Source organism: Pipistrellus kuhlii, unplaced genomic scaffold, assembly GCF_014108245.1.
Source record: "Pipistrellus kuhlii isolate mPipKuh1 unplaced genomic scaffold, mPipKuh1.p scaffold_m20_p_31, whole genome shotgun sequence".
Classification (NCBI taxonomy): Eukaryota; Metazoa; Chordata; class Mammalia; order Chiroptera; family Vespertilionidae; genus Pipistrellus; species Pipistrellus kuhlii.
In genome coordinates this window covers 4,310,322-4,887,037 of record NW_023425531.1, presented here as the reverse complement: position 1 = coordinate 4,887,037, position 576,716 = coordinate 4,310,322, and the positions used below count along the sequence as shown (strand labels likewise).

General features: G+C 49.6%; 1 protein-coding gene, 1 long non-coding RNA gene and 1 other non-coding gene across 3 annotated transcripts; 1 reads left to right on the top strand and 2 right to left on the bottom strand.

The window, feature by feature from the left end:
• Window positions 1-18,393: 18,393 nt before the first annotated feature.
• On the bottom strand, window positions 18,394-26,190 carry LOC123653336. Its single transcript, XR_006743067.1, has 3 exons — window positions 26,034-26,190; window positions 24,472-24,474; window positions 18,394-18,404 (listed from the first exon to the last, which is right to left on the bottom strand). It is a non-coding gene; the product is annotated as an uncharacterized LOC123653336 (long non-coding RNA).
• A 189,249-nt stretch (window positions 26,191-215,439) lies between these two features.
• HS3ST4 (heparan sulfate-glucosamine 3-sulfotransferase 4) lies at window positions 215,440-520,566 on the bottom strand. Its single transcript, XM_036460268.2, has 2 exons — window positions 519,408-520,566; window positions 215,440-217,398 (listed from the first exon to the last, which is right to left on the bottom strand). The coding sequence occupies exons 1-2, from the start codon at window positions 520,136-520,138 to the stop codon at window positions 216,762-216,764; spliced, it is 1,368 nt and encodes a 455-aa protein (XP_036316161.1). The 5' UTR covers window positions 520,139-520,566; the 3' UTR covers window positions 215,440-216,761.
• A 33,553-nt stretch (window positions 520,567-554,119) lies between these two features.
• LOC118731683 lies at window positions 554,120-554,223 on the top strand. The gene has a single exon (XR_004991938.1). It is a non-coding gene; the product is annotated as a U6 spliceosomal RNA (small nuclear RNA).
• Window positions 554,224-576,716: the final 22,493 nt, after the last annotated feature.

Below are 576,716 nucleotides of genomic sequence, written 5' to 3'. Positions count from 1 at the left end.
CAGAGTAAAGACTGAAGCAGAGTAAAGACTGAAGGCTCCAGTCCAAGTGAAGACTGAAGACTGAAGACTGAAGACTGAAGACAACTGAAGACTAAAGAGGCTTGGCTTCGCAGCCAGAGTGAAGGTCTGGGTCCTGGGTGCTGGAGGAAAACTGGTTTTGGCAGCCAGGGGAAGGAAGGCCTATTGCATGAATCTTTGTGCTACGGGCCTCTAGTATGTACTATAAATGTATGATGAATCCTGATATCTACATAGTTACTAATATACAGTATATTCACTATCTTATCTAATAGTAGACAAACATGTAAATTGATCGTACCTTCACTATGCACATAGCCAATCAGAGTGACTAAGCAAATTAACTCAAGATGGCGGTTAATTTGCATACATAGGCACCCAGCGCCTGTGTCCCAGGAACATCCTGGCACCCAGGTCATTGTGAGGTAAGGCCTGGGCAGGAGCGGACCCCCTGTGATGGATCACAGGGAACTGGGGTTCTGCTCCTGCTCAAGGCTGAAAGACTCTGCCAGGGGCAGTGCCTTCCTAGGGGGTACCTGCCCCAGGGCAGCATCTATCACCTTAGCTGGCCCCTACCATCAGCTCCCTAAGCCTATCCTCAGGTGAATTGAGGAATTCAGCTGGAAAGGGCACTAAATTAGGCAACTGTTGTAAAATGAAGAACAGCTGCAGAATCCTAATACTTTAAACACGCACGCACGCACACACACACACACACCCCCCCCAAAACAAAAACTCTTCAGCTTTGAATCTGGGTCCCAGCATGAAGCTCCTTGGCCCCACGCACACCCTGCTCAAATGCTATTTATCTGTTTAGGAGCTTCTGTTTACATGGAGGTTGATGATGGTAGATGGGAGACTATAAAATATGGGCTGATTTTCAAATATGAAGGTGATAAATGAACAGATTTTTCCCTCAGATTGCTGAGCAAACATCAGCCGAGCCAACGAATGTAAAGATATAATCATGATTAATCTCTTGATTAAAATAATTAATCTTGGTTAATTCTGCATTTAATCATTCCTTTTTATCAATGTCTAACATGCAGCTTTATAGAAATATTCATTTAGACTAATGGATATTTCATTTCTCCAATTACTCTGTTTATTCTGAGCTTCTAAAAACCTCAAATTCCAGCTCTTTCATTTGCAGCAAACTTCAGTATATAATCAGAGCTCCAGGCAAGATGTTTTTTCAGACCTAAGAAGTCTTACAATGTTTGGTTAAGGACAAAAAAAATAAAAATAGGAGTAAGTGGGAGGGCATGAGAGATCTGAGGGCTTCAGGGCCTGAAAGAGAAAGTGTGGATGATCTTTGTCAAACATTTGCTTAAAACCCAGAGTTCTACTTTATGGCCACTATTTGCTTGTCCTACTAATAATAATGTCATGCATTTAATAGGAGTTTACAATTCATTCTTTCACATCTAACACCTGACTTAATTCCTGCTAAGAATAGGAGTCACTTTCTCATTTTAGAGATGAGAAAACAGAAATCTTGAGTAGTATGTGGCTCCCTCAAGTGTATGGCTAACAACAAAGTTAACCTCGGAGTATGGCTTCTCCGGCAAACAGTGAAGGTGCCAAGTGAGCCGAATGAGCATCCGGCCTTTGTGCACATGTAGGAGGTCCCTCCTGACTCTGAGTGGGGCTCATGCATTCAGTGAATATTTAGCTAAGAGTGAGAGACACTGTCCGAGGAGCAGGAGAAACATCAGGAAACAACAAGAAGCTCAGAGCTGACTTCAGTCCTCCTGAAACCACATGGGTCATGTTTAATGCCTGAATCACAGAATCAGAGCTTATCCAACCCAGCACCATGGGAATGTATGGAAGGAGAGAGGTCACTATTTCATAAGTATAGAATGGGCTGGGCAGATAAGCCACTAACACCGAGGTGAGAATATAAACTCTTGGACAAGCTGTGAGGAGTCATTTAATTTGATTCCTGACCTCCACAGATAGGGAAACAGAGACCAAGCAAGACTGACTCAGTCACATGGCTGATGGGTGGTAGTGTTGGCATTTAAACTTACTCTGACTTTCTATGTCTCAGTTACTCCCAACCATGTCCATCCGATCTCCAGAAGTCCTGTTCTAAACACCAAAGCCTATGCCCAGCTCCACTGCCCAGGACCATCCCCTGAACTCAAAGGCCCGACAGCCAGAGCGGCCAGAGTTATATTCTCTGAACAGCTGTCACGTGCAGAGCATCTACTGGGGCCCAGTCACTGCAGAAAGCTCGGCAGACACCTGCAGGAGATTGTGGCGTCCATGCTACAAATTCTGACCTGCAGATGCTGAAACCGGCCTACCAAGTCAAGGTGACTCATCGGAACTCACACAACTGGGGCATTGTGGGACAAATTGAAGCGCTCCATCCCCAAACCCATTGTGTTCTTACCACTGCATCTGTTTCCCCTCTCTCATGAGACCAAAATGTACATAAGCTAGAGGGTGGGGTGCTTTCTGTTTAGTATGTTAGTGTATCCGGCCTTTGCAGATTAACCGTGAGCCCGAACAGGGACTGAATGGAATGGGGCAGGAGACCCGCTTGCTGATCTTTCATTTATCCCTTCAACAAGTATTTTAAGGACACTCACTGAGAGCCAGCGCTGTGCTAAGGTCCACCACTGGACAAGACGTGTGACCTCGGGACAAGGTGAATCTCTGCACACCAAGCTGAGCGTGTTCTCAGGATGGGTCCTCTTCTCTTTTGACTCTGGAATTCCAGTCTCCCATTTGGTCAGGACAAGAGGGTCCTGATGCTTCTCTCTGTAGAAACAGCTTCCTTACCCTCAGCTTGGAGTGGCACTGAGAGAGGTGAGGCCTCAGGTTAGGCTCCCGCGTGGCTGCCTACCCATGCTTAGAGCTCTGGGTTTAGGTGTTTCCTAAGCGGGGCTGTAAGACGTTCAGATCCACTTGTAGCATCCAGCTCACTAAAACTCCTTGGTGGCCTTTGGAGCAAAATCCTGATAAAAATAAACCAACTGGACTGAAAACAGGAGGAGCATCTGTCCTAACCCAGGAATTCTGCCTCGAAGGGTCTAGGGGACAGTGTTGCATATCAAGGCTGAGAGCCCTTTGGTTCAGAACAAAAGATGATTTATTTCCAGGGGGCATCCCTTCCTCATGTCCAGCATTTGGCCTGATGGCAGAGTAGGCAGTTGGGTAGAGATTTGAGCCTTCAGAGGCCAAGCCACATACCATCTTCTCATTCCCACCAGGGTGGTGTGGGGTACTGAGCTGGCCACCAACCCAGCCCTTTCTCTTGAGGACTTCATGTTTATATGTTTGTAAGCAGTCTGAGGCCTCTGGAAGAGAAGAGATGAGTTGGAAAATGATGATATGATGGTGTCACCCTCCTTCTTCTGCCCTCTCTTCCCGCAAGAACTCAGACCCGAAGGCCAGAAGATCTGCAATACTCCCCTTTCTGGGGAAAGTGCTGCACAGTGTGCATGAGGCAGAGGGTGGCTGCAATGACTCCTCATGTCATGGCTCTAGGCACACTTAGGCCTGTGCCATCTGAGCAGCCGAAAGTCCTGCGTGTCAGCCTGGGACTGAATCGCCTAACCTCCCTTGTTTGGAAGGTAGACTCGCACTTTCAGAGCCTTCAGATAGAGTAGATGGGGTGGTCGCAGAGCTGGCTGTGCTGCAGAGGTGACTGTACTTGGAGGACTGGAGCTGTAGGCTGCAGTGTGGTGGATTAAAGGACACGTGTGCCATTTACAATATTAAAATTGGATTCTTCTTGACCAGGGGCTCATCACCCTGTGGAGTCAGATCAATGCTCAGCTCACCATGCAAACTTCTGCTGGGTCTCCATGTGGCACCACCCCTCTACAGCTTTTGACAGTCAGCTGTTCAATCAATAAACAATTACTGTGTACCCTGCTGTGTTCTGAGCATTGGCCTATGAATTTGTTCATTGCTGCTAAGTTCAAGTTGTGCATGGACCTGGGTCTGAGTGAGTGTTCATTCATTCACAGGTGTTTCCTAAACCTCCAGAGTGGTAACTGTTTTATTGCCCAAAGTAATGCTAAATGTTTCCCAGGTATTGTTCTGAATGCCATATATACTAATATGGGTAAGTATTTGATCTTCCTAACAACTCTATAAAATAGATACTATTATTATTCCCAGTTTACTGGTAAACTGGGGCCCAGTGCAGCCACAGAGCTGGTGAGTGAAAAATTCAGTGATTGATACCAAGCAAGAGTTAAGACTCTTAACTAACCAACGGTATGCCTGGTAGAGTGTGCAGTGCTAGGTCTGCATCATGAATGGGAGTAGGGATACTGAAGTAGTTCAGAGTCTGGATGGTGGAATCCATATGCCTCAGACTGAAGTTGTGTCTACTGCTTACAAGTCATTTAAACTCCCTGTACCTCATTTCCCTGCCTGTAAAACAGAGAAAATAATAGTTCTGGTATTCAGTTATTTTAAGAAGTGAACCACAAGTCACGGTGTGTGGTCATAAATTAGTAAGTATTATGGATGATTATAATGATTATAATTATAGTAATAAATATATTTGCCCTTGAAAATGTATAGTCTAGTCAAAGAGAGTTTCCATCCCTAAATGTTTTAGTCTAGTTAATTTATGTGTGAGAGTTGGGGCGGGGGGAGGGCAGAGATGTACAGGGCGGGGAGGGTTCTCTGTAGGTTCTTAAAATGCAATGAACTTGTGTCTCTTATTTGCTGTTGCATCCTCAGCATCTAAGCATGGCTTTCACAGGTGCAGTCTAAACATTACATATTTAATCAATCAATTTACTCATTAGTTAATAGATTAAAATACAAGACTCAATCTTTTTATGTCTAAGAACCACAGATCTGTCATATCTTTGCTGGGATTAAGAAAAAGGAGAGAAAGGTTTTAAGGTGTTTTGAGGCCCAGACATTAAAGGGCCATAAGGTTGCACAAATGAAAGTCAGGAACTGGGCATGTTTGGCATGAGTTAATGATGAGACATTGCCACATTCCAAATGCAGGTGAGGACAGGGACAGAGCAGTCTGGCCTAGACAGGGCATGTTATTGAAATGAATAGTAGAATGGAACTGCAAGGGAGGCTTGGCACTCAGTTGTGAGGTTTTTGGAAAAGCTTGGACTGTTTCCAGTCATCAAGAGAACATTTTCACTGGTTGTGACATACCTGAATAAACCTGGAAACTAAACTGGCTAGATTGCAAGGGGAGAGCCTGGAGCCTGCGATATTGGATAGGAACACATGCAATAATCCAAGTGAGAAACAAAGAGACCAAGTGAAGAGGCAGTGCCAACAGAAAGGAGACTGGCTAGTCCATGACTGGCATATGGCTACTAAGAAAGAATGCAAGAAGACATTGGGGACACAACTGGCAGAGTCTGACCCTACTCAGCCACTGTCTCTAGGAGCTATGCCTTGGAAGGAACCTTGGCATCTGATGGTTCTGGAATGTAATCCAGCTCACTCCTTATTGGTTAGATGGCTGAGCTCAGTGTTCCCTGCAGAACTCCATGTTTTCATCTTTAAGATATGGGTTGAGGTGATCTCATGCATTGTATTTGTAGGTGTATGTATATGTGGGTGGGGATGCATGTGTGTTAGTCACGAAGCCTGGCCTGTGTGTAGGAGCCTATATATGTAGGGTATATTTTAGCCTTCTGTACCATTTGCTGATGTGCAGTTGAAGAACAAAGGCTGGCTGGGGAATGTTTTGCTGTTAGAGGCCAGGTACTGACTGAAGATAGAAATGCATTTAAGAGAAAGTAACTTGGAACAAATCTCATTAATGTACCCGAGCCCTGATATATTTATTTGAACATGAGATCATATCCACATCATAGCGTGGCTGAAAATTTAAAAAGATTACCAGTGCCTAAACACTAGTATCCTGTCTGGGACATAGTAGTTACACATGATGGACAAAACAACAACAACAACAACAACAACAACAACAACAACAAAACACTATTTGACATGTTGCTTTTTGGACATGAAAACACTGGCAAATGGTTGAGGGAACATGCACCAGCTTTTGAGAAACATCTAGAAAGCACTCATCAGGTTAGAGTGCAAGCCAATGCCCAACTCAGGGACACCTGATATGCTTGGGCCCTCAGACTTAATAAAGTTATGGTTTTTCAGCAACAAGATCTGATATATTTGTAAAAAAAAAAATGTTAGTGAACATTATCCGATTTCCCTGTGGAACTGAGATTTTCTCTGGGTTTGTCACGAAGCTGTGGCGTGACAGGTAGCAGCCGATCTCTTTTCTTATTGCAGATGTCTGCTTCAAAGGAGCAGTTTTCCCCACCTGCTGCCTCTGTCCCTCAGAATCTATCACAGGTTATTTTGGTAGCTACCGTGCCTTAATCTTGCAATCACTGCCCCAAATTTAGATGCAAATATTTTCTTTGTCAAAAGCACTTCCCACGCTCACATGGTGACTTAGTGCCTGTGGCGAGCTCCCCATCTTCTGTCAAAGGTGGGCTTCTTCTGACCTAGTTTACAGCATGAGGCGCCGCTGTCCACGGTGCTGAAAACCGTGCCCCTCCCACCCTCAAGCCTGGGAATTGACACAACGTGGAGAAGGAGCTCAGACCCATTTTCAGAGCCCCCAGTATTCACTGACAGGCCCTGTTTTCTCCAGAACATTCAGTCTTTTCTGCGGAGGGAATGCTCATCTTCCCTGTGGGTTCAGGCCGTATGTGACCTTTAGCTAATGAGAATCAGATGCCAAAATATATCATAGACTAGGACCCAGGCTCTCTTCTACCTTCATGTGGACACCACCTGAGGAACCAGGACTTTCATTACATGTTTTCCACATTTCTCTCCATTGAATATTGCCTCCATTCCTCGCTTCACTCATTTATTCAACAAAAACTGCTCTTGGCCAGGTCGCTGTCAGGGTGTGCAGGATAGACATACCAGGGTCAGGCATGATTTTTTCATTTGGAGGCTCACCCTGTAGCACCATGGTATCAGAGGCAGATACATGCACACTGATAATAATTTCACAACTACACAAAGAATGTGTGTGTGGAAAAGTTTGAGTAAAGTTATGCTCAAGGATAAGTTGAATGTAAAATGAGGTGGCTAGTAACTTGGCTAAAGGAGGTGATGATGAAATTCTTCCCCAAACTTTATATTGGAGTTGGGAATTGGAGTATGAGTATGAGTTCAACTTGTAGGCCAGGTTGGCAAAACCCTTCTTGTAATAAGCAATAAGATATGAAAGAAACAGACATAGGACATAAAGGCAAATAGATGATCTGGGCAGTAGTGAGCTTAGTAGCTAGGCTTTGCAAAAGAGCCAACAAGTTGTTGAAGACAGCAAGGAGGTTCTGATATGTGAGTAAACATCGTGGGAATAGAGATCAGAGAGGGAATTTGGGAGCAGATCACAGGGGCTATGTGCACAGGTGAAGGTTCTGGGAATCCATGGAAAGACTTGTTCAGTGGATTTGCGTATCAATCATTTTAGTATCATGTGATACCCAATTCAAGAGTTTGTTCCAACAGTTAAGAGACTCTGGAGGTCAAAGAAGGGCACGTGGAGGATATGTTCCAGCAAATTTTGGAAGATGAGTGGCAGTTTTTGATGCATTTTATTGTATGTAAATTATTCCCCATTAAAGTTGATTAAAAAAATAAGTTGCACTTTCTTCATGAATGAGATTTCACATCTTTCATAGTTTTTAGAACCATTTGAATTGTCTCTATTATGAATGTACTATTCATATATTACCCATCCCCCCCCCTAGAATGTAAGTCATTTTTTTCTCATTGATGTATAGAGGCTCTTGATAATTTAGAGACTTTTTTTGTGTGTGTTCTGTGCTATATTGTGTTGTTGTGTCCTATATGTGATATCTTTTTTAAAAACTTAATATGTTGATTTATTTTTTAAATATATTTTTATTGATTTTTTACAGAGAGGAAGGGAGAAGGATAGAGAGTTAGAAACATAGATGAGAGAGAAACATCCATCAGCTGCCTCCTGCACACCCCCTACTGGGGATGTGCCTACAACCAAGGTACATGCCCCTGATCGGAATCAAACCTGGGACCCTTCAGTCAGCAGGCCCATGCTCTATCCACTGAGCCAAATCGGTTTCAGCTTAATATGATGATTTAAAAAAAAACATTAGATAATGCCATACTTCTGATTCAGAAGAGCCAGCAGCACTCCTTGTCCATAAGATGAATATGGAAAACTACAAAATGTACCAAATATGAGCTTAGGTTTGGCATCAGGAAGACTTGAGCTCAAGTCATAATCCTAATACTTTCTAGTACCATCTCCTTAAGAAAGTGATATGACTTTTCTACAACTCATATTATTATTTTTATATTGAATATAACACTGCATGAGAGCTATTTAGAAATAATGTGGATTGATTTATAAGAAATTTTCATATTTGTATTTCAAAAACAACAAATTACACATATATCAATTATATATCTAGCTCTCCCTATATAAATGATTCTTGTACATACATTTGATGATTTTTTATATATAGTGAATTCATTTATTAGTTCTAGTATTTGTGTGTGTGTGTGTGTGTGTGTGTGTGTACTCTTTGGACCTTTCAAAATATAAGATCATGTCATCTATTAATAGAGTTTTGCTTCTTCCTTTCTAACTTAGATTTTTCTTATTTCTTCTTGCCCAATTCCTCTGGCTAGAACTTGTAGTATATTGTGGAGCAATAGGCAAAAGCAGAAGTCCTTGTCTTTTTCCTGATCTTAAGTGATAAGTTTATAGCCTTTCACCATTGAGTATGAAGTAGTTCATTTTCTTTTCTAATGAATAATATTCCATTGTACGATTTATTTTTAAGTTAAGATATTTGCTTTGCCTGGAATATATTTATTATAAGAAGTGAAATACAGATACATTATTTCCATAAGGTGTCTAATTTTCTAATTTCCTCACCTTTCCCCCCACTAATATGCATTTATTTTATTATTCCTTAAATTTATTTCTGTATTTGCTTCAGTTTTTACATTCTCTATTTTCTTCTATTGATCTGTTTTTATTCACTAAAACCACACAACTTTGATTACTGTAGCTTTATAATATTTCTATCTGATAACATTAATCTTCATGAAAACTCTTGTTTTTTCTTATTTTTCTTGGATATTTTTATTTTTATGTGAACTTTAATATCAATTTCTTCGATTCAAAAACAAATCTGGTGATATAGTTTAACAAAATCATATTGAACGTACAGATTAATTTAGGGAAAATAATTTATATTAGTCTTATAATCCAAGAAAAAAGCATGCCTTTCAATTTGTTTATGTACTTGTTCCTTTTATTTTTTAAAGAGTTTCTTCATGCATATCAAGCGCATGGTTTTTAAAAATGGATTTCTAAGCAAATGGAACCATTTCTTTCAGAAACGCTTTCATTTTTATTTGATTTTGAGGTTTTAAACCTCCCTACAAGCGCCCACTAAATCCGGTGTTATTATCCTGGCTTCATGCGAACTGTATCTGAGCCAATATTCATACCAAGTCTGTCTGACTCCAACATCTGTGCTCTTAATCACAGTTATATCACAGGAATGAGGGAGAAGTGCTGGGCTGTACCTAAGCGGCTGGTGTTTCCCAAAGTAGGATGGAACCCACTGTGCATAGAACTGGACCTTGGAAGCTTAGCTCATAAACATTCAGGTAGCCATTCCTACACCATTTGTTTAGAAATTATCTTCAAAAGCAACTAGTGCAGGCCCTCCCCTTTCCTCTCCCCCCATCCCCGGCAATGACTCATACATCTATTTTGGCAGGAAGACCTAGGAGGAGAAAATACTTCTTGTACTGGTGAAGGAAGTGTTGATGGAGGCAATGAGGCTCTGGGATACCAGAAGGTTGAGCGATGGCAGCTGGGACAAACTGCACTCTAACATTTTTAGTAAAGTCTTACTTTGCTCCTCAAATACTACTATTTTCACAATCAGGAGCATGAGTCAGTATGATGGAGGTGAAAAGTAATAATTTAAAAATGGTAAAATTTCTTAGATAGTCAATGTTATTGGAAATATGTGAAAAAAAACTTTTTTTTTTCCAAATTGAAATTCACCTATTTTTGGGGCTTGGGTCCTGAAACTTTTGCAATAACAGAGCAAAGTAGCTTTGCCCACATGTTGATTCTAACATGTAGTATTACTGCTCTTTAGTACCATGATTTCTCTTCTTATTTTTACGAAAGATAATGTTTTATTATTAACAACTAGAAGCTTGGTGCATGAAATTCATGAACTCGGGAGGAGGGGGTGGTCCCTCTCAGTCTGAGAGCCCTCAGAGGATGTCCAACTGATGGCTTAGGCTCGCTCCTATGAGAAGTAGGCCTAAGCTGGCAGTCTGACATCCTTAGTGCTGCTGCATCCCGCCATTGCTGTTCATCCACCAGCCATGAGCCCGGCTTCTGGATGAGTGGTGTTCCCCCTGTGGGAGTGCACTGATCACCAGGAGGAAGCTTCTGCATTGAGTGTCTGCCCACTGGTGGTCAGTGCATGTCATAACGACCGGTCATTCCACCATTAGGTCGATTTGCATATTAGCCTTTTATTATAGAGGATGAGGCTGTAAAAAAACATTTTTGACATGTCCATCTCTGTGGACATAATCTAGCCAATATTAATTTATCACCCAGCCTCAAAATACAGGGTAGAACAAAAGTAGATTTATAGTTGTTCATATGGAAAATAATATAAGAACTAATAAGTGACAATACAAGAGTGAACTGTGTTTTGCATACTCAAATCAGTAAACTTTCTTTTGCCCCACCCTGTAAAGTACAAATGCAGGAATCAAGGTTCATATGAGGCCACTTATGCCAGTGGCTCTGATTTGTATACCATGAGACAAACTAATTGACAAATACCTCTAGCAGTAACTCTGACTTCCAGAAAGACAAATTGAATATAAAATAAAGATAATATAACAATAATACTAAAAGTTACCACTTATACAAACTGCATTCCAGGCATTATCCTAGACATTTTCTGTATCGACTAATTAATCTTCACAACTACTCTGTTAGTTGCCTTCCATTGCCACCACCTGACAGGTAACAAAATGAAAACAGAGGGTGTAAATGACTTGCCCAAAATTGCAGAGCAGATGACATGGTAGAACCAGGCCTCACAACCAGTGGTCTAGCTCGAGTTTGCACTCTAACAGTGGCTCTGAACCCTGGTGACGTCATACTGTAAGATACAAATGGCTGATGAAGAATACAGAAAATGGGGAAGATAAAGGTGATGATGGGAGTAGGAGGACTACAATGATGTACAGGCAATGTGCTGGTCATTTCACATATCTTATTTAAGCCTCCAAATAAAAATGGGTGGTAGAAATGCTTATCCCAACTTGTAAATAAGAAAATTGAGGCTAAAAATGTTGATTTACTTGCCTAAAGAGACAGAGCTCACACTGAACTGTGCCTGCATTCTTTCTGGGAGCGCCTCCGGTGTGTCCCCCACAAGAGTTTCTATCATTTGGGTTTGCACTTGGGAGCATCTTTAAGTCACCTCATGCCTTTTGTACGCACATGCATAGACCATTGCCCAGGCCTACACTACAAGGAGACATTTGTCACCAAAAATGGCTCTCTGGCCACTCAGCCTATCTGTTGAGGACCAAACATGCTGAAGAATTGCTCACCACCTGATTTTATTGACTGTAACCCCAAATCATCTTTTTTTAAATAGGCCATCTTCAAAGGGTGAGTGGAGAGAAGTGACATTCTATTGCACAACAGCCAAGACAAATCATCAAAGAGGTTGGCAGCCTGGAAGAAAGCCCTTCCTGAAGTTACAGATGTGGAATTAACCTTTACATCCATCCTACAAACTGGAAAGACACAGGCAGGCGAGATGTAACTGGGGAAATGAAAAGAAGATTCTTACCCAATGTGCAGGCATAATGTGGAAAATGCCAGAGGAATCTATTACAGTTTTGGGCGGGCACTTCAGAATGTTTGAGAAGCTACAGGCCTGGCTTTTCCCAGCACCTTCCATCTCTGAGCCCTTTACAACATAAATGCCTGAGCATCCTTTACGTAGTGCCACCAAGCTGCCACTACTGAGAGCATGTGATGGCTTCTCAGTGCCAGTGCCACAGCCTCCAGCATCTAAAATGGCCTCTTCTACAATTTTCTCAGGCAAGAGGCCTTCTTCAGGAAGCCACCTGACCACCTGACAATTGGTCAAACCTTTTGGTACTTTTCTCTTGCTCCATCTGGTCTGCCCACTTGTCTTAATCATCTCTTGCCATCCACCCTTTTATCTCTATACTTTGGCCACCTTGGTCTTTATCTCAGTCATCCATGCCTCCAAACTTTCTCTATCTCAGAGTTTTGGGTCATTTCTCCCGGTCATTTCCCACAGGAATGTCCCCCCTCTCCTCTTTCAGATCTTAAAATACTACTATCCTACAAGCTGGAAAGACACAGGCAGGCGACCTGTGTTTACAGCATGTACTGTAGCATCCTTGCTCCTCTCATGCCCAGTTAATCTCTATCACTTCACTTGCTTGGAGTCTTCTTAGAACTTATGGAAACGTAGCTACTTTGCTGCTTTCTTGTTTCTTATCTGTGTCCCCCATTAGACCAGAAGCTCCATGGAGAAAGGGCCTCGTCTCTCTTGACCCCTGCTCTCCTTATGTCCTAATGCCCAACAGAGTGTTTGGTTTGTAGGAGACACTCAGTTTAATCATATGTCTTTGGGTGAACAAATCTATGATTTCATTAAAATCAGTTAGGTAAGCTTTCCTCCCATGTGCTGTGGATGAAGCCCATTGTCTCTATTTCAATTTCCAGTCAAAGTGAGAGTTATTTATGGAAAGAGTGTAAGTAAGAGGAGAATTCAATAGAACCGAATTAGAAGAACAGATTCCAAGTCTTATCTCTGTTCCCTAACCACTGCATATTTTATAGAAATCCAATCTCTCAGAACATCAGTTTCCCAACTTTCTTATGAGTGAATGAATAGAGTGTGGGCAACATCAGCATGCTCAAATTAAACCACACACGTGCAATGCTCGTGAAATTAATAAAGATAATAAAAGCCACATGAAAATTACTAGCAGGAACCATGCAACGAAAATAGTCCAACTTAATGTTAAAAACATGAAAAAATGAGAATGAGAAAAGTAACAGAATATCTGTCGAAAAGCCGCAGAGCTTCTGCCCCAGCCTGCATTCACCAGAATAGCACTGGGTGCGGGGGAAGGGCTCAGTCAATAAAACGCTCATCAATGCTTCCTAGTGTGAGGAGGCACGGCCCGAGGAGCTGCCCATTAAAAGTTATAGAGCAGCTTTCAATCTTGGCTACTTACCAGAAACTCGTTTTGCTGAGACAGGTGGAACCATTAAGTACTGTCTTTTTTTTCAGCCACCTAGACCTAATTAAGCATAATATCCAAAGTGTGAATTAATTTTCTCAAGTCATTGAAATGCACCTTCAACTGAGAGGTGAAACCTAGATCTGGACATTAATGGGAGAGAGAGAAAGATAGAAGGAGAGATAGATAGATAGATAGATAGATAGATAGATAGATAGATAGATAATAGATAGAGAATGTGCCTCAGTAATCTATTTATACAGCTAAAGTTTCTCCCTGCCTCACCTCACACCTCATATTCTTCTTATGTATGTGTGTGTATGTAAAAGTACATGCAAGAAACATCTAGATTTTAGCCTTTGCTCATCATAAAGATAAACAAAAATTCCCATAAGGACCAAAAAGGGCAAAGCAAATTCACATTTATATATACAAAAGGTGTGGAAAGAGCACCCATGCTTAGTGTGAGCAAGAAGCTTATGGTGGCATTGCCACACTGAAAATCTACCAATGCAATGAAAAGACGAGAACTAGAGAATCAAGCAATAAGCTTCCCAAAAGTTGGGTGAAGAAACCTGTTGGAAAGAAATGCTCACGGAATAGCATGAAGGGCACTTTCAGCAATAGAAAAGTGAGAACAAGATACAATAACAGGGAAAGCCCCAAGCTGAGATGCTAACATAACAAAATGGGATAAAAGGGTACATCACAGATTTCAAAAAACGAATTGAGAGTCCAAGCACTGTTGTAAATTAAATGAATTAAATAGAAATCACAAGAATAAAATAGGCCCCACTACAAGCAAAATAATGGTACAGAAAAGCAGTTTGGAATAAGCACATGAATGAAGAGGTAAATATACAAGGTGAAAAAGTTAAAAAGAAGATTACAAGCATGCTTTTTCTTATTTTGCCACCAGGTGAAGAGAGCTTATTTCAGTGTTAGACCAACAGAGAATAAATGGAGCCCAGGAGATAACAAAGACAGATTGCAGACAGTGTCACTTGATCACCTGGCTCCTCTGTACCTGAGGCTGGAAATCCTTTTTGTCTTCCTGGTTACCTGAACACTAAACCCTCCACGACTTTGCATAAGGCACTTTTTGTTATGTTTCCTTGCACCTGAAAACAGCCTTCTTAATAAAATGCTTCGAGCCGAGTGATCTAAAGTAACATGGGAAGCTTTCAGAGTCTTATGTCCTCACCTGCAACACAGAGATAACAATAGCATCTACCCTGAAAGGTGGTGGTAGGCACACTAACAGCATCCAACACAGCATCTGGTATGTGGTGAGTGATATACATGGAGACTATTATTTTTGAGTTCTGAGTGAATTCCACCTAACTTGGAGAGAGAAACTGTTTCCATTTTGTCTTGAAAGATTTTATTGTCTAACTCTTATATGGTCCTTAATATATGGAAGGTATTTTGTTAACCATTTTTTACATAGTACATTAATTTAAGCCTTACAAACCCTATGGTCTAGATATGCCATTATTCCTATTCATTCCCATGTTATAGAGGTGCAGGAGGTTAGGCAATCTTCTCAAGGTCACATGGCTTGTTAATGATGGAAGGGGAGCTCAGGGACCTGGTTAGTGATGGAAGAGGGTCTGGGAGCTGGTTAGTGATGAAGGAGGAGCTCTGGATACTGGTTAGTGATTGAGGGGAGCTCTGGGAGCTGGTTAGTGATGGAGGGGGAGCTCTGGGAGCTGGTTAGTGATGGAGGGGGAGCTCTGGGAGCTGGTTAGTGATGGAGGGGGAGCTCTGGGAGCTGGTTAGTGATGGAGGGGGAGCTCTGGATACTGGTTAGTGATGGAGGGGGAGCTCTGGAGCTGGTTAGTGATGGAGGGGGAGCTCTGGGAGCTGGTTAGTGATGGAGGGGGAGCTCTGGGAGCTGGTTAGTGATGGAGGGGGAGCTCTGGGAGCTGGTTAGTGATGGAGGGGGAGCTCTGGATACTGGTTAGTGATGGAGGGGGAGCTCTGGGAGCTGGTTAGTGATGGAGGGGGAGCTCTGGGAGCTGGTTAGTGATGGAGGGGGAGCTCTGGGAGCTGGTTAGTGATGGAGGGGGAGCTCTGGATACTGGTTAGTGATGGAGGGGGAGCTCTGGGAGCTGGTTAGTGATGGAGGGGGAGCTCTGGGAGCTGGTTAGTGATGGAGGGGGAGCTCTGGATACTGGTTAGTGATGGAGGGGGAGCTCTGGGAGCTGGTTAGTGATGGAGGGGGAGCTCTGGGAGCTGGTTAGTGATGGAGGGGGAGCTCTGGGAGCTGGTTAGTGATGGAGGGGGAGCTCTGGGAGCTGGTTAGTGATGGAGGGGGAGCTCTGGATACTGGTTAGTGATGGAGGGGGAGCTCTGGGAGCTGGTTAGTGATGGAGGGGGAGCTCTGGGAGCTGGTTAGTGATGGAGGAGAAGCTCTTGGAGCTGAGCTCTTTGCCAGAACTTACTGTTGTCACAGAGATACAGCTGGAGGAGTTGGTTGCAGTGGAAAGAATCACAAAATATTTCTGAGCCAAGAAATATTATAGGAGTGAGGTATGAATTCCACACAACATAATTCAAAAATGTGCAAGTGATGGGCTGCTGTAGCAGCATCTGTGAAGCATGTCTGTGAGTGAATGTCTGCTGTCCACCTTCCCAAAGGGAAGAAAGTGAGCTCAGCACCTTGGAGAGCTCTTTAGACAGGAGCCAACTTCATCTGATGACTTCCAAGCAATCTTGCCTCTAGCAGTTAAAATAATACTTTGACAAAGATAATTAAAATGCACATACAGAAAATATGCCTATACTGAGGAAATTTCTGAAGTTCATGAAATGTGACTGTTCTCTTTTTGATATATAGTCAATCATCTTAGCAATATAACACGTTACCATTGTGCATCTCAAATGAAGAAGGAACAATAAAACGCAGAGGAAGGGCTGTTAATGGTTTGAATAAAGGCAGCTGCCTCCCTGAGCTGCGGGGGTGATGAAGGTGCTGACACATGACAGAAGCAAGGTGGGGGGTGGAAGGCTGAGGGCAGAAACAAGAGCGAGGAGGGGATAGATTCTGAGGAACAGGAAGCGAAGGAACATCTTTCATTAATTAAGAGCCTACTATATACAGCAATGTTGGGAAACTTAAATGTATTTTTTAAATCTTAAAATAATCATGATGACACAATTACTGATCCTTACATTACAGATGTAGGAATAGGATAAGGGTGGCGAAAAGGAATGTGTAAAGCAAGTCGGTGGAGAGAGAAATGGAAGAGAAAAGGAAGCAAAAGATCAACATACATGCCCAGCTGATGTGGCTCAGGGGTTGACATCATTGTCCTATGGACCAAGAGGTCACTGGCTCAATTCCTGGTCATGGCTCTTGTCTGGGTTGTAGGCTCAATCCCCAGGAGGGGGAGTTCAGGTGGCAGCTGATTGATGTTTCTATCTCTCCCTCTCCTTTCTCTCTCTGAAATCAATTTAAAAAATTAACATATAAAAATGAGGAAGTGAAAAAAAAAGGTACAAAAATACCTAAGAGAATAAGAGGAAAACCAACACAAATCCAAACCTCAGTGGCCCTAAAAATTGGACAAGTTGAGCTCTTTTTTCCCCAGGAAAGGTTCCATGGGAAGAGATTGTTTCAAGTCTTGTCTGTGCAGAGAACACAGAAAAAGGAAGAGATGCCATGCCAGTTAAAAAGGGGCAGAGATTTGCAAATATTGGCAGGAAAAAGATACCAATGGATGTGCAACACTGGCCTGAGGCTTTCTGATGGGGATCTTCAGTGACCTTCTATCTTCACAGATGCTATCCAGGCCAATTATTTTATCTAACTCTCATAATGAACAACCTTAGGAGCTAGGTACTATTGTCAACACCATTACAGAGGTAGTAAGCAGCTGAGATAGATTCAAATCCGCTGTGTTAACTATAAACCTGAGATTGTAAACACTGCCCTTCTTAGTTAAAGGAGTAGAAAGAAAGCATAATTACTTGCTCATCCTTTGAGAACATCTAGGCAACAAAGCTCAGCAGGCCTCCTTCTTCTTGTTCAGACCAATTCACAGGGCTGGGCGAGGGCAGGACTTGCTGAAATGTTTTTGCTGGAATTTACAAAGATACTGGTTGCAACCCTCCTATAGATACATTTTGTTTAGACTACATAGTATTTATTTTTAAATTGAATTTGTTAAAATATTGGGAGATTTCACACAAAATCCCAGGTAAGCCCCCATTCACTTGGTAGACTTGGAAGCTACAGGAGACCCTCAGAAGCGAATCCTTCTCTTTTACAACAGCACCAGTCAAAGCCCAGAAGCTCCTGTCTGTTGTCTCTTAATCAACTAGTGCTTTCTTGTGGGTTAAATGCCTCAACTCACCTGGCCTCAGTCATACGTCCACCATCTTTGTAGCTGGGGTTGTGGTAATTCCCACCAAAACCACAGGATGGGTGAGTGTGGGACAAGTGCCTTCACAAAATAAAGGCAGGACACTTCGCAAGAAGAGGAGATAAAATTTATAATAACAGATTTCTATGTCAATTATAGTAAACTACCTCTGCCATTAAAACATTTGTAAGTGAATGAGTGAAAGCAGGGCACTAATCAAGAGCCACCCCAGGTCTGACCTTGGGGGCCATTAGAAGTCACTATTCATCTGTTGCTGGGTATCCACTGTGCGAAACGCTATGCAGGCACCCAGTTCACTCAGCATTTTCAAGGGCCAGTCAGGAGGCTCTCTGCAGGGCTAAGAGGACGCTGGGGCTATTAGGAGGCAGCTATTGGCTGATAATGTTCAGCAGCAGGCTAGCTCATTGACTCGCAGACTGTGAAACCCTGAAAGGTAAAGTGGGTGCAGGTTTGGGCAAAGCTTCCTCTGCAGCTCTTGCAGCCTGCCCATCTGGAAGGAAGGGCACATGGTGGTGATTCAAGGAAAGAAAGTGAAAGATACCTTCTTTACCAGGATCCTTTATTTTCTAAACTGTTCTTTGACAGAAAACAAATAATCTTCTCTGTCAAAGAACAGTTTAGACAGCCACATATTAGCCACATGGCTTGCAGCTCCCCTGGAGGCTGCCATCTTGAAACAGCAAAGGCCAACCCCTCCCTTTGAATTAGCCAATCATGAAAGACAGTATGCCTGAGCTGCAATCAAGAGCAAAGGACAGGTCACATGTGTAAGGAATTATAAACCCAAGCAGCCTGCCTGCTTGGTGTGCACGTGCTTCCAGACCAGGTGTGTGCACCCTTCTACTTAGAAGTAAATATGTTTGTCTTGTTGCCTGGCTCCCAAGTGTTTTGTATTCTATCAGAACCCCTGAGTTGGGGGGCTTGCCTTATTTCTAACAGTACCATGATAGAAAATTTTCTATCTATATTTCATTCAACTTTTACAACAACCCTGTGAAGTTAGAGGAATTTTAATACTAATTAAAGATGGGAAAACTGAGTCTAGAAGTTTCTAAGCACCTTGCTCAGGGTCACGTACCAAGGTACTTATTGGATTCACATATGAACATAGATATTGATCCCCTACTTTCATTATAGGCATTAAGTGCCCCTCTTCTAAAACTCTCCCATTACAGCATTTGTCATAGTGTTGTATGTGCTCATTTACTCACGTCGAACAAACAATGCATTAGACTGCAAGCCTCTTGTAAGTTCCAGTCTTACCTGTCATATCTGCTAGATTACCACTTTATCACCTGGCAAGGTGTTTGGCAAAATGGATAATTTGAATGAATGTATGAATGACTAAACTTGTGCTTATAAAATTCATATTCATTTTATTCCACAACCATTTTGTGTGTTTGCTTAAAATGCTCATTTGCTCCCTCAACCACTGAAATACTCTGTTCATAGTCCTTGTGAAGTGTGATAGCAATCATCTCAGGTAGAAACTACTGTTTGGGTTCTGTACTTATTTGTTTGCTAAAATAATAGAAAGTTATTTTGATTTTCTGAACTTATGTATGCTATCTAAATATTCCATTGATGATGGTTTGAATGCTCCATTGATTGTGATCTATCTTGTCATCGAAGCACATTCTTCTGGGAACCAGAACAGCTCAATTGTCCTAAATTGTCTCAGTAGCTTCAGATAATGCATTCCGGTTGACTCAGTGGTCCCGGAATCTGGACAGCACAATTATTCTAAATTGCCTTGGTGGTCCCAGATAATGTGTTTCTGTTGATTCAGTGATTCGTAGATACTTTAGGTAACTAGTGTGCTTAATTTTCACTTCTGTAAAAAGCTTTTCGCGAAACAGGTTCCTCATTCCAGACCCAAAGATGTAATCGATACTTTTGTGATATTCTGCCAATATAAGCCAGATGTGGCAAGCAGTTCGGGGCTGTGAGGTTTGGAGTGCTGAATGGCTCCCTTGTATGCTGCTGGCTTTTAATAAATGATTCCATAATTTGACTTCTTAAAGCAAGAAGGGGAGCGCTACAACACTTGCATAATATGCAAAGCTATATGCAAAATAATGTTTTATAAAAATAATTTTACAAAATTAAGTAATACTCAAATAAGTTTTTGCACCTTGTTTTTTTCCAATGAACAATACATAATAAACATACCTCTAGAGCACGTGTCAAACACAAGGCCCGCGGGCCAAATCCGTCCCGCCAGGCCTTGCAATGTGGCCCGCACCGCGCTGTCATCACTGCACTCCGCTGCGTTTCCATCACAATGACAGTTTATGACTGTTCAGTAAACCATTCGGCCCGCGATTTAGGCTGGATTTTAGATTTTGGCCCCTTCTCTGATTGAGTTCGACACCCCTACTCTAGAGTTATATGCATAAATCTTTTTTTTTTTTTTTTTTTTTTTTTTTTTTTTACAACTGCATTATATTTCATGGAATATAACTGAGCTTTGTTCAACTCTTCCTTTGTTGGTCAATATCCAGAATTTACTGGCTTTTGTTCCTTGTCGTTTTAAACATGCTTCAGTAATATCTCTGAATACATATTTTATTTACTCATACATTTGTATTTGTGGAATAGACTTCCTGAAGTGGAACTTCTAGGTTGGGCACTATTGTGTATGAGATTTTTAAAATGGTATAATAGATATTGCCAGACGGCTTCCCAAAGAGGGTGCAGCATTTCTTATTTATGCCGAAACACATGAGAGCATTCCTCCCCTTCACATCTTTGCCAAATTTGTATATTAATGCTTTCATTTCTTTGTCACCCATTGAAGGAGAGGTGATGTTTTAATTTGATTTTATCCAGTACTAATAAGAACTTGTCAAATGTTTATTGGGCATGATTTCTGCTTTTGTAAATTGCCAAATTGCAGAAGAGTCTTCCAGAAGATCATCAAACCCTATTTTCTCTTCTTGAGCACAGGACTGGACTACCTTTCCCAGACTCCTTTGCACTTGGCATGATTATGTGACTGAGTCCAGACCAATGAAATAGGATTGGAAGTAATGGAATTCTCTTCCCCAGTCCTGTTTCAACAAATCCTCCCAAGTGCCATTCTTATACAGAGACTCTGAGGCCCTAGAAAAAGGGAGTTATGAGACCTGTAAATGAGCACATGAATGGCACCTGCTGTACAGGGAGACCTATTTTAGTCTTCGCAGAACAAATACAGACATTCATATTATGTTAAATGGTGGTGATTCAGGGTTCAGAGAGCACCTGCCACTGCCTATACTAATATTCTGTTGATATCATTTGTCTACGAGTTTGTATTTTTGTTTTGTTTTTGCATTTTTGAGATGCTTCTTTTTTCTTAACATTTCTGCATCACCAGCATATGTGTTAATCTTCTGTTTGCAATGTCTCAAATTTATATTTTCTTCAATCTACCCTTTGTCCTTTGATTTTATAATATCTTCTTCCTTTAGTTATTTTTTAAATAGTGGTGTTTGAATGTTCTGTGTTATTTAAGAAATTTTTCTTTGACTTGATTTTTACAAATATTTTCCTTAAACGTATATTCATATTTTATTATGAATTATTTTCATCAAGTCAGAGCTTGTGTCTATATGTTCTGTATAGTAGGGATTAAGCATTGCATATTCCTGGATAGATGGCTTGTTATGCCAGAGCCTTTTAGTAAGTAAACCTTTATTTTCTCACTTGAGTTCAACTATCATCTATGTAAAACACTAAATGTATTTATATACCAGAATCTAGTCTGTATTTTCTATTGCTTTCTACTGTAGTGTCTATTATTATGGCAATACTGTTTTGATTAGAACATCTTTGGAGTATGTTTTTAAATAAATGGTAGAATAATTCTCTCTCTGCCATTCTTCATTTTCAAAAACCCCAAATTCATTTTTAATGAATAATTAAAGCCAAAAATTAAAATAAAAACCATGGGATTCTGATAGGAATTTTGGTAAATATAGTAACTTGGAAAGGGTGGATTTTTATGATCCATAGTCATCCATTCAGGAGCGTGCTTTGACTCTCCATTAATTCAGATCATGTTTTATGCTCTTCAATAAAATTTTATAGTTTTATTCAGATAAGTACCGTGCTTGCTAAATTTATTCATAGATATTTTATAGTTTTTATGACTATTGTGAATGGGTCTCCCCTCCTCCCACTTTCATTTCTAACTGTATATTTTTAATGTTGAGTGATCTTTGATTTGCTGCTTCTATAATTCACACCACATTAAGAAGCTCGGCCTACAATGAGTGCCATAGAGAATGTGGAGGATGCATGCTTCCAAGTTTTTTGTGTGTGTTCCCTCCCCCTCCCCCTCAACAAACTATGTATTCCAGCTGGTATTCTAGAATCCAGGTTGACAAATTGGTATACCATAAGGTAATGGATGAATAACAGGGTGTGAGCAGAGGTTGAGCTAAACCGACTTATCTGTGGCAGCTGAACTTGTCTATTTTTAAATGCATGGTGATTATCCTGGGTAGGAGTTAACATACAGCAGCACGCAAGGGAGTGATCAGAGGATGTTCTACATGATGAGCTCAGGATAAGCTGGGCCTTCATGATGAAGACATAAGGGGGCTGAGTCTAATGCAAGTAATAAGAAAAACTCAAATGCTCAACAGAATAATTGAGCAGAACAAGAACTGGAGAGCACAGGAAACCCAGACAAATAGGACCAAAGTGTGGTTGTGAAGGGGAGGAATAAAACTTCAGTTGTATATTTTTTAATTTATTTATTATGAAAGTATTACAGATGTTCCCTTTTCTTTCCCCCATTGACTCCCTCCACCACAACCCCCAGGCCTTCACCACTCTATTGTTTGTGTCCATGGGTTATGCATATATGCATAATTTCCCAATTAATCTCTCTCACCCACCCTACTCACCCCTGCCTTCTCTCAGAGCTTCTTCCATCTTTTCCATGCTTCTATGTCTCTGGATCTATTTTGTTCATCAGTTTATTGGGTCAATTAAGTTCCACATATGAGTGCAATCATGTGATACTTGTCTTTCTCTGACTAGCTTATTTTGCTTAGCATAATGCTCTCCAGATCTTTCCATGCTATCTCAGAGAGTAAGAGTTTCTTCTTTTTTACTGTTGCACAGTATTCCATGGTATAAATGTGCCACACTTATCTTAGCTTTTTAACCCACTTAACTACTTGTGGGCAGTTGGGCTTTTTCCTATTCTCAGCTATTGCAAATATGCTGCTACGAACATATTGCTGCATATATTTTTTATGATTGGTGTTTTGTTTTGTTTTGTTTTGTTTTGTTTTTTGTTGTTGTTTTTTTTGTTGTTTTTTTTTTTAGGATATATTCCTAGAAATGAGATCACTGGGTCAAGTGGCAGTTCCATTTTTAATATTTTGAGGAAACTCCACACTGTTCTCCACAGTGGCTACAATAATCTGCATTCCCAGCAGTGCACTAGGATTCCCTTTTCTCCACTTCTCCACATCCTCACCAGCACTTGTCATTTGTTGATTTGTTGATGATAGCCATTCTGACAGGTGTGAGGTAATACCTCATTGTCATTTTAATTTGCATCTCTCTGCTGATCAGTGACTTTGAGCCTTTATACTAGTACTTAATAATTAGAAAATTAGAAAAAATACATATAAGTAATTTTGCTAAAGAACATATAGTACCTGTACACTAAGATTTTTAATTGACAAGATAAATTTACAAAGACCTAAAAAGTGGATTAGAAGACTCAATATTTTTAAGATGCCTATTTTCCTTAAAACCTGTTTAAAATCCCAGGAAGCTATTTTCTTGTAGTAATTAATGAGCTCAACCTCAAATTTCATTGGAAATTCAGAGGCTTTAGAATAGTCAAAACAATCTGAGGAAACATATACTATTAAGTTAAATAATATAGTAGAATTATTTTGTTATTTCTCCTCACATGATTACTGTATTGTTGTTGAGGTCTGAGTTAGAGAACATAAACTCTCTAGACTTATTACAGAGCTAAAGGGATCAAGACAGTGTGGCATTGGTGTAAAACAATGAGACAGAATAATGAGCCCAGAAATAAATAGACCCACATGTGTTTGGTCAACTGAATTTCACAAAGGCGCTGAGGCGATGCACTGGAGAAAGATTAATCTTTTCAATAATAATTGATTCTCCATTTGCTAAAAGTAAGAAAGAATCCCAGCACTTGCCTCACACACAAAATTTAACTTGAGTGGATTATGGATCTAAATGTAAGCGCTGAAATATAAACTTATAGAAGAAAACACCAGAGAAAATCTCAATGATACTTGAGGCTGTCTAATATTTCTTAAATAAAATACACAAAAACTATAATAATAAAAGGGTAATATGCTAATTAGAATAGATGTCCTTCTGAATGTCCTTCTGGACAAGGCCTGGGCTGTGAGGGAAGCCCAGATCCCAGGTGCCAGAGGGAAGCCTGTGCTGGCAGCCTTGGGGGAAAGAAGGCCTACTTGTGCACAAATTTTGTGCATTGGGCCTCTAGTAGAAATTATAAAAGAAACAATATCAATAAATTAGATTTCATTAAAATTAAAAAGTTTTCTTCTTCAAAAGACTTAAAAAAATCAAAAGGCAAATCACAAACCTGGAGGATTATATTTTGAAAACATATATGTAAACAAAAATTTACATCTAGAACATATAAAGAACTCAGTATTCAAAATTAAAATGTAGTCAGACTGAAGGGGTGTGAGGGAACTTTCTGAGCTGTGGGAATGTCTTCTGTGTGTTTGGGGGGTGGTTACATGGGTGACATCACGGTAACATGTGAGATCTGTGCATATATTGCATGTAAATCAGACTGCAATGAAACACAGTGAACAGGTGGGGAGGAATGACAAAGTAATTACCATGCATTAGTTAATTCTTACCGGGGTTATCTCAGTGAATCCTTACCTCAGCTCTGAAAGGTAGGTACTCACTTCATTTTCTAGCTGAGGAAATGGAGACTCAGAGGGCAGGGGACATGCTCAAGGTCACACTCTATTAAGTGGCCGAGCTGGGATCCAAAACCTGAATCTGGAGTCAGACCTTTGCCACCTCTTCATCTCAATGAAGCAGGAATTTGGGGGCGACATAGGCAGGCTTAGGGATCTTTTTAGAGTTGGGGTCCATGGAAAAGCTTGGTGCTGCAGACTGGGAGAAGGTGCATTTCCATAACACAAGGAAGCCAGTTGCAGTTACATTTCCATAAGTCAAGGAGTCAGCAACAGGTGTATTTCCATAAGACAAGGGAAGTAGAAGTGGCCAAGAAAGGTCACATTTACAGAATAAAGAGAAAGAAGCCCAAAGGGAATAGGAAATCAATAAGGAAGTAGGGGGCAACCTTGGAGCCCAGAAGTTACTATAGTAACCAGTCTAAGGGAACAGTGACCAATCAGAGGGATATCAGGCACCAGGATCTGCAGCCTCCATAAGCCATAGGGAAAGGGAACCTAGTGGAATCTTTCTCCCTCCCTACATGGGAGTCAGTTCTGTGGGACTCTTACCCCTTTCCATGTGGGAGTCTGTACTTGTTCTTCAATAAATCTCCACCTTTGCGTACCACCTTCTATCTGTGGATTCATCTTTCGATTCCCATGGACAAAGAATCCTAGTTCCAGTCCAAAAATTCAGTATCACCATTTAGTACATTATCTTGAGTCAGATATGAACTGGGACACATCCAGGTGACAGAGGCCATCGTGAAGGATGGCAAGACCCCCGAGCAGCACAGAGAGGGACGAGGAATGGAAACTTAACTGGGCACTTGTGCTGTGGCCTCTTATCCGGGGAGCCAGATAAGGTTGGAACCCTTGATGAAGGCAAGGCCCAATTCTCCAGGCCCGCTGAGCAGCTGGGATTCCTTTCCTGTCCTATGGCGTCTCTTGGAGGTCTTCTTCATCTCCCGGGACCTGGGCTTTTCCAAGTGAGTTGGAGGGAGACATGTCTGGAACATCAGCCCCCTGAGTGCAGGGATCTTCACCATCTTATTCACTGGTTTTGCCCCAGGGTCTAGCATAGTGCCTAGTTACTTGATGATTAACTAAATCCACCCGACCTCCATCCTTAATTTCAGCAACCTTATGCCCTCTTGTCCCAGTTATGCCCCAATTAATTGATTATCTGTCTAGAGTCCAGACTTAGTGGGACAAACGCAGGTGACCAGGAGTCAGCAATAACGGCCTATCCCCTGGTGCTTCAATGTCTAGACAGCTGACCCGAACTGGAACACATGACACACAGACAGAAAGAGTATGCAATCACAAAGGGTTTATTTACCTATTTCTAGTGGGTCCTAGGCTCCAGCAAGGGCCACCCGGCCATGCACACCGAAGAGCGGACGACGAAGACAGAGACAGGCAGGCTCACACAGCAGAGCAGTCATGAGCTTGTCTCTCAGAGCGATGTGAAGTCCTCCTCTTATGGGGCAGGAGACATCAACTGAAGATGGTCCCAGGCTTATATAGACCAAAGTAAACAACTTGTGTCCTTATCAGTGTGCGTCGGATGGTATGCCTTATGCTGGGAGCAGGGCGTTTATACTCTAAGGGCTCAGGGCTTTCACATCAAGATAGTGGGGTGTTCATCAATTTTGGAAGGTACAGAGTATTGGGGTTTCCACACAGCAAACATTGCACACAGTAATCATTTCATACATCAGAGGGGTTTCCTTATGACCATAATGTTATTATAGCACCTCTGACCACTGCCTGCCTTGCTAAACCGCATCGTAAGGTGAGGCCGTAAGAACTGCTCATGGCCCTGTGAGGCCTGCAGACCTCTCTCAGGCCCAGGCGTGCGCTGGTCCGGCGGCCTTTCTCCCGGAGACGGAGGAGGCGCCAGCACGGCCCCGGCACCGGCTGGTGCTACAGGACCCCCCTCCTCACTTGGCCCTGTGCCTGCTCCCGGGGACGCACAGGGCAGCCGTTGATGGGATTAAGATTTGATTTGACACCCCATTGGGGCACCACTCCGAAACTCAATTGTGCCAAGCAGTGGAGGAGCACTTATTGGTTTCAGAGGGGATGGAAACCAATTTAAGCAACCTCTGTTCTCTTCAGCCCAGACACACACCATTGCTCCGCGGGCTTAGGAACAGCTGCTGCCACTGAGCAGAGACGGGAGCTCGCTGCGAAGCCCTCCCTGTCTGTCTGCAGCACAGCCAGGAGAAACTGCATGCCAACTCACTCAGACCCTGAGTGCCAGCTCACTCAGACCCTACCTGCATCGTTCTTCCCACCCAAGTGGGCCTGCTTTCCTCCCTAAGGCAAGGTGGGACTGGGAGTGCCAGCAGCCCTTGGGCAGGGGGTGTGAAAGCAGGGAGAGTGTCAGAGGCTCCCTCTGAGGGTAGAGCTTAAGCTGCAGGGAAAGGGTAGACTGAGACAGAGATGCTGTGGCTCAGGAACTTTACTGGAACCAAAGTGTGTGGCAGCCTGATTGTCGCAGGAAGAGGCACAGACAGGATTTAGTTTCCAAAGTCCAAGGACACAAGATGACAAACACCAACAAACAGAGACATTTACTGCGTGCCGGATGGCATCCAGGCTGCCACAGTCAATGTTAGGTGTCCTCACGGCTGGGCGCAGGGCGCCAGGCAGCTGGGGAAACTGTGTCTGGGTGCGTCTGCCAAGGCATCTCTGGAGGAGCCCAGCATTTGAATCAGGAGAGAGGGGGAAACACTGCACCAGGGTGGGTGGGCGCCATCCACTCCACTGAGGGCCCAAAGGAGCAAGAAGGTGAAGGGAGAACAGATTGTTTCTCTTCCCGCGCTGGGACTCCGTCCTCCGCTGCTCTCAGGCCGACGTGGCTGAGTCACCCCACCAGCTTTGGGGGCCTTTCACTGGCAGATGGCATATGGGTCTCCTCAGCCTCCATTGTCACAGATCCTACAGCCAACCTCCTAATCTCCTTGTCTCCTTTTGGTTTGGTTTCTGGACAGTCCAGACTAAACACTGGGAGATCTGAACTTCAAGATTTCTGAGTAACAGAGATTTTCAGAAGTGTGGCTTCTGGGCTGTAGAAATTGAGATGGCGACAGAACTGAAATCCTGAGTCCACCTAAGCTGAGAGGTAGTGTTGGCAGGACATGGATGGAAGGAAATATCAGCCTGGGTTTAGGGCGGGGTTCCAGGTTGCTGGTTGTGAAACTGGTCCAGACCCTGTCTTCAGGTCGCTCATAGTATGTGGGCTGGACTGCAGACTTGGTGACAACTGTGACTTGTGGGCTGTGCAGTCATCGGAAAGCGTAGGGTGGGGCCAGTGGAGGTCAGGTACTTTTATTTATTTTTACTTTAGAGAGAGAGGAAGGGAGGGAGAGAGAAAAAAAAAGAAAAAAAAAAAAGAGAAAGAGAGAGAGAGAGAGACATAGATATGAGAGAGAAAGATCAATCAGTTGCCTCCGATATACACCCCAACTGGGAATTGAGCTCTCAACCTCAGTATGTGCCCTGACCAGAAATCGAACCTGAAACCTTTTTGTTGTGTGGACAACACTCCAACCAACTGGGGAGGTATATATTTTTGAAGATGTGAGCAGGAACTATTACAGCGAAGTATGGCATATGCGTGTGTATGCCTGCACACATGTGTGTGGTGCTTACATGCATTCCAGGAAAAGGCGGCAGTTGGAACGAGGGCATGGAAACAGTGCATGTTAAACAAGTGAGAACCCGCTGGTCCCTCGGTGGCTGTGAGGAGCGTCTGAGAGGAGAGCTGCTCCTGAGAGCTCTGGGACACCAGTGTGTTTGTTTCTGGCCAGTGAGCATGCGCCCTCGCTTCTTCAGTGAAAGTCCTTGGTTATATTTGAGGAATTACTCTCTATTCCCCCACCCCCACTAAGCAGCCACATGTGGCCATGGAGGGCACCTGCTCAAGGCTGGTTAAAACCACTCCCTGATTCTGTTCACCAGCCTGTATTGCAAAGAAGGAACATTTCCCCCCAACTTAAACTAAGGTGCCACATGGGCTGGCAGCCACCTGGTTGTGATTAAGTGCCCAGCTCTCCTTTAGCCAAGAATTAGGTATGTAACCAAGTCTCTGCCAACAAGGATCTTTCTCCGTGGTGTTTCTAATAAGGATGGCAAATGGTAGGAGGTGATCATGAAGAGATGGAAGCTACCCCATCAGTGCCTGCTGCAAGGACCTCCCCAAGCTCCCTGGTCCCAGCCCTTTTTAGAGATTCCTCCAGCCTCCATCTACATAGAGCTTTGGAGAAGACCATCACAGTCTAGGGAATCACGTGGCCAGGAAGGAGGGAAGGTGCTGATTTTGGTAGGATGGCCAGGGCAGCCTTTTGGTAGGTGACTTAAGGGGCAATGCAGATCTGACAAAGGTGCTCCAGGTGGGGATGGGGTGGGGTGAGGGTGGGGGTGGGGGTAGCAGGAGTGGAGGCTGAGGTGGGAGCACCCAGGGAAGGCTGGAAGAAGAGCAGAGGTAAGAGTAGTGAGACGGAGCATGGCGAATGAGGAGACCACAGCCAACATGGGTGCAGCAGGGCTGAGAACAGGGGCTCTCATGTCAGCCTGTCCCCTCCAATGTGTGCTGTTGGTCAAGCTACTTGACCTCTAGTCCTCAGTATTCCCATCAGTTAAATGGGGCCAATAATAAACCCACCCACGGGTTGCTGAGACATGTTAATATATGTCAAGGGTTAGAAAAGTGCCTGGCACATGCCTGGCTGGGTGGCGCAGTTGGTTGGAGGGCCGTCCCATACACCAAATGGTTGTGAGTTAGATTCCCAGTCAGGCCACATACCTGGGTTGCAGGTTCAATCCACAGTCAGAGTGTGTTTGGGAGGCAACCAATCCATATTTCTCCCTCACATCTCTCCCTCCCCTCCCTCTCCCTTCCTAAAAACGTATCCTGTCGAAACCGGTTTGGCTCAGTGGATAGAGCATCGATCTATGGACTGAAAGGTCCCAGGTTCGATTCTGGTCAGGGGCATGTACGTTGGTTGCGGGCACATCCCGGGTAGGGGGTGTGCAAGAGGAAGCTGGTCGGTATTTCTTTCTCATTGACATTTCTAGCTCTCTATCTCTCTCCCTTCCTCTCTGTAAAATATCAATAAAAATATATATTTAAAAAAATATCCTCAGGTGAGGATTAAAAAACAAAGAAGTTCTGCTCTAACTGGTTTAGTTCAGTGGATAGAGCGTCGGCCTTTGGACTGAAGGGTCCCAGGTTCGATTCTGATCAAGGGCATGTACCTTGGTTGCGGGCACATCCCCAGTAGGGGGTGTGCAGGAGGCAACTGATTAATGTTTTTCTCTCATTGATGTTTCTAACTCTCTATCCCTCTCCCATCCTGTCTGCAAAAATCAATAAAATATAATTTAAAAAAACACAAAACAAAACAAACAAACAAAAAACACACAAAGAAGTTCCTGGTACATACTGCTTGATAAACATTAGTTATTGCTGAAATCGTGATGACAATTACATTTTTATTCTCAATGTAAGGAGGACTCCAAGCAGGAGAGGGACATGGACTGACTCAGGTTCAAACCTCGGTCCCGCTGCTGTACTGAGAAGAGGTTGCACTGGGCCTGTGGACCAGCCGCGACCCAGGCAAGTGCCATTGAGTGCCAGAGTCAGGACAGCATCGGCAGTTCCCAGCACCATTATAGAATTCGAGGCTGCCCCTGGGGGGAGATGAGCGGGAGAGCTAGGGGCACAGTCAGATCTCACAGGCCTTGAGGGCCATTCTGAGGAGGCTGACCTTTTGGGCAAGGCAACCGGGAGCTTTTGAGGGGAAGAAGAAGGATAACATCAGATTTGCATTTCCCAAGTCTCCCACTTGTGTGATGCAGATGACAAAGAGGATGGAGAGACAGAGACCAGAGACCCAGCAGTGGGGATCCAGGGGTGGAGGGTGGGGGAGTGGTGGGGGAAGACGGTGCTGGTGGTGACAATGAGGCCTCAGGAATAATGCCTGAGCCTAGTTCTTGCTCCTTTCAGTGGTGGATTGGGACTGCTAATGGGACTCAGGTCCCGGGGTTTCGATGGGCTGTGTCTGCTAGAACCTGGGGAAATGCCATCACAGATGGATTGGTTTTAAGCCAGCGCTGGGAGAAAGCTATAAGGCAAAACCGGCAGGATTTAATCAAAGCTCCTGGAAATAATCTCAGATTCCAGCCTCCAGGCCAGGGGTGAGAACAAGGTGACACGGGGGCCAAAAATAATGCAGACCTGCTCTGTTGACCCTCTCACTACTTAAACATGTGAATTAGTTGCCATGGAGATTTCATATTAAAATCTGAGTTTTCTATACAAAAACTGGCTGCCCATGCGTGGGCACCATCCGCACTGGCAGTAACGAACTGCAGGCGGGAAAGGGCAGTGCCTGGTCTGGAGCATCAGGGTCCTGGCTGGCCCTCTAGGAGTTTCCCCCACCGCCCACCCGCTGGCCTTTGGGATGGTGACCTCCACCAAGAAGCGCTCTGCCCAGGTTCTGTGCTGAAGAGAGCCACGGAAACTGCTCTGTGCCACCTACAAATGCCGCCAGGGGCTGCAAGGTGTTCCCTGTTCACTGTCAAATGTCCTCGCGCAACAGACACCGGGCTGTACCCCAGCCCCTGCTTGCTGGCTCTTGGCAGCCGCTCCCTCCCTTCCTCCACGCATCACTTGTGCCGGCTTCCAGGCCCTCCGAATAATTGGGTCTGAGCAAGCATTCCCTCTATAAATATTAATTTGGATATGCTTGGAATACGCTGCTTCTTTTAGATGAATTGTTAACTAGCTTTCCATCTGAAGCTTTGCGATGAGCAAAGCGAGATCTCTCTGCTGGCTTCTCCCTCTGCTGGGGGCGGGGAAGGTGGAATTGGCTGGAAGTGGCAGGGTTCACCAGGAGAGGGGAGGGGAGCCGTGTCTGGTCAGGCTCCCTGAAGCTGCCAGCTCCCGGACTCACCTGGACAATCGAAGAGGGCCACCCTTGCTGGAAACCAGCAGCCTTCAGTCCCCACAGGTTATAGTCAGATCCCAGCTCTGCCGCTAAGTCCCAGCATGCACTGGGGCAAGGTATTAACCCCTCTGGGCCGTGGTTTTTCATTTGCAAAACGGGGCTAAGATGTGCCTCCCATGGCTGTAAAGGGAATTCAGTTAGACAATGTGTGTTGGGTCAGCACAGCTGATTCTCAGTAAAAAGGGTGTATTAATGAAAGAGGGAGGATTCTAGAGCCACTTCAGGGAAGTCCATGTGTCCTCACCCTTCCAGACACCGGCACAAAACTCAGGGTTTTGTTTGGGCCCTAGTTACAGTGACCCTGCCACACTGGTGTCACGTCTAAGTCACCACTGTATCTTGAGGAAGCACAGCCACTCATTCATTGAGTGAACACTTACTAAGTACCTACTATGTGCCTGGTGTGATGACAGCCCTGAGGATGCAGTGGGATGGTGCTGGGGATGGGCCCACCATGGGAAGGCGTTTGCTGCTGGGAGCCAGCGTCTGCCGGTTAACAGTTCAGATTTTGGACCACAGAGACTGTTGGCTGCATCCCTATGGAGCCTGTGACCTTGAGTTCACAAAGGACCTGGCCTTCGAAAGTCCACTGTCTTCATCTATAGCATGGATGGCTGACCTTTTGGGTAAGGCAACGGGGAGCTTTTTATCCCACCAGACAAGGGGATAATAGTCTGCTTTCTTTTTTGCCTTCCAGGACTTAGGGTTTGTTTTGTTTTGTTTGCTGCAAAGCACAAACAAATGTGCAGTCCTCCTTTTCCAAAAGGAAGGCTGCCAGCTCCCGCAGCCTCAGGAGGTGCCTCAGGGGGTGGCCCAGGCTCCCATGGCCAGTGCAGTGCTCCTGGCACTGACCAGCTAGCCAGCGATCACACTGTTCCAGCCGCCGACCAAGCTCATTGTGCAAGTGCTCATGTCGGTGAGTCTTCCAGAAGCAGAGAGCAGAGCCCAGGCGTTCAGATGAATTACTGAGTTTCTCTACTTCTCCTAGTTGCAGCACCCCTGCAGCTATGTCCCCTATTGGCCACAGACAAGTGCAGCCTCATTCCCAGACTCCTCTCCCAAAGGCAGAGGTTTTACATCCCTGTCATTTCTTGGTCTTTCCATCATGAGGACTGGGCTCCATCTGTATCTGCCCATTGGCTGGCTGCACCCTGGGCTCCTCAGAGCTACTCAGACCTTAGGGTCCCAGGTCATCTCCTCTGGCAGCCCTGCCCTCCTGTCTGGACTAGGTATGATGGTCGGGATGACCCACTCCATTTACTGCAACAATCCCTCAATCTCACAGTCTCAGCACCACAGTGTATTTCTTACTGTATTTGTCACAACTCAATCGTCTATGGAGCCAGCAGTCTTACATGCATTAACTTAGTGATCCAGTTTCCTCCATCTCCAGGCCCCGCCTTCCCCATGGGGTTCTGCAGCTGCAGGGGTCCCTATTCTCTGAACAAGGAACTAGAAGGATCTCCAAGTCCTGGCTGGTGATCTCACTTAACCACAGTCGCCTGGCAGGACCAGCAGTGGCCTCAGTGTAACAGCAAGGGAGACGGGAAGCAAGGTCTCTGTCCCTAGGTCAACAACGGGAGGCCTGGGGCACCTCACTCTGTCACAGCTTCCTCTGTGTCTCATCCCAGGCCTGCTGCACAGGACAGAGCCCAGCTCCCGGCCCCAGTGGCCAGTGTCTCCCAGCCCTTTGTGAGGTGGGATCTCTGCTGTGCTGGGACTGGAGCTCTGTCTTCTGGGGCAGGACTGGTGGCCAAGGTGCTGCCCCCCCAAGGGCCTGGCTTCCTTTTTACTGGGCCTGCCCACCTGCTGGGAGCCCTGGTGTATCCTTCACCCCAGACCTCAGTAAATGACAAGTGATGGCAAAGACCTTGGTGACAGGCCGTGCCCACCTGGATATCCAGCATCCGATTCCTGACACCATCCACCCAATTGCTCAAGCACAGACTTAACTTTCTAATGGGACCACTATGCTGGCCTCTGTCACCTGCTCTTGACTCACTCATGGAGGGACTCGGTGTATACTCTTCGCCCTGAGTTCTGCTCAGCAGGACATGTGTGCGTTGCACATGCTGTTGGCAGTTCAGCAGCTTCCTGACTTGTCTTTTCCCTGCAGGGGGACACTGGGCTTTCCAGTTGGGGCTCCCAGGAACAGGCTGCCACAAAGCCTCGAGTTTCCTGGTGAGCGCCAGCATGCATATCTATTGGCCACATTCCCAGGAGTCGGCTTCCTGGGTCACAGGGTCGCTGTATGTTGAGTCTCAGAAGATACTGACAAGCAGCTTTAAACTATGTATACCAGCACGATGCATGCGTTTCAGGCCTCCACTTCCTTGTTGCCATTCAGCATCATTAGTCTTTTCAACCTTGGCCATTCTGGCGTCAGGGAATACATGTGTAGGTCCTGTCCTGCCACCCTCCCCAAGACATCGCCACTTCTTCCCTGGAAGCTGCACTGGGCTCCCCACTGCACCTTTTGCTTTCTGCTCCTGCCAGACCCCCCAGCATATCTTCTCACAGCACCCGATACTGACACTTCCCTGTGAAATGCTTCACTGGCCCCGTCCTGCTCAGAAAGAAATCTGTGCTCTCCCGGCGACCTTCAGGCCTCCACGTCTCCCTCCTCCCTGCAGATCTCAATTCAAATAATGCCTCCCTGGCAGGCTGGCCTTTCCTCATTCACTGGTTAGATAACGCCCCTCCTCCCCCACTGCCCGCATCACCTACCCCACTGGCTTTCTCTGAGCTGCTCCCATTCACCTGGAAGCCCCCTGCCAGCTCCCTCTGTGCCCAGCACCTGCCAGTCTGCGCGTGGGAGACCTTCCTCAGTGTGTGTTGTGAGCACCTGTCGTCTCTGGGGATGGGGTCTTGTGAGGCCCAGGGCCTGTTCTTGCTGCTCGTGTTGTCACTAAACCACTGCATTCCTCACACAAACCCCAGACTGCAGTAAGTGGGAGTGAGAAGCCTAAGGCCTGGGTGTCCTGTTGTCTAGCCATGCTGGCCTAATGGGAATTCAAGTCCATACCTCGATTCTGACCAAAAGCAGACCAAGCCCACAGCGTGGCTGGCCGGCCAGCCTCCCTCCCTCCTCAGCAGGGCTTTTAACCTGGGCCTCCATCTGAACACGCCACCCACCACCCCTCCATAAAGCCTGCCTTGAGGACCTTCTGGAGAGCAGAGATGTATGGCTCTTCCAGAGTCACCTGCGAGGGCCAGGGGCTATTGTTGTTATTTTCTCCATTTTTCTCTTGGACAACCTGAGGCTGATCTAACAGAAGCTCCACTTTCCCACCCCCTCCTTCCTGGAGAACTGAGAGACCTCCCACCCCCACAGAGCAGAGATTGGCTGTGGTACCCACCACCTCTTGCAGGCTGCGAGGGAGAGAAGGCAGAAACGGAGACCGGCTGATTTTGTAGTACGAAAAACACAAGTTCCTCTCTAAGCAGTTTCTTGTCATGTAGCGGACTGAGGTGCCACACCCAGGCAGGGTCCTCGCACACGTGTGAGGGCCCGGGAGAGCATGGACCTGGGGGCCTCTGCGCTGGGCAGTGCCACCGACTCGCACACTTTCTTTTCTGTCTCTCTGACTTGGCTTCTCTGTCTCTCCTGTCCTCTGATTCCTCCAACCACAAACCCATATGGACCTAAACTCCAAAATGTCAGAGACGTTTCCCCCTCCCTCCCTTAAGTGCGCAGGCACCGTGGAATGGGAATCCTCTGAGATATCTCTCAAAACGTCTCTCTCACACAAACAAACACAAATACACACCCTCACTGGTGCACACACACACACACACACACACATAGAGGGAGACACACCCACACACATCACCTGACTCGTATCCCCATCTGCCCAGCGGAGCAGCTCTGGCCCCATCATTCATCCACCCCCTCTCTGTCCCTTTTCTCCTCCTTGATGTGGATGGACTCAGAGCTCTGAAATGACCAAACTGAGTCCCTTTCTGGATGCGCTAGCTCCTCCCTGCCTGTAGGTGGAGACATGCATGCATGCACATGAACCTGTCTTGTCTTCCTGCTCTCAGCCCTGCCTTGCCCCACGTGGCATTCTTTCCACGTGCAGCTGCTCCCTGGGTGGGCGGTGCACAGTGGTCACTTCATCAGCTCCTTTGCTCGGTGTCACCATGATTGATGGCAGAAGCAAATGGCCCCGACTTCTCCCCTTAGGGGGAAAGGGCACACCGCAGTGTAGCCACAGGCACAGGCAGTGGAGCGAGGACCCTGAACAGGGCCGGGTCAGCAAGGTGGGCCTCTAGTCCTACCCCAGCGCCCCCCGCTGTATGGTCACAGGCCTTCGCTTTCCTCCACAGACTTGAGGCTCTTCATTGAACTGCGGGTGGCACGGGATGCATTCTTCACAAACGCCAACTGCCTATTGCTTATCATTCTTCACTCACTCTCTATCGATTCAGAAAATCTCACATAGCCAATGAGCTTCTTACAGAAAATCAATATCTCTCTGGGTTCAAGCAGCAAGAAATCAAGGACAAAGGTCAAACTGCTCATGCCCTGTCATTGAATCATCCATCCTTCCATCCATCATCTGTTCACTCATCCATCCGTCTAGGCAATTATCATTCATCCTCTCATCCATTCATCATCCTTCCATCCAAATACTCATCCGTCCATCCAGCCCTTTCCATCTCCACTTTGATCCTCCTAGTCAAAGCCAACGTCATCTCCATCCTGAACTACTGCAATGTCCTTCCAGCAGGGGCCCCTGCTTAATTCTTACCCACCCCTCCTGCAATCTATTCCCCACCTCACAGCCAGAGTGACCTTTTAAAAATATAAACCAATTCATACCACTCCCTGCCTACAGCCCTGACGTCCCCTGTTCATTATTATACTCCAAATCCCATATTTAATTCAAGGTTCTGCGGACCCTATCCCCTCCCTCCTTATCCGATTCTCCTTTTCCCATAATCCCTCCGTGCTTTAGCTATCTGAGCATTCTTTTCATTCCTTAGCACACCAAGACTCCTCGCCCGAGTGTTTTCATTGTCACTTAGAGCTCTGCTTCCCACAGGCAGCATGGTCTGTTGGACATCTATGAATGCTAATGCCCAATTAAGCCGGTGTCGCGCACAGTCCCCGGGATGCCCGGGCGGGCCACGTCACAGCTGGTAGCATCCTCAGCTGTGATTGTGCACAGATTCTCACTGTTCCCTCCTCTCTCTGACCCAAGTTAATGAACTTCCATCTGATATGATTTATTCAGATTACCACCCTGTGGATTCAAACACTAAATACTTTTGGGGCTCAGGCTCCATAGACCAGATCTATCTAGGGGAAGAATTCCCAGGGCAAATTACGTGGTCTGTAACTAGTGCCAGCGGGGTCTCCCATATAAAGGCAGCTGGCTTTTCTCCTAAGAGTAGTAGGTTTGGCCTTGACCTGGCTAGAGCCGGGAGCTGGCTTCTGTGTCCTCAGAACCCACCCCACTACTTGCTGATTGCAAATCCACGGCAAATCCTCAGCGCCATGGTGAGCTTTTCCTATCATTGCCTGGATGTAACAAGTGTTCTCAACTCCTCCTAATCTTATTAAGCGGCGGCTCGGGCACAGCAGCTGGGTGATTTTCAGTCCCTGCACGTTGGGTGTAGTGCAGCATGCAAGCGGCTGAGCTGCTGTCAATTTCTGAGTGGCGGGCAGCCGCTTCCACCCAGCCTCCCCTGTGCCCGCCTCAGCCCAGGGCTCCCCTTGCCTGGGTCCGATGGCTGAGGCCGAGGGGCACTTGCTCTCTGATTGCAGGTGTGAAGGCAAACAGGAAGGTCAGAGGTGGCTGGAGGGAGGCTGAGGGGAGGGTCCACTCCATCCTGTGGAAAGAAGAGAGGACAGCTACGTCTGACCTGAGCCTGGCCCCTCCCTTCCTGGATGACATTAACCAAGTCACTCTCTGTCTCCAGGCCTCCGCCTGGACCTCAGTTTCGTCATTTGTGAGGAGTGAAGTTGGACGGGTAGTTCTGAGTCTTTGACTGCAATGGGGCTCACATTTTCTAGGCTACAGCTGCCCACTGCCTGACCAGAGGCAGGGCCAGGCCAACAGGCTGCCAGCTAGTCCCATACAGAACTCACAGGGGCGGGCAGCCTGGAGGGTGTTAGGATAAAAAATACATAAAAACCAGTTTATGTTCTTCCTCCCTCCTTCCCTCCTCCTTCGTGGCCTTGCTCCTTTCCCTTCCTTTTTAAAAAGTTTTCTCTCTAGCTCCTTCTCTACCTCCCTCCCTTGCTTTCTTCCATCCTTTCTCATTTTCTCTTCCTGTTATTTGATAGCCAAGAGCCTGCTTCAGTTTTCTCCTGGTGCCTCGATGCCTGAGCCGCCTCAGTGTCATTGGGAGGTTAGAGACCATCACTATGTTTAGGGAGAGAGAGAGGGGGGGAGAGAGAGAGAGAGCGAGAGCGAGCGAGAGAGAGAGAGAGAGAGAGAGCGAGAGCGAGAGCGAGAGAGGAGAGGAGACTTGTGTATGGGGCTGGCAGGGCAGACAGTCAGGCAGGAGTTGATGTTTGAGTCCTGAGGCAGATTTCTCCTTCCCCGGAAGCCTCCTTTGTTTCTTCTCTCCAGGCGCTCACCTCATGAGCGGAGCCACTGTTATCGGGGCAACCTCCTTCGCTCTGGCTGGGGGCGCAGAGCATGCTTGCAAAGACACCTCGCAGAACCCAGGACCTGGGACCTGTATTTGATTGTACAACCGGGTGCTATAGGCTCGCCAAGTTGACACTTACAATGAACCCCCACAGTGACCAGTGGCATTTAAAACCCCCATGCCTGTAAGCCAGAATCCTGTAGGTTCCCCTGGCTGAGTTCCCTGGGGCAAGAAGGCTGGAGGGCAGGGGGGCAGGGGGGCAGAGGGGGTAGGGGGGCAGGGGGCCGGGGGCAGTGACTGCAGCACTGAATGTCCACCTCAGGGCAACAGCGCAGGGATGACTGCAGCAGCCCCGGAGGGGAGCACAGGTGGCCGGGACAGAGCACGTGGGGCCAGCGCACAGGGCTGCTGTGGGAGCCGTTCTTTAGACCCACCCCTATGACACTCCACCCTGCAGTGCTCAGGAGACGTCTGGTGCTCACGATTTGAGAGGAGAATGACGCCAGGGATCAGGGTGGCGTATGTTCCATCAAGAAAAGAGCACTTAGTCGTGCTGGTCCTGCAAGGAGAGGGCTTGGGTGGCCTTGGGGCCGGCAAAGAAGACCCCAGGGGGAGCCAGGGCTGGTTGGGGAAAGGCAGCCATCTGCACATTCCAGCCGAGGGGGTGGCGTGGTCAGAGAGTCTCCTGGTGGAACAGGGAACACGTGGTCTCTGCCATGGGCCTGTCTTGTTTCAGGCTTGACCTATGCCTCATCATTTGCTCCAGTGGCAATGCTATGCCGTCATTACCGTTACCATCCACGTTCCATGTACGGGAGACGGAAGCACAGGGAGGGTGAGCACCTGCTGGTGGTCACGTAGCTAGTGCGTGGCGGAGCCAGGACTCAAACCCGGGAGTCTGACTGCGGACTCGGCTCCAGACCACCCGCTGCAGGGCGAGAGGACGGGTCTGGATGTGGGGCTCTCTGTCCGCTGTGACAGACGGCACACGGCCACAATGTTTACGGAACAGCACGAGGGCCAGGTGCAGCTATGGGTGCGAGCAATGCAGTGAGAACCGGCTGTGGCCAGGGGCTCTGGTCCTCGTGGTGGACAGGCCACTGGAGGACCCAGTAGGCGCCTCAGGTTTGCTGGCTCTCAGCAGTGCCCGAGCTGAGGAAACCTAGGGGTCTGGATGCAGCTGAGGCTCGTGGACAATCAGAGTCTTTATTTTATTTTTTTCCAAATTCATCCATTTGCCGATGACTGGCTGATGTGGGCACGCACGAGGATGATGCCATCACCTGGTTGTCTAAAGGGAACTCAGGGAACAGAATTCCGGGTTCGAGCCCGGGCTCTCCCTCGCCACGGGATGCTGGCAGTTTGCTAGCCTCTGTGTTTCAGTTTTCCTGTCTGCACAACAGGGTGGTAGCAGCAGCTCCCGCCGAGGATTATGAGCATTAAGCATGTCGATATTTGTTAAGCACGTAGAATTAGACCTGGTCAATTGTAAATGCTGTGGGAGCGCCAGTGAAGTAAGCTCCTCGCATTTTATTTCAAAAGCTCCAGAGACAAGAGGTTCACATCTTTATAAGCTACGATCTCTGTGTTGTCTCCCCCCGCTTCTGCGCCTTCCCTCACCTTTGTCCTGGTCTCCTGGTCCACGTGGAGCCCACGAGAAGCGCTGCCCAGCCCTGTCCTGGTGCCTCGCCCTGTCCTGTAGTCAGCACAGTCCAGCAGGCTGAGCACCTTCAATGGCTCTTTATCAACGACTCTCCCACCCGCATTTTACGCTGGTGATGGCCTAGCTACCGGCTCGGCCTCCTGCCCACACCTCTTTGCGTGGGTCCCGCGTCCTGGCCTTCCCAGCCGCAGAGTCCTCTCTCCCATCTCCAAGCCTTTGCTGCAATTGTTTATGGCGAGGTCCACCCTCTTCTCTCTCCCAAATGTACCCCTGCCTTGAAGGCCCAACACACAGTCACTTCCAGTGTGCAGCCTTTGCTGATTGGCCCATCGCAGAGGTCAGTTCCCCTCCGAACCGCCGGGTGCAAGGTGGCTCTGTGACCATGAGGATGACATTGTGCCTTTCCTCTGGGAAGTCGCAGAAGCAGGAGGCGGGATCACAGGGCTGAAGGCAGAGATCACGGAGCCCCAACATCCTGGCTTTGCCTCTCATTGTTCCACAATCTGGGCCGACACCACAGGTGAGTGTTGGCGTGGAGCCTCAGCTCCTCCCAGCTACATGCAGTGGTAGCAGAGCAGCCTGGCGCCTCCCAGTGGCCCGTGTCCTCTGGTTCCCTCACACCATCCCTCACTCTGGCCACAGCCATTCCTTGAAAACATGCTACTCCTTCACTTTGAAATCCACTCGGATTTCCCACTGTGCTCAGAGTTAACCCCTCCCCCCCCAGCCCCCACCCCTGGTCCCTAGAGCCCATTCCCACCACCCCCCTGGCTCTGCTGCCCGCTGGTCTCTGGCTGGGCCTGGGACAAACGCGCCTCAGGGCCTCTCACTTCTGGGGCCTCTGGGCCTCACTCTTTCCCTTTCCTCACCCACTCAGAGGGCCTCAGGCACCTGCCCTACAATGGCGGCTGTTATGCCCAGACTTCGTGATCCCCAAGGACCACCAGGGAGCCGAGTCCGATGCAATAAACAAAAGAGCCTTTTCCATGCTAGCATGGGCCCCTCCCACCCACGCCGGCAGCACGGCAGAAGAGAGAGCGAACTTCTCCCAGTCCAGGGGTTTTACTCTGGTCGGTGGTGATGTCACTGCCTCGGCTAACCCTGATTGGTTGGGTGAGGGCTAGGGATAACTCCGCCCTGCAGGGTGGAGTCTGGAGCTCATCCTCGCTCCGCTCTGCCCTCTCAGCGCCTGTCCTCCCCGCTGGGCATACTGCTACCCAGCTGTTCCACAGCCTGTTGACTGACTTCCAGACCATATCCCTCCACAATCACCTCAGGGAGCACAAGCTCCAGGGAGCAGGGGCCATAGTGTGATGGATCCACAGCGTCCTTGGCACGTAGTCACAGGTGAGCAATGACCGCTAATTGAACGTGAGGCTCCACACCCGGCTGCTCCAGGCGGGCACAGCTGCACAGCCACAGTGACTGAGCTCTTCCTGTGGGAGCGCATGTCTTCCCACTGACATGAGAGTTCCCCAAGGGCAGAGGCGGTGTCTTATTCGTCTTCGCATCCCCCCACCCCCTAGAATCCGACTCAGAGCAGGAGCCAGCCCACGCATGTTAATGGCAAATGGCAAAGACCTCTGCAGACATCAGAAGCAGCTGCCCCTGCTCTGTGCCTACTGGCCCTCCATCCCACCCCCCTTCCCCTAAGTCCTGAGTCCTCCCTCCATCCCTCCCCCTGAGCCCTGAGTCCTCCGCCTCACGCAACCTTCTCCTCCCCCCCCCCCCCCCCCCCCCCCCCCCCCCCCCCGCAGCTCTCTCAGACTCTAGAGGAGCACAGGGCTCCTTCCAATGGGAGCCTTCATCACTCCTGGGCACCCAGGTTGTGGCCAGCTCCCATCTCAGCGGCCCAGAACCCGACTCCTGAGAGCCCCTGGCTCTGCTCCCACGTCTTGTGCTGGGACACTATTACCATGCTCTCTTCATCAGAGTGAAGAAGCCCCAGCTTCAGCCAAACAATATACAGGGTCTAAACAGAGGCTGCGGATTTAGTTTTCGAGGAGCAGTGGGGAGAAAGCGAAGGGCGCTAATTTATAACTCCTGGGGAGAAGCACTAGGCACCCCACACTCCAATTCTCTCCTCCCTCCTGCCCCCTTCAGACCCGGAGGCCTCTGGCCCCCCTCGCCCCCTCCCCCCATTGCCCTTGGGGCAATGCAGCTCCTTGTCTGATCCCGCCAGCTGCAAACATCTGGAGGTGTAGTCACCTAAAGGGGAGGGAGCATCAGGTAATTGATAAGTTATGGAATGGTGGGTTAAAAAGAAAAAAAAAAACATAGATAAGGAGGTAATGTTTGTCCCCCAAACTGGGCTGAGCAGAATGCCAGGTAGTGATAATTTTGTTCATACCGTGTGTCTGCCCTAGTGCTTCTCTTGTGTTATTTTATTTAATGCTCACAGCCACCCTGAGGCAAGTGCTTTCTTATTCTCCTTTTACAGATGAGAAGGCTGAAGCTCAGAGAGGCTAAGAACTGGCTCCAAGCCACGCAGCCATAGATTTAGTTCTTTATTAATTTTAAATTTTTCATGTTGCCATTACTGCAGATGCCCCCTCTTTTGCCCCCTTTGCCCACCCCCAGGCGATTTGGATGCCAGCCGGCTGACCCCGTGTGGAGGTGAGTGCCTGGGTCCACCTCTGCTGTAAGCACCACCTCGCATGGAACGCTGGCATTGCTCTTCCAACGCTCAGAAACCTGTCAAGAGTCACTGCTACTCATTGTTGCTCAGCAGGTGCTGTGCGGAGCACTTCTCAGGTGCTGCCTGGTTTATGCCTCACAAACACCTCAGGAGGTAAGATCTGTAATTGTCATTGTATTTCACAGAAGAAGACTGAGTGTCAGAGATGTGGAGAGACGTGGAGAGATGTCCCGTTGATGGTGAGGGCAGAATGGAGCGTGGGCCATGGTCCAGAGCCTCCCTCCTCGCTGCTACAGTTCCTGCCCTCACGTTCAATTCAGATATAAGAACAGCCTCTAACACAAGGGCCTGAGCTCAGTCCTCAACCAACACAGCCCCAGAATGTCTCTGCATGATGTGTGTGCCAGAGGTGAAGAGAACTCTGAGGACTTGGAGGGGGAAGAGCCACTGGTGGAAGGGGCCTGGGCTCTTGAGTGACAGAGAGGGGGAAAACTTCCTTCCACCAACCCTCATTGGACTATGGTGGACAATGGAGAAATACTTCCTGTTTGAGAATACAGAATATTGCACCGAATTTTTTGTTATAGAAACTACATTACTGTAACTAATAGCAAACCGCTGTAGTCATTTTGACACCGAGTGGTAGATACATCTGATTCGCCGGTAATGACAGAGTGGAAGGTAGAAGGAACTTGTGGTCTGACAAATTCTCTGAGGAGCTCCAGACTTCCTATTTTGTGAGCTAATAGTAATCCTTCCTGATCCCCAGCCATGTTCCTGGGCTAGGCAAGGGCCAGGGGTGGGCCTGGCCAATTAGCCTGGGAGTTTGGCTGTGAGGAACTATAGGCCAGTTGCTGGCACCTCTCACGGGAGTTTATTACAGAAGAAGTGAGCAGGTTTTACAGTCAGTGAGGGCAGGCCCCTTTCTTTAAAATGATGCCATAGAGCTGAGCATGTGTCAGCGATCCGTTATCCTGGGACTGGTGCTCATGAGCTCTGCCTACGTAGACATTGTGTCTCACTTCTGACTGGAACCCAACATAAGCTCCACCAGCGCTCCCCCCCACACACCTTGATTTACACCCACTGCCTACCTTGGGGTTCCCAAGCCAACAGCGAAGGGAGAGAGGTCAGCTGCTCTCAAAGCTGCAACATGTGAGCCTATAGATGATGAGCTCAACCACTGCTGTGGGTAGAAGCCCAGACAGTTGAGGTTTGAGCTGAGCCTCAGTGGCATCCTCGGGCCCTCTTCTCTGATGCCTGCTCACGCACTGGGCATACTGGCACCAGTGGGAAGTTAGTCTGCGTCCCAGGAAAGGGCGATGCTGGTGAGCCAGGTAACTGTATTTCACACAGAATCAGCCTTCCAACTTTTTGAAGCTTTAATAAGGGCCCGGGGAAGTCTCCTGTCTGGCCATAAAATAATGGAGGACTCCCAGAAGCCCACTGGTGATGTGAAGGTTAAGGATTATGATGGTAAATCATTGCACTGGCTCATGACCTGGCCATGCGACAGCTCCTTGCCTTTGAAACACTCAGAAAGGAGTTTTGCATTTTTTCACCTAAAGACAGCAGCAGTGCCCTGCAGGGGCTGGTCCCTGTTGGCGGAATTTCAGACTTGTGGCTAATGCCTAGAGGGGTCTGCATGGACAGGCTGGCCAGTGGGCAGTGGGAGCCCATAGGGATCTCAGGCAATGACATGGGTGACAGAAAGTTGTGAACACGCACCTCAGTCACAGGGTTGAAAGCACAGGATTTCAGATGCTGGGCTGGATAAGAACATCTCTTGAGAACTTCCTCTTTGAAGAAAAATAGGACCTACACATTTTAGTGCTACTGCTGGGGATTAAATTGAGAATTCATATGTTGAAGCCCTAATGTCCAATGTGACTAGACGTACTCCAAGACTAAGCCTTTATGGTGATAGCCTGGTTCATGTGTATTTGATTTCATGTGTAAATTCCCAGTATTTGAGCATCCACTTATGAACTGGAAGGTCACTGGTTTGAGTCCCAGTCAGGGCACATGCCCAGGTTTCAGGCTCAATCACCAGTAGAGGGGCAAGCAGGAGACAGCCAAGGCTATCAATGATGTTCCTCTCCCATTAAGCTTTTTATCTATATCTCTCACTTTCGCTCTCCATAAAAATCAATAAAAACATATTTTTAAAAAAAGCCTTTATGGTGGTAATTAAGGTTAAATTAGGACATAAGTGTGGGGTCACTGATCTGATAGGGTTATTCCCTCCCCCCTCTGTCTCTCTGTGTGTCTCTCTCTCTTTCTCTCCTAGGTAAGAATGCAGCAAGAAGGCAGCATCTATAAGCTAGAAAGAAAGCTCTCAGCAGGAACTAAGAGGATTGGCATCTTGATGTCGGATTTTTAGCCTCCAGAACAGGGAGAAAATGAATTTCTGATGGCTAAGCTCCCGGTCTGTGGTGTTTTGTTATGGCAGCCGAGCTGACTACAGCAGCTACATGCCGGAGCATTCAGGATTACTGAGGGAGAGGTCCAGCATCAGGAGCAGGCTGGATGTGTCCACAGGGCAGCCAGTAAACTCCAGGGTGTCTGAAGGCCGCCCGGGCTGAGCCCCTGCCATCTGTCCACCCCTTCTCTTGTGCTGTACAGGCGCTTCCTCAGGAGGCCTGTCACCTCCAGTCTCTGACTTCTCTTCCACACCTGAGATCAGGATTAGTGAAATCTGTGTGCCCCTTCTTTCAGGCAGGTTTTATTCGGGAGTGGATGCCCTGCAGAGCCTGGGAGTGTGCACGGAAGCCCAGCGTGGGTGTGCCCGCAGCGTGGGAAAGCAGGCTGGAAGAGGACTGGACTTCACTAAGAAGAAAAAGAGGCCCCGAGTCTCATTGACTAATAATCCACCACTTCCAACTCTGCTTACACCACGTTTCTCAAGACAGGAGGTGCTCCCTGCTCTTCAGACACACATTCTCTGTCCTCTTATTGGAAACCACATGCCAACATGCTACAACATGCCAACCCAACCCAAACCATGCCCAACTTCAGCCTGCAGTAGACATGAGAGGACATTGATATGTGGAGGGATTTCTGTGGGATACTTTCTTACATTCTTTAGCATTCTCTTACACTCAATAAAATTCCCACATTTTTAAGGAACAAAAGAAGAAGAAAAAAAGCCTTCTCGCTGTCAGCTAGACTTTATATTACACACAGCCAAATACCACATAGCCCCAGTTAACACAGACAGTAAGAACCTTTCCTGTCCTTTCAAATGAGACCCATGGCCACTGGGCCCGTCTCAGCTACAGCCCCGGCATGGACTCCTAGGCGCCCTGCAATACAAACCTCTTTGACTAGGATAAGCATTCCCCGAGACAAGGGGCTTCCTCTGCCTTTCTACCGTCATACCCAAGGCGTGCGGAGTAGTGCGTGGTGTGTGTGGGTGCTCATTGGCAATTATCCAATTAAAGGGGGCCCTGAACCCTTTCCATCAGAGCTGTTTCTTCCCTGATTGGGCACACCACTCCTTCACCATCACCCCACCCCCCTGCCTCTTCAGCTGGCTCCCGAGAGAAAGGAAAGGAGGAGGGGTGGGGGGCGGGGCACGTAGGAGCAAGAGGGACTGATGGTCCATCTGCCAGCGTGGCCCTGAGTGGTGGCTCAATACTTTTGAGCCTCTCCTGCTAAGTAACAATGATGCCGGTTTCAGTAAGTGATGTGACATTCCCACATCCCTTCAAGTTAACACACCTGTCAACCTGGGCTGGAATGCTGGCTGCTGCAGGCTCTGCTTCCCCCAAGGTTATGTGCTTCTAGTGGGCGCCCCAGCCAGTGAGGGGGTGTGTGTGGACACCTGTGTTCCCGAGGAGCTCCTGAGCCCTTAGCGCAGCCACATGGCGGGCCCGCTTCTTCCTCCCGCCTTCCCAGCTTCCTCACGGTTTATTCCAGAGGAACGGCTTCCTCGTGCATCCTCCCTGTCAGAGTTTGTCTCCAGGAAACCTATGTAAATCCACGTGGACGGCAGTGGGTTGGTGACCACGGCTCCTCCGACAGGCTGGGGGTGAGAGTGGGGAGGGCTCCCAGCCAGCCCCTCCCGCACCAGTCCATCCCCCACCGGAAGGCTCTCTCCAGCGGAGGCTGATCCTCCAGAGAGACATGGGTGACTTATTCCTCCCCAAGATGTCTCCAAGAGGAGGCCCGTTCGTCTCTCGGGGCCAGGGGTGCTGCTCTGGGCACAGGGGCAGTGACCGCACAGGGAGGGTCAGACCCTTCAACCTGCTCCCCAGTTTGGAGTTTTGCAGGGTCACTTTCTCTGGGCTCTTCTGTCAGCATGCACCCCACCAGCTGCAAACACCCCACCTCCTTCCCTATTTTCCAGGACACCCCCGCCTTCTTCCTTCACTCCCAGGACACCCCCTACCTCCGTCCTTAGCTAGTCCCCTGCCCGGTGCCTTAATATTCTACTGAGAAACGCCCAGAGCACCGGCCAGTCTAAACAGAACACGATATAAGAAATCGTGCTGGACCTCCCTGAGCTCACCGAGCAGTGAGATTCTAATACCTCCCGTTCTTTCATGGCAGTGAGGGTGGAACAGATGCTACGCAGCCCGCCCATTGCAGCATCACCATTCTCCTAAAACATCACCCTGAATCAGCTCGGAGAGTCCCATGCTAACGCACTCAGAGCCCTGCAGCAGCCTTGGCGGTTTGCAGTCTGATATACATGAGAGCATGGTGCCTCTTTAAGACTCATTCCTATTAGGATCTTGGAATAAAGGCCCCTAGAAAGCTCATTAATCAAAGAGGGCCTGTGGGACAGGAATGCAGACTGTTGAAGAGACAAAGCACATGTGAGCAAGTGTTGGTTCATGTTTCTTATTCTCTCCTGAGGGTCTTCAGGCCGACCTGCTGGAAGCTCCTCCGAGACTCCGGGAAGAAGACACAGACCCAGTGTGGACCGCGACGGAAAAAAACCCACTTCCCGGCCAGGCGAGGAGGGGGGCGTCCTGTGGTGGCACCGCTGTGAGTCCAGACAACCCGTGTTTGATAGAAGACCCCGAGCGACCAGGAGGAGGAGGCAGCCACCAGGAGTACCCGGCAGCTCCAAGAAAAAGACAGGTTAGAACCTTTTGGAGAGCAAAGAGCCAGAGTCCCAGCTGGGAGAGTCAGTGGGAATCGAATGGGAGCAGAAGGTGAGACTGGCCTTTATGGAGCTCCTAGGGTGCCGGGCTGTGTGTGTGTGTGTGTGTGTGTGTGTGTGTATGTGTGTGTGTATATATGTGTGTGTATGTGTGTGTGTGTGTGTGTGTGTGTGTGTGTGTGTGTGTGTCTGAGCAGGAAGGAGAGGCCGGTTATCACAGCTCCATCTCCTCACTGCCCATTCTGCTCACGCCCCACACAGCACCACCCATCCCCTGGCCTCTGCCCCACAAGGGCGTGCCCCAGGTCTGCATTCAGCCAGCCTCCCAGCATATTCTCTGGGCCCCATCCCCTAGATCCCCTATTGCAGCTGTAGGATGTCTCCAAAAGGCAAATACGAGCGCATCTTTCTATGTTTCCCAAGAAAAAGGCAAATCCTGAACCAGGCTCTTGGTGCAAGTCCCAAGAGGGGCCTCCTCCGCCTCCCCTTCAGGCCCTTTGCTCCTACCAGGGCTGCAGCTGTGCTCCAGGCCCTGCGCACCGCGGCCCTCCCTCACCAGATGCATCCCTCCACCTACCCTCTCAGTGACTAACCCCTGCTCACCTGCACATATCAGCTCATGTCCCTCTCAGAGGTCCCAGCGGGGACAGGGCCCTCACACGGTCCTGCCTCTTGCCTTCCAAGTTCACATTCTGAGCTCGATAATTGACTCCCTGAGTCGCTCTCATGTTCCTGGGAATGGAGACTTCACCAGGGTCTGCCCCCGGTGGTGGGAAGCCAGCACAGTGCTGAGCACAGAGTAGGTCCTCCCCTGAAATTGCATCAAATGTATGTCTTCACTTTATAAGAGAGAAAATGGGGACTCAGGAAGGTCAGGCACCTGCCTCCAGGGGCCCAGCAGAGCTGGGCACACACCTTCATTGGCTAGAGACAGCCTCAGAGGGCCCCTCGGGGAGAAGGGAGCCTCACTCGCCTGTGGCTATGCTGGCCAGAGGGCCCCTCGGGGAGAAGGGGCGGCTGCCGAGCGCTCCGCTCCTGGGGAAATAAACGGCGGTGCTACAGCGGGCCCCAGCTCCACTCCATCACCAGCCACTTAAGAGGCCAGGCTCCTCAGAGCCGCCTTCAGCAGTGGGGAGACGGATGGTCCCTAAAGACCCATCTCATCATCCCAAGGGCCAAGTGGGACCTGTGGAAGGGGAACTGGCCCATCAATAAGGCCAGCCTGATGCTGTGATTGCACAGGGCAGCGTGACCAAAGGCCACTAACATGGTCTCGGCACCCTCCCCACAGAGGCTAATGGCAGTTCTTGGAAAATAAGCATGGCCCCAAAGCCCCCCACAGCCCCCATAGCTTCCACAGCCCCTACAGCCCCCGGAACTGGTGCTATCACTCAGGCACTGGTCCTAACCGAGGCCTGAGGAATCAATGAACTTGTGACACACACTTTATTGTGCATCTCCATTCACATGTGCACACTGGGCACAGTGGGGGGCACTGGGCACAGTGGGGGCACTGGGCACAGTGTGGGCACTGGGCACAGTGGGGGCAGACAGGTGGCAGATAGAACTGAGTGGAAGCCATGGTGTCTGCATGTGTGCACATCTGTGCAGGAACCCACATCTGTAGCTGGCGTGTGCCTCTGCAGACACACACCTTTGTATGCATGTGTGTGAGCATGCCCCAGCACATGTAGGCGTGTGAGCACGTATTGCTTATGGCTATGCATACAGCTGCCCCAGGACCTGTGGGCCTGCTTTATTTCCAGGTCTGTAAGGCATGGGGCATGGGAGGTACTCAAGAAATACTCGTTTTAATGAATAATAAAGACTGCCTACCACTGCTCCTACTAATAACAATAATTATACCGAACGGATAAAACGAAGCATTTCTGGACAGCATGACAAAGGAGGAGGCTCTCCGGCACAGCCATGAACTAGACAGAGGTGTCAGGAGACACATCCCTTCTCTGATCCTAGTTTCTCACCTGTCAGAGGAAGGCACAGCCGGCATAACAAGCAGGAGGGCGAGAGCGTCAATTCCACAGGCTCCCTTTTCTGTGGGAGGTGAGCTGTTCCGTGAGAGGCCTGGCGGGGGATCATGTAAGGGGATTTGAGGACAGGTGGCTAAATCTTGCAGGATTTTCCAAGAAAAATGAGGAGAGATTGCAAAGGTCAACAACAGGATTACCGAGTGCCCTGGTGAGATTTCCCCTATGAATTGGGGGCAGGGCACCAGTTTGTGTTCTCCGATGTAGTCAGGTCCACAGAAGAGACCAGGAACCCAGGGGCCGCAGGTTCCAGTGGGAGGGGTAAGTGATTGACTGGGAGTCAGAGGGTGCGATGGCAGGCCGTCCACCTGAGGAAAGGCCAGGAGGGGGCGAGGAAGGCTTCCTGGCTTCCCAGCAGCTGGTAAAGCAGAATCAGCAGGAAGAGGTGAGGACCCTGTAGGACCAAGGCGGTGGTCAGGCCCTCAGAGGCGTCGATTTTAGTGGTGGGGCAGATGGGGGTGAGGAGAAGTCCGTGATGAAGGTCAGGGGCTAATGTCCTTGAAGGAGAGGAGCTAGGGATGAGGCCGGGGCAGTGAGCGCTGCTTTATAGGGAAAGGGACTCTGCATCTCTTCAATAATCTCATACAAATGGCAGACCCTCCCCATGCCCAGGGGCCGCACTCACTACACAGGGACGCACAGGGCTCCAAGCCGGCTGCTGGAAGACCCTGATGGGAGGATAGTAGCTGGCTGGCTGATGGCCCTGCATGAAGGAGGGGCAGAGCAGAGAGGGGATGGAAGCAGGACCCACAGCCGCACTGCAGGTAAGGCAGAGATGAGGAGTGGAGGTGAAGTGACAGGGTGCAAGGAGGCAGCAGGCCCGGGGCCAGGTGCCGGCTGGTTGGCGGGCCTGGCGCCGGAGCGGGACTCTGGCCTGAGGCTGCCCGGCTGGCTCTGCGAGTGACAGCGCTCTGCGGGCGTGCACAGCTGCCATCTCTGGGGCTGTGGGCGCTGGATGGGAAGAGAGAGTCACGAACATGGTCCAGGATCTCTCCCACAGCTGCTGCCTTTCCTTCTCTTTGGAACATGACTTATTTCCACTCCTTGTTCCTCTTACTTCTATTTCAAGATCTGCCTCCAGCTGTCTGTCTGCCACCTCAGAGCACGTTGGGGTCCAACTCCCCCGTGCCCCGTGCCCGCGCCCTTGGCTGGGGTCTCCGAGCACCCTCGCTCCAGGAGTTCCTTTCAGTCACCTCCCCCACAGGGTCCCAGGTGCCATTTCACAGAGGTACCCTGCACCAGCTCTCCCAGCCTCCCCTCCCTCTGCTCCTTCCCTCTGAGGTGCTGTTCCCTCCGCCCCCTTTCCAGGGTGAACACCTCAGCATCTCCAGAAACTGAGGGGGCTCACTTTCCTCTCACTGGGAGCAGGAGCCCCAAGGGAAGCCAAGCCTTGGCCACTCGCTCATCAGGGGCTGGCAGGAACCAAGCACGGGCATTGCTTCCCTGCCTCCCTGGCCACAGAAACCCTGGCCACTGAACGGACAGCACCCGTACCCAGCCGCTTGGACGTCCAGCTGCACTGGTGAGAGACGACGCGGCCTGAGGACCCGGAGGAGCTGGGAGCTGAAAGAGACAGGAGGACACAGACCAGGAGGCAGGGCAGCACCGAGAAAGATCTGACAAACTTGTCAGCCAGAAAGGGAAGCTGAGGAAGCCCTTGATTTCCTGTCTTCCTCCCCAGAGATTGCTGAGGACCCAAGGATGGGTCACGACCCCCACCAGCGGTTCAGAAGTTCTGGGAGCCCCTCTCCTTTCCACCACTGCTTGCACACGGCTCAGCCCCAGGATGTACCATCTGTGCTAATTACCTGTTGAACAGTTAGTATTATTACTGGACCCCAATTTCCCTGTGGGAGTGTGTCTTGTTCACTGTTGTATCTTATTGTCTAGCACAGGGGCTGGCGTGTAGCAGGCTCTCACTTCCTGTTTGCTGAGTGCATGAGCAGAACAAATGGTGAATGATCTGACCCATCATTCATCTCCTGCCGGAGTCACAGACTCATCTTCTAAACCTGCGGACAGCTGGCCCTTAGCTGAGATGGTCAGCCTTGGTCCACGCCAGGGCTCATTGCTTCAGGCTCTGCGCTCTGCCAGGCCCCACGTGCTGAACGGGGTCAGTTCACCGGCATCAGGAGCCTGTCAAGGCTGCCCATGCGTGGCTGGTGGAGCATTGGCAAAGTGTATCTCAAGAACCTCTAGGAGGTCTGAACTTAGAGTATTCTTCCACAACACGTGGACCAGGGACTGGGATGTGGAGCCCGGGTCAGGCTCAAACGTCCCCACAGTCTCCAAGCTCATAGGAGTCTTACGTCTTTTTCTTCCTGGAGACATGTTTACTTCTGTTTCCCCCGCTTTATCTTGAACGTGGATGTCAACAGGAAGTGGAGTTACAGGACAGCGCTACCAAACAAGAAGGCCACTCTGCCCCCGACAGAGGGAGCCAGACAGGAAGGGGGGCCCAGGGGCCCACAGTCCCTTCCTCAGTTTATGCCCAAGAGGTATGGCTGGGACCTACAAGGAAGTGTTCCCTTTTCAATTATCTCTGGTTTATCTTGCAAAGGTCACGGGGCTGCCGCATGAACAGACCTGAGAGGCAGATTCTCTGACACACACACACACACACACACACACACACACACACACACACAGGAGCAGGTTGGGTTTAAGACCAGGCCTGGCTGACACCAGCTCCCAAGGCTTAATGTGACAGAAGAATGTCTGAGATCCATTCAGTCAGCGCTGGGGAACCTGGGATGGAATGGAATCCTGCCCGATGTCATTCTTGCTGCTGTGAACAGCCAGGTATGAGAAGTAAATGAAATCTTTATGGAAAATGCCCTAGTCATTCATTCAACACACCCGTGATCAAAGCTGATAGCTCGCCTTTGTCAGGCAGGTGCTCACTGAACCCCAGAGGCTGCTTACAGCACTTTATACATATTAACTCCTTCCAGCCTTACAATCACTCAAGGAAGTAAGAATTACTGTTATCATCACCGTTCACAGGTGGAGAAGGGAGGTGAGGAGAGGTTCAGTCACAGGAGAAAGGTCACCCAGCAGTGGACTGTAGACCTAGGATCTGTACGGGGACAGCTGGCTGAGGAGGACCTGGTCTTAGCCCCCTGGCTCACTGAGGGCCAGAGCCGCTCTGGGCCCTGGAGGAGCATGGTGAGGAAGACAGTCCTGACTGCTGTTCTTAGGGTGCTTGCATGCCAGTGGGAGAGAAGAGTGCAGACAGTGGTGAGAGCCAACACAAAACAAAAGAGCTGCTGTCTCAGACAGCAGTCAGAGGGAGATTCACCAAGGAAGTAAAATTTGAGTTGAGTTGAGACTGCAGTGACCAGAGGAGCCGACCAGACAATGACCAGGGGGAAGTGTCCCAGACAAAGGGGAAGCAGCAGGCACCCAGCCCTAAGGTAGGAGCAAGCTAGGAAACGTGAAGACGCAGAAAGAATAGGGCCGCCCTAACTGCTGTGAGGGGGCATCTCACTGTGGTGTGCATTTGTGCATTTGCATTTCCTTGACGATGAGTGACATTGAGCATCTTTTCACGAACCTGGTGGCTGTTCGCACGTCTCCTCCAGAAGAATGTCTATTCAGTTCCTATCGGTGAGGATTGGAGAAATTGGAAGCCTGTGCACTGTTGGTGGAAACGGAAATTGGTTCAGTCACTATGAAAAACAGTATGTAGTCTCCTCAAAAGATTAAAAATAGAGCACCATCTGATCCAGCAATCCCACTTCGAGGTGTACATCCAAAGGAAGTGAAATTGGGAATCCAAAGGGATCTTAGCACCCTATGTCCACAGCAGCACTATTCCCCGGAGAGCCAGGCTGTGGACACCACTGAAGTGTCCATCGGCGGATGAGTGGATAAGAAAAGGTGTAATATTACACGCATTGGAATAGTCAGTTTTCAAAAAGGAGCAAGTCCTGCACTAGGCAAGAGCATGGGTGAACCTGGAGGACACTGTGCTGAGTGAAAGAAGCCATCACAGGAGGACAAGCCTGCATGACTCCACCATGGGTGAACTCCAAAACTCTCATTTCCCAGAAGCAGAACGGTGGTTGCCAAAGGCTGAGGGAGGGGCAGGGGATGGGGAACCACCGCTCAACAGGCAGAGTCTCAGGCCACATGAGTGCATTCTAGAGACCTGCTGGATGGCGCAAGCCTGTATGAGAACACTGGACAGCACGTGCCTGCGGCGGAATACTGTGCTACACTTAAAAACTCCCTGACAGGTAGAGCTCCTAATAAGTGATCCTAGCCCAGTAAAATACACTGAAAAATAAAATTGTAAGGAAAAAAAAAAAAAGAGGTGGTACTGTAGTGAGCAAGGGGGACTATGGTGAATTACAAAACAGGTGAGAAAATGCTGGTCCTATCCAGTAAGCAAGGGCAGGAAGCTGGATTTTCTGAATAGAAAGGAAGTACTAATGGATTTGCCTTTAAAGGAGAATAGAAGGATCACTCTGTCAGGTATGTCAAGATTGGATCATCAAACCCCCACCTGGCAGGGCCTAGGCTCGGCACACACAGCTGCCCTCATGGTGGGAGGTGCCCGGGGAAAGGCGAGGAAGCTACTGCTCAGCAGAGTAAGTGCCACATGAGGTCCTTTCTCCTCCAAGCATCGGGTGCTGTGCGGAAGGACTGTGAGACGATGCTGCTTGCCGGTCTTCTTCCGACAGGAGGCCGAGCAGAGACAGTTGGCTCTGCTGTCCGCTCTCCACTCTCTGTGGAAGCCTCTGCTTGTCCATCTGGTGTGGGTGCTCATCTCAAAGTGTCACCTGAGCCTAAGCAGTATCACCCATTCACACCCAAGCGCATCTGCCCGCTAGGCAGGGAAAAGGCAGCCACTTACTGCCCACTACCCACTGCCCACTGCCCACTGGCACTGAAGGCTTCTCCACTCAAATGGGCATGCTCTCCTCTGGCTGCCCAGACAGTGCTCCCTGATCCTGACATCTGATGTTGTTTCCTCCCACTCTGGACAGGAGAACTGATCATTCTTTTGGTGCCAGAAACAATGATGACAAAACAAATGTCTTATCTCTCAAGAAAAGGAGCTGCTGGTCTAGCAGGAAACAGCAGACCAGAACAGGAATGCCGGAGTGCTATCCACGGTCACTCCAGAGGGACCACGGTCACCCCAGATGCTGGGCAATCCCGCTGAGCGTGCAGTCCTGCACACCCTCTCTCACTGCTGAGTGCTGCCCACATGACCAGAACTAGGCCTGGGACCCAGTTGAGCTCAGACCTCAACATGTGCTTCTAAGCCACATGCAGATCTTGGTTCTCCAAGCAGGCATCCCACTGAATATCTTTGAGCCTCATTTCATGCTGTCCATGCGGTGGGGGTTTGAAGCCCATGGTTGGCCTATGTCCTGACCAGTAGGCGAGTCCATAAATGGCTGGAGACGCAAACCTGGATGATGACACACGCTTCACAGTGACAACTGAAAGCTGCCGAGCCAGTGCAGGCTCTCGGGAAACAACGTGAAGCAAACACTGCACGAAAACCCTTCCCTTGCTCTAAGCTGTAATGTTACTGGACAAACTCATTTCAAATAAGTAGCACAAGCTGATGTCAGCACGAGGAAGGCTAAGGGCCAGGCCATGCAGAGGCGATGAGGCACCGTCCAGCTCGGTGGAGAGCTGGCTCCGAACCCCTGAAGCTGTAGTGCTCCCAGAGAAACTCAGTGGGCCGTGGCCTCTGTGGCTGCAGGGCACGCAGTGGGACTCCTGAGGGGACAAGGGCGCCAGGGAGGATGTGCTGGAAGAAGGAGAAACGGCCTTCCAGCCCAAGTCAGAGGCCAGAGGGAGCGTCTGCTCAGGTCATGATAGAAAGCAGTTGTTCACAAAGCATGAGCACCCTGGCTGTGTGTGGGGTGTAGACGCTACACCTACTAACTCCTCACACGGAGTGGAAACTCCAGGCCATGAAAGCAATGCAGAAACTGCCAGGGACTGGGGACTCCCCGGCCAAGGCCACCTCGGAACCAGGCGATGGCATCCCTCCCAAATCTAGGCACGCGTATGATTCCTATAGATGACAGCTCCTGTCAAGAGGGAGCTAACAGCAAATAGTACCACAAACCATGTTAAAAACTAAGCAAGAACTAACTTACTACCAAAGAGACATTGCACAAAACCTCTGAAGCAGAGCCTGCGGGAGGAGATAGAGTCCAGGCGGAAGGCGCTGCCAGGGAGAATTACAGAGCACAAACCAGAAGTGAAGGGAAGGAAAGAGCAAATCAAATTCGGTCCCTTCTCGGCTGGTGATGAGCTGGCAGGTAAACGAACACCTGGGAGGCGATGCTCCCAAACAGAGTGAGATGGGAAGCAGCAGGGCCCATGGTCCAACCGCATGTCCTCTCTGGCCTTGGACAGCTGGCTGCCCTCAGTCCTGGGAGCCAGAGGCTGCCGCTGGTTTCCCGGGGGACCAAGTCTGTTTACTCAGAGCATCAAAGATGAAGTACATTTGCACCAAAGCGAGTGGAGAGACAAGGAAAGCCAGCTTTCCTCGCCCCATGAGGCTTTACAATGCGTGGCTGACCCACCCACCTGCTCCACAGAGAAGTCTGGTACATTAAGAGTCTTACAAAAATCAAGAACTTTTTTCTCTATTTTTCTTGTTTTTCATTAAGTGTGGCCTGCTGGGTAGCACGCACGAGCCGGAGGTGGTTATGGTAGGGAAATCACACGATGTCAGTGCTCACCTATGCCTGTGGGGGGACCTGTTGCCAAATGGTAGCCTGTCACTGCGGAGTGAGTGAGCTGGGGTGCGATGTCAATTTGAGCAGATGCCTTTTTCTACTTTTACACCCCAATTTAGGGAGGCGGCGGCGCAAACATCAGAAAGTGCATACCTAATGCCTCCGTTTTTAAATTCACGATGGAAGAGGGTGAGGAGAAGAGGGTGACAAAAGGATTTTTACAGTTTATTGAGTTATACATGGAAAGGAATAACAGGAACTGGGAGACCGCCCTCCTTCATTCAGGGAAGACCCGACAAAAGGGCCAGGGCTCTGTTTCAAAGGCAGCTGAGCAAGGACAGGAGGGGGACACAGCAGCCACCGTCCCTGTGGGAGTCAGCGGAGTTAATGACTGATCACGTGGCTAACAACACTCCCAGGACCTGGACAGCAGAAGCAAGTCCAAGCCTCAAGGAGAGGAAGCTGCCTGGCAGCACCTCTGTGGGCCCCTAGTAGGAGGTGAGGGTGTGGTCCTTCCGGGTCCCTTTCGAATCATGTGGTTTAGAGGCTGGGTGTCAGCAATGTCTGTGCTGTAAGCTCCCCGAAGTGAAGAAACAAGGCTCTCTAACTGTCTACCAAGCAAAGCGTAAGACAGCGATGTGGTTTTCTAAAGGAGCTCTCTTCCCGGCCAGGGGCCCAGGCACAGGGAGCAACGCAGGAGGAACAAAGAAAACACAAGCGCCAATGTGTTAGATCCCATCCCTTCTGATCCCAGTCTGAGAGCTGGGGGCTCAGGGAGGGGGCAGGTCAGGGGAGTGCTGAGGAGCCTGAAGCAAGGCCCCAGGCCTCAGCACACTCTCTGCTTAGGAAAGCACAGAGTTAGGGTCAAGTTCACTGCAGAGGATTATTAAATGGACTTGGGGTGAGCTATATTGGGCACCCAGATAAAGGGCAGAGAATATTTCAGACTGTTTTGATCGTGTCTCTCTCTTTTCTCCCTCTGGGCAATGTTTCCACAGCTTCCGAGCCCCTCTTAGCTGCTCTTTCATGCACTTTGACATCTAGAGTAACTTGAGCTGGAATCTTTCATCTTTCCCTATTAGATGTGAGTGTTGGGCAAGACATCTACATACTAGTAATAAAAATAACAGCTCACATTCACTGAGCACTTGCTGGTGACCAGGGATTGTTGTCAATCCTCACAACAATCGTGGAGGTAAATACCAACATTTCCCCATATCTGGTTAGACTCGTGTGCGTTGCAGGTGGCAGAGCCAAGAGTGAGCACAGACGGATTGACCCTGGAAGGCAGGCCTGGACATCACTCCCACATGGGCCCATCTAGACATTCACGGACTGCCAGGTCGATTGACAACTGCAACCCTTTTGTCAGTAGGTGACAAAGCCATGAGAAGATCATTCCAAACACAAAACAAAACCTCTGGGAAGAATATTAATACATTTGAGGGAAGGTTGCATTTCCAAGGTAGCTTTGCCCCTACCTACCGACATCATCCCCAGGGAGGTATGGATGACCCCAGCAGCCATGACAAACTAAAAAAAATAATAACAACATAGTAGATTTTGATGAAGAAATACAAACTGCCAGTTATAGGAACAGTCTTGGGAGTATAAATTACAGCATTGGGAACATAGTCAATAATATTGTGATAATGATTAATGATGTACAGTACATGATGAGCATTAGACTTACCTAGGGGATCATTTCCTAAGGTATATTAATGTCTAGCATGGTAAATGGATTTTTTTTTTAAGTTTCTCTTTCTATGAGTTCATTATTGGTGGATAAAAGAGCCATAGATTTCTGGATTTAATAATTTTATATTCTGCTACATTGCCCAAATAATTTATTAAGTCTAGTACTGGTAGTTTTTTTTATGGAGTCTTTAGAGTTTTCTATGTAAAATATCATGTCATCTGTGAATAATGACAGTTTTACTTCATCTTTTCCAATTTGGATGCCTTTTATTTCTTCTTCTTGTCTGATTGCTATGGTTAGACCTTCTAGTACTATGTCAAACACGAGTGGTGAGAGTGGGCATCCCTGTCTTGTTTCAGTTCTTAGAGGGAATGGCTTCAGTTTTTGCCAATTGAGTATGATGTTGACTATGGGTTTGTCATATAAGGCTTTTATTATGTTGAGATATACTCCCTCTATTCTCACTTTGCTGAGAGTTTTTATCAAGAAAGGGTGTTGGATTTTGTCAAATTATTTTTCTGCATGGATTGATATGATCATGTGATTTTTGTCTCTCAATTTGTTTATGTGGTGTATCACATTTGTTGATTTGCAGATATTGTACCATCCTTGCATCCCTGGAATAAATCCCACTTAGTCATGGTGTATGATCTTTCTAATGTAATGCTGGATCCAATTTGCTAAAATTTTGTTGAGGATTTCAGCATTTATGTTCATCAGGGATATTGACCTATAATTATCTTGCTTTGTAGTGTCTTTATCTGGTTTTGAGATTAGGTTAATGCTGCCTTCATAGAAATAGCTTGGAAGTGTGCTTATCTCTTGAATTTTTTGCAATATTCTGAGGAGGATAGGTTTAGTTCTTCTTTGGATATCTGGTAAAACTCCCCTGTGAAGCCATCCAGGCCAGGGCTATTGTTTGCTGGAAGTTTTTTGATTACTGCTTCAATTTCATCTGTAGTCATCAGCCGATTCAAGTTTCTTGATTTTTCCTGATGAGTTTTGGAAGATTTCTCTAGGAATATGTCCATTTCATCTAGATTGTCCAGTTTGTTGGAGTAGAGTTGTTCATAGTACTCTTTATTTTACAATTCTTTGTAAGTTTGTGGGGTCAATTGTTACTTCACCTCTTTCATTTCTGGTTTTGTTTATTTGGGTCCTCTCTCCTTGTTTCTTGGTGAGCCTGGCTAGAATTTCATCAATCTTGTTTATCCTTTCAAAGAACCAGCTCTTGGTTTTATTGATTTTTTTTTTTTTGGTCCCTATGTCATTTATTCCCACTCTGATCTTTATTATTTCCTTCCTTCTGATTACTCTGGTATTTTCTTGTTGTTCTCAAATTTTTTAAGTGGTAGGGTTAGGTCATTTATTACCATTCTTTTGAGGTAGGTCTGTAGAGTTATGAATTTCCCTCTCAGGATTGCTTTAACTGTGTCCCATAGATTTTGGATTGTTGTGTTCTCATTGTCATTTGTTTCCAGGATGCTTTTTATTTCTTCTTTGATCTCTTTGGTATCCCATTTTGCAATTTACCATTGCAACAAAAAAATTAAAGACACTAGGAACAAACTTACCTAAGGTTGTAAAAGCCTATACTAGGAAAACTATGAGACAATTAAAAAAGAGATAGAGGAAGACATAAACAAATGGAATAATATACCATGTTCAAGGATTGGTAGAATCAACATCATTAAAATGTCCATACTACCCAAAGTAATCTGTAGATTTAATGCAATCTCCATTAAAATGCCAATGACACATTTCACAGACCTATAAAAAAACTCTCCAAAAATTCATATGGAATAATAATTTCAAAAAGACCCTGAATAACCAGGGTCTTTTAGCAATCCTAAGCAAGAATAAAGGTGGAGGGATCACAATACCAGATGTCAAGTTATATTACAAAGCCACTGTTCTCAGAATGGCCTAGTACTGGCACAAGAACAGACATATATACCAATGAAACAGAACAGAGCTCCCAGAAATCAACCCAAGCCATTATGCTCAATTAATATTTGACAAAGGAGGCAAGAGCATACAAGGGAGTCAAGACAGTTTTTTCAATAAATGGTGTTGGGAAAACTGGCAGATACCTTCAAAAAATTGAGACTAGCCCAACAACTTATGCCATACACAAAAATAAACTCTAGGATAAAAGACTTTAACATAAGACAGGAAACCATAAAAAATCTTAGAAGAATTATAGGCAGCAAAATATCAGACATATATCGTAGCAATATCTTTACTGATACAGCTCCTAGTACAATGGAGACTAAAGGGAAAATAAACAAATAGGACTAAAACAAAATAAAAAGCTTCTGCACAACAAAAGAAACTATCAACGAAACAAGAGAGCCCACTACATGTGAGAACATATTTGCCAATGTTATATTTGATAAGGGTTTAATCTCCAAAATTTACAGAGAACTCATACAACTTAACAAAAGGTAGATAAACAATCCAATCGAAAAATGAACAAAGGACCTAAATAGACACTTTTTTCAAAAGAGGACATACAGAAGGCCAAGAGAAGTAGGAAAACATACTCAAAGTTACTAAACATCTGAGAGACGCAAATCAAAACGACAATGAAGTAGCATCTCACACCTGTCAGAATGGCTATCATCAATAAATCAACAAATGACAAGTGCTAGTGAGGATGTGGAGAAAAGGGAACCCTTGTGCACTGCTGGTGGGAATGCAGACTGGTGCTGCCACTATGGAAAACGGTATGGAGTTTCCTTGAAGAATTAAAAATGGAACTCCCATTTGATTCAGTAATCCCACTTCTAGGAATATATCCCAACAAATCAGAAACACCGGTCAGGCAGGATATATGCACACCTATGTAGGATAACAGCACAATTCACTATAGCTAAGATTTGGACACAGCTTAAGTGCCCATCAGCAGATGAACGGATTAAAGAACTGTGGTACATCTACACATTGAAATACTATGCTGCTGTAAAAAAGAAGGAACTTTTACCATTTGCAACAGCATGGATGGACCTGGAGAGCATTATGTTAAACAAAATAAGCCAGGCAGAGAAAGAAAAATATCACATGATCTCACTATTTGTGGAATACAATGAACAACACAAACTGATGAATAAAAATAGTTCCAGAGACATAGAAGCATCAAACAGACCATCCAACCTCAGAGGAAAGGTAGGGGAAAGGTATGGGGGTAAGAGATCAACCAAGGGACTTGTATGCATGCATGTGATCATAACCCATGGACACAGACAGTAGGGGGGTGAGGATATTGTTCCAGGGAGAGGGGGGTGGGAGCGTCCAGGGAGAGGTCAATGGGGGGAAAAGGAGACATATGTAATACTTTAAACAATAAAGAATTTAAATTAAAAGTAAGTATAAAAATAATTATAAAATTTTAAAAAATAAATGAGAATCCAGACCTGGTTAACAACAACAACAACAACAACAACAAAACAAATCTAGCCACTATGTTGTACACCTGAAAATAATATAATATTGGATGTCAACTGTAATTTAAAAATTAGAGAATGGTAGATTTCAATTTTTCTGTAAAAAAATTGAGCAGTTAGTAGAGCAAGTTCCATGTACATACCTCACCTCACTCCCCATCTCAGCACACTGTTCCCATTACAGCATCTTCATTCCTGTTAAAACACCCACATCTGTTTCCACTGCTACACATTGCTATTAGGTCCTTACTTTACACTGAGGTTCTTTCTGTGTGTTTCACAGCTCTATGAGTTTGACAAATTTACCGCCATTATGTCATAATAGAGTACTTTCATTGCCCAGAAAATGCCCTGTCTTCCCTATGCATCCCTCCCGCCCCAAGCCCCTGGCAACTGTTGAGCTTCCACTGTCTTTGCGATTTTGTTTTTTCCCAAAATGTCATCTACTAATGTGTAGGTTTCTCAGACTGGCCCTTAATTTTGTTCCATGTCCTAGTTTAGTTTTTTATTGCTGAATAATATTCTATGGTACATATCTATCACAGATTATTCATTCACTTACTGAAGTATGACCTAGTTGCTTCGAGATATTGGCTATTATAAATGAAGCTGCTATTAACATCTGTGTGAAGTTTTTTGAGTATACATAAGCTTTCCATTATTTTGGGTAAACACCTAGGAGCCTAAATGCTGACCCATATGGTAATATTAAGCTTTGTAAAAACTGCCACTCTGGCCCTGGCCTGTGTGGCTCAATTGGTTGGAGCATTCTCAAGAAATCCAAAAGGTGGAGTGTTTGATTCTCGCATATACTTAGGTTTCAGGTTCAATCCCTGGTCAGGAAGTGTGCAGGAGACAACTAATCCATGTTTCACATCGATGCTTCTCCTTCTCTTTCTTCCTCCCTCTGTTTTTCTCTCTAAAATCATTTTTAGAAAAGATAGTAACTGCCCCCGTCTTGCAAAGTAGCTGCACCATGTAGCATCTCCACCAGCAATAAATAGCACCCCTATGTTCATAGCAGCACAATTTATAATAGCTAGGATTTGGAAACAGTCTAAGTGCCCATCAGCAGATGAATGGGTTAGAAAACTGTGGTACATTTACACAATGGAATACTATGCTGCTGTAAAAAAGAAGGGACTCGTACCATTTGCAAGAACATGGATGGAGCTGGAGAGCATTATGTTAAGCGAAATAAACCAGGCAGAGAAAGATAAATATCACATGATCTCACTCATTTGTGGAATACAATGAACAACATAAACCGATGAACAAAAATAGATCCAGAGACATGGAAGCATCGAACAGACTGTCCAAGCTCAGAAGGAAAGCAGGGGTAAGAGGTGGGGGGTAAGAGATCAACCAGTAGGCATTCCTATCCGTGGGCACCTTGCCAGCAAGGGCACTGTCAGCTTTGTTTGGGTTTTAGTCATTCTAGGAGGTGTGTAACAGCTGCAGATTCCCTAAGGACATGGGTGCTGAACACCTTTCCTCATGCTTACTTACATCTGTATGTCTATCTTTCATTGGCAAGGTATGTGTCACATCGTTTGCCCATTTCTTTTTGGATTGTTAGTTTTCTTAATGTTGCATTCTAAGAGCTCTTTGTATTTTGGATAAAGGTCCTTTAACAGATGTGTGTTCATCAAATATGTCCTTCGCGCCTGTGGCCTGACCCTCCATGCTCTCCAGAGTGTTGCTCCCAGAGAACAGTCTTCATTTTTAGTAAAGTCAAACTTTCCAAACTGTTTCCTTTAACAGAGTGCACTTTTGGTGTTGATCAAATATTCACCAACAAACCCAGGGTCACCAGGTTTCCCTTATGTTATCTTCTAGAAGTCTCATAATTTTGCAATTTACATTTAAGCCCTATTTCAAAGTAATCTTTTATTTTATTTTTTTACATCCAGATGTCCAAATGTTCCATCACCATTTGTTGAAAACCTACTGGTTTAATGCTCATCTCCCCTCTCATTTCTGATTTCTACAATGAATTTTTTTTGCTCCTTTGTCCAAGATCAGTTAACTATATTTGTGTGGGTCAATTTCTGGGCTCTCTTATTCTATTCTATTCTATTCTATTCTATTCTATTCTATTCTATTCTATTTATGTTCTGTTCTAATGTTCTATTCCAATGCTCTATTCTAATGCTCTATTCTATTCTATTCTATTCTATTCTATATGTTCTATTTTATTCCAATCTATTCTATTCTTTTCATCAATTTGCCTATGCTTCCCCATACCATTTGTCTTGTTATTTAGCTTTGCAGTAAGTCTTCAAGCCAGGCAGTGTCAGTCTCTGACTTTATTCTTCTTCATTAAGTGCTGCTTAGTGTGTGTCTTCTGCTTCTCCGCATAAAACTTTAAAATCATTATACAAATGATTTTTAAAAAACTTTAAAGTCATATCTACAAAATAAATGGGTGGGATTTTGTTTCTGCTTCAGGTTTTCCATTGAATATATAGAATAGATTCAGAGGAATTTATATCTTCACAATATTGAGGCTTCTTATCTATGAATATGAAATATCTCTATTTAGATCTTAATTTCTTTCATCATAGTTTTATGGTTTTCACTTATAGATCCTACACATATCTGGCTAAAATTATACTTATTCTTTTGCAAGCTAATGTAACATTGTTGTTTGTTTTAAATTACAAACTCCAGTTGCCCATTGCTGATATATAGGTAAAATTGACTTTTTATGTTACTTTTATATCCTGTGGCCTTGCTATAACTGCTTATTAGTTCCAGAAGTTTTTAGTGATTCCTTGGATTGTTCTTTGTAGACATTCATATGTCATCTGCTTGCAGAGATGTATTATTTCCTTCCTCCGCATTCCTGATAGATTTTATTTTCCTTTCTAGTGCCATTTCATTAGCGAAACTCCCAGGACAATGCTGGGTAAAAGTGGTGAGAATGGGTGTCATTGGGCTGGGGGCAATAAAAGTCTCCTCCCCAATAACTCTGCTGGTAGCTGTGGGTCTTTTAGATGAGTTTCAGCAAATTGAAGTTTTCTAGGAGTTTTTATTATGAATGGGTGTTGGATTTTGTTAAAATTCTTTTTTCCATTTATTGATATGCCATATGCCTTTGCTTTTTTTCCTGGTTAGCATATGAATTATATTATGTGTTTTTGGGTATGGAATCACCATTGTGAGCCTAGAGTAAATCCTCTTAGTCCTGGTGTAGAATTCGTTTCATACATTGCTTGGTTCTATTTTCCAAAGTGTTGCTGAAGGTTTTTGCATATGTGTTCGTGAGTAATATTGGTGTGTGGTTTTCCTTTCTTAGAGTGTCTCCGTCTGGTTTTGGTATTTAGATAAAGTTGGCCTCATAGAATGTGTTAGCGGGTGTTCTCTCTGCCTCTATCTTCTGAAATACATTGTAGAGAATTGTATTTCTTAAACTTCTTTCTTAAAATGCTTCATAGAACTCACCAGTGAAAGCATTTGGGCATATATATATATATATATATATATATATATATATATGTGTGTGTGTGTGTGTGTGTGTGTGTGTGTGTGTGTATATATATATATATATATATATATGTTATTAACAATAAATTCAATTTATAATAGATATAGGCCTATATAGATTATCTATTTTTACTTGTATAAGCTTTGGTAGTTTATGTTCTTCTTCAATACATTAATTTATTTAATCAAATTTAGGGGTATAGAAATATTCATAATATCAACTTATCCTTTTAATGTTCATAGGAATCTCCCCTCTCATTCCTGATGTTAAAAATTTGTGTCTTCTCTATTTTTGTTGTTGTTGTTCTGACTAGAAGTTTATCAATCTCACTGACCTTTTAAAAAAAATTGACAGGTGTCAGAGGGAAGTTGTGTACGTGGGGCGTGCAGACAGGATGAAAGAAGGGGAAGAGAACAGCGGAAGAGCATATATGCATGGTCATGGACACAGACAACAATGTGGTTAGGGCCAGAGGGAGGGGTCTGGGTGGAGGGGACAGATGTGGGGAGTGGGTGACATCTCTAATAGGGTCAACAATAAAATTTTTAAAGATGTATTTTATAAATAAAACTTTTGTACCACCAAATAAAATAATGAAAATAAGAGCAGCTTTTGGTTTCATTGCTTTTCTCTTTTGATATCCTGTTTTCAAGTTTTATTAATTTCTGTTCAAATTATTGTTATTTCTTTCTTTCTACTTGCTTGTATACTGCTTCTTTATCTAGTTCTCCAAGATGAAAGCTTAGACTACTGACTGTTGGTTTTTCTTTCTTTTCTAAGATACACATTCTTTCCTGGAATCCATTTTTTCCTCCCCACTGCCTGGGAGTGGGGTAGGAGAGAAACCCTGATCTTGGCCCTGACCCTGACTCTTGCGTTCTTGGCTGGATTCTGGCACTGATTCTGCCTCTCAGTAATACTAACATCACAGAAAGTCTCAAAGGACATATAGACTTCAGCCATAATACAAGCTTTTAAAAATAACTGCTGTTCAGATTTTTTGATACCTCTTTTATTTTTCATTCTTCATTATATTTTTTTAAAATATTGCAGAAAATACACAAAAGATCAAATTCACCATTGTAACCATCTCGAGGTGTCCGATTCAGTGGCATTTTATATTCACAATGGGGTGTAACCATCACCACTATCTTGTTCCAGAACAAACCATCACCCCAAAAGGAAACCCTTAGCAGTCACTCGCCATTCTCCCCTTCCTCTAGCCTCTGACAACCATTATTTCCATTGTTTCTGTCTCTATGAACTTGTTTGTTCTGGCCATTTCATGCTGAGTGACATATTTTTATGTATAGTGTGTGGCATATAACTTTATTTTTAACTCACTATTGAATTTCAAGGGGTCATTACATTAACGAGCTGCCTAATAGTCTATTAAGAAAGTATCATGCCGTACTTATCTGTTTCTTATTTAGAGTTTTCTGGAAAATGTCTTGGTGAATCTGCTTGGCGTGCTGCTGCAGCGAGCACATGCTGGACACCGCCCTGCGTGGGGCTCCCCCCAGGCCTCGTTATTTGGGTTTGATTCCCTGGGATCCCTGGCAGGAGCGTGAAGCATGGGGTAACCTTTAAGATCTCTGACCGGTCTCACCTGCTTTCCATGGCTGCGTTAATGTTCAGCACTACTGGCCAACGCATGAGGCACCAGCCTCACCATATCCTTGCCAGCACCGGCCACACCTTTCTGTTGAAGTCTCCTTGGTCTGTGACATATGACTTTGAAAACAAAGCTGTTTTCAGCGCCTCCTTCCCCTAACACCTGGCAGAGTGATTTTCTCAGAAAAACTGGCATATCAAGCCAGATAACATTTCCAATTTGTCGCTCCCGAGAAAGCGGCTGCGGGATAAGAACAAATACAGCCTGTGTTCAATCTATTCAATTAGAACAGAACAAGGAATTTCTTTCAACACACACAGATCAGCAAATCCCATTCTGCTTGAATTCCATTTAGCATTTATGTAGCTTAATTAAATCACCGGTGGGGCTGCGTACAGAGAGCACGCCTGCAGGAAATAGGCTCGCTACATCCTCTCAGGCTCGGGGGCAATAACTAAGTGATGCGGGCTGGCTGTCAGAGTCCTCAGCCTCTCCTCCAGGAGCAGACGCTCTGCAGCTCGGAGCTTGTGAACGATGCGCTGAGCTGGTGTGACTGGAGAGCACTGGCTGGGATTCCTGAGCCTCCAGCTCTCTGTGCTGCCCTGTCAAGAGCGAGCGTGCCTTCTGACATTTCTCTATACAGGCAACCCAGCTCTCTCCAAGGGAAGGGGGAGGGGCAGAAAGAAGAGAAGGAGGAGGCCATTACCAATAATTCTTGTGAAAGCCAGTGGTTTACTCGGTGCAAGCCAGTCTGGCTGGTTTTCCAACCAAACATTTAAAAGCTCTCTCTCTCTCTCTCTCTCTCTCTCTCTCTCTCTCTCTCTCTCTCTCTCTCCAGTTGCAAAGTGTCCCATGCTGAGTGGCAAATGGCAGCAGCTCCCTGTGCTTCCACCACCCAAGCCAATAGGACATCATCTGTGGGCTGTGCCCTGGCTGGTTGGCCATCTCTCTGCCCTTCCAGGGCGGAGCCAAGCTTTGCAGGAGCTCCATGGATCAGCCCCAGGAGGAGAGTGCTGACCACCCCACTTGCAGAGGAAGGAACAGGCTGAGGGCAGCTACGGGATGGTGGCTAAATGCAGACATTGCTGTCTGGTTTCTGAGTGCAAGCTTGCAGCTCCCCCCTGTACCCGGATGACGGAGAAAGCGAAGGACTGTCTTGGGTGTGTGTCTCTCCTACGGAGCCAGGAGTGTGCCAACTGCGCTGCCCCTGAGCGTCCTCTCCAGATAAAACTGGGTTTCCAGACTTTAAAGCCTGTGGAGGACCCTGGCAGACAAGAGGACCCGAGGGTGAGATCCAACACTTCGCAGACGGCAGAGCCAAGGCAGTTTATTTATTTTTTTTAACTGTGCTTCAGTTGGTGACATCTTCTCTCCCTAATGTCTTTTCCCTGAGCTCTCCGTCTCCAAGAATTGTGAAGGCTTTTTGTGGGAAAGGACCATGCATTCCTCCCAGAAGGCTGAGGAGCCTGGCACCACCCACTCCCCTCAGTTCAGTGAGGACTTGGGGAGGGGTGACATCTCCCCAGGGCACAGGGAGCTGGCGGCCCCTCTGCCATCCCACCCTCAGCTCCCCGCTCCCACAGGAGGGGTGGGCACTGTCCTCTCCGAGAGACCGAGAAGGCAGGTGGCCCTTACTTACCAACACGAATTCCATCCGCACTGCTGTGCGGGCCCAGGGGGTGATGTGGCAGGTAACAGCCTCTTTGGATAGGAAGATGTGTGAATTGGGAAGCACCTGAGTGTAAGAGGAAAATAAATGTGAGAGGATCCCGACTCTGCCCCCTGCTGCCCAGTTGACCTGGGGAGCTGTAAGACGTTGCTCAGCCTGTGCTGTGCCCCCTGGTGCCCAGGGTGGACAGGTGTGGACAGCAGTGCCTGACCCACGCTAGGCAACACCTGCATACAGGGGACAGCTCATTCTTTTCACAAAGTCACTGAAGCCTCCTCATCGCAATGTGTTACCAGGCTGCCTGGCTCACCTCTGTTCTAAATCTGTGAACCAAGGAAATAATTTAATAATGCCGAGCCTCAGTTTGATTGTCTAGAAAATAAGAGTAATAATAAGACCTGCTCTGAAGGGCTGTTAAGAAGGCTAAATGAGAGCCAGGCACAGAAGCTGGTATTTAGGAAATAAACCCTTCTGGTTTTATCTCTCTCCTTATGTGTGGGAGAGGTGGCGGGAGATGAGAGAGTTCAGGAAGGACTAGGTTTCGAATGACCTTCAGTGAAATTGAAAACTTATTCTTAACGGCATCAAATTTTATGGAACTAATTCCAAGTGTGGGAATCCTCCTCCACCAGGCCAGAAATCCGTCCAAGACAAGCACATCAGCAAGGCTAGCGGGGCTTCCTGCCCTCCCCCCACCCCCTTCTCCGGTCCTTCCTCCTCCAGCCTGGCCATCAGGTGGCAGGTGGCATTTGCAAACTTGTCCCTTTTGGTTGCCAAATTCCCAACTGGTTGCCACTCCCAGAAGTAATGTGCCAAACCCCGAGTGGGTGGTGAATGTGGGAGAAGCTTAAACTCACCCCACTGGCAGAAAAACAACCCCCAAATCCTATTATAATCTGTTCTTTCTCTCTCTGTTCCTTGTCACCAAGGTAGTTGGAGCTTCTGTCTTCAGCCTCCTCCTCCTCGCATCCTGTCTGATTCATGTGCTGCTGTCTCAGTGCTGAGCCAGCTGCTGCAGGCAACTCGACATCCCAAGAGCATCTGCCAGGAGAGAGTGGGAGCGGCTGGGGGATGCTGCACAGGGAGGTGGAGCTCGATGGGCACAGTGAGTGAGGCCATAGCCACCCTGGTATGCAACAACATTTAAATAATAATAATAATAATAATAATAATAATAATAAATAACTTATGTACTAAGTGCGTTTAAACACATTAGCTTCAATTTTTAAAGAACCGTATGGGACAGGTATTATTATTCCTACTTTAGAGATGAGAAAACTAAGAGTCAGAGGTGTTCGTAGCTTGCCCAGCTTGGCATAGCTAGTCACTGGTGAGCCTAAAGTTTACATGTAGGTCTGAGGTAACACAACGTGTGTGCCTGTAACCACAGCTTCCTCTGTTCAGCGCCCCTAACAGGAAAATGATTGTGAGGGGCTACTTCTCACACAGGCTCAGGGGTGAGGACAAGGGTCATATGTGAGAGAAAGTCTGAGGTGGACACAGGCATGCGCAGGAAGCAGGGGACAGAGCACTAGCTGGGAGCCGGTGAAGACTCACCCTTCAGGTCAGGGCAGGCGCTGAAAAGCTCAGCCTGGAGGCAGACACTGACCCAGAGCTGCTGGGAAGCAGCGGAGGCCTGCTGTAAAGCGTCAGCTCAGTCCCACTGTCTGAGAGGGCAGCAGGCCCTAGTAGCAGAGCCGGTGAGTAGGTCTGGGCTTGGGGATGGGAGCAGAGGAGCAGTGCTGAGGAAGGTAGGCTGGAGATGGGCAGGACGAGGTGGCCAGCACTTTGGACAGCGAGAGCCCCTGGAGAAGCATGGAGGTGAACCAGGCAAAACCTAGGAGCAGGGTTCAAACCATGGCCATTCCTGTGCTGAGCAAGAAGGAATACCAGATGCTGTCCATGCACAGGGGCAGTGAGCCACAGCCTCCTGGAACACGCCTGAGATGCAGCCTGGCAGGTGCCAGCTGTCACGGGGAACATGCAGTCCAGGGAGAGCAGGTAACTCAGAATCAGGGGAGGCCTGAAGAAGGCCTCAGGGAGCAAGGGGTACACTGCCATCTCAGCCAGGGGAAAGGGACGGGAGGTGGAGGGAAGCCTGAGCAGAAGGAGCAGCAGGGAAAGTGACCCAAGGTGGGAGCGGCGGATGTGTGTTGAAAATCAGCGTTAGATTACCTGGGCAGATAGGGGGAAGGTGGGCAGAGGCGAGGAGAGATAGGCATTTGGAAGGAAAGAAAGAGAAACAGAACCTAAAAGTGATTTGACAACCCGACAAGGAGTCCGGTGCGTTACAAAGACCAAGGAAAACTGGATGGATGGATGGCTGCTCTTCTTCCAGAAGCAAAGCTATGGCAACCCTGGGCCAGCGCTGTGTGACCCGGAGCTGAAGGCCAGCTTCTCCGGTCAGCAGGCTGAGCACACTCCGCTTCCCACGCCTTCCTCTCCACACCCTGGCAGGGCTGGGCAGGACAGCTGAGTTTGTTTAGAGTATTTATCTTAAGCAGGGAGCAATATGATCTTGCCTTTACAAACATTACTCTGACTTTTCTAAGGATGAAGGACTAGAGGGAGACATGTTAGCTGGATATCAACATTATATAGTTGGGAAATAATGGCTTGAGTCACAATGATGGTGGAGTTGGAGAGAATTATATATGTGTGTGTACACACACACACACACACATACACACGAGAGACAGAGATTTTAAGGAATTATCTCACTCACATAATATAATTGTAAGGACTGGCAAATCCAAAATCTGCTGGGTGGACCAGCAGGCTAAGACCCAGGGGAGAGTTTCACTTTAAATACAAAGGTGATAAGCTGGGAGCGGTTCCTTCTCCGCCAGAAAGGGCAGTCTTTTTTCTGTTAAGTCTTCAGCTGATGAACGAGACCAACCCACATTACAGAGGTTTATTTTTTTACTCCAAGCCCACTCTTTTAAATGCTAATTTTATCTAAACAATACCTCCTCGAACACATTTAAAACAATATTTGACCAAATATCTAAATATCTTGATTTAAAAATTGACCAACTCAGGGAAAAATATTTAACTTTCTTAATATCAAAATGCCTGTCCGAGGTTCAAGAGTGAGTATCATATAGGCCAGAAAGCAGGGAACTATAATCCTTGAGCCAAATCTCGCTGTGACACCTGTTTTGGTAAATAACTCTTTTAGAGCATCCATCCATGTGCGTATCGTCTGTGTATTGTCGATGGCAGCTTTCCATGCCACAAAGACAGAGATGAGGAAACGTGACAGAACCATGGATGGACGGGTGGCATTGATGATTTTAAATCATGTCATTGAAGTTGTGAAGAATAATCTAGATTAAAGTAAAACAAAAAGAAAATGAGATATAGAGCAGTTAACACACCAAGAATAAACAATGTTTTCTAAGTGACAGGAAAAGGGACATGGATTTATAACTAAATATGTTTGTGAAACTGTAACATGCTGAGAAGAGAGCATGAATCACAGGTGTGCAGATCAAACATTTTTCATGAAGCGAGCATACCTGTGCAACCGCTACTCAGATTATAAAACAAAATATTGCCAGCATCTCAGAAACCTTTGGTTATAGACTACATGCGTGTGTGTCTCCAGTACTGATATGCCGAAACCCTAATCCACCATGTAAACGGTGCTTGGAAAGGGGGCCTTTGATCACTGGGGTCATTCGGTCATGAGGTTGGCATTCTCCCGATGAGATCAGTGCCCTTATACAGAGTGAGGTGAGGGCTTGCTTTTCTCTCCGCCATCTGAGGAAACAACAGGAAGAGGCCCATCTGCAGGCAAGGAGGAGGACCCTACCGGATTGCAAGCATGTGGACACCCCGATGGCAGGCTGTGCATGCCCAGGGCTGTGCCAAATGATTTCTATGGTTTAAGCCCCAGAGCCTGGGTTTTGTCACGGCAGCCAGAGCAGAACCTGAGGCCTCCCTTGCACACCCAATAGTCTGATCTGAGTTGGAGATGAACTTCCAGTTTCAGTTGCTGGACGATACTTTATTTCACTTTCACTTTTGAAGGGTATTTTCACAAGGGTTGTAATTCTTTTCTTCGATACTTAGATTAAATTGTAGCAATTACTTCTGAATTCCATAATTTTAGTTGGAAATTGAACCTTCATTTTTATTGTTTCTTCATGGTCTCTGTGTGTGTGTGTGTGTGTGTGTGTGTGTGTGTGTGTGTGTGTGTGAATCCTCACCTGAAGATATTTTTTCCATTGGTTTTTAGAAAGAGTGGAAGGAAAGGAGGAAGGGAGGGAGGGAGAGAGGGAGAGAAATAAGGAGAGAGAGAGAGAGGGAAAGAGAGAAAGAAACATCGATATGAAAGAGACACATCAATTTGTTTGTTATCTCCCAATGAGTCCTGAACAAGGCTAGGGATGGGACCTACAACCCAGATATGCTCCCTTGACCAGGAATTGAAACCTTTTGGTGTGAGGGCCAATGCTCTAACCACCTAGCAATACCAGCCAGGGCTTACTGTTCCTTCTTTTAATGCAACCTACCTCCCATGACTCATTTCAGTTGCTTTTACAATTTTATATTTGCATTTGGTGTTTACAGTTTTCTACAATTTCCTCATATGTGTTTGAAATTTTGTATTGTGCTTGGAGTTTGTAACAATTCTTAACTCTATGTGTTCTAACTATTTTGGAAAAATCTATTTTTACTCCTCTCTCCTCCTCCTCCTCCTCCTCCTCCTCCTCCTCCTCCTCCTCCTCCTCCTTCTCCTTCTCCTCCTTCTTTATGAGACTCCAATTACACAAATGTTAAATTATTTTATTTTTCCCAATATGTCTCTTAATCTCTTTTCTCTGTTTTGAATCTTGTTCTCTCTTTCTGATAAAGTCTATATTATTTTTTTTATAAAGTCTTATTTTCCATTCCAATGATTTTCTCTTCAGTTGATTTTAATCTGTTATTGAATCCATCCATTGACTTCTTAAACTAGATATATTTTCTTTATTAATTTTTAATTTGATGCTTTTAAAATATATTTTCCAATTTCCATCTCTTCCCACACCCCCCACACCCATTTATTCCCAAGAGTTATCAGTCTACTCCCTTTCTATGCCCCTGATTTTATTATATTAACTAGTTCATTCTGTTCATCAGATTTTTAATTCACTTGATTTTTAGATTCACTTGTTGATAAATATTTGTAATTCATAATTTTTATCTTTACCTTATTTCTTCTTCTTCTTCTTCTTCTTCTTCTTCTTCTTCTTCTTCTTCCTCTTCTTCTTCTTCTTCAAGAATACCTTTCAGCATTTCATATAATATTGGTTTGGTGGTGATGAACTCCTTTAGCTTTTTCTTATCTGTGAGGCTCTTTATCTGACTTTCAATTTTAAATGATAGCTTTCCTGGGTAGAGTAATCTTGGTTGTAGGTTCTTGCTATTCATCACTTTGAATATTTCTTGCCACTCCCAGCTGGCCTGGATAGTTTCTGTTGAAAAATCAGCTGACAATCATATGGGAGTTCCCTTGTAAGTAACTAGCTGTTTTTCTCTTGCAGCCTTTAATATTCTCTCCTTGTCTTTTGTTCATGGTATTTTAATTATGATGTGTCTTGGTGTGGTCCTCTTTGGATTCCTTTTGTTTGGAATTCTCTGCACTTCCTGAACTCATAATTCTATTTTTTTCACCAGGTGCGGGAAGTTTTCTGTCATTATTTCTTTAAATAGGTTTTCAGTATCTTGCTCTCTCTCTTCTTTTGGCATCCCCATAATTCTGATGTTGGTACACTTGAAGTTGTCCCAGAGGTTCCTTACACTATCTTCATATTTTTGGATTTTTCTTTTCTTTTTGCTTTTCTGATTGGGTGTTTTTGCTTCTTTGTATTTCAAATCTTTGACTTGATTCTTGAGATCCTCTGCTTTTGGATCTCTGTATATTATTTAGTGTATGCTTAATTTCTAGCTGGTCCTTTTTCATATCCTTGAGGGTCTCACTAAATTTATTGGCCTTTTCTAGAAAATTCTTGAAAAACCTTATAACCATGGTTTTGAACTCTATATCCAGTCATTTGCTTTCCTCTATTTCTTTCATTTGTGACCTGTTTCTTTGTAGCTGAATTTTGACTGCTTCCCTGAGTTAATAGAGTGGCTTTGTATGCTAGGTGTCTTATAGGGCCCAGTGGCTCAGCCTCCCCAGTTACCTGAGGTGGACACTCTTGGTGCACCCCTTTGTGGACTGTGTGAACAGCTTGTTGTAGTTAAGCCTTGATTGCTGTTGGTATCACTGGGAGTAATTGATCTTCAGGCCAATTGGCGGTGAGGATCAGCTGAGTCTAGGCTGAGAGAACTTCTGTGCTGGAGACACTTATGAGACAAGACTTGCAAAAGCCTCTGTGCTCAGCTTGGATGGGGCGGAATCTCAGGGTACAGCAGACTGCAATGACTTCCTGTCAGCTCTGCCCTAAGAGGCCCCTGTGTCTCAGTGTCCTGAGGTAATTGCTGCAAGCATCTCTGAGAGAAAGCTGCCCTTGAGTTTTGCCTGCTGCCAGACAGTCCAGTTTCTTCCCGAAAGAGCCTGGGTCCCCAGAGTCTCCCCTGGAACTGGAGTTCAGAGTTGTTGGCAGCTTCTGTCTCCCTCTCAGTTGAGAAAGCCAGCCATGTTCTCAGTTGACAGCCCTCTGCACTGGCATGTGTGCACACGTGTGCCTTGGTACCTCTGCCTTCTGCAGTTTCTTTGAATCTCAATGTGCTTTTCTCTTCTCTTCTAGCTGTAGAATTTCTACTCAGCCAGCCTTCCTGTGGTTCTGGATGTTGTCAGTTTTGTCTTTTAGTTGTAGTTTTGAAATTGTTGTGCAAGGCAGCAGTTTAGGTGTTTACCTATGCCACCATCTTGGTTTCTCTTCTCATTGACATTTTAGTCCTCCAATTTCTGGCAGCTTTGGAAACTTAAAAACTCTTTATTTTCTTTCTTTCTTTCTTTCTTTCTTTCTTTCTTTCTTTCTTTCTTTCTTTCTTTCTTTCTTCTAGCCCCTAAAGACTGCAGGAAGTCTGTTTATCTGTTATTTTCTGCTCTGATTCTTGACCTCTTGTTGGTTTATCAGTAACAAATATTTTTACTGTGGTAAAATATAAATAGCTTAAAACTTACCATTTAAACTATCTTAGAAATATACAGTTTGATGTTTTAAGTACACTCACATTGTTGTGCAACCACCACCACCATCCATCTCCAGAGATTCTTCATCATCTCAAACTGAAACTCTGTACCATTAAACATGAACTCCTTCCTCCCCTATTTCCTCCATCTTCACAGGAGAAAAGTCTAAGAAGAGAAAACAGGCATGAGTAGATGTATCATGAGGGAATGAAAAGCTCCTCCATTGATTTCTATTTTCCAGATACATATAAAGTCACATCATCATGGGAGAATAAAAGACATGCAGAGTGGAAATGATAGGTCTGAAGAAAGGAGAGAACTTATGCACAATTGTCTACAGAACAGGAAGGAGTCATACCAGAGAAGCACATGGATGATGGGGCCTATGGAGCATTCACATGTGGTCTGTGATAATGACTTTTAAGAGAAACTGGCTGTCCTGACTCTGATTTTCTTTAGTATGTTTAGCTGGTTAGGGGATTTAACCATCTGAATAAGATGAAAGAAGAGAGAGAGGAGTTACAGTGTTTTCAAGGTAATAATTATAAAAATGGGCCATGTAATCTAAGCTAGATAAGGAGACAAGCAAAAATAGCAGAAGACTGATCAAGGGGGTGTGGCCAAGGGACCTAGGATGGCAAGGATGAAAGAATTGTGGCTTTGAGCATTCTGGAATAGGTGAGCAAAAATGCAAAATGCTAGTCTAAGACAGCTGTTTGAAATATATTTTTTTTTGTGGAAAAGGGGTAAACTTCCTGGTGCAAAGTTCAGGGTGTGAATACTGATGTGGGTAATGGAAGTGGGGCAGGGTAAAGATGTTTAGAGGAGAGTAGGTCAAAGACCAAATGACAGCCACAGGAATATTTTGGCCACCAAGAATGATGAGAATAGTTGAGGTAGGAAGAAAGATTGCGAGCATGCAGCTAATATACTTAGTCATTAAAGAAATTTCTAGGTCTCTACCTCCACTTTTCACACACACACACACACACACACACACACACACACACACACACAGTGTCAGAAGGCATCCAATGGCTGTAAGATCAAACCCTTCAAAATAGGTTTGTATCAGCATGAGATGGTAGTAGGTAGCTCATCTGAATTTCCATGTCCCTCACTTTGAGAACAGATTCTATGTCAATATTAAACTGCTTTCTGAATTTAGCCTATATCTGCTCTCGTTCTCTCTAATTAAAAACATTTATTAAGGTCTTGTGAGAATGTCTCTATAGGAGTCTTTGTCCCAGCATTTATTTACCTTATTGAGAAGTGGCTTTGAGGTTTTGGTGGAATTGAGTCCACTCTGTACAGTGTCATTTCCCTTCAACATGCCTGCCCAAGTAGGCAGGCAAATGAGTTATATCCATTAATGTGGAGCTCAGGACTCTTCAAAGCTGGGGAGCGAGAAGCTCCTACAGGCTGCCATGGGAAGGGATGTCTGGAAATACTTCAGCTATTTGGCTGCCCTGAGGACTGAGTCAGGAATAAGCCTGGAGGATGACAGAGTTTAAAGAATTCTGATTCATCAGTGTCTGAAACCTAGTGAATCTGTTGTGTGTGTGTGTGTGTGTGTGTGTGTGTGTGTATGTGTGTGTTTTATAAACCCATAAACTTCAGCCATATTTAATCCAGTTTGTTTAAGGTTTTGCTAAATGGTACATTAAAGCATATATTTCAGTTGCTGCAGAAGTCACTGCTTGCCAGTACTGTCAGTACAGGATGGAATGAGGAAGGCCGATGCACCTTGGGTGTTAGCAGGGCTTAAGCATGGAGTGTTGAAATAGTGGTGGCTCACTGCAATTCCCTAACCTGATAGTCCTTTTACTGTTTACCAAACTTTACCTTTAATATGCCTGTAAGCATTGCTAAAGGGAAAATGTGTATTCACAAATAAAAGGCCAGAAGGCGGTGTGCTCTTCACAAAAGAAACATCCCCTAGTCCCAAATGCCTTTTAAATTCATATTTCTTGTATAACATTTTCATTTGTGTGTCAGCCCTTCCTTCAGATCCTGAACCCAGCCATGCAGGTTGCAGCAAGTTACCCCTGTCTGTGTCAAACTTGAACATAGCCTGTGCCAGAGCCTACCAGATGGGTGGGGATATTAACTGTGGCTGAAGCCTGGTCCCAGCACTCCATAATGGAATGTGCTGTTTCCTGCTGAGCTCTGGCCACAGGTCTCCTGTGAAAGAACTGACTGCTACATGACCGGACAGTTTCACTTGAATGTGAGTGCACCTGTTCTCAGGAACATGGCCTTGGCACGGCCCATGGAGGCTCTGGTCTGATTTCAGGTAAAGAGCAGATGCTGTGCAAACTCACTTGCCATCATCAAAAAGGTTCTTTGTGTACACAAGCTTCCGTGAACATTACCATTATTTTTTTTCAGTTTCTGCTCCTGGAGCTTGGAGCTGATTTAAACTGTTTAGCTGTAACAGCTTCTGCCCCGAGGGAACTCGGCGGAGAGAGACCCCAGGCAGCTGATTAGGTCAGAAATGCAGACAGGCCTATTGACGATCCGCCCGAAAGCCAAGCACGTCCTTCGCCTATTAGGCTGCCCGAGTTGGCCTCGTTGCGGACCTGTGCACCTAATGAGGAGAAAGACTCAAAGCATACACGGAGGACAGCCCCCCTCTAAGCTGGCAAGCAGCTCCTGCTGCAGGAAGCACCACTGATTTACCTACAGAGGAGGAGTGGTGTTCAAGCGGCGGCAGGGTCCAGGGGAGGAAGTAGCCCCTGACTAGGCTCCCTGGGCACCTGGGCTTGTTAGACTCAGGAGCAAGCGGTCCTCTTTGCCTTAGTCCACTTAACACGAAAACAGAGTCTAGCTCCCATTCTGCAGCTCTGTTTGGCTGCATATGCTTTTCACTCCAACATGCAGAACAATCCATCCCAGAAACTGAGGCACAAGGCAAGGAAGATTCCAGGAGCTCCATTTGCACCATCTGCCTAGAAATAGTACTTTATATATATATATATATCCACTTTACAGATTCAGAAGTTAAAGCTCTGGAGCAACATCTAACATCATAGAGCTAATAAGTGCTGCTCTGGAATGCAACCTCTGATAGCTCTTTCTCCTCTAACAGTGGTTCTCAACCCTGGCTGATCTGGAACCACCTGGAAAACTTTCCTAAAATCACTGAAAAAGAGATCCTACTCAAGGTCCTTCCCCACTCATCAGAGTGTTCTGGAGCAGCGCTGGACCCCCACCTAGCTCACCGGAATGTTCTGGAACAGTCCTGGACCCCCACCTAGCTCACCGGAGTGTTCTGGAATAGTCTTAGACCCCATCCAGCTCACCGGAGTGTTCTGGAATAGTCTTAGACCCCACCCAGCTGACCGGAGTGTTCTGGAGCAAACTTGGACATCAGTATTTGATAGGCTTTCTCTGGACTGGCCTAAGTTGAGGAGGAACAAGAGGCTACATCAGAGATGTGCAAAGGTCCATGTGCATACAGATTGCTGAGCGCTCTGTTGAAAGGCAGACCCTGATTCTGTAGGTGTGGGTGGGCCAGTGGTGCCTTTCCAAGAGGCTCCCAGGTGACACTGATGCTGCTTTTTGGGGACCACACTTCAGGGAGGGAGGCTTGCTCAGCAATTCTTACACTTAGGTGTGTGTTTACAATTAAAAATTATTTTAACATGGATTTGCTAAATTTTCATAATAAATAAAATATTGTTACCATAGAAAAATAAAGACACACATCTAGGGGAAATAATGAACAACATAAACTGATGAACAAAAACAGACCCAGAGACATGGAAGCATTGATCAGACTGTCAAACCTCAGAGAGAAGGTAGGGGAGGGTGGGAAAAAGGGGGAGAGATCTACTAAAGGACTTGTGTGCATGCATATAAGCCTAGCCAGTGGTCACGGACAACAGGGGGGTGGGACATACGTGGGGAGGGGTTTGGGATGGGAATGGGGGGATGAGGACAATTATGTGATACTACAATATAATCAATAAAAAATAAATAAAAATAAAGAATGAGCAACACAACAGAGCTAATGATGAGCAGCTTGTGTCCAGAGCTGGATCCTGGAACAGAAGAAAGACATTCCTGAAGAAGGTGTGAAAGAAGAGCACAGTTGAGTTAGTTAATAGCAAGGTGCTGCCGTTGGCGTTAGTTCCGGCACAGGCGCCACAGCTGAGCAGGACATTAACACCCACAAAAACTGTGATGGGTGTACAAGGTCATCTGTGCTATCTTTGCAGAAATCTGTCTGTAAAATCTAATTTTATTCTTTAAACATACACACACACACACACAAAAACAAAACAAACAAACAAACAAAAAACCCCTTTATGAAGTTTATTTTGGAATAAATTTAGGTAGTAATGGGGAACACTATCCTATTATCAGTCCGGGTTGAGAACCACCTTCCCATCAACTCTGCTGCAGGTAATCTTCGTTCTGGCCCGTGTGGTGCAGTTGGTTGGAGAGCCATCCCCTGCACTGGAAGGTTGAGGGTTTGATTCCTGGTCAGGGCACATACCTAGATTGTAGGTTTGATACTGGTAGGAGCTCAAATGGGAGGCTACTGATTAATGTTTCTCTCTCTCTCTCTCTCTCTCTCTCTCTCTCTCTCTCTCTCTCTCTCTCTTTGTAAAATCAATTTTTTTAAAAGATGGCAATCTTCCCAGTGGTCTCCTTGAGAATACACACACAAACCCATTCTTTTAAAAACATCAGCAAGCATGGCAAACTCAAGGCTGGTGGGCTGCGAGCTTGACAAACTTGCTCTAATGGATCCTATAAACACAACTTGGCAACTTGTTCTCCTTTAGCAGCGGGAAATCCCGCAGTAGAGCGCACGTGTTACCACTTTGCCGCCATCCTTTTCCTGACAGACATTCACTGTGTCGCCCTGTTTTCGGTCTGTCTCTCTGTCTCATCCGTCAAACCTGCCAGCAGCGTGGCTCTCGGTGTGGCTGGTGCTCTCCTGGATGGCTGGGGAGCCCTGGCTGAGGAAGGTTCCGCTCCTCCGCCATCTGCTGCAGATGCCCTCTGTTTCCCAGTGTACAGCGGCTCATTCTGAGAGGCTGCCAACGCTCACGCTGCTGCTGTTGGGATCCTCTCTCACCCTCCAAGTGGAGCTCAGCACATTGGCCCTGTGCACCCAGACAGCGGCACCGGGGTTTGCTGGGCAACAGGGGCAGTGAGAATGGAGAATGTGAGAGGGAGTGAGGACCAGTGGGCAACCCACTCCAGGACAGGAAGTGGGGCAGGGATAGGACTGCCCGGGAGGGCAGTGGGGGGTAGGCCCGTGTCCTGGGAAGACTCCCTGCCCTGGCTGCCAGAAGGCATTGGTATAAGATGTAAGCCAGATCCTGCCCCACTCCCTGCTAGTCAGCATGTGTATGATTTCACGTTCACTTGGAATGAGTCACGGTGTCCATACTGCAGCCTCCGGGACCTGCATTTCCTGCTGCTTCCCTGCCCTCATGCAGGCCACTCTCTTGCTTGCCTTGCACCTTCCACTTAGGTCACCGGTCAGTTCGTGGGAGGCGTTGGACTCTACGCCATCTCAGTGCCTTTGCTCTGGGCTTCCTAGTGGGCAACTGGCACCATCTCAGCTCACAGTTCCCACCTCTGCAGGCAGGCTCTGTGCCCACTTTGCACACCTGTTGGTGCCCACTGTGATCCCCGCAGGTTCCAGGGCTGTGACTTTCCTGTCCCCCAGGCCTCCTTTGCTAGAGTGATGCCCGTGAGAGCAGGCACCTGGCTGTCAGGCTCACCTCTGTTCCTGGTATCCAGCCCAGAGAAGGTTAATGCATCCTATCTGAATGGATAACAAATGTTCAATGCCGGAGGCGTCTGGGGCATTTAAATACTTGCAAGCTGACATGCTAGCCTGCCAGGGCTCCACAGATGCCGGTAGGAGACAGAGCTTTCCTGTCCATAGCACGATGGGGAGAGAGCAGCAGCTAGAGTGCCAGCATCTGTCATGATTCCCAGGCCCCGTGTCCACACACAGCACTGTGCAGAGGGTGACAGGAAGGGAGCCCTGAGGCCAGGGCACAGGAATCTTTAGACGAAGCAGTCAGCGGGCCTGCCCAGAGCACCCGCGCTGTTCTCCAGGGGAAGACGCTTTCTGTCTTCTGAGGCTGGTCTCCATGCAAACGTCCTTGGAAAGATGCTTAGAGCAGCCTCAATCAGTCCTTTTGCTTTTCAGATCCGCAGAGATGCAACCATCAGGCCCTGTCTCCTTTCACCAGTACCTCCCACCCAGGCGCTGGCCTAGGGGTTCACATTCGTCACGTAGGCCTGGCATGTGGCCTTTGTCCTGTGCCCGGCTTCCTTCCCGTAGCTGTCTTCCTGGTTCTACCATGTTGTTCCAATGGCAGAATTTCCTCCAGAAAATGGTTTTACAACCAGAATGGTCTCTTACAGAACAAGTGGGTATTTTGTCTCAAGGTTTAAGGCCTATCTACATCCTAAACTATGTAAACAGACCTGGCACAATAGCAGTCAATCCAGATCATAAATATTTTTTCAAGTATCTTTCTTTGTTCTCTGTGGGAATCCTCACAGTAAGTATGGAGATTGGAGGCAGTATCCAACCCTTGGATATGGGACTGGGCACTTTGTAAAGTAACGGGGCCCCAAACACTTGACTTAGGGTTCAAGGTGAAGTCCTCAAGATGTAGGTCGGAAACAGTTACTATATATAAGTAGAGAGGACCAGAGAGGATGTCTGAGTCTATGAAGCTCAGTATGGATGGCACCAGCATTCACTGCACTTGTCCTGTGCCAGCACCCAGCATCCAGCACCCAGCGGGTGCAAACCTCTCACTGATTATCACTGAATTGAGCATTGGATATTGGAATGGATAAAAAAACCAAAGAGGGGAAGGTTTTGATTTCTGTTTGTTTTAATCGTCACCTGATGACATGGAGAGAGAGAGAGAGAGAGAGAGAGAGAGAGAGAGAGAGAGATTGTTCGGTTGCCTTCCATATATGCCCTGACCAGGAATTGAACCAGCAGCTTTCAGTGCTCAGGACAGTGCTCAACCAACTGAGCCACTCGGTTTGGCGGGAAGGCAGAGGCCTTCATTTTAAATGAGCACATACACATAGTTTTCATGTTGGAGGGGTCCCATATCCCAGAAATCTCAACAGCTACAAATTGCCTCCTGATTCTCAGGCCCCCAAGTGGAGGGGGGAAGTTACATCCAATCTTGCTAAACTTCCCTGGGAACCAAGAAAAAAATCTTTTTATTCTTTCTAAGTAGGCCAGAGCCTCCTCAGCAGGGACCAGGAGACAGGCACAAAGGCAGAGCGGCCGAGGTGGCTGACTGCGCAGCCAAGTAGAGAGACGCACCCACGCCTCCGCCCACAGGCCGTCACTGTAGGAAGTCTAGTTATGAGTGGTGGCACTGGGAGGAAATGGGAGCCCTGCCGTCAAGGGTAAGCTGTCAAGATCTGTTAAACCCTCGTGAACCCAGGGTCCCCTGACTGCTTGCTGCCCCGGTGCACACTTGCATGTGTGACTTGCTTTAATGAAATGTTAGGAACAACGCAACAGCTGTCAGAAGAAAAGCTCAATTAAATAGAACAGATAGTACTGAGGTATGATATAGAATATGTTTGAACGAAAAAGTTGCTTCCAGAATGATACAGAACGATAAATTTGACTTAAACACATGGAAGATTCTTTTTAGTTTTTTTTGTTTGTTTGTTTGTTTGTTTTTACACATGTGTTATTTCCCAAGCTGACTCTGGGTTTGGGGAGAAGAGACAGATTGGGTGGGTGATCAAAGGAGGTGTTAGTTTTATGTGAACTTTCATTTTGTGGGAAAATGTTTACCTGTGCAATGGAGCACAGCAGTTAAGTAGGAGCATGATCTTTAGCGTCAGACCTGAATTTGAATCTTGACTTTGCCATTGACTGGCTGTGTGACCTTGGGCATGTTGCTTAACATCTCTGTGCCTCATTCTCATCCTCTGTGACATGAGATGATAATATCCGTCTCACAGACATTAAGAAGAATTTAAAACATTAATGCAGATAAAATGCTTAATGCTAGCTATTAATATCATGTTACTGAAAGAATTAAAATTAATTGAAAATGTCATCCAAGAAAAGGACTGGAAGAGGAAAGAAGAAAGGAGGACAGTCTGTATTGCTCTCTCCGCAGTAAGCGCGGGCTTCCATCAGGAGGGTGTTTACCAAACAGAATGTCCTCTTGAATCCTCTGGAAATGTCGCGTCTCCCTCCCACGCTCCGTGTAATTATCGCGGCGGGAGCTTCTCCCTCACACAGACCGGATCATGCTGCGGAGGCGCGAGAGTTCAGACAGCGAAATGTCTTCCTTTCTCTTTCTTTTCAACATAATCTAAATTTAACAAGCCCATTAAGGAAAACGCTTCAACAGGCGACATTGAGCTGATTACAATATTTAATAATCCTGCTCCCGAACGAGGGCCTTTCCACACCAGCGTGGAGCCAGATCTCTGCTCAATGTAGCCTTTTGTGCCAGGATCAGGTGGGGGTGCCAGATGGGGAGCCCCTCTGTGCTCCAGCAGAGAGGGAAATAATTGCGGTCCCCCTGGGAGGGCCATGTAGAGTCCCCGATTCTTGGTAAGTTTGGGAACCAGCTTTCCTCTTCCCACAACAGAGCAAGACCCAGTTCCACAGGAGAGGCCGGACCGCTGTCTGAGGCCCTGCAGCAATGCCCGGTGCCTGTGAGCCGCCTCTGTTCTGGTCTCGCTCAGCTACAAAGCAAAGGGACTCAACAGTGTGAGGACTTTGCATCACCAGCCAGGCCTCTGAGCTATGGTTCTAGAGCCACTTGTTACGTTCTAGAGCCACTTGTTACGTGACAGGGGAATGACGGCCTCCCGTGGAAGTTGGCCCTGTGGACACATGGCACAGACCCAATGTGGACACTCCCTGCAAGAGAAAACCTCTCATTTGTGGGGCAGAACCTTCCATTCTGGAAGGTCTTTCCTGGTACGAGGAAGAGGTGAGTCTGTAAAGTGGAAATTGGTGGTGGGAGTGGACCCAGAGGACCCGGGGCCTGTCCCGAGAGAGGCTGTGTCCCTCAGAGACCTGCAGATAGTGGGTGGCTGCGCCCTGCGGATGGCGACCCACCTCTGCCTCCGCTGCCGCTGACACTGCGCAGTCCTCCCCCTGCTCCTGTGTGAAGGGCACTTCGCCTTGGATGCTCTGGCGCTTGGATGCTCTGGTGTCTCAGGGCCGGCTCTCCGGCTATCTCTGCAGTTCCTTCTCTCTCGTCTGCACTTTTTCTTTTGGTCTAAAATGTACTGACCTGTGTGGCTTAGTGCTTGTGTGGGCGTCTGAGATTATTCGGACTTTCAAAGATTAAAAATGTACAGCCAGATAAAGGAGAAATCAGCCCAGAAATTCCATTTCCGGGACTAGCCCATGGTAGGCGCCCTTGACAGCCAGAGCTACCTGGGGCCGTCCTCAGAGGCCCTGGCTCAGCCTGATGCAGGGTACTGAAAGGAATCAGCCACCTGGGATCCCCAAGGGAGGAGGGAGCCGGAAAGCTGGGCATCATCTGCTTTCCTGCCGTGTGCCTGTGGGCCGCAGAGAGCAGCCCAGGGAGCTCGATGTCAGACCGGCCCCTGGTCCCGGCCCCACAGGACAATGGGTCTTTGGTTGATCACAGGATGGTCTTGTGAGAAGGCTAGAAGGCTAAGCCTTCCTATAACACTTTAAGTTGAACTTTCCCAACATTTGGACCTTCCGAAAGAAGCAGAACCAAACTATGTTGTCAGCCTGAAGCATACCAACCTCTGTTTTGTAAAAACTGCTGTTTAAAATACTCTGCTCTTTTTAGACAGTCCCTTATTCTGTAAGTTAACTTTGCTTTTTTGATGCTTGAATAATAGGAAAGATAAACTTAACTGTCCGATCTTGTAGTCATCTAACGTAAGGTCCAGAAAAAGCCTTATTTGGGAGACAAAGGGCTGGAAAGATATAAAAAGGGACAGCTTCCTCCATGTTTGTGCTCAGATTTTCTTGGAGGTGACTGCACTGAGACTGCTGACATAATGAAACTGTGTAACTCCATTTCTCTAAGCATCGCTTGGTTTTTCTCTGTCTTCTGTAATGCTTGGAGCACCAGCCTCAGTGTAAACACACAGCACAAAGGCGATGCCTCCTGGAAAATGCAGTGTGTTTCTGTAATTGGCGAAAGCCCCTCTCCTTCCCTACCCTCCCCCTCTGCACAGGGAGGGCAAGAGGCTGCCTGGCTGCTTCCCCCAAGGTCCCAGGCCATGTGACAGCACACCCTGGCTTGGACCTAACCTGATGCTTGACACACAGTCAGAGAAAAATATCTATTTCTAAAAAACATACATAGAAATTATCTTATCAAATATAGATCTCACTTTAAGTTTAGTAGTTAATATAACATCACAATCATTTTAAATGGACAACTATATCCAATGACAAAAAAGTTTCTCATTAACCCTCTTGGTCAGCAAAAAGAGGTCCCCAGAAGAGCCTGCATCCCGCCCCTGCAATCTGTGTGGTGAAAGGAACTTTGCTGACATGATTAAGCTCAGAATTCTGAAATGGGAAGATTATTCTGGCTTATCCAGATGGATCCAGTGTAATCACAGGGTCCTGCTAGGAGGGATGCAGGAGAGAGAAGGTCAGAGCCGGAGAAAGAAACTGGCTTGAGTGATGTGGGGCTGTGAGCAGGTTGTGAGAGGGTTGTGCGGCCTCAGGCTGGAAAAGGCAAAGGAGTGAGACTCCCTTTGAGCCTCCAGAGGAATAGGGACCTGTGGACCCAGCACTGTCTATAAGGGGCATTGTTTTAAACCACTGAGTGAGTGGAGATTTGTATTAGGAAACTACTACAACCCTGACATCTCATTCCCCTTCCGGAGGCAATTATTCTTCCCTGTTCTCTTGTTTCCTTCTAGAAACAGTCTAGATCACATGTGTCAAACACAAGGCCCGCGGGCCAAATCCGTCCCGCCAGGCCTTGCAATGTGGCCCGCACCGCGCTGTCATCACTGCACTCCGCTGCGTTTCCATCACAATGATAGTTTATGACTGTTCAGTAAACCATTCGGCCCGCGATTTAGGCTGGATTTTAGATTTTGGCCCCTTCTCTGATTGAGTTCGACACCCCTAGTCTAGATAGATAGATAGATAGATAGATAGATAGATAGATAGATAGATGATAGACAGATGGATGATAGATAGATGATTGATAGATAGATGATAGATACATGGATGGTAGATATCATAGATGATAGATAGATGGATGATAAATAGGTAGATAGATGATAGAGTGAACCCTGAAAAAAAGAAAAAGAAAAAAGGAAAACACCTGTTAAGTAGGTGTCTTAATAAAAAATATTAGAAAACTCAGCAAGGAATTCCTTGCTATCTAAAAATATTTTTTAAGCAAATTTTATTTTTTTTAAAAGAGACCTAGCAGGCATTTCTTCTCAGGGGCATCTCAGCAAACTGCACTCCTTGGAGAAGCCTCTACTCTGACCTGTCTGCCTTTTCACTGACCTGCCTGCCTGCATTATAAAGGTTTCAACCAATAGGATGGAGGCTCTCCCCATCCAGTCAGAGCTGCACGACTCTGTCCAATCAGGGCAGCTCTATTCTGACCAATCAGGGATCAGGGGCAGGAACTTCTGCTTATATAAGCCTGCTCCTCTCTGGCTGAGATAGTGCATTTTCCACAGAAAACTAAAGGCTATTCTTGCTGGGTGGGAGCTGAAGATGTCTTCATAGCCACGCCTTATTACCACAGACCTGCTTGCACCTCACAACTGTACCCCAAACTGGGGATTCCTGTTGGTGTTGAATTGATGCCAATGACCATTGGTTGACAATAGATAGATAGATATAAGCATGTATGTGATAAATTCATAGATACATAAAAATGGATATGGAGATACATAGGTAATAGAGATGACATACATGTCATCTGATATCTACTGTAAGTTATCAAAGATACTAAACATATGTGTATAGGTGTGTATGTATAGTTTCTGTGTGTCACACAAATAACAATACTGTACATTTCTCTCTAATGATATATCTCAGAGACCTTTAATATCAGTGACAATAGACATACTTTGTTTCTCAAAATACATATTTTAATAAAAAATATTAGAAAACTCAGCAAGGAATTCCTTGAGACTCAGTGGCTTTGGCTTCTTATTTCTAGCACCACAGGTCTCCCAGGCTGGTCCCTTCTCCAGCTCCCTGAGGAAATATATAGACAGTTCCCTGAGTGGTTCTGATGCTCCATCCACTTCTCTCTGCCCCCCCCCCCCAACCCCCTACATCCAAGTCTGCTTCTAACGAAGAAAGTCAGGCCGGAAGAGGCATGAGCGTTGCATGGGAACAGCGTGCTTTCTCCTGCACATGCACTTGTCCATCAGAAATCACCGGCCCAGCCAGCTCTCACTTCTCTGAAGCCAGGCAGTCCTGGTTCACTCTGGCTGAATACCTACTACATGTGTGAGCCTGCCTTGCTGCTTCGTCTGGGATGATGGCCTCTGAGTATGGCAGCCTCATTACTTCGTGGTGCTGAAGATTTAACTAAGAGAGTCACCATGTACCTAGCCCAGTACCTGGGTTGGAGCTCCCCAAGACCTCCCTCAGGTTCCAGAATTCTCAAGAAAATCTCAAAAAGCTGTTATGTTTAATATAGTAAAAAGATACATCTTAAAATCAGCCAAAGAAATAGACACATAGGCAGAGCCCTGTCAGCTGTCCTATCCCATTGGCATCACGCAGAGAACATTCAATTCTCCTGCCAATGCCATGTGACCGTGTGTGCACCACCTCCAACCAGGAGGGTCACCCACTAGTTGGCGTCCGGGAATGTTTAGGGGTCAGTCACAAAGTGTGGAGTGCCTCCAACCACCTGAATGTCAACGTGCTGTAGCGTGCTCCTATCCTCGGGGATGCAGCAGTAATTATTTTCCACTAATCACATTGTTAGCATAAATCAGCGGGCACGGCTCAGCGTCTCAGACACACAGAGACACTCCTAGGAGGCAGGATATCGCTCATATGCTCCCAGCCCTCTCCCAGCAGCTGGCCACGGGCCAGTCCTAAAGACCTTAGGAATGTAAATAAAGCTCTGTTTCTGTCTCCCAAACCTCCACTCAAGCAAGATTACGATAAGCCAACAATAAGCTCCCAGCCCTGTGCTCTGCCTCGTGCTGAGCACGGCTTCAGTGCCATCTCACTTGATTTTCACAACAATTCTCAGTGGTGTCACTCATTTCCTGTTTTGCAGGAGATGAAACCAAGCCTGGGAAATTGAGTACTTTGTTTAATATCATCCTCTAATGCTTTTGGGGCCAGGATTCAAGTCAAGCCTCTAACAACAGAGCCAATGCTATAACCATCTCTTCTTGCCCCGCATTTACCAAACTGGGCACCAGCAGAGACCAGGGAGATGGCAGTTCACCTGGGTGCCCAGCAAATTCACACATTTTCCCCTCTCTTTCCCAAATGTCAATTCCCCAAGGAAGTGTTCTGTAGATCCTCAAGCTTAATTCAATCTACCTGTCACACACCCACAACTGAAGACAGCCAGGAAGAAATGGAAACTTAGGTCATGAGAGGAAGTGGGAAAAGGCAGGTGCCTCCTGCGGCTACCAAGAGCGGGTGGACAGCCTGTCCTTGGCAGGAGGGAGGGCCCAGCGGCCTCCGCCAGCTGTCAGCGAGACTCATCCTGACGGGCCCCTGATGGCTCCTGTCTGGGGAAGTCGAAGAGCTGGATGTTTCTGAGGAAGGCATTTGCTGAGGGAAAAGGGCATGGCATTTGTACAAGCTTTTAAATCATTATTTTAAATGTTAAATGTTTAAGTTTCCTGGACCCTGGACAAAATCCCAAATCACTCTATTATTTAAAGCTCACACAGTTGTGCATGTTATTGCTTCTTCAAAGCACACAATAACACGGTAACAACAATCATTTAAAATTCAGAGTAGCTATTTTTCATATGTATTATAAGATTTTTGAAAGCAAAAATAATTTTTGATTTATTTATTAATGACTAGAAGAGTACCTGCCTTCTGCAGACTTGTCAATAAATGCTTTATGAACAAGCAAATGAATACATTAATACAGTGTTATCAGGGGTATGTTTTCCTTAGGCATTTCTTACACCCCCTGGGAGGCTAACCATTTGAGGATGAAATGTTACTCTGCGGGGATAGGAAGAAAGTAATACAAACTCCAATGTGTTTGTGAGGTCATGGGACAGAACTCTGACACCATAGGTCTGGTGTCTTTAAAAAAGAGAGACCATAAAGCCCACCCTGTCTCCACCATGTGAGAGCATGGTGAGAAGGCAGGTATCTACAAGGGAGAAAGGGAGATATCATCAGAAACAAATTGGCCGGCACCTTGATGGTGGACTCCCCAGACTTGAGAACTGTAAGAAAATGCATTTTGGTTCTTCAAGCCGCCCAGTGTGTGTGTTTTGTTATGACAGCCCAAGAAGACGGATCAAAGGCTGTAGACTTTACAGTGTAGAGGTCACCTGCATAGCCTCCGAAGCAAGATTTGACTGAGTTCAGCTTGCATATCGGCAATTTATAAACTGTAAGTTCCAGCACATTAATTATCCTCTCTGTGTCTCCATGTGCACATCTATATGGTGAAGATAACATTAGTCCATCTCACAGGGCTTAAGGGAGGAAATGGCCTATTCTATCACAGAAAGTGCTTAGAACAGAGTGGGGGCATAGCACGTGCCCTATACATAAGGCAGGCTATGTTTCTGCAGATGGCCACAGCAAGGCCTCATCCATGTGCCCTTTGGCAATGGATCTCACCACTACTTCCTGGAGAGATGGAGTCCATGTTCTCCTTCCTAAAATCTTCCTGCGATCTGCTTTGACCAATGGGATGTGTGGTAGAAGAGAAATAAGTATTTAAGACCAGGCATCAACTTCCATCTTCATTCGTTTTTGAAACCCTCACCTGTGAGGAAGTTAAATTAGCTACAGGGAGGCCTGAAAGGAGGAAAAGCAGGCCCCAGCCAACATTCCAGGTGACCTGTCCACTGTTCAACCAATCATAGGATAATATGCTATTGATATGCTAAGGCTGCTCAACTGCTTGCTATGACATGCACTGACCATCAGGGCGCAGACAGTCGACTGGTTGACTGATTGCTATGATGTACACTGACCACCAGGAGGCAGATGCTCTGACCGGTAGGTTGGCTTGCTATGGGGGTCCAGCCTATCAGACTGACCCAGATAGGCTGGATATGCCCTGGAGCCCTCCTATCGTCCCTCCCCAACCCAATCATGCACTGGTGGGGTCCTTTGGCCTAGCCTGCAATCCTCTCACAATCCAGAACCCCTCAGGGGATGTCAGAGAGCCAGTTTCAGCTCGATCCCACAGGCAACTCCCCTTGGGAGGATGCCAAACACGGGATTCACAGCTGGCGGGCACTGCTGCAGCAGTGCGAGCCTCTCCCCAACAGGACTGATTGGGCATGAGCCCAAGGCAGGCACAGTGGGGCTGGGATGGGCAAGAGCAGCAGGTAGGAGCTGCAGGTGTTGTTGGACTGCCAGTTTCAGCCTGATCCCCAAAGGCTACCTAGACGGACCCCATCTGTGCACAAGTTCCTGCACCGGGCCTCTAGAGAGTGTGTGTGTGTGTGTGTGTGTGTGTGTGTGTGTGTATCAAAGCATGGAAAAACAACTATGAAGAACATTACATTGCAGTTGACCCTTGAACGATGTGGTGTTAGGGCACCACCCTCCTCGCATAATCTATGTATGACTTTTGACTCCCTCGAAACTTGTCTCTTGGTTTTTGGTATTTGGTGGGGGTTGAGTCCAGGACCCTTTTAGATACCGAGTCATATGAGTTGAAGTCCTCTATAAGGAATGCCAAGATCAAAGCATATACAATAGTTATCCTTTTGCACCTGAGTACAGCACCCATGAATGGGCTTTCCACTGCGGGTTGAAAACAGCACAGGTATTATTGAGAGAGAAAAAGCTTTGTGTAAGTGGACCTGCAGAGATAAAACCCACATTGCTCAAGGGTCAGCTGTCTCTAAAGCAGGATGGTGGGTAAGTGTGTTTGCTCTGTGTTTATTTGTATTTAGTAAAAATGGACATCTGTAACTTTGGGGATATTATTTACTACTTCTTAGTGATAAGATATACACATCCACACACAGCACCGTGAAACTGCCATGCCTCCTAGATGCTCATCCCCTTTCTACTGCAAAGTCTGGTGGCCAGGGGTGCAAATCCCTGTCACTGAGCCCCAGTTTTCTCATCTGCAAAATTAGATCCCCTGTGACCATCATACCCAATGGAGCTTGATGGAAGAGAGCCCCTCGACTTCCAAGGCTGAACTCAAGAGGGCTGTGGTGTCACCCGTATCTCCTGGAGTGCAGACCTTAGTACCAGCCTTCATGCCGTGAGGAAGCTGAGGCCCTGGGAAAGGCCCACATGGAAGCTGACAGAGGCCTCCATCCACAGTTCAGCCGACCTCCCAGAGATCATCCAGCGACGACCCCTGACCTTGAGGAAGGCCACTTTGGAGCTCCCGCTTCCCTGTGGGTTCCCGGCAGCACTGATACCACGGGAAGCAGAGGCGCCCTCTAGTTGGGTCACAGAATTGTGAGAAATAATAACTTGCTTTATGCAACTATGCGGCGGTATGGTTTGTTGCCCAGAAACAGATAATCAAAACAAGAAATGCTAGTTGTTTCTGTGACTTTAAAACATATATATTTCTGTGGTGTTTGGTTTCCCTTGCGTTGGCTCCGGCCCATCATGGATTCAGTGGAGAAAGGGTCCTCAGAATGTTCAGGTGTCGCTCGACTTTGCTTGCGGTGAAGCAATTCTGCACATCACTTATTCACAGCCTGCCAGAGCCCAAATAGAGTCACAGATTGGGAGACACAAGATGACACAAATACCTGTCAGATAACATGATGAAGTTTAACAAGGATGAATGTAGCCCTGCATTAGTATTAAAAAGCCAGCTGCCACGGGTATATGGCTTAGCAGAAACACACACTTAAAAGCTCAGCCTTGTCCTAGCTGGTTTGGGTCAGTGGATAAAGCATCAGTCTGTGGATTGAAGGGTCCCGGCTTTGATTCCAGTCAAGGGCACACACCCGGTTGCAGGCTTGATCCCCAGGAGGAGGCATACAGAAGGCAGCCGATCAATGATTCTCAATCATTGATGTTTCCATCTCTCTCTCCTGTTCCCTTCCTCTCTGAAATCAGTAAAAATATTAAAAAATAAATAAACTGAGCCTTTTTTTTTATGAGGTTTATAAATATCAAGGGAGTGATGAGGTGGCCAAAAAAGCTCATGTGGTTGTGGTCTGTATTAACAGAAGCAAAGCGCCAAGAATAAAGAAGGCTATATGTTGATTCTACTGGGTCAGACCATACATAGAAGGCCTATGTTTGCCCAAAGCACTTGAAAACTGAAATGGAAAAACGGAGTCATTTCTGGGAGAGTGACAAACTGGTGTTAGAGAGCAGTCAGCTCCCCGCCATCTGGTAACTTGCATTTTATATAAAACCCCATGAGCCAACAAGGTAATCTCAGAGAGGTAGGAGTCGTAAAGCAAATGAATAAGGTTGAGACAAAAGGGTCGGTGGGACTGGAAGTCTTTATATTGCTTATCTAAAGAAAACCTGTCCACAAAAAATGTAACCTTAAGTGAGATTGAACTCATGAGAAGCAAGTTATATAAAAGAATTGGGAAGCAGCCCAGCCAGTGTGGCACAGGGTTGAACATTGACCTATGAACCAAGAGGTCACACTTGGATTCCTGGTCAGGGCACATGAATGGATTGTGGGCTCCAACCCTGGTGCGAGATGCACAGGCAACAGTAGATCTCTCTCATATTGATGTTTCTCTCCCCCCAACCCCCTTTCTCTCTGAAATCAATAAAAACATATTTTTTAAAAAGAATTGGAGAGCATCTTTCTAGTTCATAGAAGCACAATGTGGACATATTCCCCACCTGGGACAAGTTGTACAGGGAGAGTGGTGTGAGCTAAGAGAAACTGGGAGGCGGAGTGGGGGTGGGAGGTGCATATCCATCCTGAGATCAAATGTCGTTCCAGTGACCTCAAAGCATTGCTGTCCCTGCCATGTTATGGGTCTTGAAGTCATGTTTAGGGCTTGACTGATATGATGCTTGTGCATAGAAGGTATAAGGAAAGGGGCCCGAGGAGCAGCCCAGAATGTCCTCAGAGGCCTGCATGTGGAGTTTGGGGTCAGAGTCTGTGTGTCCCCAAAAGGTGATGCTGTCATCTTGATTGGTGGAAACTACAGGGGCTTGTTCAGCTCAGCAAAAGGCTGAGTTTTCTACTCCCATATCTGGTGACAGACTCTGTGCTGACAGGCAGTGAGCTTCTCAGGGCAGGAAGCGTCTGAGTGAAGCCTGGGTCCTGCCTGAGGTGACGTAGCTGGACATCACACAGCTGGGCACATGCCACAGATGGGAATGGTAGACATGCCATTAAATAACATTGGATCAAGTAGTAAAATGGTCATTCTTTCTCACCCTGTTGCTTTCATCCCCATACAACAAGGCTGTGTGTTCAATGCCTGGTCAGGACACATAGGAAAATCAACCAATGAATGCATGAATTGGGTGGAAAAACACGTTAATGCTTCTCTCTTTCTTTCCCCTGCACCCTTTCTCTAAGTCAATAAATTAAAACAAAAGGTGCCCTAGCTGGTGTGGCTCAGTTATGTGAGCATCATCCTGAGCACCAAGAAGTCGCCGGTTCGATTCCTGCTCAGGCTCAGTTCTTAGGAGGAAGCATGCAGAAGGCAGTTGACCAGCGTTTCTCTCTCTCTTCCTCTCTCTCTCTAAAACTGAACAAAAACATATTTTTTAAAAGTAATTCCTTCCTATTATTCCAGTTCTGTCAAGGAGAACATCTCATGTGTCCTTAGTATCTAACATTTGTTCTGTATCCCCTTTTATAAAAGGAGATAAATCCTTAGGTAAAGATTCTTCCTTATAAGACTTTTAAAACCATTTTGCTCTCAGTGTATTTATTTATATGTGGATGCATATATTTAAGGTAAATGGTGTGGATTTTATATTTATGGCAGTAATTCAAACAGTACTTTTATAATAAATTGCGTTATTAAAGAATCATTTTGATTTAAAGAAAAACATCATGCAAGCAGGCATGGATGTCTATGCTGTGGGCTGTAACTATGGTGAAAACAGCTCAGCGCTAAGAACAGAAGTGCCTGTCCGAAAGCCCTGGCGAGACCAGGAAGTCTTCCCCAGTCCAGAGCTCCTCGCCTCCTGGGATGAAATCGGGTTTAAATGGCTTTGCTCCTTTTTGGAGCCAAGCCAGCCCTTTTCCGAAAAGCAGCAAGCCGACTCCTTTACGCGTGTTTGGTTGAGGGGAAGGGCCCTCTCTAAGGATGCTGGCTGCACTATTTGCTGTCTTGTTTAGTTCCAGGTTCAGAAAACCCCCTTGTCGGTGAATGTTCTGTGTAGCCAGGTGTTGGGTCCAACACCAGCCACGGTGTTGCTGTGGCTGACATTCAGATGTGACTGACATTTACAATCAGTGACTTTGAGTAAAACAGATTAGCCTCCATACTAAGGAGTGGGTCTCTGCCAATCAATTGAAGGCCTTATGAGCAAAATCTTAGTTTTTCTGATAAAAGCAGAAACTCTGCCTCTAGACAACAACATAGAAATGCCGCCTCAGTTCCAACTCTCAGACTGGAGACTCAACATCAGCTTGACCTGGGAGACGAGCCCGCCCTGCAGTCTCACACTTGCCAGCCCCACAGTCACGCGAGCAACTCCTCAAAGTAAGTTTCTCCCTCTCTCTTGACAGGTAGATAAGAAGAACATCTATATCTATCCATATTCCTATGTCTATAATTTCTCTCTTTATGTGTGCCTCTATCTATAAAAAGCAGCAACAGAAACCATGAAGGGATTTCTTATTTTGTGCTACTAATGTTATGGAGGTGAGCTTCAGGTGATATTGATCCAGGGGCTCAAAGGGTAGCATCAAAATTTATTTTTACCCATTTCTTGGCTCTGATTTCTGATTGTAAATTCATCCACAGCCTCTACAAGGTGGCCTTTGGCAGCTTGCAATCTTCCAAGTGCAAGTTCAAAAGTGAAGACGTTATCTCACTCCCCAACAGTTCAACTAACTGTGCCGCCTCTGGCTCCAATAATCACATGCCCGTCCCTGAGTTCATCACTGGGGTCAGAGAATGGACTCTGATTCCCTCAGCCAGAGGCCTGGCTCCCTAGGGGGAGGGAATTCAGGGGATTGTTATCAGAACGAGGGTGGGAGGGTTTGGGACAGGAATAGCAGACCCATTGCACCGGTGATTCTCAAACATTAATGTGCACAAGAATCACCGGGGGTCTGGTTAGAATGAAGGTTCTGATTCATTAGTTATGTGATGGGATTTGAAATTCTGTCTCTCTAATAAACTCTAGGTAATTCTGATACTGCTTTGAGGGGCCACACTTGGAGTACCAAGCCAATATAGCGTTGGTGATAAGAGCCAGGGGCAATGAGAGCTCTGCCACTACTCAGCACTACTGCTCTAGCCCTTCAGTGAGGCCTGGGCTTCCACACATCAGGAAGCCTGTCTCCTCCTGGTTTGCTGGGGGCGTGGACAGAAAGCTGGTCAAATGCGTACAAGAGCCGGGGGCTGCAGGGTGAGTGAGGACAGAGGAGGTGCCCTGGGTGCCTGTGTGCAGAAGTCTGCACTCCTCGAGACTTACACAACTCACCGCTGGATCAGAGCACAGCCCTGAGAGCTGTTTGCATTTCAGGAGCAGGATTCACTGGAAAAACCAGAGGTCAAGGTAGAGTCAGACAATTTCATGGTTGAAGACGTTAGCCATACTGCACTCCTCTCCGATAAGGTGCTTGTTGCTGGAGGGGAAATTTGAACTTTGTTGGACAAAGGAGACCAAAGTCTTTTACTTTTTAAGCATCATGTTCATCTTTCTGCCGAAGGCTTCCAGTCAATCCTCTGTGTATGGGTTTCAAAGACCGCAGGATTTGGAAGGCAGCTGGCCTGAGAGAATCACTGAGCCTTTTAGAAAGCTTCTATGATTGGACCAAATGTTCCAAGTCAGATGCCAGGTAATCAATAGCTGATTCAATCGGGATTTTAGCTGTAACAAGAAATAGTTATATTTTTGTCATTAGGGGAATTTGATTAATCTTTCATGGTTGAATGGTTCTCAGATATTGACCACAGTGATTGCCTTACAAATAAATAAAATGGATACAAAAAACCTCAGTATTCTTAAAGCAGCAGCGATTGATGTCACAGGATCCTACCACGACTTGTAATTTCCCACCACGTTTCACAGACACAAGTGTCACTTAGCCAGGCAAGGGGCCTTGCATCACGACATGGGTAAGGACCCCGGGTTCACGCCACATGTCCACATGAGTCAGAAATCAGTCTCTTTGGTAAAACTGTTTTTAAATACAGAGGGTTTATTTCTAAATATTTTACTTCAGTTCAGTTAACCAGTGGCTTTTAAGCTCATTTCACAGAGTTTGACCCACAGGAGGTGTTTGGCTGCATTATGGAACGAATTATACTAGAAAGATGTAATTTCCCCATCAGAGTTGGATTTCTGGTAGAAATGATGAAATTGTATAAGGAAATAAAAACTGTATGTGCAAAGGGACAGGGGCACAAAATTGCCTGTTGTGTTTCAAAACAGCCCAAGGTTTTGATACTAATAAATCAATGACCTCCATGGTTGGAACAGTGAGAGAAGGTATGAAAGGAGAAAGGGGCTAGATTATGATGTGTATATACCAGACCCTTTCAGTTGCAAGTTGTAAAATACAATTCTATTGGTTTAGGCATAGAGGAAATTATATTGGTGCATGTTTATAGGAGCTGGATTCAGGCATGGCTGGATCTAGGTATTCAAGTGATATCATCAGGAATTTGTCTCCATATATATCTTAGTTCAGCCCTTCTCCATTTGTTTCTATTTTCATACCAGTTCTCTCCTTCAGGTGAAAGGGTGGGTGTCGGCAGCCCCAGCTTACACACTCCTAGTTGAGGAGTCCCACTGGAAACAGATGCTCATGGTTTGAACAAAACACCAGGGTCTGGCTTATTTAGTTCTGATCCGTAGCCCAGGCTAGGTCAAGTGTTTATTCTCTAACCAATCAGTGTAGCCCAGGGAATAGGATATTCTCATTGGCCTTCCTGGATCATGTCCCCCTCCCTGAACCCTGGGAATGTAAGCATGGACTGGATTTGGGAGAAGTAGAAATTCTAAAAGGAATACTAGGTCAAATAGAAAGCAACCATACCAAAAATAAAAAATAAATAATTATAGCACGCTATATGATCCTTCTTCTATAATATTCCACTAAATGCAACTCATCTCTAGTGATGGCAAGCTCAGTGCTTTCTGGGACAGGAGAAGTAGAAGAGAGGAATTATCAAAGGGCAAGAGAAGTGTTCCAGGCAATGAATAGACTCATAATCTTGAGTGTTAATTGGGTATATTTGTACCAAAATTTACCAACTTACATACTTTAAACATGTGTAGTTTATTGTATGTCATTTGTACTTCAATAAAGCTATAAAACACTGGGAAAGGAGGGAAAGTATGATGGATGGTCAGGCAAGCAGCAGCCTATGATAGTGTGCCCCACAGCAATAGAGTTGGCAAAAGTTTGTAATCAGAAGACTAATATCATTATGGCTTTAAGATCAATGTGGAAACCATATGGGTAAAGTACGGGAGTGACAGCGGCTGGGGTAGTAACAAGGACACCCATGAAGAGGCATGTGCTTTGGGGGCCCACTTTACATCTCCCAGCCCACCCCTACCTTGAGGCCTTGCTGTGCAGCCACCTCTGTGCAGGTGTTACTGGCGACACCCCAGCTCAGCGCCACCGCAGCTCTCACTGTCGGTTCTACGCCTTTTATGTAGAAAGGCTGGGGGGGGGGGGGGCGGCTCCAGCCTGGCACTCAGGCAGGCCCACTCTGTGAGTGCATGGGGGCAAGCACCCCAGGGGAGGTTGGAGCCAAAGGATAAATGCTTCCTCATCCATCCCCTGGATGGGCAGTCCTTGCTGCGCTCTAAATACCTCCTCAGAAGTGTCCTGCTGGACCTGGCCCTGTTGGCCGGCACTGGTGGCCTCCTCCATGGGGTTCTCTCCCTCCCCCTTCACTCTCCTCGACCACCTCCTACAATAAGTGACCTGCATTAAAGGGTAGTCCTTGCTTCCTAGGGCTTGGGCCCCTGGGGGGATACTGGGAGCACAGGACAGGTTAAGTTGGTTGTGCTGAGAGGTTGACCGAGGCAATGCTGGACTGAGTGTAGAAGCAGAGGAGCATCATTCAAAGGCTACGAATGGCAAGTGGGAGAGAGCACATACACCTAACCATCCAAGAAGGCAGCAGGACCCAGAGAACACCCAATGGCAAGCATGATTATTTCACACAGAAAAAATAGTGTTAGAATCACGTAGGATCCATGACTCAGACAGGGAGTTAATACTTCAGTTTGCTGAATATTTAAATTGTGGACAACCTCATCCAGGTTCATATTTAAATGCTATAATGATTGTTTACCAATGGTCCCAAGATATGAAACATCATTCATGCACTGAGAGTGATGATAGGATGGAGGAGTTCAGACATGGGCTGGGGACTTGTCTTGTCTTGGTACATGGTACCTAGCGCCTCACCTGGAAGCCTGCAGCTGGAGCTGGATCTTCTGTTGGCTCGGTTACCTGCAGGTCTTCAGGCTGACACCATCAGCTGGGGCTTCCTCACAACGTGGTTGGGTCCCATGTCTCTAGCAGGAATGCAGCAAGTCACACAGCGTCATTCTGATGGTCTTGGCAGTTACAAAGCCTGTCTATGTTCAAGCGAAGGACCACAGGCCCCACATTTTGACTTGTGAAGGTCACATTGTGAAAAGATCATATGGCATTGCATGTTAGTTTTCTACAGCTGCTAACAGATTACTACAAACAATTTAGTGGCTGAAGGCTATGCATCTCTAATCCCGTAGACAGTGTTGTGCAGTGGAAACACACTGAGTGGCCGGATTATCATGATCTCTGAACGCATAATAATCTAGCCACTCAGTACACACACACACACACACACACACACACACACACACACACACACACACACACACATTAGAGGCCCGGTGCATGAATTTGTGCATGGGTGGGGTCTGGTCAGCCTGGCCAGGGGAGGGAACGTGATCAGTTGGCTGGCCTGCCTGTTGGTTGAACTCTTGGTTGAGGGGACAGTTAATTTTCTTATTATACTTTTATTATATAGGATAAACACTGAGTGGTCAGATTATTATGCGTTCAGATATCATAATAATTTGGCCACTCAGTGTATAATGCAAAAAACTTAGGCCATTCAAATTTTTCTAGTAGCCATGTTTATGAAAGTAAAAAGAAACAAGTAAAGCAAAAGTTGATAGCATATTTTGTTTAACCTGATATATCCAAAATTTTACTATTTCAACATGAAATAAATATTCTAACCATTATTGAGATAATTTACATTTTCTACTAAATTTTCAGAATTCATTGTGGAATTTTGCACACACAGCATGGCTTAGTTTGGAGTGGTGGCAATCAGACTGTGCATTAGAAGTTATTCTATGGCAGCCTCTAGCCATGTGAAGAGCAGGCTGACAGCACATGCTCAGTCAAATGCCAAGCTGCCCCTTCCCCCAGGGGATGCCCCAATCCTGCCGTTGGCTTTCCTGGTGCTGTGTGGTGCACTCCTGTACCAGGGCAGAGGGCAGGGTGCAGGGAGCAGATCGTAAGCTGCTCTAGGCTGACCCTCAACAAAGTCACTCACTTGACACTTGGCCTTTCTTCCCATTTCTGTTCTCGTTAGCAGCCAGCTGTGCTGGGAATAGGTAATTGAGCCAAGTTCAGAAAATAAAGTTTTATTCCTGTATTCTCTTGTGGTGCTGGTACCATTACCGCTCCCTGAAGGGCAGGCCCCACAGGTTGGTGGGTGGACAAGGCTTACCTTCAGAGTTCTTTGACTCCCTTTTCAGCCAGGGGCCCATGGACAACATCAATATAACCAACCCCATCCCACGGAAATACACCTTCAGATGGCCAACTCCTTTTCCCACTTACAGCATAGAGCAACCTATTCTTAGAAAACTCACTCATCCTCCTAGAGAAAACTTCTCCAGCACCACTAACCCCCCTCTTCCTTCATCCCGGATGTCTTTGTGTGTCTTCCTTCCACCAGAGCCCTTAATGTTTTTTTGTTTTGTTAGTTTTTTACTATGATGGTTTGTTCATTTCTCTGCCACCCCCAATATATTGTTACATTTTCAAAGAAAAAAACAAAACAAAAACATGCCCTTCATCTCTTGTTCTCTGTGATTATCACCAGGCTTTTCCCAGGGTAGATACTTAGTCATGGGGGCTCCTTTGGCTCATTACATAGAGGAAAGCTAATTGGCCCCTCTGGGGCAATGGATGCCTGACCTTGGCTTTTCTCCATGAGCTTCTGTTGTTGTCCTGGGTCAAAGGAGCCACATGCAATTCAAAGCACCAGGGGTTGAATACAGGGGTACTTGACAATAGGCATCTTTATGGAGAGGAAGCCTGTGCATACACTGTGGGGAGGGAATCAGTGAAACTCCTGGCTCTTTGCCTTTGCCAATAGTCTTTCTGAGCAGCAGAAAGGGAGAGCCTCCTGTGCGCTCCTGCCGAGGACTTCAAAGGGATCTTGGCCAAGAGTTTGCCATTTCTCTGCCTGGCCCCTTGTCTCAGAGAGAAACTATGGAAAGGAGAGTTTCAAACAGACTGAAGGGAGTACACAAGCTATTTTCAAGGAAAGCAGAGACCAGAGCAAGGGCATCTCAGGATAAAAAGAAAGGTATTCCTCAGCTCCGTAATAAAAGTTTATTTCCATGTTACACCACCTCCACGCTGCCCATTGCTCGTTATGAGCCTTAACAATGGCACCCCCGATCCTCCACGTGATACCTTCATTTCACAGGCCGTTGATCCCACAACTCTGGTGACTTTTATTCATTTTTTCATGTATTTATAGAGTTCTCATTATTCGCCTACACTGCCCTCGGTTCTGAGGAAGTAGAAATAAATCAGACCTCTTTCCCTGAAGAAGCTCATATTCTAGTGGAGAAACAGATATAAAACATGAGATTATAATGCACTGTCAGAACTCAGTAATGGAGCTGCCTCTGACCTGCTGGTGGTTCATTCACTCAGTGTGTACATGTTACGGAGAACTGAGTGCTGGACAGGCTCCAGGCCACAGCAGTGAAAGAACAGCCCAAGTTGCTGTTTTGAAAGCTCTCAGAGCTGATAAGAATGGATTTTCAGAGATCAAAAGGGATAACCATGTGGCTGGAGCTCAGGGGTCAAAGGGCAAGGTGGATAAAGTGAGGCTGCAGAGCTGGGCCAGGCCATGAGGGCTGTGTTGGAGATGCCCACCGGTCAGCTTTACCTTTTCTTCCCTAGATGAATGGTTAAGGCCAGAAAGTGACAACACATGATTCATACTTTTGCATGATTATTCCGGCTCCTGCCTGGAAGAATGGATCTGGGTGAGGTGATTGAGGGTAGAAGAAAATTCAAGATCTGAAGCAGAGATCAGTTGGGAAGCTGTTGGGCAGTTTAGGTGAGAAATTAGGTGCATTAGACTTGGAAATGGCAGTAAAGGTGGGGAGAAGCGATGGGCAGAGAGGCATTCTCCAGACATAATAAGGTAGCATGAGCAAGAAGAAGCCAGGAAGTGAGAAAATGTGGAAGAAATATGGAGGCAAGAAACAGTTGAGGAAATTTATCTTTTCCCTATTCACCAAGAAGAGCATAATCACACCAGAGATGTCACAGCCACCCCCACCCCCACCCCCACCATCATCACCACCAGCACCAGCACCACCACCGCCATCATCATCTTCATTCTGAATGCCATCACAATGATGAATATTTTGTGATGCACAGTACTTTTCGTTTAAAAGTGAATTTTCATCAGTATCCACTCATTTGAATTTCTCATGTTGGCTCTTATATTTTGAGTTTCCAATCTCTACCTAAGGCTTTGCTATTTGAAACCTTTTTTCCCACCACTTCATTATGGTCACTGGATGTTCAGTCCAGAGATATCTCTCCATTATCTTATGCTTTTTATCTCCTTTGTCTTCATGTGCTGTCCTCCCTAGTTTAATCACTTGGCCAGACACTCCAGGCTGTTCTTTACGGCCATGGAGGGCAGTCATTCATTTGATAACCCTTTCCACCCCAACCAGCCCTTAAATCTGGATCACTTTGGACATTCAATTTTTCTGATTATGCACGTCACAACATCTTGAGGAGGGTAACCACTGAGATTCAACTTTCTTTATTTAATCTCCTTAGAAAACATCTTTCACTTTTCAAATCACCTCCATAGCACCCAAGTCCTAGCATCACCTTAGCCCCTCTCTGTTTGGTAGACAACTCGGTGGAGAACCTCACCGCCCACTTCAAAGAAAAGACACAGGAAACCTTCACATGGTTCCCTGTACCTCCCCAACTCTGCAGCTTAAAATCTTTATTCAGGTCCTCATTTCCATGATTTCAGCCCTTCTCTGTATTCAACCACATCTTCACAGTGCTATCAGTAATGGATAACAAACCAGTTACCTGACTTAATTACCTGGATTGAGACGTTTAGGAGCAGTTTATCTTTAAAAGCTGTGAATTCCTTGGTCGGAGGCTTCTGCCTAGATTACATCTGCCTTAATGACGCTAAAGGTCACCACTATTTCATCCTATGTGTGCAGAGTGTAGAGGGCTTGCTCACGCATTTCTCATCTCTGAAGTGATCCCTTCGTTCACAGGAAGAAGCGGGTGCCCTTATAGTCAGCAAGGTACCGGGTTAGGTGCCTGTCATGCCTGCATTCGAAAAGGACTGTAACCGCCATCCACCCTAGACTGTTCACTCATGTGATTTCAACTGGTAACAAAAGAGGCTAATCTATTTTTTAAATCCAACAGAATATACTCTTGATTTCACTCAAAAGCAGAACACCAATTAAGAAAAACCCTACACAGAAGGTTACCTAAAATACTTGGAGCACAATTTCTGAAATTTCAAATATATCTCTCCACAAAGCCAAGCCACTAGCTCATGCCTGTGCAGACCTTCCACATGTGAATAGCTGAGCTCAGTGTTGACATTTGCTTGGGTTTCCCATCGCCTGTGATACTGTCATTTTTATCATTCTTTTGCTAGAACAAGTGGTGTCACTGTTGCCCCTGGGTCATCTATGTCCTCATTATACAAACTCTGAATCCTGGGAGTTTCTCCATACACCTGAGAGGTATTTGATCACCTGATGAATGCCTTTCTTTGACCCAGAAGTACCAACAGGTGGACATAGCTCAGAACCCACTGCAAAAGAGCAGAGCTGGGGAGTGGACATTTCTAAAACCAGCTCTTCCCAATTGTCTGTGATTTCCAGTTCTCATGTAGGAAACTACACAGAGGATATGAGAGAGGATGGGAAGTGCAGATGCAAAATGTGCCACAAAACCAGGTAGACCTACGGGAACAGTGGAAAATAAAATACTGACTCAGCAGGGGCCAGGCAACCTGCAGAATGCAGGATAAAGAGCGGAGACTGTGTGATGTTGAAAATGTTATTTAAATTCTCTCCAACCCAATAAAATGTAAATCAGTGAAATATAAGCACATGTAAATCAGAAGAAATATGTCCAACCTATGGATTAAAACATCTATTCCCATTTTACTTATTTTTATTCTTTTATTTTGGCATAGCCTTCATGAATAGCATGAATAGTCCAATGCCTAGTCTTTTTTGTTTGTTTGTTTGTTTGTTTGTTTGTTTGTTTGTCTTGAACCATTTTTTCAAGGTATGATTGGCATGGAAAAAGCAGTACATATTTAAAGTATATATATTGGTGAGTTCAAGCATAAGGGGATTAATATATGTCCATAAAACCATCACTACCATCAAAGCTATAAACATATATATCTCCTCTAAAAGTTTCTTCCAGCCTTCTTTATTATTATACTAGAGGCCTGGTGCACAAAATTTGTGCACTGGAGGGGGCAGGGTCCCTCAGCCAACCTAGGCCCTCTCATAGTCCAGGAGCCCTCAGGGAATGTTTGACATTTGGACATCTTTACCACTACTGCAAAGGCTGGAGAGGCTGGCTTTTGGCTGTGTGGCACTCCCTCTGTGGGAGCACACTGACCACCAGGGACCAGCTCCTGCATTGAGTATTTGCCCCCTGATGGTCAGTGCATATCATAGTGATCAGTTGTTCTGCTATTGGGCTGAAACTGGCTCTCTGACATCCCCCAAGGGGTACCAGATTGCGAGAGGGTGCAGGCCAGGCTGAGGGACCCCAACATTGCACTATTGGGGCCAGGGAGGGATGTGGGAGGTTGGCCAGCCAGGGAGGGACTACAGGAGAGCTCCAGGGAGTGTCTGGCCAGTCTTGCTCAGTCCTTACTAGTTGGACCCCAGCAACAAGCTAATTTACTGGTCAGAGTATCTGTTCCCTGTTGGTCAGTGCACATCATAGCAAGCAGTTGAGCGGCCTTAGCATATCATTAGCATAATAGGGCTTCCTGTGGCAGTCTTCACCACCCTACCTGCTTGCCTCCCATCTCTGCCACCCCTCCTGCTTCCCTCCCTTCTTCCCTGCCCCACTTGCTTGCCTCTCCCCAGCTTTTCTCCCTTCTGCAGCACTTGCCTCCTTCTATGCTGTCTTCAGTCTTCACTCTGTGCCACCATCTTGATTGGGTTAATTTGCATTCTCACTCCTGATTGGCTTGTGGGCATAGCAGAGGTATGGTCGATTTGCATGTTTCTCTTTTATTAGATAGAATTATGCTTTGATTTGTTGAATGGCCAACTGGCCAACTGGACACTTAGCATATTAGGCTTTTATTATATAGGGTTGTTATTATTATTATTATTATTATTATTATTATTACTTTCTTTGGTGGTAAGAACACTTAGCATATGATCTACCTGCTTAGCAAATTTTAATAACATAGTCCAGTACTCCAGAAGTTACCCTGCACGACTGAAACTGAGAGCCTTTGATCATCCCTTTAACATTTCCCTCCCCCAGTTCCTGGCAACCCCTTTCTCCTTTCTGCTTTTTAGGTTCCATGTATATGTGAGATCACAGCATTTGCTTCTCTGTGTTTGGCTTATTTTATTTTGCATGACATCCTGCAAACACATCCATGTGGTCACTAGTCCCCTACCTTCTTCTTGGCACCTCTACTACTCTTCTCATCTCCAATCACTTTTTTCTTTGGAAACGTCAAGCTCCTCCTGCTCCAGGGCCTTTGCCTTTGTGCTTCTCTCTGTCTCGAATCCTCTTTCTCCATGTCTCCCTGGTGGCTCTTGCTCCTCACTCAGGTCTCAGCCAGAGTCCACCCTGGGCACCTGCCCTCTCAGCACTGCTGGGCCACACCTCCCTCACTCCTGGGAACCTCTAAGTGCTTCATTACATTAGTCATTTGGTCACTAAATACCTATTCCCTATAATATGCAAACTTGATGAGGACAAGGTCATTTGACATTAGTTTCTCAAAGTCTGTCCACCTCCTACCAAGGAATGTAGCATACAGTGAAATCTTAATATGTAGTAAAATAAGGATAAGAACATGAATCGAGTCCTTGCACACTTGCATGATTTTCACATATTGAACAAATGACCTCACAAATGTCCGGGGGATAGTTTGTTGTTGTTATACAGAATGCATGGCTGAGGTGGTGGGCTTGTAGATTGTGCCCCAGATTGTGCTGCTGCTGAGGAGCTGGGCTAGGATCCTGCCACAAGAAGTTTGATTCTAGAGTTCAAGCCCTTGTCCACTGGCCTCTTTTGTATCCACAATCATCTGGATATTAGCAATGAATGAATGATTATCCAGGGAAGAGGGGGTATCCTCAGACCCAGATGGTCTTTCCTGAACTCCTGGCCACATTTACTTGTGCTGGACACTTTCATAGAAAATAACAGTTCTGGTTAGGCTCAGGCACTAAGTGGTCCCAAAGGGTCATCTTACTTTTCTAGGATGGCACACCCACCACAGGAAGCTGTCTCATTGTGGCCAAGTCAAAGCCTGGTGATGGTCAGATTATAATTCATGCTCTGGTGTTGCATTATTCATGACTGGAGGTGGTCCACAGGGGCCTGACTACTTACAAAGTGCTGATGAATTTCCTACATCCCCAACTCAGAGCTCCTCAGAATTTCACAATCCTTGCTGCTTACCCTCTGAGAAGTGTGGAAGCAGAGACTAAGAAACTGTCTCCTTTGCTAAAACCGGTTTGGCTCAGTGGATAGAGTGGCCTGCGGACTAAAGGGTCCTGGGTTCAATTCCAGTCAAGGGCATGTACCTTGGTTGCGGGCACATCTCCAGTGGGGGATGTGCAAGAGGCAGCTGATCGATGATTCTCTCTCATTGAGTTTCTAACTCTCTATCCCTTTCTCTTCCTTTCTGTAAAAAAATCAATAAAATATATATATTTTAAAAGAAACTGCCTCCTTTATTTTCTCTGAACACAGCAGAACTCAAGGACCATGTGAGTTTTTGTGTCCTGTGTGGGAGGGTCCGCACTGTCATCTTACCACAGCTCTCCTAAAGGCCTTCAGAATGCAGGTTAGCACACTGCAATGGCCTTGGGAAGATGACCTCTAGTCTTTTTCAGGTCTGGGCCATTTTATTCCAATTGTGTCATCAATATTGATTATTTTCTACACTATACATAATGATAGTATTAATAACCTACATTTCTACAGTCTATGTACCAGTAAACCCTCAAGTTTGCAAGGAATCTTGAAGATCACCAACTCTAACATGATCAAGCTTACCTCCTCCAGCATTGACTTTATCTTATTCAGTTATTACAGCCTCACAAGGGAAGTTAACTCTTGGTCCTCCTTTAAAGATGGAGGAAGGCAGCAGGAAGGCTTACCCTAGGTCACTTGAGAATCAAAGGCTGTGGGGAAGCTTGGGACTTGGTTGGAAGGTCTGTAAGGAGGATTCTCTGAAAGGTCAGAGGCCTCTGGGGGACTTTGCTGAAGTCAAGGCAAACTCTGCCTTGACTTCTCCAAATAAGTCTGAGCCCCCAGGTGCTTTGCTAGAATTGATATGTTTATATTTCAAAACATCCTTGTTTGAAAGATAATATAGATGCAGGTGCTTACCCTGCTGATTGTATCTAGAGGTTAATTTTCATTCAAGCTATTCTTAAAATAAAAGCCCAAGGAGGCAGGCAAACAGGACAATGTGGTGGCTATAGCCAAGTAGTCCCGTAGCTTCTCTTTCACAGAAACATGTGTCAGAGTAATAATTCATCCGTCGTTCAGGGCCTGCTGATGAGTCCCGGCAAAAGGCGGAGCTGGCACTGAAGCCATTGTCCTTGTAAAATGACATGATGGTAGACACAGCAATACGCTGACTCTACCTGGGACGTATTTGTTAGCTTTTGCTGTGCACAAACCTTCTCAAGCTTAGTGGCTTCAAACAGCAGCCTTTTAGTCACGGTGAACTGGCAAATTAGGCTGCACTCATGGGGTGGCTCTTCAGGTCTCCCCTGGGCTCCTGGGTCAGCTGAGAGCTGTGGGCCTAGGATAGCTCAGCTAAGATGGTTTCTCTCTAGTTGTCTCTCATCCTCCTGCAGGCTACTTAGGCTTTTCCTTGTGATCAGTAGGGTCCCAAGATGGGAAGAAAGTTGCAAAGCCTCTTTTGGCCTAGGCTTAGAACTAGAGTAACATTTCTTCTGCCACAGTCTATTGGCCAAAGCAAGTCACAGGAACAGCCCAGATTCAAGGGAAGAGATACAAACTCCATCTCTGGATAGAAGGAGCATCAAATCCTCCATAGAAGGTCTGTGCCCTCTTCTAATCTGGGATTTTTATTTTTATTTATTTATTTATTTATTTAGGCCTTCTTTTTGGCATCCTAAGGAGTTGTTCTTCCTGTTTTCTCCACTGTCTGATCATACTCAGTGGGAGGAGGCCCAAATTGTCTCTCTGTAGCTCTATTTCCATGCTCTTTTGCATAGCTGATTACATCCAGTTTGAATTTTGCAGAGTAAGACAATCACTTACTGGTATTTATCTTTTTATTTTTTGACATCTTTATGGGCTCATAATGCTCTGGTCTCTGTTGCATCTGTGTACTCTCCATCTCCACCTCCAATTATGGCATTAGCTTACGTCAGTAACAATAAGGATCGTGATTGGAGGAAGCCTGTTTGACAAGGTATGGGCAGCTACGCACCCACGAAGCTATTGTACCTTGTAGGCTGACTTCCATGTATTAGACACCCTTCAATTTTCAGTGTAAGGATTTTAGAAAAAAAATAAGTCTTATACACGGAAAAATATGGTAATACTTATTTTACTAGAAAACCAGTGTTTTAATGTATTTATCAACACATACAATGAATGTCACATATGATGATGTTTCACTCTTTTCAAAGTCCTAGCACATCTCTTTTCTCATTTAATCAAAGAGAAATCCTGCACTAGGATGGGAGTTAGTGCCACGTTCTGCATCATCTCAGGAGGCTGAGATGTTGAGACCCCTAAACTGAAATATAGTGGCAACCATACTTTGGTAAAAACTGCTGTTTGAATTTTAACCCTGCTAAGTCTGGCTCTTGCATCTGATTAAAACACTGGGTACTTACCTCAGCTTCCAGGTGGAGATCTGGAGGCTAAGGCAATTTTCCCTTGCCTGGGACCAGGACCACAGGAGATTAATTCCCACTGACTCATCAGTAGCTTCAGGGATAGAAGCTGTAGATAACCTTTAGAGTCTAACTGCTGAGCTCTGCTTCTGTGTTATTGCTATTGCAAGATAGGGCCACATTCCAATGTCCAGCAGGATGTGACTGGGAACCAACCCTGCGGGCTGTCCCCAGTCTTTAGAATTTAGTCTTTAGGATTTAGGAACAAAAGGAAAATTCTTACAGTTTAAACCTTTAAAAGGAATTGCCTACCCCTGAAACGGTGCAGTTGTGTGAGACCACCTGCATGTGGTGCTCTCACGGCTGTCCTGGCCAATTATTTCAATAAATCCTTGCCTGCTTTTTTAATTAATCATCAGCCTCCGATGGTCTTATTTTGAACCCAGGTTTCGACCCTACAACAAAACTATGTGGTGTATTGCAGCTCTGACTGCTGTACCATTATCTCCTGAGTCATCACACCTTTGGCTATACCCAACTGCCCAGGTGCAGGGAGTTTTAATGCCATGTGAGAGGGAAGGAACATAGAAGGCCCTTAATACTGAACATGCTTTAAAAAAGCCAAAGAGCACCTTATCTGGTCATTGACTGAGGTGTGATGTTCTAATGCCTCACCTGTTAAGTGACTTTCAGTTCCTATTACAAATACTTCAAGAATTTTGTCCATTATTTTAAATAATTATAATTTATTAAAATTTGTGGAATGTTTTGGGTTTTGCAAATCAATGTACGAGATGTCAATCCATTTCATCTTCACAATTAGGACTATTATCAACAGATCTGTAAGTCAGGACACTTTAGGTTGCCAGTGATAGCAACCTAACTCAAACTGGCTTAAGCAAAAGCAACAAGAGAAGAATGTGGTACTTAGAGGACACACAAGCCAGTTGGCTTCAGCCATGCCCTAATGCTATAAAAAATATCCCCACCCCTTCATTGCATATCTGCCTTCCTCCAAATTGTTGTTATTCACAGGTAGATCTTCCCTACAGTGGTAAAGAGTCACCACTAACTCCTGGTTTATAATCTTGCAGGTTAGGGAAACCTGCAAAATAAAGTTCCATATTTCTGATAGTGCAAAAAATTTTCCTGGAAGGATCCTCACTAGCCTGGCCTGACCTACCCTGAGTCACATGTCCCTGTCTGAACTAATCACTGTGGTCAAAGGGATGCAGAACTTCGATTTGCCATGGCTGAATCATATGACTGACACTGTAGCAGAGACAGGACAGTCATTCAGAAACAGAAGGGGAATGGTTCAAAATCAGGTGCCAGAATAAGAGGGCAAGGTGCTGGGCAGAGAGACAACAGATATCCACAGCAATAAACAATAAAAGGAATGTTTGTATCATGAAGTGGTTTTGCTAAAAAAATAATAAATAAATAAATAAATAAATAAATAAATAAAAATAAAAATAAAAATAAACAAACACTCGGGCCTATGGCCTGAGTGAAAGGTCCAGAGCTCCAAGCTGGGTTTTCACATGAGTCCTCTGTGAAGGGAACAGCCACTGCCCCCCTTACACTGCACCCAATACTCTGAACAATTCTGTTCTCCGAATAAGTAGTAACCTTTCCAATATCAGGCAATTCTCCAGTTCACAGTGGAGAACACTTGGGTGTCCTACTATTTAACTCACTTATGACAAGCTGAAGACAGTGGCAGATCCCACAGGTGAAGGGCTGGGTCCTACAAGACAGCCTCACTTCTGACACCAAGCACAAATCTGGCTGTCACCTGTCTTTCTGATCAAGCAGCTGTAGATGTCAGATTCCCACGACTCCTTCCTTGGGTTTGATTAATTTGCTAGAGTGTCTCACAGAACTCTTTAAACAACAGTTTACTTGAATTATTATAAAAGGATATAACTCAGGAACAGCAGGTGAAAGAGAGACATAGGGCAAGGTAGTGAAAAGAGCATGGAGCTTCTAAAGTTTAGACTAAACCATCTGCCAGGTCCCCCTCTCCCCACACCTCCAAATGTTTACCAACCTGGAAGCTTCCTGAGAATACCATTCCCCCCAAACACATACACTACCTTTTGAGGTTCTATAGAGGTTTCATTACATATGTAAGATTGATGAAATAATTGGCCATTAGTTATTGAACTCAATCTCCAGCCCCTATCCCCTCCACAAGAGTTGAGGGTGACTCTGAATCTTCCAACACTCTAATCATGTGACTGGTTTCCCTGGAAACCAGACCCCATCCTTGAGTGATTTCCCAAGTCATCTCATTAACATAAACTCAGGGTTGGTTATGAATATCAAGATACCTTAACATCTCATAAATTGGGAAATTCCAAAGAGAGCTATCAGAAATGAAACAAAGATGAACTATATATTTATCATAAATCACAATATCACACCCTCAGTGCCATTTCCTGCTGACCTTGGTGATGTCCTGATTGTTTATTCAACAAGCATACCAGAAGCAACAGCAGCAATAAAAATAACAGCAATCATAGTCATTGTGGTAACACCAATGTAATGACTTTATGCCTGCACTGTTCTCAGTTCAACTGAGTCCATTTAGAGACCTAATTGGCTTTCTTGACCTGCTCATGAAACAGGCAGCATCCCAGCCAGTGAACAGCCAGGTGCTCTGAGGAGTGAGCAGGCTGGACAAGAGTCTAAACGTGGTGTTGTCAGTGAGGTCCCCTCTCCTTAGCAGGTGACCTCAGAGTATTGAGAATTCTAGACTGACTGGCTTTCAATCCCACTCCTGGGAGAGGCTAAAATCATGATTGGCTCCGGTATTAAGTCCTGATGGGGCTTCGCACACACAGTGACTCCATTTTGGGTCTGTTGTTTCTTTTTAACAACTTATATAAGCTTACTTAATTTTCAAACCAAGCCCATTAGGTGGCTTGAAAATTATTGTTTCCTCTATTATCATCCCCATTATCCTCATCTGAGGTACTTGAGTCACAGACAATTTTTAAGACTTGCCTTCAAAATGCTGCTAAGGCCAGGGAAGACTGACCTCACATACCTACTAGTGAGGGTGAGCTCACACACCTGCCCAGGGGAGACTGAACTCACACACCTGCCCAGTAGGCACTGAACTTCCCCAGCTTCTCCTGGATATATTAAAAGCCCAGTGCATGAGATTTGTGCACTTGGGGAAAGAGTCCCTCAGCCCAGCCTGTGCCCTCTCGCAGTATAGGACCCCTTGGAGAATCTCTGCCTCCAGTTTAGGTCTGATTCCCTGCAAATCAAGCCTAAGCTGGCAGTCCAACTTCACTCTCACAGTCTGGGACCCCTCGCTCCTTATCACCCACCTGCAGTAGAAGCAGGAGAGACTCGCATAACTGCCGCTATGCTCCCCACCATGACCCTGGCTCAGGGTTTCTGGCTGAGTGGTGCTCCCTCCCCACCCCACCCCCCCACCGTGGGAGCACACTGACCACCTGAGGGAAGCTCCTGAATTGACCATCTGACCCCTGGTGGTCAGTGCACATAATAGTGAGCAGTTTTTCTGCAGTTTGGTCGCTTTGCATATTGGTCTTTTATTGTATAGGACTAGAGGCCTGGTGCATGAATTCATGCTCAGGTAAGGTCTGGCTGGCTCGCCACAATGGGGGCTGATTAGGGCTGGGCCAGTGGGGGTGGGAGGGGATGCAGGAGGTCAGCCAGCCCTAATCCCAATTTGGGTTGGGAGGGGAGGCAATGGAGGATGGGGACGGCTGGGGGAGGGGCCTCGAGAAGACCCATTGAGCTGGAGTTGAGCATGGGCCCCAGGTTTCACAAGGAGGATGGCCTCAGCAAGGAAACAGAAACCCCAGAAGGCTCTGCATACATGCCCTGAGCTCCCTTTGGTCAGGAGGAATCAGAGCTAGTGTCTTAGTGTGTACATTAGACCCAGTCTCTCACTTGCCTTTGTCTGTTGGTCAAATCCATTGCATCAAAAAACTTGTTCCCCTTCTTCTCTTTGAGACTTTTCAACAAACACAGGGCAATTTGAAGACACAAGCCCCAGTGGCAGAATTATCCAGAATTTATGCCTAAGACAACTGGGTAGCAATCTCCACAGAACAGAACACACTGCTTTATAGTCTTATTCTGCCCACCTCTTTAGCCAGGATAGACTGAACTAAGGAACCAAAGGCTGAGTTTCCTTTGAGGTGGGATCCACCCGAAGCCCCTCACAGGCAGGTGCCTTCCCTCCAAGCTTGGTGTGCTCTGAGCCAGTCCGTTTCTGGCGTTGCAGGGTCTTGGGCTGCTGGTTGGGCAGCAGGTCCACAGTGTTTCTCTCCACTGCCTTCCTGGCCTGCAGAGCAGTACCTGAGAGCAATACCCTCAGGCCCAGCATGCAAGGCAGCTGTTGCTAGAGCCGGGACTCAGAGAGCGAAGGAGCTGGCACATGCAGAGAGGGACTCACAGGTGGCCAGGACACACTCCCCACCCCACTTCTCAGTCTCGCTCACATGGATTGGGCCAAAGCCTGCTGCTCGAGACTGACACCACATGAGGAGGGTCACAGGGGAAAGGGACACCCTGATCTGCCAGCCTTGGTGTCGATAATCTCAGTGCCCAGCTGGTTGAATTTATTCCACAGAGCCTTCGTTTCAAGCTGCAGGCTCATGCTGGCCACCTTCACGTTCTTCTTTACTGACACCTTGGTGGCGGCCATGCAACTGGCCCTGGGGCCCTCGGGCTTAGCAGTGGCACGTCATAGTGCCAGGTCATTGTGGTCATTCTCCCATATCTATAGATAGATAGATAGATAGATAGATAGATAGATAGATAGATATAGATAGATATAGATAGAGTGAATCTATAAATAATTCTAAGTGAAAACATAAACATAAATAGCTTTATTTATATGATATTTGGAAGGTAGCAACATTATGGGGACAGAAGACAGGCTAGCAGTCACTCACCAGGGGGCTTGGGGAGAGGGAGAGGTGGTTACAAAGGGTAAGGAGAAATCCCTCCAATGGTGCTAATTACCCAGTGGTAGGTGTTTGTCAGAACTCACAGAACTATCCACTAAGATGTTGAATTTAATAAATTATACCTTCCTAAAAAATGAAAGAATATGCCTTAGGGACTAATTGTTCTCCTCTAATAAATAAACTAATATTTACTTTACTAGAAAACTACTCTTATAATGTATTTACCAACAGATATAATTGTTATAGGCGGTTAGACAGACATGAGCAAAGCAAGGACGATGGGCCAGGTACAGAAGGTCACCAGGTGGAAAGCCCCAGTGCCTAGCAAGGGGCAAAATCTGGGAAAGAAGAACTTCACCCCCAGGGTAACATGTTCTCCCCTAGCTTACCACTGGTCCTGCGGGTTAGACCCCCAGACCTTATACTCCCTGGGAATACCTAGTCCTCAGTTATATTTCAGCTCCAGGCCTAGAAAAGCAGAAAAACCAGACAAGTGATGCCAGGCTGCCTGGGCACCAGCTGCATTGACTAATGACCCCCTGGCACTGACCAATCAGGGGAGACCAGGACCCGAAAGAGCACAGCTGGAAAGCTGATGGATTTTCTATTGAGACCTTTCCCTAAGATTTCCACCTGTAAGAGGGAGATAAACATGCTCAGGACAAAGGACCCAGTGCCTGCTCTCTCCCAGGGCAGCATGCCCACACCATTCCCTTCCCCTTCTTCCCTCTAAGGGACCCCACAAGTCTTGCAACGAGGGGAGCAATAGGCAGCAGCAGCTTGTACCAGGCTAACCGCTGAACCTGTCTCCAAGGCCCCCTTTTCTCTGACTTCCCAGTGAGACAAAGCAGCCCAGCCTAGGCTCCCGTTGCTTCTATGCCTTCCTTGTTTCACTGTCCTAAGTGTGTTTTTGTTACTTTGCTACCTACATTTTGTCTCTTGATTGGATTCTTTCCTTTATTTATTTATTTATTTATTTATTTATTTATTTTAAAATATATTTTAATTGATTTTTTTACAGAGAGGAAGGGAGAGGGATAGAGACCTAGAAATGTCAATGAGAGAGAAACATCGACCAGCTGCCTCCTGCACACCCCACACCGGAGGTGTGCCCACAACCAATGTACATGCCCTTGACCAGAATCGAACCTGGGACCTTTCAGTCCGCAGATCGATGCTCTATCCACTGAGCCAAACCGGTTTCGGTGGATTCTTTCCTTTAAAAAGACAAGAACCAAGGTCTTGTCATCTTGCCGGTTACATAATGAGCCCCATGGAAAAATAAGTATGGCTCCTAATTCTCTTCCCATACGGGACTAAAGCCATCAGCTTGGGCATCCAAATAACATTAAGTTGATACTGTCTGGTCACCTAAGAGATCTGCCTGTGAGTGTCACCTGGCCTTGCTCAGCCTCAGTATTCTAGCTGGAAAGGGGGGTGGGGGGAAAAGGGTCTAGTGCTTATTTAACCAGGGAAGTAGCCTGATGACTTCTATTATTGATCTTGGTACCAACTGTCTTTTTTACAATGTTCACAGGCAGCCTATAGTATCTAATAAAAGTTTAATATGCTAAGTGTCTGGACATCCATTCAACCAATCAAAGTGTAATATACTAATGATATGCTAAGGCTGCTCAACTGCTCACTATGATGTGCACTGACCACCAGGGGGCAGGGGCTCCGACCAGTAGGTTAGCTTGCTGCTGGGGTCTTGCTGATCAGGACTGAGTCAGAGGAGCTGGACATGCCCTGGAGCCCCCCAGCAGTCCCTCCCTGGCTGGCAAACCTCCCACATGCCTTCCTGGCCACAATCATGCATTGATGGGGTCCTTCAGCCTGGCCTGCACCCTGAGGGACCCCCCTCATCCACCCCAAGTACACAAATTTCATGCACTGGGCCTCTAGATTCTATATATAAAGGCCTAATATGCAAATTGTCCCCACAGGAGTTCAACTGGGAGACCAGGAGTTTGATTGCTATGATGCAGAGTGAAGGAATGCCCCAGCTGGCAGCCAGAAGGCCCCATCAACCCTGATTAGCAGCCAGGTCTAGGAACCTTACTCATGCATGAATTTTGTGCACCAAGCCTCTAGTGATCAATAAAAAGTAGAGATTGTCATTATGTTGCTGGTTCTGGCTTGTTTACACTTAGGTGGGTTTCATGCCCTTTCTCTGCTCTGCTCTATGGCCAGTGGGGCTTCCCCTGTGTGGCCTGATTTCCCCGGCTTCTAAGGAGCTGGCTGCCTCTTGGGTTTGGCCAGAGGCAGGCATGGCAGAGTACATTGGAAAGCAGGGGGAAGGGGACACAGGCTTTCCTATCCACACACATGGCTTCTGGGGCTTTTTCAAGGCAGATCCATCACGGGCCCAGCATGGCTGGTACCCTGAGCTCTGGTGACAACACTCTTCATCCTTCTGGAGGGAGTTGGCAGCAGCTTCCTGTCTATCTAAGCTCTGAGCACTATGGTGTCTGAGGCTTTGTCTCAGGAGGGCTCTCCCTTAGGGAGATAATTCCTTCTACTACATTCCTTCTGTCTTGTTTTTATTTATTTATTTATTTATTTATTTATTTATTTATTTATATTTTATTGATTTTTTATAGAGAGGAAGAGAGAGGAACAGAGAGTTAGAAACATCGATGATGAGAAAATCATCAATCAGCTGCCTCTTGCACACCCCCTACTGGGGATGTGCCAGCAACCAAGGTACATGCTCTTGACTGGAATCGAACCTGGGACCTTTCAGTCCGCAGGCTGACGCTCTATCCACTAAGCCAAACCGGTTTCAGCTTCTGTCTTGTTTTTTTTTTTTTTTAACTGGAGGCCCAATATATGAAATTTGTGCAAGAGTAGACCTTCCTTCCTCTGTCGGGCAGCACCAGCTTCTTTCTGGCAGCTCTGGGTTTGTCCCGAAGGACATCTGGTCTAATTAGCATATTATTATTATATATATATATTTTTATTGGCTTCAGAGAGGGAGAGAGAGATAGAAACATCAACGATGAGATAGCATCATTGATAGGCTGCCTCCTGAATACCCTACACTGGATATCGAGCTCACAACCTTGGCATGTGCCCTAACTGTGAATTGAACCTCTACCTCCTGGTTCATAAGTCAACACTCAACCACTGAGTAATACTGGATAGGCTTCCTACCATTTTAAATACTTGGAAGTCATTTCCATCTTCCTACTTAAACGCAGACTGATACAATCGCCATCCCTGAGTTTTCTTTTTGAAAAATATTGATCTGACTTCTGACTGCTAATGTATCATGAATTCACTGTGTGGTCTTGGCCAAAGTGATAGATATCACCGTGTCCCAGCTGCAAAGCAAAGGTGCTCAGAGTGGCCAGCACTCAGGGCACTATTGTGCTTGAGCCTCTCCCACACCATGATAATTTTTATCATTAGTCTTATGACATATGTCTGCATTCCCTTCACATTGTCTTCTGACTGTTTTGTTTTTTGTTTTTTCCCCAGGCTGTCCAGCCAATTATGAAATAAGTTGGGCTTAATCCAGGCTGTGGAGAATGAGTGTAGAGGCTGAGCAAGATGCAGGCAACCTCCAGATAGCATCCTTTGGGGAGAACCAAACAGGTAGAGCATCCCCAGACCAGCACAGGGGGCCCGCCCCACTCAAAACCCCACACCAACCCTGAGAGGAGGTGCTGGCTCCTTCGCTCAGCCACCATAGGGCAATCAGCCAGCAGTCCTGCTGGCACCACAGACATCACCAGTTGAAAAGCCTAGAAATGGAGGCATTTCCTCTGAGTTAATTAAGATGTCAACCCCCGCCAATACTACTGTGACTGTAAAAAAATAACAAGAACAAAAAACAAAAACCAAACAAGAAAACAGCAACACAAAAACAAAACCTTCAAATTTCTTTTTTTTTTTCCCAGAGCTCTTCCTTCTTTTCATGTAGAAACATCATTGAGACTCTACTGGGAGGGACCCTGATCATGCCTCAGTTTTCATAGGCTGTCAGAACAACTGGTGACCACCTGTAGCCATAGCAATGACAGCAACATTAGCCTTTACTTTCTAAATGTTTACTTTGTTCCAGATACCTGGTCAGGTTCATTCCAATTGATCGTCATTACAACCTAAAAGTTAAATTCATGTTCCACACTTCCAGCAGAGACTGGCCCTAGGAGTAGTTCTGTCTTTGTTCAAATGCCTGTTACCTTATCAAATAGAACTTCCCTGACTGCCTTGCATGAAATTTATCTTGTTCTGTCTTCCAGTTCACCGAGTCTTTCTTCTGCCCTCCATTCTGCTGCTGAGCCCACTCATGGGGGCTTTATTTCAATTACAGTATCATTCAGTTCCGTTTAGTTCTGCTTTAGAGACAGATTCTGCTTCTTTGCTGAGTTTCTCTTTTTGTCTCACATGTTTTCAGCATGTTTATTATTGCTCATTGAAGCATTTTTTTTTTTTTATGGTGACTACTTAAAATCTTTGTTTCACAATTCTAGCTCTCTGTCATTTTCATACTGGCATTGACTGTGGGTTTTCATTCGAGTTGAAATTTCTTCTGTCCTTTGAACCATGAGTGATATTAATTGAAACCTGGATGTTTGGGGGATTATGTTATGAGACTCTAAATCCTATTTTGACTTTCTGCATCAGCTGGCTGGCAGGGGAAGAGACTCACCACATCATCACAGCTGGTGGGACAGGAGTCCAGGCGCCTGTGAGTCTCTGTGGGTAGCCAAGTGGGGGACGGACTAGACTCTGCTACTGCCTCCCAGCTGGAGAGGCAGGTGTGCCTTGTGGTTGCCTATCAAGTGGCCTCCACTGACAGCATAGGATGTGCCTCACTGCTGGAAACCAGGGAGAGTCCTGGCACCACCCTATTGGGAGGGTGAGCAGAACATTATACTGGGCGGGTGTGGGATCCCAGACTCCCACCGTAAGCTCCTCTGGTGGCACAGCAGTGGACTCTCCTTTGTACCAGCCTGGCAAAGGCAGAGCATGGGCTCCCCACTCAGGCTGTGCTAGCTTAGATGGGCACTGGGCCATAGGTTTTCCTGTGGAGTTGGGCTAAAGTAGAGCAGCTATTGTCTACAAGTTGTCTGTTTTGCTTGGTTGCCCTTTCATGGTTGTGGACTGGAGAAAGGGCTTTGTTGGGGGCTTTTCTTTTTTGCACCCCTTGATGCTTCCAGGTTGCTGGGTTCTTCAGCTCCAAATCAGGATATCTGCATCATAAGAGACAAAAAAAAAAAAGTTGGGACCTCATGCATTCCATCTTCCCCAAAGTGGAAGTCCCCACAACCTCTTAAATAATGTGCTAACTTAAGGCCTGGCTGTCAAATTCTTAAATAATATGACGTCTACTACTTCTTCAATCTTATTATCCTTCCCCTTTACACATTCGCTCCACTCTCCACTCAAACATAACTATTTACTTGTGGGTGGGAAGCGGGTTTCAATTCATTCTATCACATCCCTTGGATAAGTTGCTCAGCCTCTTTGTCTCAGTTTCATCACCTGTAATGTGGGGAAATAATAGTGTATATATCTTAGGGCTGTGGTTGTAAAGAAAAAGGGTAGTAATTCTTACACAGTAATTATCAGTGTCAGGCATCTGATAACGTGCCGTGTGTACTAGCTCTTCTTATCATCCAAGCTTTTCTTCCTCCTTAACCTTGCTCCTCTTGACCCAACTTCCTCTCATCCTCAAAATTGACACCCTCTCTACATTCCAGTTCCGGTGGCACCTCTTCCATGAAGCCTTCCTGTGTTCTCTCAGAACAACCAGTGCTGCCCTCCGTGAAATTCACGGAAGGTTTTCTATCTTCTCCTCCAATGTTTTTCTGGGATTTCTTTAAGGTGAGGCCTACACGAGACTCAGACTCACATGCACACACTTCTAGCTCATTATGAAAACTCATGCTGAGTGAGAGGATTATTAATTCATTAAATAGAACAAAAGGGGCCATCGATTAATTCCCATGTTCCTGTGTTAGACAGAATCCTGGGACCTGGGACCTGTAAAAATGGCACAAGTCATGACAAAAGGGACTTTGCAGATGTGATTAAAAGTCAAGGATTACAAAGTGGGGAGATTATCCTGGATCATCTGGATGCACCCAAGGTAATCGCAGCATCCTTACAAGTGACAGAGGGAGGCAGCAGATCGAATCAAAGAAAGCAATGTGAGGATGAAAGCAGAGGTTAGAGTGATGAGGTTGCTGGACCTGCAGAGGGAAGATGGGAGGGGTCTTTCAGACAATGGATCTGGCAACCTCTTGTAGCTGCCAAAGAAGGAAGCAGATTCTCTCCAGGGCCTCCAGGAGACACAGCTCTGCCAGCACCTGGACTCTAGCCCATGAGACCCATTTGCATTTCTGACCCCTAGAAGTGTAAGATAATACCATACCTGTGTGTGGTTTTAAGTCCCCGAATTTGAGGAAATTTGTTACAGCAGCAATAGCAAACAAATACAGTGCACATCACTGACATCTAATAGGCAAGCTCATTAACAGGATTATGATGAAAAATAAATGCATTCATTCATTCATTCATTCATATACTCAACAGTTATTGAGGACCTACTATGTGCTAGGCATAGGCTTAAGTATGGGAAGTTGACAGGGTGAGTGTATTGAAAGATAAATCAAAAGCTGTTACTGTTCTCAGGTTGCCCATAGTAAGGGGCCAACAGTCACACCAAGCAGGAGGCTGCCAAGAGACTTTCTATGGGAGGAGAGAGTTCAGCTTTGCCCAACACCATCGTGTTCCTCTGCTTGCAGACCGACTTGAACCTCACTGAAGGACCTTCTGGAAGTGTCTTAATCCAGTGGCCCAGCGCCATCAGTGACACAGCAGAGCCACCGTGCAACTGCCTGTGCACAACCCCAGCTCCCCATTCACAGACCACGTGGCCCTGAGCACCTTACATGAAGGCACAAGGAGCACCCCGCTCTGGGTGAGATGAAGGACCGAGGAGTTCATTAGTGTTCGCACTTGACAGAGTACATGGAATATGTAATGTTGCTAAATTTTAAAAAAGTCCTGAGTCTAACCCCAAGTCAGAATTTCTGAGAGCAATGCGTGTGAGTCTGCCCTTTAGTCTCAGGAAACTGAAGAGGAGCTGCTGCCCGCCCCGCCCCTCACCCCTCAGGGGAAGCCAGCCACTCAACAGCTCCACAGGCTTGCCTGTTTTGTTTTTCTTGTGTTTTCTAGAGAAAGCCTGTGTAAAGGTTACTCTGTCACCATTTTTCTTCCCAGACTCCTGAATTTTCTTACAAGGTAGTTCAAACTTTATTTGTTATAAATTAACCTTTTAAGATGCCTAAGCGTTGGTATTTAATAGAAGAATAAAGATTATCTCTATGTTCTCTAAGTTCACTCACCCAGTAGCTACTTAATGATTCACATCCTGTGCCAGATGTGTGTGTGCGTCTGTGTGCATGTGCCAGATATGCGTGTGCCTGTGTGCTTGTGTGTCTGTGTGTATGCCTATGTGTGTAGGAATTACATTCCTTTCTAGAGGAGGAGGACTCTTTAATAGCAACTAGAAGTCAACCAATCAAATGTACAAATGAGGAGCACAGCATGAAAAGATATTCCAGACAGACAAAGGTAGTCTCACTCAGAAAACTCTCCTGCCTCAGCTTTCTGCCGTGGGGGGAGAGAACCTGTGTCAGGCCCGCAGTTTAGCAGCTGCCATGCAGTGCCCAGCAAGGCTGTGCTCACGGACCAGCAGCCCGGGTACAGAGGAAACAAACTCCATCTGGAGTCCGTTCCGGTGCAGGGGGAGCTGGTGAGATGCCAGGCGCAGCAGGCGGAAGCAGGATGAGCTCTGGGAGCGGCAGTGGTGCCTGCGGGCCAACTTCCAGGTTTGGGAGCCAAACACAGGGTTCAGATCCTGGCTCTGCCACCTTACTGGCTGTGTGAACTTGCCGATTCTTTGGTGACATATAGACAGACATTCAATACACTGAAATACAAGTAAAACAATGCTTACCATGAGGAGCCTGCGAGAGCTGGGCACTTTTTTTTTTTTTTTTTTTGGTTAGTTATTATCAAAGTAATAAATGTAATTCAAGTTCATTAACCGGTGAGAACACAGCAGTTGCTTATGTTCCTCCATGTCCCCTTCGTCTAGTGCCCTGAGGTGCCTCCTCAGCTAGCCCAGGACTCCACCGACCCCGCTAAAACCAGTAACACAGACAGAGGCCTCGTGATTGACACAGGACCTGAAATCTCTCAACCCGGGCCCTCCCTGGCTCTTCTCTCTTGGGCTGAGAGAAACTCAGCTTACAGCCTCATCCTCTTCGCTTGACCAAGAGCTTCGTGATGGGACTGGCTTAGGAGGTCACTGTCCTTCCACTCCAGCCCCTGGCCTGGGTCAGAGCCAGGAGCGCCCAGGGTTTGGGCAGAACGTGCGGGTGATGCTTGACCTGCGTTCACTGAGCTTTCAGCGCATGGCGGCCTTTCCCGGGCAGGCCCTGGGGAATACATAAGCCTTTCAACCCTATAAAACGCCAGCAGGTGGACAAACTGTGCTCTCAGAGGCTGTGGACGGCTGCTCTTCACATCTGCTCTGTGCTGTCTGCCCAGCTGGCTGCCGACGCGGGGCCACAGTGGGCAGCTGCCAAGTGCTCGGAATGAACTCGCGCGTCGCCTAATTACTCCATACTTGCCATTTTCTTAATAGGTAAGTAGCCATGTGTGGGCATTAACCAAAGGCAGCAAATCTCTGTAGAGAAAGCTACTTACATGCGTAAATATCCAAGAGGAAGCATAGCGTACCGGTTCAAGTTGAGGACCAGAGAATTTGGGTCAAATTCAAGCTCGGCCACTGGCCACCGGGGAGACCTCAGCATGACGACAACTCCATGGTCTAGAAACACGGACCCATGATCACCAGGGAACAAAGTACACACTTAACAAGGTCAGTGGAGACCAGGGAGGCCCCTCTGCACCTACACACGTGCCGTGTGTGAACTGCATCCTGCTGCAGGCCTCCGCAGCCCTGCACTCATAGTCCAAAGCTCAGGAACACGCATGCTGGCAGGCGCCTGCGTCTCGGGCCTGGGGACAGAGGGCAAAGGGCAAGGTGATGGGAGGCGGGGAGAAAGAGCTCGTGGAGTCCATTAAGGCGTTCCCACATACACAAAGAAACAGACATTTGGAAAAACAAGAAATCAATGTGCTGACCGAACCACTCAATGGCTCACCTACTCCGCGCTCAGCCCTGGCCGTTGGCATTTGGGAGGAGAATGGATTTTTATTGCTTAATTCCCTGCAAGCGAAGGGCCAGTGAGTTGTAAAATCCTGTTGCTTAACATGTAACATTAAGTATTGAACTAGAGAAAAAAAGAAAATCAATTCCAGGTTTGGTTGCTGATTAGCTTTTCTCGGGGAATAGAGAGTAAAGTGCCGTTATTGCTCTTCTCTTTAATTCATAAAGCACTGGGCGATGCCTTGGCAAACCCATTTGCCATCTTAAGCTCAGCTCCCACTCGGTGGCCACTGGTGCTCCGGTCCTGGTGGCTGCCTGGGGGAGCCCGAGTTCAGGAGATGTGCCGGGATTCTGAAAATTGGCAGACTCCTGCTTCCCGGGGGTCTCTACCTCCAGTCCCAATTCACTGCATGTCAGGTAACAGGACCCCTGCCTCCACCAGCAGGTGGTGTGCACCGCGAGTTTGTCTGCATGAAGCCTGCGCTGGGCTCAGGCAGTAAGTGTCTGCCCCGGCCTGCCCCTGGGCCGCAGTCTCAGCCTCGGAGGTAACCCAGTCTACTTGACTTGGTCAACCCTTGGCTTCTTATTCAGCAACCCAGGTGAAGAGAAGACGGAGATCAATATTATCATATCGTTTCTTTTCACTTCTTTCATTGTTATTGCAAAGTCTACTTTATATTTAATAACTGTTTACAGTAAGTCCTGACTTTGTAAGAAAGCACAGCCAAAGGAAACAGGCCAGACTCCATCAGGTTCTGTAACCTCTGACATAGGCTTCTATTGTCAGAGTTCTTCCCTCCTAGCGCAGGTGCTCCCTGCTCTCCAGGCAGCTCCTCCGGAGTCTGCAGATCCGTTTCATTGCTGGGATTCCGCCTTCCCAGGCCTCTCTGAGAGCTACCTGCATGGCTGTTCGCAGAGCCATGATGCTGCTGTGTCAGTCTATTCTAGAGCCCCTTCTCGTCCTTCTCCCCCTTTTCCAAAAAAATTGTCGACAACTGTGCCCCAGACACGGCATCTGAAAGATGAGCTAGGACTCAGCTGTGACTTGAGGGACTCAGAGGATGGAGCAGATACTGTTAGGGCACCGCCATGCAGCGTGTGCTGTGCTAGAGGACAGGCCCAGAGAACGCATCTCTCTCTCTGCACCTCCACCCCGCCTGCAGAAGGCTTCTCAGAAGAGGTGGCATTTCAGGGGAGTCTGCACAGGTTGGGGGCAGGAGAAAAACAAAGGCTGGGAAGAGGTCATTTGGGAAGGTTCCATAAGTTCAACAGATTGCTAATAGCTCATCATGAGATCTGACCTGGAACAGACAGACAGGGGACAAGGTCCCGCTCAGGAAGGGCCTCGCTCCCTACAAGAGGACTGCTCTGCATCCACCTATAACCAGGGGCTTGTGTGAGGTCTAAGCTGAGGAGGAGCATGCTTTGGTTTGCTTTTAAGGAAGTTCCCTCTGGAGCAACATGGACAATGGATTTGAGGACGGGGAGAGCTTGGAGTGGGGAGAGGAGGTGGAGAGAGAGGAGGGCTCTGACAACAGCAGGAGGATGGAGAGGAGGCAGCAGACCTGAGGTGCATTGTGGGAGAGGACCCTGCCAGTGTGGAGCGGCTGCTGAGTTTGGGCTGTGGGACCTGGGCCCCAGCAGCAGCCTCTTAGCTGTATCTGTCCCCCTTCGTGTATTCTACCAGAACATTCCTCCTATGATTCAGCCCCGGCCCAGCTCACTCAGCTGCTTATACCCTGCCAGCTAGCAGGGCGGAGCTCCAGGTAGAGGGATAGTGTTTCCTCACTGTGACATTGGACAGCACCTGGAGGCATCTTTGGCCTTTACAGTTGGAGCTGGGGTTGATGCCATCTAATGAGGAGGGACCTGGGATGCTGCTAAGCACCCCACAGTGCACGGGGCAGCCAATAGCCTCCTTTCTGCAATCTTCCCAGCATCCACCTTGCACCCCCTGGCCATCGTCCAGTCTTAATGCTCCTCCCCCTTATTTCTTTTCCTACTTAAATAATTATGTTTTTCCGATTACAAAAAAACACTGTGATGGAAACAATGCAACATGAAATTGTATGTGTGTAAATCCACCCTTTCCTGAGACCCCTCTCCCCTTCCTGCCTCCTCTCCCCTCACCACATGAACAGCTTAGAACACGTATTTTACTTTGTTCTTAGTCACACAATTACTCATCAGCAAATGTGGATGCACACATGTACCACATTTCAGGGGTTTTTCCTCCACTGATTTTTTACACATTACTATGCAACTAGCCTTCCTGCTTGACAATCCCATGGACACCTTTACAAGTCAATAGATATACATATATTCTCTTTTTCTAATTTACTTATGCAAATATATGCAGATTTCTGTAACAAATTCTGAAGGGGTCATATCATAAGTGGGAAATTTTTTCTATTATGGTGTTTTTCTTGCCCTACCCAAATCCTGTAACCATGTACCTATGCTAACAGAACAGCTGTAAGTCTTCTCTGCCTTGCTCATGTACCCATTCACAAATTTACACACATACACATACACACACACACATGCACACGCACACCTTTTTTTGTCATTGTTATAATAATAAAAATAGTATCATATGCAACACATTTCTTTATTTTCTTACTCAACAATACCTCATAGAAACACTTTTGTTTAAATTCATTCTTTTAAATGACTGCAAAATATTCTATTATATGGCTTATTCTACCTTTCCTTTGTCATCAGCATTTATTTTTGCTACTACAGGCAATGCTGCTATATACATGCTAGCACACATTTTCCCATGTGCCGATGTTTTTACTACTGTGGGTGGGTTCCCAGAGTGGAATTGCTGGGTTGAGCAGGTGTACTTTTAATTCTGAGAGGTACTCCCACTTTATTTTCCAAAAGGACTATAAAAATTTATACTTGCTCCAGTGACTTTTTTTTAAATTAAATTTTATTGGGATGACATTAGTCAGCATGGGCATACAGGTTTCATGTGTGGATTTCTAAGTTATAAAATCTGTATATAGCACCATGTGCTCACAACCCAAAATCAAATCTTCTCCTGTTACCTCATATTAGGGTCCCCTCCTTTCCCACTCTCCCACAATCACCACACTGTTGGTTGCACCAGTTAGAATGGCCATTATCAACAAAACAAGCAACAACAAGTGTTGGAGAGGTTTTGGAAAAAAGGGAGCCCTCATTCACTGCTGGTGGGAATGTAGACTGGTACAACCACTATGGAAAGCAGTCTGGAGATTCCTCAAAAGTTTAAGAATAGAGCTACCATATGAACCAGTAACCCCACTCCTGAAATCATGTATACACATTTATACCCAAAATCATTTATACACAAAGATATATGCACCCCTATGTTCAGTGCAGCATTATTCAAGGTGGTGAAGACATGGAAACAGTCTCCAGTAACTTCTGAGACAACAATTTTCCCCTCATGCCCACCAGGAATAGTGTTATGGCTTGTAATTATTTCCCCCAAACTCTTGAGAGTAAAGTGACATGTTGTTGTTATATTGATTTTAATTTTCTGACTATGAATGAGTCTGAACCTCTATCTCACATTATGTAATTCATAAACTCCATATCCACACAAAGATTTATATATAAATATTCTTAGCAGCATTATTCAAGATAGCCAAAAATTATTCATTACCTGGATAGCAGACAGGTTCAAAAATAAAACTTAAATTACAATATTAAAAAACAATTGAACATACTATGCTGGCAAATTCCCAGGATAATAAAGCCTAATAATTGGCAAGGATACACAGAGAGTACAGAAAATTTTACAGGCAATTTGACTAAATATAGCTTCAGATGTTTCCATGTCAAAACTTATTTCTTTAAAACTCAGAAAGAAGTGACAGATTTGGGGGACATTTATAATAGAAATGATATACAGTGCCTAAAATTCTGTAATAGATGACAGACAATAGAGGCCTATGACTCAATGCAAAGTGGACACTGCCTATCCAACCCCAGGGGAGCAAATCCACCTGACCAGGGAAACAGTGTGAAGGACTTTCATTAATCACAAAGAAATTCATGCCTATTAGAGACAGTGAAATTAAGAACCCTGCAGAAGTATTTGGAGGGAAAAGTTCACCGCCTCCTGTAGGAGACAGGGCCCTGGCAGGATGCAAATGACCTCCTCAGGGTTTAAATGAAGAGAATAGAGTTAAGTGAAGGGGCAGTAGGCACAGGTGTGGATGGTGAAGAGACTGGCAGGGGCATAGGCAGCAGCAGGAGGCTCTTGCCTCCCCAGGTTGAAAGGGACCTGGAAGGAGTTATTGTTTTCAGATCAATGGCTGGACCTATGGAACAGGGCCACCTGGTGGAAGCTGAGTCAGCAGAGGGAATGCAAGCTCTCCCAGAACCTCAGCAAGCTAGGAAGGAGTGGGTTGAAGACATAAATCCCCACCTCTCTCTCCTCTGGCCATCTGATCTACCATCACTGTAGGCCACTAGTCAAACCAACTGGGAAACTCAGGGCAAGGGAGCCCTCAGAACCCAGCCACAGGGGCGAGCCTCCAGAGGCACAAAGCAGGAAGGGAAGGATGGAGAAAGGGTCAGTGAGGCAACCCAGAAGGACCAGCTCCTCCCGCTCACCACCTGTCCCAATCCCTGGAAACAGAATAATGATTGTGAATGGTCTGGGGTTTATTCTACCGGAAAATTTTCTATGCACAGCCTTACCACTGCTTACTTCCCAAAGCTAATACATTTAATATTTAAATAACGTTAGTGCATCAATAAAGGAAAAAGAGAAACATCCAATGGAAAAGTAGCCATCAAGATAAATGGACAGTTTACAAATGAAGAAATACTTGAGATAAGTAGGGGCTAAAAGAATAAGCCTAATTTGTAATCAAACTCATGCAAATTAACATAACAACAAGGTGCCATTATTCATCTATTAAACTGACAAAGAATATGATTATATATGGGATGCCTCCTGTTCTCAGGAGCACAGTGATAACACAGTCACTAGTGGCAGGACAGTAAATCGCTTTAGCTTTTGTTGAGGGTAATTTGGCAAGATATCTTAAAAGGCTTTAAAAAGCATTTACATCTTCTCCCCTAGAAATTCTGCTTCCAGGAATTTATCCACAGGAAATACTAAGAAGTGCACATGTGACATCATTATCACAACAGTATTTACAATAACAATAAAATGTGGGTTGTTTTTTTTTTAATATTCACAATAGGAGATTTGTGTGTGTGTGTGTGTGGGGGAATTATGGCATGGCCATACAATGAAATACTCTGATGCCATTAAAATCATGATGCCGAGAATATTTAATGACACGAGTTCATGTGTGTGGAATGCACTGCAATAATTAGTTATTAAACAAAATAATTTTAATGTAAGCCAGGGTCAACTGTGTAGTCTATAATCTTAATTTTGTAAAAACAAATACAACACAAAAAGAGCATTGAGTACTGGTGAGTACTGGTGTCTTTAGTTCCACTGGCCAGTACTCAAACTCTCCAGCTGAATCTTTATCTGTACGTATAGAACTAGAGACAGAGATAGAGGTAGAAATACTTAAATCTATAGCATATATCTATATATAGAGAGAGGAACGCTAGACCCTAGAAGAAATGATACTAAATTTTAACAAAATTTCTATCTATGGTGTAAGATTATAGGTTATTTTAAGATTCTGTATACTTTTATTTTCCACAACCAATATATTTCTTATGTATTAATTCTGTAGAGACAGGCAAAGGTATGCCAACATCAGTTCATCTTCTGTGTGGCCACATGCAGGCTCTATTTCTCCCTCCTGGCCCACGGAGCTGGGAGGTATTTTAACTTCCAAGTAAGATGTGAAGTTCTTAGAACTTGAAGAAGAAGAAAACCAGTGCTCTTCCAAATACATGGCCACGCCAAGTCTATGGAGTGACTCCCTGGGTGATTTTCCTACTGGTGTAAAAATAGATGGCTGATTTTTTTTTTTTTTAATCTAGATTCTGCAAGATAAAATGAAGTCATCTCTTTGCATGGAGTGCATCCTTGGGTGTTGTGCTCTGCGGGCTGTCTGAGCTGGCATTCCTAACGGTGAGCAAGTTCTCTCAGGAGAGGGAAGGGTTTGCAGGAGAGGACTTGAGGGTGAGACAGCCCTCCACTTGTGAGTGCGAGAAGGCAGGCGCGACAGCACACACACAGGGGCCGGCATCCTAGGCCACAAGATGAGTTCCAGGCGACAAACTCTCCTATGGAGACAGGTACGCGTCTGTACAATGTGAAAGCCAGTAGGAAGCTCGGGTCCCTTCAAAAAGAGGTTGGAGCTCTGGGGTTCCTCCCACTGACATTTCTAGGCCCCGGGTTTGATTACAGCCATGGGGACAACCACAAGCAGTCTGGATGCCACAAAGGGGTGCTGGCCAGTGGGGCCTGGCCATGAGAAGACCCTGGGTGGGACTGGGAACTGGTGTCCTAGTTCCAGGCCAGCTGGAGCGTTGAGGTGGGCCCCTCAGATCAAAGCCCGCAAGCACCATGTCTGGCCAGGAGGCATCCTCGCCTCTGCAGGTGAGCTCTCGCTCCACACAAGCTGAGCCACATCCCTGTGAGCCCCACGGGCCCTTCTGGGGGCGGGCACTGCGCTCTGCACCAGCCTTCATCCTTTCCTGGCCTCCCGCTGCCATTTTTGAGTCCCTGACTGTCATGCCTGGAACCCTGAAATGGACATGAGCAAGGGCCGCTCCACCACCCCGAACCCAGCCTCCCGAGGGCTACTGAGGAGCCCTGAGCAAGGAAGAGCTGCGGGCACCTGGGCCCCATCCCTGGCGTGAGTCCTCACAGCCGCAGGAGGTACTAAACCCAGAGCCCCCGGGGCTGCGCGCAGGAATGCAGTTCAAGTTTAAATCTGCGGGTGTGCTTCCGATTGCTCCCAGGTTAGTCGTTTGGAGCTGAGGTGTCTGAGACAGCCAGGCAGATACAGTGCCAGGCGAGGGCCCGCAGGTGGTGGTCGGCTGGGGAGCTGAAATCCTTGCTGTCAGTGCTGGTGGAGATAGTGCCGGGTCGGGAGCAGCGGGCAGAGAGGCAGAGGATGCAGTACCGGGTAGAGCTGAAGACCATGCCTGAGGGGCAGACTCATCCCAGGGAACTCGTAATGGTCATACGGCAATGGGGTGGGTGGAGAGGGTGGCATAGCAGTTGGCATCAACTTAAATGGAAAGGAAGCTTTTCCATGAAGATTGAGAGTGGTAGGGAAAACAAGAAATGTACATTGAGTGGCCAGATTATTATGAGTTCAGAGATCATAATAACCTCGCCACTCTGTATATTTTAAAGAGGAAAAAAAAATCAAGAAAAATAATCACCCATAATCTTTATTTAAAAAAATATATACTTTATTGACTTCAGAGAGGAAGGGAGAAGGAGATAGAAACATCAATGATGAGAGAGAATCATTGATCAGCTGCCTCCTGCACATACCCTACTGGATCAAGCCTGTACCCTAGGCATGTGCCCTAACTAGGAATTGAACCTTGACCTCCTGGTTCATAGGTTGATTCTCAACCACTGGGCCAGGCAATCACCCATAATCTTACACACCAAATAAAACCATGACTTGTTATATATCCCTCTATACCTTTTCCTCAATATGCTGCTGTTTGTTTGTTAAAAAGCACTCTAACAATATATTATTAACATAGTTCCATGGCAATGCTTGAAGAGTTATAGCATTTAAATAAATTCTACTAAGTGAATTTAATTATTTTTCAATAAGTTCTTATTATTGAAGTTCTACAATGCTTTTTCTAGGAAAAACGTTACTATAAGAGTCAATCATAAGCCAGCTCCCTTCACTGCGGGCTCTGCCATGGACCTGGGGTTTCACGGGGGAGCCAGGGGAGGGAGGCTACAGCTGGAGACCCTCTGCACTCAGGCCCAGCGGTCACCCTCCACTCCCCATGTGGCTCCCTTCTTCCCTACATACGAGTCCTCTGAGAGTATCTATGCTTCCCAAGTCCCGCTGTTCTCTGACTAGATGGGATCACTGAGTTTAGTTAACAGACAAGCGTGCTTAGTGTTCCAAGGGTTTTACAATGTCCTAATGAGTCCTCATAGCAGCCCTCCAGTGTAAGTCTCCTTACCACACCCATCTCAGGATGGACTATGGCTGGGACAGGCTACTCTGCCCAGGTACCCAGCCAGCGGGTGGCAAGGTAACTTTGTCCTTTGTTTCTGACAAAGGACAGCTATTGCACAAAAGTAGCACACGCTGAGGGGTCTAAGATGTGGCGCGTGTTTCCCCAAAAGAGCAGGGTTTTAACAGATGAGAACCCCTTCATCCTGGTTTTTTTGAAGGAGATGGTAACCAGCCACCACAGTGATGGAACCAAAGGCTGAGGAGCTGTGACGTACCACCTGCTGCATCCTTCATGAGCAGCGTCCTTTCTGTTACTCTGCCCTCGCTTGATACACTTTATCAATCTTTCGACCTCAGAGAGGGGCCAGCTGTGACCGGAGAACAAAAGCGGTTGCTACATCAGGGTGGGTGGTTCATAGCGTCAGAGGCCTGTTTCCTCCCATCCGGCTGACACCGAAGATACGCGAGGACTCCAGTTCCTCCTGCAGATCCCCCAAAGGTGACCAAAGCTGTGAACAGCAGAGTATTTGCAGAGATCAATGGAGCACGACAAAGCTCACATTTAACAGAGAAATGAAAGTAAGAGTTTCCCCGCAGTCAGTGGCGGGGTGTAAGGTCACATCCTCACGCTGAAGGTGGAGGCCCGATTGAAATGATGCTACCGCGAGTGTGTCCCCTGCTCCACATCTGAGCAATCCATCTGCCTCCAGCGGAACACGCTGGGAGGTGCTTTTGCTGTGTCACCTCACGGTGAGGTTTGAGTTCAGGTAGAGAGCAGCAAATGAGGCCCCTTTCAGCCAACAGGGCCATGAGAGATGGTCCACAGGGCACTGCCGCGTGGTGCTCCCAGAGACATCGGGGCAGGGCCAGAGGTGAGATTTCAGGTGTAGGCCTGGGATTTGATGGTGGAGGAATGTGGCATCTGGGCTATGTTCCTCCCTACACTGGTTGGGTGACCTTAGCAAGTCATTTGGCATCTGGATCCAAGCCACCTCATCTGAAAACTAAACTTCCCTGGGATTAAATGAGGTGTCATATAAAAAGTTCACAGGTGGACATTTCATAGACATTTTTTAAAAAAATCCTTAGTTGATAATTTTTTACATGGATTTCTAGAGAGTGAAATGGAGGGAAGAGGGGGAAGGAGATACATAGATAGATAGATGATAGATAGATAGAACTTACAAGTGAGGTACATGCCCTTGACTAGGAATCAAACCCATCACTATTCAGTCCTGGGAGAGGTACTCTAACCGCTGAGAAAAACCAGTCAGGCCATAGGCATCACCTAGCTCTTGTGCCAATACACTTATCAAACCCTTTCCACATGCCACCTCTTCCAGGAAGCCTTTCTTCATATCCCAAGCAACATCTGGACACTAAAGTGTTGTTTGCAGGCCAGTCCTCTTCTCCTTTACCCACTCCTCTGCTGATGGACACTCAGGGTCCTTCCATGTTGTGGCTACTATACATAGCGCTTTAATAAACATAGGGGTGTATATATCTTTTCAACCAACTCTACTTAAATAAAAAAGAGAAAGATTCTGACTACTTCACAATGAAAGGCGTCCCTCACAGCCTCCCCCAGGAAAGGAAGAACAGGTGAGATTTATTTATCCCTCAGTGTCCTGTGGACGCCCAGCAACTCCTTCACAGTTGTAAGGCCTCCGGAACAATTTTCCAAATTCAGTATTTGAGAGCTGATTTTAATTGGGCACTTACTATATTCCATCTCCTCTTCTAAGTGGTGTATACATTTATTTCATTTAATCTTCACAACACTCAACAAGGCAGATACTGATATTAGACATGATTAGACATGAGGAAACGGATGCTAAAATGTTTCCAGTGAAGAAGCTAGGAAATGATACAACCTGAACTCAAACTAGATCCTTTTGTCCCCCTCCCCCACCAACCTTTGTTCTAAACCCTTATGCTAAACGTCTTCTTTGAGTTTTATATAATTGTACTTAAATATAAGAATCTGAGTTCAAAACCTAAGAATCTGAGTTCCAAGATTCCATTTATTTCTCTCTTTTTTTAAAAAACAGTAGAATGAACACATTCACCCTCTCTTCTTCTGGGCAGTACTGTAAACACAGCTGCGTGTCACAGAGCACAGAGCAGTGGGCTGGACTGGAGACTCAGCCACGCTCCATCCTTCCTTGGTCTTTGGTTGTAACCCTAAAGCACACTATGAAGGGCAGGCTGAGACAAACCTCCTGGGCTTTCTTCTAACAACCTATTAATGAATCTGTTAGAAGAATAATAACTTTTTCTTTATTAGCTTTCCAGCTGCCAAAAGAATTTTACAGTGTTGAGAAGATTTAAAAAATGAGTTTATATCCTCCTACCTCATCACTTTTATTTCTAGAAATTCAATCTAAGAAATATCCAGACACATGTATTTTGGTGTCATTTTCAATTGTCCAGAGTCAACTATTTTCTTTTTCTCTGACCGAAGCCTTTGGGTTTTCCTTCAGGAAATGACTGTTTCTTTGTCATTTCAGTAAGAGTATAAATAAAGCTGCCACATGTTCTCTTGGCCAGATGGTGGACACAGACACAGTATACCATTAGAAAATGTTCAATGTGGATTCCTGTTTTGGGTCGTGGTTTCAGTGGACTTCCCATCAGTTTCTGTCACTTGGGTGCTCAGAGCTTCCCAGGTCCCTCTGCTTTCTAATCCCTAGTTATGTGGTATGTGATTCAAAATGGTGAATTATCAACAATTCCCACAAATTCTTTCTCCCTTCAAGCCCATCAAGATTGACTTCCATTACTTAAAATTAAAGGATCCTGATTGAAATATTATCCAAAAAATATAAGACACTCATCATCATATTGTTCCTAACTGCATAAATAAAATAAGAAAAAGATTCTTATATTAGATATTAGTGAAGAAAGAAAAAATAAAAGTGAAGGAAGAGGAAATCCCTGCTTTGGCTGAGTGATTCATTTGGACCATCGTTCTGTGAACCAAAAGATTTCCAGGAAATTCCTTAAAACATGGAAAGAGTCCGCATAAGTAAGGGTTTATTCAAATAACAAAGTATTCTACAACCACTTGAACTGGTGTTGTAGATTTATAATTATTGACTTGCAAAATGTTTGCAACATATTGTTAAGTGAGAAAAGCAAGTTGCAGAGCAATATATGTATAAATGTGATCAATTGTATAATATCACGCATCAATATATTCTGTGATTATTTCTGGGAAGTGGGTTTATGAAGGTTATATGGCTTCATTGTTTCTTCAATAAATTTGCACTTCTTAAGAGGTAAACATATTCTTTTAACTTATGGTCATTTGAACAAATAATGGATTTTTCCAAGTCACAGGTCTAGGGAACAAAAGTGAGAATTCCTCAAAAGTGCTTGGAGCGAACTCCAATAAAGCATCACAGATTTTCATGGACAAGATTCCTTTTCCATGACTTTTTGCAGCCTAAGTGATGAGCCAAACCAAAAACAATAACAGCTTCTTGAGAAAGTATCAATGGCTGGAAGAAGGGGGAAAAGCTCTGATCAGCTTTATCACAAGTCAGATTATGACTTGACTAGTTATCTTTTAAGAAGAATTAGAGTTGAATAGTGGGAAGATCACTGAATTGGAGCTAAAGGAAGTGGATTCCACCCTGGATCTGTCACTACATCATCGGGCTCTAAATCATCGGGCAAGTCAGTTAACCTTTTAGTTCTGTTCATATAGGAAAGGAGAGGCAGAAATAGATTACCTATGTAATTTCTCTGGAGCTGAAGAGTTCTCCGTTTATAAACAGGAAAAGGACATGGAGCCTAATTCCCAGGTTCAGCCTGTTGCAGTATCTGTCTAGCATCCCTTCTGGTCATCCCACCTGGTGTTGAAATGTGAATGCAATCTCAAACCACAAGTGGTTGACAAGTCACTCAAAGCTTACTCTACCGAAGGGGAGTCCATGGTTAGTTCAGACATCAGTGTGTGCACCAAACAGATCCAATGAGATCAACACCAAAGACATTTTCAAGACGGACTGGGAATGAGTCCTGCTAGAGCTGACCAAATGGCAAGATGTTGCCCTTGACCCATATTTGCCACCAGAAGAGGAGAAGCTATAAAATTATACCAACAGGGAATGGGTCAAAGATGAGAAGAAAGGGAAAACCCTGATAATATGGTTCAAACAACTGAACCCAGCCATTCCTGAAATCATTATGATAGTAAATCAATTAGCTTCCCTTTTAGAAAGCTTAATACTATTTAAATTGGGTTACCCTTATGGCTAAGTTTATGTGCCAGCTTGAGTGGGTTAAGGGATGCCCAGGTGGCTGATGAAACAAAATTTCCGGATGTGTCAGTGAGGGTGTTTCTAGAAGAGATTAGCATTTAAACTGATGAACTGAGCAAAGCAGATGGGACTCCGAAAGGTCTGTGGGGAATATCCAATTGACTGAGGGCCCAAACAGAGTAAAAGGGGGAGGCAGGTTCTCAGGTTTTCAGAATCAGAGGGGCAGTTATAGCATGAGTCTCCAAACCCCACCCCCATTCCTTCCCATTCCAGGCTGATGTTCCATCTTAAAATGGCAAGTAATGGGACTTTCAACCTCACAACCTATGTGAGCCAATGACTATAACACACACACACACACACACACACACACACACACACAGGCACACACTGATTCTATGACACAGTTACCACTGCTGGAAACCAAAAAGTCCCTAATTTGTATCTTCTCTTCATCAGTACATGGAGTAAAATGACAATTATTTTTATCCTAACAACCAAATCTATAATAACTAATCTACTTGAGTAGAAAATCATTAATCTTATCCTCATTCTCACAAAAACCTGGGACAGTAGATATTTCCATCTTCATTTTAAGGACAAGGAATATGAGGTGGAATGAAATAGTTTGCTCAGGATCAATCCATTTGTCTTATTTTGGAAAGAATAAAAAATGGTCAGTATAAAGACAGGAAAAAGTCATTTCCTTTTCTTTGCTGTGGCCTTCCACAATTTAGGAGAAGCACCTGGTAATGAAACTCCAAGATTGGTAGCTCCTCTGATTCAAACAGTTCTCTGTTCAAACTACAAGACAAGATACTGTAAAGTACTCTCAAGGTTGCATTCTTGCATTCCCCTCCTCCCTGCTGTTTTTAGAACTCAGGATAATTCACACCAAGGAGTCTCCCCTTCATACAAGCCTCTTTTGAACTCTTCATAACTTTTGTTCTAAACATATTTTACAGGCTCAGGGGAAATACTGATCAGAAACTCCCTAGGACATTTGCAGGACTGTCTCCTGGAAATCAAATAAACTAACTTTTTTAAGACACTCTCTGGTATCTGATCAACTTCAACCCAACACAAACCCCTCCCTTTCTGTCACCTAGCAACAGAAGCCATTACTGTTTAAAATTGGAAGCCACCCTTTGTTTCTTGACCTGTGTTGATTAGCAATGCACCAGCTTTTTCTTCTCTTGAAAAATAAAAAATAAATTTCCTCTCTGCACGTCTTCTTTTAGTTGTGAATTCTTTTTAAAAAAATATATATTTTATTGATTTTACACAGAGAGGAATTGAGAGGGACAGAGAGTTAGGAACATCAATGAGAGAGAATCATCGATCAGCTGCCTCTTGCACACCCCCTACTGGGGATGCACTCGCAACCAAGGTACATACCCTTGACCAGAATCAAACCCGGGACCATTCAGTTCGCAGGCCGACGTTCTATCCACTGAGCCAAACCGGTCCCGGCTAGTTGTGAATTCTTTCATAGCCTGAGTCACCAGTCAAACCCTAACAGTCAGTGATTGACAATTGTTTGATTATCTGTTTCCGATGAGACTTGTTTATAAAACTAAGATTTTCATATCTCATTTTTTAACTTGGTTTACGATCTAACATTTATCTAGCATTTAGTTTTAAGCAAATAAATTGGTTATTTTCAATGATTCTTTCTTTACCAATAAGTATGTGTGGTAAAAACCAATAATGACACCCCAAAACACACACACTGGTAACAGGAATATGACATGTGGGAGGAAGACTGTATTTCCCAGCTTCCTTTGTGGTTAGGTGTGGTCATGTGACTAAGCTCTCATCAACAAAATGTGGAGTGGAAGTACCATGTACCAGCTTTTTAGATGATCAGAATTTACCCTTTGCTCTTTTTATCTCAGCTCACTTATAGGGAGCATGAGCCTGTTGGGTGGAGATCTAGCCATCATTTTAGATTATGATGCAGATTCAGCTTTCTGGAAGAAGCCTTGGTCCCTGAAGAAGTTGCAGGATCAGCCTTGGGTGGCCTTCCTCTCAATATGAGAAGAGAGAGAGAAACTCTTGTTTTTGTAGCTTATATTTTTAGTCTCTCTCATTTGCTGCCAAATCTAATCCTAAAAGTCCTCCACTGTATTTGATGTCCCAATTGACATAGAATAGAAATGTAAAATTTTACAGTGGGAAGGAAGCATTGAGGTCATTAAATCCCATGCCCACAGTTTAGAAATGGGGACCTTGAGTTTCAAAGACAGGAGTGTGCTTTTAAAGATGAAGCAGTAATTATCATGCTCCTTATTATGTTAAATACACTTACATTTTAATCCAATTGCACAAAACTCATGGTACCCCTATTTCTGTGATTATTTAGGTAGGTTGGTTTTGAATTATAAGAATAATCAGAAAAATAAATTTAATTTTAGATATTAATGAATTTGGATCCCAATACTAGTCACATTTTGACCTTGGAACTTTCTAGTCCTTACTTCAATTATTTGTAAATTTAGGTTGATAACACCTAATTCATAGGATTTTAGTTGATGTCTATTAAAATATCAGTGTTTGACACATAGTAGGCACTCACTCAATATGACTTTATTATTTCATATGGGGAACATAGCTCCAATGTACAGTTTGAATAGTGTGGTATGACATAATAAATATTTATTTGGAAGGCAGCCATGACTTGGGTCTGAATCTCAATTACTTCATCCACTGGGAATATGATTTTAACCATACTTCCTAGGTCCTCATTTATAGAGATACAAAATAAGACTATCACATGTATATCACATGAGTTGTTACAATATTTAGATATAATGTGTCTAAAGAGTCTGATATATAATTTATATCCACCCCTATAACATCTGTGTCTTAATAAAACAGAAGTTTGTGGTAATGGGTAGAACCCCAATAAATCCTAATTTGGGAATCCCATATTTTGTTTATTGCCCTTACTGAAAAATATTATGGGATAACTCAAGTTCAAATTAGTGTGTGTGTGTGTTTTTTTTTTGGGGGGGGGGGGCGAGAGGTGGGGGTTACACTTGAAGGAAATCCCAATGAACACTGACTTGAGCACACACACCTCCAAAAACCAGTTGGCTACATAACTGAGAAGGTACAGAAAGCCTCAGGCATGGCTGATGCTGCATTGTTAGTCTGCACATCACCATGATGCCTCTTTTTAAAATATATATATATATATTTTATTGATTATTTTACAGAGAGAAAGGGAGAGGGAGGGAGAGTTAGAAACATTGATGAGAGAAAAACATCATCAGTTGCCTCCTGCACACCCCCCATTGGGGATGTACCCACAACCAAGGTACATGCCCTTGACTGGACTCCACCCTGGGACCCTTGACTCCACAGGCTGACACTCTATCCACTGAGCCAAACTGGTCAGGGCCATGATGCCACTTTTTATATACTAGTATTTACTTCTCTCTCTGAGTCATAGCTCTGGCCTCATGTGTTTTGGCTTTTTTTATTAAGTAGATTCTCCCTATCCTTTCAGCTTGGCTATCTATCAGTGAGAATGTCCCTTTTCCAACTGTGTCTGAAAGCTAAAGTAGCAGAGAAGAAGTAGATGATGAGGGCTTTGTGTGCATATCAAGGAGTTCTGCCTCCATCATGAAAACCATGGGGAACCAGGGAAGGTTTTCAGGTTGGAAATACAATTCTCTCCCCAGAAAAGAAAGCATAGGAGGGTCTCAACATTGAAAGCATTGAGATTAGCTAGAAGGTGGTGGCAAGACAGGTGGAACATTAGATGATGAACTAAAATGATGGAAACAAAGAGAGGAGAATTCAAAGTCAAGAAATAACTTTGAGGTCAATGGGTAGGCTTTGACTAACTTTATGGGAAGAGAGGAACGGAGAGTTCAGCTCAGGATATTTATAAGTTAAGCAACTGGGTAGATCTAGGTGGACTTACCCGACACTGGAAACATAAGAAGAATGTCAGTGAGAGGAACTGAGAAAGTCCATAGGCAATCTGAGTATGACCTGTCTTCATAAGCAAAGGTGCTCGTAATTGGGCATATGTCCAGAACATTGTAGAGGTATGGAACCTGCAGAACCAGTGTGATGCAGCATTGAGGATGTCCTCAGAGTCACACTTCAATGGGTGAGAAAAGGAGACCATGATGACGAGGTGCCTGCGAGTGACGTCAGGTGCCAGGGTGTTGTACCATCTGCTCTTAGTGTCCCTGTGAGTGATGTAAGCATCTTAGGGTACGCAGGCCTTGCCTTGGCAGTACAGAATTCTCAATGACAGGAAGTGCTAGGAAGTATCAAGGAAGCAAAGAGTTTATTTAGTTCTACAAAGCAGACTATGCAAAGCTGCTGAAGGATCAAGTGAGACACTGTTACATGTACATGAATATCATGAGCTGACATTAATGTACATGTAACAGTGAAATACATTACATGTAACAGTGAAATACATGTACACTTGAAATACATGAGAATGTTGTCAGTTATGCTTCAGTAAAGCTAGAAAATTTATCTTTAAAATTATTTAAAATGTTTTCAAGGGGTAGAAAAAGAAACGTTCTGCCCTAGCCGATTTGGCTCAGGGAATAGAGCATCGGCCTGAGGACTGTAGGGTCCCAGGATGATTCTAGCCAAGGGCAAATGCTTGGGTTGCAGGCTCGATCCCCAGTAGGGGGCATGCAGGAGGCAGCCAATCAATGATTATTTCTCATCATTGATGTTTCTCTCTCTCTCTCTCTCAAATCAATAAAAATATTTTTTTAAAAGAAAAAAAATGTTCTGCCTGCAGAAAAAGAGGGTCCTGTTCATGCCCGCTGGGACTTCATAGAGATATATATTTTTAAATCCAAATCTAACACTGTGCTTTAGGCCCAGGGAAAACTGAAAACTATAATGTCAAGTGTCTTCTTTCTGAAACTGCACACTTCTGCGTGTGCCTAGTGAGCTTGTCAGGCTAATGAAATGTGGCACTTGATAGCATTGCTAGAGACAATGAACCAGAGATTAGACTCATGGAAATGTTAGTGCTGAGAAGTGCCTTAGAGAGGTTTGGTACAGCCCACTTACTTTATAAACGTCGAAGTGAAGCCCAGAGAAGCAGAATGACATTCTCAGACTCTCAGGGCTGGTTTAGTGGAAGAGAAGTGCCGGAACCAGATCCTGCTGACAATGACCTTGTTCTCTTGCTCTGTAGAGAAGATGCCGCTGCTAAGGCTGCCAAGCGCGGGAGAGGCTACGCCGCCACTGAGGCTCACAGCACAAAGGAAAACAATGGCTTGCTTTATTTGTAAAAGGATAACCTTCCCTTTATTTCTGATGTTGGTTTGAAGAGAAATAGGAAGCATTCAGCTTATCTACTCTAAAAATTAATAAGAAACTCTTTTCATGAGCAAGCATTTAAGAACTGAGAGGCAGAAAAAACAAAAAAGACAAAATCAGAGAAAAATGGTGTCTGTTAGTATGTAATAAAGAATAAGAAAGCTAGGAAACAAAGAAGGAAATGTAAGAAAAGAAGTAGAGAAGAGCAATAAGGAAAAAAGGAGAAGAAATAATAGAGTTAAAAATGGGAAAACCAAAATGGAAATCATTAATCCAAATATAAGGGAGAAGTGGAATATATAAGAAGAAGAAAAAGTAATTCCCCGAAATCAGAGAGAGAAACTCACAGGGTATGTGAGATGAGCTTCCTGGATTCTGCAATAATTGTGTCAAGAGTTATTTCCTGGCCATTCACCTGGGAAATGACAGCAGAGGGCATCACTGCCAGGAACTCTGTCCACTGCACAGTCACTTCTGTGCATCAGGAAGAACAACTATACCTCCCGTCCTTAAGTCCCTGTCCTGTCCCGGGGGCCCTGCAAGCATCAGTGCTCACCCTCAGAGCAGAGCTCCATGGAAAAGCCCAGATTCTGAGCCGTTCCGTAGCTTCCTTCCCTAAGTGCCCAGAGAATGACTGCACTTCCCACCTGAAAATCTTGTTATGTGCCAAATAAGGTTAATTTCTCTCCCAAATAAATAAAAAAGATTTTACAATTATGAGGGAAGAACTTTGATTTCTGTAAATCCTTTTGTTCTATAATTCAGTACCAACAGTAATATTCAGAACATTGTTATCATTCCAACCATATTTGTTGAATAAATAAGTGAATGGGTGGGTGGGTGGATGGATGGATGGATGGTTTGATAGATGATGGATGGATGGATGGATGGATGGATGAATGGTGAATGGATCCCAGTGTTTGGTGAGCATGTGCTGAACTTTGCAGATACAGAGATAATTAGCCAGGTAAGTGTGGTAATCACACCAGAGTGGCCAGACAGCTGTTACTCAGGGTTTGAAGGCCTTGTTGTTAGTATACCGGTATGTCCACGGCCACTCTGTTCCTAAGCTATCATGAGCAGGTGCAAGGACACAGGCACACCAATCCCACTGTACACTGCACACATGTACCCTTCTGGAGCCAAAATATGATTGATGTGACTATTGGCAAGAAGCCTTTTCTCTGGAATAATACATAAGTAATGACCAGCGAGTCTGCTGGAATAGGAAGAAGTGTGCTGGCGCATGCTACACATAGATGTAGGCGACAGAGAACAGCCAGGGTGCTGGGCAGAAGGGTGAGCTAGAGAGAGGAGGAAAAGGCTGGGGAGCTCAGATGGAGCTGAGAGCTGGGCCTGCTATCATGTAAGGCTAAGACTCAGAGAGAGCTCAGATATAGCTACCAGGTTACCTAGCCAGTGTGCTGGGCAGGGGAGATGGGAGAAGCTGCTGAGCCAGAGAGCTCAGGTACCGTTACGATGTGAGGTGGTAAACTTAGGGGGCAGCATGCAGCTGCTCAGATGATAACTGTGGGTACAGACTGCTACTACTGTGTGAGAAAGATATGTGTTTATCAGCTGGTGTCCGGCTGCCTGCTTGCATAGAATTGCTGTGAAGGACTGTTCTGTCTGACTTCTATATAGCCCCTGGCTTCTGGAATAAAGATTCATTCTTATACACATACAACCTCTGGTGGTTTCACTGTTTAAGACCCAGGGTTTAGGAGGTCCAGTCCCTAGGTAAGGAAGCACAGACCCAACAGATAGTGTAGCAAATAGGCTTTGAGAAGGAACCTATTAGTACTCTGGTGTGTTCAGGAAGAAGTTAGAAGAATATATGGACTAAGAGCAACTCAGAGCAGCAGTGCTGAGCAGGGCTCTTGCTCTCTCTGACAGGAAGCAATTATTAAATAGTTTGGTGAAAATGAGGTTGAAATAAAAAGATAAAAAATAAATAAATAAATAAATAAATAAATAAATAAATAAATAACAGGAAAAAAACAAACCAAGATACAGAACCTGGGGTCTCAGACCCTGAATTTCAATGTCACGAGACAGGGGTCAGACTGCAGTGTAACCTTTTCCAGGCGACTCTGACACATATTGAAGGTGAGGCCCACCATTCGGGGCAGGGTTTCCCAAGCTGGCAATCATAGGAATCACCCCAGAATAAACATAAACAGCCCGGGATCCCAGCCCAGAACGAGAGGATTAGGATATTTGGGGGCAGGAGCAGCAGTGGGTTACTGCTTGGGCCCTCCTTGCTGGGTATCCGCTCACCTTCCCTTCCTACTTTAGGGGTACACAGAAAGCCAATGACAGATTGTGGGCGAAATTTCCCAATTGCACTGAGGACAGCCTAGTTACATTATGTTTTTCTTTGTGGTGAGCCCGAGCACGAATTCCTAACATAATTACAGTCGTCATTAATGAGGAACGCTTTCTCTGCAGGGCACTGGGCTAAGACCATTCATCCACACAACATCTAATTACATGCTAACCACAACACTAGGACTTCACCACCCACGTTAGAGTGTTAGAAATGAGGAAATTGAGGCCCCAAAAGTAGATGAAACTTGCCCAAGGTCACCTGGCTAAGGCCAAGAGAGGTTGGCATTTTGATGCAGGTCTGACTAGCAGGTCTCTCCATCATCAATACCTTAGTCCTCTATCGGCCATGTTGCTGTTTGTTCTGTCAGGGCCTCCCACCTGCCTGGGCTTCCATTGTGTCCGCAAATCTCCCCTCCCAGGACCTTTCCTTCGCTGGGGCCATTGCTGCCTTTGGCCTCTGCTGACCAGCCAGGGAGCTCTGCTTTGGGGTGGAGCTGGCCCAGCGGTAGACGTTGGAGGGTTACTGAGGAAGGTGTAGGATTGTGGGACCCGCAGTCCAGCCCCGGGTTATTCTGCTGTCAGATAGAGATGGTGAAGTCTGCCTTGCTGTGAGAAGGAAACAGTAGCATAAGAAACTGGGACACTCTGGCAGGGCTGGGACGCTTTTTAACTCCCTTCCTTTCTCCCATGGCAGGAGCTGGACTGCCCCCTAAATCTGAGTGACAGAGTTCTGTTGTCACCAAAAATCAGCTGGTGCAAGAACCAGGGGGTGCGAGAAGACTCACACTTACAGATGCTTTTAGGGATGTGTGAAGTGCATTAAAGACCTTAAATCCTCGTCAGTCCGTAAGCCCACTCGCCAGGGTGGCTGTGGCTGTCACACACAGCGGGTCTGAGTACTGAAGACTTCCAATGAAGAAATGCCCAGCCTGGCCACAGCCACTGTCTCCTTATTAGTCTCCTTCTGGTGTGGATTGCTCAGCCTCAAGGTTTATAGAATGGGGTGCAGGGAAAGACCACTTGGGCTTCAACCCAGCCTCCATCTGTGTGACCTGAAGCAAGTTGCCTAATGTTTCTGTGTCTCAGTTTCCTCATCTGTACAATGGGGGCAAAAGCATACCTTGTCATAAGAGCGTCATCAATTAATATATGTCAAGTACTTAGAACAGGCCTGTCAAATGGTACACGTATGAGTCAGTTATTATCATCATATTGTCATGTGACCGCTTCATCTTACAGATAAGAAAGTTAAGGCTCAGAGTGCTCAAGAGGCCTGCCTGCAGCCACAGATTGGGGCTGTGGCCTGGCCACTGTCGGGGACAGCTAGCTGTCCCTCCAGCCGTTCACCTGGGTTCTCCCGTTTTCCCTCGGGCTCGGAGAAGTGCCGTGGAGGGTGAATGGCACAGTCAAGCCTTCATCCCTGTCACTGGAGAGCTGTTCTCATCCTCCCTCCGCTCTGCCCCCTGCCCCTATGCACCTATTTCAAGCGGCTGTTCCCACGGTCCACTGGCAGCAGGAAGCTTAACGCCCACCGGAGGAGTGGCCTGTGCTGGGCACCCCGGGCTCCACGCAGCTCCCTTAGAAATTAACGGGGAGGGAGGGAGATCTGGGGGAGATAATAGATCAACCGAAGGACTTGTATACATGCATATTAGTACAACCAATGGACATAAAATTCTGGGGAGGGAGGGAATATATGGGAGGGAGGGGGGCAAAAAAAATAAAAAATAAAAAAATAAAATGTAAGAAATAAAAATAAAAAAATAAAAGAAATAATGCCAAAAAAATAAAAATTAAAAAAAAAGAAATTAAGTTGCAAATTCTAACACTGACCTGGGCAGACTTATTTCCTCCAGTTACGGCTGATACAAGGGGGTTGAGGTGGGGATGGGAGTGGCATGGTGACCCGTGCTGCCGGCTCGTTCTCACCGCGGGGAGAGCAGAACCAGGGCCTGGAGCTCCATAAAGTTTTTCTTTTCCTGTGTTTAAACTCGGGCCATAACTTACTTAAGAAACAGAAAGAGAGATTATTTAACATTTTAGAGGTTCCCACGAGCCATAAATCATCTTCACACATGCCATATTTGTTGAAAAGGACAGAATACATTCAATTTTACAGTATATTAAACTTCATCTAATTTGAACGTAAGAACAGACCAGCAAAATAAATGACCAATTTCTGAAGCAGAAATTACCATTTGGGCGCTGCCACGCCGGCGCCGGCGCTTCATCATGCTCCTCGCATAAAGCCGCCTGTCTGGCGGCGCGTGGCTGTAATGCGCCTCCAAATTAGAAGGCGGTGAGAGAGAAGTGCTCGCCGCTTGTTTTTAATAGGCATCATTTGTCAGATGTTATTCCAGGGCTTTGTGCTGATGATAATATGCAGATTAAGGAGAAGTAAATATGGGAGGGAAGGAGCCGCCACCAGGAGGGAGAGGTTCCCGCTGCGGAGCCCCAGGAGCGGCTGCTGCTGGAGAGGGCTGGCCTGGCGGCCACAGCCCCGGCACAGACAGCAGTGTGACCTGTGCTGCCGATTCCAGGGAAAGGACGCTTGTGGGTCCAACAGAGAGAATGCCACCTGGATCAACGTGCGGTTCAGCCAGGACGGTGACAGTTGTCATCGCCACCACATGCAGAGTGCCAGTCCATCAGGAAAGTCTTGCAAGTGCATTATGGGTCTGCATGATCCAGGGAGCCCCACGAGGTCGCCGCCTAGTTTCCTAATTAAGGTTTGATTAGAGGGCAGAGGACCAGGCTGGGCCAGATGCAGGGACAGGGAGATGCTGGAATGGTCGCTGGGAAGCAGCAGGCAGCTGGGCAAGCTCTACCCACCAACCATTAGTCATTCATTCCACAGACAGCAATGAAGCGCCTGCCAGGTGCCAGGTGCTGGGCCGGGTGGCAGGATGCTACAGAGCTCGGACACTGCCATTCCAGAGAGCTCGTGGTCCGAGACAGCCACGCTCAGGGGTGTATAACGCCTGGATTTAGGATTAAACTGCCCGGGTTTGAATCCCAGGTCTGTCACTTACAAACTGTGTGTCCTTAGCATAATATATTACCTCTGTGTGCCTCGTATCTTTAAAAGAGCTGATGGCTGGATGGGTTGGAGCATCATTTCTTATACCAAAATGTTGTGGATTCAATTCCCAGTCAGGGCATAACCCTAGGTTTCAGGGTAGGTGTCCAGTCAGGGTTCATAAGGCAGACAAGTGATCAATGTTCTCTCTCTCTCTCCTCCAGTCCTCTCTCCCAAAATCAATAAAAACATGTTCTCAGGTGAGAGTTAAAACAGAACTAAACAGGTACCTGGGCACAATAATAGGACCTATAGTAGAGTTATGAAAATGAAGTCAGGGAAGCTACTTTGGGCAGTTATTATCTCCTTTATGTCCTACCTGTAAGCTCTGTCCCATCGGGGCAGTTCCCACCTAGTCCTCTGCCTCCTACTTGACCTGAGCCTCTCCTGTCAGTGCTGCACCTCAAAGAGCCCTGGGAGCTCAGTGCAGCGAAATCACACTCCTCCGCCCTTCAGCGGAGTCCACACTCAGCTGGACTTGCAAAGGCTCTGCAACTGGACACCTGCCACCCGCCAGCACCTCGCCCACCACTCACCGTTTCCAAACTCATTCTGCTTTCCAGACACACCAAACTCGTTCTTACCACTTTGGAACTTTCCATCTCCTTCCTCTCTTATCCCCTCCCTCCTTTCCTCTTCTTAGGTGCCTGCTTCTAAGCTGAAGGGGCCCCTCCTGGAAAGCCACCTCCGGGACTCAGGAGCTGAGATGCTGTCCTTGCTCCCAGGACACCTGCACTTCCTTTTCATCACGTCTTACACCTGATGGCCCCAACGCAGTATGAGCATCAAATAGTCAGGACTGTCTTTCAAGTTCTCCACTAACATCTCAAGTACCAAGCCCAGAACCAGCTCAGATCAGGTGCCCAGAGCTTATTGTTTAAGTAAATGAGTGGAAAATGAGACCCAGCAGCCTCTGAGCTGGGCCCTTGCCCTCACTCTTTGTAACATCAAGGTGACAAGGGGCTGGGGCCGTGCCAGAGTGTGCCAGGCCGAGTCAGGGCCCCCTGCAAGACTCGGGTTTATGCGCGTGGCTGTGGGGCCAGCCTCCCAAAACACATAAATTACCACACAGCAATCTGCTCCTGAGCCCAGCACCTCCTGAGCTCACAGCTCTTTGCAGAGGAGCCACTAGAATTAGGCATAAATCCACTTCTTGATTGAATAAGCAAACACCCCACTGCTCAAAATGATTTACTAAATCGCAATGCACAGTGACAGACTTGGGAGTGTCGGGGCACTGGCCTGCTTAGCAATCAGACCTCCACTGACTACACAGCTGCCTCTGCCTCCGCCCCTCCCCATTCCCCTGAGACTTCTCCACCCACTCACTCAATCAATATTCATTGAGCGCCCAGCACACCATGCCAGGTAAGCAAGTACCCAGAAATTATCTCATTTAAACTGAACCTATGTAACACCCCAGAAACTTGGTGTTAGTTTTTCTTTAAGTTTTCAGGGAAAACTGAGGTTGAGAGAGATTAAGAAACACCCAGTATTACACAGCTAATGAGTGGCAGAGTTGAGATTCAAGCTCCAAAATATCCATAGACAAGCCCAAGGATCTATCTACTGGGGACTAGGTTCTCTATTGTCGTATATCTTCTCCTTTGTCCACAAATACCTCTTTCTACTTCCTCCTTCTGTGCCTTTTTTAATTTCCATTTCCTACTAGAAGTGTAATTGGTGTATGAAAAAAACCAAAAAACCTGTCCATAATTAATGTATACATTTTGAAGAGCTTGGACATAGGTATATATTTGTGTTACCATGACCACAATCTAGGTTATTAAAAAAAAAAACTAGAGACCTGATGCATGAAGATTCATGCAAGAATGGGCCTTCCTTCCCCTGGCTGCCAGCACTACCTTCACTCTGGCAGGAGCCACCTTTCTGTCTTCCTAAGCTACCCAGAGGCCGGGAGCCACTGGGGTGGTGTGGAATGCCTGGGTCATCGCATGGCTATGACACAAGCTTCCCACCCCACCCCCTGTTGTTTAGCAATTGCAAATGCCTCCTTATACAAATTAACCTGCCATCTTTGTTGGGTTAATTTGCAATCCCACTCCTGATTGGCTGGTGGGCATCACAAAGGTATGATCAATTTGCATCTTACTCTTTTATTAGTGTAGATATCCATCATTTCCAAAGGTTTCCTAGGGTCTCTTTATTGTTGTTGTCTTTTCTGTGTTTCTTTTCAGTGATAAGAATACCTAGTATGGGACTTACTCTCTTAGCACATTTTAGGTGTACAATGTCTATTGTTAACAGGAGGCACCAAGATATCTGGCAGATTGCTGGTACTCATCTGTAACTTCATCTCCTTTGAACAACTCCCCCTTCTTCCTCCTCTGTCCCCAGGTAACCTCCTTCCACTGGCTGCTTCTGTAAGTTAGACTATTCTCACTGTCTTATATAAGAGGAATCACACAATGACTGACTTCTTCCCTTAGCATGACATCTTCCAGGTCCGCCCATATTGTTCATTTTTCTTTCTCTTCCGCTTGTATGTGTCAGGATAGGGTAGGTTAGGCTGAAATGAAAGTACTCCCAAATCTTGGTGGCTCTACAGAAGGTTTTCTATTTTTGTTCAACTTACATGTTTAATGCAGTCAAGCTTAGAGTCCTGACTCCACATAGTCACTCAGACACCTCGGCTGGCCCACTCTGCCCTTCTTGAGTGAGGGCATCATTTGGTCACTGAAGCAGGGGACATGAGACAGTCAGAAGGTTAGCACTGGCAATTAAGTGCCTTCAACTGGGAGATGTGCTTCAAGCCATTCAACGTAACTGGTCTTGTGGTCCCCCCTACCTACAGGATTCTGAAGTCTACTCTTTCATGTGCCTTAAATGATATAACAGTTTTTTTGTTTGTTTGTTTGTTTTTCAATTATAGTTGACATTCAATAATATGTTAGCTGAAAGTGTACATCATAGTGGTTAGACACATATAATTTATGAAGTGATCCCCCTATAAGTCTAGTACCCATCTGACATTATATGTAGTTATTACAATATCATTGACTGTATTCCCTATGCTGTACTTTACACCCCATGACCATTTTGTAACTGTCAATTTGTATGGCTTAATCCCTTCATCTTTCTCACCCAGTCCCCCAAATCCCCTCCTGTCTGGCAACCATCAGTTTGTTCTCTATATCTATGAGTCTATTTCTATTATTTTTTACAATAGTCAAGATATGGAAGCATCCTAACTGTCCATCAATAGACAATTGAATAACGATGTGATACAAGAATGCAATGGAATATTACTAAGCCATAAGATGAATGGAATCTTACCATTTTCAACAACATGGATGAACCTAGAGGAGCCGGCTGCATTAACCTGTAGGCAATCTAGAGTTATTATAAAACTAGAGGCCTGGTGCATGAAATTTGTGCACAGGGAGGGGGTCTCTTAGCCTGGCCTGCACCCTCTCCAATCTGGGACCCCTTGGGGGATGTCTGATTGCTTCTCACAATCTGGAACCTCTGGCTCCTAACTGCTCATCTGCCTGATTGCCCCTAACCACCTCTGTCTTCCTGATTGCCCCTAACCAACTCTTCTTGCCTGCCTGATTGCCGCTAACTGCTCCCATGCTGGCCTGATTGCCTCTAACTGTCTCTGCCTTACCTTATACCCGGACCCCAGGATTCCCTCTTCCAGCTGATCACAGCCACCCAGACTCAGGCTTCCCTCCCTCTGTCTGACTGCAGGCACCCAGGACTGGAGCTGGCTTCCTCCGGGCCAGCCACAGCTGCAAGGGACTATGAATGAGTGGCTTTTCCCAGGGCAGCTTGTCCCTCTCCTGGGCCACAGCCTGGCTGGACCCATTCCTTTCTCCCCAGTGTTGAGTGTCTGAGCCATTATGACGTGACAGTGTGAGGGCATGATGACCATTTGCATATTAGCTCTTTATTATATAGGAAATATAATAACTTTTTATTGCTGAGTGCTATACAACACCCACTCTTCTTATTCTCATTCACTCATTCAGCAGACAACTTACTGAGCTTATACAATATTCAGGGCACTGTGCCTGGCATTGGGACTACAGATGTAGAGCACAACACACAGGATTCCTGCACTCAAAAAGCTCCCTTTATGATTAGGGACACACATACTCATCCAATAAGTATGTGAGCAAGCCAGAACTGTATCGAGTTCTATATAAAAGTAAGCACATTGTTATGTAAAAATCTGTATCACAAGTGTGACCTAACCTGGGAACCAGAAAAATATTCTCTTCAAGTAATGCTTTTGATCACAAGCAACAGGATCATTCTCTGGCTGAATTAAATAGATAAGGAATGTAATCAGAGGATATGGGGTAGCTCAGTCTACACTGGACTCAGTACACTCATGATCTTGAGTCCTCATCTAAAGTTCTTTCTATTTAAAATCTGGGCAGGTGCATTTGTTTGGCAAAATGGAGTCTTCTTTCTAACTGCAGGAAGTTCTGGAAACAAAAGAATATGCTTCCTCAGAAGCCAGAAAAGCATGAGAAATGCCCATTCTAGTTACTCTGAGGAAGTAGCAGAAATTTAAAGACATGAACTAAAGGAGTAGGAAAGGGAGCAAGCATCTTATACTTTCCTTCCCACCTCATCTAAAAAAATTCAGATACAATCAAAAGCAAAGAAGGTAATACAATGAAACTCCATGTACCCATCACTTTGCTTCAACAATTATGAACCCAGTCTGGTTTCATGTATACTCTCACTTTCATATCCTATCTAAAAAAGAGGGATATGTTTTTTGACCATGATGCTCTCACAAAAATGGTGGCGCCCACAGAAAATAAGGAGAGAATATGCTAATTGATTGCCATGATGTCAAAGATGGCAGTGCCCACAGCCACAAGATGGTGGCACCCAGTCCCTCAGATCCACTGGGACAGCAGGCATGTGGCATGGTCAGGCCTGCCCCCAGGCAGGTCCAGCCACTCTGTGTGCCTGCCTCTGGAGTCCCCCAGTTTCCTCAGCCCCCCAGTCGTCCAGGGCCGCCTTGAGGTGCAGGCAAGCCTCAGATGGCGGCTGCCCAGGGCTAGCCCGAGGGACAAACAAATGACTGAACAGCTGTCTCTGTGGAGCAACCAGGCTGACAGGGGGGACAGTTGGGGGCAATTAGGCTGGTGGGGGGGCATTGAGGGGTGACTAGGCCACAGGGGGGGCAGTTGGGGATGACCAGGCCAACAGAGGGGGGTAGTTGGGAGTAACCAGGCTGGTGGGCAGGGGCAGTTAGGAGTGATGAGGCTGTTGGAGGGGGGAAGCAGTTGGGGGCAATCAGACCAGCATGCAGAGGCAGTGAGAGGCGATTAGGCTGACATTGGGAGGGGAGGTGGGGGGGCAGTTAGGGGTGACCAGGCAGGCAGGCAGGTGAGCGATTAGGAACCAATGGTCCAGGATTATGAGACGGATGTCCCCGAAAGGGTTGATTGGAGAGGGTGCAGGCTAGGCTAAAGGACCTTTCCCCCATGCATGAATTTCATGCACCAGGCCTCTAGTGCATGTATAAAATCACAGGCATTAGTATGTATATAGTGTATTTATATATATTCATGAAAAATAATAACTAATTTATAAAAACAACATAACCTTGTGCAATGATCACCCCTAAGATAAACACTAATTAGAGGCTGCAAATGGCGGTGGCATAGGAGAACATGCACCTCGTCCCTCCCATAAGCAAAATGAAACACATGCATAAGTAGGCAGTAGTCACTCCTGCAAGACAGCTGAGCACTGAGTGAACAGCTTCTGACAACAGACAAGGGCATCCAAGTGGAGAGGTTGGGAAGCCATGGGAGCCCTCTGGGAGTGACACGGATGCTCCAGTGTCAGGGCGTTCCCAATATGTTTATGGGGGGCAGGAGCTCAAGTGTGGTCTGGACTACCTGCAGGATAACTGCTACATCACCTGGAGCCTCCTGCCTCCCGACAGAGGGAGCAGGAACACAGGGTGCCACTATACCCAAAGAAAAGGCAAGGCTCTGTGCCCCCACCTTCTTAGAGGGGTGGGGCTCTGTTCAGGTGCTCTGGCCTACCTGCACGTTAGTGCAGTGCTTTTCCAGACACATTGCCAGAGCCCATTTGGCCCAAACCAAGGGAGAAAGCAGGATCAACAGAGCATTACTATATGCACCAGCCTTTCCCGGCTGCTCCAGTGAGGTAGGTCAGTGCCCCAATGCCTTAGGCACCCTTTCAGCTCCTACTGGACCTGCCAAGAGCACCCAAGACGTGTGGTCTAATCAGAGCCTACTTTTACTTACAGACACTTTTCTAAGACTGGAAGAGACAACTGTTTTGTCTAATGTATATAAATAAACATGGAAAGTAAAACAAAATGACAAAATAGAAGAATATCTCTCAAAGAAAAGAATAAGAAAAATCGGGGAGGGGGGGGTGCGGGAAACAAAGAAAAAACCCTAAGAAAATGGATATATGTAATTTCCTGATAAAGAATTCAAGGAAACATTCATAATGATCCTCACCAAACTTGAGAGTGGAATAGAGGAACTTAGAGAGTACTCAGCAGAGAGTAAGAAAGAACCAAGCAGATATGAAGTCTACAATAACTGAAATGACACATAAATTAGAAGGATTCATAGAAGATTAGTTGACACAGATTAGCTGATCCAAGAATGGATCAGAGACCTAGAAGATAGACTATTTGAATTCAACCAATCAGAACATCAGACAGAAAAAGGAAATTTTTAAAAATTAGGATATAAAATGAGGGACCTCTGGGATAGCATCAAACACTCAAATATTTGTATTATAAGGATTCCAGAAGGAGAAGAGAGAAAGAAATAAGAAGTTTATTTAAATAAATAATAACTAAAAACTTTCCTAACCTGGCAAAGGAAACAGACATCCAGGACCAGGAATCACAGAGTTCCAAACCCACACCGGGACATGTAGGCAAGAGTTAAAGATAAAGAGACAATCTTGAAGGAAGCAAAAGAAAAAAAATGAGTTAAACACAAAGGGCAACAATTTCTCAGCAGCAACTTTACAGGCCAGAAGCGAGTGGCAAGACATCTAAAGAGCTGAAAAAAGGAACCTACAATCTAGAGTAATTTACCCAGCAAGATCATTATTCAGAATTGAAGGAGAGATAAAAAGCTTCCTGGACAGGCATTAATTAAAGGAGTTCATCACCACTAAACTAGTTTTACAAGAGATGTTAAAGGGTCTTCTTTAAGTAGAAAGAAAGACCACAACAAGAAATAAGTAAAATACTTCACAGGTAAAGTCAGATATTTAATAAATCAGACATTTACAAAGGTTAAAAGAGAAAATTGTCAAACTCAACTTAAACTGCAATAAGTTAGAAAATACACAACACAAAAAGAGCTATGATAAGACATCAATAACAACGCATGGAGGAGGAGTAATCATGTACTCCTGAATGAATATATTTAAACTTAGACACATATCAGTTTACCAGAATCTGTTGTCAATAAAGAATGATGTACATAAACTTCATGGTAACCACAAATTTGAATCCTGAAAAAGATAGAAAAAGAACAAAGAGAAAGGAACTTAAACAAAGCAGCAATGTAAAACAGCAAACCATCAGGGAAGAGACTGAGAGAAGAAAGGAACAGGGGACAACTATAAAAGCTACCTAACATAATTAACAAAATAGCAAAAGTGCAGACTTACCAAAAAAAAGTACAATGTTCTTACTACCAAAAGTCAGTTACAGATTCAATGCAACCCCTACTAAATACCAATAGCATTCTCCTCAGAATTAGAACTACTAATTCTAAAATGTATATGGACCCATGGAAGACCCCAAATAGTCACAGAAATCTTGAGAAAGAACTAAGTGGGAGATATTGTGCTCCCTGATGTCAAACTCTACTACAAAGCTACAATAATCAAAATAGCATGGTACTAGCCTAAAAACAGCAATCTAGATCAATGGAAGAGAATCTATAGTTCAGAAATGGGTCTCACTTATATGGTCAATTAATCAATGACAAATAAGGCATGGCTAAACAGTGAGTAAAGGAGTATCTTCAATAAATTGTGTTGGAAATCTGGACATATCATATATATGCAAAAAAACTGAAATTAGACCATTTTCTTATATCATGTACAAAATTAAACTTGCTCTGGCCAGTGTTGTCCAGTGGTTAGAGGATTGGCCTGCACACCAAAGGGTTGCAGGTTTAATTCCTGGTCAAGGTCATGTACCTGGGTTATACTTCACTGCCTGCCTTCTACAACCAGTCAATGTGTCTCTCTCACATCTCTCTCTCTCTCTCTCTCTCTCTCTCTCTCTCTCTCTCTCTCTTTCTCTCTCTCTCCCACCCTCCCTCATTTCCACTCTATGAAAAATAATGGAAAAAAAATATCCTCAAGTGAGGATTAACAACAACAAAAACCCTCAAAATCAATTACAGACTTAACATGTAAGGCCTGAAACCATAAAATTCCCAGAAGAAAACACAGGCAGTAAACTCTTTGACATTGCTCTTAGGAAAAAAAAAAAAAATTTTTTTTATACATCTCCTTGGGCAGGGAAAACAAGAGAAAAACAAACAACTGGGACTACATTAAACTAATGAGTTTTTGCACAGGGAAGATGAAGGTTTGTTTTTGAATGTGGTATGTTAGAGATGTTCTAGTGACTAGGTAAGGAGAGAGTTAGACACCTGAGCACAGAGCTTGGCTAAATGAGAGAATAGTGGGTGAATTCCAGGATGGCTCTTGCATTCAAGTGCTCCTTCTGAGTAGCCAAACCATAAGCACATTTTTATGCTTAGCTGTCAATGGATTGAACTATGCTTGCACCCGACAGCATCAGGGTTTGTCCATTCTCAGACCAACTGCCCATGAAGTGGCCTGCTGAGGGAATCTCGCCGATATAGGCATGCTCTATTGCATGGTGGCTAATTGAGTAATATTGGAGAGTAATTAAATGATTAAACCAGATTGTCTCTCTTGAGAAGTTCACATAAGAGACAGAAGATAGCACAGAACTCCAGACATCTCCTGAGGGAAGCCATGAAAAGAAGCTGAGGGACGATGGGTACTAGAGTGAAATGAAACAAGAGTCCCAGCCCACAGGCACAGTTAGTGATGAAGAAATATTACTACAGAGACCCATGAGACCCCAGAGCTCTGGATGAGGATTCTGCTCATCATAGAAGGCCAACTGCTGAAATAATTTCCTATAGTTGCAGAAGTTCCCGCCTGGCTGGGACTAAAACTCAGATGCTTCTGATGTGCCTTTAAACAGTACCCTCCTGCCTCCTGTGTACTCGGGCTCAGTACTCATTCGTAGGAGTCCATGTGCCCAAGGAGCGTTCTTGTGCAGGGAGACCATGGTTTCTGTGTGAAGGTGCCAGAGCAGGCGGCTAAATATTAATAAGGAGAGAGAGAGAAGGGAATTGGACATTGTAAAGCATAATCAACCAGGAAGCATATGTCTGCTTATTCAAGAAGTTCCAGCTTCACACTCCCCCGGGAACCATGTCCACTCCCTACAGATCACTGGGGGATATGATAAAGAAGAGGTGAGCACATGCGCAGTAAGGCCAACATGGCACCACAGAGGCCTGCCAGTCCAGCCCGGGGAAAGAACGGATGGGTTAGAATGTGGACACAGCACAATCCCACATAAGTTTGGGAACGTCTGGTCCTTCCTTCCCAAACCTAACGTAATATAATCCCAGCTAACAAAGCCTCTCTCTCTCTTTCTCTCTCAGCCTCCCTCCCTCTCTCTATTCCTCTCTCCATCTCATCCAGTCACATGTGCACACCCCATTTGTTTTCACATTTTCTCCACAGCAGCCGTGTGGTCTAGCCGACAGCTCAGCAGACTCCACACAGACTGAACTCGGGCCTCAGCCAAGGGGCAGCCACTGGAACAAGCTAAGCTAGACAGAGGTGATAAGGCTGGACTGCAATACCCTTGGCAGATACAAAATGTCTGCACACTGGCCCGACCTCTGGGCCTGATGAAGATAAGCCTGGATTTTTCCATGCTGGGGCAGATGGAGGTGGGACACCGGAAACCCAGGCTGCCTTCTAACATGACCACGCCACAACCCGCATGCCTGAGACTCTTGGACTGTTTCCTGGGGACTCCACGAAAAAACACGGTTTCCGCCGAAACCGGTTTGGCTCAGTGGATAAAGAGTCGCCTTGCAGACTGACAGGTCCCAAGTTAGATTCTGGTCAAGGGCATGTGCCTTGGTTGCAGGCACGTCCCCAGTAAGGGCTGTGCAAGAGGCAGCTGATGGATGTTTCTCTCTCCTCGATGTTTCTCTCTATCCCTCTCTCTTCCTCTCTGCAAAAAGTCAATAAAATATATTTTTAAAAAAATTAAGAAAGAAAAAGCATGGTTTCCACTGGCAGCACTGGGCACAATAAAGAGCTGGCGTGGCTTCCATCACAGGTGAAGAGAAGGATGCCCACACTGAGGGGCCTGAAATGGGGACACCAGGAGCATCGTCCTTCTGGCCGAGGCAATGGCAGTTTGGCAGAGAACTGGGAGAAGAATTCTTTCTGAGTGGCCAGGGAGCCAAGTAGATCACTGAGAGGATGGCCCTTTGGGGAAGATTAGGAATCAGGTCCTGAAAAAATTGCGTGTTTCAAACATGCCATTGGCAACAGAAGATGTCATTGAAATGGCGGTGACAGAACACAGGGACATAAGCCTGTTTTTCTCCAAGTTTTTGAAGCACCCTCTGAACTTGAACTCTGTGGGAGGCCAGGGAGGATGCTGAGTAGGGCTTAGAGGTAGAAAGATTTGCATATGGGCCTACCCTGGCCCTCAGCTGTGAGAGCAGCTAGCCCAACCCTGGGGTATTGTTTCCTAGAGATCTCTGCTTCACTGCAAGGAGCTCCCAGTCTCTACAAATCTGTTTCCTTTGTCTCAGTAATGAGCCTAATTAACATCATGAGAGGAAATGAAAATATAGACTGTGGTCTCTGGCAGCTAGTGGGCCAGTGGCTAAAACCTTCTCCAGTTAACCCCTTCCCCAATTGATATCCTTTGGGCTTCTTCCACAACTCAGACACCTGGCAGTATAATTCATGACCCCCCTCGGCTTTGTAGTAATTGCCCTCAACACTGGATGTGGCCTTCGCTACTGTGCTTTCCCTCAGAACCGGGTGGCAGAGTGCTTCAGTGCAGTCACCCCTTTGTCTTCCTATAGGAGGTGGCTGGTCCAAAAGCAGAACCCAGACACTCTAATAAATGCTTCTCCTTGACAACTGGATCTCAACTTTATGATATATGCCCTTTATATCTTCACAAAATTGTAATACTCAGCTGAGAACATGTTTTTAATGATTTTAGAGAGAGAGGAAGGGAGAGAAAGAGAGAGCAAGCGAGAAACATCAATGTAAGAGAGAAATATATCAGTGGCCCTGTTATGCCCAGACTTCGTGATCCCCAAGGACCACCAGGGAGCCGAGTCCGATGCAATAAACAAAAGAGCCTGTACCATGCTAGCAATGGGCTCCTCCCACTCATGCCGGCAGCATGGCGGAAGAGAGCGAATTTCTCCCCGTCCAGGAGTTTTGAGGGCTAGGGATAACTCCGCCCTACAGGGCGGAGTTGGGAGCTCGTCCTCGCCCCGCCCTGCCCTTTCATTCCCCCCTTGTCTAATGTGCCTAGTCAAATCATTGACTCAACAGCCTACTTCCTTTCAGCATAAACAATAAATACAGTTATCAAGACCCTTAGTACCACAGTTCCCATCAGTATTGTCCTCACTGAAGTCCAGTTCCCTTCCTGCAGGCACCAGTTCTCCTCCTGGCCTGTAGTTGCCAGGATCCAGGCCACGCAGGAGCTGGGAGTCATGTAGTCAGGTCTGGGTGCCATCTACTTCAACAGCAGTGGACGTGCTCAGGATAAAGTGCAGCATCCCTTTGAGTCCTTGGGCAGCAAATTTCTTTACCCACATTGAGTTCCGGGGCTACAGGGTCTGCGGTGGGCACTGGCAGTGCATCTGGAACAAGCAAACTGCAGAGCCTGTAAGGACTTGAGCAAGGAAATGGTTACCATACATGATCCCCTCCCAAAAAGGGGAAACTTGTCCCAATAAGGGGTACACCTGGCCCTCAAGAGGGCAAAGGACAGGGGGTTGGTCCAATTTTCACCGATTTTAAGACACATTTAGTTAAACCCCCTTCCTCCCGAGTTGCACCTACCTGTCCTAAGGCTAGAGCTATACTCTGAGATACCTTAGCTACCAAGGTGGGGCTGTTATCTGATAGTGGGGTATACTTCAACCTAATCTGAAGTGTCTATAAAAACTAGACCTTAATGCTGGTGGTTTAATCTCTGAAATCCACCTACCAATGTTCTCCTGGGGAGGTTCCCTGGGACCTGAATTCCCAGGGGGGATCCCCTTACCTTGCTTAGCATTTACCTGTGCACAGACAGTACTTCTAGCAACTCTACCTCACAGAAGTTTAGAAGTCTTGGTGACACTTAACCTGGTGTCACCGGGCAACTCTGACCTAGAGCCTCTGGGCCCAAGTCTTGTCATCTGGAGGGTCCATCAAACATCTGGTCCTTCAGTGGCTTGCTTCTGTTCAACCAATTCCTTCTTGTTGCAGTTGGTAACCCTCTTTTCTCTGTGGATGGCACAGTGTCTCCATCAAAGGGCCTGGATTAAGGCCAAAAGTTCTGGAGCTGTGCCCAAATGGTGTGGTCCAGGGTGACTACCACTGCCCCTGCATATCAGGTCCCATCCTGAACGTAACTGCTCCCATCTGTGAACAGTACCTTGTCGTCTGTTACCTCTGTGCAGTCATGAATGGGTTCCTCATCATCATCTGGAAGCAGGCTGGTAGGGTTGATGGCCAGAGTTTTATGAATCTGGACACAGGGCTGGTCCAGGAGAAAAGCCTGGCCCATCCAGGTTAGCTCCTGGTCCAGAGTCCGCTTATCTGCCTCCTTCACCAACAATGCTGTGGCTGCCACAGGGTCCAGTCTCTTAGACAGATAGGCAACAGGTCTCTTCCAGGGACCTAGAGTCTGAGCGAGAACCCCTTTGGCAATGTCTCTTACCTCACTCACGTAGAGGTGGAAGGGCTCCGCGTTGTCCGGCAAGGCTAAGGCAGCTGCTGAGATGAGAGCCTTCTTTAGCTCCTCAAAGATCCGTTGTTCCACTTTGGACCAGTTCAACAGCTGCATTCCCCCAGTATGTGTTCCTTCTGAGGACCACAGTCCTTCTTGATGTCCAAGGAAAACAGGCAGTTTGTCCGGTGGCTTCCTGGGCTGATGTACGGGTCCTATTGGCTCTCTCAAGACTAAATAGGGTGCCCCCATGCCCATCAGGAAACTAAAAGGCTTGCCTCTCCTAGCTAACCTGTCAGGACATACTCTTTATAATTTCTATAAAAATCTTATCTTCCAAAAATACATAACCATGCCTCAAATTTTAAAGAAAAGGCAAGGGAGGAGGAAGCAGGTCCAGTACCTGTTCCCAGGCCTCCAGCCGTTTAAAATTTAAAATGCCACATTTTTCCTACAGATACAGATCTATCTGCATTTCTAAGCCCCTCTACTCCCCCCGCAGAACATCGGTGAAAATTGTCCAAGCAGTCGCAGGGCGTTAAATCATACAAATAATTGTTTTCACATTGTTTTAACACAATTCTAAATAAATTATAAACCTTTGTGATGAAGTCTACTTAAACCTATAAAGTAGATACACATGACTGAAAACAAAAATGATTCCCAAAGTTTAAACAAAATACAAGATGCAGGTACAAGCCCAAATCCAACAAAAATGGCATATGAGAAAAGCAAAACAAAACAAATCAAATATAAAAGTTTCATATGTTACATTAAACATTACTTTAGAAAAACTGACTTAAAAAAATACTGCATCACTGACTTAAAATAATTTTTTTAAGTGTAAGCATTACATACTTTTTCATCTGACAAATGAGAATAAATCAATCCTTGAGATCTTTGATCATTACTGCTTATTCTTAACATATATAATACAGTTTAGCCTGCCATATTCTAGGCATCTAGTTACTGCAATTAACTTTTCCTAAATCAACTTATAACTTTTAAAGCTGGCAAGTCAAATAAATTTGGCATTTCTTAGATTAATAACATTACATTTCTAACACATCCTGCTTATTTAGGGTAAAGTTTCAGCAACAGATCTAATCATACAATTTTTTCAGATCTCAAAATTTTTTTTCTGAAGTTCAAACAAAGCTCTGAATAATCTCTTTGTAGGAGAGCTAATAGTCTTGCGCTCTCCGGCCTCCCCTAGACCTCTTCACACCAGAGGCAGTTTACTAGGATTTAAGACAATGTCAGAAAATCATAGGTCAATCACAATTCATACTTAAGTAGCTATATGACTCTGCTTAGCTGATACCAATGACAAGGAAGACTAACCATTGTGGGCTGCTTCACCACCAATCACCTGCCACTCCTGAAGCTGGAGCAGCATTCAAATGCAAATGAACACATTCTTTACCTGAAGACTCCTGGCCATTCAGGGCCATTCACCACCATTCACGTAAACTTGTTACCATTACCATCTAGTTTCCGCCTCATGGCGGGGAATTTCAAAAGCTGCTTACAATGACTTGGGAAACCAGTTTTAATTTATCTCCACCACTTTTAAAACTTATTCTGTACCCAGAAAAGTGTTTTTAAGCACAGCCCAAAACTATGCGCACTCGTTTTGAACTGGCCTTTTCACTTTACTGAGCACAGAGATTCGCCCTTGAGCTCTTCTCCAGTACCGGATGTCGCCAGGGACCAGATGCCTCCATGCCGGCCCAGGCCACCAGGGCCCGGGCCCCCGGAGCGAGGCTGCTTTGGCCACAGCCCCAGCCACGCTACTCAGGCAGCCCCCGAGGAGAAAGCGCGGGTCGCCCCAGCTGCTTCCCAGCTCCGCCTCCCCTTCTCCAGGCAGCCAGCAAATTAACCCAGGTGCCTGCTCCCCGAGCAAGGCCACCACTGCCCAGCCGCGCTCCAACGCGCAGACTGAGCCCCGCGGGAGCCCCCCCTCCGACCCAACGCCGCCAGGGGGCCCCGAACCACCATGCCGGCCACACTTCGCCGGCTCCATCCTGGGGCGCCATGTCGCCCACAGATACCAAACTCAGACCTGGGAAAGGCTCACTTTCCGCAGGTGAGGCAACGGCTCACGCCATTCCTCTCCCCATACGAGGGTCCCTCTCGGGCCCTCCCAGGAGGTCAGAACCTTTTCTGATCCTCCTGCCCGTGGCCTTCATGGTGCGTCCAGCAGGCGTTTTCGGGCACCAATTCCACAAGGGGTTTTACTTCCCTCCAGAGCGCGCACACAAAAACAGACACACACACACCTACCGCGGCCAGTAAGACTCTCCGGACCGGGTTTTCCCTAATGGGAAAACGAGCCCCCATCTGTTATGCCCAGACTTCGTGATCCCCAAGGACCACCAGGGAGCCGAGACCGATGCAATAAACAAAAGAGCCTGTACCATGCTAGCAATGGGCTCCTCCCACTCATGCCGGCAGCATGGCGGAAGAGAGCGAATTTCTCCCCGTCCAGGAGTTTTGAGGGCTAGGGATAACTCCGCCCTACGGGGCGGAGTTGGGAGCTCGTCCTCGCCCCGCCCTGCCCTTTCAGGCCCGAACCCACAATCCTTTGGTGCACGGATGACACTCTTTTGAAAAGATACTAGCTCTGGCCGGTTTAGCTCAGTTGGTTGGAGTGAGCTAAACTGACCAAAGCTAGTATCTTTTCAAAAGTCAGAGAGACAGTCAAGCATCAGGTGTGCGTAGAAACCTATGGTTCAAGCAATTCACTGTAAGCTCACTGTCTTATCTGCGGAGGTTGGAACACACCCACCTGCTGGGCACTTCCACTGGTGGCTGTGACAGCAGCCAAGGCCAGACAGGAGCAGCCTTCATCCCATTCTGTCACTGATGTAATTTTTCTGTCCCTCTGGCCCTCTGAGTCACTGCAATGCTTTGGCTCTGAGGAGCTGCAGGGGATTTGTGTGCCCTTGGGGAAGAAGCAGGTGGGGGGGGGGGGTGGATGTGGTCCTCTGGGCCTGAAAAACAAGCAGCCACAGTCCAGGTCTCCTCCTGAGAATACAAGCTCCCACCACAGCCAGGCCTGGGCTGCCAGCACAGGGCAAACTGGCTCCAGGGGAGGGCAGGACTGGCCAGCTTCTTTCTAGCAGGTGCTTGATTGAACTGTGTTAGCAGGTCCACAAGCAGACCTGGGTTTCCGCATTGTCACCCTCATTTTGCAGACAGGTCAATCAGGCTGCCGCAGGCAGTGATGAGTAGATCCCATCCCAGATCTTTAAATCAAAAACTTCACTAAACTGCTTGTAGCCAGAGTCCAAGCAGCAGGCAGCAGCAGGCCTAGGGCTGGTGGCAGAGACCCTGCAGGAGCCCAGGCATGGAGAGCAGAACCCACCACAGGGCTCAGTCCCGAGACAGCTAGAAGTTACATAGGGGGTCCTCCCTCCACCTGCCGATGGAGACGGAGACGCAGGAAGGCCTACCATCCCTGTTTGGAATGTCAGTCCTCCTCAGCTCCTCACTCTGCCTCTCCTGCCGCCTCCTGCCACCCTCCATCAGGGTCATTAGACATTGTAGCTGCCTTCTGACTGCTGTCCCCGAAGTCTAGAGTCAAAATGGCAGCCAGTGTGGTGGTTTCAAGCATCAGTGAGATCCTGCCTCTCCTTTATTCTAAACCCTCCAATGACTTCCCTCTCCCGGCCCTTAGAATAAAAGCCCAGGTCCTGGCCGTGACATGTGTGGACAGAAGGGGCCACGGGCTGGCCTGACAAGCTCAGGGGAGGCCTGCGTGGCGGTTTTGCAAACTCAAAGACATAAAGTAACCACAAGGGTGGTCTGAAATTAAACTTTAACTAAAGCAGTTATGGCCTCCTAGGCCGGTGTCTTCCCTGACAAGGTCAATCTTTACCTTAACTGAGCCTGTCTGTCTTTTTGCATCTATGGTAACATATGGCCAAGACCGGTTTGGCTCAATGGATAGAGCGTCGGCTTGGGGACTGAAGGGTCCCAGGTTCGATTCCGGTCAAGGGCATATACCTTGGTTGTGGGCATATCCCCAGTAGGGGGTGTGCAAGAGGCAGCTGATTGATGACTCTCTCTCATCGATGTTTCTAACTCTCTATCTCTCTCCCTTCCTCTCTGTACAAAATCAATAGAAATATTTAATATATTTAATAAGATAACATATGGTTGAAATGTCAGGGTAACTTGTAACTTCCCTTTTTCCAGACCCCTCAGGGCATAACCAAATGCCCTGGGCACCAGGACAGAGAGCACAAATTCCTTCATTGTTATTATTAACCTGTTAGTTGTTAACTGTTAACTGCCCTGTAGAAGAAGCATGTGCCTGTCATTTTACTTTTCATCCAGTCCCAGAGGTTTCCTCGCTTTGCTTTCTCTCTCCTTTCTAATCCATCGCCAATGGATTTCATGTAACCCACCTACATCTCCTCCTTTGATTGCAATGTGTAAAAATAGATGAAAAACCTCCATTCTCTGGAGCATTGTCTCAATCCTTTGTGATTCTGCTATCCAGCAATTGTCGACAGTTTGGCTCAAATAAACTCACAAAAAATTCTTCACAGGTTTGAAGGTTGTTACGTTAACACACACATGGCGTCTGCCTCATCTCAGCTTCACTCCCTGTCTGTGACGGGCTTCCTGTCCCTGCCCATGTCTGCCAGGAGCACCCAGTGCAGGTTGCTCCCTGAAGTGTCACGGAGCGGAAATCCTGGCCGGTCAGCAGGGTGAGGTTAATGCAGGGGCCAAGGGCTCCATGAACCTGCCCCCTGATGGTCACACCTTTGTATGTCTCCTCTGCTTGAGTGCGGGGCACCTGGACTTGCTCCTCATCGATGGGATCCGTTGGGGGCAATAGGATAGATGTGGTTATGTGCCTGTGCACTAAGACATCGGGGTTCATCTGCTGGAGTCCTCTCTCTCCCTGTTGGCAGCTTTCTCAGGCCCAGAGGACACCCCCACCCTCTCTGGATTAAACAAGTCCCCTGGTTGTGGGCGACCTATGCAGGAGGCCCGCATGCCCAGGACCCGAAGGTGGCCTGTTGGAGCTGGGGCAGCCTCCAGCTAACAGCCAGCCCCTCAGCCTTATAATCACAAGAAATTACAGTATTCCAACAAAGACAGGTCCTTTGCTGCCTGTATCCCAGGCAGCACTTGCTGGAGCTTTAGAAGCCCCTGAGCAGAGAGCCCAGCCAAGCCCTGGTCGGGTCACAGAATGTGAGATAGTAAATGGGTGCTGTTTCAGCCACTAACATTTTTTTTAAATATATTTAATTGATTTTTTACAGAGAGGAAGGGAGAAAGACAGAGAGCTAGAAAATTCAATGAGAGAGAAACATCGACCAGCTGCCTCTTGCATACCCCCTACTGGGGATGTGCCCTCAACCAAGGTACATGATCTTGACCGGAATCGAAACTGGGACCTTTCAGTACACAGACCGACGCTCTACTGCTGAGCCAATCCGGTTTCGGCACAGCCACTAACATTTTGATAATATGCGATGCTGGAATAGGAAACAAATATGAGCAGGCTAGTACTTCCAGCCTGTTACCCATCAGATGGAGGGTTTCCAGGTCCACACTGATGTATCCATTAGCTTTTGCTGTGTAACAAGCCTTAAAGCAAAACCACATTTAGCGTATTACTCTGTGGGTTAACCAGGTGTTGTCTATGGTCTGGGCCAGGGGTCCTCAAACTTTTTAAAGTGGGGGCCAGATAACGGTCCCTCAGAGAGCTGGAGGGCCGGACTATATGAACTACTAATTCTTACTGTAACACCTCGGCTGCGCTCACTGCCCAAAAAACCTGGCGGGCTGGATCAGACTCCTCTGCGGGCCGCATGTGGCCCGTGGGCCATAGTTTGAAGACGCCTGTCTGGGCCGACAGGACTTCTTTGTGCTAGCCTCTCACCTGCATCTCTGAGTACCTGGCCGGGCCCTGGCTTATCCCTGGTGGCCTCGCTCTGGGCTGTGATGCTGGCAGGCTAGCTTGAGCTTCCTCATGTGGTCCTGTGGGTTGCAGGGCAGCAGGAGAGGAAACCTCGGGGCCACTGGTCCAGAGTGAGGCCAGATACTGGCCTGCTGTGAAAGCCCCCGGGATTCTACCAGGAAGTCATGGGTGAGTTGCTACCCAAAAGGTTTCATCTCTCTTTATCCTCAGCTTGCCTCTTTTTCTTTTTTAAAAAAAAATACATTTATTGATTTCAGAGATGAAGGGAGAGGGAGAGAGAGATAGAAACTTCAATGATGAGAGAGGATCATCGATTGGCTGCCTTCTACACATCCCAAACGGGGGTTCACATACAGAAGATTGAGCCACAACCCAGGCATGTGCCCTGACCAAAAATCAAACCATGACCTCCTGGTTCATAGGCTGGTGCTCAACACTGAGCCAAGCCACTGGGCCACACCCTTTCCTTAATTCCCTGTTGTTGGTCTTAGGTCCCTGATGAGTGTGTTCCCCAACACCCAGCAGTGGCAGTCCTCGCCTCTTCTCTCCCAGTAACTCCCACACTCCTCACTTTCCTGCCCGCGCACTGTGGCCTCAGGGGAGGGTCACAGATGAGGGGCTGTCAGGACTATGGTGTTCCGAGGAAGAGAGCAACAATATGACGCAGATCCCGAGGGGTTCCAGAAGCCTCAGTGCCACAGAGAGCTCCCCTGTAGACACAGTCATCCTGCATTTCTAAGACCCTGACCAGAGTAACCATCTGGTGCAGCGGTCCTCACCGTGTGGCCAGGAACCCGCATCAGCTGCATCACTGGAACTTGCTGGAAAGGCAGAACCTTGTGGAGTCCTCATACCCCTGACCTGCCGTGGGGAGGGAGGTTCAGGAATCCGTGCTTTCTCCAGTCTCCGTGACTCTAACACAAACCAGGACTCAGAACCCCATGGTGGTGGATGTCCAAAACGGTGGCTATGAGAAATGTTAAATTACGCATTGCGAAGCCTGTGCGTGCAAAATGCATTTCAGACAGATTCCCACCAGCACATCTTATAGCAAGTCCACTATCTGGTGACTTTCACAAAGAGTCTCTTCGATTTACCTACCCTCGGTTCTTCTGTTCATTCATTCAGGGGGGACACTGAGAATTCTGTCCTGGGCACAGGGCGCCTGCCCCCTCCTGGTAGGGCAGACAAGTAATGTAACAGGCAGCTGGGAGCCCCAGACCTGGGCCAAGGGGAGAGGGTTTCCGCCGAGGCTGCGGCAGTGAGATGTGGGAGACTGTGGCAGTGAAATGCTGCACGGGGAAGGTGTGCACTTCTCAGCCGGGCTCACCTCGCCTGCCACTGACTCCTGCAGGAAACCTGTCAGCTCCTGAGATCAATATTTCTGTTTTTTCTCCAACTTCTTATCACGGGGCTTCACACGGGCCTGTCTGTCTCAGCTCACACCTGTCAGTGCCTGCGGGGGAGGCGAGAGGGGCTGTGGAAAGGGGGCCCAGCCTGAGGTGCATTTCCCCCAGGTGTCTGCTCACAGTGGGGGGTGTCTGCTCACAGTGGGGGGTGTCTGCTCACAGTGGGGGTGTCTGCTCACAGCGGAGCAAAGGGGTGTCTGCTCACAGTAGGGGTGCGTGCATGTGCAGGGGAATGTGGAGCCGGAGAGGAGGCAGGCCATCCCAGGGACTGTCATCCTGGTAATCTCTGAGGGCAGAAGGCCACTTAAACACATCATCTGGTCTCCCCTCTTCCTGGTAAAAGTAAAAAATAAATTGAAGTGACGCAGAGATGTCAGTTTCCAAAGTCACGCAGCAGTACTCGCCCTGGGAGGCAGCATGGAGTAGTTGGCTGTTCCCAAATCGAGCTGCCTTCAGAAACTCAGGGGAAGCGATTTTTAAACATGGATTGTTAGCCTCCCCTCATTCTGGTGGGACTAAATATCTATTTTTTATCAGGCTCCTGAGATATTGTTCTGTGCAGCCATGTCTGAGAGCCACGACCTGTGATGGAAAACAAGGGACTGGACAGGAAACGGATCAGAATTGTTCTCTTTCTAAGTTCTTAGTTCAACTTAGTTCTTAGAGCAAAGCTGAGACAGGCACCTGTGCTCCTGCAGCCCATTCCAGGATAACACCTTCAGGCTGCATGGCTGGATCCAGCAGCTCTGAATAATGCCATCTGCAAGCTTTCTTCATGTCTCAGGTGGCTTCATACTCAAGAAGCTTCTTCCCACTAGGGGCAAAAAAAGCCACTCATGACTCCAAGTTTGCATTTTGTCTCTTTAGGAGCCCTGGCAGAATGAGAGCATCTATTCTATAACTCCATCAAAATGATCGGAGTAGGTCTCCTTGCTCTGCCCGTCTCATGCCTTACGCCCCTCCAGGAACCGGTCACTGTGGCAGAGAAATGCCCTGATCAGCCAGCCTTAAATCACCAGCCCAACTCTGCACCCAAAGATTGGTGGCATGGGCCTTAACAATACCACAAATGCTCCTGGAGGAGAAGGGGGATAAGACTCAGGTCAAGGAAATTACAAAAATGGTGTAGTCACTACCCATGAGTCCTGATTTAATGGTCATACATGCTAGCACTGGGACCAGAAGTCATGTTTTCTGAGTAGGGTCTGCCACTAAAAATGCCAGGAGATCCTGTATCAGCTCTAAGTGCTGTCTGAATGACCGGCCTTCTCTCCTGGCCACTTGATATGGACCCTGACCACATGCATAAATGCCAACTAGACGCATTCCCAGACTCCCTTGCAGCTATAAACTATTCACCGCTAAACTGATGGGGCAGGAGCTCCCCTGATCTCTTATCTCCTCCTTACCAGAAGAGAGAAGGGTGGCAGCTGATGAAGCCATTAGAGGAAGCTTCATGTGGAGGGCGGCAGAACTGCCTGCTCAGCCTGTCTGCCACCTGCCTCCCCCTGGAGTCAGAAACAAACTCCATTTCAATTAAGACACTTTACATTGCAATCTCTATCATAGCAGCTTAGCTGTACCTCTATCTGTTCTTTCCAGATGTTCTCATTCACTGCCAGTGCCTTACCTTAGCTAGTGGCCTGTGCCTCAGCTTCAGATGGAAGAATGAGGAGTGCAGTGGGTCACAGGGCCATTCAGGGTGAGGAACCAGCCAAGATGGGCCCTGCCTCTCCTAACTCCTCCCCCCAGGCCACTGGAGACCGCTCCAGGCCCTGTGGTGACATTCTCACGGCCACCATAACGACAGAGAGCTCTAACACAAATCTCATCTCTTTCCATTTAATACATAGAAAAATGAGACCCCAAGGAAAAATCAGCCGATTTATCTAATGTTTCTTATGGGGCTTTTTCGCACAATGATTTAAAGAGAAATTTCATCAGCTGAGCCTAAGGCCTTTCAGGAAGTGGAGAGGAGGGAAAAGACTATTACAGATAACATTGTAGTGAAAGCCTTTATACATGTGGATGTTTTTCTTTTCTTGAATTACACCTAGAAAAATATTTGAGGACACATGAGTGTGTGTGTGTGTGTGTGTGTGTGTGTGTACAGTTTACTTTCGGAAGGGAGAGTATTAACTACTACTGGTATTTACATATTATGTAAAATGCACTCCAGTTTACATAAGCACCGTGCGTATGTGTATGCATGAATATCCAAGGTCTGTTAGGAAAAGAACACAAAACAAACAAAGCAGCTATTACACTTTGATGAAGTTACATTACAATTTGCTCTGCAAACACAGGGTGGGGTCACTGAGCCAACCCTGGGTTCAGGGAAGGCACTGGGAGGCGACTTTTAAGCTGAGGATGTGGGCATTGTGGGGGGAGGGGAGGCAGGCAGGGAGCAGCAGGGGAAACCATGCAGCAGGAGAGGTGAGAAACTCCCCTGGTCTGCAGCCCCCAAGCCTGTACTGCCTGCGGCAGCCGGGAGGGGGCGCTGGCGTGCAGCGGGCTGCTGAGCAGCCCAGGCGCCCAGAGCGGACCTGACCCATCCATCTTGACATTTCCATCTCTCCAGAAGTGAGTAATTTCCCACTCACTTCTGGGGTGACATTTTTCTCCAAAACCATGATCTGTAAAATTAGATGTCTCTGCAGCAGCTCTCTGTGACGGAAGGCGTGTGCTCCGTCCTCCAGGAGCTGGATGGAGCCCAGACAGCGATTGCCAGAGACATTTGGGGGAGATGGAGGGTGTGAAAGGCCCGCGGTTTAGTGTGGCACAGGCTTATGTCTCTGGTGCCCTGAGCATAGCAGCGCCCAGCAGGCATTGAGGAGGGCGGGTACAGTGAGTGCAGACGCTGCTTCTTCAGCCTCATGCTCCCTCACTGTCACTGCCCAGCTGCACTGAAATACTTTTACTTCCTTTAAGGCACCATCCTGCCCCGACTCTAAGTCTGGCTCAGCCCGTGCAGGGCATAGAGAAATGCCCTTCCCTGTGACTGCCCGAATCCAAGCCACTCAGCTCCTATGCCCTGCCTGCCCAGCCCAGCTCCCCAAGGAGACTTTTTACAAGTTAATCCACAGGACACATTACATATTCCAGTGCACCTCTACTGCCTAGCACTGGCTTCTTTTTGAAACTTGTCTCCTGTCCCCCTGTCCTCATGTTCCTCTGTCCCCTGTCTCCCTGTCCCTCTGTTCCCTAGTCCCCCTGTCCCCCAGTCCCCATGTTCCCCTGTCCCCATATCCCCCTATCTCCATATCCCCCTATTTCCATATCCCCCTGTCCTCCTGTCCCCCTGTCCCCCTGTTCCCCTGTCCCCTCCCCTGTCCCCCTGTCCCTCTGCCCCCCTGTTCCCCTGTCCCCCTGTCCCCCTATCCTCATATCCCTCTGTTCCCCTGCCCCCTGTCCCCATATCCCCTTATCTCCATGTCCCCTGTCCCCTGTCCCCTGTCCCCCTGTCCCCCTGCCCTCCTGTCCCCCTGTCCCTTGTCCCCCATCCTCATGTTCTCCTGTCCCCCTGTTCCCCTATTCCCATAACCCTCTGTCCCCCTGTCCCCATGTTCTCCTGTCCCCATATCCCCATATCCCCCTCTCCTATGTCCCTCTGTCCCCTTGTCCCCTGTCCCCGTCCTCAGTCCCTCTGACCCTCTGTCCCCCTGTCCCCACTTTCCCCTGTCCCGCTGTCCCCCCATCCCCTGTCCCCCTGTCTCCCTGTCCCCCTGTCCCCATGTCCCCATGTCCCCATATCCCCCTGTCCCCATGTCCCCCTGTCCCCTGTCCCCCTGTCCCCATGTTCTCCTGTACTCCTATTCCCATATCCCCCTGTCCCCATGTCCCCCTATCCTGTTCCCCCTCACCCCCGTCTGCCAGCTATACATCTCAGAGACAGGGATATGCATATTGTTCATCACCACATACCTGGCCAGTAATAAAGTGCCTATATGCACCCTCGGTAAGTAGTTGATGAATAAATGAGTGATTGGATGAAGCCGCGGAAGGGAATTTAGGGCTAAAATGAACTCCACCCCCAGCAGGAGCAGAGGCCGCAGGGCTGGGAGTGAAAGCCAGGACTAGGCATGGGTCTTCTCTGTTTCCACAGCAAAACTGTGGCCTATGTCCAAGATGAGTGCTCTGGAGAATTACCAGGCTTACAACAGTTTTCGGAGGAAGCAGTGCCCAGTGATGGGAGTTGGAGGACCTGAGATGAGGAAAGAGACTGCTGCTGTGGGTGCACCTGTTCCTGTCTGGGCCTGGCACCCAGCTCCATGCCCTGCTGGACTTGGGACCCCATCACCTTGCCACAAAGATATGTCCTTTTAGAATTTTCCAAACATTCACTCTTGACACTCTTTAAAATCTTCACCTCAGAATATGTTTCATTGATTTTTAGGAATAAAGGAAGGGAGGGAGGGTAAGAGAGAGAGAAAGAAAGGAGGGTGGGAAGGTAAGAGAGAGAGAAACAATGATGTGTTGCTTCCCACACTCGCCCTGACTGGGGATCAAACCAGCAACCTAGGCCTGTGCCCTGACTGGAATCCAACCCACACCTTTTGGATTACTGAATGAAGCTCCAAACAACTGACCAGGGCTTGTCAGTATGTTTTTATGCCAAAAAATCTGGATATGGGACAGTAAGAATGTCTGTGTAAAACCTTAATCCTAGAACAAAAATACTCAGAAACTACATTAGGATTTTCCAGAGAAATATAATCAATAAATACATCTACAGACATATTTATACATACAAGAGGCCCTGTGCATGAAATTTGTGCACAGGTGGTGTGTGTCCCTCAGTCAGCCCAGCCTGCACCTTCTCCATTCTGGAACCCCTAGAGGGATGTCTGACTGACTACCAGGATCAGGCCTAAATGGGCAGGCAGACATCCCTCTCATAATCCAAACTGCTGACTCCCAAATGCTCACCTGCCTGCTCTCCTGATTGCCCTAACCACTTCTGCCTACCAGCCTGATCACCCCCTAACCACTCCCCTGCCAGCCTGATTGATACCTAACTGCATCCCTGCCAGCCTCATCACCCTTAACTGCTTTCCCCTGCTGGTCTGGTACCCCCCAACTGCCCTCCCCTGTAGACCTGGGTCCCCCCAAACTGCCCTCCCCTATAGACCTGGGTCCCCCCAAACTGCCCTCCCCTTCAGGCCTAGTACCTCCCAATTGCCCTCCCCTGCTGGCCATCTTGTGGTGGTCATCTTGTGTCCACATGAGGGCAGCCATCTTTGACCACATGGGGGCAGCCATCTTGTATGTTGGAATGACAGTCACTTTGAATATTACTCTTTTATTAGATAGGATATACATACAAAGTAGAGAGGTACAGATTGAATTTATTTTTATATGTTATAAAGAATTGGCTCATAAGATTATGAAGGGAGAGATCTGAGCCCCAGTACCTGAGAAGCAGTTCTCATGTAAGTTCCAGTCTGAGTCTTGTCAGAGATTCCCATGAAGACCAAGGTCCTGGCTCCAACACAGGCAGAGAGACATATGTTATAATTTAGCAGAGTTCAACTGGTTATGAAGGAGCAGAGTTTAGTTGATGCGCTGTACTGAACTGGACAGGGACATCCGATGGTATTAACACTTCAAATGTTCCACAAAAACTGCACAGAGGGGTCTCTACTGGATGCCTCCGTTCACATTTCAAGCCACCAGGCAGGTCCTTCAGTGCTCAGAGGCAGTGGTGTGAGAGGGAGTGAGGAGCATCAGTTCTTAGCCCAGGCAGTTGCCAGTGGTATGTATCTTTCAGCCTCCCTTCCCCTCCGGGTGCATTTGGGGTCTGCATTAGAGTGGAGGCCAATGACCCACCTCACATTTCCCCTGACAATTTCTTATGAAATTTTTCAATGTAGAAAGTTGGAAGAATTGCATAGTAAACACCCATATACCCATCACCTGAATTCTGTCACTAACATACTATTCTTACATTAGCACATAGCAATTCTCTACCCCCTGTTCACTCTATCCATTATCCATCATTTTTTGTTTTTTTTTTTTTTTAATCCTCATCCAAATATATGTTTTTATTGATTTTTAGAGAGGGAAACATCAATGTGAGAGAAACATTGATGCTGCACCTCCCCCCTTCCACACACACATCCCCTCCCCCTCCTCACCCTCTCCCCCCCATTACATTCCCCAACCAAGGATCAAACCCATAACCTTTTAGTGTATGGGACAATGTTCCAACCAACGGAGCCACCACCAGAGCCCATCTTGTTTTGAAACTGCATTCGATTTAGATATTTCAAGTTGTTTGTTGTTGGTGCTTCAGTCAATGTCAACTATTCTGACTACTAAATATAACTGACACCTCAAGTCAAATTATCTGATTCCAAAGAGTTAAGCACCAAAGTTGCCTAAGCTGCTCTGAGGCTGCTCTGCACTAGCTGGGGTGGTTGTGGACACATAGACAGAATAGTCTGGGCTGAGTGTGGAAGTATAGGTGGAATGGGTTGGGCTGGGTGTGGGAGTGTGGATGGAATGGGTTAGGCTGGGTGTGGGAGTGTGGATGGGATGGGTTAGGCTGGGTGTGGGGGTGTGGATGGGATGGTCTGGGCTGGGTGTGGGGGTGTGGATGGGATGGTCTGGGCTGGGTGTGGGGGTGTGGATGGAATGGGCTGGGCTGGGTGTGGGAGTGTGGATGGGATGGTCTGGGCTGGGTGTGGGGGTGTGGATGGGATGGTCTGGGCTGGGTGTGGGGGTGTGGATGGGATGGTCTGGACAGAGTGTAGATGAGTGGCTGGAATGTGGCGGATAGGAAAGGAGTGGAGCTCTAGCCTGCAGTCCCTGGGATGCAGCCCCCGGGCTCTGTAAATTTCCTGCAGGAGGGTTAATTAATCAAAAATATAAATGTATCAAAAATAATAATTTCATCATAAAAAATAAATTCAATGTTTGCAAATCTCCCTAATAATTTATTTAACCCTCCTCTGTCTTTGAAAACAATTTTTTTTCCATTTTAACATGAACATTTTTATTGAGGTAAAATTCATATAACATACAATTAACCTTCCTAAAGCCTGCGAGTCAGTGGCATTTAGCATAGTCACACTGTACAACTATCAGGTCTTGCCAGTCTCACAGCTCCTTCATGCACACCACGCCCCGTCCTCACTTCCACAATCACTTTCCACCGCAATCCACCCCCCACTCCCACTGGTGACTTGTAGCTGCTCTCCCTTCCCATGCATTCACCTAAGAGTTGGTACTCAGAATGTATAAGGAGCTCAAAAATAAAAAGACAAACAACCCAATTCTTTAAATGGACAAAGAACTTCAATATATGTTTCTCCAAAGATAGACAAATGGCCCAGCAACACATAAAAGCATGCCCATTGTTATTGGTCATCAAGGAAACACAAATCAAAACCACAGAGTGTCAGCCTGCAGACTGAAAGGTTCCAGGTTCAAGGGCATGTACTTTGGTTGCAGGCATATCCCTAGTGGGGGATGTGCAGGAGGCAGCTGATCAATGTTTCTCTCTCATTGATGTTTCTAACTCTCTATCCCTCTCCCTTCCTCTCTGTAAAAAATCAACAAAATATATATTTTTAAAAAACATACCACACAATGTGATGCCACTTCATGCCCACTAGGATGTCTTTAGTTTTTAAATGAAAAATAGCAAGTGTTTCTGAGGATGTGGAGAAAGGACCCTGTGTGCATGGCTGGTGGGGATACAAATGGAGCAGACATTCCAGAAAGTTCACTCGTGATGACATGGACCCAGCATGTCCACTCACCCAGCACGTCCATGTACCCAAGAGAAGTAAACACACGTGTCCACACAGGCGCTGCATATGAATGTTTATAGCAGTATAAACAGCCCAAATGCCCATCAGTGAATGGGTAGATAAACAAATTATATTCACATGCAATGGAATCATTTCATTTTTGAAGATAAATCTTGGAAGCAATTTTTGAAAATGTATTTATCTTTTCTTGACTGAGTCTGTGACTCTTAGATACTTAACTGCAAAATAAGGTTGGTTCCACTGTAACTTTCAATGTTGCAATATTCTGAGATAAAATATATATTTCCAATTGCAAGTGAAGCAAATGGCAGAGCTCTTAACACTCCAAAAGATGCATCCTCAATGCACTTTCACTGGAACTTCCTCCCATCAGTCACACTTCCATTACTGATATCAAACATAACAACAAGATATATAGGAAATAACACTCATCAGTGCCCCATCTCAGGACCAAATCACTCTGCTTTTCCCATTAGAGGCATCCGTACACAGGCTGGGACACACCGCAGTTAGCCCGAGCGCGCCTGCACTGAGCCGTGCCTGCAGGACCTGCTCCCTGACTAGGTTACAAATGAGTCTCCAGCCTCAGTTCCTCTCCACCTCTTGCTCAGCATCCTCCAGTCACACTCTGTTCCTGGTCCACACAAGCTCAGCTCAATGTCAAGGGCTGTGCATCTGCCAGCAATACTCCTCCGCTTGCTATTCCCTGGTTTCCTCTCTTTATTCAGGCCTAAGCTGATTGACAGGCTCAAGAACATCTTCCCTGACTGCCTTCTCCTCTGGCAGGCCCCCCAGATGTCCCACAATGCATCTTGGATTTTAGAATTAAAGCTACTTGACAAGCAGCTGATCAAAGAAGGGCAGGTTGACCCTCCCATCTCCTCAAATGGAGGAAATAAATCCGTCTTGTGAATGATGCCAGGGACAGAGAGAGACCCCAGATGCTCAGTTGGAAACCCAGGCTCCAGTGTGGATAAAACCAACCTCGTTACATGGGCACTAACCTGCTGCTCCACCCTCCTGTGCAGAATCCTCAGGAACAAGCACCCGAACCTGTGCCTTTGTCCTGTCAATTCTTCACAACTTTCTTCTTTCTTTGTGTAAAAGGCCTCTGTCCTGATCATTCTCTGAGCATTACTCATGATTGCCAAGTGCACCTGTTACCGTGGTTTCCCCAGCTAATCTGGTCTCCTGTCAGTCAGTCAAAGGGGAGAGTGCGGCCCTAAGAACTGAGGATGGTAGAGGGGGTGTTCCCCTCCCCGACACCACTGCGGCCTCCATTCCCAGCACCCCCTGCTCAGCCCCCTGCGTAAAAACAGCACTCTCTCCAGGTACCTCGCTTACTCGTTTGCTTGTTTGCATCGTGCTCTGCCTCTCCGCACTGGGATGGTGTCCACGGGCACAGTGATCTCCTGGCCTATGCCCAGTGCCAGCGCAGTTCCGGCACGCGGTGCGCTCCTAGGTAATACTTGCTGAACCCATGAGGCAATCATGCTGCTCTTCCTCCCGGACATCCGCCCAGAGCCTGGGAGTGCCAGGCTTCCCCACAGATGTGGCTTTGTAGTCGAGTGGAACTTTGGGCTGAGCCACCACCAAACCCGGAGGGGGGTGAGCACGGAGAAGCCAGCACCTTGACTGCAACCATTGCCCTGCGCCAAGCAGTGCGCGGAGCCCTCCACCAGCCACCTCCCTTGGTCCTCCTAACAGCCTACCACGTGGCAATGTTGTTGTTACTATTCTCTAAAGAAGCAAACCGATTCTCAGGATGAAAAACAAGAAACTAGTACAAAAGGCACAGTGGTTCGTGTCAGGGATGGACTATGCTTCACTGACAGGGTCAGGAGTCAACGGTGAGAAGTTGGTGGAGCTGCGTGGTATCTGCTCACAAACTGGGGGTTCTTTCTGAGAAAAGGAAAACATGGCCAGATTTCCGTTTTAGTCCGCACTCCCTGGTGTGCGGGGATGAGAAAGCGAAGGTGGAATGGAGCTGTGATGGCTGAAGGGAGTTGAGAGCTCTGACCAGATGGTGGTACTGGAGGCAGAGGCGGCCATGACTCCTGTGGTCTGGGGGACGAGGTTTAGAATCATCAAGAGGATCAGTAATTAACTGGGGAAACAGGGAAGTGGGCTCCTTAAGAGGGAAAAATGAAGCTGCTCCTCCTCTGAGAATCAGACTTGAGCACGCGGTGTGCCGTGTGCATTCTGGTTGCCTCTCCGTGAAAGGCAGTGAACTGCCACAGGTGCCCCGGAGTCTGCCAGGATCCTTATTTCTGCTCAGTGGGAGGTTCTATCCACCTGCTTGCTCCAGGCTACTTCTCCCCCTTCCGTGCCTCCCACACTCAATTAGTCACAGCGGCCAGCCCATCCGCCGCTACTTACACTTCCCTGTTAGTTCTCCTGCTGCTGACAGCGCTGTCACCCCCTGTCCAGAGTGAGTCCCACATCCTCGCCTGAAGCTCTGCAGATGAATACCTTTCAAGAGTTTCCAAGCGTTCTCACCTCAAGTCTATCAGAGGATGTTCAAGGACTGCACTCCCTCTGCATCCCACTCTGTCTCACTCTCCCGCAAGTCTGGGTTTTGTGTATTTTGGTATCATCTCAGAGTTACAGAAAACTTGTAAAAAATAATACATTGAATTTCCATATTCTCTTCACTCAGATAGACCAATCCCTTCCTTTTTGCCCATTCTGACTTATCACTTTCTCTAGGTAGATAGGAGAGAGGGGGCTGACGGGAGAGAGAGAGAAGAAAGAAGGAAAGAAAGACAGGTAGATGGAAGTATGTTCCTGAGACACGCCGTGCATGTTTAGTGTGTTTCTAAGAATAAGAACATTCTCTTACATAGCCAAATGTCAATATCAGAAATGTTAGCACTGATCCAGTACTATTATCTACTCCACAGACTGATTCACAATTGTCAACTATCTTAATGATATTCTTTTAAGTTATTTCTATTTTCCAGTCCAAGGTCTAATCTGGAGTCACGTCTCTTCCTTTCGTCTCCTTTAATCAGGAACCGCTCCATGCCTTTCTCTGTCCTTTTCGACCTTGACATTTTTAAAGAGTGCAGCCACTTATCTTTAAAATGTTCCTCAACTTGAGTTGCCTAATGTTTCACATTGACTATATTTGGGTTAAGAATTTTGGCAGAGCCGAAACCGGTTTGACTCAGTGGTAGAGCGTCGGTCTGTGGACTGAAAGGTCCCAGGTTCGATTCCAGTCAAGGGCATGTACATTGGTTGCGGGCACATCCCCGGTAGGGGGTGTGCAAGAGGCAGCTGGTCGATGTCTCTCACTCATCGACGTTTCTAGCTCTCTATCTCTCCCTTCCTCTCTGTAAAAAATCAATAAAATATATATTTTTTTTTAAAAAGAATTTTGGCAGAAACTCCAAGGAGAGGACTGGTTCTCAGGGTGCCCATCAGCCAGGGCCCAGGAGGGCAGTGCCATATCTGCTATGCCACTGATCAGTCAGCTACACTGGTGCTCCTAATCTCTCCATTCCCAAATTTTCTGATTCCTTCTTGTCATTAGTAAGTGTCTCCTGAGGAGACATATACATAGTTTGCTCCCCATTAAACTTTCCCCTCTAATAGCATAGTCCACTTATATTTTTCTCACTCCACCATTCCGTCTGTATTTATCAGTGCCATTCTTCTATTAGGAGGAACAATATTTTTTTTATCTATTCATCAGTTTATTACAGAATTGACTTATTTGTCTTTATTTCATTTAATGGATTAGTACTTCTTTCTTTTCTTTTTTTAAAAATATATTTTATTGATTTTTTACAGAGAGGAAGGGAGAGAGATAGAGAGCTAGAAACATCGATGAGAGAGAAACATCGACCAGCTGCCTCTTGCACACCCCCTACCGGAGATGTGCCCGCAACCAAGGTACATGCCTTTAACCGGAATCGAACCCGGGACTTTTCAGTCCGCAGACCAACGCTCTACCACTGAGCCAAACAGGTTTCGGCATTAGTACTTATTTCTATAATCATTTATTTTGATTATCAGCCTTTAAAGCTGGCTCCTTGTCCTTTTAATACACCCCTGTGAGTCTAAGCAAGTAATTGCTCTACGCAGTGTTTCCCAAAGTGTGTTAGGCGTACCCCCAGGGGTACGGGAAGAGTTCGGTGGGGGTACACATTGCACCGGAGTTTGGTGGGGATATACACTGCACCGTGCTTAGCTGTGCCTAATTCTACATTCTCATGAGTACGAGGGGTACTCAGCCTTACGAAAATTATAGAAGGGGTACACATATGTCAAAAGTTTGGGAAACACTGCTCTATGGCATGAAATGTCCCAGCCTCGCCAATCTTCAGCTTTTCTCTAGGACAATCTCCTACAGCCAGACTGGACTTTTACCCATTCTTAAAGTTCCACAACTTCTCCCTTCTGCATGAGGCCTTTCTCCAGATACCTACACAATTCTCCTCTCATTATGCCTAGCAGACACAAAGGAGGAGTAAAACAAATATGGTTCCTAAATGAATAAAAAATGTGAAAAAGGAAGCATATTTCTATGTGAGTTCAGAGGACAGATACATGGACACATGAGTAGCAACTACAGGGAAGTGGCAAGATTCTATAATAAGGAGTGTGAGAAAGTATTTCAACAGATGCGTCTGACCTTCTGCAGGCCATGTCACAGCGAACCTTGCTTAGAGGAAAAGGTGGCCCCTATGCCCACTAAGGCCCCTCCTATCCCAAGGACCTGTAATTCTGGTATTCTATAAGACAAGCTGGGCAGAGACTCTCCTGGTATATCTTGGAGCCCAGTATGTGGGTGGATTTCTAACCTTTTTCATGACAATTTAGATGCAGATTTCCCCAGCGAGGTTGCCATCAGCTGGGAGGGGTTAACAAGCATACTGTGCAGAATTCAGTTATAGCAATTCAGTCCTTCCAACCCGAGAAGATACAATTACATGCCTTTTAACACAAGGAGGGATCTGATCACTAACCATCTTTTGCCCCAGGGATCAGGATAGTTCAAGAGGAAGGGTGGCTGGACCGGAGGCTGGCAAAGTGAGGTTGTCCTGTCAACCCCCCGATGTAGGGCAACGCTGAGATGAGAATCCTGGCCTCACCATCCAAGAGGTGTGGGAACGTTATAATGCTTCAGCTCAGCGAACCCTACCTTTTCACCTGCCAAATGGTGAAATAAAGCCTGCCCTTCCGGAACCTTGTAAGGATTCACGGTACAGTATTGGTAAAGCAATTGGCAAGGACCACAGCGCATAGTAAGTGTTAAATATCGATACACACATCTTCATGGCTGTTATATGAGCAACACTAAGCAAATGGCTTAGGCTCTTTGAGCCTCTCGATATACACGTGACAGTGAATGTGATTTACTCATCTCCCGGATTCGCTGGGGCTTCACAGGCTGTGACTGGGAGCTCCTGGGTGCCGACAAGGCCTAGGGAAAGGCTGATACGGTGGTCAAAAGTTCATCTGATGGGCAGCAGCTTAGACAAGAGGAAAGTGTAAGTTTCAGTAATATGTTCTTTTTAATTAAATTCTCAGACCAAAGATTGGCAAAATAATTTTTTTTCATGCTGCTTTCCATTTACAAATTTATAGCAGACAGGACTTAATTGAAAAATACCTCTTTCTATTTGGTTTCCAAATTACTAAAGTAGCTAAAAAGGCTGTGACATTTTACAATATTTCACATCTGACGGAGAAGATCGTTTTCAATGAAAAATAATCCGGTCTCCTTGTTTTCACTAATGAGACTGGCTGGGTGACAGGATTTGCTTTTGTGATAGGTCTGGCGTTGACTTCACTAACCCTTTCCTTTTTATTTCCTGCTCTCCCTCTGCCCACACACAGTGCCCTGTGTAATTCACCAGACAGCTTGCAGTTCTATTTGGGTCCCACGTGGTGTGGACTCCGTGCATGCTGAGGATCTGACAGGCTCCTGTCCACATCCAAGCCATTTACCTGACTTACCAGCACCCAGCATGCACCCTTAGGGCCACTGTACTTATCTCTGTCCTTTAAATCTCCTACCCACTTCTCTACACAACAACGGTCTCTCCGGGTCTGTCCAACCAGGAAAGGCATTGCAGATATCCTGTCAGAATGGGCAGAGACCAGCAGAATCACCCTGGATATGGACAGACCTCGGCTGGAGACAGGGGAAGAGGAGAAGTTTGGGAGGGGGATTCGCACGAGCCCTAACTCACCATCGGTAAAACAGACAATCAATAGCAATGTGTGAAGCTCATACATCAACAAAATAACAGAAGGAGAGTATTGTTTTAAAATATAGAGGTCATGACCAAGAGAGCTAAGAAAGATACTGCTTCAAAGTAGAGGCAAAAGTGGGGGAAAGATTCAATAAATAATGGTTGTTTTTTTATTATGGTCTATTGAATAGACTCTATTCTATTATCTTATGCTTTCTAAATCCATATTCATGCATTGCTTTGATATAACAAATTAAATAAAATAATTTCTTTCATGTCACTGGGTAGACATTCCTGGGTCTCTTGTTTCTGCAGGTAGTAAAGCACATTGTTAGTAATTAAGTTTTTATATTTAATTCTTTCATAAAACTTTGAGTGCCGTCCCTGCAGGCTTTATATCTTCATTATCTTGGTAGCCCTATGGGTCTAGCACATAGTGTGCACACACACAAAAAGTTGTTGAATGAACTGGAAGAAGTGGGGTTACGAAGAGGAAGTAAGACAACTTGAAACTTGCATTTAGACTTATTTAAATCATCACACTGGTGCATCTGCTCTGAGCAGTCGGTACATAGGCTGGAAAGAGCAGAACAAGGGGCCTGAGCTAGGCTGGAGGGAATGGTAGGGATGGTCAGGGAGGGCAGGGAGGGTCTTTCTTAAGGAAATGATGCCAGGGTCAAAAGCAGGTGTTAATGAGTCAAAATGAGCAGAGTGTACTCAGTCACCAGGAGGAGCAAAGGGACAGTCACTAGTTTAAGCTTAACATTGTTCTTACCGTAAGGAGAGATCTCGGCACAAAAAAAAAGGACCCCGCAGCCAGATGATACTGAATTCAAGCCAAACAAAGATTCAGGAACCAAAAATATTAGAGGAGGAAGGGACTGTCATGGGAAACGGTATGAAACACAGAACAAATGCCATCAAGAAAGGCGCAGTGAGCCAAAACCGGTTTGACTCAGTGGTAGAGCATCGGTCTAAGGACTGAAAGGTCCCAGGTTCGATTCCGGTCAAGGGCATGTACATTGGTTGCGGGCACATCCCCGGTAGGGGGTGTGCAAGAGTCAGCTGGTTGATGTTTCTCTCTTATCGACGTTTCTAACTCTCCATCTCTCTCCCTTCCTCTCTGTAAAAAATCAATAAAATACATTTAAAAAAAAAAAAGAAAGAAAAGAAAGGTGCAGTGAAATGCTCCTGACTGTGGAGTATGCCCTTCTCCTGCCAGCTCTTTGGTCTTTTTGAAAGTAAAATATTTACTTGTCTGCATTATCTGTCTCTAATTCTTCTCTTCCAGTTTGCTCTTAAACTTACCCCACAAAAACTGCTCCTTTTCAGATCGCTAGCGACCTCCACATTGCCAAATCCTGTGACGAATTCTCCATCTTATTATACCCGAACTCTCAGCAGCACTCACACCATTGTTCCCTTCCCTCCTCTACCCTCCTTCACAGCACCTTCCTGCATGTCTCCTATCTCGTCGGCTACTCTTTCTCAGGTTATTTTTTAGATCTCATCTTCTTTTAATATCTCGATGTTGGAGGCCCAAGCATTCAGTCCCTGGATCTCTCCTTTTTTATTTATACACACCGGAGGCCAAATGCATGAAATTTGTGCAAGGGCCTCAACCGAGGATGCTGTGGTGGCTGCCTCTGCCTCAGCCTCCACAACCGCAGCTTTGTCTGGAAGGTCATCCGGAAGGATGTCCAGCCTAATTAGCATATTGTGCTTTTATTATTATAGATTCCCTTGGTGTTCTAATCAATCTCTAACTATTGCTAGTGACTCCCAATTTTGTATTTCCAACCCAGAACTTCCCCCTAACCTTCAGACTGCTTAGTCAGCATTTCTGTCAGGCTGTCTGAAAGACATCTCAAGCATTCCATGTCCAAAGCCATATTCTTGGCTTGCCCAAATCCTGCTCCACCACAGCCCTCCCTGTCTCATGTGGAGGCAGCTCTACCTTTCAGTTCCAAAGACCAAAAATGTTGAAATCATCCTTTTTATTTATGTCCCCATAACGTCTGCCAGGAAATCCTACTTGTTTTACCTTCTGTATATAACCATTATCATCTTAAAATACAAGTTAAAAAAATAATCATCTTACACAAATTCTTTCAGAAAATAGAGGAGTGAATACTTTCTAATGCATTACCAGAAGACCTGACAAAGACACTACAATAAGCACAATTACAGGCCAATAAGCCTCATGAATAAAGGCACAAAAATCCATAAAGAAATATTAGCAAACTAAATCCAACAATGTATAAAAAAGGATACTGCATTATAACTAAGTAGGGCTTGTTCCAGGAATACAAGATTAGTTTAAGATGCTAAAATAAATTAATATAATTCATCATATTTACAGAATAAAGGAAAAGATACAATAGTTTTAGAACATAAAGAACAATAATTTGACACAATCCAGCATTTTGGAGGGGGGAGGGGATTTAGATAAAAGCGAACACTTAGCAAGCTGCAAATAGATGGGGATTTCCTCAACCTAACTAATGGAGTCCAATATGATATTTAATTTAGAAATACTGAGTACTTACCTCCTCACTAAAGAAACAAGACAAGGGTAAACCCTTCTACTCAACAATATTTCTGGAATAAGAGTAATAAGGCAAGAAAAAAATATATGAGTCATCCAAGTAGGAAAGAAAATTGTAGAAGTGTATCATTTATCAGATGTAGGAAATCCTAAGAAATTGACCAAAAATTTTATTAGAACTAAAAATTAAATTTAGCAAGTTTGTAGAGTAAAAGTTAATATACAAATTTAAATGTATTTTTGCATACATGTGGAAATTAGACAATAAAATTAGAACATTTCCACTTATATTAGTGCCAAAAATTTTAAATACTTAAAAATAAATTTAATAAAAAGCATGCAAGACTCTTCTCTGAAAACTATAGGATGTTGCTAAGAAAAATTGAAACATTCTAATAAATGAACAGATATACCATGTTCATAGATGTAAAGACTCAATATTGCTAAAAATCTCAATTCTCCCCAAATATAACTACAAAGTTAATGAAATTCTAATCAAAATACCAGCAACCATTTTGAAAAAATGTTTCAAGCTGATTCTGAAATGTATATGGAAAAGTGAAGGAACTACAATAGAATAGTGAATACAATGTTTTTGTTTTTTTAAAGAACACTAAAACTCAAAACTATAGGACTTACACTACCTGATCTCAAGACTTAAAAAATTATGATAATCAAGACAGTGTGGTATTGGCAAATCATAGTCATATAAATCAATGGAAACAGTCAAAAAATTCAGGAATAGTTCCACACATTATATGGTTATCCTATTTTTGACAAAGACACCAGTGTGATTCAGTGGGGGAAATTATTGGGTTTTTTTTACACAATGGTGACAGACCAACTGGCTGTATCTTTATTTAACGTCATACACAACAAATACCTTGAGGTGGACTATAAATCAAAATGTAAAAGATAAAATTATGAAATTTCTAGAAAAAAGAGAAAAAGTGTTTTTTCAATCTCTGGTTAGACCAAGATGACTTAGATAAAACACAGGAACTTGAAATCTGATCTCTAACAGCTCTAATGCAAAGGAACTGCTATCTCAATCATTCGAAGAGGGCACTTTCCAACTGGGTTCCCAGAAGGCAGACAAGCAGGTGGGGCTGAGATGTAATGGGCATAGTCTGCAGAGGGCTTCCGAGAGAAGGTCAGCCCCACCCAAAAGTCTTAGCCACCTTCACCTTGTTCCCCGAAGGGAGAGCTAAGATTCTCTTGGCTGATCCTTGGCTCTGGAGTTGATGGTTTCCATTCAGCTCAGCTCAACAAATATGTGTGCCAGTGTAGTTGAGTGCCCTGCCAAACAAAGGTAAACCGGCAACAGAACCACCTGGGGCTGGGTAAAATGGGATCGCTGGGCCCCACTTCCTGCTTCTTCCTACAGGAGCTCTCAGGTGGGTCCCATGCAGCTGGGATCCCCATGTTCCTAGATGCTGCTGGTGCTGCTGCGACTGGTCTGGGATCCTTCCTGGGCAAGGTAAGGATTAAGAGCAGAGATGTCTGGTTAGATCATTGGTATGCTGGATCCAGCTTCTACTGGTCTGCCAGGGCCCACTGGTGGCTTGAAATCAGCCAGGATGGGAACATTGACACCAGAGAAAATGGCAACTCTACAAATGAGGACTTACTTTTATTTCCTGGAGAGCTCCTGGTTAAACTTACCAATGTGCTCCTGAATCAGACACCCTAATTGTGTTCAAGTTCTAGTTTCTCTGAGTCTGTTAAGACAGGAACCCTTGAGCAGGGCACTTAAGTTCTCTAAACCCCAGTTTCCCCACCTGCATACAGACAGATGTAGGCCTCACAGGATTGGCGATGGGTAGTTGATAAGGAAGAAACACGTCAGTGCACGGCACATGTTCATGCCCCAGTAATGGAGCTATGATTTCAGAGCTGGTGGGAGCAGGCCAAGGTGTAAACATAAAACAGAGATGCAGTTTGATACGTTCGCCCATGGAAAGATGTGCAGGGTGTTATGGGAGAATGGAGACGACTGGAAGGGGGTGGTCAGGGGAGTTTCTTACCATTTCTTTCGGAGCCTGGAGTGTGGACGTAGGGGACTGGGAGGCAGGAAGCCACTAGCCTCCGTGCTGTTGAAGAAGCTATGGAACTCTGTCTGCGGGGCGTGATTTCACACTGAAGTCCAGGTGCGTGCCCACTAAAGAGCTGTCGGGTCCCGTCTGTCATCTCTGATCACTTTGCTAGCCCTGTTCCTGGCAGCTCAGACTTCAGAGCCCACTGCCCGCCTCACAGCTGTCTGCTCAGGACTCTGAGAATGGAAATGAGTGGGGACAAGGCAATCCTTTATAATTTACACACTTTCCTGTTTCATTTTCCAAACAATATTGCAAGAAATATAGGTTTCTTTATTCATTTATCTATATACCCAGAGAAGGTTTGCCGAGTACCTACGTGGTGCCAAATGCAATCCAACACACTGAAGATGCAGGAGTTAGCCTGAGAAGTGACAGTCACCCTGGAAACGAAGGGGTGACATGGGTGGGAGGTGAGGAAGAGGCTCCAGGCTCAGAGAGCACCTCCTACCCGGTCAGATCAGGAGCACAGGGCCGGGGTGGTGTGCGGCTGGGAGAATAGCCTGGTGTGATTTCAGGGCCTTAGGAGCCTGAGAGGGATTTGGGTCTTAATCCTGAGAGAATGAAGGCTTCTGAGCCGGAGAGGGACATGATCAGATTTGCATTTTTAAAAGCTCTCTGTGGAAAGAGGGAAAGGGAGACAGCAGGAGAGGCAGGACATGATCAGGAGGCAGGTGGTCAGAGGCAGGGTAAGGTGGAGGGTGCGTCTGGGGATTTAGAGAGGACTCCCTGTGGGCGGGGTTGTGCAGGGGCTTGGAGCCGGAATGGCTCTCCCAGTTTGGGAGATGCAAGAGTGGAGACCTGGGCCCTGAGTGCAGTGTTGGCTGTTCTGGGGACCCTGAGCTCGCTCAGTGCTGACGTCAGCGGCCAGGCAGGTGTATGGACACACTGCAGGTACACGGACATACTGCAGGTACACGGACATACTGCAGGTACCCAGACACACTACAGGTATAAGGACACACTGCAGGTACACAGACACACTGCAGGTATATGGGCACACTGCAGGTATACCGACACATCTGGACGAGAAGGATCAGGCTTGGAGTTCTGAGTAAACAGATAAAAGCTGTGGGTGTGAGCACGACCAGGTGGGGTCAGGAAAGGGGAGCAGAGAGCCAGTGACCCCACCCCAAGAAATTACACAGACAGAGCCTGGCATGAGAGCTGGAGCCGGAGGAGTAAGAGAGAGAGCTGGAGCCGGAGGAGTAAGAGAGAGAGCTGGAGCCGGAGGAGTAAGAGAGAGAGCTGGAGCCGGAGGAGTAAAAGAGAGAGCTGAAGGCGGGGGGGGGGGGGGGGGGAGGAGATGTGGAGAAAGAAGCTGAAACAGACATTTTCCAGAAAGAGAGAGTGGTCAATGTCATAAACCTCTGAGGCCATAAACAGTAAGGAAAGTCCGGGGAAGGAGCTCCTAGGACCCAGCTGAACAGAGCACATGGCCCCCTCCCCCACTTTCACTTTCTGTGCTTTTATTACAAGAGGTGAGCCGTGATCTGAAAGTAGTATATGGAAAATTCCAGATATTTTGAGAGAGACAGAGCTAGAGAGAGAGGGCCACATTCACATACCTTTCATTATAGTACATTGTCATAATGGTTCTACTGTGTTATTAGTTATTGCTGTTAACCTCTTAATGAGAGTAATCTATTGGACTTAGTCTATCGCTATGTCTGTGTAGAAGTAAACAGTATACATAGGGGTCAGTATTATCTTTGGTTTCAGGCATCCACTGGGGATCTTGGAGGGTCCCCCCGCAGTTTGTAATTGGTGCCTCAGGAAAATCTTCTGGAGGAGGCAGAGGTGGCGAGGAGGGGCCAGGAAATGTATGGGAATTTTCCTCTGTGTTGGTGTGGTGAAGGGGGTGTTAGAGAGAGCTATGAGTGACAGTGTTTGTCTTATGCTTCCATTTCCTGATTCAGGATGCTTCTCTGCATCTAGTAACAGTGGCTAACCAGTCACTCGGTGAATTCTTTTCCCCCCCCTTTTTTATAGTCCTGATTTTCAGTAAACTGACCTAGATCCAAACTCAAAAGTCCATGTGAATAAAAACCACAACTCTGGAGCACTTACTGTGCCAGGAACCCTGCCCATGGCCGGTGTTACCTCCTGCACACCCCACAAACTGCTCGGAAGTGGAGGAGTTTTGGTCTCTTTACCAGCGGGGAGACTGAAGCACAGAAAGGATATGCAACTTGCCTAAGGTCACACAGCTAGCAAGCATGGAGCCTGGGTTCAACATGCTCTTCTGGCCCCAGCTCAGGGCTGGTCGCTGCCTCTCAGGTGGGCATGGGTGCTCTGGGGAGGCCCAGAGCTTCAACCAAAAGTGCCAACCTCAAGAGCGTGAGTCCCTGGGAAGCAGACCTCCTGGGAACTGGAAGCAGGGGGCTCAGGCGCTGAGGGTTAGAGACCCTCTTGGTGAATGAAAGAGCCAAGTGAATGCCTGTGCTTCAGCCCCCTGCTGTGGGCTCCTGGCTGATGAATTTGCCTTCAGATCAAAAGGACACTGAACTGGAATAATCAAGAGGCTTTGCTGTGCTTAGAACCAGAGACCTGGGTCTACTTGGCAGGCAACGTGCTGATGTCAAATCAGGCCTGTCTCTTGTGGGGTGGGGAGTGGGCAGGACACATGACCAGGGTATCCCAGTCAGCTCCGCAGCCATTCTAGAATGCTCCCTGGCCCCCCTCCCCCTCCCTCTGCCTCCCTCTCTCTCTATGCTATATGCACAAGCTCACAGTTATGATTCTTCCTCCTAAATCTCCTGCAAACCCCCTTCTCCAGGCCCATTGTGTCACTTCAGGCTCCCACTGCTCCTACCTGGGCTTTTCAGAATCCACCAGGTGACAGCCAGCCACCCACTCAGCAGGCGTGTTCTTTCTAGAGCCTCATCTGATCAGGCCTCTCCTCTCAGAAAACACCTGGCGGCCTCGCCATGGCCGCAGGGCGGAGGCAGGCTCTAGACAAGCAAGAGAGCCCTGTACAGCCCAGGCCACCAGACCGCCCTCTCCATCCCCTCATTTCTCCATTTTCACTTGAGCCTGCATCACCCTGCCCGCAGGAGTCCTTTCCTCCACCTGGAAAGCCAGGCCTGTGGGGCAAAGACCTGCTAATTCCTCAGGACTCAACGCAGACCTGGGTCCTTGTCAAGCCATCCCCCACATCTAAGATATCCAGTTGTGTCAGCTGACAGACAACCATCTGTGCTCCCACTGGGCCTGTGCACTGATCTCAGAGCTCTTGTGTTTGTCTGTGTGTCTGTGTGTCTGTCTCCCCTGCCAGGCTGTGGGAAACTCAGGGAGGTGCAGGGCAATCAAACCCAGAGGTTGGGAATTCAGGTGACATAAAGTTCAACGTTTAAATCCTGGTTCAATCACATTATGACCCTGGGGACTTATTTAATTCCCTGTGCTTGAGATAGTATCAGTCTGTAAAATGGGCACAATAGCAAACCATTCATGTGCTTCTTACGATATGGCTTGGCTTAGCATATGGCGCATGGTAAGTGAACAAAGATAACCAGATGAAAATGATAATCAAAGACAGGCTTTATGTCCATTGAATGAATGGAGGAAGCTGTCACAGGAAGTGGAGAGGTGCGGAGAGGCACTCATTTCTCCTCTGGGTACTCACAGTGCCAGCTGGACGTGCCTGGCCCGAGTTCTCACAAGAAGACAAAGTGGGAGGCAGTAGAGGGAAGTCCATCCGTGGTGCTGGAAGGGCTGAATTCCAACGTCTAAATCCCACTCCCGAAGCAGCAGCACGGCTCCCAGCCACAAGCTCCGGGCTTCCCGGAGGCCTGGCTTCCTTTGCAGGCAGGATTCGGAGCGTGGTCCGCTACGCCTATGCTGTGGCCTTGGAACATAAATAGCCACCCGCTGTGGAACGGTTTGCTGTGAGGGATGTGCGGGCTGGGGAGAAGTGAGACATAAAATCATTATTTCATGCAGGAAGACATTGCAAAGAGGTAGAATTATTTACTGTATTAATTCTGTCCTTCAGCCCCTGCTCACCTCTGCAATAATAACTTAGTCGCAGGATGTATTGTTGGCAGCATTTGGGGACATTTCCACTATGATTTTTGCAGAAATTGAGTAATCTTGACTCCTGGTTCTACCCTTCCCTCTAACTACGTCCTCTGCCCTCCTTGGCCCTTCCATGCTTCTTCCACTTCCACTCTTTGCCAGTCCCATTTCTTATCAAATTCTGTTCCTTCTGCTGCTCACTCTTTTGCCACTCTTACCCCTTTCTCATTCTCCAAACCCCTCTGTCAACTCTCCATCTTCACTCTTCTTTTCCATCTGAGTGGACATCTTCAGTGGCAGACTGGAGGACTCATGGGTGCCCACTCCAGTCACAGTGTGGCCCTGGGGAGAGCCCACAGGCTATCACAGAATCATCACATGGAGCCGGCACACTCACCCTCCAAAGTCACTCAGAGACCATGTGGAGAGCTGCAAATCAGCTCCCAAGAGCTGGTCTTGGGAGTCATTCAATATGTGCTCAATTGATTATCCATATATAAAAAAGCACGGGCCCTCATGACAGAAACAACTAGACTATGATTGAACAGGCTGCGTGGGGCAACCAGACCAGCAGGGGGGTTATTGAGCAAGAACCAAAGGACTGAACAGCAGGCTGCGTGGGTTGACCAGGCCAGCAGAGGGAGCAGTTGGGGCAACCAGGCCGGGGGAGGGGGGTCAGTTGGAGGAGACCAGGCTGATGGGAGGGCAGTTGGGGCAACCATACGGGGCAGGGGGGGGCGGGGGGGGATGTCAGATGGGAGTGACTAGGCCAGCAGGGGGGACAGTGAAGGGTGACCACACAGGCTGGGGGGGGGGGGGGCAGTTAGGGTGATCAGGCCAGCAGGAGGTGGTTAGGAGGTCCAGGCTGGCAGGGAGGGCATTTAGGGGCAATTGGGCAGGAAGGCAGGTGAGCATTTAGAAGCCAGCAGTTTTGGATTGTGAGAGGGATGTCCGACTGCCAGTTTAAACTGCAGTTAGACATCCCCCAAGGTTTCCCCAATTGGAGAGGGTGCAGGCTGGGGTGAAGAGATGAGCCCCTTCTGTGCATTAATTTCGTGCACTAGGCCTTTAGTTCATTTATAAAAGTAATGACAGTAAGAAGAAAAAATAAGAAAAGAAAAGTGGAAGGAAGAAGATATTGAATGGTGACTTGAATACATAAAACTAAATGGGAGATGGTGGATTAAAGCATTGGAATATTTTAAGAGCCTGAAGGAATGGATAAAAGGAAGGAAGGAAGGAAGGAAGGAAGGAAGGAAGGAAGGAAGGAAGGAAGGAAGGAAGGAAGGAAGGAAGGAAGGAAGAAAGAAAGGAAGGAAGAAAGGGAGGGAGGGAGGAAGGAAGAATGGGAGGGAGAGGAAAAGGGAAGGAGGAAAGGAGTGAAAAAGAATGAACAAAACCTAAAAAGTAGTTCACATAGAACTATTCTATAAAATCAACATTTAGAATCATCTCCCAGAATCTCAGACTTAGAATGAATGGGATGAAGATCTTGGGGGGGTCTATCTAAGCAGCATCTGCACACCCCTGATTGACACACCAATGAACCACTCTTGACCATGGAATCATACTTAATGGCAGAAGGTGGGGGAATTCCCAATTCAAGCAGAAACCAAATAGCTGTCATCTGATAGGCAGCTCCATGGGTCTGGGAGGGAGTGTGAAGCAGGATGAGCAAAAGCCAGTTAAAGCCACAATATTCCCACTAAGGTTCCTGTTTGCCACGCTGCTCCTGGGAGCCTCACTTCGGAGGATTTCCAGGCTCCTTGCACAGGCACACGGAGGAGAGAAATTCTCCCCGTGTGGAGTGGACCACAGCTGTCCACTACTGCTCTACAGCTTCTTTCGCATTAACAGCAGCTCTTGCCCCCAGAGGTGGAACACCTGGTGACTGCTCTGGGAGCTTCAGATTTATCACCCCAGCCCTGGACAGTTTTTCTCAGGGGTTAGAGCAGCAGCCTGTGGACCAAAGGTCACACGTTCAGTTCCCAGTCAAAAGTACATATCTGAGTTGCAGATTCCCCAGCCCCAGTAAGGCACTTGTGAGAAGCAACCAATTGATGGATGTGTCTGTCATGTGAACATTTCTCTCTCTCTCTTTCTCTTCTCTCTTGCCTTCTTCCACTCTGTCTAGAAATCATTGGGAAAAAAATATCCTCAGGTAAGGATTAAAAAAAAATTATCACCTTTTAATCTCCACAGCATCTGTGAGAAGCAAGAGTGAACATGTCCAGGTTAAATATAGCATAAGACATTCAGAGGTAAAGCAATTACCCCAACATGGCAATGCCATGGAATATAACTGTTGTAAAGAAGGACGCCCAATGTTTAAGCCTGATTTAAAAATTGCTATAAAGTTTTTCTGAGCATTTATAAAGTAGACTAGAAAAAACAGAGATTTACTCTGCTTTTATTTGGAAGAATAATATTTTTAGAACATTACCTCTCCTAACATATAGGTATAAACAATTTCAATAAAAATCCAAATAACTTGAACATATTAACAAAATGATTCTTAAATTTTAGAAATAAACATCCCAGAATAGAGAAATATTAATAGGCAGTGAGAAGAAGGTATATAAATGTACTAATAGATTAGTTTTCTAAGATAAGGTAATGATTGCTAATCTACACTAATAAAAGAGAAAGATGCAAATTTACCGTACCTTTGTGACTCCCGCCAGCCAATCAGGAGTGACTATGCAAATTAACCCAACAAAGATGGTGGGTTAATTTGCGTACACTGGTGCCCAATGGCCTGGGGTGAGATGCTTGTGTCATTGTCATGGTGATGACACAGGCGTTCTGCACTGCCCCAGCCACTCTGGGCCTCTGGGCAGTGTGGAAAGGCAAAAAGGCAGTTCAGGCCATAGTGAAGGCAGTGCCAGAAGCCAGGGGAAGGACAACCCATTCTTGCATGAATCTTCATGCATTGGGCCTCTAGTCTTATTATATAAAAGGCTAAGCAACCATCTAACTGTAGTATGACCCCCAGGGTGCAGATGCTCTGACTGGTAGCCATGACATACACTGGCTACCAGAGGGAAGATACTCAAAGCAGTAGCTGCCAAGATGCTGAGCTGCAGTGATTTGGCAGTGATGGTTCTTGGGTGCTGCACCCAGAATCAGAGAGGAGGAAACCCATCAACGGAGAACTGCCCTCTCACGATCCAGGACCATTGAAATCGCAGGGGATATCGAAGAGCTGGTTTTGGCCCCATCCCTGCAGACCAGGCTGAGGGACCCCACTTGCTGGAGGGACCCCACTCAATGCAGATGACCTTCAAACTGCAGCCCCACCCCAGGGGCCACTGGCCAGGCGGGAACGGCATGATGTTGAGTCCAGGGCATCAGGGCATGTCCGCCTGTCTCTCCCAGTCCTGCCCCACCAGCCAACTTCTAATTAATTTCCTTGCAATGTGCATGAATCCATGCACTGGGGCACTAGTAAGTAACATGCAAATAAATTATAATATAATTCAATTATTATACTTGTTTAAAACACAATGGAAATTGGTTCAAGAATGGGTGGTTTTATCAAAGAAAAAGTGGTAATAAGCCAAGGGAAGGACCAACATATATAAAAATGTACACTATGATAAATATGGCATTTCCCATCAGTAGAAAAGGGAAGAATCATTCAACATATGATTTTGGGTATCATTTAATATATAGTCAACCCATTATACATTTATAAAAGTAATAGTAAAAGGAAGAAGAAAAAAGTGAAGCAGAAAGATGGAGATGGATTTACTGAGTGATTACTTGAAGGAAAAAACAAAGGAAGGATACTCTAGGTCAGTGGTAGGCAAACTCCTTAGTAAACAGAACCAAATTTCAACAGTATAATGATTGAAATTTCTTTTAAGAGCCAAATTTTTTAAACTTAAACTTCTTCTAACACCACTTCTTCAAAATAGACTCACCCAGGCTGTGGTATTTTGTGGAAGAGCCACACTCAAGAGCCACACTCACAAGCTGCAGTTTGCCTACCATGGCTCTAGGTAACCAAACTTGGTATAGGTAGAAAGATTTTTAGCATAACAAAGAAAACCCAATATACATATAAATAGAATAGATTATTTTAAATAGTTTTATTTTAAAATATTTATATCAAAACCACCATAAACGAAGCTGAAAAATCAATTACAAATTGTAAGTGTTTTTGTAGAATACTTAAATTACTTAACATTTATGTTTATTCTGTTGTTATTTATGTGACAGAAATAGGATACTTAAAATATGCAGAACTCACTGAATCAAGAAGAAATATAAAATCTAAACAGTCTGATCACTAGCAATGAAACTGAAACAGTAATAAAGTTTCTAATAAATAAAAGTCTAGGACTAGCCCTGGCCTGTTAGCTCAGCTGATTGGAGAGTTATCCAGTGTGCCAGAAAGGTTGTGGGTTTGATTCCTGGCCAGGACACAGGCATTCTGCAGCACCCCAGCTGCTCTGGGCCTCTGGGCAGCATGGGAAGGCAGAAAGGCAGCTCTGGACCAGAGTGGAAAGACTTCTCTGGCCAGGGAGAAGGCAATGCCTACAGCCAGGGGAAGGAAGGCCCATTCTTGCACGAACCTTCATGCATCGGGCCTCTAGTCATCAACAAAACAACAAATAGCAAGTGTTGGCTGGGATGCTGAGAAAAGGGAACCCTCATCCATTATTGGTGGGACTGCAGACACTATGGAAAACTATGAAGAACCCTTTAAAATTTACCCAGAGGGCTGCCATTAAGCTCCATCAATTCCTACAGTGATTTGAAGACATATGCACCCCTGTGATCATTGTAGCATTATTGACAACAGCCAAGATATGGAAGAAGCCCAGTGCCCACTGATAGACAAATAGATAAAAAGAATGGAATGCTTTCCAGCCACAAAAAGAATGAAATCTTACCATTTACGACAGCGTGAATGAACCTGGAGGGCATTATGCTAAGGGAAATAAGTCAAACAGAGAAAGATAAATACTCTATGATTTCACTTACTTGTGGAATCTAAAAACAAAACAAAACAAATGGATAAACAAAGCGAAACAGTAACAGACACACATATGTAAGCTGAGGTTTGCCAAGGGGAGTGAGTTAGAGAAATGGGAATAAACATTAAGAATAAAATATGCAGAGTTCTTACAAACAAATAAAAGTTATAAATGCTCTGATAGCGAACTAGGCAAGGGGTATGAACTAGCTGTTCACAGGATAAAACATTCAAATGCTCAATACAAATATGAAATGTGTTAAAATAATTCATTGTGAAATATGTGTCTCCCATTAACTTGGGAATGAATAAAAGAACCATTGTTGATATGTGAGGGGTAAAAGACATGCTCACACAATACCGAAAGGAGCAAAGGGATAAACTGCTATTATTTTTTTTCAAAGGTAATATATCTTTACATATCAAAAATCTTACAGAGCATGCATAGCACTTGACCCAGCAGTAAGCATATGCATAATTCAACCCATGATTCTCCTTCTAGGAAATGTATTCCAATGCAGCAATCAGAGATGTACTCAAATATGAACATGGGTATACATGTCTCTGGCTGAGCTATAGATATTCATATCAGCCCGTGATGACAGCTTCTTCTATGAATCTCAGTTACTCTTCTTGCTGATGGCCATACCCTTGGGTTGCCCCACTGGGTTTGGACTGCCTGAGTGACTTTTTCTATTACAAGGAGAATATGGCAAAATGATGGCTATCTCTTCTGTGATTAGGTTACAAAAGACTAATCTCTCTCTCTCTCTCTCTCTCTCTCTCTCTCTCTCTCTCTCTCTCTCTCTCGCTTGCTTTGATGAAGTCAGTCCCTAAGTTGTGAGCTGCCCATGCAGAAGTCTATGGAGAAAGGGACCAAGGAAGGCCTCCAGCCTATAGTCAGTGAGGGACTGAGGTGCTCAGACCCACAGAGAACTGAAGCCTGCCAGCACCCTCAGACAGGAATTAGGAAGTGGGTCCTTCCCAGTGGAGCCTGAGAGAAGACCACAGCTCCAGCCAACCCTGACCACAGCCCCAGAGTCTCAGAGCCAGAGGACACAGCTAGGCTGCACCCAGATTCCCCACTCAGATGCTATGAGATAATGAATGTTGCTTTAAGCCTCTACACTTCAGGGTAATTAGTTGCACAACAACAGATAAGTAATACACAGCTTTATTTATAAGAATGTAAAATTGGAAACAATAAAAATGTTCATTAAGAACAGATCAAGTACACTATGAAGGATTCAGATAATGGTAAACTGTGACTACATTAAAAATATTAGGAAAAAGTTTATGGCAGATGGTAAGATAAAAAGCAGGCTACCAAGTAGTTTATATAAAACTAGTGGCCTGGTGCATGAAATTCATGCACATGGGGGGTCCTCTTCAGCCCTGCCTTCACCCTCTCCAATCTGGGACCCCTTGGAAGATGTCCAACTGCCAATTTATGCCTGATCCCTCTCACATTCTGGTACTGCTGGCTCCTAACTGCTCACCTGCCTGCCTGTCTGATTGCCCCTAACCATTCTTCCTGTCCACTTGCAAGCCTCCAACTGCCTCCTGTCCTCCACTGGCCCCCAACTGTCCTCATGCTGGACTGCTCATCCCCAACTGCCCCCCCCCCTGCCATGATTGCCTCCAACTGACCCCTACTGATGGCCTGCTTACCTCAAATTGCCCCCCCCCCTCCTGCTGATGTGCTCACTCCCAACTGCCTCCCCCATGGGCCTGATCACCCACAACTGCCGTTCCATCCTAGTCTGATCACCCACAACTTCCCTCTCTTCTTGGCCCCTAACCGCCTCTACCTCTGCCCCACCACCATGGCTTTGTGCAAGAGAATGTCCAAAAGATCTCCAGGAAGGTGTCCCAGTCTAATTAGCATATTACCTATTAGCATAGATAGAGGCCTGAGGGGTGTCCCAGATAAGGGTAGGAGCTCCCTTGTGGGTTGGGGTGGCCTGGGCAAGGGGCCTATGGTGGTTTGCAGGCTGGCCATACCCCCAAGCAGGGACCCTTATCCCATGGGGGCATGGCCACCTGTGTAGGGGGCTGAGGGCCATTTTCAGGCTAGCTACATGCTCCTTCAGGGTGGAGGTCCCCACTGGAGTGGCTGGCCAGCCTGGGTGAGGAGCTGATGGCTGTTTGAAGGATGGCCACACAACCCAGTGGGGTCCCTTACCCCATGGAGGCATGGCCAGCCTGAGTAAGTTGATGAGGGCCATTTTAGGCCCTTTCCTCAGCGGTTGGCCCAGGCAACCCAAGCCTCCTTTGCACTCAGGCCAGTTCTGTGGCCACTGCCATCTTTGTCCCACTAATTTGCATATTCTCTCCTGATTGGCTGTGGGCATCACTGGAGTTATAGTCAGTTACCATGTTTCTCTCTTATTAGTATAGATGGCACTATTTTTATAACTTAAATAAATTCATATAAATAAGAATATATGAAAGTATATGCAAAACCCTCTTAATTATTGCTTTTGGAGAGACTTGGACATTAGAGCAGTCTCATCATTTCCCCCATCCAATGGCCACTGTGGAAAGACCCCATCCTCAGGAGCCTCCTGGAAGCCCAATCAACCAAGGGGAAGTGATGGGCCAGCCCCTGGAGAAAGGGAATATCAAGTAAAGAGACAGTGCTATTTCCTATTGTGGTATGTGTATGTGGAGTACTATTTCCTGTGGGGTGTGTGTATGGGAAGTACTATTTCCTGTGTAGGGTGTATGTGAGGAGAGCTGTTTCCTATAGGTAGGTGTGAATGGGGGGTGCTATTTCCTGTAGGAGAGGTGTATATGGTGAATGCTGCCTTATATCTTGAGTTGACATTTAGGCAGAGACCTGAATGAAGTGAAAGTGAGTCACACAAACATCTGGGAAGGTGATTTCCAAGCTGTGAGAACAGCCAAGGCCCAGCAGCAGGATCTGGCCCCTAAAATCCAAACTTGCCTTTGCTACAGTGCATGTAGATTTCACCACCCCCAGCATGAATATTGGGTTCAAGGGCTAATTCTCCCTCCTCCATGGAGTTCTAGGTGAGGGTGGCCAGGCAATTTCAGAGACCTAGAATTCCAAGGTCCCTCCCAGCTGGATGCAACCTCTCCTCCCTTGGAAGGTCTTCTCAGGCAACCATGGTCATCAGGATAGTTTATCACTGCAACTAGGACTTTGAGTTGCTGTCATGGACCAAAGCATAGGGATGGCCTTCAAGACACAGCATCTCCCAACCCACCTGAGGTTGTGCGACATCTGTCCTGCGCAGGTGCTGTGTGACCAGCCCACTGTGTCTCAAGCAAGCTCGGCCACTGACTCTAACTGGACTTCTAGGTCATTCTCTCTGCCTGCAGTTTACTTGCCCAATGGCCAAGGCTCTTTCCTGGTCTGCTTAACACTGATCCCTGCTATATAACTGACATTTATTAGGCCTCTGTTCTGTACTGTGCTCTGTATTGAGAGCATTCCACACATAACCCACTTAATCCGCTCCTCACATGTACGAGGGAGGCATCACTGAGGGAAAACAGGCCAGCGCAGGGCGAGCTCACTTAATGTCATCATCTCATGATGAACCGGGATGGAGACAGGGGCCCAGATTTCTCTGGTTTCAGAACTTTTTACCTGTCTTTCCCCAGGAAGTCACACCTTGATTTCCTTACATTTTGCCCTTTTCCTTCCTCTCTTGCAGTATCTAGTTTTGGGTGTTTCCTGGTGTCTGGAACCACCTCCAGGCAGAATTGTCTTTTGACACATAAACCCTGCTCTCCTGCAAGGTAGCCTCTGAGCTGAGTCTGCCCCACCCAACAACACCCACTCAGGCCTCGGCTTGCTTCTTCTCACCCACGCTGAGCTATGAAATGATAAAGACACAAACTGCAAAGTGATGGCCATCTGCAGCCATCCTGCACACCATGGGGCATACTCAAGGCTGCTGCTTGGCCCTGAGAAGGGCTTGTGGGTAAGTATACAACCTGTGGAGACAGATGAGGGGGCCCTGCATCCCTAATTCATGTTTGGTGTCTAAAATTCATTGGTTCCCACCCTAACCTAGACTGCATAGCAGAATCATCTTGTTAAGAAGAGGGTTGTGGGAGAGAAAGAGAGAATTCCTTGGGTTTCATTCTAAAACCAGAGAATAAAAATAGCAGAGCAGGGCTGGTGACCCTTATCCTATATAATAAAAGGATAATATGCAAATTGATGCAAATTGTCCCTTAGACCAGGAGTTCAACCAGGGAGCAGGGCTGGCCAGCCAATCACCTGTGGCCCCTCCCCCTGGCTGGCCCTGCCCCTGATAGGCCCCCCAACCCAATCGGGGGGGGGGGCAGCTAGCCAACCAACCTCAACCCATCCCTCAGGCTGGTCCTGGACCAATTGGTTCTGATCATGATGGGCTGGCTGGACCCCACACATGAATGAATTCATGCACCGGGCCTCTAGTTTTTAATAAGCACTCCATGGAATTTTCAAGAAACCTGTCTATAGTCAGACATTTTCTTTACCTGAATGAATTACATCTATAGCACCATCCAGGTGATTGTTCAGAAGACCCAGGTCCTCTGGCTGATTATCCAGGGCGTGACTTTCCTGCATCTTGCAGCATCCATCGCAGATGGACTGACCACCTGAGGCCAAAGTCCAGGCATGAGCTTGTGGATGTTCCTGGCACCTCACCATGGGGGCTGACCACAAAGCTGACAATGTCAGAGCCAAGCCAGGTCTCCATCGAATCATCCCCTTTGCTCAGAGACTGTAATAGTTTACTAGGGTTGAGTTATGAGCTGAAATGTGTTCTCCCAAATCTCATACGTTAAAGTTCTAACCCCCATAAACCTCAGAATGTGACTGTATTTGGAGACAGGGCCTTATAAGAGGCGATTGAGTTAACAACCCATAGGACTGGTGTCTACAGGAAGAGAAAGGGGCACCTGGGACACACAGAAAATAACTCTGTGAAGAGGCAGCAGGAGGGCAGCAGGGGAGGGGGACTGGGGGAAATCCATTTGCCTGTTGAAACTCCCAGGCTCCCGGCTGCGATACTTTCCTGGAGCTGCCAGGACAAAATAGGGGCCTGTGTCCTAATCTCCTCTCCTTCTGACATATACGAGTCATAGTGGATCAGGGCCCATGCGACTCCATGCACCTGAACCACCGCTTCTCTGACTCATCTCCCAATGCCACCACACCCTGAGGTGCCGGAGCTAAGACTCCAGCAGCTGGCCTTGGCCGGGGAGAGGGAAACACGAGTTGGCCAATGAGAGACCTTAGAAGAGAGAAGAGAGGGAAGAGCTCTGGCTTCTCTGCCTCCTATACTTTGGGCAAAACGGAGTCCTAGGTGCATTCAGTCCTCATAAAAGTGCCGGGAGGTAGAGCAGGTAGCCTCCCTTCGGAAGGCTGGCAAACAGAGGCCGGGAGAGGAGACCCGTCGTCCCGGGCGGGAAGGGAAGAAGAGCCCTGGGATGTGCTTTTTTTCACAAAGGAGCCCCAGGGCCCCTGCCCAGCCTCTTTCCCAGGCATTTGCAGCTCCCAGACAGGACCAGTTTTACAGAATTGACCATCAAAGCTATGGTACTAATGGGATGAAGCTCTTAGGCCCCCGTGGCATAAGCTCATCCAGCAGAGAGCTCAGCAAAATGCTCAGGCCTGGCAAATGCTCTCAGCAGTGATGGCTTTTCTCATCATGATGGTTATTTTTAAGCCTTGAAAACTTTCAGTGCAAAAAAAGGAGGCTGTCAAAGTGGTGATTTACCATCTACTTGTGGGCACCTCATCCAACATCAGAACGGGGCCAGGGATGTTGTCACACACATCGGCTGCCCTGGAAGGAAGCGTCATTGTTAGCTTCAGTGTTGAGCTAGGTGGTCTCAATGCCTTGAAGCTGGGGGAGGCCCAGATGAACTTGCAGATGCCCAAGCTCTGTTAGCTCACTCCAATGGACAATCTAAATAGAACTAATCACCAGTCTCAGACACTGCCCTGGTCCTCGCCTCACATACCACACCGCTGCTCCGTGCATTCACATCCCTGGAAATGAGTCACATTAAGTTTCTACTCATCTGAAGAATGCAAGTCCTCGCCTATTGTCCACCCAGAGCATCCCTTCCAATTTCTATCGCACAAAAAATCTTGGTCTTGAAAGATTAGACCTGCATTTTCACTGCACAAATCTGCTCCAAGTCCCCCAAGGAATCTCCCATATTGAGAGGAGGAAGAGGAACATCTGTCATTAGGCTGGAATGCACCCTCCACACACTGTATTCCTTACTGCTCCTAACTAGTCTAGGAGGAGGCAGTCTAGAAGGCTCCAATTTTTAGATGAGGAAATTGGGGCATAAAGAAGTTCAATAATCTGCGTAGGTCACCTAGTCATGAAGAGGCAAAGCCACGCCAGACTGACTTCATCTTTCCATGTGTAATTTAAAAAAAATACATTTTTATTGATTTCAAAAAGGAAGGGAGAGGGAGAGTTGGAAACATCAATGATGAGAGAGAATCATTGATTAGCTGCCTCCAGCATGCCCCCAATTGGAGATTGAGCCTGCAACCCTGGCTTGTGCCCGTGACCAGAATTGAACCTGTTGCTCTTCAGTCCGCAGGCCAAGGCTCTACCCACTGAGCAAAACTGGCTAGGGCACGATGTGTGATTTTTAAGCCCCCAACTAATTTTACCCATAAGGTAACTAAGACTCAGAGTGGTTTGGTGACTTGTGGACAGTTAGTTAGTCCCTGAGAGGGAAATGAAATCCAAAATTAGTCTTCTAAGTCTAACAGTTCAATTGAGGGTCATTTATTTATTCAACATAAATGAATTGACCTGAAACATAAAATGAACCCCTGCCCATTGACGAATGGATGGATAATCAAAATCTGATCTACATACATACAATGGGATATTATGCAGCCTTGAAAAGGAAGGGCATGTTTCCCTGGCTGGTGTGGCTCAATTGGTTGGAGATCATCCCGTGCATGGAGGGGTTGCTGATTTGATTCCCAGTCAGGGCACAGGCCAGCGTTTTGGGCTGGACCCCTGGTAGGGAGCATGTAGGCACCAGCCAATCAATGTTTCACTTTCATATACCGGTAGAAGTTTTTCTCTCCCTCTCCCTTCCTTTCTCTCTAAAAATCAATTTAAAAAAAGGCAAAGGAGTTCTAACACATGCCACCACATGGATGAACTATGAGGACATTATGCTAAGAGAATAAGTCAGTCACAAAAGGACAAATACTGTGTGATTCCACTCAGATGTGGTAGTCAGATCCATGGACTTTCTGTAGAATGGTGGATGCCAGGGCTGGGGTGGGCGAGTTGTTTAATGGGTATAGAATTTCAGTTTAACCATATAAAAGAGATATAGAGAGGATGGTAGTGATGGCTGTACACATTATGAATATATTTATGAGCATTATCTGATCACTTAAAATGGTTATGACGATAAATTTCTGATATGAGAAGCCTGAGAAAGCCGAAAACACAGATTAAGTCACCATATGGGCCAGGCAGGTAATGCCATGAGCAGTGTGGCTTAGGTGGGACCATGACAAACAGGGGCCTGCCTGCCTCATATGAATGGGACGGAACCTGCTCACTTTGATTACATATGCCCCCGGGAGGAAAAGACAAGCCTGGTGTTGGCTGATTTTCTCTTTTTCAATAAGAAGCCAGACACCTGGATTTTTACACGAAGTCTCATGATTTATTTCAATATCAGCAATGAATTCCATTTTGTCAAAGCACTATCTCCCCTGCCCCCAAAGCACCCAATTATAGAATTGCGAGAAATTGACCCAGTTTGAGGCCTCTGAATTATACCATGATGTGATTCTAACAATACAGCCTGTCTGATGGATTTGAAGGCACTGGGAAGAATCAAGCCATTATCTTCATTACTTCTATTCAGACATAAGATTTAACTTCCATCCGTGCAGTTACTCTTTGTGTGCAATGACCTATGTGCCTGTTTCTCTGACACGTTGTGAGCTGGTCGAGGCCAGGGACCGAGTCTTCCTTGCTTTGGGCCCCAGAAGAAAGCTACACACATAACAGGGTGCCAGTAATTAGTTATTGAATAAAGCACTTATGGTGAATGTGTACAGATAGTTTGTATATGTATTGTGGATGGAAGGGGGAAAACGACACAAAATAAATTTGGGGTTGTGTTAAAGGTTGGTACTTAAGTAAGTTATTTTCTTCTGTTTTCCAAACACTCCAAACTGCTTACATTTATTTTGTACTTGTTAATGAGAGAAGATGTTAAAATAAAAATATCAATTTGTTTTCAAGGGCTCTCCTTTCGTAGCCGCTTGCCTTGGGATACAGACTTTGCTGTGGAGAATTCACCACAGCATCCTACTTGCTGGCTCAAACTCACACCACCAAGCTCACAACCAAAGCAATTATAATTTGATATTATAGTTACATATGGGAATTACATGATTTCATTGTATTATTAAAACCTTGTATCTTCTCTACACCAAAGAGCCCATGCAGCCCCATCCAGACTATTCCCACCACCATTTCCAGGCTCTTGCTGAAAAAGGTCTGTTTAGGAAGTGGTGGGATTTCTGCAGGGTGGGTCAACATGGAGAGAGGTAGGGTCTCAGTGAAGGGACCAAAGAGATATGTTGGCCTCACAGATCATGGTGGGTGGTCCCAGCACCATGTTTAAGAGGAAACAGCCACGTCCTCGTTCTTGAGTGGAGTGGGAAGTCCTAGTCAGCAGCCAAGGCCTGTGTGGCTGAGACTCCAACAGGAGGGCCAGACCCACAGGAAGCATCTCTGCTTCTTTCCCGGTCTGCCACTCCACAGACTCCCATCCATCGGGAGAATGAAGAAGTGGGGCTCTGTAGGAAAATGCCCTGTGCATGCATCCATGTGGATCATGATGTAAGAACAGAGGGATTCTGCACAAGAAGCACCTCTATAGAATCTCCACCTCATGGGCAGAGCTAACAGACAGGAAAATAGAATCACCGGGGCATGATGTATGTTGGTACTTCAGGGCCATCACAACCCTGCTTCAGTATCTGACTATAGAAAATAAAGAAATATTGCCAACATGCAGGCAAATGAGTGTGGATTAGACACTGAGCTTTTTCTGAGAGCTACCTCAGATAGAGCCCTTTTTGATGCTCTAGGCATCTTTTCCTATATTCACTCATTTAATCCTCCCAACAGTCTTACAAGGGAAATAAGGTGAGTTGAGGCACAGTGAGGACAAAGGCTAGAGCTGGTGAGTGGCAGTCAGGCTAAAAACCCAAAGGCACCGCACCAAAGCAGACACTCTGAGCTAGAGTTGATGCACACAGCCCCCATCAGCCTTTGCCCCTATTTGCCAGCTGAGGAACCTTGGATTGCTCGTGATTCCAAACAAAGTTGGGTCTAGAATGCAGGCTTCCCAAACCCAAGGTGCACTCAATTACATCGTGGAAAGAGGGCTACAAATAAGTAGCTATAAGACCCCTAATACACAAGCCTTGTATGTGACGGGCAGGTAGAGACTTACCAGAGGAGACTGCAAGGTTCTGGTCCAGCCAATGCATGTTACTGCATTGCTATTCATGCCAAACTCAGCTGAACAGAGCACAGGAGACAGGAGGAAGGCAGTGGTCTCCAGGTACCCCGGGGCTGGCTGAAGCTGTGGTCAGCATCCCTGGTCGCATGTTGGAAACACTGATAAATGTAGTTTTTAAGTTAAGGTTTCAATGTCATTGGCCTGGCATGGAAGCCAGGCATAAAGGGTTTTTGTTTGATGTTTAGTTCCCCAGGCAACTATAGTATGTCGCAATGTCAGAGGAACCCTGGGCCAGGAAATGCACTCACACTGACCATTAGAATTAACATCGTCCCCTAAACTAACCTTCATCTAAGACGCCCGGGGCTTGGCTGGGCAATAACACCTGAAATGGAAACAATCTGCCATTATTTATGGAGTTTAATTTCAGCTCTTGACACTAAAGCTATGACTGTGAGGAGGGCTTGGGAGGGGGGCAGTGTTGGGAGGCTGAAGGCGGATGCTGAGGCCTCAGGATGGGATAGGAATCAGCAACGTGCTGCCCTTGTTTGGTAAACACACCAGTGCTTAATGGTGTCTAATGGTGCCTGTAATTGATGTCTGAAGTTATTTAAAAGTAAATTTACTAGAAAATAATTAGCAATTTTATAGTTCACCACTTCTTCATTTCGTGGATACATTTCTTCCCCCCCAGCGGTTGTATCAGGCACCACAATCCAACGGGCCATGAAACCACATGCCCAAAATGGAGGTAAGCTAGGGTCGCCTACAGAGATAAATACATTTAAAATTTGTTTGATTAGTTCTTCATCAATGGGAAGACAGGGATAACTTTCCCTCCACTACCCCCCTACCTTCCCATCTCCCATTTGCATCTGCAATAAATTATCCTTAATCAACATCAGGGGAAAGTAGTAGGAGGGCAGTTTGATATTAGCCTAGCTTTGACCTTGGGAATTCTTAACCTTAGCAGTGAGAGCACAGAAGAAAATTGTTCCCTATTAGGCCAGATACATCTACAATGTAATGAACTTGAAGAAATATTCATTACAACCCAACTCTCCCTCTCTCCACCCAGCTAGCCCAGAGCTACCAGGTAAAATGAAGAAATAGACATTAATTTACCAAATATCTTACAGAGAATTAGATAGATATCTCTTTGTCCTTTAAACCTTCTATAGATGAGAACAGGTTCTGCATCTTTCCCCTGCTTGCCATTAAAAGCATGGCCCGTGGACCAGCAGCAGCAGCCTTGGGAGCTTGTGAGAAATGAAGAATTTCAGCTCTTCCTTAAAACTACTGGATGGGAATCTCTGGGGGTGTGAACCAGATACTTGTGTTTTCTTCAGTGTTCAGGTCCTAGTTATGTGTGCTTGAGTTTAAGAACCAATGCCTTCTAGGGATACTGCTAACAAACGTTCAAGAATGTGCTCTGGAAAAAAAATTGGAAGATGCTATCAAAATTCTGGTATCATTGTTTCCCCGTGTATTATTAAGTGTGAATGTTATAAATAAATAAAAATAGTATGCTGTATAGGTCTAGAAAACTCACCCTGAAGCTTTTTCAAAACTCCCTATCTCTGTTGCTAAATCTTGAAACTTTTAGAGGCAGACACACACACACACACACACACACACACACACACACACATCAGGCTAATTTAAGACTCCTAGGACTTTCAAGGGTTGGGGTGAATTGTGAGCCACACCAATTCTGTTTAAAACAATGAAATTGTGCCGGCCAGATAGACATACTTTTGCAAGCTGAATTTGGCTTGAGGATCAATATTATGCACCATACAAATGTTTGGACTGCTCAACAAAAATGTGTCCTTGATATCCCTTTTATTACTTTTCTTCGATTTTTGGTGTTCTAGGAATTAATTGTGTGAAAGAAAAAAGCCACATGCTAACCTGACAAGCTCAGGGAAGGCCTGCGTGGCAGTCTTGCAAACCCAGAGACCTAAGATAACCACAAAAGATGGTTTGAAAATTAAATATCTAACAGGTTATAGTAGGTAGTCATGTCCCAGATATTTTCCCAGACAAAGATAAAGTTTGATCTTTTTACTGAGCCCGTTTGCCTTTTTTGCCTCTAAGATAACATATCTGTGAGATGTCTGGGTAACTTGTAACTTCCCTTTTTCCGGAGCCTCTGGGGCACAACCAAATGTGGTGGGCGCCAGGACAGATGCCTCAAATTCCTTCTTTATCATGTTAATGTTCCTGCACTCACCTGAGTACACCTCCATCATTTTACTTTTTATCCAATCCCAGGAGTTTCCCACCGCTTTGCTTTCTCCCGCCTCCTTACTCCAACACCAATGAATTTCATGTAATCCACCTATGTCCCTCCTTTGATTTCAGTGTATAAATAGAGAAATGTAACCCGCCATTCTTCGGAGCATTATCTCATCCATTGAGGTTCTGCTTCCCGGCATATGTCGACAGTTTTGGCTCAAATAAACTCATTAAAAAATTCTTTACAGGTTTCAATGTGTTTTTTCATTAACAATTGTTTGAGAGTCTAGTGGAGTCTGGTAATTTTTCTGAGTGACAGATTATTTGGGCCACTTCCACACAGTCTAAAAAAGCCATCTCTTAGTTTTTAAGGCTGGCGTTCTTAAAAGTTAAACAACCGAGGTTACTGCGCAGTAAATGAGTGCATCTGGGACCAGCAGAGGAACTGCAATTTGTGACAAGCAAACTACAAGGAGCCAAGGGCAAATCCAGAGAACAAAGGAGAAGAGCTTTCCTTTACAGAGGACAAGAAGTGGGAGGAGTTGTTTTAACAAAAGTTCATTAGAGGAAAGTGAGAGTGTGGAAGTGATGGCAGCCTCTCATTGGCTGCAGCAAGGGGCAGCTTGCTGTTGCTGGGCAGAGAGGAAAGCTTCCTTCTTCCCCCTGGCCCATGCAAGCTGCCAGGATGGTTGATAGTGCCTGAGAATGCTGCCTCCCAGGCTTCTGACTCCATTTCAAATGAGGTTTCCTTTGTTCATTTTCACAATGTCACCATTCCCCTCTGGGAAAAGGGCCTTGTTCACTCCCTCTGGTGACAAAGCACCAGCACTGGAGAGTGGTTTGCTGAAGCGATGTCTTTGGAGGCCCCTTTTCAAGGTCATTCTGGCTGTCCAGGTTTCAGTGGAAAAGAACTGGTGTTTTAAAGGAGAAGGAACCTTGCAAGTGGAGCAACTGGCAGAAGTTCCAGTCTGGTCTCTAAGCAGGAGAGCTATTTTGCAGGAAAAGGGTTGGTTGGGGCAGGGAAGGTACCACAAGCACATATAAACTGAAGGGCTAATGACAAATCTGTGGATGGGGCCCTGGGGAGGCAGGAGATGCCAGCAGGAGGCAGGAGTGGTGGTTTGGAGACAGACTGTAAAAGTTCTTGTGTGCTAAGCTGAGGAGTCTGGAATCTCTCACGCAGGCAATGGGGAATCATAGGGAACATTTTATTGGTTTTCCTAGCATCTCCTTTGGAACAATTCTCCCCACTCAGTAATTATCTCTCTCAAGTCCTGAGAGCAGGGCTGCGCTGCCCTGTCCCGGAGTGTGTGCTAAGCCAGGCCAGGAGACTCAGCCACAGTGATTGGTTCCTGGGAGGTCACATGGCCCACTTTTGATGGAGCTCTTAGGAAAATATGTTTTCTGTGGAATGAAGAGTGGAGTAGGCTGGACTGCAAGCAGCCACAGCAATATCGTGTGAAAAACTCAGAATGATGGCTGGTCATGAGGAAAGGTGAGAGGGTAGCAAAGGATTGGAAGACAGAGGGGGTGAAAGAGAGGGGACTGGAAAATAGCTCCCAGATGCAGCCATACCTTCAGCCACTCACCGTTCTGAAATCTCAGTTACCCAGCCAGGAAATTCCTTTTAGTCCCAATCTTGTTTGAATTTGTGCTGTAAAGGGACATTGAGCATAAGGTTAAGAGCTAGGGATCCAAGGCTAAAGGATGAAATGAGGAGATTTGGGTGGAGAAATTCAGCTGGTAAGTTATAAATCTACAACCTGTAATAAAAGCATAATATGCTAATTAGACAGGATGACCTTCTGGATGAAGCTGGGGCCGCGAGGGAAGCCTGGGTCCCGGTTGCCAGAGAGAAGGAAGGCCGACTCTTGCATGAATTTTGTGCATCAGGCATCTAGTAATGACAATGATAGCAAACCCCCGGCTCTTTCTTTGAGCCAGTCCCTCTCGTGAGCTCCCTGCCTGGGTCATCTGACGTGACTCCCTCCTTCCCTCTGTCTCAGTCTGATGGACAAGGGATGGTCAGTCAAGAGGTAGAGAGAGAATCTCAACTTTCTCAGTCAACAGCCTAGACCAGGAGAACAGGGGAGAGGTCCAGGAAGCAGGAGCAGAATAAGAAGTGGACTGGGAGTGCAGCTGAGGTAGGAGAGGGATTGATGGAGATCCCAGCCTGCCTGCCTGCCTGGAGCACACAGCAGAGCGCTGGGTGACTGCGCCCTGCTGGAGGCTGGCTGCAGCCATGATTTAGACCTGGTCCTGCCGCTCTGCCAGGGGCATAAACAGCTCTGTTTTATGTCTTGTCATGTCTTCCCTCAGCATCGCGGGGGAATGAAAGCCCTTCTCTCCGAAGCATTTTGCACAGCATTCCCCAGCAGCCCCTCTCCCCCGGGACCCTCTGTGCGACTTCTCCTGGGATCAGAACCAGGAATCTTTCTTCCTTAAATGATGGAAAAGAGGCTACCTAATGATCCATCAGAAAGTCTTGTCTTTGATCGTCAAAGCCACATGGACTCTGCAGCCGTCACCTCAAATGCGCCCGTCTTCCCTCTTGGGAAAGAGGCAACCAAAGGAGCCGCTTCAGCAAGCTTCCCCATGGCTGCTCAGAGAGAATGCTCACCGCTTTCTTTTCATTATGCCCCCCCCTTTTTTTTGGTAAATTTTTGATCATCCGAAAGCTGTTCCCATAATCTTAGAAATAAAGCGGTGACAAAATCTCAGCCCCTAAAGACACGCATGTTTAAGGGGAAATACCTTTTGTTACAGAGACACTGTCACCACCCAGTTGCAAGTAAGACATGACAGAGGGGACTGGGCTTCCTGACATTTTTTTCAGGAAAAAAGGTTAACCCCTTCCGTCCGGCCCAGAGCTGTGTGAGGGCTGCTTGTCCTCACCCAGTCCCACTGCCGTTCCCAGGGCCACGTGGAGGCAAGTAACAGGCTCTCAGCCATCAAGGACCATACTGGTCATGTTCCCAACCTGCTTCCAGCCTAATCTCGAGATTGCAGCTCACTTCAAACCATCCCCCTCCCCACCCCCATCCCCTCACACCCGAATATTATGTGCCTCTTCCATGTAGGGAGAGATTACAAAAGAGAAAACAAAGTTAGTTAGCAATTCTCTGAAGGCTTCATTGCACCCTTCTCTCAAGTTGGAGATGTGCAGCATCTTCCCAGCCATGTCCCTCTAGTGATCAAGCCCACAGTCCCACCCAGGCTGCCTACGGGCTGGGACCTTCCAGCCAGATGGGTGCCTTCTCCTCTGAGCCAGCGGCACCTCCCGGTCACCACCTTCCTCTCCATCTGGAGCAGCTGCATCACAGGAACACTCACCAAGCAAGTGGTGGGATGGCTAATGGAGAGTTCCCAGCCTCCGGGGTTGCTGTAACAGGCGTTACTGCCCATAATGTCCTTCTTGTGATCAATGTGGTTGATGCTGCACAGAGAGGATTCCCCATGGCCTCCTTGGGGCATCTGTGTGCTCCCCACCCAGCGCTCCTCCCCCACCCACAGACCGAATGCCTGTGGGCAGAGCGCAGGGCCCATTCTGTGCACAGGTCACACACGTGGGCCTAGGTCACCCAGCACAGTGAGGCCTCTGACTGCATGCAGCACCCAGGCCCAGGCGTTTTCAGCAAAAGGAATAACTCCACCCTTGCTTCTACTTTTGGTTTGTGTCCTCAGTCTCTGCTGCTCACCACGGACATGTACGGGGCTGGAGGCCACAGATACAGGTCTGAAGGCTGGCTCTCCTTACCAGAGCGAGACTGGATACTTCCCACATCTGTGCAGTAACATGAGATTTCTAAGACATGAGCCCTGAAGGTCCCTCACACCGCATTTATCAGTCCTGCTGCCGGCCTGCACCTTGATCCCTGCATTGGCTTTTTCTAGTTCTCAGAGGCATCCCAGGAGGTTCTCCGAGACTTCCTGTCACCTGTATTTATTTATTTATTTACTTACTTATTTTAAACAGCGTGTCCTGGAGAAATGCGATAGGACCCCATTCCCCAGGCACAGGGAACATGCTCTTCGTAGGGGAGGCCTCATTCACTGGAGACTGGAAATACGGGTGCTGGAAGGTAACCTGTCCAGGAAACCTGCTGGGCAGACCTTTAGGGCACCAGGTGGCTAAGGAGAGCAGTGTCTCCTGCTCTGGCCTCAGCATGAATGGAGATGGTTATCTCAGCTGCAGGGCCCGGGACCAGCCAGTGAGGAGTCAACCCCAATGAGCTCTGCAGCTCCACTCAGGTCTGCTGATGCCCTCACAGTGACCAGGTGCTGGCCCTGGAGCCAGAAGCTGTGAGCGGCTCCTTCTGATCCCCGGACACGATGGGCCATTCTAGCTCCAGTTACTCCTGGTCTTTGGTCATTATTCTATGTCAGAAGCACGTGTCCCAAGTGGTCCAGACCATGGGATGAAATCAGAGCTACTCAAACGGACCTCCCCTGGGCTTAGAGGATATGAGAGTCCCTGGAGCTGCTGGCTGCTGCTCCCCAGGGCAGGCTGGCCCACATGCTTCCCTGAGCTGGGCTTTTACTTCAGCCAGAGCACTCCTGGGGAGCATCCCTAATCTCCCAAACATCACAGCCCCTCCTGTGCACACGGGGGAAACACTTGTGGGTCATCCCGGACCTAGAGGACATCCTGTCTTAGCCTGTAACCTCACTTAAAACGTGTAAGTGTGCATGTACATTTTCATGTTCACTGTTACTGAACTTAGCACATTTTAGAGAAGTTGGATGTTTACTGGTCTGCTTCCCTTCTTGATATATGAGCCAAAAAGTAGCTGAGAGCTAAGGATAGAGGGTCATCCTGTGACTTGGCCTCAGACAATTACAAGGAAGCTGGTGGTGTGGACGGCCTTGGAAGGACTTGTGTCCCCTGTCATTGGCTTGGCCATAATCACTTACAGAAAGGAGACACAGCTTCCATTTAGGGAGAAGCTTATCCTTGCTAGCAATGTTGCCCACACACACTTCTCTTTCTCTCCCCCAGGGTTTCCTCCTAATATCCTGCCTCCTTGATTACCCAATCTTGTATTTTTATCTATCCATCTATCTATCACCTAAAAATATATTTTTATTGATTTCAGAGAAAGGGAGATGGAGACAGAAGCATCAATGATGAAAGATAATCTTTGATTTGCTGCCTCCTGCATGCCCCACACTGGGGATTGAGGCTGCAACTTGGGCATGTGCCTGGACCAGAAATCAAACCATGACTTCCTGGTTTCTAGGTCGACGCTCAACCCCTGAGATACGCTGGCCGGGCTGTGTTTTATTTTGATAGTATTTACCCATTTGTGCTTTAGCCTCTCTCTGGAGCATAAGATAAGGGCAGTCTTATGAGTTGGGATGAGGCAAATTCTGATGACTATGGTCTTTAATGACACAAGTTCTTGGTGTCTTTTTACCCTGACCGCGCCCAAGTTCATGTTTTCATACACTCTGTGCATTTCTCTCACAACAGTGTCAATGTTACTGTATGCACGTCTCTCATAGCCATCTTCCCCATTGGCTGGGAGCCCCGTCCAGCAAACCAGCTTTGCTCACTCCCACACCTCTTCCAATTGCCACGTGTCTGCTGCACATATTTGTAAAATAAAAGTCTCAGTGAAACATGATTGACCCTAGAGTAATGGGATTGGCCTGTGTCCAGGAATTCTAGACATTCTGCCACCTTTATCTGTGGACACACACTCCACACATGTTCTTGGCCTGCGTTTTCTCCTCAATGGCATGAGGAACTTATTACCTTGCCATATAGTCTCACAATGTCTCATTGGTTTCATGTATCTCCTACACCTGGAAATGACACATCCTCACACCCATGAGAAACCAGAAGTCATATGAACTCCTCTCTCCCACCCCATTGTGCTAAAGAATCCAAGGAACCCCTACCCCACTTTATTTCCAAACATATGCGAGCCCCGCTCCCAACACCTGCCCTGGCTCTCAGCCCTCTGTGTCTTCATAGAAAAGATTAGGAGTCATGGCCACAGACATAGCATTTGAAGCCCAAAAGCTTGAAGACATCGCCCCATTTTCATCCCAAGAAGATCTGCCAGGCCCTGTGTGAACAAGCCAAGGTGTCTGGTTGTATCCAAAAGAACTTTGAGTATGGGGCAGGGAAAGGCTGTTGTGATGAGAACTTGCGTATTGCGGGGAAGAGGTGGGGTCTGCACCCGGAGGGGAAAATATATTGTATTCGAATGCCTGAAATTCAGCCAGCTCTGTGTTGTTCATAGGGGGATGTTTTTGGACCTTAGCTTTGGGCAAAATCATTTCCCCTCAGCATCATCGTATTGTCCAGTCTGAGTGAAGATATACCCTTGGAATGCTACAAAGGCATGTTGTTCAGGAAGTAGTATGAGGATCCACCTCTCTCCTCCTCCTCCTCCTTCATCTTCTTCATGACCATCGTCAGCATTACTCTCCACTATGTCAATGAAGCGCTTCAGTTTAAAAAATATCTTCCCATCATTTGGTCATCACAGAAACGCTGGTGATTGGCCAGTAGGGATTAAATAAGCCCATTTTAGAGATATGGAAACTAAGGTTCAGAGGGACAATGCTGCTTGTCCAAGACAGAAATAAGGCCAGGCTTACACCAGCTACCATTCTTCTGACTGCCTTGAGGCAGACAAATTCTTTGGGGAATAAGGAGGTAGCAGGTGGGCAAATGGGAGGGGCAGAAAAGACATGCACCTTGGAGAGCCGAGGAGCTGAGGTCTTAAAGAAGTGTGGCTCAGAGCGGGATCCCTAGTACCCTGGACTGGGGCAGGCCATGCTCCTCAACCTGAAATTCAATCTGCAAGGCTCCCCAAGGTTGCTCAGAGGTCCAGGGAATGGCCACGCCTTACTGCTCTCAAGTCCAAAGGTAAAAGGGATTGCTGCATGTCTCTGCTGTCATCGTTCTGTGTGTAGAGCTAGTAGGTCTAGTGCCAAGGCCAAGGCTTCCATACCTTTCAGGCACAGAATGACACCGGCAAAGGCAATGAGCAGGGGGTAAAGGCAGCAGCGCCACCCGAAGGATGGATCTCCTTTTCTCATCCCAGCAGCAGGCTTTCCAGAGCTCTGAGTCATCATTCCAGGGAAGGGAGGGCAATGGAAAATTAAGTATAATTTATGCTTTGCTAATTGAAATCAAATACAAAATTCAATCTCCCTCGAGTCACATTGCTCGCGTTTAAATAGGGTGGAAGTGTTATTAACCTGCCTCTATTTGAACAGGTTGACTTAGCTTTTCGGGATAGGAAGTAATTCCTTTGTCAAGTTTCTCCACTGAGGAACGGGTGGCTGTGTGGCTCCCTCCCAGCACCTGGGAATGGAGCTGGGGCCGAATGGTACTGAAACATCTCAGGTTCACACTTCTTTCCAGAACCATGAGCTTCCAAGCATGTCATTGAATGACCCTTCAAATAAAGACACTTAAGCTCTCTAGGCTTAGGCCTCTGCCCTGTTTCTCCAGAGAATATTAGCCTCCTGTTACATGCCAGTGGGTGTAAATGCCCCAAGAGTTTCCCCACTGTTGTGTCCCAGATAAGAATGACTGTAACTACCAGCTAGCCAGGCTAACAATGGATTAACTTGTCATGTATGTGAGGACACAGGACTGGGTTCCTTTTTAGGAGCACAGAATATCTGGATGCTCTGAGTTCAAGGGGCCACGCAACCCAGCAGGGAGATGGAAAGTGAAGAGAAGGTGTGATCGAGGGACTGAGTCAACATGTGTCCACTCAGGACAGAACAGATGGGAGAGGTTAGATAAATGGTCATTCTTAGCAGGTAGAAAGTCACAGTAAAGCCTCCCTATAAGCAGGGAAGCTATGACCTTTGCTCCTTTGACTTTCTAAGTCATACATTCACTCCTTATGTGGTCCTCATTAGACTCCCCCCCAAAAGGGACAATGTTTCCCCAAGCAAGCCCTTGGGGACCACTTCTCTTAGAAGTACCTTCACAAAAGCTACAGGGAAGGTGGGAGGGAGGATGGGAGGGCAAAGACATACACATGTAAGACTTCCTTCATTTGTTCTCAATCCCAGAAAATATATATATATATATATATATATATATATATATATATATATATATATATATATATATATATCATCACCCAAGGACATGTTATTGATATTTTTTAGAGAGAGAGGAAGGGAGAGAGAGAACATCGATTGGTTGCCTCTTGTACATGCACCAACCAGGAGCTCAAACCTGCAACCTAGGTTTGTGCTCTGACCAGGAACCAAACCCTTGTCCTTTCTCTATATGGGAGGATGTGCCAGTGAATTGAGCCACACTGGCCAGGACCATAGGAATATATTTTAAAGGACAGATGCTTGGGCCTGGAGACTCTGGAGACTCTGACTCAAGAAATGTGAAATAGGACTCAGGAAGCTGTAGCTTGAAAAACCCCACAGCTGTCTCTGATGTGTAACTGGACTTGCTCCTTGCTCTTCCTATAAAACAGGGCCCCGAATCAGTAGCACACCATACACTCTTCTGAGCAAGCATACATTTATGCATTTTCTTTCTTGAAATAGGTATATTTCTATCTCTCTCTATGTTTTTTAATGCTCACTCAGGGATATGTTTTTATTGTTTGTGGAAGAGAGAGAGAGGAAGAGAGAGAGAGAGAGAGAGAAGAGAGAGAGAGAGAGAGAGATGTGAAACATCGATCAGTTGCCTCCTGTACACGCCCTAGCTGGGGATTAAACCCACAAACTGGGTTTGCACCCTGATTGGGAAATGAACCTGTAATATTTTGGTATATAGACAATGCTCCAAACAACTGAGCCAACTGGTCATGGCTAGGTATTCTTTTATTTTGGTAGCAAAGGCATAATATATTGCCTTCAGCTCAATAACCACTCTCTTATCTGGAAAAACAATGATTTGTAAAGTTGTTCCTCAGTTGGGCACACCAGTCCATTCCTTGCCAGGACCGGTTGAGAATGAGAAAGTGGTACTTCTTATAAGACAGAACCCCCAGAAGATCTAATCTGGGTCCTTCTGGTCATCCCAAAGAAGGGAAACTCCCAGAATCTGAGAGTAGGGGTGGGTTGGAGGTGATCAACAGAAAACACCATCAAAACCCATTGATTAGGTTGCATTAAGCTTTATAACAACACAGTTTTCATTTAGCCGGAGAAATGACAGTTTAGTAACAGCTGAACAGAGTTAGCTCCCCCACGCACACATTTCCAATGTTACTGGAACAGTTCCTGGACTGGGAGACCCGTGAACAGGGCTTCATGTCGAATGCTGCATTTCAATCAAATACGACTAATGGGAAGGGATACTTTAGTCAGTAGCCCTTGAAGGGGGTTGTCCCAGACAGCCCTTGCTCCCCCCACCCCCATAAACTGATGTGGCAAGTGGAGTCAGCCCTCTTGTCACTCCCCAAAATGTGCTGTCTGTGAACAGAGCAAATGAAGAAGAGATGACCATGAGGGCAGATGGTGGGCAAATAGACGATGGTGACCGGTACCCTGTTCACTGTGTGGCTAAGGGTTATTCATAACATAAGACATGCCAACTTTCTGGTCCTTGCCCTTCTGGGGACCCTGAGGGACAGAGCCCACCCCAAAAGCATGTTTCAGAACCAGGTGCTGGGGGAGAGGATCTGTAGGTGTGGAGACCTCTCCCCAGAGGACTGGCTGTCTCTGTTGCTCCCAGAGATGGCTTTCACTCTACCAAGCCCGGGGCTCTGAGCTTCGCTGCTGCCACGCTGCTGGGAGAGCAGCCCAGGGGCTGAATCTAACACGAGGGCAGGAGCGGAGCTCCAGCGCCCTGGGTGCTCCTGAAGAGAGAGACCCAGCCTGCCTTGGAGGGCTCATAGAAGGAAGGTTTCCAGGGGTGTCAGCTTTTTGGGGTGAGGAATGTGCATGCCCCTCCCTTTAGAAGGTGTGGAGGGAGGAAGTTGTGAGCTGAGATCTTTCAGGAAGGCCAGAGATTCCTTGGCTGAGGTCCCTCACCCAGGAGTCCTGGAGCACTCAGCCACAATGAGCATTCCAGAGAGATGCCAGAGCAGGGTTCACACAGCATGGCCTGGGCCAGACACAGGGCTAGAACTCAGGCTTCCCACAGCAAAGTGAGAGCCCCCAAATAGACCTTCCTTTCTTTGTTTCACTTAAACACATATTCATGGCACCGTCTCTGACCTAGGCAGCTATTCAATCCTGTCTTCAGACTCTATTCACCCATAGGAGACAAGAATTAGCAGTAGATCCTGGTGGCCATCTGGTCGACCAGATTCTGCTGCCCAGGCAGGTCTGGCTGCTCCGTAGGGAAGCAATCTCAGCTGGATGAAGGGGGACACCTAAGTTACACTCCAGAAAGACTGAGGCTGTGACCCTGCGGATTCAGGACTCAGGTAAGGGGTCTCCTCAGCTGCCCCCTAGCCTTCCTTCACATCTCTAGCCTTATTTGTCACCCTCTTCCTGCTCCCACTGGAAATTTTGACCAGTCATTTGGTAAAACATCATGTTGAAGGGCTTGTAAAATTTCCGCAGTCTATGGATCACATCCGGGTCAATGCGGGGATGAGTCCGACCTTTGCTTTTGCCTAAGCACCTGGGGGCACCGCTGTCTTCTGGCTTCTTGAGGCAAGGGAATCCCTTGGTTTTATTGAAATAGAAATGCTTCTCAGTCACAACACGCGTGAGGCCTAAAAAATCCTGAACTTTGGCCATTTCCCCTGCGGGGTCCACGATGAGCCGCTCCCCGCTGACGAAGAGGATCTGGGAGAGGGGGAAGAACTGCATCCAGTTCTCCAGGTGCAAGGCATAGAGCCCTATGCGGATGGCGCTCCAGGAGGCATCGATCAGCCCCAGGGTCCGGTTTTTGAAGGCCAACACCTCGAACGTGGGGATCTCGGGCTTCTTTGACAGGGTCTGGGTGTAGTCAGAGATGGCCCTGGTCACAGGGTTCCTCACCACCACAATCAGTTTGATGTCCTTGGCCATGGAGTGGATGCGCTTAGGCGCCTCATTTGTCACAAAGTAGCTTGGTGTCTTCTCCATGGTTATCTGCCCGTCCACGGTCTTAGGCATCACACTTCTGGAAGAGGGAGAAAGGGAGAAAGAGTGGTCATTCCTACCCAGAAATATCTTAATTTTGCACAAAACGTGTGATGTAAATAGCTCGTGGGGAGCTACCACATAAAATTCATGGGTCAATGCTTGTGGTTCTTTTTAACTATCTGCCCCTCTAGGGTTCTGTTTGTAGAGTCCTCCAAAAAAGCAGCATGAGGCTCATGGCTTCATGGCAGGGAGCCTTATGCACCTGGGCTTAAACTGCTGCTCTATTTCTTACCAGTTATATTTAAGCTAAATATACTCTTAATTTCTCTATGTATAAGTTTTATAATCTCAGAAATGGAGATAATAATGGCACCTAGCTCCCAGTGCAGTGTGAGGATTAAGGGAGATAATGTTTGTAGAGCATTTAGCGTAGATTCCGGCACACGTAGGAGCTTAATACATCAAAGTTATTATTATTGTTGTAGTGGCTTTCAGAAAATGTTTGTGCTCAACGAAACCTCAAAGATTATCTAGTCCAGGGGTTGGCAAACTACTGCCAGCCTTCTGTTTTTGTAATGCCTGCAGCTAAGAATGATTTTAAATCTTTAAATGGTTGGGGGGAAACCAGAATAATAATAATGATAATAATAATAACATTTTGTGATGCGTGAATTTTACATGAAATTCACATTTCAATGCTCATAAATAAACTTGCGTTGGAACACAGCCACACTCTCCTTTATTTGCTGTCCCTGGCTGATGCTGCACACAGCAGGCTTGAACAGTTGCAATGAGACCATGTGACACACAAACCCAAACATATTTACTCTGGGCCCTTTTAAAAAAGTCTGCTGTCTCCTGACCTAGTCCAAATGCCTCACTGTACAAAGGATCAAACTGGAGCTCAGAGGAGAATGGACAGACTTTGTGAAATCAACAACCTGAATCACATCCCCGAATCTTATCCTAAAACTGACCGTGAATTCACCTGAGAATAAAAGGGCAGATAGCGTGAAAGCATCCAGCATAGTTTGGTTCTATGAATGAGATTCCTACTTTCTTTGTTCCAGGGTTGCAAGTGGGCCACTGACTGAGCCCACACCAGGGCCATGCTCTCACTTTCCTTCCCAAGGTTGCTTCTATCCCAAATTCACCCCGCAACCCATGTTCAGGATGGCCTCGTCTCATTGACAGCTTCAAGAAACTAAAGGACTTGGATGCTACTTGTTCCCCAACCCCAATGTAGCAAGCTTACCAGTGAAAAGGGGAGGAGCAGGACCCTATTATACCCCAATTTGCGATAGGCATCTGTAGACCAAAGTTAACTGAATATAAACCCGTTCAATACCTGTCAGTACAGCAGACCATCTGCCGCCACGTGCTCCATTAAGTCTATTCACTTCCAAGGCCTGCACCACAGTGGTACATTCAGGATTACACAAGACCTCTTTGTTATAATGACATGCTTTTAAATGTCTCAGCTAATAAACCTTAATACAGATGAAGATCCCTTAGCTTCCCCTACCATAATTAAATTTATTTACTATCTCGTGTGTAGAGAAAGAATGACTTTTCTTTTATCTCCAATTCACATGCTCTGTCAATAATTAATTGCTACTGGGTTTTGAGCTTCATCAGCAAGCACTGTTATTGAGCAAGAGGAATGGCCTGGCAGAGAAATTCCCAGGGTTGGTGTAGTTAGGCCAGAATGGTTGGGCAGCACAGAGTTTTCTGATCAAAGCAATAGCCTTGGCCATAATCATGCTTATCTTGGAACAACATATTCTTCAAAGTATTTTGAATGTCTTCATGTTCATGTGTCTGTCTGGCTTGTGCTAGATTTAATTGTCTCATTTGAAGGGACAGGGCTAAGGAGCACAGCCTTTGGGAGTTATATGTGCATGATTTAAGAGTTCTGACTACCTATGTCATATCAATGAAGTTGCTTAACCCACTTTGAGCCTCAATTTTCTCATCTACAAATCAGGGTTAATAAGAGTCCCTTCTTCATAGAATTGTAATGAAGATTAAGGTGATATTGCAGGCAATTTGCTTAGAACAGTGCCCAGTAATGCCATGATTTTTAAAACCTAAGCCAGGTGCACAAGATCATTGGCACAGCAATTCTTAGAGAAGAACAAGAAAAAAAATTTACATTTGACCCATTGGAAAAGTTGAACAGCATGGAAACTGAAGATCCCATCTAGGAAAAAAAGATATTCTGACTCAAGCCAATGCCACCTGCCCACTGCCTGACTGTCTGGCTGTGGCCAGCGAGGAGCTTCTACTAGGAGCTCAGCCAGCATTAGGGACAGGCCCAACTTCCCATTCCTATTTCCCTTGGAGAGAGATACTCTCTGAGCATGAAGCTCACATCCTACTATGGAAATATTAAATATGTGTTGAGTCCGTAAACACCTGAAGGTAGATCCTAATGTGGCCCTTTGCAGAGTTTAGTCCAGATGTGTTTTTGCCTTTTGACTCTGTTGATTTTTCTTTCATGCAAGTGCAGCTGCTAGATTTCTCTTCTCACCTCTCCTCTGAGTTCACATCTAGACCTTGGTGTTTGTCTTCCCATTCCCCTATCCAGCCATGTCCTTCAATTTGGCTGAGTGCTGTCTGTGGTCTGTCAAGATCTTTGTGGATCTCAAATCTTTCTTCTGTAGCATCTGGAATGAAATGGTACCCAGCCCATAAGCCAGTGTGAGGAGGAGAGGAGAGGTGTGCCTTGTGCAGCACTCGCACAGAGGGGATGAGAGGAGCTGCTGGAGAAGGTAGAGGGGAGCCAAGGAGCCTAAATGTCTTTTATCATCATGTTACAAATGAATGAAACCATGTAATTTATAGACTAGTTACGCCTTTGGGGCAACATGACAAGGTCATCTCATTGGGCCAAGATGTAACTATCGTGATATGAATTGATGGGAATATTTCCCCAGGAAGAAGTATCCAGAGAATGCGCAAAATCTGTGAAGTAGCATTTCTCCATTCCCAAAAGTGATTTTGACTCAGTTACAATCATTCATTCATTAATTCCATAATTGCTCACTTCCATAATTGGCAATATACCAGTGAACAAAACAGAGTCCATTCCTCCACAGAGCTACCAGTCTAACTTCCACATCTGATCAACAGAGAGGTCTTTATAGCATCACATGCATAACTATTTTAGTCAACAGAGCAGACAGCGTTACTATCCCTGATCTACAGAGAAGAAAACAGACTCAGAACCTAAAGGGGGTTTTCAAGTTCTCCCTGAGACTATGTTGGTTTCTAAGGCTCACTGGCCAACACCAGCTCCTGGAAAACAGAAGGTGCTCAATAAATACCCATTGAATGAATTCTCATCTGGGCCCTTGACCTGGCAACTATTTCTGTGCATCTAGTCTCCCTCTTCCTGGAAAACCATAGGAGCAGCTATGCTACTCTGACAGACCAACTTCTCCCCTAATCATCTTTGGAGCTTATCTCCAGTTCCTTTTCTCTCCTGTGTTAAGTAAGTCCTTCTTGACTAGATCTGATGTTTTGTCATGCCGCTGTTCTCACATCCTGGTGTGCCTGAGAAACAGAAAGACCAGTCACAGCACAAGGGAGTGAGGAAAGGTAAGAAAGTGAGAAGACACATTCATTGCGTGAAAGTGGAGAGCCTCCCTGGCCCGGGAAGACGGTGGCACTTACTCTGTTTGATGAGAAGCCACCAAAGAACACTGAACAGGAGACTGTGACATGATTGGCATAGTAAGACATGCTCTGTAGCTGCTTTGCTGAGGACAGACAAGAGTGTGGCCAGCACAGACAAAGGCGACCTGCTAGGAGGGCATTTCAGGACAGCAAATTGGAGATGGTGGTGGTGCCAACTCCCGTCTAGAGTGCTGAGTGGTAAGATGTGTTTAGAGTCAGATTCATTTTAAAAGTAGGGACGACAGTCCTTTTTGATTGCTGTGATACATGTGCAAGACAGAGAGGCATCCTAGAGACTCCAAGATGGTTGGCAGAAGCCAACAGATTGGAGAACACTGGGAAAGAGGCCGGTTTTGGGAGAAGGTACCAGGTCTTGCTTAGTCATCTGAGAGATCTGCTGCACACCAGGGTGCAGGTGTTGAGTGATCACCTGGATTCAGGAGCCTGAAGTCCATGTTGGAGATGGACATTCATGTCAGGTGCACACACTCCACCTGCCACTAGAAAGACTTGCCTTCACCTATTTGGGAAGTTCTCTTAAATAGAAAAGGTGTTTAGGTGCTGGGTGTGCAAAACTTTTTTTTAAATTTCATTAACTCCTTTCTGTTCCCAAAGTCTTGGATATCTCTCTTTTATAGAGCTTAGAACAACGCTCTCAATGCCCTGTCCTGAGGCCGGCATGGCGGGTCCCAGTCCCTAGAGTGCAGACCATTCACCTTCGTATCCCAGGTGCCTGACACAGTGCCTCCCGTGTAGTAGCTGCCCCATCCCCACCTATGGTTGTTGGAAGATATACACATGAAAGGATCCCTGGGAGTCTGGAGACCTGGGGCAGCTTGGAGGGCATGGCTCCTCTGAGCTGGTTTTCCGTGCCTGGGCACTCCAGCTTCTGAGTTCCATGCCATCCCTGTCTGAAAGACCACATGCTCAGTGGGGAACATATGGTGAGAAAACACTGCGTCTGGGCTTGGAACAGCTCGTTCACAGTATCTGGGGTGCTCGGCACAGCTGTGACACCAGCGTCAACACACAGCCCTGAAGCGAAATCTTTCCCCCAGACCACGCAGCTGTTCTCACTGCCCCAAATGTTTATGAGACACTCTCCACATCACTCACCCTGCCCCCTTTGCTCACTGCTGGTGGCGCTCTGCTGAGTCCCAGCCCCATCCGAGTGCAGGTTCCCATCTGGGCATCACAGGAAATGATGCTAATAGTAGCCATGCACTGGCTGTCACACACTGTGCACGGAGCACTCTATGCTGTCTTCTATGGTTGAGATTTCAAGTCCTGGCAGCAGACCAAAGTCTCTAAGCATCTTCAGACCTTGGACTCTACAGCATCGTGGTCAAGAACACAGGCTCTGGACTTATTTCGGACCCACTTATTAGATGTGTGACCTTGGGTAAATTACTGAACCTAAGTTCTGTGTGTCTGTTCCATCACCTGGAAAGCAGGCATTATCTCATAATCCCATCGCACAGGGCTGGATGAAGGTCGCAGTAATTAGAAAAGGGTGCCTCACGTTCTGTAGGTTCTCGATGTCCTACTGTAACTTTCAAACCACTGTCTTAAGAAGGTACTATTTCTACCCCCGTTTGGACACCAGGAAACTGAAATGGATTAGTTTTCCCAAAGGCATAAGAAGTGGAGCTGAAATATAGTCCCAGGCCTGTGTTGCGTCATAGCCCAATCTCTTAGTCATTGCTTGGCAATGCTTTACAGGAGGCTCAGCAAGGTGACACGACCGGCCCAAGGTCACTCTGTGTTAGGTGGCAAAGCTGCACCTTAAAATGGGGCTCATTTTGTGTGTTGTCAATGCAGCTGTCACTGCTTACCACTGGGGATTACAGAAACCGAGGCTGGAATCCCCAGAAATTCCTCCAGATCAAGCAGCATCATTCAATTTGTGAGATTTCTCTCCAGGGCCCCCTCAGTGAAGCAAATGGACCATCATGAATGCCCAGGGAGAGAGCAATCACCCGTGTTAGCTATAAGTGCCCATTCTCTGCAAAGGGTCAGCTGCCTCTGCATTGCTCACATTAGAGGTACTCGGACACTTCACATTTTCCCTAACGCGTTATCTAGTACAACAAATGGTGCATAAATTAGCAATATTTTCTGAGCACCCTGATGAACTGTAACCCAAGAGAATGGGGGTTGGAGCAAGGGCATGGGACCTTAGGGTCCCATCTCTGAGCCATACTTGCTTTGAGCAACTCATTTCCCTCACCAATCGAGTGAGAACATGTACTCACTCCCAAGGAAAGATACCAAGCTTCTTCGCACGGAGCAGGTCCTGGTAAATGTCCCGTCTCAGTACAGTTGGTGCCCACAGTGGGTGCAAGCACACCTGTATGTTGTGTGCATGAAGGAGACTGCTCTGCTCAAATTCTGAATCTAAATGACTCTTCCTGGTGGCCTAAGGCATGTGTCCTTCTGTAAGTGATGGGTGCCCAACTCTTAGAGCATCAAACAGCTCATGCTGGGCATACATGGCATGGACTACTAGAAATTTCCTTTTCCTGCCACCCCAAGGTGTCCTGACATCTGAGAAGCCTTGTTGCTGGGCAGGTCCTGGCCACTCTATGGGGCTCATGACTCCAGCTGTTCAAGTCCTAGGCATTGCTTCCATTTCTCCATCATCTGTCTTCTCCCAGGGCCATCACCACCTGCATGTTTTGATTTAGGAAGCCCCAATGGATAGAAAGCAGCCATGAACTCCACGATCCATTACAATGAACTTGTGATTCAGTCATTGGCACTGAAGCCATGTTTCTGAAAGGTCGCCGTGTGTGTGTTTATATGAGTTGTTATTGATTCCGTTTGTGCAATGCTTGGCATCTACAGGGACATGGCCGTCCCTTGCAATAATGTTCAAGCCCAGAGGCTGGGAAGCAGGGTTCAAAAATCTAAGCCCTTGCCTACCCTCAATGTCAGCTCCCATTCGTACTCTCACCCCAACGCCCCTCCACACATTCTCTTTTTTTATTGGGCCATTGCACCCCAGAGGTTCTAAGACAAGACACTTACTGACTTAGAATGAAGGCAATTACAGAACACCCTTCCCCTGCCATGACCGGAGGCGATTCCACCCAGAGTGCACCTCTCTGATATACATTCATACTCACTCAAAGATTGACCCCTGCAGACCCTCACACACCAACTTCCATTAGTGGTTTCATTGTATTTTCTTTCCCCGGGCTCAGCATTTCAAGGGACAGGTGCCACAATTTAATAATGACTACAGAGGTGTCAGCATGCCCACACAAGCACCTTGGGCTCACAGATTAACAGCCAGGACAGGAGGGCTCCCTGGGGAAGGCTGCACTCCGTCTCCCCACCTCACCTCTCACTCCCCGCTGTGCGGCAGCTCTGCTCTATCTTGGGGTGTCTAGCCTTCTCCCTCTCACCTGCATCAGGCTGTTGCCTGGCTTTGCTTGCTCAACTGAGTCAGCCTCTGTCCCCCTGTGGATGTCTAGGCCTCCTGCCTCTAACCGTGGGGCCACTTCAGCCCCGATTCAGAGTGATGAAGGCGGCTGCTGATAGGTCAGCTTTTCACTCAGGTCTTGCCTTTGCTTGACCCCCATTTGCTTTGTTCCACCTGCTTCTCAAGTTCTCAAGACTCTAGTGTGTGCACTTCGTGGAGGCCCTTCACCATTGTTTGCCCAGAGTGTCGCTTGTTGGCCATCTGTGGTCATGCCTCCTGAGCCTGGGGTTCTGCCCACTTGGGCGAATGTCCTCCAGCCGCTGCAGAGGATGCACGTGCTGTCTGCCCCTGGGACCTGGCTCTGCCATCCTCATTGTCAAGGACTTTGGGAAACCTGAACCTCATTTTCCTCCTCGTATACAGCAGGGAATCCCAAGCCAGTCTGATCTCAGAGATTGTTCATGAAGGTTGAAAGGCTGATGCTTATGGTTCTGCTACGCACTGAATGCTCGTGTCCCTCCAACATTCCTGGTAGGATCCCGTGTGATGGTACTAGGAGGTGGGGCCTGAGGGAGGGGATGAAGTCACCAGAGTGGAGTCTCAAGAATGGGATTAGTGACCTTATAAAAGAGACACCATGTGATATTTATTTTTCTCTGCCTGGCTAATTTCGCTTAACATAATGCTCTCCAATTCCATCCATGTTGTTTCAAATAGTAAGAACTCCTTCTTCTTTACTGCAGCATAGTGTTCCATTGTGTAAATGTACCATAGTTTTTTAACCCACTCGTCGAAGACAAGAGGAGAACAGTCCAGAGATGGAAGACACTGACAACGCCTGGCCACACTAGCAGTCAGCAGCTGTGCGTTGCTGCTGGTTGCCCAGGACCAGACCAGAGAGGGTCAGACCTGCACTGCCACCATCTGTCCATCATCCAGATATCATTGCTGACATGTACACATAAGGAACTATTTGACATTGAAACTGGGTCTCAGAACAGTTGGACATTAAAATTGGGACTCAAATGCTTTTTGGTATTATATGTTTATTTCTAGTTCACAGTAACAAGATTTTTCAAAGAAAAGAAATGGGAAAAAATAGTTATAGACATAAAGAACCATTGAAAAGACTGTCAAACTATAGCAGGAAGGCAGGGGAGGTTGGGGGCGGGCTGTAAGAGATAAACCGAAGGACTTGTATGCATGCATATAAACATAACCAATGGATACAAGCGGGGAGGGGGGGAGAGGGGAAGGGGGCAGGTGAAGGCATATGCGAAGGAGGGGGGCGGTAGAGGAGGCTGGGGGGGGGTCAAGGGGGGGAAAGGAGACATATGTACTACTATTTGTAATGCTTCAAACAATAAAAAAAAAGATTAAACCTTAAAAAAATATAAAATGAAAAAAATAAAAGAGACCCCAGAAAGCTCCCTCAGCAGGCTGCCATGTGAGGACACGGGGAGAAGAATGAGACACCCTCTAGGGACCAGGGAGTCCTCACCAGACACCGAGTGAGTGAGCAGCTGGTCTTGGACTTTCAGCCTCCAGAAATGTGAGAAGTAAATATTTGTTGTGTAAGCCATCAGTCGATGGTGTTTCTGTGAGAGCAGCCCAGACGGACTAAGCATGCGGTGCTGGGAAGGAATTAACTGCTCAGCACTTGTGCTAATGAGGGCTGCTATTGGACAGCAGCCTGTTTGCCCACCGTGCGCCTTCACAGGGCACACCTCTCCGGACCTGTGCTCTGAGCTCATTTAACTCTGGCCCCAGTGCATCCTTCAAACAAACTTTGCTTCTGTAAGTAATCTGTAAAGCTTCTCCCTGGCGATCCAAGGAGTCTGGCCATCACAAACAAAGCACATGCCATTTCACTGGCCAAAGGGTTGCTTGGGTCAATTCATGCTCCGCCACGGGAACTTGTGAAGTAAGTCAGTCCAGATGGAAGCATCCATCCGATGAGCACATGTATGAGCAGTGCCAGCTGTGAGAACAAGCTGGGGTCACACTGCAGCCCCCCGGCTCCCAGGCATGGCTTCGAACATTCTGTGTTGGGGAGACCTGCAGTCTGTGCTGAGGGACTGCTGCCCAGCTGCCTCTCCCCTAGGTTTGGCCAGAATTTCAGGACAGTGTCTTCTCCAAACACCCAGGCCAGAGCCCTCCATGTTGTCCTGAGACAGTTCCTTTGAAAAACTGCTTCCCCAACCCTAGACCTCCAGCTTCCATGCTGTAACCACACTCATAAATTAATTACTGGGGCCTACTGAGTCTATGTTTAGTCCTGACTCTCACAGCTTGGGCTCATGAAATACTAAGCAGGTTTTCAAACCAATCAATCTGATGCTACAACGGAGGAAGAAATGACTGATGCTGGAAGAGGCTCCCTGCACACCAGAGACAGACACAGACACGGACACACACTGCGATGCAAAAATGGAAGGTTCTTAGGGTGTCAGATATTCATGCCTCTCAATCCCCTGCAGCAGAATTCTCTCTCTTTCTCTCTCTCTCTTTCTCCCTCTCTCCCTCTCTCCTCTCTGCTCTTTTCATAATTGGCTTTCTCAATATTCAGTTCTTGACTCAAACATCACCTACTCAGAGCACGATCCCCTTACCCAGGCAGCATCTGAAATCCCTCTCCATCCTCCTTTCCTTTACTTCAGAGGGCGCATGGTTACCTGGAGTTATCCTGCTTCTGTGCTAATTTTCTCATGCATAGTCAGTCTTTCCTCCTGAAGAATGCAACTCCAAGGAGAGAAGGCAATGGGCACTTTCATTACCTGCTGTACCCCAGCCCCTCACATAGTGCCTAGCATCAAGCAGGTCTCAATAAATATTTGCTGAATAATAGAATACATAAAGGAAAGAAGGAAAAGAAGAATAAATGAAGGTAAGAGGAAAATGTGCCCAAATTGAGGCACAGAATTATACCCAACCCTACACTGCAGCACCCACCCCTCCCGCCAGCCCAGGTCCTGCCCACTCCTAGTCTTCCTGACCTGCCACAGAGAAGGGCACCACTGTCCCCCATGCCACTCTGCCCAATCTTGGGAGCTGTCACTGATTCTTCTTGGCCTCGCTCACCCCCAGCAATCTAATCCCAGGAAGCCATGTCTGCTGCTATTTCTAACATATAGCTTAAGTGTAATCTCTCCTTCCCATCCTTCCTTTGGCATTGCTGGGCCACAGCACTGCCATCTTCAGCCTCCCCCAGTCTTGGCCCCCAGGGCACTATGCAATGAGCAAGAGTGAGCTTTCCACAGCTTGCTGTAGCCAAGAGGAAGGCAGGGCAGCCCAGGTAGTAATGATCCTTATGTGCCTCAGTTTCCCATCTAAAAAGGGAGATTTCAATGATAACAAAAATGTTTCATTGATATTATTGAAGATTGAGGAGTGAAGATTGAATTATATATCTATCTATCTATCTATCTATCTATCTATCTATCTATATCTATCTATCTATCTATCTATGTCTATCTATCTATCTATCTATCTCTATATCTATATCTATATCTATATCTATATCTATATCTATATCTATATCTATATCTATATCTATATCATCTATAAAAGGCTAATATGCAAAATGTATGACCGTCTGACTGGTTGCTATGACATGCACTGACCACCAGAGGGAAGATGCTCAACAAAGGAGCTGCTGTGATGGGCACTGGCCTTTTACAGAGAAACGTCACTGTGGACCTGGTGCCAATAAAGCAACACTTAGCTTCCCCCAAGTGTGATGCAGGCCCACCACCATCCCAGAGAGACACCCCACCAAATCGCAGCCTATGCTGCCAAAACCCCATGGTGCAAAATGTGGCCCACAGCCTAGACCAGCCCTGAAACAGTAGGGTAATGATGTCATATGGCAAAGCTCAGTTTACTCTTTCTAGTGACTAACCTCCTTGAAGTTTCTTCAGCCCAGGAACAAGACTTGCTTTATAGCCAGTTGGAAACATTTTACACTTTAACTAAAGGTCTGTGAATCATTTTTATGTGCCTCATCTCATTTGATCCTCACAGAAGTCCTGAAGTAGGTAGATAAGAGTGGGGATGAGATATTGCCTCCATGATTTGTTACATAAGATTGTAACTTCTATCTTATTATCAGACTCTATTATCTCTCCCCGCCCCCTCTCCTGTGCTTTGATGAAGGAAGCCATAATGTGGAAAAGTTCATTTGTCAAAGAACAGAGTAAAACCTCTGGTCAACAGCAGTAACAAGCTGAGGCCTTTAGGCAATAACCCACAAGAACTGAATCCTGCCAACAACCACACAATTTTGGAAGCAAATCCTTCCCCAGTTGAGCTTCAGATGAAACCTAAGTCCTGGCCAACACCTTGATTGGAACCTTGGGAAAGACCATCCAGCACAGAAACATCAAAGCTGTGACATCATAAATCTGAGTGATTTTAAGCCCTGTCCATGGTAATTTGTTATGTATCGATAGATAACTCACACAATTGCCATAAATAGAAGGTAACAATACAAGAAAAGACTGATGACCCTGCCTTAGACTCTGAGTCTGGTATTTCCTTTCTGATAAGGGAAATTAGCAGTTAGCTGTTAAATACCTCCCAGCACCAAGGTGAAATTTTCTCCTCTGACTTACATGAGACCTTCTCAAAAAGATTGAAAGGGAACTATATTCTCTTCCCTGTCTATGCCTAATTGCATGGTTCTTGTCTTCATTAATCCCTGTAGCCAATCACACTAACCCATTGACCTCTAACCTTTAGTTGGGAATTAACATCTCATTCAGATTGGGGATATGCCAGCACAAGGAACCCAGAGATAACAGATGGCTTTGACCTGAGTAACCTGTTCCACCGACAGAGTTCCTGCACCTGGAGGTCCTGTCTTTCCTCTCTGTCCACTATTGTATTTTTATCTACAGGATTGCCTGCCCGTTCTCCTACAGAATGCCTCTGTTCTCCACTACTGTAGACACATATACCAACCCCACCCTCTTCCCTGAAGCTCTACTCACTTTGTCAGACTTCTCGGAGGCTGACTGAGAGTCCTAGCAGGTTCTAGCCCTGGAGTAGGGAACCCCAGAAAACTCTAGGTCCAGGGTTGGAGCACAGACAATGTCACAGCCTTTGCTGCATATCTGGTCATTCTGTCTACAAACTTCTTTGTTTTGTAGACACTGTCCACACTCAACCTGTAAACATTACATCAACTTTCGGAACTGTTTTCAGGGTAAGGATCCCCTTGCTGCTCTCTTTTGATGCTTCTATCTGGACCCTTTCTCAGTAGCCTGGCAGAGTGAAATTCTGCTTTTGCTGAAAGATCCTGAGAGGTGAGAGGGTAGCATACAGCCCAGCTGCTCATGGACCTCACCTTCTGCCTGGACTCACTCTGCCTGGTCTACAGAATCACCCCACAGTCCTTCCCCCTCCTCCTCCCTCCTTCCAGAGCTCAACACACATCTGACACACTGCCTTGGGGACAGGCTTCTTCTTTCTTTGCCGACCTCTGGGGATATGTTCTCAATGAACCTCAAACCTGTGCACCTTGTGATGGGATAGATGCTCCTCTGATTCCAGGGGCATAAACGTTTCCCTTTCCAGATCCGAATGGCTGCCTTAGTGCAGAGAAACACAAAGACCATGTGTGCTCTCTGGACAGATGCCTCCCCTCTCAGGGTCCCCCACCGCCTTCACCTCTCCTCCAGCAGCCTCAGACTTAGTCCTCCTGCACAGAGCCTGGCTGAGTTATAGTTTCTGGATGAGTGTGTGTGAGTGTGTGAGTATTGACACAGTGCCATACCCTAGGGAGCATTCTAAAATTTGGATTTTCTACTTTAAAAAACTTCTCAAGATCTTCCCATATCAGGGCACAGATTGTTTTTAAATGAATGCCACATTTTGTTTGCAAGCCACCATTTATTCAGTCATTCCCCCATAGAGGGCCCTTTAGTTTTAACCAAGTTTTTATTATGACAAGGCTGAAAAGAGCGGCCTTTGCATATGCCTCTGTAGGCACTTGTTTAACTAGTTTCCTATACAGCCTTAGGTAAGCTGACCTGCTTCACGGGAGTGTGTGGTCAAAGGCTTTCTCAGATACCACGAACTGCCCTCCATAGTGGTTATGCCAAGCTCTGCCCCCACTAGCAATGTGTGAGGATACTCATGTCCCTCAGCACTCAATGCTACTAAGCCTCTTAGCTTCCATCAATCAGGTGACTCATGGCCAACCCCCTGGACTCAGCTCATGTGTCCTGGGTCCCAGGATGGACATCCCGGAGTGGGGCTCTGCTACCTGTGGCTAGCTGTCAATTTCCATTCCATATCACACCATATGGCACGTTTGTGTTTCTCTGTCATCTCTCCTAGACTGTGAGCTCTCTGGGATAAGGGCCAAATTAGGCTCCCAGGAAAAGTTTGCTCAGCTGGACCAGATTAACCCCCTGCTTTTGCCAGATGCTGTCTCAGGTCTTTGCCAGGAACTCTTGTGCCCTGGCAGCACCCGGAACAGGTGGAGTTCCCTATGAACTTTCAGCTTTGATAAATATTTATGTGAAAATAATTATACGTGGAAATTAATGTGGTGCAACTGAGCAGAATTAGGACATAGACAAAACTCAAAGCCAGAGTCTGCTGGTGAGAATAAATATTAGCCAGGCCCATGGACCCCCCCCGTGTGGATCTGGCCACACAGATCTGCCAAGTGCCCCCACATTTTACATCTAAGCCGCTTGAATCTTCTTGTCCTTTTCTGGAGACACCAGATGTTGTCATATGTTGGATGTGCTTATGGGAGAGGACCCAGCTTCCTGAAGGGCCCTTTCCTTCTGGCCCTTTATCATGCCAGCATCAAGCCTCCCCTCTGAGCTTCCGAGGCACATATGCATGAATCCATCCAGAATTCCTGCCATCATTACATCTATTGGTGGGATGCTCTGCTATCTCCAACATCCCAGATGCTGCACCAGAGAGACAGGCAAGAGAAAGGAAATGGGAGAAGGAGGAAAGGGAGAGAGAGTATGTGAGCATTCTGGAAAGTGTCACATTGGTAATTGAATGTTACTTTTTTTATATAGTTGATTTTTTTACAGAGAGGAAGGGAGAGGGATAGAGAGCTAGAAACACTGATGAGAGAGGAACATCAACCAGCTGCCTCTTGCATTCCCCCTACTGGGGATGTGCCTGAAACCAATGTACATGCCCTTGACAGGAATTGAAACTGGGACCTTTCAGTCTGCAGGCCGACGCTCTATCCACTGAGCTGACGCTCTATCGGCTAGAAATGATTCTTATCATTGATAAAAACCAGCCAAAGGGCCCTCACCCACCCACAGGGGAACTGATGGCTGAGGACTGCTGGAGAATTGGCCTAAAGATCAAAACACCATTCTCCTGGATTGTCTGTTTATCATTCTTGCATGTATGTAATATATTGCATTTCTAAACAATACACTGTTGATTTTGCTTTTTTGAAAAATGGTCTATTACTCTATTTAGTCTTGTGTGTGTTTTTTTTTTAATTAAACACTCTTTGTAAAATTCATGCCATTGCGTTGTGTCAATTAATCCATTCCATTTTCATTGCTGTATAATAGTGCACTGTGTGGCTTGCATTATTTATCCAGTTTTCTGATGATGAACATGGGGGTTGTTCCTAGACTTTTGCTTTATGGAACTGCTGCTATTTAAATTTGGGTGCGTGACTCTGAGGTATTTCCCAAACAATGGGCATGCTGACTAGTGCCCTGTGATGTCGTCACCCTTATAAGACAGTGACACTTAAGTTACACTGCCTCCACCCATGTGTCAGAGTTCACATCCTCCTCCTTGAGCCTTACTTTGTGCTACTGTGGTCAATGGAATTTCTCTGGGTTTGAGAGATCTTTTTTGGTTTATTGATCACTTGCGTTTTCTCCTGGGTGAAATGTTTCTATCTCTTGCCCATCTTTCTACTGGATTGTCTTTTTTAAATTGAGGTGTTTTTTGTTTTTTGTTTTTTGTATATTCTGATAGTACTTTCTCTGCTATACAGATTGCAAATATCTTCTCCCAGTTTATAGCTTAACATATCACCTTTTTTACGGGTCTTCGGATGGTCAGAAGTTTCAATGTTAATGTTAATTTAGCAATCTTCCTCTTGTGACTAGCACTTTTGTTTCTTATTTTAAAAATACTTCTCTACCTGAGAATATATGTATAAGGAAAGTGAAGGAGCAGATTGCCTGGTTCTCTGGGGAAGATTTTGTGCAAAGGGCCTGGGGTAGGAATGTGCTTAGTGTGCACACGAGGCTGGTGGGTGGAGACGAAGAGAGAGGGAATCCTTGGCAGGAGATGAAATCAGAGAGGCAGTGGGAGGCCTGATGAGGAAGCTCTATTAGTATCCTGGGAACACTTTGGAGGTTTGGAGCGGAGGACTAAGCATTTCCAGTTATAGGGCCACTTTTCTACCTTTTCCACCTGCCTGGACAGGGTGCACGGGGATGCAGCAGCTGGAATGCCCAGGAGCAGGGATCTGAGCTGCCCAGGTGAGCACCGCCAGCCGGGATGGGCAGGTTCTGGACAGACATGGGAGAGAGACAGTGCCTGATGGATGGAAGCTGGAGTGTGGGAGGAAGTGAGCTGTCAGGGAAACTCCAAGCCATAGGCCTGAGCAACTGAAAGACAAATGAACTATTTCCTGAGTTGGAGGAAGACTCAGGGGAGATGAGTGTGGCGGGGAAGTCACAAATTCTGCTTCTGACTGTTGTGCCTGAGATGCCTCAGAGACACCCACATGGAAGTATCCAGAAGCAGTGAGTACATGAGACTGGCAGAGACCTGGGTGGAGGAATATGGGGGTATTGGCAACGTATATAGATGGCATCCACTCAAGTGTATACGGAGATGAGAGAAGGTCCCCAGGGACTGAGCCTTGGGCTCCTCTACCTTGATTTCACGGGTGGGAGGCACGGAGAGAGGGATGTGGCAGGAGGCGAGCCTCGGAGAGCAGGTGTCTCCAGACAACAGGCCATTTCCGCTGGCTGTGTGTGTGTGCCACGCCTGCACCCAGGCCTGCAACAGGCTGTAAGGAGCCAGGGCTGTGCCGGTGCCGCAGCCCCCTCCTCCCCCAGCTGAATTATTAGTGCCAGTAAATGTTTGCTTTGGCTCATAAATGCATAATGCCCACCACACCACCTCAGCCGCCTGCCATCGGAGCTCAGGCACATGGGAAGGATTGTGAGCGGAAGATATAAATGACGCTGTCGCCGTAGGCTGCTGCGGGACTCGGGGTCACTGCAATGAGAGTGTCACCACATTTCCCACCAAGCAGCCTGCCTCCCAGTCAAGGCCGCTGGGCAGCGGGGAAGCAGCGGTAACATGGCACAGCTGGTAACTGGCAGGAGTACCGCACAGTGCCCGGCGCAGAGCGTGAACTGAGGAGAGCGAACTTCCTTTTCTCCGGATGGTGATTTGTTATGTTGTCTCCCGGGCTCTGTCCCGCACTCTCTGTGGTCCTCCCGTACCTATGCCCTTGCAGGCCAGCCTCGTAGTCTCCCAGGCGAGGGCCTGGCGGGTGGTGGGCAGAGGAGCGGATTCCTCTTCTTGTTGCTTGATGGACCCACTTGGTCTACATCAGCTTGGGTCACACTGCAGCCAGGGCACCAGCACCACTACAGCAGCTCATACTTACTGACCCCGTTCTGACTGGTGGGCAGTGCCGCCCTTTGGAGTCTCTGCTGCCAGTCCCGCCACCAGCAGCCTCACTGGGAGACCCTGATAACACCTACAACTTCCTCCTCCCCGCAAATGGCCACCACTGTTTACCCAGCGCCTACCGATGCCAGGCTGTTCTCTGAGCTCCCCAATATTAACGGCACGACACCCTGACGCCAATCCTTTGGGTGAACATTACTTTTCCCGACTTCCCAGATAAGGAAGCTGAGGCTCGGGGCAGTCCCATGACTTGTTCAAGGTCACCCCTGGCAGAATTCCAACAAGGCAGCTCCCGTAACCAGTCCAAAAGGCCACGTCTGGATGTGCAACAGGCAATAGGCCGGGGAATGAGCATCTCTCCCACCGGCTTCCTGAGGCTGGCCTGCAGTGGCTGACTCCCATGACAACACGACCTTTCATCACTAATCCTGGAAAATCAGCTGGCTGTTTTCACCCACTTTAGTAAAGACTATTGGGCTCTGAGAGTGACCTACCCAAGGACCCCAAATACTGAGTCCCAGGCTGAGATCTGTGTCCGATTCCCCCGAGGACCGAGCTGAGTTCCGGCCGCAGTGTGACCCGAGCTGATGCAGATGAAGGTCTGTCCAGGGCACTGAGAGGCCAGCAGAGGGAAGGGCTGCCCCTGAGGGGGAGGGTGAAGGGGGCGGCCAGTCCAAACTGAAGGAGAGGGCCTTTGGGTATCAGGGCATCTGAGGTGGGCCAGCCGAGCTGCTGTGACGGGTCAGCCTGAGTCCTTGCTCGCAGGACATAGCTCTTCCTGTGCACTGGGCAGAGGGGGTGCATGTGGCAGGTGGGTGGCTCGGGAAGGCTGGGAAGAGGGCCTGGGCTAGTTCCTGTGACATCTTGTTCAATCTGTGCCGGGGTGAGCACGTGACGAGAGGTGTCTGGCCTCACTTTCCTCCTGCTCACTGTGGCTGAGTGTCTGAGCAGGTCTTGGTTTGGGTCTGGCTTTGCCCATTGTTAAATGTCCCCTAAGCAGGCTGACCAGGCTAGTCTACGCCCCCTCTAATCAGAGGGTTGGTCTGGGCTCCACAATGAATGTGGCCCTCTAGGTCACATGACACTCCCACTCCACTGTGCCTGTGGATGCCCAGCTCCTGGACTCCCATCCCCCACTCTGCACATGCTTTTGGCCCATCAGTTGGAATACTGGTCTCCCACAAGCAATAAAGATTTCCCTGGATACGGTTGTAAAAGGGAATTGGCTGAAAGGCTGTGTGAGAGGACCTGCGGTCCTGGGCAGGATGCAAGAGGGTAGAGAGAGGGGAAGCTGGGGGCAAAGGCTGCAGAAGTGGGTCAGAGTCTGCGCCTCCTCTATCCCTCATGTTCTCTCTCTTTCCTTATTCATCTCTTGTTCTTCCTCTTCTTATCTTTTCTATTTCGCTCCATAACAGCCCAGAGTCCTGGGAGAACACTTCTGACTGCTCAAGCTCATTATCCAATGGAGAGGCGGTCCTAACCCACACACAGCGAGGCACAGGAAGCTTCGAGGTGCAAGTTCAGCTTCTAACCGGATGCCCAGGTCAGCGGACACCTGCACAGGCACAGAACACGGAGCAAGCCCGGTGGGGCAGGGCTGAAGAACGCCAGGGCAATGCCCATGGGCAAGCGTGTCTGCAGTCCCAAAGCGCGAGCAGGGAGGACGCTGCAAGTGGAGGAAGTGATGGGGACATGGGTGGTATTAGTGGGGAGAATTCGTCCCCGCCAGCTGCTGGTGGGAGTGAGCTTCCTGAAGTGTGGCGGAAATAGAATTTCTGGAGGCCGCCATGACAGGAAGAGACATGTTGGGAAGCTTTATTTCTGCGGGGTTACACCTCTGAGTTGCCAAGGCCCCATTTCCCTCAGTCCTGCCATAGAAGTGTGGCTTCCCAGGGCTGAGATCTAAGCCAGTGCCCAGAGTTCTTGCATCCTGTTGGATCACAGTCCAGTCAGCATCAGGCTGGCTTAGTGTGCGTTCCCAGTTCCGGTCCATCAGTCCATTGCATGTGGGGTCCTCGGGGCAGGAGCAAAGCCCAAGGAATCAGAGAACCAAGAGAGCAGACTCCTTTGTCGAGGTGGGAAGTATGTTTTCCCAATACTCATGGGTTGCATCAGCCTGTCCCTTCTGACCAATGATCTCTGTTCCTAGATTTGACTGACAGTTGCCTTCTGTATGTCACCCCAACTTCACTGGACATGTGTCCACCTCCCCTTGTCCAGTCCCTTCCCCCAGTGATCTGCAGGGAATGGGCAGGTGAGTTCCTGGGGATGCAAAGTTGCAGCTTCCTGGTGAGGCTGTCCAGGTGACATGCTTATAATGCCAGTCCTCCCTTACACTCCTTCCCTGGTACTAATAACTGGCTAATTACTTGGTATTAGTGGGAGGAGATGAGAGCATGAGAGCAGTGGGGCCAGGCAATGCAGAACTTGAGTCCCCTGTGAGACTTTGGGTCCTGAGGCAGGAAGACCAATGAGGGGGCTTCAGAAATCATCAGGGAGAGTGACTTGGATGAAGGGAAAGGTGGTGGACATGTGAGGAGATGTAGCTCCTGGGGGAGGGCCTGGCAGATGGTGGGAAGAGGGTGGATTTGCTTGCAGCCTGGGTTCAAGGCATAGAGAAGGAGAGGCCCAGGGATGGCTCCGCAGGCCCTGTCCTGAGTGAAGGGAAGGCCGGAGCCCACATGTTCTGAGAGGAGGAACCTCCCGGAGGAGCAGCCTTTGGAAGCGCTGGGTCTGGACATGCTAATGTTTGAGTGCTTCCGAGACAGCCTAGTGTAGCGGTTCTCAACCTGTGGGTCGCGATCCCTTTGGAGGTCGAATGCCCCTTTTACAGGGGTTGCCTAGACCATTGGGAAACACAGATATTTATATTATGATTCATAACAGTAGCAAAATTACGGTTATGAAGTAGCAATGAAAATAATTTTATGGTTGGGGGTCACCACAACATGAGGAACTGTGTTAAAGGGTCATGGCATTACGAAAGTTGAGAACCATTGGCCTAGTGGGAAAGCTGAGGAGGCAGCTGGAATTTCCAGCTGAGAGTTCATGGGTCTGGACTGAGAGCCATAAACTGGAAAGCAGCCAATAGGAGCCATTTACAGCCTTGACACTGGCTGAGCTACTAGAAGGCCAGATGGAAACAGGAAATGCCAAGGATGCGCCCCAGGCTCCCCTCGAGCCTTGACCACAGAGCTTCCCCCAAAGGGATCTACTAACCCTTCAACAAGCAGAACCAGCATTTTTTCTTCCTTCCTCCTTCCCTCCTTCTCTCCCTCCCTCCTTTCATCTCTCCCTTCCTTTTATCCTTTCTTTCCTTCTTTCTTTCTTGCTTTCTTTTTTGTCACTTACTTGAGACCCTAATGTGTCTCCAACTCACAAGTCTATTATCCTTTGTCAAACATTTTAATCACAAATAGCAGGTGGGGCCACCACATGCTTCCAGCATCAGGCCTAGAGGCAGCACCATGCAGACAGGTGGGCTGGTAGGTGAGGGGCTGGATTTGAGCTGCCCGGAGGGCAGTCTGGTCCCCAAAACTTTGATAAGGTGACTGGTTAGTAGCACCAGAGGAAGGTGATGCCGGGGCCCATGAATGGCTTAGCGGAAGCTGACCCAATCTGAGCGTGTCCCGAAACACTTCCTTAGACAGTCTGCATCCAGTAAGTGGACTGCAGTTCCTTTTTTAAACCACCTTATGGCATTAAAAAGTCTAAACAACATGCTCAAAGGCATTCCAGCTTAACTTTGCATTTCTTGTGTGAGTGTGTGCATCAAATCTGCACCCTGTAGAAAAGATGGGCTTCCTCTGTATTGGTGTGGGCATTGCCTCATATTTTATCCACTTTCAAACACTCCTAAAAAATAGTTTTAGTGACACATAAAACTCCACTCTTTAAAATTCAGTTTCTGAGGATAAAAAGAATAGGAAACACCATTGGGATGTGAAATACTCAAGGGCATTGAGTTTTAAATGATACGGTCATTAAGGGAATTTATTGCTGGGAAGAATGTTGTTGGATTAATTAAGCTGGGAAGTTTGATTAGCCATGCACCAAAAGTCTCACTCATGGAGATCAAATATAATAAGTAGCCAGACATGAATTTGAAGGAATAACAATATACATATAGAGAAGACACCTGGGGATGGAGGCTGTGGTGTGGGTAACTGACCAAGATGGAAGGACAACTCCTGCCCAGCTCTGAGGCCATGGGGAGTTTGCCCTACACACAGTTGACTGCCGCCAGCAGTTTTCCTGGCTGTTCTGTGAGCTCCAGAGCACGTCTTTTCCTCTCCAAGAAGAAGAATTGTGATTCCCTGAGAAGAAAATTAACTTGGAATCATATGAACTGGAGATCAAATATGAATCTACAACTTATTTGCTGTAACAGTGGTTTGAAACTCATGCCTTGGGATTCTGTTTCATTGATAACTAGAGGACTGGTGCACAACATTTGTGCACTGGGGGGGAGGGGTGTCTCTAAGCCTACCTGTGCCCTCTTGCAGTCCAGGACCCCTCAGGAATGTCTGATTGCCAGCTTAGGGGAGTGGGCCTAAGCTGGCAATTGGACATCCCCAGAGGGGTCCTTAGTGTGCCATGAAGGCAGGAGAGGTTCCCGCCACCACCACTGCTGAGCTCACCAGCTGTGAATCTGGCTTCTGGCTGAGTGGTGCTCCCCCTGTGAAAGTGCACTGACCACCAGGGGGCAGCTCCTCCATTGAGTGTCTGCCCCCTGGTGGTCAGTGCACATCATAGCAACTGGTCGTTCCGCTACTAGGTCAATTTGCATATTAGCCTTTTATTATACAGGATGGTAATAATAATGCCTGTTGTTGTGAAAAGTAAACCAGGCAGTTATATAAAAACACCCACGTCTGTGTGCAGCGTTAGGCTAGCTCCTCTGCCAAAACCCATTTTTCCTTCGGGACAGATAACTACATTACCCAGCCTCTCTGTCATAGGATGTGGCCATGTGACTGAATTCTAGCCAATAAAATAGGAGGTAAAGTGACATGTTAACTTCCAGTTCTGCCCCTTAGAAAGCTTCCACTCACGAGCTTCCCACTTCTCTTTCCGATTCCCTATGGGCGATGTTTATACCCAAAGCCATCTTGGAAGCTAAATGTTTACAAAGTCAGCAATGCTGTCACCTTGTGTTCCCGAAGCACCGTGGAGAGCAAACCCTCACTCCCTTTGCCTAACGACCTCTTGACTATTTACATGAGTGAAAAGTAAACTCTTACTGTGTGCGCCTGCTCTAACTTGTACAGACAGAGTGTGATGCCTGGTAAGTGCTAAATAAATGTTTACTCTCTCTCACCCTTACCCTGACGAAAGAACAAGAGCAGATGAGCTACAGCCCAAAGAGAGTAAATCACCTGCCATTACACCGGGAGGCGGCAGGGAGATAGAGCGACTGGCGATTGGGGGCTGAGGAAGAATGTGCCGGCTTTGTACGTACCCGATCCCAAATGGGATAACGGGCCTCATGCTGCCCAAGGGACAGCTGTTTCACCGAATGGTATTTTACTTTGCTTGATTTGTTACTGTGTGAGGAACGGTACCACCAGGGGAGAAAGAAAGAATAAGTAACAGTGTGGCACTGACAACAAACCCGGAGGCCTCCCCTGCAGCAACCTGGGGATCGGAGGACCACCTCAGAGAGCCCAGAGGAGGAATGACAAATGCCCAGCAGGAGGGAAACATCAGGACAGGGGTCCTGGGAACAGAAATGCCTCGGTGGCCTTCCTGGCGAGGCAGACCTTGAGGACTGACCTTCCAGGGGGCTCGTTCTGCGTGTCAGGCTTCCAGTGCACGAGCCAGGCTCAGAATTGATGTATTGACCTGTCCACTCTCAACGGAAACACTTTCTGCGTCAATAAGTCCAGAGTGCTTGCAGGCGGGATAGGCTTTGGCTATCACACACTTTCTTTTTCACATGTCCCTGGAAGAAGGGAATGGATGCCAAAGGGAATGTAACACATGAAGACAGTAACCCATGTTACCGTGTAAACCCTGCTGCTGGGGTCATCACGTGTCATTCCACAACATGGTCCTCCTTAGGATCGCCGCCCCTAGAGCACAGGGGTTTTCACCTTTGTTTATGGTTTTGTCCCACACCTACAGCAGTACTTGCCACATGGCAGATGCTCAATAAATATATATTTTTTTAAATATGCGTTTCTGAAATGTTTGCCTCCTGCGTCCTACTTGCATTTGGAGTCCTGGATTTTGAATTCTCCGTGGGTGATGTTCTGGGCACACGGCGGACACTTGATAAAAGCCCATCTCTTCTCCCCTTCCTCCCTGCATGCTCGTGATTTTTTTTGGTCAGGGTCTGAGATTTCTAGCCTGGGGAACGGACACCTGAACAGTCCCTTGCCAACTTCACTTTGGGCATCTCTCTAGGATATGGTGCCATCCCCCCGTATCTTTATCTGGGTTTAGTAGCACCCCAATCAGTTTGCACTCTGTACAGGGATCCCCGCAACAGAGGTGAAGGAAGGCGGGCATCACGGTGTATCTAGGACATGAAAGATGGTCCATGACGACAAATAGCACACCAGAAGGCAGGAAGCAGCTGGCCAGGCTCTTCTCCACTACTCAGAAACACACAGTGCGTGCATGCGAATCTGATCAGGCAGGATCTATATCCAATTGCATTCATTGAATATCTATTATGTGCAGATCCTATGCTGGATGCTTTCAATATATCTGTTATCAATCTGTCCAACAACATCTGATTACACATACGTATTAGTTACAGAGGCTTAATATTCCAATAGATCAACGCAACCATGGCAAGTAGGAAAAATGCCTGATAACAACTCACTATTGGCTCCTCTTCTTCCTTAGGGTCTGGTCAATTACGTGCCTTTGTCTTGTTATCTGCTCTCAGACTTTCTGCAGTGACACTTTGAACACGTCTTTCCATAAACCCACCCTAACCTCTCTGGCTCCTGCATCAAGCCTTCCTGCTCCAGCAGGAGACAACACCTGTGGGAACTGGGCACACCCTCCTCACACCTGCTCTGACCTTAGCTGCTCAGGCTGGGGCACCCTTCCACCTCCAGCTGAAGGGGTTTGTTCTGGTTCCCAGAATCCCAGGTTAGACCTCCCCTCTGATTCTCCAGGTTAGACCCCCCCCCTCTTCCCCCTCTGATTCCGCAGGTTAGACCTCCCCTCTGATTCTCCAGGTTAGACCTCCCCCTCCTCCCCCTCTGATTCCCCAGGTTAGACCTCCCCTCTGATTCCCCAGGTTAGACCCCTCTCTGATTCCCCAGGTTAGACCTTCCCCTCTGATTCCCCAGGTTAGACCTCCCCTCTGATTCCAGGTTAGACCTCCCCTCTATTCCCCAGGTTAGACCTTCCCTTCCTCCCCCTCTGATTCCCCAGGTTAGACCTTCCCTTCCTCCCCCTCTGATTCCCCAGGTTAGACCTTCCCTTCCTCCCCCTCTGATTCCCCAGGTTAGACCTTCCCTTCCTCCCCCTCTGATTCCCCAGGTTAGACCCTCCCTCTGATTCCCAGGAGTCCTTAGGTCCCTAAGTTGCTGCCTTATATGCACCTTCCATGGGATGACTGAGCAGCTCTGGCCACAGGTCTTTTAGGAGAATATCGGGGCTGTGACCACCGGGTTACATCTTCTCAGAAAAACTGCTGCTACTAACACCACACACACACACACACACACACACACACACACACACACACATACTCACCACATGAAGCTCCTGCAGGGACCCTCCAGCAGCTCCCTAGCAGATAGCAAGCAGTAGGAGACAGAGCCTCTGGGAGCTGTTCACTCAGGGGCAGTGAAACTTCCGCTGCCTGCCTGCCTGTCTGGACCACAGCAGAAGAAAATGGTGGATTTGAAGAATTCACAGGGTATATTTTCAATGGTCTGACTTAAAATATAGCCCACGTGGCCCGAGGAAAAGTGAATGTGGGAGATCCTTGTGGAGAGCCCAGGTGGAAGCAGTGTTTGTCTGGGCAGCTGACAGAGAGCGTGAGAGGCCCGTGTGGCTGCTGATTGGAGGGGACACAGCACAGAACCTGCTCGGCTGTCCAGGTTGATAGCGCCAGCTGCCGTTTACATCTGAGCAGATGGTCCTAACCACAGGTGTGGGCTCTCCCCTGCAGCCCACACACTGCAAGCTCCTCCCTGTTTAACCAATGAGCACACGTATTTGTTTGGAGAAATGTCACATTCAGTTGTGTGAGTTCATCAGTCTACCTTTCACTCCACAGCCAGCCAGCAGCTGTGACAATCAACACCCACTACCACAAGCAACCAAACACCACAACCAACCACCCACAATCAACACCAACTACCACAATTAATACCCACTACCACAACCACCCACCCAGTACCACAACCAACCACCCACTACCACAATCAACACCCACTACCACAACCAACCAAACACCACAACCAACCACCCACAACCAACACCAACTACCACAATTAACACCCACTACCACAACCACCCACCAAGTACCACAACCACCCACCCACTACCACAACCAACACCCACTACCACAACTAACAACCATTACCACAATCAACCACCCACTTTCACAATCAAACCAACTACCACAACCAACACCCACTACCACAATCACCCACCCACAATCAACACCCACTATCACAACCAACTACCTAGTACCATAACTAATACTCAGTGCCAAACCAATACACAATATCACAACCAACCACCCACTACCACAACCAACCAACTAACCACTACCACAAACAACACCCACTACCACAACCACCCACAAACAACACCCACTACCAACCACCCACAACACCCACTACCACAACCACCCACCCACTACCACAACCAACCACCCACTAACACAACCAACCAACCACTACCAAAACCAAACCAATTACCACAACCAAACCAATTACCACAACCAACACCCACTACTACAACCAACCACCCACTACCACAAACAAACCAACTACCACAACTAACACCCACTACCACAACTAACACCCACTACTACAACCAATACCCACTACCACAACCAACCACCCACAACCACAACCAACCATCCACAACCAACACCCACTATCACAACCAATCACCCAGTACCATAACTAATACCCAGTGCCAAACCAACACCCTCTACCACAACCAACTACCCCCTGCCACAACCAACACACACTACCACAACCAACACCCACTACCACAACTAACACCCACTACCACAACCAAATCAACCACAACCAACACCCAGTATTACAACCAACTACTCACAACCAACACCCAGTATCACAACCAACACCCACTACCACAACCAACCACCCATTACCACAACTAACACCCACTACCACAACCAAATCAACCACAACCAACACCCAGTATCACAACCAACCACCCACAACCAAAACACAGTATCACAACTAACACCCACTACCACAACCAACCACCCATTACCACAACTAATACCCACTACCACAACTAACAACCACTATCACAACCAACTACCCACAACCAATACCCACTACCACAACCACCCACCCACTACCACAACTAACACCCACAACCACAACCAGAATCAACACAATGGACATCCGCCACCACAACTAACCACATACATGACAGCCACCAATCATGACAGCCAACCAAACATCACCAAACAGAACCAGCCATTAATACATTCTCAACCGACTACCCGCTGCAACCACCAGAAAACACCACAAACAACCACAACCCATCAACCACAATCACAGCTAATCAATGATATCACAGCTGACCAAGCATTACAACCAGCTCTTTAACACAGACAACCAACTTAGCCAACCACCAACGCAGCCAACCAACAATCTCCATATTCAACCAGCCACTACAATGCAGCATCCAACAGCCTGTTACCAGCTAACTTTTACATACCATTTACCTACTGAGTTCCAGGAGCTAGCTTGCTATCCCACACTAACCACACGAGACAGACATTACTGCTGCTGCCCCACCATCACCACTGCTGTCACTCACACTCCATGCCCTACACCCCCCACCCTGATGCAGTGATTATGAGACGGCTGCAGAAGGTGTGTCACAGAGAGGTTAGGTCATCTGCTCTAGGTCACACAGCAGTCAATGGTAGGTGTAGAAATTGAACCTGACACTTAGGCTTGATGTAAAACACTCACCCACACACCATCACTCTGAACGACAGGCACGGTGTGCAGGGCACCCTGGCTAGGTGCTGTGCTGGTACCACCAGGCATCAGCTCACTGGTTCCTTACCGGCCCAGGCAGGAAAACGGTATGATGTTTAAGGTGAAGAAAAGGGATGGCAGAGTTAAAGAAAATTGCTTTTAAAGCCACAGAATGTTGTGTTTAAAAGAAGATTCCGGTTTGTCTTGGGGACTTGGAGGTGCCTTGGGAGGTGGGTTCATGTGGTAGGGCCTCCCTCACTGGCACCTGCCAATGCTGAGCACCCAGCAGGTACCCAGAGGTGGGTACCGGGAGGCAGGTACTGGAAGTGGGTACCAGGAGGTGGGTACTGGAAGGTGGGTACTGGTTTTCAGTTATCAAAAGAAATTTCAATTGTTGTACTGTTGATATTTGACTCTGTTGACTAATGAGTTTGCAGACCACTGTGTTAGGGGAGTGCGGGTGCCAGAGGAGTCAAAGGCCTGGCAGGTTGGCTGGGCGGAGAGAAGCTGCACTTGCTCTGATAGGAGCCTGGTCCAGTGGAACCCCAACTCCAGCTCCACTTGTCCCTCAGGGGGAAGGAAAGCACAGGGTGCAGGCGAGGGCTGTCTATTCCTTGGGCCGCTCTAACCACATCAGTGGGACTGAAGCCATAGGCACTGGGATTAAACACAGCTGAGCCGCCTGGACGTGCCCACTGCATGACCAGCAGCGTGCCTGCCGCCTGCTCTAACGGGCAGACGACATAACCTCGGCCCTGCATGGGGCGCGAAGGAGGTGCCAGCACTCTGAATTATCAGGCTCATCTGGGGGCCTCAAGACAGGTGCGGAAACTGGGCCCCCACAGGGACCAGAGAACCACTAATCAGCGTGTTCCACACTGAGGCCTGGAGAAACCACAGGGTGCTGCACGGCTGAGCGGGGAGGAAGGAACTTAGCAGTGACTCCGGGAGGTGGGGGAGGGGCAGTGTCAGCCTGCACCTGGGGGGCACAGCAGGTGCTTGGGACCCTGACTTATGTCGGGTTATCAGCAAACACGGAGAAGAAACCGTCACACGGATGAGAGGCACAGTCAGAGAATTGAGGAAGAAATGGATAGTACGATAGCCCCAAAACTTTCTGCACTTCACTCATTGAGCAAGTGTTTCTGTGGACCTACTAGGCACCAGGCATGGTTCTAGGTGTTTGTAAACAGACGTTCTCCATACCTGCATGGTGCTGACGTTCTGTGGGTGTGTCTGACAAGAGGAGAGAAGCAAATAAATATCCGACACATGTCCTGTGATTATACAAGGACTAGAAAGGGAAAAACAAGGGGATGGAGCGGGGAGCGCTACGTAACCTGCACGGAGGGCTGTGAGCAGGGGCCCGCCCGATGTGAGGAAGCTGGGGCTGAGGTTAATTGAGGGCGAGCACAACCCAGACAAATTCCATTTCACACAACCCACAGGTTCTGGAACCCACTTTCCAGAGTAGAACACTGAGGTCAGAGACGAGCTGATGTGTCTGGAGTTGTGAAGCTATGGCTGGCAAAGCCGAAGTTTGAACCTGGACTGGCCTGACTTTATATCAGCTGTTCTCCCAACCTCACTGAACTGCGTGTCTGCTCTTACATTCTGCTTAGGTTTCCACCAGTCTACGCAGGAGTTCAGACCAGCTTGCTGAGATAACCAGGCCTCCACCCAGAACAAAGAGAGGAGAAGGGAAACAGGCAAGACCCAGGCCGCGGGGGAGAGGAGGGCGCGTCCTTACTCCTAACGCGGCTCACACGTGAGATCCGAGGCCTCCAACTGCCAAATGCGCCAATGCAAGCGGCCAGGAGAGCGCTGAGGTGAGCACAGGGAGGATGATGTCCCATGGAAGACGCTGTGGCATGCCTGCCATCTCCCACTGCTTCTCTGAGGCCTGCGCCCACTGTCACCCCTACTGCTCTTCTCTGGTCCCTCCACGCAGAATCACCTCTCCTGGTTTCACAAATGGCCATGAAAGCAGTTGTTTGTCTTTAAATGGGTCCATAAGAGTGCTTTTTGGAGGATGAGAGTAGGGTTTTTATGTGGCTGTAGAAGCCTCTGTGATACCCTGTAGAGTTTTAATAAATATTATTATGGGTAATATACGGTATATGATCTAAGAGATGTCCTCAGGGCCCGTTAGTATATGGTGTATGTGAATTTCAGGGAAAAGCAGTGTCTGGACTTGAGCTAAAAACTCTAAACCACCATTACAGGAATCACTGGGAGAGTCTGTCCCCACTGCAAAAGCAAGACCCAGTGAGCACAGCCCTCGTGTGAAATGGGAATTGCCTGTGCAAAGCTATTAATTACAGCACCCAGACGCCCACGGCTCTCCTCCAAGCAAGCAGCGCATCTGTGGGTGAAGGGCCCTGCTTGCAAACAGAGGTCCCCCGGACTCAGACCCCAGGTGCTCCTGGGCCCTGATACCTGGGGCAAGCAAGCTCCATGGCCTCTCTTCACCTCCATTTCCTGATGTATAAATACAGTCTGGGAGCTACATTTTCATAAGGACAGGGGTTATTCATGTATGAGCACACGTGTGATTAAAACAACGTTCAAGAAGTGGCAGGGTGTTATTCCCCTTTCGGCTGGGAGTGTAAGCCTCATGAGCTCCTACATTGTTCACTATGAGCTCAGAACCACTCCATCTCTGCATCCGACACAGGGACACTGTGCCCTGGGCACTCCATGAATATTTGTTGAACGAATGAATCAAATTTAGTCTCTAAACAGTTCTATCACATGAGTAGGATTGATATCGAGACTGTTGTAATTAGCCAGTTATTAATAGGCTGATGCACGAATTCGTGCATGGGTGGAGTCCCTCAGCCTGGTTGGTGATTGGGGCCAATGTGGGCTGGCCAGCAGGGAAGGGACCTTGGAGGTTGGCTGGCCAGGGAGGGACCGTGGGAGGGCTCCAAGGTGTGTATGACCCATCTCTCCCAGTTCCTATCAGCTGGACCCCAGCAGCAAGCTAATCTACCAGTCAGAGCGTCTGCCTCCTGGTGGTCAGTGCATGTCTCAGCGACTGGTCTAGCAGTCAACCACCAATTGGTCAGATACTTAACATATTAGGCTTTTAGATAGAAGAAGGAAGGAAGGAAGGAAGGAAGGAAGGAAGGAAGGAAGGAAGGAAGGAAGGAAGGAAGGAAGGAAGGAAGGAAGGAAGGGAGGAAGGTAGGAAGGGAGGAAGGAAAAAAGGAAGGGAGGAAAAAAGGAAGGGAGGAAAAAAGGAAGGAAGGAAGCAAAGGGAAGGTTTTACCAGGAAGCTGCACTTACACTCCCCAGGGAACCACAGGCCCATTCCCAGCAGATCACCGGGCAGGGATTGGGGGGGATGGGGGGAGGATCCAACAAGAAAGACGGACACATGCACAGTGAGGCTGGGATGACTCAGGAAAGGTACTTGTCTGTCAGTCACACCTAAAAACAGATTTCAGTGATCAAAGTGGGCAGGCCACTGCAAGCCCTTGTACATTTTGGGGATACATGACCCCCCAAACAAAGAAGCTCTCTTGCATTCACCCACGCTGCCCACAGCCATGTGGGCCCCACATAGTGGACCATGGACAGCAGCTAGGCGGTGCTGCATCGGGCTGTGCAGACATGAAGTTGGAATGCTGCACACTGGCTCTGACTTTAGTTCTGACGCCCCGGCTATAGAAATGAGACCTTGGAGAGTCAGAGATTTAATTCTACACAAACAACAATCACTCTTTCTCCCACACAAAGCTCAGAAAATTCTTTTTCTCAGGAGATTGCAAGATCCCACCCCCATGAGCAACAGGTGGGAAGCTGGCCTCTCTCCACCAGCAGCAGAATGGTTCCCACGTTACAGATGAAATAACTGAGGACTCTGGAAAGGGGGGACAAACTCTCCCCCAATTATAGTTACTAAGAAAGTCAGGATTTTAGTTAATTTTCCTGGATCTAAGCCCCAGCATCTTGTCACTAAACTCTCTCCAGAAAGTCTAGGTTGTTGGATGCAAGAGAAGCCAGCAGAAACACAAGTTTCCATCCCAGAGTCATACCTGGAAGCCACCCTTCGGCTGGCAGACTAAGGATCTTAGGAGGCAGAGCCGATGATGGAAACATGATCTCTGCTCAGACCGGGGAGCCTTTAACAGTTCAATGGCTGCAATCTCACAGGAAGGAAGGGGGAGCAGCCGGGGTGCCAGCTTTGAGACTTGACTTCAGAAAGCAAAGGAGCGAGGGGAGTGAGTTCCAGCAGAGAGGCTGCTTCTGAAGGGCCCTGGTGACTCGAAAAACACAAATCCCCTGAAGTGTCCACCAGAAGCCATGGCTGAGGCAAGAAATGTCACGGAGGGACTCAGCAAATTAAGTCTGTTTAACTCCGATAAGCAGGGCTCGAGGGGAAGAATGGCTACTCACAGACACCGGGAGGAAGGAGGAGCTGGGGGGAGCAGCGCCAGAGATGCTGCCCTGAGGATCTGGCCCCGAACAGATGAACAAAGCTAAGCCCCGGGAGGGTGGATCAGGGCAGAGTCCACATCTGGCAGGGAAGCCATCCCGCCAGGAACTGTGGCCCTCTTTCTGCTCCCGCCATTCTCGGCCTGTGCTGTCTCAGGGCCTTTGCATGTGCTGGTCCCTGTAATTATGTCATTCTGGTCCCCCAACACCCCACAAGGCTGCTTCACGCTATTTCGTAAGTTATCTCCCTCAGAGCAGCTGCACGGACTTCGCAGCCCTAATAAAGTAGCCCTGTGACCTGCCCCATCAGCCAGTAAGTTATTGTATTTTTTCTTATTCAGGGCACTTGCCACATGTGGAATTATGACTTTTCACTCTTTCCTGGGTTATTTCAATCTGCCCTGTCTGTCTGCATCAGCGATCAGCCAGGTCTGGCCGATCATCTGCTTTTATAAAAGCCTCCGCCCTGCGCGGGACACCATCTGTGCACCTGCACGTGCCCACCGCCGGCTTCCCTCAGCAGCAGCCCCGCTGAGCCAGGTGCCAGAAACCTCGCAGTCCGAGAGTCCAGCCTTCTTACTGCCTGGCCCTTTGCAGAGACAGGTTGCCGACCCGGGTTCCATGCTTGAGATACAGCGACAGAGTTAATGAACAGAAGGAAATGAAGGTTCGATGGGAAGTAAAAGATCGGTAATGCGGAGGCTAGTTGCAAACACTACCAAAACATTCAAATCCATGCAGTTTGCTCAATATAATACCTTTTCCCAAACATCCTCTGTGGGGCCAGGCACTGTGCCTCGAGGGGGACAAGAATGGGTATACAAAAGGGCTCTGTTCGGGTGTTGGGGTCCTAAGAGCTGGGGTAAGAGACAGACTGAGAAGTGCATTGTGGTAGGTCTGTGTGTTACAGAGGACTGTAGATTGTGCTGTGGAGAGGGGAGGCTGTTGGGAGGCGGATCATGGGAAGACAAGTAAAAGGGAACAGAGGAAGATGAGGAGGAGTTCATCAAATCCATGACATCTCCCTTCATCCTTGAATATCACTAACCCTGGCTTCGCTTATTGGGCATTCTCTTTGCGCCAGGCCCTGTGTGGAAGCTGGTCACTCAGTCCTCACAGGAAACCCCGATGGCAGATGCTTGCTTGTATTAGAATAGGCTGGGTTATGCTGAAGCACAACCAGTCCCCACATCTCAGTGTTTTAAAGCAACCAAGGTTTACTTTATGGCTCACATCACATGAGCAATAGAGTGGGCACACCATGAGGAGGGGCTGGCTGCTCCACGAAGTTGGCATGGAAGACCCGAGGGTGATGGGCTCTCCACCATCCAATGGAACCCCTCCTTTAGCAGGAAGCTCTGGCTTTCCTGCTGCGGGAAGGAGGGCAGGAGGCAGGGCAGGGACAGCAAGGCACCTGCTGGGCACCAGCAGCCTGTGCCAGTTTTCATTGATCCAAACAAGTCATGTGACCTTGCCTAGCCCAAGGGGCTTGCAGCATGCCAGAGGAGAGACTAGAAGTAAGGGCTGAGTGTCAGCAACGGCTGCTGGTGTAATTACAAACGGTGCAACCGCCACACAGGAAGGTCAGGTGACATGTTCACACCACTGGGAAGAATGGGGTCTGGCTGCAGAGCTAAGTCCACTGACCTGCCCTGTTCCCTTAGCCAAGATGGACGAAATGGTCCTAGTGGTCGGACAACAGCTTCTGAGGAGGATAGGAAAGGTCATGGCCAAGGCCCCTGGCTCCTCCGGCCACTGCCACCAGTAAAACCAGAGAGGGTTGGGGCAGCACCCCAGCCTGGTCACCCACCTGAGGCTGACAGTTCCTGGGAGGAGCTCCTTCTTTAGGGGCTGTCAGGCACCCCAAGTCATCAGAGCCACCCTTTCCCTAGCGGTTTCCAAACCGGTACCAACAGCTGCTTCCGTCCTCACACAAGACAGACACGGTCGCTTCCCTGTTTTGCTATTGACACAGTCTGGCCTAATGGCATGGGCTCTCAGCTTTGACCCGACGGAGCTTCCCTCTGCGGGAACAAGCATCCTGGTTAAAGACCACAGCGTGCATTTCCCAGCCAAAGCTGTTGTCTGCAAGCGCCCAAGTCAAGCCTCTTGTGGAATTTGTTCAAACACAAATTAAGAGTTGAATTCACATAGATGCGGCGTCTTGTAATCATGCTGGTCTGGGTGTGTTCAGAACTAGGTACATAGACTTGGCTAGGTGGCATTTCATGCTGAAGGTAGTGCACAAGGGCTTAGGTAGTGGTTCTCAACCTTCCTAATGCCGTGACCCATTAATACAGTTCCTTATGTTGTGGTTCCCCAACCATAAAACTATTTTTGTTGCTACTTCATATCTGTAATTTTGCTACTGTTATGGATCATAATGTAAATACCTGTGTTTTCTGATGGTCTTAGGTTCTACAGCAGCGGTTCTCAACCTGTAGGTCACCACAACATGAAGAACTGCATTAAAGGGCCGCGGCAGTGGGAAGGCTGAGAACCGCTGCCTACGCCCTTGTGCACGCTGCGAGGCCAGGGCAGCTGTCCTTGCAAATGAGACGCGGAACCTGCTGCGGCCAGCCATAAGCACACGTCTCCAGGACGGGGCCGTGGGCACGGGGCTGTTTAAAAATGAAAGTGAGAGCAACTTTGCAGGGAAAGGCCGACACGTGTCATTACTGCCCCCCCTGCCCCCACCCCAGAAGCACCGCTCGCTATGGGGGTCACTGAAAGTGCTTAGAAAGAACATTCCTTCCATCGTATTCACACCACCTCACTGAATGAACTCATTTTAGGCGTGTGCCCAATACACCCTGAGCCCCTGGCCTGTGCCAGGCAATGGCCTGGTGTTGGGCACACAGCAGGAACCCACACTCCTGGAGCTGGCAATCCAGTGCTAGGCTGACATGCAAACACACACAAGTAAAGGTATCATGTGTGGCAGCGCTGGTGCTCGAACATAAGTGCAGTGGCAACGAAGTAGGCGAGAGCCTCACCAGTACTTGAGGATGTAGGAGGTCCTCATCATGACCACAACCTCTTGCAACACAGATGTCACTGCCCTTCCCACCCAGAGGGGAGTCCATTTCCCTGCCTCCTGGAACTTGGGCTTGGCACAGGTCAAAGCAAGTCCTCCTTCACCCCTGGGGAGCCCAAGATACCACCATCACGCCTCCTGGAGGTTAAGGTGTCAGTGGCCTGCTCGCAGTGCTGGACAAGCTGGTGAGGCCCGAGGACCATCAGAGCACTGCAGCTACATGGGGTCCCGAGTGAGGGGACAGAGGAGACATTCAGCATCTCTCCACAGAGACATCGGTGTCATGGTGAGGAGTTGCGCTTTGGGGTTGCTTGCCATGTAGCAACAGCTGCCTCAGCACCAGGGGAGAGGACTGCCAGGGAAGGGAAGAGCCATGCAAAGACCCTGAGGCAGACTCTGTGTAGTAGTGAGGGGGGTAGAGAAGAGGGTGGTTCAGGGAACCACACAGTGGCCAGTGTAGCTGGAATAAAATGTGCAAGAATTCTTAACAATCCTATATAACAGAAGGGTAATATGCAAATAGACCCAACAGCCACAGCCCCTCATCCCAGCCAGTCCTGCCCATGCCCCTCACTCCAGCCAGTGCACAAATTCATGCACCGGGCCTCTAGCTCTGAATAATCTCTAAGGAATGCAGAATTCCAATTCTAAAGCCCATAAAAACAGTGGCCACCCCTGTCCTCCACCCTTAGAACCCAGTAACAATTGCTACCAGTGACTGAGGTACTTTCTTGTCACTGAGATTCAGCCCTCCTAGAGTCCTATAGGGAACACATCTTTGTTCCCAGTTTAAAAAAAAGAAAACTGTTTGCAGAGATGTTTTGTACTCAGTGGAAAACCCAAAACCTGTTCCCACTGCAAAGCGTCCACCTTCCAGGCCCCCCCCCCCTTCCCCGTGGCCCTCTCCCAGGATGGGGCTGAGACGCTCCTGGCCCACCAGCACTTGCATCAGCCCAACACCTCCCGCTGCTGCGGACGTGACCCTCAACCAGCTCAACCAGCAGGATGGGTGGGATATACCCAGTCACCGTGTTAACCCAGTGGACCCAAATATTGACCTCCTGCTGGACTCCTGGGGGCTCGCCCACTGCCCCCCCAATCCTCACGGCTGTGAGCTCTCCTGCCCCTGGTCTCTGTCCAGGGCCTGGGCCCACAAATGCTCCTGAATGCAGCACAGCTTGCAGGCTCCAGCACAGCCTCCAGCCAGCCCAGATTGGTAAATGGAATCATTTAAAGTAGCTCCTTCAAACCGGCCGGCCCGGGACCGACGTGCTGAAGGTGGAAGTAGAGCTTTGGTTATTGATGAAGAAATGAATTAAACTGAGAAATAAAGGCAAGGGGGAAATTAAATTTCTAGATGATAACAGATCAGCATTGTATACCTCCCAGAGAGGAGTGTTGGGACTAAGTAAGTCTAAGATATTGAAACTTATTTCAGAAAAGGAACTGTCCAATATTGCAGGAGATAAAGTGTTCTTTTTAGCAGAGAAAACCCCAGCTGGCACGGGTGGAAGAACTGGGGGTGGAGGCAACAGCACGGGGTAGCCCTTTGGGAATGTAGTGGGTGATGTATTTATGGCATTTCCAGCGTCAAAAGTAGAAAAAGAATCAATCTTTGGAGATAGTTCAACAACTGTGATTGAAAGCTAAAGTCTCATCTGGGGAGGTGGGGGGGAGGTGCTTCTGTGAGGGGTGGGGAAGCCCCAGTCCCTGTCCTCAGCGGGTCTGAGAAACACCTGGTGAGAGGGGCCTGCAGGCGCTGCTACTTCCCACCAGGGGCGGTGCTTCTTTTGGAAACTGGAAGGCTCGGAGGGCGGGCGTGACTGAAATATTCAGTGCGGATACTCAAAATTGGAAAAATAATGCAAGTTATTGAAGACAAACATGAGCTGCCTTCAGAGTCTCTCATTTTCATAATCTTCAGGGAGTGCCTTAGAGCTGATGACGTAGACACGCTTTGTCTGGTTCTGTCCCATGACACCACGAGGCAGAGAAAATGAGGAGTCAAGATTGGGAGCCATAAAGTGTCCACAGAGCTGACCAGGTAACGGATGGCGGAAGTAAGATTCAAATCTGGGACTCTGTCACCACTCCTTACAACTTTCCCCCGCCCCCACCCCCGGCATTGACATTCGAACCCGCTTCCTGTGAGACCCGGCTGCCCTACAGGCCACGTGGCAGTGAAATAAAATAGAGCCCTGCAGCGCTGGGCACATGTCAGCTGTGGAACGAGGGCTGATGAGTGTTCGCTGGAAGATTATGTGGATGGAAGAGCCAGACCTTGGGTGTGTACTGTGCCTGACGTGTGGGCGCTGTCTGCACCTTTGCAGGCACTCACTGAGCCTGTGAGGGAAGGGGTGGTTTCATACTGCATCCCCGGGCTCTTCGCCGGTCTGCACGCTGCACCTCATGTACAAGAAGAGAGTTACCAACTCTTAAGTGCCATCTTACATTTCTAACACTGAGGTCACTGACACACTTCAGAGAACACTGGTCTGATGCCAGGTGTCAACCAGGATGTCCCATAATGCAAATCAGAAGGACCACCAGTTCACTGGTGGGGCACAGATGCCAGGTGGCCGGAGGAACTGAGCAGCTCCACCAGACTTGCCTTACCCTCCCTCCTGAAAGCTACCAGCCCTCAGCAAGAGCCCAGATTGTGGGGATCAGAATGGCCCTAAGGGAAAGCGCAGCCAAGCACTTGCTGAGCTGAGAGCACAGGGGTGCAGAGAGCAGGCCACATGCTAGTGAGTGGCCTGTCTGGGCCCAGAAGCCAGGCAGCCTGGCACTGAGGTCCACACCTCGCTGCTGACTTTCTCAGGCAGTTTCCCCTCCGGTTTGATGGTCCCTCCATTGGTCACACAAACCCAAAGACAGTAGGGGAGGAGAGGGAGGGAGCGGTGTCAGCTCCTGTCCGCATTCCAACTGGCCTCCACTGCAGACTTCTGCTAATTGGGCACAGGACACTGTGCCATCGCAATGGTGCCGTGCTGACAGGACTGCGGAGGAAAGGGCCTCCGGGACGGGTGGGGGTAGAGGGCACATCCAGGACACAACGCTGAAGGTGGGCTTCCTTCTGGGCGCGCCTCCCAAGTCTCGTAGCCTTGGTGCCTCACTTGCTCTCCCCTTGGCCCTAACTCAGCTGGGAGCCTGTGTCCTGCAACGGGCCTCTGGGGTCCTACTAATGAATGCATTTTACAATAAATTGTCTAGTTACCTTGTGAAGAGCATGACTATATCACATTGTATTTTTTAGTAAAAACACTAAATGTAAACACTGGATATATACCATCATTTTATAACCCTTTTGGCATTTCATGATTTTTTTTTTAATATAGCAAAATCTTCAAAAAAATGCAACTGCCTGTCCTTCCCAGAAATGGAGATGTCTCTAGCACAGATACACTCTCCTTTCCCTCTAGAGCCTTCTTTGGACTTAGATCCCGCCATCGCCTGCCCCTGCTGCCCTCTTCCTGCTAAAAGCAGCCCCGCCCCATGGCGCCCACTCCCGCCCCCTTTCCCTCATTCCTCATCTGCTCCCCTTGGCATTCCCTTGTCTGTTTCATGTGCCTCCTCCTCGGATCACAAAGAAATTCATCTCCAGGGCTTGTGGAGCTCTGTGTAGGGGCGCCTATGGGGCTTCATGCATAATTAATGACAATTCAGCTACACATGTTTTCTATTAGCAATCCAGGCTCTTTTAGGACTTTTTAAAACATACTTTGCAATTCACCAAATTCTGAGAGGCATTTGAATAGGAAAAAAAAAATCTATAAAAGCACAGAATGTCTGAGGCTTCTGGAAGGCAGCTTTAATGACGAATTTCTCCCCAGAGGAGCATTTCCTGAAAGGCTTTTTGCTCTGTACCACAAGGTCCTCCAGATGAGTACAAGACGAAATCGCAAGTCTCCTCAAAAACAATGTCAATGGAATATATTTTTAAAAAAATGGTCCCAGGTTACCATAACAACCAAGGTTCCAACATCATGTTGACTAACTGCAATGTGATATGATCAGGAAGACCAGAGCAGAGAACAAAAGTATCTGGTTTCTATAGCAACTGGATGTACAGAAAATAGAGTTGTTTCAATAAGGAAGTTTTCAGTGCCAGCATATATGAGGGTGAATGAACACCCAGAAAATTTTTACATTAACCAAGACTTGTCCTATCACTTTGTTTGGCCGACAAAGCTCTAAGACAGAAGCTGTATCAGTTAGCTACTGCTGTGTAACAAATCTAAAAAAAATGTAGTGATTTTAAATAATCATCATTTATTTTTCTTGTGAGTCTTTGGGTTAGTAGGAAATTCTGTATCTAACTAGGCTCAGGTGATCTGAGCCAGGCTCATCTGATTTCAGTCTTACTCAAGAGTCTGTAGTCTGCTAGCAGGGCCACTGGGGACTGGCTGGCCTAGGAAGGCAGCAGCTGACATGACTTGGTTTTGTTTCATTTAGTGCCTCACCCGCTAGCAGGCTGCTCCAGACTTTGGAACCAAAGAAAGTCACGTCTCAGAAGACCTCTGGAAGTCTCAGATCAGAACCCGCAGGCTATTATTTCTACCTCATTCTATCAGCTAAGGCAGGGGTGGGGACAATTTTTTGCCAAGGCCATTTGGATACTTATAATATCACCAGCAGTTGCTGCAGCTGCCTCAGCCCTCACAGCCCCAGTTTCATCTGGAAAGTTGTCTGGAAGGAGATCCAGTCTAATTCAAATATTATGCTTCTATTATTATAGACTAGAGGCCAGGTGCACAAAATTCGTGCACAGGGGTGGGGGTGCGGGTCCCTTAGCCCCGCCTGCACCCTCTCCAATCCGGGACCCCTCATGGGATGTCCAACTGCCAGGACTAAACTTTCAGTTGAACATCCCTTTCAAAATCTGGGACCACTGGCTCCTAACCACTCACCTGCCTGCCTGCCTGATTGCCCATAACCACTCCCCAAGCCAGCCTAATTGCCTATAACTGCTCCCCCCTTCCAGCTTAATCACCTCTACCCACTCCCCCTGCTGCCCTGATCACCCCTAACTGCCTCTGCCTCAGCCCCTGCCACCATGGCTTTGTCTGGAAGAATGCCTGGAAGATGTCTGATCTAATTAGCATATTACCATTTTATTAGTTTAGATTACAGGCCACACAAAATTATCAACTTGAAAATTAGCCTGCTATATGCAGTCAAACATTTAATTATCTCACTCCTAATGCCTTGTAGGGCCAGACCAAATGTTTTTGTGGGCTTTATATAGCCCTCGGGCCAGATGTTTCCCACCCCTGAGCTAAGGCCAGGCACAAGGCCAGCACAGATTCAAAAGGTATAGTAACAGACCCTTTTTCTTTATTTTAACTTTTCAATTACAGTTAATCTACAATATTATTTTAGTTTCAGATGTACAACATAATGATTAAGCATTTATGTCACTAAAGAAGTGATTATCCCAATATGATCTAGCTATCCCACCTCTGGGTATTTATGTGAAGAAATTCAAAACACTAATTTGAAAAGACAGATGCACCCCTATGCTCATTGCAGCATTATTTACAATGGCCAAGATATGGAAGCAACCCTACATGTCCATCGATAGATGAATGGATAAAGATGTGGTACATGTATGTAATGGACAGCATGGATGGATCTAGAGGACATTGTGAAGTAAATCTTACAGAGAAAGACAGATACAATATGTTTTCACTTATATGTGGAATCTGAAAAACCCAATAACTGAACGGACTCCACTTCCTGATGACAGAAGCTACAACGCCCCATTGCAAAGGGTACAGGTAGAGGCAGGCGTGGAGAATCAAAGTCATTCTTACAATCAACCACCAAGCCAGCTTTTTTATATAACAACCCTTGAAATCACACACAAGAGTTAAACATGCAAAAGTCAACCCATCCAGGCCAGCCAGTGGCTCGATTGGTTGGTACCTTCAGCAGAAACATGAAGGTATAATTCAGAGGTAAGCAAGGTAGGTTTACAGTTGTGAGTATAGGAAACACAGTTTATTCTTACAGTTTACCTATTAATTATTGTATTATTTGTTTGTTTACACTGTAAGCCTACTTTTGTCTACCCTGTATTTCATTAATTCTAAGATACACTTTTCACTTATTTGTAGATCTTTTATCTTGTTAATCATTTACATATACATAGAACACATATGATCATACTACACTATGCTTAATAACCTCTTTCTTACTCTCTATATTATGAATACGTTTTCATATCATTATCACTCTAAAAGTTCATTTTGTAACATGTCCGAAATTGGGGTGTGCCCCACGATCGATGCCATTTGAAAGTCAAGCATAAGTGTGGGCATCCGATTGATGGCTTCTTAGACTCAGCAAGTCCCCTGTGCCTCCCCCAGGGGCTGAGGTAATGAAGCTGATCAAACAGGTCTGCCCAGCTAGTGCTCTAGGCGGCGATGTCTCCGTCAGCGGGGGCTGTGCGCAGAGGCACTAAGACGGGATGGCTAATAAGTAACTCTTATTTCTCACAGCTCTGGGGCCTGGAAGGCTGAGAATCAGGTGCCAGCAAAGTCGGGTTCTGCTGAGGGTCCCTTGCTGGTGACAACTGCAGGAAGAGAGCGGGCTGACCCTCGACCCCTTCTGATAAGGGTTCTAAGCCCACTCATGAGCCCCCCATCATGACCTAATCACCCCAAGCCCACCTCCTCATGCCATTCACCTGGGTTAGAATTTCACCCTGGGAATACTGGGGGTCACCAACACAGGCAATAGCAGGGACCACCCACTAGAATGGCCACTGTCCCTCGCAGAAGTAATGTCTTCTTTGTGACCTACAGGATGAGACGAAGCCAGTCTTATGTGATGTGCCCTTTGTCTAACAGTTACTCACTCACCACACCTTGCTGGCCAGACCTCCAAGGGCTCTGCTGGTACCCGCCAGCCACACAGCTGCTTCCCCCAGGTCTGCTATGTGGTTCCTGTCCCTGAGTTCTAGAGTTGACAGTGGAGACACCCTTGTCTTCTTATGAGATCGTAACATGTCATGTCATCCCCAGTCCCGGCGGTCACAGAACATGTTCAGGAAGGTCCTAGCGAACACGCCCTCCTGACTTGGTGAATAGCCATCCGGCTCCTCTGAATGATGTAGTAACATAAAGGTGGGCAGACATGTATGCGATGAATGGAGATGAGACGTAGCTTGCCTTGCCTTGCTGCCCTATTTTCCATTTTTCTCTCAGAGCTAAGGAGTTAGTGCCAACTTTTGGTACTTGGTCTCTTTCTTCCCTGGAGGCAGCCTCCTATCAAAGGGCGGGTGGCTCACAGAGGGCTGCTTCCTGCTACGTCTGGCCTCCTGGACCGGACCGAGGCTGCTGAACAGAGCTTCAGGCTGAAACCCCTGGGGATGGTCTCCCCTCCCTCCTTTGTCACCTCTTATTTTGTGGTTCAATCTGTGCAGAATGTCCAACCTTATGCTCTGCGTCTTTAACTCGAGTCCCCCTGCCAGCCGGCATGGCGTTAGCAGCCAGAGACATAAAAACGAACGTCCAGCTGCATCCCGCTCCCGGATTTCACTGCTCTGTCTGGTGCACACCCTCTGCCCGATTCACTCTCTAAACGCTGAGGCCTAAGAACCTTCAGGATTCCACAGCCCAGGAGTCGCAGCCAAACTATCCTGGCTGACTCCACATCTCCCTTCCCGGCTCCGTGCGCCCCAGGCCTCGCCGCCAGTCCCCACTTCCAGGGCGCCCCATGGCTCCTACACATGGTGTCCAGCACTTCGGGGCTCCTGCTCAGGGTCTCCCTGGGCCACCTCCCACAGCCCCTCCACACCCTCAACAACACACCATGTGAACAATTTTTTGCTAGTGATTAAAAATAACCAACTTTTAAAGTTTGAGTTTAGCTTAAAAACCCAGATTTCCATCATCTCCTAAAATAGTGGAAGACTTGGCTCCCTGGACTCTCCTCCCTGCGCGAAGACTGTTGGGAAGGGCTGGTACGGGTGGTGTCTAGAAGAGGGCGGTCGAATCCGGCTCACATGGGCCCCACCCTCAAAACATGCACACGCACCAGCCCCATTCACCCTGCACATGACCCACCGAGCCTTTTACGTGTTTCCTTAATGAATCCAGGTGAAGCCCAGACCTAATTTAAGGCCATTTGCTCCATAAAGCATGTTTTAGTTGTGTTCTAATTGTTTCCCCGAGGAAGTCTGAGATGTTAACTGTAACCTGAAATGTTCTAATTTAGAGGAGTTAGCCACACTTTTGCTGGAATCCTGGAGGTTCATAACTGGCCTCCAACAACCCTCTCTGTCTCCAGCCGCATTCACACGGCCAGGCTTTCCCACAGGAGTGGAGTGTGATCAGATGGCCTCTAACATCTTTCCCGACTCAACTCAGCTCAGCTCAGCTCAGCTCAGCTTGGTTCTGTGAGCATCTCACCCACTCACTCTCCCTGTCACACCCCAAGACAAGGCCGAGCACCGTCCTGTTGGCTGAAAATGGATGGGACTGACCAGGCAATAGCTAGCGGCTATTTAATGAACCAAATGTGCTGGGGAAGCTGTGGGGAATGGTGGAGGTGGTCTTAGATCCAGCTCTGAGTTACAAGAGAGAGTCAAGCTAGCCAGGAGCTCTGAAAGTGTGGACAACTGATGGCTCAGCTCAGCACAGGGCCCAGGGGTCCTGGCTGTGTGTGATGGAAGGCTCAGAGCTGCGGCAGGCGGGCACGTGGGTATCAAAGAAGTCGGCTAGCAGGGCTGGCAGCTAGCCACTGTTCAGGTGAGACCATCTCATCCCTGGAGGCAGGAAGAGATAGGGAAGAGAAAAACGCATCTTCATTGACTGACGGCACCAAGGAGGCCATCATGGCAGAACTCGAAGAGGGAAGAAAAGCCAGACTCTCATTTATTAAAGTGCAATAGGCACAGTCACTGGGAGAAAGCTGTCACCATTCCCACTTTACAGATGAGAAGACTAAGGCCCAGGTGCTGAAGCAGCAACTCAGTATTGGATTCCGGAGCTGAACCAAATCTATCTTCTGCCAACATTTCTTTCCCAAGTTCTCTACATTGGATCTGAGAAAATCTGGTTGGACTGGGGGAACCTGGCTCTGAAACAGAAACTTAAGGAATCGTGGGTACATGATCCTTTAGTTTTTCATTATTCATTCAGCTCTTCCTCCCATTTTTAGCCCTTGTACTTCCCGGCAAACTTCATCACCAACTCCGGAGGGGGAACAGAAGCCAGTCTAATCACAGAAGATTTCATCACAGGATGATTTGTTCAAGGGTGAGCAGGTGGCCTGAGCCAATTCAACCAAGATGAGTGGCAGGAATTTTGTAGGAGATACCGGGAGGGGAAAAAAAGGAGTTCCTTTTCCCCCTGGGGCGTGAACCTGGGAGATCTTTCCATTTGGCACCGTCTGACCAGATTTGATGAGAGAATGAGGTCAGCACAGTTTGAGCTCTGAGATGGGAGAAGAAAGAGAAACTGAGAAACAGGTCATCATTGGAGCCCGAGTCAACTGCCACTGGAGCTAGAACAACTCTTCTTCAAATTCCGGAGCCCACAACCCCCTGGCTGCTGAGACCATGGGGTCAGGGTTTCTGTCACTTACCATGACAGAGCCCTGCTCCGATTCTGGGCAAGAAGGAGAGATGAAAGTATGCCAGGTTCCCAGTGAGCTGATGGGATTTCTAAACTCCACCTCCTCCTGGTCATAACTGTTCCCAGATGCTGGCGTGCAGCCAGGATGGTGAGGAGAGGTCAGGGGAGCTTGAAGAAAGAGGAGAGGCATGGGGACTTGGAGCCAGGCCGGGCAGATTTCCCCTACCATGCCTGACACTGACTGTAGGCTGCACACGGGGTCCGCACTGAGTGACGAGCAGCCTCGGGTTAGAGAAGAGAGTGCTCACTCCTCTTCCAGGCTTTTTCAGAGGCAAGCAGGCATCTGGCTAAAGGAGTCTGTGGGAATAATCAATGACCCTCAAAAAAGGACAAAAGGAAAACTAAGAAGCCTTTGACAAATTTCCATACTGAGACCTGTTCAAACCTGCATCGGGATGGGGGATGTGTGTGCAAGTTGCCACGAATGGAAATTTGCACAGAAACCAAACACAGGGATGTACACAGGCCTTCAAGGAAGAGGGCCATGGCGTCCCTCAAGCACTTGTCTTACTGCACATCCTTATAAAAGAGCGAGGATCGCTTAGAGTAGAAACCCTCACACGTGGATAAAAATGGATTCTTCCAGTGTGTGAGAAGCCAAAGGGACGGGAAAGAGTCTTCATCCTTGGAGACTCAGCCACTCAGTAATCAATGACTGATCAATTAATCAAAATCCAAGCTGATCAATTGCAGGGTGGTGTTTGAAACTACTCTGCCCTCAGGACATTTCTGGACCAAAGAGAGAACTAGAAGCTGCTGCTTTATTCCCTGGTGGGCTGTCTGGTGGAAGGCTGGACACACCCTGGGCACTCAGGCCGTGCTGGTTAGCGGGTATACCCGGTTTCAGGGACCAGCGTGCCTTCCACTGGTGGCTGACTGGAGAACAAGGCAGAGAAAGAGTCCCATCTCTGTCAGGCTTAAGTGTCCGAGTTAGGGCTGGTTGGCTATGTCCCTCGTGGGGAACGCAGCGGCGGCAGGCAGAGCAGTGCACTGTGTCTGGTCCTTCAGAACTTGAACTGTGGCTGCAGGAGCAGGTGCTCAGTGGGCATGTGGTGCAGCCCCCAATGGCCAGGAACTCCCAGAGCCAGAGAGGAAGGCAACAGCTCTTCTCTGGTGGGGAAGGTTTCCACTAGGGGACTGGTGGAGAGCATAGGTCAAGTTCAAACTGGTGCACCTCCTTCCCAGGGCTCCTGGCTCCTTGTACTTCTGAGTGGCCACCCCACCTTCCTTTGAGGGGCAGGACTGGTTTCTGTGAAATGGCCATAAGGAGAAGTTGTAATGCTCACACTCAGGGCCCTGACAACAATCCATGCAATTGCAGGAAGATGATAACAACAAGAACTTCTCAGATTTCGGAAGGCCTGGGGTTACTCCCCAGTCCCCTCAGAACCCAGGGAGGTCAGCATTCTCACCAGCTTGGCCCAGAGCTCACCTGCTCCACACAGAGCAGATGGAGCTGGACGCTAGCCAGCGTCAGGCATGTTTGTGAATAACGGAAGGAAGGAATGCATGAGTGGTTAGTGAAGCCAGCTTTCCGGCCTAAGCCTGTGCTTTGCCTGCTCCCCTCCCTGCTCAGCTCATTGTTAGGGATAAACACAGTAGTCTTATGAACAGCTCTGCCTCTCTGGCCTGGTGATTTTCTGTAGGAAAATGAGCTTCCACATCTTATGGCCAGGGAGGGAGGCAGAGGGGGGAGAGGGGAGAGAGGGGGGGGAGGGGAGAGAGGGGAGAAACAACCAGAGACGCCATAGCCACGGGCCTGTCCCATCTCAGCTCCTAGTTTCAGGCTCTGCCACACTCTTCCCACTGGAGGCTCAGTGTTGCTCCTCTAGCTTCCCTGCTGGATCCCCACTTGATCTCATCCTTTGGGGCACACACTTTCCTCCTCCGTCGGGAAGGGCTGGCCCACAGGCTCTGACCTCAGCCCACCAGGTCAGAGCCAGAGTAGGTGCCCGGCCCTCCGCCGGGTCTGCACCTGCACAGGGGGTGGGGCCGCTCCCGGCACCTGCTCATCGGAGCTGCTCCTCAAAACATGGGGTCCCGCTGTGCAGTTTGGCTCTATGACCTCACTCACTCCCCTTCCCTCTTTGGGCCTCAGTTTCCCCATCTGTACAGAAAGGGATCCTTGCAAAATCAAAATTCCGGAATCATCTGCTAGTGTGGAAGGAAGCAGAGGCTATGATGGAGGGGAAGCTATCCCCCCCGCCCCCCAGCAGTCCTGACCCTGCCGCAGGAGGTGAGAGCAAGAGGACACGCAGTTCTTGGCGCTGCTCTGAGGCCCCGACGTGACAGACAGGAGAGAAGCCTGCAATCATGAGGCAGGAGAGCACAATCCATTAAGACCTTTTAGTCCGAGCCGCCACAGAGCTGTCCACCTCCTGCTGTGCCCGCGATCTCCGTCACTCCCCCTTCGCAGGCCCAGGAGCCCCCATGAGGGCGCCTTTAGCTCACTCCCGTCACTGCCATGCCTGCACGAAGCCATGCAATCTAAAAATATTAGCCTCACTGGGCTCTGATTTCCCTTTCTTCTTTGACAAATGGAAAATCCCCAGGGGTCGTTCTGAGCTGATGGCGGATAATGCTCAAACAGGGGCCTCGGGCAGCTCGGCCCTGCCCTGCGGATGGGAACCCGGCTTCAGAAGGGCTGGTGATCTCTAGCCATCGCCCAGCCACAGCACGCAGCTCAGAGAGCAGCTCCAACTCGAAGCACAGGGGTATTTCCTGTGAGGATGGTGCTGCTCCCGCTTCATCGGTAAAGCCCGCCCCACCAGCGCCTCCTCTCTCAGGGAGGACATCTCATCAAACCATTTTCCTTCTCCCCACACTTTCTGGGCAGGACTGTGCTCCCCTTCCCTGGACCCCAGTGAGAGCCACTAGCCTCCCAGCGTGCTCCACCACAAGACGGAGACCTCACTGGGTCCCCAGTGTCCACCCTCCTCACACGGACAGACGCGGTTCAGATCACTCTGCCCACGTGGCACAATCAAATGGACATAATACCAACTTCACAAGACAGTATAATGAGAGCCTCGGCATATAATAGTACACCTAGTGCTAATCCTATATAATAAAAGCCTAATATGCAAATCGACTGAACAGTGGAGCAACCGGTTGCTATGATGCACACTGATCACCAGGGGGAAGATGCTCAACACAGGAGCTGCCCAAGCCCAAAGCTTGCAGGCCCCAGGTTGGCCAAGTCGGGTGCCAGCAGGGGCCCCCTGATCGCCCTGCCAGTCGCCCCACTGATCAGCCTGGTTGCCAGCCAGGCCCAGGGCCACTAGTTATAAATATGAGTACTTCTTGTAATACTGATAATGACACACACGTGAACGTGTCCTTTCTCAGTATTCACATAATAAAGAATGCCAAGTGCAAGCTGACCTGTGTTCCCACCAGGGGAAAGCAACAAATGAATGTGTCTGTGTTACGGCTCCTCTTGGGGGAAACAGAAGGACCCTTTGTGGTTTTGAGGGGGTGGGGGGAGGGCAGGGGGGAGTAAGGGGAAGAGGCTGAGCTCCAATGGTGATCCCCTGAGACGGCCCTGGAGCACCACGGCCCCACATCCCTGCCACACGTTCATGGACGCCATGCTGTCCGACACTCCCTGCTCCTCAGCTCAGGCGCTCTCCTGAGCCTGTGCCCTCTCATGGGGTCTTTGCCTCACAATGACCTGGCACTGACCCACCCATCCCCAGACCTCACCTTTCTACTCACTCTGGTGCAGGGAGCCGTCCCTGCAAGACCCTCTCCTGACCACCAGCTCCCAAACCTCACCTGGCCATTGGCCTCCGTTCTGATGACCCAGCTGCCTAGCCCCTTGTCAGAAACTGACCTAGATTCATGGGAGAGAGGCATTGCCCTGATAGGAGAATGGGGACCAGCTTCGAGGACTTAAAGCAGGATGTTTGGGGGTTCTTATATGGGAAACTTTCCTTCAGACCCACAAGCTCTGGGTGTGTCTGCAGCCTTAGTGCTTTCAGTGGGTAACACCTAGACGAGGCTGCTGCCCCTGACCCAAAGCAGTTACACTGTGGCCTCCCTGCCAGCCCTGTACTCACCAAGTCTGTGTTCCCCATAAGGAGTGCCTGCCTCCAGACATCCTCCTCCTCACTGACCGAACGCCTGCTGTGAGCCAGGCTAAGTACAGTGCTTTGCAAATACCACCCCTTCACCCTTGGCACCGAGCAGCTAGCAAAGCCACACTTTCTCAAGGCCAGAGCTGAGGTTTGGGGCTACTCCAGTCCAACTTCAAGGCCTGTGTCTTCCTCTGGGACCTCAGCCATCTGCCTCCAGCTGGGAGCCCTGCCCCTCTGGTTAATGATTCCCATTAAAGGGCAATTTCAATGATCCAGAAAGATCAAAGCATCCTATTTAAGAAAGGATAATGGGGGGTGGGGCAGGGATAAGCAACTGTGAGTCAGCCTCATAGAGACAAACAGAACAATCAGATCTAACCTTTGTCAGATCTCAGAGGATCTCTCCTCCAGGGGTTGGAAATGCCCTTGACTTCAGGGGAACAGCAATGAGATATAGGGAGTCGCCATCTCTGCTGAACAAGACTTCAAACACTTTCCTGTGGTCAACAGTAGGGCCTTCACACATTATTTCCTTCTCTGGCCTGGGCACATGGTAGGATCACACCTCTCCCCTTCCTCTTAAACTGGGGCCTGGGTGTGTGACTAATGACATGTGGGACAAAGCGATGTGTTTCAGGTGCAGATTCAGAGGCATTTCCTCCCGGTGCCTGTGGCAGCAGAAGTCCGTGTTTCACGGAAGCCTGCATCAGCCTCCAGCCCTGAACCCGCTGCTGGGCAGTGCCCCTGCTGAGGCATGATAGACGTGTTTTCTGGATGAGGAATAGACATGTTAGACCATTGAGACTGTGCTGTGATTGCTACTGCAACATTGCCTAGTCTAACCATACTGCACGTGCCTGAGCATCCACAGGAATAATAACACGTAGGAAATAAAGAGACAGATAGATGACTATATTGCTAAGAAAAAAGAAAAAGAAAAAAAAAACAACTACAACTGACTATAGTTGCTTATCCCTGCCACAGCCCCCATTATCCTTTCTTAAGTTGATGCGTTGATTGTTCTGGTTCGCCCACAATTGCTCTTTAATGGGAATCATTAATGAGAGGGGCAGGGCGCCCAGCGGGGAGGCAGCCGGCTGAGCTCCCGGAGGAAGGGTGTCATATTCTGATTTCTGAGTTTCCAGGAGAATAAATTAGATCCAGAGAGATGAATGCTTGACCGAGATCACACAGAGACACACGTGGTTGTCCCAAACCTGGGATAAGAGCTCCTTGCCCCTGGTTGGCTAGAACCACATTCCTAAAGCCCCAATGTTCCTCTTCCTGAGAGGGCCACACTATCTGCTTCTTTCCTAAGAGCCTGTTGTTTAAGTCTTCTGAAGCCAGATATGTTTATTTTTCTCTATATCATATTCTTACCAGAGGCACGGTGCACATTTTTTGTGCACTGGTTGGGTCCCTCAGCTTGGCCTGTGACTTCTCGCAATCTGAGACCCCTCAGGGGACTCTGGACTGCCAGTTTTGGCTTGATCCCCATGATAATAGTGCACAAAGCAGCAGGTGGCTAGGGAGGAGCCTTACCACTCCAGCTCATCCTGGCCCCTCTGTGCCTGCTGCTGCTCAGAGCACTGCCAATGGAGGCAGGAGAGGCTCCCACCACTGCAGCTGTGCTCCGTACCCATGAGCCCTGTGTCTGGTGCCCTCCTGTCTCCTGCATTGAGCATCTGCCCCGTGGTCAATGTGCATCATAATGACCGGTCATTCGGTCGTTGGATTGCTTAGGCTTTGATTATATAGAAGCTGAGAGCACAAAATTCATGCATGGGGGGTGGTCTCCTCAGCTCAGCATGCACCCTCTCCAATCTGAGACATCCCTCTCACAATCCAGGACCACTGGCTCCTAACTGTTCACCTGCCTGCCTGCCTGATCACCCCTAACTGCCCCCCCAGGCCTGGTCACTCCCAAATGCCCTCTCTGCTGGTGTAGTCACTTCCAACTGTCCCCGTCTGCTGGCCTGGTCACTCCCAACTCCTCCCCACCCCCTGCAGGCCTAGTTGCCCCATGCAGCCTGCTGTTCAATTGTTTGGTTGCCCCTCACTAGCCCCCTGCTGGCTGGGTCACCCGACCAGCCTGTTCGGTCATAGGTTCAATTGCAATGGTCACTTAGGCTTTTACATAGATAGATAGATAGATAGATAGATAGATAGATGACTTTGGACATTCATGTTGGGTAATAAAAGTAACAAGTCCTAATATTAATTAGTCATTCTAAGTTCCCTGGTAAGCATTTAAAATGATTTCTCTCAATCTGTGTACAGGACAGAACTCAAAGTTCCACCTGCTCTCACAGACCACAATACAACTGACAATGTGGCTGTTGATTTACGTGGGAAAGTGGTTTTGTGAAGGGAGTGTCTTTTTAAAAAATATATTTTATTGATTTTTTTACAGAGAGGAAGGGAGAGGGATAGAAAGCTAGAAACATCGATGAGAGAGAATCATCGGTCAGCTGCCTCTTGCACACCCCCTACTGAGGATGTGCCCGCAACCAAGGTACATGCCCTTGACCGGAATAGAACCTGGGACCTTTCAGTCTGCAAGCTGGATGCTCTATCCACTGAGCTAAACTGGTTTTGGCGGGGAGTGTCTTATGTTGCCAGAATGCATATGTAGGTGCAAAACTGTAAGAGTGTTGCAGTCACCAACCTTTCAGACCTCACAGACCCGCCGTGTTCCTCAGACCACTGCTTGGTGACCGCTGGCCTAGAGAACATCTTTTACAGACGGGAGTCGGAGCTCAGAGAGGGAAGGGGGCTTGCCTAAGGCAGCACAGCACACCAGCTGCCCAGGACTGCCGAAGGCAGCTAGCAGCATATGCTCTGTAAGATGGAAGGAATTAAAGAAGCTAAACATAGTACATTTTTAGTGGATCAGAAGTCCTCATCTCACACCAGACACTGTCACCAGAAACCGTCCCTAGAGGTAAAGGCTCCGCATGAGGCAGAGCGGGCAGAGGGCAGCAGCCTGGCCGTGGGCAGGGTCTGAGCCCCCTGCCCCGGGTGACCGTGGCCATGGAGGGGTTTTCAGAATAAGCCAGGATTCTGGAGCTTATGTTTTTAAAACAAAACATGTAGTCCCCTGACTTAAAAATCACACATTGTGTGAGACTTATAAATAAGACATTTTAATGTTTGGAAAGCAGGGGCTGGTGAGCCTGTGCAGGAAGAGGGGAGGGCTGGCAGGGGAGGGCAGGGTGTCAGTGCCAGGTCCTGCCCACTGGCAGCTCCCTGCCCCAGGCCGGTCTCCCCTTGGCCACGAGGCTAGAAGTGAATGCCCCCAGCTGTCTCCTCTCTGAATCCTTCTCCTCCCATCTGTCTCCCCGCAGCTCACCAGGCCCAGCCACATGGACCTTCGGCTGCTTCTCAAATACACCAAGAACTCACAGCACTGCGATGGCCTCAATGTTTGGGTTTCTCCCAAATTCCCATATTGAGCCTACAACTCCTCATATGGTGGTGCCTGGAGGCCATGTCTTTGAGAGGTAACAAGGGTCAGGGCGGTGCTGGGGATGGACATGGGGGGTGGGATCCGGGCCCTCATGGAGGAGGGAGGGATGGCAGAGCTGCTTTGCTGTGTGAGAAGGCAGCCGTGGGTAGGCCACGGATGGGACCCACCAGGCATGGCACTGCCTGCACCTCGTTCCTGGGCTTCCAGCCACAGCCGGTGAGAAATGCATACTCTGCCGGAGCCGCCTGTCTGCGGAGCTGTGACACCAGCCCACACTGGCTGACACGGCGCCTTGGCAGCCACTGCTTCCTCCGCTGCCCCTGCCCCCCTGCAGACCCCTCAGAGTCCCCCGTTACCCTCTCAGATCCCAGCCTGACCTCTCACCCCGCAGACCTCACAGAGCCCCCGGTACCCGCTCAGATCCCAGCCTGACCTCCCACCCTGCAGACCCCACAGAGCCCCCGGTACCCGCTCAGATCCCAGCCTGACCTCCCACCCTGCAGACCCCACAGAGCCCCCCGTTTCCCACTCAGATCCCAGCCTGACCTCCCACCCTGCAGATCCCACAGAGCCCCCCGTTTCCCACTCAGATCCCAGCCTGACCTCCCAACCTGCAGACCCCACAGAGCCCTCGGTACCCGCTCAAATCCCAGATCCACTGCCTCCTTCACGGATAGGTCTCCACTCTGCCCCGTTGTCCTCCCTGAACATGTCTTACTGCCGGCTTACTTGCTTCCTTTTTCTTTATTTCTCTGGTCTCCCCCCAAGTAGGATGTCAGGCTTGGAGCAGAGACCTTTTGCATTTTGTCTGCAATGCTCAGACCAGCAGGTATAGGGGTCTGTCTATATTTGTAGAAAGGAGGAAGAGAAGATGCAAAGAAGGACGGGTAGAAAGAAAGGATGGGGGAGGGGGGAAGGGAGGGGCTTGGTGGGCCCCCCACGGCTGCACAGAATCCGGAGTGAGCGGCTGTTTGGTCAGACAGACCTGAGTCCTCCCCTCGCCCGTCCTCCTCCAGCCTGGGTGATGCCGAACTTATGGCTCCTGAACCTTTCAGCCTCAGTGTCCTCCCGGGCAAATACACACAAGAACGATGGCCGCTCAGGCTGGTTCTGAAGACCAGAAGAGACACCTGTGGGAGATGTGATGGGCGTCCCCCCCAAAGGGGGCTGGGGTGTGGAATGGCGCCCCTCCTATTGGGACGCTGGGCAGAGGCTGCGAGCTCCCTGTGCAGAGAGCTCGGGAATTCCCCGCAGCTCTGTGGCTGCAGGTCTCCGGTAATTACAGGCACGGCCGGCAGGTGTCATTGACTGTATAACCTGACATGTCTCCCGCCTCAGGGCCCCTGGAAGAGACACTGGGGCTGGGCTCTGATGAAGAGGTCTGACCAGATAGTTTCCTTCTAGTTTTTCCGCCTGGGGCTCTGCACATGTGTCGGGTTTGTTATTATTCTCATTTTTAATATGTTTATGGATTTCAGAGAAGAAGGAGAGAGAGATAGAAGAATCCCAGATGTGAGAGAATCACTGATTGGCTGCCTCCTGCACAACTGGGATGGACCCCACAACCTGGGCATGTGCCCTGACTAGGGACCAAACCATGACCTCCTGAGGTCCACGCTCAACCACTGAGCCACACCGGCCAGCCGGGCCTTTGAGTTTGTTATACTAAAACACAGAGGCACATTGCTGAACCTAGCACACCTCCCAGATGCACCGAGATGTGGGTCTCCCATAGGGACTGGAGCCTCCACACGGTCCAGTGATAACTGACCTCGGGCATCCCACGTGTGCACTGCCCCACGCCTTGGCACACGCACCACCATGGCTGACACGAGGGTGTCTCGAGCGGGCGCTCAGAGCTCCAGTCCCTGGGCCACGGGCAGTGAGAGGTGAGGCTGGGAGGCCTGAGTGAGTCCTGGGCAAACCTCTGGCCTCTCAGCCAGGACCCATGGTCATCATCCCGGTCGCAGTGGCAGTACCTCGCACGGGCTGGAGCGTGGGAAGCCCTCCGTAACTCTCCGGGGACAACCGCTTGTTTCCAGAGAAACAGCCGACTTCATACCATCAGGTGCTTCAGGGTGTGCGAGTGCATTCATTTCTGCTCATGCAGCACAGAGGGAGCAAAGGAAAGCCACTCCTTCATGTCGGGGGATGGGATGGTTAAGGTGTGAGAGCACACATGTGTACACACACAGAAGCACAGATACAAGCATTCACACACATACACACAGAAATATAAATATAGGCAGATACATACAAACACACACACATACACACAAGCACTGATATACATACACACAGAAACACATAGATACACACACAGACACACACAAAGATACTCACACACACACAAACACACATACATACAAATACACACACACAGTTATACACATACTGTATACACAAACACAGATATGCATTCACACAATACACACATCCATACACATACATATACATACAAATACAGATACACACAAATATACAATACACACATACAGATATATATACACAAATGCACATGTACACAAACACACATATGCACACATACACACATACAAACACATGCATGTACCAAAATACAAAATATTCACACACAAACACTAGTATATACACATACACATGCCCACCCACCCATCCACAGGCACACATGACCACATGCATGCACATACACATGCACACACACACACACACTCACACATACCACCACCACCATTCTCCAGGCTTTTTCCTAATACGGTAGGTGTCACCGATTTCTCACCTCCCTCCCTGGGCTAAGCCCACAAAAGTATATCCCAGGGTTCTGGCATTTGCAACCCTTTCATCATTTTTGCCATGGCTTAAAAGAATTACTCTATTAATGTTCCAATATTTTCTTTAAATTAATCCACTTTAAAAAATGTGGCTACCATTAGGTACTAAAGGAAAGCTTTATATTATCATTGCAAGTGGGAGCCCAAAATCACCTGTCAAAAATGAAACGCGGCATAAAAGTTAACTAAGATGAGAACAACAGTGTATTATCGGATCCTAGCTGGATGCCATTATCCTCCAACGCTATTAGCAAATGCCAGGGAGGTGTGAACGGCACGCCAGCGCCAGCTGAGATGTTCTCCTTGGAAATGTGAAGAAAAATGAGAAGGGAAAGACTCGCTGAGGGTTCAATGTGATTTAATGTGTACCCAGTGCCACTGAAAAACCCGTGACACACAAGCACTCTGTTCACACATGCACACAGATGTGTGCACAGGTGTTCCACACAGGGAAGCTGATCTACAGGGAGGATGAAACCCCAGTGGCATCCCACGTGTTGGGCCGTCTGACCTGGTCTTTGTCTGCAGCCTTTCCATGTGGCCAGGTACACACCCCTGCTTCCAGCCTCCTATGAGGTGCACTGTGTCCCCCCAGATTCCTATGCTGAAGTCCTAACCCCAGAACCTCAGAAGTGACTCTATTTGCAGACAGAGCTATTGAAGAGGTGACTGAATTTAAATGAAGTCATTAAGGTGGGCCAGTCCCCTCTGACTGGTGTGATAAGACACAGGCACAGAGGGAGACCCTGTGAAGACACAGGGAGGAGATGGCCACCCACAGGCCCAGGGGAGGGGCCTGGGAAGACCCTGTCCCAGCCCACACCTGGCCTCAGACTCCACCTCCAGGCCTTGAGAAAGCACACTTCTTTGTTTAACCCCTTGTGTCACTGTCACCACGGCCCCTGCAGACTAACACCTCCAAACCAGAGCTGCCGCTTCCCACATGTACCCATGCTCCCAACGCCCAGCCCTCTCTGTACGGCTGGGGGCACCTGGCTGAGTGAGAAGCCATGCCCCTCTTCCAGTACCACCTGCAGCCTCTGCCTCCTCCTTCATGAGGCATTTCCCATCATCCACACAAATGCACTTCCAGCTTTTCCAAAACCATTCTTCCTTCACTCTGCCCGCAGTCCCTCACAGAACCCGCTCTCCCCCTCCCCCTCCTTGCCATGCGCTGCTGAGTGCCTGGCGCAGGCCTTTCCCATGTACTAGGAGCCCAGTGAACGCAAGTCAATGTGATTGGATTAAGTAAAACGATTTACGAAGACCGGAGAGTGGGCAGTGATAGCTGGGGACACAGGGCTCTGAGACCAGTGGAGCATGGGCGCTGCGCCTGCCATCGCAAGCGGTGCCGCAGTGACGTGTGAGGCAGGTCGAGCTTGCGTTTTCTCTCCAGCAAAGCAGGTTAGTACAGCACCCAGCGAGGTTGTTTTAAGATAAAGGGACTTCCAGCACAAGAGACCAGCTGGCAAATGACCGGACTCACTCTCCACTAACTCCCCACTAAAATATTCATGAAAATAGATAAGGCCATAAATGCCAGGCTTCTGCAGCCCTGGGCACAAGAAATATTGAGGACAATCTTTGGGACCCTGGAGCAATTTCCAGGAATCAGAGGGAAGGGTCCCTGGTGCAGAATATAAGGCCAGCCCGTCCGCTGCTCAGCCACCGGCCTGGAGCCGTGCCAGCAGAGGGGCGCTCACCCCTGGGGGGGTAAGTGCCCGAGGCTTCATCCCCCCACTGCTGTGCTCCCACCAGCGCACCCCGGTCTGCAGGTCTGCACACCCAGGGCGCAGCCGCCATGCCACAGAGGCGGGAAAGAAAAGGAAGAGGACGGAGATGAAAACGAAGGTGGCTGAGGTTGTCCACACCCTCTTTTCTTTTTGGCAAGACAGACAGAAAGAAAGGAGTGGCTCCGAGCACAGGCCGCAGCACTGGCTTGCTGGGATTTGATGTCTGGCTCTGACACCAGCTGTGGGGTGTTGGGTAAATTATTCTAAGTTTTATCTCCTGTCAAATGGGAGCCTCCACCTCCTAGGTTAGTGCACAGATTCAATGAAGGGCTTTAGAATAGTGCGGAGTACCCCAGTCAGCCCTGTGCAACCTTTGTCAAATAACCCACAGCATAGGTGTGCATGTATGTGTGTGCGTACACACACACACGCGCACACACACAGCAGAAATAGGACATCCTCCTGAGTCTTTTTTTAAAAAAAATATATTTTTATTGATTTTCACAAAGAGGAAGAGAGAGAGATAGAGAGCTAGAAACGTCGATGAGAGAGAAACATCAACCAACTGCCTCCTGCACACCCCCTACTGGGGATGTGCCCACAACCAATGCACATGCCCTTGATCGGAATCGAACCTGGGACTCTTGAGTCCGCAGATCGACGCTCTATCCACTGAGCCAAACCGGTTTCGGCCATCCTCCTGAGTCTTAAAGAACCACACTGGCTAAACGTTTTCCTAGAGGCCAGAGGCGTGGTTCAGTGTGGACGTCACTATAGATCTGACAGCCGCCAGCAGTGCCTGCGGGACCCAGGGAGACACGTGGGCGGCCAGCAGCAGGCGCCCAGCTCACCTGTGCCCACGAGAGGCGCTGTGTGCAGGGGTGGCCCACGCACCTGCAGAGATTGCGCTGAGGACGCACGAGAGGGCAGGTCCAGGAAAGGTGCCCATGGGCAACAAAAGTGATTTTTTGAAGGCAAAATGCAGTAAGGGCTCCATTAAGTTTAAAAAGTATGTACTCCATGAAGTAAGAAATAAAGCTGAATGAGAAAACAAAGTGAAAAGAGAAGGGTGCCTGGGGTAAGCTAAACTGTACAAAAATAAGAAGTCAACACGCATCCGGTGCGATGGGAGAGAAGGCCTCTCCACACAGACGTCCCGCCGTTAGTGTCAGGGAACCCTGGGACGTGGTCCCGATGCAGGGGGGCAGCAAAAAGGACGAACCTGTCGAGGGAGAGAAAGTTCACGAATGACAGTCATTCCTAAAAAAAAAGGCCAGAACAGGAAAATCCACTCTCAGAGGCCGGGGAGAAGCAATGGGAGGAAGGTGGGCTCAGGATCAGCCTGGGCTGGGGGGGGGGGCGGGGGGGGGGGACGACGGGACGGGACACGGACGGGGAAAGGATAGGCCACGATCAGGCAGGGCCACCCACAAAGACCTCCAGCCCCAGTGCACCCCACTCTCCTCCTCCCAGTCCCTTCGTCCCAGTGCCAGCTCCACCACACCAGTGCCTCCCAGACTGAATCCGCGGCCACTATCTGCAACGTGTCTGTCTCTTCCTGGTTAAACAGTCTCCGTTCAGAGAAGTTGGGGCAGGAGTACGTTAAACTCAAAATGAATTCTTCGCAGCAGAACTGCAATGCTAAGGTGCACTCTGAATTTTAAAGAGAGAGAGATTAGGCGGCGTTTTCAGATCAGAAAGGGTGGAGATCATTTTTCCTGATACTTTGACCACGATGCCAACCCCGTCTTTTTCATCTTCTGTAACAGCTACTGACATCTCAGACGAGGCCGAGAACTGCCGGGTGGCCTCAGCCCGCAGATGCCAGGACCTCGTGTGGCAGGCCCTCGGCGTGCCCGCCGCGCCACCCCCCGCAGACCACCCTGATACACAGATCAACGTCACAGAGGCCGTCGGATTCTGCAAAATCCTGGGTGGGAGACCACGGCCAGCCGCACAGGCGAGCACCCATCCTCTCGCAGGCCATAGCGCCTCAGTTCACTCCCTTCGCCCCTCTAGTGCCAGTGGCCACCGAGCACGGAAAGCCCTGGCTCTTACTTCCACCGGATGTGGCTTCAGTGGGGCATGGATGATTTGTCCCCATGGTACCCAGATGTCACATCTATAAGGTTCTCCCTCCTCCCAACTGTGGGCGGAGTTATGACATTGCTGGCACCTGTCACAGAGACATCTCCAGGACATTGGGCCATCAATCAGCTCCTGCCAAAGTGTCCTGGAGCCCACCCTTTCCTGTTCTGCCCTGGGTCCAACCCTCTCCAGTTCCTCCCCTTAAAAGGACCCCCAGACCAGCCATGTGCTGCTGATCCTCCATGTCCAGGTGGCAGCCTGGCTGGGTCCATCTCCCCTCCCAACTCCTTCAATTCTGACTTCTCTACCTCCATAATGAGTCCCGCTCATTATTGGGAAATAAACTTTACTTTAAAACTCCTTGGTGATCAGTTTCCTGCGCCTCAAACCTTATAACATCTACCTCGAATCTTGCTCCAAACCAGCAGCCTCTGCTACCACTGGACTCAGAATGTCATCCCGACCTGGAAATTCCCTGTGCCAGCCCCTAATAGGCAGGGTCCTGGAATGCTGAAATGCAGCTGAATCCCCACTTTCCCATACCCAGTCCAGATCCTCCCTTTTGTACCTGGCCCAGGTCAAGGTCAAGGCACTGACAGCCTCTCACCAGAACTCATTTGTGGATTTCCACCTGCCTGCTGCCCCCCCCCCCCAACCCTGCCCCGTGGAATGGCTTGGCAGCTCATAGAACTCCTAGGAGTCACTGTAACTCTTAACACAGCTGGAGCGGGACATCTGGCGAGGGAGAAACTGAGGTGCAATCCCAGGTGTAGGAGGTACTGCCGCATTTCCCCATCCAAATACCGGGCTGCACCTAGGGTCCCACAGTCTGCGCTGCACCTGGACTCCCAAGGCAGGAGGAGCAGAGCTCCTAGAGCCAGGCCGTGGGTGGGAATACCCATAAGGCCCCTTACTGGCTGTGTGATTTGGGACAACTCATTTGGATCCCTCTGTGCCTCATCTTCTTAACCCATAGATTGGGGCTGATAACGGATAGTGGAGAAACCAAGCCGACAGTGACACTGGCTAAGAGGCTCTTGCATTAATCCCGACAAAAGATAACAAGGACCTGCCTGAGGCTGTGACCGGGAGGATGAAGATAAGGAGGCAGAATTGGGACTTCATTTAGGACATCAAATGGCACAATTTGGTGATCAACTGATCAGGGTGCCAGGGGAGGGGTAAGATGAGAGAAAAGCCGTTCAAGCGTAGCTCCAAAGGTTTTCCTAGGGCAGCTAAGCCAATGAGGATGCTGTTACCACAGCAGGTCAGAGAGATGCTCACCTTGCTGAGTGTGGCAGCGAGGGTAGCATTACAGGAGTCTCTCGTCATAATTATTCCATACTTCCGTTGTCATCACCATGCTGGTGACAACCCTCAGATGAGGAAACTGTCTCTGCTACCTCACTCAATCCTCACAGGGGCTCCATGAGTCAAAGTTCTGTTATCTCCATCATGGAAAACAGTCCTAGGGCCTCAGAGAGGTGCAGTAACTTGCCCAAGATCACACAGCGCCTCCACTGGGGTGTAAATCCAAGAGGATGGACCTCTTGAGCTCTGGCCTCCAGCCCTGCGCCCTGCCCCCAGCTGCCTGCATAACGCGGCTCAGATGCGGAGGCGCCAGGCTCTGCCCAGCGGCGGGAGCCTGTGCAGCAGAGCGTGCATTTGTCGCAGCTGCTTTACAAACCGGTGTGTGTGCTCTGCCTGCACGCGAGGTGTCTGTGTCTAATTACAGTGCTGAAGCCATTACATGCACAGAGAGATGTGTACACAGAGATTAGGGGCATGGCAATAGCATTTGGACATAAAAGTGCATGTGCTTTAGAAGAAGAATAGCATATTTTTAACTCGTGGGCGCTATTTGCTTAGCTGATCGCTAAGTGAAATTGGGGGTGTTAGAAAGCTGTGAATAATGCTCAATATTAACATCACAGGTTACCTGGGAAAACGGGGTTTTACGGTAGAAAATGATACTGCCAAAACCAGCAAAAGGCTGAGAAGTCCAAAGCACTCTAAATATTGATTTGACTCAATTGTGCAATTTAGAACATTCCTGCTTCCCAGCGAGGAGTTATTCTTGAGGAAAATGGTGAAAATGGAATGTAACAAAGTGAGAGAAGGGAAGTAATATGGCAGATCTATACTGAGCAGACTTCCCTCTCATCTTTGGGGAGATGTATTATCACCCCCCAAAAATGGAGCTGCGAATGACAGTCCTCCCGGGAAACCATCCCAGCTGGGCCAGGCTGAGCTCTCAGGAGGGGTGGCCATGCTCGGGATGGTGCCCTGCAGTGGAAGGCGGGCCGCCCCACACCATCCATGACCACAAGGATGAGCCTGTGCAGCAAACAGCCGAGAAGTCTGGATGCTAAAGAGGCTGGGAAACCAGTGGCTGCATTCACCTGCCACATGGCGGTAAAGCCACGGTGGGAGGATGGGGACTCCATCTTCTAAGTCCTAAACTACTCACACACACACACACAAACACACACACACACACACACATGCACACATGCACACATACAAACTCAGGCACACATACACACATGAACAAACACACACTCACACAGGCGCACAAGGCACACATGCACACACATGAGCACATGAGCACACACACAGGGATAGGCACACACATACACACACATATAAATGCCAGCATCACTTTTATTATGTAGGTGGTTAAACAGTCACTTTCTCCCTCAATGTTGTAACATCTAAGAGGATTGGGCCTTTGACTAACTGCAGAGTGGACGGCGAAGGGGCTCCCTTTTCTGCCCGCGTGCAGACTGGGGGTGGGATGGCGGGGAACCGAGGCTCCAGAACCTCGCAGCAGGCTGCTGGAACATAAGGCAGGCAGGGACACACAGAAAGCCTGTCCCGATCTCAGAGGAGCTGGGATAAACGCCAGTTCTGCCTCTCCAGCCAAGCCCTCGCTGCCTGCCAGGAACATTGTGCGTCAGTAGACCAGGGCTGCTGCCGTATGGACCCCGACTTCCACCTACATCAGCCTCCTCTGCAGTGATGGTGGAATGCAGACTCCCGGGCCCGGGCCCCAACCCACGAAAGGGTTCTTATGCCACTATGGGGGCCAAGGGTTCTTATGCCACTGTGCTTGACAGTTACCATGGTAATGAATGTGACCAGATGCCATGGTTTCACAGGGACAGTACTAATCTCCAGGCTGTTATAAATACTATGATATAGGCCTGAGGTCAGCAAATGACAGCCTATCCGCTGAATTTGGCTGCCACTTGCTTTTGTAAATAAAGTTTTGTTGACACACAGTTCATTAATTTTTGTCTTCGGGTGCTTTGAACTACGATGCCAAAGTTGAGTGGTTGCTACGGAGACCGTATTGCCTGGGAGGTCTAAATATTTACTATGGGACCTTCACAGGAAGGTGGGCTCACTTCCAAGGCTGACCAATGGCTTTCAACCACATCTGTTCACCAGAATCACCTAGGGATTGTTTTGTTTCCTCTCACTTTCCCAGACCTTTCTCAGGGATTCCGAGTAGGCAGCCTGGGGTGGACTGGAACACAGGCCTCCTTTAAAAGGTGGTGCTAATGCGCACCCAGGGTGAGGACGCTGCTCGCTTCTGGCTCAGAACCAGGCCGAGAACTTGCCTCGTACTCTCATCCCCCCACAGCTGAGCATCCCGGGCAGCGAGGCCAATCTCATCTGTCTTATCTGTAAAACCAGGGCGTCCATGAGCATGGATTAAATGCTCCAATCAAAAGACACAGGGTAGTTGAATGGGTAGGAAAATAAGACCCATGTGTATGCTGTCTCCAAGAGGCCCACCTCAGATCAAGACACATACAGGCTGAAAGGAAAAGGGGGAAAGATTATTTCATGCAAATGTGAACGCTTGAAAAAGCTGGCTAGCAACACTTAACACCAGACTAAACAGACTGCAAAACAAGCTCTATAACAGGAGATAAAGAGGGACCCAGCAGTGCACCTCTGGGTGTTTATCCGAAGAAACCCAAAGGACTAATTTGAAAAGACACGTGCAGCCCGTGTTCACTGTAGCATTATTTACATCAGCCAAGGTGTGGAAGCAGCCTAAGGGACCAGTAGCGGGCGAGTGGGGAAAGAAGTGGTGCGCATGTGCGATGGAATAGTACTCAGCCGTTTTTAAAAAGGCAACAGCATGATGGGCCAAAGGGCATTGTGCTGAGTGAGAGAGACAGGGAAAGACAAAAGCCGTATGGTTTCACTTCCATGTGGAATCCACAAAACAGAATGAGCGAACCAACAAAACAGAAACAGACTCACAGAGGCAGAGAACAAACTGATGATTGCCAGAGGGGAGTGGAATTAGGGGCTCAGCAAGAACAGTGGAGGGATTAAGAAGTACAAATGGGTAATTATGACATAGGCACAGAGATGTAAAGTACAACACAGGGAATATAACCAATAATACTGTAATAACTGTGTAAGGTGCCGGTGGGTACCAGACTTACCAGGGGATCACTTTGTGAGTTATATAACGGTCTAAACACTATTAGGTATGCCTGATAGTAATATAATATTGTATGTCAACTGTAATTAAAAACAAAAAAAATATTTTAAAAACATAGTAATTGTTGAGAAAGGACCGTCGCTTTGTTGGGCAAGTTACGATGAATGTTTGTTTCCCTCCCAAGACAGGCCTCAGCAGAAAGTCCGAAAAAATAGTATTTGCAGGAGGGTGGTGGTAACGGTGAGACCTGGGACAGAGGCCGCTGCCCGCAGCTTCCACCATGAAGCTCGCCGTGTGCTCTGGAGGGAAACCAAGATAAACACCAGCGACGACCACCCGAAGGAGCTCGTGGCCACGTTTGACACACGGCACGTTAACAATGACAGCAGCAGGAAAGAAAGAACTCAGACAAACAAATCCAAAAATGTTTAACTTCAGTGATAATCGGAGAAACAAGAAATAAAATGTGTTGCAAATAATGCTCAGTAAACATGTAATAGTAACATTGATGAGAGAGAAACATGATCAGCTGCCTCCCGCACACCTCCCAGTGGGGATGTGCCCATAACCAAGGTACATGCCCTTGTCCGGAATTGAACCAGGGATCTTTCAGTCCACAGGCCGACACTCTATCCACCGAGCCAAACAGGTCAGGGCTGAATCTCTATTTTTAAATGATGATCCCATGCAGCTATAAAGCGGACAGGAGTCCCAAGCATTTTGGGCGATGTTTCAGAGCAGAGCGGTGTGAGAATCATGCATCAGAAAGCACACGGACCCAACCGGAAATCCCACGCTTTTATCCCACTTGGAGGCAATTCCTAGACCTCATTACTTCGGAGAAGCAAAGGTAGACTTAGAGTGGGTTAGGGAGACCTTTCACTCGCTACCTATGTTGTTTGAATATTTAATGATATGAATATATTCATGTATAATTATAGACATTTCTAAAGGGAAAAGGACAATAGTTTAATGTGGTAAGCATTATTACAGAAGTGTTGTATAGCATGACGGTGGTACCAAGGAGAATTCTGCTGGGTGGATGGAGAGGAGCCACCACACAGGTTAGGGCAGAGCTGAGCTGGACTGTGGCAGAGGAGCCACTGGGGAGGGGCCACGTGCAGGACAGGTGCAGGGACAGAAATGCTGTCACACATTCTTCCATTCTTCACTCAACAAACATCTACATCTCCTCTGAGCTCTGAAATGTTCCAGAGGGATAGACAGATGAAGGCCCCACCCTCCTGATGCTCCCCTTTAGTTTATCCAGACAGATGATACAGGAACACTCGAGCAATGTGCCCTGTGATGGCGGAGGCAATTGGGGGTCATGCAGAGCGGGAGGTGTGCTGCGGTGGGAGTGGGCTCCCCTACGTAATCAGGGTTCCCTTAGCAGGCTGGGCTAGCGGAGCTGAAGGTGCCGAGAGAACCAGCCTCGGGAGCCATCGGGGACAAACATTCCAGGCACCAAAGCAGCAGACGCAGGGGACCTCGTTAAGGCAGAGCTGTATGTGTCCCAAGACAACAGGACGGCGTGGCTGGAGAAGGCAGCAAGAGGGCATTGTGTCGGTGAGTGGTGGGGGGCAGGGCCTGGCACCTGAAGGCTTGTGAAGCACGGAAGGACTCTGGCTTCTTCATGGAGGGAGCCGAAGTCCAAGAATGCCTCTGAGGAGCACTGGCTTCACCTGCCAATGTTTCCCAAGGCCTGTCCAGCTGCCTGGCTGAGATGGCTCTGGGGCGAGTGCGGCAGCAGGGAGACCAGCGGGAGCCTCCTGCACCTGCAGGATCTGCCCTAGGCCCAGCGCCTGGGTATCGGGGCCCTAGATATGGGAGTGGGGTCCAGCCTCAGCAGCCCTGGCATCACTGATGTCCCTCCCTGAGAAAGCAGCACCCTAATTCTTAGACAGACCTGCCTGTTCCTTGCAGAACCCAGGCTCAGGGTACCGCTGCTGGGCCTGGCACCCATGCCCATACCACCACCAGTGTGACAGGTGCAAAGCAATCTATTGGAGCTATGGTACTGTCCTCCCAGCTTCCTGTGACCTGGAAGGCCAAGTTCAAATCTGGAGTCAGTCTTGTGACTTCTCAGATTCCCTTGCCAAACTTTGGCAGCATGGGGAGGGAGGCTCCTGGGATGGCCCTGGATCCTTGCCCTCAGCCCGTGCCCCATACCGCCACCTCCTCCTCCCAGCTCTGCTCACCCCAGCAGTGGCTTTCTGTACGTGTGTGAGTCCGTGGCAGTTGGACATCAGTGGACAACATCCTTGTACCTGCTCTGGGTTTGATATGCAACCTGCCCTCGGGAGGACAGATCCAGGGAAAGGCAGCTGGGTAGGGGAGTCCAGGCCTCTGTACCTCAGAGGGGAGGGGGCAGGGGTGGTGCGCAGTGCCTTGGGCCTGTGGCCTCCTTGTACCCCGGGGAGACATGCAGTGAGAGAAGGGCCAGAAGTAGACCTCTAGGTGTGTGACCCGGGCAAGGATGCTTCTTGAATGGGCTTAAGAGTGGTCCTGCCCTTTTCTCTTACTGAGCTGGCTTCCCCCAATGGGCCTGGATCCCCTAACTGTACCCCTGCCAGGAAGCGTGGGAGAGTTGGAGCTGGTCTGCACTGGCCGCAGGGTGTTGAGATAGTCTGGGCTGCTCTTGGCTCAGCCCTCCCCAGGCCTCTGCTCAGCTAGCTCCCTGCAGCCCAGGAGCTTTGCCTGCATTCTTTCTAGGTTTGCCCTGCTCAGAGACAGCTACTGTGCCTGTACCCAAGAACCAGCACACGACACAGGCCTGTTACAAAGAGTTCCATGCGCCACACTGGAGCAGCTGACCTTCATTCTGTAGAAAATTGGCTTTGAACAGAGAAGTGGATTTTTTAATGTCCGGAGAGACGTGGAAGATGGACTGGGAGGGAAGAAATGGCCCCTCCAGCACCTCAGACGGTGGCTTCCCTGAGGCATCTGTCCTGACCTACAAGTTTAACTTCAAGGAGGAAGGAAAATCCTGTGCAGGTGGCTTAGCGCGAGCCTCCACAGGCTGCTAGAGCAGACTCCGTACGTGTGTGCTGAATGAGGACGGCTGCCCAATGCGGGGAGCATTTACCAGGCTTGCATGAGGATGCTAGGGGTCATCTCCTGCGTTGAGAACCTACCCCCACTCCAGCCAGCCCTCCCTTATTCTGCCCTTCTCCCAGGAACCTGGGAGGTCAGAGCCAGAGAGCCAGGCCCGGGGAGGCCTGGGGAAGACAGAGCCAGAGCCAGGGCCAGTGACCTGGGCTCCAGGAGGGCCTGGGGGAGACAGAGAGCCGGGGCCAGAGACAGAGACCCAGGCTTCAGGAGGATCTTGGGGGACAGAGAGCCAGGGCACGTAGGACCCAGGGAACAGGAATCAATCGGGTGAGGCTCTCCTGTTCCGTCCAGGGACCACCAGAGCTGCAGATTGTGGAACCTGGTTCCGGACTGTGGGGTATGGGAGGGAGAACATTTGCTAAACAGGATATGACTAGCCCTGTACTTTCCCCTCTCTTGGTCCACGTGATCCTACCTTTGTTTCGGGATGAGGGGTTGAGCTCAGAGCTGGGCTGCCCAGCTGCACACAGTGGGGTATGCATCGAACCCAGACCCGCCCAGTTCCCAGCCTGCGTTCCTTCCACTCAACTTCCCAGCCTCTTCCAGACCTGAGGAGCGGGTCTCACCGCACCCACACCATCTGGGGTGCAGAGAGCATCTGAACTTGAGCCACGTTCTTCTCATTCACCAGGAGGGAACTTTGGGCCAGAATCTTAACCAAGGTGAAAGCCAGGCCCCTCCTTCCTGCAGGCGGTGCTGCTCCAGAACCCGCCCCAGCCCCTAAAGACACACTTCCTAAATGTCCAGCCTTCCCTCTCTGATTTTTAATTTGGGACCAATTTGCTCCTTGCTGCTTGATTAGAATCAAACACTCGCCGAGTCCAAACAGATGCCAGGATAATGAGAGCCTGCCTTGGTGCAGGGCGGTGCAGTTAGCAGGCAGGCCTCCCAGCCCCTCACCGCTGGGACGCACCCCGGCCCCGGGCAAGCCAAGCTATCCGGACTCCAGGCTTGTGTGGACAGAAATGAGGGTGATAGGAGCCTAGTCTGGGCTGAGGGGTGGGATCTGGGATTGGTCCTACTGCTGCTACGCGCATGGCTGGGAGCTGCCCGATGCTGGGCAGCCAGCTCCTTGCCCTGTTCACCAAGAAGTGCACCCACAGGCCAGTTTATTCGGCCGCACCCTCGCCCCTGGAATAGCACTGCAGCAGGCCTAGCCTTCCCAGGCAGGGCCAGTGCAACGTGAAAGTGGGGGCCCCCTGTGCAAAAATAATTTCAAGATGCAATAGCAGAGCCTTAGAGCCAGTGTGGGCTCCGTGCACCCACTCAGGCGCGTGCCCACAAAGCCAGTCCTGCCCGGTGCCCGCTGTGACGGCGTCACACCTTACCTCCTTTAGTCCTCAGGAATTCTGGGAACTGTCTCCACACCCACGCTTCCAGTCCAGGAAACAACCTCTGAGCCAAAGAACGACTCCTCACGGCTCTCAGAGTGATTGCCTGGCACTGCTGCTCTGACGCTCTGCTGCACCCCTCCTGCCTGGATGGTGCTCCGCTTCTGAGCCTGATCCAGAGCTTGGACGGTTCCAGCTAGATGGGCAATGGGACCTGGGCCAGTCAAGCTTTGCCCAGAGGAGGAATGAATACACACGGCAGCAACTATCAGGCCACGAGTACCAGAGCCCCAAGAGGAAGCCCAAATGGAGCCATCCATCGGGCGGCTGGGACTTGGTAAGAGATTGTGGTGGCTGCCAAGTCCAGCTCCTCCTCGGCTGACACAGGGCCTACTCAGCACGCCGCTCCACACGCAGGTCCACAAGCTTCTCTCCTGGATCAACTAACATGCTCAGTAGAGTTTTTTATTAATTAGCACAACTTTTAAGTGGGGTTAAAATAGAGTCCCTCCCTGACCTCACTCTTTACCCTTTTACTGAACAGGAAACCACCTAACACAACACAGAGGGAGATGGGAATCAGATCACCGGTGATGTCACTGAGCTGCTGAATTACCGACCCAGGCACCACCCTGCTTGCCAAACATACTAGCAGCATTAGGGCAATAATAAACTGCTCTGCTGAGCAGTGGAGTCAGAGCTCCTAGTTATTGGGGCTGACAGCAGCTTTATGGCGAGCTAGAGTTGATTGGCTTTTCCAGCCCAAGAATTGGTCATAGGAGACAGGAAGGAGGTTTCTCAGCAGATGTGTCTCAGCCTTCTGCTCATTGGGAAACTTCATTTCGTCATTGCCCATCCTCCCGGATGGCATCAATCCATGCTGCAAGGGCAGTGCCAACCCAAGCCTTCACATCTTGCCACATCGGTGGCTTCACCACTGCCTTCGCTTAGCAATTCCAGGACCAAGGGCACATCGGCAGCCTATCAAACTGCCTTGCGATCTGGGGAGCAGTGTGGATATCAGATGTGGGACCCCGGTGAGAACACCGTGGGAGCAGTAGTGGGATGCTCACAGAAACCCCAACCACCACCACCCAGACTTACAGCTGGGAGCTCTCATAACATCAGGGATGCTCTACGCTTTCCTGTTGGAAAAGTGTGACCTTTTGTTAGAGAGATGCGCAGCTGTTCTATCAGAGATAACTTGAGTGTCGCTTTTATTCTCTGCAAATTCATAAAAGAGCAGCAGGTACCCCATGGCCTAGAGGGAACAGGGTGCAATTGAGTAAAAAGAAAACACAAATCAGAACCTTACCCAGTAGTGATTACTATTGGTGGAACGGGAGGGGTCCATAGAATAGGAGGGGTCGCGTCCTACAAGCAAGCTCCAGTGGCCACGGAGCCTGAGCACCCAGCCGTCACCGGGCCTGCCGTGGCTGCCCAGCAGCACGGGGCTGCCGCCCAGGGCTCAGCCTCTGGGAGACTATGTTTGCCACTTTGTCTGAGGCTGAACTTATGTGAAGATTAATTAAGGAGATATTGAGGGTGTCTTGTAAACCATCAAGAACTTGTTTTTAAAATAAGACTTGTTTAAATAATAATAAAAGAATCAAAACCAAAAACAAGCAAGATGGTTCTAGGTGCTTTAGCTACGTGTGACCTATGTCATAGGTCCGAAGGGACAGGGACCTAACACAGCAAGCCAAGCGGTCTGTTGTAGCCACCAGGCAGACACCCCCTCTATGGACACCACGGGTACCACGCGCTGCTCCGGTGCCCCCTGCATGCACCTCCAGTGCTGCCAACCGGCTCGCAGGAAAAGCATTTGCAGATGAGGACAGGAGACTCAGGCTGCTCAGCTTGCTGGGGTCACAGGACTTACAAGAGACAGCGCCAGGGCGGGGTGCAGGATTGTACACGCCTGGCGGCACACCCGTGCTCACTGCCCCATGCCACACCCACTAGCACGTCTGAGATAAGAACCACTGAGGACAGCACCTTCACTCCAGTGGGACTTTCAATGCAGTCACATGATTTCCAGTGGGCAGGGCTAACACAGGGAGGTGGGGGTGGGGGGAGAACCACAGGCACCCCTGTAGTGTCCCCGTGAGTGGCCCTGGATATGACCAGTCTCCCACAGACGCAGGTGGCACGTCAATGGGGCATAAGCTGGAGCCATGAACGACAATCTTCGAGGTTCCCAACACGTGGGAAAATGCTGGAGAAATAACATGGGCTAAGGAAAGGGAAAGTGACTATAATGATTTAAACAGTGTTTCCACGGAATAAAAAGCATCCCTTTGCCCCCAGGGACCTTCTCATTGATCCAGAGCCAGAGTGACCAACGGAGGAGTGACAGATCAGGGCTGTCTGCCACCATTTTGTGCACACAGCATGCACAGAGCCCGCACACAGCCCGCACTCAGCATGCACAGAGCCCGCACACAGCCCGCACTCAGCTCGCACTCAGCCCGCACACAGCCCGCACTTAGCCCGCACTCAGCCCGCACTCAGCATGCACAGAGCCCGCACACAGCCCGCACTCAGCGTGCACTCAGCGTGCACAGAGCCCGCACACAGCCCGCACTCAGCCCGCACTCAGCCCGCACACAGCCCGCACTCAGCCCGCACTCAGCCCGCACACAGCCCACACTCAGCATGCACACAGCCCGCACACAGCCCGCACACAGCCCGCACTCAGCGTGCACACAGCCCGCACTCAGCCGTGGCCTCATGCATGCACCGCTGTGTCTGCGCTCATGCGCCTTGGGCAGAGCGGCGGCCTCTTGGTCCCCAATCCTGACAGTACTCTCTACCTGTGTGCCCCCTCCCTGCCTTAGTGCTGGGCTATGACCCTGTCCCGCACCAGGGCTCAGCATCAGGCCTCGGGAAATGCCTGCCACAAGCGTGTCTGGATTTCAACCATGATTCCCGGTGAGGTGAGTGCTGGCGGTTTTACTGAGCAGAGGGCCTCCATGGGAGACTGGGAGCCGCTGCCACTGCGTGCATCCCCACAGCCTGGCTGCCCTCCATCTCCAGTGCAGATGCAGCGACCGGGTGCCTCTTTCCTTCGCCTCCTGTGAGACTTCCACAGGGAAGTTGGGACTTGCTGACTCGGATGCCCTCAGAGGCAAGACAGGTGACGCAAGTGAGTCAGGGGCTGCAAGACAACAGGGAGTGACGGGGACAGAGGTGAGCAGGGAAACTCCCACCCATCCAACGGTGCAGGTGGCTCCCACCCAGGCTGGCCACCCCGGGAATGTGGACCCTGTGGCCAGATTAATAACTTTTCTAAGGTAAAAAACAAACAACCAAAAAACCCACAAAACTCCCCTTATTTGAAACTTAAAAGAATTCCACATAGAGCAGTAGGAATTTCCAGACACAGCTGGTCCTTAGGCAGACAGTTGTCAACTCGGCTAAACCTAACTTCACAGGCGTGCGGGTCCAGGTGGGATCAGGGTGCACCTGATGTCATATCTGAATACCTGATGGGTATTCTAGTCCTTGCACAAGGTCTACTTGGAAGTTTTAAAGACCCAGGCACTCAAATAAACATCAACAGTGAGCGCTTGCAATACACTAGGCCCTACTGCAAGTGCTTTACGTATAGTCACACAGCTATTCCTCATGGGGCAAGGGCCAGCTGCGCCAGTGCCATGTTACGAACGTGGAAACTGAGGCACAGACAGCCAACTCATTCACTCCAAGCGACAACACTAGTACCTGTGGAGATCAGGTTTGAACCTGGGCAACGTGGGCCCCAGACTTCGGGGTTCTAGCCAGAAACAACTCCCCCCCAACCCCCCATCTAGCTCATGCAGATGCACGTCCAGCAAGCATGGCGTGCGGCCGCGATTCCCTTCTCACACGCTCTCAGGCTCTGCTGCTGCGAGTCCAGGAGCACATGGCACCACATCTGACTGCCAGCCCGGGGCCTCAAAGCCCCACTGCCCCGAGCAGCAGCGTCTGCACCCTGGGAGCTCCTAGCAATGCAGCTCATCAGACCCAACAGAAAGTCTGGGGGCCCGGTCATCTGTCTGCCCGTGATTTTGCCCCAGGTTCAAGCTCTTAGAAACCCAAAGCCTCAGTCGGGGGGCTCCCACAGTCCATTCTTCCTGACCTGCCCAGCTGGGCTGTGGAGGTCGACGAGCCCTCCCTCTGTCTCGGGCCCTGGATTCCTAGGGAGGGACACCAGGCAGAGGGTTCCAGGGCTCAGACGCTGGAGTTCCTGCTGTGCCCGAAAGCACAGCCCCTCTTTAAATAGTTATACAGGACCTCGGGATGCTTCTGTGTGCACGTGGACCCTCCATTCAGGCCAAGGTCAGGGAGAGAAAATTGTCCCACTTCCACTCAAGTCACCCCTGGGACACAACTGCCTGGCAAGGCGGTGGCATGTGTGCTGTGCGTGGACACCCTGCTCAGAAGCCACCCACGTCCTGGGCACTCGCAGCCTTTGGAAGGCGCCTTGGGGGGAGCGGGTGTAAGGGGGTGTCTGGGGAGCGGAGACAGCACAGCTGTTATCTGCAGCAGCAGGAGCGGCCGGTCGGCGCTGAGACGGACACTATCACTGCGGAGAGCCAGTGCAGTGGTGTCCGGGCCGGGCCGGGCTAGCGCAGTGGCGAGCAGCCGTGGCAGTGACTGTGATGGGAGTCGAAATGAGAAGCATAAATCTTGATTATTCCCTGTCTCAGCCAATTTGAACCCCTCGCCTGGAACAGGGGTAGAGTTCACATCTCCTCAAAAACAGCAAAAAACTGATTAAATGTACAAACTGCTATAAATAGCCCTCGGTCCACGCTCATGCTCACGCTGTCATCACTGAGGGTGTGGGTCACAGGGAGCAGATGGGGGTCTGTCTGGAGAAGTGGCACGCTGCTCCCCGGGTCCCAGAGGGGCCCTGTGCCCTACCCCCGGCTCCCCTGTGGCCCCAGGTGGCTCTGCTGCCAGAGCCCTAGCTGCTCTGACCATGAAGGCGGCCAGCGCCCAGCCAGCCTCTGACTCTGAGCGCCCTCCTGTTAGAACGAGGCGCCTCAGAACATGGAGATGCGGAGCCGTCATATGGATGGGAAAGGCGACTGATGAATAAGAATATTGTATTAAGAACACTGTGTGCTTAAGAGCATTAACACACCAGCATATTTTATTTTTGCACACATAGTGAGTGAACTTGGAGACCAGATTAACTGGGAAATTAAAACACTAAATGCTGGTGGCCTTTCTCATGAGCCAATGCTGCTACTTAGGGCCTGGGGTGCACGGTGTGTGAACACCACACAGCTTGAGGCACTCCTGTCTGGACGTGTGGAAATCCGGGGGCGAAGGGCGAGGTGGGGAGCGGGTGAGAGAGACATTGAGGGTGGCGGCCTCCACCTGCCGGGTGCAGCACGCGGACAATACCCTCTGCCCTTTGCTGCCTGAAGAGCCCTTTGCATCCCGAGGAGGTAAGAGGCTGTGGAGCTGGGCGTGCGAAGCCACATGACTGGAGGAGCCAGACAGGTGACACACAGGTGAACTGGGCCAGGCAAAAAGTCGTGGAGGTGGTGAGACTGGGTGGAAATTAAGCAACTTCTTGCTACTCAACTCTGGCCAATTTTTTGAGAGAAATTATATGTGTAAGGAAAGTTGATATGTCTCCATGAAAAGATAATGGGCGCCACTTACCAATAATAGGGATGTGACATACAGGTGTTAAAGTTGCCGGTGCCACCGAAACCGGTTTGGCTCAGTGGATAGAGTGTCGGCCTGCAGACTGAAGGGCCTCGGATTCGATTCCGATCAAGGGCATGTACCTTGGTTGCGGGCACATCCCCAGTAGGGGGTGTGCAAGAGGCAGCTGATAGATGATTCTCTCTCATTAATGTTTCTAACTCTCTATCCCTTTCTCTTCCTCTCTGTAAAAAATCAATAAAACATATATTTTTTTAAATAGCATAAAAAAAAGCTGTCAGCGCCACACTGAGCCCCTCTCCTGGGTGTAATGACAAAGGGAAGGACATGTGAGGGATGTCCTGGCCCTGTGAGTCCAGGTTATCTAATGCTGCCCCGGTCGCTCAGGCGATGACCTGGTAACACCAGTGTGTCACCTTGTGAGATATGCTGCGGACTCGGGCCCTGGGGGCAGGCTGACACACATCTGTAGGCAGAGTCCCAGGTACTTTACCCACAACATGCATCCTTGTGTTTGCAGGGGCAAGATGTGAGAGGGCAAGCCTGTCGCCCATATGCCGTTCTGAGCAACCACGTGGCTCTAGGCTCACTTCCGTGTTTACTTTATTCCAATCTTGTCACTACTGAATTTGGGGCCAGATACCCCTCCTTGTGGAGAGAGAGAGTGAGGTGTGCTCTGTGCAATGTATAGCAGCCACCTAGCCTCCCGCCCTGGACCCCAGTCACACCACCCGCACCCCAAGCTGTGACTACCACACAGGTGTCTACACCTGGCTCCATGTCTCCAGGTTAGGGCTCAGTCATCCCTAGTTGAGAAGTACTGGCAGGGGAGCAGGGCTGGGGGTGGAGTCAGCCATATGGGCAACAACTCAATGAATGGGGCCCCGGCAAAACTCTGGGCACCGGTGCTTGGGTGAACGTCCCCGTTGGCTGCTATACATTGCAAAGAGCACACCCATGTCAGGAGGATGGGGCATCTCTAGGAATGACGAAGCTTCATGTTTAGACCTCCCCATGTGGGTGAAACAGGGGTGCTGGCATAAATCTTCAATTCCCACCTGGGTAGTCACAACCCAGGCATAAACGCTGCAAACATAATTTTTTAGGAAAAGGTTTATCGTTGCTTGAAGCAAGCCCTGCCCATGTGTCTGTGTGCCAGGTAAATACACCTTTGAAAGAAGCCATGACCACCCTCCAGAGAGCACATGACCTTGTTACCGACCCCGTAATCCAGTGTTTCCCAAACTTCTCTCATGATGAGAATCACCTGGTGGAGTTGTTAAAATACAGATTCCTGAATCCCAACTAAGAAGTGCTAAACTAGAATTTTGGGGCACATATAGGTAAAAGTGTATACTTAACTACTGCTTTAGCACTTCTTCGTTGGGATTCGGGAATCTGTATTTTAATAACTCTACCAGGAGATTCTCATCATGAGAGAAGTTTGAGAAACACTGCCATAATCCGACCCCGCATAAAAGCTGCAAAGCTAACTTCCTGGGGAATCTGAGACTTTGCTCCCCAGCAATTGTTGTCAGCTGTGCTCAAATAAACTCATTTCTTAAATCAACACCTACTCCCCTTCCCCCACACACACCTGACTCTGCTCAGTCTCCCTCCTGCTGGCTGGTTTTGATGTGCCTGTTTTTGCTTTAATAAAACATAATTGTAAGTATAGCACTCCCCTGAGTTCTGAGAGTCATTCCTTGAACTTCCACACCCCAGTGTAGCTGTGGAAACCCCTAAATCTGTAGCCAGAAGGTCTGAGTGGAATTGGCCTTGAGGGCCCCAAACGTGTGGTGAGGGTCAACATCTCGGGCTGTTTGACATGCAGAAGGCGATATCCTTAACCTCCACTTTACCAACTCTAAGTGCAGGTGTAACAGGGTCATCCCTTTTAACCATCCCTTTCATTAATTTTGTCTTCAAGATGTTTTCTCTAGCAGTTTTACCATAGCTCCCTTAGGGAAAGGGCTGTGTTCAATGGCTTTAGTTCATTATGATGGCCAGGAATTCCCATCACAGGAGCCAGGAAGGTGTGGTGGAGACAGCCCGGACTTCTGAGTCATGGGTACAGCCCTCGGCTTCTATGTGGTGGCTTAGTGGGTGGAGGAGGCGGCTAGACAACAGCAGAGCAAGGATGACAGGCTCAGAGCAGAAGGAATGCAGGGGAAGCCCTGGGTGCCCAGCAACAGGCCAAACTGGTAACAAGTGTTGGGTGGGGCCTTGCTCCGGGAGACCTTTCCTCCCTAGCTTATCGTTGGCCATGGGTTTAGACCCCTGGTCATTCACATTGATGGTCATGTGGTGCGGACCTGCCCCTCACCTTCCTCCCCTGGCCTGTCACTAGTCATGCAGTTTAGACCCCTTAGAGGAGGATCAGGGGACGGGAGAATAGCCTCCTGGATGCCCATGCAGGACCACTACCATAAGCATTGGACCTTCCGGACACTGAGGCTCTGACCGGCATCAAATTATCTTAGGAACAAAGCCTGGGGTCGTGGACCATGGACAGAGGTTTGGTCAAACTAGAGATGACATCTAGGCTTGGCTGGGTTTCAGCTCCAGGCCCTGATAAAAAAGCAAACTAGATGAAATGACATCGGGACCAGCTGCAATGACTAGTGACCCTGCCCCTAGCACTGACCAATCAGGAGAGACCAGGGCTGAAACTTGGTCTGGAAAGTTGAGGGATAGCCTATTGAGTGCCTCCCAAGACCTTCCGGTCCCCTCTCCACAGCCTGGGCCTTGCATCCCTTCTCCTAGGTTCCCAGGGCCCTTCCGTAGCCTGTGACCTGAGTCCACACAGCCCAGCAGGCTCACCCCCAGCTCTGGGACTTTCTCAGTAAACTCTCTCCTATGAGGGGGGGGGGGGTTCTTGGCTCTGAATTCTTTCTCAGCCGAACGCAAGGACTGAGGTTAACTCCTCAAGTAACATCTGGCACTATTTGGGTAATAGTCACTCCGCCTTTTTGAGACTCAATGTCCTTTTGTGCAAAATGGTGATAACAGACTTTTCATTCATTCATTCATTCATTCACTCATTCATCCATCCATTCATTAATTAATTTGTTCATTTATTCATTCAGTATCCAGGGAGTGGGCACTGACTTAGGCCCCAGGGATACAATAGGAATGTGGTCCCTGCCCTCACAAAGTCATATTTTAGTAGGAGAGACAAACAACAAATAACTTCAGATGATGGCAAGGGCCGCAGGGAAAATAAAGCGGAATAAGGTAAGAGAAAGTGATACAGAGGGGGTGATTTTCTCCACTGATCCTTTAAGAACATGTCTCTGTGCAGATACCATTGGTGCCAGGGCCCGAGGTGGGCACATCTGGCATACCTGGAGTCTGGTGTGATCACTGGGATAAAAGAGAAGGGAGCCCAGGAAATGCATGTGCTCCGTGCCTGGCACCGAGATGACCGTGCGAGCGCCTGCTGGGCGAACCCGCAGACACGTGTGCTGACTGTGACTGCAAACGCCCCGGGGACAGCAATGGTGGATGCTGCTGTGTGCCTACCACACCTTGTATATGAATTAACTCATTTGAGCCTCACAACCTCCAAAGCAGATAAAATCACCTGCCTGGTTTTTACAGATGGGGCAATAGAGGCAAAGTCTGCAGTGAGCTGCCTACACTCATAGCCTTTAAGCGGTAAAACCAGGACTAGGCGCTGGGCAGCTGCCCTTGTGCACCGGTCCCCACCTCGCCAGGCACTGCCCCTTTAACAATGTCCCTAATCCAAGATCTGCTCTCCTTCCTCTGACCTCTCAGAACACACTTGGACTTTTGCTGTGTATTTCTTACTTAATAAATTTATTTATTCAGTGAGCATTTATCAAACACCTGCCAACTCTCCAGCCCTTGAACAGACTGGGAGAATATAAAGGATGCAGCCGGCCTCTAAGCGTCCTGGAGATTGGGGGCAGGAGCAAGTGCACATTATAATGTGCTATTTCAGGCCCTGAGACGCTGCTTAATTGTCTCATGTGTCTTCAGCTTGTCTTCCCAGCGGGGATATGTCAGCAGAGGTGGTGGTGTATAAAACACATCGCCAGTGAATCTGGATTTTTCATAAACAAGGGAACAGACATCAGTAGCTTCTGCAACATAAAAATCAGCAGAAGCAGAATCACAGATTCCGGGAAACCTGCAGCTGTGCTTGGGAGCCACTCTGCAAATCCGGCTTTTTCAGCTGCCCCGACCTTGACCTTTCTCCTTGGACCTGTCCTCTTAAGGACTGTCTGGCTCAATGGACAAGGGACATATGTCCCCTTTCATGTTGGTTTGGTGGCACATCATTGCTTCTGCCTGGCCCTCACACGCAGACACTTCCGCAGAAAGTCCTTCCCCAGGTGCCAGGAGGGGAGGGGAGCCGGGACTCTGTCCTCCTCGCCGTATGGTGAACCAGGATTGCCTGCGAGCCACACCTGCCCGCATAGCTGTGGGCCACCAGGCTGGCTGCCTCGCTTGATTAACGCTTGAGATTGATTTGGAATTTGTACCTATCTCTCTCACAATCATTAAAGAGGCATTAATTGATTATTCAGGTGCAGAATCTATTCCATTCTTCAACTTTACAGCCCTCTCGATCTCTTCCAGAAACGGCAGGGCTGCCTGGCCCTGGCTTGTCCTTCATTAATCTCGGCCCCTGGGATTCACGGGAGAAGAAGCTGGAGTCGGCGACTCCGTTTCCTAGTCTCTGTGACTCACCCTTACCATGTGGTCAGTGAATTAGTAAAAATGGATTTCACGTCCCTTTCCATTGCCACCCCCACATTGTCTCCATCGCAACCCTGTTTCCGGTATGGGAACACACATGCTCACCTCCACACAAGCACATCCGTGATCACGCACACCTGCTATCAGTGTGTCACCAGCTGCCCACCTGCCACCCAGCAGAGTCATGCCTGTCTGCCTGCCTGCTCTAAACAGTTCACTCCGAATGCTTTCAAGGCCCGCCACTTGCCACAGTCCTCTCCAACCCACATTCTGTGGTTTCATTGATCTGTCTGACCCTGGAGGCACTTTCATTTGCAGCCTCCATCTCTAGTCCCACACAAGCACCTCGAGTTCCTAGCCATCCGCAGAGGGCACTGTGACGGGCGTCCTCATGAGGGAATGTTGGGATCCCATCTTCTATGAGAGGAAACTGGGGCTTAGAGAAGGTAAGATAGTTGTTTAATATCTGATAGCCAATAAATGGCAGATCTCTCAGATCTCAGATTGGAAACGGGCCATCAGCCCCAAAACACACCAACAACTGGCCCAGCACGTCAGCCTTCTCTTCAAGACTCTGCCCAGATGGGCCCTCCTCTGGGGAGCCCTCTGAGGCCCCCGGCGTTCCACACAACCGGCCTGTGAACCCATCCACCTCTGCTGCACTTCCTGGCTTCCAGGTGAGCGCCTTCCAGACCAGCTCTTCTCAGACTTGACATGACAGATGCCTAAGAACATATCCACATTCTCCGGGTTTCCTGGAATGCCAATGTAAAAGCCCCTCCCCAACAAACAAAACAGACTTAACAATCACCCTGGGCACACTACCACACCAGTTAGACGGTGGGAACTCTGATAACCCCCACCCTCCCATCTGAAGACCTCTGCAGGCGGGCATGTTTCTCTCATCTCCCGGACTTCCTTGTTCAGCCTTGGCAGCTTCTGGCCTGTAATGAATGAATGAATGAATGAATAAATAAATGAGTGAATGAATGAATGGCATCACAGGCTTCCTGAGAAAGAGATGTGGCCATGTTGGGAGGGAAAGTTAAGCCAAAGTGAAAGGCGACTTAGCAGCGCTGACTCCCCAGGGTCAGGGGCTACAGCTCGGGGTCCCACAGCTGAGAGGTGAGCTAGTTTTCACTCGTCTGCAGCCCAGAGCCACACTTCCCACCCCATGGAAGGAGGCGAGAGCAGCGACCTGCTGCACCAGCACCGTATGCACGGGCATGGACATATCACTTCTGGGAGGAGGTCTGCAGAGCTGGTGGGCAGTGTGCGTTTTCTTTCGCTTGGCCACACCAACCAAGTGCCCTGCAGCTGGCCAAGGCTGCCATCCCACATCTCAAAAGCAGAGGCCTGAGCCTATGGCTGGGGATTCGAAGCTCACCTAGTAGAAGATACCCCTTTGCAGTGTAAGCAACTAGTATGCAGAGAGTATTCCTGCAGCAAAATCCACTTATGTCTTCGTGTCACCAAGATTTACTGAGCAGCTAATATGTCCCAGGCACCGTGCTGGGAGCTAAGGATGGCATAGTGCACAAAATCAGACCGGCCTGTGCCCTCACAGAACTCACTGCCTGCTGGGGAAGACCAATAGTCATTAAAGAAAGACCTTTACTTGGCAGATGCTTTGAGCCAGGAGCATGACGCCATGGGGCAAGCTAACGGAACCAGGTGAGCAGAGACATCCCTGCAGCGTCCACAGAGGAGCAGAGAGCTGCAGGAAGGGAGAGCCCAGCTCAAGGTTTGGGCGGGGAGAAGAGGCTGTGAGACTTGGGGAACAGCATGGGCTGGGACCCCAGGACAAGGCACCGGGTCTAAGTTGCTGAATGAAGTGCCAGGAAGACGGGAGGAGTTGCTCGCCTGCTCCGGCCCAGCACTGGCCGCCACCCCTGGCGCTGCGGAGGGAGTCGGTGCACAGGCGGGGATGCAGGACCTGGAGGTGAGGGAACCTCACAGGCACTTCACGGACGCCAGCGGGTCTGGGTCGCCCATGTGCTGAGCTCCGGACCCCTGCTTGTTTGTAACAGGAACCCTGACTCTACCTGCCATCAGCCTCAGACGTTATACCTCGGAAGAGGGAGAGCCTTGGGGTGAGGCGGCTTCCCTTCCTATTGCCTCATAATCCCCGTTCCCACTCAGAGTTCATGGAAGCAAGTGTGACATCCCTGCAGGACAGTGTCGTGGGGTGGGTAGAGGCTAGGTCCCCTCAGCCTGAAGGGGAGTGCTGGAAAGGGGGGGAAGGCCTGGTCTATGACTCACGCCTCTAACAGGAGCCTGCAGGGTTTGGAAACCATGGGACAGGGTAGCAGTATTTATTAAGTCCTACGGTGCTTTCACATAGTGCCCTTTACCTCCCAAACTTCCCTGGACTGTACCTGCTAACACCCCCACTTTGCTGACACTTGCAGAGGCTAAACAATGTCATAGATAAGGACACTGAGGCAGAGAGATGCCTTGAAGCCAGTAATGGGGAAAGCTAAGACCTGAATCCAGTTCTATCTGATCCCGAGTCCTTCTGGGGCAAGAGATAAGCTTCTGCTGGTGCAAAAATTAAAGCAGGAGTTCTAAAGCAAATGCCTCCACGGCCTGGGAGAAACACAGCAGAGAGCGGACCAAACAGCATGTCCTTTTGAAAAGGGATCCCCATGCCCCAGCTCCTATCGACAACTGCCATGGGCTCAGGAAAACAGATCTCCTAGTATTTCAAGAAAATCCTAAAATTCAGATAATTACATGAAATCTTCAAGCTGGTAAAATGTTAGCATCTAATATGAACAAACAAACAAATAAAAATATCCATCCACCCATCATCCATCCATCATCCATCCATCTATCCATCCATCTATCATCCATCCATAAATTCATCCATCCATCCATCATCCATCCATCCCTCACTCATCCATCCATCCATCGTCCATCATCCATCAATCCATCCATCCATTATCCATCATCCATCCATCAGCCATCCATCCATCATCCATCCATCATCCATCATCCATCCATCCATCCATCATTTATCCATCTATTAATCATCAATCATCCATCAATCAATCCGTCCATCCATCATCCATCCATCCATCATCCATCCATCATCCATCATCATCCATCCATCCATCATTTATCCATCTATTAATCATCAATCATCCATCAATCAATCCGTCCATCCATCATCCATCCATCCATCCATCATCCATCCATCCATCATCCATCCATCATCCATCCATCAATCATCCATCCATCTATTAATCATCATCCATCCATCCATCCATCATCCATCCATCATCCTCCATCATCCATCCATCCATCCATCCATTCTTCCATCATCCATCCATTCTTCCATCATCCATCCATCCATCCATCCATCCATTCTTCCATCCATTCTTCCATCCATTCATCCATCATCAATCCATCATCCATCTATCCATCCACTCACCCACACCTCTGCACACCAACACTGTAGTTAAGCTTAATTTCAGTTGGATGTTATTTTGGTCCCCAGGAGACGTGTGACAATGTCTGGAGACATTTTTGATGGCCACAACTGGGGACAAGGAGGCTTATCTCCTTTAATTTGGTGGACAGAGGCCAAAAATAGAGGCTTTTAAACATCCTTTGCCACACAGGACAGCGCCAATGGCTATAGTGCTGAAGTTGAGAAACCCTGGCTTAACCAGGCCCCCTGGCCTTCCTCCTGGACAGCCTCTGAGGTCTTTCTTCACCCAGCCACGTCTTCTAGTCTCACTGCCCCTCACAGCTCTCCTGTGCCAGGACTGGAACATATTTCCTTGCTATTCACCTGTTTGCCTTGTGCAGAATCTGGGCTAGTTCTTACTAATGCGGAAGAACTGGAGTAGACCTGCAAATCCAGTTCCCAGTTCCAGTGTCTGAGGCACAGGAGCAAGTGAACTGCAGTCAGTAGTGTGAACAGAGCCTGGGTTAGTAACCCCACTGGGCAGGAATGGCCCAGGGGCCTCTGGGCTGCAGAGCAGCAGAAACACTAAACACAATCCAATTAACTCACTCGGAGGTGGCTTATCTCCGCTTACTTCCTGCGGAAATAAAGCCCCTGCTAAATACACAGATTGATTTAGCCATTAACTCCTGCATCACTCAAAATAAGACTCATTATGTTACTGAGTAAGTGGTCACCTGAGTCCTCAGGGTGGGCACATGGCTAAGGAACTCCGCAGGAGCCCCGTGGTTCCCAGTGCCCGGCCTTCCCCTGGGACAGCCTGGGAGCGGGCATTGTCTCCGCCTTCCCGTGATCACCGCTCTCTTCTCGGAGACTCCCACACGGGAATCCCTCTTAACACGAGGCTATTTAAGCAAAGGCTCGGGAACTCTATGCCCGGAGGAAGGATATCGAATGGGAAGATCAACGGTGATGGTAAAAGAGAACAAAACACAAAACCACTGGTAATAAAAGTGGGTTGACTCTGCACATGAGCCACAGGCCCTGATCTGGCACTTAGGGCAGACACGGAGCATCTTCCCGGTTCCGGTGGAAACCAACGGAGGAGCGTGAAGGCGCGGCCACGGAATCTCTGACTAGGTGTTTCTGTGGGTTCTGCACACGGGCCGGCACCCACACAGCACATTCTGCCCTCGCCTCCCACCAGACTGAGTCACGCCTCCCCCGCGTGTGCCCACACACTGGTTCTGGGCGCTGGCACAGGACGCAGAGTGCGGCACAGAGACACTGCCAGGACCCTCCTGTTGCACACACCCCCAGAAGTACCTCAGCCGCTGGAGGCCTGCTCCCCATGTTTCCACACTGACCTCACCGGGACTCCTTCCTTCATCTCGGGTTGAGGACGGGCACATGACCTTGGTCTCTTAGTCTCTATGCACGCCGTCTTCGCAGAGAGTGGAGTAACGGTTTACCTACCAGCCACTCTTCCCGTGTGGCCCTGGCCTGTACAGCTCAGTGGTAGAGAAAGGCGTGGGCCACTGCTCAGAGACTGCAGACCCCCAGATCCCTGGGCTGCAGCCCCGCCTCCCCCCAGGAAACCTGTTCCCGAGTCATTTGTCAGGAGGGCAAGAAGCACTGAGTGCTGTCAGGAGGGACTCGGGTTAGCGGGCAGAGGCAGCGAGTGCCCCGTCTTCTCTCCCTCCAGAGACCACCAGCGTGACAGCAGGCCCCACTTAAACAGCACAAACACACGTGCATGGAGAGAACTGGAGGGGGCACAGCGTGAGGTACAGGCTGGGTTGGCGGAGTGGGAAAGCTGGGGCTGAGCCCCACTCTGGCCCACACTGACAAGCAAGTTTGTCCAAGGAAGCACAGAAGGCGCAGGCCCCCGAGGTGCAGTGAAGGGGCAGTGGGCGCCCACGCTGAGCCAAGGGGGCTGTGGAGCTGAAGGTCCTCCTCCCTGGGAGCACAGGCAGCCCCCGCTCCCTAATGCCACCTTGACAGCACCTCCAACTCGAAGGCCACAGAAACAGTGTCTGTGGCTCCAGAGGGGGACGGGTCAGTCAGCTCACTCACTGCCCTGTGAGCAGCACAAGGAAGCCCTATTGACCCCGCTGGGCTAGAAATCCTAAACACGGAGGCACTCCTGCAGGGAGTGCGACACTGTGGTGCGGGTACCGCTCTGTCTGGTGTCCTCCTGCCCCAGTGAAGAGGGTGCCTGAGCATGAAGTTAAGGACAAAGCTGATCCCAGAGATGAGGGGCTAGGTGGGGGCCAGGCCTGCAGCCCCTTCATCAAAGCAGCCTCACTGAGCAGTTAGCCCTGTCCTAGGAGACCTGTCATGTTAAACCAGCAGGCCCTCCCTCTGCCTTGGGTACTAGCATTAACCCCATCTTTCCCATGAGAGCAGTTGCCAAGTTCAGTAAGCAGGAAAGCGAATATTCCAACTGGGGATTCCAATGGCTCCACAGCATGCGGATCCCACACATGCGCCCTCTGATCCCTGGTGCTAGTTCCGTGGGTCAGCACACCTCTCGGGTCCCCGGGAGTGGGGTTCCTTTCCCTTCTTCCCCAGTGACTCAACCACGCGACTGCGTGTCTTGTGAGAGAAATCGGAACTGATGGCCCGAGTGGCGCACACGGTGAGTATACACCTTGCAGAGCTCTCCCTGAGGAGGGGCTGAAGGAAGGGACTGAAGCACGCACCTAGGAAGCCACGGCTTTTCTGGGAACCCAGCAGCACACAGCTCTGCTCCCTCCGAAGTCCGAAGGCCCCAGCTCTGATTCCTGGATTCCCCAGGCCGAGGCCTGCAGCCCACCCTTCCCCTGACCTGGCAGCTCTGCAAGGAACTTGGTCTCAGCCTCTTGCACTATTCCTGGTTCCCTCCCTTAAGTAAACAGTCCAGAACTGTGCCCAGCTCGGCACCATTGGCCTCAGGAGATGGATTGCAGCTGAGGTGAATGTCGCTGTCCCTGCGTCTGGAGAGGTCTGGTGAGAAGATGTCACAGGGCCTGAGGTGAGGCCCCTTGTGCTTCTGTGACTCCGTTTTTCCTGAGCCACACCGCCGCTCCCTGGGCGTGTACGCCCACCTGTGGACTGATGATCCCAAACACCATAGCAAGCTTTGGTTCTCCTTCTGAGCACAGGCCCATGACCCCATTTCCTACTAAATATGTGCAACTGAAAACCCCACAGAAGCAAAGGACTAGCATATCCCACTCTCTTCCCTGCTGCCCCAGCCCCCATCCACCTGCACTTCCGTCCTGTTAATGCCTCAGGTTTCTACAGGGGTCAACCGGTTCTTCATCAGCCTTGCCCGACCCTCAGGTTCAATCAGTCACCAAGTCCTGACAACGCTCTTTTAAACGTCTCCCCAACACAGCCTCTCTCCCCTTCCCTCCTTATATCCTGGCTGAACCACTGCCAAGAGTTCCCTAAACTTCCTCCAGCCTCCAGGTCCTCTCCATCCTAGTCTGCCTTTCCCAGCGCGATCACTCTTCAAAGGCCATTCCGGCCCAGTAGGTAGGGACAAGCAGTAAGGAAGCCCTTTCTTCAATCCCCTTTAAAATGCCCACTGACAGCCAGTAAGAGGGAGGCCTGCTATCTCCCCTAACAGGATAAAAGCAATCACACTTTGAATCAGGGACAAGTTTATGTTAATTGCAGTGTCCTTCAAAATAGGTCTAAAAACATATCTTCTTATGTTGCACGCTTATTGAAAAACCTCAATTACTTTGTTATTGCCTAAAGAAAGATAAATCTTAATACCTTTTAAACTTTTTTATTTGGAAATAACATCAAACCTTCAGAGAAGGTTCAAGAATAAAAACAGTACAAGAAATATCTACAAAAGTTTCACCCAGATTCAACTACTCTTGCTTTACTATCCACTCTACATGTAATGCTCACACTCACACACACACACACACACACACACACAAGCATTTTTCAGAACCATTTCAGAACACATTGTGTATACCAGGGCCTTTCACCTTTAAATAGTTCAGTATATGTTTCTAAGAATAAGAGGTATTTTATGTAACCACAGTACAGTTATCCTCTTCACTAAATTTAACACTGACTCAATACTTTTATCTAATCTACTGCCCGAATTCCGATATTGTCAATTGACCCAATGCTGTTCTTTATTGCTTGTTTCTCCTGTTAGTACAGGATCTGGTCAGGGATCAGAGATTGCATTTTGTTGCTATATCTCCTTAGTCTCCTTTAATCTGGAACATTTCCACCACCTTTATCTTTTATGACATTGAATTTTGTTTTTGAAAAATACGGTTTCTTTTTTAAAAATCCTGATCCGAAAGCATGCTTAGAGAAAGGGGGGGTGGGAGAGAGAGAGACAGAGAAACAGAATATCTAGAGGAAGATTAAGAGAATGAGGTGCCAACCTGGTGGAATCTGTTGTTTGGCATATTCTTTGGAGGAACAGTATCCATTTCTCCTCAGGGAATCATCTACCCCTCCACCATTCTTAGCTCCTGTTGGGCCTTAAAATCAGCCAGAGCAGTAGGTACCTGATGCAGGCATGCCCAATCACAATTTTACCTTTCTGTATAAAACTGGCTCTAGTTTTAGTCTTTAGGCTCATGATCACCAAATCAAGTCAGGACTTCAGTTGGAAACTGGAAGAAAAATGCTGACTTTCTGCTGGAGTTGATGAACTGAAGGGACATTAAGTCTGGGTTGCTGGGGACACTGTGGCCATGAGGTCAGTGGAGGAAATAGCAAAGACAGAGATGGAGAGACACAGGGTCTGGGTGCCACTGATGAGAGCGTCGGTCCGGTCTTTCTCAAAGTCATTGCGAACGTCCCTTCCTGTGTCTTCACAAATGCTCCTTATCTAGTTTGAGTTCAGTGTCTGCTACTCACCACCAATCAACCTTATAAATATGCCATATGAGAAATGGTTAAGGAACTATTAGTTTTTAAATTTAAATGACACATGGAGATCATTCCTCTCAAAAACCAGTTTATGGAAATCAAGAATGAGGTAAGAAAGACCTGCATCACTAGTGATATTTGTGTTTTTCTGGAGGTTGAACCTTTTTCTCTTTGCTGTTATAATTACCTAGAGGCTCGGTGCACAAAATTCATGCACAGGTAGGGTTCCCAGGCCTGCCTAGTGACCAGGGTTGATCAGTGACTTCAGGCTGCTGGCCCAGGCCTTCCTCTGGCTGCCATCCAGGGCCTCTCTTCCCCAGCTGCCAGCTGCTGGCTGGGGCCTCTCTTCCCAGTTGCTGGCCGGGGCTTCCTTTGTTTGATGCCACCCTGTGGTGGTCAGCAGATGTTATAGTGAGCAATCGAACTTCCAGTCTCCCGGTCACACTCCCAAGGGGACAATCTGTATATGAGGCTTTTATATATATAGATTATAAATCTACTAAGTATAAGAAGCTACAAATAAAAAAAATAATTTGATAAGGTAAATGCATATAAGATAAATATAAAACATCAACATGTTTCTACATCAAGCAATCACTAGCTAGAAATGAAAATTGAGAAAAAAAGTATTTATAATCATGGTATAAATACTTAGAAATGTATTAAACCAAAAAGATATGGAACTTAGAGGAAGAAATCTATAAAATTGTACTTAAGAATATCAATCTAGATATCAATAAGAGAGAAAATATACAATATTATGTCCAGGAATGGGATTACTGAATGTATTAAAATATCAATTACCTCAAAATTATCATATTAATGCAATTTTAATTTGGGTACCAAAGTTTTGTTAATTTTATAAAATGATATTAATTTTCACATGGAAGAATAATTTTCCTAGAATAACTAAAAAAATAAGTAAAGAAGAATAGTGAAGATTTACTTGCCTTGCCTTGCAAGGTATTAAAACATACCATGAAATTACCATAATCAAAACAATGGGGAATTAATACAAATCAATAAATAGATTGGGAGGCAGGGAATAAACCTTGTGATAAATTGCATTATATAGGACAATTGTATACAATAAAAATGTCAGTAGAGCATAGTTTTTGTTTTTTTAATTAATGGTGCAGACAAAACTGCCTATTATCTGGAAAAAATAGAACCAGTTACCTTATACTGTATAGTAAATTTTAGATAGATTAAAAACTAAGTGTAAAAAGAAATAACTTAGCTAAAATCCTGGGCTGTAATTTAAAATGATATGAATATCTCTAGATATTTAAGCCACATGGAATACCAGAAGCTATAAAACTCTGTCTTGTCTCAGTCTATGCCAGGCCTCTGGTGCAGGAGGGATGTGAGCAGTCACACAGCAAAAGGAGAATTCTTCGTGGAATCCAGGAAGGCATCGGGTGGAGTGTGGTCTCCACCGACGCCTGCTTGGAACTGCTTTAACCAACAATGAGAAGCCCGTCTTTGGTCCCATCTCTTATCTGGTCTCTGATCACATTTCTTCCCTGGTTACCAGCCAAGGGAAAAATTTCCTGTGTCATTATTTATACTGATTTTCTGCTGGCCCATCTTATCTACAAATATGCCTTTTTTTTTGCCCCCCTTAAGAAGGAAGAACAAATCAACTGAAGCGAATGTGCTTCTTGGCAAGGTGACACAGGGCCACGGTTCCAATTCACAGTCCTGGTAGTCTGAGCAAAACGGAGGTGGGGGGCAGCAGAAGAGGGAAGAGGAAACTCACTGTTCACCTACTACTTGCAAACTATTTTCAATATCTCATCCAAAAAAGGGTGTGTCATCATTCCTGTCTTGTACTTGAGGAGACTAAGGCTCACCAAGGTTAAATATTTTGCTCAAGGTCATTGGGGTAGGTTTCCCAATGTATGTCCCTGCCTGTTTTTTCCTGTCTGCACTCAGATCTATCCTGGAGAAACCAGCCAGCTCGTCTTGTGCCTCTGGGTGGGCGGGCACACACTGAGGCATAGATGATGACTTTGCTTCATCCCCTGTGAGAGGGTCAGGGATAGGCCTGGAACTGGAGTCTGTTCTATTACAGCCCATTAAAAATGTCATTTTTAAAAAGTTCTTTTGATACAGGTGGCTGAGGTGGTCAACTGTATGCCTGCATCTGCCAGAAGCTGCCCAATGGACAGAGCATCCTGAGAACTGAGCTGAACAGGTGAAAGCATAACCAAGAGCGGGCTAAGACACACATTCTTGAGTGGCAAGTTTGAGCCCCTGGATCCAGCCAGACCTGAAGCAAAGGCTGCCTTTGGGCTTTGTAGATGCATACACCGATACATTCCTGCACACACTAAAATCACGTTACACTGGACCACTGTTCCCTGGACAGAGACCTGAGTCCTCACGGAGCCCAGAACTGATAGAGCCAGTAGATACATGTCTTTCTGCCTCTGAGGTCATGATTGTCCCACAAGGCCATGCTTCCTGGAAAAGCACTGTATTCCCTGGAGGAAAACAGTGCAATTCACAGAGGAGACTGCATGTGATACCCGCTACCTCCTTGGCCTGCTGTGAGCACTGCACCATCTTTCCTCAGCAGGATTAGGGAAGAGCATTCTGGGAAAGCTAAGGAAATGAGAGTTAAACTGAACTGATGAAGACCAGTTCTCAGGGACTCGGGCTTATTCCCTATGCACATGGCACTCTGGCAGAAGAAGGAGTTGGAGTGGAAGGAGTTGGAGTGGGCTGTTCGGCTGCGTGATTTTAGGTAAGAGGGGGCAGCCTTTTGTGTGTGTGTGTGTGTGTGTGTGTGTGTGTGTGTTTTCTTCCTCAGCAGCGCTTTGTGAGATGAAAATAAGATCTTGGCTGTTAAAGTGCTTTTATTTTTCTTAATTGCAAAGGGCTATAATGTAATCGTAGTCAGTGCTGCTGGGGTATTTAAGTACAGTTTAGATTTCCAATGCTATTAATGCAACATATAATAGCGAGTCTTTAGACTCAGCATTAAAAACAACATTTAAAGACATGAATATTGGTTAAAAATAAATAAGTTGGATCAAGTTCATTCCATTTACTAATAGAATAAATTAGCTCCAAGGCAGTATTGGAAAGATAAACATGGTGACTTATAAATAAGCACTATACATTATGTTCTCTTTAAAATATTGTATGAAATAGCAAGGAAGGTAGATAATATAAATAACATAAAATGGGCAATAAAGAGAATAAATAAGTTACAATAAGACTGAAAAAAATAAATGTAAAGGATTAAAAATACCAAACAAGAAGACTTAGAATAAAGATAAAAATGTGATAAGATAAAACCGAGGAAAGGGAAATCTGTTATGAAGCAAAGAGATTAAATAAGATGGTTTGCTAGGAGGCATGGAGGACCCGCAGGAGCACCTGGCACTGATGCCAGATGGGCCAGTGCCCGGAGCCAGGTGTCCTACATCCAGTGCCCCCTGTATTCTAGCAGGGTCCCTGCAAGCTCAGGACCAGCAACCCCATTCCACAGTTAGAGAGGGGTGTCACAGCAGGCAAAGGGGAGCTGGAGGGGAACCCAGTCTTCTGGTTTCCCCCACACCACCTCCGAACAGCTGGCTTCCCCTTCAGTGCCCCCAAAAGCTGGTTCCTGTCCTGGATGTCATTGGAATTCCAAGATGGGTTGATTTCCTTGGAATGTCAGGTAAAGGATCCACCCCTATCATTTCAGCAACAGCCCCATTTCCCCCGGGAACCCATCCCTAAGACATGCTCAGCTCAGGAGCAGCTGGGGCCCAGGCCTCAGCCCAATCAGCACATTGCTTTCCCTTCACAGCAGTGACTGGTTCCAGAAAAGGCGGGCGGCCCAAGATTCTCGCCCCACCCCACTCCACAGCCTCCCACCCAGCTGTGTCTTAAATCCCGGTGTGCAAGACAGCTGTGAGTGGGGAAGAAAGGCATCTTAGTTCTTCACCCTCCATCAGGCCAGACCTGCAGCAGAATGGCGCCCACATCTCACCAGTGCTAAAGCCAGCATCCCAGGGTTCTCCTCCTCACAACCGGAGCTAACTGACAGAGACATCATCTCAGATCCCCTATCCCTGCTGTGAGAGGCCATGACAGAAGCCTCTCACCCCTCCCCTCAAAGCTCACCTGGTCCGCAGGTGTCAGCATGACTACTGTGGCCTAACCTGGACTCCCAGCCTCTGCAAACTCCTTGGGCATTTACTTTGAAGACTGATCATGGAGATTATATGTCTAAGATCACAAATTCCCTTTTGTACTGGGTTTCAGCAGAAAGAGTCAGATTAACCTGGGTTAAAAATATTAGCTTTGTCATCTAGAAGCACACTCTTTGGCAAGTTAGTGGCTTCCCCACACCTCTGTAACTTGATATGCACGATTTCCTCTCCCTGGAGTACACATCCACCTCCCTGTTAGCCTGGCTGAATACTGCCCATCATCCAGATCTCAGCTTAGATGTCACTTCCTCCTGGAAGTCCTCCCTGACTTCTCACCCTGAAGTCTAAACGAGGTTCACCTTTTCCAGTTCCATTTTTTTTTCTTGTCTCGGCACCTGTCTCAATTTATAATCACAAATATCTACTTACTCCGTTAGAATAGAAGCCCCACAAGGGCGGGGAGTGTAGAATTAGTATTCCTGATCAGCACAGCACCAAAGCTTCCGTGAATGAACCAGTAGCTCAGCCTTTCCACTCACTGTGTGCAATGGACACACCTGTGGCCAGCCTCAGGGATTGCCTGGAGAGGTACCTCGGCGTGCAGGTAGCCCAGCATGTACCCGGCACACAGAGGGTGCTCAATAAACGTTAATTCTCGTCTCTGTCATGTTAGCCTTTCTGAGAGATTTGTTTCTTATGGAGTCACTTCTTTGCTAATCACTAACTCGATCTCCCTGATTACCATTAATAAAGCTAATCGTATCCTCCCTCTATCCTCAGGAGACAAGGACAACTCAGGGGTTAGTGATCATCTATCTCGGCTTGACAGTAATTCCTGGGTCACCGTCACCATGAGAGCTCTTTTCTCTCAGTAGCTGTCAACACAGAAATAACGTGATGAAAAGTGTTAAATATCAGATATAATAAATGGCACCAATGGGAAGCTTAATGCTCCGAATATTGCCTTTGAGCTGCCGCCTTGTGCATTAATTGAAGCAAGAAGTGTTCACTTGGTTAGAATACCTGCTTAGTACCCCCTCCTGGACGTGTGCAGCCCGAGCTCACAGCGCACTGGTTTCAATTAGTCGGCATCAATGTTATTGATGACTCGAGGATTCGGAGAGCATGCTGGGCCGTGATGACAAGGGTGAAGGGTGATGCCCCGGGACTGTGTTCTCCACAGGGTTCGGCTGTGGTGCGGGCACAGGGTTCTGCCGGCATGTGCAGCGAGCTGACGGGAGGGCCTTACACTGAAAGCTACTTATGGGACCCGGCATCACAGGGCTGACACGGATGGAGGCAGGTGTTGGGTGTGCCTGAGGCAGAAGCACAACCTGCTACTGAACACCTCTTCTCTAGAAGGCAACGCAAAGCCCGCGGTTAAGGCGGCGCAGGCCCTGGAGTCAGGCAGGTTTAGTGTGAAAGTGGCTCTACTGCTCCCTACATACCCTGAGGCCTCGGGTCTGCTGTTTCTTTATTTGCAAAATGGAGCTGACAGCACCTGGCTCATGAGGGCACTGTGAGGATTAAATCCACTTAAAGCCATTGGCACAGTGCCTGGCACAGCACCAACTCTTAGATGTTATTCTTACTACAATCCACGTGCAATGCAATTGCATCTCCACACTGGTCCTACTGGGTTTGCATTATTATCCCACTAGAAGGCTTACTGGGTTTACAGACAGAATATCTGGGTCCTGAAGTTGTTCAGAATGGCCCAAAGCCAGAACGCTGCCAACACCAGGTGCTGACGAGCAGCACCGGAGCTCACTGCTGTGGGGATGCAGAGTTCGCAGCACCGTGCCAGTCAGGGGGCAGATTCTTACAGAACTAGACAAGCTTTCACCGTGAGGCCCAGCATTTGCACTCCTTGGAGTTTACCCAAAGGAGTTAAAAACAGGTCCACACAAAACCCAGCACATGGATGTGAACTGCAGCTTTATTCACATCGCCAAGACTTCAAAGCAGCCATGACATCCCTCTGAAGGTGATGGAGAAGTACACGGTGGGACGCCCAGACAGCGGTGTGTGCTGCAGTGCTCAAAAGCAATGAGCCATCAGGCCATGGGAAGTCATGGAGGACCCATGAAAGCATCTAAGTAACAGGAGCCAACCTGAAAAGGCTCACACCATGTGATCCCAACCATCTGACATTCTGGAAAAGGAAAGAAGGCCAGTGTTTGCCTGGGTGCAGGGGGTGGGATAAACAGAAGGAGCCCAGGGGATCTTCAGGGCATAAAGTCACTCTCTCTGATACTACCATGGTTGGCATAGCCTTATATGTAATAAAAGCCTAATATGCTAAGTGTCCAGTGGGCTGTTCAACCAATCAAAGCATAATATGCTAATGATATGCTAAGGCTGCTCAATGTTCAATATGACGTGCACTGACCACCAGAGGACAGATGCTCTGACCCATAGGTTAGCTTGCTGCTCAGTCTGGCCAATCCAGACTGAGTGAGACAGGCCAGACATGCCCTGGATCCTACCTGTGGTCCTCCCCAGCTGGCCAATCTCCCACATCAGTCCCTGGTCCTGATTGTGCACCAGTGGGGTCCCTTGGTCTGGCCTGCACCCTCTCACAATCTGGGGCCTTTTATGGGATGTCAGAGACCCAGTTTTGGGGGATGTCCCAGGCCAGGCTGAGGGACCCCCCTGGTGCACGAATTTGCGCAGCGAGCTTCTAGTGCCTTTATAAACTTGTCCAAACAAGTGTATGTTGCACATGCAATGTACAACACGGGGGGTGAATGGATACTATGGGCTTTTGATAAATAAAGAAGAACTGTCCCAGAGAATAGCAGCAGTGGCTCTGAGACCTGGATTCTGTCTCTGTACAGTCCATGTCCTTCCCCACAGAATGGGAAGGAACCCCTGGGTGAGGTCAGCTTGAGGTTCAATGAGGCCAAGCATCAGAAGGGCTCTGCTCAGAGTAGGTGGGCGATCACCGAGAGTTAGACCAAGACCAGGCAGCGTCCCGGCCCCAGTGGCCAGGCTCGCGGGAGGGTGTCTGCTGGCAGGCACAGAGCCAGCGCTGACGGGAGGAAGCCGGCGTTGTTTACATTCCTAATTACAGGATCCAAGGCTTCAGCACAGCCAGGTATCATTCCAACAGACAAGGTTAATAGGATGCGAACGGGCCCAGCTGCCACCACGCTGCTCTCCCACGACAGGCGTGGAGCGCAGTCAGATGGATTAGCGGCAGCCTGGCCGCGCCGGTCAACTCCAGCTGCTGGGGACACGGCTTAAAATCCAATCTTGCAGATTCTAAGTGCCTCCCTGGGCCTCCCCCGGGCGGCTGAGGTATGTTCCACAGAAAGGCGCTGCCACAGGGGCGGGGCGGGGGCCTAGTCAGTCCTTTGGCTGGTGGCTTCAAACACTGCTCCGTCCCCCGGTGATGGCATTCGGGAAGGAGGAGAGTGGTGGTCATTGGAGCCCACGTCCTTGAACCTCCGCCACGTCAAAGCTGCCAGCCATTTACCCATTTGGGATTCGGCCTCCTCATCGGTAGCATGGGAATAGTGCTTTCCGGGCTGCCGGAGGGCAGAGTCCCCAGAGGCACACAGGAACCAGCTCAATAAACAGGGAGGGTGATTAGCTGCGTTGCTCTAATGGGCTAGCCGGGCAGGTCCTAGGCCCAGGCAGCCATCAATTTGCGTCCGCGCCCTGCCAGCCGGCAGATGCTTTAAGCAGACCGATTAACAACCTGTTTCTGATCAATGATTTATGGCTCATGTTTCCCTGTTAATGAAACGTAATTGCCGAGCCCGAGATGTAGCGGGGTGGCAAAACAAACCGCCATCTGAAAATCCTGTTCCCGGTCCCCTGAGCAAAGCTGCAGCCACGAGCCTGGGTGCCCATGAAGGGAGGGGCGCACAGCCTGCCTTGGAGGGGCCACCCTGCCCGGAGGGGGCGGGGCCTCGGCCCTGTATGCTGCTCCATAAAAATCCACGCCTAGCGTGACGCCAAATGGCTTCGGCTAATGTGCTTCTGAATGAGGACTCAATTTCCCCCACAAGCATCAGTGTCAGGGCTAAAATAACACACGTTTATGGACTCTGGGAGCATGAACAGCCATGGCGTCCACCAGGACGGCCCGGAACTGCCCGTCTACCTCCCAGTGGCCGCCCCAACGCAGCCCCGAATGCAGAGAGCTGGGCTGCTCGCGCCTCGGGCCTCTCCTGTTTTGTGACATTGGGAGCAAGTTCACTAAAATCGAAAAGAAAACACCCCCAACTCTCACATCGTCAATAAAGCGGGGATAATGAGGCCAGGCTCAGACAGATGCTGCAGATGTTGAGCTCCTCTGCCTTTCCACCCCCCATCCTGTGAGCGTCCGCTCCTGGTCCCGGGGACGCTGCTGCGATCCAGACGGAACAGCCTGCCCCACGGGACGGACACGCAGCCCAGCCCACGGGAGAAGGCGGGCAATGCAGTGCTACCTTAGAGGCGGTAACTGAGAAAAACTAATCAGAAGAGGGAGATTGAGAACAGCAGTGGGACTGGGGGAATGCAGAAAATATTACTTTATTTATTTTAAATGTTTTTATTGATTTTTTTTAGAGAGAGGGAAGTTGATTAGCCACCTCTTGCACTGAGGATTGAGCCCACAACCCTGGGCATGTGCCCTGACTGGGAATCGAACCCACAACCTTTCCGTGCAGGGAAGGACGCCCAACCATCTGAGCCACACCAGCCAGGGTTGAGCAGGCAGTGTAAATAGAGGTCACACGGAGGTGACCTTTCAATAACCCCGGAGGAGGAGGGTCTGAGCAGAGTGGACTTCAGCGAGAGCCAGACGCACACGGGGAGCATCTCTGTACGGCACTGTCACCATCACCGGCTGCTGTTGCCACCGGGAGAAAGGAGTGGAAATGCGCCTGGGAGAGGGCTTAGCACTCACAGCCATGCACCCCTAGCCAGGGATCCCGGGGGCTTCGGCACAGACTCTGACACTGTCCTGCAATCCAGAGAGACTCTGAGGTGAGCGGAGCGGAGGAGAAGCTGCAGGGACCCCAGGAAGCCAGAGCACCGGGGCGGTGGTTCCGAGCAGGTCCCTCTGCCTCCCGAGTGCCCAGTGCTGGCTGGGCAGACACCTCCTAGGACTAAACGCAGCCGGAGAAGTCCGGTTTCCCAATCACCACCTGGAGTCTGGAAAGGCTGCCTCGTCATGCAGCGCTTGACTTTCTAGAGATTCCTAAAGAGCTGAAAATCCTGGATTCTGATCTCCACTTTCTGGGCTCCGGAGACCAAAGTTAAATCTGGGCTTCCTCGCACTTGGCGCTTTCTGACTGTGTGATGCGGGAAATGTCACTGAGCCCGGAGTGTGGATTGTAAGAGCCGCTCATGAGTCACTGAACCAGCACGGGGTAGAAGGAGACGTGCCTGCAGGTCTGTCTGACTCGAAATTCCCGCTCACGTGGGCCTGGTGGAGAGAGCACTGCTCTGACGGGAGCACCCGATAGTGAGCAAACACAGCCGCCCCCCTCGCTATCTGAGCTGCCCCAGGGCGCTCTCTCCACAGGGAGCTTCCTGGCAGCAGAAGACCCTGGATGGACTAAGGGCCAGGACTGCCCTGGAGCAAGGCCCCGGGCCCCAGTCTTCATGCAGCCTTTACCCCGAACAGCATGGGCCTCGGGCCCAAACTGGCCCCTTTCTGGATAAATCTGAGGCCAGAGAAAGAATTTTCCTGGACTTGCCTGAAACACCTGGATCAGACAAGACGTGCAGAAGGGAGGAAAGGGCTGGCTCCTGCCTTGGTCAGGGGCATGCCAATGTGCTTTCACGGGAAGGAGGAAGCCAGGCCCAGGAAGCAGTGCTGACAGGGAAGCTAAGGGAGGAACGACCTTGAGGTAAGAGGCCCTGCTCGCAGCCCGGTGTATGTCCGTCCTCAGCACAGCACCTGGCCATGCGAGCGGCCAGCTTTACTTCACAGACACACGTTTCTCCTCCTAGACTGATGGGACTCTGAGCCCAGGCTTATGTAGTCAGAGAGCAGTGGCCGGCGGACACTGGGCCCAGGAGGTAAGGCTGCGCAGGGACTGAGACAAGGAGTTGGAGGCCTAGGCCCTCCCTTCCAGAAGCTCAGGGTGGCTGTGGGCAACGGAGACAGGGGATGCCTCACGGTAACCCACTGGAGAGGCCACAGTTAGATCGCCTCGCTGTGCTTCAGCCAGTGGGTAAGGCGAGGACTAGTTCTCACTGAAAAATGGCTATTCTGACACACACCACACAGTTCTACTGGCGTAACAAGACAGTAATGATGGAGACTAAGCACCCGGTCTGTGCGCCAGGCGTTGGGCCATGTTATTTACAAATGTCTCCTCTCTGTTTGATGCAAGGCCCTAGGAGAGGGGTCTGCAAGCTGCCGCCAAGGGCCACGCCCTGCACGCCGTGAGCTAAGGATGGTTTTAAAAGAGGGAGATTTTGTGAGACGTAAAAGTTAAATGAAATTCAAATTCATTGTCAACAAATGAAATGCATGCCACAGTCCAGCTCGCTCATTCTCCGGGCACCGCAGGGTAGAGCTGGAGAGCGGCAACCAGACGGCCTGGCCTGCAGAGCCGCCCAGCACAGATCTCTGGTCCTTCATAGAAGGGCTGGGTGGCTTGGCCTGCAGAACCACCCAGTACAGATCTCTGGTCCTTCTCAGAGGGCTGGGTGGCCCGGCCCCGGAGGGAGACAGCTGGCCCTCTCCCGCCGCTTCCCAGGAGGAACAGAACGTGGATGAGTCCTGCTGCCCAAGCGCGCAGCCAGCACTCAGCACGCAGTGAGCAGCAGTGGACGCTGGTGGTCGCCCTCCATCCCTCTCCCCCCAGATGCCTGTGCAGGGAGCACCGCCCTTCTGGACCATCAGGGACTGACAAGAGGCAGAACAAACGGACACGCCTGGGAAATGAGGGCAGAGCATGCCAAAGGGCAGCTCACACAGGAGCAGTCACTGTTGAACAAAGGCACACAGGCCACTGCGATGAAGAAAGGGCCAATGAGATAGAGACAGCATGGTCAATTAAGACGCTGGGGCACGGGACAGACTGTAAAACTCCCTGCTGTCCAGGGCGTGCTTTTCCAGATTCTCTCCAGCACAATTGGCGGGAATGTCAGTGATCTCTCCAGAAACGAAGCTGGCAGCATTACTCAGCTTCTCTCTGCCCCTCGGAACCTGGGGAGTCCCTGTGGCTAGTGAGCCCACGGCTAAGGTCCACCTGCCTTAGACAAGCTGAGACAGAGACAGACCACTGTCCGTGGCCCCAGGCCCCTGTCTAAACGGGGAACCCACCGCTCGGCAACAAGCAGACTCGGCACATCCCACCACATGGCCACGGCAGAGGTTTTTAGAAATCCGCTTTCCGAAGAATGCATAGTGTGTGAGGTCCATTCCACACGACAGCAGCGGCTACAGAGAAGAGCCTGCCTGGACCTCACATTAATGACACCTCTCCCGCCACGTGGCCCATGCATGGTGAGAGGGCACGGTGGTGAGGGGTGGCCTCTGCGGGATTCCAGGCGAGGAAGGGTGCCAGCTCAGATGCGTGTGTCACAGCAGGAACCCAATTGGGCCTTTCTCCGGAGCAGAGGTGACAGGGGTGCTGAAGCAGAGGTCGGGGATGATTCCAGAGCTTCGGCTGGAGGTACTGGCTGCAGCATTGGAGGAGGTTCCGGAGAGCAACCAACCAGGACCTTTGGTTTGGACACATTAAGTCCAAAAGAACTATCCTGGTCATTTCCTGAGAGACCATAATTCTGAATATGTTGATGATTGCCCATTACAGGTTATTTAAGGACCAGAGTGTATTATTTTTAATGACATATTTTCCCAATTGCATTTTTTTGTAAAAATTATAAAATAAATTTATTTTAGAAAACCTGGAAGATCAACAGCACAAGGAAAGGTAAAATGAGTGACAATGCATGGCCTCAAGACAACGCTGTGCTCTCTCCCTGAGAAAACAAACCCCTGGTGCCTCTCAGACCGTGCCCCCGGGGCTGCCCAGGGCCGAGGGCAGAGCCTGTGGCCGGAGCTTCAGGACCTGGCGGCTCCTGTCCCTGGCTTCGCCCAGGACTCCTTTCCCATCCCCCGGTCTGGACTGAGGTTTCCTCTGAAGGAGCTTGCACCATTTAATTCTGAGCTTGTTTCAGCACAGGTCTGGCTATGAGAGGCCCTTCCAGGGCAGCTCAGTGACTCTGTGTCTGGGGTGTCTGGGGTGCTGACCAAGACATTAGGGGGTGGGAGGGATAGCTTCTGAGGCCCTTACGGTCCCCAGATCTAGTATCGGGTAGAACACTTGATGACTGATATTAAAAAAAAAAAGTATTTGGGTAAACTCAACTCAAAGGATTTAAAGGGAGTCCTCAGAAAGATACGGTGACAGATGATGGAGAAACACCGAGAAGATGCACATTTTAAATCCCCTCAGTCGTCATGCCGAAACCGGTTTGGCTCAGTGGTAGAGCATCAGTCTGCGGACTGAAAGGTCCTGGGTTCGATTCTGGTCAAGGGCATGTACATTGATTGGGGGCACATCCCCGGTAGGGAGTGTGCAAGAGGCAGCTGGTCGATGTATCTCTCTCATCAACATTTCTAGCTCTCTATCTCTCTCCCTTCCTCTCTGTAAAAAATCAATAAAATATATTAAAATAAATAAATAAGTAAATAAATAAATCCCCCCCCAGTCGTGCAGTGCAGCATCACATATTTAGGGGCTTGGCCTCTTGGTCAGATCTGGGCGAGGAGCTGGGTCAGCTGACCTGGCCCCGCCCTGGGACAAAGACTCGGGTGTCACTTCAGGTGGACAGACTCTTTGGCAGCTGTGCTCTGCCAGGGATTAGCCAGTCACTTAAAGAACTTCCATGACTCAGTCTTCTCGCCCGTAAAATGGGCATAACAAAAAGCTCACAGCTGGGTTCCAAAAAGGCACTTGATAAATGGTAGCATCTGCATGCACGTGTGTGTGTGTGTGTGTGTGTGTGTGTGTATGTGTGATCATCAAAGCATTCAAGGTCAGCAAACCCTCCATTTTCAGATGAGGAAGCCGAGGTGCAGAAGGTCGAATGATGTGTGTGAGGTCACAGATGGCGACACTGGGTCAGACTCCCCACCACCAGCTGGTTCTTGGATTTCCTCCCGCAGCCGAGGCCTCCGGCAGGGAGAGATAGCGCTCCTTCTCGGGCTTATAGAAGGTCTTGAGGGATTTCTTGCACTGGAGTCCCTTCTGTTGCACTTCCCCGACGGAGAAAGAGAGCCTCTCTTCCGGACGTCAGGAGGTGGCTCTCCCTCCCAGCCTGTCCCCTCCCTGGGGTGCCATACAGTACAGCTGTGCCTGTGACATTTCTCAGGCCTCCCACCTCCAAGGAGGCGGACTCCAAGCTCCGTCCTGACCCAGCGGAGCTGGCTATCCCAGGGAGGCGGCTGTTTCCTGGCGCCCTGTGCCCCGCAGGCCCAGCTCCGCATGCGCCCTGCCTGACAGGATGTCTTCTGCTCCGTGGCCTTTCATGAGCATCGTCTCGGGCGCTGGGAGCTCCTTGCGGAAGGACTGCCTGTAATTCATCCGTAATGAACGGTCCCAGCTCCCCTCTAATCACTCCCAATAGCAACAGAGATGGCGGCTTTGATGTAGTGGGAAACTTAATGAATATTTGCTAAAAGAATGACATAATATTAGTAATAATAATAACACAGAGTTATTAAGTGTGAATGATGTCCCTCATAAGCTTCTAAATGCCTTACACGGAAACTCGTTTAATCCTCACAACCACTGTGATGGGCAGCTTCCCATAGGGCGCCCGGGATTCCCCTCCTCTCCTCGCTCTCACTCTGAAGGCCTAGGCCTGGGACTTACTTCTGGTGAACAGCGTGCTCCGAAGTGTGGGTGTCACTTCTAAAATTAGGTTACAGAAGACTACGGCCACTCTCTCTCTAGCTCACACTCTCTCACTCTCATTCTTGCTCTCTTTCTCCTTCTCTCCCTTCCCCGCTTCTGCCCCCTCCGCTGAATCAAGCTGACATCCTGTGAGCTGCTTTATGCAGAGGTTCACGTGAGGCAAGCCCTTGGCCAACAGCTCAGGAGCAACTGAGATGTTTGACCCCAACAATCCTCAAGGATCTGAACCCTGACATCACCCTGCTGAGTGAGCGTGGAAGCTGACCGGCCCCCAGCCTTAAAGTAGTTTCATGGAGAACACCTGACTGCAGCCACGGAGTGGAGGATGAAATGAGTTTGTGACGTGATCACATGGACACATTTAACACCTAATCACATATAAAGTGATCGTTCAACGGCCAAAACACTTCCTTCACAGCAACCAGAGGAAGGGGAAGGAGACTGGCATTTATTGAGCACCTACTACATTCCAGGCCTTGTCCTGAGGTTTGATGATCCCACTTCCATTTCACAAAGGGGAACTGAGGCTCAGGCGGCTCAGAATGACACCAAGTGTCCAACTCCTGAGCCTTCACTCCCGACTCCACAGGAGGCATGGAGGACGGGGAGGGGAGGGGCGTGCACACTCCGAGTGAGAGCCACATCTCAGTCCTTGGCTACAGTGAGCCCTGTCCGCTGGCTCCTTCAGTCATGGCCCTGGGCCGGCCACTGTGCTGGGCTCTGGGGGCAGCATGGTGTGTGGGGTCGGGCTGGGGTGTAAAGCTCAGCACAGGGGCCAGAACCAGAGCACGTGGCCATGATGCGCTCAGATGACCATAACGCACTCACATGGAATAATAGCTCATTCACCTTGGCTCCTCCATGATGTGGATGGAGCCATCTGCTCCGTATCCATGCATTCCACTCTCAAGTTCAAGTTTATGCTATGGCAGGCTCTTCCCTTTCCCTCAGGAAGGAGGGGAAAGGGCACGAAACTGCCCCCTGCAGAGTGCCAGCCTCCCCCACACACACTGTACCCTTCATCACTGGCATGCCGGGGAGTTACCGTTGCCCGAAGCCGATGCTCAGAGCCGAGGGGCATGCCGCCTAAGGTCACAGCCAGGAAGGCGAGGTGCTGAAGGAAATAAGCACACCTGCTCCGCAGCCCAGCCTCTTAACCACACGCTGAGATGCACACGGCCGCTCTGCAAAGCACTCCACACATACACACACACACACACACACACACCCGCGCAGGTCAGACCCACCAGTTCTTCTCAGGTAGATCTTGGGGTGCCCACCAGCCAACAGGATAACAGCATGTTTGGATAAATTCAGCCAGGATCCCAAAGAATTCCTGCTTCAAAGAATCAAGTTCCTGTCCCACAAGGAAGCCGCCCAAAGCTCTGTCTTCCCCAGACTGAGGCATGAGCAGTACGGAGCCAGGGCACACAGCTGCGGCCAGCACCTCGGGCACTGGGGCAGGTATGTAACCGTCAGCATCAGTGACAGCGACCGCCCGTCTCAGGCCTCAGAGCCGTCCTTGGAAGGTGACAGACACTGTCAGCCCATCTGTTCCCTTCAGCTTACGAATGCTGACGTCAGAAGTACAGGCACAGCCCAGTTCAGGAAGCAGCCCCATCACAGGGCCTGGAGGGAGGGGCGGGATCTGAACCCAAGCAACCTGCATCTTAGCCACCACCTGATGCTGCTGGTCATCAAAGAACACAGAACAAGGGAGGCAGGGAAAACAAAGCACAGACGCCTGAGGCGACTGGCACCTGTCACTCCCCCAGTGAAGGCGTGGGTGGGCCATAGGCAGGGCAAGTTAATGCCCTCCAGTCTCCTCTGGGGCAACCACGGAGCTGCCCCACGGGAAGACAGCTGCCGGTTCCCAGGGTCCTGGTTTTCCATATTTGATGTGAAATGCCCAGATTTTCAGTGTGGGCACTGGGCTGGCCATGCGAGGGCCACATCTGCTCGCACGATGCCCATTTCATCTCATCTGCACTGCGGGGTGCTGCCAGCACCCTGCCTCTGACTGCAGGGCTCTTCCCCACCCCGTCAGGATCGGGCCCACCCCGTCCGCCCCCCTGCCGCCCCTGGGAGTCTCCACTCTGCAATCACAGAGAGATTAATCCCGCGCCCTCTGACAGCACTCCACATATTTTGATCAAGGAAATGATTTCTGAGCTGACGTAAATCTGATCCTATCTAACGAGAGTGATAAAGGGGTCGCGTGTTCACAGCAGATCAGAGCAGTGGTCACTGCCTGGAGGGCCCCTGTGCCAGCAGCCTGACCCCGCATCACCCCTGCCCAGGCCTACGGCACCGCACTGAGCCTCCTGCTCCCCCACCACCTGCCCAGCCCCCCACCCAGTCAGCTGCCTCCACACACCTCTGCTCACCTGTGTCCAGGAGGCTGCCCTCTGACCAGCTCGTGCAAAGTGAAGCACCCAACCTGACCATGGCCACTTCCTGCTGCGACAGGACTGTGGGCAATTGTACCAACTTTTTGGAGCTTCTGCTTTTAAAGTAAGAACTCTAAGCTGATTCCTGGCCCTGAACCGGTGCCCCCACGGAGGGAGCTGGCCCCAGCATGGCCCGCGGCTGGCACAGCTCGGACTCCGGGCCCCCAGCAGCTTCTGAATCTGTGGGCGGGGAGGCCGGAGGTGCGCTGCCCACACGTCCCCGGCAATGCTGAGGCGCAGGTGCAGGAACCACGTCCTAGAACCTCGCTCGAGTGTTCTGGAAACCCACTGGCCAGGGAGACAGCGCGGGCCCAGTCAGAATTGTGAGCGAGAAAGCCCAGCTCCTTCCCATCCCAGCCTCGTGGCCCTGAGCCTGTCCCTCCCCCTCCCAGGCCTCGGGGCCTTCACCTGTACAGCAGGTGACGACCCTGCCATCGCGGGCAGGGTCCATGCAGGACACGGAGAGCCAGGCTGCTGGCGCTCAGGAAAGCTCAGCCACCATTTCTCAGAGCGACGCCACGTTCAATGAAACATACATCCGGGGAAGCACTGTGTGGGTTCATCTGCAAAAACACATGATGCTGCCCGGAGCACCCTTGTGCATACCCTTTCGTGGTGACTTGGGGAGAGATGCAGTGCTTCACGCCAGCACAGAGGGGTGCCTGGCGAGAAGCGAAGGGGAAGTCCCCTTGAACAAGGTCTCTGAGGCGACAGCGTGGGAAGAAGGGAGGGCCACAGGGAGGCGATTGGGAACACAGCGGTGGCTCGGAGGGTCAGCCACCCACGGGAGGCCCCGCATGAGCCTGAGGACTCAGGAACCTCTTGGGCGTAAAATACCCCAAACCTGGTTCCCGTGTTCATGCCTCTCTTCACCTTCCCAGGGGGTTCCCATCCTGTACCAGTTGCCGTGGTAGGAGTGAGCTAGGGTGGGTGGGGGGCACCTTTCTCCTGGATGCATGGGAGAGACCGTGACTTTAGACTGTGTGTCCTCACGGGGTGTATCCGAGGCTGCCCGCCCCAGAAATTCTACTGGAGACGCTACCGGGGGTGTTCAAGCACTGCTTGCCTGCCATTCCCTTCTTTTCCCAGTCACACGCTCCAATCACACCCGGGCAATGGGAGAGCCAGTGACCAATAGGCTGGCAGACAGTGTCAAAGTCCGAGTTTTATTTTCTAAAAATCAGCCACAGGCCACATCTTGCACACCTGTCCATCACCATCACAGAGCAAACGCGCACCGGTCAGCCGGAGCTCCGAGGTGGCACCGTTTTCCACTCCCGCAGCTCTGTGCGGTGCTAATGCCACTGAAATGGTCTCCACCCAAAGGCCCGGAGGCCCAGGCTCTGATAAGCACGCCCCTGTGCAAAGACCACGTCAGTAGCCCTGGTGGGCATGAACTCAGACCCTCAGATTTCAAACCCAGAATGAAGCACACACCGTTCTCCCAGGGGAGAGACATGGGCGTATCCTAAGCCTCTGGACCAGCTGGAGAATGAGCCCCTCCCGCTTCCATTCATTCCTGTTAGAAGAAAAGGAGCCCTGGAGACACTGCGGAGACAGAGTCCCACAGGCCACTGCAGGAGCGGGCTGGACCCCAGGATGAAGCGTCTTCCGCTGGCCTTGCTGGTGCCTGGTTCTAGGCCGCACCCCCTCCCCAACGGTGCTCTCCGCTGGCTCTGGCAGGGCAGAGGGCAGCAGCCGGGGGGGCCTGGTCGCAAGGCTGCTCTGCAGCGTGGCTGTGTCACTGCCCCACCGAGAGACAGCGTCAGTTTATCTGCCCGTTGACTCAGGGCCAGCCCGACCGCCCTGATCACCAGAATGTGGTAGAAGTGACATTCTGGGGCGTCTGAGCTCGGACATGAAGGCCTGGCACTGGGGTGCTTTGCAGAGTGTCAGCCAGTGGGTAAGAAGCCTGACTTCCCTGAGACCTCAGTTCCCAGAGAAGACAAGAGGAGCCACGAGAAGCTGCATGGAGAGCGGCCCTGCCCCAGCCGAGCGCCGCACTGAGCCTCCCACTCCCCCACCACCTGCAGCCTGTATGTGAGGCCAGCTCAGAGCAGGGGCCCCAGCCCCAGAGCAGCTCAGGAAGCTACAGGATCAAAGAAAAGTCCTCTGACCACATTCCACTCCAACTGCAGCCGTAAACAAAGCGACCATTGTTACCATTAAGTTTCAGGGTGGATGCTATGCCACAGACAGCTGACTGCTTCCAGCGCATCTGCCCCATCAGAGCGGTGATTCTAAACACTGGCTTCTGTCTCGCTGCTGCCCGCCCTCACTGTGACTCCCAGGGCTTCTCCCTGCGGAGGATCCACAGTCCAGGACATGGCCGGCACACACAGTAGGCGCACAGAGGCCTTGTGGGAGGAAGTGTGCCGTGCCTCGGAGCCGGCCCCCTGGCAGGCAGTGCACAGGCAGCCCGGCTGCCCGCTGCTCCGTCTCCCCGGAGCTCAGGACCCGGCGGCTGCAGGGCATGCCGGGCGGCCAGTGATGAGCGCTCCCTCCACATGGGCTCTTCTGAGATTTTAGGGGCTTGTGGTAAGAGGGCCGTGAGAGGTCCCTGATTTCTCATGACTGCGGAGCCTCAATAAAATGTAATTAAACGGATCCCTGCAGTGATGTGCCCACTGCTCCGGATCGAGTGCAATTACTTCCCTGCCCGGCCTTCACTGGAGAAGAGGGGCGGGGGCTGCAGCCAGCAATGTACCCTGTGACAGGCCAGGAGGGACAGGAGGTATCGCTGGCCTTGGCCTTCAGACGGGCGGGGTGGGGGTGGGGGGGGGAGGCTGCAGCTCTGAGCAGCGTGCTCCTCCCCAGGCCTCCCCTCCTCCTCCCGGCCTCACCAGCCTGTGACAGGTCTCCCCCGGAATCCTGCCAAGCCTCCTGTCTCCAGTGTCACCTGTATCCAACCCCAAGCCCAGGCGTCAGTCAGATGCCCCACCTGCCCTGTTGTTAGTGCACAACCTCACCTCCCTTCCTCTTGCTTCTGGAGGCTCCGGGGACACCAGAGTTTCCACCTCCGCCCGTTTCCTCTTCGGTCACCCCTCCCCTGGCTAAGGGATGAGCACCTCACCTGGTCCCGCTCGGGACTGACAGCGGGGTTCCAGGAAGGGTTTTCTTCCAGGAAGCGCAGAGGAACAGGGGAGACAGCCTCTGCTCCTGCCACAAGCACAGCTGTGCCAGAGGGGGCCCGACTGGGGCAGCAGCCAACATTGTAGGAGGGGGGGGGGGGACACATACATCTTAGGGGAGGGTGGAGGGGAAACACAGACATCATAGGGGAAGGCAGAGGAGAGAAGCGGACATCATAGAGGGGGTGAAGGGGAAAGGGGGAGGAGGCCTAGTGATTGCTGAGGTTTCCCAGCCCCGGGAACCATGGGAACATCTCCACCCCGACTCCCCACAAGCTCCAGCCACACTGTTTCCGTGAGAAGTTCCCTCCTCTTGCCCAGCGCTCAGGGCTGGCCCGGAGGAGACTGAGTCACAGAGGGCGTCAGCCAGAGGCACGTGGACTGGTGTTTGCTTAGAGCGAACCACGCCTCCCACCAAGGCCTGACCTCCGGAAGCATTGCCGTTTCTCCCCAAACAAGACTGTTGACATGGAGGGAGGGAGCAACTTCGGGGCCTCACAATACGTCTGTTGTCACTCTGACTTATCAGTGAGATTCTGCTGAGAACGCGGGGAGGAGACGCTGCCTGAGCAGCGGGACTGACATGCGCAGAGCGTGCAGGTGAGTGCCAGCTTAGGAGAGAGGCTGCTCCAGCTCCTCCTGCACCCCTCTTTCCTCGGACACCTCTTCATCAGGTCACGTCACCGTGTGATACCACTGAGTCTGTCTCCCCCCAAACACTGCAAACGGCAGTGCCATGTCCTGCTCACAGTGGTGTCCCCCCAGCACCCAGTGCCGACAGATGCTAACGTGCCCGCTCCTTGAATAAATTCATGCCACGGTACAAGCCTGCTGCCTCGGTACCGTGGCCAGTCCTCAGGCAGAAGCTGCAGGGATGCCCAGGAGGAGAACAGCACAATCCGCACGCTCACCTCTTCACAGCGCCCTGTGCCGATTCTGGGGGGGGAGGGGGGGGGCACACGGTGCTGGCCATGAAGGCAGTTCGAACACGTGCCTGGGCTTCGGGAAAAGAAGATGGGGCGTTGGAGCCCACATGGAGGCCCCGGCCTGCAGGGGTGGCTGGAACCCGCTCTGAAGCTACAGAGCAATGGCTGAGGGCCACGGCACCTGCAGAACATTGTGCAAAGCCACTCATCCCATCTCCCAGCCCCCGGCCACCCCTCACACATCCCTGACCATCTGCCAGCCAGCTCGAACAATTTTAGCGTCAATGCCGCTATGCCGGAGGCGGGGGGACCTAAAGGCTCTGTGGCCACAGGTTCAGCAGGTGAACGAGCAGCTTGATGGCAAGGGAGGCGCACCAGGGATCCTCAGCCCCGCCTAGCGCCCAGGCTCACCCTCATGGCCACCAGGCCTGACCCAGCCCTGCTCCACAGCCTGTGCCGCCAGCCTCCGCCTCCACACCCACCGACTAGGAAGCCACCTGTTCCTCAGGCACACCCTGCTCCAGCGCATCCAGCCTCTTCCCCAGGCAGGTTCCCAGGCCTGGTTCCCTGGTGCACACTGGCTCCTTCCCTCGTCACAGGCCAGGATCTCACACTTCTCCCTGCGCCAGGGTTAGAGCTGGCAGCTGGGACTGGCAGATCAGGGTCTCCATGCTGGCTTTCCCTCTCTGGTTTCTCTCATTTATTTGGCTTTTCAAAACCATTTCTAAGAGCTCGCATGTCCCACATAGGACCGCTGAAGGGGACATAAAGCTCACACCTTCCTGTGCGTTCCATGTGCTAAGGGGAAGGGGGAGAGGGGAGTAAACACGGAGGTGGATTCACATATCACGTGTTCAATGTGTGCTGGTGATTATGACTATTACGATGACTAATATTACCATTTATTTGATACATCATTTGGGATTAGGTTTGGCTGTAACAGAAAACCCAACAATGGCTTAAACAAGACGTACTTTCCTTTTGGCATGAGTCCAGAGGAAAGCTTCCCGCCTGGAGTGGTGCCCGCAGCTACAGGGACCAGCCCCTAGGTCCACTGTACCACCCCAAGCCCCTGGGTCCGCAGCTGCCCTGAGGACTCTGCTCCAGACCGGGGCGGCTCCTGGCTGCAGGCACCTGTCCGTGGCCCCAGCAGAAGGTTGGAGTCCACAGGCAGAAGTGGGAGGGGCAGGAAGTAATGCTTCCGGAGAAGCCCTCAGCCAATAGCGGACACGCAATGGTGTATAAACACCACACCACTGCCCAGAGCTCCAGTGCCTTAGGCCATGCCTTAGGTCCCCTCCCCAGGAGGGCAGACCCCGAGTCAGGTTGGAGAGCTACTGATTGATCAGTCGGTGAACCCAGGAAGCACAGGGAGGGGAGGAGAGAGGGAGGCGAGAAAGGGAGGAAGCCGCATGGGCTGCACTAAGAGCCAGCTATGCTTACAAAGACGCTAAAAGACACCACAGCACACTGTGCTTTTATTTTTAATTTAATTAAATGGCAAATGGCTAGAGAATTGAAGAATAGTTTGGGGCCGGCTCACCCCAACCTCAAGGATTAGCATCGGATGCCTGCAGACCAAGACTGGAACGAAGAGTGCGGTCCTAGCAGGGTGCATGCCTTGCTAGGAAGCTAGACCTTGCTGAAGTCACATGTGGGGCGGGGAGCACCTTGTGCCAGTTCCTGGCTAAGTGGGCTGGTGGTTATTGTCTTGCATCTCCTCCGTGCCGCCATTAGGACTGCTATTATCCCGCTTTGTAGGGAAGGAAAACAAACTCAGAGGTGAAGTGACCTGCCCAATATCACCCAACACATGGCAGAAACTCACCTCCGGTGGCCCGGCGCCAGTGTCTATGCCAGGGTCCCAGAGGACCTGGGACAGGAGCACAGTCATGCCCCACTCTAAGTGGGGAAGTGGCCGACTCTAAGCGAAGTTCCCATCAGCCCCAGCTCTCCCCACACTCGTGATGGATGGATGCCCGGCAGCAGGTGGGGTCAGCCTCACAAGGAAGAGATTCATTAGAAGACCGGGGAATGCCCCTGCAGCAGCCCCTGCCACCTACAGAGAGGATTAGGGCCACAGGCAGCGTGTCCAATAGTAATGGTAAGAGGAGCCAACTGGCATCGAGGAGGACTGTCCTCACGCTGGGCTTGGTCAGCAAGCATCACATGGCTCAGTCACTTAATCCTCACGGGGAGGCCAGCAGGTGGACTTTCCTGCACGCATCTGCTGCTGGAACGAAGCTCAGCTGACCAGTGCCCCACACAGGGCACCTGTGCTGGATTCCAGAGCCCATGCCCTTCACCTACAGGGCTCAGCAACAGCTCCAGGTGCCAAACTGCACCTGTGTCCTGCTTTGGCTCAACAGTCACTGTCCTAGATATGCCTGAAATGAACCCAACAGAACTGATTTAAAAATAACCATTTCAGCCCAAGAGTAGTCATATCTATAGGGCATCCAACAAGAAATTTGACAGTCATCATTCATTCTTCATTCAATCATTCATTTATCTGGTCATCCATCCATCCAAACATCCATTCATTCATCCAATTAATTAATCATTCATTTAAACATGTAACTGTATTGCCTGGGTATCAGGCCTGCTAGCCTAGGAGAGGGAAAGCACAAAGATGAATAAGATGCAGTGTCTGCCATCCACAGGGTTTAACTTTTTACAGAGTATTGGTGGGAGTGAGTTGTAGGAAAAAGGCCAGTGAAGACCTTGGAAAGAAGCTACTCATGGCCAGGGAGTCAGACGGGCCATCTGCCTGGACGTAATCGCAGCCAGGGAGTCAGACCGGCCGGGTCATCTGCCTGGATGCTGATCAGTGTGTGCTCCTTGATGGATACTTCTCGTGTCTCTGCTGCCCACTGCCTCACGGATGCCACAGCTACTGTCCCCAGATATCAGGAACTGGGTCTGTGAAGAGATATCCTATCTAATAAGGAGGGAATATGCTAATTGACTGTCATGCCCTCAAAAAATGCGACTCCCACAGCCAATTAGGAGTTTCCCAGTCCTCTCAGCCCCCCAACCATCCAGGGCCAGCCCGAGCACAGGCAAGCCTCGGGTGGTGGCTGCCCAGCCTCCCAGGGCTTCCCAAGGCTCAGGTAACCAGGTCTGACCGAGTCTTGCACTGCAGGCAGTGGCAGCACAGCACCAGAGGTGTGACGGAGCATCGCCTTCCCCTGATTGCTGGGTCACTTCCCACCCCTGTGGGCTCCCGGACTGTGAGAGGGGCAGACTGGGCTAGGGACCCCCATCCGGTGCATGAATTTTCATGCACTGGCCTCTAGTAAGTCCATAAAACAAGCCATTTGTGAAGTTGTGCAGGAGAATTCCTCATCTGAACTGTCCTGCAGGAGAGCACCCCGGGAGGCATGGGCTCCTTGGGGGTGCAGGAGACCTGGGGACCATCCCAGGTGACAAGACTTGCTCCTTAGCAGACGCAGTCAGCACCTCTGAGCCCCATGTTGGACTGGGTCTTTCTTTTGAGCTCCATCTTTGGCCCATTTAGTCCAGTTTTAGCAAGAATCATGCAGCATCAGCTTAGAGAAACCCCCACCCTTGCTATCCACCCCATTCCTTACCCCTTTGTGTCTTCTTCCCAGGGCTTACCTTCAGCAAAACGCTTGCTGAGTCAGTTCAGTCAGAATCCCCCTTACCCTTGATGTCTCCTCTCAGTCATTTCCACCCCCTGGCCCCCACCTTGACGCCTGACTAGAAATCCCCTCTTGTGGTACTTGGAAAGGCGCCCAGTTCTACATGAGCCTCAGTTCCCCCACTGCAGTGGATCCTGGGTAACGTGTGCTCCTGCCACTTTAACTTCCAGCCGCTCTGCTTTCCTTCGACAGGTGGATGCCCCGGGAGCAGGGCACACAAAAAAGAAGAGTCCTTTGTTCATTCAAAAGGGACTCCCAGGTGCACCTGCTCTGAATAGCGGCGTAGCCCCTGGCTCTGAGTCAGGGGAGTAACAAACACCATCTGACAAGCAGCTCTGCCATGTCCACACGCTCAGGCTCCGGTGTCTACAACCGGCAGGTAGTGAGTCTGCTCCCAGCGAACTGAACTTCGCTGTAGTTTCCTGTGTGTATACAGGCCGAAGGCAGTGTCACTGCAGAGATGTGAGGGCCCGCTCAGACAGGAAGGGACTAGGTTGGCACACTGCACGTGGTGGCAACCTCGGTTGTGGTCATGGGCTTTAGGTGGAGGAAGGACTAGGTGGTGTGGCCTGCAGCATGGAGCAAAGGACAGCTATGGAGTTTAACACACCCCTAAACGCAGGAGTCAATACGCATTATTAGACCCCGGGCTACACAGGGACCGATGCGGGTGAGCCCAGCAGCAGCAGGAGGAGTTCTTTCCAGCAGAGACACGGATGTTCCGGGAAGAGGTGATGTTTGGGACCACGGCACGATGCAAAGAGAGGGCTCAGCGGGCGTTCAGGAGGAGAGGGCAGCCCGGGTGCCCGAGGACCCGTGGGCACACATGTCAAAGCAAACACTGGCCTCCGGCCTTTACCCACAAAACTAAACCCCAAATCCAGAAGGCTCTGAAAACCAAAATGTGTCCAGGACTTTTTGTGACAAAGGCTGAGCTGAGCTGACACAGGAGCACGTATAATTTTCATTTCCGCATTTTGTGTGAATGATCGTGTGTCAGGAGAGATTGTCCTCGAGGCTGGCCATGCGTCACTGCCCACGCCCTCGGGGCTGGCACGTGTTATGTGGCACATCTACCACACTGCCTTTCTACAACAGCAGTTCAGCTAAACCCCCAACACGCGGGTTTTGTAAGGAGACATGACTCTACGGTAATGATACTGAATATTTCCTGAGCACTTATTATATGCAGGTACTTCTCTAAGCTCCTGAGTTAACCCTTCTGGTGCAGGCTGGCACTGCTATTAGCTCTTTTGCACAGATGATAGAGCGGGTTTTTGAGGAGGTTACCCACACAGCTGGGAAGTTCCTAAGCCAGGTCTCAGAGCCACGAAGCCTGCATCTTGAAACCGTGCCCTTGACCACCTGTATCGCTGTGATTAAGGGCAAGTGTGCGTGGCTGCATTACTTACTCAAGTCCTCCCCTCCCTTCCTCCTCCTCCCTGTCCATGCCTTTTCCTTGAAAAAAAGACTACTCTTCCCCCAGCACGTGGGCTTGCCTCTACCAGTGAGATGTTCGTAGAAGCGACGTGAACAGAAACTAAATGCCTTGTGATTTATTATGGATAAAGCAGCTGCATGACTCCCAGAATGAGAGACAACTGGACCAGACTGGAACCTAGTCCAGAGCCTGAGCTGCCCCCACCAACTCGAAGTCTCATGGAGGAGAAAAAAGAAAGAATGCTTCTTGTTGAACGCCACTGAGATGTGGGGTCCTTTCTTACTCAGCATTATCAGAGCGACCGCTGACTCATTGGACTTACTGAGCCGGAGATGGACAAGGGAGCGTTTTCTGGGAAGCATTTATCGAAGTTAGCCATATTAGGAAGTGTCCTAAAACTAACGTTAAACATTAACACTCATCAACAGCCTGCCTTTGTGCTTAGGATAAAACCCCAAATCCTCAGCAGAACCCAAGGTCCTCCATTCTGGACCCTGCCCAGCTCAGTCACCCCACCACATCCTGTACCGAGCTTCCCCTTGCAAGGTGTTCCCAACCACGCGGCTGCTCTCAGATCTTCTCAGCACACGCTCCTTTGCCCAGGACCTTTGCACATGCTTTTCTTGTTGGTAGAAATGCTCTGTCACTAACTCTTTGCCTCCTTACCTCTTAGTGTGTCACCGCCTTCTAGCAACCTGTGGAGAGTTGATTTCCCCTGTGATGTGTGCTCAGAGCACGGTGTGTTTCTCTTTCATTTTACTTATTATAGCTGTGGTTTGATGTTTGTTCATAAAATTTGATCAGTGTCCATCTCGGCCACTAAACTGTCTACTTCCTGAAAGCAGCCACAGGGTTTTGGTCCCTCCCCTTAACTCTGTAACCCGGCACCAGGACGCCCTGGCGCTCGCTGCCTGCTGCGGCTGCCTAAAGCACCGGAGAGCAGAAGTGGTCCTTCCTTCTTCTGCGGGTCCATCAGTTCTGCGGGCTTTCTCTGACACTTTGCCAGGACCATCCCTCAGGAGGCCATGGTGTGGTGGGTGTGCTCCAGTCCGCTCTCACCAGCCAGGCATGTGACCCTCCGCAGTCCCCCCCCAGTGCCACGTGGCCCTTCCACATGGCAGGCATCGCTCCGGGTCCCTGCCATCCCCATGACGATGCTAACGCACAGAGGACTCCCGCGATAGGAGGCTTATAAAACCTGGATGCCAACGCTCTCCATGGTCGTCCAAGCCGTCACCTTCGAAACCGATGCTCAAGCAATGAAGATGTCTCCATCAGCAGAGCAGCGTGGCAGCCACTGAGTCTAGTCCCTCCGGAGTGTGAAGAAGGCCTGCCTGAATCTCCCTTCCTGCAGTGGACGACAGGGCCACAGCCTGACCCTGGCAGGCCCACGGGAGGCCTGCGTGGTGGCCTTGCAAACGCAGCCCTGAGTCACCACACGGATGGTCTGGAATGAAAGCTTTGACTAGAGTGTCACGGTGTGGTCACGTCCCAGGGGGCACCTTCCCTGGCAAAGGGCAATCTTTGCCTCAACTGAGCCTGTCTACAGACTCACATCTACAGTAATGTGCCTTCGGAATGTCAGGGTAATTTCCTTTTTTCTGGACTCCTCAGGGCACAGCCTCTCACCAGAGCAGACCACAGAGCCCCTCATGGGCACTGCTGTCATGTTTCTGGTTAACTGTTAACTCTCTGCACCCACCCATGTAAGAGGCATGTCTATACATTGTACCTTTCATGCAATTCCAGAGATTCCCCTCCCCCTTGCCTTCTTCTGCCTCCTGAATCTGTCACCAATGAATTTCATGTAAGCCCCTGAGATTTCCCTTGGATTCTGATGTGTAAAATAAGTGGTAAACTGCCATTTTCCAGAGTGTTCTCTCAATCCACTGAGATTTTGCTTTGGCGTGTTTGCGGGTGCTGAGTGCGGGGCAGGGTGGGGGCTGCCTGTCACTAATGTGGCACATGCCTCCCAGCCCTCCTCAGGCCCCAGAGTTGGGCACGCTCCCCACACTCAGTGCGCTGTGAGGTACTTCACCCATCCTTCCTGTGGGAGTGATTGTCACACCCTCATGCCCCTTCCCATGGGGTCTCTTTGTCCAAAGTCTCCCATTCCTTGGCCTGTCCTGATGCCTAAAAATGCCATGGAGCTGAGGATATGGGTGATGCTGGAGATGGGCAGGCTCATCTGACAGCCTTGATGATCAGCACTATGGTTGTCATCATTTCGTGTTACTGAGTGGACTGTTTAATGAACTGCTTGGTTTACTGCCTTAATCCTATATAATAAAGAGGTAATATGCAAATTAACCCTCACACCCTCACAAGGTAGCTGCCTACAAATTACACCAAACAAGCAGGGGATTAGTGAGGGACAACCAAATGACTGAATAGCAGGCTGCATGGGTGACCAGGCTGGCAGGGAGAAGGCAGTTGGGGGTGACCTTGCAGGCAGCAGAGGGCATTTAGGGGTGATCAGGCCAGCAGGGGAGACAGTAAAGGGTGATCAGGCTGGCAGGGGGGTCAGTTAGGGGCAACTAAGCAGGCAGGCAGGTGAGCAGTTAGGAGCCAGCAGTCCAGGATTGTGAGAGAGATGTCTGACAAGGGTCCCGGATTGGAGAGGGTGCAGGCAGGGCTGAGATGACTTCCCACCCCATGCACAAATTTCATGCACCGGGCCTCTAATTTTTAAGATAAAGATGAAAATCACCCTGCAGGTACCACACAGAGTTTATTTTTAAAATGCAACAGGGCAGAGAACACATGTAAACATCAATGTAAAACAGTCTCCACAGAAAGACTTCTATGGAAAGAGCAACTGCTTCAAAGAGCAGGTCGCCTGCAGTGGCGAGGACTCTCCTCTCGTTCTCTGAGACGGGGTGTGGAGAGGATGACCTTCCTCCGGAGGCTGGCATGAGCGGAGCGGCCACACAGAACCTGTGACTACCACCCGGACTAATGCAACATGCATCTGGAAGGCGTTCACTTCTTGTTGACTCACTTCTTCCGAGATTTCTGCCAGTGGCCAGCTTTTTGGGATCCACTCTGCGTTGCTCATTCTACAATAAACCCTGCATCAGCTCCTGCGTCTCCTCCCCGCTCCCCAAGTATGGGGCCCAGGTCCTACAATAGTACTGGGCTCTGGAGCCCACCCACTGGAGCAGCCCCATGACCTCCGACCTGCTGTCCAGAGGTCTGGGACCAAGTGACACAGGGATGTCCTATTCCTCCCCCAAATGCTTTCAGCCCCTGTACCAAATGGCCAATTCTGCCCTCTGGACTCAGTTGCCACTCACTTGTTGATTCCTTCAGTCACTGCTGAAAGCCATGCGTAGTCAGAGCTATGAGGACAGAGGAGAGAACCCACTCCAGCCCGTGCCCCCACATCACTCCTTTCTCGTGCTGGGAGAGGGATTCTAGAGAAGTCAGAGACAGCGTGGGTGTGGAAATGCCGAAGGACACGGCCGGGTATTGGGTTGGAAGTAACTGGGTTGGAGAAAGCAGCTTTGGTCCGGGTGGTCGGGAAAGTTAATATCTGAGATGAAACCTGCCTGAGAAAACGCCAGAAGAGTGAAAACATAAAGAAAGTGTGTCCTGGCAGGAGGACCGCCAGAGCCAAGGCCCTGAGCAGAAATAAAGTGAATGGGTTCAAAGAGCAGATGGAAAGCCGCTGGTTAGCTTTTCTGGTTGAAGCTCAGAGAGCAAGGAGGAGGTGGTGGGAGGTGAGGATGGTGAGAGGCCAGAGAGCAGATGCCTTGGGCAGCAAAGGATAGGAGCGGCCATGTTCACTGAAATACAGCTTTGACTTTGATCAGCACTCCAGGCCACCTGGTCAACCTACTTCATGCTTCCTTCTCCCAACAAAACAGAAGTTTTCTCCTGAACCCCTATTCATATGCTTGTGTATGGCTCTTATAGGACTTCTTCCCGGGGGCTCTGCTCTGCTCTCCAGACCCCTGACCAAGACTTGCCCCCACAGGAGACCTGCCCAGCCCTTGGCCCAGAGTGACCCAACTCCAACCTCCTGGTTCCCTCTGTAAACCTGTGCTCACTCATCCTGGTCTGTAGAACCAAGTCTGATTCTGCTTAATTTACCTTTTGGACTTGACACCTCGGGCATGTTGGAATTGAGTAAGCATGCCTAGGCCCACAGCCTGCCCTTACATGGTGGGCATCTATGCTGTCCTGTGTCCTTCCCTCCCGCTGGCCCTGTGTCTCACCCCGGCCCGGCCTCCCGGCCATGCTCTCCGAGCCTCAGAGGCACAGCACAGTGGCCCCAACAGTGCCACACAGCTTAATCATCAGGCCTGACTCATGTGACTTCACACCAATAACTCCAGGCTGCTCAAAAAACCAAATCTGGAGATTTGTCACAATTGAGGGCATTTAAAAATTATGTTCAAGTTCTGATGGCAATTTCCAAAGATCTGTTCCCAGAGTAGTTGGGAAATTGCCAAGTAATTGGAATAAAACTCTGCCTTCCTCAGGGATCCACTTGGAAGCCGGAGGACATCCATGTGGGTGCTCGGGAACCAAGGTACTCATTACTAATTGGCTTTCTGCCTCCCCCCGCCATGTGCTGTAGTCACAACCCCTGCAGCACAGTGGGGTCCAGGCCTCATCTGGTGAATCAGGAATCCGACCGGAAGAGCCAGGGCAGCAAAGCTGGAAGTCACAGGAAACATTTGCATTTTGGGCAACGGCTCCTTTCCTGGAGCGTCTCCAGGCCCTTCCCTGTGCTGGCTGCCCTGTGTGGCCTGTGGCTTACAAATGAGCAAGATGTAAGCGGCTCTGAGGATGGCACTCTCCGGTCAGTCTGAGTCGGGGCCACCACTGCCCACAGGCCGGTCCTGCTCCCACATGTGACCGCTTGGATCGATAGAGTGTTTGCTTCTAACTGCCAACATTAAAATTATTAGGGAACCCATAAAAGCAAGGTTCCAGAGCTTTCATAACACAACCGCAGCGCCTGCTCACACTCAGCCTCTCAGGCAGCACACAGCTGGCCCCGGGCACCTGCCCCTCTGCGATAAGCTCGCATTTCCCTCCATCACCAACCGGTCAACGAAGAGCATGGGTTTCTGATCTCTGCTCCACAGCTTCACCAGCCAAACAACCACCAGGGGCAAACATCTGATCTGGAGTCAGAGGGCCAGCCTCACACATTCAGCCAGAAAGCCCTCGTGGATCACGCGCTGGGAATGAGATATCTCACCGGCTGTCTTTAATCCCTGAGACAAAACCGTAGCACAATGTCATCACTCTCTCGTCCTTGGGAGCAGGTGCCAGCAGGGTGACACGGTGCCTCCTTGGCAGACCTCTTGTCTGGCAGAGGAGAAAGGCTGTAAACATCAGCCTCGCAGACTAAGAGCAAGGTAAGATGTATTTCCAAAAAAGAGCAGAGAGCACCAGCAAACAAAGAAAAGAAGAATCTGCCTTCCTCAGGGGATCAGGGGAGCTTTCTCTGATGCGATGACATGTCAGCTGAGACCTCAAGGACAAGGGAAGCGGCCGGGGATGTGGGACAAGGAGGAGAGGAGTCTCGATGAGGAATGGCAGGTGCATAGGCCTGCAGGCAGGAACGAGGCTGGCACAACTTGTGAGTTAAAAAATGGCTTTTTCCTCTTGTTTTTATTTGTAATGCCTTAGATAAAGCCTTGGCAGAGTTTCATTACTCTTCCGTCCTCAGGATCAGGTACCAGCCCCTATCGCCGCGGCGATCTTTCCAATATACTCGGTATTGTTGAGCAAGAGATGGCGTGAGTGCTCCTATCTGGGCTTTCACACACAAATGCAAGACTCCCGAGCAGAAGACGCACACATCTTTTTTGCTCCCTAAAAAGGCAATGAAATATATGCAACTCACAGTCCCCAACTCATCAGCCTGTGACTACAAAACAAGATGGTGCTCTTCATTCCCATGCACGTGACTTCGGCCAGAGGCCCTGCAGCTGTCTTCCAGCTGCTTCCGAGAGTGTGCGGCCCATGTCCACAGTGGTGCTGCGGTTTCTGGCCTCTTGGAGCCTGTCTTGCTGGGGCCAGCGGTCCTTGCTGGTGCTACTGCCCGTGAGCACCTGGCCCTGGGCACAGGCGGCTGCTGTTCAGGTGCAAAGGGCAGTCCTGGGAGTTCCAGCACTTGCCCTGCAGCCTGCGCTCAGAAGCACCTCTGAAGCTGGACAGCATGGCTGGTGCTGCCCCCCATGCTGGCTGTCATGAAGGTCCTGTGACGTGACGTCTCCAACCATCTCCTCCCCTCCTGCCTCTTTGTGGCCAGGAGGCCGCTGGGCTGCCCTCATGGACCCTGGGTACAGTGGAGCCCGATGCTTCACCAGGTCATCTGGAGCTACTTGCTGCATCTCTCTGGTCCTATTTGTGTATTTATGAAGTGGATACACTCAGCCATGGCTTGTGTCCCAGGGAGGATAGCACCTTAAATGAACACAGAAGCACCTGTACACCCTGACGGTATCCATAATCGCCTCTCACAGCGGGTTAGTGTTCTGCCCAAGAAACGCTGTGACCATCAGCTCAGGGCCGACCAACAACAAAGGATAATGCTGGCCCTGGGTCCTCAAGGCCCATCACCATCTACCCTCTCCCCAGCTGCACCTCCGCCTTCTGCTCACACACCCAGTCCACGCAGGGGCCATGGGCACAGGGTGCCTCTCTGTGCCTCCGTGTTCCACAGGTGCTGCTTCCTGGCCTGGAATGCCTTTCCATGGCCGATGGGTAAGCAAGATCACACGGAAGCCTACTATTTGAAACAGATGTAATTCTACTCATAGGGAGGGAAGGAGAAAAGAGGGGGAGAGGAATGGTAGAGGTGAGGAGAGGGGAAGGAAAGGGAGGGGGAGGAGAAAAGGAGAGGGGAGAGAAAGAGAGGGGAGGGAAGAGGTTGGGAGGGAAGGAAGGGAGAGGGGCGGGGAGGGAAGGATATTGATAGAAATGTGTAACTAGACACTCCATGGGCAATATTTCAAGCATTACTTGGTCTGGAGTTCAAATGATAGGACATACTTTCTCTTTGTTTCTTGTCTGTTATTTTTAAATGGATTCCATTCTTACCCCTGAAAAACTCACCACCCAGTGGCTGTAGCTCCCACTTTCTCTCTAGTTGGCGACCAGCTGGACAGATGTTCAGCTCTCCTATTAACCCATAACTGTCCCGGAAAGGCATCGCCTTGTCCCTAGCTGGTCCAACTGGTTGACCAGAAGACAGAATGCCTTAGTCAGTCAGCATTCTGCCCAGGCCCAGGGCTGTATCCACATCATGCAAAGCACAGGCTCCACGAGGCCTTGGGCCCCACAATGTCAAGTGTCAGGCACTCAGTGACCAAAAGCATGAAGGCCTGGGACTGCTGCTCCTGCAACACTCTCCACCTTTCACCCGAAAAGCCTACTCTGCCCTCAAACGCTCTGTTTACTGGCGACGTGCGATTGTGCAATGCTAGGAAAGCAGGGGCTGTGCACCAGACATCTCACCTGAGAACTGAGCCTGACTGTGATGCACCCAGATCTGCTGCTGGAGGTGCCTCAGTAGCAGGCCCCACCCTGCTCACCCCTCTGCCCCCTGTGGGTGGCGCCTTTCCTGGCACAGAGAACATGGTAGCAAGAGATAATTAGTGGGTGACTGTATATTTTTGTCCTCAGGTTTTTATATTATCTTTATCAAACTGCTGGTTATATTCATCTTGTGCTCAAATAAATCATCTTGGGTTATATATCTATCCCCTTTTTACATGAACACATCCCAAGTTGGTCTTTCTCTTTATTGGGGGAAAATGCAATTCACATTTTAAATGAAACATGAGATTTGCCTTAGCCCACAGTGAACTTCAACTTAGGTCTCTCCAGCTCTTCTCCTTGATCCCATAGTTTGAAGTCTGGCTTGTTTGTGCCTCGTATTAACCACTAGAGGCCCATGCACGGAATCTGTGCAAGGGGCGTGGCCCTCGCAGCTATGGCTTCGCCTGGAAGGTTGCCCAGAAGGCTGTCCAGAGGTCGTTTGGCTGTCCAGTCTAATTAGCATATTATGCTTTTATTATTATAGATGAGCCTCAGCTTAATTTATTAGGTCTTCTAGATCCTCATCATATCACTTCCCCAAATAAAAAATGTCAGGCTGGACAGACGGAACACAGAGGGTCATTATTGGACCAGGGATAAGAAAGGGACGTCTCTCTCCAGGGGCAAAAGGAACTGTCAGTCATGGGCCAGGGCTGGGCCAGCAGGGGTCATCCTCAACTAAGTGCATCGCCGTCTGATCAACGGCCCCGCGGAGGGCCCCCTGGGTATTCAGCAGAAGCCGAGTCCAGGTAAACCTGAGCGCTTTGTTGGTCCCTTAGGTGTTTCCAAGTTGACTTTTCTTTTAATGTGGGAGATTTCAGGTAAGGGTCTCAATGTCTGGCTTTATAAAAGCCCCCAAACTAGCGATATGGGGCCCATGCCCGCAAAGTGCTCCAGCTGCCAAAGCTCAGTGCACCACAGTCCACGTCTGCTGGCCCCTTCCCCTCCTGCCTGGCCACATCAGCTCTGCTGCATGCGAGCCTGCTTTCCGGCATTCCTCTCAGGTGCCTACACAACTGTCGAGGGCTTAGGATTGCCCCACCCCAGATACTCACCCGTGGACCCCAGCGGAAGCTCAGACAGGAAAGCAAACCTCCTCAGCCTGAACGTCCTGGTCCAGAAGCCCACGGTGCAGGACCCAACCCTCCTGGCAGAGCTGAGCATCAAGCTCGTTCTCATGGACAGCACCACCATCCCTCAGCCTCGCTGCTTCCCCCACTGGGCCAGGAGCTGTCCTGGGCCACGCTGTGCTGTCAGTCACTGCCCTCCCCATGCCCATTCTGAGGGCTCTGCCCCCACTTCCCGGGTACAGTGAGCCTTTCCTCTCACAGGTGAATAACCTCAGTTCTGCCCACCACACCCATGCCCAGCAGTTTCTAGACCTCACCTGTCTGCCTGGCCACCTGCTCTGAGCCCAGAGGGCAGCGTGGCATCAGGGGCCAAGCAGGGAGCAGACTTGCAGGAACAAGTAAAATTCACCCACCTGAGAGCAGGAACCCCTCCAGGAGAAGTCAGGAGCCTCAGGGTGGGCGGGAACCCCAGGAACCCCTGACCTTCCTTAAGGTACACATGAAGCTCTCAGGGAGGAGAGAGGGGCTGGAAACCAGGTATGAGTCATCTCCCCTGAAATGGGCACGAGGAGCAGCAGACAGACTGGCAATGACCAGGACAAGAGCATCACGCAGGGCCCGTGCACCCGGCATCCGAAGCACTAGAGGTCTGCCCGCCTTGCTAACACTCCTGCAGCTGAACCTGCAGGTAGACCAGGAGGCCGCACGTCTGTGTGCAATGACGCTGCACCTGGGAACCAATTATCACCAGGAAGAGCGTTAGAGAATGAGGGGAGCTAACCTTTCCTAATCCCTGTGACAGAAACCTCTGGGCAGCAATCAATACAGCAAGGGGCGGGGGGCACAGAAGTCTCTCTCTGTGCCTTCACAGCAGTAATTAAAGGCGGTTTAATGAGAGCCTGAGAGCGGTGTCTGCGTGCAGAAGCAGACAAGCAGACGGGTGGGAGCCAGCATGACGTGAGTCACCCTCAACCTCTCTGACTACATGCGGGACAAGGACATCTGGGAGCCAGTCCCCATCAAGGAGGCCCGAGTGCCACCCTGGAGCCCACAGGGAAGGGAGGGAAGAGGAAAAGATGCCCTGGCCCCAGATTTTCCTCCCCCTGTCCCCCACCCTGGCCATCTCTGGGGAAAACAGCTGCATAATGTGTCCTCCCTTGCAGAACAGCGGAAACCACGCCTCCTGTGTTTAAGGCCAGTTCACCGCTGGGAAGCTGTTCTGCCTTGAACCAGTCCCTCCACCTGCTGAGGCCTCCCCTGTGAGATGGGACCATCACAGCAGGCTCACGGGGAGGCCTCCATGGGGTCGCGGTGGGTGGAAGGGCCAGCACCTGGCTGGCTCCTGGCGAGCGCTGTGTGAGGCACTATTACCAGCTTGCTGTCCCCTGGGCTCAGGCCCCTCCCCCAGGTGTGGGAGCAGTAACACCCCACCTGAGGGTACTGTTAGGCTGGCCTGAGATGCATGGTGCCAATCTTGGCTGTGCCAGCAGTTAGCAGGCACAAACGCGACAGCTCCTGCACTTGCTCGGGGCTAAAGACGGGCTATAGCAGAGTGTGCAGGTGGGAACTACTCTGAGGTGTGTACTGCAGTGTGTGTGTGGGTTGGGGGAGGGGGTGGAGAAAGGGCCACAGTGACAGCACCCCTTCAGGGAAGCCCAGTCTTCGGAGAGGACAGCAAGGCCCCTCCAATGGTGCTGTTTCCCCAAGCCCGCCTGCTGGGAGCAGGAGGTGGCCCCTGTCAGGATGCTTCCCCGAGATGAACGCCTGGAAGGCAAAGCGACAGCAGACAACAACCATATGGCTTGCTACACATCCCACATAAATTACCTTTGGCTCTGAGCTAAACAAAGGAAGGTAAGACAGTTCTGCATTTTAATCACAGTCTCCTCCCTTGCAGGTCTTTTGCCCCCACCGGGACGGGTCCACAGAGGCCTGTGCTGCGCCCCTGCTCCTGGTCAGCTGCCCCTTGACCTCAGACTGGTATCTCTTATCTCCATCCTCTATAATGAAGCCGGTCAAATTTTATTGCCAAATGGCCCTGGTAATGCTCCTGCAACTGCCCACAGAAGGTGCTTTTGCATTCAGGAATAAAGAGCAAATTTGAATTTCATCAACATAAACTGGCTACTGGGTCGGTACATTGTGGTGTGGTTCTGGTTGGTGCCCCCAACATTAACTATTTTTAGGCTTTGTTCCTGCAAGGAAGCAAAAACATGCTACCTGAGTGTGTTAATGACACAGCTAGGGGGAGACCTGGGACCCTCATGGACTGCTTTCTGTAAAGTGGGGGAGAGGAGCAAGGCATTCACCACTGGAGGGAAAAACACAGCTGAGATGGGGTGGGGGGGGGGGGAAAGGAGCAATAAAAAAAAGCAAGCACTTATTATAGCACCAACTTTGCAGTTTACAAGGCCTTTGCTCCATGGGATAGTCAGTCCTCCAAGAGTTTCAAGAGATTAACCTCAGACACTAGGGGAAACGGAGGGCCAGCTGTGGGAGGGGGTGTTTTTCAAGGCCACACAGGGATTCTAGACCTTAGAAACCATGTTTCCAGTTCTTTCTCCTTTAGGCTCAGGGAAAAATCACACCACCCTGCCCTTAGGAATTCGGTGTGAACTGTGACTCATTTTAGACCATGGAGCATGAGCAAAGGGGGTGGATATCACCTCCTGGAGAAGCTTTGAGAGCCAGAGTGCAATTCATGACTTCTTCTTGGTTGTTACAGAGCCGACACCCCAAACAGCAGGCTCCTCATCCAGGGTCCTGGAGTGAAGAGATGGGAAGCAGAGTTCCAGCCAGACCATGATGGACAAGTAGTAAAAGTGAGGAATCACACTTGGCATCTCCTGCCACAGGACTGGGCACTATTTGTTACCACAGCATAACCTAGCTCATCCTGCCTCTCATACTCCACTGAGCAAAGCTAACATTGGGAATCCAAGTTTACAAAAGTTCCATTGGGAATGCCTCCGTCTTGTAGTCCTACTTTATAGACAGCCAATTAAGTGTTGGCGAGGTCATTTGGCTGAATGTCGATAATCAGCCTCATGATGTCTGCTCTACATGAGGGCTCCTCCCCTCTTTCTTCCTGCTCCACACCATGGGAAACTCTATGGTCCAACCATTAGCAGCACAGGCTGTGGAGCTGGCCTGCCTGGTGGACAAGGAACTTTGAGCACGTGTCTAAACTCTCAGAGCCTTTTCCTCATCTATAAAAGAGACAGCATCTCCAAGTGTTGTGACATGTACAGAAGTGCTCTACACAAGTCATGGCACACATGAAGCTCTCAATGTGTGCCCACCATGACTCCTTCATCCATCAATACTCTAGTACTCAGAGTATGCCTCCTTCATCCATCAATACTCTAGTACTCTTAGAGCATGCTTCCTTCACCTGACAATACTCTAGTACTGACATAGATATGCTTCTTCCATTCAATAATACTCTAGTACTTACCGAGTGTGCCAGCTTTCTTTGGCATTGTCACTGCTAGCTCAGTGCTCCCATTGTGTCCCCTGGCCTGGACTGCTGAGATGACAGCAAGCCTGCCCCTATGCTTTGCGAAGTGCAGGAGTGGCAACTGCTTGTGGGATGAACTCTGGAGGTAGCACCACAGGTGGCTTCTGGCCTTGGGCCAAGTTTCCCCAAACTCTATCTCACATTGCTCATTCAACCTCACAAGCTATAGCCTTTTGTCTTCGCAGCGTTATCATCACTTTCAGGTCTCTCAGAACTTTCATTCCTTTTTATTCTATTTTCATTAAACTTACTGAGTGCTCACCTGGTGTCAGGCATGGTGCTCAGTGGCCAGAATATAAATGGTGACTCAGACACAGCTCTCAAGGACTCAGGGCAGCGAGGGAGGCAGGCCCAGGAGAGAGGGTGATAAGCACTCAGGGTAGAGGATGTGCAAGGAACCTAGGGCCTACTGCTTTTCCCAACAAATAGTTGACGCCATTTTGCCCTGGTCTGACATTTTGATCCCCTTGGAAATAGAGAGGCGGAGAGGCCAGGCACTGCTCATTCTCACATGGAGTTCAGGATCTAGGGTTCGCTCCAGCACCTGTTCTCCTTATGTGTTCCCTATGCTCAGTCTATAGAGCGTGGGCACAGCCGACTCTACTCCTGAGTCCAGGCGTGCCTTTATGATCTGAGATGGGCTTGACCAGTGGGATTTTGGTTCAGGCATGGGCACAGGATCCAAGGTGTCCATTGAGAGTGGGTACCTGGACGTTGGCTGGAGTTACTGAAAATGAGGTCATCCCATTTTGCTGGGATTCCTACATTGGTAGAATGGAAACCCAGAGGGACCTATGTGTCTTCATCAATATTTAGGGAGGAGCGGCTGAGGATGAAACAACAGAAGGAAAAAAGAGAGGCAAGAGATGAAGAAAGATTTCCTGTGACATCTTCTTAGCCACAGTCATGCTGAATTAGACTGGCTCCAGCCACAGCTGACGACATTATACCTTGAACTTTTCCAGTTAATTGAGTACTTTTTTTCTCTTAAGCCAGTTTGAGTAGATTTCTGTCACTTGCAATTTAAAGAATTCTAAAGCACTAGGCCAAGAAAGAGAAAGCAGAAAGTCTTATGAAGACAGAGCAGCATTTCTCAGACCAGGACCTGGCAAAACTCATAGCAGGCTGGGAACTGAATTTCACTCCATTGTTTGGGTACCAAAAGGGTTGGGATGGAGCGGCTTGTGTTTACACAGACTGGCCCGGACCACTCCACCTGACTTTGCAAATGAGGGGAAACAGAGGTATTTTCTTCTCTTTCTTGACAAGCTGAACACTACTGTCTCATTTCTCTCCTTCCCTGGTGCTAGCTTTCTAGGCGATCGCCCTGGCTGAGCCTGTGAGACTTTAGTGCTGAAAACTTCCCAGTACCTCCCTGGACTCCAGCCCACATCACCTGAGATTTGAGGCCTGAGAGACAGGCTGATCACTTCCCAGGCATGCCCACTTGCCTGGTCTTCATGTGGGTCCAGGCCAGGGGCTCTCACAGTATGGGCGAGGGTATGAGATAAGATGCCAGGAAGCCTGAAGGATAGACCCGACTCCTTCCTTGTGGTTTGAAGATGACCTTACCTTCCTGAGACAGTTCCCTCACCTGTCATCTGCCAGCTGCTCCAGATCTAGTCTTTCTCCACTCACTTCTTAGTTCACCACTTCTTTGTGATTTACCAGGCTCAGACACCACACAAAACATCCCGCCTCCCCACGCCCACCACAGACAGCATCATCACCTTTGAACCTGACCTTCTCAGGTGCCTTTGTGAAGAGGATTGTCACTCAGAAAAGCTCATGCCCCAGAGTGGGCACAAGAGACTTCAACTGGGCTCATTCCTCCTGGCCGTGTGGCAAGCTAGAGGAGAGGGTTTAGGGAATAGTGTTTGAGCTTTGGGACATAGAGAGAATCCTCCCCCAAATAGGAGGAAGGCCAATTACTGCACCCATTTTTATGTTTCCTATCTTTTTGCTGAAGTTCTCACTAAGTTCATTGAGCTTCCTTATAACAAGAGTTTTGAGCTTGGCATCTGATAGATTGCTTGTCTTCATTTTGTCTAGTTCTTTTTCTGTTTTGTTTTTTGGCTTTTTTGTTTGTTTGCTTGTTTGTTTGTTGTTCTTTCATTTGGAATGTTTCTTTGTCTCCTCATTTTGGCCATCTTTCTGTGTCTGTTCTTATGTACTAGGTAGAGCTGCTATTTCTCCCAGACTTGGAAGAGTGTCTCATAGGACTCAGTGGCACAACCTGCTGGTCACCTAAACTGGATGTTCCAGTTGTGCCCCCATTGTGTGCTGTGTGCACCCTCCTATTATAGTTGAGCTTTGACTGCTGTTGGCACATCACTGGGAGGGATCTACTCCCAGGCTGATTGGCTTCAAGGTCAAGCCATGGACCACCAAGGGCTGACCCCCAGAGCAAGACTTGCTTCAGAGGGGGCTCTAGTGCCTGATGAGTTTGCCCTTAGAGTATGTTGCTTGTGGAGATGGTTGGGTGGTACTTCAGCATAGTGTAAAGCAGTCCAGTGGCTCTGGGGCCTCTGGGGAGAAAGTGAAGGCCAAAATCAGCCATCACCTGTTCCCTGTCTAGAGCCACCTTGCATGCATACAGAATGATCTGCAGATGGCTGCTATCTGTGCTAGGCTTGAATGTGCCCAGGTGAGGCCAAGCTGTGACTGTTAACCAAAGCTGACTGCCACTAGTGCTGGGCCTAGAACATTTAGTGAGAGGTACAGGGTCACCAAGGCAGAAGATGCTTGTTTGAGAGATTTTAGGAAAGTCTGAAGCATGAGCCAAGACAGGCCATTTATATATAAAAAAAAAAAACTAAACAAAACAAAGCAAAACAAAAAATCTTGAAATGGCTTGGGTGGGCCCACAAGTTGGGGTGGGGCAGGGTCTCAGGTAATCACCAGGGTGGGCAAACAGTGTAAGCCAGGTTGATGGAGACTCAGATATGGTGCACCTGTTGGCTCTCAGGGGGGAGGACTCATCAAAGGAACAATGGCCTCTGCCAGCACTTCTGTCTGGGAGAAAGCTGCCCCTCCAGCTCTTGCCCTGATGCTGGACCATTCAGCCCCCACCCCCCACCCCCACATATGTTTCTGGTGCCTTTCAAGCTGCTGCCCCAGAGCTGGAGCTCAGAGAAAGTGAATCTGAGTAAGTATGTGTGCTAGCCCTTCAAGAGGAACTGCCTGGGACTCTACTCTCACTCTGCATTAATCCCCATTGATTTTTATAATCAGAAATTATGGGGATTTCTCTTCCCAGCACTGGAACCCTAAACTAGAGCCCATCGTATGGGATTGGGACCCCTTACTCCTCAGGAAGGGCCTCTGAAGCTAAGATATCATTATGGATTTTCGACCACCACACATGGGTGTGGGACTAGTCTATTTCACATCTCATCCTTCCTACAAGTCTAGATGTGGCTTCTTTTTACTATCCTTAGTTATAGGACTTCTGTTCAGCTAGATTTCAGATGGTTCTTAATGATGGTTTTGTAGTTTAGTTGCAATTTCGCTGTAATTGTGGGAGATGTGTAGTCTGCCATCTTGACTGGAAGTCAAAACTCAGCTTTGTCTTTCTTGTTCATTAAGTCCTCAGCACCTAGAGCATGATTTGGCACCGAGTAAGGAAGGGCTCAGTAAATATTTATTGAGCTGATGGATGAACACATAATGGAAATGATTGAATTCCTTTTTTTTTTTTTTTCATTTATTTTTAGAGAGAGTGGAAGGGAGGAAAAGGGACACACAGAGAGAAACACGGATGTAAGAGAGACACATTGACTAGTTGCCTCCTGCATGTGCCCTTACTGACACCAGGGATAGAACCTGTGACAGAGATAGGTGCCCTTGACTGGAATTAAACCCATTACCCTTTAGTCCACGGGCTGATGCTCCAACCCCTGAACCAAACCGTTTAGGGCAGAACTGGTTGATTTTCAATGAACATCCAGATTTCTAGTTTCTTTTGGGGAAAAAAAAGAGTCAGAAAAATTGGGGAGACAGAAAAATTAGGAAAACGGGGAGTTGGGGTCAAGTAGCAGCTGTTCCCCGAAGACAGGAGCTGTTCTTTCCCTTATACCACAGTCCTCACCACTCCTTATTGTCTCATGCTGGGTTCACTTCATTTTACCCTTCACCTGCCAATGTGTAGGCCTTCACGTTCTTGACTGTGACCTAAGCCATTGTGAGAGCTTTCCCTGTTAAGTCTCCTCTGATCCCTGAAGAGGGCACAGCAGAGAAAATGGGTTATCACTGACATCGCCAGTCCTGTAAGCATCTCTCCTGAGCAGTCCTTACTTCTGCTAGTGTCTGTGGCAGCAGAAGGCCAAAATGTCACAAACCATCCCACACCTCCTATTTCTCTGCTTCCAACATTTCCAAAATGTGAAACATGATTCCTTCAAAATGAAAAATAATACAGTTCCTTAGACAGTTGCTGTTTTTTTCCTAAAATGTTTTACAAATGCTAAGGTTTTTTAAAAATAATTTTATTGATTTTTTTTTTTTTTTTTTTTTTTTTTTTTTTTTTTTTTTTTTTTTTTACAGAGGAAGGGAGAGGAATAGAGAATTAGAAACATTGGTGAGAAAAAAAAATACATTGATCAACTGCCTCTTGCACACCCCGCACTGGGGATGTACCCACAACCAAGGCACATGCCTTTGACCGGAATGGAACCTGGGACCCTTCAGTCTGCAGTCCGACACTCTACCACAGAGCAAAACCGGTCAGGGTTAAGTTTTTATTATTATTATTATTATTACCTCATATTCCACTGGCCATTGCTGACAAAGTAACAATGTGAAGGAAAGAATGTCATTGATTTATCTGATCAGGAAAATCAAATGGCTTCACACTAAGTTAGAGACCTTAAAGTATTCTGAATGGTCCTGCTCCTCTCAGAGTGAATACAACAGGGACACTCACTGAGCAGATCTGAGATCCAGGAACCCACGTGGGCGTAGTTCTGTGTATACCACATCAGCAGCTGGGAGGCATCATGCTTTCTGGTTAAGATAACGGATTTCTAGCTAAACAGGACAGGTTTGAGTTCTGGCTTTGTTCCTTTCCAATCGGGAGGTTCTTAGCCTCTCCTAACCTCAGTCTCCATATCTGCAAATGCTAATAAAAATAGTAAGCTATTCTTCAAATGAAGTGAGGGTTAGATAAGGATTGGGAGGATTCAACATTAATGTAAACACCTGGTGCAGCATCCAGCACATAGCAGATGCTCAGTAAATGAGACTTATAAAGCAAAACAGCATGAACTCTTGCCCTCCATCCAGTGATAAACTTAGTTCCTGCCTGTCTCAACCACACACAGGCTGCTGTAGTCCACCTGCCATCACAGGCGCTTTGCCAAGCCCTCAGGGTAAGAGAGTGGTCTTGGTATTTGCACTCTAGTTGGAAGAGCATATAATCAACTCCCAGCTCACCTACAGGGAATGCGTTCCAGGACCTAGAGTGGATGCCTGAAACACAGATAGTACTGAGCCCTGCACATGTATGTTTTTTACTACACATATGTACCTATGATGAAGTTTAACTTATAAACTAGGCACAGTAAGAGATGAGCAACAATAATATCAATAAAAGAACAATTGCAACCATATACTGTAATAAAAGTTCTGTCAATGATGCATCTATATATATAAAAGGCTAATATGCAAATTATCCCCTCTGGGTTCCGACCAGGCGTCTGGTAATTTGATCATTCACTATGATGTGTGCTGACCACCAGGCAATGACATGGAACAAAGGAAGGCCTTGGCCAGCAGCTGGCAGCTGGGGAAGGAAAGCCCCAGCCAGCAGCCGGGAGGCCCCGATTGACCCTGATCTTCAGCCAGGCCTAGGGACTCTACCCATGCACAAATTTCATGCACCAGGCCTCTGGTTGATGAATAAAATAAAGGTGGCCAGAACACAAGCACTGTGGAGCCTGGGTAGTGATCTGATACCTGAGATGGCTACTATGTGACTACTGGGCGGGGAGCATACACAGCATGGATGTGAGGACAAAGGATGGCTCATGTCCCAGGCAGGATGGGGAGGAAGCCATGAAAAGCCATCTCACTACCCAGAATGACTCACAACTTAAAATTAAGAATTACTTATTTCTAGAACCTTCCATTTAATATTTTCAGACCATGGTTGATTAGGGGTAACTGAAACCACAGAAAGCAAAACCCCAGATAAGGGAGGACTGGACACCAACTACAATTACTCATCATCTCACAAGTACATACAAAAGCTGCTTGGAGCCCAGAGGACAGAACTACTCAGCTGGGGTGAGGTGTGCATGCGTGTGTGTGTGTGTGTGTGTGTGTGTGTGTGTGTGTGTGGTCCCAGGGAGGCACGTCTGGGGGGTGGGCAGAGAGATTAGTGGTGGCTTGGGTTTGTGTGTGGGAATGGGACTGATTACAAAGGGCAGGAATGATCTTTAGAAGAATATGGAAATGCTCAAAACTGCGCAACTCTATAAGTGTGAAAACCATTGAGTTACACATTCATGTGAGTGAATTTTATAACATGCACATCAGGCCTGTGAAAGTGTCCTTAGAAAGAGCTCACAGTGGTGGTGCCCTGCGAGCTAAGCCCATAAGGTGGGCAGAATTCACTGCACAGAGAGGAGGCCTCAGGGCCCCGCAGACAGGTGCTGGTGAAGGAGCAAAGGCAGAGCGTGCAGGGCTCGCCCATGCAGGGAGCAGCAGCACAGGTGGGAGCAGAGATGGGTGAAGGGCTGGCCTGGCACTAACCTTGGTGGCGGGCTATTGGACAGGGTCAGAGACACTTGCCCAGCCCTTGGCAATGCCCAGCCCCGTTATGTCAGTCCCTCTCCAGCACTAATGTGGGCTTTGGCTTTGCAAAGAGATGTCAGCTCACTGTTTGCAACCAGAAATCCCCTCCTAGGACACAGGAGCAGGAGTGTTTGACTTTGCTCATGTTCTCTCGTCAAAGCTTCCCCTTCGCTGGCACTTAGGGGATTTGTAGCCTCTTCGCAGAAACAGCACAAGAGGTTTTCCAGCTTAATCCCAGGCCCTCGAGTTCAGCTGCATGCGGGGAACGGTGTACGTTTCAAGAGCGCAAGGTGCCTCTGCGGCAGTGAGCTCCGAGCTCCAATGGGGAAGCCAAGGTTTAGAGCTGACCAAGGTGAGGCCAGGGCAGCAGCTTCGGGGCTTCTGGCCGGGCCATGTGTCCCTGCTGACTGCCGCCTTCTACACTGGCAAGAGTTACATTCTTCTACCCCATGCTCCTGACCTATGAGATCGGATCCCTGGTCCCAGCGGGCAGCTGGGGCCCCCAGTCCTGGAGGGAGGGCAGCTGTGATGGTCTGGCTGCAGGGTCTGGCCCTGAGCTGAGAAGTGCATGCTGCTCTGGGCCAGTCAGTGGGCCTCGCCCACGGAGAGGCGGGAGGCCTATACACCGAGCACGGACATCTGGTTGGGATAGTGATGGAGCTGACTTCCCCTCCTCCCTGACTGCTTGTGTGGGTCCTGGGCCTAGCCCTCTGTTAGCCCAGGTACAATTGCTTAGACCCTGGGGTTTTTAGGTGCTCTGTATGCTTCCGGTAAATTCCTGTCTTCTGCTTAAACAAGTTGGAAATGAATTCTTTGTAATCAGTGTCCTAATCGAGACAGAGGGTGGCTTGTCCGGGAGCCCAGAACCCTGCCCTTCTGCCCTACAGGATCTTCATGGTCCACACCCTGGACAGCGGGGACTGCTGGCCAGCCTGTCACCTGCATGCGGGCACCGATGATTCCAGAAGCAGGTCCTCTTCAAGGTCAACCAGAGAAGGGCTGCATTTTATGGAAGAGGGAAGGTGTGTGGAACCACAGATAAGGACAATTCAGGGGGGGGGGGGAAGCAAGGGCCAGAGCCGCAGGACCTGATGGCCCTTGCAATGATTTCATTTTTGTTTAAACGGGTAATTAATATATGAAAGTAAGTTCAGTTATGTACCTGGTACAATCAAGTACAAGTTACTATTACTAAACAATCGTTATCCTTAGAATAAGGAGAAGCAACTGATGAGCTTTGAGTTTTGAAACATCTCCTGGATGTAGGGTGGACGATGGTTAGGTCGAGCCCTCAGAGGGGACATGAAGCAGACAGAAGTCTAGTGTCATCCTCACACGGAGGGAGAACAGCACCTTTAACTGGCTGGATGTCGGTGGAGAGAACAGAAGCTGATACGTTAGTGAGACATCTAAGGGGACCTGACAGGGCTTGGTAACAGACTATGCGGGACCGAGAAGCAAGCAGCTCAGAGGCGACGTTAGGAGTTTGGGTAGAACAATTGGACAGCTGGTCACGTCACCTACCAGAGGCCGTAGACTAAAAGGAAAGCAAGCTGTGGGGAGGCACTGAGGTTAGTCTGTGCACACAGCGTGCAGGGGCAATTGAACGTGTGAGTGATGCTGTGAGCTAAAACCTGGGTATTGACTCTGAAGCTCAGGGAGGAACCTGAAAAGAGAACGTTTGGGGTCATCAGTGTGCACAGTTGAAGCCATGGAGATGCAGCAGATGCTCCGAGTGTCCAGGGTCACATTCCCAGAGAAAGCCAATGGCATCCATCAACTTGATGGATGCTGTAGCCACCTCGAGCCCAGTCCCCCTCCACCCATGCCTCCAACCCCTGCAAATAAATATTTACCTATTGAATAAGCAAACCAATCAATCAGGGCATGGACAGGACTGAAGCTGGAGCTGCAGATCAGATCCTCCCGCGATGGCAGTGAGAGGAAGCCATGACCAGAACCAGCTGGTTTCCTGAATTCTACGTTTCCTTTGGTTGCCTCTCATATTTTTCTTGATTTTCAAGAATTAACATAGAGGCAAAAGGACAGGCAAGTAAAACATGTCTGAAACTTCATTAAAAAAAAAAAAATCCAAACTTGCTTTTGTTACAGAAGTCTGTTCATTACTATTCTATTCTACCGAACGGCTTCCCCCTTGATGGATGCCCTGAGTTGCAGGCACCAGGCCTCAGCCGCAAGTCCTGACAGACAGGCCAGCTGAGCCCGGAGCTTTCCAGCTTGAACACGGGGAAATAGAAAAGAAGAGGGCGATTCTGGCAGAGAACATTTAATAGCCCTGTTCAACAGGAAGAGGGGGAGGGGGATCTAGCCTTGAGTATTAGGGGTATCTTCCAATTAGCAACAGCTCTTCCTTCCACAAAGCTCTCACCAAACTCAGCCACTCCTTAGAAGTCTGGTGAACAGAACATCAGAGTTTGAAGAGTCAGCAAAGACGCCTGTTGGAAACTCTCTCCGCGGATGGATTTGTGCATCAGTGGCAGAAAAGTGTAAGAAGCAAGAGCAATAAAAGCAGGGTTGGTGAACTTGACTCAGTGAAGTCAGAAAACCTAATTTTTAAGCGTGGCTGCGATGGTCATTAAGCAGCTGCCTTTTATGGGTTAAGTTTATATGATGTTCCAGAGGGTGCCACGCCAACAGGCCCTTCAGAAGGAAAGTGCCCGAGGTCCCTGTCCCTCTGCCCCTCTGCCACAGCTGACTGGCCGGGTGGGACAGCCCCAGGGGAGCTATGGATGCAGCAGCGGCTCTTACGTTTTAATCTGCAAAAGAATCACCCAGAAAGTGCCTTTAAAAGGCTGCTTTCGGGGCCCATGCTCAGAAACAAGACCTCACTGGCCCAGCACTGGCACACATTCTACCTACCAGATGTCATCTGTGATGACAGGGACACTCAGGCATCCACCATAATCAGAGCAGTGCTGGCCACCCTAATCGCTCAATAAATATGTACTGAACAATGATCCTCTCTCAAGGAGGGACATTTAGAGGCAGCAGTCAGTGGATAAGAGAAACTCCAAAGGCATAGAAAAGGAAGTCAGAAGAAGCCACATGACAGCAGAAGCCATGAGGCCAGCAAAGGGCTGAGCTTGCAGGGCCCAGTGGGAGTCAAAACTTCGAGAGGAGGGAGCCGGTCAGTGGTACGGGGCCATGGAAGCAATGGGGAAGGCTCACTGAGTTGCCACATCCAGAGAGCGAGAGCGGCACCTAAACCTCTCCTGCCGATGCAGCGAGGAGAACACCAGGTTGCGTGAGGTTCTAGTTTTTAAAAATTCTTCCATCCCCATAGGGAAGATAACACCACCCCCTGCCTTCCTTCCTTCCTTCTCCATGTGTCCTCACCACCCTCTGCCAAGGAACCAGGGAACTGCCAGCCACAGCCAGCGAGGGCCAAGCATCAACCCCACTTAGCCTGGAGACCTGGGTTCCAAACCTGACTTTATGGTTTACATCTTGGCCGTCTAGAAAAATCACTTAAATCCTCCCATATGTGTTACTCATCTGTGACACTTCGCAAGAATAACGAACACAAAACTGCAAGTTGTAACGAGTGGTCCATAATAAGGAAAAGGACATGTGTGTGGATTCTGAATCTCTTTCCTGAGCTTTGGAGACTTGAGATGATATTGCAGCTGGCTCATTCATGCATTCATGCATTACACAACTGTTTGAGCGCCTACTCCACGCCAGGCCTGTTCTAGGTACCAGGGATACATCGGTAAACAAGAGACAAAGACCACTGGAGCATGCGTTATGGAGAGAGCCATGGATGTGGGAAGGAGAGAAGGGTGCAGTATTACCAGGTAGTGTTAAGTGCATTGGATAGTGTCAAGAGGGGTGGGGATTACCATTTTAGATCTGGGAGCTGGAAAGGCATGAGTGTGTAAATGAACACCTGAACCAAGTGAAGGGTGCCTCTTGTGGTGATCTGACTGCCTCAAACGTCCCAGGTGCAAGGACTTCAGGTGCAGAAGGAGGCCCGGGGTGGAACAGGGCGTGTTTGTAGAAAAGCAAGAGCCCAGCGTCCCTGCAGGAGAATGCCTGACGCTAGTGAGGGGGAGGTGAAGTCAGAGAGGGCTTGGCTTCCAAGAGGGGCTGCTCAGCATGGAGGCCACAGCCCGTTATCAGAAAGGGCGTGGCTGCTCCTGAGCCCATGGGAAGCCGGAGGTCAGTTTTGGGGAAGACGAGGCCCAGGAGAGCTTGTCTGCACGGGACGGATCTGGTGGGTCTATGTAAACCAGATAAGACATGACGGAGGCTCAGACTTAGGAAGAGCAGTGGAGAGGAGGAGAATCGTCTCATCAGCACTGACGTTAGACACATGGCTACTGTGGAAGCTCAATGGCCAGAGCGGAAGGAGGCTCAGATCCCAGAGATGACACAAAGGGGCTCTGACCCACAGCCTTTGCTGGCCAGGTCTTAGCCCCTCTTCACCGAGAGCTCAGTGGGCAGGAGCTGGGCCTCTTGCTCTGGTCCCCGTATATCCAAGCTTCTTGAAAAACTTGTTTCATACGAATTGAATTTCTCTCTCTCCCCGCTTCCATCCTCAGCCACCTCCAACACGAATTCTTTCCTCATCACTCTTCTGAAGGTATTGCCAAGCCATGGGGCACAGGTAAGGCCTCAGTTCCTCACACGGCGGCAGTGTTCAGTACGACCATGCTGCTTTCTGAAGCCGTCTTCTCTTGCCTCTGATGGCACCAGCATTCTTAATTTCCCTCCAAATCATCTGCCCCTCTCTCAGCCTTCTCATGTGCCCGCCCACTGCTGCTGTGGCAGGTTGGGGCCGAGGCTCAGGTCGGAGGCTCCTCTGTCCCCTAAGTGATGTCATAGTCCTGTTTCTTACAAAACCAGCTGTTCCCTGCGCCTCCCTGTTTCACTCAGCCCCACCTCAGGCTCATACAGACGCTGCTTCCCACCCCGCTATGTGCATGTCCAACGCTGCACACTCCCACATCCAAACAGCATTCTTGCTCTCTCCCCCACCCACCCCCAAATGTGCCCCATCGTCTCTGGTTAGCTCCTATAAGAATCACGGTTAAAATGTGATGTGGACATCCAAGATCACAGATGTTCTTAGAAAATCTGGGAAGATCTGGGACACGGGTTCCCACGGGATGAAGCCGGCTCTAGGAAGCCACGCATGGTCCGCCTTCAGGTCCCTGCGGGCTCAGGGCACACCGGCAGGATGGGGTGGGGGCACGCTCACCTGCCTCCTGCTGGACTTTCCTCCCTGCTGAGAACTCCAGGACCCACCCACATTGGCACCTTTTCATTCCTTAAAAGTTCCAGGTTCTTCTCTGCCTCAGTTCCTTCCCTATGGCAGGAAGCAGCCCTCATTCTTACCACATCGCCCCTATCACCCTGCGGATTCCAGTCAATGTCACGTCCATGGGCCTCATCACTGACCCCCATCTAAACTGCCCTTCTCTTGTGCTCCTTCATGGCCTTTCATACAACTTCTAATCCTGCACACGTGTGTGCTTGGCAGCTCTGTGCCATCTCTCCCCGCACTGCTGAAAACACTCTGTGGTGGTCACCACTGCATGTCCAGTGCCTGACACAGCAGGGCTCAGACAGGTGAGTGGTGAGTGAATTCCACGTACATTACAATATCCGGGCGGTCAGTTTCCCCACTGTAATGTGACACACAGCAGTGGTATTGACCTTCTTTGTGCTTGGATTACTTGATAGATAGACCACATAAAACCACGAGATAACCTCCCATTTTATTACATTTTTATCCTGCAGGCAGGAAAGTCTATCTACCCATGTTTGTATCATCAGCACCTGGTTTAAAGTTACTGCTCAGCCAATGTGTGTTGAACTGAATTGCTACTATTATTTGTCTGCAGAAGGTGAGAATTTGCCGATGTCAGTCCCCTGGCCCACAGCTAATATTTCTATTCTTCTTTCTCAAAAAGATGCTTCGGCCCGACCAGGAGGCGTGGGGATCTTACCGTAGGCATGTTTGCAATGAATCAATACACTTACAGCCTAGGGCAAAGTTCTGTTTCCCTGAACAAGTTTCTGTTTATTTTTCAAGGCACCTGAAGTCTGTCAATAAATATGAGGTTTATTGCTTGAAGGTTTGACCAGCAAAAGAACTATAGAAAGTCTGTCTTCACCCAAAGCCAAAAATCTTCACACACACAGCACAGGTTAAAGCCAAGTCGGACTATGATGGGGAGGGAGGCCCTAAGCTGGTGGGGGGGTGTCAGCTGTGGTCAGTGTAGGACTCGCATTTGTCTGTGAGGCTCCGAACATCATCTCCGTGACTCTGCGCTGAGTGTGTGACAGCAGCCACATGGGCTGGTCCATACCGTCTACCTGTGACCCTGCCCAGCTCACTTGTGTGGGAAGGGGGATAACGGGAAACGTTTGTGAGCCCCTACTACGTGCCAGAGATGATTGACACATCCTCATTTGACCCCCACTCAAGAGGGACTGTCTTCCCTTTTTAGAGACGTGGAAACTGAGGTTCAATAGGTTAAATAATTGCCTGAGGTCACTGCACTGGCAAAGGGCAGAGGGCAGAGGGCAGAGGGCAGTGGCGCACACACTGAAGAATGACTTTGAAAGACAGACCAGCAGCAGAGGAAGCAGCAGCCAGCACCGGGCAGTTTCGGTGCTGACCTGCCCACGGACGCAAATCTCCGAGCTTCCCGGACCAGCGCGGCCATGGCTCGGCGCCCGGCAGCACTGCAGAAGGGATGTCAAACAGCCCTGAGCGATGTGCGGGCCTGCTGGGCCTCTGTCCCGCCTGGCTGGCCTGTGACATACGCACAGCGAAGGCAGCCTCGCCTTTCCTCTCCCTGCTCCAAGCAGCGCCCCTGCCTGCGATGCTCCCCTGCAGCCTGCCAACCCCTCTGCCTTCCATGCCAGAGTGCTTCTTCTTCCGGATCATGGGGCTGAGGCCTGGAGAGGTTCACGGGACCAGGACTCGGATGTCAGCTACCGTAAGCTAAACCCAGCTATGGAGCCAAGGCGCACTGCCTCCATCCCTGCACATCAGGTCTATCCGCACTGAAAAAGCACAGGCCTTTTGTGTCCTTTCCTGCCTTTCACAATAACCTCCCTCACCTGGCTTTCTATGGTTACGCAGAGCCACCCAGGGAATGGAGAGGTGGCAGGGGCCAGGCAGGTCGGCTGGGTGTGAAAGGAACTCAGCCAGCCTGAGCCAGTATTATGAGGGACAGGAAATTACTACACATTCAATATCTCAGCGGATCTCCTTTTGGTATCATTTTACCTGAAGAGTGTTGTTAGAACTCCAAACACATCCACGGGGTTAAGGACATGGAATTTTCATTATGACCGTATTTTCCTCAACAGCTCCTTGTGTATCAAGAAGAGGGAAAGGCCGAGAAATGGAAGGAAAGGCAAATAATTGCATTATTTCTGAAACAGAATGCATAAGCAGGTGAGTTTGTTTGGTCATTCGGGGCTCCCCTCCCGCTGCCGCTCAGAGAGCGCGCGGATGGACCTGCCGGGAGGTGGGGCCCCACAGAGATGTCTGTGGTGCCAAAGCTGAGAAACACTGTTTTTAGGGGGTACATCTCTGTTTTTGAATTTTTAAAAAACATTTATTTAGCAAATTACTGTCTGTCACTGACAAAGCTTTTCGAAAACACACTCTTGTGTATACTTCCTGGTGGAACCTCCAGGTCTCCCTGTCCTCACAGGGGCTGGGTCCTTCAGCACAGCGCTAGGCTCGCCATGACCTCCTCCATGAGGGTCTCATCCCCCAGGAGCAGCCGCACCAGACTTCCTACCATCACCCCGACAGCCCGGACCCGCACCCCTCTCAGCCTGGTCACCCGGCCTCCCTTCCCCACCCTGCAAAGCTCCACGTTCCCTCCAGGCTCCCTCACGCCACCTCTGACACCTTTCTGAAAGCCTGCTCCTCACAGTGGGGCTCCGGGACCAGCAGTGCCAGCGTCACCTGGGAGTCTGAGAAAGGCCGGGTCCCAGGCCTCCCCAGACCAGGAGGGAGCAGCATCTGCCTTCCAATGAGATGCCCTCATGGTGCAGGGGCTATGGTAAGTGCTGTGTGTCTCTCTCACTTCCCCACCCCGATTGGGAGAAGGGAGATGTTTTTCTCCTCTTTCTATGATGGCATCATTTTCATATCACTGGCACCCAAATGGAACAGACGCCCAATACATGAGGCCTAAACGAATGAGCAGTCCACCAGCCCATGCCTCCCAGCCCCGGCCAGAGAAGAGGGCTCTTCTCCAGACAGCCCCTCTCCAGAGAGCCTCAGGGTGCGGTGACACCTCAGCACCCACCCAGCGGTTCTCAGGGCCCCTCCCATGACCCCCCTGCAGCTCTCTGCCTGCCAAGCCCTGTGCTGGCCCCTGGGGACACGGGACGAAGAAATCACACTGGGCCCTCCTCCAGCCGGGGCTGACCTTCTGGGAGGGGTCAGAAATGCAGGTGGTGGACACTGTTGTGGGGGAGTGTGGGGGTGCTCCCACAGCCTCAGTCTCCCTCCCGGAAGGAGGGAGCGTTTAGCTGAGCAGCTAGGATGAGCAGCTGAGGGCGAACAGGGGTCAGTGGAGCGGGGGGTGGGGGTTGGGGGCAGCCTCTCAGGGAAGGGGTCACAGCATCCGAGATTGGGGGATGGGGGTGTGAGGAGCTCACAGCTGCAGGATGGGGCAGGTAATCCCATCACGGCCCACGGTCTGTCTGTCTGTCTGGGGGCATCACCTCTGACGGGCCCAGGGCCCCTCTCCTAGCTGCATGGGAGACCTTCGGAGTCACAGCCTCCTAGCCAAGGTGGCCACACCCTTCCCACGCTCAGAATGCTGCCTCCTGCTCTACCCAGCCCCAGCCCCAGCCCCACCTGCTTCCAGCTGCCTGTAGGCAGGCAGTTGGTATCACTCACACTCACCCTTGCACACTCAGTCACTCATGCTTACTGAGTCTTTCTGCATGCCAGCCTGGGACCCAGGGGCGAGTCAGACAGGCACAGGCATCAGGACAAGACCAGACTAAACCTGCCCCTCTCTGGACGGCCGGGGCTGGGGCGCAGGCAGGGCAGGGAGGGAGAGCTCCCAGGGTCCACCCCGCAGGCCGGCTTGGACTCTGCACCTGTCCAGCCTCCCAGTGAGCCCACCTGCCACAGGGCACAGCCAGTGCTGGGACTGGAGCTTTCCCCTGCCTCCCATCCCTGCCGGTGACCCGTTCTGTACACCCCCACATAAGAGGGGCTGCTGGCATGACAGAAGACCCTGCTTTCATGAGTCTCCAAGGCGCTATCGGAGCGGGAGTCACCCGGGACAAAGCAGCTGGCCCTGACTGATGGCAGGGACCTGCGAAGGCCGGAGATTCATTCTGTAATCTGGGCGGCGGAGGGAACACATCTGATCCCTCAGTACAAGAGTCTGCAGTGACGCCACCATTCACTGTCCTAACAGCTCCATTAGGACATGGCTCCGTATTGCTGAGCGTTAAGTGACCCACAGTTACTTTGTTTTATTCGCCATTTTGATGAGATAAGACACGAGGAGAGGGCAGGGCTGGGCATCTGTGATTCGTAGGTGAGTTAAGCAAAGCCCTGTGCACTCTGCTCCCCGGCTCCTCCCCGCCCTCACTGGGCCTTCTCCTAAGTCAGACCCTATTTAAGGTGCTGACAGGCCAGTAGCCAAGGGTCTTGGCAGTCCTGGCCCCACCGTCCCTGTGCGTGGAAGTAACACACCGTGACTTGCTGTCTGCACTGCTCTCGCTAGCACGGGAGGCTGAGTAGTTGCAACAGGGACCTTAGACCCTCAAACTCCGGGATGTTTACGCTCAGGCCTTTGCAGACAGACTGCCACCCTGCCCACTGACTGGTGTTCCGTGGTGTGTCCTGCCCAGAAGCCTCACATGGTCTTCGTTCTTCGACTCACGTCAGATCCCATGTTACAGGTGAGATATCAGGCTCAGCAGCGAGGGCCAGAGCCCCGAGCGGGGAATAGCCGATCTGATTGCGGCCTCCGCACCTAATAGCTGAGCCGCAAGGGCCTTCACCAGGAGGGACCTGCTGGATGAGGCCCTCACGCTGCTCCAGTGCTGCTGGAGTTAGCTGAGGGCTGGCAGGTAAAAACGTGCCGTGTCTCAGATCTACTCTGGTAGGTGGCATGTCCGTCTGCAGATGGCATGTCGTGTCCTCAAACGCCTCCCAACCATCCACTCCCGTGGGATCCCGGACCCCCTTGTTTCTCAGCATGTGCCAGCAGACCACGTGGGAGCTGGTTAGAAATGCAGAGCCTCGGCCAAAGCCTGTACCTATGGAGCATGCTCACATCCCCAAGGGAGTGGTGCCCGTGGTTAGGGTTCAGGGCACCACACCATCCCCGCCCTGATGAAGTGGAGCCTGTGATGCCAGTAGCCTCAGACTGTGGTACAGGGGTGCTTCACAGGCTGCCTGCCACACTGGCCCAGGGCACCCCCATCCACAGCCTGCCACCCTGGCCCAGGGCATCTCCATCCACAGCCTGCCCCACTGGCCCAGGGCACCCCCATCCACAGCCTGCCTGCCACACTGGCCATGATCCTCTCTTCAAACCACTCAACAAAGGCAGGCCTGTCCCTTCATCTCCCAGGACAAGGTGGCTGGACCCTGACACCTCCTCCCCCAAGGCCTGCCCTTCACGCCTCCCATTTCCACTGCCCTGTCCGTGCTGTGAGTCTGATGATGTGAGATGCCCCCTGGGCACTGAACCCCACACTGTGTCACACTCAGGCACAATGTGCCCCGGACTCCTGCAGAGACAGGGTGCTGCCCTGCTGCGGATCCTGAGGGCTCTCCTCACCGGCACACATTCCAGAAGCCCCACCGCCCTGGCCCTGAGTAGACACTCAGGGACTTCCCAGGGCAACTCCAAGGACACCTGCCCTCACTCAGGCCCCTGTCCATGAGGCTCTGGATACACCCACACCCCAGCTCCAGGGCAGGCCTGGCACACCAACGCTCAGCCGGGCAGGCAGATCGCCCTCCAGCCTCCAGCTTCCAGGCTGCACCTCTCCCCTCAGACTCCGCACCTCCCCCCTCAGACTCCGCACCTCCCCTCCCAGCATGCGGGAAGGCGGCATGGGAGTCCTCAATGGGCTGAGCCCCGGGATGCAGGCAGGCAGTGAGGGCAGAAAGCCCCCATTCTGTGATCACCACCCCTCCCCCACTGTGTGGTATTGAGGCCTTTGGGGGCTCAGCTGTGGCTTTGTCACTGGGTCCAAAAAGGCCCAGCCAGGCTGCTCTGCGCTGCTGGCCGAGTCCTGAAACCCCGCAGCTGCTCCAGCACGGACGCCAGGAGGCCTGTCTCCCCCACACCGATGATTCACCGCCCTCCCCGCCCGTCACCGCACACATCTGCTCCGACTTAGGATAACTAAAGGAAAATTAAATGAATCAGCTCCGTGTGTCTCCAAGGTTATTTATGGGACTTTAACACAGGCTGATACAAAATAAAGAAATAGAGAGAGGAATAAAAATAAGTTATACTCCCAGGAAGCCAAGCAAAGTTCAAGACAGAGGAAAATAAGTCTGTCCTTCGGGCTGATGAAGCTGTAAGTGTCTCTGGTTTATCACAGAGGCCTCCCGCCCGGGCTTGGGAAAATCGATGCGGCCTGTAGGATTTGAGAGATCAATATGGAAAAGACGCACTTTGCAATGCAGAACATGCGCGCCGTGCGCGTTTCGAGGGGCCAGCGCGCTGAACAACCCTAATCAGGCGCTCGGAGGAGCATAAATATTGACTGTTGGGATGAGGGCTGCTCTGCGGGTGTGTGTGCCCAGCACACTGGGGCTGGGCTTGGGCACTGAGGGACCTTCAGCTTTCTTTACGCCCACAGGTGATGCCACCTTTCAGAAACGGTCAGAGAGAGAACTACACACCCCAGCCACATAGCCAGAATGTCAGATCTGTGTTATCTCCAACCTGGGAGGAGAGGTCACGTGGCCACACCCGGGCCCCTGCCAGGTCCCCATCACCAGTCGCTCCCCCGTCCCTCTGGAGGCCTGCCAGAGCCTGCCCTGCATGTCCATGGCCACGACTCTCCCTCCAGTGTGCCCGCATCTGCCCTCCTCTCGCAGCTGCTGGTGGAGGTGGAACCCTCCTGTCCCAGCCATCTATGAAGTCCTCTACTGCGTGGCCTCTGTCACTGTGGGCAGCTCACTAGGAATCTGCCCCCGGGGCCTCCCTCAGGAGTTACGCCCCCACCCACGTCCTGGGCCCCAGCACTTGGGCGCTCAATGTTCCTGGATCCTTCCCCTCCCCAGGCAGCAAGTATCTGCTGTGAACAGCTGGTCAGCAGCCGGCCTCCTCGGGCTTCTCTCTGCCTCCAGTCCGGATGTTCCGGGGCAGACAGAGGGGTTTTCTGTGGCCCCACAGGTGCCTCTGGCCCAGCACCGGTTCCCTGCAATTATATTGTCACTCCTACTTGCCCGGTTACACATTTTACTGCCTGTCTTCCTCTCTGGAATATACATCCCTGAGGACAGGGACTCTGTCATGTTTACTGCTGGGATCCCGGCCCCTAGCATTGCTGCCTGGCATAGAATTAGCACGCAACATATATCTGCTGAAAAGATGGGGGGGAAATGAGTCTACTGGGCAGGGTGGATAATGTGTTTGCTGGAGAGAAATCTTGCTTTCCGTTTGCATCCTGGGTGCACGGTGCGTGCCTGGCTTAGGTAGGGCTCCACGTGCCATCTTGTCGGCCGGGGTCGGCTTGAAAGCACCTGCAGGGGAGGGGAACCCGGTCCTCCCCCAAACTGCTTCCTCCTCCTGGTCTCTGGAGATTCAAGGCAAGAAAGCAAGGCTGCCCCCACAGAAAGAGAAGCGAGTCTTCTGTGAGGATCAAGGACAAAAGATCCCGGATCTCAGCACCCCAAATTGGCAATTATGCGTGGCAGGCCTCACCGTGCTGTTTACGGACGTAAATCTCACCTTATCTCCGGGAAACATGCCGCGGTATCACTCTGCTGTGAACGGCTCGGGCCCACAGCTCTGATATACGCCCTCCATCCCAGCGGGATGGGGCTGAGTCAGCGGCTGCAGGGTGGCCGTCCCCGGGATTTATCACTGGGCCGTAAACACGCCGCCCGGTGATAAAGCAGTGAAGCAGCCCATGTGCGGGCTGTGCGTGAGCACGCGGGGGCTGTCGCCGGGGCCCGAGGAGCAGCCGGGTTCCCAGGTACAGCCCTGGTTCAGCCACTTTATGGGAGAACGTCCCTGGCGAGGACAGCAGCACCCAAGATGCTCGCTGGGCCACGGGGACACCCTCATTCCCACTTCCAGGTGGCCACCACACCCTCACAGTCCACCTGCCATCCTCCTCAACCTCAGGCACCCGCCCATCACCCTGAGGCTGCATTTCTGGCCAACTTCCAGGTCAGGCCAACCTTGCTGCTCCCAGGACCCCTCTCTGAGGAGGGAAATATTAGAGAGCCCCCAACACATCTCCTCTCCTGCCTCCCCCTCCTTCATGCAGACCCTTCATGCAGACCATTGCCAGTGCACAGCGGCCCCTTTAGCGTCTGCCCCTCCATCTCCTTCTCTGAGTCTCACGTGCCATTAGTGCTTCCTTCGATGTCTATCAAGGACGTCTTAGGAGAAAGGGCCAATCACATCACTTCCCAGCTTAAGACACTATAATCCAAAGGGGAGAGGGAAAGAGCACTTTGAGACCACAATTAAGGGGGGAGGGGAAGACACAGAAACAAACCATAGCCTCCCATTCATAGTGAAGCCGGAGTTCTTAGCCGCTCCAGCCAGGTTACCGTCATTCAAAAATCTTTCTCTTAAATGCCAAGCTTTATTAAAAGACTGATAAAGAGAGGAGTGAAGACTCAAATAAATGGATGGATGGATGGATGGATGACTTCTGTTTCCCTGGGGACCTGGGGATCCAGGCAAGCTCTCCCCACCGGTTCATGCAGGGCACTGCTCCGATGGCCACGTGCTAATATATGAGGCCAGAAGGGGTGATTTATGCCTTTGGTTTACTGCCCGGACCTCTAGTAACTCAAAATAAAATTTGATTTTAAAAAGCAAATGCCTCCATCTGTTATTTCAGCTCCTTGGGACCAAGATGAAGGATGTAGAGATGCTTGACTGGCAGGCGGAGCTCCGGAAGCTGAGGAATATGCTGTTCCTCTGGAGATCACGAGGGTGTGAGAGGCCAGAGGCCCAAACACCACTCACCACTCCCTCACCTACCAGTCACATCCATCCCCCGTCCATCATCCTGGCGTCCACTCACCTACCCATTCATTTGCTTATTCTTCTACATTCTTTGACCCATCCTGATGTTCATCCTTTCATTCACCAAATACTAAGCCTTAGTTTGTTTGTGGAACTATTTAAGTGCTGCAAATATGGCAAAGTTGGAAGAGAGTGTTCAAATAATTTTCCTTAAATAAAAATTACCTTCCAACTGATACCTGAAAGATATATAAGAAATGTTCATGCAGAAAGGTGTGTGGATCAGAGTGTCTGATATAGTGAATGGGAGGGGTGGGGTGAAGGTAACCTGTGTGAGCTGTGAGAGAGAAAGGTTACATGTGTGAGCTGTGAGAGAGACATAGGTTATGTGTGTCAGCCATGAGAAAGACATAGGTAACGTGTGTGAGCCATGAGAGAGACACAGTAACCTGTGTGAGCTGTGAGAGCTGGCACTGAGGAGGTCCAGGACGGTGAACAGAGACTGGAGTGTGGGGCGCCAGCAGTGAGGGAGAACGAGGGATGTGGGCGAGGATGCTGGGCCCTTTGCTTCTAATAATAATAATGGGATGTCAGTAGCTATGCAGGCCTACCAGGGATGCCCTGAGGAAGAGCTGTGGCAAGGTGGGAGAGAGGCAGTGCACAGAGTGGTGACACTGGAGTGGGGACAGCGACCCTGCCAGGGAGTAGGAAGAGATGGAGACCTCAAACAGATCAGGGTCCCACTGCGCTTCAGCTCCTCAAAAGTGCTGTCCCCTAAAGGGCTGCCCGCAGGGGCCGGCGCCTTGGGGAGAGGGAGGGCCATGTGGAGAGCGCTGAGCATGAGAAGCAGCCGCCCCTGTGCGGGTCCGGTTGCCTGGAGGAGGAAGTCTGGGCTGATGCTGTAACGCTCACATCTCCCTGACTCTCATCCATGTCCCTTTAGCACAAAGCATGCCCACCTCTGGCCCAGCCTGCATCCGTCCCCATCATATAACTGTTCTGTTGTGTTTGCATTGCATTTGTGCTATGGCTGCCCTTTACCCATGGCATTGACTGGAAAGAGAGCATTTCTTTCATTTTAATGTTTTAAAATGAATTAATTTACAGGAAGACTTGAGCAAGAAATAGCATAGGTGGGAGACAATGACAGAGCCCGGAAGACCATGCACAGCTTCCCTGGCATCTGCACACCTGAGGGTGGAGTGCAGGGGCCACTTGGGAAACCCCGCCCATTTGTGCAGAGAAAGCAGTGAGGTCTGTGTTGCACAGACTCGCTGGAGGAGCACAGGAGTCAACGCAGGCAGAGCCCTAGGACCGTGCCTGGTGCATAAAGTGACCCTTCACCTGAGCCCTCTGAGAACACCAAGGCCATGGTCAGAGGGAGGAGCTAAGCTCTGGCGGGGGGAGGGGGGAAGGGAGGAGGGGAGGAGGAGGAGCGGCTGGCTCAGGAAAGGAGCAGGAGGCTGTGTGTCTTCTATGCTTTCAGCCAGGAGGGGCAGGGGCTGGCGAGCAAGCTGGGGAAGTAGGATCTCAGGTCTTGCGTGACAGCGGCCTCCTGTCCCTGGGCTGGGCTCACAGCAGCTGACTCACCGCCAGGAGCCCTGCACAGACTCACTGAACACTGTGCACAGACACCACCCCTAGCACAGCCTGTCCCCAAGGAGGCGCCTGTCACTTCCAGAGTGCCAGCTGTCACTCACAGGGCATTCTCATCGGCTGAGAGAGAAGGAAAACACTGAACATAAACAGAGGAAAGACCAAACCCTGAGCCGAGGAACATATCCTCCCTACAGCCCCATTCACTGGGCAGGCCCCCACGAACCCCTGCGTGACCTTGCCCAGGAGGCGGGGGAGGAAGAGGTCCAGCTCAGGGGTTCTCCCGGTCCAGACAGGCCCCCTCCATCCGCTCCCCACGCCCCGTCGGGCTCAGTCCTCATCTCAGTCCTGAAGAGCCTGAGCCCTAGGGATTAGGTGACTGCCCAGGTCACGGCCCGAGTGCACCGTGGCCAGCATGTCAGGGAGCCTGCCTCTGGCTGAGGCAAAGCCCTGGGTTGACTTCCGTGTGGAATCTCCCAGATGCTCCTGGCCACTCCCTACATGAACACGTCCGCCAGTGCTGTCACGGGGGGTGGGAGGAGAGGGAGGGATGCGGGGTCCATCACACAGGCAGCGGCCCGCATCCTGTGCTCAGTGCCGGGGGGGCTCCAGGAAGAGGCTGAGACCCTGTTCCATGAGGCCTAAGGACGAGGGTGCAGAGCCTGGCCTACCGCTGCTCAGGCCTAAAAGGAAGCAGGTCCTGGGGCATGTCCCTATCACCCACCCCTCCCTCTTCCCCCACCCCACTGTCCCTGGCCTCTGCTTGGAAATCTGTGCCCCCAAGCTCCTAGGGTGAAGCCTGCACTCCAGTGTGATAGCACCTAGAGGGGCTCTGGCAGGGGCAGGTCAGGCTAGGTGGGACCATAGCGGGATCAGAGCGCATCAGAAGAGGCCCGGGAGAGGGCCTCCTGCCGCCCGTTATGTGCTGTGACCGCCTCGGCTCCGGTCCCAGCCTTCCCTGCCCACTGCCTGCTCACATTCCTGCCGCCTGTCCCCCACCACCCGTCTCCGTCCAGCGGATCTTTCTGAGATCTACAGCATGATCTTTCTGAAACAAGCTCCGATCACGTCATGCCCGGGATTGAAACTCTCAATCTTCCCACTGCCCTCATGTGACATCCCCGGACCCACACTGTCTGATCCTTGTCAACCGACCAGGCTTCATATCCGGCCAGATCCCGTTTATCTCTCCCCCCAGGCAGGTTGTGAGCCACATCACCTGTTCTCTCCAGGCCAGTGCCTTTCTTTGTATGCAATGCTTCCACTGCCCAGAACACACACACGCACACACACACACACACACACACACACCCATACACACACAGGCACATAAGCACAACCTCATACACACACAGATGCACACGCAGACGCACACACATGTGCTCACATGCACATAAGCACATACACACTTGCGTGCATATGCAGACATACACATGTATATGCACATGCACATAGATACACATGTGCTCACACACACAAGCACACTGTGCCTCACCCATGTGTATTCTGAGGATCCCCTTGGCATATACTTTTATTACAGCCCTGGACCCACTTACCTGCCACATTCATGTTCTGATCTGTCCCCCACACCACCCTGTCTGTCCCCCACACCACTGTCCATCCCCAACACCACCCTGTCTGTCCCCCACACCACTGTCCATCCCCCACACCACTGTCCATCCCCCACACCACCCCATCTGTCCCCCACACCACTGTCCATCCTCCACACCACCCTGTCTGTCCCCCATACCACTGTCCATCCCCCACACCACCCCATCTGTCCCCCACACCACCCTGTCTGTCCCCTACCACTCTGTCTGTCCCCCACACCACTGTCCATCCCCCACACCACCCTGTCTGTCCCCACACTACCCCATCTGTCCTCCACACCACTGTCCATCCCCTACATCACCCTGTCTGTCCCCACACCACCCTGTCTGTCCCCCACACCAGTGTCCATCTCTCACACCAACCCGTCTGTCCCCCACACCACCCCGTCTGTCCCCCACACCACTGTCCATCCCCCACACCACCCTGTCTGTCCCCCATACCATTGTCCATCCCCCACACCACCCCGTCTGTCCCCCACACCACTGTCCATCCCCCACACCACCCCGTCTGTCCCCCACACCACTGTCCATCCCCCACACCACCCCGTCTGTCCCCCATACCACTGTCCATCCCCCACACCACCCCGTCTGTCCCCCATACCACTGTCCATCCCCCACACCACCCCATCTGTCCCCCACACCACCCTGTCTATTCCCCACACCACTGTCCATCCCCCGCATCACAGTCTGTCCCCACACTACCCTGTCTGTCCCCCACACCACTGTCCATCCCCCACACCACCCTGTCTGTCTCCACACCACCCAGTCTGTCCCCCACACCACTGTCCATCTCTCACATCACCCCGTCTGTCCCCCACACCACCCCGTCTGTCCCCACACCACTGTCCATCCCACACACCACCCCGTCTGTCCCCACACCACCCGGAGTCCAGGAGGTTTACTTTCTCATCTCTACAACCCGACTTCCCAGTAGTTGGCATGCAGCAGTTGCTCAATTGATGCTTTTGAAGTTAATGCATGACTAGGAAACATGATGTGTCCCACAAATGGAGGCACATCTGGGGTATGGGAGAAACATTCCTACCGGCTCTCCCTCTGCACATAAGCTACGACCTGCAGCCTAGCACTGTGTCACGGGAGCCAGAGGGCCAGGCCACTTCCCTGGAACTTCCCTCCCTGCTTTCGAGCTCCTCTGTCCTCACCTTGTCTCCCCCAATAGCAATGATTTATTGGCTCGTGTGGCATCTCTGTCTAGAGTGGGGAGCAACATCATTTGCATACTGTACTGTTTTATTTCAGCTTAAATCAGGCTTAAAATAAGAAATGGCTCCCATTGAACTAGCAGAAGCCAGCATTTGAGAATCTGAGGAAGTCCTCAGCGCTCCTAGGAAAGCAAGCAGAACGGCGGCACTGGGCCTGGAAGGAAGGGGATGAGCTCAGGATCTGTAGGCAAAACAAGGGCCCAGGGACAGGGACTCTGCCCTCACAAGGGCTCCACACGAAGGTCTGCAGCTCACCGGGCAGGCTTCAGGGGGAGAATGAGGATCACAGAAGTGAGATTAACCTCGTCAAAACCTGAAGCTAAATGCCTCATCACTGAAGACATTCCCTATGGGGATAAGGGAGGGACAAGAGGAAGCAGCTCTCTGGACATCACTGAATATTCGAAGCAGAGAGTGTCCCCATTTCAGGAAAGACTCTGTAACTTTTGCCTGGCCAGCACCCACCACCTCATTTGTTGAGTGTACTCACAATTTTCATTTAAGGAATTACTCTGAACCCATCCCCCAACTCCAGAGTGGGTATGTGACCTCTTCTGGGACACTTAAAGTACATCACCATGGCCACAGTGATTGGTCCATGAATTGGCATGTGACTCAATTCATGGACCAATCACTGTGGCCATTGAGATCCTTTCCTGGGACTTTGTCTGGAAGGGTTGCTAATCAGGAAGGTTTTAAGCCTTCAGCCAAGAATGTCTCTCTTTGCCATCACATTCCCCACCAAGCTGAGTGATCTTATAAATAGGCAAATAAGATCATATTGTTCCCCTACTTATAAATTATCAGTGGCTTCTCATTACACTTAAAATAACAAATTCCTTCTCATGGACACAATCCCCCTACCTCCTGCCTCTCTGACTTGTTCTCACATGACTTCCTGTGGTGGCTGAGCCCCAGCCATTTTGGCCTCCTTTAGTTATTGGAGTGCAGCAAGATCATGCCTGCCTCAAGGCCTTCTGCCTGGAAACTCTTCCCCGCATCATCGCACCCTAGCTCCTTCCAGGTACATGTGTCTTTGGCTCACCATGTGTGTTCTTCTCACACATCGCCCACTCATGGAGGTGTCTATGGTCATTCCCTCTAATCTAGGGGTGTCGAACTCAATCAGAGAAGGGGCCAAAATCTAAAATCCAGCCTAAATCGCGGGCCGAATGGTTTACTGAACAGTCATAAACTGTCATTGTGATGGAAACGCAGCGGAGTGCAGTGATGACAGCGCGGTGTGGGCCACATTGCAAGGCCTGGCCGGACGGATTTGGCCCGCATAGCTTCACTGCCTTCATTACAGCAGTACTGAAGTTGCACATCCATTGCCCTTTGTCTACTCATCTATCCTCTCTTCCCTCTGGAGTACATTCCACCAGATCAAGGACGTCGCTGTCTTGCTCTTTGCTGCATCCCCAGAGCCTGGTGCATGTGCGGTGCATCATAGGCCCTAACAAGTATGGGAGGGGCACATTCACGAGTCAATGCATTCATCCCAACTGAGAAGAGGCCCAAAGTGAAACAGAAAGTGGCTCTGAAAGACAGATTGGATTCCTAGCAGCATCACTGAGTGCATGGCCCAACTGAGGCTGCCTCCTCCGGACTTTTCAGGTAAGCGAGCAAATGATTTCCCTTCTTAGCTTAAGCTGGTTTGGGTCCCCGTCACTGGGGAACACAACACTCCGATGTACACCATGGGGGTAGGGGGTGCACAAGTGAGAGGTGCGAATGATGGAGCCCACTGTACCACCTTTCTCCACTTAACCCACATCCCTAAACAGAGAAAACAAGCATTCCATCTGCGAGCCCAGCTGAAGTCCAGCGGGAACCAGCACCACCAGCTGTGGGAGTGGAGACTCCCGATGGCCCCTGCCCTGAGCTCAATCACTGCCAGCCCCTAAGGCTTCCCCCCAGAGACCCAGACATCAGGGAACCCAGACAAGCCTCGAGCTCCTGACCACAGGGCCCCTGCCCTGAGGAGGCTGGGACTGCAGCAGTTTGTCACCAGCATAGCAACTGGAACCCCAGCCCGTCCACACCCAGCCACAGGCTGCCGCTAACAGCACCTGCTGCAGACCTTCATGCACAGTGACAGGCTCGCTGCCTTCTGCCACCTGGGTCACCCCATCATTTCCTGCTGAGCTTCCAGAGCGCCCACAGCCAACCTCAATTACCGCTTCTTGTCTGTGGCCGGAGCCTGTGACACCAAGTGTCCCCAGCAAGACTGAACTGGCTGTCCCTTCCTGAATCGAGTGCCGACCCCTCGCGCCTGCCCATAGGCCTCAGGCTCCTGCCCCCTTCCCTCCCGGCCAGCCCCAGCCTTTCCAGGGACTCAGTCCCGGTTCAGGGTGGCACAGCGCCTGCCTTCCTCCTCCCCTGAGGAATGGATGGGAGGCAAATAACACAAAATAGTAACACCTGACATCTCCTGAATCCCTACTGTGTGCGGCTGGAGGTGAGCCTCACGTCACCCTGTGTGATCAGGGACATTCTGGCCTTTCTGCAGATAAAGGGCCCGGATCAGAGAGCAGCCATGTCTGTGCCTAAGTGACCCCTGAGAAGTCCATCTTGGAAGGCGGACAGCAGGAGAGATTACAGACTCCCAGACGGAGAATCACTGGGTTTATCTCCAGGCAGAGAATCGATTCTGCCTGACGCCCCAACAAGTCAGCAGCCTTGGCGGATTTCCTCTGCCTGGAAAATACACCTCACAGCCACACATCCGGGAAACAGAGTCCTTCCTCACCAGTGGGCACAGGCGCATGGCTAAGGAGGTGTGCACTGGCCAGGTGCCTCAGTTTCCACTTCTTACATTCCAGGATGTCAGGTCTGTCTGGATTCTCGCCCTCGGAGATGGGCCAGACATGCCACCCAACCTTTTACAAACACCTCTTCATGACCCTTAGAAATTCATCTCCCCTCAGCCTGCATCTCACGGAGCAAAACAAAACCCTAGAAGCTCACATGCTCTCCACCCACCCTTAAGACTGCCCATGTAGTCACCCAGCAGAGAGCTTTCTTCCAGAGGCAATGAGGTGCCACGCAAACAGGATTATAACGACAGGCACTGGCCAGGAGGGCAGCCAGCACCATGCTGGTGTCACACTCAGGGACACTCAGGAGCAGGGCCTGCAGTCCTGAGGTGCCCTGCCCACGGCCTCCACCTCCTCCCTCTCCCCTCTCCTTCCCTACAGGTTGCATGCCGACCCAGCCCCACCAGCATGAACGGCTGCAGTTCCCCTGAAATGGGCCAGGCTGTCTCTTTCCTTCTGCCTTTCTGGGTGCCGCGCCATCTGCTGAAATGCCTTGGCTTCTCGGAGGATCTTAGGGACCCGTTTCCTCCTCACCCACTCAGACTCCATGTTCCTGACTTTCTCACCTGAAGGAGAGAGAACCTGGGGGAATGTCAGGGGATGGAGCCGCCCGCAGCTCAGATGGTCACAGAGCAGATGCTACGGACGAGCTCCTGGAGGCCCGACGCCTCTATAGGCAGCACTGGGCCAGGCTCAGACGCCTGGAGGTGGGGCAGCAGCATGGCAGCAGGTAAAGCCACAGACACAGGGGAGATGAACTCTGTCCTCCTTTCTCTCTGACACTTCAAAACAGTCCGGTTTCTCTTATTTATATCTCACGTGCAACTTGTTTTAAAAGGCATAAAATCCATATTGTTTTCTTCTCATTGTATTAATTTATAATCCTCTTCTACTAGAGTTAAGTGATACCTTTTGTTTCTTTTCCATTTTTATTAATGATGTAAAGTTTCCATTTAAAGCCTGGGTCAGAATAAAGATATTAAGTAAAGGTTCACACACACACATATATACACACATATTTGTGGCATATGTAATATAATGTGTATGCCATGTGGTAAGTACATATTGCACATATACCTGGTTAATTACATACATAAACCACAGTTAGTGCTTGGATATGGCAAACATTTGAGTCAAGTTTAAGGGAAGGAATCCTAGAATAATGGACCGAAGCAGCTGCCTTCAAATACCGTCCCTTCCTGATGCCCAGGTGATGCCCACGTGATAGTGTTTGGTGGCCCGAGCCGAAGGAGCTGTGCCCAGTGCTCTGAAGAAGCACAGCTTGAGAAACTGGTCAGAGCTGGTGTTTGCCGCCCACAAAGGGCAACAGAGACCAGCTCATAACCTGGACTCCCCTGCCCCTCCTCTCAGGGTGTCTGGGCTGGATTTCCACATCCGCAACAGGAGGGAGCGCTGACTGAAAGCACAGACAGGAGCGTAGAGGGAGCATCATCTCACTTCCCACACGGGGCCAGGGAGGTGACCAAGACCCGCGCCCTGCAGCACAGTCCTGAGGCTCACACAGCACAGAGCAGCGGCAGCTGGTGCTGATGAGGGGAGGCCAGGTCCCCTGGCAGGAAGGACTCTGTGGACAGACGTGGGAGCCATGCTGGTGAGCAGTGGCATCAGCACGTGAACTGTGTCCTCCCGGCACCTGGGAAGCAGCAGCCAACATCCTCAGCAAGAGAAACCCGCCCGCGCCCCAGTACCTTGCCTGGCATCCTCGGAACTGCCCAGGCGGACAGATGCCCTTCAAGAGGGCGCTGAGTGGCCCTGGCTCTCCAGGTGGAAAGCAGCCCTAAAGCCCAGGTGCATCATTTCGCCACAGACGCCCAGAGGGAAACGGGGAACCCCTGAGCTCCCGAGCTGGAAGGATACTCGGACACACCTCAATGCACTCAGGATTGTACATGTGAGATCAGAAGAGATTCGTTGGAGAGACAACCGCCATCAATAAACCATGGTCTAGAGAAAGAACAGCCATGACCCGCCCGACTCGGAGCTGGCCCAGCCCCTGCTCCACGGGCTCCCTTCACTTCCCGCACAGATCTGGGAGGACAGTGCAGGAGCACAGCCTTCTGGACGTAGAGTCAGTAGGGAGGGGCTATACCCAGGGTCTCTAGGCTCACCCATGTTGCCCTCTGGACTGTACACGCCAGAAACGGGGGCTCAGACAGCTACGCTGATGAGAGGGATGGAGACTGAGGTCAGCCATGAAAGCGGGCTGAGTGCAGGAAGAGGACCTAGGAACTCCAGATGTCCGCTCCCGTGCCGTGAAGCCACGAGGTTCTGGTCTGACTTTCACTCCTGGTTCCATCACCAGCTAACCAAGGATCTCATGACACCAGTGACCATGTGATGGTAGTCCCGCAAGCCAAGGACGCCCGCTGAGCCTCCGTGCTTAGGGCTTTATTGGGGCGTGTCCCAAAGCCCCAACCTGAGTAGTACCATCAGACCATCCAGCGTGACCCAAGGTCCCAGTGAACAAAGTCATCCCTGCAGCTCTGACATTGGACCACGACCCAGCCCTCAAGGACAAAAGCCAGGCTTCTCAGGCAGATGAAGCTTTGCTGCTCCCTGTGATAAATGATAGCAGCTGTGAGAAACAACACCGTTAAGTAGAATTCTCACAAACTAGTGTTTCTGAAATTGGGTCCTACCTAGACACTCCTGCCCGGCTGTGCCAGCCCCACTGCCCAGTGGCCTCTGCCTTTCCCGGAGTGCCCTGAACCCTCAGGCTGCTCTGACCCGCTGCCATTTTGTGATCTTGCCCTTATTTTAACCATGCCAGTTACAACAGCACCCACTGTGGTCAATCACTGGTCACGGACCGTGTTCCAGTCCTGAGCCGGACGTGGAACATATCTGGTCACATGTCACTGTCATTAAAGAGATTCTATAGCAGGTGTCATTTTAGCCCCATTTGCAGATGAGACAACCGGGGACAAAGTCATGAAGCTCTTTATCCAGAATCTCGCTGCTAAGAAGAGACAGAGCTTGGACTGGAACTCAGAGCTGCCTGCCCCAGGGCCCTGGCCTCCATGCTGTAGGAGTGGCCCCACCCCTAAGACCACCATTCTCAGATTCCTGTCCCTGCTCTGGCCTGCCCCCATCCACCCAGGATGACCCCCTGGAGCCACTGGTGAAGCAACCATCTCCCAGATCAAGTCTTTCTGGAAAGAGCCCGCGCCAGCCCCAGGCCCCAGAAGCCTTCTGTCGGGCGCTGGTCACCAAGAGTGCGCCCTGTCTGCCGCACCCAGGTAACCCCTCACCTGCCCAGTCACCCCACATTCAGCCCCTTCTGAGTGTCTCAGTCATCCAGGCATTCCTGACTGTCAGCCCCAGACATCTAATATTTAAAAAACCTAATTTGTCTAAGGACCATTCACCTCACTGTGCATGTCTGATGAACACGGAGTGAATCCTGCACCTTCCGGGAAAGGCCTGCAGGCATAGGGACCGCTTCCTCTGGTTTCGTCTTTATTTTTTACTCTGAATCTTCCAGTCCTGTTTGGGTTAAGTTCTTCACTTCGAACTTCACTTAGATTGGCGGAGAGGAGGTGCACGCGCTGCCCATGGGGAATGTCTCGGTCCAGAGGGCTGAGCTGGCCCTCACCTGGCCCTGGCCCTGGCCCCGCTCCTCCTTCTTAGCTCTCAGCCCGGGACCAGCCGCCTGGGGCTGCCTGCCTGTTCTAGAGGTTGGAGACGAGGTGCTTCCCAGTCACCCTTGTGCTCCGCTCAAGACCCCGGCTGCTGCTGCTCACCTCCTAGACGGGCAGCCGAATGCTCTCCTCACAGTGTAAGCGGCCGATTCCTCTTCCCACAGGATCTGTGGGGAGCAGCCCCCCTCCAGCACAGCACCCTGCCCTCCACGGAACCAGGGAACGTGCCCAAACTGCAAGCCCACTCCTGCTGCCCTAATTCCAGTCGCCCCAGTTCCCTAAGAGGCAGCCAGCAGGGGGTCCTCTGCGCTGGACCGTCTCTGTCCATTCCACACGCCTGTTCGTTCTTTACCTATTAACTTAGCAACCCCGGCACCCCAGGAGCTGTTCAGCAATCACGGGGCACGCAGGTCTCATGCCGTGGCAGCGGGAGGAGTGGCCAATTCCCATTAGCACCAGGCCCTTAATGGCCGGCGCTGCGCCTGGCACTCAGCCACCGAGACCGCTGCACTTTACAAGGAGTTTAAAGGGTGTCACCAGCCTGAATGAACTCTGGACGCTCTGGGAGGAGCGGCTAGCCCCTCTGGGGCTGAGACCCCTGCACAGTGCAGGCCTCACTTCAAATAAAAGCCGCCCTACATCAAGTCCGCCTCACACTTGGATATGTGGGTTCCCGCACATCTGAGCTCATTAGCAGGTAGTTGTCACATGTCTGTCACGTGCCAGGCTTTGTGCTGGGCTGCGAGAACACAGATGAGCAAGTAGACGTGGTCCCTGACCAGTGACACTGGTCCCACGAATGAGACAGCCACTAGGCAAGTGCAGTTCATCCACTGCCGAGTCACACACGCTGCGGGGCCACAGACACAGACACAGGGAGCCTGGGGCCAGGGATCCAGGGAAAAGCGGGAACCGCTGGGCAAGGCAGGCGCTTCCTCAACCTTGGGCTCCTCATCCAGCAGAGGCGCGTCAAACACTGTTTGGGTGGACTCAGCAGGCTGAGACACTGCGTCCGCCCCAAGCCAGTGCACACTGCAGGCGAGTGGCCACACCAGACCCATTCTCCAAGGACAGTCTCATCACCAGGGCTTGGATCCCTCTGAACTCAGAGGACCCCAGAGGGCTGTGTGGGTCGTGCGCTAGGGAACCCCAGGAACTTGTCTTGGATGCCCTCACTGGCTCCACAGCTGCCTGGGGTTTTCGGAGTCTGGGCTGGGGGAGGCATCATAGCGACAGACCTCCAGAGCCGCACCAGCGCCCGGACACTCGGCCAGAGAAGAGTCTCCGAGGCTTAGCGGGGCGGGAGGGCAGTCTCAGCCTTGAGCCCAATATTGAGCATTTTTCCAAAGGCTCGGATAAAAGCTGATAAAACCTGCGTGTGATGCCAAGTGGGGTGTGTCTTGTAGGCAATATGCTACATAATGGAGCCAGGCTCCCCAAAGACCTCCGGCAGCTGGTGCGGCAGGCTGATCACTCAGCACGACACGGGCAGGCAGAAGTGCGGGCTCTGCCCTCCGGGCCAGCGGCCATCTGGACGCGCCCTGGGTGGGAGCAGGTGTGAGGGCACCTGGCCCGTCTGCGCTGCCTACGAGCTCAGGGCCAGTCCGTGTGGCGTGGCTAAGGCAGTCCGGTCACTCCAGCTGCATCACTCGGAGTAGAATTCTAGGAGGAGGGCGGTGGGACTTCTGCTCTGATGTGAGCACACGTGAGTACCACTGAGCAAGCTCAGCCAGGAAGGCACGGGACTTCACACCCCACCCTGTAGGAGAAGACACTGGGAGGATTACCATGGAGAGGAGAGTGGGTGCAGGACTGGCGTTTCCATATCCTTAAGTCTACCAAAGCATTCGCTGATGCGGGCAAGTTGGGGGGGACGAGCGACGTTGGCCATGCAGCCACTCCTCCGGCCCTCCCCACCACTCCATGCCACCCTTAACTGAGAGGACACTGAGGCTGGCAGGGTCCGTGGGCCGAGGCCACATCGGGGCAGGTGGACCCAAGATGAGATCAAATCTGAGCCCAGATTCAGCCACTCACCAAGCCCACTCTGCTACGTGGGAGGCTCCCCACAGAGGCACCCGTAGGATGAGGACAGGGGGAGGGTGCTGCCTGCCTGTCTCTAATGGGGATCTGCTAATGAACCCATCGAATGATGACCAAGCTGAGCTGAAGGGCAGTATGAGAATAACTTAACAAGACCCCTCACGGTGCTCCAGTCCCAGGGCTCTGTGACACTGCATCGCACGGAAGGGTGGGTGACACACAAAGTTACTCTTGCACAATCAGCCCTGCGGCTGGAATGTGGATCCCTGTGTGTGCAGGCCGCGCTCCTCTGCAGGTTCTGGGGAAGCAGCCCGCTGTGTCTCTCCTCACTCTGGCGGTACTTAAGCGCCTTGCATGCCTGGTGTAGCCACGTCACCCCCATTCCCGCCTCCAACTCACAAGGCAGCCTGCCTTCTGGGGACACCGCCTGTCTCTGCACCTCTTCTATCTCTGACCATCTTCACTCAGGCATCTGCAAAGACCCTACTTCAATAGGTTGCATTCACACATTGGGGTGGACATGAATTCCTGGGACCCTGCTCAGCCCAGTGCCACCACGGAGGAGGGTGTTCGAAGATGGGGCATGGCCCCATGCCAGGCATGATCAGGTGGAGGGCTGGACCTCAACGTGAGGATGTGGGCAAGAGCATTAGGGTACCATCCTTCCACTCAGTAACACTCACTCACCCGACCGCTTTTCCAGCATGAAGTCACGCGGCTGGAGACCCCAGCATGATGGGACACAGCGCTCCCTCCTGGTTCTCACAGCCTGACGGGAAGGGCGGCCTTGCAAACAACCTGCGATGGCAGGAGAAGCTCACTCTGCAGGCTGTGGAGGCACAGGAAAGAGACGGAGGGTGTAAAGTGCCAATGAGGAGTGGAGCTCTCCACACAGGAAAATCACAGCAAACATCCGCTGTCTTTGGCCCAAACCAATCCTCCTCTGACAACACAGAGCATCCGTGGGAAACACCTCTCCCTCTGCGCTCTGTGCTCTGAGTAGGATGACCTACCCTCAGCTCCAGGCAGTTCAGGCCAGTCAGCATGTCCTTGTTTAACTAGAGCCAACGTGACCATGGCGGGTGGAGGGCAGAGGCCTGCAAACCACTGCTCAGCTGAAAGAACGTGAGGCTTGCAGCTGCTGGCACCACCTTGCAAGCCCAACGGGAGAGTCATAGAGCTGCCAAGGATGGCAGCAGGTCTTGGCGAGGAGCCATCCAGCACACACGGCCACAGCTGGCGCTGATGGCATTGTCTAGGCACTGCAATAAAGTGGGCAGTTGGAGAAGAGTTTCCAAGCCCACGACCCCTGGCAGGCTGATCACACACCTGCAGAAGCCTCACAGCCAGCATGAGCCTCCCCATAGCCACGCCTCCCGTGGCCTCGCCTCCCATGGCCACTCCTCCCTCTCCTCAGGCGCTCCCAATTCAGTCCACTTGGGGTGCTGGAAATGCTCCCTCTGGGCTCAGGGGGCTTGTAAAAGCAGGAAGCAGGGCCAAAGGCTACAGTGACATCTTATGTGCAGAGTCCCCAGGCCTCAGACTGGGCTCAGCAGCAGTGACAGAGGAGCCAGCTGCCCAGGACCACCAGAAACTCACTCTGAACACTGCACACCGGCACACCTGTGTATGTCTCAATGTTTGTACGTGGGGCACACCTGTGTGTGTATGCACCTCAATGTACATGGGACACAGCTGTGTATGTGTCTCAATGTTTGTACACGGGGCACACCTATGTGTGTACTAGCATGTGTCTCAATGTCTGTACACGGGGAACACCTGTGTGTGTATGTGTCTCAATGTTTGTACATGGGGAACACCTGTGTGTCTGTGTGTGTCTCAATGTTTGTACACAGGGCACACAGGTGATCTGTGTGAGTCTGGGAAGAGGTGTGGTCTGCAGTCAGAGCCGACACGCAGGCTGGCCTGGGAACATGGACACCACGCCCGTCGGGCATTCTTGTGAGTGCCATGCATGACCATCACTCAGGGGCAGCGTCCTCCCTCTTCTGGTGGGCCCAGTGAGAGCAGCCAGGCTCCCATACTACGGTATCCCAGAAGCAGCGCAGGGACAGGGGACAATTCCGCAGATGGGGAGCTGCAGGGACTGTGCTTGTCTGCACTTGTCCTGGTCATCAGGCTGTTGGTCTGATAATCGTCTGTCTGATCCTCATTATTTAAACAAAGCATGTGGCCTGCCAGCCACACATTTCACATGCCTGCTCTAACATGCAGGCTTTATGACAGTAGTGACCTTGTCTTTCTTGATTGACATTATGCATTTACTTATGATAACAGACTAGTCATTTTAAAATGGTGTGTGTGTGCAATGGGGTCAGAGAGTATGTGTGTGCAATGTTTGATCCATTAACAATCCCAGAGGCTGGCTCTGTCACTACCCCACGTACAGGTGAGTGAGCCGAGGCAGAGGCTGGATAACTTGCACGAAGTCACAAACCTGCGTCCGGTGGAGCCAGGATGTGAACCTACCGCAAACTGGCCCAGAGCCCATGCTCTCTAACTGCTACCACGTGGGTGCCGCCTCCAGCTGCCCAGGACGCGGGTCAGTCAGCACTGACCACACACCAGGCACATGTCTGGTACATGGGCCCCAGCTATGAGGAAGCAGTTGGGGGCTCGCTGAGCATCTACTGGCTGGATGGGTGGCTGGATGTGTGGATGGAGGTAGGATGGATGTAAGAATGGAGGGACAGAAGGATGGATGAACTGCAAGGTGGGACTCAGGGCTGTGGAAAGAGAGCAGAATGTCACCAGTGAGCCATCAATAAGCAAGGCTGTGCTCTCTCTTCCTCGCTTTTTTTTCTGCCTTTGACAGTAATTTGTCAGTGAGCTGCATGCGGGCTCTGGGACCTGAGCCCGGCCCCTCCCTTTCCCATCTTGTGACCTGGAGCAGATCATTTAACCCCTGGCCCTGCTGCCTCGCTTATGAAATGAGAACAACCCGGCGCCTCACATAGTTGCTGTGGATTAAATGCTGTTTGCTAGTGTTCGGAGCCCAGTTCAGATGTCACCTCTTTTCTGTAGCCTCCAATTCAAGTCAATTCAACAAATGTTATGAGACATTGTGCTGGGGGAAGGGCACCACAGCGAGCTGGGCAGTGTGGTCCTTGTGCTCAGAGAAATTCCAGTTTAGCAGAAAAGACGGGGGCAACACAAATGTCATGTGAGGGCTGAGTTGGGGAAGGGAGGATTCTCAGGGAGCACCTGACTGGGGTTGATCAGCCTCTCCGTGACGGTCCCGTGTGCTTCACCTGGGCTAGCCAGCACTGCACATGTGTCTCCCCTCCCACACATGACTTTAGAGAGATGCCCACACAGCACTGAAGGAAGAGCCCATTGTGCCTAATGGATCAAACATGGATAGATATGTGGATGGGGAAGAAGAAGGAAGAAGGGAAGGAGGGAAGAAAGGAGGGAGGGAGGGAGGGAGGGGAAGAGGGAAGGAGGAAAGGAGGGAAGGAAGGAAAGAAGAGACAAGGGAAAGAAAGGAGGAGTGAAGGTGGGAAGGAAGAAAGGGCAGATGAATGGAATGCACTTAAAGCAATGGTCCAGATGGGAAGAGTCAGGATTTCACAAAGTCTATATCCAGTGGCAAAACCAGTCCACTCTGAGCCCATGTCCACATATGTAAAAACCTATGGAACAGGAATAACAGAGGCAGATCTGGGGCAAAGACAGAAACTGCAACTGAGGTGACACGAGGAAGATGAAAACCAGGGCCCGACTGTAGGAGGCATTGGTAATACCGGCAAAAAGGAAGACCGCCTTGGTGAGCTGGGCCCAGAGAAACAGGTGAGGTGTGCCACAGGTGTCCACCAAGGCCCGCCTCCTGGATGCGCCTTTACACTGTGACTTCAGTCTTCCGTCCAGAGGTGGGCCTGGTGCTTCTGCATGAACCTGGCCTTGCCATGGGCCTCGCTGCGGTCCATGGGACCCAGAGGATGTGCCAGAGCAGGGCTGACGATGCCCCCACATTGAAGTCTGCTCTCCTGCTGCTCTGGGTGCCCTGGGCTCGGCTACCTGAATGGCCGGTAACAGCCTGCTCCATAGTGAGGGACACATGGCCGAGTCACGCCTCGCGCCCCGCTGGCACAGCCAACTGCCAGGCGTGAAAGGCCACCACAGACAGGGCAGCCGCCCTAGGTGCCAGCAGACAACAGAGGGCAGCTGGTGAGGCCGCAACCAGCACCAGCCACAGAGCCCTGAGGAGCAGGGACCTGGTCACCAGGCAGAGGGAGCCACAGCCTGCTGTGTGGTAAGCTCTGAAATCTCACTGGAAAAGGGAACAGTAATGGAGGAGACCACTCCTTCTGCTGGCATTCCCCGGGGCAGAGGGAACACCACTAAGAAACTTCCCAGTGGTGCCAGCACCTGAGCTGGGCACGCCCTGGCATCGGGGAGGCACTTGGCATGAGTGCATTTACTCATCACTTTTTAAGTGATTGAGCACCAGTGTGTGTAAGCTCCACAAATAGAGAGGAAGGCAAGTCAGACTCGGTGCCGGCCCTCCATGGCTGAGGGTTCCTACAGCCTCCATACCTGAGGTTTCACTCAGAAATGGGTTGCCCCTCCCCCCATGGCTGAGGGTTCACACAGACACACAGACACACAGAGATTGGTGTGCCCCTCCCCCCATGGCTGAGTGTTCACGCAGACCCGGGTGGTGCTGCTCAGTGGCTGAGGATCCGATGAAGGCTGGAATTGGACTCTAGGCAGGAAGAGAGTTTTGAGCAGGAATTGGCGTTATGACAGATCCCCCTCCTGAACTTGAGCCTTTAGCCAGGAAACCCACCACAGGCTGCCTGTCAGCTCCCGGGATGGACGGCAGCTGTGCCCGCTCTGCCCAGCGCCATGACAGGCCAGCTCTGCTGCCTGAGTTGGAATCCAGGACTCACTCTTTAGGTCAATCGGTCTCTGCACTTCAGTTTTCTTACTTAGAAAACAGGACTGATACCGGTCGCTACTCTGAGGGGTGAAGTACCTGCTCGCATAGGCCATGCCTCCTGGTAAATGTTATTTTTATCCTTCCTGCTGTTGTGGTCCATTCTCGCTCACTCCTCACTCTCACGGCTCTGACATGTGGCTCTGGCTCCTTTACACCGTTATGCCCAGATTTCAAGATCCCCAAGGACCACTAGAGAGCCCAGTCCAATGCAAGAACTAAGAGCCTTTATTATCCGGCTGGGTGAGCAACTAGCCAGGCGACTGCTCCGCCATTCTCCACGCAGGGAGACCAGAGAGCAGCCCTGACCCTTTGTACAGGACCACTTTTAAGCACATTAACCACATCCTGTTTTTGCAGAACAAATAACCCAAGACAAAAGTTTTTCCCAAGCAACATCAGAGGCATGCCATTGACAATCATGTTGTTCACAGGGTCATTCTGTTCTTCAGAAAGCTGACAGTGATCTATGAAAGAAGGCCTACGTGCTGGGAATGGGTCATGAGACCCTATCTCTGGCCTCGCCTGGTGTCAGCGCTGACAACTCTATCTGGGGCATAGTCCACGGCCTCTCTGGAAGCATGCTCAAAAATCCCCACTCTCCAGCAACACCCACGTGGATTTGCCTTCACTGACTCAGACCCAGGCGCCCTCCTCGAGGCCACCGTGAACATGAGCCTCTCGCTGCTGCTGTGGGGAGCACCAGGGGGGGTGGTTCTGGCTTGAGGACTCTGCACTGGCCTGGACAAAACCGAATCGTGTGAGCAACAATGTCTCCCACCTCCTCCACTGCTCTTCCCCTGCAGGTGTCAGACTGGTGCAGTCGGAAAGCCCCCCTGCCTCTCCATCTGCCTCCCCTTTTCCTTCACATCCTCCCCAAACTTCTTGTATGTCTTATGTCCTGGCATCTGCTTCCATTTCTTGGCAGACCCAACTAACCCACTCTTTGACACTATATCCTCCGTCTACTCTCAGATTCCCTCTGCCCACCGGGGCCACAGACAATATCCAACAACTGGATTCCAGAAATGGAGTGTCTCCCTTCCATACTGACCAGGTGGGATGGGAACAGCAGAAGGCACCCACTGTGACTCACACCCACATCTCACCTTATCTACTTCACCTGAACACAGCTGGACCCTGACCAGCACCTCCACCACCTCTGCCTGCCCTCTGCATGGCACCATCGCTGGCCCCTGTGGCCCTGTTACAGCTCATCAGGTGATGTAGCTAGTATCTCTGCTCTCAGAGCCCCATCCCACTGAGGAAAAAGCCAGCATCCACTGTGTCTCACAAAGGCCTGCAAAGCCCTCACAACCTGCTCTGTGCCAACATACTCTCCTTCTACTGTGTCAATGTCCACCACTTATTTCTCCTATGCTTCCACCTCAGGGTTCAGCATTGGCTGCTCCTCCATCCATAAGGCTTTACCTGCAGATAATCGTGTCATTTGTTCCCTCACTAAACTCAATCGCCACCTTCTCAGTGAGACCCTCCCTGGCCACTCTGCCTGACATTCCAAACGTCCCCTCCCTGCTCCCCTCTTCACTGTCTTGTTTTGTTTCTTCATAACACTCATCACTATGGAACATGGTATGATCATTTGTTTTATGTCGGGGATTGTCCATTTCTCCCTAACAGAAGGTAAGTTCCACAGTCACAGGTCATTTTGTCTGTTTTGCTCACTTTTGCATCCATGGTAACAAGTGTGGTATCAGGCACATGAGGGAGGGAAAAAGGGAGGGCGGGCTTTTTTCTGAGTGGGATGGGACTCTGAGAGCAGAGGTGTTAGCTACATCATCTGATGAGCTTAACAGGGCCACAGAGTCTAGGGAGGGAGGGAGGAAGGGAGGAAAGAAGGAAAGATAAGAAAGAGGCAGCAGGTGCTGGAAAAGCACAAGGCCCCTGAGAAAGCAGCAAATGCCCCCAGCAAGGACATCCCCAATGGGCATGGGATCCATGACTTTGTCCTGAAAACACCCTGGTCTCATTTCTGTCAACTCACTCGTCCAGGCCCTGAGTTGTGTGGGGCAACCTAAGCCTGAATGGCCCCTGTTACTATCGCAAAGGTGCGAATGGACACTTCGGGGAGACCTGGAGCTTAGAGCGGGACAGACATATCCTAGTCCTTGTCCTGTGCAGTCCTGACCACATTCCTGAACCTCTGATGGGGCTCTGAGCCTTATTTTCTTCACCCCTAAGCTAAGCTAATACGTTTCTGTGAGGATAATGGAATTATCCAAAAAATTAAATGGCACAGGTACAGTGGGAAAGTAAAACACACAGGCACACATACACAAGTGTCAGATGCCACAGGGCATCTATTATACATTTTCTAGCTATCTACCTATCCATCTGTATGTGCATTTCACAGCTGGGTAAACTGAGGCCCAAAAAGTACTTCCCAGGCTCCTGTTCCATGTCAGGCCCCATGAGGTTGAGCACTTGCTATATGTGGGTGAGTTGAGAGGAACCCAGTTCTTCCAACCTCATGCCCATTGCTCTTATTCAACATCCCTCTGGCTGACTGAGTAGTGCTTACTCTTGACTTAAAGGAGTCAGCACTCACTCAACCTGCTTCACTGAGCACCAAACAGGTGCTAGGGCCTGAGGCTAGTGAGAAACATGGACTGAGTGTCTGGGATTAAAACCTCCACAGTAAAGTGCCTTAGAAACCCTTATGCATTGAAACTGGTTTGGCTCAATGGATAGAGCGTTGGCTTGGGGACTGAAGGGTCCCAGGTTCAATTCCGGTCAAGGGCATGTACCTTGGTTGCAGGCATATCCCCAGTAGGGGGTGTGCAAGAGGCAGCTGATCGATGACTCTCATCGATGTTTCAACTCTATCTCTCTCCCTTCCTCCCTGTAAAAAAATCAATAAAATATATTAAAAAAAAAAAAAGAAACCCTTATGCATTGAGCAATTGTGTGCGTGTGTGTTAGCATGTGAGTCAGTGTGAGTGGAGGTGTGTGAGAGTGTGTGTATGTGTGTGAGAATGTGAGTGTGTGTGTGTGAGAATGTGTGTGTGAGTATGAATGGGTGTGTGAGAATGTGAGTATGTGTGTGAGAGTGTGAGTATGTGTATGAGAATGTAAGTGTGTGTGAGAGAGTGGGGGCGTGTGAGAGTGTGATAATGTGTGTGTGTGTGTGCGTGTGTGTGTGTGTGTGTGTGAATGTGAGTGGGGGATGTGGGAGTGAGTACGTGTGTGTGAGTGTGTGAGAGGGAGTGTGCCCCTGAGTGTGAATGAGTTTGAGTATGTGTGAGTGTGTTTTGTGAGTGTGTGTGAGAGTGTGTGTGAGTGTGTGTGAGTGAGTGTGTGTGAGTGTGTGTGAGTGAGTGTGTGTGAGTGTGTGTGAGAGTGAGTTAGTGTGAGTGAGTGTGAGTGTGTTGTTTACTGAAGGAGAAGGCACTGGACATGCCGACTACAGCAGAGAGATGCACTCGGCAGAGTGCCTGGCTGGCAGAAGGAAGCTTTACCGGCGCAGGACCTGGAAGCCATGCAGAGGCATGGAGGCCAGAGAGAGTCATTTCGGCCCTTGCAGCCCTGCCGAATCCACCGCACAGGCAACAGGCAGCACTCCGGCCCCCATCAGTGGGGTTGCTAGTGTCCCCATGGCCCTCCCCTCAGCCTCTTGCCCATTTCTGACTCTCCATAGCCTTGCGGTCTGCCCTACAGCTCGCCCTGCAGTGTGAAACCCTGCTGTGTGAACCGCATCCTCATCTCAGTCTTCTTTACTCCTAGGGGTGGTAGGATTTTAAGTACAAGACACCTGGGACGGACATGTTTTCTGGGGCTCAGTGGCCCCTCTCTTTTGTGTATGAACAGGGGAGCCTTCCAGGAGACCAGGCTTCCCCACGTACACACAAAGAGCGAATGTCAGATCAGAGAGGCCGAGGAAATGGGTGTTCTGACGGCTGGATTCCTCCATGAGATGCCAGTGCACAGAAGAAACCTACTGCCGCCTGAGCAATAAACGCTCCCTTTAATATAAAAAATGCATGCCCTCCATGCACAGCAGTCTGAGACAGGTCTCTGGTCCGCCCCACAGACCTGTGCATGTGAGCTCCCGGCCACACAGAATGTCTGAGGTCACATTCCCCCATTACCTCAGAATGTGACTGAGTCTGAGGCAGGGCCTTCAATAGATGATCACATTGAAATGAAGCCATCAGGGTGGGCCCTCTCCAATCTGACTGGAGTCCTTATAAGAAGTTAGAGGGCCCAGGGAGACACGGGGGCATCCTGCACAGAGGAACAGCCACATGAAGAGGCAGCTAGAGGGCGACTGTGTGCAAGCCAAGGAGAGAGGCCTTGGGACAAAACCAACCCTGCTGACACCTTGATTTTGGCCTTCCAGCCGCCAGAACTGAGCACATAAATTTCTGCTGTGTATTCCCATCTGTGTATTTTGTTAAGACGGCCTGAGTAGACTAACATGTGTCCATGGGCATCGTGGGTAAAGTGAGGTAGCATCACAGAGAAATTATATGTATGAAGTTTCTATGTTCTGATGACCTACAGGACAGAGATTTGAAACCGCTATCCAGATTCAATATCTGTCCAGGAAAATAACATATAACACCTCTCTATAAAATTAAAACAATGCTTAGTTCTGGTGGGTGATTTGATCTCTTAAAACAAGATTGAGGGTTTTTTTTAAATCCAATTGGCCAAATCCATAGGACTCTTCAAGGACCATCCAGGAGAGTTCCTCCATGCCATCAGCGTGGACAGAGAAACCTCAGATAAAACCTAAGAGCTAGATTCTTACAGACACAGAATCGTAAAATTTCATTCCATTAAAGTTAACAAGTTCTATTTATCATAAACATCACTGAGAGAACAATCAAGCCTCACAGTGGAAAATATACTTCTAACGCATAAAACTAGCAAAGGATTCATATCTGGAAGGTATAAATCAATAAGAAAATGGGCTGCACAATGGAAAAATGAGTAAAATACTAAATCACACCACACAAAAGAAATCCAAACAGCCAGAAAGAAAGAAAAGTGCCCGATTTCATCCAATTAGGGAAACAACAATCAAAGCTGCAAGGAGCCACCGCCATGCAGCCAGCAGAGGTGAGAGCTCCAAGGAGAAGCCAAAGCAGGAGGCAGCACAAGCCCGGCGGAAGGACGCGGTGAAGCAGTGTCCATTACTCCGCCAGGTCAGAGACACAAATACCCAATGACCCAGTAGGTCCTCAGCAGAAACGCATGCACTCACACACCAAATACAGGCACCAGAATGCAGAGCGACTGAGAGAGTGTAAGGGATACAGACTGCAGCCTTCACCCCGGCTCCTGGCCAGAGCATCTCAGACCTTCGTGATTTCCAAGCAGTAAAGACACCAGGAGCATCTTTGCTTCCACTTGGCATCTGACCCCAGATCCTGGCACATTGCTTCTATATCCCTTGTCATTTTCTGGGTGACAGGAGCATCTTTCTGTCTAAGGAGGTGGCTGGCGGGCTCTGGGTGGGGCTCTTGATTCTGTGACTGACAGTAAGAAATAAATATTTGGCCTCTGATGATTTGGGCACAGAGCTCCTAAATCTTTAGGATTCCCTACGCCCGGAGAGCAGCCCAGGTGTTCTCTGCTATGTGAATGAGGTGACTGGGATTTCACCTGAGGGCGGGGCTGGTTGCCAGGAGGACCAATCATTTGATTGGAGGGTTGAAACTTTTAGTCCCACCCCTCCCCCTACCTTCAGCCCTCAGGTAAGGGGAGGAGATGAAGTTGAATCAATAGCCAATGGCCATAATTAGATCAAGCAGGCTAGGGCATGAAGCCACCATAAACTTGCAAAGGACAGGCCTGGAGGAGCTGCGAGGTTGGTGGGCACATGGAGGCCGGGGACAGTGGCACGGAGACCGCAGATACCCCTTCTCAGTATCTAGTCCCATGTGTCTCTTCATACGGCTGCAGATCCCCAGCCTCTAAGACCCTTTGTGATAAACCCGTAATCTAGTGAGTAAACAGGCTTCCTGAGTGTGGAGCCGCTCCAGCAAAGTAACCAGACCCCAGAAGCATGTGGAGGGCGTGATGGGGACCTCCAATCTGACCCCCGAGGTGCCAACTGGGCTTGCGACTAGCATCTGCAGTGACAGTGGCAGGGGCGGTCTCGTGGGACTCAGCCCAGGCCTGTGGAATCTATGCGAGGGCATGGGGTCAGGATTGCACGTAGAATGCCAGCTGGTGCCAGCGCATTGCTTGTTGGCATGGAAATGCTGTGTGTTGGTGTGATGTGATTTCGAGTCCACTTGTTTATCACTGAAATGAAATTGTTTAAATCCCTCTGTTTTTGACAAAGACCCCTCAAATAATTGTTTTTAGAAGTGAAGCTGTTTTCATGCACATGTAAGCTGTGTCGGGATGCTATGGCACTACATTTGCTGTGACTGGCAGGAAGGCGGTGGCCTGTCAGTGGCGCCCATCCCCATCGCAGGGCACAGACCATACACACATGGAAAAACAGCGATGGCAGGGGATCCACTTTAATCCCAGAGAGCACAGAACAATCAGGAGTATCAGCTTGGGCCAGGAGACACGTGCTGACCTAAACAGCTCTGGGCACCCTCGGGCTTTAGCTCCTGCCGTGGGAAAACTGTGACGAGGCCCCAGGGAGGCGTCGAGGACCAGCCCGCCGCACAGCGCTGTCCCCCAGCACGTAAGGCAGGGCCTTATGTGTGTGCTGCCAGGGGGCCCAGCTCCTGGGGTCCCCCGGCTCTCCCAGGGCCTGTTCTCCAGAAAGATTCACCTCCATTAAATCGCGACTTCATTCCTTTCATCTTCCCTTGCCTAGAACAACAGCGTAATTAATCCACCATTGCTTTGGAGTACGATATTTATTTATTAAGAGACATAGTCCATGTGTTATGGATTGATGAAGTTCCCACAGCGAACAAAAACAGTCTCTACACATTATTTTGATCCTGAAAACAAACAGAAAAGGGGAAAAGCCCTTATACATGTCAGAATCAGTTCCAGATCTTCATGGGCTGGTTACCAGAAGATCAGTGCTGGCTAGAAGCTTCAACCTTTCAGCACTGCGGCCCGGGAGGGGGAAGGACTGGAGGCGGAGGTAACCATCGTGCCTAAGTGATGAAACCTCCAGGGCTGGTGGACACATCCCCGTGCTGGGAGCGTGGTGCACCAGCTCTACGGGATGGGTGCCTGCTCTCAGCTCTGGGCTGTGCGCTGTGCCTCCTTCACCGCACTGCTCCTCTTTATTCCTCATATCCGCTTCATCACATTATAAACCGCTCATGTAAGTGCTTCCCTGAGTGCTGCGAGCTGTTCCACTAACTCAGCAAACCCGAGGGGGAGGCTGGGGCACCTGGCGTACGCCCCACGGAGCACAGGTGGGACGCAGACTGGGTCTGACGTGGGCGATGTGGGCTGTCTGGTGGAGCTGAGCCCTGCACCCTGGCTCTGCCGTTAACTTCAGGCAAAGAGCAGCAGAACAGAACTGATCGTGGAACATCCATTTGGTTCCATAGAGAATCGAGAGTTGCTTGGCGAGGGAAGAACCTGCACACGCCTGCTCACAGAAGCGTCTGTGTGAGTCCCAGAGGCAAAACATGGGAGCGTTTCTCTCCAGCTGTATCACCCTTCATGGGCATGAGCTGGAAACAACACACGTGTCACCCAGGAACACCGCACAGCCAAAAAGGAACAAACACAGCTCCACACAGGAAGTGGCTCTTGCAAACAAAACACTGAGTGAAATAACATACTGAGTGACAAGATTATTATGATCTCTGAATGTATAATAATCTGGCCAATCAGTGTGTGTGTGTGTGTGTGAGTGTGTGCGTGTGTATGTGTGAGTATGTGTGTGTGTGTGTGTGTGTGTATGTACATATTCATGCATGGGTGAGGTCCGGCCAGCCTAGCCAGGGGGAGTGTACATGGGAGGCCTGCCTGCTGGTTGAACTCCTGGTCGAGAGGACAATTTGCATACCGGTATTAGACTTTCATCATATAGGATATACACTGAGTGGCCAATTATGTGTTCAGAGCTCATATAATCTGGCCAATCAGTGTGTATCCTATATAATAAAAGTCTAATATGCAAATTGTCCCCTCGACTAGGAGTTCAACCAGCAGGCAGGTCTCCCATGTACCCTCCCCTTGGCTAGGCTGGCTGACTCCAACCCCCCCATGCACGAATTCATGCACCGGGCCTCTAACACACACACACACACACACACACATACTGAGTGGCCAGATTATTATGCATTCAGAGATCATAATAATCTGGATATTCAGTGTATATCTAGTATAAATTCACTCATGTAAATTTAAAAAACTGGCCAAACTCTATTGTTTACGAATGATGGGTGGTAAAATTCAGAAGAAAGGCACAGAGCCAACTATTATAACTTGCCATGGTGTGGTTCTTCTCTCCTAAGAGGAATGTGTCAGGCTGTTTGAGGGCAGAGTCTTCTAACAGGGGCAGGGGCTTTGCTATCATTCACTATACTTTTTGGTGCACTTTTCGATATGTTTTATTTTACAATAAAAATGTTAAGAGCAAAAAAGCAAAAACTACTCAAGCATGACGATTTAAGTCATAACCAGGACCATGCGGACAGGCCTGATCCACGGGCCAGCCTCCCATTGTAAACACCAGGACCTACTCCGGTTCTGCCACCTGAGGGAGTTCACTGACGCCGAGGACAGACTATGCTGAACTCAGCTCAGCAGAACTGGGCCCCGGCTGAGCTGCTGCGGCAGGGACTCCTGGGCTGAGAACCTACCTGCAGCTGTAGACACCCAACGTCCAACACTAGGAAAACAGAAGCTCCCCACGCAACTCAAGCCCCTGCCGCACACAGCTGCATCCGACCAGCAGCACCCCCAGTGAGCTGGGCTGGAAGATCGCAGGCTGGTGGCTATTTCGTTTCTGTAATTTTCCCTGCTCAAGGCAAGAGCTGTACCAGGGGGTACTATCAAGACACAGAACTCAAAAAGTCTGGGCTGTGAGGGCATATTTTCCCCGGGGCAGCACACAGCTGGACCTGATGGTTCTGCAGGCCGATGGGATGTGGACGGAGAAATAAAACTCGGCTGCTAACGGGAGAGCAGCTCAGGGGCACATCAGGGAAACTGCTTTTGAGACCTGACCCTGAACTTCAGTGAGTGTAGCTGGCTTACCTCTCTGAGCCTTGATTTTCTAATGGATGTGATACCGGAGTTACCTTCCAGTCTGGCTGTGGAAACTAAGTGAGATAACATGCGTGCAGTAGCTCAGTGAGGAGCCCATGCCTTCGCCTCACTCTATGTGTCACCGTCCTTCATCGGGATCTGCCCAGGATCTGCTGGATCCACAGTTCCCGTCTCTCCCAGCCCCTCTGAGAAAGTTGCGGGTCCATCAGAAGCACAGGTGAGAAGACTGAACCATAAGATTTTAGAACAAGTGTCTGCTTTCTCTCTCCAAAATCCCAAGAAATGACAAAACACCTTTTTCCAAGAATAAGTTCATAGTAGCCAAGGGAGTACGCCAGATCTATTGGCGGGGGGTGAGGGGAGTTGTGACCCTCACGTGGCAGAGGATGACTGTCCTGGAGAGAAGAGTGGCAACTCATTCCAAACCTGAAATAAACAAACGCAATAATGGCAAGCCCTGGGCATCCTTAAGCTAAGGGCAGTGCCGCGGGGAGGGCAGCTACACAGAGAGCGGAGGCACACGGCTCAGAGCTCCACAGGCTGCGGAGCATGTTGAAGATCGCAGGAGACACACTGTAAACTTCACGTCACCAATCTTGAAATACCCATGCAAAATGAATGGGAAACGTGATTTATGAAACTGATGCAAGAAGAGGTGGAAAACTGGAGTAGACCAGTCACCACGGAGGAAATGGCAAATGCTTTCAAAATCTACTCCACACGACGTGCCAGTGAAAGCAAATTGGAAACGACTTTCAAATTAAAAACACGCAGACCTTCCCACTTTGAACTTGCATGCCTGGGAGTCTCCCCGGGGGGAACAGAAGCACCAGCACACAGAACAAGTGTAAGGTTCAACAATGCAGAGTCACCTGCAGAAGCCAGAATGCAAAAACCAGCCGAAACCGGTTTGGCTCAGTGGATAGAGCGTCAGCCTGCGGACTGAGGGGCCCCAGGTTCGATTCCAGTCAAGGGCATGTACATTGGTTGCGGGTACATCTCCAGTGGGGGGTGTGCAAGAGGCAGCTGATCGATGTCTCTCTCTCATCGATGTTTCTAGCTCTCTATCCCTTCCCTTCCTCTCTGTAAAAAAATCAATAAAATATATTTTTTTAAAAAGAAAGAAAAAAAAAGAATGCAAAAAACAAAGTGATGCCCTCACTTAAAAATTCTGTGGTCATAAAAAGTCAGCTAGGTGTTTTATCAGGTGGATTGGAGCCATCTGCAGAACGTATTGGTGGTGAAAACGGCCAGGTCCAGAGAAGCACAGATATGTGTGTTCCCACCAGATTCTCACAGGGCCGTGGCTCTGGTGGAGGAGAGGGGAGGCGAGAGCTACCACTGCAGAGTAAGTCAGAGCACCCTCCACTACAGAGGACCAATCTCCCCAGGATGAGACCTCATCTGAGCTTTACTCCACCTGGGGGAAGTGTTCATTCCCTCCCTGCAGGAAGGAAAAGTCTCTGGCAGCAAATACAAACACAGCCTAGCTCAGTGGTCGGCAAACTGTGGCCACAAGCCACATGTGGCTCTTTGACACCTAGAGTGTGGCTCTTCCACAAAATACCACAGCCTGGGAGAGTCTATTTTGAAGAAGTGGCGTTAGAAGAAGTTTAAAAAATTTGGCTCTCAAAAGAAATTTTAATCATTGTTCTGTTGATATTTGGCTCTGTTGACTAATGAGTTTTCCGACCACTAACCCAGCCCACAGCCAACTAACATGAAACTTCACACCGAAGGGCTGTTTGCCTCAGGTTCCTATTATCCAACATATCAGGTCCAACTTTGAACCAAAAATTACAAGGCATGGAAAAGGGAAAGAATTAAAGCACTGATAAACTCTGGGGTTTCTAGTCATATAATCTAGTTGACTACATTATGTAGTATCATACATAATGTATTAAGATTAAAAACAAATTATTTTATTATTCCAGTGGACACTGGAAAAGTATTTTATAAATTTCAGCTATTTTTTTTTTACATAACAATTCTTTGAAAAACTATTTTCCAACTCAAGAAACTGTATCTACCAAAACTCTAAAATAAGTGCCAACATTAAAAAAATTCTCAATAAAGTCAGGAAAAGACAAATTCCTAGTATCACGTTCACCAAGTTATCATTATTCTAGAATTTGAGAGAATGCAATGTAAAGGAGAGGAAATACTGGAAAAGAAATGCTGAACAGTCACTATTCATGGAAGACAGACAGACAACTGATAAACTGGAAAAGTGAAGAAAACCAACTAAAAAACTATTAATTTATAATACAATCTAATTAGGTGGCCAGATACTTTATAAATACTCAAACGTTGTTTCCTGTCCTGTAGCTGAACAACAGTGAGTTAACAGAATTAATGAAAAGATGTCCCTTCTCCAAACAAATGAGATAAACATAAATAAATGGGCAAGAAGAATATAAAGAAAACTAGAGGTCCAGTGCATGAAATTCGTACACTGGCGGGGTCCCTAGCTGCTAGCAGCAGCCAGCTGTGTATTCCCTCCCTTCCCCCAGCCTCCTGCCACTGGCCAAGGCCTCTCTCCCTTCCCTTGGCTGGCTCTGCCCCCTGATCGAACTCCCAGAACTCCCAGTGGAGGGGACAATTTGCATACTATGCTTTTATTAAATAGGATTCTATAAATTTATGGAATTATCTCTAAAAATACCCAAATAATTAAAAAACCCAAGTATTTTAAATTTCTGACTCAAAGAATTTATAAATTCATTGTTCTACAAAGTAAATCCTCAAATGTATTCTTATCAAATTGGCAAGCTATTTTTAAAATAAATATTTTTTAAAATAAAAAAGTCCTGTAAAAAATTATTGCAGGACGTGTGTTCTATCTGCTATATATATATATTTTTAAATGTTAGGAAGCTACAGAAATTTAACAAGCACATTATTAACGCAGACTGCCCAGAAGTTGATCAGTGAGTTGGAGATAAATATGCACACCTTGACGGCGGCCCTTGAAATCAGAGAATGCCTGCAGAACTGACTTCAAAAACTGGTGGCTTACATGACTACCCATTTGGAAAACTTTAAAGTTCTTCATCCTCTACATTACACACACAAAATTAAATTGCAGAATAATTAAACACTTGGACATTAAAAATTAGGTTAGAGGACAATTTAGGATAATACTTTCATAATCTTAATGAGAAATGTTAAGCAATAAACGAAAGAATCAATAAAGAAAAAAAATGGAATGATTTTACCTTGTTTGACATTCATTTGACAAAACACTTAGGAAAGTTATAAAATTAGTTCAAGACAAGTAATATTTTAGAAGAAATTATCTGTATCATACATAACAGAAATAGAGTTGAAATAGAACATTTCTAAAACTCCTGTAATAGATTTTTGAAGAAAAAAATAGATTACTCAGAAAAAGTATAAATATTTTGCGGCCTATGGATTCTTCTAAGATTTTTATGGTTTCCCGTCTTACATTTAAGTCCTTTATCCATTTGGAGTTTATTTTTGTGTATGGTGTAGTTGGTCAGGGAGTGGGGAAACGGGGGTTTTCAACAATAAAGAATTTAAAACTTTTTAAAGTATAAATAGGTGGAACTATGTGTAGAAATGTTCAAGTTTCCAAGTAACCAGAGAAATGGGTTGGACTCAGCAGCTGAGGGGCGTCGTTGTAGCAGCACCAACAAAAGCCCGCAATTCATTTCTGTACCCTGGTCCCAGGCCCTCTGGGTTCCCTTCCCTCTGCGACACTTCTTTCCAGAGTGATCTTTAACCCCGTGAGTTAACCCGTCTCTTCCCGCTGTATATGCCCTATGTCTTCTGGGCCATCTTCTGCTGATAGGCATGGGGAGGAGTTTTTAGCAGTTCTGTTAGGGGGCTGCCGTCACAAAGCCCCACAGATCGCATGGCTTCAAACCGAGGTGGTCATCCCCGGATCTGAGGCCAGGAGTCCACATCAAGGAGCCCAGGCCGGCTCCGCTGAGGCCTGGGGGCAGCAGCCCCTCTGCGTCTGCCTGGTTTCTGGGGGCCCCAGAACTCCTGGGCTTGGGAAGCCTCTTGAATCCCTGCCTCTGTCTTCTCCCAACTGCCCCTCCCTGCGCCAGGATCTCCGCATGGCATCTCCTCTCTGCGTCTCTGCCCTTCGGCAAGGACACCATCCCGTGGGATTGAGGACCCACTCCGCTCCACCATGCCCTCATCGCAGCCAATGGAGTCTGCGAAGATCCTGCTTCCTAGTAAGGTCCTGTGCAGATGTCTTGGGAGACAGGTCTTCAACCAATATTTTGGGGGACACAACTGAACCCATAATAATATTCAACAATAAATTATTAAATGATTATGCACTAACACAAAGAGTGCTCTATCACTGTGCACAAAGACTTGGTTTGGTCTCAGTGACATTACACTGAGTGAAAGAAACCGTGTCAAAGGTTTCCTATGGCATGACTCCATTTACATGACGTTTTTAAACAGAATGGACTGCAGAGATGGAGAGCAGCTCAGCGGCTGCCCAGGGAGAGGGCGGGTGGAGGGTGTGGCTGAGCAAGCAGACAGGAGAACGTCATGGAAGGGGGGTCCACTGTCCTGAATACTAATGGGGGTGGAAGTTACTGAGGTGTGAACACTCACAGACTGTGTGCTAAAAAATAAAAATAAAGTGATTTTCACTGTATGTCATTTAAGAAATAAAGTGAAAAGGAGTTGCACATGAGAGTGTTTTTGGAACCCCAGACTATCGTGGAGTGAAAGGCTAATGTTCTGAGGGCACTCAAGTCTTCAGACTAGCGTCCCCACCAATGAGGTAATGTTTCTGCGCATCAGATCAGCCCCAACAGAACTAAGGCCAGGACATGGGGACTCCCGGCCTCAGAACCCGGCTCAGCCCTCACAGTTCGCTTTCCCTGCAGAGAACTGAGATGCTTTACTGCTCCCTCACGTACACCTCACACACTGATGAGCAGTGAGTCAGTGCTGGGGATTCAAAGTGTCTTTAAGAAGAGAGGAATGGTGGGAGTAAGTATGAATTATATTTTGGTGTAATTAATGCAGCTCAGATGGGGAATCTGTGGCTACACACTCATTTGTATTATAAGGATGGGCCCCTCCCATTCCCATCAGAATTGTCATCTTTAGGATGGTGCTATCCTGCTCCCCATACAGACACCTGAGCACAAAGCAGGCAATCTGTGTTTCCTCGTGATTAAGTTCCTGATGATGGGTAGATACTTCTGTCTAAAACAATATGTAATTTTTATGCCTGGAGTATTGGTTGGCCTATTCTTGGTTCTCACGTGGAATCTGAGCCATTTTTGTCCTTCATTCACTCAAATTCATTGGGCCCCAACATTTGCCAGTATATTAGCATGGAAACAACAACAACAATAATAATAATAACATCTCCAAGAGCTGGCTTATTTCTGGCTCCCACTCTGTGCCCACTAGGGGCTGGCTGGTGGGGGCTTGGTCCCATGTCTCCTCTCTCAGGTCTGCCCATTCCCTTGGCAAAAAAAGTGGATGCAGCCACAGATTCCACATCTGAGCTGTATTAATTACATAGAAATAACTTAGCCTCCCTACTCTTTCTTTAAAGTCTGAACATCTCAAATGGGGACCATGAGAAGGAGGCTGCCCTCCAAACCTAGCGGGAAGAATGGCCTCTGGACTCACACCGCCTCTGCTCCATGAGTCTCTGCTCCATCACTTACCATCTCCGTGACCCTGGGAAGACGTGTGAGCCTCCTTGTGTCTGCACTGCCTCATCTGTATAATGAGGACTATTTCTACATGAAAATCTGTTGCTTTTTCACCCTCACCTACCACCACTGTCTGCTCCCTTCTTGATGCAAAGTAGTTTTTAACCACAAAGACCTCCTAATAAAGGCCTCCCTGTCTTTGCATCTCTATGTGGCACACTGTCTCTGTCTTCTCTCTGAAACCCTCTGCATGCAGGGGCCCCAGGTCTCTGTGGGAGGTGCAGAACCAGGAACAGCAGAAGTCCTCTTTCTGCTTTGTTTGCAAGGCGTGGGAAGCAGGTGGTTAAAAAGGCAAAGAATGAGAATTTTGTGGGGTTTTTTTTTCAGGGCTCCTGAAGAAAAATAGTCCAGTAAACACTTAAAACCTGCTAAGAGCTAGAAATTAAATGTAATAGAGTGACTTCGAAACAGGAGAGATCCATTTATTTTCCAAGGCTCAGAATTTCTGGGAAGATATCACCTGGGAGCTGCTATTTGAATATCCTCTGAGAGGTTGGGGAGAATTTGCAAGGTCAAGACAGTCAAGATGTGGCGGATTCTCAGCCCACGCAGAAATTTCAAATTCCCGATGCCACAAGTGAGAGTTTAAAAATAATTATCTCTATGCTCATTATAGGACATGCTTCTGGAACAAAGTAAATTTTAAAAATTGAAAATTAAATAAAAGGACAAAATGCTAGTCAAGTGTGGAGGGAAATGGAATTAGTAATTTAAACATCAGAAAAATATAGAATTAAAGGTGAGAGACATCATAAGGGACACTGGAGAATATTTTATTGATAAAAGCTGATCAATTAAGAAGTTATATCATAAACAGATATATACCAAACAACAAAACTTCAAAATAAATATATCAAAGATATTTAGAATTCTGAGGAGTGATATATCATACTTCCCGCTCAGATGTTCACAGATCAAAGTAAAACACAGAAAAAATTTCAACGATTACAACTAACAAGTCTTAATAAACAGATATGTTCATATATGTGCTTTTTATCCTATATAATAAAAGTGTAATATGCAAATAAACTGGACGGCAGAACAACCGGTCACTATGACATGCCCTGACCACCAAGGGGCAGATGCTCAATGCAGGAGCTACCCTGTGGTGGTCAGTGGACTCCCACAGGGGGAGCGCCACTCAGTCAGAAGCCAGGCTCACAGCTGGAGAGCACAGCAGCGGTGGTGGGAGCCTCTCCTGCCTCCGCTGCGGGTGGGCAGTAAGAAGCAGGGGCTCCTGGACTGCGAGAGGGATGTCTGACTGCCAGCTTAGGGGATGGGGCCTAAGTCAGCAGGTGGATATCCCCCAAGGCATCCTGGACTGCGAGAAGGCACAAGTCAAGCTGAGGAACACTCCCCTCTGCTCTCCCCCCCCCCCTCCCCCCCCGTCCACCTTGCATGAGTCTCGTGTCCTGGGCCTCTAATATGTATATAAATATGCAGGTCTGTATTCACATATATATTCTGTACCAGGAGGATACAGATTCTTTCAAAAGAAATGTATCAAAAATGTTGATGTTTTATCAGGCCATAAAATCTCAAATTCAATAGAAGTAAAAGAGCCTGCCCAGAATGGCTCAGTGGTTGAGCCTTGACCTATGAACCAAGAGGTCACGGCTCAATTCCTAGTCAGGGTAAATGATTTGAATTGTGGCTCAATCCCCAGTAGGGGGTGTGCAGGAGGCAGCCAATAAATGATGTTTCTCTCTCAACGATGTTTCTATCTCCCTATCCCTCTCCCTTCCTCTCTCTATCAATAAAAACATTTTTTAAAAGAAGCCCAAAATATTATAGTTGTATAGAACAATTGATGTGATAAATTTCAAAGTATTAATAGGTGGCAAAAAACAAAAATAAATGACATCATCACAAAACTATCCATTTTTAGATTTTAAGCTGTTTTCTAAAATATACTCAGAAATTGAAAACTTAAATTATGAACTGTTTAGAAATGAACAATAACTAGACAGCTATGTATCTAAATTATGGAATGAAGAAAATTTATAACTAAATACTTGTATGAAAATACAAGGAAGATTATAAATAAATTCAAGAATGTATGATGGTTCATCAAGAATGCTATGATGGTTCATCATCAGAATTTCTGGAAGCAGCCACCTTCATAAAATAAAGGAGAGACCCTGTATAATCACCCAAATACATGCTAATAATTTTGATAAATGTTTAACTAAATTTCCAGAAAAAAAATAATAGCAAGTAAGAAATAGAAGGAGATTTTATTTCATTTGATAAAGGGTATTCACCAGAAATTTAGGAGTGAAACATTATAGGTATTCCAATCAGAATTAATGATTAAACATAACAGTTTATTATCATTGTTATTACTCAAAACTGCTCTGGATATTTTAGATATCACATTGAGACTAAAAAGAAAAAAAAACTGTCAAGAGTCAAAATTATAACAAATTCCACAAATTATCATTACTTGCGTGTGTTTTAATTCCTGACCTAAAAAACATAACTGCTAAGATCAAGTTAATTTTCTTAATAAGAATGTTATTAATTTTTTAAGGAGAACATTATAAAGGTGGCCAATTGCAAACAAAAATTAATAGCTCTTCTAAACACCAATAAGAATTTACAGTGGGAAACAATCCCAATTATAATGATGTATTATAACATTAGTGAAAAAAAAAGGCCCAGTTAGAAGCATAACTAAAATTCATAAGATGCAAGAAAAATTATAGTTTAACTGAAGTACATTTAAAAATACTTAAAATATTAAGTATTGTTTTATTTTATTTCTTTTATTGATCAATCTATTATTTCAATGCAATCCCATGAAAAATCTCAATGTGGTGAAATTTAATAAAATTAATAAACTGCTTGTAAAATTTATCTGAAAAGTGAACATGCAAGAATATTCCAAAACAAAATATCTGGTGTTGGAGGGAAGAATAGTCAGGGGGATTTGCCACCACAAAAAACAGCACTGGCATACACTAGAAGCTGTAGTACTTAGCTCCAGAGGCACAACAGCATGAGGCAGAAGAACAATTCTCAGAGGGAAGGGGGCGGTGGAGATTAACCAAGTAACTCATACACATATATGCATAACCCATGGACACAGACAATAGGGTGGTGAAGACCTGGAGGTGTGCTGGGTGGAGGAATCAATGAGGGAAAATGAGAGACATCTGCAATACTTTCAACAATAAAGTTAATTTAAAAATTAATAAGTAAAAAAATATGATTCTGGTAGAGAGATGAATGAGTGAAACAGAACAGACAGTATGTAAACAAATGAAAAGTTTAAGTATGATACTAGAAATCTCACTATGCAGGGAGCAACCATAGCAAGATGGTGAGCTTGGAGGTCCCCCAAAGACAGTCATTTGTAACTCCCCATCAGTGAAGTAGGCTGGGAGAGCTCAGGAGTGCAGTGAGGAAATGCAGAAACCCTGGAACACAAACACCAAGGATGGCCACACAGAGAAGTGGAGGGAGCACCTTACTTGCATCAGCTCAGCCTGGCCCAGCTCTGTGTAAAGAGGGGTCCTTTTGGACACAATGTGCCCACAATGGGGAAAGTTGGAAGTCCAACAACTTTTGCTACTGAGGGTCCCAGCAGCCCTCCCCACCACTGCAGATGCATGCCTTGGACCAGGCAGCCTGCTTCTGGGTCTGCATCCCAGACATGCCAGACAGCCAGGCTGCTGCCACACCTGTGCCAGGACTCACGACAGCCATGGCCGAAAGACAGACGCTGACTGCAGCTACTCCATGTAGATGGTCAATAGACAGATCCCTCACCATTTTATTTCCAGCTTTTTGGCCAGAGTTGCTGGGCTCACTTTGGTGGCCTCTGTGAAGGCAGCCTTGTGCCCCTCCTTCCCCAGGGAGCCTGCTCCAGGATCCAGCCCTAACACAGCTCCCTCCCCCACACCCAGCCAGCCCTGGGGCTCCCTTTTGGCCAGTGGGATGCTGGGAAGGGGCTCTGGCGGCTTCCTCTGGATCTTGCCGGATGCTCACTCTTAGGACTGCTCCCTGTGGGAAAGCAGCTGCCTTGTCCAAGGACAACTTCCTGGAGACCCTGAAAATCCCAAGGATACGGAGAGGTCCGGGCAGGAGCGCCAGCGCCCGCTGCCACAGCGTCACCCCAGAGGAAGGGGCCCTGCCAGCCCCCCTGGAATTGCTCTCTCTGGAGGCCACAGAGGAGAGCTGCCCGCGGAGCGCAGTGACCCCCAGGCTGTGAGAAATGACAAGCTGTAGTCTGAAACCACCACGTTTGGGGGTAACTCGCAGGGACCAACAGATGAGCTGAGCAAGCATGCATTTTCCCAGAAAACAGGGCCCTCCAGGGGGGATGAACGGAGGTGATGTGTGAAGGTGCAGGGAGCCCTGCTTCTAGTCCCCCTCCTGCTGCTCACCTCCTTCTTTGCTCAATGCCATTACGTCCGTACTCAGAGGTATTAGCTCCATTTTGTAGATGAAGACATAAGGCTTTGGAGTCCACAGGACTTGTTCAGCATCACAGGGCTCTAAGCAGAGGAGCCAGCATCCACCCCACCTCGTCCTCTGGGGAAACACGGACAGTACCCTACACGGCAGGGCCTGTGAGAGGCACTCAGCCCCCCCAACCTACCCCCCGAATCCCCACCCTCGAGTCCAAAACAGCTGTTCATCCCGCAGGTCCAGACTGGTGGGAGGTGCTGGTGGGAGGACCATATTTTGATGGCTTCCTAATAATGGAGTTAGCACAGCGCGCACACAGAGCGAGTTTCGGGGCTACCTGGGTTTGCTCCCCGGGTGTCTGAAAACATGCCAGTCCAGACCCTGGATTCTGGGGGGAAAGGTGAAGAAGACGCATTCCTGCCCGGGGCAGGAGGGCGGGAGCAGCCCCATGCTGCGGGTGATGCAGGTAACTGAGTCTGTATGAAGCGTTTGAAGGCAGACAGGGGAAAGCCACGCTGTTCAATGTGTCAGTTACTCAAGTTTCTTTCAGCACAACTCCGACCTTCCAGTAGATCGCTACATCGACGCAGCACGCATTCCACTGAACCCCGCAGGAGAGGTCCGCCGTGCGTGTGTAATCCCCGCACTGAAGCCGAAGCTCGCTCCGCCAGCTGACCTTTCCTCCCTCAAAAGCACCCGTGCGGCCGCCTCCCGGCCACGGGCAAAGGCCGGCTCCGCGGTGGGACTTGCCAGATGATGCCGAGTCCAAATGTCAAGGAGCCATTGACTCTGGTGTCGGTGCCAGTACGTCGTCAATACGGTTCCTGCCTTGGCGAGCTGGGCTCAGCCCCAAGGTGCCAGATGGTACCGAGGACTCAAGAACCCCGCCATCTGCGAACAGCTCCTCCCACCGCCCCCGCGCCCCGCTGCCCAGCCTCCGTAGGAACGCAGCGAGAACGCTTGTCTGTGGACCGTCCTGCCTCCTCCTTACAGGTCTGGGTCAAAGGCTGTCAGAGAGGGGACACCCACCGAGTGACCCCTGAGGAAGGCCCTCGTCCGCCTGAACCCCCTTCGCCGGGAACTCAGATCGGAGGACAGCGGAGACCACCCCAAAGGCTGCTGTAGTGACATGTGATGCTCCCCAGGTGCCCTGTTGTGAATTAAATGAGAAGGGGAATTAAATGCTGGGTGTCACTGGCCATGCGGAGACTCTGAGACAAGGCACTGTCTGCCACGATGGCCTGTGGGCTGGGGTCGCTCTGCAGGCTCAGCCAAGCGAGGTGTTTGCATGGGTGCTGCCCGCGGAAACAGACCTCGGCGGCGTAGATTTGATCCAGGCTGTTAGGATGTGTGATGCCTTCTAAGAGAATACCTACCCCATAGGTGATGGAGTCCTTGTCGGAATCCATTTTGGCCCCAATCGGTTGGCACACCATTTCTTCACAGTGCTCACAGCATCAGGGTGCTCATAAAATGGCTTAATGAGCCATTTAAAAATGCCCTTTGTGGAAAAAATCATTTCTCTATTCCAGGAAGCTGCCATTACATTATCTTCATCATCATAATGTGATGGCACATGAGGGCTCTATGTGAAGGCCTGGCGAGCCTGGGAGTTACATGACGACCAACAATTTATCCGATATTAGAAACAAAATAAAACATGGACATTATCTGATAGAACCTATCAAAACACTCCCTAGTGGAGCAGTCCCGATACCATGCTGACCTCGCAGATCCACAGTAGGGGGGTGGTGGTGGGGGACTTCTGGAATGTCTCTTATTGCTTCTCAAAATGGCTCCAGGGAACCCTACACCAATCTCAGATTCCTCCTGCCACACCCACGCTCCCTGTCCACTTCCTGCAGCAAAGGCCTCCAGAACTGTTTTCAGGGCATTTAGGGAAAGGTGGTGAAAGGATTCTGGACTGGAACCTTCTCCATCACACCCGCCAGGCCCGTGAGTCACGGGAGGAAAGCGAAGGACCATGACCAAGATGTCACCGGGCATTGTAAGAGATGAAGCAGGAGGAACACGCTGGGCAGCACGCCGTGTGGGTGTCAGCCTGCTGGACTGGCCCCGGCTCCTGAGGCAGAAGCTCCATCAGGAAAGCGCTCTGTGCTGGCCTCTCCCCTCGCTCTCCAGTCCTGCCCCGTCCCATCCTGTCCTGTATTTGACATCCCAGAGTCTCACTCCCATCCCATCATAAACAAAAGTGTGGAGCGGCAGCTGGCAGATTGCTACAGGCCCCAGATTTTAGTAAACACCTCAATGTAACACAACAGCTCCTTGTCAGAAAAAAGCATGCAATAACTCAAGGAGGGGTCAGAGGTCATCGGTTCAGACATCCCTGCAGATGAGGGAGTGGATGAGCGGGTGGTGCTTTGTTTTGCTGATAACCCCTCAGACCTGCTGAGAAACCACTACTGACTGTCCTGCAGGGAGAAAATTCTGGAAACTTTTTTTGAAATGGCAGAAGGGAGGGTCCCGTGGATAATGTCCTATTCTATTTCTGACTGTGGGTTTATGATTCCCTTGTCTCTCAAAGAGAGGAAGGTCACGGATAGAGGGAAAGCAGCCTTCTCGGTGAGACTTCCTTGTTTCCCCTATGACGTCCTGACGCAGCCAGATGCATAAATAATACATCCATAACTGCATTACCCCTGTTCCCCGAGGGTCACCTCTCAGCGTCTGTTTTAAAGGATCAATACCAAAGAGGGCATCTATAGAGTAAGGATCTGGCACGTGCCAGATGCTTTCATCTCCAAGGCTTCTCCACGCGGCCAGCTCCTGTGCCGAGGTCAGCCGGGAGGTGGCAGCCGTGGTCCCCTGGCACCTTCAGCACCAGGAGCTACCTAACCCTGCCCAGGCCCTGAACCCAAGGCCAGGCTGCACAGTGCCAAGGCCTATGTGGTCCCCTCTTATTTATGTAGAACAGTGACACCCAGTGGCGGGGAAGGCAAACCACAAAGGGAATTCTCTGGTGGCACCTCCCACCCCTCCAGGGACTCTTCAGTCCTCATGGGGGCTGGTGGGAAACGTGGCCCCAAAGGGCTCCATGATCTTCTTGGCTAAATTATTTAAAGGGTATCCCGTGATGTATAACGAAGGGCCACCTCAGCGGGCTGGACCGACCCCCGCTTCTCTGGGAAGATACCCCTCCCCCATTGAAGTGCCCAGGAATGGAAGTGTCTACGAAAGGACAGAAGGTTCTGGAGTTCTGAAGGAGCCTGAGCAAAGAGGGCCCCAGGACTCACCAACCCAGGGCACGGTGGTTATCCAAAGACCCTGGCGTGAGAGGGTGCAGGGGAGAATTTACCAACGGAGGGGGAGGTGGAAGCCAAGCCATCCCCTCTGGTTTTCTGCTGTTCGACTGCGAGCTCCCTGAGAGCGGAGACCATTGCCTTTCCCTTTTGTTAGAACAAGCTACACGTGTCTGACGGATGGCAGGTACACCGTGACGCGGGTGAAAGGGGGGAGAGCAATAACGAGGATGGAGGAGGGAGGAGGGGCGCTTCTGGGAAGACTGCCCGAGATAAGGAGCCGCAGCGCACTTCCCAGCACAGGACCCAGCGTTCAGCAGCCAGGGAGCCGGCGTCAGTGGTGGTGGCTGGTACCCACCGAATGGCACAGCACACCATGCCCACGTGTCCTCTACCCACATTTCCTCCCATCTGACCTGGGAACCAGCTCAGCTCTCCGCTGGGGAGCTGTGCTGCTGAGTCGAACTCGAACCCAGACGTCTGACACCACAGCCTGCTCTCACTGCCCCGTGGCACCCCCTCTCTTTCACCAAAGTGGGGTGTCACTCCCAAAGGGCATTTAACACACAGCAGGGTCTCCTTAGAGTGCATCCTATTACTGCATTGAAAACATGCCTTACACAGGCCCCCGGTGGGGCTGTGGGCTGTGGTGGCGGAACCCTGCCTCACACTCACCAAGCCTCGGCCGTCCTGGGGGGAAGCCGCATGCCCATCCGACAGCAGAGGCAGGCACGGAGCACCCCCTCGCTCCCAGTCTTCAGCGTTTTCTGACTTTGGCCTCTCCCTCCCCAGCTGTGCCTACACTGGCCATGCTAAAAACAGGCGTCCACCCTTTCTTAAGAGCTTCCAGAGTCATTGAGAATGAAGACGGAGCAGGACGGGGGCTCATGTCTACACACAGACACACACACACACACACACACACACACACACACACACCCCTCCCGGACGTGAACAAGCTGTGGCATCTAGCGCGTTTCTGCCCGGCCACGTTCCGCAGCAGAAGCCGCTGGCCAGGTCCCCAAGACCAGCTCTCCCACTCGGGAAGGAAGGCTGATATCACGCAAACTCGATTTGAGATCACCCAGCAACGAAAACTTGGAAGCTCAAACCATACCGACCTGGGGAGACGTGAGGCCCCCAGGAGGGGGCGCGGGCACAGGACCATGCACGGGCCCCTCCCCCGGGTGCACCCCGGGTGCTGAGGAGGCGCCGGGTGCACCGGTGACCTGGATGGCCCCGCACCTGCATGTGCGTGGAGCCCTCCTACCTGCTGCTGGCTGCCTGGGCCTCCCGCTCCCCTGCTCTTCAGTTGGGCATTATGCGGGCTGCACTCTGGGTCTATTGTAATGTAGCGTTTACAGTTCTGCATTTCCTACTGATTATGACTCTCCCTTCCCCCCCCCGCCCCCGTCACTGACGCCGCCAGGTCAGGCCCTGCTGTTATTTTAGTTGCTTGTTGTCAAACAGGTGAATTTATAAATGCGTTACCTGAAGGGAACGTTCCCCTAAATAGCAGAAATGGAGATGTTATTTATTTATAATTATTTGTTAGATGTGTAAAATGTTCCTCTTGCCGGAAAGCCTCTGGCTAAATACAAATTAAAACAGGTCTGAATGCAGTAAAAGCAGCCACGACATTGTTTTAATTACCCATCGGGCCGCCAGGCGACACAGACACAGCCTGTCTCTCTCTTCCTCCCCGCTGAAGGGGACTGCCTGCCGGGTGTGGACTCCCTGTCTCCACCTGCCCACCAGCCTCCCTCCCCTTCTGATCACTCCTGGCTTTGTGGGCCAGAGGGGGTAGCCCTCCATGCTGTGCCTTAGAGGGGAGGGGGAGTGATTCCAGAAGCTTCCCCAGCAGACAGAGAGGGACCGCTCTTCCCTCGCCCAGGTCTGGGCATGGCTGCGGTCAGCCACACGTCCTGTCCAGCCTTCCTTGCCTTCCCTAGGCCCCTCCCCGTAAGTTCTCTTCTGCTTAAACAATCACTGATTTGTTCCTTGCGATCAGGAAGCCTGACTTAGAGAGGGTCAAAGCGAAAAGCAGGAGCAGTGTGGGCTGCCCGGCCGGAGGGGGGAGAGAGTATCTGCCAGGAGCTAATTCTGAGCGCCACCAGCCCAGGCAGGGGAGCCCCGCCTGTCTCCCAGACAAGGGCGGTCTGGGCCTGGGTGCCCATGGGACCTAGACTCTGACTCTGTGGTTACTGGATGGAGGGAGCTCCTGTCACCCCTCTCACCCGGCTCCTCACCTGTCACGTGGTCCCTGCGATGACTCCATGAGCAGACACAGGACAGCCTCCTCTCCGGGTGGCACATGATGCCAGTCTGTACCTGTCAGCTAACATGGATGTTTTCGTCATCTGTCAACTGGGAAATAAAGTCCTCCTCACCCAGATTTATTTCAGGATGAAATGTGTGAGACAATACTCTGAAATACATGCGGAGTCTACAAACAGGACGCCAGAAAGAAGAGAGGCGCTGCCCTCTGCTCCCGCACAGAACGGAGCTGGCTCCTTCCCCAGCGACTCCTCCCTGCCGGACCTCAGCCGGCAGCTGGAGTTTTCACGTGGAGACAAAGGCAGGGCCGGAAGCTGCCCTGAAGGTTTTAGGAATTGATGATTATATATTTCAGGCATTCAAACAACTATAAAGAATAATATTTTTAAAATTACACACACCCATCTCTTGGCTTAAGAAATAAAATCTAGTCTACACATCTCTCTCCTTCTCCCCACTTCTCCACAGGTGCATACATATTATATAAGTAATTTATTTTGTTTATTTCAAAATTATGAACAATTGGTGGCACACTGCATGTATTCAGGCAACATTAGGTCACAGAGGCACCATGGCTGTGTAGAGGCTTGCTCAGTGCTTAGGAATCTCTCCTAACTACCCAGGGGTGATGGACAGCGAGGTCATGTCTGATCCCAACACTCTCGTCCATCTTTTTGGAACTGCAATGCTAGAGTGCCTCTGGGCCAGGGGTTCTCCACCCTCAGCTCCATCAGCATCAGCTGGACAGCTTCTCAGAACGACGACCTGACCCTCCTCAGTTGTAAGCAAGACAGCTGGAGCTGAGATTCCATCCACCCTTTTAGCACATTCCCAGATGCTCCTGCGATCTGAAACCCACACTCCGGGCTTCCGCTACATGCCAGGCACCTGCTCTTGTTTAATTTTCCCAGCAGCCTAGGAAAATTACCTCCAGTTCACACGGCAATAATAGTAACGGCACACCAGTTAAGGTTAGTGAGTGCTGGCTGAGTATGAGGCACGGTCCCACACTCCCTGCATGGCTCAGTTCATCTGCTCCGAACCTCAATCCACCTCAGAGGGACCATCTTTCTTACTCTCTCCTGGAGGAAGTAACAGAAAGAGCATTTCAGTCATCAGATCCAGCCACGTCACCCACCGTGGGCTCCAGATCTGGCTGACTCCAAGATCAACATTCTGACTATTCTGCAACTGGTCAGTATCAGTCACTTCACTTCTTCTCATAGGAAACGAAACCCCAACTTTGGGGGGGGTGACCTCAGCATTGTGTCTATGAATTCAGCTGAAACTATCCCTGAGGATCCCAAGCGAGGAAGGGGAGGTGCACAGAGAATTATTTGAACAGCCTATTCTTTTCCAGGGAAACTAGCGAGGTTCAGTGGACCAAAACTCCAACCAAAAAGCTGTGTAGGAGAGCTGAAAATAAACATAAAATTTAATTGGAAAATAGATTTCCTGACGCCCCTCTGTCAATCAGATGTCCACCTGGCGCAGGCCCAGGCCTCGCAGCCGTGACCTCGGCGGGAGAGAGGCCCTGAGACCACGCTGCTTGGGCCATTGGCATTCAGGCCGCGGCCTCCGAGCTGCTTTGTTTTGGGAGCGAGAGAGGCTGTGCTGCAGACCGCGCTCCCAGACAAGATGAATGATCATCAAAACGCAGTCAGCAAATTTAAAAATATGGATGAAGAAAAGTATTAATATCCTTTCTGAGGTAATCAGTACTTTTTGTTTGACAAAGAAATTGCCCAGTGTTTATGGTTTATGCAAATAATGTATGTTAATGCCAAGGCTGCCGAGCATATAGCTTTGCATATAAGTGTTTGTGGGAAATACATGCCAATACATTTAAACCTCTTCCTCATATAAACACAACGATCTCATAAATATACAGCACCTTGTTCTTAAAAACATTCATTATAATTTTATGTAATGCAAATTACGTTGGAATAAATTATTTTTTGCTAAAATGGCAAAGTCAGCGAAATCCCAGGGAAATGTGAAGTCCCCACCATTATGTGCCGCTCAATTAGACGGGAGGGAGCTAACACCCTCCCCAGCAGCACCCCTCCCCGCTCCCCGCTCCCCACTCCCCGCTCCCCGCCCGCCCGGCCTCCTGGTCAGCCTCTCTGTCTATGGCACCAGGTCTCCCTTTGCTGCCTGAGGTAGTTCTTTGTTGTGGATTACTAACAAGGACCTTTAGCCGAGGTAATTTTTGAGGATGTAAGAATCAAACGTGACGACTGAGGAGCCGAAGGAGCAGGAGCGGGCCTGAGGGAGTCTTCTAGGGCCCCATGTGCAAGACCTGAGAGAAAGGGACGCATGTGACCACAGAGGGCCACTACTACCAACTCTACGGTGTCCTCACACGTTTCCATCACCTCTTCACTCAGCAAACAGGTACTGAGCACCTACTACGCACCAGATATGATTCTGTCATCGGAGATGGAGCAATGAACAGGCCAGGAAGGGCCATGCCATCTGGAATTTGGGCCCAGAGAAGTAACCATGATTATTCCAGGCAGAGAGCAGTGAGTGCACCTACCAGGGGGCCTCTGGAAGGGGGGGGGGGGGGGGGATACTCCTCCAAAGAGGTGGCATGTGAGGGGCAATCCGAATGGGTGGTGCAGGCTGGCATGTGATAATCTGGGAAGGTGCTCATGACACAACACATGGTCCTCAAGTAGGAGCAGGGCCGGGAAAGGTGAGGGGACCGGGTCAGGGAGCGGAGAACACGGGCTGGAGAAGCCAGCAGGGTGGGCAGTGAGTCCTGGAGCCGCACAGGGTGCAGAGCTGGAGCGGATCCTGGTTCAGGGGCGCTGGGTGCTCACCGGCATGGATGTGTCCTGAAACCTCTGAGCACCACGAGAGGGGTGCGAGGCAGGAGGAGCCAGCTGTCAGGCCATCGCTGCCCGCGGGACGGGAGATGGAGGCGACTGACCTCCTCGGCAGTGGGCCAGGCAGTGGGCCAAGGTGGGCTACATTTGAGAGTTAAAAGACAGAACTGGCTGGTGGGCTGAAGGCAGAAGGGAAAGGGAAAGAAGGAGTCAGACTAAGTCATTGTGTTTGGACTCCATCAGGCCAGAAGGTGGGCCCCACCCTCCACATCAGAAAGAAACAGATGTGGGGGAAGTCAGGACATCCGTGGTGTGGTGTTAGGAGATCTCTGAGTGTAGAGTCAAAGTTAGCCACTCGATGTTCAAGTATGAACTCGAGCAGGGGCCAGGGGGCCAGAGATACAAAGGAAGGGGGAATTAATAAGTAAGAATCGATGCCCTCCCTAGGAGAGAGCTGTGAACAGAGCCCAGGGCCTATACTCCTGCGACCGTGAGGTGCCTCAATCAAGGCCCACAGTCTGCACAGGCCAAGATGACAAAGGAGGAGAAAGGGAGGAAGCTGGTGTGATGGAACACATGCCGCCTGCCTTAGAGAACTGCCTTCCTGCTCTGCTAACGCTGGCCGCCTGTGACCACAGAAGATTCCTCCCACCTTCCAGGAGAGGAGGGCTAGCTGCCCAGGGGAAGCGCTCCGGCCTCAGAGACCGGGAATGATCTTCTGTTGTCCCAAAGGACACCCAATGCCCTTCCCTGGGAGGAAGCCAGTGGCTGGCAGGAGACAGGCCTTCCCTCTCCTTCTGCGGGCAAGTCCCACCAGGCCAGTCCCTGAAGGGAGTGTGTCCCAGCCACGTGCTACCTGGGATGGATGGGCACCTCCATCCAGTGCTGGATTCAACCAGACTCACTGTACCCAAAGCCAAGTGCCCACTTGCCTTTCAGTACGAAGGTGCCGGGGCTGCCTCCTCTGCCTCCGCCTGGTCTCCCAGAGTCAGGCAGAAGGGAGATGCTGGCTCCTGAGGTCCCAGCAGGCACATCACGTGCACCGGGTTTCCACCTCAACCCGCCTTACAGACGAGGACACTAGTCCAAGGAGGGAAACGCCTGCCAAGTTCACAGAGCCAGCCAGCGACCAAGCCCGTGAACTCAAACCCAGTCTGAACAGCGGCCTGCTGATGGCGAGACCCTGACGTCACAGGATGAGCTGAGGAGAGCCTGGCACACAGTAGGTCAGGTTTACTCTGGAAAGAGACTCCTACAGATTAAAGTGCTTAAAATTATTTTATACAGATGGTCCCTGACTTAACTTTTTTTTTTACATGAACATGGTGCAAAAGCGATACACATTCAGTAGGAACCATATTCTGAATTTTGATCTTTTCTCAGACTAGTGATACAGTTTAATATTCCCTCTTCTCTCTCTTTCTCCCCTCCCCCCTCCTCTCTCTCTGGTGCTGGCAGCACAGCAGACCACAGGATTCCACAGATCACCCACGGATGCTGGGCAGGGCAGTGTGAGCAGTGCCATTCGGGGTTGTATTCTGTGTTTTCACATCCCGTCATGTCGCAAACTCCATCTGCGCCTGCTGCTTCTGGCAAGGGGGCAGCCAGCTCGACCACCTGTGGGCTCCGGTGGTGCTCTGAGCACCCTGCAGGCCGGCAGGGCTGTGACAGTCCGGAGAACAGGTGTATTAGGTGCACTTTCAACTCACAATACTTTCCCCCCAGGAGGGGTTAGCTGGGATGCAGCCCCATCCCCCGCCCAGGAGCACATGCATGTGGAGCATCAGAACATGCCAAGTGCAGCATCTCCAGGGTCTTCTTCTAAATCGATGCCGGCAGTAAACAATGAGGCCCAGCAGCCCGAAAACAAAAAGCCTGCTTTTTATATGTGACGATTAATAAAAAATTAAGGAACAGAAAAATCTTCCATGGGACTTGTTCCGCCTGTCAGCAAATGTCCAGCGGCCCAGCACCACCTGGAGGGTGCTGCTCCTGTCCTGGACCCTGTGGCCGACCAGGGACCGGTGCCAGGAGCACTCTGCTTTGGCCGGAACAGGGCCTGCGAGCGCTGAGACTGCCAGGGCAGCTGGGCGCTGCTGGGCAGGAGAAGGCCGTGTGCAGGGCTCCGTGGCCGCTTGCGCGCTGGCACTCAGGCTCCTGGCTCCCAGCGATCCCGGCGGATCTCGGGTTCCTGGTTCTATACTGTGTTCCAGCTGAGTTTCCTTCCAGTTTCGGGTCCTGGCCTCTGGAGAGGCTGGCTCTGTTTCTTATTAAGTCCCAGTTCATATCTTTGGATCTGCACAGTATATCTCCCCTTCCTGTCCCCCGGCCTGGTCTGAACGAGAGCGCCTCTGACTTGCAAATAAAGGCACATGGAGCGACACGGCTTTCCCTGAGGTTGGCGGAAACACTGCGGATCTTCTCCGTCGGGAGCAGTGAACTTTCTAGAGGCTTGGGGAGGGCAAGCCCGTCTGCATTTCCTAACGAGAAACTGCTGCAGACACTGTAGCCCACAGCGGAGCCACCATCCCCTCTGAAACCACTGCCACTCACCCTCCTCAACCACAGCCTCCATCCCTCCACTCACCTGCTCGCCTCCCCCATGACCCTCTCTGAGCTCCCCTGCTCCTCACCATCTTCCTGTCCTCCCCTCCCCTGCATTTCCCTCTCTAGTGCACTCTGTCCATGGTCCTTACTTCTGCCATGTTCTTGTACCGTCACCACCCTACGCCTCTCTCATTTCCTACACCAACCCCAGCCTGCATGGCCATACATATTCCTTCCCTTATGTGTTAGGGGCTGTACTGTGTCCCCTCCAAAAAGTCACAGGTTCTGGGAGTGAGAGCGTCAGCATATCCTTTGGGGGCACAATTCAACCCATCGCACTCCATCAAGCTCGTCTGGGTGTGACACATCAGACACAAGCAACAGAGGCGGAGCTCGCTGCCAAGGGGACCGGGACGGACGGCAGCCACCTCTGGGCCAGAGCAGGCCGGCTCTCAGCATGGCCTGCACGCAGACCTGTGCCCCACCCACTCCCTCGGGGCCGTGGACGGGATCTGGGAAGATTGGACTCACTCTCTGCAGTGTCCTGGGCCAGTCCCCTCAGGCCTCCTCCTCAGCAGCCTCCATTTCTGCATCTGCCCAGAGGGGGCATGAGGCTCAGCCAGGCTTCTCAGCCGCTCTGCCCTTAGCCATTTCTCCCACAGCTGCCAGACAACGCCGCACTGCCCCTGCCCATCACCAGGACCTTACTGCTCGGCCCACTGCGGCCCATGCCTTGGGCTGCAGACCCTTCACTTAGGCTTCTGTGTTCTGTATGTATAAAACCAATTCTTTTTTATTTAAATAACAACCAAAAAGACAAAAATATAAGTAAATATGTAAAGAGTAGCGGCCTTGGAGAAGACTCATAGAGTCAATAAATTATAGATCAAATTAGAGACCCAGGGCATGAATTCCTGCACAGGTGGGGTCCAGCCAGCCAGGTCCCAATCAGAGTGGATTGGGGCTAGGCCTGTCAGGAGGAGGAGATAGCAGGAGGTTGGTCAGCCAGTCTGCCCCAATCATGGCCAATAAGGGCTGGGCTGGCTGGGAGGAGGGGTTATGGGCAATTGGCCAGCAAGCCCCACACCCAGTTGGGGGTGGGAGGGGCGGATGGGGATAGGACCAGCCATGGGGAGGGCCTGTGGGCAGTGGGCCAACCCCTGAATGGGGTATGGGGGTGATAATTGGGGATCAGTGGCCTGGGGGAGGGGCCATGGGTAGGTGACCAGCCAGCCCTGCCCCTGATCAGGGGGGATCAAGGTGGGTCTGGCCAGGGGAGGGGCTACGGGTGGATCAGGGTGGTGCGGGCTCAGGTTGGTGGGGGCTCATAATCATAACCCACAAGCCTGAAGATGAAAAAGAAACTGGCCCTTTCTTCGGGTAAGTCTAGAACTCGGCAGCCACTCTCTGGAGCAGAAATATGTTCTGCATCAAACCTCAGATGATCAGGGTGGAGGGGGGCCAGCCAAAGGGAGGGACTGCAGGAGATTGGCTGGCCAGCCCTGCCCCCTATTGGGGTGGGATCAGGGGTGGAGCAGCTGGGGGCAGGGACTGAAGGAAGTTGGCTACCCAGCCCCACTCCCTATTGGGGAGGAGGGTGCGATCAGGGGCTGACTGGCTGGCCCAGGGAGGGGCTGTGGGCCTATCATGGTGGGATGGACTGATAGGGGTCAGGGCTGGCGAGCTGGGGGGTGGGGTGGAGGGAACGTTTGGCCAGTGGCCTGCTCTTGATAGGGGTGCGAGAGTCCAATCAGGGGATGGCCAGCAGGGGGTAGTGGCTGAGAGGTTGGCCAGCTAGCCCACTCCCTCATTGGGTTGGCTCACTGGCCACAGTGGGCGTCATAGAGACTGGTTGTTAGGGTCGTTATGTTACGGTAGCTGGCTATTTTTATATATAGATGGCTAAAGGAAGATCGAGACCGAGACGAGCTGTGTGCCCCTGCCTCTTTTTACCCCAGGCCCTCCTCCCTGCGGAATATGCAGCCACTCTCCAAGGCCGGCTACCCCGCCAGAAACACGGGTCTGCCTCTGGCTTCTGTCAGAGAAGAGTTTAGACACCTTGGAATTTCATAAACCTAATCCCTGGGGGAATCAAGAAGAAGAAATGTAACATGTGAGAGCCTCAGAACAAAGAATCCCCTGAGCTCCAGGAACGGAAGGCGCAAACACAGCCAGCTGGACAGGAGTCTAGGAATCCTTGTACACACGGGGGTGAGACTAAATATAGAGGGACACCTGGGGCCGGACTGCAGTCCTTTCCTAAGAAAGTTGCTTGTTGTTCCGAGTAGACAGCGAGGACTGGGGGAATGCCACCCACACTCCCTGCCAGCACTCCCGCCCACACACAGATGGAGGAGCCCTGGAGACACCGGCACACGGCCGGGCCAGGGGCTGACCCAGGGCTTTCTGCAGGGGTGGTCTTGCCCCGGGGACATCAGGTCTTGTCTGGAGGTGCGCTTGTCTATCACCACTGGGAGGGGTGTGGGTGCTGACATATAATCTGTAGAAGCCACAGTCACTGGACCAACACTCAGGACAGTCCCTGAGGCCCCCAAAGAATGGCATGAACCCAGACGTCAAGGGGGACTGCTGACCAGGACCAGCTACACCACAGGCAGGCCCAGAGCAAAATGAAACTGCAGGTGCACACATTCAAATGGCAAAGGGTGAGGTAAGAGCATCACCCAGCAGAGGGGACGGAGCCGCTCACACACCTGCCAGCTCTGCCCAGAGAAACCCTGGGCTGAAAGCCACTGCCAAAAATGGGCCAGGAGGCCCCTGAAAAGGGAGGCCTGTCCTGCCTTCCCCCGGACAGTCCCCTTCTGACCTGCAGAAGCTCCTGAGGAGAGTGGACTGACCTACCGCGGGACAGGACTGCAGGGACGGAACTCAGGGCAAGCAGACCTGGGAATCCAGGCCTCCGATGCATCAAGTTAGGAGGAAAGCTCAGGTGTGCAGAGCGCCTGGCTAGGAGAGCCAAGAAGCGAGGGCCCGGGAAAAGGAAACCACGGGGAGGGAGCGTGTACTGAAAGGCCGGCAGGCTGATCACATAAAAACAAACCAGCATCTTCTAAGGAACAGACAGCTTGAAAAAAGTGGTGGGGGATAAACCATTTGCCACACAGCAGACAGAGGCAGGGCTAAGAGTATCTTATGTAAAGAGTTCTTACAAAGCAACAAGAGGAAAACACTTCACAACAAAAGGACCATTGACCCTCCCCAAACTGCAAATGTCATGATCAGCATGGAATAGTAGAGTTAGCATCACTAAAATATGTAACGGTATAAATTTTAATGATTAAGAAACACTTTTCACTTGTCGTCTTTGAAAGGGGCATAAAAATAATTATAACCTATGGTCTTGAAGAAATTGGTGCTTTCTTTGGGTAAGTCCAGACCTCGGTAGGCACTCTCTGGAGCAGAAAGATGTTCTGCATGAAACCTCAGACGAACAAGCTCTTTGTTCCGCCATCCCTCCATCTGCACTTCCTGAGAAGTCAGGGAGCGAGTGCGCAGAACAGGTTCCGCAGGAAGAGGTTTCTAACCCACCTCCATCCCTGCAGGGCCGAGTGGCAGAGCAGGTGTCTGACCCCGCCTGCCTCTCTGGGTGATGCAGGCAAAGGCCCCCAGGCAGGGAGACGCAGGTGCACAGGGAGCACCGTCCATGGGCCAGACTCGGCCCTGGCCATGCTCTCTGCAGGTGCGAGGACCTTGCCCACCACGGGACGGGAGCACGTGGCATTTCTGGGAGCGAGTACTGAGGCAGAGGAAGGAGATACTTCAGACCCTTCTTGCTCCATGGCATTTCTTCAGCCCTCCGGGCCAGGACCAGCCACTCCAATGCACACTGAGTCCCCTGGCCTGTCACGTATCCCACCAGCAGCCAAGCCACCGTGCGAACCAGACACCTCTCTCGTGCGGGAGAGTCTCTGCTCAGAATGACAGGTCACTTCCCTGCAGAGTGCCCCGGGCACATGTCAGTGGAGCTGAATTTCACCCGGGACCAAGCTCTGTGGCATAGCAACCGCAGAATCCCCAGCGCAAATCCAGCGGCCGCACAGGCCAGCAGGAGACGCGAGTGCTGCGAACCCACTGGGAAGGGAGGAGCGGACACCGGCTCCCAGGGCAGGGTCTGCGGTCTCAGCATTTCACCTCCGGAAAGCTGCCCTCCAGGTCAGACAGGGTCAAAGGAAGCCGCTGGGGCTGGGGCCCAGGACCCTCTGTGGCCGGGACATAGCTGGGGAACCTGCCTGGGGAGGGAAGGGGGGTCGCTGAGAGGAAATCCCGTGGGAATACTCAGTGTATAAGCACACGTGGGCGCCCGACCAGTTTCCTCCCAGCCTGGGTGGCTGCGGACTCTGAGGACCCCGCCAAAGCAGCAGCTCCACCAAGTTACAAGCAAAAATCCTCTCTGACGTCCTCCTGCTGCCTCAGTTTCCCTGTCTCTCACACAGGTCCTCTGCATGGAGGCTGGGTGGTCTGTGATGGCACTGTTCGCAGTGAGTTTGGACTCTATTTTCTGTCCTTGTCTCTAGATCTGTGCCCTCTTCACACACCCGCGTCAGCACAGCCTGTCCTCAGGGCCCAGCACTCGGAGAACACCCTGGGTGGGACAGATACAAACAGAAAGTCAAATGGAAACAGAAAGAAATCTAACTGAACCATAGGACATGGGATGGGGACCTCCGTGTGCCGCAGGGTGCTGGGTGCCGACTCCCTGGTGGTATCTCCTCCGTCCTGCTGTATTGTCCCCCTTTCTCACGGCTTCCGATATCCAGAGCAGCTCTGCGTACGCCGAGCTCTTGGCATGGAGCTGCCATCTCTCAGGGGACACGGCGCATTCTCCCCTTGGCCACCAGAAAATATGTGACAAGAGGTTGCCACCTGGGACGCTGCCTGGGGAGCATCAGCTCTGCGGCACCCAGTCTCTCTTCGTCACCCAGACGTGTGCCCCTCCCCCGCCCCGTCTGGACCCACGTTTTGCTGGTGAGGAGCAGTTGACTGTGTGCGGGGAGTGGTGGGTGAGGGCTTATGAACCAACCAGCTCCAGCAAGGGCTGAGCAGCACACACCACTCCCACCTCCGTACCCCGGGCCGTCTGATGGGAGAAATATGTTAAGGAAATAACATCGCAAATATATAATTACAAACCACAGTAAGCAAAACCGCATCCATATCTCCAGCAACAGAGGAATGGCCAAATGAGTGATGGTGCACCCATGTATAATAAATTACTAGCGTGGGCAACAAAAATGAGCTTGCATAAATACATTTATTTACCCAACACACGCCCTCTCCGTGTGGATAAAGAGAAAACAGGGCACAGAACAGATTGCAAAATATGATCTTATTTTTCTGAAAAAATGTAAAAGACATATGGACGCAGCCCAGGCTGTAACTGCTGCGTGGCCCAGCCCTCTCTGGGGTACAGACCAGCCTGTCAGCCCATCCTTCGGAATAGGAGTGGCAAACTACCCCTGGGCTACGTCCAGCCTGAGGCCTGATCAGTCAATAAAGTTTTATAGGAAAATAGACACGCCCATTCACTTGCATTGTTGTCTATGGCTTCTTTCCTACCATAGTACTGAGCTGAGTAACTGCAACAGACACTGTAGGAAAGCTACGCCCTCAAAGTTTACTGCCTCGCCTTGACAGAGAGTCTGCCCAGGGCTGCACACTCGCCCAGGAGGCTGCTCTGAAACCACAGCCCCTGAGCAAGCACTTCCGGTGCCAACCCGCACGCAGGCCTTCACAAGCATCTCCTATTCATCCTCTCACAGCTAGGACCAGGCTGCTCAGTGGTAGGTGATGCCACTAACCTGGCTTTACAGATGCAGAAACCGAGGTCAGGGAGGACACAGCAGTGGAGAGGCAGCTGAGAGGGCACCTCGGGCGCCCTGTCTACACCCCTCCCTTCCTGTTCCAGCCTCGGCCATCACAGGGACCGTCAGCCTTATCTGGGCCTGAAGCCCTGGAATCCTGCCACAGCCTCTGGCTTGGGACATAAATGATTAATAATATTAATCAGATCGGACATCAGCAGGAGAGATGTGGTGCAGCCAGGGCAAACCACAAGTCGGGACGAATGTCAGAGGCACAGATGACAAAGGGAGGGGCCGTCAGTCAGCAGGCCTGTGGGGGTGGGCTGAGGCCACCGTCGCAGCCGCTATGAGGACTGTGGGAGGTGGGACAGTGGGAAGGCTCTGCAGGAGGAGGTGGAAGGCGCTGAAACCGGAGGGGAGACACCCTGGTCGTGAGGATGGCTCCAGCCCTGAAGGACAGGGTGCGGCCGGGCAGTGAATCGCAGGTGCATGTTTGGCCTTTTGCTGTTGTCACGCTGGAGTGTTTACACATTGGCACATGCGTTATTTTAGAGTGATTCCTTTCATTTTCACTCTGTCATATTATTGTACATTTAGCTCACATTGGTTTTATTCATCAGGCATGTGGGTGTGTCATATTATCTATGAATTTCCTCCCAAGACATCCTACGGTACAAGAACTTTTTATAAAAGGGGACATCGGGGGATGGATGCTGAAAACACCAGCCTAGTAACTCAGGGAGCAGTGGGCGGTGGGACCGGGACGGGAGCAGCGGAGGCTGGAGATGGCTGCTGGTCAAGGGCTGGCTGGGCAGGTAGGAGGAAGCCTGCCGACCGTGTGTGTGTGTGTGTGTGTGTGTGTGTGTGTGTGTGTGTGTGTGTGTGATGGCCCTGGGCATGGAGGCAGCTCATGACACTGAGGCTTCCATTAGCCTCTCATGTGCTTGGGGCCAATGGAAATAAAAATGTATTTCAAACTTTAGCGATGACCCCAAGAAAACACTGTAGGCTCCCTCACGCCCTGGACGGGTCACAAGCACAGACGGGCTCCCTGAAGGCCCAGCCTCGCCAGCTTCGCCAGCCTCAGCAGTGAATGCCAGTGCCTGTGCCATCAGCGAGGGCAGCGTGTGGTGATGGCAGGGGCATGGCGGAGGTGAGACGAGGGGTGTCGGTATCAGATTATCGAGAGTCTTTGCCGCTGGCAGACCAAGCTTCTCAACGCCCATCCTCACGGCAGCAGCACCAGCACCGCCGGGAGGCTGTGGGTAGTGGCCCCAAAAACCCCTGTGCGTCACCTCATCTCAGGCGAAGGCCTCCCAGCTGCTGTGCGGCCTCTGCAGCTGTTGAAGGGGAGGGGGTTGGACCAGAGGAACAGATGCAGGATTCCACCCGGAGACCAGCGGAGGACGGTGGAGGAGGCCGGCCACGGGCAGAGGGTCATGGTTGTGGGGCTCCCTGGACCTCAGAAGTTAGTGTCGTTTTTGATAAAACACATTTACGGCTCAACTTATAGTCTTTCTAAGAGCTTTCTAGAGACACTTGCTGATACTGTATTGCCAAACTCTACTACTAACCGCCACGGGTCTAATATCAGCAGTGATTGGACATGTGGGGCCAGGCACCATATTATCTCTAATTCTCATAGCGACTTGGAAATCTTGGCATCTATGGCAGAAGCGCTGTCTGCTCCCGCATCCTGGCCTTTAGACCCACAGACTGACCCGTTCTCAGCCGAGCGACTCCACACTGAGACCACCCTGAGCTCCATCCTCCTGGTCCTGTGATGGGTGCGGGAAGGTCACTGGGTCCGGTTAAAGCCAATGAGGAGCTAGAAAAAGTGGGGGGTTTGTCCGGGGAGCAAGCTCCTGCAGGAGCTGCGGGAGAGGCGCCTGTTCTTTCCATGAAGACTGCAGAGGAGGAGCACCGTGACATCAGGAGCAATGGCCGCCACGTGGGAGGCCTCTCTGAGGGGGAGCTGGCACTGCGGGAGGCGGCGAGCTCAGCTCACAGACAGCGCTCTGCACTGGGTGCCAGGCCACCGGCCATGCGCTGCTTCTGAGACTCTGTGTTAAAGAAACCAGTTTCATTGTGGTTTAAGCCAGCAGTCCGTTCCCTCGTCGCCAAGTTGCCTAGCTTACAGTCTGCCATCAGGTTCATTTTCCAGCCGAGAAGCTGAAAATTAACGAGGAGTTACCTGTTTGTCACGCAGAGGGCATTTAAAATCACACCGTCTCACTCGAAGGTCCATGCTTTTCCTGTGAAGTTTTGCTCCTTCTCAAATTTAACAATTTTAAATCAACACTAAAACCATCAACGAGGAACTAGTAAGATTTAATTGAAAACCATAGGACGCATAACTTCTACAACCAGGGGGAAATCGCAACCTGAAAAAGTGAAATATTCCCTATTGCTTACTTTTCTACTTCATTTTGACTTGCTGAGTCATTCAGGGTATGTGCTGAGAGCCCGCATTAGAGGCCGGGACTATATTAGAAATATGAGACTGTGTCCTCACCAGACAACAGGGCCTGGAAAACAGAAGCAAACACAGAAAGCGCTAAGGAAAGAGACAGACAAGTGCACAGTCGGCCCTGGGACGTTAGCACCCAGTCTCGGCAAATGGTGGAGATCCGCCAAGACACCGAAGACTGAACAGTCAGCCGACAGGCCCTGGTGACCAGCACAAATACCCTGCCAGGTGCACAGCACACCCACCAAGGCAGGCATGATCCCAGAGCTGACAGGACTGCTCAGGCCCCAAAAGCCCCAGTCACACCCTCCTCGGGCCGTGGTCACCTTGACCCTTTGATGCCAACCTCAGGCACCCTCCTCTCAGCTTGAGAAGAGACTGTAATAACCATGAACTCTGAAGTGCCAATGTCTAGTGTTCGCCAATGAGTGACATTAAGTGCATTATCTCACTTCAATCAAGCAACAACCTTACAAGACTGGAGACAAAAACCCCCGGGCACACGGGTGCCCAGAACAGAACCCTAGGAAAGGGCCAGGCAGCTCAGATGCAGATACCCAGCCGGAGCATGGCTGTCCACGTTCGAGGAAGAACTTAACAGGGAACACTGCCGCCACCTCCACCTCCACCTCCACAGCAGGCTTGGAATAGAAGGTGTAATGTCGGCGCAGGATTTAAACAGAACATACAGTCAGAGAGAAGGATCAGATTTTCCACACAAAAAAAGATTGCTTGGGAAATTTTAGAGACCATCTGCTTTTCACTCTCAAGGAAATCATAGAAAACAGGCCCTGTAACATAAGAGGAAATCATAAGGCAACTTGCCGAGGGAAAATAAGGAGGAAGCTGAGAGAGGGAAGGAATTAATTCAAGGAAAAGAATAGCAATGCACAGAATTAAAGCAATGATGGGACAGGACATTTCAACACTTTGTTAAGCAAAACGAACTGAAGGAGCTTTTTTCTGAATGAAAGGAAGGGAAAGGAAAGAAATAAACCATGTAGCGGTGACGTCACAGCGGTGTGCACGGCCTGCAGTTGAGCTGAAGGAAATCCCTGGGCCCTGAGGAAGACACGGGACGATGGGATACACTGTGACAGAGTTCCCCCGGGAGTCCTCTGGCAGACTCCACACGCGCCCCCAGTGGGGAAACTGAGGCCTGCAGAAGGAGTCCCGCTGGGCGGGACGGGCAGAGAGAGGCGAAGCGCAGAATGGAAGGGCTCGCTGCTCACCAGAGGAAAAGGGGAAATACAACGCCGAGCCTTCTTGGTTGTCCAGTTCCACTGAGGGCAGGGATCCCAGTCAAATGCGGAGAAACAGGAACTGAAGCGGTGCCCACCTCCCTCTCAGAGGAGAAGCCGAAGCCATGAAACAGGCGGCCGTTCCGTCCATGGAAAGCAACTGTCACCGGGGAGGCCTGCTCGTGGGCGCACACCCATCCCTCCCAGAAGCTGGCCCAGGAGCCCAAGTCCTCACTACCTTTCATGCCAGAATGTCGGTGAGGGCACCCAGAAAATGCAGAATGAATGTAAAATGGAAACCTCACCTGGCCAGCGTGGCTCAGTGGCTGAGCATCCACCTATGAACCATGAGGTCACAGTTCGATTCCTGGTCAGGACACATGCCCGGGTTGTGGGGGGCGTGCAGGAGGCAGCCAATCAATGTGATGATTTTCATCATTGATGTCTCTCTCTCTCTCTCCCTCTCTCTCTCTCTCTCTCTCTCTCTCTCTCTCTCTCTCTCTTTTATTCAATGAACTCAAGAAAAATATTTTTAAAAATAAATAAAAATTAAAACCTCATTTGTGGGGAAGGCGTGTCATAAAGGCAGCAAAGGACATCCATGCCACCCTCTCTGGGCTCAGTGCCCGCACTGCATAGCCCGGGACAGTGGTGCTCGCTGACAGCCTGGTGATGCACGATGGACACAGGGACCTCCTGAAAGTTAAAATCAGACAAGGAAGTCATTTCACTTTTTGGCTCAGCTTGTCTGGACAGTGTGAGCGATGTGAAATGTAAGTGGACAATATTACATACACACCGGACAGGAAGAGGCACTGGATCCCTGTTGTGGGTCCCACTCCACTCCCCGGAAACCAAGAGGTTCCCTGCAAACTGACTACATTGGTTCAATTGGCAGCCTGGCCAGACTACGTAATTCAGTTGTTATACACACAATTCTAAGGACCACTTCCCCAGGTGGCAGTAACACCCAGTGTAAACGCCTAACACGTGATAGTAATGTTCACAATAACCATGACGTAGACCAACTTTGCAGGGTGGTGCACACGCCTGGGTGAGAACCACACGCCCTCTGATGGAGCACAGAGCACACTGCTATGCGGCCCGTTCTTAGATGGGACAACACTGCCCCGATGTAAATCCTTAAACACTGATCCACAAGCTTAACATCACTTACTAAGTGTAACTACAATCGCAATGTGATTGTATTTTAAATCTGACACCATGATTCTAAACCTTATCAGCCAGTAAAGTAGATCAGAAAATCCTCCAAAATATTGAAGAAGGAGGAAGAGGAGGGGGAGGAGAGAAAGGTATAGTATTGGACAATAAAACACAACATAAAAGAACAATAAAAAAAAATTGTTCCATAACTGAGGTATATCGATGGGCCAGAATAAAAAGAAAAGGAACAGACCCAAACATAGAAGTATTTAATGGCCCCTAAAGTTGATATTTCAGATAGGTAGAAAAGGAACCATATATCAAATAAATAAATTTCTACACTAATAAAAGAGAAATATGTAAATTGCTGTCACTTCACGACACCCACCAGCCAATCAGGGGTGAGTATGCAAATGAGTGGAACAAAGATGGCAGCAGCCACAGAGCCAGCCAGAGTGAGTAGGAGGCTGAGGTCACCCCTGGCAACGGCACCTGCCCAGGCCAGCTGCCAAAGGAGGAGCCTGAGGGCAGCGGACACGGAATCGGCCCAGGCACACAGGAGGCTTGGGTTGCTGTTGCCCAGGCCAGCAGCCAAGGGAGGGGCCTACAAATGGTCCTCAGTCTCTTACCCAGGCTGGCCACACCCCCATGGGATAAGGGTCCCCTCTGGGGGGCGTGGCCAACCTGCAAACAGCCATCATCCCCTTACTCAGGCTGACCACAGCACCCCACAGGGACCCTCACCCCATGGGGGTGTGGCTGGCCTGCAAACTGCCCCAGCCCCTCTCCCAGGCCAGCACCATCCCCAGGGGGGACCCCCACCCCAATGGGGACATGGTCAGCCTGCAAACCACCACAGGTCCCTTGCCCAAAATGCCCCACCCTCCTGATCAGGGACATCCTTCAGGGCAAACCAGCCAGCCCCCGCCCATGCACCAGGCCTCTATCTATATAATGAAAGGGTAATATGCTAATTAGATGGGGAGACCTTTCAGAAGACTTTCCAGACATTCTTCTGGACAAAGCCATGGTGGCAGGGCTGAGGTAGAGGCCAAGAGGGGAGGGCAGTTGGGGGTAAGCAGACCAGCAGGGGGTGCCAGTTGGGGGCGAGAAGGCTGTCAGTGGGCATCAGTTGGGGGCAATCAGGTCAGTGAGAGGGCAGTTGGGGGTGAGCAGTTGGGGGTGAGGAGGCCCGCATGCAGAGTGGTTAAGGGCAATCAGGCAGGCAGGCAGGCAGGTGAGCAGTTAAGAGCCAGCAGTCCCAGATTGCAATAGGGATGTCCATAGGGATTGGGCCTAAACTGGCAGTTGGATATCCCTCAAGGGGTCCCAGACTGGAGAGGGTGCAGGCCGGGCTGAGGGACACCCTCCTCATGCATGAATTTTGTGCACCAGGCCACTAGTAGATAATATAAAGGTTTAAACCACACCTCAAGCCTTACAACAGGATAATTTAAAAGTAAATAAAAAAATGAAAAACGAAATTATAAAAATGAGCAGAAGAAAAATTAAGTAAATATTCATATCATCCTTCTCCCCTTCATTTACTCCCATCGCACTCATCAGCTTCTAAGATATGATATCAGTTCTGTATTGTTTTGCTTACTCTCTGTCTCTTTACACTAAATACAAGCTCTGTGAGGGCAGGATTTTAAACTGTTTTTCCCAGGGCCCTGGAAGCTCCTAGTAGGAGCTAAGCAAAAGCATGTGTCGAATGAATGAATAAACAAATGATAGCAAATTGGAAAAAGTCTGCCTAAACATAAAATCAAAAAGGAAAGTAACACGAAAGAAAAGTTGTAGGACATGCCTTATATAAATTACAAGGTGAATTAATTTTTTCTCTCATCAAAAAAGGCAAATAAAAGTATAGATCGATTGGAAAAATATTTGCAACCTGTATTATAAAGATTATGGTTAAGTAATTAGCTATTATAAACAATGAAAAGTGGGCAAAGATGATGTCCAAAATAAAAATTTACATTAATGGTCAATAAACATATAAAGTTTGTAATATCACAAATAAAAATTACCGTATTTTTCGGACCATAAGACGCACCAGTTTTTAGAGAAGGGAAATGAAGAAAAAAAGATTCTGAAACAAATAGTGTCCTAAAATATTTTATGTGCATTAAAACCCAACATCACAGTCATAAACACATGTAATCAACCCTGTAAAGTAAACAGCAGCATTTAGAACCATTTTAGAGCTGGGCAAGCACACAGAGACCACACAGCCGGGCAAGTAAAAAAACTTTTTTTTTAAAGTATATGTGTAGGCTATATTTGGACCATAAGACGCAGGGACTTTTTCCCCCTACTTCTGGGGGGGGGAAAAAGTGCGTCTTATGGTCCGAAAAATACGGTATATTAAAATGAGAGTGAAATACAATGTGTGAGAGACATACTGACTGGCAAAGGAGATCACATGCTGTCCTCAGCCAGAGCGTAAGGAGCAGATTCCTCCCCCTCTAAGCAGAGGAAATCTCCACACAGTCTTTCTGGGGAGCAATGAAATATGTCCAATTTTACATGTGTGTGCCCACTTACCAACAACCTGTTCTAACAACTGTCTTACAGAAAATCCCACACAGAATGACACCCGAAGAGAAGCAAGGATTCCCCATGCATCACCATCCTCACAACGAAAAGAGGTCACTACTTAAGTGATATCAGATAAACCAGGGTGCACCAACATGACAGAGTAGATGCATCCCGGGGCACACCGGTGTGGGTCAGGCCACAGGAACAGTGCCTGTGACCGAGTGGGCAGAGCAGCCGGTTACGAGCAGTGTGGATGTGTCGCGCCTGTGTGCATAGGCAACAGCAATTCGACAGGGCGGCCCCAGGCCAGCAGAGTCAGAACCACCTGGGAACTCATCCAAAAGGCAAACTCTCTGCCTCACCTCCAGCCTACTGAGTCATAACGTCAGGCACGGCATTCAGAACCCATGTTTCCACAAGCCTTCCACCACGTCCCAATGTCAGGAGAAAGTTCAAGAACCTTGGCAAATCCAGAAAGACAGACCCCAAAGCTATAAATAAAAGCCTCGGGGATAGTTTCATGGGAACTTCCTTTTCTCCTTTGATGCCTCATTTACATTTCATGAGCTGCATTTGACACCTGGAAAAGGAAGGATGTCCATCAGAGAAAGAAAGAGCTAGAGGGAGGGAGGGCTAAATAAACTCCTAATAAACATTCATTTTGACAAGAATTCAAAGACATTCGAATTAAAATTTGACATTTCCTAGTTCTCAAACAGCATTGAGAACATAAAGGGGACAGGGGGCTCTCAGAGGCAGGAGACATCTGGCAGATATTAAAGAGAGAGACGGGGAAGTCATAGCTGAGGCTGTAAACCTTGGCACGTATTTGACCCAGCAACTCAAATTGCAGGAATTTCAACTAGATAAATATTTGAGGAGATGTTTTATTCAATAATAATAAAAAATATATATAAAAGCATTATAAATATTCTATAATATAAAATGGATTAAAAGAATTACATTACACACTGCTATTGTGATATAATTATTTCATTTAAAAGGATGATATGAATGTAGATACATCGATATAGTAATACATTAATTCTAGAGGACCAGTGCACAAGATTCGTGCATGGGTGGGGTCCCTAGGCCTGGCCAGCAATCAGGGCCAATCAAGGCCAGGCCAATTAGGGCTGGGCCAATTGGGGCTCGTGGCCAGGGGGAGGGACTGAGGAAGGTTGGCCACTGGCTCCAAGGAGGGAGCTGGCCCTCAGCCCCCGAGAAAGGGGCTTATCTACTGCCACCTCCGTTCCCCAGCCCAGCCCAGGGCCTAGCCCTAATTGGTCAATCAGGGCCTGCTAGCCAGGGGGACGGACCACAGGAGGTTGGCCAGCTGGGAGAAGTTGGCTGTGGGAGCCCACTGACCACCAGGGGCAGCTCCTGCATTGGGCGCCTTGTCCCCTAGTGGTCAGTGCGTGTCATGGTGACAGGTCATTCTGGTCTTTCGGTCCCAATGGTCATTTAGGCCATTTAATAGTGTATATATATATATATATATATATATATATATATATATATACTATTAAAAATGTTTCTGTGAATATTAATCACTTACTATGCATTAGGCAGTATTCTAAAAATGTTATTCCTAACAACCATATGGAAAAGAAAAACCACCATTCTACATACAAAGGAACACTTTTGGAGAGTAAGTACCTAGCTCAGGATCCTGAGTCCAAGCTCTGAGCAGGGGTGCTGGCTGTGGTGGGTCCGAGCACCATCTCCCGTGTCCACTCCGTGAGCACTGTTCACAGGTGGGATTTCAGCTGGTGGTGGCAGCTCACAGAGAAAACACTGGAAGACCAGACACTAACACATGAACAACGGCTAGCTATTGCTGGGCCATGAAATTCACAGCCTAAGTGCCCATCAGCAGATGAGTGGATTAAAAAACATGGGCACATAGACACAATAGAATACTATGCTGTGGTAAGAAGGAAGGAATTCTTATTTACTACAGCCAACCTTCCTCAATCACTCCCCCTGGACACTAGGCCCCAACTGGCCTGGCCCTGATGGCCCTGATTGCTGGTCAGGCCTACGGACCCCACTCTTGCATGAATTTTGCAACAGCATGGAGAGACCTGGAGAGCATTATGCTAGGTGAAATAAGCCAGTCAGAGAAAGATAAATATCACATGAGATCACTCATTTATGTAGAACACCATAAACTGATTAACAAAAACAGATCCAGAGACAGAGAAGCACCAATTAGACTGTCAAACCTCAGAGGGGAGGTAGGTGAGGGTGGAGGTAAGGGGGAGAGATCAACCAAAGGACTGTATGCATGCATATAAGCCTAACCCAGTGGTCAGCAAACTCAGTCAACAGAGCCAAATACCATCAGTACAAAAACTGAAATTTCTTTTCAGAGCCAAATTTTTTAAACTTAAACTTCTTCTAATGCCACTTCTTCAAAATAAACTCACCCAGGCCATGGTATTTTGTGGAAGAGCCACATTCAAGAGGCCAAAGAGCCCCATATGGCTCTCGAGCCGCAGTTTGTCGACCACAGGTCTAACCAATGAACACTGACAACAGGAGGGTGGGTGCATGAGTAGGGGGGTGGGATTGGGGGAGGAGGGCGGGTAAGGGAGGATGAGGACACATATGTAATAAAATCAATAAAGAAATTTAAAAAAATTCAAATTAATTTAAACTTAGTGTCCTATTGGTTCATCTTCTGGTCCTAACTAGAGGACCTGAGCTATGTAAGTGATAAATGCTTAACTGGGGACACATTTTTGTATATTAACAGAAAAGAGCACATGAGAGCCAGCTCTCCCAAGTCCACCGACAGAGAGCGAGCCGAGAGGCGGTGCCGGGAAGAAACAATGAGAATGTGAGCATGGTGAGCGAGGGAGGCATGGGGACCACTCTAACCCAGCATCCCATTTCCAGACCGCAGCAACAGAAACACAGCAAAGCCCGGGAAACGCCCTCCAGTCCACCCATGAGCAGAAAGTGAGGGCTTGCCTCCTGCAGAGACCCAGCCGTGGGGTCTGCCAGCTGCCGGGCCTGCCTCACACCCCCTCCATGTGTGCAGGGGGGGCTTCAAGAAAGGCTGCCTGCTCATCGGAGGGGTCAGTGTCACCTGTGCTGTGCTGTCCAGTCTCACCTCAGGGTCCAGGGAGGGCAGCCAACGTGGGCAGGTAGGCACCTCAGGTGAAGACGGGCCTGCAGGCTCCCACCATGGGCTGGAGACCCCCCTGAAGGATCGAGGTGCTGTGGAGGCTTGCCCGGCTTAGAATGCCCCAACGGCCGGCACTCAAGACACAGATTTCTCCAGCTGCACTGTCCTAGGGCTTCCGATCCCGCTGTGGATGAACCTGGCCCTGGGGTAGATTTTATTATTGTTCAAAAAGTTCCCTGCGCCGAAACTGGTTTGGCTCAGCGGCAGAGCGTCGGTCTGCGGACTGAAAGGTCCCGGGTTCGATTCCGGTCAGGGACATGTACATTGGTTGCGGGCACATCCCCAGTAGGGGTCATGCAAGAGGCAGCTGGTCGATGTTTCTCTCTCATCGACGTTTCTAGCTCTCTACTCCTCTTCCTTCCTCTCTGTGGAAAATTAATAATATATATAAAAAAAAGTTCCCTGCCACTACTGACAGTGTTATTTTCTCCCCCCACTGAATCGAGATGGCCCATGACGGTTTTTGGCCAATGAAATAAAAATGAAAGCGTCAGGTAAACACAGGTTGCTTGTGACTTCACTGGCATTGCTGGGCTGTCTCCCTCTCCTCTCTGCTTTAAAACCACTGATACTCCAGACAGGCAGCTCTGTGGCCCGGACCCCCCAGGATCCCCGTGGTGTGGCATAATTACAGCTGACTCAAAGCGGGTATGAAACACGGACAATGAACCCTCTGTGAGTGCAGGTCAGACCTTTGGGGCGATCTGTCACTGGGGCATAACTTAGTGTAAACTGGCCAACACGCTAATGCATCTCTGCTTTCACATGTGAAGACCCGCTCAACGCCACGGCCACCTCATCCTCGAAGCTCCGTGACCCTCCGCACTCTCAGACGAGTCTGGGGTGCGTCTTCCTTCCTGGAACGAGGGCTTTTTTCTCTCCTTTGGTCCTGATGATGGAATCACTGGTCCCTCTGTGGGCTGATCTGTGCGCCCCATCCCTTCGCCCCAAGTTCACTGCGTACTCACATAAAAAACCTGGCCTTGCCCAGCAGGCATGGCTCAGTGTTTGAGCGTCGACCTATGAACCAGGAGGTCATGTTTGATTCCCGGGCAGGGCAGGGCTCATGCCCAGGTTGCACGTTTGAGCCCCAGTAGGTGGTGTGCAGGAGGCAGCCAACCAATGATTCTCTCTAATCACTTACAATTCAATCTCTCTATCCCTCTCCTTTCCATTCTGAAATTAATAAAGATGTATTAAAAAAAAAAAAAAAAGGCATGAAACCCAGCTTTCCATTCAGTATGGCCCAGCCTCCACACTCCTGGGATATTAACAGGATCTGAGGAGCCATGCATGCTGCTCAGCAAGAATGACATGGCCTTCAGACAAGAGCTGAAAGACAGCTAAACAGGAAATCCCTAGTTTTAGTCAGCATCCTCTATGCCTGTGGGGTCTCAAGCTTTGCATAAAGGAAGCCTGAGTAACACTGGTTTCTATGAATCAGGTCCTGGCTGTCATTCATAGTTCTGTGCACTACGACAGAGCACAGTTGTCCCTGGCAATGCAACGAGGCGTCTGCTTTCTGAATGCCATGAGCAGCATCGCGGGCCACTGGGAGCCTGTGACGTGAATGTTCCAGGAAAGCCTCGAAGGACATAAAAATGCAGGGTGTGCAAGAGGTGGCCGTAACAACATCAACATCGTCATCTTTACTGAAATGACGGCCAACAGGAGCTCTTGCTAGATGGCAGCGAGGTGGCTAGGCCCTCCTGAGAACTTGTTTTGCCATTCCCAACTTACCTGACAGGAGGTACAGCCTATTTTCACACTTTAAGAAGATTATAAAGGTGACTTGCAAAGGATCATACCACAATCAACGGGCAGTTCTGAATTTGAATGTAGATTTTTCTGCATCATAGTCCAAGCTTGTGTGTGTGTGTGTGTGTGTGTGTGTGTGTGCGCGCGCGCGCGCGCCAAGCAATCACAACGATGGAACAACAAGAATGACCAGCAGCTATGATGTGCACTGCAGCAGCAAACTGGCCTGATCAGGGTCCAATTGCCGCCCCCCCAACTTCCCTCGGCTCCTCCCCCTGGTCAGCCCTGCCCCCATTCCACCCCATTCAGGGCAGGCCAGCTGAACCCCACCAGTGCACAAATTTGTGCACTGGGCCTCTAGTATATTATATGACTTGAGATTAATGATACAAATAAATAATATCATTTGGGAATCTTCCCATATTTATCATCCTCTTTCAAGAAGACTAACATGGAAGAAGAAAAAAAAAAAAAGAAGAACTCGCTGTCTAGACAGTTTTGTTTGAGTCCAAATCAGGGCACTTTGTGGCTGTGTGATGTTAACCTACCCAAGAGCTGCTGGAAGATGCTACTGCATTTATGGAATGAGGACCATGATTCTTGCTTTATATGGCTGCAGGGAAGACAGAAGGTGAGAATAAATGGGGTTGACAACTTTCAACCTCAAAATGTGGCATTGACAGTGATTCATTGTGGTGATGTCATCCCTGGTTGCTCAATGACAACAATGAACTGATACTGACAAGTCCAGTTAGACCTGACAGGAAACCCAAAAATCAAATTCTGAGCATCTGGTTTCTACTGATGTGGAGTAGCTTAGGGTAGACTCACATTATCAGCAAGAGCAATGACAACAGCCAGTAACATACAGCAGTCCATCTGTGTGAAAGCATCCAAGAACTTCCTGGCAGCCAGCAGGGATTTAGGCAAGAGCATGGGCAAGGTTTAAATAAATTGGGGTTCAGTGCTGCCAAGTCAGCCAGAACTTGAGGAGCACACAGACAACACAAGGCAGCCTCCCGTCAGTTCTCTCCACGGTGGAGGGCGCCATCTGTCCACCGCCTGCCCAGGCAGAGGGCGTCCTCACCGAGAGCAGCGGCACCACCAGAACTTCAATACTGGCATCTGCAATGGCCCACACCCCGCTGCAGCCACCAGGCACAGCACAGAGGACCATAGAGGGGGAAAGGGCGAACCACCAAGGACCCAGTTACTGGAGCTGACAAATTCCGACCGTGAACGCTGATTAAAATGCTCCCTAAAAAGTGACGGGAAGTTATAGAATCTGAACAAACAACTGAACTATATAAAAAAGAACTGAGCTGAAATTCTAGAACTGGAAACTATGGTAGACTCAGATTAAGAACTGGGCAGCTGGTAAAGCAGCAGATCGGACAGAGGTAAGGAGAGTTTGTAGATGCATGGCTAGAAGGATCCATAGTGATGCACAAAATGTCATTTTAAAAAAGCCGAAATACAGAAAGAGTGGGGAAGAGCTCTAGGAAACCCTGAGGAAAGGTTATCACTCATAGGATTTGAGTCCCATGAAAGAAAATAGGGAGGACAGGACTAGACCAATACATAAACAGATAAAAGCTGCCAGTTTTTCAAAACTGGGAATGATAGCAAAGTGTGAACTCAAGAAGCGACACCACACCCAAGAAGGATTCATGTAAAGCACCTCATGTATAAGCCGCTTCACTGAGGACACAAACATTTTCAAAGCATCGAGGGGAGAAAAGACGTATCTTCAAAGGCACAAAATTAGACAAGCAGCTAACTTTTCAATAACAAGTAACATAAGTGGGGCCAGAAAAAATGCGATTGCATCTTTAAAGCAGAGAAATAACCACCAACCTGTAATTCTATCCTCAGAGAAAGCATTCTTCACTAAGTGAAGCAAAAACATCTGAAACAAAAAAAAAAAAAAAAAAAAGCCTAAGAGAATTCGTTGGGAGCAGACCTGGGCTAGGAGGATAATGTAAGGAGTCATTTGGGATAGAGGAAATGGTCCCAGGCAGAAAGGGGGAATGCAGAAAGGATTAAAGAAAGTCTAAGTATGCTAATGAGTTTAGTAGAACTCCGACTGTACAAAAGAGCACACTTATGAACCATTTGTAGAATTATGATGTATGGCAATAGCAATATAAAGGCTATGAAGGGTAGAATTCAAAATGCCCCACTTTCCTAGCATTATCTGTGAATTTGTTAATATTAGATATTCAGTAATAACAATTCAAAGATTAACATTTTATTCCCTAGGGAACTCATAAAAATATCTACATACTAATAGAGCGGGGTAAATGCAATAATTTTGCAATATTGAATTAATCAAAATGAAAGCAAACACAGAGGTAAGGGAGAAAAGCATATAAAACAGTGGGAAAATAAAAAATAGTTTAAATTGCTATATACAAAATTCAACATATCAGTATTAAAATATAGTCTAAATGCACCAAACTAAATATAGTTCAGATGAATTAACATTAAAAACTATATGCTGATCTTATAAGCGACACACCTTAAATATAAGAGCAAATAAAAGCTGAGAGTAGGGGTTGGAAAAGTTATAACCTTGCAAAAACTAAACAAAAGGAAGCTGTTGGAGCCATACTACCATAAGACAGGGAGATTTTAAGACAAGACAGGTAACTGAAGATAAAGAATATTTCATTCTAATAGAATGGTCACACTACCTGGAGGACCAAAGCATTCTAAATGTGTCTGCAACAAACAGCACAACAGTAATTGTATCAAGCAAAGCTGATATAACTTAAGAAAAATGAGCAAATGCACAAGCATAAGAACTTTAACACACTTTCAGTAACTCACTGTAACTGGTCGAATAAGCAGAGCAAAATCCAGAATTTTTTAAAAAATCTTCACATGATTAACTGTATGTACATAACTGTATGTATCTAATAAAACACTGCACTTGGCATAGCACACAAAGACATAAACACACAAAATTTTGAAGTGTTTCTAGATGTTTATTAAAATTTACTGTATCCTGGATCATAAAGTAAGTCCAAGCAAATGTCATTCTGAGTATATTATCTGACTACATTAGAATTCAGCAACAAATCAATAATAAAAGAAAAACTAGAAAGTCCAAAATGTTTGGAAATCAAGCAATACAAGTGTTAATAACCATGGTGAAAGGACATACTAACATGGGTATTAAAAAATATTTTCATCCAAATATTAATGAAATTGAAAGTGTAGGAAGGAGCTAAAGTCATAAGTAGAGGGCAATTTATAACCTTAAATGCACCCACTGGAAAATAAGGAAAGCTGAAAACAATTTCTACCAATATAGCTAAAAACATTAATAAAGGAGCCAAATAAACTTTAAAAATGAGAGGAAAAGAAACAACAAATACAAGGGCAAATTCAATATGAAAACAGAAAAAAAATCACTGAAGTAGAAGTCAGTTCTTTGAAAGAAAAAAAAAAAGCATGCAAAATTGAAAAACACCTAGCATGATGGTCAAAAAAATGAGAAACTGCATAGATTAAAATCAAGAGTGGAAAAAACAACAACACAGTATTACAAATCCTACGGGTGTTTAAAAGCAACTTTATGCCAATACATTTGGAAATTCAGATTACTAGGAAAATTCCTAGAACAACACAACTTAGAAAACCAGTACAGGACACATGGTAAACCTGAAGAGTCCTACATCAACCAGGGAACTTAAATATAAATTAAAACTTTCAAATATAGAAATCTGCAGGCCCCAAGAGCTTTATCAGTGAATTCTTCTAAACACTTAAATTGTAACTTAAGTTATCTTAAGTTATAATTAACTCCAGTCTTTCACAAACTTCTCAGGAAAAAAAAAAAGAAAAAAGAAAAAAAAAGAAAAAAATCAAACAAAACCTGACATTGATACAAGAAAAGAAAATTAAGAGCTATCTCTCTAATATGCATAGATGTAAACATTCTAAGTAAAAATTATGAAATGCATTTCCAAAAAGAATGTAATAATACATCTCAATAATTTCTGAAACTCAATCCATATTAATCCATAAACTCATCATATTACAGAACAAACAGGGAAAATTCATACCATTAGCTGTATAAAAATCACTTGATAACATAAAATACCCATTGATGGTAATTATAAGCCAATTATCGGTAATATAAAATGTTCTTGATCTGCTAAAGAGCAACTTTAAAACACTAAAGAAATTATCATAACTAATTTGAAATGTTGAAAATGTCCCCTCTGAAGAAACAACAAGGATGCTTGCTTTCCTCACAGTTATCCAACAATACATGGAGATAAAGTGCCATAAGACAAGAAAATAAAATAAGTATATTAGTAAGAAAGAAATAAAACTGTCATTATTCACAGTTCACTGGATTATACACTAGTATACTGGTAAACTAAAAGAATAGGTAGTCAAATTATTAGAAATAAAAGTGAATTTGGAAATTAAAAAATATATATATACTGTGTTTCTATATGCTAGAAACAAATAATTAGGTAATGATAAATTTTTAAATATACCATTTTCAATATGACCAACTACTTAAGACTAAATCTGGCAAGATATCTACACAAGAAACTAGATAGCATTATTAAGATAAATTAAAAGTCACCTTGATAAATGTAAGAATATACTACCTTCATAGGTTAAAAGATCAATTAAATAAATATGCCAATTGTCCTACAAATCAAGCTATGATTGATGTAATTCCAATCCAAATCCAGTAAGTTACTTTTATGGAAATTGACATGATGATTCTAAATATACATGGAATCTCAGAGGGCTGAGAGTAGACAAGACAATCATGAAGAAAAAGAACAAGCTCTAAGGACTTAGACTTTCAGATATCAAGAATTATTATAAAGCTACAAGAACTGAAATGGTGTGAAATTGGCTCAAGAATAGATAAATAGTCCAGCAAATCAGAATACAGAGTAAAGAAAAAGACACACAAATACACAATCACTCCCACTGTGACAAAAGTCACAATACGTTGCAGAGGAGGGAAAGTGGACTTCTCAACAAATGGTTGTGTCATTTGGATCTATCATCGGGAAAAAAGAAACAGAAAGAACAGATTTTTGCTTCTACTTCACATCTTACTCAAAAAATCAATCACATATGGATTTTGGATTTAAGTTTGAAAATATAGCCATAAACCTTTATGAAAAAAACTGAGAATGTCTTCACAAATTTGAGATAAAGTCTTAATTTTTAAGCGGAAGAAAAAAAAGCACTCGCTATAAAAAAGAAGATATCGATAAACTAGGCTATCTAAAAATAAGAACTGTTCAGAAAGGTAAGTTGAAGAGACTAAAAAGGCATGTAACAGACTGGAGATTGTATCATATATATACTAGAGGCCTGGTGCATGAAAATGTATGCACTGGTGTGAGTGGTCCCTCAGCCTGGCCTGCCCCCTTCTCACAGTACGGGAGCCCTGGGGGGTGAGAGGTGACTCGGCAATCAGGGGAAGGCAACGTCTTCATCACACCTCTGCTGCTGCCACTGCCAACAGCGCAAGCCTTGGCCGGCCCTGGTTACCTGAGCTCAGGCCAGCCCTGGGAGGCTGGGCAGCCAACATCCCAGGCTTGCCTGCATCTCAGGCCAGCCCGAGGCTTGCCTGTGCCTTGAGTGTCTAGGCAGCTGCCATCTGGGGCTTGCCTGGGCCTTGGGCAGGCCTTGGGAAGCTGGGGGGCTAAGGGGGAGTCCGGCCACACCATGCATCTGACAACCCCATCCCCGGCAGGGCTGAGGGGACTGGGCACCGCCATTTTGTGGCTATGGGCATTGCCATCTTTGTGATGGTGTGATGGTCAATTTGCATATTCCCTCTATATTAGATAGGAGGATATATATCTATTTACATATACTTGTGTGTGTGTGTGTGTGTGTGTGTGTATGTTTATGTACATATGTACACCTATATCTACATCTACAAAATATGTATATATACATCTATATCTATATACCTATATATACACATATATCTACATGTACATATATATTTACATATTTATTGAAATATAAAACCATTAAAAGCAATAAGCCCAAGGTGCACCTTGCAGAAAAGTGTAAGCACGTGCTCAGTAAGTGCATGAAGAAGTGCTCAATCTTGTTCATCATTAGGAGAAATGCAAATTCAAATTACAACAGGATACACCATAACCCCCCAAAACACTCAGAACTGCAATGTCACCCAGTGCTGGCAAAGACAGGAGCAGCCTGAACTCAGCCCTGCTGGGGATTTCACCCTGTTAGAAACTTTACTGTGTGGCCTAACTGGGAAGATTTGTCTACGTGATGGCCAAGGGACTCCACTATTTACAATATTCTCAACAGGAATGTGCACATATGCCCCCAAAGGAACATGCAGGAATTGGGGATTACTCTTTGTAATACCTAACATCAGAGCCTCCCCCGCTCCCAACACACATACACACACACACACACACACACACACACACACACACACACACGCACGCACCAGCGGTGGGTGGACGCACATTTTCCATGAGCTCACACGGGGAACACTGCATGGAAGGGAAAGGACACACAGTGTGGGGCTGATGAGAACAGACTCAAAGGCCATTCTCTTCCTGGCTCACACACGGAACCCTCCTCCAGGCACAGTGAGCGAGTAACACAGTCAGACAGTCCTGGTGACCCGGTGTGGCGATGGTGATGGCGAGGGACTCAGTGGGGGGCTCCACGGTGGTGTTCTGGGTCCTGATCTGGGTGGTGGGTATATGGTGATTCATTCTGCAGCAGTTCATCATGCTGTACACTTCACATTTGGGCACATCCCTGTATGTGTTATATTTCTACTTCAAAATTTCTTCTAAAATTCTACTCCTACCCATATTTTTTCATGAGACAATAAAACACAGTAAATCTCTTTGGCCCTGTGCTCTTTTATCAGTAAAGTGAGAAGTTGGAACTAAATAAGATCTTTTGTAGTTGTCATTTCAACTTCTTCCAGAAGGGAACACTCAAGTGCCCATTCCCAGGCCAGAAATTTCAGGTAGAACTGCCCACAACCCCACATGACCCAGCCTGGCCAATCAGCAGACAGCATCTCCTGGCCACGTCATTAATGCATTAAGAAGGGAGTATGCAGCCCAAACAAGGCCAAGGATTTCAGGACAAACTTCATGGAATTACCGGATAAGAACAGCACACTTGGCCATCGAGACTGACAAGTGAAGATAATCCTGGCATTGCTAGCGCACTGTGAGATTCTGCCTGAGAATTAAGAAAAAACAGAGGAAAGCAGAAATGATGATGATGATGATGATGATTATGAGGAGGAGGAGGAGGACAAAGCTGACAGACAAGAGATGGTATGTGGAGCCACAGACAGACAATACACAAATAACAGACGGACAGAGAGAGAAGATGCATTGATTATTCACGGAGGCTGACTTGTGCTAATATATATTTGAGGACCTGAACGGAGTCACATCCAGTCTCTGACTTTTCAGTTTTGAGAGCCAAACGCTTCCCTCTCCGGCTGAAGGCAGCAATTGGGTTTCTGTCACTTGCAGCCAAGAGCCCTGACTTCAGATGTCAAAGGCCACTTCCAGCTTGAGCCAAGGCCCAGGCAGTGCCTTCCCAAACGTTCCCAGCTGCACCTGGATAAACCCAGGAGAATGAGCCTCACATGCGGACACCAGCTCCCCCACTGCAAGCTTCATATTCCCGGGAAGTCTCATATTCTCTTAAAAGAAGAAAAAGAACAAAAATCATGCACATTTTCTAACATGAAAATACTAGAGGCCTGGTGCACAAATCCATGCACCGGTGGGGGGGGGAGGAGGGGGGAGGGTCCGGTCCACCCATTCTGATTGGAGTCTATCAGGCCGGGACGACAGGGGGAAGGGCAGAGGGCAGTTGGCTGGCTGGGCCCCCTGGTAGAACTCTAGGTCAAATTCCATGTGGAGGGGCAATTTTCATATTAGCCTTTTATCATATAGGACTGTTCAGATTGTCATATGAAGCTGACACTCCAGGAAGACGTGTTATTCTGAAGCTGCCCTTGCCCACCCAGCACTGTGGCCTCCTGGGGCCACATCTCCCTGGTGTGAGGATGAGGACAGGCTTAGGGAAGAGGTTCCAGCCTCAAATTCCTACAGGGGGTGAGGCTGGTGAGACAAAAGGGTCCACACAGGATGCCCACTGCGGCCAGCTGTAATTCCGCTGGAGCAGGTGGCCTGGAGGGCATGTCTACTAACCTCCAGGCCGGCCACAGCCATCTGCAAGGTGAGTCAACGCTGGTTTCAAACACACATTCTCCTCCCTTCCATCTGAGACGTGGGCAATGCTTGCACTGTTGTTAACATCTGTTCTCCGCATACCCAGCATTTTTCTTCTTCCGAAAGATATTTCTTTCAAATAGAGATGAGGCATTGAAGCCCTGGCATATATTTACTTAGTGGAACGATATTGCACTTTCTGAAAACCACATGGCTTTGCCTAAGCGATCTCTGGAAGGAAAACTACCCTTTTCCAATAGGTACGCTCACATTTTATGTGACATTTTTAACACCCTCGGAGTTTCAGCCCCAATCGGCAACGTTTGAATTGCTTTTAATTTAGCAAGTCTCCAGACGGGAATAACTGGCAGCGCCCTGCACGTGTCAGAGCCAGGTTCTCCCGGGAGACGGCTGTGCGCAGGGGGATCGCCCATCCCCACTGCTGAGCGCCCGCCCCTCACAGCTCCACTGCGGGCAGACCGGCCTCTGGAATCACAGGGCGGCTGGGTGTTTTTTAATAACTTCATATAATGGAGAATTTGATCTGAACCATTAAAGAAAGGGAAAATTAATTTACAAACGGACACGGTGACCTTTACAATTATGTATTATGGCGCTTGTACAACATCCATTCCAAGGCGGCTGCCTGCCTGATGCACGTGCAATAAAGTGTCCTTGTGGGAACAAGACCCCCCTGTCCAGGGAGTCCAGGCGAAGTCAGGAAGGAGGTCTAATTGACACACACCGAAAAGCAGTCACCTGCCTGGCGTCCTGGGCGCCTTCGGCATTTTAGTTACAAATCGCTCTGGAATAACCACCTTGGTGATAAAGACAAAGATCCGGGTACCCAGAGTGAGTGCTTGTCGGAGAGCACGGGACGGAGAGCATCCTGCCTGCTGCTTCCCTGGTCCTCCGACCCACAGGGCAGGTGCCCGACCTCGCTCTGACCTGAGAGGAGCCAGAGCTCAGAGGAGCGACTGCCAGCTGCCAGGTTCCACTGGCTGCCCCAGCCCACAGGCTGCCCCAGCCCACGGGCTGCCCCACCCCACAGGCTGCCCCACCCCACAGTTTCCCCCGATTAATTGGAGGCCCTTAGGAAACCAGCTACCCAACCGTTGCTCTGCACAGGGAAGCCAGGTCCTGACCTTCCCCCACAGCAGGCCGATCTCCTGCCCTCCCAGCTCCATGAATACCACTCCCTTCCACTGAGCTGCTCAAGTCAGAAATCCAGCAGCCATTACAGGCTCATATCCTCCCTAGCTCCCCACCTCCCTTCTCTCCGTCCCTTCCCTCCCCAAATTCAGGGTGACCCCAAGACCTGCTGGCTCTACCTCTTCAACAGCAATCACATCAGCTCCTGCCTCTGCGTCTCCTCCACCAGCAGCGTGTCCAGGCCACCATTCCTCCACCTGCCGCTCTGGTCTGTGGCATCCGAGTCCAGTGTGGCTGAGTGGCTTTTAGAAATGCAACGCCACCATTCCTGCTCAGAAGCATTTGATGCTTTCCTAGAACTCTCAAAACACAGACTGAGCCCGCTCCCTGCCAGGCCCAGACCCTCCCCCTCCCCACTGTGCCCCCAGCCCTCCCTCCCGCCTGCTGCAGAAGCCACCCTGGGCTGTTCGGTTTGGAGGGCTCTTCCCTCTGCCTAGAGTCCCTGCCTTCCTCCTCCCCAGGGTCAGCTCCCATCATTCCCCTGGGTGGCTGAGACAGGGACTGGCAGGCAGGTCAGACCCCGCTCACCACGCCCGCTGTGTTACATCTATGTGGGTGACAATTTACTGGGACTAATTAGAAACAAATCCTTCTTAATGACTGAAATTTCTGAATTAACAGTTAGAGGCAACTTGGTGAAATGGTAGCCATACATTTCCAGTCCAAATTCTAACTCTACTCACCAGCTCTGTGACCTTGAGCTCCCTGTGTGACCTTGAACTCCCTGATTCTTCTTTTTTACATGGACAAAATGAGGACAGAGCCCACACCCATCCCGCCCTCCCATGGTTGCTGTCAAGGTCAAATAAGACAGAAAGGCGATGACGCCTAACTCCCAGCACGTGCCACGCGATAAGGATTCAGCTGTCGCTTCATAACAGTGAGGACTGACTTCCAAGGAATACTGTTGAGTAACAAAGCAAATTGCAGGTGGTCAAAGGTATAAACTTCCAGCAATGAGATACATAAGGACTGGGCTGTAACGTACAACACGATGACTGGGTGGCACCTTTGAGATTTGCTAAATCAAAAAATTTGTTCCATCACAGGGAAAACAAGTTCCTTTTCTCCTTTTTTTTTTTTTTTTTTTTTTTTGTATCAAATGAGACAACGAACATTAACTAAACGTATCGGGGTCATCGTTTCACAACAGATGGAAAATCAGTCACGATTCCGCACACATCAAAGGCACACCGTGCTTTGTGTGAATACTGCATTAATAAAACTGGAGGAAGCCAAGCAAATGGCTCACAATGCACACAGTGTGGCACCACTTGTGCTGAGCACCCTGAGCCAGCGCCCAGTAGGTCTCTGCAGAGGACAAGGGTGGGGACCACATAACACATGCGCACTGGCTGGGTCTGAGACACGGGTGGAGCTGACGCCAGGGGGCTGCGGCCTCATGTTTCTGGAAAAGGACATATCCATATGCGTGTGTAGCTAGTGATGCCCCCTGACTCTCCTTTCTTACATGGATAAAATATAACAGCTACAGAAGGCCTGCGCCTCCCTCCTGCCATCCCTTGGAGCTCCTGTCCTCCTCGTCTCACTGCAGCCCTCTGGGCGGAAGCCACGCCCGAAGCAGCATGCTGAAAATCAGTGAAAAGATGCTTTTAACACATTTTGTCACCCCAAGTTGTTCAAACTCCCTAAAATGTGTGCAGTTTGAGAGATGGATGGTGGTGATAAAGGTTCGGCGTTGTGAATGTACCTATGCCTCTGAAGGGGACCCTAAAAACGGCTAACACGGTAACTTTGTGTTACTTATATTTTACCACCACCACAGAAACAGGTTCACGCATTTCTTCCTTCGGGGTGTAAAAGAAGGCAGCTTGCTGTCTGATTACCAAAAATTCTTCCTCAATCAGATCCCGCCCCCCATCACCTGCCCTACCTTCCAATATAATGCAGTCCCCCCAAGGCTGGCTCAGCGTCCCGATGGCTCTAATGTCTGGGAAGCAGAGGCCTGCCAATCACCACAGGCGGAGGCATGGATTGGCTCAGTGGCCAGAGCGCTGGTGGGAGCAGTGCTGGTGGAACAGTGCTGGTGGGAGTGGCCCTGGTGGGAGTGGCCCTGGTGGGAGCAGTGATGGTGAGAGTGGCCCTGTTGGGAGCGTCCATGGTGAGGGCAGTGTCGGTGGGAGCAGTGGTGGTGGAGCAATGCTGGTGGGAGTGGCCCTGGTGGGAGCAGTGATGGTGGGAGTGGCCCTGGTGAGGGCAGTGTCGGTGGGAGTGGCCCTGGTGAGGGCAGTGTCGGTGGGAGTGGCCCTGGTGAGGGCAGTGTCGGTGGGAGTGACCATGGTGAGGGCAGTGTCGGTGGGAGTGGCCATGGTGAGGGCAGTGTCGCTGGGAGCGGTGTTGGTGGGAGGGGACCATGACCTCCAGTGACAGCAGCCATCGATGGCGCTGAAGCTGAAACAGAGGGCAGGGCAGCCAACCCCCAGTTCACCTACAAAAGCTGGGGAAATGGGCAGTCAGTCGGCAGCAGCTTTAAAAATTGAACCCTTCTGGAAAGTGATAGCAGGTTTGGAAGAGGTGTCACAAGCTATAAATAAAAGCAGCATTGAGTTAAAGAGATAATTGGATTGGTGAAAAGAAACACAGTGGAAAATTGGAAGGAATCCGTTCACTGACAATGACATCTTCAAACATATCTGCAATCTACGAAATACGAGGGGAAAAAGGCGCCCGGCGTTCCTCTGATATGAGAAATTGGAACAAGGCAGATTGGCTAAATGACTCCCAATGCACTTCATTTTGTTTTTCAGAGAAAGCAGCAGCATGAGGGCTGGGTTCCGCTTGCTTTGTGTTCAGCGGGGAAGGGGACGCTGCTCCCAGTGGAAGCGTGTGAGGCGGGCCCCACAGCCAGGGACACAGCCAGCCTGTCACCACGAGGACTGAGATGCAGGAGGAGGATTTTCAAACCATTAAGCCAATAGGGCTGGTAGTCTGATTCCATAGGACCCTGCTTGCAACAGCATGTGAACTGATTTTATTGAAACCTATTTGAATCTTCTAATTTAATAAAATCTCATTAATTTTAAATGAAGTCGGAACATTCACCAAAACAAGCTGATATTTGATTTGCTCACATTAGATTTTTCATTGTTTTTATTAAAAGACAACAGCCCGCCAAGCAGCTGCCGAGCGCACGTTAGTTCCCTGTCTGAGGCTCCTCGTGGCGTCTGCTCTAACACGGGGGGTGCTGGTCCCCAGGAGGGCGTGCGGGGGGCTGTCCTTCTCTCGTGAGCTGCATCCCAAACTGCCCTGCTCAGACCCCACGGGGGGACTCTCCACAGGAGCTGGGAGAATCTGTGAGCCATGGAAGGACAGGAGAGCTGGGAGAATCTGTGATCCCTGGAAGGACAGAAGGCAGAGACAGTCTGTGGGAAGCACACCGTGGGCCCCTGAGCCCCCAGGGCCAGGCGCCGTGACGCTGAGCAAATGCGTGCCAGCAGGACAGGGTGATTGTATTTGCTGGCAGAGTTTGTTTTTGATTTTCTGAAAGGCTAGCTATTTGGGAGGGAGAAGTAGGAAGGGAAAGACACTAGATGAAGGTGACTTGGACATTTTCAGCTCATTATGTTCACCACCGCCCCCCCCCCCCAAAAAAAAAAAACACTAAAAACCCAAAAGGGAAGAATAGTCTTTAAATAGCTTTTCTCAGACAGGAAAGGATAATAATGCTAATTTTAAAAATAAGAGTACAACGTAGGTGGACGAAGGCTAGGGTCCTAGGGTCACATGACCTGGATAAGCTCCCCCTTTTGTTGTTCATCCTCACCCAAGGATATTTTCCCATTGCTTTTTAGAGACAGTGGAAGGGAAGGGGGAAGAGAGAGAGAACAACTGATGAGAGAGAGAGATACATTGATTGGTTTCCTCCCGCAGGCGCCATAACAAGGGTCAGGAATGGAGCCTACAACCAATGGAAGCAAACTCGGGACCTTTCAGTCCACAGGCCCACACTCTATCCGCAGAGCCAAACCGGCCAGGCTGGACTAAGATCTTGGGGTCCTCACTGGCCAGTGGCACAAGCCTGGGTAAGTTCTGGGCACCCTCGGTGCCTCGGTGCAGCCTGCAGTGCCAGGGATGGTGGTGCCCAGCACCTAGGGCAGGTGGAGAGTAAATGAGTTCGTGGGAAGCATGTATTTCCATGGAGCCAGCACGCGCCAGGTGTGGGAGAGAAGGCTCCGTCCAAGAGGACCGCTTGGGAGGAACAGGGACCTCAACAGGAGGAGGACAGAGGGGCACCCTGCTGCCAAGAGCCGAAGGGAGGCTGTGGTGACAGGCAGGCACGCATACAGGTGCAGCAACGCCTCCAGGAGAAGTGCCCGAGGGGCCGCAGTGCTTTGCAATGTGTGTGTGTGTGTGTGTGTGTGTGTGTGTGTGTGTGTATGAAAGAGAGAGAGAGAGAGAGAGAGAGAGAGAGAGAGAGAGAGAGAGAGAGAGAGAGAATCTCCACAAAAACCCAACAGCAGCTGGAGCAGAAGAGTCGCCTCAAACACCTGCAGGTCCAGGCAGGCCATGCCCACCCTTTCACTCCCCTCCCTCCCCTAGCCCCTCTGCACCCCACAACCAACAGGGAAGCTATGGTCCAGGATGGGGGAGGCAGGGAACAGCTGCTCAGCTCTCCTCGGGACACAAGCTGCCCCAGGGGTGGGCCCAGAAACCAAGTTTCCCGTTCTGGCCATTGCCCGGGACTGAGCATTTGCTGTGTAACTGAGTTTTTCCACATACAGAGGCTGTAGGACTTTCTATCACGAAATCAGTACCTGAAAGTTCATGGGGCCTTCCAGAACTTTCATCCTGAGGCAGCACCAGAACCAGCCCGAAAGCCTCCAAAGAGGCAGAAAATGAAAACAAAGTAGCCTTTGTTGTGTCACCCCACACAAACCACGCTCACTCACTTACCCACGGGTGAACGTTTTACGTGCACAGCGATCACTAACAGTCCCCGCTGGGCATCTATCTGCAACCTCACAACCACCCTCCGAAGCGGCGGTGATCGCCCCATGCACATTTTACAGACACAGAAGACCGCTAAGGAGCCCAGGTCTCCCAAGGCAGTGTCAGCTGGGATTTCCGGCCATGTCAATTCCCTGCTTCGCCTCCTTTTGGGATGGCTTAAACGACAAAATAAAAATAATCATCATCACTTACTTAGGGCTTACCCATTGAGTCACCTGGATTAGCTCCAATTACTCTCCACCGAGCCCCTGGGTTCACCCACCCTTCGGTGCAGAAACCGAGGGACAGGGTGCAGGGGGCCGAGACCACCCAGCCCGGAAGGCTGACCTGCCAGCAGCCTGTGTAGCTCAGTTTGAAAGTGGACCTATGAACCAGGAGGTAACGGTTCAATTCCTAGTCAGGGCACGTGCCTGGGTTGTGGGGTCAATCTCCAGTGGGAGGCGTGCAGAAGGCAGCCAATCAATGATTCTCATCATTGATGATCCTATCTCTCTTTCTCCCTCTCCCATCCTCTCTGAGATCAATCAATACATATATATATATAAAAATCATTATATATATATATATATATATATATATATATATATATATGTATATAGTGTATCGGGGCTAGTAATAATTAATGTCGTTTTTAAACATTCGTTTAAAATCTTGCTTGGCGTTGACTTGTATTAACATAACCTTCAAACACGTGGTATCTACAGAACGTGTGAAGTGCAATTAATAAGTTTTGCTTGAAAAAGTTTGTGTTTGGTTTGGTTTTTGTTGCAAAACTAGGGCTAAGAAGATGGCGGATGAAGAGCATATTCAGCACTGCATGCTTTACGAGTTCCAATTAGGAGGAAAAGCAAGTGAGGCTGCAAAAAACATCTGTAGTGCTCTTGGTCAAGATTCAGTTAGCGCCAGAAAATGCCAGCGTTGGTTTGAGAAATTTCGCGAGGGAAATTTTTCGTTAGATGACAAGAGTGGTCGAGGCCGTGTGTCCAATTTTGATCAAGAAGCTCTTCAAGCTCTTTTGTGCAAAATCCTCAAATTACCCAACAAGAGCTTGCGACAACTTTAAATTGTTCACAAAAAAACAATTTCTAATCAATTGCGTGCACTTGGCAAAGTCCAAAAGTTTGGAAAATGGGTTCCTCATGAGTTGACCGACAACAACCGTAATCAAAGAGTCACAATTTGCAGTTCGCTCCTCTCTCGTCAAAACCGTTTGCTGTTTTTAAAGCAAATTGGTACCGGAGATAAAGAATGGGTGCTGTATGATAATTTGAAAAGGCGGCCTCAATGGTTGGACAAAAATGAGGCTCCGCAGCCCACGCCAAAACCTGACTTGCATGCGAAAAAAGTGATGTTGTGTGTTTGGTGGAATTTTAAAGGAATTCTTCATTATGAACTTTTACCATCTACCCAAACCATTACAAGTGCAGTGTATAGTGCCCAATTGGAAAGGTTAGCCCAAGCTTTAAGAGAAAAAGATCCCGCGCTGATTAATCGGAAGGGCGTAATTCTTCACCACGATAACGCACGACCGCATACTGCAAGAATCACTGCTGAAAAACTGCGCCAGTTGGAATGGGAAGTTCTCCCTCAACCTGCATATTCTCCTGATATTGCCCCTTCCAATTACCATTTGTTTCGTTCTTTGCAAAACTTTCTTCTTGAAAAAAAATTTAATAATGAAGAATGCCTCAAAAATGCATTGACCGAATTTTTTGCATCAAAAATCACAAGAATTTTACAACAGAGGGATTAAAATGCTTCCTGAGCATTGGGCACAAGTAGTAGAAAACAACGGCAACTATATTGTTGATTAAATTTTGTTGTATTGTTTAAATAAATGCGATTTTAAAAAAGGTATTAGAAAACGACATTAATTATTACTAGACCTAATACAATACATTCCTTGATTAAAAAATGTTGACCATCAAATGAGCCTTCAGCTTTCTGCTGGCGGAAGGTTTGCCTCAATGTCCACGTAAATGCAGAATCTGCTAAATGCAAGGGATATAGAGACGTGGGTGTGGATAAAGGTATGGACAGAGATTCGCCTGACTGGATGAGGCCCACCCACATCACGGAGGGTAATCTGCTTTACTCACAGTCTGAGGATCTAAAGGTAATCACATCTCTAAAGCACCTTCACAGCAACACCCAGATTGGTGTTTGCTCTGAGGAGCTCAGGAAAAATGCATTTTGTTCAGAAGATCTGACACGTGGTCTGCAGCACGGGACACATGTTTCCCTCAGTTTCCACATTTTGCTCACATAGTCTATTCTAACACGAGAGCTGGAGGAATGCTGCTAAGACATGAAGCCATCATGTCTGCCCATGCCTGCCTTTCCAACGTCTTCCCACCTCACTCAGAACAAATGCCAAAGCCCTTACAGTGATCTCCACGCCCCACACTATCCGCCCCTCGGTGGCCCCACAGCCACGGGCATTCTTCCACCTCAGGGCCTTGGCACCTGCTGTCTCCTCTCCCTGGAAGGCTCTGCCCCCATATACCCACAAGGTTTATTCCTTCACCTCCATTTCTCTGCACAGAGCTCCCAGCTCCTGCCACAGTATTTATTTCAGTCACGCAGTCAACGTGTAAGCTACTGTGCTTTCTGCTGTATCCCAAGCCCAAAGATGTGCCTGGCATATAGGAAGCAAATAGTTTTTTGGGATTTTTTTTTTGTGTGTGTTTTTGTTTTTTGTTTTTTTTGGGGGGGGGACGGGAAGAGGGGGAATAATAATTACTAAATCCTGGCAAAGACGCTGAGGTGTGAAGGATATTGGCAGGTTTTGAGTAAAACAGAAGAGATTACAGAAACAAACAAAACAGATAAAGTGGAGACAGAACATGTTAATTCTGAGGCCGTGTAGGTAGCACCATGGGTTCGCTCACTGATGTGCAGCAGCTAACCTGCTTGGGTCAACAGCGACCGACCCCCTTGCCACGTTTCCGGGACTCCCACCGCTCTGAGAGAGGACGCCCTGCAGGGGCGTGGAGGCACCAGAGGACCCAAGGACACGAAGGAGGAGGAAGAACTGGCTATGCAATGCACTTGGAGAAATGCGCCTTGTAAGGAGAGCCTGCATCTTTGGGAATTCTTCGTTCGTTATGTTTTGTTGCTAACAGTGGAATCATTGACTCTTTAGGACCAGATAAACACGACTTAGCACAACTGAGTCCTGTGGGCTCAGACACCCGATGTGTAGAGTTTGGAATGACATGGAAGATGGGATTTTAGAGCTGGGACATTCCTGTGACCATGAGCAAGGAAAGAGCTGAAGGTGCATGGTCCCGGGTTTGAGTTCCAGATAAAAGGGACTCTATGAATGTGTGCGGCTGAGAATACACTGAGCAGCGTGCTGACTATTTCCTCCCGTGGCTCTGAGTCAGGGCCAGGGTAACCTGCCCAGAACCTGAGGACTCTGGTCGCACCTCTTGCCCATGTCCCTGTGCCACAGTGTCCAAGCAAGAGCCCAAGGCAGGAGTCCACGAGGGACAGGCCATCACTGCTAAGGCTGGACCTGTGGCCCGGGAGGGGGGCCTACTCCTCCGACAGGGGTCTACGGCTGGGCCCAGGCTAGACCCTCCCAGTGAGCATGGCCTGCAGACAGCAGGCTCCTCCATGCCAGGACTCAAACTCGTGGGTGATTCTAGAATAAATGCGCTGAGACTCCCCCAGGAGTTCAGAAATGGACAAGAATATGGTCTCTGCGGTTGAGGAGCATGGACTGGTGGAGAGACAGAGCCAAAAGAAGTGGGCCCAGGAGCCCACAGGAGAAGAGAGCGGGCATGAGGCCAGAAGAGAGCGAGCTGGGCTCACGGCCCAGAGAAGGCTTCTCCACAGGGGCGTTCCCCGAGGGGTCCACAGGCTAAGCAGGAGCCCGCCCTGGGGAAGAGGAGGATGGGTAAGCCATGCAAAGGAGAGAGCACCCCAAGGCAAACCTGTGCGCAAGTGCAAACCACCAGGGGGCCGGAGGAGAAACTCAGGGGAAAACGATCCTGGGTTCAAGTCGGGGAAGCTGAGATGGGTGCCTGTGAGGGTGGGGCCTGCTGTCCTCCTGTAGGGCCCCTGTCCTCCCATAGGGCCTGCTGTCCTCCCATAGGGCCCGCTGTCCTCCCATAGGGCTTGCTGTCCTCCTATAGGGTTTGCTGTCCTCCCATAGGGCCGGCTGTCCTCCCATAGGGCCTGCTGTCCTCCCATAGGGCTTGCTGTCCTCCTATAGGGCCGGCTGTCCTCCTATAGGGCTGGCTGTCCTCCTGTAGGGCCCGCTGTCCTCCTGTAAGGCCTGCTGTACTCCTATAGGGCCGGCTGTCCTCCTATAGGGCCGGCTGTCCTCCTATAGGGCCTGCTGTCCTCCCATAGGGCCTGCTGTGCCTGCTGAGAACTGAGGACCTGAAGCCAACTGCACCTGCACAGGAGGTCTGCAAGCAGCAGGGGACACGGTCGGATTGCATAGGAAGGGCTTTTCCCATGAAGCCCTGTGAAAAGCCCTGGTGTTTCTAATAACAGAGCCCGTGCGGCTCCAGCCACAGAACCCACTCAGTCACATGCTCCAGCCACAGAAGCCACAGTCACGTGCTCCAGCCACAGAACCCACAGTCACGTGCTCCAGCCACAGAACCCACAGTCACATGCTCCAGCCACAGAACCCACAGTCACGTGCTCCAGCCACAGAACCCACAGTCACATGCTCCAGCCACAGAACCCACTCAGTCACGTGCTCCAGCCACAGAACCCACAGTCACGTGCTCCAGCCACAGAACCCACAGTCACAAGCTCCAGCCACAGAACCCACTCAGTCACATGCTCCAGCCACAGAAGCCACACAGTCACGTGCTCCAGCCACAGAACACATGCAGTCACGTGCTGCCTTCCACTGCAGATGGCTAATGGCAGGAGCAGCGCTCACCCCACAGACATGTGCCAGCGTCTCATCATCCAGCTTCATTCTCCAGAGCCCCATGCGGATGCCTCCACTTGCAAAACCATCCTCTGGCACATCGACCCAGCAGCATGGCCTGGTGCTCACCAGTCCCAGAATGAATCCCGCTTCTGCTCTGGAACCTCGATGGGTCGATGTTCCAGCTCACAAACCACACAACCGGGTGGTGCAAGGGCTTCACGGAGGCCCACATGACTGCATCCCGCTCAGTCAGCGCTGCAGGAGGCGTCCCAGAGCGTAGTCCGCACAGGGAAAGTAACAGCCACGGGTCTGAGCTACGAGCTGGGACGTTATGCAGCAAATGTCTCCGCCCTGGGCAGTCAGTGCAGCCGAGGAAAGTGGCTGCCGCGTGCATCATGGTATGCACACAGACCCTGCCGGCAGCCAACTCCCCCAGCGAGAAGATGCATGGGAAGCTCTGAGTAAGCCCGTGGGGGAGGCCCTGTGTGCGGGACAAGCTCCCACATAACCCCTGCGGGCTGGCTGCCCTCACACATCCTGGCACTCGGTGCTTGTCCAAAGTACACGCCACTCACACCTCACCGTGAGCTGGGAGCCCTCATCATCCCCGCTGCTCACGTGAGGCCGCTGCGGTATGGAGCCACTAAGTGACTTGCCCAAGGTCACCCGGAGCCCAGAGGAGACCCAGCCTGGCAGGCCACCTTCGGAGGTCCCTGTCTGAGCGCCCACGGCCACGGGAGGAGAGACGCTTTCTGGAAAGCAGGAGACGTGTGTGCCGTGTAGTTCAGCCACCCCTGCTCCCAGTCCTTGGGGCCGTCGTTCAATGTTGTGAGCCGGGTTTTCCCACGGTGACAGGCTGATGCCAGCAGTGCCTGTCAGAGACCAGGAGCTGGTGCAGGGCTTAGCAAAGCCCCCAACTGAGAAGTCGTCAGAGGCCCCGGCCGGCTGTGGCAGCTTCTCTTGTGGCAGACTCACAGTCTGCACTCTAGTCAGTCCCCCGGTGCTCATGTGACCACTGCCCTGGCCTCCTCCACACTGGACCTGCCTCCTACTGTCGACCTGCTGAGGGCAGCCTGGGAAAGCAGGACGGACCGCATGACAGTGTGCCCGCCACCAAGCCCGTCACAGGCCTCAGGGACACCTCCTCTGGTCACCAGATGTTCTGCAACTCGGGGCTTGGCAGGGCTCCCTAATAGCATGGGCCACACTGCTCTCAGGGCAGCCCACAGCCTTCTCCCCAGGCGGCCAGAACCCAAGGCCCTTGGGCCACTGGCCAGCTCATAGGCCAGCTCGGGCCATGCCCAGACTTAGACGAAAACAATCCCATTTTCACATTTAGTGACATGTAGCAACTCTTTTCACCACCACGTGAGGTATGAGAGCTGAGAGAAGGAAGAGGTGGCCCTGACTTGAATCGATTAGGGAGATAAACTCACAGCTGGGTCAGTCCCTGTAGGTGCTCAGTGCAATTCCCAACAGTGTGCAGGCCAACGGAGAGTAGATCCCATCCAGAAAGCATGCATGCTCAGTGGGGGGTACCTGAGGACAGAGTGAGGGAGCTGGGTCCGCCTGGACCACAGTGTCTGTGAAGGCTGTTCAGTCCTGTCCAGGCACAGAGCTGAGGACAGGTGGGCAGCCGGGCCAGGCAGTCCTGCTACACTCAGCTGCATGGCACGGCACACGTGGGACGAATATACTCAGGGCATGCGGCATGTACAGACATGAATGGTGTCCCGTCCAACTGCCTGTTCCCTGTGGAGAGGCTCACTGCACTCCTCCAGGCCCCAGAACTCCCGGAGGGCCCTGCCATACCCGCAGGCATCAGAGCCCCGGTCCCACAGAGCTGGGCATGGCGCCTCCCCAAGGTATGCCTGCTTCCCCTCGTCCCCGGGCCCGGGCCCCACGTCACAGCCCCCTGGCATCCCAGGCTTGCCGTAGACCATGACATTACAGGTGTGAAAATAAAATGTCGCGTTTTTCTCGCTCCCTTTCGAAGAGAATGGTGAGACCACAGGATGACTTCCTCAGACTCCATCGTCTCTCGCTTGGAAAGGCTCTGAATTCTGAAGACATCACTGCCCCGGCCTTCTCTGCTGCTCCCTCCCCCTTCCACATTTCAGATGAAAGGTGAGGAGATTTGGGGTAAAGGTCTGCAAGAAGACAAAGGAACCAAGAGTTGCTTAATCCCTGTCCTGTGCCTGTGTCACACTAAGTATTTTTTCAGCCGTTAAATCCGGGCAAGGCACATACGATGAGCTAAGTGGGGATCAGAGGCTCGAGACCACACGGCATCATACAGCTCTGAGGCGGAAGCCCTGCTGCAAGGGCTGGCTCCAGAGCACAGGGTTTCCCAGGACAGCCCTGGGCAGGGGACGCCTCGTGAGCTGGGGATGACGCATTCACAGTGATACAAACAGATGCTGCTTCCTCCAGGCCAGGTGAAGACTGTGGCTGAGGCAACAGAGCCAATCCTGACTGTGATGAGAGAAGCTGGTGCCATCTCAGCACCCGTCAGGACAAGAACACTCCAGAACAGCAGTCAGGAAGCTGCAGCTGGCCGGCCACACCTGCAACCAAGCCTATTCACGCTTTGGCAGCACAGGTTAGCAGTGGCAATAGAGACTGGCTTGCAAAACTGAAACATCTCCCCTCTGTCCCTTGACAGAAAGCCCTCACCAGCTGGCACATCTCCATCCTCCGGTGAGTGCGGTGTGAAGGCCAGGGTGACAGGTGGGAGGGGCAGGGGACGAGAACCGCCAATGAAAATGCATGGGGCTTTGCGATGGTTAATGGCCCATGGGAAGCCCGGAGAGCTGGGGACACTGTGCTGGTGTGTCTGTGAGGGTGTGTCTGAAGGAGACTGGACGGTGGACTGTGTCAAGACCATCTCACCTCAGAGGACAGGGACCACCTGTCAGCTGCGGCCCAAGCAGAACCCAAAGGTGGAGGAAGGGCAATCCCCTCTCCATTTGACCCCGGACGGCCCACCTTCTCTGGCCTCAAGCACAAGATTCCTAGTACATGGGCCTCCAGCCTCAGATCCAACTGCACCTGCTGCTCTCTTGGTCCTTCCACTTGCAAATGGCAGATAACAGGCCTCCGTGGCCTCCGTGACCATGTGAGTCAATTCATACAATGTGCATCTATACCATCGCACCTGGCTCTGCTTCTCTGCAGTGCGGTGACTAACATAAGCACCTCGCAGCTCCGTCCTCCCAGCTGGGCACCAGCAAGAGACTCACTCAACGAGTAGGTACAGAGTGCCCCAATGTGCCAGTGGGGGTGGGGAGGTGGTGATCAGTATCAAGTGCAAGGACACTTTTTTCTGCCAAGGGACCATTTGGAGATGTGTTGACATATTCACGCACCAAACAAAATTACCAACTTAAAAATGAGCCTGCTCTATTTGGTCAGACATCTAATTAACTCACCCCAATGCTTTGGCAGGGCCAGACCGAATGATTTCCCAGGCCATATAAGGCCCACGGGCCCGACGGTCCCCACACTTGTATGAGATCCATTCCTACTCTGCTCCAAAGAACTGTCACCTCCCTGGGGGGCAGACTAGAACAGCAGGTGTGAGGAGGGCAGTGAGGGTCTGAGGACACCAGCTTCCGGAGGAGGGGGGAAGGAGCAACCAGTTCTTCCTACTGAAGATGAGGGAGATCCCTGGGGTGACGCTGGAACAGGATAAACCAGGGCCGGGGAAGAGGAGGAAAGATGTGCCATGAGAGAAAGAGGTGCAAGGGTCCTGAGGTGGGACAGCACTCGGCACGTTCAGGGCCAGCCCAGAGCCGGCTGGCTGAGCAGAGGGCCTGAGGTGGGGCGGAGGAGACGCTGTAGTACCCAGTGCCATGGGCGAGAGGTCGGTTCTGCACATGGGTGCCACAGGTTCCATCCTGACCTTACAGTCCTGGCTAAAATCCAGCCTGTAGGGTTATGTCTGTGACTTCTGTACCCAGCTCTCAGTCATGTAGGTTTATATGCTCAGCACAGGATACGTAGACAAGTGCCCAGAAAATGCATGTATAGCACGTAGCACTGGCCCTGATGCATCTGAGCACGGAACAGTCACGTATTGTTAAGATGTTTTTACCTGGCTGATCCAGAGGCCCTGCATGCTAACTGCTTTTCATCTACTGCAACATCCCACCTCCACCCACGCTTTACCCCGGAGAGAAGGAGCAGGAAGCAGAAGCAGGTGAAATGCATCACTGCAGGCTGAAGTTAGAACGTGTTCCACTTCAGAGAACAGCGCAAATACAGGCGCCACCCCTTCCTTGCTGTGTGACCTGAGAGAGGTTACCTGACCTCTCTGCGCCTTAGTCTCTGATCTGTAAACTGGGGATGATCACAGAACCAGACCCCCCTAGAATGGTCGTGAGAACTAGATGAGATGATTTCATAAAGCATCCAATACTCGGCACAGAGGAAGTAATCAGTAAACGGTGGTCATCAGCTTGTCATCTTCAAGACCACCTGACACGAGCAAGAGGAGGCTGTGCGTTTTCTCCTCAGCTCTAGGGAGCCCTGGCAGAGGAGCAAGGGCTTGTACTCACTTGGCAAAAGCACTTCAGATTCTAGACATTTCTAGTAAAAGCGGAGAAAAATGTTCACCGAGTGGAAGGCAAGTACAAATCCTGAAACTTCTAAGTCCCTTTCCAAGTGCAAACACGGCCCATCACCTTTCCTGGAAACTCCACCGGGTCAGGAGCCAGGACACTTCCTAGGCTGCACCTGCACTCAGAAGGGGAGGGGGCGGGGCAGGCGCCTGGGGGAGGGCTGGGACCTGAGGAGGTGCCGCCTTAGCGTCTTCTTTCTCCCTCTCCCCCAGCTGGCACGGCTGGGCTCTCGCTCTCTGGGAGTGGGAGACATTAGAACTGCTTGCTCCTTGAAGAGTATAATGCACCCTGCACTTAAAGCACCAGCAGCTAAATAGGTGCTTATTTAAAAATCAATCTGAAGTCAATGTTTCCCTCTGAAGTCCTTTCACTGGGAGGGCCTCGGGGGCGGAAGGGAGGGATGAGCCTTGAGGGGTTCCCACACTGGACGCGGTATCTAAAGGAGACTTTACCGAGTTCAGTCATGACAAACAGGAGCAGTGAGAGGCGATCCAGGGTGAAATGCCAAGACTGCCAGCCCCCTCCCCCACGGGCCCTGGGGAGGATGCCTGTCCTCTCTGCTCCAGGAGCCAGGGCTCCTTCCAAGCCTGGGGGCTGGATGGGGCCGACATAGATGGCTGGTGAGTGGGACAGGAGGAGACGTGAGACCCCACAGCTCCGTGGCACGCAGGCAGGTGTGTGCGCACCGGACCGTGCAGGTGTGCACACAGACACACTCACTCCCACACAGGCACACGAGGAAATGGGGTTGGCGGGCAAGGTGCTGGAGCTGGCTTTGCGCGTGGGAACTGCCCCGGATTGAGAGAGCTGGCACTCTGATTCCTGCTGCCCAAGTGTCAGACTCTCATGTTCTGACCCAACACACATCAGAATCTGGGTCACAAACTCAAAGGTCACAGGAGCCGGGAGATCACAACTGCATGAAGTGTCTGCAGCCCAACAACACGGAGTGGTGGGGAAGGCAGCAAACTGGAGGGCCCCTCGCTGTCTCCCCCATGCCCCCGCTCAGTGCCAGGGGCTGTGATGGGGTAAAAATGTGGACCCAGTGTTGTTCCATATTTTGATTTTTTAAAAAGAATCCAGAAGCCTAGATATGTGTGTGAAATCCCCTAACTTAAAATATCAGCCACTGGTCTGAAATTGTCGACCCCACTACACCAAGCAGATCAAACCTGCTCTCCGGTGTCAACAGTCCCTGCTCTCCGGTGTGAACAGTCCCTGCTCTCGGGTGTGAATGGTCCCTGTGCTCCACTGAGAACAGCAGGACCTGGCAGCTCTTTCAACACAGGCCACTGGGAGCCACTGCAGAGCACCAAGCACCCAAACTGCACCCCAAGAGACATTGGGGCTCCTCAGCGCCCAGCCAGCTCCCACTGGCGGGACCCCAGGCTGTGGCCCAGTACATACTGGTGCAGGAGCCTGTCAGGTGGGGCTGCTGGAGACTGTCTGAGTGTACCTGCACCCGGACAGTCTCAGCAGCCCCACATGAAGTTTCCTCCACGACTCCTGGGCCTCGATAACCTTCCGGAGGTCGAGGTTGGAGCCGCCTTCTTCACCCCGCAGCTGCTCTGATGTACCTGGTGTGGCCTGTGCGGGGCCGGGGTGTGGAAGCCAGCAAAAGCCCGGAGACGAGCCCAGTTCCTCAATTCCCACAGGCCTGCCCTCCTCCTGGGCAGCCAGGTCGGGCCTGGCCCTCCCACACTTGAGGACCCCACACACTGCAGCTGGGCTTCCGGTCAGTGTGTTTGCTCCAGAAACAAGAAAGGAGGAGAGGTAACAGCTGCTTCCCGCCCAGGGCCTCCGGACCTGCCTGGTCTCCCTTCACAAGCAAACAGCAGGCTTGTGACAATTTAAAAATAACTGACTGCGAGGGTATGCCCCATGAAAGCGCATCTATGGTATGATGCCATCCGTGCTGACTGGTACTCGGGTACCAGGGACACAGCCCGTGAGAGAGCCAGTCTGCTGGGCACCGTAAGAAACTGGGAGGTTATGTAACCCGGGTGTGACTCACACTCTCCGAGCTACTACATCCCCAAGAAGTGCCAGGCAATGCCCTGCACACAGTAGGCGCTCATTATGTGGCAGCCCCACTGCCCAGATCCAGACCCGGACAGTTAATCCACAGACAGAACGCTTAGCCCAGGCCCTGGAATGGCCTGGCCTGCAGGTGTGTGGGGTGGCCCATACAGGGGGCTTGTTTCTTTTGGTCAAAGCTGAACTCAAATTTAAACTCAACATGTCACATGTAAATATCCTATTTGTGTTTCTTTTTTAAGATGGAGAGTACTGACTAAATGAAGCATCCAGAGTCGCCATGGGACTTGGCTGGCGACGGGTCAGGCTGCCCCTGGAGGTGGTACATCCACTCTCAGGCTCCCCACCCCCACCCCCAGGCCCTGCACTCAGTCTGACACCTGCCTGGCCCAGGGGGCCAGCCTTGCAGCCTGTGGATCCCAGAAGAATGGAGAGAGCGAGCAAGGTGAAGCAGCAGAGGAAAGACTTTCGTTGAATAAAATCGTGAAGATGACTACAGCATCGCTTACCCATAAGAATAGACATCTGCCTGGCAATACAAGACGCTAAGTACCTGCACCACTCAGGAAGCGTGCTATGGGAATTTAATTCCAAAATGAAAAGTAACTGATTTCCCATTTTGCAATTCATGGACCGTCTTACAGTTGACTTGCAGACTCTTATTTTGAAAACCTTCCCTTTTTACCCATCAGTTCATCAGTTCCTGTTTCTTCCTCTCCCAGGAAGTCACATGATGGGGACCTCACAAATGCGCAGGATTCAGAGCCAGGCTCTGCAGACTGGCTGTGCCCATCAGGTGGCACGGGCACCTCCCAGGCGCCACGTTGTTCATCTTTAAGGAGGAGGAGAAGGCCTCTTCCTTCCGGAGATGCTGAGGGGACAGAACAAGGAAGCAGATGAAGCTCATGCACTGTCACTGCCTGCAACAAGCTTGCTTTTCGGTGCCGTACCCTTCACCGGAGTGTAGCTCTGCGAAGACAGGGTACCCGCTCTGTGCAGGGTACCCGCTCCTGGTGCCTGGCTCCTGACAGGAATTCAACTGAGTTTCTGATTTTAAATTATGCATGTACAGCCTTGGCTTGTTTGGCTCAGTGGATAGAGCACTGGTTGTAGACTGAAGGGTCCTGGGTTCAATTCCAGTTAAGCGTTGTGGGCTCGATCCCCAATAGGAAACATGCAGGAAGCAGCCGATCAATGATTCTCATCACTGATGTTTCTATCTCTCTCTCTCCTTCTCTCTTCCTCTCTGAAATCAATAAAAATATATATTTAATCCCTAACAGGTTTGGCTCAGTGGATAGAGTGTCAGCCTATAGACCACATGTGTCAAACACAAGGCCCGCGGGCCAAATCCGTCCCGCCAGGCCTTGCAATGTGGCCCGCACTGCGCTGTCATCACTGCACTCCGCTGCATATCCATCACAATGACAGTTTATGACTGTTCAGTAAACCATTCGGCCCGCGATTTAGGCTGGATTTTAGATTTTGGCCCCTTCTCTGATTGAGTTCGACACCCCTACTATAGACTGAAGGGTCCCAGGTTCGATTCCAGTCAAGGGCATGTTCCTTGGTTGTGGCACATCCCCAGTGGGAATTGTGCAGGAGGCAGCTGATCAATGTTTCTCTCTCATCAATGTTTCTAACTCTCTATCCCTCTCCCTTCCTCTTTGTAAAAAAATCAATAAAATATATTAATATATATATTTTTAAATGATGCATGTACATAGGTGACTGATAGATAAAACAATAGATGATATATAGACAGATAACTAAAATAAAGTGGTAGAGAATGAGTGGGACAAATAGACAATCACCAGCTAAGACCATCTATTATCTCCTCTCTCTGGACACTAACTGACAAAGCCCGACCACAGTCTGCCGAGCTCTTCTGACTGTCAATGCGTAAAATTCATTCACAGGTTCTATCCCACCTGGGAGGTCACACTCCTTCTGCAAGGGCCGCCTGCCTTCCACTGTAAGAGTCTCATGTCATCACATGCATTGGGGTCCCAGGAGCTGGGGCAGGCACCTCACCTCACCTCATCTCAGCCCGGGAAGTGGGCCCAGCTCACAGCCCAGGAGACGGAGGCTCTGACTAGCTGGCTGAGCTCCCCAAGACCACACCACTATTAAGTGATGGTGCCTTTTTTTTAATCCTCACTGGATGATATTTTTCCATTGCTTCTTAGTTAAAGTGGAAAGAGAGGAGGGAGGGAGAGAGTGAGGGAGAGATAAACATCAATGTGAGAAAGACACATGGATTGGTTGCCTCCTGAATGTGGCCGGAATGGGGCCAGGGACTGAACTTGCAAACCAGGTACAGGTCCTTAATCAGTAATCAAACCCCATGTTCCTTTGGTATGTGGGCTGATACTCTAACCACTTAGCACCCCAGCCAGGGCAGTGGTGCCTATTTTCAAACCTTGCCCATTGACCCAAGTCATCCCACCTCCCTGTCCAAACAGACTAAATGAGCATGGCGGTGGGGGGTCTGGCATCATTCTGGGATTCTTGACTTGCTACCCAATGTGTGTGCTCTTCCTGGTCCCACCTTCTAACCACAGCGACCAACGAACACACCTGTCGTTACCAGTCCGGTAACTGGGCTTCCAGCCAAGACTTCTCCCACACAAGAGACTCTGGAAACAGGGACTGGGCAAGTCAGCAGGGCCCGGCCCCTTCCAACTCCCGCTCCCTGCACCCCAGGTGCAGCAAAGGACCGTTTTCTCCGAGTTGACCACTGATTGGAGGAGAATGGGGCACCTGACTCAAGAAGATCATCCCTAGGTTGGCACTCCCTCTGGACCATCCCAGCTAATTCTCCTAGATGCACAGCAGCCAGGAACCCATGCTGGGCCTAAAAGGAGGTGTGTCCCACCAGAGTCCTCCTCGCAGAAACCTGGGGTCCACCATGAAATAGCTCTAGTCAAAGCAATGACAGACCTTCCGTCTGAGTCAGCCATGTCTCAGGGGGACTGGGAGCTGGAATTTTTAAAAATATTCTTTTTATTGATTTTTACAGAGAGGAAGGGAGAGGGATAGAGAATCAGAAACATTGATGAGAGAGAAGCATTGATTAGCCGCCTCCTGCACAACCCCCACTGGGATCAATCCTGCACCCAGGCATATGCCCTTGGCCAGAATTGAACCCGGGACCCCTCAGTCCACAGGCTGACGCTCTATCCACTGAGCCAAAGCAGTTAGGGCTGGGAGCAGGCATTCTCAGCCGGCTCAGCTCCCATGGCAACCAGCTCCTCATCCTGGTCTTGACCATGTATTCCTGTGGCCCAGGCTTCTCAGTGGCGCCTCGGAATCTTCATAATGCCTTGGCCCAATGAGCAGGAGCGTGGCTCAGAATAAATTCAGTGGAACAGCATTTCATGCCAGGATTTGTCTCCTTTTTGCAAAACAAAGGTGTGCTCCAAGGATCAAAATATGACTTTTAATAAGGTTGCAGCATCAGGAAGCTCGTGGCTGCAGCTCTGCCACGCTCCAACAGCCCCACACCAGCACTGCCACCGCCCCGCCCGCTTACCTCTCCCCTCTCTCCCCTCTCTCCCCTCTCTCCCTCTCTCTCCCCTCTTTCCCCTCTCTCCCCTCTCTCCCCTCTCTCCCCTCTCCTCCCCTCTCTCCCCTCTTTCCCCTCTCTCTCCTCTCTCCCCTCTTTCCCCTCTCTCTCCTCTCTCCCCTCTCTCCCCTCTCTCCCCTCTCTCCCCTCTCTCCCCTCTCTCCCCTCTCTCCCCTCTCTCTCCTCTCTCCCCTCTCTCCCTCTCTTCCCTCTCTCCCCTCTCTTCCCTCTCTTCCCCTGGAGCTGTCTCTCTTGTTTTGTGTCTGAGCTTTTCTCTGGTGAAGGCGACAGCTGACAGGACCAGAAGGCGGCCTTCCACAGGCTACTCTCACCTCATAGGACTCCGCGGTCCAGGCACACTCAGCGCCAAGCAGAAGTGTGTCCTGGCCGCTCGTTCTTCTGTGGAAGAGTGACCTCACTGAGATCCATGTCCATGGCCACACATGGCAGGAAGCAGAGAGAACCTCCTAACCGGGCGCCAGCTCCCGGGGCACTGCCTCCTCCACGTGCCCACCCGAGCTCGTGTCATTGTGCCAGCCCTATTCTGGGGCAGTCAACACTGGGTGTCCTATAGCATTAAGCCAAGGACATGTGCCAAGTTGGCAAAGGCAACGGCGATATTTTCAAACACTGGCTGGCACAGGGAGGAGTGATGACAGGATGCCTACTGGGGAAACACGCAAGCACACATGTGCGTGCACAGAAGAGGCTGCGGTCCAAACCCCAGGCCGCATGCGAAGCGGGGGATGGCCCTTGGCCTTGTGTGCCTCATCTGTGAAATGCTGCACTGTGAGCATGAAAGGAAAAGGCTGAGGAAAGTCCCATCTGAGCAGAACACGCCCTCTCTCTGCTGCTCCCTCCGCACATCCGCTCCGCTGGGCTCAGGACCCGGGTCTCACTGCTTGCGGGCACCTCCCTTCAGTGTCCCAACGTGTCCCCCAGAGAACCCATTACCATCCCCCACACACCTGCTCATCCCTCTGTGCTCCCATACACCGGCTGGGACCTCCTCCACCGCTCTAGCCAGGAGTCAGCAGGATGCTGCACTCTCTCGCCAAGTCCTCGGGTTCTGCTTGCCTGGACTCCCCTGCCTCTCCCACCGCTGCTGCTACTGCAGCCAACTCCATCCAGGCTGTTCCCTGAGCTGGTTTCCAATTGCTCTTCCCTTCTTACCCACATCTGCTCTGGTCGCCAATCACAGCCAGAGCAATCTTTTAAACATTCAAATCGGAGCAGGCCACTCCCTTGCTCAGAAGCCTTCAGTGGCTCACCACTGCCTTCAGCACAAAAGACAACCTGCATAGCCTGCTCAGAATGCCTGCCCTGCCCTGTGCTAGCCCCTGCAGGCACCCCTGCCCTCCCCGCCCCGCTTTCAGGCCCAGCACCATGAATCCTGTCTCCTGCCAGCACCCTCGGAGCTCTGCGCATGCTCCTTCCCGCTGCACAACACTCCGTCCCCCTCCCATTTCCCAACCCCCCGCCCACGCTGCCTCCCTCGCTGGCCAAAGGCTTGCCCTGCTGATATCTGACTCAGAGTCTGTCCTGTCCTTGCTCAGTGCCTGGTGCTCGGTCAATATTTGGCAAATGCATAAATAATTGACCTTCAAAGTGTTGCCTGGAGATGGCAGGAAAGTGCCCACTGCAGACGCCCTGGGGCCTTGGCGGGGTTCCCTCTGCCCAGGCCACTTTCAACCTGGCCGCAGCCCACAGAGCAGGACTTGGGGGACGGCCATCAGAGGAGGCTTCCCACGGCCTGGGCTGCCTTCCATCATGAGACACTGCTGAGCAGCCTGGAAAGCAGCCGTTGTTGCAACTTTCCCAAAGGCAAGTGTTTCCTCCATGTCTCCTGGGCCTCTGATGACCTTCCGGAGGTCGAGGTCAGAGCCACCTTCTTCACCCGCAGCTGCTCTGATGGACCTGGTGTGGCCTGCAGGGCCGGGGTACAGAAGCCAGCTAAAGCCCGGAGAGGTGCCCAGTTCCTCAACTCCCGCAGCCCTGCCCTCCTCCTGGGCAGGCAGGTCGGCCCTGGCTCTCACGCACTTGAGGACCCCACACACTGCAGGCTCCTCTGCCTGGCGCCTGGCCCTCTGCCTGGTGTCTCCCTCCCTTCTCCGGCTTTCACTTGAGGTAAATCCCTCACAGATGCCTCTTGATGCCTCAGCCCTGGCATTCCCCCCAGGAGCTGGTCTCACAGTGACAGCGTCACTGAAGCCACCAAGAGGTGCTCACTCTCCCTGTGCTTTGTGAGACCCCCCACATCCCCTCATCCATACCCATTCTACTGGGATCTTCCCAAGACCTCAGTGGTGATGAGTGTGGGTCCCAGGTCCACCATCCTGCCCGCTTGCCTCTGCTGTAAAGGGAAGAAATAACATGCTTTTCAGAGCTAACATCTGAGTGGGTTGATGTACTGTGAGACTCCCGATGAGGATTAAATCAATGCACCTCAGGTGTGTAGCTGGTACAGGCCACCATCCCCCGCAGTGCACTCAGGTAACTGCTGGCCAGTGAAGCACGGGCAATGCCAGAACAGACCCAGTCCTGGGCCCCTCCTTATCTGCAGGGACACCTTCCAAGACCCCATGTATGCCTGAAACTAGGGAGAGCATATGTTCACCTCCGATAAAGTTTTATTTATAAACTAGAAGCCCAATGCACTAGAAGATTCATGCCAGAGTGGGCCTTCCTTTCCCTGGCTGCCAGCACCACCTTCACTCTGGCCAGAGCTGCCTTTCGGCATTCCTATACTGCTCAGAGGTCCAGAGTGGCCAAGATGGTGCAGGATGCCTGCGTCATCACCATGGCGACAACACAAGCATCCCACTCTATTCCCAACCACTCAGAGCCCATGTATGCAAATTAACCTGCCATCTTTGCTGGGTTAATTTGCATACTCCCTCCTGATTGGCTGGTGGGTGTCACAAAATTAGAATGTTACTCTTATATTAGGTAGATTACGCAATTTCACAGGTAGAACATTTCTTCTGATGTACAGTCTAGCAACTGTCACCTACAGTATTTCTTCTTTGCTTAGTAAGTGGAGAGCTTTCATCTTTTCACCTGAAGGGAGCCCTGCAGGCTTCTCTCTGGATGCCCCAATGGCCCGCACCCCCACTCCTGCACTTGGGGGCCATCACTAAGTAAAACGAAGACAATGGCACTGCAGCAGCAGTGCAGGAGCTCTGATAACCCAGAAGGTTTCAGGGTTACAACCAGGTAGGAGTGGGCACAGAGCAGAGACACTGACAAAGGGATGGTTCCCTCCAGGGCAATGGCACAAGACAAGGTGAGATTTCATCTCAGAACGGCGAAAAATTTACAGTGTGTAACTGTTTATCTCTGTAGTTTTCCACTTTGTTTTGGGCTGCAGTTGACCACTGGTAACGGCAACCTTGAAAAGCAAACCGCAGATGAGGGGGCTGGCTCTGCCGGCCCTGAGCGAATACCTACTGACTGGATGCATGCTCCGGGTGCTAGAGAGCGGCTCGGAGCTGGTTCCCCCTCAGCTCAGTCTCCTTCAGGCAGGTGTGCACAGGCTGCTCCATCCAACACCTGCCACTCAGAAGGCTCATCTGTCCTGGCTCCTGAAGGCCCCAACCCTTCCTGCTGACCTTCCAGGCAGTTAGATGGAGACTGCACTGCCAGGACCATGCTACCAACAGGGTGGCCATGATCCACGTGCAGGGTTGTAGGTCTCAGTGGAGACTGGAGGCCAGCAGTCTGGACCTTACAGAAACCGAGGGCCTCTCTGTCATCACAGACAGTTCTGCTGAGCGGGTGGTGCACGGCCACCTGAGTCCCTGAAACTAACATCTGAGCAGGATGATGCACGGGAATTACTTTCTGGTATTTGCGAGCACAATGTGGCTGCAAGAAATCCACCGGCAGGTCTGGACCAGGCCCAGGCTTCCCCGGGACCTGACCCTCGCCGGCCTGCCAGAGCTCTGAGCCAGCTCTCTCTGATTCCGGGTCTGACCTGGAGAACAGTCTCCTTGGCAAGCTGCAACCCCTCCCACCTGGCTTTGCCATTTGCACATACACCTGCGTGGGGGCTCTGCCTCAGGAGCCTCTGAAGTTCTTCCACCTCATCCCTGACTTGGCACCAGCCCCACTGCCCCGCTGCTCCCTTAGATGATCCTAAGGCTTTTTATAGGAAGGTCACTTCTGTAGGCTGAACTGTGTCTCTCCAAAATTCCTGGGTGGCAGCCCTGCCTCCAGTAATTAGAACATGGCTATCTGTGGCTATGAGGCCAATACGGAGGTCATTGAGATGAAATGGGGCCATAGGCTGGGTCCTAATCCAGTATGAGTGATGTACCTATAAGAGGAAGAGACTAGGTCACAGAGACACACAGACACACAGACTAGAGGGACGACCCCAGGAGGACACACAAAGACGACGGCCATCTGCAAGTCAGGAGAGACCTCAGAAAAACCTGCCCTGCAAGCACCTTGACCTTGGGCTTCCAGCCTCCAGAACCTTAAGGAAATATGTTTCCATTGCTGAAGCTGCCCAGTGTGTGGTACTTTGCCATGGCAGCTGAGCAGACCAACACAGATCCTTCAAATGGATTCAAGTCCTGGATGACTTCCGCTAGCCTCTCATTTCCCATTGCTCAGAGGCCACCTCTGCGCCAGGCTGACCCTCAGCACCTTCGTTCATACAGAGCCCCCCTCTCCCTCCTGACAATAGCTACTTGAATCTTGGCAGGTCATGGTTAGCATCCCAGTCACCCACCTTCCCACCTACCTCCTGTGGCATCAATCAGCTGCTCTACCCCTGAAGGGAACAAGAGAACCAGCCAACAGGTCTCCACACTCAAGTTCAGGCACGGATGGTTCAAGCATGGTCCAGGGACGGTTCAGGCATGGCCCACAGTTCAGGTACAGCCCATGGATGATCCAGGTACAGCCCTCGGATGGCTCAGGCAGCCTGAAGACCATGGCAGGTGGACCACCTGGGAGGAAGGACCCTGAGAGAAGCAGGCTCGGCCCAGTGACAACTCGAGACAAGGTCTTGGGGTGACTCCGGGAGTGCAGATACTGGATGACATCCAAGAGGCAATGGCAGCGTGAGTGCAGGTATCACAGGAGATACAGCCGGTGAGACAGAGACCATGATCAACATCCCCAACCACCCAGAGACAGCTGGGGAGAGGACCAATGACATGATCAACATGGTACCGATGGGACTGACACAATGATCAGAGCAAGAGCACTGCTAAACAGGAAAGAGAGGCAGGAAGTCCCTGCTGTAAGAGCTCTCTACCCCTCTCAGCTTTGGGGTGGGGGGAAATGGAGGGAATGAGAAAGGGTAGCCCCACAGAGGGACATTCCTCTCCTGTCCCCTCCTGGGTGCAGAAGAGCATTTTGGGGACACACTGAGAGAATGCAAGTCATTATGGGCGTTCAGGGGACACACAGGAAGAGAGTGAGGACCTGTGGATCCCCAGAAGATAATCTCCTCTAAAACACTACCTTCCACTCCAGCATACTCCGAAGCATGTACATTAAGAAGTCACTGTGATTCTTCAGTGTTCCAGATCATGCTAGGGGCTGGACTCAACAGTGAGCAAGACAGGCTTCTCCAGCAGCTCCACCTGCTCAGGCACCTCACCCAGTCAGTCTCCAGCAGCCCCACCTGACAGGCCCCTGCACCCAGTCAGTCTCCAGCAGCCCCATCTGACAAACACCTGCACCCAGTCAGTCTCCAGCAACCCCACCTGACAGACACTGGCACCCAGTCAGTCTGCAACAGCCCCACCTGACAAACACCTGCATCCAGTCAGTCTCCAGCAACCCCACCTGACAGACACTGGCACCCAGTCAGTCTGCAACAGCCCCACCTGACAGGCCCCTGAAACCAGTCAGTCTCCAGCAGCCCCACCTGACAGGCCCCTGCACCCAGTCAGTCTCCAGCAGCCCCACCTGACAGACACTGGCACCCAGTCAGTCTGCAACAGCCCCACCTGACAGGCCCCTGCACCCAGACAGTCTCCAGCTCAGTGTCTAGGTAGAAAGGCTGAGGGTCTGAGATCTTCCCTGAATGAGGCACTTGAGGAGAGGAAAAGGAATGAAGACAGAAATTCCCCATCATGTGACCAGAATGTAATGGTGAACACAAAATTAAAATATAAAGGGTGCTCCACATGCTATGTCCTCAGGGAACTGCAAAGTAAAGCAATAATGAGGTACCACTGACCCACCAAATGCTGAGGACATGGAGTGAGAAAACGTGCCCTCCTCACTAGTGGGGCTGCAAAGTGTGCAGCCATCTGAAGACTGCTTGGTTTGTTACCAAATGTCCTCCTACCATGGCACCCCGCCATGTGTCCCTCGGTGTTTCCCAAAGAAGCCGACAGCGCACATCCACAGGAACCTGCTCGTGGACAATCGCCAAACCGGGAGGTGACCGCGACACCCCTCTGCAGGTGAGGGAGGGACAGCCTGTGGCCGGCCAGACAGTGGGATAGTATTCAGTCATAAAAGGAAACCAGCTATCCAGCCATAAAAAGACTCCAAGGCGCCTTAAACGCATCTCAGCGAGAGAAGCCCATCTGAAAAGCCTCACACTGTGTGATTCCAACGATCTGACATTTGCAGAAGGCGAAGCTGCGGGGACAGTACGGGATCAGTGGTACCGGGGTGGGCGGAAGGAGGGGTGACCCGCCATGCTCAGAGGGTTTATAGGGCCGTGAAAATGCTCCTTCTGGTCTACAATGTTCGAATCATGTCACCGAACATTAGTCCAACCCACAGGCTGTACCCATCTAGCGTGAGCCCTCATGTGCACGACGGACTCGGGTGGTGGTGATGGCTCAGCGTGGGTTCATCTGTGCCAACAAATGTCCCATCTGGTGAGGGAGGCTGACAGCGGGGAGGCTGACAGCGGGGAGACTGACACTGGGGAGGCTGATAGTGGGAGGCTGTGCATATTTCAGGGACGTGGCACGTGGGAAATTCCTGTACCTTCTCAATTTTGCTGTGAATCTAAAATTGTTCTAAAATTATCTATTTTTTGAAGTCACATGAAATGGCAATAAACAAATGATAAAGTCTAAATAGTTTAAATTTTTATTTTTAATTAATTTATTTAAGTATATATATATTATATATATATTATATATATATTATATATATATATATATATTTTTTTTTTTTATCAAATAGGACCCACTAGTCCTCTTGTAGCAATGAAAAACCTTACAATCTCCTTCAACTGCTTCAAAAGCCATTCCCTCATTCTAGTCTTACGAGACCCATTGGCAAGACGTACATAGCACACAGCAGTCATTCAGCTAACTGCACACCTACTACATGTCAGGTCCTGGATCTTACACCCACAAAACAAGCAAGATTTTGCTCTCCGAGTGAAAACAGTAATCTTTATGGAGCTACTGGTGTCCCCCAGCGGGCATCAGTGCAGACCGTAGTAGGAGCTGGAATGAAGGGAATACTTACGATGCTCAGTGCTCTGTCCCAAACACTTCATGTGTATTAACTCATCTAGTCCCGGAGCCATACCTGAGGTGTACGCTATTATTATCCCATTATATGGATGATAAAGTGAAGCCACCGGGAGTTTAAGTGAATTTTCTTGAAGTCATTCAGCCATGAGGTGGCAGAGGAGAGGTTCAAAGCCACACAGTCTGGTCCAGAACCCAGGGTGAAGGCAGTATCCTACTTCTGGCTTAAAGGCAAGGAATGTGAGGCTCATGGCCTATTGTGTTAGAGCTGGGATTTGAACCCAGGTTTTAAAAGTAATACTAGAGCCTTAGCTGGCTTGGCTCAGTGGATAAAGGGTCAGTCTGCGGACTAAAGGGTCCCAGGTTCGATTCCAGCCTAAGGGCACATACCTGGGTTGTGGGCTCTATCTCCAGTAGGGGGCATGCCGGAGGCGGTCAATCAATGATTCTCTCTCATCATTGATGTTTCTACCTCTCTCTCCTTCTCCCTTCCTGCCTGAAACCAATGAAGAACTATATTTTTTTAAAAATAAAAGTTATTCTAGTAACCATCTGTCACCATACAAACGCATTAAAATGTTGACTACATATTTTTTAAAAAGTAATACCAGAATAAAACTGGACAACTCACATACTCTTATTCCAAACACACTACAAAACTGCAGTCACCAAAATAATGTGGCACTGACATCAGATTAGTCTGACAGGGCCGCTGAGCACCGCCGTGTGGGCTGGAGCCCAGGGCGGTGGTCTGAGAGCACCACTGACTTGGGATCGAAGTGTGCGGCGCTGTCCTCGAGGTGCAGTGCCCACCTGCTCAACCCCACGCAGCACCCTGAACACGTGGGAGACTGATTTCACCAAACTACACACACAGATCAGGGGTGCGAAATTAATCCGGCTGACCAATGAATGAAGCAGGGGTTAGGGGCGCCAACCCCACATGCAGTTAAAAATCCACATAAAACTGACTCCCCAAACTTAGCCATCCCTCAGTTTGCACGGGGATTGGTTCCAGGATCCCGAGAGATACCAAAATCTGCCGATACTGAAGTCCCTCATGTGAAATGCATGCAACTACACACACATCGGCTGCCCTGCTGGGGACTCCCACCGCGATGTGAAATACTATCTGTGGTCCACAGTAGGTTCAATCCACAGATGTGATACCAGAGGATACAGAAAGCCGACCACATATTTATTGAAAAATCCACATATCAGTGGAGCACACAGTTCAGATCCATGTTGTTCAAGAATCAGCTGCATAGAAAGGGGGCCAGGAGCCTGCCCAACGTAGCTCTTGACCTCATGACACAGACAGGACCTACCTCCAGCTGGGAGCTACTGCACCAGGTTTGCTGCAGGTTTTTCCATGAGTAAGAAGTTCCCCAGGCCTCCCCACAGGGCAGGAAAACAGGGCCCCAGAGCCTCCTGCATCTTCGTTGGCCTATGCTGTTAGGTCTCCTTTCCTCAGAGTTCTCAACTCCATTGTCATTCTTTACTCTCCTCCTCTGCACCCGCCCCAAGGACAACGTTCACATGTGATCATTTTATCAACACAGCAGTTTTGTACAAGGATATATCATAGTTTCAAGGATATATCATAGCTGCTTCTGCCTCCCCACAAAGGTCTGTGGTCAATGCTGAATTTGGAGACATGGCCTCTTCTTTGGGGTGCAATGAGCTGGGGAAGGGGTGAGATTTGCTGTCATGTGATTCGTCGCTTTCCTGTCAGGTCATCTCCAACTCATCCTTGCGCTGGACTCCTCCTGCCACTGTCTCATTTTAATTCAGGCTCACATCTGTCCTCAACTGGACAATTGCAACAGCCTCCAGGGTGTGTCCTGCACCCTCACCTCCCACTGCCAACCACTATGACCAACACCCTTTCCACTGTGGCCAGCGTGGTCTCGTTAAATCACCACACGCCTGTCACTCCTCTGCTTCAGACTCTGCGTGAGACCTCAGTTTCTGCTGGAGAGTCCCGGGCACAGGTGTCGTCCAGGTCCGGACAAGTCACGTGAAGGGAAGCAGCATGCGTGTGCATGCGTGTGAGCCTTGGTAGTACCACCCAGAGCTGTCTCCCCCACAGGGACACACTGTTTGCATGTTGAAGATGAATAGTCTTCACCGCCACAAAGAAATATGTTCTCTCACTTTTCCTGAAACAGACAGACCTCTCAGGGAAGGTTTTGTTTTCCTTCTTGCAGTAGAGACATAAGGAAAGAAAATGTCTTATGTTCCTCTTTCGTCGAAGACAACAGTGTAAGTCAGACGATAAGGAAGCTGGTACTCGGCCAGCTGGGAGGGCAGGGCTGGGCACAGCAGGGCACAGGCCCCACTGTGGGCACCCTTCCCTGAATAGTCAGCCAATGCCACCTTGTAGGAGGGCAGGCCCAAGTGCTCTGAAAATGATCTCATTTTCACAGCTGAAAATATGGATTTTTATGTGTGAGATCTCTCAATTAAAAACTGGAAAATTGCTTTATTTTTAAAACCATTCCAGTCTAAACAAAGCACAGCTCTAAGCCATATGTAACCTGTGGCTTCCATTCTATGACCTCTGACCTAGGGCACAAAGGTCATCCTCACCTTCCGGCACTGCTGTCACTCCCTTCTCCCAGACCTCTCCCGGTTTACCCAAACCTGGGCCTCTGGGCTGCTTCCTCTTCCTCCTTTTCCACCTGGAAAGCGCCTCCTCTGAAGCACGCCTTCGCCGCACCTGCCCAGGGAGGCCTTGGCTGGTCCGCAGGGGAGAGGCGGAGCTCCTCCTGCCTCTATAGGCTCCCGCAGCACTTTGAACATCACAGTGTGAACCCGCTTTTCTTTACTGGCATTAGTTTCAGTCTCTGTGAATAGTATGTGAACTTCTTAAAGGCAAGAATTACTCCTTTTTCATCTCTGTGGCTCCAGGGCCAATAATGGGCTTGTTATGGAGAAGGCTTTCCTGGATGTTTGTTGAATGGGAGGCTGAGTGGGTGGATGGATGGAAGGATCTATAATAATAAAAGCATAATGTGCTAATTAGACCAAAGTTCTTCCAGACTAATAAATCCAGGGCTATGAGGGAAGCCCAGGTCCCCCGTTCCTGCCAGTGGCCAGAGGGAAGCCTCCGGGTCCTGGGTGCTGAGGGAAGCCGGTGCTGGCAGCTGGGGGAAAGGTAGGCCTATTCTTGCATGAATTTCGTGCATTGGGCCTCTAGTTAAAGGACAAAAGGATGATGGGTGGGTAGATGGAGGGATCGAAGGGTGAAGGGATGGAAGGATTGATGCATAGATTGATGGATGGATGGAAGGGTGGATGAATAGAGGGATGGAGGGATGGAAGGATGGGGGAATGGAAGGACAGAAGTATGGGAGGGTGGAAGGGTGGATGATAGATGGATGGGTGGGTGGGTGGGTGGATAAATTGTGTGACTGAAGGCTCCTCACCAGGGTCTGCAGTACAGCTGCCAAGGGATAGTTCCAACATTCTCGCTTTACTTAAGCTCCTAAACACACCAAATTTATTCCTTTACCAGGGACTCTGAACTTGTTCTTTCACCAGCTCTTCCCAAAACTAGTCTCTTCTCATAATTCAGACAAATCCTCCTTAAAAAGCCCTTCTCAGCCATCCCAATCAGAAGACCCACAACCAAGTCAATAACTATTACATTGTTGTGCTCCTCAGTAATTCATTCTCACCATGTGAAATTGGTGTGTGTCCATTTCTGCTCACCTGTCCACATGGTGCCTCCCATCCACCCCACTAGAAATCTCCATGAGAACACCCTGTGTCCAGCACACTGCAAGTGCTGAGTAAACATGAAAAGGCTGGATAAATAGATTACGAAAGGAGAAAATAATCAACTAAATAAGTGACTAAAGCCTAGTTCTTATTGGCCTTTGTGACAAAAAAAAAAAAAAAAAAAGGCCACTGGGAATAAGCAATCTCTGGTCCTTACTGAGAGTCCCTCTAAGCAGCTGCGTGCTGCAGTTCTTAAGAGCCTGGCCTTACATCCCTGTGGACCTGGGCTTGAGACTAAGATTTGTCACCTGTCATCACCAAGTGACCTTAGACAGACAAACTGCTGAACTTTCTAAGCCTCGGTTTCCCTATCTGTCTAACAGAAATCGTAACAACACAAACTCCTAAGGCGCTTGCAAGGAGTAAGATCATCCTGCATGCAAAGCACCTGAACAAAGTTCTTCACACACCACACCCACGTGATCGCCGTCTCGGGAAGCTGCGAGGCCTCTCTGCCCTCTGACCTCCAGTGTCCTGAGACCCCGGGCACTTTCTCTGAGCAGCTCTGCAGGCCACCCACCCCAGAAAGCTTCCTGCGCTGGGCAGACGCTCTGAACCCAGAGGCCGCTTTGGGCCCTCAGAGGGGAGGGCGTCCACACCGGGCCAGCAGAGGCGAACAGCACCCCTCACAGACCCGCCTCCTCCTGGCAAGGCCGTTCTCCGGGGAAACGTCTTCTGAGCAGTTTCCATGGGGTCAGGCCACCATATGTGAATCTTCTCTGTGGGCCCACATATGTCAACATGGCATTTTGCTCAGAAAATGCATAAAAAGGATTGCTGGCTGCAATAGACACTCACTCTAGAATATCGCCAGCCTCATTGTTTCCAGAAGCAAACAGACAGAGCATAAGAGAAACTCGGTCTGTAACGATGCGGCCTGCACAGCTGCCTCCCAAGGCGGGCGGCAGGAGGGCGGCAGGCAGACACTGAGAACAGCGGGGAGCTAGCGTGGGGCTTTGATGCATCACCTACTGGGGAACCCCGTGTGCTTTGGGACGACAAATATCTGATTCCTCATCACGTGTGTGTTTTGCCGTCAGTGGCTAATCTGACCCCAGGAGGAGGGAGCCGCATCTCACGTAGCTGCAGAGCCAGCGCAGGCTGACGGGGAGAATGATGGAGGATCTCTTAAGCGCCCAATTCCCACGCCAGCAATGCCCTCCGCCGTGTTTTTCTCCTGCTTTTCAAGTCGCCTGTAATCCATTCAGACAAATCCTTTTATCACACTGGTTTCCTCTCCTCATTATGAACCAGGTGATTAATTACTAAATTTCTCCCTCATTCTTGCACAACTCCGGGGCTCATTTCTCATGTGCCGAGTGGCCTTTCTTGTCCAAGTGCACGTGTCTGTGCCGCTCACACGTCTCCATTGCACGTCTCCGGATTATTAATAACGGTTCCGACTGGCCATTTGGAAAGCTGGCCGTCTGTGGATCTGACTGTCCCCAGCCCAGCGGGGCAGCGTGGAGCGCCCTGCCCACCCCCGGGTGAGGAGTCGGCATAAGCAGTGACCGTGACCCTCAGAGCCGTTCGGGAAACTCCTCTTTCTGGGACAAACGAATTCATGGAGCAAATGGAACTGGAGGCCCCTCCTCGCCCATCTCCTGCGTCCAAAGCTGGTCCAAACCGACCCCTGTGTGGCATTCCCAGCCAGCCCAGACTGGGTTTTGGAATGAAAATTGAAAGGAAAGGAAAATGGACTCACTAGAGCAGATGTGAAACTCACTAGTCACAGGAACTCGGCGGGAAAGGCGTTTTAAAACAATCTACGCATAAGGACACCTGGCTTCCTTTCACCCACGTGGGGCTGACGCCTGACCCCGACAGCGGCGGAGCCAGGCTGTTCTCAGGCCTCACGCCCCACACACACCGCCCTGGGCGTGAGCCAAGCAGCAGGGACCACGGAAGGCGATTAGGCTTCCAGGTTCCCGTCCAGACCTGCTCAGGCCCCACCACCCTCTTCCCCACGAAGCTCTTCAGTCCCATGACGAACGTGGGCACTGCGGGGCACCGTGAGGAGCAGGAACAGGACCCGGCTCTGTTGGCACGACTCGCTGCCGACGGCACTTCACACTCCTGAGGGGACTTCCAGGCTCCCAGCAGAGGAGGCCAGAGTGCCAGTGTCATGTATGTGTCATGCCTACATCATCCACATCGTTTTCCACACACAGCCTAACGCCTGGCTTTGTGTGATGCTCTGGGACCTCCTGTGATCAAATTACAAGGATCCCCAGCTCGGTCTCTGCCACTTACTTCATTTTCCCAGGGATGGCAAGAGTGAAAGAGCCTTCCCCTAACTGGAGAGGATGGAGAGCTGAATGAGGCTGCACACACATATGCATACACAGGCACACAGGCATCGCCCACATCTCCATGGGAAATCTCTTCTCTGAGGAGGGCAATGGGGTCGAGAAAATGAGTCACTTCAAGTTGGCCTTTGACCAGAACCCCACGCGCCAGCTCCTGTGAAGCTCCATCGCGGCATGAGCTGATGTCTACAGTACAAGGCCTCCCACATCGGTGCCTCCTGTCCCAGGAGTCAGGGGCAGCTCCCTGGCCCTCCTCCTGTCCCAGGAGCTCCCGGCTCAGCCAGCAGCACTCCCTCCACCCAACAGGAACTCCTTGGAAATTAGCATTCCTCCCTCCTGCCTGCCCTGCCCTCCAGTTTTCAAACATAACAATCTAAATGAAATAATGAGAGAGACTCATTCTGATGCTGAGGAGGGAACTGGTTTATTGCTAAGGCAGCAAAGAGAACTAATTGAATGCACTAGAGAGAAGGAAGCAGAAGGGAGAAGGAGAAAGGAGGGTGAGGTAACCTGATGGAATGACGGAGGCGGGAGAGCTTGACACGTATGCCTGAGAGAGAGAGAGACACACACACACACACACACACACACACACACGCAAGGCAAGCACTGGGAAGTCATAGGAGGGAATCTACACAGCTTCTGAGATGGCAACGCTGGCCAGGGCGGGGCCCACAGAGCCTGAGAAAGGCCCTCCCACAATCCACCCTGCGCCAGAGCTCCCAGGCTTAGGTGGAGCAGGCACACAGTCTGGCCCCGACACAACAGTGACCTCAATTCTCAACAGCAGCGAAGTGACCAGGGGCCACAGTTGCTATGCTTACGACTCACCTTCCATGAAGGCCAGGAGTCCAGAGGGGATCATCACTGTTGAGCCCAGAGGACGGAGCGATGCCATGTGCCTTCCCGGGCCAGCTCGCTGAAGGCCACACAGCCTGCCGTGTCCTGCAGCACTGGCTCTGGAGCCCTGGCTGCACGAGTGAAGTCTGCTGTCCTGAGGCCATCATGCCGGGAAAAGTCTTGCAGATACTTTCCTCAACCATCCCAATTATCCCCAAGGACCCAGCCTCCGGGCACGCCAGCGGGGCCCAGGACACAGGCTTAGAAGACCTGGGCATTCCAACGCCAGGCCATGTGGGCCCTCCCAACAGGGCCAGGTGCCATTCTGCTCCTCCCACAGAACCAGAGCCTAATAAAATGGTCCACTCACAGCACAAAAGTTGGTCAGTGTGTCACTCCATGAAAGCAAGCCAGAGCAGGCCTTTCTTTTCTCTGCTTCTTCAGGAAACCATTTCCACATTGCTAATCTCAGTCTCAGCATCGGGACAATGGGACTAAGATAGATACTATGTAGCTCACAGAGTTTTTAAAAGAGCCACCAATATTAATTATGATAAGAATAACCACCACCAACATTCACTTAGAGTTGCTATGTCTCAGGGTCCATCTTGCATATCTACACCAATAAAAGAGAAAGATGCAAATTGACCATACCTCTGCAACACCCACCAGCCAATCAGGAGTTGGCAGGTTAATTTGCATACACAGGCACAGAGTGAAGACTGAAGGCTCTGGCTTGAGCAAAGACTAAAGACTGAAAATGTCTGAAGGCTGGAGACTGAAGAGGCTTGGCTTCTCCACTGTGTCTGGAGCAAAGAAGCCTACCTTCTAGGCTTAGCTTCTCTGGTGCGGCCTGAGCAAAGGCCTGGGCCCCAGGCGCCAGAGGAAAACCGGTGCCAGCAGCCAGGGGAAGGAAGGCCTATTGCACGAATCTTTGTGCAACGGGCCTCTAGTATTATATAAATTAATGAAAGCTGTTATTATCCCCTTTAAAATACGAACTCCAGGTTCAGGGAGAGCAGTAGCTTGCTGACACAGTGAGAGCCAGAAAGTGAATTTAAAATCAGAGCAGCCTTCTCCATCTCCCTAACCAACAAAAAACCAGCTTACAAGTAGACAAGCATTTAGGTCAGTGCCCGGCACATATTTAACCTTAAGAACAGTGTTACAGTTATACAGTTATTATCAGTGGTCATGTTAAGAATCTGATAATCAACGGACACAGACTTAGGAAGCACCCGAGCGTGTTTTTCCTCTCTCTCTGGTTTGGCACCTACAGGTGAATTTTGGGTGCTCTGTCCACTCCTCGTAACCCCTCCCAGCCATCAGAAAACAACGGGGAGAATATCCAGTGTGTACTCTCTATGCCCTGAAGATTTCAATTTCATGCTGTACTGAACCTTAGAAATGCCCCCCTTTCACCATGTTTTTATCCTAAACCAGTGTAAAAACTTTTATATTTCCTAATGGAGTGTACATTTATCCATTCCTACCAATCTAATGGCAATTTATGAGAAGTGAGGCAATAGCCGGTAAGATAAGCTTGAAGCTTTCATTCCAAAAGTTCAATCAGTTAACCTAGGACAGCAATCACATCTCTGGAATGAATAATGACGTGGAATAATATCTGGATGGAGATTTGCCTTTTTGCATAGAAAATTGCATTATCATGTGCGCGTCTCAGCTGGATACATAAGTTTACCAATAAGAATAGTGCTTCATGCATTTTTATCATGGAGCCATTTGATGCTGTGATTTCCAGAGGATCTGCATTAAGGAAGGAATCCTTAATGTCTGTATAACGCGTGATGTTCTCCGAGCCATAGGTGTGAGGGTGGGAAGGCAGGAGTGGGCTCTGCCACCACACTTTCCCAGGGGTTCTTCCTTCCCCTGAGCGAGGAGGGAGCTGCCGAGGCACCGTGAGACAGAGTTCTTTAAAGAAATGGCGCTGAAAATAACCGCATGTCAATTTCAGCTAATGGGGCACAGTATGGGCTCATTCCGAAGCGAGGAGGAGTGGCGTGCCACCATTAAGGAAGCAATGCGTGTGCCATCTGTGAGCATGCCCATCCAAGCACAGCTCGGCGCATCTCCCCCACAGACGAGGAGATGGACCTCCCACTGACCGGGTCCCAGGCCAGCATTGGGAAGCATAATTGTAAATGAAATTAGTGGGGAAGCAGGCAAGGGTTTTCCACGGGAGCATCGAAGACTCCTATTGGTGTAGAAAGACTTGATTCCTGAACTCCAACTCCCCCTCTCACAGGTGCAACTGTGGGAACATTTCAGATGCACCCACCTGCTTGCTAGCTGACATGTTTAGTGGAGAGGGTACCCTTTGAAACTCAGGGGGAAGCCAGCTGAGGAAACCCACTCTCCTCCCACCACTCCCGGGATGAATGAGCTGGCTCCGGCGGCGTTCCGCCTGTGAATGACCTGCAGCACTGCTTCTCCACTGGGCAGACACCCACGCTTGGGCCTCTGATGAAAGCTGAAGACTTCCACAGAGTCTGCTGGTGCCCACTGAAAGCGAATCCGGTGGCTAAAAGCACAGACATTGGGGTCAGGGAAACACAGGCCTGAGTCCTGGACCTGCCCCTATTCTGTCCTATATGTGCCTCGGGTCCTTCCTTCCATAAAAGAGAAGCAAAAACGGCACCTGCCCAAGAAGGTCCAGGAGGACTAGGTGAGGACATGCAAGGGTTAAGCATATCCTGTGCCAGGGAAGGCACTGTGCCTTTCAGTTCCTAAGCACTGATGCCCATGGATTTGGAGTCCAGTCCTACCCCAAGTCCTGAGTGGACACAACCAAGTATCTTAGCCTTAGGAGGCAGCAAAAGCTCAGAGGTGCAACAGGTGCTGTCCACAACTGTGGTGCTGAAAATGAGCCCATCTCCACCTTCTGAAACAGTGCTCAGGGCTACCTGTCTGTCCTTTCCATGGCTTCTAATTGGCCAGCCAACTATGGCAAGAGGACTAAATAACACTTGTATTGAGGAATAATGCAGACAATATTTTTTTCCATGTGGGCCATCAAGACTCTCCCACTTCTTAGCCCTAACCAGTTTGGTTCAGTGGATAGAGCATAGGCCTGTGGATGGAAAGGTCCCAGGTTCGATTCCGGTCATGGGCATATACCTTGGTTGTGGGCACATCCCCAGTGGGAGATATGCAGGAGGTAGCTGATCGATGTTTCTCTCTCATCGACGTTTTTAACTCTCTGTCCCTCTCCCTTTCTCTGTAAAAAAAAAAAAAAAAAAGAAGAAGAATAAAATATATATTTAAAAAAAGACTCTCCCTCTTCTTTTGGATTAATTGTGATGGTTAACACCCACTTGTGACTTGAGCCCCTACACACTGCATGCTCTGATCACTGGCACCCTTTCTTCCTCTTTAAACACTTCATATCCACTCCTATCTCTGTGCTTTTGCATATGCTGCCTGCTTTACTGAGGATGCTCGAATCCCATTCCATGCTTGCTAATTCCTCTAAGGTCCAGATACTCACAGTCTAATGGAGTGGCTTACAGTAGAATCAATAGGTAAGCCCACGAAGCAATGTACCGTGGGGAACAGGCAGCCGATGCAGGATGAGAGGAATGAAGGCAGCTTCCCAAGGGGCATGGAATCTGTATGGGATCTGGAGGATGCCTGAGGCAGGTGACAATGAAGGGAAAAGCCGTTTGCAGTGGGTATTTGTGTTTCTATATTTGCCAAACATAACATCTGACAAACTGTTCCATGACACTATAGGGACCAGATGAAGAAATCAGAGCCAAATGCAACAACGGTTAGGACACGTCAGAGCTTGTTTTTTTGAAAACATGTAGATTAGGAAAGATCAGATTTTAATGTACAAAAGACTACAACATGCTATAAGATTCTTTTTATATAAAATTCTAGACAGAGTAAAAAGCTGGCATAAAGCACATTTACTGGGGCCACAGTTTCTGAGAGGGTATTGCAAGGGAACTCTTTTGGGTGACAGAAATATTCCATACCTTGATGGTACACATGACTGCATATGGTCATCAAAACGTGTTAATTTCATACTGACACTTTGTGAATTTTATGAAATGTTAATTATACTTCAATAAAGTTGATTTTAAAGGGAGTAATGAAATATTTAATGTGTATAAAATACAGGATCTCTCTGCATCTTTAATGAGCATCTCCAGCAAATCTGCTGTGGACGGTCTGAAAACAACCATTTTAGAAACGCTGATGGATTGATCATCCACTCAAAGTCATACTTGGGAAGATCTCTCGGTGTCTGACAGATGACACCATGCTTGAAATTAAGCAGAATGCTATCAACAACATGTTTGTGGCCGAGACTTGCAGTTGCCAACTTAGCACTTATTCTCTCATTCATCTCTAGTAATCGATGCATTTTATATGGGTACATAGTTCCTCAGTAAAACACTGTATTTCCCAGCCTCTCTTGCAACTAGGTGTGGTCATGTGATTAATCCTGGCCAATGAGAAGTAGGTTTTAAGATTTCCAGGAAAACTCCTTTAAAAAGAAATGTGCCCCGCCGAAACCGGTTTGGCTCAATGGATAGAGCATCGGCTTGGGGACTGAAGGGACCTGGGTTCAATTCCGGTCAACAGCATGTACCTTGGTTGCGGGCATATCCCCAGTGGGGGGTGTGCAAGAGGCAGGTGATCGATGACTCTCTCTCATCGATGTTTCTAGCTCTCTATCTCTCTCCCTTCCTCTCTGTACAAAATCAATAAAATATATTTTTTAAAAAATAATAATAATAAATAAAAAGAAATGTGCCCCTTTTTGTCTCCATTCCTCCCACTTAGAATATGAGTACAACGGCTGGAATCCCAGCATCCACCTTTAACCCTGAGGCAACATGTTCAAGATGGAGAAGCACCTGTTAACAGGAGCCTGAATCCCTGACGGCCATGGAGATACTATTGACTATATTAGACCATGTCTAACTCTGTATCTTTTTATTTTTAATAGTTTATTGACTTTTTTAGAAGGAGAGGAAGGGAGAGGAAGAGAGAGAAACATCAATGTGTCATATTGATTGACTGCCTCCCACATGCTCCCTACCAGGGATCCAGCCCAACCCAGGCATGAGCCCTTAACTGGAAATCAAACTGGCCACCTCCTGGTGCCTGGGACGATGCCCAAGCAATTGAGCCACACCAGCCAGGGCTGGGCTTCTTTTATATTGGAGAGAAATTTAAACTTCTGTCTTATTTTAAGTCACTGTTATGTGGGATGTTTCTGGTATGTGCAGCTGAACCTAATATTAAAACATCCATTTGGCTTACTAACTGCCTTTCTCACCAAGCTGGCTTCATTGTCCAGGGTGCTGGGTGGCAGAATCAAAATGTCAGGCAAATCTGATCAAATAAAACTGGGACAAAGGAAAATCTCTTAGGGTCTTAGTTGACCACAGGACTCAATATTAGTCAACTCTGTGATGCAGATGATTCCAAAAAGCTAATTCAATGCCGCGTTATATAAATGGAGATGGCGTTTAAAGATGAGCCTTTTAATATACTTTGTGGAAAACAGATGGCATATTAAATTCATTTCTGGACATGTCATTGGAAGAAGAATGCTGATAAAATTGAGAGGAACAAAATTGAGAATGGATTAGAGATAGTGGTCAGAAAATATCAATTGAAGAATTTAGACTCTAACCTGGGGAAGGGAACACGGGGGCAGAAGGGGCAGGCGACGCTAACACTCGCAAAACCGTCCTGTTCTAGAACAACAGGTCTCGTGCTCGCAGCTGAAGAGGAGACACATGGGCACCAGAGAGAATCGGCACAAGACCCACCGGACCGAAAATGAACTGCTCACAAAATATTGACTTCTCTCCTACGCTGATTGATTAATTGATTTACACCTCACCTTGTGCCCAAAATAAATAGCTAGCATTTCTAAAGTGATTATGTGATAACACTAGTCTGAGTGCTTTATATGTATAATTCATTTTATTCACATGACACTCATAAGCAGCTACTATTATTATCCCTATTTTTATGGATGAGCAAACTGAGAAGAAAGGTTCAATAAATTTGCCCAAGGTCACAGAGAGAGAAGGATGGAGGCAAAGCCGAGATTCCAAGGCAAGCATTCAGCCTAGGACCCCACAGCGCAATTGCCACAAAGCATGGCCGCCCTGCGGCGAGGGGGCCGGGGGGCTGCCACGCTGAGACAGCAGCAGGGACTGTGGGCCTCCCTGATGCATCAACTGTGGGGGCCTGGGGTGTTCTGAGGGAGGCTGGTCTTCGGAACCATTGATAGGCTGGGTTTATGACCTGCAGTTTGATGGAAGATCACAAACTGTACAGCAGTTCAAGAGAAGCACAGAAGCCAAGGCACAGGTTTGTCTGAAAAGCCGGGGCAAGAGATGGAGAACCTGATATCACCCCTCGGCATTGAGGACTGAAGCCACAGAGCACTCGGGTTTGAGAAGGTGCAAAGCAGAGACCTGGCTGGCAGGCGCTAAGGCTCAAACCGTGAACCACACCCTGCAAGGTGTGGGCAGAGGCGGGCCCTGGGCACAGCCTGACACTGCAGAGGGCAAGACTGGAGCCGCTCCAAGGCTGAGTGCTGAGACCTGTGAGGGCCCGTTGCCTTGGCATGGCCAGAATCCACCCCTCTGTTCTTCAACAGCACCCGATTTTACCTGGGAACCCCTCTCTGCCAGGCTCTCAGGTATGCCTGACCCCTGGATCCACCATCGCCCATGTTCAGACCTGGCCAATAGCATGGCCTATTCCCAGACCAGCATGGTTGGTTTGGGTGGACATATGACCCATACGAGTTCAACCCTTGGTGGAATTACTAGGAAAGATCCTTCCTCGTTACCAGCCAGGGCACCTGTGTGGGTTCGAGGACTGCGCGGAGGCGCTGGGGCCATCCCGCTATGGGGAGAGCTGTCCATACATGAACAAACATGACAGGAAGGAGAGCCGGGGGCTGGGTAGGGGTATTTGTACATCGAGATCCAGTGTAGTATTATTACATACACTCCCTGGATTTTTGTTATGCACACCAATAAATTCTCCTTTTTGTCGGTTTCTGTCCCTTACTACGGACAGTGATGGCCAGTGTACGCCTGCTATGCTTGGGGGAGACCGCTCCCCAGCACATGCTTTCTGCTCCAAGCCTCTCTACTGCGTCACTGGTTCCTGGAGAGTAAGGAGTCCCCCCCCAACCCCCACCCCAAGCCCGCACTGGCAGCACCTCCCGGGGCGGGAGCATTCGCAGCAGAAACAAATGTCACTGAATTCATTTAAGTCTATTAAATGAAATAATACAGGCGAGAAGGTGCTATAAACTGTAAAGTGTTTTTACTATTATTTCAAACAAAGGTGATATAATAGCCTCTCTTTGTTTTTAAAGTGAACTGAATCAGAACTCCGTGGAGTTCACCAAGAAGAGGTGCCCTCGGCGTGTTTTGCTTAGCTGCACGGCTCCTGCCAATCTGGCCCTCTGCCTTTCTGTCTCTTCTTTCTCCAATGCATCCTTTAAGGAAATGCAGTGCTGGTACTTAAAATCAAATCTTGGCAAGGTAAATGCTTTCCTTTATACAAAAACAAAACACAAAGAAAGATGGAGGAGTACATCATTTAAAGCAATAAAAAAACAATTTATGATCCATCTCTGATGTTCAAATGCAAAATGGGACAGAAAAATGCCTATGCGTAATGAACTTTACAACGTCTGCTAAAGTCCTGCATGGGAAGGAAAAAAGACAGATGATTCAAAAATAGAAATCTTCCACTCAAATAAGTTTTGCAAAAGTAAAGTACACGCACGCACACACACACACACACACACACACACAAATTGTATACTATAATAAAAAATTATGTAATAGTGACGATTCCAGATGGGAACTAAAACTCCACAATAAGCCAAGTGATGAGAAACTCTCACCATGTCTTCCAACTGTGCTCACTCACACCTGGTCCTTCCCCTGGTTCTCAGCCAACAAAGAGAGCACACAGGGAATGACAGGGCAGGCAGAGAGCCATCCACTGAGCAGTTAGAAAGTGGGCCAGGGAAGGCAGGGCGCATGTGCCCTGTGTGACCTGGAGTAAATGAGCCCACCTCTCTGCCCTCAGCTGCCCCACCTACAGAGGGGGTAAGTGATGCCTTCCAGGTTGATGGGATTGAGTGATAAAATGACCCGGAAAGTGCTTACCACAAGAATCCACCATCCGTTTACTCATCCTTTAATGGTGCTTGGTGTAAAGCAGCCACACAAACCAACACGGCCCCCCGACGAAGGCAGCCTCCTCAGAGCATGGCTGTGGGCTTGCGCTGCTTCCAGCTGCTTGCCCACCTTGACCGAGTGACGTCACCGTGGCCCTAAGGTCTTGGAGGCTCACTTCATCTCAGAGCCTGGACCTACTCAGGGCGGCAACTATTCGCGCGGAGGGGCCAGGCAGGGACCCACCCTGGCATAGGAGTCCTGCAGGGGCTGCACCCTCTTCTGGTCTCCCCTCCCCCGCCCAGGGGAGCCTGGCCAGAGGCTTTCATCGCGTCAGCCCCAGGAAGATGCCCAACGCCTGAGAGCACTGCAGCCCACTATCTGAAGGTCTGTGAGCCGCACGTGGACTCTCCCAGAAAGCTTAAGTGGAAAGGACATCTTCCAATAACCAACAGCATCATCTCCCCACGCGCTGCCATCCCAAACAGACAGCCGCGGCCAGGAGCCCGGCCGTGGAAGCTCCTTTCAGGAAACAATCAGCCACGACATCGCTGACCAGTTCGCTCTGACACTGATGAGCTCTGGCTCCGCAGGAAGCAGCAGCGAGGAGGGCGCCGCCACGTGACACCAGCCCCCGCCAGGCTTTGAGTTGTGGTTCTCTGTCAAGTGTGTCATCGCTAAAGCCGAGCCGGGGGCAGTGGGCAGGCGCAGAGAGCTGCTGGTCGAACGGGAGGCTGAGATCATCAGCAGACATTCTCGGTCTCCATTCATTCAGTCAATCATTTATTCATTCATTCAATAAATATTTATTAAGTGCGGGGTCTGTTCTGGATGCTGAGGATAGAGCAGTAAACAAACGAGGCGCAATCCTTGCTCTCACGGAATGTGTGTGCTGGTGGGAAGACACAAACAAAAACTAATGAAGGTAAACAAGAGTCCCCAGGAGTGACAAGTGCTGGGATGGGACCACGCTCTGCGGAATGATGGGCAGAGGCCTGGCTGGAGGGAGCAGGCTGACGCCTGTGCAGCCGGGCTGTGCTCTGAACCTTTTACGAATGAGTGACAGGCAACAGCCAGGAGAGCTCCGGACAAGGGCCACCGAGGCAAGTGCAGGTTTTCTCAAAGTGGGTGCCGATGGCGCTCCGAGTGGGTCTCCCTTGTATGGGCCTGCCCTGAGCACCACAGGGCATGTAGTGTCCGTGCCCCCACGGACCTACTCTCGGGAGGGTCCCCTCTGCAGTCACTAGGGCAGTGGAAAATGCTTGCTCTCACTTGCAGGGTTTAGGGAGTGGGGGGCGAGCATGACTCTCCATAACCACTGACAAAGGAGCGAACCGAGGCAAAGGCCTGAGTCAGGCACCAGCAAGATGTTAATGAAAAACCACTAAAACCTGTAAAGAATTTTTTTTGAGTTTATTTGAGCCAAAACTGTCGACATATGCCAGGAAGCAGAACCTCAACGGATTGAGATAATGCTCCATAGAATGGCGGGTTACATTTCTATATTTATACACTGCAATCAAAGGAAAGGGACGTAGGTGAGTTACATGAAATTCATTGGTGATAGATTAGGGAGGTGGGACAAAGCGAAGCCGGGGAAACCTATGGGATAGGGTAAAAGGTGAAATTATGAACATGAGCTTTTTTGACAATTAGCTTGGTAACAATAACAATGAGGGAATGTCTGGAGGCCATTTGTTGTGCCCTGAGGGGTCCCGGGTAAAAAGGAAATTACAAATTACCCAGATATCTCACAGATATGTTATCTTAGAGGCGGGAAGGCAGATGGGCTCAGTAAAAGATCAAAGTTGATCTTTGTCAGGTGAAATATCTGGGACATGACTACCTACTATAACCTGTTAGATATTTAATTTTCAAACCATCTTTTGTGGTTATCTTAGGTCTCTGGGTTTGCAAGACTGCCACGCAGGCCTTCCCTGAGCTTGTCAGGTTAGCATGTGGCTCTTCTCTTTCACAAAGGGCTGTTCACATGGGAGAGAAGCTGGTGTGCCTGGCTAGAATGAGCGAGGGGGAAAGACGGAGGTTGAGTTTATGTGGACAGGCTTGGCTGTGGTATAGGAGAGGGCAGCTGGCAGTTGGGAAGGTGTTAATACCATTGTAATGAGCCAGTTGCTAATAACAGGAAAAGAACAAAGGGGAGGACAGACATTGTAAGCAGGGCCATCTGGGTTACAGCACCAGGAAGCTGCAATTTCACACGCTCCAGGGAGCCACCGCCCATCTCTGCAGGTCACAGGGGAAGGGGCTGGTCACAGAGGAAGTGGCGCATGCCCAGTGACTAGGGGTGACATGTGGTGGGTGCCTGTCACCCTAGCCTGGGAGCCTTGGGATGGCCAGAGGGGGTGGAGCCAATGCAAGCCCACAAAAGTTTGGGAACACATAATCCCCCAGACCAATGGTCAGCAAACTGCGGCTTGAGAGCCACATGTGGCTCTTTGGCCCCTTGAGTTTTTAGCAAAGGCCAGCTTAGGAGTACCCTAATTAAGCTAATAACAATGTACCCACCTATATAGTTTAAGTTTAAAAAATTTGGCTCTCCAAAGAAATTTCAATGGTTGTACTGTTGATATTTGGCTCTGTTGACTAAGGAGTTTGCGGACCACTGCCCCAGACGAAGGCGGTCACTTGCTTGGCGCACCGGCTCTGGGCGCTCTCGGCTCACATGGCTCTCTCGGTCCTCTGGCTTTGCTCACTCCTGCTCCTGTTCCCTCCACAGCCACGTGGCCCTGCGGACCCCACACACAATGGACCGATGGGCTACAGCGGGAAACAAACGCGGCCAGCCTGCTGCGGACTGGACTGTGCGGACACGGAACGGAAACGCGAGGCCACGGCTGTAAGCCTGGCTCCGCTGACGGCACAGCTGGCCTTCTCCCTCTGCAGGATGAAGGGGAACGGACCTTGGAAATTCCGGGGTCTAATCCCACAAGTCAGTCTCATTCATCATCCCGTGTGTGCAAGTCTCAGAAAATTCTTTTTCTCATGACATTGTGAGAAACCCACATCCTCCCCATCCTCCACCTCCGGCCCTTGGTTCTCCCTCCCACAACAGGTGGGCACAAGGAGAGCTCCCGCTGGTAGCAGTGCCACGTGGGAGACAGACGAGGAGCAGAGCACGGAAGCCAGTTCCCACCCGTCGGCACAGTATCGGGAAGGGGGTACAATTTGGTGGGCAGAGTCAGCGTGTTGCCCTGGTGCCACTGTTAGCCAAGATGCCAGAAGCACATGATGTGAGCCCACAACCTCATTTCATCAGTCCGAAAATGCTTACCTTTAAGATGTGTTTGTATTGATTTCAGAGAGAGAGGAAGAGGGAGTGAGAGAAACACCAATGACGAGAGAGAATCATCCATTGGCTGCCTCCTGCATGACCCCTACTGGGGATCAAGCCTGACCCCTCTTGGTCACACCCTCTGAGACATGTTCTCCAACCTTATCTTTCTAATCTGCTTCCCCATCTCCTTTATATTGTTATTTTTTATAGGTTTTTTTTTTTGGGGGGGGAGGGGGGGTGATGAGAGTGTTGTTTGTTTTTACTTTCCAGCTTGACCAAGCTGAAGGATGCTAGATTGCTGGTGCAACCTTATTTCTGGGTATGCACGTGAGGACACTTCCAGGACAGGTTGGCATTGGAGTCGGTAGAAGAAGTAAAACCCCCCTCACCAATGTGCCAGGCATCACCCAACCATGAGGAACGAAGGAGAACTAACAGGTGGAGGGAGGGCGAGTCCCTCCCCGCGTGAGCTGCCACACACACATTCTCCTGCCCTGAGCACCACCACTCCTACCTCTGGGCCTCTGACTCGGAATGAATTACGCCAGCTTTCCTGAGCCTCCAGCCTGCAAGGGGCAGATCTCGGGCCTTCTTGGTCTTCCTAATCCCAGGAGCCCAATCCTGTAATCCCAAATTTTCTCCCCCTCTTCCTCTCCCCCTCCACTTCTCCCTCTCTCCATCTCCCCTTCCTCCCTCCCACTCTCCCTTTCCCTCTCCCTTCACCCCCCCTTTCTGTTGGTTCTGTTTCTCTAGAGAACCCTGACCAGACAGCCTGGGAACATGCCCTTTGGCCTCTGCTCAGACACCATGGGAGGCATGGGGGATTGAGAACAGGGACTGGGCCAGATGGAGGCGCACAGGGGAGAAGTGCTGCACACTGAGACGGACCGAGTGACTAGGAAGTCACCCTGCGGTAAGATCTTCCACAAAGCCTGGGCCCGTCAAGCCTCTCCGCCAGCTTCCATCCTTCCATCTGGTGCCCAGCCCGTTCCCTCTGGGGCACCCCCTCCTCCTCTGGCTGGGTGGTTTCAGGCAGGCTGCCTCCACCCTGGCTCCAAGACCGAGCACAGGAGACCCAGGTCTGTGCCACCAGGGCACAGGGATTGGCTCAGGATGTCAGGCAGCCCAATCGGGCCAATCGCAGTCAGCAGGGAACTTCCACTGAATCTCTGAGAAAGAGACGGGCAGCATTGGAGAGGAAGCTGGAACCCTGGCAGCCACCGCCTGGGGAGCGAAGCCAGCGCACAGCCAAGGACTGGAGACAGCCTGGGGGTCTGGGCCCCAGGGCCAGCTGTGCCTGAAGCCTCTGGACAATGGCAGATGCTTCCGTCTGCTGAGCACACAAACTCCTTTGCTGGGAGGGCGATGCCCCCTCCAGCAGACAGAATGGTGCCTTAACTATATACTGCCTCGTCCTGCGTGCCCATGGTCCAATGTCCAGGCAGATGGGCCGTGCTGGCCTCGTACCCAAGCTTACATGAGACTTCTTCGGCAGCAGTGCCAGGGCGGGCGGCCAAGCTCCGCAGAGCACGAGCACCAGACACCACACGTGTGCTCCTTGCAACCCTTAGAGCCCCCTGGCCAAGGGCTTCCCCGGTCAATGCTGGTCGGAATCCACAGAGCACACATACTGTGGACAGCACTCCTGGGAGCCAGCTTTCCACCGTCTGGTGTGGGTGCCCCAGGGGATGACGTCAGACACAAGAAAACTCAACTGGTCCCCTCGCCATCCCATCACAAAGCCTAAGTCCCCTTCGTCCGCTCCCTTTGGGCACTCCTTCTCTGTCTCTCTCTCTCTCTGTCTCTCTCTCTCTCTCTCTCTCTCTCTCTCTCTCTCTCTCTCTCTCTCTCTCTCCCTTTGCCCCTACACACCCCATTCCCTTCATTTATCAAAGCCTACTGTTGGGATACATCTGTGTCACACAGGAGGGGTCACCTGTCCAGATCACACAAGTCTGCTCATAACATGAGTTGCAGCCTCCTAGAGAAACCAGACAGGCCTGTTCCCGGCTGCCTGCCCCTCCCTCCCAGCCCCTCCCAACACTCCCCCTCCACTGTGAATTCCTGGGCCCACTATCCCCAGCACCCCATGCAGTGCCGGAACACATAGACAACAACACACAAACACGCACAAACACACACACACACACCAGATATGTATCGAATAAATGGTTTGTAGGTGACAGCTCTGGGGTTGGAAGTTAGGGGCCCGGTTTCTGCTTTTGGCTCTGCCCCAAGTCTCACCCTCACATTCATGCCATGCCCCTGGGGCCTGAGTTCTGGGGACTCATTCCAGCCAATGAGGAGGTGGCCTCTGAGCCCTGGGATCAGAGCTGGCATCCGGCACCACTGGGCTTGTTTGGCCCATCCTCGATTTTACATGTTTGCAGCAACTTAAGACATTGAGAGAGTTCATATAAAAACGCAGACCGCTGGCTTTTCTTGCAGAATGGAAGCTCTGGCAACACGGAGCCCACCCTTACAGGACAGCAATGGGCCAGAAGAGTAATGGCTGTTCCTTTAAAAGAGACCAAATCCCCCACCCTCCACAGTCCTACTGCAGTCCCCACACAAGGTCAGCTTCCATTTAGGTGCTCCCTGCAGCCCCTAGAACTTATTCCTTTTCCTCTCGTGAATAAATAAATATCTATGGAGATTCTAAGACAGTAGTGTTTTAACATCTTTGAGACAGAGCATACTTCTTAACAGGAGTAAACTTAAACCCCAAATACTCAATAATACAATCAATCGACCATGCCACATTTATTACATGTCCAGTGCCATTCTAAACACATCAACTTGCCCCATTCAACCTTCATAGCAACCCTACGAGGCAGGTACTAGGAGTATCCATATAAGGCACACTAAGGCTTAAGTAACTCATGCAAGGTCACACAGCCTGCATGTACCTGCTACAGGCTAAGCCAGGAGCCCAGGCAGCCTGCATGTATAAGGTGCTACATGCTACAGTCAAGATCCCAGGCACCCTGTATGTACAAGGTACTACATGCTACAGCCAGGAGCCCAGGCGGCCTGCATGTACCCGCTACACAGGGGCCAGAATCCAAGCCAACCAACTCCCAGCCCACTTCCTTCTTCTGCACCAGATGCTAATCCTGGAGCCTAGACTGGATTGGTCCTCATACAGCTTTTCTGAGCCCGGAACTGAGTCATTTAGCGACTCTCCCTCACTCCTGTGTGAAATGTGATGCCACTGGGCCAGGCATGCTGCTCGGGTCCAAGGGGAGGAAACCGAACGCCAAGTTCATCCATAGTCCACGCCTGTGCGGGGTCTGCTGGGAGCAGGGCTCCTGCACCAAGAGGCGGGGGGAGAATCTAACGCAGCCAGTTATCCCAGCCCAGGCTCCCGTCAGAGTCAAGATGACTCAGATGAGTAATAATCAAAGGTAACAAACGTATATCTCATAGCACCAATTGATTGGGACTTTTAAATGATAAAATGTGTGTGCTTCTATCTTGGTAGTATCTAAAATGCCTCTCCCACTGTTCTCATCTCCCCAATCCTGGAGGGAGAGCAGCCCAGACAGAAGATTCTAGAAATCCCTCACATGGGCGGGATCTCAGAGATGGGACTGACTTATTGGGCAGGCACTTCCCACCTGGAGGTCCTGGACTCGGTCAGGGAATTGTTGTATCGTCACACTGATGTCAACAGGGACTCTGCCATTCGGTGGCTGTTCCCTGTGTGCTGGGCATGGGCCGAGGCCCACCTCCGTCCTCCCATCAGCATCCCTGTGCCACAAAGCAGGTGGTGGGACAGTCACCCTCAGGCAGGACAGCCTGGAGGGCTGGTCCATGCCTGAACTGAGGAGGCTGGTCTTTCCCTCCTGTCCCCCAGTTTGTTAAAATCCACCTTGTGGGGGGGGAGGGGGGGGCCTCGCCATGATGTCCACAGAGGACAGTAAGCCACACTGCTGAGTTTCTGTCGGTCTTTCTGGACCCCTGATAGGGTCAGAATCATGGCAACCCGGAAGCCTGGACTAACCGGAGGCCTGTGACTGCTGGCTGCTCTCCAGGCTGGTTAGCATGACATCATCGCAGGCTTCCTGCACATAACACACGGAGCCGTCTCTCCCGACATGCACTGCCTGCCCCGGGGACTATGTGGGGTGGCAGGCATTGTGGGGCTCCCTCAGCAGGCCTGGGGGCCCGGTCTCTTCACAGCCCAAGGAAAGGACTCACGCTTGGCCACACCCTGGGACGGGAGCTCTGAGCCCTGAAACATCCTGCCTGGTGGAGGGTCCCTGTACTCAAGACACTGGACGGCGCCATAGCCTAGGCCCTAGGCTAACACTGCGATTTGTGGGGACTGGCTGGAGCCCCAGCCACACCCTGTCAGCTTGACCTCCAGAGGAGGCTAAGGTCAGGCCCATGAGCATTCAGTGCTGACATGACTGACCTGCAGGACGATCCCTGGCCCTCATCTCGGTGAGTCATTGATGGAAGACTCCGGCTCATTGCAGCTCCACTGTAGAGCCTGCTGAGGTCGGCCCGTCTCTCCCAGACTCTGCCCTCCGCCCCTTCCCTGGCTGGTTTCACCATGCAGCTGTGGATGCAATGCCTCGTGGCTGTGTCCAACTGACCACTGTTCTGAGTGCGGCAAGTCCTCCTGGCAAATCCTGGGACCTGACAAGTAGTTTGAGGGACCCCCAATCCCGGCTGGGAGGCAGGAGAGGGGCGAGGGAGGGAAAGGGGAGCAGTAGCCAAGGATTGTTCTAGAGCCAAGCTCCTCAGTGTGTACTGTGTTCACAGGCGCCTGGGAGATGCCGAACACCGACAACAACCAGAAGCTCCCTGGGCAACCCCATGGCATATCCCCCAACAGGCGTACCCAGGCCCAGAACCTTTCCCCCAGCACTACAACCTGGGAGATACCTGCTCCCTTTGATGAAAACACTACATACAATAAAGCAAAACTCCCACAACCGACCTGGCGGAGACTTGGCCAGCTCCTGGCAGTGAGTAAGGCCTGTCTTCTTTCTGCCCAACAAGACAACGGAGCGCAGTGCCGCCTAGTCCTGTGCGCGGGGCCAGGCACAGTAGTGGGGAGCTCCTCAGGGTGCGTGCCTGGACCCGACACAGGAAGCTCAGCCCCCGGTCACAACCCCGCCCTCCCCCACTCACTGAAAACCACTTCCAGGAAAAGTCATTGAAAGAAATCGTTACAACACACGCAGTGACAAACGTCCCACACGAGACTCGGTGGTCCCGAAGCAATAAAACTTTGGCTGAAATGCAAGACGTCATAACTCGGGGGAAAGAAGTCCCGTGACAACCAGAGGGCAGGGAAGGGAGTGAGCGTGGGGGACCTGAGCCGTGACAATGGGGGGTGTCACCGATCTGCAGCTGAAAGTCGGTCCTTGGGACTGAAATCCGGGACAGCAGCTCCCTCACTAGCTCTGCCCAGCTCGCCCAGGTGCTAATCCTAACACTTTGTCAAAGACAAGGAAGGGGCCCTGGGAGGGAGGAACTGGTGCCAGGGGGAACCTGAGTCCCAGCCAGGCTGGGGTGTCTGGGGTCAGAGGGCACAGGTGCAGGTGCGCTATGGAGTGTGAGCAGGACTGGGGTCTGGAGCGTTCGATACACACACATACAAGGTGTGGTCAATGCAGGAAACCACAGGCTTCTCACACATCAGACGTCTGGGGCCGTCTTCCAAGCGCCGTGTCCCATGTCTACTTCAGGGGGGTCCAGGAAGGAAGTCCTTCTCCAACTGGGTCCCTGGTGTGGGGCTCCCAGCGGCTCCTCGGGGGGCCCACCTCTCCAGACTCTTCCCCGAGGGCCCTGCACAAAGTTGTAGGACTGAAACTCCTCCGGGGTTAACCATTATCACCGCTGGGAGACAGAAGACAAAGACGCCAGCACTAGGGTCTCAAGTGGTACAGCCGCCCCCACCAGACTGGAGTCTGACCCCACCCAGGGGCTGCCAGGGGCCAGGTGTTACCTTTATCCTTTAACCCACATGTGTCAAACACAAGGCCCGCGGGCCAAATCCGTCCCGCCAGGCCTTGCAATGTGGCCCGCACCGCGCTGTCATCACTGCACTCCGCTGCGTTTCCATCACAATGACAGTTTATGACTGTTCAGTAAACCATTCGGCCTGCGATTTAGGCTGGATTTTAGATTTTGGCCCCTTCTCTGATTGAGTTCGACACCCCTACACACCCAACCAACAGCCGAGGGCAAAGCTACCGCACCTTCCACTTTGCAAGATCGCATATAAAGCTCAGAGAAGCCAAGCCATTAGTCCGAGGTCACAGAGCTAGGATGCGGCAGGCCTGGGCTGTGAGCACAGGTCCGAATCTAAAACCTGAATCTAAACCCACCGAACAGCCAACTGAAGAGAAGAGGCGGCGGACTCAGGCGGCAGGCTGTGTGGGGTGCACCGCTCATTTCCAGGGTGTGCACACTGAGCCACCCCTCCTCCCTCACCCAGCGGTCCTCATGCCGAACTCAGCACTGACTTCCCCCTTAAAGCGTGCGTGTGGGCGTGAGCGCGGTTCCTCGGGTTCAGCCCTCCATAAAGCACGCGCTGACCAGCGATCCCGGACACCAACCATGCTTCCAGTCGTGAGGTGTGCCCGCTGGCACAGCCCAGCCAGGAGAGGCCCCTGGGAAAGGGCGGAGGAGGACTGAGCATGGGGGGGCTCCTGGGTGCACCTGGGGGGAGGGGGACGGGCCATTCTGGGATGTGGCGACCACTCCTTCCAAGCATCTGTGTGCTTCCCAAGGATCTTCTCCACCGGAAGCACTCGGCCCAGAGTGATCAGTGAGAAGCATCACCACCACATCAATGGTAGATCATTGAGGTGTTTTTCTGATGGGCATTTTGTTTGTTTGTTTGTTTTGTTGTTGTTGTTAATCCTCAACCAAGGGTATTTTTCCATTGATTTTTTGAGAGGGAGGGAGGGAAGTAGGAAGCAAGAAAAATATCCACATGAGAGAGACACATTAAAAAATTGCCTCCTTCAAGCTCCCTGACCAGGCCGGGATCGAACCCACAACCCAGGCATGTGCCCTTGACCAGGAATCAAACCTACAAACTTTCAGCGCCCAGGCTAATGCTCTAACCATTGGGAACACAGGCCAGTTCTCCCTCACCACCAAGCGAAGCTGTGATTCCACCTGTGACTAAGGTTCTACGTGTGAGGGCAGGGAGAGCAGACGTCCCGACACAGGGGACTAGAGTGTAAATATTTGCACCAGCTTCTTGGAGAGAGACTGGGCCATGTGTATCAGCCCTTTAAAATCAGGCTCACTGCTCACCTTCTGACCCAGTAATTGGATAGCCATGTACTCCTAGGAATTTATCGTAGGAGTGTGTGTGTGTGTGTGTGTGTGTGTGTGTGTGCGCGCGCGCGTGCGCTTTCTGTACCCACTTGTTCACTGCAGCTTGTGGGACCAGGGAAACGGTGGGAGAAGTGACTGTCCGGCTGTCTGGCATCAGCTGAGTGCATTCTGACACAGCGCCACCACCCAGCGAGCACCACACACCGATGAAACGCGCAGTATAGGAGCGGGCTCATACTGTGGGTCACAGTCTTTAATGAGTCATGAAGCCAGCTTTGTGGGCCGTGGCCAGCTTTTCAAAGAGAAGAACACAAAATGTGACTGCACCGCACATGATGAGTGGAAGTCGGGCTTCGTGAAAAATGTTTTAAATGCGTGTGTGTTTACACCAGTTCATTAAATAAAATGTATTTCCTACTGCAGAATATAGTAAAAAATAAATAAATAAATAAAGACCACTGTGGTGAATGGAATAATTACTTGGTAGCATGGTAATATGTCAAAATTCTATGTGTAGGGGGAAAATGTAGGTTACAAATCACACAGTGTAATCCCAAGTTTGAGGTAATACCAGTAATCAAATAGACATACACAGATGTACACAGACAGGGAGCCCCTGTGGACAGCAGGATTATGGGAGAATGCCATGTTTCCTAGCATTTTCTAAATTTCCTGCAATGAGCAATTATTATGTAATTGTTTCTTCCAGAAAAATCCTCAGGCTATTTCCAAGTGTAGTGTGGTGAAGTACAGTACCACCTGAAGGCGGCTCTCAGGTGGGACATGTGACAGAAGCGATGGCCGCGCCCCGTGCTGGGACACGTGCCTGTGGAAAGGGAAAGCGCTTTCGGAAACGGTGTGTGCCACACCCAGGGCAGGCGCATGTGCCTCGGAGCAGGTGCCCGTGAACAGTAAAGCCAGGGGCGTTCAGAGCTAAAGGCATTCCGAATCGTGGCGTGACAACACACACAGGTGATTGTTGTGTCTATAAAACAGAAAGGACGGAAGGGAGAAAATGAAGCAAAAGGAGGGAAAGAGTGAAAAGAAAAGAAAGTACCAAAAGTATCTACTCTTAAAAAAAAAAAAAAAAAAAAAAAAAAAAAAAAAAAAAGCTTGTCTTTAAAACACAACAGCAAAAAGTGTAACAAAGCTTTCCTGTGACCACAGGTCTCAGCCACCACGTGTCCTTCTGAGTTTATTACGCTTTAAATTGCCCAGGAACTCAATAAACTTGCTTTAACTCATAATGAAGTGGACAGTAACCTGACTGCTTTCCCAATCAGAGGAGGAATTTCATGAGCCAGGACTATTCATTCACCTGATGGCTTCCGGTTGGCAACATTGACATTAGAGAAAAGCAGGTGGGGAGCTGGAGTGTGAAACCAGGGCCACTGGTGGCTTTATTTCATCTGCTCTGCTCTGCTCCGTGGCACCCCAGTGTGACCTGGGGCTGCTTTCCATCACGAAGTCACTCCTCCATTGCCCAAATCTCCGCAGGCGCAGGTGTGGCCTGCCCTCACCACGCTTCCATCCCTTGTGTGAGACCACGCCCTCCAGGACTGCTCTGCAGGCGACTCGGAGTGTCACCTGGGTGGGGAGAATGCTTACTGACGGGCAGTGAGAGAGTTAAAACCACCCTCTGTGGCTACTCAGACAAGACATGAGTATCAACATGTGAGAACACAGGAGAAGAACACTAACCCAGGGAGAGTGACAGTCTTCAGGGCTGGAGAAGAGAAGCATTCAAACGTCACTGTTGGACAGAGGGACAGATCCGTCCTTATGGATGTTACTGTGAAACTTTGGGACCAAAATCCCTGACCAGGTAAAATTGTCAGAGTGTATATACTGCTCATAGTCACACCCCTTTCCCAAGTCTTGGGATTCCTTTGTGTTTCCCTAGCATCTTGCAATGTACTGGAGATAGCAGACAGCTAAAATAATCATCCAATATTAGATGAATATAGTTGCTTGAATTTTTAGTGGAATCCCAAAAGGATTTCAGGAAATAAATATACAGAAACTCCCAAAGGCCTGCATTCACTTGTCTGTACCCATAGATAACTTACTTCTCATTCTTAAAAATATCTACATCACTTATGTTGCTTTATTAGCATTTCTTTTCCAGAGCTTTGCATGTGTATCTCATTTATTCCTTACAACTATCCCATGGAATATATGTTATTAATTCCTCTACTATACAGATAAGAAAACTGAGTCAGACTGGTTCAGTAACTCATTCAAAGCAACACAGCCAGCAATCTTACAGCCCAAACTCTTAGTCAAGCAACTGAGAGCTCACGTCACCCGCTGACGCCCATGCCCAAGGCAGTCTAAGTGTCTAGTGCATGGCACCTTGTTCTTCCTCCCAAAAGCCCCTGGAAATAGCTTGTTCAAATGCAGTGGCCTTCCCAAGTCATTCCATATCCATGCCCATGTGGGGTCCCGTCTGAGAGACCAAGGCCATTTCCTGCAATGCCGCCTTCATTCTCACTGGTGCAAAGCAAAGCCAAGTGAGACCAGGGAGAAGAGGAGAGTGGGCGTTCTCCAGGCTCTGTGTGCTGGGCCGAAGCAAACAGCTGGTTCTGAGGAGGAGGGCAGTGAGCGCACAGCAGTTCCCTGGCTCCTCTGGTAGACCAGACAGCCCTGCTCACCGACTCCCAGATACCTTCACACAGACGTGCCCTATGTTCCGGGTCTTATATACCCTGAGATCTGACAGAGCAGGTTCTAATAAAAACCTGCAGCAGGTTAATTTTAGGGTAGAGAGAGTTGATTAGTTTTATTCTCCAAAAACAAAGTCTGGTATGTCAACCACTCCCAGGAAAATCCCAGACAGCTATCTAATAAACGGGAGTTTCCTGAGTTGGCCACACACTGTCAACACATCATACTGACAACCAAGGCTCAGAATCTTTTATTTTATAACAGAAAGCCGGGTGCATTGAAGAATCTAGTCACAAATACACAAAGGGGCACATAAAAGTGTCCATCTTCCATGTCCTCCCTCCAGCACGATGCTTCTTGTCAGGAGAAGGCAAACTCTCCATATAATATGCATTTGAGTTATGGAGTCCCCCAGTCCTTCAGAGGCAGGGAACGAGGAGGACCCGGAGAAACGTCTGGCTAAGAAACAGTGCCTCTGCCCCTCAGCCCTCCCTCCTTCTCGCTCACCTAACCCTGCAGCAGGCAGACCGGCCACCACGGGAGGACACGCACCACCCAGCAGGTGTCCATGCGAAATGCAGCCAGACCACGCCTCTCCAGGCTGTCTGCCCGGGGCTGAACTGACAGGCTGAAGTTCGAGTGCAGGAGACTCGCCACAGTGGGCACAGGACACAGCCCTGCCATGGGAGCCAGTGGTGGGAATGTTCATGCGTGTGGGTGGGGTCTGGGAAAGACTGCTTTGCGTGAAAGGAGTGTATTTCATGTCTAAGCAGCCTCATGGCATCAGGGGGAAAGTAGCAAAAAAAAAAAAAAAAAAAAAAAAAAAGCTAAGCTAGTCCATGTGAAGAAGTACACAAGGCAACCCAACCCATCCCAGAATCTGCAGTGGCAGCCCAGCCCCCGGTAGCAATAATCCACACCAGTGATTCCAACCATGTGCTGCCGGAGTGTGTAAAACCCCTATACCTGGATGCTCAGTCGGGGGCACTGACCTCCTTTCCCTAGACTGTCAAGTAAAAACTGACAACAGCCAACACAAGAGCTGTGGATGAATTAAAATTATATCTATATTTTGTCAGATTGGCAAAAAAAAAAAAAAAAAAAACATATTTTTGGTGTGCCACAGAATTTTAGTCATTAGCTTCTGTCCACAAGATGAAAAGTTGGAAATCGCTCCCCGAACTGATGACATGTGAAAAGGAGAAGAATGGTCACTTCACCATAGGATGCTTATGTGCCTACGCCCTCTCTCCCCCCACCTTCCGCCTCCTCTGTCCCTTCTGCCCGACACTCATGTCACCGCCGGCTCAGAGCCTAAACTACAGGCCCTACAGGTCTGTCCCCTGAGTCTCAGCTTAAGTGCTACTCCCCTTGGGAACCTCCTGCTCTGTTCACTATGGTGCTCCGATCTACAGCAGTCCTGGCAGGCAGCAGCCACCTAACTGATTGTAATAAATAGACAATGTAATAAATGGCGTGGTTCACACATGGCCAGTAGGGTGCAGAGGAAATACACTGGGGCCTTCTGGAAGCTGGTGAGAGGGGCAGAGGCACTGCTTCTTAGCCAGACCTTTCTCCGGGACCTCTTCTTTCCTGCCTCTGAAGAAGGACTGGGAGGACTTCATGACTCAAATGCATATTTATATGGAGAGTTTGCCCTCTCTTAACAATTTCCTCCCATATAAAAGACAAGTGCTGCCAGAAGAACGCGGGCGGTCACTTTTCTCTTTCCCTTCTTAGCAACTACCCTCAGCGAGCCCAGGCAGCTGGAGCGATGGCCCCATCTCCACATGACGAGCAACAAGCCACGTTCACACCCGACAGGCTCACGTGCAGCATGGAGGCGGCAGCCGCCCCAGCCTGCACACGGTGACTTGCAGGATCAATCCTGGACCACCAATCCCTGCTTCTTGCAAAGTGAAACCTCAATTCTCTGACTCTCTGTTGGGTTTCTCTTGCTTACAGCCAGAAGGACCCAAATGAGGCATTCTGCCCTTCCCATCTAAGTGGGGACTGGCATGTGCTGGTCTGTCTTCCTACCTGGACTGAGTTCCATGAGGTGAGAACGCCTTGCTATTTCCCACATGCCCGGCCTCTGCGGCATCTGGCCAGGAACGGGATCCCTTATGCATGCCCCCACTTCCACCTCTCCCGTTCCCAGGAATAAACCGCAAGCCGAGCCACTTCTCTCTGCACCGGGGGAGGCATCGGTGGTGCTGGCTCCTGCTCTCAGATGCCAGGACACGGCCTGAGATCGCTCTTCCTCAAGCTTTATCTAAGTCAAAGTGCACATCCTTCCGACTCCAGTCTGGAGCCTTTGGTGACACTGAACATGGTTGCTCCCACCTTCCTTTTCAAAGCCCTGAGTTAGCCATAGAATGCAACCTGTTTTCCACTGGCCCCTGCATCTTTATTTCTTCCATCGTTATGTATTCTCCACCCAATTTCAAAGCCCAATCCTACGTCTTCCTCCCTCCCACCATGTGTACGCACTCCCTGTGCAAAATCACCCTGACCATGGCTTTATTACATTTATGTTGCACCACAGCTGTGTATCTCCAAGCCTCTCCTCTGCCCTTGCTCAGATACATATATTTAGCTATTCAGTATTTACATGTGAATGTCTCAAAACCACATGGAACTCAACATTTCTCCCCACTCCATCTTCATCATCCCACAGATTGGAATCTTTGGTCCCAGCCTTGGTCACTGAGCCAGTGCTCGCCCCAAGCACACCACCTCCCTGAAGCACAGTGTGCTCCGACCAGGAAATCTAACTTAAAATCATGTGGTGAATGAGCTGCTCTGAAAAGGACCAGGGCACGGGATAGACAGGGAAGCTTCACTGAGCAGATGTCCTCTTCCTACCCCAAGCCCGCTCTTCTCCTGGATAAGTCTCAGGGATTAAACCATCATTCTCCCATCAGGTTACTGAAGCCATATGCCTACCAGCTCCTCCTGACATCCCTCTCTCTCGTGGCCCAGAGGCAAGCCAACATCATAGCCTTTCCATCTTGCCTGCCAGATATCATTCAACAGCACCTAGTCTTTCCCATCTTCCTTGACATCCTCCTACCTGAGCCAGACACCCCCCAATTCTTCCCATTTTCCCTGCCATCCCCTGCCTGAGCCACCAAGAACGCTTCCTGCACTACTGTGAGTACTTCCTACACTCCATCCCTCCTGTCATTCTCTACATAGCATCCAGGCGATGGTACAGTAGGAGGCTGACAGAGCCACCTGTGTGCCAACACCAGTGAACAGCCTCCTTCTCCATCGCTCTGAAGAGAAAGCCCTGAAACTTTACATGTCTCACCAGCAGCTTCTCAGCAATCCTCTCCAGCTTCATCTTCACCATGCCTCCCTCTTCTCTCCATATAGCTCCATCCTCCCCCCACCTCCCTCTCCTCTCCAGCTCCATCCTCACCATGCCTCTCTCTCCTGAGCTCCAGCACTGTGGGATTTTTAAATATATATATAGATAGATAGATAGATAGATAGATAGATAGATATAGATATAGATATAGATATATATTGATATATATTGATATATATTGATATATATATATACCCCTATCTAATAAAGAGGGAATATGCAAATTGACTGTCACACCATCACAAAGATGGAGGCGCCCATAGACAAAAGATGGTAGCGCCCAGTCCCCTCAGTCCCGCCAGAGTCCCCCAGTCCTTTCAGCCCAGCTAGGGTAAGGGGGCAGGTGCATGGTGCAGATGGACCTGCCCTCGGCCCCCAGCCTCCCATGGCCAGCCCAAGATGCAGGCAAGCCTCAGATGGCAGCTGCCCAGCTGCCCAGAGCCACCCGAGGCTCAGGTAACCAGGGCCAGCCAAGGCTTGTGCTGCCGGCAGTGGCAGCAGCAGAGGTATGATGGGGTCATCGCCTTCCTCTGATTGCTGGGTGGCCTCCTGCCCCTGAGGACTCCCAGACTGTGAGAAGGGGCAGGCCAGGCTGAGACCCCCTTCTAGTACATGAATTTTCATGCACCAGGCCACACACACACACACACACACACACACACACACACATTAGAGGCCTGGTGCAAGAAATCTGTGCATGAGTAGGGTCCCTAAGCCTGGCTGGTGATCAGGGCTGATCTCTGGGGCAATTGGTGAGATGATCAAGGGGCCCCTGCTGGCACTTGCCTTGGCCAAACTGGTGCCACCCTCTTGCTGGCCCCACCCCGATTGCCCCACAAGTTGCCTTCCAGTCCAGCCCACTTGCTGGCCAGCCCTGCCTCCCACCACCCACTCGCCAGCTGGCCTCACCCCTGCTATTGCAGCCATCGGTCACCTCCCTCTGGGGGTTGATGTGAGGCAATTGGTGGGACCCCCACTGGCACCCACCTTGGCTGGCCTGGGGGCAGCTCCTGCATTTAGTGTCTGCCTCAGGTGGTCAGTGCTTATCATAGCAAAGTCGTTCCACCAGTCATTCCTCTGTTCTGTTGATTTGTATATTAGGCTTTTATTCTACAGGATATCTCTATCTATCTATCTATCTATCTATCTATCTATCTATCTATCTATATTATTGATTTCAGAGTGGAAGGGATAAAGAGAAACATCAATGATGAGAGAGAATCATGGATCAGCTGCCTCCTGCACACCCCCTAATGGGAATCAAGCCCCAACCCGGGCAAGTGCCCCGACTGGGAACGGAACCTCCACCTCCTGGCGCATAGGTTGGTGCTTCATCACTGAGCCACACCAGCCAGGCCAGGGTAGGTTTTTATTTCTTCCAGCACTCTACCCACCTTCTTGGCATGCGGTCATTGCACATGCCATTCCCTCTGCTTGAACTGCTGCCCCAAATACACACACGCATACATGCATTCATACACATACACACACGTGAGCACACATGCATCTTTACCTCCTTCTCGTCCTCCACATGCCACTTTCTGAAGAGAGTCTCCCCAGACTCTCTGATCCCCAAGGCGAAACCTCTTGCTGTTCAAATTCCACCCTTGGTGGTAGCGGCTTCCCTCAGCGTCCTTGGCTCATAACGCTGGCTTTATTTGCCCCGATGCGTTACAGAGCTTCTCCATGGAAGCGAGTGCCAAGAGAGTAAGAACCAACTGCCTTCTCTTACTGTGTCCCCAGCACCAAGCACAGTGCCTGGCACACTAACAGGCAAGCAACAGGAGCTGAGAAATAAAGGCTGGCATCGTTTCTAGGAGGCATACGAGTAAAAGCACAGGTTCTGGAGTCCAACAGGCTAGAATCTTGGGTTGGCCCCAAAACAAGGTGTTATTGCCTTGGGACAAGCCACTTGCAATTTCCCTTCTTAAGTCTCCGTTTCCTCATCTGTACACTGGGGACAGCAAGAAGAGTCCATGACATGATCCACCTAAAATGCCAGCTGCCTGGAACATGGACGGCACATGTTACCGATTACAATCAAGTGTAGCCCGAGCAATTGAAAACCCAAAATGATATGGTGACGCAAGCAACCCAGAAACCTGTCTCGTTCAGGGGTTCCCAGGGGCACCTTCTCTCTGTTCTCAGGTGCGGCTCTCTCACCATCGTGCCGAATTACTGTGCAAGCTTCCCCGCCAGGCCCATTCTCTCACCAGCCGGAAGCGTGTCCTCAGAAGGGCGTTCTCAGGAGTCGTACCCAGCACCCACTCTACCCAGCACCCACTCTACCCAGCACCCACTTTACCCAGCACCCACTCTCAATCCCACTGGCCTGGACTCGGCCTCATTAGCCACATCAAGCAGAAGGGAGCCCAGAACACAGTCTCTACTGCAGGTTGTCATGGGCCAATGGAAGCTGAGAAACCAAGAGCAGCCTCTCCAGGCAAAAGTGGGGGGAAGATTCTCTCAGAAGACGGGACACTTTACGCCCGGGGTGCCCCACTCCGGAGATGGCCGGGCAAGTGGGGCTGCAGAGGCCCCGCCAACAGCACTCAGCTGGCCACAGGGACGCACCTCTCCCACTTCACCCAAAATCCAGGACCACACCCGACACTCTTCTCTGTCCATGGGCCTTGGGGTCACAGGCTCCTCAGAGATGGGCCAGCTCTCAGTTCTCTGACCTCTCCCTCATCCCATGAGAAGAGGAGCCTGAGAGGTCCCTCCCATTGTCACTCACGCACGCCCGTCTTGGGGTGTGCAAAACCCAGCAGGCACTACGCTGGGCTCTTCTGGGCACTGCAGGCCCAGGCAGGACTCTGGCTCTGGGTCCCTGACACGGAGAGGCTGCCCACCGTCACTAACCAGCACCCGAGACACCGATCTGGCTTTAGAGCGGACGTGACCCTGCCACTCCCTCAAATTCGCTTGGGAAAGTTAAAAAGGAACCTCTGGCCTCACTGAATTCTCAAGCCTGTGAGAGAAATGTCTGCGGCGGTTCGGAGAGGAGGGCGGGCGAGAGAAGGGGCGCTGGGTATCATTTTGATAAGAGAAACTAAACTCTAAATAAGAGCACCCGGGATTGATAACCACGCTCAGCGGCCTCTTCCTGCCATCCTGGGGTAACTGCAGGTGGGATACATGCTCGGTATTAAAAGCTTTCATCAGGAGCAGCAGGTGCCCAGGCAGAAAAGGGCCTGAGCTTTACCCAAGCCTTAGTATCACTTGGAGGCTAAGTGGAGGTCTCTCCGAAAACGTAGAAATAAGACTGCTCTCTGACAGCTGACCAGAAAATATCAAAGGGCATCCGTCCATTTCCCTACAGATGTCCGCACCAAGAGCACCAGGGCACCTGCGGGCCTCGTATGTATATGCAGAGGCTGTCCGTGGGGAGAGGGGCGGTCGCTCTATCATGAGACAGCCCCCAGGCTGCATGTCGAGATTACAGAGAAGGAACTTGAGCTTTATGCGGTGTCCTGGGAGGTGTTCATGAGCTAATGATGGTCACCACAGCAGAGGCAGGCTCGGCAGTCAGCAGCCCAGTCCCGCTGCTCAGCTCTGTGGCTGCGGGCCGGCTCCTGGGCACCTCCGAGCCGGAGCTTGCTCAGGTGAAACACGGGGCAATCGCAGGACCACCTCACGGCGTCCTGGGAAAAGCAAACCCCGCACTCGGCCTGGAAATGGGGAAGCAGCATGGAGGGTAGCGAGTGACAGCACTGGGAGTTTGGACACCACCTGGTCAGCGTCACCACACTGCGTGGCCAGTGTCAGCACACGGCGTGGGTGACCACCTCTCACTCCCGCGCTGCCAGCTCAAAGCGAAGGAAGCGTGACTGTCCACTGTCCCACCTGGGAACGAAGCGGCAGAGCAGGAGGCAGGAGGCAACCACAGGCAGGGGAAGGCTTCCATTTCACTTCCCCCTGTTTGTCAGTGTCTTTTTCTCTAATGCCAGCTCATGTCACTTTCACAATAAAGGTGTTTTGTTTTTAAGACTGGCCTCTAAGAATTAATAAACTTTAATTGCTTCTCTCAATGGAGATTAGGAGAGAGAGATGCAGAGCTGGGGATGCGGATGACGCCAGGCCTGAGCTGCTCGGGGAGGAGGAGGCAGCAGAGGTGGCCAGGGATCCAGAAGCTCAGAGGAGGCCCGCTCGGCCTCAGACCTGCGTTTGCTTTGAAAGCGGGGCCTCCGGGCTCCTCCCTGGCCTTCGCTCCGCGTCACAGCCTGAGGTTTGCCCCCCAAACGCATGTGTCCAAGCCCTAACCCTCAGCACCTCCAAACATGACGGACCTGAGCCAGCACCTCTGAGGAGACAGTGAGGTCACAGGGGGGACTCCATGGTGACAAGTGTGCTTAGGAGAAAAGGGGTATTTGCACAGACACGCGGAGGGAAGCCCTGTGAAGACCCCGGGAGGAGAAGAGGCCTCCAGAGCACAGGGAGAGCCCGAGGAACCGACCCTGGCCGCACCTTGAACGTGGCCTTCCCGCCGCCAGACGGTGAGACATGCAGTTCTCCGGGTTCAGCCCGCGCGGTGCTCTGCGCGGCAGCCGGAGCAGGCTAATGGCGTTGGGACTTCTCCCTCACATGCACTTAGTTTAAATGTGCAAGCCCATCAGTCTCCCTTATGGATTCCGGGTGCTCGTTTTTTAAAATATTAACGAGAAAGGACTGCCACCCACCATCATGTTGCCTCTTCCGATACCATCGTCTTGGGTCCCTATCGGGGCTGCTGTATGTTGCCTTTTCCATCTCCTTCTCCCCGGCAATTCACTTCTGTGACACCCGTTCTCTATATTAGTTTTACATTCATGAAAGTATTTAAATTATATTATAAAAGCTTATTTTAGGCATAGAAAGATGTTCACTTTTAGGTGAAAAGAAGAAAATTATTTTTAAAAACACACATTTTTGAAAACTATATATACTTTGTAGCTACTGAAAACTTATGGAAGCGCTGACACTAAATTAGTGGTTAACAGCTAGCGTTGGGTGACAGAATTTTTATGCTTTCAACATTGTCTAACTGTCACTGAATAAGTACCATTAAGTAACAATCTCAAAGGAAGTCCTACTGTATCCCGGGGGTCGGCAGAGAGGACACAGTGATGACCAAGGCACAGAATGTGACAGCGAGGTCCTGGGCTTCCGACCAACTCATGTCAGGGCCAGGGTGACCTGGGCAAGTCATCCAACGTCGCCTGCCTCAGTCTCCTCATGTGGAATGGAGACAAATAGACTCGCTCGGTGCTACGGAGAGATGTTTGTGATTTGCTGTTAAGGAAATGAAGTTTAATGGCCGCAGAGTTAGATGTAGAGGAAGAAAAAGTCCTGGTGATCTGTCCCCCAACAGTGGAATGTGCTGCATACGTGTGCTCATCGGTGGCCAGGATGGGAAAACATGTATTTTGTGTTTTTTATGACAAGAAAAATGAATGGAACAATTTTTTAATAACGCACGGTCTCCCTCTGGGGCTGCCAGGAGGGCTGTCTGGGGCACTGTGCATGTGGAGTTCCCACAGGGACTACCAGCACCCAGTCAATGCGCCGTAGTGTCCCACACGAGCGAGAAGGCCAAAGCCGAGGGCTGGGAGGGCAGCTGCCACGGTCAGGCCGGGAGGGCAGGGCACACGCGTGGCTCCGGGGTGCAGGCAGCGCTGGGCACAGACGTGGAGGAGCAGGTTGCAGAAGGTCTGCTCCACGCCGGGCACCTGACACCTGCCTCAGCAACACCAGGGCGCCCATGTCATGGAGCTCTGTAACAGGCAGCGATGCTGCTCCTCACCCCTGACCAAAGCACATGAACACACCTTTCCAAAGCAGCTGCCAACCTCAGGTGGGGGAGGGGGCTCCTCATGAGGGACCAGGGTGTGGCCGCGACAGAGCAAACACTGTCTGTGCCCAGTCCTCCGGCATCCCACAGCCCAGCGGGTCAGACAGCTGCTCCCCGTCCCACACAGCACATGCCCTGAAGTCTCCTAGGCTCCTCTTTAAAGCACACAGCCCACACCCAGCTGGTGTGGCTGTGGTTGAGCATCAACCTATACACCAGGAGGTCATGGTTCAATTCCCAGTCAGGGCACATGTCTGGGTTGTGATTAATGATTCTCTCTCATCATTGATGCTTCTCTCTCTCTCTCCCTCTCCCTTCCTCTCTGAAATCTATTAAAATAAATAAAATAAAATAAAATGCACAGCCCAGAGTCACTCTGAGCTCAGCTGCCACGGGGAGAGGGCGTGGCAGGGCCGCTGTGTCTCTCAGCAGGGCTTGGGAAATAACAGGCTCTCTGCGTTCCCTGAAGTGCCAAGACCGTCACCCAACCCAGCAGGCGGACACCATGCACACCGTTCACAGCTTTCTGACAGGCGGTTCACTTCCCAAGAAGCCCGGACCTGCAGCCACGGAGCTGTTCTCAGTCACAGACGTGCATTCTCCGCAGACAGGCCAGGCCATCTCCGTCTCCGTCTGCAGGCGGCACAGCGACAGCTGGACTGGGTCCCTGTGGTGGCAAGACCTCAGCATCTTCTCTCTCAGAGCAGCAGCACAGGTCGTGGCCACAGCAGCGCACCTACACGTCTCTATTGGAAGCCTGGTCCCAGCAGGAACGCCCTGTGGGTCTTGGGGTGCCATCTTCAGCTCCCTGTGCCTCAGTTTCCAGGAGTGTACGGTACCCTAACTCCATAGGGGGCTACTGAGTGAAGGCTGAGTGAGACCCAGGAGGGCCAGGACGCACTGGGGTTCCTTTTAATCAGGTAATTACTCGAAGGAAGTTAGCCACCGGCACTGAGGATTCGTACTGTGCACACGCACAGAAGCTGGGAAGTAGGAACCAGGAAAGGTAACTTCCTGCATCATCTCCTGGTGATTAAAGTTTGCCTTTTCCTGAAATAACAGAGGCTTCTGAAGAAGTCCTGAGAATCTTAAAAAAGTCAAGAGAAATCCAGAAGAAAACTCTGAAAACAAGCCTCACAGGGGCCTACGGAGACGTGACCAGCAAGAAGCGTGTTGGCGCGATTCCTGCCCCCTCCTCCTCCTCCAGGCCAGCCCTCCTGCGGTGTTCTTTGTGGGGAACGAACACAAAACTTATGGAGGTTTTGGGACTGTTACTACAGTACACATGCCAGGTAATAAACAGGTGCCCTGCCCAGCTCAGTGGAGGCCCACTGAGCTCCACGGAGGGACCCCACAGCCAAGGGGACAGTGCCAAGGATGGCTGGAGCTGGAGCCTCCAGAAGGTCAAAGGTCATATGGAAAATGGCCTGGACCTCATAGAGACCCTGGGGCTTTAGAAGCCCGAATCTGGCAAGTTCCTAGGGAATCCCAGCTGAGGGACCTTCACGATGTAATTTGCACACATGTGCACACGCGTGCACACACACACACACACACACACACAGCCCCAGAATCCCCCAGACAACACACAGCAGACCTACTGTATCTCAGGACATTAGATCTGACCAAAAAAGATGTTTTTCCCAAATGTGGATTTCTTCCCATAAAATGTCTTCCAAAAGCATAAAATATTAAGTCACATAACCAGTAAGTCTCTCTCGCAGGCCTTCCACAGAGTAAAGAGGTAAAGTGACGGAGAACGAGAAACCCCGGGCTGCCTGGCTTACACCCAGACGGAAAGGCAAACCACTTCGCCCTCACTCCGCGGAGGGAGCGGTCCGCGTGGAAAGACACTGGGATGAGCCAAGCCCCTCGCTGGCCCAAGAACTCTCTCTCTGCAGGAAGAGATGCAGCCCTTCAGATACTTGCAGGCAGCTGCCAGGGGCTGCTCAGGAAGTGATGGAAACAGAAAATTCTAGATAAACCAAAGAGCTTACATGCTTACAGGCACAGCCCCTGGACACGGAGAATAGGGTGGTAAAGATGTAGGGGCTGGGGAGAGGGGGAGGATGGGAGAAATCTGTAATACTATCAACAATAAAAACTATATATAAATAGAAATAGTGATTTCTGAGGGCTGGTTCTTTAGAATGCTGTGAGTACTTAACACACCTTAGGTGCTCAGAGAGATGTGTCCTTCCTGTAGTCCCCCCCCTCTCCTTCCCTGCCCTCCTTCCCTCTTTCCCTCCTGCTGCGGGGACCGCGGATGCTGAGCAGTGAGCAGAGGCGATCTGAGCCAGGCCTCGGGGCGCCCTCTGTGGTGGAAGCCACAGATCAGCCCAGACCCTCCGTCGCCCCACAAGCCAGTGGGAGCGTGGTGTGTGTGTTCCCTTCGGTTGTTCTCCGGTGAAAGATTACATCTGAACAGACGAGTCTCGAAACAGACATCTGTTGTTTTGGCACCAGCATCCGCTTCCCTTCTCCGATAACCGCGTCCTGCTTTTGCTTTGGGAAGACGCCCGTTCTCTCCTCTGCGCCTGTGGGAACTGACCCCGGCGGCTCCCGGCGGCTCTGGCTGCGGGCCTGGAGGCCGCTGTGCACCGCCTGGCCCAAAGGGAGCGGTGAGCTGGAGGACACGGCAGCAGAGGCACCTGGGAACAGGCGGCCCACTCTCCCGCCTGCATTTGGGGCAAGAGAGCGGCTGGCACCCCCTGACAGCTCAGGGGACAGGGCTGAAGGAGCCAGCTGCCTTGGCGGCAGCAGACTCCCAAAACAAGAGGCCTGGTGACCATGTCAGCCCTGCGTAGGCCGCCCACCCAGGACTTCGCAGACGCCTAAGCCGTTCAATTCCTTTTTGGCTCGTGTTTGGTTCAAATTTTAACCAGAAGAATCCCGGCCAACAAAATTCCATAGCCGAAGCAAGTTTCTAACCAACAGGAGAATTTTTCTTCCAGTGTGCTCTAATATATTGCCTTTCGGCCATTTCTTCCTCCTGGTGAATGGCAGGTAAAGAGACTGATTAGAAGCACAACCCCACCATAGCTGCTTTGGCTCAGTGGATAGAGCATCGGCCTGCGGACTGAAGGGTCCCAGGCCCCTTTCTGGCCAAGAGCACACACCAGGGTTACAGGCTCAATCCCCAGTAAGGGACGTGCAGGACGCAGCCGATCAATGGTTCTCTCTCATCATTGATGTTTCTCTCTCTCTCTCTCCCTCTCCCTTCCTCTCTGAAATTAAAAAAAAAAAAAAAAAAAAAAAAAAAAAAAAGCCCTAACTGGTTTGGCTCAGTGGATAGAGCATCGGCCTGAGGACTGAAGGGTGGACTGAAGAGTACTAGGTTCAATTCTGATCAAGGGTATGTACCTTGGTTTCGGGCACATCCCTAGAGGGGGTGTGCAGGAGGCAGCTAATCAATGTTTCTCTCTCATTGATGTTTTCTAACACTCTATCCCTCTCCTTTCCTCTCTGTAAAAAAATCAATAAAATATTTTTTTAAAAAGAAAGAAAAGAACATCTAATTTCTTAAAAAAAAAAAAAAAGAAAAGAAAAGAAAGAAAGAAAAGAAAGAAAAGAAAGAAAGAAAGGGAAAAAGAAAAGAAAGAAGAAGAAGCAGTACAATCCCAAGAAAATCTAGGAGCACCACACCGGAGTTGAAGGTAAAGCTGAAGGAGGGACTCTCAACAGAGCAGTTCCTACGTGGATGAGAACCAGGTAGCACAGATGCACTGGGAATCAGTGGCCCTGACGGGTCCCGGGTTGGCTGGTGGACAATGCCAGGCAACTTCCAGGTGTGAAGTGGGCGGGGCACCTGTTTATTACCTGGCATGTGTACTGTAGTAACAGTCCCTAATATCAAATGTCTTAGCATATATTTATGGTAACATGGTATGTTCATGTTTGTCCACATCCAGATAGTTGTGGGCATGCTAAGAAGGAAGGAAAAATACCACCTGGCGATATTCTCTGTGTCCAATCACAAAGGAAAATATTGGCTGAGAAGCAGGTACGGAAAAAGGTACCCAGCTGGATCTGAGCTTGTCTGTTTGCTTTGAACGTGCTGGACACATCTGCTCTGATGCCAGCTCATTGCTCACTGGAGCATCCCTTTCCCAGAGCCTCGTGCCATGCCGTGCAGGGCAACAGGCAGGGTCGCCGCGGGAACAAGCCAGGACCCACTCTCGTCTACATCTCGGGACCCACCTTCCTTTGGGCTCAGCACATGTCCCATAACCACACCTCGTGGGCGTGTCCTTAAATAACGGGTAGCTGAGCGTTATATAAACATGTTTTATACTGACCTCCGCAATGTCAAGGTCATTTGGTGACACCAGATCTTCCCCCCAGAGTGGGAGGATTAAGAAGCAGGAAGTGAAGACACCTGGTTCTTAACATGGTTGGAGCTGAACTAACTAACCATGGATGTAGGCAAATGTCAATGGCAACCCCGCAGCCATTTCCAGAGAATGCGGCTCTCACCAGGAGAGACCACGTTCCATCCAGGCGGTGCCAGAACAGGCCACGTGGAGGGGACATGGTCGAGCAGAGGCTGGAATGGGAGGGAGGACCCAGCCGGGCAGCTGTCTAAGGAAGCAGCGGCACAGGTGGAGGGAGCCGCAGTGCACAGGCCCTGAGGCAGGCCATGCGTGGCTTCCAGGGAGCAGGAGCAGGAGCAGGGCTCCAGCAGAGGAGTGAAGAGAAGAAGGCACAGGAGTGTGGTGAAGATTCAGGCCCTGTAAGCCTTGTGGACCACGGTTTTTGTAGGTGGACAAAGAGCCACTGGGAAATGTAAAGAAGGAATGTGAGCCTTGGCCAGTGGTTAGAGCACAGACTCACACACCAAACGGTTGCGGGTTCGATTCGAGTCAAGGGCACACCCTTGCCGACCAAGGCAAATGTGGGAGGCAATCGATTACCTCCAGGCAGCCCCGGGGTGCTCCCACCCGGCTGCCTCCACACAGCCACCTCCACGCAGACGTCAGGGTGCTCCAGCTCAGGGTGCTCCTGCCCAGCTGCCTCCATGCAGGGCTCAGCTGTGAATGCAGCTGTCGTCACACGGGAGAGAAACCGGTGGATCTTCCTGAGGCCTCTGTATGTTGGGTTTCTTGGCGGTGGAAGTTTGGTTTTTATCCCAACCAGCATGGTGACCACCTGCACATAGTGGGCCTTCACATGAAAGCTCCCGGGAGGTGCTCTTCTCCGGGAAGAGAAGCAGCCGGGAAGAAGGAAGCAGGGCGCCTGCTGGGGAGGGCAGGGAGCGGGCTGCCCCTGGGAGATGCCCACAGCAGCGCTGACCAAGCCCCGGGGCCCACAGGCGCGGGCAGGCCACAGGGCTGCCTCTCCGAGGCTCCGAGGAAGAGTCCTTTCCTTTCCTTTCCTTTCCAGCTCCCGGGGCACCTGCATTCCTTGGCTCCTGGCCCCTTTCCCCTCTCCAAAGCCAGGCCAGCGGGCGGAGCCCTCCCGCCAACCCTCCGGTTCCAGCTCCCGGCCTCCCTCTCCCTTTAGAAAGGACCCGAGGTGACAGGGGCCTGTGAGATGATCCAGGATAACCCCCGCCTCCAGGTCAGCTGTTAGCAATCTAATCCCATCTGCAGCCTCAATCCCCACGTAATGGGCAGGTCAGAGGGTCTGGAGATCAGGATGGGCTATCGGGGCCATCGCCCTGCCCCCGTCCTTTAGAAAGCAGGAGCCAGGCAGCCAGAGGCGGCCCTGACTATGCTGACCAGCAGCCCTGACTGGGAGCACGGGAGAAGGGGCGGCGGCCAATGGGAACTGAAGGAGAGAGTCTCCGGTCTCCTCCAAAGCTCAGCACCTGCAGGCAACCCTACAAGCAGATGTGCCTGGAGCGGCCCCGTGTTTCCGTGTAAAGCGGGTGCCGCAGCGGTGGTGTCAGGTGGAGGAGTGCTCAGACGGCGCTGGAATCCTGCAGCCTGATGCAGCCGGCCTCCAAGTGGGCTGCCCACAGTCTTTGATATTCCTGCAAATTAAACGTCTAAATCTGACTTTATGATAAGAGTGCTCGTCCTGCATCTCAGGCATTCCTGAAGTGCAGCATTCCAGAGAACCGATTACCGGGGGGATTCGCGCCAACGTGCAGGGATTAGTAACACGTAACCGGGGTAGGCAAAGCGGAGGCCAGTGCAGCGCACCCCGTTATCCCATCCTGCGGCCCCTGTGCAGGGACGGGGGCTGTTTGCCCATCCCCATCCCCATCCCTGAGATGAGATGAGATGAGATGAGATGAGATGAGATGAGATGAAGAAGCAGGGCTGCAGGCTTCATACTCACCTATCACACAAAGCAAAGTAGACCCTGGACTCGGAATCCAACCCTTAATTCCTGGTTCCAGGCTCAGCTTTATTTTTCAAAATACCACCAAGCCCCCAACAGTCCCAGTGCCTTTCGATAGACACGCTCAGGGAGTTTGACTGGAATGTTTCTTTCCTCAGCTCCTGAGATCCCAGACCTCTAACCCCACAGAAGGCTCCTCCACCCCCCCCACCCCCTCACCCCCCTGCACAGGGAAAGGTGTGCCTATGCCTCGGGGAGTCGCAAATCAAGCAGAGGGCCGGGGGAGGGGGGGTTGATTGTTAAATGGCAATCGCACAAATGTTGATCATGCATTTAGAGAAATAGAACCCCAACTGCTCTTGGGGCCTAACAGCCATCAGGAATGGCCCAGGCTCTCCTAAAACTTTGGCAGTGACAGCAACAAAGACCAGACACCAGAAGCCACGTGTGTGTGGCAGTGAGAAGGCACCTGGCTGGGACAGCCCGTAGGCGACCTGGGACTGTGCTCACCTCTGAGATGGCGGACTCTCTCTCTCTGTTAAAACAGGATGAGGAGGTACAGGCCATGCCAGGCCGCTGTGCGGAATAACTGGGGCAACGCCGTGTGCTGAAGGAAACTTTTGGGGAGACGCTCTAACCCACAGCTTGTCTGAGTGGGTTTCTCTTTCTTACACCCAAAATAATCTTGCAAAAATAGTATGAGAAAGACATCAGAACAATTCTCAGCCAGAGTTACCAGAAGAGGTTCTATTTCTTTTCAGGAGGTTTTGGAAGACAATTTAGCACACACAATGCACTCCTTTCGTTCATTCATGCATCCATGCATTCATAATTAGTGATTAGTTAACCATTACTGAGTGCCTACTGTGTGCCCAATTCTGTTCTGGGCACTGGCAACAGAGACGATGGACAAGACCCCATGTCCCACGTAGTCTGCCTTCTGGTGAGGGCGCGAGGAGCCCAGGCTGGGGAGCACCCCAAGCTGGGGAGCAGCCCATGCTGAAGGAAATGTGGCGGACAAGCACATGAGGGGCCGGGAAGGTCTGAACTCCGATCTGAGCAGCCACCTGAAGGGGAGTGAGGAGGCCTGCAGCTGAGGGGTGGGCAGTGTCCCAGGAGGGGAACACAGGGAATAAAAGGCCCTAATGTGGGAATGAACTTGGTGCACGGGCAGAAAGGAAGCCACTTCTGTGCTGGGACAAGAGCCCCTCAGGGAGCTTGGGCGGTGGGCCTGCGCCTCAGGCTAACCCAGGGACTCAAAGCTGCAGAGGGAAGGCCAAGGCCAACCTGAAGCTTCCTGGCCCCTCCCAGTGAGGCTGGAGGACCCCGAGCAAGAGAAAGGGCCTGTCACAAATAAAGGACCTGCCGTATATTTGTGGCCAAACCCCTGGGTTTGAATCCCAGCTCCACATTGGGACCTCCTTGTGCCATAATTTCCACTGTAAAAGGTGGGCAGAACAGTCCCTGTCTCACCGAGTGCTTTTGAACTGGGTGGCATCACCATTGGGAACAGAGCCTGGCACACGCACGTACAGTGTGTGTCACCAGCGCTGCCATGGTTCCTGCAGCCACCGTTACCACTGTCACTGCTGCCACTGCTGCTGCTGCCACCGCTGCTGCTGCTTCTGCAGCTACTGCTGCCACCACGATTGTTCCAGCTGCTACGGCTGCCAGTATTGTCACCACCACAGCCACTGCTGCCATCACTACTGTGCTACCATTGCTACTGCTGCCACTGCTCCTACTGCTGCCACAGTTAATACTGTTATTCATTCAGATCCAAATTGTCATCTTTCTGGTACATTAAAAATAACCGTCACTTGTCCCTAGTTTGTGTGTTTGTTAGTTTGTTTGTTTGTTTTGTAACAACAGGAGTGCATCTAAATTGACACCAATTCAACTGCTAATCCACATCTGGGCACAGTCCTACCATCCCTAAATCTGATATAAATCTGTCAACACCCCCACCGAGTATTTATGACCCTGTTTTTGAATCAGGACCGTATCCGTTGTCTTACCATCCTCTCTTCAATCAGACAGAATGTGGAAAGTAAGGGGATCTTATGGTTGGAGTCCAACACTTGAGCCATGTTCACAGAAAGATTATTTTCAGACCATTCTTAGACACGCTGGACTGATCTCAATCTAGCAGCAAAGAACTCCAGGAGAAAGGGCAGGAAAGAGGGGATGACAAATGGGTGGAAAGAAATGCTGTCCCAGAGAAAGAGGTCTCTCTCCATTTACCTCTTTTTTTAAAATATATTTTTATTGATTTCAGAGAAAAAGGAAGGAGAGAGAGATAGAAACATCAATGATGAGAATCATCGATTGGCTGCCTCCTGCAGGTCCCCAACTGGGGATCAAACCCGAAACCCAGGCATGTGCCCTTGACCGGAATCGAACCAGAGACCCTTCGGTCCGCAGCCTGACACTATCCACTGAGCCAAACCAGCCACAGCCACTTATCTGTTTTTATTGCCCCTCAGTAAAGTATTGAAATTTTGTTCTTACAAGTCCCTTGCAATTTTTGCTAAATTTATTCCTAGTTATTTTGTCTCTTGGGTTGATTCCATAAATAGAATATTGTCTCTCATTATATTTTCAAAATTGCTGGTGTAGGCATATAGGAAAATTGTAGATTTGCATATTAATTTCCTTGCCTTAATAAATCCTATTATTGTTTCTAATAACATCATTGTTTACTTAAGTTTTTGAAAAAGAGAGGAACTTAGTGGCAAATGGTGATGATTCTACCTCCCACCTTCTTGTTCTGCTCCATATCTAATTGCATCGTTTGTTAATTCCTGAGCAATGGTAAATAGCAGTAATGACCATGGGCTTTGGGTCCTGGTCCAGAGTTGTGGGGTGTGACTAGTGTTACACCACTGAACACTATGCTGGGTTTGGGAATGACCCTGTTTTATCACGGGTTGTACTGAAAATCAGAAAGATATTTAATCTGATCAGATGTCTTTTTAGCATCCATAAAACAAATCCGAGGATGTTCTCATTTACTTGCATTAAGAATAAGTCAAATGATTACGTTTTTCTAAGATTAAACCATCCTTCCATTCCTGGAGTGGATCCCACCTTGTACGGACTTTTATGAAACGGAGTCGGTGCTGGTCCACGTCTGCCCCAGAAGCGCTTTCCTATCCCTGGTCACGATGGACGCCCATCTGCCCCAGCAAGCAATTAGCGATCAATATATGTGCAATCATGAATACATGAATGGCCAAAACACAGGCACTGAGTCTCCCAAATGAATCCTCTGCTCCTCTTCCTGGATTAAAATACTGAGAGAGACCCTGTGCTCGGCCCAGTGTGGGTCTGCATGTTTAATGGCCGTGTGGTTTACTGGCCCATCCCCCCACTTCTAGCAACAGAACCCCTGAAAGCCGCATTCTCTGCAGGGAAACTACTCCTTATGGTTCCAATGGGACTCACCCTGCTTCTCGGCTTTCCCTGCCCTTCCCACCCCCACCCCCAAACAGAGGAGTGGCCACCTGGCCGGCCTGACTGGACACTGCACCAGGACTGCTGTGGGGAGGGCCGTGACCGGCGGGGCCATCGGCGACTGCGGTTTCTTACAGAAGCTCCTAAGGAAACCCATTCCCACAGCTGATAGACATGCACATGCTCACCAGGCCTGCTGCTGACCCCCTGGTCTAAACCGTGGTGAGGCAGCCTGTCTGAGAGTGAAGCACGGCAGGAAGACATGGCAGAGAGCGGGAAGGGGGAGCCCTGGGGACGCCATTGGAGCCCCTGGATCCAGCTCTTCCTGATGCCCATCACCCCCTACGTCTTCCTAGTCACATAAGCTAGTAAGTTACCTTTCTTGTTTGTCACAGTTTAAGTTCAAGCTTTAGCACAAACAATCTTCATGTAATGCCTTGTTTCCCTGTAAACAGATGTTTATATCTCTAAGTAAAGGTCGAAAAAAATTTAAAGGAAGGTCATCCTAACTAACAAGTGTTTAAAAAATAAAACAAAAACCAACAGCCTGCTTTTAATTAATGGCAAAATGGGCTGAGAGGTTCCCTCAGTGAGTTATAATCTCAGAGTGAAATTCCCAAGACAGCTGTAGAGGTGCCTGTCCAACCACAGAAACCATGGAATCGAGGGATAGCAGTAACCGGCGGTCCGGCAGGTCCGGAGCCCGATCGCCACCATCACGTGAAACCGAAGCCCTAGAAACTTCCTGACATTCGGCCCAAGCCCCTGACAGGGCTGCCTTCACCCCGTCCCCGGGCCTCTCTCCTGGCCTGACTGGAAGTAAGACTAACAGTGAACTGTGCTCCGAAGGCAGGGGCAGTGGCAGCAGCCACATGTCACAGAGTTCCCGGGCCTCCTGGACCAGCCCTGCGTTCTCAGCTGTTCAGCTCTGGTCCGGGCAGCAGATTCCCACTGCGGGCTCCAGAACATGCCCACAGCTCCCCGGGCTGCTGGATGGCCCGCTGACTCCTCTCCTCCTTCTGCTCCCGTTACAACAGACCAAATTCTGGAATCGGCTTTGATTATTCTCTGGAGAGCTACTGAAGAGCTGCTTCAGGGTTTGAAATCCCTCATTCAGACATAATCTGGAAATAAAAGACTGCATTCAAATGAAAAAAATGCATTATGGCTTTCTCTCTGGGACCTTCAGGACTGGTAAAATAAAAGGAAGGAAATGAAGAGAAAAGCAACGGAAAAAGAAAAACTGGGAGATAGAGGAGAGAAGGGGAGAGGGGACTGGCTGTCCCAAGCTCTGTGGGTACTATGGATACCATTTTATTTCGTCCTCACATGATCCCCTGGAAGTAACAGGAAGCCCATTATACAGATGAAGAAAGCGAGGCTTGGTGACATTAAGTAACTTGTCTAGTGTCAAGCAATGAGGATGAGCGGATTCTGGCCCAAAGATGCAAAAACATGCTGCAAACAATGTTGCTTCTACTCTTCCTTTTGTTCTTCTGAACAATATAGAAATGTGTTCTAGAACCAAAATATTTCAGTTCCTGAACAAATGGGCAGGCCCTATGGAGACAATCTAGCCTCATCATCTAAGAAACAAAGATGAGAGCGAGAGTGAAAGAGAGAGAGGGCGAGAGGAGAGCGAGAGAGCTAGAGAGCGAGAGAGAGATTGGTTTGTTTAGTAACCTGACGTCTGGTAGAACTGGTACGTGGCAGAGCACAGCCTAGAACCCAACTTTTCTAACTCTGACCAGCCTCTATTTGTACGCGCAATTTACCCGCATGGATCCGGCCTGGGCACTCATGATCCGTGAGTGAGCACAGGAGCATTCTCCTGCCTTCCAGAAAACCTTCACTGGGAAGAGGCGGGAAGCGTGTTTGTGAACGGCCCTGCTCTGCCTCCCTGTTTCCATCTACCCCTCTGCGTGGTGGCCAGCGCAGCACCTCTGCCCCACGCTGGTGCAGACCTGGGACTCGGAGGGGGATGGACACTGAAGGAGCCCATGGAAGCAGCGGTCCTGGCAAGGCCACGCTCTGCCATGGGCTGGAGCGGAGGCTGGGAGGGGCAGCAGCCGGCTGGTTCCGCCCACAGGTGGGGTCTGCTGCCTCACAGTGCTGGCCACAGGGCACTCTGAAGAAATCTCATTCTGTTGCCAAAGTTCAAAACCAGGATATTTCACATTTAAACCTGATTTCCACTTTTTCTTCCCCAATGGGAGACCAGGTAACCCTGACGCACCTCTGAGCATGGAAAAGAGAAGCTGGACGCAAGCAGTGGGCACCCCTTTACAGAATACATTCACCCCGTTCCTCCCCACCAGGCTCATTTCCCTCATTTCCAGGCTGCCCACGGCCCTCGGCGACCCCTGGTTGAAAAGGTTAAGCTGATATAGATTGCAAAGCCAGTCATTGTCAGACTTTCCCCAAAACACCAGGGTAAGAAAACATTTCCACGAACATCCTCACAGCTGAGACAGAAGCTGAGACCAACAAGATTGAGAAATGGAAAAACCCAGTTTGGGCCTATTTGGATTTCTGCTCTAGAACCCACTTTTTGCTTAGAAAATAAAATATGTTCACTCTTGTCATTTTATTTCTTCCTCCCAACAATCCTGCAAGGAACTACTCTCAAGTAAACTGAGGCTGTTCTCCAACCCAGACCGTCCAACGGGAACTGGACGCAGGCCTGTCCAGCTTCCGAGGCCGTGCTTTGGGAATAATAAAAGACGCTCTGGAAATCGTTTCCACCCCAGGGCCTTGGCACTCGCTGCGCCTGCTACTTTGAAAACATCCATTGGCATCATTTCCACAGAGAGGAGCTCCCTGTCATCTGATTTAAAGCCACAGGTGCGTGTGCACTGATCACACTCTAAGCCCCTGCCCCGCACACTTGAGACCTGTGGTCTCAGCACCCCCCGCCCCTCCCGGCCGTGCTGAGTCAGAGCTGCACGGTCACAGCATCCCCGAGGGACTGGTGCTGGACGTGTAAAAGCACTGATGTGCCGGAGGGGGCCCTGTCCAGCGGGTATAAAATGTAAGTTGCCAGTGCACCTTTAAATTTCCTAGCAGCCGCCCTGACAGAGGCACAAAGACAGCCTTGCGGTTTGCCATCTCCCCATCCCTGTGAAAGGCCAGTTCCAGAACCAGCGGGGCCCACTTTATCCCCAGGACCAGAAACGGAACTGGAACACAGAAAATACCGATAAAAGTTGTGGAACACAAGAAGGAAGACGGTCTTCCAGGGCTTTCTGTGTGGCCATGCGAGGCACAGGGAGCTCTGCAGTGGGGCAGACGCTGCCAGCTCCCGGCGGGCAGCTCCCGGGGTCCCTCCCAGATACCCTGGGCAAGGCGTGTGCCCTCGGAGCCACCCGTGGACCAGGAGTGTCAGCCACACTCAGCCTCCTCATGACGCTCCAATGTGACCACAGTCTCTCCAGCGCCAGCCCCCACAATCACAGCGCAGGTCCTCCTTCCCTCTCTCCCCAGACGCCATGTGGCAATGACGCTGTCACCACTGTCCTCCGGAATCTGGCAGACTACAGCAACCCTCCCCTGAGTGGCGTTCCCGGCCAGTGGGCCGGGCGTCAACTGCTGGGCGTGAGGACAGCCTGAACTCCTGCAGGGTCACTGCCCATCGCCAGGGCTGAGTGACTTCCAAAGGCTGGCATGCGGCCATGGTGGCTGCACAGTCTAAAGGGCGGGAGGCCACGCTCTCCTCACTTGGATGGGTTCTGCGGTGACCGCCCCACTACAGGGCCCGCCCTTACAGCATGCAAGGCCCTGCCCATTCAGCTCCCAGCTCCTGTCAGAGCAGGTGAGGGCTGGGACTCTGCCCTTCATCTGGGGGCAGGCGTGGAGGTGTGTAGCCTGCCCGCCCTCACTGACCGCTGGCCTTGCTGTCCAGGAGGGAGCCGGCTCCGCTGCAGCCGGAACACGCCCTAATCCAGGAGGCTATCGGGGCCTGGGAATCAGAGGCACATGTTCTAATCCCAAATGTGTTTTTAAATCACATTAGATCAACAGCACGGGAGGAAGCAAAACCCGGATTTAGCCACCACTGGAGTGGCTGGGAGAAGGCGCAGCTGCTGGCTGCTGGGCTGCCCCCGAAGGCCCAGGCCACCCTGCTGGGAGCAGCCGCTGCTCTGCCCCCTCGCGGGAAACAAGCACCAGAGACATTGCAGAATCGGTGGGCCCTGGGAGGCACACTGAACAGAAAAAGAAGTGCATGGGGAGGGGAAGGGGGCGCTTGAATTCAACTGGGGCTGTGCCATCAGGTGGCAGAAGAGGAAGGTTCCGGTGGGTGTTGGCACTCCAGGGCAAGTGGAACCTCCAGAGGCGGGGCCACACCAGCGACTGAGAGTGAGGTGTCTGTCCCGGCCTGAATCAGTGCCACGGCCTCCTCTCTACAAGCCAGTGAGGATGCCCGGCCCGCCTCTCCCACGCACAGAGGCGGGAGCCTGGGACGGAGCTCCGGAAAATCCCGGGGCCACGGAGCACCGCTGGCCCTGGTAAGGCTAGAGACATGCCAGTCATCAGGGCACATGTGCTTCTGTGGGTGCAAGGGGTTCTGGGAGTCCGCTCGGCTAAGATTCCCTCCATGTTTGACAGACTCTTCTCCAGCACTTCCGGTCACACCTCAGCAATACAGGGACCCTCCACCCAGACAGCCTGGGTGGGACTGAGGACACAGACACCACGTGGTCCTCCACTTCCAGCCACATCTCTGCCATGTAGCAGCTGGAAGGGGAGCCCCAAATACCACAGCCAGGTCCCCACAGCGAGGCAGTGCATGTGCCTTCTTTTCCCGCCTCGGAGTAAAACATGGGAAAACCAGGCATCTTCCGTCCCCTCAGTCAGAAAATTGCCCGCGGGCTTCCTGACTCGCATCCGCCACACACCCCCACCACCTTGAAGGCATCTCGTCAGACCCTCCCTTCTGTCTCCAGCTGCTGCGCTACCCACACACGTTTCCCAAAGATCTGATCCTTAGGCCGCCCTCTCCTGAGAGGGCATTTGACACTTCTCACAAGATACACAGCTTTACAATCAGTAGAGTGTGTGTGTGTGGGGGGGGGGGGGGGGGGGGAGGAGGACTGTGGGGGGAGGGGGAACCAGCTACCCTCACAAGACCAAAACTGCCCCACAGAAACAGCTAGAACCTCCTGCAACCATCAATTAACCAAACCCTCCCCAGACAGTGCGCCCCTCCCTCCTCCAGGGTTCATTCATGATCCCAACACCTTTTTAATGATAACTGCAACCGGAAGTCACGGCCTGTGATGTTTGCGGTACTGATTTTCCAGTTAATTTGGGCACTTGCTGTTTTGTGTTTTGATAGGAAGGGGCTGTTTGAAGCCTCCTAAAAATGTTGCAATTAGTTCTCTCTTTTGAAACAGGCAGGACATTAACAGACAAATTTGCTATTTCCTTTAATGTGCTGGAATGTTTATGCCTAAGTGTCCTCTCTCCAGCTTTCCAAGTACAAAGCATATTTTAAAAATAGGAGGGGGGGGGGAGAATCAATCACACATTTATTATATATTCCTGAAGTTGTTATTTTTAAAACTTTCCCAGGCTGTAATTTAAACTGAGAACGCCATCCCTTCAACAGGAAAACAACTTGTTAGGAAACAATCCTGGTTTTACCTATTGGCTCTGTTAGGATGATAACATCACTTCGGCTGACACCGCCAGTGTTTCCCTTTGACAATTGCAATTAATTACGGAGATGCAACAGAGATGGGGCCAGCCATCCAGATCCGTTTTCAGAGGGGATAAACGTGGGAAGGGGGGAAAGAGAACAGCAAAGGAGGCTTGCGTGTGGGCATCCGTGCCAGTGCTGCTTTAAATGTTATGGCTGGCAAGAAAGCTGGGCATTCATTTATGTTACCTCGCTCAACTTTCTAGCCCCCTCCTCTCCTCTCCTCTCCCTTCCATCTCCCCACCCCTGCCCTCCCGCTGGCAGAGGGGGGAACAGAAGGGGGTGAAAGCCCACAATCCTGGGAAGGGCTTGGGTGCAGGCATCAGCACCCAGGGCACCTCTGGCACCTGTTCAGCGGTGCTACGGAGGCAACCCAACCCAGTGTTCATTCGGCCAAGGGGACAGAAAGTTCTGGAGACGGGGACATCCTAGGTCTTCACTAGAAAGCCCAAACTCGCCAGCACCAGCTTTTTAACTGTTCCCTGTTCATTTTGCTCTAACCTGAAAATACTTTTAGTTGGATTTCAGCCACGCAAATGCGTTCGAGGGCGATTCTGAGAGATTCCCGGGGATCTCAAAGCCCTTTGGCCAACCTGGCTGCCCGGAGTCAGTCCTCGGCGTCCCCAACGGGAGAGCAGAGCCCCCCAAGAGCCTGCGGAAGGAACGCGGAGGGCACCAGGGCCGGGAACTCCCAGGCATGGAGCTGCGCAGGTTCAGGAAGCAGTTGGCTGGACCAGCAGCTCAGAAGGCAGAGCCGCCGCCACCTCCTCCCCCGCCCCGGCCGGCCCGGCCCTCTCTGGCCGACCCCAGCCCACCCGCCGCGCCGGGCGCCCCGCCAGCGCTCCAGAGCCTCCCTCCGCGGGCGCGGGGCGAGGGCCCTCGGGACGGCGCCGCGACTTCCCTCCGGTCTCGCCGCCGCCGCGCCGGTCCTACCTGTACCACTCCAAGCCCTTCTCGTAGTTCCTGTCGAAGAAGTGCGGCTCCACGCCCACCGCCCGCACGTCCGGGTGCGCGCGGATCGCCTCCAGCAGCGCGCGGGTCCCCCCTTTCTTGACCCCGATGATCAGCGCCTGGGGCAGCTTCTTCTCCCCGTAGTCCGGGGTGCTGGCGGCGCCGCCCGGCTCGCCGCTCCCGTTGGCCGCCCTCCGGCCCGCGAGCTCCTCCTCGGCGGTGCTGGGCTCGGGCGCGTCCCTCTCCGGCAGGTCCCTCCCGGGCGGCGCGCCCCGCGCCGCGGTCACCTCGCTGGGGTCCGGCGGGGGCCGCAGCCAGGCGTCCCGGGCGCCGCCGCCGCCGCTCGCCAGCCCCCAGCCGTCGGCCCCGGGGGCGGCGGGCCGCTCGGGAGGCTCGGTGGGCTCCGCGCGGCTCGCGTTGTCCGGCGGCGGCGCGGGGGCGCCGAGGCGCGCGGGGGACGGCGGCGAGGGCGGCGGTGGGCTCGGCGGGGGCGCGGCGGCGGCGCCCGGCGGCTCCCGCAGCGCCAGCGGGACCTGCAGGGAGCCCGAGCCGCCCAGGAGGCTGTAGCACAGGTAGGTGACGGACAGGGACAAGGTGCACATGAACAGCAGCTTGCGCGCCGGCGGCCCCTTAGCCGAGGCGCCGGGCGGCGGCGGCGCGGCCAGAGGCGGAGGCGGCGGCGGCGGAGGAGGAGGGACGGGCCACGGGGCCATCGCGGCTCCCGGCTCGCGGCGGCGGCGGCCCCCGGCGCTGCCCGGACATGGTTTCAGCCGCCGCCCCCGCCGCCGCCGCCGCCGCCGCCCAGCCGCCCCGGCTGCATGGAGCGACGCCGCTGCGCCCCCGGCCCTGGCCGCCGTCCCGCTGCGCCCGGGGCCAGCCCGGCCGCATGGCCCCCTTCCCGGCTCGGCCCGCGGAGTCCGGGCGGCCCCCGGCGCCCCCCCTCAGCCTCTGGCCAGGGGACCGAGGGGGGCGCGCGGGCCCGGCTGCACCTGCTCCGCCCGCAGCGCCTCTGTCTCCAGGCTCGGCCGCGGCTCCTGCTCCAGCCTCCGCCGCCGCCGCCGCGCTGGTGCGGCCCCGAGTTCCTTCCCGCTGCTAACTTTCTGCCGGAGAGCGAGCGGAGCGGAGGGAGGGGAGGCCGGGCGCGCGCCCCCGCCGCCGGGGAGGGGTGTGCGCCGCGCGCGCCTGCGGAGGGGGCGCGGAGCGGAGGCGAGCGCAGGGCTGGGGAGCCGGGAAGCGGAGATCCTGTGCCCCCCCCGCACACACACTGGAGGTGTTCCCCGCCCAGCCCGTGGTTTCCCTCTTTCTGGGAGCCTGGAACACCGCGTTCTCCATCCTCTCCCAGTACTTTAGGGAGGTAAAGCCCACCGCCCGCCACGCGCCACCGGCGCCAGGCACCGGGAAGCAGGGGGCCAGGGGCTAGCGAGCTCGGCTTCCCTTTGCCCTGGGACCCTAGGCAAACTCTGCCGGCCCAGGCCCGCCCTTCTCTCCCAGGATACCCTCCTGTCTGGGCCCAGGAGCGATTTCTTCTCCATAGCAGCTTCCCCATCCGGATTTCCATCTCTCCAGCCTCCCCATCTTAGCTGGGAGCTCCTGGTGGGTGGAGCTTTGACACAAACCCCCAGGTTTTCCTGCCCCAAACCTTTGCCTCTGTCCCGCCACCAGGTGATGCTTTCTGCCCCCTCCTCAATCACAGTCGAGCCAGCGTCCCTTGGGAACGTTGCCACTAAAGGAATTCAGATTTTTCTGGACTGAAATAGCCTGAGACCGTCCTTCATCTATACACCTAATAAACAAGCTGGGCGACTCTGCTTCCTGGAGACAGGGCTGGCCCTGGATCCCCACCACCACCACCCTCCTCCACCCCCCACCCTCAACCCCACCCCCAACCCCACCGGCCTGTCCAGCCCAGGGCCTGGCCCTGAGAATCCCAGGTATCCCGCTGGCCACAGCTGGGGGCCTGGCAGGTCTGGTGTGGTGTGTTTGATCACATAATAGATACAACCGCTGAAAGAAAATGTATATACTGTCTAAATATTAACTAGATACCTAGTGTCAAAGAGGAAAAAGAAATGTTAATCAAATACGATGAAGAACAGGGACTTTTCCAGATCGAACAAAAGCTCACTGCTGCTCTCAGCTGGACAGTCTCCTTCGCCGCCGCAGCTCCAGTTCAGATAAAGATTATTCCCTCGTAATGCATCTTTATGGAGCTCCGGGGCTCCGCACGCAGGGGCTGGTGTCCTGTAAATCACCCGGGGACTGGGGGTGCATTTTCCAGCTCACACAGCCGCATTGCTGTGCTGTTCCTGGGCAGGGGCCCCTATAGCTGAGGGACGCAGCTCACCCATCCCTCTTTCCAGCCCAGCCCAGCGTAGGGAGGTCAGCCAGGAGGCCACTGCCAGGGTCCCTCACTCTTGCAAGGCCAGGCACCGGAGGCCAAGCCTGTGGCCCGGGGCCCACCTACACCAGCAGCGCCCACCTTCACTGCCCACCCCTCAGCCATCCTAAGAACCTGTTCCAAGATCTAGTTTCACGAAAGATGTGCTTTCAGATTTGGAAAGGTTTGACAAAGTGGTATTAAAATTTAGCCCAGAGGTGGCAAATGGAGAGCTGAATGTGGCCAGCACAGTGATATGAAGAAATGTAAAACAGTGGCAACATTTTAAGATTGAGGGCTTTCCCCAAAAATATCTGGATACGAGGTTTCTGTTGAAACAGCACATCCGGCAACTCTAGGCCCCTCGCCTGAGCTGAGAAGTCAGGCAGGTGGGGCGTATGCCTGTCCTCGTGGTGCCACCCCTGAACGGTACCCTGCATGCGTCTTACTGGCCTGGAGGCTGCTCAGAGGGAAATCTCCCAGGACCCTTTCGCCTGCTGGTCCCCAAGCAGTGACACTGGAATAAGGGGCTCCGCAGGAAGAGAACCGTTGCTGGGCTGTTAGGCCTGCAGCTGCTGGGGAAGAGTCAGTGTGGGGAGGCGAGCTTCTCTCAGGCTGGGCCTGCAGCTGCTGGGGAAGAGTCGGTGTGGGGATACAAGCTTCTCTCAGGCTGGTCCGGCTCCCTTTCCTCTGCTCTGGATCCAGGATTGTCCTGGGAGCAGTTCTTCCGGGCCCTGTGATGGGAAGTCAGGGCTGTCTCATAGGGAGAACTCAGACTCCGCAATCCCTGGGTCTGGAGACCAGAGAGAAGCGTTTTTCTGTTCCCTCAGCCTCACCCATGCCCAGTCAGACCCGCTGAGCTTTACAATATTCCAGGCCTCCAGCACGCCTCCTTTCTACAGACCCTGAAGCTAGGGTGCCCTCTCTGACCCAGGAACTGCCTGCCCTGCCGGTGGGCTCGATCCCCAGTAGGGGGCGTGCAGGAGGCAGCTGATCACTAATTCTCTCCCATCGATGTTTCTATCTCCCTCTCCATTCCTCTCTCTGAAATCAATAAAAACATTAAAATTTTTAAAAAAGAATGAAATTGGCTTACATTTCATAAGCAAAATACCAGGCCCGGTGCCTGACGCACAGTGGTCACCAATAATTATCTGAATCTAAATACTGGCTCCCGACCCGCCTGCTCCCAGTAAGCCTTCTCCTCAGAACATGCGTGTGCTCCCTTCTGTCTTCTGTCCCACCAGCCGGCGTGGGAGCTGGGCTTCACTTCCCTGAGCTGCCAGTAGCATTCAGCACGCCAAGTCGAATGCCTTCTCCATTTTTCTAAGCAACAGAAATGAATTCTGGCTAAGTTCAGTCTCACAGGACAGTCCCCTCAGCTGCCAGGCGCCTGCCCCGTCATCACCTGTGCCAGTGACCGGCTGGCTCTGAGTCAGAGGGCCCCAGGACCCCTCCTTGGGTTCCGTCACTTTGCTGGAACGACTCCCACAACTCAGAGCAGCGCTTTGCTCTCTAGATCACCGGTTGTTAGGAAAGGATGAGACCCAGGAGCAGCCAGGGGAGATGCGGGAGCGGGTGCGGGGACACGCTTGGAGCTTCCATGCGTTTCCAGGTGCCCTCTCCCTGAACCCTATGCTCACCCACCTGGGAGCCTCAGAACCCCGTGTGTGTGTGTATGTGTGTCTGACTTTGTTTTGTGGAGGGTTGTTGCATATCCAGGACTGATTAAATCTTTAGCCGTTGGCGGTAGATTAAACCTCCAGTCCCTCCTCTCCCTGAGGGTTGGGATGTGGACTGCTGAAAGTTCCAACCCTCGAATTATGTTTCCAGGGTTGGGTCCCCACCTCAGTTATTGAAGGGCTTTCCAGAAGTCACCTCAATAACAAAAACAGTTACTGCTCTCATCACAGAATGTCCCAAGGATTTCAGGAGCTCTGTGCCAGGAATGGGTCCAAGACTGAAAATAGATTACTTTTTTCTTTTCTTTTTTTTTCAGAGCCAAAGACAGAAACATTAATGATGAGCAAGAATCATTGAGCAGCTGTTTCCTGCACACCCCAACTGGGGATCCAGCCCAAAACCCTGGCATGCGCCCTGTCTGGGAATCCCATCACCTCCTGGTATGATGCCCAACCACTGAGCCCTGCCAGTGGGGTCAAACATACATTTCTTATTATAAGTCTCCATTTCACCGTTTACCCCTGGGCTTCTCACGGGGTCCCTGGGAGGAGACAGTCCAAAACCCTGGCATGCGCCCTGTCTGGGAATCCCATCACCTCCTGGTATGATGCCCAACCACTGAGCCCTGCCAGTGGGGTCAAACATACATTTCTTATTATAAGTCTCCATTTCACCGTTTACCCCTGGGCTTCTCACGGGGTCCCTGGGAGGAGACAGTCACAGAGATCAAAAGGCACTGGCATGTGACTAGAATCCCGTTCAGTCACCATTAACCAGCCGGCCCAGCCTCTTGTCACATGAAAATACAGCGCAGGGCAAGGCCACTCAGGTTTGCAGGCTGCCACCCGATCTCCCCGGTCCCCAAAGCAGGAGGAGTCTCAGCCGCACATGCCCCTCTTCCAGGCGGACCTGCTCTGAGGAGCCAGGAGGCAATACCACCTCGCTCTGAGCCTCTGTCAGGTGTTAGTGTTGGATCTACCCCATGGCAAAGCCCAGCCATGTGCTCCTCCCTCACCTTTCTCCTCACGTAGTCCCAAACGCTCACCCCTTTGGAAGGCACAGGGGTTCGCCATGGTGCTGGCCTGGGCTGCAGGCAGCAGTGCTGGTCTAGCAAGTGCCTCCCTCCATCCACGCTGATTCACATGCTGTGAGAGGACACAGGTGCAGACCTGCAGGGCCAGTTCCACCACCAGGCAGAGCAGTTGCACTCACTGCTGGCCCCAATGCTGGCGGGATGAAGGCACCCCCACCCCTTCCACCCCTGCTCAGTCAGGCCCTTGGGAACTATGACAGCTCCCAGCTCAGGAGCCGTCCCTGTTCGCAGCCCTGGTCCTGTGATCACTGCATCAAGGAGGGGAAATGTAGGCAACATGAGAAGAAGAGGAAAAAGTATAGTCATTACTGTCCTCCATTGGCAAGTACTGCGGTCGTATCAGCACCCTTCCCACAGCCCCTTTCCCAGATCCACAAAAACAAACAAACAAACAAAACAGAGAAAGACAACCACTGGGACTCCTTCAGCCCCACTCATGTTCACACAGAGTGTGAGCTCACACTCAGGACGGTGTTCATGTTTTATTTTTATTAGTTGTCAGTGGCTTCGTTGCTATTATTGCTTTTACGGATTCGTAAAAGCCTCTTAAGATGTTAAGGATATCAGATTTTCCCCTCTATCATATATCTTCCAATTATTGAGTTACCAGCTTGTCTTTTTTTAATATAAATTTTATTGATTTTTTACAGAGAGGAAGGGAGAGGGATAGAAAGTTAGAAACATCGATGAGAAACATCCATCAGCTGCCTCCTGCACACCTCCCACTGGGGATTTGCCCCCAACCAAGATACATGCCCTTGACCAGAATCAAACCTGGGACCTTTCAGTCTGCAGGCCAAAGCTCTATCCACTGAGCCAAACCAGTCAGGGGACCAGCTTATCTTTACCAGGAAATTGTTTTAATGTTTTTTTAATTACATATGCTTTTCATTTTTATGATTCATATTCCATTTCCCAAGTATTTTCTTTGTAGTTTTTACCTTTGGTGGAAAATTGTGTCCTCAAAGTCAATGTACATTTTCTTCTAGTACATTTTTGGTTTATAAGTTTTTCTAAACTTAAGTGTTGAAAGCATCTGACATTTATTGTGGTCTTACACAAGGACCTAACTGTATTTTGTTCCTCATTTTCCTGGCACTAGTTACTTCCCAACAGTTTGAAACTCAAATGTAATATAATAAAGGCATAAAGTTGGAATTTCCCACCCAGAAGCACAGGCGATGAATCTCCACTCAACCAATCTTCCTTCTTATCTCTTAGGGGACTTCCATAATTTTGTTGACATAAACCCTGCACAGATCTTTGTCTGGATGAATGTTCTGACATCTAATTGTGCTTTGCTTAATTTTATAAGGCTTCCTGTTTTCTTTTTGTTTCATTCATTCTTTCTATTGCCATTGGAAGTGACTGGTATTCTCTGGACCCTGGATTGGACATGGGGGTAGCAGTGAGGCAGAAAGCAAGAGTCCTGGCATCAGTAAGGCAGAAACAATCACACAAGCATGTTTTTAAAAGTGAGGCAGATGCTAGGAGAGAGAAAATGCGAGCCCGGGGAGCACACTGGTGGAGCACAGCAGCTAGCAGGCTGGCAAGAGAACCTCCACAGAGGAAGTGACATTTACGTCCCTGTGTAAGAGGAAAATTGGAGTGAGCCAGGTAAAGCGAGATTATTTTTAGCAGTGCAACATCTCACCCACTTCATTCATTATAAATACACTTAGCAAAGTAAGCTGAAGGTAACTTCCCTCAGAGAAAAAGGGTGCCTGCCAAAGCCCACAGCAAACATTAGGAGAACCTTACAGACCAGAGCAAGACAGGCAGGCCTTCCATCACAGCCTTTACTCAGAGCAAAGCATGCTTGGTGGCTGCGAAAAAACAAGAGGATAACAAAAGCCTGAGAGTTGGGAAGAAAGAAACAAATTTTTGTTAATTGCAAACTATATGTTTGGTGGCAAAAAAACAAACAAAACAAAAAACAACTGGAATTATGCAAACAAACAAAAAATAAATTGAAAATGCAAATAAGTAACAATATTTTCATAGACAATCAGAATACAATTAGAAAATATAATTTTAAAAGAAGATCCTATTCAGTATTACAATAAAATCCATTAACTACTTAGAAATAAATCTAATAAAAGGCAAGCAAATTCTTTTATAAAAGATAAAATTATACAACTTTTTGGAAGGACATTGTATTAATAACGTTTCCTGGCTGTCATAACAAAGTACCACAAACCGTGTGGCTTACACCGGAAATGCCCTCTTTACAGTCAGGAGGTCAGGGGTCAGGCACCTGGCTGTCTGCAGCATGCTCCTCCGAGACTGCAGAGCCCTTCCTGCCTGGCCCGGCTCCCCAACAGGTGGGGTCGGCATCCTTGGAGCTCCTCAGCTTGCGCTGTTCCACCAACCTCCTCCCTGTGTGTCTCTGTCTTCTCAGAGCACTTTCCTCTCCTGGTAAGGACTAGATGGCTTAGGGCCCACCCTAATGACTGGTCTTAACTTGGTTACATCTACAAAGATCCTATTTCCAAATAAGTTTCCTTTCATAGGGACTAGGAGGTAGGACTTCAACATACCTTTTTGGGAGATACAATTCAATTCATAACAGGCATAAAAATATATGAATAAACAGCCCTGGCTGGTGTGGCTCAGTAGGTTGGAGTATCATCCTGTACACAAAAAAGGTTGCAGGTTCCATTTCTAGTCAGGGTGCATATGAAAGGCTACTGACCAATGTTTCTCTCTCACATCAATGTTTCTCTCTCTCTCTTTCTCTCTCTCTCTCTTTCTCCTTATCTCTCCCCCCCTTTCTCTCTCTCTCTCTCTCTCTCTCTCTCTCTCTCTCTCTCTCTCTCAAAATTAATAAAAATATTCTTGGGGGAGAATTAACATATCTATATGAATAAGCAAGTAAAACCTGTGCATTTATTATATTTATAAATGAAAAATTCAGTATTGTAAAGATAAAATTCTCACCATTAATCAATAAATTCCATGTATTGTAATTTCAAACATAATCCCAACAGGGTCATGTGTAGGTATGGAGTAAGTATTATGGATTATGTGTAGGTTTTTATGTTAATTTTAAATTTCACATGGAGGTCTAGAAGAAACCTAATATCAACCCCTCCTTTAGGAAAAAAAAAAAAATGTGTGACAAGAAAAACTAGTATTCCTTGAAGTAGTGAGAGTTAAGAAGGGAGCGGGACTTTAATTAAATGGGAAGATTAAAGTACATTTCTTAGCTCCGAAGTATTTGATTATTCAGGTGCTATGATGTAAATTTTCTCCATATTCTGATAGGAAAGCTGAATTGACCCCATCATGAGCTAATCGAGGAGCTCAGGTTGTCGATATAAACTAAGAGGAAGTTCCCAAGTAGAAAATATTGCAAAGAGAAGCAAATGTAACTGGGTAATATGACCTCTAAGAGTGACAGGTTGGACCCAGTGTATTTTCCTATCCTTCCATGTGTAAAGAAGTCTCTTGTTATGAGGTTATTTTTAAATGTATTTTTATTGATTTCTGAGAGGAAAGGAGAGGAGAAGAGAGAGAGAAACATCAGTGATGAGAGAGAATCATTGATCAGCTGCCTCCTGCATACCCCACACTGGGGATTGAGCCTGCAACCCGGGCTTGTGCCCTGACTGGCAATCAAAACCTGACCTCCTGGTTCATAGGGTGACACTCAACCACTGAGCCATACCAGTCAGGCCAAAGTTATTTTTATAGCAGAGTATGTCTTTACCTATATGAAATGTAAAAATTTGTATGTGCATGAACGTTGATTTGCAAAAATACATTTTTCATAATTGTGAGAAGTCAAAAAATACGACTAATGAAGGAAGAGGTAGTGATTGTATGTATTGTCATTCCTCTCAGTGCAATCATTTACAATTAACTCACTGGGGTTTAGAAGCATTTTTATTTCGAAATAGTTATAGTGACAAACGAGTGTGTGGATAGGGCAGAGTCCTTTACATTCTTCACCCACCTCCCCTGGTGCTAACATCATGTATGAGATGGCACAGGTGTCCAAAGGCAGAAGTTAGCCTTCCACAATACTGTCAGCTAAACCACACGCTATCTTCCTGTTGCCAGGGTGTCTCCACTGACACCCTTTTCCTGTACCAGTGTCCAGCTGCGCTGTGTTTGTCCTTGTGTCTTCTTCATGTCCTCTGGTCTGCATGGAGGAGGAGGTCATCAGAGGACAGGACCACCCTGCACATAGGCCACTGAGGCTCCTCCCCTGTCCTTGGCATGTGTGTTCTGCCCACTGTCCCACCGTGGGAGCCATTTCAAGGGCACAGCTTAGAGAGAGTGAAGTGTTGTTGAGATGTCTGGATGGAATAAGTGCCTGAAAGGATTGTATATGTGACTAAACCCCATTATGGCCTCTCTATAAGCGCTTAAGGTTCCAGGGGACAGGGGGAGATCTCGCTGCCTTGCAGTCACTCAAGACGAGCTTTGTAAGCGTCCTTGGTTAACAAACCGTCCTCCTACCAATGTGGAATGGCCTGCCTGCTGGCCCAGTAACCCCTAACTGCCCTCCCCTGCCTCTGGTTGTGAACTAACACCATGTTTCTGTATCTCATTGTCTTTCTCCACTTTGACACTTTTGAAGAGCACCAGAGGATATGGTGGAGAATACCCCTCAGCTGTGAGTTATCTGAGGTTTTCCTCATGATTTCCTTGAGGTTATAAGATGATACAGGTGAAGTGCCCTTCTAATAACATCCTACCAGGATGTATGACATCAGCATGACTTGTTGGTGCCATTAACCTTAAAAACAAGAATAATGGGGTTTCTCCACTATAAAGTTATTTCTTTCTCTTTCCATAATTTATGTTTTATTAAACTTTTTTTAAAAATTAATTTTTTATTGAAAGGAAAGGAGAGGGAGAAACATCCATCAGTTGCCTCCTGTACCTGCCTCAACCTGAGATTGAACCCACAACCTAGGTATATGATCTGAACTGGAATCAAACCCACAACTCTTCGGTGCATTGGATGACCCTCCAACCAGCTGAGCCACACCAGCCAGGGCCCCATAATAATCTATGTTTTAGATGTGACTGCCTGAGTCCCCTCATACTCAAATGGAGAGCAATGAAGTTTCACCTGCTAGAGCGAGGACTGGCAGAGATTATGTGAACACATGTTAAAACAGTACAATAGTTAACCCATATTGGGGGGATATATATGAGGTTATCCAAGCATCCTGTTTCTTTTTAAAGTTCTACCCACTAGTTTTAGTATCATCAGGGGTCTTGTCCATAGCAATGCTCACCTCAGTGGTCTAACGGTGATTTTCTATTTCTCTTATTATTTTATGTTTATTAATTGGAATTTTTATGTCAGAAAAATGCATCCCTTTTCTCCATTTGTTTGTTTATTCAGTTCCTTATTTACATCTACATGGATTCATGATTATTTATTTATACTTTGGCCCATACTATCAGTACAAACTTATTCTATGATAGTTTAATAGAGGCCTGCTGCACACAATTCATGCACGGAGTGGGTGCGAGGGGTAGGGTATGTGTCCCTCAGCTTAGCCTGCACCTTCTCCAATCTGGGACCCCTTCAGGGATGTCTGACTGCCTATTTAGGCCCAATCCTGATGGGATCAGGCCTTAACAGGCAGTCGATATCCCTCTCACAATCCAGGACTGCTGGCTCCCAATCATTCAACCTGCCTGCCTGATTGCCCCTAACCACTTTTGCCTGCCAGCCTAATCGATTCCTAACTGCTCCCCTGCTGGCCCAATTGCCCCTAACTGCCATCCCCTGCTGGCCTGGTCAACCCTAATTTCCCTCCCTTGCCAACCTGATCACCCCTAACTGCCCTTCCCTGCAGGCCTGGTCCCCCCAGCTGATCTTCCTTGCAGGCCTGCGCGCACGCGCCCCCCTCCCCCCAAATATCCTCCCCTGTAGGCCTGCCCCTCCCACAACTACCCTCCCCTGCAGGCCTGATCCCTCTTAACTGTGCTCCCCTGCTGGCCATCTTGTGGCAGCCATTTTGTGTCCACATGGGGCAGCCATCTTTGACCACATGGGGCAGCCATCTGGTGTGTTGGAGTGATGTTCAATTTGCATATTACTCTTTTATGAAATAGGATTGAAATTTTTATGTCAGAAAAATGCATCCCTTTTCTCCATTTGCTTGTTTATTCAATTCCTTATTTGCATCTGCATGGATTCATGAGTATTTATTTTATTTTTTGGCCCATACAATCAGTACAAATTTATTTTATTATAGTTTACTGGAGGCATGGTGCATGGAATTTGTGCACAGGGGGGGGCGGGGAAGTATGTGTCCCTCAACCTAGCCTGCACCCTTTCTAATCTGGGACCCCTCTAGGGATATCTGACTGCCCATTTAGGACTGATCCCACCATTGGGCTAAACGGGCAGTCAGATATTCCTCTCACAATCCAGGACTGCTGGCTTCCAACCACTCACCTGCCTGCCTGCCTGATCGTCCCTAACTGCTTCTGCCTGCTAGCCTGATCAACCCCTAGCCACTCCCCAGTCAGCCTGATGGATGCCTAACTACTCTCCTGCAGGCCTGGTTGCCCCTAATGTCCTTCCCTGCAGGCCTGGTCACCCCTAATTGCTCTCTTCTGCCAGCCTAGTCACCCCCCACCCGCCTTCCCCTGCAGGCCTGGTCCCTCCCAATTGCCCTCCCCTGCTGGCCTGATTGCCCACAACTGCCCTCCCCTGCCAGACATCTTGTAGTGGCCATCTTCTGTCCATATGGGGGCAGCCATTTTTGACCACATGGGGGCAACCATGTTATGTGTTGGAGTGACAGTCAATTTGCATATTGTTCTCTATTAGATAGGATGTCATTGCTGACAATGTTCCAGATTTGGTTATTGGGGGTTCTTGCGTATTGGAACCTGTATCCTTTTGATGGGCTCCCATCTTTTAACTTATTTGCTCTTCCTTTTTTCTGGACACTTCAAGATGCCCAGGCCCATGTTATGTTTACCCTGTCTAGCCCTGAAACCAGCATTTCTCCAATGAGTCCTGGTCCTTTCATCCGAGAAAGGGAGAGAAATCAAGAAGCAGGTGTTGCTTGCTCATTGCTACTAGGCATCACTCTCACTGCTCTCAGGCTCCCTCCTAAGATGACTTGAAATAGGAATAGATAAACTTGTGTGTTAACACCAGTCCTTTTACACATTTACATAAAAATAACATGAGTGCCTACTGAAGTCTGAAGCTCTAAGTCACATGGGGTTCACTCTCATCTTCATACTTCCTTACTGACAGTCTCTTTCTCTGGCTCCCAGTGTACATGATTTATTTATTTGCTAGAAGCCTGGTGCATAAAATGCATGCACTGGGCGTTGGGGAGGGGAGAGGGGTGTCTCTCAGCCCAGCCTGTGCCCTGTCAAAGTCCAACATAATTCTGAAGAACACAAATTAAAAATGAGTATCCAGCCCTAGCTGATTTGGCTCAGTGGATAAAACGTTGGCCTGTGGACTGAAAGGTTCCAGGTTCAATTCCAGCCTAGGGTACATGCCCAGGTTGTGGGATTGATCCCCAGTAAGGGACCTGCAGGAGGCAGCCGATCAATGATCCTCTTTCATCACTCATGTATCTAGCTGTCTCTCCCTCTCCCTTCCTCTCTAAAAAAAATAAAAAATTTTTTTTAAATATATATATATTTTTAAAAATGAGTATCCACATGATCAGATGGCAAAAGGATTTATATACATTATAAAGTTTTGGTAATGAGAACCATGGCCCAGGGGTTGGTAAACAAAATGATAAAAGAGAATAGAAAACCCAAAAATAAAAAAACTGGATTTTAACAAAGAAGGCATCACAAGTGAGTGGGAGGAAGAATGGGGCTACTTAATAAATCTTCCTCTGGGGAAGGATAGGGAAAAACCCATCCTACTCCAGACAAAGTTCAGGCATGTTAGATAAAGGCCTAAGTATGAAAAGATAGACTTTATATTTTATGAAAAAAACACAGGATATGAACTTGATGGCATCATGTAGGAGAGGAATGCCATAAGCAATGCAAAGAGTGCACATCATAAAGAAAAATTCGTTAATGTGCCTATGTTTTAAACTTCTTTGAGTCAAAAGATGCCATCAAGAGAAATGAAAAACAAAGTAAGTATGCTAAACTTACTTAAAATTTGGAAGATACACTGAGTGGCCAGATTATTATGATCTCCGAACACATAATCTAGCCATTCAGTGTATATACTATATAATAAAAGGCTAATGTGCAAAATGTGGACACAAGATGGCTGCCACAAGATGGCCAGCAGAGGAGGGCAGTTGGGGTTGATCAGGCCAGCAGGGGAGGACAGTTAAGAGGGACCAGGCCTGTAGGGGAGGATATTTGGGGGGGACCCAGGCCTGCAGGGGAAGGGTAGTTGAGGGGGACTAGGAGTTCGACCAAGCAGGCAGGTCAGCCAACCACTCAGGTCCCTTCCCCTTGGCCAGGCTGGCTGGACCCATCCATGCACGAATATATATACACTAAGTGGCCAAATTATTTTGCATTCAGAGATCATAACCTGGCCACTCAGTGTATGTAGGAAACTCCCTCAAATAAACTGAAAATCACTAGAAAAAAAATGAAAAGGCTATAAAGAGGCAATTCACAAAAGAGAACATCTGAATGGCAGATATTCATCAGATTATATCAACCTCACTATCAACCGGAGCAGTGACAATGAAATAGTTAAAATTCCATGGCATGTCCATGATATCGGCAAAACTAAATGCCTTATAGCTTCAAGTCTTAGCAAGGCTGTAGGGGAGAAGCTACCCTGTCCCACTGAATTGCTGTGAATTGGTACAAGTACATTGGAGAGAATAATATCAGGTCGTCAACTGACCAAATGCCACTTCCTGGTGTATGCACACAGGGTGTGTACAGGGGTCTGGTGGCGTTTTTAGGTAAAGGGGAGCTACTTCCCTTTCCGTCAGTGGGAGGGTGATTACTGTGCTTTAATCATGCCCTGGAATATGGTGCTCTGGTTAAAGAAAACCAATCATCTCTACACTATTAACATCAGTGCAGCTCAAAAGTTTTGCTGATTGATAAAAGCCAATCAAAGAAGGATTCGTGCTTTGTGATGCTGTTTATGTAAAGAGTTATATGCATGAGAATGTTATATATCACTAAGGGTGACATTCGCATATATATATATTAATCTCAGGCTATTGATACCTATGATGAGAGAGGGAGGAAATGGGGGTAGGAAAGAGGAATTTTAGTTGTAACTGCAATATTTTTTCTTAAAAACAAAAACACTGTTTTGGGGTAAAATGTGTCCTTCCAATTCATATGTTGAAGTCCTAACTCCAGGACCTCAGAGTATGGTAGTATTTAGATAGAGCCTTTGAAGAAGTGATTAAGGGAACATGAGGTCATTGGAGAGGCCCCAATCCAATAGGACCCGGGTCCTTTAAGATCAGGAGATTAGGACACAGACAGCACAGGGACTGCAGAGCCGATGTGAGGACACGGCAAGAAGATGGCCGTCTGCAAGCCATGGGGGGAGGCCTCAGAAGCAACGCAGCTTGCCAAGACCTTGATCTAGGACTTTTAGCTTCCAGACCATAAGGAAATAAATGTCTGTTGTGTAAGCCACCCAGTCTGTGGGATTTCGTTATGACAGGCGTAGTAAACTATTACAATATCTGAAACAAACATGGCAAAATTTAACATGTTTATTCTAGCTTTTGGGACCATAACTATAGGTTATATTATGTACTCTTCCGTGTATTCCAGATATAGAGTGTCCCTCAAAAAATGTATGCACACTTTTTTTCTGATAGCTCAATTGATGCTTCTTTCTTTTCAGATTTAACCCATTGGAATTAATAATTATTCAAAGTGTATATCTATTTTTGGGACACCCTATATTTCTATATTAAGAAAATAACAAGATTCCAAGAAAGAGTGACACAAATACAATAAAAATGTACCTTTGACCACCGTTCAGGCCAAGGTGTGGGCATGTGTTGGGCAGATGGGTCTCCCGTACGGGGGGGTGTCTTGGACACAGGACAGGACTTCCCATCTCATCTCTACCAACCCCAAAGGCAGCATCACTGCCTGACACTGACCTTCAGACAGAGCATGGGGTAGGCACACCTGCTCCATCTCAGCCTGGAGATGGTGCACATCACTCCCCCCACCACTCATGGGCTGAAACTCATCTCCCACAGCTCCTGACTGCAAGCCTCTGGGCTCTGCCCGGCTGGGCACCCAGGACAAAGAGAGTGTGGGTTGAGACAAGCAATGCATCGTCCTACGCACACTGTCATAGCCACCAACTTCAAATCACTACAGTCAAATGCCATCAATAAAAGAACATATTACTCAGGGTTCTCCAGAGAACCAAGAAGAGATATTGATAGATGATGATGATAGATATAGATAGATGATTGATAGATAGATAGATAGATAGATAGATGATAATTGATTTACTCTAGGGAATTGGCTCAGTCAATTCAGGAGTTGGGAAGCTGGGGACCCAGGAGAACTGAAGGTGTCTTCCCAGCTTGAGCCTGAGGGCCTGAGAACCATGAGAGCCAAGGCCTCTGTTGAACTCCAAAGACAGGACAAGTTCCCTACTTGGAGGGAGTCGGGCCTTTGGCTCGGGCCTTTGGCTCAGGCCTTGGCCGGATTGCTGAGGCCAAGGGGAGGGCAATCTGCTTTACTCAGCCCAGCAATTCCAATGTACTCCCCTCCAGATACACCCACACGGACACCCAGACTAACGTTTGACCAAATAACTGGGCACCTGTCACCCAGTCACATTGGGACATAGAATCAACCATCAGGTCGCCCGTAGAGAATAAAGTATCCATCATTTACTCTCAGCGCCTCGCAGCCTTTCCCACACCTAAACCTGAGACTAAACTTTGGAACTTTAGACTTCCTGTCACTGTTGAATCCATATTTTAATTGTCTATCTTCTTTTACAGTTACACTAGTAGCCCTGCGCATGAATCTGTGCTCCAGTAGCTCCCCCACACCCCTCTCCCCCACCCCCTGCTCCCTCCTGTAGCTCTCCACCTCCCACTTGTAGCTCGCTGCCCCACCCTCCTGCTGATCCGGGATCCAATCCTTAGGCGAATGGCCATTACACTTCACAGTGTCGTGGCCATTTGCATATTACATCTTTATTATACAGGATGTGTTTCCCACCTGTATTTGTACAACCACTCTTCCTAGTGTCTGCTGCGTTAGGTCCGTTGTGATTCACTTCAGTCAGTCCCTTTACACCCGCTACACCTGAGTCCTGATTGGCCTTTGGTGCTGGAGGACAGCGTTCCTCACAGGCTGAGCTGTGAACTTGGCAGGGCTCCCGATTATGGAGTGTGCTTTCACACGAGAGACAACACCGGTTGTTCTTGACACAAAGGACTCTTGAACTGTGATTAGATCAAAACAAACAAACACAAACATTTTCTACGAGGGGATCAAAATGTGGGGAAATACTGTTCTGCCTGCCAGCACGTATCACAGTTATGAAGTGTCTTCATTTCCTGTTTTTGTAATTACAAAGTACAAGATAAAGATACAGTTGTAAATCTAGCAAAAACTAACTCCAAGAAAACAGATATAACTGGAAGCTCCTCTACTCACAAACTTTGAGCCTGCAGATCCCCACGGATGTGGTGGAAGCTCAGAGCCGCTCTGTGGGGCCAAGTGACCGCGTGCGGGGTCTCCCCTCGGGGCCCAGGCTGCACTGAGTGCCACATGTGTGCTTCGTGTTCAGATACTTCCCGGATATTATCGGCACCGCCGCATCGGGCAGGCAGAGAAAACAGCGAGGATATTGACAACATCACTGAGGCAGGGCACAGGGGTAAGGGGCGAGGTCTCAGCAGGAAGAGCGGGAAGAAGGGGCGCAGCGGCACTGCCTGAGCTGCTGGAGAGCCTGGGAGGTTTTGGAGGGAGAGTGAACGGCAGGAGGAGAGAATGAGCCTGTGAAACCAACTGTATGCTCAAAAAGTGGGGGAAACGGCTAGACCAAGAGAGGCAAAGGAGCCCGACCTCCGTCCCCCTGGTGTGAATGTGGGGGGACCTGATGTGGAAAGTTCAGCCCAAGTCCCACCGCCGGCGGAATGATAGAGCAGCGCCACGGCGCTCAGCGGCTGAAGAATAACGGTGGCCCCGGGGGAGAGACAAATGCTGCCGCGGCTTCCGAGGAAGACGGCATTTATCTATGTGGGCGAATACATCCGCCAGAAAACACACGTGTAAGAGGAGGAGAAGGAGCTTCCCAAACACTGGTTCACATCCCTGTGGCAGACGTGCCATGGGAGCCACAAGTTCCTTCTGTCTCAGTTATCTGGACTTAACAGCATGAATTTACAAACATCCTTCAGACCCAAACCCACCTCGAAGTGTATATAGCCCTGCCCCCAGTTACAGTGTGGGAGCACTGATCTTTTGCTGTTGTTATACATAAACATTGGATTACACAGTATACATGGTTATTTACTACTGCATTCTGTTACAAAGATTTAGGAGGCTTTTTCCCCCCAGAACATATAGATCTACACTATTCCTTTTAATGACCACAGAGTCGTGTGTAGAAATTCATATCATAAAATATTAAACAATTCCACTGGTGGGCATTTAGGTTATTTCCAATTTGGAAGTGGGTGTATATTTAGATGTGTGTGTATACATGCATATATAGTGCATATTTGACTTGCTATGTCAACTTGTACATACATTTCACAATTTGAAGAACTAAAATTCCGTGGAAATTTATATTTTTACCCATTTATTTTTAATGTTTTTATTTTGAAAAAAATATTAAATGTACCTAACATTTACAAGGTTAATACTTAGAACTCCAGAATACCTTTAACAAGATTCATGGTTGTTAACATTTACCAGGTTTGTTCGTTCATTCTCTCCTCTTTTCTCATTCTTCTTGGTTTCAGAGTATATAATACAGCTTGTCTTCTAGAGTCTCACTGTGTGTTTCTGACAACTACCTGAAACCACACGCCACTCATCAGGTTCGGTGGTTTGACCATGGACAGCTGTTACCTGCTGCACAGTTCTATTCCACTTCTGTCAGCTGTCCCAGCGACGGCTCTCCAGCCTTTTCCAGCCAGTAGGGGATCAGGTCCAGAATCTTGTTTTGCATTTAATTGTGGTGGCTCCTTAGTATCCTTTAATCTGGAAACAGTCCTTGCTTGGCCTTCCGTTGTTTCTCACGCCGTTGACCTTTCTGTAAAACACGGCAGGTTATTTCACAGAACGTCCCTCAGTTTGGGTCGGTCTGATGTTTCCTCATGATTAAATCATGTTTAACATTCCCAGCCAGAATCCTGGAGAAGTGGTGCTGTGCTCCCAGGAAGTGACCTCTAGAGGCACGCCCCAATGGCCCTCTCTGTGGCCATTTTTTGTTTTCCTCAGCGGGGAAGTCTTGCCTAGCTCAGTTTCTCGGTGCCATTGCTGTCACCCACTTGTATGTATTAAATTCCCCGAAGGGAGACAGGTTCAGATCATGTGAATGCCTGTTCCTCATCAGACTCTCGTGAACCAGACATACCACCCATTGACAATTACCATCCGGGCGAGTCTTACCTATAATGACCTCCAAACGGCCATATCAAGCTCACCCCTCCCTCCTCACTTACCAGCTGGCATTTTATTGAGGAAAGAGCATTTTCTTTTCGTCTCCTTATCTAGCTCGCTAGTTGTCCTACTATCTCAGTCTACCCATGCATCCATTCACCTACCCAATCACTTGTCTATTTACCATTAGTATAGATCAATGGCTTACTATTTTATTCAATGGTTATATTACATTGCTGTTCTTAATTTGATACTTGATTATTTTTTCCAGATCTGGCTGGCAGGATCCCTTTAAGCAGGCCTGTGTGTTCTTTTGCTAAGTCCCCAGAGGTTGTTAGTATTTGCTTACCTTCTGGCACGGTGAGTCCAGTGCATGCACCTTCCTGGCCCGGCCCTGACTTAGTGCTTGCTCCAGGCATCCTGACTCTCCTTGTTGGGGACCAACACTAAGACCTGGGTCTGGGTTTGTTCACTGTCCCTGAGCTCTCTTTGCCTTACACCCTCTCCCTGGACAGGGCTGTGAAATGTTTGTATGTGTCTATTAGGAATCATAGATTTACACAGATAGCCCTCAGATTCCAACCTAACCCCCAAGATTCTTCCCTGTTTCCCCACCCCAATGGCAACCCTGGCTCCCAACAAAATGCACTTCCCATTGGCATAATCCTGTACCCCACAGAAAGCTGTTCAGGTGCTACACACATACTATACACTGTGACAAACACACCTACTGAGAAAAGCTCAAGGTTAATTTGCCATTCATTGTCCCTTGCATTGAAAATGCCATGTTCAGATGTAATTTGCATTACTAGTTTCCTCTGCAGCTTAAACTTACAAAACAAATGGCTTCATTGGCCTGTTTGCATTCAGTTTAGCCTTTCTTTTCCCCTTGTAATGATTACATTTTTTATTGAATGTATTGGGTGACATCCTATATAATAAAAGCCTAATGTGCTAAGTGTCCAGTCGTCTAGCCGGCCATTCAACCAATCAAAGTGTAATATGTTAATGACATGCTAAGGCCACTCAAGGCTTGCTATGATGTGCACTGACCACCAGGGGGCAGACGCTCTGACAGAAAGGTTAGCTTGCTGTTGGGACTGAGTGAGATGGGCTGGGCACACCCTGGAGCCCTTCAGCGGTCCCTCCCCGGCTGGCCAACCTCCAGAGCCCCTCCCTGGACCTGATCATGCACCAGTTGGGTCCCTTGGCCTGGCCTGCATCCTTTCACAATCTAGGACCCCTCTGGGATGTCAGAAAGCCAGTTTTGGCCTGACAGCAGAACAATCAGTTGCTATGACATGCACTGACCACCAAGGGGCAGACACTCAACACAGGAGCTTCCCCCTGTGGTCAGTGCACTCCCGCAGGGGGAGTGCTGTTCAGCCAGAAGCCAGTGGCAGTGGCAGGAGGTTCTCCCACCTCCGCAGCGGTGCTAAGGCAGTCAGACACCCTTCCCTTTCACCACCCTTTCTCCCCCCCCCCCCCCCAGGGCTCTTGGACTGTGAGAGGGCACTGGCCAGGCTGAGGAACTCCCTCCCAAGTGCACAAATTTCATACACTGGGCCTCTAGTTGCTTAATAAAATCATCGGTTACAGATGTACCATTCTATAATATGTCATCTGCATATTGTGCACAGTACTGTGTGTTCACCATCCCAAGTCAAATCTCTTTCCATCACCATTTATCCCCTCTTTATCCTCTTCTACCTCCCCTACCACCCTTTCCCTCTGGCAAATGCCATGCTGTTGCCTCTGTCTCTGAGTTGTTGTTGTGTTGTTTTGCTTAATGCCTTCACCATGTTTACCCAGCCTGAAACCCCCATCTCCTCTGACAGCTATCAGTCTATCCTCTATCTATGAGTCGATTTCTCTTTTGTTTGTTACTTTATTTTGTTCATTAGATTCAAGTGCATGAGGGTTCCCTTTTCTCCACATCCTTGTCAGCACTTGTTGTTTGTTGATTTATTGATGGTAGTCATTCAGGCAGGTGTGAGGTGATATCTCACTGAAGATTTTTGTTGTTGTTTGTTTATCTTTAATATATTTTTATTTATCTCAGAGAGGAAGAGAGAGGGAGAGAATCAGTGATGAGAGAGAATCATTGATCGGCTGCCTCCTACATGCCCCCCACTGGGGATTGAGACCACAACCTAGGCATGTGCCCTGATCATGACCTCCTGGTTCACAGGTTGAAGCTCAAACACTGAGCCACTCTGGCTGACCGGGCCTCACTGAAGTTTTAATTTGCATTTCTCTGGTGATTATTGACATTGGTTGAGCATTTTTTTTTTATACATCCATTGGCCATCTGCGTGTCCTTTTTGGAGAACTGTCCATTCAGGTCTTTTGCCCATTTTTTAAATTGGATTGTGTTTTGTTTTGTTTTTGCAATTCAGTTTTATAAGTTCTTTATACATTTTAGATATTAACCCCTTTATCAGATGTATTATTGGCAAATATGTTCTCCCATGCAGTGGGTTGTCTTTTCATTTTGTTGATAGTTTCCTTTACCATGCAGAAGCTTTTTTATTTTTATGTCATCCCATTTGTTTATATTTTTCTTTTGTTTCCCTTGCCCACGAATATATATTAGAAAAAGATATTGCTGCTGTAAGCAATGTCTGTGATTTGACTGCCTTCTTTTCTTCTAGGATTTTTTATCATTTCAAGTCCAACATTTAAAACTTTAATCCATTTTGAGTTTATTTTTGTGTATGGTGTCAGAGGTGGTCTTGTTTCAGTTTTTGCATATTTCTGTAAGGATAGGAGAAAGCCTCCCTTTTTCTTTGCTGTGGCCTTCCACAATTTATGAGAAGTACCTGCTGAACAAACCTCAAGGTTGTTAGCTACTCACAAAATATTAGCAAATCAGATCCAGGAATATATTAGAAAGGTGGGATCAAGTGGTGAAAAAGTGGGATTTGTGATCAAGTGGGATTTATTCTAGGGATGCAGTAAACATGATGTATCACATAAACAAAATGAAGGATGAAATCACATGATCATATCAAAAGATGCAGAAAAAGCATTTTGCAAAATCCAGCACTCATTTATGATAAAAACTCTCAGCAAAGTGGGACTAGAGGGAACATACCTCAATGTAATAAAGACTACATATGAAACATTCATATAGTTGTTCATAATATTTTCTTGCAATCCTTTGTATTTCTTTGATGTCATTGTTACTTCTCTGCTTTTATTTCTTAATCTACTTATTGGGTCCTCTCTTTATTTTCTTGATGAATCGAGTTAGTCAATCTTGTTTGTCTTTTCAAAGAATTAGCTCTTGGTTTCATCGATCTTTTGTATTTTTTTAGACTGTATCGTGCTTATTTCTGCTCTTGTCTTTATTATTTCCTTCTCTCTACTCACTTTGGGCTTTGTTTGTTTTCTTTTTCAAGTTTCTTTAAGTGTGGAGTTATATTGTTTGAGATTTTTCCTTGCTTCTTGAAATAGTCCTATAGTGCTATGAATTTCCCTCTTAGGACTGCTTTTCCTGTGCCCCTTAGGGCTGTTGTGTTCTCATCTTTATTTGTTTTAAGGTATCTTTGGATTTCTTCCTTGATCTCATTGTTAACCCATTCATTGTATAGTAGCATGTTATTTAGTCTCTATGTCTTTGTGTGATTTTCAGTTACATATTTTTGATTATGTAGAATGTTAGCACCTTAGTTGCATTTTTCTATTTTTATCAGAATCTATAACATTTATATACTATTCTTTTACAGATATCCCCTCCCTGTCTTACCTCTACAATTAAATACATGAAATGCTCACTATTAGTCCTTTGCCAACATTTTCCAAAATATTTTTTGGTTGCCCAAAGTTCATCCACAATAAATTCTTCAGGATGGTCACACGTGTACAATATTTCCTGAATTCTTGCATCTTCAGAACTCCTTTGATTGCAGGATTTCTCAGCCTCAACACTATTACCATTTGTGGCTGGGTAATTCTTTGTTATATAGTTAGTATTGGTCTCCACAGGGTGGGATGTTTAGCAGCTTTCCTGACTACTTCCCATGGGGTGCCAGTAGCACTCCATCCTCCACTGGTGACCACAGAAAATGCCTCAGGGGCAAAGGTGTGCTCACTCTCCTGCAGGGTTGATACAGGAATGGAAAATTTTGGGCTACTCCTTCTTTTCTTGAAGTCTCTGTTTCCTTGCATTGTTTCTTGCTTTTTAAAAAAGTGTGATGCGCCTACTTTTCTTATGCTGGTAAATAATTTTTATTTTTATTTTATTCCTGGAAGCCCAAATGATTTTTTTGTCTTTGAATTTTAATCATTTTAGTAATATTTGGCTTAGAATATACTGCTCCAGGTCAATTTTCCCAGAATATTGTAGTCTCTTTTAAAATGCAGATTTAAGTGCTGGCTGGTTTTGCTCAGTGGTGAGAGCATTGGCCTGCAGACTGAAGGGCAGTTCCATTCTGGTCAAGGTTACTTGCCCAGGTTGAGGGCTCAATCCCCAGTAGGGGGCATGAGGAGGCAGCCGATCAATGGTTCTCATCATTGATGTTTCTATCTTTCTCTCACTCTCTCCCTTCCTCTCTGAAACCAATAAAAATATATTTAATAATAAAAATAAAACAATGTAAAATGCAAATTTAAGTTTTCTTTCATTTCCATGAAGCTTTCTTGGATCATAGTTTAAATGCTAGTTTTATCGTTTTTCCCTTTGAATCTTTAATTATATTTATGTTGGACCTCTTTTGCCTATCTCCCATTTCACTCATTTGGTTGTCTTGCTGCCTTTCTTCAATTTTATTTTCTTTTTTTAAAAATATATTTTTATTGATTTTGTACAGAGAGGAAGGGAGAGAGATAGAGAGTTAGAAACATCGATGAGAGAGAGTCATCGATCAGCTGCCTCTTGCACACCCCCTACTGGGGATATGCCCGCAACCAAGGTACATGACCTTTACTGGAATCAAACCCGGGACCCTTCAGTCCCCAAGCCGACGCTCTATCCATTGAGCCAAACCGGTTTTGGCCAATTTTATTTTCTATCATGCTACCCTTTCCCTTTGCATCTCAACCTCCCAACTTATCATATAGTTTTCCATTTCTTGTTTTGAGCAAACAATTCTCTGAATTTTATTGAGAACACAAGGCAGCAGATGCTTTCTGAAGTATTTTTCTGTTTCCTCTGATGGTACTCATCCAAAGACTCTCCTTCTGACTCTTCAGCTTTACATTTATGTCTTCATACAATGTGATTTTGAATAAAATAAGACTAAAATACATGGCTAAGATATATGTTATTCTTATTTCTACTTCTGCTTATTTATCAAGGAACAAGAAAGTTATACCATTTCCTACTTGCTATATACATAATTTCCCTTTTATTCCCTCAAGTGCCATCGGATTGCTATGTGACATGTTCCTTCTTCCTGCTCTAAAATTGGAGAACTATTTGATGTGTGCAACCGTTAGCCAAATTTCTAGTGTATAGTAGTTTATTAACACTAAACTTTCTACTTCAAAAAGCCACTTATTCTTAAAAATATGCTCTGCTGTTCAAGGAGGGCTAGTGTGATACCACTATTGTGTCTGTTGACAAAGTTTAGAATTTATTCCTGGATCAGCTATCTCTGCGCTCATTACTAAAATCAACAGCCCTTATCACAGCCACTGCACCGCTGATTTTCTTCTAGACTGCTATCAGGTCACAACTAACACTGAGAATGGGTGTTAACAGACTCTAAATACCCTAATTCTCAGTTCCTGTACTGAGGCTTGGACTCCTTCACTCTGATGAATCAAGTCCAAACCTGTGAAGTATTTTTCCACTGGTGGTTCCACCATTGTGTCTGTAGGCTTCGAAGGTTTAACTCATGGAAATCCTCCCTGTTTTCTAGATGGTCCTTGTGTAACATTCCTAGCTCCTCATGCTACTGAATTTGTCCCTCCCCTCTAGGGTTGTTATATTTATGTGAGTTTGGGGACTCAGAGAGCCCTGAATTCCTATCATCATGACTCAGCACTGAGTGGGTGTGATTATGTCACTGCTGCATGAGGCCCTCCCGACTGGAGCTCTGCTTCGAAGGAGGTGAGGTTTACTTCTGTACCCTCTTAAGTGGGGGCGTGGCCATGGGGCTTGCTTTGTTCAGTGGACTACAGAAAAGTGATCTGAGACAGAAACTGGAAAATCATGTGGGCTTTGGGGCTTGCTCTCTCCTGCTACTCTTGTAAAGAGGAGAGATGTAAGATGAGAGGGTTAAAAATACAGTTTCTTGCGAGTAAATGCTGAGACATTACAGCAACAGCTTCGTGAGGAGCCCTGCAGGGCAGCAAGGAGCATGAGGCCCGTTTGTCTCTGCCATAATCAACAGCCTGCTGGTCGCCAACCCTGTGAAACACCTGCCTGGATATCCAGCCAGCAGCTGCCCACCACTGACCACGCAGGCTGGAAGAGCCCAGCAGAGAGAGACGAGCTCACACAGAGAACTGCCTAGCTGATCCAAACCACCCACTAAATAAAGTGCTACTGAACCCTGTGCATCACGAAGTTTGGGGTGGTTTGTTGCACAGCAAAAGCTAACAGATACAAGCACCAAAGTGTATGAATGCTCCAGATGCTGTAGATACTGTATTAAGGAAAGTATTATAGATAAGGCTTATGCCTGGACATGATGATAAACAGAAATAAATAAGTAAGACATTTCAGGGATCCATATGCACTGTGAAGAGGGAGTCAGGGGGCATGCTAGAGTGACTGGCTGGGGCTGAGCTCTGATTTAGATACTGTGGGCAGAGAAGAATTATTTGAGTAGATGAACTCTGTGTTAAGATCTGGATGACAAGGAAGAGCCAAGCATGTGAGGTCTAGAGATAGATTTTCCAGACGAAAGAAACAACAAGAGCAAAGGCCTTGAGGTGGGAACACAATAGGGGACATAAAGGAAGTCAAAGAGGCTGGAGTAGGAAGCAAAGAGCAAAGAAGAGAGCGAGAAGAAGGGTTCAAAGTCGGGGAGACTGACCGCGTGGGAGGATCCGGACTATAAAGAATCGCCTTGATGCTCTACCATGCCTCATCCCTATCCGCTGTATTTGTGGATTTGGAGCTGGATGCTTTTAAGAGACTCATAGGAGGGACCCCTCTTCCCACCAACATTTTGTGCTACAACTTTCCAAGTTCTGTGATCTCAGTCAGATCCATCTGCTTTCGGTCTCAGAATTTCTTCAACATGTCCTCCTCCAGTTGTCACCCATCAGGAGCTCTTACTCCTGAATCCACACTTACTCCTAAACCTGCTTGCTGCGTCAAATGTTGGGGTAAGTTCTTCCTTGACCCTGCTCACAGAGCCAATTGTGGGAGTACTCCATCCTTCTGGATCATGACAACTGTTGGGCCTCAGTTTCCCTGCCAGGGACTGGTTTCCTTGGACACCGGTTATTAGATAGAGAAGACATGAGAAGTCATAGGAGTATAAGAGAGACTTTATTGGAGGCCAAGTAGCCCTTGCTAACAAGAAGCCATCAGACAAAGCAGTTCTTCAAAGTAAAGTCCCATAAAGCAGGCAGCCGCATACTGGCTGGTCAAAATTACATCTTTCCTGCAAAGCAGCCTCCAACATAGGAACTATACAAATATAGTGGCCCAACTACATAGTCACAATACTGTAGCCACAGGAGCCCATACAGTACCCCAGCCCTACATAAAAGCAGCCTAGCCTAAGCCGGTCAGTAACACATCTTCCCTATAAAGAAGCCCCCGCACTGGCCGGTAAGTAGCATACTTTATACCAGCTTAGACAAAGGAGGCTTCTTGCCAAAACAGTGACATCAGTCTTTTGGGTTCTAGAAGGGCATGCCTGTGCAGTATATAGGTTGCTGCGTCTTAGCTTTTGTGCCTGCGAATAGCAAATTATCCTTGAGCACTCTGATTAGGAGTCCCATGCTTAGGTCGGTCTTGACTATCTGGCCTCCACACTCAACTTGGCCTTGAACATCCATAAAATTCTGGATAGGGTTCCCACACCATCTTTCTGGTGTTCTAGGATTATGATACAGTGTCTTAAAAATGGTTTTTCACATTTTAAGGACTGTGTTACATGTCTGTCCTCAACTCACCATTTCAATTGAAATTCTCTTATCTCATTTTTAAATCGGTAGCTCTAAGCTCATCCCACTCTATTACTCTCTTGCTGTCCTCTTTCTCTTTGTTTCTTCTTTACAACTTGTCTTTAGACTGCCTGGTAAGAGCAGAGAACTCAATAAGGCAGTTACTCACCATCCAATATATATTTATTGTGCACCTTTTATATGCAAACAAAATTGAGGCCCTTCCTTACTGGTTGCACTTGCATCCAGCTGCCTAGTTCAGTTCTGGCTGAGCTGAGTATACTCGCTCATTGAAAACCTTCTGCTGGGGCCCTGAAGACAGGGTTAATTCTTTACAGACAGGAAGGGAGAGGGATCGAAAGTTAGACACACCGATGAGAGAGAAACATCAATCAGCTGCCTCCTGCACACTCCCTACTGGGGATGTACCCACAACCAAGGTACCTGCCCTTGACCGGAATTGAACCTGGGGCCCTTCAGTCCACAGGCTGACAGTCTATCCACTGAGCCAAATCGGTTAGGGCCAGCAGTTTTATTGCTACCTTTATCCAGTGGCCAAATAAATTTCTACTGAACTAGTAAAATAAAACATTTTACATAAAAGTTAAAGGCATGCTTTAAAATTAAATACCCATTGCATTTTGAAGTTATTTATTATATGTTCTTATAAGCTAATATCTTTCTAAACTATTATACTTTATAAAATACTATAATATGAAGCGAGAATTCTCGTGATCCATCCACAATGTTAATATGTTAATATGCTGAAATACCTATTTTAACTCCTGGTCTTCTCTCTCTTTTCTTTCTCTCCTCTCTCTCTCTCTCTCTCTCTCTCTCTCTCTCTCTCTCTCTCTCTCTCTCTCTCTCTCTCTCTCTCTCTCTCTCTCCCCCTCTTTCTCTCTCACCTATCTAATGACCTCCATTGAGTGGCACACACGGAGGGATGTTCCATGTTACCCCAGTGGGAAGAGAAGTCCCCTAATCCTTGCAGACAAACCTTTGCCTTGTTAGGCATTTGAACATTTCCAGGCACAGCAATCTTCACTGCTTTTCCTAATATACTTTGTGCAGAGATAGAGTACTTGTTTGTGATATCAGCATCTTCAGAGCCCAGTCACACTCATGCTATTTCCTGTCCCATGTCTATTAGTTTCTTTGCAGAACCCCAAAGTACAAAACATTCTGCTCATCCTGCTGCTGCCTTCTGGGAACCCCACTGCATTCCTCCCTCAAATCCACAACCAGACCAGAGAGAGCAACATGAGTGAAGAGATAGGGAGACCCACGTCCCCTCTCTACCCCAGGGCCATTGCATGTGCTATTCCCTTTGCCTGGGACACCACTTTCCTGCTTCTCTCCCAGTCTCTTCCTCATCCTCTGGCCACAGTGTACCAGCTGCCTGCTCAGATAGCTTTCCATAGTCCTCCCTTCCCTCCCGTGTCCTGGATGCTGCCTGCACCCAGGCCCCTTTCCCCAGGAACGCACGCATGTTTCTCAGGTGCTGAGAGTCCTCACTGCCTACATGGTATCACCTTCTGGGGGCGTTACTCTTTTTCTTTTTCTTTTTTAAATACATTTTATTGATTTTTTTACAAGAGGAAGAGAGAGGGATAGAGAGTTAGAAACCATCGATGAGAGAGAATCATCGATCAGCTGCCTCTTGCACACCCCCTACTGGGGATGTGCCATAACCAAGGTACATGCCCTTGACCGGAATCGAACCTGGGACCTTTCAGTCCACAGGCTCTATCCACTGAGCCAAACAGGTTTCAGCTGGGAGGTTGCTCTTGGCCGGAGGGGACAATCCGTGGCCAGTGGATGGCTGGGGCACAGGGCCAGCTGCCTGGCCTCAGGGTGGATCGGCGCCTCCCGGGGATTCAGACTGAAGGCCGCTTCTGGCAGAGACCACTCTGTGCTTAGCTTCCTTCTCCCACCTTCTGCTCCCTCCCATCCTCTCCAGAGAGCACTTCCCCAAAGCTCATTATCAGAATTGCCACAGCAGGTCCCGCTGGCAGGACCCGGACCTGTGACACGGAGACAGCTCTGAGAGTTTAGTCTTTGTTTTCCCAACAGAGGGGCTTTTTTCCTTCTGACCCGAGCCTCTCACGGGGATGGAGGTTCCCAGGTCAGGGATCAGGCTCGGGTGCGAATAGTGCCCCCTGAGCTGGCCACAGGGGAGCTGGGCCTGAGGGTGCCCTCTTCTTCCTCCCAAGTGAAGGCTGGAAAGACACAGGGACACAGCAACTCACCTTGGAGGCAGTGCTGGCATCTCAGAAACAAAATGATTTGTCTGACCTGATCAAAAAAGTTATTTTTTAGAGACTTTAGTACAATCATTAAATCCAAAGTTCAGTAGAGATGCTACTCCAAGTTAATTTTAAGTTCCTGCAAGTCGGTCCTGGACTCGTTCTCTCCCTGAAGTGAAGCGGCTTTGGTTCAGGACGGGGAAGCAGGGGTTAACGCGCCGCCAGGTTTAAAGTTCAGAGCCGTGAGGAAGGATCTTCTCCCACAGGCAGCCCCTCGGGAGCCGCGGCAGCACAGACACTAATAAAACATGACGGCTCGTGTTCGGAGGCCTGTGGGGAATCCCGCTAATGGAATGAGCCCCACAGGAGGGTGTAGAAATTACTTCCTATGCAAATATTTTTAAACACCACTTCTTGTCACTTACGCACGCAGTGCTCGAAACTTAGATGATTGGAACAGGAGGCTGAGCTGCAACCAGTGAGAAGTTCTGTTGGGCAGGAACGGGGCTCACAGGCCAAGGCCAAAGGGGCAGGTGGTGAGGAAGGAGGCGGCCACAGCAGCGCACATGGAGGGGCCTGCAAGCACCAGTGGCCCGGGGCTGGGGCTGGGTGGGTGCAGAGCTAGAGAAAAGGAAGTGTAGATCTGAGGGCACCCGGCCTAAAGCTCTCCCACCCTGTCCACCCAGGTCAGCACCGTGAGGGCCGCCTTCAAACTGCCTGTCCTGAATGCACAACCAGGGAAGTGGGCCCTGGTGCCCCCTGGAGGGAAGTGGATGAGCTGGATGTCTGTTCAGGTGGAATTTGAAGGTGGTTGAGGCTGAGTCCCCTCTGACTTCCAGCTGCTGCCACCTGCGTTCTCTGCTCAGCCTCAGGCAGCTCCCTCCACACCTCCGCCCTACTCCCCCCTGAGCCCCACTTCCCCCTCACCCCTACCCCACCCCCCACCTCCTTCAGCAGTTCCTTCTGCACCTTTCTCTTCTGTTTATGGCACCATTCCATTGCCATCTCAGTTCCAGGGGTTCAGACCTTGGCCGTGTTTGTCCCTCTCATCTGTCCCCTTGACGCCGGAATCCAGGGCCAGCACCAGCATCCCCTCGCTGTGGTCCTTGACTCCTAGTCCGGTGTGACCCTCACTTCCGCCGCTTGAGTTACCCATGGGCCTGGCCAGTGATCTTCCTGTCACTGGGAATCGCTTCTGGGAGAGCCCCATGGGGAGAATCCTTACCCCGGCTGCTGTCAGAGCCCCACACCGGCTTGTGCTGCCTTCCCCACCACGTGAGGCACGTGAGCCTCACTGTTTGGACTCTTTCCTCTCATTTTAAAGAAAGCAGCCGAGCTCTGTGCATTTCCTCCCGAAGGACAGAGATGTGCCGGGGGAGGGGAAGCGCCTGCAGCCCTGCAGCCTTTGTATTCCTATTCCATGTGCAGAGAAGCCAGCTCCTCCGAACTCCGGAGAGTCACAGAGCCCATGCTTCCATAGCACCAAGGAAGGAGGGGCGCTCTCCCGGGTCCCCAACAAAGACAGCGGGAGCTCATCTTTCACTGTCCCTCACTAAGGCTCAGTGGGAGCTGGGGCAGTCGCTCTGAAAGCTGCTCCATGCCAAAAGGCCACAGGCAGCCTGGCCCGCAGCCAGAGGCAGCAAAGTGCAGGTCAGGACCCCAGAGTAAAACTTGGCCTTGGGTCTGATGGATAGTGAAGGGATGTGTAAACCCTTTAGCCAGTTTTGGTCTTTTAATATCTCCTGGTTCTTATTTTGTTTCCATCAAACAACATGAAGACAAGGTATTGGCTAGTGCAGTTAACTACTCTCACTGGCCACAGGGACCTCTCCTCCCACCTCTGCTCCTGTTCCCTGCAGCCGGAGGTCTGTCCAGGCAGGAGCTTCCTCCTCTCCCTCCCTGGTCTTGCTCGGTCCCGAATGGCCAGTCACCTCAGTTCTCATGGGCACCCTGAGGCGCCGGCCGCCTCCTGCCTCCCACCCTCAGCTGTGCCCCATCCCCCCGCCCGTGTCTAAAATGTCAGGCCTCACTGAGTAAAACCATGAGTTATTTGCTCTTTATCTCCTGGGTCCTAACATTTTTGATGGCTCCCATGTCCTTGATCCTACACAGGTTGACATCATAACTAACATATTTTCAAGGATTTCAGAACTTTTCCACTCTGATCAAGGTCCCTATTCCATCCCTACCACCAAACCCTTGTGTGGGTACCAAGTGCATCCAGTATGAGTGTCCTCACAATCTCTCTTATCTACATCTGGCTTATACTTGGATCTGCTTCTCTCTTTTTACTCTTCTTGCGTCAGATAATGAAACTCCCTTTGCTTATCTAGTGAAGTTGAACACACGGTGCACCACCCAATGCTTCTTTTCCTAAGAGGGAGGGAGCCATGATAACTGTGTACATGCCCCTTTCCTGCTGACTCTGCCCCTCCCCCAGCAGCCGCGGAGTCCCGCAGTGTCCGTGGAACTGAGTGCTGTGGGGCAGGTGCACAGAGAGGGGAATTTCTGAGGCAGCACTGTGATGGGTGCGGCTCAGGGCTCGGCTGTGGCACAAAGAAATGGGTGAAGTCACTGAGACTGGGAGCAGGAAAGCGCGGGCAGACACCATACTGCTGAGCCAGGTTCTAACCAATCGCAGTTCAGTAGCCAGGCGGTAGCCCCATTAAAGGTTTGTCACCTTGGGGTCCGAGGGCCTGGTGCACAGGGAAGTCGCTGAGCAGTGGCCACTGGCAGACAGCCCTGTGTCCTCACGGAAAAGAGGCCTCCATCAGCCAATGGGGCGGAGGAACAGAGTGGCATTGAGGGGCCTGAGAGCCCACAAAAAGAAGCAAAGACTCTACCCCAAATTAGGCAAAAGGAATAGTGATAAAATCAGAAACTGCTGCTTTAAAAATCATAGAAACAGCAGAATTGACAAACAAATCCTAGAGTTGTCCCTTCAAAAGGAAGGGCAAGCGATTGAGGGTGGAGAGGGCCGTGCAAAGGTACTGCAAGTTTAATGAAGGGGAAAGGAAAACACATAGAAAGCAAATTTATTGAAGATGTATTTATAGATGCTTCATACTCGCCAGGTCCGGACTGAGCCTGGGACACCGCGGCGGTATGAAGAGATGTGTCCTTGGCCTTCGAGGAACTGAATTTTGAATGAGGACGTGCTTCTTTAAACAAGTGATCACGCAGGTAAAACACAACTCCAAACAGAGGGCCATAAGGAAAAGCAAAGAGGACATGAGGTCAGAGCACGGTCATGGATTCATGTGGGCTGGGGGTGGATCATGATCATGATCCACCCATGGGGGTGGATCAACCCCGAGAGCAGACCAGCCTGTATGGTCTGCAGGTGGGAAGGCACGGGGCCAAGGTCGAGGGATTGGACAGAGGTCAGTGAGCTGGAGCGGGCAAAGGAAGCAGAGTTACAAAGCCTTTAGCAGGGTGACCGGCAGCCCCAGTGTGGCCGGGGCTGATGGGGGAGGGCTCCTTGGGCGTGGACTTTCCGTTTTAAAACCTGGACAGACCCAGGCAAACCTGGGTGACGTGGTCCCTGTTTACAGGCCTCATTCAATTCTGTGGACTCAGCAGAAGAGCAGTGTGGTTGGTGGCCACAGTTAAGGCGACCATGTGAGGAATGGGTGACTCAGAAACATTTCAAGGTAAATTGATGGAACTTGGTGAGCAATGACAGCCAGGGAAGATGGTAAGTCAGGAATAATTGAGAATGAACCACAGATGCTTCTGGCTTCAGAAGCTGGAGGGATGTGCATAAGAAAGGAACTAGAACACAAACAAACAGCAAATTTGTTCTCGGACGTCAACTGTGAATCAGAGCTGCAGATCCGATCAGTGCTGAGCCCGTCCATGGCAGTGCCTCTGTGCCTTCCACAGGGGCTCAGAGCCCGGGCCTGGCGGAAGCCCACACATGCTCTGGAGAGTTAGAGGTTAGTGTCAACCTGTAGAGAGGTGAGTCCTTCCCCCTCCCCCAGTAAGGGATGACTCAGCATAATGAGAAAAAGAAAAGCAGGAGGCAGTCCTTCACCTACAGACTGCACGTCAAGAAATAAACACATTACTTTTGCCCCTCCCCAACTCTCAGACTCCAATGTTTAACCCAGAGGAAACTGTAACTGAATTATGAAGTCCTTTCAAAACTAGACATTTGACACATCTGTTATAGAAGTCTTACAGAAAGCACTCTGGGTGCCTGTAAATTCTATAATTATGTTAATTCAAACTTGAAGACACTCCCCTGAATTTTTAAAAAAATGTTTCCAACCCAGATCACAGGGTTTGTTCTGCCAGCCACTGGGATGTGGGGAATATTTGCCGAACGCACTAAATTCTCTTCTTTAACCACCCATGTCAGGAGAGCATGGGGCTGGAATAAAGATGAGCGCAGCAGGCCAGAGATGGGAGTGGATTGAGCATGTAGGCTTAGTCCAGGTTCAAGAGCACAGTCCCAGGGAGGCCTAGGTCTGGGAGCCGAACAAGTGAGCACTTGGCTCTCAATACCCGGATCCCAAAGGGAAGGATGTGGGACCAGAGTGCTAGGACTGGGTGGGCCTCCAGGGCATGCAGCTCAATCTTTCCTCCACAGTTGTTTTGCAAGCATTCGTTCACTCACCTATTATTGATAACTTAACATGCATTTATTGAGCACCTACTGTATACGAGGCACTCTTCAGGAATGTGGAATGTGTTCATGAACATCACAGACACAGCTCTCTCCTCTCATTGACTTGATCTAAAGAGAGGATTCGGAAAGAACAGTGAAGATGAGCAGGGGACACCACGGCTACAGTACAGTATGCTGGAAGCGAACGCAGCTCCATGACATGGGAAAAGGAAGGCAGGTGGAGCAGTTGTGGTGATGGGGTGGGGTAGGTTGCCATTTAAATGAGATGGTTCAGATATGTTTGCGAGAAGATTCAGCAGAGATTAGAGAGTCAGCATGGGTCTCTGTGAGGAAAGCCTGGCTGATTCTTCCTTTATTTTCCCTCTAAAACAGTCCAGAGCAATATAAAGTGGGATTTTTAGCAAAAGCGATTCATCAGCCTCAGAAGCTCAGTTTTGCTTGTGTTCCACCCCGAGGCATGTGTCCCAATCAGTTCCTTCCACATCCTCTAACACTAGCCCTCCACCCTTCCACGTCCATGGACCCCAAGGCCATGCTCTCTGCACCTCCACTTCAGCTCATAGTGGGGCAGCATAAGGGAATATAGTGTCTGGCTGTGCATCGTGGAATGGTCTGTCTGTCTGGCTGAACATCATAGAATGGTCTGTCTGTCTGAGCATCATCGAATGGTCTGGCTGGCTAAGCATGGTGAATGATCTGTCTGGCTGAACATAGTGGAATGGTCTGTCTGTCTGTTTGAGCATCATGGAATGGTCTGTCTGTCTGGCTGGCTGGCTGGCTGAGCATCGTTCACATGTGCAGTTTAGAAGCTCAGGACAAGGGCAAGCAAAGCCTGCCTGTGCCACTTACACTGATGGTCCTTAGGCAAGTTATTTAACCTCAATGAGTTTCCATTTCCTTACTCACAATAATGAGATAATGCCTGGTAAGTGGTTTTGTCATTAGTATTGCCAGAGAAGTCGCATGTAGAACACTTAGCACAGTGCCGGGCAGACAGTGAGCACTTAATTAAATTTAAAACAGGCTGTGCTTGCTTCGGCTGCACATGTACTGACATGGAACGGTGCAGAGAAGATGAGCCTGGCCCGGGCAAGGACGACGTGCAAATCCGAGAAGCGTTCCATGTTTTACAGATGAGAGCTAGCACCTTTTGGTGGTCCACACTAGTGCCGTCTCCTGTGGGACAAGGCCCCTCCCAGCCTCCATTCTATTACCTTTGCCAGCCTGGCTCAGAGCCTGGCACGGGGTACATGGTGTGAGTAATGGGATGCAGTGTGTGCAGAGCTCTCCAGGAAAACACAACCAGCCTTGGAGAACTCACCATCCTGCCTGGTTGGTGAGTAGCCACCCATCCGTTCAGCAGGTGAAAAGCTTAGACACACACAAGCCAGAATCAGATTTTTCCTGCCACTCTCCCCAAAATTGATGATTTTGGGGAGAGAGCATAACCAGGTGAGGGAAAGGATGGCAGTGTTTTCTTTCCTTACCACACTATTAAAGGAGACCTTTTCTCATCCTAACCATAGTATTCCCTGGCTTTTCTTTCTTTTAAAATGTATTCTTTGTCTAACATTAAAGCCCAACAATAATGAAGTCAATTCTCTGGTGGATCAGGCTGCAGGATAAAGGCAGGATGTGATTCTGGATACAAGAGGGCTTCATAAAGAGAATCCAATCTCTGGTCCCAAACACCTTGCAGTGTGGATTGAAAGTTGGGGACCAGATGAGAAAGATGTTCCCCAAGTCTGAGTTCTTGCTGCATTTTAGAGCTTGAGGTCTCTGATCTCATGATGCTCAGACCACACCAGTGGGCACTGGTGTGTGGTGGCTAATGTGCAAAGCCCATGATTGCCAGCCCTCTGGATGCCCACAGGCATCGCCGAGCCCCTTAAGGGTTAGTGGTGATGGTGGGAACCCCATGCTGGGCGGAGGAGCATGGCGATGTGGCCATTCCCGCTGTGAGCAGGTTTGGAGGAAATCATTACCTGACACTGTTTTACGTCCAGGGCCCACAGGTTGCGGTTCCTGGACCACATCCAGCCTATTGCCTGTTTTTGCAGATCCATTTAGAGCTGGTTGTAGCAGACATTCCTTCTCATTACGCAGTAGTCTCCTGGCTGTCGGATGTGTCCACAACAGACCAAAAATCCACCAATTTCCCACTTTCCTAGAGGACGTCCACCATCTACAGCTAGAGCCCACAGGCCAATTCTGGCCACTGCTTATTTTGTCAATAAAGTTTTATTGGAACATATCCATGCTCATTCATTTATGTATTGTCTGTGAGTGTTTTCAAGCAGTAACGGCAGAATTGAGGATGCACCGCAGGGACTTGCAAACCCTAAAATTTTTATTATCTGATTCTTTACAGAAAGATTTGCCAACTCCTATTCTATATGAATGAAGTTTTCTAAAGTATTTGCACCCAGAGAAGGTTGTGTGAGAATTAAATTATCACTGGACATGATGGTGGGTACCTGCACTCACATTCAGACGAGTCTGGCACCAGCCTCGGGCCTCTGAGCCGCAGTCCTGTGGCCACAGAAAACAGCATCTCTCACATGAAATTAAGGGTGTTCGTGTAAAATGGACTGGCTGGGAGTTTTGTTTGTATTCTCCTTTAAAGTTTGGTTTGGTTTTACAGTTATATGAGAGCTAAAAGAATAAGGAGTTTTTGCCACAATGTCTGTAAGTATTTAATTTACATTTGAATACAAATAATTTAAGGGAACGAGGACTCCTGAGAAATTTTGTAAAGGAGTCTGTCTGTGCAGCGTCTTTCCCTAAACCTTCCCCCCAGCTTCTCTGCCCCTTTCTCTCTGTTTAATCCAGCAGACTTTTCCGGGGAAGGGCATGTAGTACTTATTTTAAACTCTTTTTAAAAATATATATTTTATTGATTTTTTTACAGAGAGGAAGGGAGAGGGATAGAGAACTAGAAGCATTGATGAGAGAGAATGTGCCCGCAACCAATGTACATGCCCTTGACCAGAATCAAACCTGGGACCCTTCAGTCTGCAGGCCAATGTTCCATCCACTGAGCCAAACCAGCTAGGGCAAGATTTTTTATTTATTTATTTATTTATTTATTTATTTATTTATTTATTTATTTAATGGAAGAGGCTTGTCTATTAACATTTCACAGGGATTCTTGATGGCATTCACTGACCTGTCTTTTCCCTGATAACTTCACCTTTCCCAAAATGTCATATAAATGCTCAGACCTGTGTCCCTTGTTGGGTCTGTGTTCTCTCACTTAGCAAGATGCATTTCAGATCCGCCCACGCTGCTGTGTGTGAGTGGTTCACCCCTCTTTAGGGCTGAGGAGTATTCCGAGGTACCGAGGGGCCCCGTTTCTCCATCCAGGCACCGGCGAAGGCCTCCTTCCCAGACTCTGAGTTCTGAAGAGAGCTCAATGAGCCCGCCACACGGGTTTCTGAGTGAACACGTTTCCCATTGTCTTAGGTGAATACCCAGGAGCGGGATTGCTGGGTCGTGTTGTAATTGTATGTTTAATTTCATAATAAATTGCCCAACAGTTTTTCTAAAGCAGCTGCACCATTTGGTTGGATGTAATTAGTTTTCAAAAATTAGTGAGGAAAATGAAAACTTTTGAGAAGCCGAAGGCAAAGAGCGGGCAGACAGGGAGCAGAGCTAGAAAGTGGAGCGGGGATAGGCAGTCCGCTTCAGGAAGAAGGGAGTGGGCCGAGAGCAGGGGCAGGGCTGGCCCCTGGGGACCATGTGCTCATGGGGGGAGGGGAGAGAGAAGTGTCCACCTTTGGGGCAGACACCAACAGCAGGTGCAGTGCGTGGAGATCCAGGAGGGTGTGGAGATACCAGCCGCTGGGAGAAAGGTGGGGACCGGAGGGGGGGGGGGTAGGGTTTTGTTAAGGGGTGGGCAGCGTCACACTCCTTGGTGGTGCCAGCCAGAACCTGGAGCAGGTGCGTCCTGAACCTCAGGGGCCACCTCAAGGGAGAGTCCCTCCATCTGCACAGGGGAGTGAGAACGGAGGTGCGGAGCAGAAAGAAGTCAGAGCCGCTTTCATTAAGCTTCATCCTGGCTTCCCTCACCAGAGCTGGGGTAGGTACGTGGCAAATGGCATTTCTGCGGGATGGCTGACTTCCTGTCACTTTGCCTGGAGAGGGAGAGAGAGCCCGAGGGAGCTGCAAGACTGAGGTAGGAGAGGGGCGGGGCTGGCTCACTCCTGCACCATGTTGGTGACCAGCACCCAGCAGAGCTCCTTGGGGTTGGATGACCCTCCCTGTGCAGCAGCCTGTGGGCCTCAGCCTCAGCCTCATTGAAAGCAGTGCCTCCACGCCGGGCACCTCGCCCAGCTCCCGTCTGTGCCTTCTCAGTCCCAGGGCCCTCCCTTGGCTGCACCTTCTCCACATGCACAGTCGCTTCCTGCAGGTGCCACCTCCACGGGCCCAAAGTCAGAAACGTCACTTCTCCATACCCGTTAACACTGTTAATATTAAATTCTTCCTGTTCAAATAACTTGCCTCATTTCTTTGTCCTGAATGAGCCCTGAGGGACACAGGAAACATGGAGCTGGAGGAGCCAAGCAGTGAAAGAGCAGCAATACAATATTTAATATTCACAGTAATAAAAATGTTTGAATAAGTAAGTTGTAAGGAGAAGAGGTCGATGCCTGAGTTAGTAATTTAGAAGGAAGTCTTTGGTCAGAGGGAGGGCTGAGGTCAAGGCCATTAGAGATGAGGAAGTCACAGGCCTGAGACCGTCTGCATGGCCACTGGACAGGCCAAGAGGGTGGCAAAGGCTCAGGTGGAAAGGAAGCATGTGTCCTAAGAATTAAATAAACAAGGTCAAAGGTACAAACTTCTAGTTATCCTATATAACAAAGAGCTAGTATGCAAATGGTAGTCACACCCAGCTTAGACACTCAACACTAAGGAGAGAGGAATGGGGACCAGCCAGGCTGCAGCCTTGGAGAGGGACAAGCCACCTGCCCCGAGGTCCTGGGCTCCAGCGGCTGCACCTGCATCCAGGGAGAGAAACAAGCTTCTCACCTCATGGTCCCAGGTGCCAGTGCCTACACCTGTGGCTCAGGAGAGGAACCAACTGCCTGCCCATGATTCCCTGTGGCCAGCCCCAGTCAAGTCAGCCCAGGTCCTGGGTGCCTCTGGTGGGTCCTGGGTGCAGGGCAAGGCAGAGGCAGTTAAGGGTGATCAGGCCAGCAGGTGAGCAGTTAGCATGATCAGGCAGGCAGGCAGAAGGGTTAGGGGAGATCAGGCAGGCAGGCAAAGGTGTTAGGAGCCAGTAGTCCTGGATTGGGAGAGGCAGTCAGACATCCCCCTGAGGAGTCCCGGATTGGAGAGAATGCAGGCCAGGCTGAGGAACACCTCCCCCATACACGAACTGTGTGCACGAGGCTTCTAGTAAGATAAATAAGTATTAAGGATGTAATGTATAATATAATGACTACAGCTAACTAAGAGAGTTAAGAGAATAAATCCTAAGAGTTGTCATCCAAGGAAAAAGCTTTTTTTTCTTTATTTGTATTTGTATGAGACAATGGATGATAGCTCAGCTGAGTGTGGCCATCATTTCACAATGTATGGAAGTCAAAGCAGTATGCTGCACACCTTCAGTGCATGCAGTGCTGTATGTCAGTCACATCGCAGTAAAACTAGAAAAATAGAAACAAAGGAACGAGGTCTGGAATGTCATTAGATGAAAGGGATGTGGAGGGAATAGGGGTCAGAGCTGAGTAACAGGATAATCGTTTCTATCTAATGAGCTGAGGTTATAAAATTTTACTGAGAAGCGCACAGACTTAAATAAATGAAAAAAGAAAGATCTCACCAAAGTCCTGAATTGAAAAACTCATTTTCCCCAATTATCTCTAATCTTAATCCCAATGGGATTTTTTTAGACCTTGACTGTAAGTTTCTAATTCTTGTCTATAAGAATATCATGCCAGTAACAAAAACAATTGAAGTTGAAAGGCAAAAAGGGTAATGAGTAGTCAATAGATATTAGCATGTATTATAAAGCTAAATGATAAAACCAATTGATGACACAGAAATACACAGATCAATGGAGCAGACTGGGGAGTATAAAGTAGATGAAAGAAAATTATATATAAGTTTAGTAGAATATGATAAAGGTGACATTTCACTTTTGTGGGGATGATAATTTGGAAATAATTGCTTAATCATTTCAGAGAAAATATTGGCCCTATGTAGCTGAATACATAAAGGAAAACAAATCTCCTTATTAAGTTACAAAAGTAAGGTTAATAATCAGTGGAAATTGACTCTCTCTTGGGCCTTGAGCCTGATATTTTAGTGGTGGTCCCTTTGGTCAGGACTCTCAAAATTGCAAGCAACAGAAAACTAAAATCATATTGTCTTAAAATAAAATGGGAATTTGACATATTCAACTTAAAAGCCCAGATTTATTTTGGGAAATTGTCATCTGAATTGTTTCATATCCTTTCACTCTGTGGGCTTCATAATCAAGTTCCAAAACTTGATGGCAAATGAATACAGTATCTCCAAAACCAACCCTTCCCAGGTCAAATGCTGCAGGAAGAAGGGCAAGTTCTCTCCCAGCAATAGCAACAAACATCCCACAGATTCTCATTGGCTCTGACTGGGTCACATGCCTAATCCTGAACCAATCACTGTTATCTGGAGAGCACCGAGTTTCTATTGGCCACGTGTGGCCCCATCCTCTTCAGAACAGAGTGGTAGAGAGTTAAAGCCATTCAAGTCATATGGACCAAGAATCAGCAAAAGGGTGGTTCTACAGTGGAACTCAGGGGACTGTTATAAAGAAGAAGAAACAAATAGATAGTTTAAAAAGAAGAAAAAAAAAAAGCAGCTGTCTCCTATATTAACTAATGTGGCTGGGCTTTTCCTCTTAAATGAATTTTATTTCCTGGAACCCCTCCCCAGTGTCCTGGAGAGGACGTGTCAGGTGAGGATGCACCTACCATGTGCCTGCCTTGGATCCCCTGCGATTGGATGGAGTCCTCTTTATCCATAAGCATCCTCTTCAATGAGACCCAACTCCTTGTCTGTAGAACAGCCCAGGGAACTCGGAGTCATGAATACACTTATTCTCTGTGTCAGCATTCTTCAATTCAGCAAATATGTATCAGACAGTCTGTGTGCAGGAACTGAGCACGAGAAGAGAACGAGGCAGAAAGAGGAATTCACTCGAACATTGCACAGGAACTATGGTTTGTACTGACGTGCACCCCCCATGATAGCGGCCTTACTTTGCCCACACATGCCTCTATCCTGGGCTTCTCGCCCTGTCTCTGCTGCCTCGTCATCCCCGAGCCCACATACCGCTGTGTCACTCCACAGCCCTGTGCTGAGAGAGTCCAGCCCACCTGCTGGTACTCTAAACCAGTCTGCCTGTGGGCCTCCATCTGCCTGCTCATGGACATCGCATTCAAAGCTGAGATAAGGAAACAGGATGCCGTTTGGAATGGAATAAAAGTCAATCCGTCAGCTGTGTGGTTTCTGAGTGGACAGCATTCACCCCACAGACCTTCAGGGGCTCCTGCCATGACCGAAGGACTGTGTGCAGGGAGGGGGATGAATGTGTGCTCGGCCCTCTGGGAGCTTGTCCTCCAGCTGAGAGGAAAAGCATGTCTGCACAGGGCTGCGCAGCAAGGACTGGTGGAATGCAAGCTCATGAGGGTGAGGACAAGGCGTTACAGAGACAGAGGCATTTCCTGGCTGGAGGGGGCAGGGGGCAGGACTGCAGAGGTGAGCGTTCCTCCTGTAAGAAGTGGCCTTGAGCCTGCAGGATGGGGCAGGGCTTTCTGACTTATCCCCAAAGCCTGGCTCCTGGCTAGTTGGCAGCAGACGCTGCGCTTTGGCCCCCAATGCTGGCCGCCTGTCTGCACGGAAGGTGTTAGCTCTTCTGTTATCCTCTCTTGTCTCCATCCGGCGAACTCCTGTCCTTTCAAGACGGAATTCGAATGCTTCCTCCTTCACTAAGTTCCTAGGTCTCCTGGGCAAATTTTCTCTCTCCCACCTCTCAGGTCCTTTTGCATTTTATTATTCTTACAAGTGCTACCTTTAAAACCATGCCACCGGCTTAATTACATCCTCGGCGGTGTGGCCCAGGAGGATGCATTCGAAGGCCCTTGGAGACAGGTTCTCAGGGGCGCGGAGGCCGGTTATGAGCAGCCTGTGGGGAATCCGATTTCCACCCAGAGCTGGAGCAAGAGGAGGAAGGGGCTGAGGTGCTGAAAGCGGCTCCCACCACAGGGGCCTGGAGTTAACACCCACGGCCCCCAGCGCTGCCCAGTGGGCGCCATTGCTGGGAGTGCCGCCTGGGGAGAGACCCTCCATCACACTCTGACACCGGAGCCCGGGCACTCATTACCCGCTCAGCGGCGCCCCGGGGGAGCTGTTAGCAGCTTTCGCATGCAGGGAAGTACATATCAGGGGCATGTGATATTCTGGAAATGTCTCCGTGCAGGAAGAGAGCAAGTCAGGAGGACGGATGACTTGAAATTTCCAGAGCCTCTGGGGACAGTTGTTTTGCCTACTGAGATATTAGAAATGCCTAAATTAAATAAAAATGGAGCCTCTCCCTGCCGTCTGCCCCCGGGGAGGGTAGCAGGGCTGGCTGTGCCCCCGAAATACCTGGTGCTGCACCTCGAAGCCACATTTGCCCACCTTCATATCCCCGTCAGCTATTGTGAAAATGATGCTGGAAAGGAGTCCTCACCCGGCCAGGGCACTCACTTGGTGCAGCAGGAGGCTGTAGGTTCCATTCCGGGCAGGGCAGAAGGCAGTAGTTCGACATTTTTCTCTCTTTAAAATTCAATGTAAAATCTTTTTTTTTTTTAAGTTTTTATGCCTTGCTCTAGCCAAGACTCCGTGGTCTCCACATCTTGAATGTAACAGGCAGCTACGTCCTCCTTCTCCCAGCCTGTGACATTCTGACTCTACAAAGCATAGTCTGCCTTCCAGAAGAGGAAATAACCGGTGGGAATGTCCCAACCACGCCGGACACTCTCAAAGGCAGCTGTGACCAGCCGCAGTGGTCCCTGAAGTCCCATGTCCATTTGACGGGACTTGGGGACGTGTGTTTCCACTTCTATCTGCAGTCTCCTGAGTCCCGAAGCTCAAAGTGGGTGAGGTCGGCGGGTAACTCCCTCAGCATCTGGCCAGTCAGAGCTAGCAGGCACCAGGGCTGAGGCAAAGTAAAGAGCAGATGGGTTTATCCTGACAGATATTGCCGACCCTGGATCCAGCCACACTGGAAATCTACCACTCAACACTCTGATTCTCAAGTCACATAGTCTTGCCAATTACTTTATTGATTGGGCCGATTATATTTGGATTGCATTTTTTCTCTTAAATTCCTTGTGTGGTAGAGACCCGGCCAGACTGGGTACTACGACTCTCCTTTGCCATTTTGCTGGACATGTCACGGTTCTACCTGAAAGTTTTGGGCTGGAAATTCCCCCTGACGGATTGAAATACTAATAGCTTTCCGTCCCCCGAAAACTTTGTACCTGTGAGAATACATTTTAATAAGTACTTTAATTAGAAGGTGGGAATGAGCAAATTCTTATACCATTTTTGAAAAGTAATTTAGCAATATGTATCAAGAACCTTAAAAAATGGACTTGGGTACTGTATCTCTAGAATTTCCCTTCATAAGCATCCAACCTAAAAAATAATTAGTAGCGTGGGTTTATCATAAGGACGACTGGGAAATTAGGAGAGATATGAATCTCAATTGCCAAACTACCGGTTCTCACAGAGCGGGAATGCTCAGAAATCCTCGCTCCCACACACGCTGGGCTCTCCTGCGCTCCCAGAAACACACTGTCTGCTGCCCTGTTGTGGTGGTGCCTGACTTACCTCTGTCCTTTACTGGCACTGTGCTTACTAAGTGCTTTCTGCCGTACTCTGTTGCTGCCCTGTAGCTGTGGCCAAGACGTGGCTTCCCCTGTCTTATGGGGGCAGGGAGAGGGAGGGTGGCAGGCATCAGCTGCCCCATCGTCTTTTAGCCTCTGCCCCACCACAACTGCTGACTCCTGGCTGATGTGTGGTTCCTGCTGGCCCATGTCTCTCACTGACCTGTGGCCTCCCTGGCTCATGGCTCCTGCTGGCCGACTCCTGCTTTCAACAGACCCCCGTGCTCCCTGGCCCCTGGCTTCTGTTGACCCCTCGTTCCCCCTGATCCATGGCAACTGCCTGGCTGCCCGTGGCCCCTGCTGATCCTTTGCTGAGACATATTCCTGCTGACCCATGCCTCTTGGTCACCCGTGGCTCCTGGTGGGAAGAGGAAAAGGGTCCAGCCCTTCAGAAGATTCAGGTTCCAGAAAAACTAGATCTCCATTCGGGGCAGGCCTGGGATCTCAGCAAAGATCTGTAGCACTGGTGATGGAAACTGCCTAGGAGTGTAATACCTGCCCCTACTTCCCCCATCCCCGACACACACACACACACACACACACACACACACACACACGTGCCTTCGCACTACTGACTTGACTCCATTGCCCACTGTCAACCATATGGTATCTGAGAGAGACCATGAGCATCTTCCGCTCTAGGCTGGTAAAAATAGTTCAGTTTTCAGAAAATTTCTATTTTAACTTCTTTAAAGAAAGCTTTCTCTGTGGGGCTCCGAGAAGCCAGTATTTGCAGTGTGTGTGGTGATGTTTGAGTACTCTAGAAAAGTTCAGCTTCTGTTTTAAAAAACTAAGTTCCTCAAGAGGCAATGCAGCCCAAATATGAATACTTAAAACAAGAGACAGCAAGGAGTAGAGAATCCTCCCTCTTTTGTGGAGTCGCCCTCGGGCCACGGTCTCCCTCAAGCACCTCTGGCGAATGGAGCTCACTGTCCCAGAGCCAGACCCGCCTGGCTTTCGCTCTGATGCCAAGATCTTCCTCTCTGGCATTAATCCCACCCTATAGGCCAACAGCGGGTGGGAAAGGTGATTTTCTCACAATTCTCCAAATGCTGAAATGGAAAACACTGGATCACTCGTTCTTTAGCCCCAAGAACAAATAATCATTTGTTATAAACTGTCGGTGGTGCCTGGATGGAGAAACACATCCCAGCCCATTCTGATGCACAAACAGAAAGGTTATTGTTTCCAAAAGAAGAGCCCCACGTGGCAAAGGGGTTATTTTGCTTCAGATCCAAGGGTGCCTGAGGATTGAGGGGAGAAAGAGCCAGACCTCAAAGCATTTTTATTTTCTCTAAATTTACAAAAGAAGAAAGAAGAGAAGAAGAAGAAGAAGAAGAAGGGGGAGGAGGAGGAGGAGGAGGAGGAGGAGGAGGAGGAGGAGGGAGAGGTTCTTGCCAATCTTCAAGCTCATAGTTTCTGAATAAAGTTTTTCCTGAGGTTGTTTTTACCTCCTCGTACTTATTTGGAAGGATGATGAGAGGGCAGCAGTGCCTGCGGCTGTTACAGAACAAAGGCCACCAGCCTGGTGCTGACAATCAGCTGGAAAGCTCCTGCCTGCATCTGGCTGCCTCCTGCCTGGGCGGATTCCTGCTCCAGAGAAACCTGTGAGCTGGCCAGCCAGGCCAGCCAGGCTGCAGCCTTGGGTCCCAGCACCTGGCACACCCTCGTGGGCAGGCAGCTCCCGCGGTCACGCCCTTGCTGCTGATGCTCTGAATCGTGATGGCCTGCGTGCCCCTCGCCAGGAGTAAGATCCATGAGTACAGACGCATTTATTTTCCAGTTAAAGGCAAATAAAAACTAGCAGGTAATATTTTCCAGAGAAGTCTAGCAGATCAATAAGAAACCTTCTAAGCCTCATTACTTAATAAAAGTAAAAAATGGACCATTTTAATCCACAAAATTATCAAATTTTAAAATTCTACTGTTGATTTGGACTTAGGTAAATCTGACCAACTGAGGGGTACAAAAATTTGCACAAATTTCTAAAAAAGACAAGTAACCCGAATTCTGTATAAAGTGCTTTAAAAATAACTAACACCTTAAGGAGCAACGATCCCCCTTCTAGAACTTTACCCTGGGAAAACTGCCAGTGCTTCAGAGTCTCCATTCAAAACCTTCATGGCAGAGAGACAGTATCCAAATCATTAGGAATTATTTATGTCCTGTGCTGGGAAAGTATGCAATCATTAAAACGGCGATTTCATTAAATTTTATAACATAATAAAGTGCTCACAGTCTTGTGATGAGTACAGAAAGGTTTCATTTAGTGTGTATGTGTGAGAGAAAGGGCATGGGTCACCATGAGGGAAAGTGGCAGAGGGACAGCTGAGGTTAACTTTGGATTGGTGGATCCCAAGTGACCCTTTGTCCTGGACTTTATCTTCATGGTTGTACAATAGACACATTCCTGTACAGTAGACACATTCTACTTTGTTCAGGAATTCTGGGGGATTTTTAAAATCCGGCGGCAACAGGCCTGGAGGAAAGACCATTGGGCCTGGACCCTGAGGACCGTGTTTGACTCCAGGCTCAGCCTCTCTCTAAGTGGATCAAGCCTCATCCTCTGAGAACCTCAGGCTCTGAGGCAGAGATGGGGGAGCAGAATCCCAGGGAATGCATTCCAGGAACACACAGGAGGATTTGAGGTGCAGTGACAAGACTTACAGGAGTGACAACAAAGGACCAAACCCTGACAATCAATGGGTCCGGGCTGCCTGTCAGTACTTGAGCCAGTGAAGCAGGGACAGGGTTAAATCAAACCTGAGCATTTATTTCAGTCCTGCCGGCAGCATGGAGAGCAGCAGGACAGCCAGACACCTGCCCTGCCCCCACCATAAGCCGGCTGCTTACATGGGGTAGAAGCACAGATTACCAGGGTAAGTAGGAATGACAGGCAGGGGAAGTGGGTGAGGTATAATGATCACCGCCTGGCCTATTACCCGTCCGGAGCAAGAGGTTGTAGATGCACAGCCACTTTTCTTGCCTTAAGAATCATGTCTGGTGACTTCACAGCTTCCTCTCTGAAGGTCATATGACCCCATTTTCTTCTCCTGTTCTCAGGCAGCCCTGGCCACAGGCCCCCTGGGACTCTAGGAATGAGCTGGTGCCAACAGGGAGAGAGGCAGGGGCGAGGACTGAGCTGGCCCAGTTCCAAACACACCCATCTGCCATCTACTGGGCAGCAGGTTTGGACTGAGAGCAGGAGACTGTGTGACCTGAGGAGCCCGATCTAACCGACGTGGTGAACTCAGGGGCCCCAGGAAGCAGGTGGACCAGAGTCACACCGCAAGACCCTGCCAGGGAAACTGAGGCCGGGCGGAGTCAGGTGGGTGGCTCCATCTTGCACACACTAGCCTTTTCTTTCCGTGTCTCTCACCTGCAATGCCTCAGCCATGGTGAGCCCCACTGTAACTCTCTGCACATCAGTATGGAGCCTGCACTGGGCTCTTGGTGCCTCGAAATCCACACAAATTTCTACTTTCCTCGGAAACACCCGGTCATTCTCCCAGCATTTGGGTCTGGATGGGGCCAGAAAGTTTCATTTCTAATGGGTTCCCTGGTGATGTCAATGCCTCTGGTTCAGGGACAAACTTTGAGGAACTTGAGGTATAACAGCTCCTGTGCAAAGACAGGGAGCTGGAAGCTTGCTCTCCGTCTCCCTGGACCTTCCTCAGCGCCTTAGTAAGTGGGACCCATCCTGCCCGCATACGGGTAGCATGAGGTACAAAGAGATAAAATGGGCGGATTCAAGATGTGATGCTTGGGAGCAGCAGCTCTCCACCGTGGAGAGGAGAGGGTGTGAACTGGGAGCCCGAAGCCCCGATGCCTGCGGAGGCCACGCAGGTCGTTAGAGAGCGAGCCGTACCACGGCAGCTCGGAGCACGTGAACCCTGTGTCCAGGGCCGTCAGAGAGGATGGGACCCAATGTGGCTACATCTTCTTGTTTTTCGAGTCCAGTTGATTAGTTCTAAATCTGTAAATACACTGTGCAGGCAGGTAACACACCCCGGCCAACTGGCCTGGCATGCACATGGGCACCCTGTATGACAAATGTTTTTCATTCCCTGGTGAACATACCAACTGCCTGGAGCCTTTTAAAACGTGAATTCTGATGTAACAGGGCTGGGTGGGCTGGAGACTTTTAACATCTGACGATGTTTTCCGCTGCTGCTCTGCACACTTCTCGCTGCAAAGCTCTGGGCCCAGGCTGCTCATGTGCAGCTCCTGGACCCACCGCAGCGGCACCAGCTGGTGAACACAGGGTCCCCGCAGCCCTGCTCCAAGGAGCCCAGAGTCCTGGGGCCCTGAACTGGCCACCTCTCGGGTAGTCTGCCCGGGCACCGCTAGGTGGCTGGAATAGCTGGGAGCTTTCGGAGAGGATGGTAACGGTCCGAGGGGAGCCGAGCACCAGGATTCTCCAACTTCTGGCTGGTTTTACTTTGCAGCCAAGGTTGAGAGCCATGCCTGTGGGTTCACAGAGAGTCTTCTGTATGTTTTGTCCAAATTGGAGAAATGGGAGTGTGCTTTGTAAAGAAGAGGGCATTTCAGCTAAAGGTGGGAAAGCGGGTCGCATATACCTGACGTCCATTGTGCCTGCACTGCAGCCAGTGAGCCTGGGCTGAAATGCTGTGTGGGAGGGAGGCCAGACTCCACCCCAAGCCCCAAAAAGCACCGCCATTGGTTCCTCAGCACTTCCAGATTCTGCCACAGCCCTGACCTGCCAGCAATGAAGCCACATGGCCACTTGGATGATGACCACCAGCCAATGCCTGGAGCGGCTGACTTCCAAAGTAACTGATCCACAGATGGCCATCTGGTCAGGCGCAGAGGGCCGGCTGCAGTGCTCTGCCGTCTGCATGCTCACCATGCAGGCTGGGCTGTTTCCGGTTTAAAGAGTCACTTCACGGCCAGTTCAATGTCCAGCACAGCCATGTCACCAGTGGTAGACAGCGACCTCCTGACTTTCCCTCCGGGATGACGGCCTGCACTCTGGACTGGACTGTGCTCTCTAATGACCAGTTGAGCAAGAAAATGGGTCAGGCCTATGGCTCCAGAACACGAGTGGGAGTAAAACAGACAACCACAAAGGGAGGCGGCAGAATAATGCAAGTGGGTTTGGGGCCTAGTTTGGAGGGCGTCCCGAGGACCAGCTGCCCACGTTGACAGGGTCCTGGGCCTGAGCTGATGGGCTGGGAAGGAGATACTGAGGGCATCTCCTTTTCTCCTTCCATATCTGTCCGTTGGGCAGCAAATATTAATTGAGCACCTGCTACGGGCAAAGCGGTGGCTGGAGTTGGACGGAGGCTGTCCGGTTCCATTGATGAACAGCTAACCTTGGACAGCATGTTCTATCTAGAGGGCTATTAGCACAGCGGGAAAGCACTCACTGAGCCCTGTCTGTATCCCAGGCAAGGTGTTGAGCACTGGTTGCTTCTTTATCAGCGAAGAAACCATACTGTATGCTTGTCTCCGTCGCAGAGAGCCCATGCTGAGGTGGAGGCAGATCACAGACAACAGAACGATGCAGATACACGCAGGGGACTGCCGGGAAGAGAATACAGGGTGCTAACAGGGAAACTCCATAAAGGAAGGTTCCTTCAGGGAAGAGGGGAAGTTTCCAAGAAGTGCGGGAGGTGACGTCTGAAGGAAGAAGAGGAGCCATTAAGCCGGAGCTGCGGTGAGCCCCTGACCGTGCAAAGGCCTGGGGCAGCCCGGGGCAGGCGGCTTCCAGGAAATGGAAAGGAGGCTCGTCCCGCTGCGACGCCCAGAACAAGGACAGCAGCCAGCTGTGCCACGCGCAGCACACATGCAAGGACTCCGAGTTGTCTTCAAGGGGAACGGAGGGCCCTAAAGGCTTGGACCCCGCAGGCCTCCCTCAGGAGTGGGCGGGACGAGTCCTTCAGGTGGTCGGTGGGGATGCCCCAGTACCTCTGGGAAAGGGGTTTTACCTGAACTCAAATGCTTGCCTGATCCGGGCTTCTCCAGACTCTGGTAGAGGGAGCTGCCACTTCCCAGCAGTGCCCCTGGCTGACAGCTCACTGCAGAGGGGTTAGCATCCGATCCCCAAGTGTTCCTAGAGCTCTGAGCCTTCCACCCACGAGATGCAGCAGGACCACGTGACACTGCTGGGCTCACCTGAGCTCCAGGCCTGACCAGGTGCAGGCGGCCTGTGTTGTTGGAGGATCGCCCAGGCCACTGTGTGGAGAAGGGACTGGCGGCTTGAGAGCAAATGCTGGTGTGTGTGCTCTCTGCGCACTGGCGTATACGTGGGCAGCAGGGGGGGGGGGGGGGGGGGGGGGGGAGGGGGGAAGGTGGACCCGGCATCTCCTTCACCCACTCCCTTTGTACAGACTTGGTTCCTGGACCGGTTACCTGGGACCCCTGGGAGTGGTCCCCACAGAGATAGACAGACGTGTATCTAGAGATGGACAGAAAGCATGTATGTAAACACCACACCTGTTTATGTATTAACACCATGCACACGGCTCAGACCCCCTTGATGAGGGCTCTCTGCACACACATGCCCTTAGGATGGTTTGCGGCCTGCAGCTTCACCTCCATGTGCTCTTTCCTCTGTTTCTCTACTAGGACATCAGACTGGATCCAGCACCTCCTTCTACACCCACCCCAGCTGGGGTTCCACAGGAGGCTGACTCCGCAGGCAGGTGGAAGAATCTGGAAGTGCTGGAGGACGGTGAGAGGCACCTGGGAGCTGAAGGGCACAGGGTGATGACATTCAGCACTTACTCGTTTCCTGCAGGAATATCAGCCACGTCCTGGCAACAGTCCCAGGATCAGGCAGGCAGTCTACCACCGGGGCTTGCAGCCACCAGCCAAGGGCAGGGGCCTTCCTGGCAGCCCTTCGGGAGGAAGCCTGACGAAGCTCCGCTCTTATCACTGAGCAGATAATTACCTCACGCCTTTAAGGAGGTTTCTGTGGGAAACGGGGTGAGCTGGTAGAGTGTCTGAACGTGGAGGCATCCGTCGAGTGGAAGGCATTTACCTCCACTGTTTCAGGCCGGACCGGGTGAGCCCACTTTGGAACAGGCTCATTCACCTGAGGGAATGTTATGCTTAGGCGCCAGGCAACACCGCACATCTTTGTTCTAGAGCAGTGTTTCCCAAACTTTTGACATATGGGTACCTCTTCTATAATTTTCGTAACGCCGAGTACCCCTCGTACTCATGAGAACGTAGAATTAGGCGCAGCTAAGCACGGTGCAGTGCATATCCCCACCAAACTCTTCCCATACCCCTGGGGGTACGGGTACCACACTTTGGGAAACACTGCTCTAGAGGATGTTAGCAACCACCCTGCCAGGGGGACGCGTGGGGAGCCAGCCACTGGCTGCTCCTCGGGGCACTCTGAAAGGCTGTTCACAAGCTGTGCCTCTCTATCTCCACTGGTGCCAGTGCCCGCTCCCCAGAGTGCCCCCTCTTCTCTATGTCTGGAACATAGCAAGTTCATTCTCACCTCAGAGCATTGCACTTTCTGTCTCCTTTCCTTAGAATGCTCTTCTCTAGGATCTATATCATCAGCCCACTCTCACTCCTCAACTCTCAGCCCAAATGTCACCCCCTCTGAGATGCCTTCCTGGTTGACCTGCTTTATCTGCTCATAGCAAGCATTGTTACCTAAGATGAGCTGGGTGCATGTGTCCTGGTTCATTCCATTGTCTCTCACATCAATGCAAATGTGTGCTGCCGGGGGCAGGGCTGGTCTGCCAGGAACTGTGTGGCAATATGGCATCTGCTCCTTAACTACAATACTTGATGGACAGATAAAGCGTAGAGTCTGGGCGTGGTCAGAAAACAAGACTAGGTCTGAACATGAGGGAGGAGGAGAAGGCTAGAACTGAAGACCAAGTGGCCTTGGAAGCCGAGCCTGGAGCACTGTTCAGAGACATGGAACCGGAGAGGAAGGTCTGGCCACATCACTTTCTGCCTGCACTCACCAGATGGTCCTCTCTGTGCCTCAGTTTCCCATCTGACAATGGGGGGGAAAGAGCCTACCTGACAGGGCTGTTGAGGGTATTAAGTGAATTAATCTGTGCCGTTTGCTTACCACAGGGCCTGGCACACTAGGCGTACTTCATACGAATTCTTTAAAAAGCAAAACATTTTCTGTTTTTCATTGTCCTTTCTCAAACATCCTGTCATCCGTAGATGAGACCGCTTTTCCCAGGAACACCTTCTCTCTCAAAACCTCTGGCTGTTGGAGGCCCTCACCCCAGAGAGGGGGTTTGGGCCCCACACCCACCCAACAAGGGTAAGACCTTGCCTAAGGCAGGGAGCAGGCGGGGGGATTGTGTGCCCCAGCCTTGCCTGACCACCAGTGACGTCGGCCTATCGCACGTGGCTTTCCAGGCCGAGGGCCAGCAGCAGCCTGCCTGCAGTGCCTCCAGATCCTTCCCCCCATGGAGGCTGTCAGGCTGGTGTGCAGACTGCCGTGTCCCTGCACGCTCTCTGCATGCTCCCTGCTCCATTTCCCACGGCTCCGAGCCTGCCCCAGAGCCCCGGTGGCTGGCCCAACGCCGCCTCCGTTCACTTTAACCTCCGAGCCCACATCCACACAGTTTCTCTGGCACACGGACCAGGTCTTCAGTTATGTAGCCTACCTGATGTCTTGCCTCGCCTTCCAGATCACTGATGTCTAGAAAAGTGGGAAGAAGTCTGGGACTTGGGCATTGATGTGCTCATTATACACCATATGTGCCCGCTTCATGGGCTCTGGGGCTGGCCTTGGTGTGAGTCCTACTTTCACCACTTTCTCAGTAGAAGACCTAGGCACACCTTTGTGCCTCAGTTTCTCCATCTAAATAAGCTGGGAAGACTACTGGTTCCTAATTCTGAGGCTGTAGGGGGTCAGGATATGCAAAGCACTTCCTAGTAAAATGCTTCCTGGCATGTAGTGCTAGATGTGCTAGCTATTCTTTCATGTACATTCTCTCACTTAATCTTCATACATTGAAAGTGGTAAGTACTGTCCCCATTTAACAGGTGAAGACACTGAGGTTCAGAAAGGTTATCATGGCCAAGTCTACCTCTCCACGTTGCCCAACCCACCATGGCTGTGCAGCCCCTGTGACTGCGCACCCGCCCTGCCCCTCCAGGGAGCTCCAGGGCCATCCCACATGTGAATCAGGTTTGCTGCAGGCACTGAACTTCTGAGCTGCACTTCACTCCTTCCTGGACTGGCCTCCGCACCTCCCTTCCAGCGGACCTGTGTCCCTCCGAGTCCTGGCAGAATGAAACCCAAGGAGCTGAGCAGAGCTCATTGGTGCCCAAATCAAGGTGGGCCATGCAATCTAGGCCTGCATCACAGAGGGCGTCAAGGTGCTCAGCTTCTACTGAGAGAGACAAGTGGCCATGGGATGGAGCAGGCATTGGACAGTGCTGCAAAGAGACAGAACTAAGGACGGGAGACAGAGCACACAACATTCCTCCACTGCCCCCAACTCCTGCTGTCTTAGAGCTGCCTTCTTTCATGACCTGCCATCTGACACGCGTGGTCTTTCCAAGGGGCCAAGGCCTTTTGAGCAGACAAGAGCAGCACGGAGCTGATCTGCCGCGGAGCAGATGCTCCATCATTTCATGCCAGTTACATGCCTGCCCGACTGTCTGAGGCTTTGCTCGCTGATCAAGCACAGAGCCTCTGAGCAGTGCAGCCATCTGATTGCACGGAAAGGACCCTAAGGAGACAGACACGAGGGACACACAGACAACTGAGCCAACACCGAGATAAAGAGATCGCACAATGGCGCCATGGGGGCGAAGGAGCAAGTGGAAATCGGGATGAGTGACAGGGTGAGGGAGGCTTTCCGCGAGGAGGACGGGTTGGGGGACGTGTGGCAGAGCTAATTACTCAGCTCTCTACAGACAGCATCGCAATAACGTTCTGACCTTGCGCAGACTCAGTGCCAGCCAGGAGAGCAGGACAAGACCATCTGAAGGGCCGTCGATGCCATGCCTGCCCTACAGGAGCTCACAGTCGGGCACTAAAGGCTGGCTCAGCACCAGTCCAGGGGTGAATGGGCAGTGGCGGTATGGTCCTGGGGAGACTGGACTCTTGGTTGTGGGTTGTTTATGTGGGGGTGGTTTGTAGGGGGTTCAGCTCTTGATAAGAAATTGAATAGGAGCCCTAGCTAGTTTGGCTCAGTGGATAGAGCGTCGGTCTGCAGACTGAAGAGTCCCAGGTTCAATTCCGACCAAGGATACGTGCCCGAGTTGTGGGCTTGATCCCCAGTAAGGGGTGTGCAGGAGGCAGCCAATCAATGATTCTCTCTCATCATTGATGTTTCTCTCTCTCTCTCTCTCCCCCTTCCTTCCTCTCTAAAGTCAATAGAATATATTTAAAAATAAAGAAATTGAATAGGTACGAGATTGGCTTGGCACATTCTCAGGCTGGCTGGACTGTGACGTCACACAGGTATGATTTAATGGCAGGTACCCAGACACTGTGGAGCAATGCACTGGGCCGTCGTGTGGGTGTCTTGTGGGGCGGGCCATCCACATGGCCCCACATGTAAGGTGGCCTCAGCCCAGACGTGAAGCTTCCTCCTGGGACCCGTCGTCCTGGGCACAGCCGGATCCCAGGACAGGACGTAAGGATTCGAGGGGCAGGCCCAGGCTGAGGTGACGTGGCGTTTCCGCCTCTTCCTGTGATTATTCATGAATTAGGCTGATCACTGAGGTTTGAAAACACCTGAAGCTCTTCTGGGGGCACACCGCTTCCTCGCCTCAGGAGCTGGAGGGGCTGAGCCGAGAAGGGAGCTGAGCGTGTGTGAGGGAGCGAGGCCCTCTCCGGTTCGGTGTGCAGCGATTCCTTTCTGCCACCCGGACTCCAGGAAAGCCCCTTGAAAGACACAAGCTGTCACAGGCGCTGCTGGTAAGGGGAGAGCCAAATAGATCAGCGGAGGAGAGCAAGAGCCCAGGCGTGGCTCCGGCGGGCAGGCGCTCAGAGTGTGACACAAACAGCATTTCAAAAGCGGGAGGAAGAGGTTACTGATAAAATAGTATTTAACCCTTTGGGAAGAAAACGAGAGATACCTGGCTTTCAGCACACTCAAAAAGTAAATTCTGGATGAATTCAAATGCTAAATATACCTGGCAAACCCATCCTCCAGAACAAAGGAGATGAGGGACTTATGCAGACAAGCAAAAGCGGAGGGAAGTCACTGCTAGCTCTGCCTTAGGAGAAATGCTGGCAGGTGAGATGGAAGGCTCTAGCTGGAACGGAAGGACGCTGTTTAGGTGCAAGAAGGTGTATGGTGGAGGTGTTGGCTAACACCCCGTGTCATCATTTCGTAGCTGATGGGTGTACATGTGTATCAAGTCAACATGTGCAGTTCAAACTCACAGGATGTTGTATGTCAATTGTATCTCAATAAAGCTGGAAAAAATAGCCAAAGGATTGATGTACAAATATATCAAGATTTCTCAAAAATCAATAAGATATAAACATGGAAGCGTAATAGAAAATTGGGCAGACGATATAAACAGGCAATAAACAAAGAAAAGAATGCAAATGGAAAGATGTTTAATCTTGCTAGGAACCAAGAAAACGTCAAATAAAGCTGCCATGGTATTTTGTGGTTTTTCCAATGGAACAGTGAAGTGTGGGTGCTGCTCAGTGCGTGGCGATGAGCTTTTTCATGCATTGCTGGGAGCAGATCAATCCAGAAACGCGTGCCCAGAGAGCAATTCAGCAGAGTGTTAATTTCTTTTTAAAGAATTGAATCTCTACCACGAAATCAGGTAGATATCCCGAGGAACGCATGGGCACGAAGTGGCGCACGCCCAGGACAGTGCCACAAAGGATGGCGTGCCCATGCGGTGGAAGGCCGTGCGGCACTAAGCTAATGAGGGAGACTTCTGTTTGCCTGGTGATATCTGCCGTGCAGAGGTAGGTAAAGCAGTGTGAGGCAGCTATTAGATGGTACGATGCTATTTCTGTTAAAAGAGCAAAGTCTCACAAATGCAAATGTAAACTGTGTTTTTCAAACAGCATACACTCATCACAGAGATGTGGGCGTAGACATAGACATAGATGTAGCTATGGCTATAGATGCAGATGTAGATCGATACACAATACACGGGACTAATTAGAAGGATGCACCAAGCTGATGCCAGGGCTGCCTCTGGGCGGACTGTGAAGTGGGGGCGGAGGGATGACAAGGGGAATTTCACTTTGTGATTTGTATATATTTGCATTAAATATACACACATGCATATGAGCAATTATTATTAGAATTTAGCTATTGTGCAACTAGAAAAAAGAGCTGAAGAGAGAAAGAAAGCAGGGAAGGAAGGAGTGAGGGAGGGAGGGAGAGAAGGAGGGAGGGAGAGAAGGAGGGAGAAGAGAGGATGGAAGGACCAGATTTGAAGGCAGGTGCAAGAGAGTGACACGGTTTTGATTTTGCCCTTGAGAAAGGAAGAGACCATTAGAGGCCTGTAAACAGGTAGGAAATATTCTGAGATCTGAAATTAAGGGATTCTCAAAATATCAAGGGTTAAAAAAGATCAATTAGAAATGTGGAAACCATCCAAATAAAAAGTAATGAAGGTCTGGACGAGCACAGAGGTCCAGGAGAGCTGCTTGGGAAAGGGGGACAGCAGGTGAGATCAGCCCGATTTAGGCCAGGTTAAAGCAGGGCTCTCAAACTGGCTGCACGGTGGACACCTGATGAGCTTAAAAATGCCCATCAGGAGGGCGCAGAGTGAAGCAGTGGGAGAAGCAGACAGGGCCTTCTGCCACACAGTGACTTTGCTGTCATTGTCACCATCCCCTATTTTGCCTACAAGGCCCGGAAAGACTTAGCAAATATTCAATGGCCACACAGCTGGTACGTGGCAGGTGTGTCCTCTGATTTAAATTCTGTATTCTCTCAAGATATCTCCAGATTGAATAAGTTGTTTCTCCTAAGAGCCCGATGGGGGGTTTAATTTCACTCCCATATTAGGAAACTCTGCTACAGTTAAGAGAAGATTCCTTCAATTATTGGGGGGAGGAGCTAGGTTCCCAACAAGTCACTCAAGGTCTGAGGGTGACCTGAGTCTTGAGATTAAAGAAGCAGCAGGGGTGGTCGAGGCATCCGTGAGCAGTTGACTCATGGAAATCCTGTTGAAAGCTCCAAGTGCCTGTCCTCACACCTCCCTGGACAGGAGGACTGTGCTCACCCAAACACTGGGCCAATTTGTGCCCCCCGCCTGCACGTCCTTCCACCACAACTCCTGGGGCTTGTCCGCTGCGGGGAGAATAAATCCTTCTCTGGGAATGTCAATTGGAGGTCATTTACCGTGGTTTCTCGACACGAAGAGGTAAACTCATAATGGGGGGTGCCATTTGAAGAAAAAACAGGAGCCCTAACTAGTTTGGCTCAGTGGATAGAACACGGCCTGCAGACTGAAGGGTCTCAGGTTCAATTCCAGTCAAGAGCACATACCTTGGTTGCGGGCACATCCCCAGTAGGGTGTATGCAGGAGGCGGCTGATGGATGTTTCTAACTCTCAATCCCTCTCTCTTCCTCTCTGTAAAAATTAATAAAATATATTTAAAGAGAAAAGAAAAAACAGGAGACCAGGCTTTTAAAGACGCAAGGCGAATCAAACTCACCAAGAAGAGAGAGAGACAAACCACGTGGCCCAATCCGGAGGGAACAGACAGGGCGCCCCTGGCATGGATGCCTCCGTCCCTG

Bases quoted from the DNA above. Each gene is read 5' to 3' on its own strand.
- HS3ST4 (XM_036460268.2), bottom strand. From the start codon at position 520,138: ATGGCCCCGTGGCCCGTCCCTCCTCCTCCGCCGCCGCCGCCTCCGCCT. The intron at 217,399-519,407 runs GTAGGACCGGCG...TCCCTCTTCCAG, and splicing joins AAGGGCTTGGAGTGGTACAG to AAGTGTGATGCCTAAGACCG.